The 558,441-nt window shown below is 44.5% G+C and overlaps 7 protein-coding genes across 33 annotated transcripts; 4 read left to right on the top strand and 3 right to left on the bottom strand.

Moving 5' to 3' along the window:
• Positions 1 to 341: 341 nt before the first annotated feature.
• Positions 342 to 112,511, bottom strand: kdm5a (lysine (K)-specific demethylase 5A). Its single transcript, XM_055650919.1, has 30 exons — positions 112,271 to 112,511; positions 111,838 to 112,055; positions 91,475 to 91,552; positions 82,662 to 82,784; positions 74,559 to 74,729; positions 72,209 to 72,265; positions 67,982 to 68,093; positions 64,469 to 64,578; positions 60,990 to 61,148; positions 46,596 to 46,715; positions 43,893 to 44,051; positions 39,218 to 39,399; positions 38,201 to 38,363; positions 36,502 to 36,621; positions 33,707 to 33,901; positions 31,550 to 31,731; positions 30,662 to 30,786; positions 27,794 to 27,944; positions 25,540 to 25,654; positions 22,064 to 22,419; positions 17,420 to 17,558; positions 16,552 to 16,731; positions 13,838 to 13,990; positions 12,950 to 13,093; positions 11,808 to 12,359; positions 11,060 to 11,203; positions 9,038 to 9,200; positions 7,599 to 7,819; positions 6,833 to 7,228; positions 342 to 1,806 (listed from the first exon to the last, which is right to left on the bottom strand). The coding sequence occupies exons 1-30, from the start codon at positions 112,509 to 112,511 to the stop codon at positions 1,606 to 1,608; spliced, it is 5,430 nt and encodes a 1,809-aa protein (XP_055506894.1). The 3' UTR covers positions 342 to 1,605.
• Positions 112,512 to 120,864: 8,353 nt separating this feature from the next.
• On the top strand, positions 120,865 to 143,436 carry ccdc77 (coiled-coil domain containing 77). 7 transcript variants are annotated; one of them, XR_008725028.1, is made up of 12 exons: positions 121,067 to 121,274; positions 121,384 to 121,600; positions 124,194 to 124,336; positions 124,596 to 124,692; positions 124,783 to 124,843; positions 126,435 to 126,526; positions 128,578 to 128,726; positions 130,436 to 130,664; positions 134,602 to 134,727; positions 137,783 to 137,935; positions 141,462 to 142,495; positions 142,585 to 143,436. XR_008725028.1 is itself a non-coding variant. In XM_055650426.1 (11 exons), exons 2-11 carry the CDS (start codon positions 121,391 to 121,393, stop codon positions 141,606 to 141,608), a joined length of 1,407 nt encoding a protein of 468 aa, XP_055506401.1. In that variant the 5' UTR covers positions 120,865 to 120,966; positions 121,384 to 121,390; the 3' UTR covers positions 141,609 to 142,586. The 7 variants fall into 7 exon arrangements, 6 of the variants coding, with proteins under 6 accessions (XP_055506401.1, XP_055506400.1, XP_055506402.1 ...); XM_055650426.1 differs by lacking the exon at positions 121,067 to 121,274 and adding an exon at positions 120,865 to 120,966 and having other exon boundaries at positions 141,462 to 142,586; XM_055650425.1 differs by lacking the exon at positions 121,067 to 121,274 and adding an exon at positions 120,938 to 121,005 and having other exon boundaries at positions 141,462 to 142,586.
• A 10,741-nt stretch (positions 143,437 to 154,177) lies between these two features.
• Positions 154,178 to 174,594, bottom strand: LOC129706267 (ras-related protein Rab-19-like). Of its 3 annotated transcripts, none has more exons than XM_055650420.1 (4): positions 174,461 to 174,594; positions 165,603 to 165,792; positions 159,234 to 159,417; positions 154,178 to 156,501 (listed from the first exon to the last, which is right to left on the bottom strand). In XM_055650420.1, exons 1-4 carry the CDS (start codon positions 174,577 to 174,579, stop codon positions 156,236 to 156,238), a joined length of 759 nt encoding a protein of 252 aa, XP_055506395.1. In that variant the 5' UTR covers positions 174,580 to 174,594; the 3' UTR covers positions 154,178 to 156,235. The 3 variants fall into 3 exon arrangements, with proteins under 3 accessions (XP_055506395.1, XP_055506396.1, XP_055506397.1); XM_055650421.1 differs by having other exon boundaries at positions 174,410 to 174,555; XM_055650422.1 differs by having other exon boundaries at positions 174,417 to 174,521.
• Positions 174,595 to 207,170: 32,576 nt separating this feature from the next.
• LOC129706266 (lysine-specific demethylase 7B-like) lies at positions 207,171 to 279,929 on the top strand. 7 transcript variants are annotated; one of them, XM_055650415.1, is made up of 21 exons: positions 207,171 to 207,340; positions 224,775 to 224,860; positions 229,790 to 229,907; positions 232,820 to 232,980; positions 236,193 to 236,331; positions 241,153 to 241,339; positions 241,911 to 242,073; positions 242,550 to 242,637; positions 246,093 to 246,199; positions 246,898 to 246,989; positions 249,965 to 250,054; positions 252,332 to 252,556; positions 252,640 to 252,767; positions 254,779 to 254,930; positions 257,046 to 257,143; positions 258,355 to 258,506; positions 269,058 to 269,263; positions 270,891 to 270,983; positions 278,173 to 278,270; positions 278,861 to 279,158; positions 279,460 to 279,929. In XM_055650415.1, exons 1-21 carry the CDS (start codon positions 207,243 to 207,245, stop codon positions 279,546 to 279,548), a joined length of 2,868 nt encoding a protein of 955 aa, XP_055506390.1. In that variant the 5' UTR covers positions 207,171 to 207,242; the 3' UTR covers positions 279,549 to 279,929. The 7 variants fall into 7 exon arrangements, 5 of the variants coding, with proteins under 5 accessions (XP_055506390.1, XP_055506392.1, XP_055506391.1 ...); XM_055650417.1 differs by lacking the exon at positions 278,861 to 279,158 and having other exon boundaries at positions 207,172 to 207,340; XM_055650416.1 differs by lacking the exon at positions 270,891 to 270,983 and having other exon boundaries at positions 207,173 to 207,340.
• Positions 279,930 to 284,939: 5,010 nt separating this feature from the next.
• On the top strand, positions 284,940 to 290,232 carry pex26 (peroxisomal biogenesis factor 26). Its single transcript, XM_055650413.1, has 5 exons — positions 284,940 to 285,168; positions 285,277 to 285,426; positions 286,725 to 287,041; positions 288,293 to 288,433; positions 289,436 to 290,232. The coding sequence occupies exons 1-5, from the start codon at positions 284,984 to 284,986 to the stop codon at positions 289,537 to 289,539; spliced, it is 897 nt and encodes a 298-aa protein (XP_055506388.1). The 5' UTR covers positions 284,940 to 284,983; the 3' UTR covers positions 289,540 to 290,232.
• Positions 290,233 to 302,775: 12,543 nt separating this feature from the next.
• LOC129706264 (transcription factor ETV6-like) lies at positions 302,776 to 325,639 on the top strand. 2 transcript variants are annotated; one of them, XM_055650411.1, is made up of 8 exons: positions 302,776 to 303,103; positions 309,257 to 309,380; positions 311,820 to 311,984; positions 314,805 to 314,936; positions 318,008 to 318,553; positions 319,916 to 320,058; positions 324,244 to 324,344; positions 324,913 to 325,639. In XM_055650411.1, the coding sequence occupies exons 1-8, from the start codon at positions 303,071 to 303,073 to the stop codon at positions 325,016 to 325,018; spliced, it is 1,350 nt and encodes a 449-aa protein (XP_055506386.1). In that variant the 5' UTR covers positions 302,776 to 303,070; the 3' UTR covers positions 325,019 to 325,639. The 2 variants fall into 2 exon arrangements, with proteins under 2 accessions (XP_055506386.1, XP_055506387.1); XM_055650412.1 differs by having other exon boundaries at positions 302,796 to 303,103; positions 309,260 to 309,380.
• Positions 325,640 to 343,961: 18,322 nt separating this feature from the next.
• On the bottom strand, positions 343,962 to 550,881 carry LOC129706261 (F-actin-monooxygenase MICAL3-like). Of its 12 annotated transcripts, XM_055650410.1 has the most exons (39): positions 550,797 to 550,881; positions 488,506 to 488,850; positions 485,842 to 486,049; positions 484,971 to 485,084; positions 482,887 to 482,988; positions 480,284 to 480,439; positions 479,069 to 479,169; positions 476,648 to 476,905; positions 475,329 to 475,444; positions 471,641 to 471,767; positions 467,140 to 467,233; positions 465,707 to 465,854; positions 464,326 to 464,519; positions 462,087 to 462,193; positions 431,765 to 431,872; positions 425,841 to 425,924; positions 424,440 to 424,526; positions 423,557 to 423,643; positions 420,307 to 420,414; positions 417,546 to 417,735; positions 416,138 to 416,220; positions 411,792 to 411,876; positions 403,061 to 403,229; positions 401,057 to 401,283; positions 395,117 to 395,206; positions 392,597 to 392,722; positions 388,317 to 388,379; positions 386,771 to 386,833; positions 382,551 to 382,658; positions 377,289 to 377,377; positions 375,027 to 376,683; positions 373,125 to 373,219; positions 368,345 to 368,452; positions 366,254 to 366,347; positions 363,648 to 363,698; positions 358,789 to 358,857; positions 352,058 to 352,157; positions 351,052 to 351,125; positions 343,962 to 350,179 (listed from the first exon to the last, which is right to left on the bottom strand). In XM_055650410.1, exons 2-39 carry the CDS (start codon positions 488,767 to 488,769, stop codon positions 349,995 to 349,997), a joined length of 6,189 nt encoding a protein of 2,062 aa, XP_055506385.1. In that variant the 5' UTR covers positions 488,770 to 488,850; positions 550,797 to 550,881; the 3' UTR covers positions 343,962 to 349,994. The 12 variants fall into 12 exon arrangements, with proteins under 12 accessions (XP_055506385.1, XP_055506374.1, XP_055506378.1 ...); XM_055650399.1 differs by lacking the exons at positions 343,962 to 350,179; positions 351,052 to 351,125; positions 352,058 to 352,157; ... (20 more) ...; positions 425,841 to 425,924; positions 431,765 to 431,872 and adding exons at positions 435,984 to 436,126; positions 437,033 to 437,077; positions 438,314 to 438,358; ... (16 more) ...; positions 459,351 to 459,395; positions 460,119 to 460,163 and having other exon boundaries at positions 550,797 to 550,873; XM_055650403.1 differs by lacking the exons at positions 343,962 to 350,179; positions 351,052 to 351,125; positions 352,058 to 352,157; ... (20 more) ...; positions 425,841 to 425,924; positions 431,765 to 431,872 and adding exons at positions 435,984 to 436,126; positions 437,033 to 437,077; positions 438,314 to 438,358; ... (15 more) ...; positions 459,351 to 459,395; positions 460,119 to 460,163 and having other exon boundaries at positions 550,797 to 550,873.
• Positions 550,882 to 558,441: the final 7,560 nt, after the last annotated feature.

The raw sequence follows: 558,441 nt of genomic DNA, 5'->3' as shown, positions 1-558,441 counted from the left end.
CACCAAACTAATTAATCAGATTCAACAGGAAGGAACGCTCAACTGAATCCAAACAGATAACTATTTATGGCATTAAATGTGATCTAAATTGTGCATTATTTGGAGGTACTGGTGCGCAGAATATTTGCAACTCATTTATCTAATACAGGCATCAAGACAAAGATTGATCATTCATTGCATGTTTAGACAATTTTAACATATTACACCTGTAAGTTCAGAATAGAAACAGAAAATAACTACTGTTTCCGAAATTTTAGCCACTAAACCAAGAGAGATTGATGTTAATTTTTGATTTTTACTTTGGAAGAAAATTCTGTTCTACTTCATGATGCGCAAATAAGTGCAGTTAGATATGATGTTTAATGGGAATGAAAGAGATACGATGTTGACCAGCACTCAGAATAAATAGGCACAAGTACCAGCTCTGACATTAAAATGGAACTTGTTTAAATGTACAAAAGCATGTCTCCCTTTAATTTGAATAAATGGAGACAAAACCCACATGAAAAAATTCTTCATTCAAAAAGTTAGACTTCTTAGCATCAGTTTGGAGGCAACTGGCCAAAGGATTCAAGTGTGATGTACATTTTGTTCTTCCCATTTTCAGAAAACAACATAAAAATTTACAGCAAAAAATGGAAATCAACCAGTTGTTTTAGTTGCTATATTGGTTTGAACTTGCAACAAGTGAGTAATCCTCAGACTTGGATGGAGGTTATATCTTGCTACACATTACATAGGCAGAAAAACTGACATTCTCCACCCTGCCAAATAAGTTTATAAGGGAAAAAATTGATAAATAAAAACAAACATTGACAGAGTCTTACAGCGTAGTATTTTACAGCAAAACAAGCATAAATACTTAAAATCACTGAGGAATTAGGAAGAATATGTTTGTCCTCTTTAGTTTAGCTGGGTCAGAAGGCATAATTGGTGCACGTATGCCGTTAAATGTGATCTCACCTGTGAACTGTTTAGAGGTATTATTGGTCCCTTGTTCAACAAGGGCACTCTGTACATAGTAGCATCTCTGTATAGTCTACTTGGTTATGCAATAACAGAGTCCAAGTTGTGCAGAAAAGTCATTTACAGTTGTTAAGAGCTGCCAACACTAAACCGCAAGATGTCCTACACTTTTAAATAAAGGGCCTGCTTTAAAGCTCATCAAAGTATGAACAATTCAACAAAGAAGTCCAACTTCAAACCCCAATATAATTAAAATTTGTTACCAAAAAAAGGACTTAAAACTAATTAAATTCTGGCCTTCTTTCTTGAGCTGGAGAAGGGGTTGTGCATGCCTGATAGGGATGTCTAACAGAAGCCACTGAGGCTTCCCCTCACCACTTCAACTTGCCTGTTCAACTTGACTGTTCCTCCGCTCATTCCTGTGCCCCAGGTTCCTCCAAATCCAAACAGGTGTCTTTTCAAACACTATGAAGTCTGAGAGGTGTTTCTGACAGCAGTTTCACAATCCTAATCTTAACCATATGTTTCGTGCCCCTCATTAAAAATGCAGCGTGCAAGGGTTTTCTGTTCACGTCAGTTCTGACAGGAGTCGCCTTTCAGCCCAAGAGTTCGACAGTAGTTTCCATAAAAGGCATGGGACTAGCTGCTGTCCTTCGAATCTTCCAAGAACGACGTGCCTGCATACGGTCCAGGCAGCCCAGCTGCTCTAATGCCAGGATGCACTAGCCTGGCACATGTAGTACAGATATAATCCTCATTCTCTGCCATCTCAGAGGAGACACCCACACACACCTGATGGAACCAATCGTCGCAGCCTCCATCGCACTGCACCCAGTCAACCTGTAGCACACAAAAACACAGGAAATGTTACTGTCAAAGCTCTTGCTTTTTCTGCCAAATAAATTGTGCTGCCAACTAACGTCAAACAACGCAAAACATTTTACATTTGCCTGTTTTACATTTAGTTAAGTGTTGATCAGATTTTTTAAAACATCGCACATCTATTGTCAAATGAAGGTATTACTTTCTTTTACAAAACCATATTATTAATGAGTGTATTTGAAAGAGAACTGGAAGTTGAGAATTTATTTTGAACAATGGGCATTTGGTGCCAAGGGAGATAATAGCAGTCCACTAATTAATTTAGTTTCAAATAAATCAAGTTAGTTAATTACGCAAATACGAGATTAAAAATATAATACAATGGGCAAGAAATTCCTTCATTTTAGGGTACACGAAACAGCACAAGCTCTGCAAAGGTGGTGAACTTACTAACATTTTTAGGCTCCCTTATGTATGTTACAGAAACAGCAGACATTGCTGAAAAACGCAACCTCTCAAGTGACAGCTCATTTGTCTGCCCTTCAGGGAAGAAGCACAGACACCACCAGGACTTTCTCAGCCACCGAAGAGTGGTGCTTTCTTCACAGCAGCACCTCAAACGTCTGGTAGATCACATTATCTGCAGGTGGGATATTCTCTGATCAGGTCGGCCTACAAAACGAGTGTTGCCAAGCTTGTATTTCACAAATAAGGGACAGCACCCCACATAGTTGTTCAGAAAAAATATTAGCTGTACTTCTCCACGTTTCAGAGAACTTTATGCTGCTTTTTGTAACAGTCGCCACTTTCAAATTTCGGACATAGTGCAGAAATTTTGCCGACTTGTTCAGGGGCAGACAGTTTTCCACTCACATACAGGATGTCTATTCTAACATAACAGATCCTCCAGCACTACAGCGGATGTTCCTGGCAGGATGACTTGTACTACTAGTTGTACTTGTGTATGGCTTGATGGTACACAAGTCTGGTATCTGACGTGTGTATGAAGGGACTGAAGATGCTGGTTTAAACCAGATAGAATCAAAATAATGATGTGACTGGATAGTACACAAACAAAAGATTTTCATTGTATCTTGATACAGTGATGGAATAATAAACCAATACCCATTTCAGGGCAGGCTCTGCCAGGACACAAGCTCAGCCTTTGAATGACTGCTCTTTACAGAAGCTCACATTGCAGATAAATGCCTCCTTCCAGTCTGTGTACTACTTTCAGAGAAGTTATTTCTTCATTTTTGGGGATCTGGTCATTATTGGCATATACAGAAAGAAAGCACTGCAGATTAGGCCACATATGTGGCAAGAGTACCAGTCAACATTTGGGGTCTGTAGTATGCTGAGCTTTTGCTGAGGCAAGCCACCATCTTGAACTGCTGCAGTTGCTTTGGTGAAGATCCTCCCACCTTGTTGCAGAGGTGTGAAGTTTAAACTTTAGACTCAGTGACAATTAATAACCAGCAATTTATTTCTAAGTGCATGATTTGGAGGTGAACTTGGCAGAGAAGTAATGAAGTAGAAAGTAAGGACATACACCAAAGGTGAAGAAACACCATAAAAATACGGCACATTTCATTGGCAACTGTAGCTAGCAGAGGTTCTTAAAATGCATTCAAGGTGACATATTACTGGTCAAGTAGTAGGCATAATGAAACAGGAGTAATTGGTAATCTAGCAGCGAGATATTCTCTGGGAAAGTGTGATCAGTGTGATGAATTGCACACCAAATTTAATAGCATGACTGTGAAACGAGAACCTTAAGCAAGGTCAATTAGAATGTAAGGAGGCAGGCTGGCTAAGGTATACAAGGAAATTAAACAAATTACATGATACAAAATGACCAATGTTACACATTTAAAGGAATCGTTCAAAATAAACAAAATGAGAGTAGACTAACAAATAGAAGATCAGATTTTTAAACAGATTTCACAAAAAAAGTAAATAATGATACCTTTAGAGGCAGAGATAAAATAAATTATAGTGTGGAATATGGAACAAATATTTGTAGACACAGTAGGAGACAAATCACAGAAATTGTGGAAGATTAAAGATCAGCAAGGAATAAGTACTGGGGAAATTTGGTGGAACTAAAATCGGACATTTTCTGTACTGCATTGTTTAAGAAAATGTCAGAATCTATTATTAAGAGTGTTGCAATGGAGCAGGTGGAGAATTACAATATAATTAGACTGTCAGGGTAGATTATAACAGTGAAGAGAAACATCACCACAAGAAAATGCTGAAGCTATCAAGGACCTTCCAAAAATAATTCATCTATTACATTTCCTCACAGACCACCCATCAACTACCAACCATAAGGTGAATAGAGGTCCCCTCCTTAAGGACTGTCCTGAGGTCCAAATTAATTGAGAACTGTGAGGATCATTATTGTACCTGCATCTACCACTTCTCTGGCAACGTGTTCCAAGCACGCACTGCCTTCTGTGTGAAAAGTTGCCCTGCAGGTCCCTTTTTAAAATCTTTCCCCATTCACCATAAGCCTAAGTCTTCTAATATTTGCCTCCTTACGCTGAGAAAAAGATTGTGGCAATAACGGACAGCATTCCCTCTGCTATGGTCCATTATAACGAGGGTTTACGGTAAACGGACCAAAACGGAGGGAGTGGTGTCCGTTATTGCCGATGACTTCAGATGGTGGTTAATAGACAAAAGGACACAAAGTGCTGGAGTAATTCAGCAGGTCAGGATCTCTGCAGAACACGGATGGTGACATTGGGACCCTTCCTCAAACTGATTTAATCGGCTGAGTTACCCCAACACTTTGTGTCGTCTCACCTTAAAACTAAGTGCCAATGCCGCTGGCCTGCACCAGCAAACCCTTCTTCACCGGTTCACACGGCTTTGTTGAGGCTCATGTGGGGACAGCGTTTTCTTCAGGTGGTGAGGAGGAGGAGGCGGCGGCAGTGGCAGTGGGGGGGAGGAGGGGAGGGGAGGGGAAGAGACCGACTGGACAGAGTGAGGGAACAAGTGGTGGTCGAGCGGGGAGCATATAAAGCAGGAAACAGCAGCCGGTGAGAGGGGCTCACTGATGCACCTTGTGAGTCGGGAGTGGGGTAATTAATCTGAGCCTGTGGCTGGGTTGACTTTTTTTTTAAAGTTTCTGGCATCCTGTGCTTTAGACACGGGAGATGTAATTAGCGGGACGGGTATATTGACCTCTGTTCGTCTGGAAAAACGGATAATCCAGAAAGGTTCTGGAACAGAGAGTGCCGGAAGATCAGTGTTCAACCTCTGGGTGCACCAGTTCCCTCCCATGTTCCATACACGTGTGGGGTGGGAGATTAAATGACCGGTGTAAAATATGTGGTTGGGAGGGAGTAGATTCAAGGGCCAAAGGTCAATAGACACTACTGAGGATGCGAGAGTAAAAAAAATGGGCGAGTGCAAATGGGTGCTCGATGTTTGGCACAGATGTGTGTTTCCCTGCTGCATGAATCTGACTTTCAAGTTAGACAAACTGCCTTAAAAAATCTAAATTGGCCACGTGACTGCTATTCCATTATAATTCTTGTTTCTAGAACTTCCCATCACCAAGGTTATACAAATTAATCTGTAATTACTGGGTTTATCTGGGTTTTTTGTTTAAATAAGGGTCTATTATTTGTAATTTTCTAGTCCTCAGCATCACCCTGAATCTATGAATGCTGGGAAGATGACAGCCAATGCCTCTGATGTTTCCAGTCTTACTTCCCTGAGCAGCCTACGATGGATATATGCACCACTCTGAATCTATGGATATTGGAAAGATTACAGCCAAGGCCCCTGCTGTTTCCGCCTTTATTTCCTTCAACAACATACGACGCATGCCATCTAAACCAGATAGTTTATCCAGTTTAAGTATTACCTCTATCAAGTTCTATCCAATACAAATTGCAATCTATATCTTCCTGTGCTGAGACTCCTGCAGCATTTTCTCCCTTAGTAAACATCCTGTTTACTAAGGGTGACACAGAATATCCTCTGCCCTCATTAGATTCCCTTTCTGGTCTCTGACCGACCGGTCACACCTCTTCTCTTACATACTTTTCCTGTTTACATACCTACAATATATTTTTGGATTCCTTTTTAGATTTGCTAATTGACTTTCCCTTTTTTCCCCTAATTTCTTTTAATGTTAATCTTCCTCCAAACTTTCCACAAACAGCTTGGTTTTCATTCACATTTACAACCTGGCACAGTTAGTCACTTTTTTACTTCATCTAAATTTACTTTTGTCAATTCCCCAGCTTTTTGTCTCAACTAAACATTGACTGATTCTTTGTTTCCTGTATTCCTTTTCCTCCCAGGGCTCAGTTTCCTGCACTCTTTTGTAATCATTTATCACACCGCAGGCTGTCTGGGTTCTGCTACTCCTTCTCTGAGCCCTACTCCTTCACTTACACAGGAGCTTCAGAGTGAATTGAACATTGTGCAAACATTGCTACTTCTGACCCTAAGATGGAAGGAAGCAGCTGAAGATGGTTCAGCCCAGAACAATGAAGAAGCCCTGTAATGATGTGCTTGAGGGGAATTGGTTGACTGAAAACTACTTATAACCACCTTTGTCCAAGTTCTAGCCACTGGAACCCCCTTGATGATACTGACAGGTTTTCCAATGAGCTCCTTTAAGCCAAACTTGGCCAATTACTGTTATGATGATTCAGCTCTTTTTCTAAGACCGAACCTCCTCAACACAAAGCCATGCTGACTTTCTCTAATATGTCCATGCTTTTTCAAATGCAAGCAAATCCTGTCCCTATGAATTTTCACCAGTAGTTTCCCAACCACTGCTGTATGGGATATAAATGTAAGAATCTGACAATTATGGTAACGTCTGACTAAATTAAAGATAATTTAAAATCAAAATGTGATTACCTTTCTTTTTTTTTTTAAAGACTAAAAATGAATTATAGAAAGTCTTATAATTAACCATATTCACTCTCATTAACCTATTTATCTATTCACTGTGAACAACAAAGCTCCCATTCCCAATCAACACCATTAGTGCAATATCATAACTGCTAACCTCTTCTCCACAGGGACGCTGACAATTCAACGCAGCACAAACAGCATTTTCATCCTCCGAGTCCTCTGCTGCAGACCAATCTTCCCGAGTCGGTAACATCAGTTTCTTTTCTTTCTTTTCCAACATTTTCTCAGCATTCTCTTTGGATTTCTCTTTCCTCTTCTTCTCTCTGTCTTTATCCTCTTTGCCTAATTTTTTCACTAGTTTGCTCTGTTCTTTTGTTTTCTCAGGGTTCAGTTTTAGCTTTTTCTTTTTCGGCTTGTCAAACTTTCTCATCTCCTTTAGCTTCTTGCTCTCTCCCAAGAACAGTTCATTTTTTTCCAGTTTTCGCTTTCGTTTTTTGTCAGAAGAATCCTTGACTTTAATTCGGAAAGCTTTCTCCTCTGGGCCATCATCCTGAAATAAAGCAATTTATCAGAAGGATAAATGAAAAAAAGTTCACCGCAGGAACTAGAAGACAGACAACAATTTCCCTTACTCAAGCTGGGCTGGTAATTACATTATTGAAATGGATGCATTTTTCCTGCTATTCTCAAAGCATTTTCATCAGGTTACCAGAGAGTATACTCTTTGGTGTTGGGACAATGGAGCTGATGATGGTGTCAATGCTTCAGTTTGTATTCTATCTTCTCACTACTTGTATTATAGCTTCTTAAAGGCTGGGTGATTTCTCTCCAGTTGTAAAATAATGATGCCCATCTTTCCAGACGGTAAAAGATCGGAAGATTTGGCAGAGAATAGGAATCAGAAATGATACACAGGATACCTCCAGTATCTGCAGAAATCTGTCTTCGGCAGGAAGGTGCGTAGCCTGGAGTATTCTCCAAATATGCTGCGTCTCATCAAGGGACACTTCCAGAAGATCTCCCACCATCATTAACTCCTCGAGCTGAACTTTTGCACTGTGTGACAACTCCAGAACAGGAGGCTCCAAGCTGCGTGGCACTAATGGTGTCTTACGGGGCTGCTTCCGAGGAGTTCCTGAACCTGGAGAATAAGGAGGTTATTATCAGACCCATAGTCGAAGAGCTGCATATTACCATGAAAGTTACTTTGATTTAATTTCAAACATAGCAACAGTAAAGAGCTGCTACCCAACTCAATAAACAAAATCTTCAGAACTGTTTGATAAACAAATCAGAAACTGCAGGAACCAACTTCCTGTCCATGCCCACCACCATCGCATTATTCCCAAAATCCTGGCTTTTGCTTGCTTGAGATCCTGCCCACAAGCACCTCAACACCGACGTTAACCCATTAACCTCTCATAATGTGCAGTTGGCTGCATCTTTACCTTCTTATTGATAGCAAAACTCTTTGACAATTCACTATTCTACTATTTAGAATTATTGGTTCTGCACCTGGCTCATTACGGGTCTAGTTCCTCTGCCCCCTTTAAAACTGCCCCTTTGTTCCTACACTCGCTTTAAAACTTACCACAGTACATGGTCAGATCCGCTCTCATTTAATTGTCAATACGACATTTTTGGAACATGAATGTTTATTAGCCTGTGTCCGAATACTTTCTAGATCTTGCAGCGTGTACGCATGGACTGCTTCGTTTGATGAAAAATTGAAAATGGAACACTGTGCAATCTTTAGCTAACACTCCTAACTCCTAATGATGGAAGAGGGGCCAGGGGAAATATGTTCACAGAGAGAACACCAATCTGGAGGCTCCAGACGACTAGGTGCACAGAGTGCAAGACAATGCAAAACAGAAGCTCACGTGAGACAGAGCTCAATGTAGCAGGAAGCCTCAGCGTATACAAAGCAACGGAGTCAAAATAAAAGGGAAATTTGGAATTCCAGCATCTGCAGTTGCTTGCGTCTTGCTTCTGTCTGTACCGATGACCTGATTGTTAATTCTGTTTCTTTCCTTACAGATACTGTCTGACCTGCTGAATATTTCCAGCACTTAAAACAATTTTATTTTGCTAGTAGTTGCTTTTGAATAGCCATCTTTCCTGGCTTAAAAGTACCATGCTCTGTATTCGGAGTTATAATCTGGAATCTACTAACCAAAAAGATAATGAAAGTATATTGACTAATAACTTTCAAAATGTTGAAGCACATAGTTTTAAAATGGAAAATAAATGGGTAGGCTACAGAGAAAGGTTAAGGCAGTGGGACAACAGGGTATATCTTTGACAGTTCCACTACAAAGGCAGGGCGCAGGGCGCTGCATGGAACCACCAGACTAACCTTGTGAAAAAGATTTTGACGCTGAAGAATATGCATGTTCTGCACAGAAAGAAGGAGCAGCTGGCCAAACGTGTGACACCACTTCCTCTGCTTTTATTGGAATCTCTTCATCACAGAACAGGTTTGGCTCCATGCTACCAGAGGAGACACTGCTTGCACCATCCTGGCAAACAAAGAAAACTTTCAGTTTGAGATCAATGCATCCCAAATAGAACATCTAGTCACAAGGCTAATTCACATTTCAATGGGGCTAAAAAGCATAATAGTTAACAACCAGAAATCATGGAATCAACAAATTCATATAATTGTCTTAGCGCATTGCAGTGTGGAACGAAGAATATAATACAAATGGAGCATGAATATAACAGAAACAGTACTCCAAAAATAAACAAACAGTACCAATGAGCAACTTAAAATGTAATAAATTGCCAACTAACTTTAAATTATGGAACAGCACTGTGGAAAATAAACATTATCATTTAATCATAAACATTGTCATTATCATCTGCCAGCTAGTGCAGATTCATCAGAATGATTGTTGATTACAGGACTATATGTGATTGAGGGTTGTAAGCAACAGATAGTAAAGTGAAGCCGTGGCCAGAATTGGATCATTGTGAACTCACTGAATGGTGCAGCAGACACAAGAGCCCATAACCACCACTTGTCTTAGATTCTTAATGTTACCAGAACAAAATGCATTAAAGCACGAGCAAAGATTTCAAAGCTAAGGCTTCTGTTTCCCTCGGTGCATTTGTGTTTTTGAGGTGCTAAGGACAGTTATTAGATTTAATAGGATATTACAAAGAATCTATCTACACTGAATCGGTGCATCCAGAGCAAAGGATCACACCAGAACGCAAGCAATGCCATTCAGTGCTACTGGTGGGAAGCATTAAAAGGAGTGCAAGTCTGGAACTGAAGGACCTGTGCCATTTGCATGTGATTGCGTGCGTTTGGCGTGACCAAAAGGAAGCAGAGTTCACGTGAAGTTCGCGCGTGACGTCATTTGCGTCATGCTTACCAATCAGCTGTGCAGGAGGCGGGCCGACTGAATTTGGGCGTCACACGGCGACGTCATCACGCAACGCCACGCGGGGCGGTGACGTCATCGCTCAACGCCATTCGCTAGGCGTACGCCGTCAAGATGCTGCGTACGACTGCAATATGCCTGCGTGCCGACAGGCTGTTGGCGCGCAAAGATTTCGGCCACTGCCAGAATTTCTGAGCCCCGCGCGATGTCGGGACCAGCCCCGCACAACTCCGCACTTCTAAGTGAGACCGGCCCCGTGCAGCCGTTCGGAGCCCGTACGCCTCAAGCAACCACGCGGTCGTGTAATTTGCGAGCCAAGGTCGCGTAAGTGGGACAGGCCCTTTACTCTCAAAAGCTGTTAAAGATGGGTCAATTGAAAGCAAGCAAAGGTTTACTAAACCATGTTACGTGAAGTCTCATCATTCACCATGCAATTTAATGGCAGAACAGGCTCCAGAGTTGAATGGTTTAATCCCTCTACTGTTTTTAAAACGAGCGAATTAGCTGAAGATAGTGCTGCAGCTGAAGTTATGAGTTCAACTATGCTCACAACAGGTAAAATACTCTCCTCAATGGCCAGTTTCATTCCAGAACTTTAGTCCTGAAGTATGCATCCTTACAGTTTACTATACATATTGATTAGGGAGGGATATTACCTACAACTGGAGAATTCAATGTTCACGCCATTGGGTTGTGAGGTACCCAAGCAGAATATGAGGGGCTGTTCCTCCAGTTTGCTTGTGGTCTCACTCTGGCAACAGCGGAGGCTCATGACAGAAAGGGCTGGGGAGTTAAAATGGTTAAAATCTGGGAGAATGAGCAGGCCTTATTCATCCACATTGGGGATGATCAGCCATGATCACATTGAATGCCGGTGCTGGCTCGAAGGGCCAAATGGCCTGCTCCTGCACCTATTATCTAATGTCCAAAAGAAACACTGTAGACTCGCAACTAGTCTCTAAACAAAAGATCACCTGCATAAAACTTACTTTTTTCTCATAGCGATATGCTTCTCTGACATCATCATCGGAATCTGTTTCCTCCTCATCTAACTCGAGAGATTTTCTGGGTGAGGGAGCCAAACTCCCCATGGCTCTGCTGAAGGCCGACTGCTGAACACTCTGTAAATGCTCCTGTAAAGAGATTAAAATCTACACCTTTAATCAAATATCACTTTACAGAAAATATCTGGATTGCCCCTTTCATCATATACTGATTAATCACTTGTCTTTATCTAAGCCTTTTCACAGAATAAAATATCCCAAAATACTTCAAAAGATAGTAATAGATAAAACGTCACACTGATTAAAATGACAACTTTGTACTGAGGGGAAAAGTTTGATCAAAGAGTTTGATCTTTTGGAATGTTGCAATCGAATCGAGAAAAATAGCAATTGAGATGCTTCAACTGATAAAAGCTTTGGATGCTGGCGGTATAGCAACCAACAAAGAGATGATACAACTGGAGTTGAAGAAGTGAAGTTTTAGGGTTCACCGAGTCACAGAGTTGAGGGTGGGAGAGCAGTGGAAGGATCTAAATATAAGGAAAGGAATTGTCAATTGGAATTAGCATGAATTTGTTGATTACGTAGTCAAGCATTCTTTGGGGAAGAATCCCACATTCTATATGAGAAAGATAAACTTGGGTTAAAAATTAGAATCAGAAAACTAACATAAATATAGTGTCTATGAAGAGAGAGTTGACTAAAATAGTCAATGTTTTGGTGACGATCTTACCTGTAAATCTGGATTGGCTGCCGCCTTCTGCAGTTCAGCACTAATAATCTTCTCCGTCTTTTCTCTTGCTGCCTGTTCCACCATTCGTTGGCTTAGAACAGACAACTTGGCAAGTGCAGAAGACAGTTCATCTGTAGCTAAGGCTTGCCTAGCTCGATCTTGCCAACTCATTGCTCTCTCTGTCAGGCATTGCAAGGCATCTCCTTCTGGCAAACGGACTGAAAGCTTCTGAAGCGAGACGAGGAGCGAGAGAATGGTCTCTAGTCGTGGTCGTCGGGAACGCATGCACAATGGGCACAAGAATTTCACTTCTTTAGTTTGCCAACCCAGTCCTTTCTTCTGTGTGCCAGTTTTTGGAAGCGGAACACAAGTGCTGTGAAACCAGTCTTTACAAAGTTCACACTGAAGCATAAACCCACTGGCTATCTTCCGGCATATACAAAACTTTACCTCTTCAATACGCTCCACCAATGCCATTTTAGCTAAATTTGCTGCCCTCAGAGCATGCATGGCTTCACATTCTTTCTGTTCCATTACTCGGAAGCTTGCAATCTGAAGACATAAGAAAACAGATCAAATTATACGGCACATAACTTATAATCAAGAACAGGAACTATAGGGGCAAATAGCAATTAACATTTAAATGTACATGGATGGATACTAATGTGAAATGATCAACATGCTGATGTCCAAACTCTGAAAACAACATTAAGAATTAAATAGCAGCTTCAAACATAACTTCAAGGTTTTACAATGCGTATACATGGAAGGATTTGAAACTGAATTTTAACCCAGTAGTTAAGAAACTTTAAATATTTTGGCCTGCTAAAATGTTCTTTCTGCCACCTAAAGAAAATAATTCATAGAATGTTTCTGTCCACAGTGTTGTTATGTTCACAGCCTGGTGATCCAGATTGAACACTGATTTTCTTGCACCCTCAGTTCCACAGCCTTTCTGGATTATCTGTTTTTCCAGACCAACACAGGTCACGTGATAATGAAGTGACAATACACCCTAGCCCACTAATGACACCCCTCCCGTGTCTCTAAAGCACCATGGAATGCCGGAAACTTAAATAACAAATATAAAATGTAAAATGAATGCGAATGGAGTGACCGGTCAACACATTCCAGCCTCACACCTTTTCCCCGGTCGCGTCGAGCCCCGGCTTCCAACCCAACTCTCGACTTGCAAGGTGCACCGACGATCCCTTCTTCACCCACCACAGTCTGGTGTTGTTGCCTCTCACGTTGTAGCCCCTGGGAACAGCGCTTTCTTCAGGTTGCTGCCAACGACAGAATACACTCGGTCACCATGGGGCACCCTCCCCTCTCACCTGTTGTGTTTCTTGCTGACACCAGTGGCTTTGTCCACTCCCCCATTCAACCGCATCTGCTTGCTTCTCTGTTCAAACTCTCTCTCACCTCCCCCCCCATCACTTCCTTCTTCTCCCCCAGAGTTGCCGACATATTCCACCTTGGAAGCGACAGCAGGTGGGAGGGGAGAGAGTCCCACTGTGATCGAGTGTGTCCTGTCATTGGCAGCAGCCTGAAGAAAGCACGTTGTCGGGGGCTACAACATGAGCCGCAACAACCATTGTGTGAACTGGTGAAGAAGGGCTCATTGGTGCGAACCAGCGCCATCGGTGCCTAGTTTTAAAGTGAAACGACACAAAGTGCTGGAGTAATGCAGCAGACTGAATCAGTCTGAAGAATGGTCCCGATGTCATCTATCCATGTTCTCCAAAGACGTTGACTCGCTGAATTACTCCAGCCACTTTGTGTCCTTTTGTCTATTAACCATCATCTGCTATTCTAAAAATCAAACAGAAGCAAGCAGAAGTAAGCTGTGGGTTCAAATGGGCATGTATGGTTGCATTTAGAAGTATAGAACAGGCATCAACAAATGAATTATAGACTGGAAACTGAGAATTTATATATTTCATAAGAGATACATGGAAATGAGTTACAGATTGAAATTGTTTAAATGCAATCTGAAAGGTCTGCAAATGAAAATATTTAATACTCACAACTGCATTTGGATCACTGGATTCTTCAACTAGCTCTTCTAAGTCACTTACGCTCTCCAAATCTAGCTCTCGGTCTTTCATTAATTCTTTCAGTTTTTTCCGTTTATTCTTTCCACTGCTGTATATTCCAATATTTGTCCTGGGACTCAGCACCTACAGGGGATTGGCAATTACATTCTGATATAAAAGATTCACACTTCCAATCTATTATTCAATCATAGGAGGGATGTTTTAAAATATTTACATATATTTACATAATTTATTCTATTATAACAATAGTTCACTATTTATCTGTCAAACGGTTCCTGTATATTTTTGATCAGTATACTGATCTCCAATGCTTCAAACCAGGCTTAGGTTTTGGTGTTTCTAAAGTGCAGTTAACTAAAGTCAGGACGACCACAGGCATTTGATTAATTGGTCTGCATTTCACCACAGGCATTTGATTGCTTGCACTGCACAAAAAGAGGAAATCGTTAAAGTTGTTTTCTGGACAGTGCTATTTTCATTTTTTAAACAATGAACATTCAATCGATCTACATTTCCTCAATAGGCTCCCCAGCACACGTCCCTATTTTTACCTAAGAACAGACTCGCCCAACCAGCTCCCACCAGCCTTCTCTGAGTGGCTGAATGCCTCATATACAACAGTTAACCTCCACTCCCTCCATATTAAAGGATATGTTTTGTGACAAAGATATAGATCTAGATATCTATCTATCCATAGATCTAGACATCTCTCTATATTAAAAACACAGGACTTTTGAGGAATATAAAGAAAGCAGGATAAAACTCAAGCAGGCAGTTAGAACGGCCAAAATGGGCCACAAAATATCATTGGCAAGTCAGAAAGAAAATCTCAGGAATGTCTATGCATATTTAAAAACGAGGTTAACCAAGGAGAAGCTCGAGGGTAAAGGAGAGAATTTATGTGTTGAGTCAGAGGATGTGGGCGGTACCAACACAGTACTTTGCATCTGTATTTACCAAAGAGAAAGACATTTTGGATAGTGAGATCAGTGTAGGGAATACTAATATGCAGGGGCATGTACAAAGTGGTGGTGATCGGGCTCTTGAAGAGCATTTAGGTGGATAAATTTCCAGGGCCGGATTGGATCTATCCCAAGTCATTGAGAGAGACAAGAGAGGAGACTGCAAGAGCCTTGAACAAGAACTCCATATCCTCTCCAGCCACTGACGAAGTTCCATTGAACAGGAAAATAGCCAATTATGTTTAAGAAGGGATAAAGTGATAATCCAGAAAATTATAAGCCAGTGAGCCACACATTACTGATAGGGAAGTTATTGGAGAGGATTGTTTGGGACAGGATTTTCTTGCATGGGTTAATTAGGAACAGTCAGCATAGTGTTGTGCATGGCTGATCACGTCCTATTAACTTGGGCGGCACAGTGGTAAAGTTGCTGCCTTACAGCGCCAAAGACCTGGGTTCGATCCTGACTACTGGTGCTGTTTGAACGGACTTTGTACGTTCTCCACGACCTGCTTGGGTTTTCTCCGGGTGCTCCGGTTTCTTCCTAAACTTGGCTTCGGTAAAATTGTAAATTTTCCTTATGTCTGTAGGATAGTGTCAGTGTACGGGGTCAATTGTTCGGCACGCACTCGGTGGACTGAAGGGCTTGTTTCCGCGCTGTATCGCTAAACTAAAACTTAACTTTTTTGAAGAGGTAACCAAGAAGACAGACGGTAGTGGTGGAAGGATGTTATTCTGACAAGTGAAGTTCCACAGGGATCTGTATTGGGACCTCTGTTGTTTGTGATATATAAAAATTATTTGGAAGTAAATATAGATGGATTGGTGAGAAAGTTTGCAGACAACAGCAACATTCGAGGAATTGTGGACAGCAAGTAAGGCTGTCATTGGATACGCGGGATATAGATTAGCTTCAAAAGTTCAAGAACTGGCAGGGAGTATAATCCGAACAAGTGCGAACATCATGGCTGATGACAAACTGGTGTTGAAGGGGATGCTGTGGGTTGAAGCAAAATATGGGTGCCTCCATGTGAAAACTGATTATTTGCCAAGTGACAGCATGCAATTGTGAAAAAGGGAAGTGCAGGGTTAAAACTGCCCAACAGAAAGGAAGGTAATAGAAGATGAACATAATGATGTTATAATGAGCCAAGCAATTTATGGTCCAGTGGAGTACTTTAAACCCAACACGAATTACTCTCTCTTTCGAAGCTAGACTTGCAATAATTTGTTCAATGATCCTCTCTCCAATCTCCATGCTGATGATCCCAATATTCTCCCAACTTCCTGATGATCCTCTCTCTGATTTCTCCTCTCTTCTGGCAAACAATTTTGACCTCCACCCCATCCAAGCCTTTTGGTGTAATCCATCATAAAAACAGAGACAGACACCTGAACCCTAAAGAAGGGTTTTGACCCAAAACATTGCCTATTTCCTTCGCTCCATCGATGCTGCCTCACCCTCCGAGTTTCTCCAGCATTTTTGTTGTCCTGCGACAGACACAAAAATTATGGAGTAACTCAGCAGGACAGGCAGCATCCCTGGATGGGAGAAATGGATGACGTTTTGAGTCGAGACCCTTCAATCTGTTGTTTAAGCTGAGATGGCATCGTACCAATTTTGGTCTGCAAGCCATTGTTTAGGTATACCCGCTCCAGAGATTTCTAAAAACATTTTTACTAATTCCAAAGAGGAGGAATATTGTTTTCACAAAGTTTTACCTGTAACAGCGTGCAGGTGGAGTTCTTCTTCAGAAAGGTTCGACCAGTTCGCTCTCTCCAGGCTCGAGCTGCGGTCACCTGGGACTCCACTTGTGGAAGTGGATCAAGCCGTACTGGGATAGGGCGACCTTTTGCTAACAGACTTTCCAGTTGATCCAGATATGCATTGCATGATCCCTTCTGCACCAAAAATATCAAAGAAAGACAACATTTCATGAGGCTATTCCTCTGTTTACAAGACATGACTACAGTTATTATAGTGGACCAGAGAAGTTGGATAAAGGTTCCACCTGAATAACAGCTCAATAGATACAAAGGCACCGGGAATGGCCATTTTTTTTTGCCATTTAAAATGTAACATTTAAATTTAGGTGTAGCACTTAATTACATTTCACTTATCCTACTTAAATAACATAAACATGGATGTTATTTCAGCAAAATAGATGTTATTAACCAGTAAAAAATGTAATTTCACAGCCGTTGCTCAGATTGTAAAATATATAACCTTAAAAACTGAATACACTGACCACGGATTCATTTCACCAAGGAAAATTTTGTATATTTCAAACTGGTCAATGAGAAAAAAAATTGTTTCCTAACATTTTCAAGTCTGTATATCCTAGCACATTGAATGTTCAGCAGCAAATGGGGGACAAATACATGTTCAAAGACAGGCAACACAAAGTTAATTCAAAGCAGATTATTCAGGGCATGATAACAATTTAGTTGCACATGAAAGATGGTGGATCAGGGGAACAGTGCAGATTCATGGACTTTCAATCCTTGTTAGTCCAGAGAAAATGGGAGGAGGAGAACTTTCATTAAAGCGGCTAAAGCCTGTGTACTAATTCAAATTCCTAAAAACTACCTGAATTACTTCCACTTTGGCCATCCAGTCTTTGGCTTTCTGCAGAGCTTCCTTAAGAACTAGGACATTAGGCAGGTATGCGGGAATGTTCTTCGCCTCGTTGATAATACCATCCAGCGTCACCATACCATGCCTTGGCCTACAAACAAAATAGATGTTACCAAAGGCGGGATAAAAATTACGTTATTTACCCACCAGTGCAAAATACATCAAAATCAAAACTGATGTGAATGATCTCATAAACCTAAGCCACTGTGACTAATAAGAGCAAAGGAGAAGTTTCATAACTCTACAAATATGTGCAGTCACTTGAAGCTTAAGTAAATGCAAGAAATTTCTGGAAAAGCTGACCAAGAAATGATTACGGGAAAGCAAAATGAGACCACAAGGAAAAAAAATCAGCAGAGATAGAAGAAAAATATATTGGGAAATGAAACAGAAAAATATTTTTTGTGTTTGTATTCACCAAAGACACAAAAGTACTTTGTTGTAATTGAGTACAACAGGTCCAGAGAGAATGGGAAGCCAAAAAAAGTAAAAATAATTGGAAAAATTAATGGAACTGAAAGCTGGTTAATTCCCATGGCCTGATGACCTAGCCTCAAGGTTACAGAAATGGTGACTGTGTTGGTTGCCATCTTGCAAATTTCCATAGATTCTAGAGTAACTGGCAAATCTCACCCCATTATTTTAGGCAGGAGAGACAAAGAAAACAGGCATTATAAAAAAGTATTATTTAGAAATTGTGACGAGACACTTCGAAAATAGTAGTACACATGGCAAATTCAACAAATTTATGTACTGTAAACATATTTGGCAAATCAATTAAGACGTTTTTTTGAGACTATACTAGCAGAATAGTTAACATGGAATAATAGTGGATGTTCTGTATTTGGAATGCCAGAAGGTCTTTCATAAAGTATCATGAAAAAAGGAATTAAACAGAATGTACAGCACTGAAACATTTGCTTACACCTGGTCCATATCTCTCAAAACCTTTCCTATTCATGTACTGTCCAAATGTCTCTTAAATATCATAATCATATCCACCTCTACACTATCCTCCATTTTAAAATGTGCCCCTCATTTAATCCCACCACCCCAACCTTATGCCCTCTAGGTTTCGGCTTCCCTATCCTGGAGAATAGACTGTGACCATCCACCTCATCTATGCCCCTCATGATTTTATATACCTCTGTAAGGTCAACCCCCAGCCTCCTACACACCAGGAAAAGGAAAGGAAAAAAAGAGGCCTTCAGCCTCTCCATATTACTCAAATCTTCCAGATCGCATATTTGAGTATTTTATGCATGCTTTCCAGTTTAATAACATCTTCCTGGAGCAATTCGACTAATATGTACAATGTATTCCAAATGTGATCTTATTCACATCTTGGACAGCTATAACATTACATCCCAATTCCTGCACTCAGTTCCCTAACTGATGAAGCCAAGCATACCCACTGCCTTCTTCACCACACTATCTATCCGTGTCGTTACCTTCAGGAAATCATCTCATTGCACCCCTTGGTCTCTCTGTTTTATAACATTCCCAGGACCCTACAATTTAGCGTGCAAGTCAAAAGTCAAAGTCAATTTTATTCATCCTGCCCCGATTTATCTTACCAAAACGTAAAAAATTGCATTCATCTAAATTAAGCTCCATATGCCATTCCTCAGTTGATCAAGATCCTGTTATAATTGTAGATTGCCTTCTTAACCCTGCAGTATGCCATTAATTTTAGTGTCACCCATAGACTTACTAACTATACCACCTACTATCACAGCCAAATCAGTAATATACGTAACAAGCAATAGTGGACCCAGTACCGATCCCTCTGGTGCACCACTTGTTACAAGCCTCGAGTCTGAAAAACAACCCTCTACCACCACCCTCTGGTTCCTCTAAACAAGCAAACTTCGTATTCAATTAGCTAGCTTACCTTTTATCATGTGATGTAACCATCTGGACCAGCCTACCATGACTATCTTGTCAAAAGCTCTGCTGCAGCCCATATACCTATCATCTGCTGCATGGCACTCAATCATCTTGCTCACCTTGTCAAACAAACTCAAACTAATAAGAAACATTTCCCACACAAAGCCATGCTGACTATCCCAAACTAGTCCTTGCCTTTCAATATGCACGGTGATCCTGCCTCACATCATCCACGCTAATAACTTAAACACCACTGATATTAGGCTCACCCGTCTGTAGTTCCGATGCTTTTCCTTGCAGCCTTTCTTAAATGGCATATCAACCATGGCTATCAATTATATATATACAAATATCTCCGTCAGAGGCCGTGCAATTTCTTCCCTGTCTTCCCACTATGTCCGAGGATATATTTGATCAGTCCCAGGGATTTATCTATCTAAATGTGTTTAAGACCTCCACAGCCATGGAAATTTCCCCGAGTTCCCCAGCATCCATTTCTTTCTCCATGGTAAATACAAGCAACAAATTGTAACTTCTATTTCCTGTGACTTGACACATGGAAAAACTTGTAGATCTTTATGGGGTTCTTTCCTCTCCCTAGTTAATTTTTTGCCCATAATATCTTTGTAGAATCTCTTTGCATTCTCCTTCACCTTATCTGCAAAGCTATCTCATGCCTCCTTTTTGCCCTCTTGTTTTCCCTCTTTTACGTACTTCGTAAGGGATTCACTTGACCCCAGCTGCCTTTCCCGCCTTCTTTCTCTGGGTCAGTCTCTATATCTCCTCATCCAAGGTTCACTACTGCCGGCCTTGCCCTATCGCTAACAGAAGTGTGCTTGGCCTGAAGTTGAGCTATCTCACATTTAAAATACTCCCACTTACCAGATGTCACTTTGCCTTCAAACAACCTCTCTCAATCAACTTGTGAAAGCTCCTGGCTAATACCATCAAAATTAGCCTTAATTCAATTTAAGCCTCTTTCTTTTTCTGTAACTACTTTAAAACTAATAACATTTATAGTCACTGATCCCAAAGTGCTCTCCCCATTAACACTGTAGTCACTTGCCCCAGTTTCCCAAGAGAATGTTGAGGTTAGCCCCAGAAGGGCAATCAATCTATATATTGATTGAAAAATTTCCTTAACACATTAAACAAATTCTATTCATCCAAGCCCTTTGTACTATGGCAATACCAATATTACAACTGTATTATTCCAATTCTTCATCCTTCTTATTCAATATTACAACCACATTTGTATTCATTCTGTGATCTCTCTACATAATTTCCCCTCTAATTCCCATTGACTATTGAGAGGCCTGTAGTACAACCCCATCAAAGTGATCACCCTCTTCCTATTTCTCAATAGCACTCAAATGGCCTCACTGGATAAACCCCCAGGAATATCCTTTCTAAGTGTTGTGTTGGTGTTCTCACATAGGATCCAGAGAGAGCTAGCTAACTGGATACATAATTGGCTTAATGGTAGGAAACAGAGGGTGGTGGTGGAAGGTCGTTTTTTGGACTGGAGGCCTGGACAAGTGGTGTGTCTCAAGGATCAGTGCTAAACTCATTGCTCTTTGTTAGTTATACCAATGATTTAGATAAGATTGTACAAGCCATGATTAGGAAATTTGTAGATTACACTAAAATAAGTGTATTGTACACAGTAAAGATGGTTATTAAAAAATACAGCAGTATCTTTATCAGCTGGGAAAGTGGGCCAAAGAATGGCAAGTGCCGGTTGAATTCAGTATTGCATTTTGGAAATAGCAGGACCTTCACAATAAACAGTATGGCCCTGGGGAGTGTTATAGAGCAGAGGGATCTAGGAGTACAAGTACATAGTTCCCCGAAAGTGGCATTACAGGCAAATATTGTGATGAAGGAGGATTTTAGCATGTTGACCTTTATTAGTCAGGGAATGGAGTATAAAAGATGGGACGTTGTGGTACAATTGTACAAAAGTTGGTGAGGCTGCACTTGGAATATTCTGTTCAATTTTGGCCACCCTGCTATAGGAAATACGCATTAAAACAAAAAAGGGTGCAGTGAAGATTTATGTTGCCAGTACTCGAGAATCTGAGCTAAAGGGAGAAGTTGGGAAGGTTAGAACTTTATTCCTTGAAGCGCGGGAGGCTGAGAAATTATCTTATAGAGGTATGTATGAAATAATGAGGGGAATATATCAGGTGAATGCACAGAATCCTTTTAAAAGAGAAGGGGGATCAAAAACTAGTGTGCATACGTACGTGGTCGGAAAGATTTTGAGAGATATGGGCCAGGTGTGGACAAATGGGACAAAATAACCTGTTTCGATGCCATATGACTTTGAGCCTGATCAAAAATGCAACCTCCTCCCCTCTTACCTCTTTGTATTCCAAAACTCTGAGCTGCCAGTCCTGTCACTCACTCAGCCACATTTCTGCTATTGCTAAAATATTCTAGACTCATGTATCTGCCTTATCTGTCGGGCCTCATGCATTGAAATCAATGCAGTTTAAACCAAACTTGCGTCACCAACCTGCCAATGCTCATGCTCCAATTGAATGCTCAAATTGAATTTGCTATCATAGACTTCTGTATTCACCTCAGCCTTCTCTTCTGCTTCATTATTGCCTTGTGCCCAACTCGAAAGCAAGGACACTAAGCTCTATAGCATGTTTAAATTCAAGCATATCAAGAAATCTATACAATTATTTTTCATACCTGGCTTGTAGACAAACTTTGGCCTTTTCTTCCCATCGTTCAGATACAGTCAAGAGCTCCTGTAAATCAGCCATTGCTTTTTCCACTGCAGGATGTGGTGCCAGGGCAATACCAGAGTCTATAAGTTTCTTCATCGTGTCCAACATAACTCTGTCAGGGTCTGAGAGGGTGAGGTTAACTTCATCAAGCCAGCGAGCCTGCTGGAGATGCTGTTTCAGTTTGGGCAGTTCTTGCAACTCCACATCCAACTCAGACCCCAGTTCTATTAATAATTGCAACTTAGATGAATCAGGAATCTTATCAGACAAAGCCTCTTTGCCACGTTCATTGAATTCTTCGACGCTGTCCAGCAGCTCCTAACATGAAATGGAAATGACAGGATTCTCTTAATATTTCATTTCTTTCATCATCCATAAATTTGTTTTCATCCATGGGTCATTGATCCAAAATGGGTAAGCAGTCAACTCTCCCACAGATTGCCGTCTAGACATATCAAAACCAAGAATAGCCCATTGAAAAATGAGGATTATTCATTGCCCGCCTTGGTAAGCATGCTATCCGAACGAGGTTCATCATAGAAACTACTCATGTCCTCCAAGTTCCACACTGTTTGGTAAGTGACACCAGCCACTTACAATTCAGTGCATCGAGGGAAGGTGTTTTACAATTTAAGAACCTCAAAACAAAAATGCTGCAAATACTTGGCAGATGAGACAATTCCTCAGGAGAGAGGAACACTGTCAAGGTTATAGGTTATTGATCTTTCATTAAAACTGAATAAACTTAGAAATCAAGCTGGTTTTAATTTGCGGAGAAAAAGGACAGGATGGAAGGAACAATGGGAATGAGTGATCAGGTGACGACCACTAGAGGTGTGTTTCAGGGACAGTCACATTGCGCCTCTAATATTGCAACTGCTTTTGATGAATTTGATTGGATTGTGCTAGTTTATTAAATATCTAACATACTTTGGGCTGTTTAGACACAATGTGGAAGAAATTCGACTTACCCATTAGGCCACCTCAGCCAAAGCATTATCTTCCCCCCTTTGCAACTCTAAATCGTCATGATTCGGATATCAAATAATGATGAGACAGAGGAAAGGGAGGAGATTGAGAACTTTGTGTCCTAGTGTCGAGACAACAACCTTTCTTTCAATGTCAGCAAGACGAAGGAAATAGTGATCGACCTCAGGAAGCAAAGCGATACACATCCCCAGTTTGCTTTGATGGCGCTGAAGTAGAGATGGTTGAAAACTTCAAATTACTAGGAGTCAATATTACCAACAACTTATCCTGGACCACCCATATTGAAGTAACAACCAAGAAAGCACACGAACACCTCAACTTCCTAAGAAAGCTTAGGAAGTTCGACAAGTCCCCAACAATTCTCACCAACTTCTACAGATGCGCCATAGAAATAATTTTATCGGGATGCATCACAGCTTGGTTTGGGAACAGCTCCATCCAAGACCGCAAGAAATCGCAGCGAATTGTGGACGCAGCCCAGACCATCACACAAACCAACCTTCCATCCATTGACTCCATTTATACTTCACACTGCCTTTGAAAGGCCAGCAGCTTAATCAATGACTTAGTTGAACCCTGGCCACTCCCTCTTCTCCCCTCTCCCATCAGGCAAAAGGTGAAAACACACATCTCCATATTCAAGGACAATTTATTCCCAGCTGTTATCAGGCAACTGTATCTTCCTACCACAACTAGAGAGCAGTCCTGAACTATTATCTACCTCATTGGTGACCCTCAGACTATCTGATCAGAATTTACTGGCTTTAGCTTGCACTAAACGTTATTCAATGACAATGTATATATACACTGTAAATGCCTCGATGTAATCATGTATTGCATTTTTGCTGACTGAATATCAGGCAATAAAAGCTTTTCAGTGTACCTCAGTACACATGACAAACTAAATTGATCTGATGATCTACCCCCCCCCCCCCCCCCCCCCCCCCCCCCCCGCAGACACTTTCTCATGCTGATTTGAAACAATTTTTTTAAATTAAGAAACAAATTTGTAACTAGAAACGACTGAACTGTTATTCAATGGTGCCTTCCTTAAACAGTTCCAGCCACATTATTCCCACCCATCCATCTGATTATTCATTATAAGCATGCTCCCTAACATTTTCAATTTGATTTTCACATTGAAGTACATAGACTCCTCCATATCTTTACCATCTGCATCTGCAATAACCTCTTGTCTATGAAAACTCACTTCATCTTGTTCCTGATCATTTATTTTTTGTGTCATCAACCGCCATGTTTTAAAAATCCTTCCTTGTATCTGTCTGGTGCTCCCACTTTCATTACAGTCCTCCTTAACTATGTTGACTGAACTTTTGTTCATCTTAGCAAATTGCTATTCCTTTGGCTCTACAACTGTTATTCCTCATTCATCAGCCTTCGGGTATTTTCCCATGTTGGAATTATTGGATTAAGTTGTTGCTGAGAACCAGACAAACTCGGATGCATAACAGATAGCCTTACAGACACAAAGAGAAGCAGAGTGCCATGAAGGCATTAAGCTAGAAAATAGCAAGGAGTGAAGAGCAATTGAATATAGCAGTCAGATCATAGATTTGTCAACTTGGTAAGCTGATGATTTGTGGCTATATAAAGTCAGGAAATAGAAGATTGAGGGTGCAGGGAAATCACTTCGAAATTATCCAAGATTAAGAACAAAGGTGAGAAACTGCAACCAATAGAGTCCAGCAAAGTGGGCTTCAGTGAGAGGGAACAGAATAGTGAAGAGAGTTGATCTGATAGAATATTAAACAGGGATTGATTTTTAACTGCAAGTCAGAAACAGAAGCTGCTTGAATTAAAAGTTTTCTTTCAAGTGCCATCACGACTGACCCTCTCCCATGTTCTTAATGTTCAAATCATAGTAAACTCTAATATTACATAGTGCAAACCACAAGAGCCGCACTCCTGCACGAGGTACTGCCTGGAGATTTGTGCTGCTGAAGTGTTTAGCATTTGGCCATCACGCAACTAGTACAAAAAGCTAACAATACAAAAGACAGGTAATGGTACTCGAGTGTTACCCAATTAATCTGAATGAGCAACATTTCTCAAATCATGGATTGAATGGTAATCACTTCAATAACCTAGTTTTTAATTGGAAAGAGACAAATTAGGTTTATACATAAAAATTGCTTGAGAACATGTCATTAAACTTGTTGAATGTTCACAAAAAATCTTTATATTTTATGAACAGGAGATTATTTTTTTAAGTATACTTTGGCCAACATATATTATGGGACAAAAAAAACACAATTCAACTCATTCATTTTATGATTCTAAGAAATACTTGATTGGGTTATCTGAAGGGAAGCTCAGTAATTTGGGGTAGGATTCGTATTTTGTGGCATGTTATTCTCAATTGATCTTTTATTCATTTACCCCTAAAGATAGAGGTGATACACACACTTGTCTTCATTAAATGCTTACCTTAACCAGTCGAGTTTGGCTAATGAGACAAGGCAGGCTGTACAATTGCTGCACAAATGCTTTCAACTCATGGACAGTTAGCTTTGTGCGAGTTTTTCCACTCTCTGGTTTTGATCTAAAATACATTAAAAGAAGAAAAACGTCAAACCGAAAATGCTGAAAAATATTTAACAGGCCACACAGCAATAGTAGAAAGAAAAGCAGTGTTAACATTAAGCTGTTGATAATTTCGATGAGAGGTCATTAATCAGCAAAGTTAATTCAGTTTCACTTCCCATGAGTGTGGCTTGACATGTATTTTCTGTTTTACGTTTATCCTGAACCAGTACCACTCAGCACAATGCTTGTGCCACAAAACACAGAGGAGTGTGAACCTTGGAATGAAGACAGGACCATCTTCTCAATGAATGTGTGGAAATCACGTCAACTAATGCTTTCATCAAATGAAGAATGTCTATCGGAAGATTGAGGAGCATTGTCTGACTTCAACCACCACAACTACCAGTTGAAAGTTAAGCCCCTTTGTTTGTCTATTTATTCGAGCATATGCAAGGAAGTCATTGAGATAGTTCCAGGATGACTTAAAAGCTGCAATTCGTACAATGTTTTGACACACTAAGCATTATTGTGACCTGCATCATACATTTGCAAAGTGCACATAACGGATAAGCATTTTCCTTACCAATCCTATAAACCTTTAACCAATACTTTATGACCAACCTGACAAGAGGTTCATGACATGATTCAGTATCTAATCATATCAAAGCATTCCTTTGATCAAGCACCCAGATAATGTCCCATTCGTCAACAAGTTATTTGTACTTTAACAGGCTTTTTTTTTAGTCATTTCATCTAGTGACCAGGCATTCCCAAAACTGTCAAACTGAAAATAAAAATGTGCAGTACAGGAACAAGCCCTTCAGCCCACCATGTCTGCACCAAATATAATGGCTCTTAAACAATGCTATAATATCCACTTTTACCACTAGACTTCAGAGATACAGCATGGAAACAGGTCCTATGTCCCACCAAGTCTGCGCCAACCAGTGATAACCCCTTAAACTAGCAATATTCTACACTTTAAGGACAATTCACAGAAGCCAATTAACCTACAAAATTGTACGTCTTTGGAGTGTGAGAGGAAACTAGAACACCCGTCGAAAACCCACTCGGTCACAGGGAGATCGTACAAACTCCATACAGACAGCACCCGTAGACAGCACCGAACCTGGGTCTCCAGCGCTGTAAGGCAGCAATTCTACTGCTGCACCACTGTGTTGCCCGCACCTGCCAATGTGCACCTCTGGCAGCTATCTATCATTATCTGTGCAGAACAAATGTGGCCCACAAATCTCCTTTAAACATTTCCCCTCTTTTTTATTTGAAACCTATGCCCACAAGGTTCTTTCATTTCCCCCCGGGAAAAATACTCTGGCTATCTACCTTATCTATGCCTCCCATAATTTTTATATGTTACTATCAGGTCACTCTTACAGATGCAAAATAGAGTGCACCCTGCAATGTAGCTTGGGATGGCAACTGCTCCGCCTATCACTGCAGGAAACGGCAGCGAATTATGAACTCAGCACAGTTCATCACGCAAACCAGCCTCCCACTTTGACTCCATCTTTGCCTCAGCAAAGTAGTCTGTCAACAAAATCAAGGACCATTCACAACCCGATTATTATCTCGTCTCCCCTCTTGTCAGGCAGAAGGTACAAAACCTTGAAAGCACATTCCATCAAATTCAAGAACAGCTTCTTCCCCGCTGTTATCAGGCTCTTGATAACCAATCAAGATCTCCCATAATCTCGATCTCCCAATCCACCCCGTTGCGGCCCTTGCACTCTTTTTACCTGTACTTTCTCTGTTGCTGCAACAACATGTTGTGTAACCTGTGCATGGTGCGATCTGGCTGGATGGCATGCAAAGCAGCTTTTCAATGTATTTTGGTTCATGGGGAAATAATAAACCGATACACTTTCTTTCCTGTCCCCACACTGATTCTTGCAGAACACCCCTGATCACAGATCTCCAGTCACAAAAACACGCATACACCACAACCCTCCGTCTTCTAGAACTAAGCCAATTCTGCATCCAACTTGCCAACTCACGGAGAATCCTATATGACTTTATCTTTGGACCAGCCTAACATGAGGGAACTTCTCGAAGTTTGTTAAATTTTGGAGTTTAACGACACCAAACTTTTGTTGCTTGACTCAATTAATAACTACATGTGTTTCAAACTACATACCTGGTACGCTGCTTTCTGCTGACCAGCAGTTGGGCGATGGACGCGCAGGTTTCTGCCTCTTTCACAGCAGTTCGCAACTGTCGCAGCAGGTCATTCTCAGGGAATTTCTTGTCTTCCGCCTCATCCAACCGAGTTTTCAGTTCACAAAGATCTGGTCAGGAGCAAGATAATACATCACCACTCCAAATCCGCAGAAACTGTAAATGATTAACTTCCATTTACTCCCTCAGCGCCTATCAGTGTGAATCTGTGGAATTTTCTGCCGTGGAAGCAGTGGAGGCCAATTTACTAGATGTTTTCAAGACAGTTAGATTTAGCTCTTAGGGCTAACGGAATCAATGTATATGGGGAGAAAGCAAGGCTGGGGTACTGATTTTCGATGATCAGCCATGATTACATTGAATGGCGGTGCTGGCTCGAGGGGGCCGAATGGCCTATTCCTGCACCTATTTTCTATGTTCTATGTTCCTATTCCTCACTGGGCTATTAAAATAAGTGTGAAATCACACACAATTCAACCATCAGGTTCAAGAATAGCTTCTTCCCAACAACCATCAGGCTCTTGAACACCACACAATATTAACATCAACTATGAACTTCTATGGCCTTGCTTCAGTTGTATTTAGGACTTTGGGGTTCTTTTGCACCAGTATTGTGGTTATTGCAATTTTTTGATTATCATCTGTGTTTATTGCATTTACATCCTGTTAAACTGCTGCAAGGATGAATTTCATTGTCGGTACATATGACAACTAAATATTCTTGACTCGCTATTTAAAAATATAGGTTCATAAGCATTAGTTGTATTCCTATCTTACAAATGCACAGAAACAGTGCAGCATCTCAGAGTTGTTCTGTATAACAACCCACCCAGAGTGAGTAAATGTTTTCTTGCTTATCCATCAATTGGAGTTGTAGGAATAATGTTATCATTGCTATGAAAGGAGATGAATAAAAATCAATGGGTGTACTGTATGTTGTCAGCTGACATCACGGGCAACAATTCCACAATGGGACATAAATGATTCTCCTACCAAGAAACTTGTGACATAGAGTTTTAAATACATAGAATTCCTTGAGATGCTTTTAGAGCTGATTAAGCTGGTGGTTGGGAACACCTCACAGCAACATCTTATCCTTTAGAGTGTCTCTGTAAGGTGGCCGTGAGTCACATTGGTGCCTTTTATGGATCTTGTAAGGTGATCTATGGCATTTAACTAGCAATGCATCTGGATACAAATAAATCCTGTGCAATCATAATAGATTGTCACATCTCATTAACATGCACCTGTGAGGTTGCTGTGTTAACATCATTTGCAGATATGTTCATTATTTATTCATTTTTCCGATCCCGATTGTTAGCTGATCAAATTCTGGAAGGAATGTTTTTTTAAACTATTGATCTTCTTGAGTGCTGCCAAGCAAAAATATTCTGCTTTTAAATGAATAATTTTCAAGCAAAAGTGCTGTCATTTAGTACTTATGGGACATTAATGGGACTATTGTTTAATGATTTTAAACAATACAGTTGTAGAGTCATTGGTTGAAGTTCTTGAAACAGCAATGTGATGCCCTTTTCAAAGGAGAACACAAAAATTGGGAAACAGCTTAACAACTGTTGCTGAGAGATAGCTGGACTATATAATCAAATAAGAAAGACCCACTTTGAAACGGTTGATGCTCTAAAACCACTTCAGAGTTTTATGAAAGAAAAATTATGTTTAAATAATTATTTGGAATTCTTCACGAATATAACAAGCCGAATTGGATGAGGGTAACTCTGTGGATGTCGACCTGGATTTCCAAAAGGCATTCGATAAGGTTCCAGATAAAAGGCTAGTGAACAAAACAAAGCCTGGTGGTATTGGGAGGAGTGTGTTGGGACGGAATGAAGACTGCTTATCATATAGAAGCAGTGAGTTGAAATATGTCTTCTTCAGACTGGAGTTTGAACTGGTGGAATGCACCGTAATAGTCTTTATCCTTCAAATATTTATTTTCAATATTAATGACCTGGAGCAGGCAGAGTGCTCGTATCCACGATTGCTGATTACATAAAAATAGGTAGGAGGGCATGTTGCAATGTGGAAATTTGGACGCACCGATATGTAGTGAGTGAGTGATTTGTAAATTATGTACAATGTAGGCAAGATGATCCAAAAAGCAGACTTCGATTGAAATGAAGAGAGATTTCAAATGAGTTGTTCTCTATGGCCTTGTGCACAAAACAAGTTAGCAAGCAAATGAAAAACAACAATTCAAAGTAATGGTATTGTTCAAGCTGGAGGGTGGTACAAAGTTGTCAGGGTCAGTGGTTGAACCACAGTGAATAAGAAGGCTGGTCAAGCATGTCCATCCCTTCCAATCACTGAATCCAGAGTAAATAGTTCACCATTGATCCTCAAGTTCACTTCCAATAATTGAAGTCATAACATGGTATTGAAGCTTAAAGAGTTGGCAGGTTGCTTTTTTGATCATTGTTATCTTCCTGTGTTTGAAGCATTATTACCGTAATCTTATGGCACCATAGCACTGGCCCAGTTAGTGTCATGTAACCATTATTATCATAAAGTGTTTTGCAAATACCTTTCTTGTCTGCATTCTTGGATAAAACTATTTATTTTGAGGATGCATTTATTTATTTTGATCACTTTAGCCCATTGTAGACTTTTAATCACTGCTTATTTTGCTAAAGGTTATCCATATTTGAGAAATGCCATTATGGTCAAATTTTACCTCACGAATGGCTGATGTAAGTTTGTCGTGGACAATAAATATACAGCGCACCACTTGATCAGGAGACAGTGTATGTGGTAGAGATGGGAAGGGTGGGAAAAATAAATGGTAAACCTGGTTAAAAATACACACCTTTCTTGTGATTAAGTTCCGCTTCCAAGGCTTCTCCCACTTTACTCACCCAGGTGTCATACGACTGGGCACGTTCTTTCACCCCATAAAGCATAGATGGTAGCTCATCCAGTGTATAACGGTACCTAGTTTCGGTGAGAGATAAAAACCTTTTAGTAATCTGTAACAGTGTGCACATTCTCAAACATCTTTATTCCTGAAATTCATCATGTCAAACAGCAAATGACATCTGAGATTTACACAAAATGCTGGAGTAACTCAGCAGGAGAAGCAGCATTTCTGGGGAGAAGGAATGAGTGACGTTTCGGGTCGAGACCCTTCTTCGACCTGAAACGTCACCCATTCCTTCTCTCCAGAGATACTGCCTGTTCCGCTGAGTTACTGAGCATTTTGTGTCTATGTTCGATTTAAACCAGCATCTGCAGTTCTTTCCTAAGCAAATTACATATTTCACCTACTGGGCCACGTCATTAGTGAACTAGCCTTTATTCCCAAGACTTGTTCTGTTTATCCAAAACTAATGTGGACAAAGTGCAGATCTCGGGTTACACTAATTCAAACTGTTTCCAATTCTGAGAGACACCCATTAACCAGAACCATGACAGACAGTACTGACAATATTTGCTCCAAAGTGGAGGAATTGTATTGTTTGAATAGACTGGAGAATGTGTGGTGTTCTCCTTCCACAAGACCAAGGCAAACAAAACAGACTTAATGCTTTACTTCAGCTTTACCTCCAAGAATCTATTCTTGTACATTCACGTACACAATCTTTACAACTTATATTCTTTAAATCCACGGCGGTGCTGGGGTAGAGTTGCTGCCTTACACGTTGGAATATGTATTAGTTCAGAATGACACAAGATATGTTAAAATCATCCTTTTTACCTGAGACAACGTTTTTTCACTGGACAGCTGCAAAGATCTTTAACGTGATAAAGGCACACCAGCCTACTGGGGTCACAGATGCATGTAACAGCAGACAGGAAGCATGTGGTCTTACATGTCTCGCACTGCCGCTCATCATCTGGTAACAACTCGAATGCCTCCTGTTCAGAATCAATTATACCCTGCAAATAAATTTAAAAAAATAATTTCTTAAACTTAGCAGCCGACTTCATAAAAACAGTGAGAATAAGATCTCATTCTCCATTTTGGGTTTGAGATAATCAAATCTTTGTGGCCAGCATTCATAAACTTACCAAAGTACTAACTATGCCAGCTATGACATTCAATTATCCACAGTTGATGGCCATTTGGCTCAGCGCAGCCTTTGACAAAAATAACCAATCAGTCCCACTATCCTACTCGTGTTCCCCTAACTCCGCAGTTGTCTACCTTTACAAATTTAAATCCAATTTCCTTTCCACAAGGTAATATATTTCAGATCAGCATTTAAGACATCACTGCAATGGTACTTTTGTCAGGTATCAAAGCACCTTAACATAATTTGTAGTAATACTCTATCAAACCCTAAACATTCTGTTTTGGCGACAAGTATACCAGCTTTTCTTCACTGCGCAATTTTAGTCCTGGTGCAAGTCCTGACATGCCTATATCTTATGAGTTAGACAAAACACTCCAAATGAGATAATAAAACAAATTAATTATGAAGATTCAAAAATAAAATGTACATTCCCTCATTCATTCACACTATATATTTATATATCAAGCCAAAAAACCACAGGTTTCTTAAGTCTTATCAATGTATACTGGTCATAGACTCATAGATGTAAAGCCCCAGGTCCCTGATGTTGCATTACCTTTAAATACACCATTTGATTTATAACACCACACAGCATTCTTTCTTCCAAATTTCAACCTGTGTTAATTTGATTAGCCTGTTCGTATAATCTTGCTCCCTTACCAGTTTTCTGATTTATATGCTACTTATTTTTTAAATTATGTGTTGCCAAGAGTGCAAATGCCACTTTAACGTGCACTTTTACATGGTTTGATAATTTAATGGTCCAGTTTTGCTGCAGGTTAATCTAACTGGATTATTGGTTCTGTTTCCCCGCCCCCCCCACTAACAATGAAGATCGAAGGGGGAAATTTATTATATGGAATGAAATGCCAGTAGAAGTGGAAAATACAGATACAATTAGTGTTTAAAATGCATTTGGACGAGGAAAGGAATAGAGGGATATCTGCCTAATGTGGGGAAATGTCATCAGCATTAATAGGCATCAGTCGGTGTGGACGCGTTGAGCTGAAAGGCATTTTTCTATGCTGTACAATTATCTGACTTTCTCTATGACCATCTGATCTGCTCTTCATTTCCTTCAACTATGACCTCCATATCACAGTTTTTACATGTTCCATTGAGTTCATTCTCTTCAATTTTCCTGTGCCTCAGACATGTTGATGAGCAACACTGGGGCCACACAGGGGACGGTCCTCTCTCACTTCCTGTTTACCATCTACATCTCGGACTTCAGATATAACTCCGTCTCCTGCCACCTGCAGAGGTTTTCAGACGACTGCAATTGTGGGCTGCATCAGTGAGGGGAGGGAAACTGAATACAGAGGCGTAGTCAACGACTTTGTTGAATGGTGTGGGCTGAATAACCTGCAGCTCAACACCGACAATACGAAGCAGTTGGTGGTGGACTTTAGGAGGAGAGGAACACCCCTGTCCCCCGTCTCCATCAGTAGTGTGGATGTGCAATTTACCTTGGAGTGTACCTGGACAGTAAACTGGACTGGTCCAGAACGCCGAGGCCCTGTACAAGAACGGGCAGAGCTGGCTGTACATTTTGAGAAGGCACCGCCTCCTCAATGTCTGCAGTAAGATTCTGCAGATGCTCTACCAATCGGTGGCCATCTTCTTCGCTGCCTTGTGCTGGGGCAGCAGGGCGAAGGATACGGACGGCAATAGGAACAACAAACTCATCAGGAAACCATTTACGATTATGTAACTGCTGGTACTGCTGGGATTTGCAGTGAAAATCACGAACAATCAGACATCTTTAGAAGAGCCAGAACAAGCACGATCGCCAAATGGACCATTACCACAGGTTTATTCTACGAATTTGTGCATACCATCTGGAAGACTGTCTTCCTCAATTGCCTCTCCTCCTCAATCATCGTCAGCATCTCTTTGTAGACAGCAGCTGCTAACTCAACATCCAAACCCTCTGGATCAGCTGCCATTTTGCAGATCAGTTCTTCATGTGAAAACACGCAGTATCGGTGCAAACGCCGATAATGGCTGACACACTGCCGACCCATGGGGAGCTGAAATCAATTGAAGCCACAGAATAAATTCCTGAAAGTGACAGTCCACCATAAAATTAAAATGTTCCCAGCTTAAAAGTAAGTATACCATTTACAGGTATAACAATCCAAGAGATACCTTAGATACTCGGATAACTAATGTGATAATACATAATTCTAATATGCCATTTAGATCATTTATGAAAGAGTGGTGCAGGTGCACAACCTTTTATCCGGAGTTCTGGAAACCGAAAAACTCCAAAAACCGGCCATTTTTTTCCAGGATGTCGTCTGCACACGAAAGCTGGCGTTTGACCCGAAACGACTCACGGTCAACCCAGGTCTGTACTACTGTAGCGGCTGCCTCCTCCCCGGAGACCGGGGAGACACATAAACATCTGTAAATCATTGCTTAAATGTTAGTCAGTTAGTTTGGAGGGCTTTTATGTGAAGGGGGGGGGGGGGGGGGTTGAAGGGGTAAACTTTAATTCTTAGTCCCCTACCTGGTCGGAGAGGCGGGGAACAGTCAATGCCTTACCGGGTCGCCGTGCAGTAAGCTCCGCAACGCTGTGGCCGCCAACTCCCAGCTGGGGCTGCAGGCGTCCGGCCGCGGGCGGCGCTGGATTTGGAGCGCCTCGCAGCCAGGGGTAGAGTTGCCGGGGTCGGAGCTCCAACCGGCGGCGCCCGCGGCCGGACGGAGCCCCCAGCTCCGCGATGTTGGGAGTCGCCGACCAGGTAGGGGACTAAGAATTAAAGTTTCCCCCTTCACCCCCCACCCCCACCACCACATAAAATCCCTCCAAACTAACTGACTAACATTTATGCAATGATTTACAATGATTCCCCGGTCTCCGGGGAGAAGGCAGCCGCTCCAGACTTTTCAAGCCGCCCGCGCAACCTACCTAATCTACGCTAAAAATCTTCCATTCGGAAATCCGAAAATGTCCGAAATCCGACAAGTGTCTGGTCCCAAGGCTTTCGGATAAAAGGTTGTGCACCTGTATTTGGGAAAAATAAATTTGGAACAAATCCACTGCCTCTAGAAACATTGTAGCATATCCTTCAAGGTGAGACATGCACCTCCTCTTCTATTCCTTCATTGCTGCACCTCACTTATAGCATAATGCAGGTGCAGATTCCCATTTGTGTAAGGCAGCGACAGGAGAGGGGATACAGACCAAGACAAATGGCGAAGAAAGGTTGATACTAAGCATTGACACATTACATGGACTGTGAAATTGCTTAGTACTATTGAGTTTTGTTTTTGATGTCCGTGCATTGGCAGAGTGGCATCATATTTTTTTAGCATATTCACCACTCCCAACACACCCTTTTGCATTCCTCATTGAACCTGCCAACTGTAATGGTATAACAAGTAAATGGCCAGGCTGACATCGGCGGGTGGCTTAACTGGGGATTTTCTCAAGCATCTTGCACCTTGCTGTAACCGCTAGTGGTGTGCCAACCACGAGTCCAATAGGACAGCATAATCTTCTTCATCCTTCCCAACCTTTAGCCTGCAAAGCCTCCCTATTGAGTCTCTGAAAGGTTAATCTTGCTGCAAGTGCAGCAGCCCCCATTCAAATGAATGGGAGACACCAGGCAGCTTGTGGGAAAAGTTAGATGATTACTTTTATACATCTATATTAGTTTCAGTGTATACATTTTTTTTCCCGTGTATAAGGTTAAGCAATATTTTAATCTCTTGAACTTGATCCAATATCACTCAATGTCTTTAGATTCAGAGGTACTGGCATCTCTGACAGTGCACACATCTCTAGCTTTCAAAGTCCTTTAGTCAGTACACCTGCCTGTGCTGGGAGAGTGCTGGCATTAGAGCTTCTTGTGGAATACTGCTCAAAGGACAAAGCTAGAAGAGGGTCAAATAGGGTAATTGGGAATCTCCTCCTGTGTTTAGATGGAGATTGTGGAAAATATTCACTGAGGTAAACAGATCACCTGCAGATCCATCTTAACAGGCTCCTTATCTCATTACACACCATCATTATAGCACACGCCACCCTTTCCCAGAATACGAAATAAGTGTACAATGCATTCTGCAACTTGCCCAATAACTGCACTGCCTATAACCCATCCCAGTACATCTCAACTTAAACAAGTATTATCTGTCATCCACAAGTCATGAAAGCATGATGATGGGATTCACTTCTGGATGAGCATAGCTCCAGCAACATTCAAGATAATTGACATTACCCACGACCAAGATGCCTGTTTTGTTGGCATCCAATACACAATCATTCATTCCCTTCACTATGGTTATTGTGTGCTCCATCTACAATATGCAACATCTAAGCATCTTGGATAGCATCTTCTAAATCAGGCCTAAGACCACATAGGTGAACTAGGTAATAGATGCCAGAGAACAATTTGCAATTTCACATCCATATCACCAAACGTTTGGAAATACATTACTATTCTTGGTGGTTATTCTGTCTTAATCTTGAGATTGCCGATCCTACAGCAATCTGTCAACTTTGATAGATTCAACTGAATACGTACATTTTCTATGAGCATAACATGTGGCAAATACCACACAAAATAGATACACATTTGAAATGTCGTTTCATTAAAAATATTTTTTGATAAGTGACAAGACATACCCAATCTGCAGTACAGAAATTCACTGCTTCTGCAAAGTTGTATCCCTGGTTGAATCCACTGTGATAAGCTCTCGGGAAAGTAACCACAAACTCACCAGCACATTGATTTGTTCGGAACACCTGAGAATGAGTTAAAAAAAAATGTATATGATTGAAGATGTTCATTTTCCTCAACTAGAGAGCAAAACATCAATACGGACAGGACATTGAGAGGCAAAATACAGTTGCATCAAGGGATTATTGGAAAGGAAATGGTGCATTGGCCTTCATGATAAAATAATTTGGGAATTACGAACAAAGCTGTCTCAAGGCAATTACACAGAGGCTTGATGAGACTGCACCTGGTGTTAAGTTTTGGTGGCTTTATCTAAAAAATAAGGTAGACAAAAATGCTGGAGAAACTCAGTGGGTGAGGCAGCATCTATGGAGCGAAAGAAATAGGTGACATTTCGGGTCCAAACCCTTCTTCAGACTGATGTGGGGGTGGGGGGGGCAGGAAGAAGAAAGGAAGAGGCGGAGACAGTGGGCTTTGAGAGAGCTGGGAAGGGGAGGGGAAAGAAGGAGAAAGCAGGGACTGCCTGAAACTGGAGATGTCAATGTTCATACCGCTGGCGTGTAAACTACCCAAGCAAAATATGAGGTGCTGCTCCTCCAATTTATGGTGGGCTTCACTCTGGCCCTGGAGGAGGCCCAGGACAGAAAGGTCGGATTCGGAATGGGAGGGGGAGTTGAAGTGCTGAGACACCGGGAGATCGGGTTGGTTATTGCGAACCGAGCGGAGGTGTTGGGCGAAGCGATCGCCAAGAAATGGACAGGTATGGTTACGATATTTGCAAGTTTCAGACAAGGCTCACAGAAGTGAAGTGTCCAACAAACCCCAAATTCTCACAGGATAAACTGAACTGAGGGATGATTATTTGAATTAAACCACATCATTCTTGTAAAGGCTAATTTTCTTATTCAACTTTGCTGTGAGAATTTCACTACCATAAACTATTAAGTTTAAAAGCATAAAATGGGTGAATCCAAAAATAAATTTAATTTCTATTAAGAATAGCTTATCCAGGCTACAGAGAAGAACATGTAACCCACAACATTTATAATTTTTTGCAGTTGGGAAGTTCTGCTGCAGTTATACAAGACGTTGGTGAGGTCGCATTTAGAGTATTGCGTTTAGTTCTGGGCACCATGTTATAGGAAAGATGTTGTCAAGCTGGAAAGGGTACAAAGAAGATTTACGAGGATGTTGCCAGGACACGAGGTAAAGGGAGAGGTCGAGTAGGCTAGGACTCTATTCCTTGAAGCATAGGAGGATGAGGAGCGATCTTATAGAGGTATATAAAATCATGAGAGGGTAGATACTCTTGCCCAGAGTATAGGAATCGAGGACCAGAGGATATAAGTGAAGGGGAAAAGATTTAATAGGAATCTGAAGGGTAATTTTTTCACACAAAGAGTGGTGGGTGTATGGAACGAGCTGCCAGATAAGGTAGTTGAGGCAGGGACTATCCCAACATTAAAGAAACAGGTACATGGGTAGGACAGGTTTGGAAGGATACGAGCCAAACACAGGAATGTGGGACTAATGTAGCTTGGACATGTTGGGCAAATTGGGCCAAAGGGCCTATTTCCACGCTGTATGACTCAGGCCTCAGTTTTGGCAGCTGAGTGTATAAGAGAGAGAAATGGAAGAACATACCGGAACCCCGTGCTCCATAAGAATATTAGGATTCATGATGGTCACCAGTTGATGCAGCAGGTCTGGTTGAGAATGGAAGAGCTCTGGAGCCAGCTTCCGCATTACAAGTTCAAGTTGTTCAGCAGCATATCCCGGCACCCCATACCACGTCTTCGGTTCGCCCCTGTGAATGCAGTCACAAAATGCATGTTCATCCTTCCAGTTTCACAGCATGAAAAATGAAACTTAATTACAAAGGCAACTTGTACAGTTTTAGCAATAACCTCAATACACAAAATGCTGGAGTAACCCTGCAGGTCAGGCAGCATCTCTGGAGAACATGGATGGCTGAAGTTTTGGGTTGAGAAGGGACTCGACCCAAAACGTCACCTATTCATCTTCTCCAGAGATGCTGCCTGACCTCCTGAGTTACTCCAGAACCTTGTGTACATTGACCAATTAACCAGCATCTGTAGTTCTTTGTTTCTAAAACTCAATACACATCTACAAAAGCACAATGCCTTTGGGGAAAAAATATATAGTATAGTGTGACTAGTTTTTCTAGAATCTGGAACAAAAATTGAGCTGCTGGTGGATCCAAGCACATTAGATAGCAACTGTGGAGGTAGAGGGATGGTCAATGTTTTGGGTTGAGACCCTGCATCAGGACAGGTGTGCGACAGAATTATGGGAAGAAGGCAGGAGAATGGTGTTGGGAGGGAGAGATAGATCAGCCATGATTAAGTGGCGGAATAGACTTGATTTTACTCCTATCACTTATGGTCTTATGACATATCATTGTGATGTGACAAACTCCAAAGCTATTATTAATAACAAAACTTGCACAACATTAATTTAGGCTTAATGAATACAACACTCGAATTTGTATCACAACCCAACAAGAAGTATATTTTAAAAGATATTCCTCACCCACATACTATCTTGATGTTATTCTTTAATGACCACACTTAAATTTAATGTATTCAGGACTAATTGGAAGAAAGCAATATTATGCAATAGGTCAATATATTTACGAACCAGTGCAGAAAGTTAATGGAGTAGCTCCAGTGGTCTTCAATATGCCAGCAGAAGGAAGAGAAGCACATTCCCACGTAAAGCCAAGGAACCTTCATTCCAGAGATGTCAGCGTTGATGTGAGTTAATACAGACTGCTCCAAGACTGGCATGTTGTTCAAATTCCACCCCGAATTAGCATATTCCTTAGATAGCCAGCATGGGAAATCCAACAGGGAGAGGGGGCAGATAGTGTGGAGAGGCCAGAGGGAAGGAATGGGAACAGGGTGGAAGGTGAGAGAGAAGTGGGGATGATTACAGTGGTGGGCAGACAAAGAGTGAACACGAGTGGGGAGGGGGGGAAAACAGTAACATTTGTTAATTCTTTTCCAATTGACATATGGATATGTTTACATTCCGGCTGCATAGATTTATTTAACTAGTATCAATCTACAGCACAAATATTTCAAGAATAAAAGACAAAGACCAGAAACCTAAGAACACGTGAACTAAAATTATTTATCCAAGTTGTTCTCTATTATCAACGCAAGTCTCTTTTCATAATTTCAAGATGTAATGAATGTTGCAGTAGACTTAGAAGTCCCAGGGTCAACTTCAACCAGATAAATAAACCATGGACTTACATACAGTTTGTCGTCTGTGCAGCACCGAGGAACTGAAGTTTATTGTGTATTTGAAATCAAACATCCAACCTGCTGACCAACAATTACAGCTATGAAGTGCCAGCACTAACTCTCTTAATGTCATGAAGGGATGGAGAGACAGAGCCAGCATCATCGACCTTCTGACTAGCCAAATCCTCATTGTGCTGCTAGGAGGGAGGAATCATAGTCCTCTAGTTCCCGATTCTCCTATCCTGGGTAAAAGTCCCTTTTCATTCATCATATTAATTCCCCTCATGATTTTACACACCTCTATAAGATCAACTCTTACACTCCTGCGCTCCAGGAAATAAAATCCTAGCTTGCGCTCTAGTTCGGACCCTCAAGTCCTGGCAACACCCTCGTAAAAAGCGAGAGAATCAGTGTATGGTAATGAGGGCACAGAAATTCCCCTCTGCTTTCAGGAGAACTTTCTCAACCAGTATACAGCAAGCCATGAGAAGAGAACATTCTGAATTTGCCTAAATTGGACTGGAAGCAGTAACTTGAAAGTAAATTAGACTCAGAGGATTGGGAGACATTCATGATGACTACAGGTGGTAAGATAGAGCAAAATTAATTTCATGTTAAGCATCGAGCATTTACTACAGTAGAAAAGCTACAAAATGGACAATATATTGGATGGAAATTGGAAAGGCAAAATAGGGATTAAAAATTACTAGCATGTAAAATCAAAGAATGCAAATTGTTTCATGACTGTATAACAAACAAAACAACATGTTGAGCCTACTTGGCTTCAAAAAGACAACACGTTTGGTGTCAGATAGGGTTTAAGGATCTCATAGAGGTGTATCAAATCATGAGGGGAATAGATAGGTTGAATGCATAGTATTTTACCCAGGGTAAGCAAATCCAGAACCATAGCATATAGGTATAAGGTGAGGGGCAAGATTTAATAGGAACCCAAGGGCAACTTTTTCAATAGAACAATTTGCCAGAGGAGTTAGATGCGACAGGCTCTACATCTGCATTTGAAAGACTCTTAAAGAGGTACGTGGATAGCAACAGTTTAGAGGAACATGAGCCAAACTCTGGCAAATGGGAGCAGCTTAGATGGGAAATCTTGGACGAGTCAGGCCAAAAGGTCTGTTTTCATGCTATATGATGCTATGTCTAGGTACTTCATAGTACTAGTATGTTTTCCTCTTAAGATCATCGAGACATTGTTTTCCTCTTGAGATGACACGTTCCCTGGTCAACAATGGGCTTACCAGGCAATGCCCTGCCTAAGGCCATTTAGGAAAGGCTCTGATTGGTCTTGGTCTTTTCTCGCCTTGAGCTCTTCACCACCCCCCCCACCCCCCCGCTTTCAATCTGAAGAAGGGTATCGACCCAAAATGTCACCCATCCTTTTTCTCGAAAGATTTTGCCTGACCCACTACGTTACTCAGGTACTTTGTGTCTATCAATGAAATGGCACCACCTTCCCCAAATAGAGAAACCAAACTGGTGTGATTAATGAAGAACAATGCAAAATATTGGATGATATAAACATGCTAACATCTGTCTATCTTGGTATATGTGAAAATGGATATATTTCCACAACCAGGCGAAATACATTCCATCCATTAATAGCAACAAGGGAGGAAAGTTATTTTATTATTATGTATTTATTATTTATTTCGAACAGAATAAAAGAATAAAAAGCAAATGTGAAACAGCATACAAAAAACAAAACAAAAATATTTAAAAAGTGTCATAAACAATATCTTTAAATAAATGAAATCATATGTGTACGAGTGTGTCAAAGTGAAGAGGCACTGACATATATTTGATGATCATCTCTGGATACAGTAACGTTGCCATGGGATTAGAGAACACCCAACATTGCAATGCTCTTTTAAAATGGAGACTGGGATAAACCAAGTAATCATGGGTCTATTAGTTTAACTTCAATGAAGGGAAAATTAATGGAATCCATTTCAAAGAACGCCATAAACTTTAATTCATAAACGCACAGATTAATCAGGGTATTTTTTAATGGAAGATTATGCTTAACAATTGAATAGCTTGATTAGCTTACAAAATTTTTAAGGGGTTGGACAGGCTAGATGCAGGAAGATTGTTCCCGATGTTAGGGAAGTCCAGGACAAGGGGTCACAGCTTAAGGAGAAGGGGGAAATCCTTTAAAACCGAGATGAGAAGAACTTTTTTCACACAGAGAGTGGTGAATCTCTGGAACTCTCTGCCACAGAGGGTAGTTGAGGCCAGTTCATTGGCTATATTTAAGAGGGAGTTAGATTTGGCCCTTGTGGCTAGGGGGATCAGGGGGTATGGAGAGAAGGCAGGTACGGGATACTGAGTTGGATGATCAGCCATGATCATATTGAATGGCGGTGCAGGCTCGAAGGGCCGAATGGCCTACTCCTGCACCTAATTTCTATGTTTCTATTAGAAAGAAAGAAAAACATTGATTGAAAATGGATTAGTTAGGCTTATAAGATCAGCCCATATGGCTGTCTGGTTAAATTATTATGTCCATGGGATCAAAGGAATAATGGAAAATTGGATCCAAAACTGAAGCGTGGCAGGAAGTTATGGGTAATGAATGATGGATATCTTTGTGACTGAATAGCTATTACCACAGGGCTCACAGAGCTTGCCTTTTGCTGTTTTGTTTTAATCATGTGGAATTAATGTAGGAAGTATGACAAACATGCCTAAGACAACACAACAACTGTTCTCCATGACTAGCAAGCAAGGTGAAGATGATAATCTGGTCATCCGAGCATAAAAATGGCAAATGGACTTTAATCCTGCCAAGTGTGAGATGATGTATGTGACCAGGTGCAACAAGGCAACAGATTGCACAATAAATGGTAAGATCCTCAATATTATAGAGAATTAAACGGATTATATGTTGACAGATTCGTAAATGCAGCCTGGCAGATGAATAAGGTGATTAGAAAGGAAAACTAATTTATCCCTTCATTAACCGAGGCACAGAAAAGCAGTGGGCCTATGATGGAACAATATACAATACAAATTAGACAACTTAAGCTCTGCATACATTTCTGGTCACCAAACTGAAGGAAGAATGTAAAATGAGAGGACGCAGATGGAATTTATAATAGCCAGACAGCAAGACACTGATGTCGAAAATCTGAAGCAAAAATATTTATATTGTACATATAAAGCAGTCAGACAGCATCTGTACAGAGAGGTACTGATTTAATGTTCTTGTGCTGATGATAGGTCATCAATCTTTTTCTCTCACCACAAAAACTGCTTGATCTGTTGTGATTTACTAGGAGGCTGACAGGATGGGAAAATTGCAACTGTCAGGGGAAATCATTGCTTGATGCAAGGTCATCAACCTGTAATGTTAACTCAGTCCTTTACTTTCCACTGATGCTGCCCGACCTGCCAGTGTTCAGATTTCTAGCTGTTCCTATCTGGCAGTATTATTTATTTTTCCCCTCTATTCTCATTCATTTTCCCCAAATGACACTTCCTCGAAGGCAGCTAAATTATTAATAACAAGCTTTCATTCCATTCTCTGTTTCTCTTTATCTCCACCCTATCACTTTTCTTTTGTTCTCGTCATTCCACTTCCTGTTCTGCTATTTAATATATGGTTCTTTACAATCTTTCTCATACTGATGACAGATCATGTATGTTAACTCATTTTCTCTCCACAGGTGTTGCCTGGCCTACTGGGAGTCAGAAAGTCATACAAATTAGTTATCATCAGAGCATCAACTAGTTATATAGCCAGGTTATTTGAAGCACCTGGGAGATTTATGTTGGCAATGCAAGCAAACAATATAACCTTCTGAATTAATCATGGGTACTTCTGATTCTGATAAATGTCAAATGCTCTGAAGATTTTGCGATTTGATACGGTGCAATCTGCAAATGGCTACAACTCCAATGCACTCCAAGCTGAGTTAATTTTCCAATACAGCACTGAAGAAATGAGAACAATTCAATTTAGTTCCTCAGTACTCTTTTTCCAGTTGGGAAGTTGGCGCTAAGGTGGAGAATGTGGGAAAGACTTAACAATAAACTCTTACCTCCTCTTCAGGTAACAGCCTCCTTCTGTTCTCTTTGATTGGGAATCCACTGCCAAATTCCTTTGATGTGATGTCAGCACCATACTCCACAATAACATCCTCCTCAATGCTACTGACAAGTCGCCAGAATTCCTTCTCCACCAGCTCCGTTGGGACCATCTATATGTGAAGGAAGTAAAGGTAGAGAGAGAGAGAAGCAACGATCGAGAGGACGTGGCAATGAGCAGGCCACAGAGAGAAATAGGGAGGAGACCATCATTGGTATATGCCAAAGTGAAAGAAAGCAAGCAAACGAGAGGAAGATAGCGTTTGGGTCAGAGTTAAAGAGCAGAATCAGTGCATAGGTTGGAAAATAGAACAGACCAGTGAGAGCCAGAGCAAAGGTGGGCGTGTGCCAGAATGAGGGGCCAAGAGAAAACAAGTGCAACACACATGCAAGAGGACAACGAGAAGCGGAAAAGGTGGGAATGATAGAGAAAGAAGAGGGAACAACAGAAAAAGAGATGAGAAGAAAAAGAACATTAGTAACAATACTTGTTATGGGGTTAATATTTTACCCAGCACTATGTTTATAAAGATGTTTGGACCGAGGCATGCATTCATGGAGGTGGCTGATGGGCTGCACACAGCACAGCGGAAAGGTGGTGGCTGGGGAGAGATCAAAGTCGCAAGAAGAAGATTGCACTGGGCACGGGTTTGCAGCCGCTGCAACAAAGTGAGGTTTCTCAGAGTTGGATGCAGACATACGGCCTTGGATTAAACAAGTTAGTATATAGCCTTTTACTCAGTTATAACTGACATCATTCCCCCCCCCCTCCAATGATCCATTATAACGATGATTTACTGTGTAATTGAAAGTCCCAAGGAACCTTCATTTTGATAAGCTGACTTTGCTCCTCGGTCCGTTAAAATCAGTCAAAAAGTAACATAAAACATTCTATCATGGAGCACATATATCAGATACTGTTTTTTTTGGCAATTACTTTGTAATGAAGGATCTTTGACTGATTATTTATTTGCCCATTTTCAATGTCCATAATAAGCAAATCTTTGATGATGACATCTTTGAATCATTCAGTTCAAAACTAGAAAGTACAGCCTGTTAACATCCAACCAGCAAATCTAAGAAATTGGGATCTCCTCTGAAAGTCGTGTTCATGCTGACCACACCACTCAAGAGCCTGAACATGTGTTTGGAAAAGTAGCTAACTTTGTTATCTTTATTCATCCCTTACTGGTTTAATTTGAAATGAAATGAAATTGAAATGATTCAATTTATTGTCATTGTCAGTGTACAGTACAGAGACAACGAAATGCATTTTTAGCATCTCCCTTGAAAGGGAGACACAGGGCGTCGCGGTGTGCCCGCGCTTGCCGCCGTACATTCCATTACAGGCAAAGGTGGGTGAAGTGTCTTGCCCAAGGACACAACGACAGTATGCACTCCAAGCGGGATTTGAACCGGCTACCTTCCGGTTGCCAGCCGAACTCTTAGCCCATTGTGCTATCTGTGCAATAATTTCAACCTTATTGCAACTTGTAACTCTACCTCATTTCCCACCTATTCTCTCTAAGACCCCAACTACTCTCTCTCTCTCTCTATCTCCAATTCCTCTGTGTCAAGTGTAATACAAATCAGAATTCCAGAAAAAATGAATGCATAACACTAATTGTTGCAAACAGAAAATAAAACAGAAAACTGCTAGAAATATTCAGCGGATTCACAGAATTTGTGTAAAGAAGCCAAATTCACGTCAGATCAATGACTTCCATCAGAATTAATGAAACATCATCTCTCCACAGATGACTTGGTATTTCCAGGATTTTCAGTCTTTTATTAGAGAACTTGCATTGTCGGAACCATTTTCTTCCTAATGTTGAGCCAATCAATTTCTCACTAGCTGTAACAACACGTCCCAAACTTGCATTTTATGCTTGCTCATTTAAGATGAAAACCCCAATGCTCAAAACACTCCTTCACCCCGACAGTCCATTCTTGTGAATGTGCTCCACTCTGTGGCATAAAGTATGTGTGCAAATCATAAAAACAACTCCAAGTTTGGGAAACCAAAATTCTATACTAAAATTCAAAGAAATTTGAACAGTTTTTGCTCGTAATTTCATTTCTGTTTCAGCATTTATAGTTGTGCACGATTAATACATGGCTGTGTTAATGCCCAAAACTTCAGGGCATACAGTTGCCACAAGATATCCCATACAATTGCCATCATATCTGGTAAAATCTGGGGAAGATAACAAATTCATAGGCTATTTACCCCCAAAACATTGCTCAAATATACAATGGTGCTGACTTGGAAGTATTAATAAGTTTGCACTAACAAAGAGAATAACAAAAAAAATCTGAAGCAGGGTTTCGGCCAAAACGTTGCCTATTTCCTTCGCTCCATTGATGCTGCCGCACCCGCTGAATTTCTCCAGCACTTTTGTCTAACAAGGGAATTGTTCATTTGTCTGCAACAAACATTTTGTTTATATACTGGCATTAAAGTTTATATTTCTAACCCCATGTACTGGTTTGCAGTTAGTTTTGGATAAACCGATCATAATTATCTGATTTGAGTAAGCTTCAGTTAACTGCAATCTTCTGTGGGAAGATTTTGAACTACTTCACAACACACAAATAATCCTGCTCTGGTTGGAATGATTCCACATAAGCAGCAGTTAGGCATCAAACATACTTACATGTACTGGCATGTTGAAATAATCTGACTTGAAGTTATCTGCCATCTCACCGAAGCTCTGGAGAGTGTACTCCCTGACTGCCTGCTCAAAACCAAATGCCTCCGGGGGCTTGCTGCAAGCCTGTGTTTACGGAAAGAGGGGTGGGAGTGGGGGGGGGAGAAAATCAATAAAACATTAAAAGACAATTCATATTCACTCCGGATGCATTTTCCCCTACACCCAATTCTTTTTCTAGAACTCCCTCTCTAAATCTGCACAAAGCAATCCGACTATAGAGTGACAAGTGAATAAATTTACCAACTAAGGACACATTGGAGATTATTGGAGGATTAAATTATAGGCTAGAATTCTAAGAATTAAGTTGCAAGTTAAATATATGTCAAACTAAATTTAATCTAATTTAGGTAACAAGTAAATAATTGCATGCAAAAACAGTAAAGCTATTAAGTGATTCAAACAATTATATCGCAAGTGCACAAGCTGCCCTTAAATTAAATTATGTAATTCAGTGGGCAGATTTGGTTGGTGATATTGCTCCTGCAATACAGACTGCAGGGTGATTGTGGCGAGGAATGCTCAAAGACGGACAACACAGGGAAGATCAATGTTGAGGCCTCTGAAGATTAGACCTAACACTGGGGTGCCAATTCCTCACAACCCCAAACCTTCAAAGTGACTGTATGGAAAGTACCCCAACAAGGGAGCGGATGTGGGTAGGACATTGTGAATTAATCTTGTTTAGATCAAAGGCATAAAACTGAGCAAATCCATCCTTTCAATGTGCTCTACAGTTCGTCAGATCAAAGTTGATCTCCATTCAAAGTCTTATCTCCCATTTTCCATGATTAATAGGAACCTCTGTTTTGAATTAATTAAATGTCCTCCAGGGCAGAGAATTTCAAAGATTTACAAGATCTCCTCATTTTAGTTCTGATTGACCCTTATTCCAAGTTATGGCCTTAGTTCAAGACTCCTCAGCCGGGTAAACATCTTCCCTATATCTTGCCTGTAAGAATTTTATAAGTTTCAATGAGATCGCCTCTCACTCTCCTGAACTCCCGAAAATACAAGCCTAGTCTCCATAATCTTTCTTCGTTCAGCAGGTTTGCCACATTTGGAACTGTATGTATAGTAAATCTTCACTGTACTCCCACTATGGCTTGTACATCAATTAGGTTAGGAGACCGAAACTGTGCATAATACTCTCACTGCAATCTTATCAAGATCCTTTATAATAATGAGCAAACTATTTTCCTTTCAAATTATTTTATTCTTTTTCAGTGCCTTGTGTGGACTTGGGACCCTTTAATATTTTTAAAAAATCTGTTTTTTGTTTTATGCACCCAAGTGGAGCACCTCACTCTTCCACAGGTTTTCTACCATTCGCCCACAGATGGAGCTTGTCTTAATCCCCTTGAAACCTCCTTCCTCCCATCAGGTCCTGGTGTATAATACAAGATACCATGTGAAAAACATCTCAATGAGCCAAAATGTCTCTTATAACCATGGATTTCATACTGTGAAAAACAACATTTAATGCAGTATCTTCCAGTTCACTCCTAAATGCGGGTTATTTTTTAAAAGATTACGATTAAAGTTTGTGATATTAGATGCAGAAATCAACTTGAAGAGGCAACATTAAAGGCCAGTCAAAAAATACAGACAAAAAGCCAAGTGTTCACAACTTCCTTACAGAGGATGAACATTGTTACACTGTTCACTGAAGCCAAATACATTCCCTCCAAGTCAACGCTCACGGACCAAACCAATTTCAGAAGTTCCAGTGGATGAAGCCGTTTTCAATCAATTTAAATCTATGATAGAGGCCATAACAGGAAGGGTGATTTATTCTTATAGGCCACGTGTTTTTAACAGTTTTTAAAAGAGCTTTGCAAACTGCAGTGCCAGCAAGTATTGTATGCCCATCACAGTGACAAGCCTGTGCCTTCAATATAATGCTGCTGGATCTAGACCAGGATTCTTACCAGGATATGGGCATTGGCACAAAATATCAGAATGTGCCCAACACAATTCTTAGGTCTCTAACCTTGGGTTCCTAGTGCCAGCCTGTCCAATTTGGATCTACTGTAGCTGTTAAAACAAGTGCATTCCTGGTCTGCCCTTGGTTGTGTCCTCGTCTCCAGCCCACACCCACTCAGTCACCATTAAATTGCCTCTGCCACATGGGAACACAAGATGCTCTTTTTAAAGACTGGGAGTTCCTGGTCCCAGCATCCAACATCATACGAGAAATCCAATTTTACTTTTGGATATGGAAACTTGCATACCATTACAAAGCTGGTGGCAGCCCTGGGTCACGAGGTCAAGCATGTCCAAGGACCAGGATAGACCAGTTATTGTGGGTAAAGGGAGAGGAGATCCAAACTCAAAACAATGCTCTGGACTCCGGATTAAAAAAATATATACAAAACCCCACAACGTGACAAGATTAAATCTAAAATTTTAAATCACGTTAACATAATGAATTTACAGCATTTATTTGAATGTATTTGGTCATGCAACTTGGCAATGAAGACTTAAGTCTAAATTAACAATAATACAGGAGCTGCAGGAGGGGAAATAATGAATACAAGCTCTTAGATTAGAGTTCATTCTCAGGGACAAAATACATTCCTTAGAAGATATAGTACAGGTGCACAACCTTTTATCCGAAATTCGGGAAACCGAAAAGCTCCGAAAACCGGACATTTTTTCCAGGATGTCGGCTGCACACCAAAGCTCGCGTTTGGCGCCAAACTTGACCCGAAACGACCCACGGTCAACCCAGGTCTGTACTACTGTTGCGGCTGCCTCCTCCCCGGAGACCGGGGAGACACTTAAACATCTGTAAATCATTGCTTAAATGTTAGTCAGTTAGTTTGGAGGGCTTTTATGTGAGGGGAGGGAAAGGGGGAAACTTTAATTCTTAGTCCCCTACCTGGTCGGAGAGGCGGGTTGTAGCTCCGACCCCGGCAACTCTACCCCTGGCTGCGCGGAGCTCCAATCCAGCGCCGCCCGCGGCCGGAAGCCCGCAGCCCCAGCTCCGCGATGTTGGGAGCCGGCGGCCACAGCGCTCCGAAGCTTACTGCACGGCGACCCGGTAAGGCACTGCCTGCTCCCCGCCTCTCCGACCAGGCAGGGGACTAAGAATTAAAGTTTCCCCCCTTCACCCCCCCCCCACCACATAAAATCCCTCCAAACTAACTGACTAACATTTAAGCAATGATTTACAATGATTCCCTGGTCTCTGTGGAGGAGGCAGCCGCTCCAGACTTTTCAAGCCGCCCGCTCTACCTACCTAATCTACACTAAAAATCTTCCATTCCGAAATCCGAAAAATTCCGAAATCCGAAAAGTGTCCGGTCCCAAGGCTTTCGGATAAAAGGTTGTGTACCTGTATATCTAATCATATTAACCTTACCATATAACCATATAACAATTACAGCACGGAAACAGGCCATCCCGGCCCTACAAGTCCGTGCCGAACAAAATTTTTTTTCCCCTTAGTCCCACCTGCCTGCACTCATACCATAACCCTCCATTCCCTTCTCATCCATATGCCTATCCAATTTATTTTTAAATGATACCAATGAACCTGCCTCCACCACTTCCACTGGAAGCTCATTCCACACCGCTACCACTCTCTGAGTAAAGAAGTTCCCCCTCATATTACCCCTAAACTTCTGTCCCTTAATTCTGAAGTCATGTCCTCTTGTTTGAATCTTCCCTATTCTCAAAGGGAAAAGCTTGTCCACATCAACTCTGTCTATCCCTCTCATCATTTTAAAGACCTCTATCAGGTCCCCCCCTTAACCTTCTGCGCTCCAGAGAATAAAGACCTAACTTATTCAACCTATCTTTGTAACTTAGTTGTTGAAACCCAGGCAACATTCTAGTAAATCTCCTCTGTACTCTCTCTATTTTGTTGACATCCTTCCTATAATTGGGCGACCAAAAATTGTACACCATACTCCAGATTTGGTCTCACCAATGCCTTGTACAATTTTAACATTACATCCCAGCTTCTATACTCAATGCTCTGATTTATAAAGGCTAGCATACCAAAAGCTTTCTTTACCACCCTATCTATATGAGATTCCACCTTCAAGGAACTATGCACGGTTATACCCAGATCCCTCTGTTCAACTGTATTCTTCAATTCCCTACCATTTACCCTGGACGTCCTATTTTGATTTGTCCTGCCAAGCACCTCACATTTATCAGCATTAAACTCCATCTGCCATCTTTCAGCCCATTTTTCCAAATGGCCTAAATCACTCTGTAGACTTTGGAAATCCTCTTCATTATCCACAACACCCCCTATCTTGGTATCATCTGCATACTTACTAATCCAATTTACCACACCTTCATCCAGATCATTGATGTACATGACAAACAACAAAGGACCCAACACAGATCCCTGAGGCACCCCACTAGTCACCTGCCTCCAACCCGATAAACAGCCATCCACCATTACCCTCTGGCTTCTCCCATTCAGCCACTGTTGAATCCATCTTGCTATTCCTGCATTTATACCCAACAGTTGAACATTCTTAACCAACCTTCCATGAGGAACCTTGTCAAAGGCCTTACTAAAGTCCATATAGACAACATCCACTGCTTTACCCTCGTCAATTTCCTTAGTAACCTCTTCAAAAAAATTCAAGAAGATTAGTCAAACATGATCTTCCAGGCACAAATCCATGTTGACTGTTCCTAATCATACCCTGTTTATCTAGATGCTTATATATATTATCTCTAAGTATCTTTTCCATTAATTTGCCCACCACTGAAGTCAAACTAACAGGTCTATAAGGTTGCTAGTGTTTTTGTGTGACTCTTAGAACCCTTTTTTGTAAAACAATGGTTTGAACAACATGCGCATTGTACGCCAATCGCAGTCGGGGACTATTCCCGTTTCTAATGACATTTGAAATATTTCTGTCATAGCCCCGGCTATTTCTACACTAATTTCCCTCAATGTCCTAGGGAATATCCTGTCAGGACCTGGAGACTTATCCACTTTTATATTTTTCAAAAGTGTCAGTACTTCTTTTACTTTGAACCTCATAGTATCCATAGCTACTCTACTAGTTTCCCTTACCTCACATAATTCAATATCCGTCTCCTTGGTGAATACCGAAGAAAAAAAAATTGTTCAATATCTCCCCCATCTCTTTTGGCTCTGCAGATAGCTGTCCACTCTGTCTCTCCAATGGACCAATTTAATCCCTCGTTATCCTTTTGCTATTAATTACTTCGGAGGGTAACCAAAGTTTCAAAATAGAAACACGTTGCTGCCATCTGCCCAAACTAGTATTTTAATAAGACATATCAGCTGTCGGAATAAGATAAAACTTGGGCCTCAGCAACAACCAGTTGTGCATGGTCTGCATTAGTAATGTGGAATGATTGCTCATAAAAATCCAGGATAATCAAAAGTAGCAAACACAGCATGTAAACTAAATGTTAGCTGGTAAAGCCAACAGCATTCGGCAAAAGCATTACATAGAACACAGAACAGTGCATCATTGGATTTGGCCCTTCGGCCCACAATGCGTGTGCCAAACACGATGCCAAGTTAAACTAATCTCCTCTGTCTGCACATGATCCATCTCCCTCCGTTTCTTGCCTATCCATGTGCCTATAAAAAAGCCTTTTAAATGCTACTATTGTATCTGCTTCCTAGATGCTGGAAAACCGAAGGTAGACTAAAGTGCTGGAGAAACTCAGCGAGTGAGGCAGCATCTATGGAGCGAAGGAAATAGGCAACGTTTCGGGCCGAAACCCTTCTTCAGAGCAATTCCTTCCTGCATACATATTCATTGTGCTCCATTGTTAAGCTAAGATCCATGCAAACTATGTAATAAACAGTGAAAATATAACGTGTGCATTGCTTAATTATAACTGATATTAAATAAAAAATGGAGCAGATCTCCAAATCTTTAAGAAGTGCCTTTCACAAAAGGGGGCAGAAGACCAAAGATTACAGCAGTGGAAATAGAATTCATGGTGGTGTTTTGAGGTCACTGAGATGAGAGAGACATAGTCTAAAGTCTGAAGAAGGGTCTCGACCTTACTTAAAATCACTTTGCTCACTCATAAAAATCTGACAATGGTACAAAGCACCCCGTCCTTCACCACCAACTTTAAAGATTTGCAGTTCAGTTTGAAAAAAAAAAATCCATAATACTGAAATAACCCTTACGAAAACTTTGCCTGGCGCATAAAGCACTTTGTAATGATCGGATCTCAAACTACTTTTTTTCCCTTTGTAGTACCCAACATAGCACCCAAACAAAGCCACTGAAAATTTTCGACACCATGTCTGTTTCTATTAAATGGCATGTAATCCACAGGGGATAGAGTTGCCTTAACATGTTCTATTGAACAAGATACAAGAACCTAAGTTCAGTCACAAACACATTCTTCTCATGGGACATTGTACGCAGCTGAGAGGCACAACATTTGATAATACTAGCCATCTCTTATTTTCCCAGATGCAATGTGTGGGAGAGATATTGCAGGAATTTGGTGGGGGAGATATTTTGTTCCGTTTCTCATTTTTTTCTGATTAAGAATGTAGAAAAGGAAATAAAAACTTCTTATTACATGAAATATGATCTCCAGAAAGCAAACCAGCAGCACAGCTCCTTTCCACATGGCATCCTTCCAATAGAGATCCAAATTGAAGAAGTGTTTGTTGAAATGAGTCTGTGAAACTTGGACCATTGTCAGAATTGAAAGTAAAACTATACACTATGGTAGAGAACTCAAATAAATGGGGAATAAACATCCCGAGGGGTAAAGGAAAAGCACCAGCGATATAATTAATTAGGAACGTGGCTCAATACAGTGTTTGAAGGTGAAAGGTAATATCTATTACATTTTTATTTTTACATAATACCTGCTATTAAGACACATCAAAAGCTCTCCCTCAAATTTAATTGCGACATTACAAATATCAGAGCCTAGTTCACATCAATATCAATTACATTTGAATCCTAAAAAATAACAGGGTCCGACACTTACAGAAACATTATGCTATGTATCGCCGCCTGTAAACCTACACTATTGTGAAGATAGACACAAAAAGCTGGAGTAACTCAGCGGGACAGGCAGCATCTCTGGAGAGAAGCAATGGGTGATGTTTTGGGTCAAGACCCTTCTTCAGAGTGAAGCTTTACTCCAGTTTTTTGTGTCTATCTTCAGTTTAAACCAGCATCTGCAGTTCGTGCCTACACAACCTACACTGGCAATGCGAGCAAGCCTTCATTGCAGGCAGATAGACACAAAACACTGGAGTAACTCAGCGGGACAGGCAGCATCTCTGGAGAGAAGGAATGGGTGAATTTTGGGTCGAGACCCTTCTTCACACTGAGATTAAGGGGAGAGGGAGTCTAGAGATATGGAAGGGTAAGGTGTGAAAACGACGGAGCGAAGCAGAAGCTGTTCAGGTAATTTATTCATTGCAAGCAGACAATGACCTCTGTTAAGTCTGTTATAAAATTGGCACACTTGGGCACAAAGTGTTGGTTCAAAATCTAAATCTAGCCCAGCCAGGGCTGAGAGCCTAAACGTTTGAGAAAGAATTTGGATAAACACACGGACAAATGGCACCAAAAGAAACCCAGATGGATCCAGAGTCAATACAGATTGATATAAAATCTAGAAACAAGGAACTGCAGATGTTGCTTCACGCAAAAGGACACTGAGACACCGGCACGCAAAGTTGGGCTTGGGAGTTGGCTATGGGAACAGATCTGCCAGCTCCGACCGGCCGGAGATCCAGAACCCTGGCCGCAGGGGGGAAATTAGACCCGCCAATTGGCTGTGGAAGTCAGCTATGGGAATGGATCTGTCGGCTCTGGTTGTGCCGGAGTTCCAGAGACCCTGCTGCAAGGGGCAAATTCGACCCTCCGATTGGCGCACAAACCCCAATGTTAAATCAATAACCCCACTCTCACCATCGACAGCACCACTGTCTCCCCATCTCTCCAGGCCCGCAACGTTGGCGTGATCTTTGATTCCACCCTCTCCCTTGAGCCTCACATCCGCCACGTCATTAAAACCTCCTTCTTTCATCTCTGCAACATCGCCAAACTCAGACCCTCTCTCACACCTCCTGCTGCTGAAAGACTCATCCATGCCTTCATCTCCTTCCGACTGGACTATTGCAACTCACTTCTCCTTGGCATCAGCTCCACCTACATCAACCGACTCCAACTGGTCCAGAACGCAGCCGCCCGACTCATCACCCACACCAAATCCTGGCATCACATCACTCCAGTCCTCAAACAACTTCACTGGCTTCCCATCTCCCACCGGATCACCTACAAAACCCTGATACTCACCTACAAAGCCTCCACCATCTGGCCCCCCCCATATCTCACTGACCTCCTCTCCCCCTACCAACCCTCACGGTTCCTCAGATCCACATCAGCCGGTCTCCTCTCCATCCACAAGTCCAACCTCCGCAGTTTTGGGGACAAAGCCTTCTCCAGGGCAGCTCCCAGGCTCTGAAACTCCCTCCCCCAACTGATCCGCAATTCCGTGTCCCTCACCATCTTCCAGTCCCGCCTCAAGACCCATCTCTTCACCTCTGCCTATCCTTAGCCCCACGTCCCCCTCCCTTTTCATCTGTGCATTAATTGCCTCATATTGTGTTTTGAATTGTATTCTGTCTTTACTTTATGTACTAGTCATGTCTCTACTATTTATTTCATTCCCCTTACATGTTTCTCCTCTACCTGCTATATTTTTGTAACGTGGCCTTGAGACTCTTGAAACTGTTTTCCACAGTCGCTACCTGGGTCGAGGATGCCTCTTTCCTCCGAGCCGCATCTTCACCCCCTCCTCGCGGCCTACCATCTGGATTGGCGCTGCCTTTCCTACCGTAGACGGGGCAGAGCTTCAGCGGCGGCTCAGCATTGAAGTACCATCGCGGAGGGTCGCCACGTTGGAAGCTCCGGAGCGCTGGGACTGCCGACTTTAACACCGTGGAGCTGTGGTCTGCGGAGCTTCCAGCCGCGGGCGCCGCTGACTTTAGCATCGCGGAGGCCCGGGATCTTTCGCCGAGGTCGCCAGTGATGGAGCTCTGCCCAGCTCGGCCTGTGGACTTCAGGAGCCGTGGTCTCCGGTTGGAAGCGTCCGATTCAGAAATTCCAAGCCGCTGATAGTGTTCTTCCGATGCCGGAGTGCCATCATCCGGCGAGAGGGCCTGAAACATCGGGCCGTCCATAGCGGCGACTGTGGAGGCCTCAATAGGCCCCGACCACGGGTGAACAAGTGGAAGAACTTTTATTGCCTTCCCTCACAGTGGGAAACATTGAATCCGCTGTGGGGGATGTTTTATGTTAAATTCTATAGTGTTGCGTATCTTATTTGTGTGCTGCATGGTAACTCAAATTTCACTGCACCAATTGGTGTGTGTGACAATAAATGTCATTTGTCCTTTGACATTTCCTTTCTCTCCATATTAAGTTCTATTTGCCAGATCTTTGCTCTAAGACCTCGACCCATTTGTAGCCTGTTAGTGTCCTCTTTACAAATGCCGCCTCTCTACTGAAAATTTGCAACGTTTTTTGTTTTATTTCTGAAACCCAGGGTTTGCTGTCTTTTCCTTTCATACTAGGGCATTTGCCTCAGGCTGTGAAATACGTCGCTGGAATGTATGAGAAGGAATTATCTAAGACACACAGCGCGAGTGCCTGGAAACACAGATATGGGAATCGTCACACAAAACTAAAGGAAAAAAAGACACAAAGTGGTGGAGTAACTCAGTAGGTCAGGCAGTATCTTTGAGGGGTAAGAAAGTTGGAAGAGAGGAGGGGCAGAACACAACCCCAATAGGTAATAGGTGGATACAGGCGAGAGAGGCTTTAGTAGGTGTTTGCAGGGGAAAGTACTTGGGGAGGGGGGGGCAAACCTCCAGCAGTCCTTCTAGGACGAGTGGACAAAGTATAGAGATGAAAAGACATGAGGTGTGAATTCCACCTCGTTTAACCTCATCTACTGCATCAGGTGTTCCCGATGAGGCCTCCTGTACATTAGTGAAGACCAAGCGTAGCTTCGTGACCATTTCGTCAAACACTTGAACTCAGACCACCAGTTCAATAAATACACAGTATGAACACTGAATTGTACAATTTTCAGTAACTAACCCCATCCTCCTTCTTCCCCCAAACCCCTCCCTCCACTCTCTCCCCTGTGCCCCACCGATCTCTCCCCTCCCCCTCATCTGGCTTCAAAATTTGCAACTCTTCCATCTTTTTGCCTCACACCTCCTGTCTTTTCATTTCTATACTTGATCCCATACGTCTATCAAACCCACACCCCATCACCCATATCCGTCTATTCCCTGTCAGGCTTCTCCCTGCCCCTCCTCTTACAGCTTTTCTTCCTCCTTCCCCCCACAATCTGTCTGAAGGAAGGACCAAATCCAAGATATCACCTATCCATGTTCTCCAGGGATGCTGCCTGACGCGCTGAGCTACTCCAGCACTTAGTGTTTTTTTCAGTGTAAACGCGCATCTGCGGTTCCTTGTTTCTACAAACTGCTGGAGAACCTCAACAGGTCAGGTAGCATCTGTAGTGGGAAATGGACAATGACGTTTTGGGTCAGAGGTCTTCTTCAGACCAGAAGGGCCCTCCACCTGATTTGCTATCTACTTCCCTTCTCAGATACTGCCTGACCCGTTGAATTTCTCCAGCAGTTTATTTTTTTGCAGTGCAGGTGTTTGTTAGGTGAGGATAGCCAGACTGGCGTTGTGGAACAAAAGCAAGATATGGAGAATAGGCGCAGAGTTTTGGAAGGGAGCATGATCAGGTTCATTGTACGAAAGAGTAATGCTTGCAGGCATGACACAAAATGCTGGAGTAACTCAGCAGGACACGCAGCATCTCCAGAGAGAAGGAATGGGTGACGTTTCAGGTCGAGACCTTTCTTCAGACTGATGCAGGCAAGAGGTGTGTTTAAAACAAAGAGGAAAACAGTGGGTCAAAGACAGTGAGACAGCGAGGTGCTGCTGCAGGTGGTAATACAGTCAGGACTGTGAGAAAGATTGGAACAACATGTGCAAGAGACACAGACTAAAAGGAAAAAAAACAGCAGAGAAGAGTGTTACCAAAGAGCAGTAAATAGGAAAAGACTGTGGAATGAGTGACACGAGTAAAGTGAAAGAAAGGATAGAACAAGTGAGCAGAAAATGACCGAGAAAACAAGAAACAAGTAGCAGAAAAAGTGAGCAGAAAATGGACAGTCTTTGGAGAGGGTTGATATTGGAGGGTTGAAAGTGCATATACAGCTGAATTCATGGAGATGTGTATTTGACAAAATGAACTTATGAAAATAAATGGGTGATAGTTGATGGGAACGGCATCTGAGAAACCATCAGGGAACGAGCCGTCTGGAACACAACATGGGAAAGACAGTGAGGACTACAAGCGTAACAGTGAAGGAAGCCAACTGGCAGGAACAATGTTGTCAGATAGTTAATAGGAGTGGGAAGACTGGAGCAGCATTGCATTCAACTTTGTTCACACAAATAATTGTTTTGCAGAGTGGGGAGGTGCAGGAGTGTCCTCCAGAGGTTGATGGAAGTATCACTAATATTTCTAATAAAGTAATAACCTGGACTTGGAAATAATGTCTATGTCTGCAAAATATATATATTTTTAAAATAATTATCAAGGAAGGCAGTGACCAACACTGGAAAAATTAAGTTAAATAGCTAGATGAACAACCATTTTTTTCTGCAGAAATGTACTGTGATACGTTTCAACAGGAAAGGCAAGGAGAAGCAACTAAATTAAGTAATTCCATATTGGTTCAGGAATAAAGAAACCAGAGTATTAAATAAATATTTCTCAGGAGTCAAGCGGCAGGGTTACGCTGAGACAAAAATTCTGGGAAGCCATTTAAAAATCTGCCAAGAACTTAGGGTTGGGAGTAGGGTGGTGGTAAGAGCTTCAATTAACTGGCAGGGGAAAGGCACAGGAAGGCGTCAGTGAAGTGGAGAAAAACGATTCTGTGTCAAGTAACAGTGGGGAAGATGGCAAGGACAGTGATCACAATTCTGCAAATTTCAAGGTAGTTATGTAAAGCATTTTCACTGAACCTTTAAATCGATGTTAAGGTCCGAAATAAGATGAAGGCCGATTACAATAATTCAGACGGACCCGATGGGATCCATTGACAACAACTGTTTGTGGTAAAGCAGACAGATCGTAAGAGTTCACAACGAAGATGCTCCTTTAAGAGTGAAAGGAAGCAAATGTAAGATTAGGAAAGCCTGGGTTATAAGGAATACTAAACCAAGTGCAGACCCATTGGGTCTGTTCCCCCAATGCAATATTCCACCACTTTCTCTCTCCTCTTCCCCCTCCGATCCTCGGCACAGTGAAATAATGTGGGGGTCGGGGTCCGGGGATGGGGCGAATCACTCCATGTGGGAGTCAGTGGTATGAATCATCCTGTGTGGGTGTGGGGGTAAATCACCCCCTGGTGTGGTGGTCGGGGTCGGGGTCCGGCGCAGTGGCTCTGGCTGGGCGGAAGGACCAGACTGTCCCCAACCCTGCTGCAGCTGATGGGGACGATGCCGGGTTTTTGTCCCCGTGTCCACTGCCCAGAGTTGTGGCCCCGCTCCACGCGGCCCCGTATATGTGGGCGCTGCCAACCCACAGCCCGTCCCAGTGCGGCCACACAGGGGGAGACGTGGCAGAGGACGGCCGTGGGCAGACAGCGCTGACCCCGGGGGTGGAATAGGGGCTGTCCCGAGGAATCTGCTACTTTGCGCCGCTTCTTTGCGCTTGTGTCCGAGTGTCCCTTGGTGCTCGGGGTCAGACCGTTCAGTCACCCTCCAGCCCCGGGCAGTCGTGGGCCAGGACTTGCCCTAAATTCGCCGGCACGCTGCGCTTTTGCAAGTCAGTCACAAAAAACATTTTTATCTCCTCTCTGTCCGTGATGAGCAGTGATGTTGGCGGTTTTTACCAGGTAAGAATGTATGCGTTGCGTGTGTAGTATTGCCGAAAGCTTGAGCGACTCCGTGCATCACGCTCTTTGACCTTGTGACCTTCCATGCAACCCGCCTATTTAAATGGGCCCTTGACCGTGCTTGTACACCTTCTCGTAGAAGGTTAGCGCGTTCTATTCCTTTTCACCTGTGCGTTTACGAGTTTTGACTGCCACGTTTTGTTAGCCTACTAAAATTCCCTTCTTCCGGTTTTTTTTTGGGGGGGAGGGGGGTCCTGTGGCGTCGGCTGATAGTCAGACCACTTACGGCCAAACCCTTGTCAGTGGTCACGAGGGCCGTCACGTGATGTCCTGGGTTAAGGGGAGTGTCCTGCTACATAAGGAGATCTCACCTGGAGATCAAGATTCGACAGGTAGCTGAGCTCGAGACGATACGCACGCTCAGCTGCAGCAGCAATGACAATATGTTAGAGCAGTGATTCCCAACCTGGGGCCATATGGCCCCAAAGGGGCCATGGCAAATCTCAGGGGGGCCACAGAAAAATTTGGGGATTTAGGGGGCCACAGGTTCAATTAACCTTTTTTCCACTAATAATGTCAGGGGGGCGCACAGAAAAAATAAAGAGCCCAAGGGGGCCATGAGCTAAAAAAGGTTGAGAACCACTGTGTTAGAGGACCAAATGTGTATGTATTTCAAACCTATTATGTCTGAATAAAGCAACTGTTTATTCACCACGTTTGGTGCCGTTACAAAAGTATAATTTCTGAACTGTCCAGAGTTTTCCCCTATGAATAATGTTTAAATATTGTCCATGATGCTCCACCAAGTGTTACCAATCCATTTGATGGTTCCCAGTACCACTATATTAATTATGTGTCGATCCATGAATCAAGCTCCATGGGCAGCACAGTGGCGCAGCAGTAGAATTACTGCCTCACAGTGCCAGATAGCCGGGTCAATCCCGACGACCAGTGTTGCCTGTGCAGTTTGTACGTTCTCCTGTGAACGCTTAGGTTTTCTCTGGGTGCTAGGGGCATCCTCCCACATTCTAAACACTTGCAGGTTTGTAGCTTAATTGGCCCCTGTAAATTGTCCCTTATGTGTAGGATAAAACTAGCGTATGGGTGATCATTGGTCGGCATCAACTCGGTGGGCCAATGGGCCAGTTTCCACGTTGTATCTCTAAAGCTAAAAAACATTAAAACTAAAACATTATTTGCTCAACGCGATTTATTCATGTATTGAACCAAACATAGCGCCATCCATGACGGAACAGACATTGTCAGACTCCATTTACTAAAAAATGAAGAACAAAGTAGATAGCTTCCTTAACTAACCAACAAGAGCAGAGTCCTTTATCATCACTTCAACCCAGTGGCTCAGGAATATAAATACTTATAAAAGCACAACAGTGTCTTACCTCAGCCACACACTTTGGACATCTCCAATCTCCCTTTGGCACATCCATAAGAGGAGGAATGAGACAGAATGTGTGGTAACTGTCGTCGCATCCGTCACATAAAAGTAAACGGTCTTCATCATCCCCACGTGCACATACAAGACAAACGTACAGGTCAATCTGCAAGAGATGAATAAGTTCAGTGAAAATGAGTATCTATTTATGAGCCACACACATTCAGAGGATCCATTCATTGAACGTTTCTATTTTTGCATCTTTCTACAACAGAAATCCTGTTTAAACCAGCCCGGCGCATCCTATTGCTTGAAAAGTGGAAGGACATGCCCCCCCCCCCCCCCCCTGGTCATGACTGACCATGGGTGATGCATCCTAGTTGTTGGCCGCTTGCTCCAAACCTCGGCTAGAGCAGCGTCGCTTGTGGCTGAAGAGACCATTGCGGGAGGGACAGTTTCTGTCGCAAAGGTCACATTTGTGTGCGGTCTCTGGTCTGTTGAAGTTGCTGCTCTCCTTTCTGCGTGCCCACTTGTCTGCCGCTGTGTTCGTCAGTTTCTCTTCCCCCATTTTGAGATGTTGGTTCAGAATACCTTTCCACCTCATGCGGTCAGCTGCAAGGCTCTCCCAGGACTCCACATCGATGTCAAGCGCCTTCATATCTCTCTTGCAGACATCCTTGTAATGTAGCTGGGGGCAGCCGATGGTTCTCCTCCCAGATGTCACCTAGAGGATGTCTTTTGGAATACAGCCATCCTCCATGCGGTCGACATGGCCCAGCCACCGCAGTCTGCACTGCCTGAGTAGAGTGTAAATACTGGGAAGGCCATTGCGAGACAGGATCTCGGCGTTGGACACTCTGTCTTGTCAGGATACAGCGGATGCTTTTAAGGGGGAAGGTGTTGAGTCTTCTCTCCAGTCTGGCATATGTAGTCCATGTCTCGGTGCCGTACAGCAGCGTGCTGGTGATACAGGCATTGCAGATTGCTATCTTTGTCTTCACTGTCAGCTTTGGGTTGGTCCACACTCGAATTGTGTGGCGGGCGAGAGTTGTAGCTGCCTTCCCAATCCTCTTGTCAATCTCTGTGTCCAAGGAGAGGTTGCCGATGATGGCGGAGCCAAGGTAGGTGAGCTGATGGATGGCATCGAGTTTGTAGTCGTCGATGGTGACGGCAGGCAGTGCCTCTGTATCCTGCCCCAGGACGTTCGCCTTCTTCAGGCTGATGGCCAGCCGAAGTCCTTGCAAGCCCGATAGAAGTGGTCAATCAGTGACTGTAGTTCCTGCTGGGTGTGGGACACAACTGTTGCGTCATCGACAAACAACACGTCTCTGATGAGAGCTTCACGTACTTTTGTCCTGGGTTTGATGTGGGTGAGATTGAAGATCCTGCCATCTGATCTAGTACGCAGGTAGGTCCCCTCTGTTGCGGTGCTGAAGGCATGCTTCAGGAGCAGAGCAAAGAAAATTCCAAAGAGCGTGGGAGTGAGGACGCAGCCTTGTTTGACGCCACTGCAGATGTCGAAGGGCTCCGAGAGCTGCCACTGAATTGCACCGGCCATCTCTGCTGACAAGGTCGAACGCCTTGGTGAAGTCAATGAAAGCAACATACAGGAGCATCCGCCGTTCTCTGCATTTCTCCTGAAGCTGGCGAAGGGAAAAGACCATGTCTACTATTGACCTTCCAACTCGGAAGCCGCACTGTGATTCTGGATAGACACGTTCTGCCAGCTTCTGCAGGCGGATCAAAATAACCCAAGCAAAGACCGTGCTGATGATGTTGAGGGCCACCAGGAAATAGCTACCCACGCCTGTCATGGTAATATCTATAATCAACAAATGAACAGCATTCTGATCCTTCAGATCAGTCTGAAGAAGGGTCTCGACTGGAAATATCACCCATTCTCACCAGAGATGCTACTGAGTTATTCCAACATTTTGTGCCTAACAGCATTCATGAAATGTGTACAGTCCAACTGCTGCAAGCAGCACATTTGCCAGTTACAATGAAAATGAGTTGGTGAATCTGGTTGTGATCCAAGAAACACATCCGATGGGTGGGCGATATTGTGATGATCCTCTTGGAAGCAGTGATGGAGGGTGCAGTAAAATAAATCAGATGAGCAAGATGTACTACAGATGGTGGAAGAAAGCTTTTGAATAGGCATATGAATATGCAGGGAATGCATACATAACGTGAGAAGACATCGTGGGTTAAAGGACTTGTTATTGTGCTGCACTATGTTCTATGGCAGAATTTGAAGAAAAAAAGATCACAATTTTGGAATAGGATTAGACTATTGAGATAGGGGCATCACCAAATAAGTATTTGAATACAAGAAATGTAGAGGTTATTATTAAATGACATTTACTCAAAGCATTTTCACTGAACTATAAAATTAAAAGCAAACATATTCCAGTGATCTAAAAATATTGTTGTTTAACAGAACACTTAACATCATGAACCCGCATTTAATTATGTTTAGTCATGCAATTCATGTCTTTCAGTTTCTGGCAACTTTGTTAAAATTATTTCTCCAACACTCATTTCTCCAAAGCAGAGATCTGGAAGATAATAAACAATGTGGCTTATTAAACTAGATCAGCAGTAGTCAAACAGGCCAATGAGCTCACCAACTGTGCAAGGAATAGGACAAAATAAGGGTAGATGTCAAAGGACCAAATTTGAACATCTAAAAACTGCAAGTGTGCATACCCGACATAAAAACAAAAACATTGGAAACACTCAGTAGATCAGGCAGTATCAGTAATACTAGTCTCAATACTAGTCTCAATAATCTATGAACCAAATTATTTAATCTGTAGCTTGTCTATAACTTCAACCTCATTTTATCAGACATACTCGTTGGCTGATCCAATCCTACCCTGTCCTCTGCTAAATAAAACTAAATAGTTTTCTCTCCTTCCCTATATTATGTTGAAATTCTTTGGTCCAGCATTTCGTGGACCACCAACTGCCTTGGTCCAATACGTTTTCAATCTGTACTACAGATCTATATTAATTCAGTAATTCTAATTTTGGTTCTCACATGTTACCTGGCAGCATAATGCATTTTAGAGTAAACCCAGCGAGTTTAAAGCAGGGAAGAAATAAGTACTCTGGGCCCTGGCTCGGGCCACTAATCTCCTGTTTTCCTCTGTTCCAGACCCCAGCTGCAAAACAGGCTTACATACTGGCGCATGGCTTACATTAGAGACAAACGAGCGAGACAATGCATCAGAATTTCTGAGCAATTGGATACAGGATTATCATACTTTTACTGCAGTAATAGGTATATGGACGGGAAAGGAATGGAGGGTTATGGTCTGAGTGCAGGTAGATGGGACTAGGTAAGAGTAAGTGTTCGGCACGGAATAGAAGGGCCGAGATAGCCTGTTTCCGTGCTATAATTGTTATATAGTTACAACAGATTTACAATATATCAACACTGTGAGAGGACATTATCTATCAATCCAACTGAGAACTTACAAAGTTTACAGCCAATGCTCCTTTCCGCTGTCTCATCTGCATGCGAGGGAATTGTGATTCCGCACCTTTCTTATGTCCCATCGACTTTACGGTTACTGAAAATTCCTCATCTGAAACAGAAATTCACCCAACATGCAACATGAAAGCTGTTCAGGTCCACAAACTTGTTTTCTGAAACGTGCTGGTCGTTTTCCTGGGCAACAGTTACAGCCCAAACAATGAAACATGGAATTCATATAGAAGGATACTTGATGGTCGACATGGACACAGTGTGCTGAAGGGCGTGTTTCAATAATATTTGTTGTGACTCTAAAATAAACTCTACAATAGAAACCTGTGTCTCAATGCAAATGTGTGCATACATCAGACAAGAATGTGATTGGAGATAAAGGTTTAAAGCTGCTGGAACCAAAAAACAAACTGCGGGAGCAGTTTTTGTGGAGCAGTCAATGCCACAGATCAAAACCTTTCCTCTGGGCTGAATGGGGCTGATTTGGAATGGGTTGGCTCATGATATAAAAACAGAAAGTGTTGGAAATACTCAGACGGTCAATCAACAATTTGTGAAGTGTAAAAAAAAAAAGCAAATGTTTTAGCTCCTGTTTTATTGGCCACTTGATCACAGTTAAAAATGACAGCTAAAAAATGTAATCATGAGCAGGAAAAGAAAATGCAGGGCAGGCATAGTAAATTTAACATCATGACATCCTGCAGCTGATTCGGGAACAACATTACTCAAATTACACAATGTATGTTTGTAAAATTAGGCTGGCATACAAATCAATGATGAACCTAAATGTAGAATAGGCTCAGAGTTGGAACATTTTGTGGAAATCGCAAATTAGTAAAAAGAAAAAAAATGAACATATTGCTGCTATAATTATAATAAACCATCTTTTTACCACCTAGCCCACAAACATTGGTGAATAACGAAACAATTAAAGGTCAAAACCAGTTAAGCTGATTGCAACAATCAGGGCTCACAAATTGAGACTAGACAAGCTTAAAATAAATCAAAGGTGGATTGATACGCAAGGAAATAACTGCTCTGCTCCATGAGCCAACGGGCAGGTAAGGAACCTGTAAACATTATGCATGCTCTAATTTACTTATCAGTCATAATAGCAGACTGGGTTAACATGACCTCAGACTGCATCTACAAACCTCCTGGATATCTTTGAGAGCTCAGTACGTAAAAGACAAACAGAATAAACAACGTTCATTCTCATTACTATAGTGATTCAAATGAAAAAAAAATACAACCAAGCCAAACTAAAGTACAATAGGTAGAGCAAAGGGGAAAATAGAGTGCAGAATATAGTCTCGGCACTATACACACCAGTTCCAGTCCAATGTCCGCAGTGGGGTTGAGGTGACTCTGGCAGTATCCTGGTTTATGGAAGTATCTTTCAGATGTCTGATAATAAAGAGGAAGAAGTTGTTCCCGAGTCCCTCTTCTGCCCGATGGGAGCGGGTTGAAGGCGGAATGACCAGGGTGGGACAAGTCTTTCATTATGTTGGCTGTTTTTCTAAGGCAGCATGGTGTAGATGGAATCAACGGTGAGGAATCAATGTAGTGCACTCTGCTACATCCAGAGTCTCTGAAATTTCTTGTGGTCCTAGGAAGAGCTGGTCCTAAACCGAGCGGCGATGTAACCCAACAGGATGCTCTCTATGGTGCATCTGTAGGAACTTTTAAGAGTAATTGGAGAAGTGATGGAGTCATGATAAAGTCGATAACCAGCTCCTTTGTCTTGCTGGCATTGATGAATGGTGCCTGGATACGATGTTACTATGTTCTCTACCTCCTTTCTATACTCCGTCTCATCTCTGTTTGTGATCTGGCCCATCACAGTGGTATTACCTGCAAACTTATAAATGGAGTTAGAGCTGAATTTGACCAAACAGTCGTGCGTATATCGGGAGTGTAGCAGGGACTGAGAATGCATAGTTGTGAGGCATCAGTGTTGAGAATTATTGTGGAGTAGGTGTTGTCACCCATCCTCACTGAATGCAGTCTGTTGGTCACAAAGTCCAGGATCCAGTGGCAGAGGCAGGTGGTGATTCCAATCGATTTGAGATGGGTTTGGCTGCGATTATGGTGTTGACGGCAGAGATAAAGCAAATAAATCGGTCTAACATAAAAATTTATGTTGTCTTTGTGTTACAGAGATGAGTTTAGGGTCAGGGTGATGGCATCTGCTATGGACCTGTTGTGACAGTAAGCAAACTGCGATGGATCAAAACTAGCTGGGAGGCTGGATGTGCACCAGTCGCTCGAAGCACTTCATGACAGTGGATGTCAGAGCCATTAAACGGTAGTAATTAAGGCACACTATCTTACGTTTCTTTGGCACCAGGATGATTGGGATCTTCTTGAAGTAGGTGGGGACCTCAGATTGGAGTTGTGAGAGCTCAAGGATGTCAGTGAATACCTCTGCCAGCTGATCCACACAGGTCCCGAGGACAAGGCCAGGGATTCCACCAGGCCAGTTGCTTTTATGGATTCACTCACAGGAAAGCCCATCTTGCATCTGTCACAGTAACCGTTGGTATAGGCACACTCAAAACTGGCAGGGTGGGTTCCTCCACCAACCTTCTATTCAAAGAAGGCAACATTGGGGAGGGAACCGTTGTTGCCATCGATATTGCCTGACTTCGCTTTGTAACCAGTTATATCGTGCAAACCATTGCCACAATCTATGGGTGTCTGTATCATTACCTTGGGTTCCAGCTTGATCCAGAATTCACCCTTGGCATTCTTCATAGCTCAGCAAAGGTAGCAGATAGATTTCTTGTACCGTTTGACCTGAATGCAGCAGACTTGGATTTCACCTGGGAGTGCACCTCGTGGTTGTGGAAACACGTGTATTGTCTTCTTTGGTACAGGGCCCTCTCTATCCTCGCTGATGAAGTCTGTGACAGCAGTGGCACATTCATCTAGGTTAGCCACAGTGTTCTTGAATAAAGACCAGTCCACCGACTCAAAACAGTCATGAAGGATCTAATCTATTTTCTCCGACCAGCATTGCATGACTTTCTGTATGACTTAAAGTGTCTAGCGATTAATTATATACTCCCCTTACATTCAACCTCCCAAAAGGCTGACACCTCACACTTGCTCAGATTAAGCTCCATCTGCCATTTCTCCACCAATTTCTGTAGTTTATCTATATAACATTGCATACTTTGACGGCCTTCTACACAGACCATAATTCCAGCAAATACATAAACGTCTTTAAATATGCTGCTGAACCATTTCCTAAAGGAGCTTCCCAATCACAAGCCAAATCAAAAGGATAATAATGCATTATGACGTATAATACTCAGGAGCAAAACATGTAACTGTGTTACTCAAACGTTCAATTAGCTGCTCGATTGAAAGCAATTCAAAACTTCAATTTATCGTGTGATACTTTTGAAATTATGCAGTTACTAAACTATATTGTGAGATCCTACATCCAACCCATCCACCTCATTCCCCTTCCATCCCATCCCATCCCATCCTCTTACCCTCTCTGTCCTTCGTCCTGAGACCAAGACCCAACATTTTGGGACCAGCACCAAAGATCTGCAGTTTCCGCAATTCTGTGTTTCTGGCAAAATCATCTTCAGAAGAGTCACCCTGCAGAGAAAATAATTTTTGATCATTTTATAACCATTAAAAGAAAAATCTAATTAGTGAGCTACAGTTACCAAAGCAGGTTTCATACTGGATACAGATACCCATACAGGTTTTGATAGTTGGGCAGAGAAATGATCAAAATATTCAGCCTGAAGACAGCTAGATTTGAGCAGTTGCAGAAGAATCAGACAAGGTCAAAAGGAAGTAGAGATCATCAGGTGAAACCTTCAAAGAGGGCATAATTAGTATTATGACTACATGTGGTCTAATGAGAAGAAAAGGCAGGCCGGCTAAAACTACCAGTTCACAAAGGTAGTTAGATCAAAGGAAACGGAAAAGGAGGCTCCAGGTAAATGTCTCAATTATAATACAACAGAAATATCAAGCAAAATGCAGCTGCAGAGAACAAAACTGGGTGGCAAAAGTTTTGATGTTGACAATACAAACTAAATGAATACGTGAGATGATGACGTGCAATGGGGTGAGAAAACGAAAAGTAGTACTTTTTGAAAGGTGTGAAATTTAAATGGTGAGAAATAAAAATGCTTGATAAAAGAAAATCATTTGTGTCGACAACATGACACAATTGGGGTATGGAAAACAGTATAGCTGATGCATGCATGGACTTTCGGAGTATATGCAACTGATTTACCTGCAGATTGAAGACAAAATTAAAGGGATGTATACTAAATAAATAAAAATTGTACAATCCACATCAGATTGGAGAAAAATATGTAACATTATCCTCAGCATCAATAATATGATCATTGGTCCTTGCAGCATGATATCAATTAAAATAATTCCAAACTTGGAAACACAAGCGCAGATTTAAATTGCAGGACTTGTGGCCCTTAATTACAATTGCAATCAGATGCAATTTGGATTAGAAGATCCAAAAGATAATCTGTGTAAGGAAGAACTGCAGATGCTGGTTTAAATCACCCGCTGAGTTACTCCAGCATTTTGTGTCTACCAAAAAATAATCATGCTGGTTTAAAATATTTTGATTCAAGCACCAAGGTCCAAGCAAAAATTAAACCACAAAAAATGGATTGAAGTAATATGGGAAGAATAAGCCCTACACGCAACATTTCTTTGCATGTCTGCGCCCACCAGCAAAGCTCCAACCCCAGATTTGCCTTGTCAAGCTTTCACAATATTTTTTAAGTAGCTGAACTAAATTTAATGGGGGGGTTTTTCCCCCATTCACAGAGCAATCCCAGAACATACCAAACTTTACTTTGAGGCATGCCAGCAGCTTGGCAGGGAAATAGGTACTTCCCCACACTGTCTGATCTAGTGAGGTGTTCAACAGCCACTACTCACAGAAGCTAGCAAAATGGGTTAGATGTGGCAGGTGAGATTTGATGCAGAGATTTTAAAAGAAAAAACAATCGAAACAACATAAACAAAATGGCTTGGGAGATATAGAACAAATCTTTGAATGTAACAGAAGACTGTAAAGGAAAAAAAACACACAATTCTGTCTTTTAAAATGCAAGGAATTTATCAAAATCTTCAGAACTCTGACTAGTGCCAGCTGCAGAAATGTGTTCAATTATGAGATACTTTAGGAATATGAAGACAGTACAAAGGAAGGGAGCCCAAAAAGCATAAAAGACGAAGAATCAGATCCTGGGTTGGCAGGATTGAGGCTTCTTCTTCTTCTTCTTGTGTTTGTGGCAGCAGAAGTTATGTAACGCCCTCCAGGCGAGATTACGTGACTAGTTTTATATTCAATAGAGTTTAGAAAATGAAAGGAGGTTATTTTGAATGATGGGCCAAAGTCTCAGATTAGGGTCTCAAGGGATTTAGGACTGAGATCAGGAGGAATTTCTTCAGAGCCTGGCGATCTTGTAGAATTCAGCATCAGAGGGGTAGAGAGGCTGTCGCCAAAATCTTCTAATTGAATAAATTGCCAGGCACAAAAGGCATCACGGACTATGGGAAGAATGGTGGAATACTGTGATTGTGACGGAGAATCCACCACGATTATATTAAAAGTTGGAGTGGTCTTCAAAGGTCCACTACCTACTCCTATTTTTCATGTTTATCTGTAGAGAACCTGGAAAAACTGAAACTATTCTCACGCCAATGAAGATTAAGAGGTTGAATATGAGTAGTGATAAGTATTAGATTTCTGATGAAGTAAATTGGTAAAATGTATTAGCTGCATGACCAGATGCCCACAGATTTCAGGTAATTAGCAAAATATTGACAGATGACATGAAAATTTGTCATGTCAGCTTTAAAAACATTTGTTTAGACCAAGGCAGGAATATTAAATACAGCTTTGGTAGCCACACCACAGGAAGGACATGATGCACTGGAGAGGGTGATAATCAGGATATTGCCCGAGATGAACCATTTCAATTGCCCTTCCCATTCAACTGTGACCAGTCTGTCCTTGACTTCACCACTGCCACGGTGAAGCAAAATGAAAACCAGAATACCACAATCGTTTTCCACTTGGGTAGCCTGCAACCTTGGTACGAACATTGAATTTTCCAATTTTAGAGGATGGTTTTGAAGTAACCACACTGTTTTCTGTTTCCCATTTATATACAAAATGAGGACAAAATTCCTTCCCTGAACACCATTTCATGTTCCAGCATTTCACAACGGCATTTACACTTGACAGATTCTTTGCTCCCATGTTAGAACCACCTTTTCCTGACTGGGAAATGGTTACAGTTTTAAGAGATTCATAGAGTCATACTGCACGGTAACTGAGCATGAGCAGAACATCATGCACCCATTTACACGAATCCCATTTCATTCTCCCCACTTTCATCAACTCCTCCGAGATTCCACCACTGATCTACTGGCAACAATTCAAAGTAACCAATTAACCTCACAATCCAACATCTTTGGGATGCGAGAGAAAATCAGAGGAAACACACAAAGTCACAGTGAAGACACAAACTTCATACAGACCAAACTTAACCTGCGAATTCAACCCAAGTTACTGAAGCTGCGAGGCAACAGTTCTACACTTGTATCATCATTTAACACTTCCACCTGCTTGTGTCCTCCTCCACAATGAAAAGTGGATTGATATTCTATAATGTGAGGCATTATAAAAAATAGTTCCAAAACATGGCCTATATCAACATATGAAACATAACATAACATTCTTGGCCATACAGGATGCATGACCAAGAATGAACACATGAATGGAATTAACTCTAAAATAGCTTTCTAATACAGAAATGCACAACTAATAGCACTGCCAGGAACTGGGTACAAATTCTTGTCCTTCCTGATGCCATGCAGGGAACCTTGCATTTCTCGCTAACCTTTTCGTGAATCTAGCAAGAATCTAACAATGCATCAATCCACATCCTAGTGTGGAAATTCTGCCTCTAAAGATGGAACAAGTGGTGCAGTCGCTGAGCACCTGGATGTGGGGCTTGAGGCGGCACTATCGTTAGTACGGCAAATACTGGGGATCTGAGAGGATCTGAATTGGTGGACAACAGAAATCCAAAGTTCTCTCCCTCATCTCCTTCTGTTAGTAGAAACTGCTGACTTCCGATCTGTTAGACGACACACCTCCGTACCTTGGAAATTTCTCAATGGTTAAAACACAAAGACCAGCATGCACCATTCAACTGGTTTCCATCAGGAAATCCATGGTCTGGAGTCAACACGGTGTAACGAGAGTGTAAAGTCCACACAGTTCTTCAACACATGAAGCAGATCATGCCAGATTTTAGAAATGGCCTGTACTTAAGTGCCCAGGTGTAGTCCTGATTCCCACTTCGCAGCTGAGTGGCTACACCACTCAATTCAATTCACCTAACACCAGCCTTCAAACACAGCATTATCCCAACAGGTTGTGGGCGATTCATTGCTTGACTACATCAGCAGCGTATTTATTACCACTGGATATTGTAGTGGCTCCAGCACAATTGTGACATGCAAATTCATAGTGTTTAAAACAAGAACAAAGGGCAGGGATGCACACCAGGTTTTCGGTACAGAAACAAAGGGACTAAGCTAATGTCTTGGTTCTAAAGCATGCCTGCGAGTGATTGGACTGGAGGACCAGAAGTGCTTTAATAATCCAGTACTCTATGGGGACAGGTAATGCAATCAAGTATTTCACCTACCTGATTCAAGTTTTTCACAGAGTCAGGGAAGATACGCACAGAGGCACTTCCAGAAGTCTATAACAAGACAAATAATAGCACAACTAATTGGCAATATACAAACAATACAGAGATACTCACTATAATGATGCCAACAACTAGAAAAATTTGCAGATTTGTACTGAGGTGGAGTACCTGCCCAAATTGGCATCAATGGAGCCAAAATGGAATTAGTCAAGAGCTTCAAGTTCCTTGGCATAAATATCGCCAACAATACGCCCTGGGCCAACCACATTGCATCTATGGCCAATAAAGGTACAGCAACACAAAGAGTCTGAAGAAGGGTCTCGACCAAAAACATCACCCATTCATTCTCTCCAGAAGTTGCTCCAGCATTTTGTGTCTACCTTCGATTTAAACCAGCACCTGCAGTTCTTTCCTTTATACCAACACCTTTAATTCCTCAGAAGACCAAGGCAGTTCATCATGTCTCCAATGACTCTTCCCAACGTATACAAAAGCACCTTAAAAACATCCCATAGAGATGCATAACAGCTTGGTTGGGCAACAGCTCTGCCTCAAACTGTAAAAAAATCCACAATTACTGATGTAGCCCAATCCATCACAGAACAACCTTTCCTTAATCAACGATCTACACTTCATGCTGCCTCAGGAAAGCAGCCAACCTAATCAATAACCCATCTCATCCCATTCATTTCCTCTCCTCCCCTCTCCTGTTGGGCAGAAGATACAAAGGCTTGAAAGCACATTCCACCAGATTCAGTAATAGCTTCTTCCCTCCTGTTATCAGACCACTGAATGGTCCTGCAATAAGCTAGGGTGTAGTCCCAATCTTCCATCCTTGGGAGTGTTTTATGTGACTGCAGTACTGGTAACATATTCTACATTCTGGTATTTTTCTCTTTGCATTGTTTCTTGTACGTGTGTATAGTCTGGTTGTACTTACATATTGTATGATTTGATTGGACTAGATAGCACACAAACAAAGCTTTTCACTGTATCTTGGTACACATGACAATAATAAACCAACCCCAAGCAACAGTTTTTAAGTGAACATGTTGAATATCAGAGAGCTGCTGGGGTGCAAGTGGCAGAGGAAGGAAACAGCTGATCAGGGGATCCCCGCATCTAAGGACTTCCGGGTACTGACCAGAAACTACACTGCATGTGACAGAATGCTTCACATTCAGCTTGTGCACGAATGTATTGGTGGGCATAATTAGAATTGATACAAATCTAACGATTTTTTAAAATATTAATTGTACATGCCAATGGAAGGAAAATACATTAAAAGAAAAAAAAACTTTTGGACAATATCAGCAGAACATTCCTGGGCCAGAAGAAGCCATGGGCCTTGGATCTCACAGCACAGATCCAACCCCACATCTGAATGAATAGGACTTCTCTGTCACCAGCAGGCGTCAAATACAATAATTACATACTTTATTTCTTGCAGAGTATCGAAGTTCTGTTGGATTCTGTAATGGCAGGATTACACCGTGCTGGAAAATCTTTTTACCATGGTGGAACATTCACAAACACCACATTGTCAGAGCATTGACTCCACCACCACAGCAATAATGCCGGGGCTGATGGAAATCACTGTGGCTAACTTCAATCATCCCACAAACAACTCCTCCTCTTAAACAGGTTTACTTGCCACTTATCTAAACCTTACTCCCTTCTTTTAATTCCATCGCTCCTGCCCCTTTCACTTTGCCTCCTTTGATCCCCTTGCACCTCTATTTCCCCCCCTCTCACTCTGAAACATTCCTTCCTCATTTCCCTCTACCCCGCAAAGACTCTCACTCAATTTGATCAGGATCAGTTATCAACATGTAAGGAAGAAGACTGGCCGACATGCTTACCTGGCTCCTCATTCCTCTTCCCAGGACCGTTACTTCCCTCCCTTTATACAATATAGCATCCAAAAGTATAACTATTCTTATTTTGCAAAAGGAGCAGTCAGTATAAAAAAAGCCGTATGTTTTTGGAACTTACAATCATTTATAGTAAGGCAAAGAAAATTGGCGATACGTAAAAAGAATTGCAGAGATCTGAACATTAAAAGATCAGAGAACAAAGAGATAAGAGTGAGTATGCAATAGGATTTTATTCAATGAGAATATTAAAATATGTCATTGGAAAAAATTAAGATAAAACATTTTTTAACCTTCAAAAATGATTGTCTGAGTACAATCTATTAGACCATTCAAGAACGGTTGAAAAATCGTACTATTAATTGGAATTTAATAAAGATTTGATAGCTTCCATTAAAAACTCCCTCATCACAAGCACTGTGAAAATAACTCACCAAGTGCTGCAAAATTTTTATGTTGATTGATCTTACCAAGAGACTGGCTCCTGACTGAAACAGTTCATATGGATATAGAATTCTCTCGTAGTGGGATCGTAAAAGTGAGCCAATGCCTTTTCCTTGTGGATAACTCATTCGACTAGCCACTTTGGCCCATTTCTTTTCTTTACACACCAATTCAAATCCACCCTCACTTGCGACGACCTAGATGAAGGAAGTACAACTTTAGTTAATACATTTATGCAAAGACTATTTAATTTAATATTGATTAATGCAACGGCCATGTTCCTGATGCATTAGTGATGTGTTTACTAAACCATAGGAAGCAGGAAGACAACAAATTATATCCATGTTTTGTGCCTAGTTAACCCGGGTTCCAACGCACCCTTCACAATCAAATCTGCGATAACGTCACTGCTTTGGCAAGATGACCATTAATTGTAGACCTTATGTGCATTAATTAAATCCCAAATTCAGCAAAATCGGAATATTCTAATCCTAGCCAAGGCCAATTTTGCACATGAATAGTTAGGTGGACAAAACAAGGAACTGCAGATGTTGGTCTACAAAAAAAGATAAAGTGCTGGAGTAACTCAGCAGGTCAAGCAGCATCTATGAAGAACACGGGTAGGTGGTGTTTCAGATCGAGATCGTTCTGCAGACAGTTTGTGATTGCGGGGGGGTGTTCTGGAAGAGAGGAGGGGTAGGACAAAGCCTGGTGATAAGTAGATACAGTAGAGGGGGGATTTTGATAAGCAGATGGTTAGACAATGGCCAGAGGTGAAAAGACAAAGACAAATTCTGCATCACTCTGATATGTTAATCTCCGTCTCATCTGTACACAAGAGCTTTTTCCAGAACTGTGGTTGCTCTTTTAAGTACAATATACATCAATGATTTGGATGAAGGGATTCAAAGTAACATTAGCAAATTTGCAGATGACATAGCTGGGTGGCAGTGTGAACTGTGAGGAGGATGCTATGAGAATGCAGGGTGACTTGGACAGGTTGGGGGAGTGGGAAGATGCATGGCAGATGAAGTTTAATGCGGATAAATGTGAGGTTATCCACTTTGGTAGCAAAAACAGGAAGGCAAATTACTATCTAAATGGCATCAAGTTGGGAAAAGGGGAAGTACAACGGGATCTGTGGGTCCTTGTACATCAGTCTATGAAAGTAAGCATGCAGGTACAGCAGGCAGTGAAGAAAGCGAGTGGCATGTTGGCCTTTATAACAGGAGGAATTGAATATAAGGGCAAAGAGGTCTTTCTGCAGTTGTACAGAGCCCTAGTGAGACCGCACCTGGAATATTGTGTGCAGTTTTGGTCCAATTTGAGGAAGGACATTCTTGCTATTGAGGAAGTGCAGCGTAGGATTACAAGGTTAATTCCCGGGATGGCAGGACTGTCATATGCTGAGAGAATGGAGCAGCTGGGCTTGTACACTCTGGAATTTAGAAGGATGAGAGGACACTCATTGAAACATATAAGATTGTTAAGGGCTTGGACACGCTAGAGGCAGGAAACATGTTCCCGATGTTGGGGGAGTCCAGAACCAGGGGCCACAGTTTAAGAATAAGGAGTAAGCCATTTAGAACGGAGACGAGGAAACACTTTTTCTCACAGAGAGTGGCGAGTCTGTGGAATACTCTGCCTCGGTGGAGGCAGGTTCTCTGGATGCTTTCAAGAGAGCTAGATAGGGCTCTTAAAGATAGCGGAGTCAGGGGATATGGGGAGAAGGCAGGAACGGGGTACTGATTGGGGATGATCAGCCATGATCACAATGAATGGCTGTGCTGGCTCGAAGGGCCAAATGGCCTACTCCTGCACCTATTGTCCATTATTGGCAAACTGTAACCCAGCTATCCTATTTTTGCGGCTAACCAGTGGTTTACATCTTGCAGTGTAGCCTCTGAAGTCTTCTGCGGACAGTAGTCATTGACAAATCCACAACTGACTCCTGAAGTGTTTCTGATCAGTCAGACAGGTGTTTGGGTGGTTTTCTTATAGAGGGAATTATAGAGGGAATTCTTCTATCAGCTGTGGAGGTCTTCCTTGGCCTGCCAGTCCCTTTGCAATTAGTAAGCTCACCAGTGCTCTCTTTCTTCTTAATGATGTTCCAAACAGTTGATTTTGGTAAGCCTAAGGTTTGGCTGATGTCTCTTAACAGTTTTATTCTTGTTTCTCACTCATAATGGCTTCTTTGACTTTCATTGGCACAACTTTTGTCCTCATGTTGATAAACAGCAATGAAAGTTTCCAAAGGTGATGGAAAGACTGGAGGAAAGACTAGGTGCTGAGCTCTTTCATATACCTGCATTAAGGAGGTAATTAAACACACCTGAGCAATGACAAACACCTGTGAAGCCATGTGTCCCAAACATGATGGTGCCCTAAAATGGGGGGGATTATGTATAAACACTGCTGTTACTTCTACAAGGTGAAACCAAAATGTATAAAAATGGCCTTTAATAAAATCTGACAATGTGCACTTTAACTACATGTCATTTTTTCTATTACAAATCTCAAATTGTGGAGTACAGAGGCAAATAAATAAGTGATGGGTCTTTGTCCCAAACATTATGGAGGGCACTGTAGGAACAGATATGTAGACAGATTACAGAAAGATGCAAAAGCAACAGGATTGTCATAGTAGCAACTTTAACTTCACTAATATTGACTGGGACTTACTCAGTGCAAAAGGCTTAGATGGGGCAGAATTCGTTAAAAACATCCAAGAGTATTTTCTGATCAGCACATGGATAGTTCAACTCGACAAGTGACGTTACTGGACCATCTATTGGGAATTTAGGTTGGCCAGGTGACCGGAGCTTCAGTGGGAAGTATTTTTGGATTTGTGATCACAACTCCCTAAGTTTTAAGAGGGAACTGCAGATGCTGGAGAATCGAAGGTTACACAGAAAAGCTGGAGAAACTCAGCGGGTGCAGCAGCATCTATGGAGCGAAGGAAATAGGCAACGTTTCCCGAAACCCTTTAAACTAGTTAAAAAGTCTGAGGAGTAGCCAGAAGGGGAGGGTAAATAGTGGGGATGAGGAAGGCAGCAAGACTACAAATTGGGAGAATTCGATGTTCATGATGAAGCAGGAGCTTGGGAGAGTACTATGAGCCTTCTGGCTACTCCTCCTTTTCCCTTTCTTGTCCCGAACCAGTTTTCGTTGCCTATTTCCTTCGCTGGGCAAGTCCACCTCCCTAAGTTTAAACATTAAAGTCTGGGAGTCTTTAAAGGATTGTTGCTTGGGATAAAGTTCAGGGCAAGACTGTTAGTCTTTAAAGGCCTTTTGAGAAAGTTCAGGACTGTTATGTTTTAGAAAGGAAGTAGGATAAGGATGGCAAGGTAAGGGAACCTTGAATGATCAAATAATTTGTAAATTTGGATTAAAAAAAAGAAAAGGAAGCATATGTAAGGTTTAGAAAGAAAGAATTAGGTAGGACCTTTGAAAACTACAAAGCAAGCAAGAAAGAATTCAAGAGTAGAAACAATGAACTGCGGATGCTAGCTTATAAAAAAGACGGTGATGTCATATTGGGGTTGTCTGTACGGATTTGTGAGTTTTCCCTGTGATCATGTGGGTTTTCTCCGGGTGCTCTGGTTTCCTCCCACATTCGAAAAACGTACAGGTTTGTAGCGTAATTAGCTTCAGTAAAAATTGTAAATTGTCCCCAGTGTGTAGGATAGGGTTGGTGTACATGGGTGGGGTGGGAGATTGCAAACTTCATGTGGTCCGCCCTGTTTTCGACTAATGCAATCAACCCAATGTTCACAATGAAATAAGATCAAATAGAACAAGTTGTCCTGCAACTTTAGGCTGTGCCCGCCATATGCAAGAAGTAGTATACGGGGTGATCACTGGTCGGTGCGGACTCAGTAGGCCGAAGGCATGTTTCCACGCTGTATCTCTAACATCTGAAGGGCTGGTGTACTGACAGAACTCAAGCACACAATTAGAAGGAGCAAACGAGGCCATGAAATATCATTGGGATTCTGATCAAAGAAATTTGCACACCTTTTCATACATATATTAAAAACAAGAGGAAGAAGATGGGACTGTTCAAGGATAAATAGGGAATTTGAGTTTGTAGGCAAAGATGTAGGTGAGCTATTAATTAAATACTTTGCATCTGCATTCACCAAGAAGGACATGGAAGACAATGATATCAAGTGTGGGGAATACTAACATGCCAGGACAGCTCAAAATCAAGGTGGTGGTAGTTTTGGGGCTCTTGACTGAGCATTAAGGTGAATAAATCCCCAGACCTTGATCGGATCTATCCCAGATTATTGAGAGAGGCAAGAGGAGATTGCCTTGATAAAGATTCGCGTATCTTCTCCAGCCACAAGGGTGGTTCCAGACTACTGAAAAATAACCAATGTTGATCCTTTGTTCAAGAGGGCCTAGAATGATCCTGGAAATTATAGGCCAGAGAGCCTCACACCAGATGTAGGGAAGCTGTTGAAAAAGATTCATAGGGATAAGATTTACTCACATTTGGGGAACAATGGACAACGTATAAATGAATTGGACGTAAATGTAGATAGGTTGATTCAAAGGTTTGCAGTTAATGCCAAAATTGGTGGTGTTGAGAGCAGTGAGGAACAACAAAATACACAGAGGCACTTTGTCGCTGCTGGTAGAGCTGCTCCCTCACAAGGCCAGAGAGCCCAGTTCAATACTGGCCCCGGTTGTTGTTTGTGTGAAGTTCTCCCTATGTGTGGGATTCCTCCGGGTGGGCCAGTTTTCTTCCACATACCAAAGACAGTGGGTTTGTAGGTTAATTGGCCTCTGTAAATTGCCCCCAGTTGCGTAGGAAGTGGATGCAAAAGTGGGATAACATAAAACTAGTGTGAACAGGTGATCAATGGTCAGCATGGACTAGGTGGACAAAAGAGTCCTTTTTCATGCTGTATTTTTAAACAAAACTAAACAGCAGGATGTAGATCAGCTTCAGGCATTAGAAACTGCAGATGCTGGAATCTTTAACAAAATACAAAATGCTGGAGGAACTCAGCGGTTCAGTAGCATCTGTAATGGGAACGGACAGACGATGTTTCAGGTCAGGACCCTCTTCAGATGCTGGAAAGATGTGTCCCCTAGAGGAAGGATTTAGGATCAGGGGGAACAGTTTGATCATAAATGGTAGGTAGTTTAGGATTGTAACTGAGATATTTTCCACTGAGTGGGCTGTGATATTTTGGAATTATTTAACTGGAACAGCTGTGGGACTTCTGTTGTTGGGCTCAATCAAAACAGAGATTAGGACATTAAAGGAGGTACAAGGATAATCCTAGAAAATGTCACTGTGAAACATCATCAGCCATGATTATGATGAATAGTGGGTGCAGGCTCAGAGCTGGGTGGAGTATGCCTGCTACATGTCTTTGTTTTTAAGCAGTCACACGAGTGAAAAGGTTTGTTCACAATTCTCCTCCATATCAGTCTTCAATTATGGTTGTTTTATGATGTTCACATGCTGACTAATTTGCCAGAAGATGGCAGCACAGTGGTTAAGTGAGCAGATTAGCAATCTAGAAGTACAGGCTCAAATCTCACCATGCTATGTACATTTGAATGCAGTTAATCAACTGTGATCTTTAAAAAAACACTACTCCTGGTAAAGGTGACTACAAAAATAGCCAATTGTCTCAGAAATCCATCTGGTTCACTGATGAGGGAATATGCCCATGTCCCCTGTCTGACCAAGCTAGCAAGGTCGCTCCCAGCCCAGTGTGCGTTTTATATTTCATATACATCCCAGAACGATGTCCGATTTAGATGAGCTGCCCCACACATTATTCAATAATGAGATTGATATGCCCTAATAATCAAGCCTTGCATACACTGTGTTACAATCCTTTCCTATTTTCTATTTAACCAGCAAGACAAATCTACAGGAGGCTGTGGTTCAACGGCATGCAGGAGAGAAGATGTATGCCTTGGAAGGCTCAACATGGACCACGCACCCGATTAAATCCCTGGACACAAATCAAAGGTGGGGAAGAAAATCTCCTCCTCATTTCCCTCCACCAATTTTGATGCTGGCAGTAACACTGACAATATTAAGTGCCATCTCTGCTAAAGGATCAGTTTTTGGCCCTTGGTTATATAAGAACTATGCTAAGAAGAGGCAGAGTGCAAGGTATCCAAGTTTGTTGATGGCAACAATGGATGGAAATGTACAGTACATGTATAAACACTACTGTAATTTCTACATGGTGAAACCAAAATGTATGAAAATGGACTTTATTAAAATCTGACAATGTGCACTTTAACCACATGTGATTTTTTCTATTACAAATCTCAAATTGTGGAGTACAGAGGCAAATAAATATATGATGGGTCTTTGTCCCAAATATTATGGAGGGCACTGTATTTCCACTCGGAATGGGATGCATATATAGAACAAGCTGCCAGAGGAAGTAGTTGAGACATGTACAATAACAAGATTTAAAAGACATTTGGACAGATACTTGGTTAGGAACATTTTGGAGAAATATGCTTGTGGCATCTTGGATTAATTGGTCCAAAGGACGTTTCCATGCTGTATAGCTTCCCGACTGTAAATGGCAGACAGGCCATCAATTTACCACCATCACACTGCAGCAGTGGTATGTGCCAGCTATAACACATTTCTAGTTACTTACCTCAGCTACTTTCAAGTTACACAATGCAGCATGCATTAAATCTGTGAACACTGCCACCAACAAATACTAACCCAGCAGATGTTTGGGAAAATTCACCACCTGCAGATTCCTCTCCAGGTCACATTCATGCAAATACCTTCTTTGTCACATGGTACAAATACTGGAACTCACTCACCAGCTGCGATGTGCATGGGACACTCCTCAGAGGAGTTCCAGAACAATTCAAGAAGGTGGAATATCACCACTTTCTGAAGTTAGGGTACTTAATAAATGCTAACCTTGCCAGTAAAGCTTGCTCTACAAAAAACAAATAAATTAATTAAGCTCTTCATACTCCTCCATTCAAACGCTCACTCATGGTCAATTCTTGACCTTCCCTATTAGGAAAATAATCCTTAATAAAAGCAATAAATCTGTGAAAACTCTGGCTTACAATACAGTGAAAGTACATTAATCGCAAGAACAGCAGCAGTTCAAAGTGGCTTGCCTCTCTCTCGAACTGACCCGATTCATCTTTTAACGAGATGGCATTGAAAAGTTAAGTTACTTTGGTAACATTGGGCACTACCCTATCACAGACATCTCCCTTCCCCTAGCCACCTTCCCCTCTCTTTGCAACTTAAAATACACATTTTGTTTACTTTTGCTGTTCAAATGAAGTAATTGACCTGAAAGATAGGTAATGTTTCTCTCTTCACAGGTACCGCTACGAGTTTGCTGCATTTCAATTAACTTCTCCCCTCAGCCTCAGGTTGCCAGGAGAAGAACCCCAGGTTTTCCAATCTTTTCTCCTAAGTGCAATTTTCTTGTTTTGTTCAGTTCAATTTAAAGACATAGCATGGAAACAGGACCTTCGGCCCACCAAGTCTGTGCCGACAAATGATCCCCGTACATTAACTCTATCCTACACATTAGGGACAGTTTACAATTGTTACCATTTTGTACGTATTTGCAATGTGGGAGGAAACTGTCGATCCTGGAGAAAACCCACATGATCAAGGAGAGAACGTACAAATTCTGTACAGACAGCACCCGTAGTCAGGATTGTACCCCAGTCTCTGGAGAATGGGCATCAAAAACTAGGGGGCATTGGTTTAAGTTGAGAGGAGAAAGATTTTTTAAAAAGGGACCCGGCGGACAATTCCTTCACACAAAGGACGATGCTTATATGGAACGAGCTATAAGAGAAAGTGTTGGGGGCAGGTACAAGAAGATCATTTAAAATACATTTTGGTAAGTACATGCATAAGAGGGGTTTTGGGGGTTAAATGCAAGCATATGCCAAAGGACCAGTTTCTGTCCTGATAACTCAGACTATAAATAGTAGTTTGTTATTTGTGGATAAATACAGCAATGAATGGGATGCTACAGAGCAATAAAATTTAGTGTTTTCATTTTGCTCTAATCATTTAACCCGTGCAGACAGAAAATAAATACACATAGAGCTATTTCCTTGAAGTGGGATGAATGCCTGACCTTACTGAGTGTGTACAAATCCAACATTTTCCTCTCAACATGTGGGATTTTCAGCGTGGATCCCTGCAGATCCCAGAATTTTGCAATGTGATCTAGAAAGTTCAACTTCACTCGGGTCTGTGCCTGAAAGCATACAACACAACCTAGTTCAGTAAGGAATATATCTGAATATCTGAATATCATATTGCGTACAATATTACATCATTTTCCGGAAAACACGTTTATCCTGATGTTATGAGCATTAACCATAATTTACAGACATAATAACCCAGAAAGAAAACATTAAGTTTAAGGATTGAGACAAGATTATTTGTTGGATATTTTTTATTATTATTACTTTTGACATGAAGCTCAGTTGAAGGGGGGAAAAAAAGTAATATTTTTCAGAACACAAAGCAAAATGTAATACAAATACTCAGCTTTTGGGCGATGGATAATATCATATCATACTAAGACCAAAAGGTCAAGGTCAGTATTTTAATATTGATTTTCTACTGACAACTTTAATATAGAGGGAAGCAATATATTTGGCCATTAAAAATTAATCATAATTTTGTCTTAATCGCAATTAAATAACGGTTAGGTTATCAATTTGTGGCCAGTGAGCTAATCATCCCTCATGCTTGCTATATTCACTGCTGGAGATTCTATCTCACTGGAGACAGCCATTTTGATTTGGCGCATTACCTTTGTCCAAATCCACTTGCTTTTATTAGCCACTATATGTTCTCATTGTCTTAACCTTCATCCTAACTGGGATTCATTCTGGGTTTAAAAATCAGTCATGTTTATTGCAGGACTCAAAATTGTTTGTTTTATTATCCAGTGACGGTTTTTAATTATAATTTAGGGGTACACGTAATTGTATTAGCGGATTAAAATAATTCTAATTCCTGGTTAAAGTAGATGGCCATTTTGATCTGGCCCAAGATAACATTACCGGCATGCAAATCCACTTGCATTTATTAGCCTCATATCTGCTCCTTGCCTTAGGTTAGGGTTGACCAATCCAAAATCAATTTTAGGGCAGTATAAATGGCAAAAAATTATTGTAAATCAGATCCTGATTCAAGCAGAACTTCAACTTCGGAGTGGAATTAGCTACTGTCTATCCCCCTGTTAGGAAACCTGTCCAAAATTATGTCACAAGCCAGTGGCGAGACATACAAACAGAGAATTGACCCATCCCTTGGTTCAGTGAAGGGAAATGTCAGGCCTCACTGTACATTGCTCATCACCTTTATTTCCCACTACCAATGCTCAACAACGCTGACTTCTTTGGGGTGTCCTGCTCAAACTCCATTTTGAGTACGTTACATTTTCACGGTCTAATGGCGTGCTTCAGTTGTGAAACTGAAAATAATATTGCCTCTAACATAATTTCTTCATAGGACTAATCTTAATAATGGTAATTAGCTATTGATTGACGGGTCGATGCTGCAGTGAGAAGGTCCATAACAAGAATAATTGTGACAGCACTTTTCCAGTTACAAACTTTTCCCAACAACTCCAATATGCAGCGACACTTTCTACGATTGGAAAAATAGTCTAGTCACAGGCCTAATGTTAATTTGTGAGAAAAAGAGCCTGCCAAGGATCTTTAACCTATCCCGATTTAGAAACCAAACTTTGTTAAGAGAATTGCACCCTCCCCAGCTTGTTCCTTTCCATCAACTGACCATCACAACAAACCCTTTCATTAATGCACTTTTTTCAGCAAAAAATCAATAAGCACATTTAAGGCCTTAATTATTCATTCATTTGCAATATTCCCACATGCATTGTTTTAATCAGTACTAAATTTTACATAACTAGGATCAGGTTCATTTTTAAACTTAGAAGTTTAATTGGTAAACATCAGGATCACAAGTTTAAAAAAAAATTCAGCAGTGGACTTTAGGACCATGGAAAGTTCCCCATGGTATTCAGGAATCCATATTGGCCGATTGCAAAATCCAAAACATGCCAAGTTCCTTTCATAAAAAGGGCTCATACATTAACACGCATGTTTGCCACATTAAAAAGTGTTCATGTATTTTAACTTAAATTATTTGATAGCATTACAGAAATTTCACCTTTACCCCCTAATTATTATCTTCTAATGTTTTTAGCATTATAAAAATAACCCAAGACATATCACAGGAAAGGTATGCAAAAAGTTGACACCAAGCCACATATTAGAAAAGAAGTAAAAGATTAGAAAGTCAAAGCAGAATGCTTTGAGGAGCATCTTAAAGGAGAGGACAGGTCGAGATGAAGGTTAAGAAAAGGACCTCCAGTGTTTTGGGCATTGACAGTTTGAGGGTACGGCTGTCGATTGCGAATCAATAAATTTGGCAATGCTCAAGAATAGAGAGTAGAAAGATCAGGTTATATAGATAGTGTAGATTAAAAGGATGCAGTGTGATGAAAGTGGAGAAAGACAGGCAGATAAGAGTTTATCTTGCCATTATGTTCGGCACAGATATTGTGGGCCGAAGGTCCTGTTCCTGTACCGTACTGTTGTATGTTCTAGCTGTGTAAGAAAGGTGAAAATGTTATTATCTAACATTGTCTACTGGTGAAATAGGGGTTGATCAAATAGCACTGGAATGATGGGAGCAAATAAAGTTGGTTGAGGCTTGAAGGGTCACGACCCGAAACATCGCCAATTCCTTCTCTCCATAGATGCTGACTCACCCGCTGAGTTTCTCCAGCATATTTCTGTCTACCTTCAGGCTAGGACATATGTGTTTAAGATAACTTCAAGTTTACAGGGAACAAAAGTGACCAACTAAAAGCAAGTTGTAAAAAGGGAATCTAAAGTATGGTTGAGGGTTTCAGCTATGAAAAAGCCACGACAATCGTAGAAATAAAATGTACACCTACTCTAAAATTTAACTTGGGCCAGATAAGACACTCCAAGATTATGTAGTCTGGTTCCGTTTCAGACAGCTACCAGGAAATACGAGGTCAGCATCACTGAGCAGAGTTGAGATGGAATTTCAAAGCAATGGTTTGTGGTTCTAAATATTTAATTGGAAGATTGTTGATCCAGTCCAGAGTATCAAAGAAAATCTCACAACTTCCAGAGACATTCGAATAGTGAAAAGAAACACTGGCAAGGCAAAGCTTGGTGACATTCGCATTAATGTGGAAACTGATGCTCCATTTTTAGATAATGTTGCCAAAACGCAGGACGTTTTGGGTGCCAAAGAACATCAAGTAGAACCAAATAGAACTATTGATGTTTGTCCTTTATGGAAACAATCTGGATGAAAATGTACAAAGAACGATTAGTAAGTTTGCAGATTATACTATGATATCATAGAGGATGAAAGTTATCTACAATTACTAAGTGCAACATTAATTCTCTGGCAAAACCCTGATAGATAAATTGGCACCAGGTAGGTGCAGATTCTTCATAGGAGAAAAAACTCGACAATTTCATTCACCGTACAATGAATCCTTTACCGTAAAAGTTATTTCCAATGGAAAACAAAGGTCATTTAATAAAGGACAGATTCAAAATGAATGATCAGACGACAGTAGAGAAAATCTTTAAATTAATGAGTAGCAGTTGCATTAAAACGTTATGAAAGGAGAAACTCGCACCACATTGAAATATCTGGATGAGCTCTTTAAGAGGTAGGAAGTGAGATTAATCTGGTGCATACTCTAACAAAGGGTCAAGCACTTCCTTGAGTTAAAGTATTGGAACATAATTGGACCAGGCACAAATACTATGCCCACAAAAGTAGATGAAAGGTTGGATATCCTCCAGCATGCACCTCATCCCCTGATAATTTCTTTTTTTTTTTTTACATACATTCTACAAGGGACAAGAGTGCGAGGAAAAAATCTCTCCAGTTCCAAAAGCAATGAAGCTTAACAGCATCCAGGAAAATGTATGTGCTCATTAGTAACCCATTCCTTACTTGAAACATTTTTTGCCAGAACAAGGATAGCATGATGCAGTTCTACAAAATTACTCACTTAGACTTCACTGACATCTCCTAAAATCATGACCAAGTAAGACAAGTGCAACAACACATAAACACTACCATCCAGAATTTCCCCTCCAAGTCGCACACACCATGTTAACTTGGAACTATAACTCCTTGATCACCGTGGACCTGCCTACCTAACAAGATGTACCATCACTTTAAGGCCTGCCACAGAGCAACAGAGTGTCTCATTACCATCTTCTCAATGGCAATGACAGATGGCTGAACATGCTGGACTTCCAACATCCATATTCCATAAATGAATAGCCCAGCTGGATTATGGTTGAAGAGATTTTAAAGGAGAATTATAAAATCAATCATTATCAGGCAACAAAGATTCCTTCTCGGATCAGATAGCATGTTAGTGATTTGATCTGTTCAGTTAAAATAGGAGGAAAATACCTCAACTGCTCTGCAGCAAGTACGAAAAACACCATCTTCCAGGCACAGTGCTTAACTAGTAATTTGGAACAGAAAACAAGGTGCAAAGTAATTTGACTGAATTAACAATTTTGATACAGATTTTGACACTGAGGTTGTGTGGAGAGTATGAGACTTCAGTCAAATTAGTATTATTTTTTTTAAATTAGAGATCAGCAATTGGATTAACGTTTCAGACTTATAGTTGCCTTGTGTTAGACAAGGTAATTTTTGAATTGAGTGTGATATTAGAATGGAGTGAAAAACGTAATCACAATTGAAATGGGAACAAATAATCCTGCTAAATTATCTTACATTATATAGAAAATAGAATGGATTCATAGCCCAACCAGCTTTGAATAACTGCTCAGAGGGAGAAAAGTGAACGACAAAAATATGTTTTAATGTCCAGATGTAACAAAATCAAGCGGAACATAATTAAACAGAATAAACATTAAAATCAAACCAAAAGTCACGCAAGGATATTTTTGAAAAGTATTCTGAAACCTTTCAATTTCCATTTTAAGAACAACTTTAAATTTGAATGGAACACTAGAGCAAATGTAATCATTCACAAGGATGAGAAAGAATTGAGACAATCCATATGGCAGAACTAGTTGAACAGGCTCTTGGTTCTTGGTTTCTTGGTCTTCCAAAATATTCCAAATGGAATTTAAACTGGAGGTGGTGGAGTGAGGACTTAAGCCAGAAAGGGTTATTGGGAAGAAAGAGCTACTTTAAATTTAGTTGCATCTGGTTGGGTAACTATAGTAGGAGATTATTCCATGCTTTAATTGTGCGGGGGAATAGGCTATTCTCCAATAAAGGAAAAGAACACTGGTACCTTATACAAGCTTGTACGATTACAAAAATACTTAACAGTGAGAAGTAAACAAAACAACGGGAAATAAAAAGATAAGATAATAAATCCTAGGAAACTCCCCTGAAGGTACACAAAAGAGTAAGGATTCTAGATAATACCATAGCAGGTGCACATATTTAATAGCAGCAAACTAAAGAAAGAATACAAAGACCTTAGAAAACATGTACAAAACACACAAAGTATATCGAGCTAAATGTACAAATAGCCATATGGTCATTTGTGGTAGTGGCAATGATAGAAATGCAACTCAAAAATGGCAAGGGTTCGGTGCTTCAGTTTCACAGATATACCATGTTCATAAAAGAAATGGAAGAAAATGAGGGATAGCAAATAAAATTACTGAGTGAGGAACACTGCATTATTGGAAAGATATGGATGGAGGTGGTGGGAAAGAGGCTTAGCTAACAGATGATATGTAAATGATGGTAAGATATACTGGAAAGCCTCGAATTTGCTGCTTTGCAGGTTGCCTCCCAGGATAATAGGAAAGCGCAAGCAGAGATAGCAGGAGGGTTTGCCACCAACTTCCGGTATTCTGTGGTTCCAGGGGAAGAAGAGCAAATAAGATGTCCTTGTTCAAGAAAGGGTACAAGTATATTTCTAACATCTGCTGGCAAACAGTAATGGATGAAGATCCCAAACAAATAGTCAGGGAACGTTTTAAATGAGAGTAATGATCTAATTAAGGAGAGCATGCAAAGATTTGTAAAAGGCAGACCACATTTATCAAAGGTTGATGAAAGAATGGTAGCAAACACAGTTTACGTAATGATGAAAGGATCGACAAAGATTCCTAAAAGGATGGACAATAAGCTGCGTTTCATGGACCTGCAGATTCAAGTAAATGGAAATTAACAAGTATATCAACTCAGTGGTTAGCATAATGCATGAGATCTCAGGTTGCATAAATCAAGCTATAAATATAAAAGCAGAGAAGTTATACAGAACCACCAAAACTGGCTTCCATCCAAAGAATGTGAAAAAGTAAATGGAGACACAATGAGACCGCAGATGATTCTAGAAGGGTCTGCAGAATCCCGACCAAAGCGCAATCTGTCTATTCCTTCCATAGATGTTGCCTGACCCACTGAGTTCCTCCAGGATTGTTTTTGCTCAAGAAATGGGGTTTTTTTCCCAGCATAGCAGCACACAACAATGTTTTTAAAGGCTCTACAATTTTCGGAGGGACCCGAAGCAGCCCAGCCACAAGCAGCCCAGCGTCTGAGACCCAGCCCAACACAGTCGGAGATGTCGCCAAACGGAAAGCAGAGACTCTGATCCCAGCGGAGGAGAACGGCCAGCGACCGCTGAGAGTCCCCATCGCAATGCCAATTCCAGCCAAAACCCCCTCCAGTCCCCCTTGCTGGCTCCTCCCCCCCCCCACCTATGCCTCTTCCCCGTCTTTTCTCCGAGCTAATTACTCCCCCCCCACACACCTCCAGCTCCCCCCACAACTCCCGCCCCCCCCACAACTCCCCACCCAGTCACACACACCCCCTTGCCCCACAACTCCCCCCGCCCACACGGTTTTCTCTGGACCCTTCCCCTGATACCCCACTCCCACAAAACCCCCTGCCCCCAAACGCCCACAACACCGCCCGCCCTCACACATCCCTCCTCCCCGCCACAACTCCCCCCCACATCATCATCTCCCCCTCCTCCTACACCTCCTCACCACCCACCCCACTCCTCCCCACCAACCCCACCCCACCTCCCCTCCAACCCCACCCCCGCCACACACCCAACTTCCCTCCCTCCCCTCACATACATGAAAAGGAGGGGGTTTAGACCGATAAGGGTCTTGTGCTCAGGGATGAGGGGAAATGAGCCACGCCTGCACAGTTAGGGGCTATGGGCGAGTGGTGGAATATCGCATTGGGGAATGGGTTTTATTTGGGGACCAGGCTTCCCGATGTGACTATGAAAAAGCCCTCGAGACAGTACAAGAGGAGCTTTAGGTTGAAGAAGCCGAGTTGTACGAGAGAATGCTCTTTGATAAAGAGGTGCAGAGATTATGGCAGGCTGAGATAAAGTTGACTAAGCAAAGCTGCATCCATTAGCAGAAGGTCGCGCAGTTCAAGAAGATGGTTCTCTGTCATCTTCTAAAAGGCAGTAAGAGGTGCCGGAAAGGGGGGGGGGGGGGGGGGGGAGAGAACAGCCTGAAAACTGAATTAAAATGTTGATGATACAGTTGGCAGCATTTCACTGTACTGGGCAAGGGACATACAGTGTTGCAAAAAATAATTAATTATACACAGCAAATGGACCCGACTAAGGTGATTAATGAAAGGTAATTGTTATATACTCAAGCTAAGTAAATTTGTCAGGACATGGGGACAGAGTGGAGACATTGAATTCACTGAATTGGTCTGCAGAGATCTAGATCTAGATTGGCCAAATAAACTCCAATCCTGTCATAATGATTCTTCAACTAGTGGTTAGAAATGACGGAGACCTTAAACATGGAAAGAATCAGATTTTCCCTGTTGGATAAACAGGAATTATTCGTTGGAACATGGTCTCCTTTTATTGATTATTTAAAGGGTCAGAATAGTTCAGCACAGGAACCTGACTAGCACCCGGACTAAAGATTGGATGAAATGCTATACTTCGAAATGTACGAACATATCTCGAATGATGTTTTTAAACTTTAACAAATTTTTCCATTCTTCTTCAACTACCTCTTTCACTCCTTTTCCTTTTTTTATTTTTTATTTTAGTTTTCTTTTTCCTTCTTCCCTCTCTCTATTTCATCTATCCCTTTAGCCCTATCTAGTTATAAAAAAAAATGAAGAAAAATGCAAAAAGTATTGGAGACAATGTAATAATAACTGACAATATTATCAATTTAAAAATGATGTAATAATGATGTAATAGATGTAATAGATCATGTACCTATCTCCAATAATAAAAAATTAAATACAAAAAAAAAAAAAAGAACGTGGAACTGTTGCCACAAGACTAAGTTGACTACCAAAGTTCTATTTCTGTGGGGAGGTAAGTGAAGGGAAGATGAGCACAAGAGAACATAATGAGATTTTTGGATACAAAGACGTCGGAGCATTATGAGAGTACTATAGGCAGCAAAAAACATCTGGGCTAAATATCTTGTATCTGTGCTCCATTGTTCTTTGCCCCTTTTAGCAACTGTGTCAAACTTCTAATGTTTCCCCATAGTCCTGGTCCCAAACACTGGTTCTCTTCTATCATGTTCCCAAGCACTCTGCAAACTAATCTTCTCCAAGAGAACTAGCACTCACTGCTACTGCCACTAAACTACTGACCATTCAATATTCCTACATATGCTGATGTTACCCGTTCTCTCTTTCATTCAACTCTCCTTCCGCCTTGCCACTCGCCCATACCACCCATCTCTGCTTTTTGAAATAGACCTTGAAAAGCAGAGCTGAATTGCAATAGAATGCACAGGATGGGAACTGTATGGCAAAATTCATGTTTAAGTGAAAGAGACATGGTATAATAGCAATCGATTCAGGATTCCCAGAAATCAAATCCCCTCTCACCTCCAGCTCATTGAGTCGTTGAATTCGTGGTGTGAAGTGAAAGTTTTTCACTTCACAAGCGAAAGGCGGTTGCCAGTCCTGAAAAACAAAAATAAACTGAAAGCTTCCATAATGAGCAAATTCCCCAACATCTCTTCAATGGGAAAATATGTTTTTTATTTTTTAATTATTAGATTCTCAGCTATTCTTGAATACAATCTTACAATAGCAGTAAATTTGACATTTCAAGTTATTTCCTTAAACATAATTCTATAAATTCAATCTAGTTATTACCACAGAATTCCATATTAAGCTATCAGTTGCAGATTAATGGCACACTTCTTTCTGAGTTAGGCAGCTGAGGATCAGGTCTCATTGCAGTAGAGATAATCTTGTTACCAACACTTTAGTGCATTACTGAATGAATGGGGCAATATCGGGGATGCTTCTTTTTGACATGGAATCGCCATCAGACACAAAAATGCTCAAAAAGAGTTTGCTCTGCAGTCCCAGATATTTAATTAATCATCAACATTAACAGCTTAAAGTGTTATGTTTCACATTGCTCAGTTGAGAGCTACTTGTGTATGCATTGGATTTTCTATATAACATTGACTGTACAAACACATTTTGATGGTTATATAGAGCTTTGTAGTACTGCAAATGCTCTAAAATCCATGTCCCTCAGGGCTCTTTCCCAACCTCAGTGATTTGTTGTTAATATATTTTAAAAATCATGTGATCCAATATCAAATAAATATGGCCTAACACAAGGTGTACCAGATAATCTTTCTCAATTTTTACAAGTTTTCTAGCATCTTTAGCAAGCAAGCAAGTTTATTTATAAAGCACATTTCAGCAATTCAAAGTGCTTTACACAAAGCATTCAAAGCAATCAAAAGCAATTAAAAACAGCCACTAAAAATAATTGAAAATAAAAACATGCTAAAATAGAATAAGACAAGTCTAAAATACAAGAATAAAATTTACAGTGCAGTGTTAGAAATTAATAATAATTTAATTTAATTAAAATTAAAAGTGATTAAAAGCATCGTTAAACAGAAAAGGAGTTATATATATATATATGTAGTTAAACATCTCAAAGCACTTCATTACAGCATTGATTAAAACAATATCAAGCTAAACAAAGTGGAACCAGATCACAGACCCAATAACATTCCTTAATACCAACCACTATGATCGTCTCCAAGGAGGTAGACATAGAAAATAGACAAAAAGGGACACAGAATGGAGTAACTAGCTGGTCAGGCAGATCTCTGGAGAACAGGATTGACATAATCTTGGGTCGAGGCCCTTCTTCAGACTATCCATACCTGAACCACTGAGTTACTGCAGCACTTTATGTCCTTTTGTGTGTTAAACAGCATCTCTCCCAGATGCGATAAATGTTTGTTTCAAAATGCTAATATAAGACATTCATTTGTAGGATGTACAAAGTCGAATAAATTTTGGAGCGATATATTTGATATATTTACAAAGCTTTTCAAGTCCAGAATAGAACCTAAAACAGAATGGATTATATTTGGAATAATAGTAGAAGATATCAATTTAAATAAAGACCAAAACATTTTTTTTTAAATTATGGGTTAATAATTGGAAAGAAATTGATACTTAAATTTTGGAAAAATACAACCACACCAACTGTTAAAATGTGGATTAGGAATATGATGGACCTCCTTAAGAATTGGTCATATTTATCTATTAGTCGGAGTCTCATTTCATCAAGGCGTGCTATGTCCATCATATTCCTAATCCACATTTTAACAATTTCTCCTTTCATCGACTTTTTGGAATCATGTGATGTAGCGGTACCGTAAAGATTGCTGATTTCAGTTCATGCCGTGGATAGATCTACATCTCCGAATAAAGATTTGAAAATTTCTCTTTTAAGGGGCCTTCTCTCCTATTTCTACTTTCCACTTTTTTTTTTTTTTTTTTAAATATACACACTTCACGTTTTTCTATTCTCTACCATCTATTTTTCCTCTTTTTCCCTTTTCTATTGTTTTCTTTTTCTTGTCTTGCTTACTTCCTTCTCAAAACATAAAACTAGAGGTTGTACATAGAATGGATTACGGTATGACATAGTTGGCACCTAAAATTAGGTTCCACTGTGCTGTTTTGTACTGTATTAACTTCTAATAAAATAAACAAAACAAAAAAAAAACAGCATCTGCAGTTCCATATTTCTACATATAAAAATAACATGAGCAGGCTATTTTTTAATCCTGCATCCCTGCTCCACTCAACATCATAGGAAGGCAGAACAGTTTGGTGAGAACATGTGAGAAAAACTGGCCCAGTCTGCTGATGGCATCAACATTAATAGGGCAGAGGAAAGAGAATGGACTAGAACCAAAAGTTGGAAGAATGTGGAGTTTTGGTTCTTAAAGAGCTGAAAGTTACAAATTGTGGGAAGAAGTGGGAAAAAGATTGGGGAAATGGGAGGCACGGCTACGCTCAGAGTAATTACAGCATAATTAATTTTTAAAAACTCATCACTTTGTGAACACAGGTGTACAATCAAAGGGCAATACGATTTGTTGCTTAAATTTCTATGGTGGAGGAATTCTCAGTGACCTGGCCTAATATTCCTATCTCAAAATTATTACAAAAGCTCTCCAGATCCAATATTTTGCTTGCAAAAGAGTTACAATTCGTTTAATGTGAAGGCACACTATAAACAATGTAAATCACAACAAACAAATTGCACCTCAACTAGTTCAACATTTTTATTTAGATTTTAAAAATCATGAGAAATAAGAGTTTGGTATTGTAAATTACAGCTTGGATGAGGAGAGAAATTGAGGCTCTGGTCAAGAATAATGAGGAGGCACGAGGCAGGTATAGGCAGTTGGGATCAGAAATCTCCTGGGCCTGATCAGATATATCAGAGTACTCTGGGAAGTTAGAGAGGAAATTGCAGGAGCCCTGACTGAGATGAGCCATCATTAAATACAGGCCAGGTGCCAGAAGACTGGAGGGTGGCAAATGTTGTGCCTCTATTTAAGAAGTGCTGCAAGGAGAAGTCTGGGAATCACAGGCCAGTGAGTTGCATTTGTGGTTAAAAAGTTAGTATTCTGAGGGATAAGATATGCATGCATTTAGATGGACATGGGATGGAATGGGATGGTCAGCACTGTTTTGTTTGTGGGAAATCGTGTCTTACAAATCTGATCAAGATGTGACCAACAAGGGCAGAGTTGTATATATGGATTTCAGCTAGGCATTTGAAGGTTAGATCACATGGGATCCATGGAGAGATAGCTGAATGGAAAGAAAATTGGCTTCATGGAAGGAAGCAGAGGACGATGGTAGAAGATGATTTTTTTTTTTGTACTGGAGGCCAGTGACTTGTGGTGTGTCTCAGGGTGCTGCACTCATTTCAGTTTGTCATCTATATCAATGATTGGGATGAGAATGTACATGGCCTAATTAGTAAGTTTGTACATGACACTAAATTGGGTGGTACGGTAGATGGTGAAGATGGTTGTCAAAAATTGCAGCAGTATCTTGATCGGTTGAGCAGGTGGGCTAAGGAATGGTTGATGAAGTTTAATACAAAGTGCAAGGAATTGCATTCTGGGAAATATAACCCGGGCAGGACCTACACAGTGAATGGTAGGGGTCGAATGGAATACGTTATTGTTATATGTGACAAGGCAGAGTGAAATTCTTTGTTTGCATACACAAGGTACAAAGTACCCCCGTCAGCTCCTCTTTAGGTTGGGTGCAAAATAATTTATGAGGATGATGCCAGGACTCGAGGGCTTGAGCTATAGGGAGAGGTTAAGCAGGCATGGTATATAAGATCATGAAAGGAATAGTTAAGGTAAATACAGTATTTTACCCAGAGTTGGGGAATTGAGAACCATTTCTCAATTCCCCAAATGAGAATTGAGAAAGAGGCAGAGGCAGATTTTTTTTACACACACAAGGTGGTAGGTATATGGAATGACCTGCCAGAGGAAGTAGTTGAGGCATGTATTATCGCAATGTTTCAAAAACATTTGGACAGATATATGGATAGGATAGGTTTGGAGGGATATGGGGCAAATGCAGGAGAGACTAGAGTAGATGGGGCATGTTGGTTGTCATGTGCCAGTTGGGCTGACGGGCCTGTTTCCACACTATAACTCTAGTGGGTAACAAATTTCTAGAAGTCATTACCTATGTTAGAATTATAACAAAGCGAAAAACCGGCAGATGGTTTCAGGCATTAGGAATGAGGAGCAAGGCTTTGAAAATAGTATTCTCTGGATTATTCCCAATGCCACCGACTACCAACTAGTAATTACAGCATGAATGTAAAGCAAATTACAGCTGGTAAAAATGTTTTTTTTGTGGGGTGGGGAGAGGTCAAAAGGGGTCTTCAGATTCAATGGGTATGAAGACCAGATGGGGAGGAACCAGCAGAAGTTTGTATCTCAACAGTGCAGCGACCAATCCTTGAGAGTAGGTACCGTTTACTTAAAATTGTAAAAATGCTGAAATACCCTTCACTTCGAGAAGCACCCATAAAGCGGGAAACAGATGTTGCCTAGTCTATAAATGTTTGTGGTATGTTCTACTTTAATTTGAGATTTCTAGCCCCTGTATTATCCCCTATTATAATTCTGCAAGAAATTGAGAGGGCAGGACGCAGGATGAAACATTAAAGGAATAATGAGGTCTATTGCGCTACATAATAAATACAGCTTTAAAATGACATATGATGTACTTGCTTGAGTTTAGAAGGATGAGGGGAGGAGGCCTCTTTGGAACTTATTGAATAGTAGAAGGCTTGGATAGAGTGGATGCGGATAGAATGCTTCCACTAGTGGGCGAGTCTAGGACAAGAGGTCAGCCTCAGAATTAAAGGATGTTCCTTTGAGATGAGGAATTTCTTTAGTCAGAGGGTGGTGAATCTGTGGAACTCTTTGCCACAGAAGGATGTGGAGGCTAAGTCAATGGATATTCTTAAAGTATAGATGATAAATTCTTGATTAGTACAGGTGCCGGGAGTTATGGGAAGAAGGTAGGAGAATGGAGCAGCCATGATTGAATGGCGGAGCAGACTTGATGGGCCAAATGGCCTAATTCTGCTCCTATCACATGACCTTATGAGATACTGGAAATAACATAAAAGGAATTGAAGACAAGTTTGTCACACATTTCTTCATTAAATATTCGTGACAATAATACACTGCTATCTCAAACAGAAGCGAGTGCAATTAAAATTCAGTCTGAAGGCCCCGACCTGAAATGTCACCCATCCATGTTCTCCAGCGATGCTGCCCAATCCAATACTGTCCTTTTTTTTTTTAAATTGAAATGCTTGGCAGCTAGATAGAGGCAACTGCCACATGGTGGTCATATAGGTTACGGAAATTCTCCATTACAGAATTCATTACTACCCAAAAATTTGACATGGGTCCCTCTCAAGGAACAGTCAAACAGCATGGCAAAAAGGCCAAGATGCCCCACCTAGGCTAGTCCTATTTCCCCTCATTTGGCCCATATCCCTCTACACCTCTCCAGGTATCTGTCCAAGTGTCTTTTAAATGTTGTTGTTGTTGTTGTACCTGTCTCAACTTCCTCCTCTGGCAGCTCATTCCATGTATCTGCCAGTCTGAGTGAAATCAACACTTTTTAAAGCTTACATTTCTTCATGTTTGTGCAGTTGTAGCTTAACATTATGAAAAATCACAATACAGTCCATTTCCTACGAACACAACAGCCCTCATCCCACCACTGCCATAATGCACAGGTCATCTGGCTTCAGTAAACGTAGTAATAGAAAATAAGCTTTAAATATTTCTGTTGGTAATAATATGGGAGTCTCAGGAAAAATGCATGATAGCATTCATGCCCATGAATTGGAACTGTTAAGCTTATTTTAGTAATACTGCGCGGAAAACGGTCACACAAAACAATCCTAGAACATTAACACTATCCTATACATACTACGGACAGTTTACAATTATACCAACCAAAATAACCTACAAATCTGTGCGTCTTTGAAGTGTGGGTGGAAACCGGAGATACCGGAAAAAAAAACCCAAGCAGGTCACAGGGGGAACATGCAAACTCTGTACAGACAAGCACTCATAGTCAGGATTGAACCCAGGTCTTTGGTGCAGCAACTCTACTGCTGTGTCACCGTGCTGATTTAAACTTAGTTTACAAATTATTCTGATATCTGCTTTGTGTGCTAATCTAAGCTCAAGGATGCAGGGCATGGTACCTAGACCTAAGGAATGCACGTCCGATGCTATGTGAGAACTCCATGTCTCGGACAATCGCAGCTGCAGTCAACGCCATCAGCTGGAGGAACCAAAGCAACAGCTGATGGTATTACAGTTCACCCACAATACCAAGTATTTCATTTATTGCACGTGGCAGCTGTTCAAGAGTGCAGAGTAAGAGTGGGCAACTGCCAGGCTGATGCTAAAACAGGCAGGTATTTCAGAAAACCCAGGGCTATCCCACTCGAGCAAAACAAGTAAAATAATGGGAATTAGAAGGGATATGGGGGATGATGAGAAAGGAATTAAAAGACAGAAGGAAACAAAGAGCTGGTGTAACTCCGAAGGTCAGGCAACATTTCTGGAGAACGTGGATAGGTGATGTTTCGGGTCGAGATCCTTCTTGAATTTAAAGACATGTTTAAGTCACAAATTGCTGCACGGAATATAATAGTGTAATAAAAGACTCCTATCTCAGGCAGAAGGTAGTGCAATTAAAACTTTTGTCTCCAAGATAAAAAGCAACTCCCATATGATGGTCATAAGACTGGGCAGCATCTGTGGAAGAATAGATAACTGGGGTTCTGACCAAGAACACTGTCTCTCCTTCTCCTTCCACAGCTCCTGCTGCCTTGCTGAGTTCCTCTACCAGTTTGATTTTTGCTCAAGATTCCAGCATCTGCAGTTTCATGTCAGTATCACACTCAAATCAATGGGCAGCGACAGAAAATTCTGCAGAGGACAAACCGCTATAGGAAGTGGTCTACATCACAACTAACAATATAGTTTTGAAAAAAACAGGTATGAGAATAATTAAACAGGGTCTCAAACGCTGTAACAAGCAGGTTACTCGCAGTACCATACATTCATGAATATACAAAAATAAAAATAGGGTAAACAAATGCATGGCTGGAGGGACGATGGAGGAGCTTGTTTTAGATTCCCACTGAATTGGATATAGTTCTGTGAACGGTGGGATTTGCATAGGGAACAGGACTGTTCAGCTAGGCCGCGCAACCAACATACTCAGTGTAGGCAAAGTTTTAAACTGGCAAAAAGTAGGAAAACAACATAGATTCAGAAAGGAGAAAAGCAGAACTGGGAAGGCAAAATAGATTTTGATTATAAAATAAAATGGAAAGATCTATAATGACATATACCAAACTGCAAAAATAGTGAATAAGAGAATGGTGATAAAGAGGGCACATAATTACAGGTGCACAACCTTTTATCCGGTGTTCCAGAAACCGAAAAGCTCCGAAAACCGGCCATTTTTTCCAGATGTCGTCTGCGCACCAAAGCTCGCGTTTGGCGCCAAACTTGACCCAAAACGACCCACGGTCAACCCAGGTCTGTACTACTGTAGTGGCTGCCTCCTCCCTGGAGACCGGGAGACGCTTAAACATCTGTAAATCATTGCTTAAATGTTAGTCAGTTAGTTTGGAGGGCTTTTATGTGAAGGGGGGTGAAGGGGTAAACTTTAATTCTTAGTCCCCTACCTGGTCGGAGAGGCGGGGAGCGGTCAATGCCTTACCGGGTCGCCGTGCAGTAAGCTCCGCAGCGCTGTGGCCGTTGGGGCTGCGGGCGGCGCCAGTTGTAGCTCCGACCCCGGCAACTCTACCCCTGGCTGCGAGGCGCTCCAAATCCAGCGCGGCCCGCGGCCGGACGCCCCAGCTCCGCAAATGTCGGGAGTCGGCAGCGTCGCAGCGCTGGGAAACCAGCGGGGAGCAGGCAATGCCTTACCGGGTCGCCGTGCGGCAAGCTCCGGAGCGCTGTGGCCGCCGACACACAACATCGCGGAGCGTCGCTGGATTTGGAGCCGCGCAGCCAGGGGTAGAGTTGCCGGGGTCGGAGCTCCAACCGGCGCCGCCCGCGGCTGGACGGAGCCCCCAGCTCCGCGAGGTTGGGAGTCGCCGACCAGGTAGGGGACTAAGAATTAAAGTTTCCCCCTTCACCCCGACTCCACCACCACCACATAAAATCCCTCCAAACTAACTGACTAACATTTATGCAATGAGTCTCCCGGTCACCCGGGAGGAGGCAGCAGCTCCAGACTTTTCAAGCCGCCCGCGCTACCTACCTAATCTACGCTAAAAATCTTCCATTCTGAAATCCGAAAATGTCCGAAATCCGACAAGTGTCTGGTCCCAAGGCTTTCGGATAAAAGGTTGTGCACCTGTATCACGTTTAAGATAAACCCTGATCAAACGGGGTTTATACCCAAAAGATACTCATTTCATAATTTGAGACGCCTGTTTAATATAATGTACTCGCATAAAGTAGAGGAAGAAGATATATCAATTTCTTTGGATGCAGAGAAAGCATTTGATCAGGTAGAGTGGCAATACTTATATAAAGTATTGCAAAAATGTAATATTGGAGAGAATTCTATAACATGGGTAAAATTATTGTATGATAAACCGATGGCAAGAATTTTAATTAACAACATGTTATCTCAAAAATTTCAATTATCAAGGGGTAATAGGCAGGGATGTGCGTTATCACCCCTGCTATTTGCCCTGATGATAGAACCTCTGGTTGAAAGTATAAGAATTCATCCGAATATTCAGGGCTATAATACTAGGGACTCAAAGAATAAAATCTCATTATATGCAGACGATATACTTTTATATACAGGTGCACAACCTTTTATCCGAAGTTCCAAATAACGAAAACCTCCGAATAGCGACATTTTTTCAGTCCTTGAAGAAAGGTCCTTGAAAACGTTCACCGAGGGCAGCCCGCAGAGGTGACAGCGGAACCTCCGGTCGGTCCTCGAAGAAAGGGGAACTAAATCCCCATTCATAAAAGAGAAGGTGAGGGTATATTGCGCGGGAGGGTTAATAATTGACAATCTGCTGCTGCCTGCCCGCTGAGTTAAAACGTTCCCACGGTAGACTCACGATACACAGTGTATCGTGAGTCTTGCATGAGAACTTTTTAACTCAGCGGGCAGGCAGCAGCAAATTGTCGCTCCCTTAAGTTTCACCCCACCTACACCCCTCTGCTTCCAGGCCATGTGTGTGACCCCTTCCCTCCCCTCTCCAGCTCCCCGCCCATTGCACCGGCGCGGGGGTTTTGCACTGTCTTCACGTCGGAGCTAGTGCCAATCACCGGAGACGTCAGGACCAACGGGACACCGGCCCCCAGGCCCACTGCAAGCACGGAGATCCCAGAGACCCACAGCCAGCAGCAGCCCAGCCCCGTTCCAATTCCAGAGGAACACGCTCCCCGTAGGGACCGAAGCTGATGGTGTGCAAGGTGCGTCTTGGTCTTGAGGTTGCGGATGAGGGGGCGCAGCTCGGGCTGTGACGTCTCCGGCCACCCCCCTGTACAGGAGCTGAGACTGGGAACTGTGGAGTTGTTTGCAGTTGCAGAGGGAGGGGGCAAGGGCGGTACAGTTCCCAGTCTCAGCTCCATTCCAGGGGGGTGACCGGAGACGTCAGGACCAACGGGACACCGACTGCAAGCACGGAGATCCCAGAGACTCACAGCCAGCAGCAACTCTAGCCCAGCCCCGCTCCAACTCCAGAGGAACCCGGGTTGCGGATGAGGGGGCGCAGCTCGGGCTGTGGGCGAAGTGCCACTTGTCGCTGTAGCGGCGCATCGGGGAGCGGGTTCCTGTTGGTCCTGACGTCTCCGGCCATCCCCCTGGACAGGAGCTGAGAGACGTCAGGACCACCAGAAGCCGCTCCCCGATGCGCCGCTACAGCGACAAGTGGCAGTTCGCCCACAGCCCGAGCTGCGCCCCCTCATCGGGACACCGACCCCCAGGCCCACTGCAAGCATGGAGATCCCAGAGACTCACAGCCAGCAGCAACTCTAGCCCAGCCCCGCTCCAACTCGGGTTGCGGATGAGGGGGCGCAGCTCGGGCTGTGGGCGAACTGCCACTTGTCGCCGTTGCGGCCCATCGGGCAGCGGATTCCTCTGGAGTTGGAGGGACGGAGACACAGCGGCTTTTGAGAATGGTGGGCAATCACTTCCAAAGTTCTGCCCACACAGTCAGTACACCTCTCCTACACTTGTCTCCCGCACGAAGACCATCTCGCAGAGAATGATCCCAGCCTAACCCTCCCTATTCTCTCCTATTCTGCAAGAAAAAACTACATTGAAGACTCAAACTCGCGATCGAGCAACTGCCGGGATCGAGGCGCAAACTCGCGACCTTGCGGATATGAGCCGAGCACTCTACCACTGAGCCAGCCGTTAAAATCTACGCTAAAAATCTTCCATTCCGAAAGCCGAAAAATTCTGAATTACGAAAAGTGTCTGGTCCCAAGGCTTTCGGATAAAAGGTTGTGCACCTGTATTACAAAGTTACAAACGAGCATACCAAATTTATTAAATTTAATAGAGGAATTCGGGTCTTTTTCTGGATATAGAATAAACTGGAATAAAAGTGAAATCATGACATTAAAACCTCAAGAACCTACACATTTATTGAAGTTCCCCTTTAAAATCGCAACAGAAAAATTTAAATACTTGGGTATTCAGATTACTAGAAAATATAAAGCATTATTCAACGCTAATTTTATATTTATTAAATAAATTTAATACGCTGATTAAATTTTGGAAAACACTTCCTTTATCATTATTAGGTAGAATAAATGCAATAAAAATGATCTTCCTACCACAATTACTATACCTATTTCAGTCTATACCGGTATATATACCAAAATATATATGGAATCATATGGTGCAACACAATTATAAAAACTAACTGTTTCAGGACTGGACGAGGGTTGGTCAAGATTATAAACAATGATCTCCTTACCCTTTTTAAAAAAAAAATTCTTATATCTTATTCTCTTTTCTATTTCTCAACTTTCTTCACTCATTCGTCTTCTTTTTCTTCACACACTATATCTCACGCTTTTCTATCCTTTACTATCTCATTTCTTATTCTAATTTTTAATATAACAAAACAAATAAGAAGCTGTACATAAAATGTATCATGAAAATATATATTAGGCACTTTGGTGCCATATAATCGTACTTACTTCTAATAAAATAAAATTTAAAAAAAAGAAATATCCCAACGCACTATTATTGTATTATAAGTCAGTGAGTAATCAAAGAAAGAGTGAAACTTGTTCGGGGCCAAAGGAACGATCTGGGCCTGTAGCCAAACGACATATGAAATCTTAGAATCTTATATCTTGAAATCAGTCTGAAGGGTTTCGACCCGAAACGTTGCCTATTTCCTTTGCTCCATAGATGCTGCCTCACCCGCTGAGTTTCTCCAGCATTTTTGTCTACCTTATATGAAATCTTAAATCAATTTGTCTCCAGTAAAACATACATTGAGTGGCAGATTTCAAGGAGGGGGATCCAGAGCATCTTATAATTAAAAAGCAAGTGCCTTGGTGGTGGGCATAGAGGAGAGGATAAATCCCTGTAGCCTGACGAGATGTTTCCCATACTGCTATGTGAAGCAGGGAAGGAGATTGCTGTACCCCTGACAGATTTTTAAATCTTCACAGGCCACTGGTAACTACAGTATATCAAACATGGTAATTTTGTTCAAGAAAGGATGCAGGAATAACCAGGGTAATTATAGGCCAGAATTCTGAGGGACAGAATTAATCTACACTTGGAAAGGCAGGAGTTGATCAGGTACAGTCAGCAGAGCTTTGTTGGTGTGAGACCCTGCCTGACTAATGAGTTTTTATGTAACAAACACTTCCGCTCAGTTCGCATTAACCAACCTGAGATCCCGGTGGCTCAGCACTTCAATTCCCCTTCCCATTCCGAATCAGACCTTTCTTGTCTTGGGCCTCCTCCATGGCCAGATTGAGTCCCACCACAAATTGGAGGAGTAGCACCTCACAATTTCGCTAGGGTAGTTTACAACCCAGCGGTATGAACACTGACTTCTCCAATTTCAGGTAGTCCTTGCTTTCTCCCTCCCCTTCCCAGCTCTCCGACAGCTCACTGTCTCTGCCTCTTCTTTTCTTCTTCTTCTCCCCACCCCCACATCACTCTGAAGGGTCTCAACCCGAAACATCACCTATTCCTTCGCTCCACAAATGCTGCCTCACCCGCTGAGTTTCTCCAGCATTTTTGTCTACCTTCGATTTTTCCAGCATCTGCAGTTCTTTCTTAAAGTTAACTATAACTGTTCCCTCTAAGCTAATGAGCCCAAAGAGCATTTCTACACCAATAATTCTTTAGTACTAAGAGGTCATTGACTGAAACACTTCAGAAATGTTTGTTCAACATGCTCAAGAACTTCTGCTGACAAAAATATATATAGGATTCTCGGGAATTATGACAAGAGTTAAATGTGCTAAATTAGGTTAATAAAAGGGGAAAGAGATCAGTTATAGTCATACAGTGTGGAAACAGGCCCTTCGGCCCAACTTTCCCACACCAGCCAACATGTCCCAGCTACACTAGTCCCACCTGCCTGCGCTTGGTCCATATCCCTCCAAACTTGTCCTATCCATGTACCTGTCTATCTGTTTCTTAAACGTTGGGTTCGTCCTAGATTCCACTACCCCATCTGGCAGTTTGTTCCATACACCCACCACCCACCCTTTGTGTGAAAAAATTACCCCTCAGATTCCTATTAAATCTTTTCCTTTTCACCATGAACCCTCGATTCCCTTACTCTGGGCAAGAGATTCTGTGCATCTACCCAATTTATTCCTCTCATGATTTTATACACCTCTCATGATTTTATACACCTCTATAAGATCACCCCTCATCCTCCTGTGCTCCAAGGAATAGAGACCCAACTTACCCAACCTCTCCCTATAGCTCAGACCCTCTAATCCTGGCAACATCCTCGTAAACCTTCTCTGAACCCTTTCAAGCTTGACAATATCTTTCCTATAACATAGTTTAAGGATAAGGGGGAAGTCTTTTAGGACTGAGATGAGAAAACCATTTTTTACACAGAGAGTGGTGAATCTGTGGAATTCTCTGCCACAGAAGGTAGTTGAGGCCAGTTCATTGGCTATATTTAAGAAGGAGTTAGATACGGCCCTTGTGGCTAAATGGATCAGTGGGTATGGAGAGAAGGCAGGTACAGGATACCGAGTTGGATGATCAGCCATGATCATATTGAATGGCGGTGCAGGCTCGAAGGGCCGAATGGCCTACTCCTGCACTTATTTTCTATGTTTCTATGTAACATAGTGCCCAGAATGGAACACAATATCTAAATGCGATATCATCAATGTTTTATACAACTGCAACCTGACCTCCCAATTTCTATCCTCAATACTCTGATTGATGAAGGCCATTTTGACCATCTTATCTATCTGCAACTTGACCTTCAAGGAACCATGCACCTGCACTCCTAGATCCCTCTACTCTACAACACTCCCCAGAGGCCTACCATCCACCATGTAGGTCCTGCCCTTGTTAGACGTCTTTCACATTTCTCTGTATTAAATTCCATCAACCATTCCTCAGCCCAACTGGCCAAATCGATCAAGATCCTGCTGCAATCTTCCTCAACCATCTTCATTATATGCAAAACCACCCATTTTGGTATCAGTTAGTTTTAGCTTTGGTCAGTCTAATGATCTGAGGCACTGCAAAAATTAGACAACTCAAAAAAAGTATATGTAGTTGAAAGTTAGTTTGCAGAAATAAAATATTTTAGCCTTGCACCATCTGAATAGTAAAGCACGTTCCAAATCTAGTAACACAATCATACCTGTCTGGTAGTCCTTACTATTATGTGTGATAAGTCGCATGACTGCTACAGCATTGTCATAACTAAATAAACTGACTGCAAAAATTCTCTCAAATTAGTTTGAGTTACGAATCGTTTCAGTCTTGCACCATTTACAGCCTTGATCAATTCATCCTAAACAAGGGTACAATGCAAAAGAACTGTTGAAAATGGCATGAACTCTTGACAGAAAATGACAGTGGAAAGTAATTTTCAGAGATAACAATGATAGTCACTCAGAATTACATATTGTTAAAAGCCAATTCTATTTCACAAACTGAACTGAAGCAGTGAGAGGGTAATGGGCCTGTCCCATTTGGGCTAATTTTCAGGCAACTGCCAGCGACTATTAAGTCGTAACCGGTTGCAGAAAACCCGGCGACTGTCAGAGTGGAACACACACACACACACGCGCGCACGCGCACACATCGCTTCCTTCACCAGCCAGTTATGTAGGCGGAGGACAGGACAAGCAGGGGGAGCGCTGTCTGAGTGAAATTCACATGGCGCAAAGCCAATGTGATACAGACACACACCACGATGAACAGGAAGGTTGGCACTGTAATTAAGACGGTGAAAGCATAGTGTACACGAAGAGAGGGGAGGAGTGGAGCCAACTTTTAAGAAGCCAGAGATACACGGCTGTGAAGCTCGGCGGACATTAACATTACTGGTCGGTTATCCTTGGTTCTGAAAACTACTGTTTACGCATTTTTTCCCCCAATGGGATAATGAAATTCACCGGTCAGCACCGGCTACAACCTACGAGAACCTACGACCTACTTGGACCTCCTGGCGACCCACCTACGGCACAAGACCTCTCGCTACTCTCCATGGCGGTTTCATTTTGGTTGCCGCTAATTTTTCAACGTATTGAAAAATTTGCGGTGACTAGAATGAAGCCGCGACTAGTTCCGAGAATGTGGGAACTTCTCACGACCATGAAGGTGACTGCCTGGCAACCACCCGCGAACATAGAAACATAGAAAATAGGTGCAGGAGGAGGCCATTCGGCCCATTCGAGCCAGCACCGCCATTCAATGTGATCATGGCTGACCGTCCCGTATCAATAACCCGCGCCTGCCTTCTCCCCATATCCCTTGACTCCACTAACCCCTAGAGCTCTATCTAACTCTCTCTTAAATCCATCCAGTGACTTGGCCTCCACTGTGCCCTCTGTGGCAGGGAATTCCACAAATTCACAACTCTCTGGGTGAAAACGTTTTTTCTCACCTCAGTCTTAAATGACCTCCCCTTTATTCTAAGACTGTGGCCCCTGGTTCTGGACTCACCCAACATTGGGAACATTTTTCCTGCATCTAGCTTGCCCTGTCCTTTTATAATGTTATGTTTCTATAAGATCCCCCTCATCCTTCTAAACTCCAGTGAATACAAGCCTAGTATTTTCAATCTTTCCTCATATGGCAGTCCCGCCATCCCAGGGATCAATTTCGTGAACCTACGCTGCACTGCCTCTATCACAAGGATGTCCTTCCTCAAATTAGGAGACCCAAACTGTACACAATACTCCAGATGTGGTCTCACCAGAGCCCTATACAACTGCAGAAGGACCTCTTTACTCCTATACTGAAATCCTCTTGTTATGAAGGCCAACATTCCATTAGCTTTCTTCACTGCCTGCTGTACCTGCACGCCAACTTTAAGTGACCGGTGTACAAGGACACCCAGGTCTCGCTGTACTTCCCCCTTACCTAACCTACCCCCATTGAGATAATAATCTGCCCCCTTATTTTTGCCAAGTGGATAACCTCACACTTATCTATATTATACTGCATCTGCCACGCATCTGCCCACTCACTCAACCTGTCCAGATCACCCTGCAACCTCTTAACATCCACTTCACAGTTCACATGTGGCAACCGCATAGTCTGTAGTCGCATAAAAAGTCACCTAAGTGGGACAGGCCCATAGGGCAGTTTCTGTGAAAGGCGTTCAGTAAATACCACAAAGCCCTGGTAGAAATGTAGAATTCCAAGGGGAAAAAAATGGACAATGGTTGTGTGGTTCGGTAACTGACCAAGACACAATGGAGAAAGTTCAATTATAGACTGGGGAGAAATATGTCCCCAAACTGTACCTGGTTATAAAACACAAAACCTAATTTTGCCAATGGCACAGAGGATTTAAAATATATTACAGGACCCTGCACTCAATGTTTACCAAGTCGATGCTCTTTATTGTAGGAAACTAATATTTTGGCAGGAAAAAGAAAGTGACAATGAACACAATAACAGCTACACAGGGGTGCAAGAAAAAGGGGCATTTGGGATGAAAAAAATTAGGTGATCAGGATTTGACATGTTAGAAGAAAAATTCTAAATGTTTGTTTTTATCATCAAGGACAGAGTTACAAAGCAATGAAATTGTGATAAACCTAGTTTGGCCTCATCTGGAGGACCACATCCTATTCAAAATAAAACAAAATTCTGGAAACACTCAGCAGGCCAGGTAAACAGAAAATGTTCAAATGTTCACGCAACATCTACGGAAAGAGAGTATTAATGTTTTGGGTCGAAAAATTAACTTTTTTTTTCATAGGTGCTGCCTTACCTTCTGAGTATTTGCAACATTTTATGTTTACCATGCAGATTTCCAGCATGTGCAGTTCTTTAAATAATTTTTCATTTCCCACTTCAAATTCTTGATTTGGGTAAAAATGTTAACATCTTTGAGGGGTTCCAGATGAGACAAATGAAGCGACTCAAGCAGTAGGCGGCAGTGGCAAAGCTGCTTCCTCGTAGTGCCATTGATCAGAGTTTGATTTAGATGTCGGGATTAGTTTAATTTTGAGATCCAGTGTGGAAACAGGCCCTTCATGCTGACCAGTGATCCTGGCTCTTTGATCCAACTTGCAATGCCGACCAAGATGCCCCACCTACCATCTACACATCCCACCTGCCCTTAACCCTCTAAATAATTTTTATCCGTTCAAATGTATTTTAAATGTTATGGTACCTGCCTCAATCAACTACCTTCATCTGGCAACTGTTTCCAGAAATCCTTGGTGTAAAAAGGTTGCCCCTCAGGTTCCTATCAATTTTTTCTCCTCCTACCTTAAACCAATGTCCGCTAGTTCTTGATTTCCCTACTCTGGACAAAAGACTGCACCTACATTATCCATCCTCTCGGTCTTATACACCTCTAAAAGATTCAACCCTCATTCTCCTGCGCTCCAAGAAAAAAAGTTATAAAATCTCAGTAGGCCAAAGGACATGTTTCCACGCTGTATATTTCATTCATTCAAGATAGCTTGGATAGTTAAGGACACTTAAAGAAAGACCACAGTTGTAAATTCCAGGTCATAACAATCTTAAAATGAGAAGAAAAAATATTTTCAAAAGATAAATGTCATAGACATCTGAAGGCAAGTGATGTCAAGGGCTTTGGAAAAAGAGCTGGAGAATGAGACTGACTGGATTATGATATTATGATTTATGGACTAAATGATAACAATTTTATGATAAAAATAAAAATCTCAAGCAGATTTCATTTCCACTGCCCGTAACTAAAGGATTTATTTATTTCAAAACAAAACAAAAAAAACATTTACTCAACAGGTCAGGCACATGTCTAAACTAAACTAAAACACTAAACTAAATGTGAAGAGTGTACAAATCGATGAGCTTTGATCATAACAGATGTATGGTTTCAAATTATTTGACAGACCGGAGAACAATTTTCCGCAAGCCGGAAGCATGGAAAAAGTTCATTCAAAAACTTTCAAAACAATGAATAAGTTGAATCAAAATATCTGCAGGACCCTGGGGGAAAAGGCAAGGGATGGCACTGATTGAACAGCTCTTTTGAAAGAGCTGGCATCAGCTCAATTACCATAATAAACTACTGCTCTGCTGTAATGTGCTGCAATTACCCAGCTGATAAGGTTCTCACCCAAATCATAAGCTTGAACATTCAAACCCTACTCCACAAAATCAAGCACAGGTGGTATACAGTAAAAACACAGAGATGCAATCTTTTCATTTTTCTCAGTCTGTGTTAAAGTGCTTTGTTCTTTTGAATGCCATTAAATCTCTTAACATTTGTTGATCCCTCCACAAGTACCAAGAAGTGGTTAAGGAAACAAATATGTTACTACCTTTCTCTGTTGAATTTAGCTTAGTTTAGAGATACAGCACAGAAACAGATCCTTCGGCCCACCAGGTCCGCACCGACCAGTGATCACCCTGTCTGCTAACACGATCCTACACACTAGGGACAATTTTCAATGGTTACTGAAGCCAATTAACCTACAAACCTGTACGTCTCTGGAGTGTGAGAGCAAATCAGAGCACCTGGATAAAACCCACACAGTCATAGGGAGAACATACAATAGTCAATAGTCAATTTAATGGTCATTTGGACCCCTAGAGGTCCAAACGAAATGCCGTTTGGACCTCCAGGTGCTGCCATACAAACTCCGTACAGGCAGCACCTGCAGTCAGGATCAAACCCGGGTCTCTGGTGCTGTAAAGCAGAAACTTTACTGCTGCGCCACCATGCTGCCCTATTGAATATAATTATTGGGAGCTCACATCAAAAATGCACAAAACTCATGGCAGCAGCAGCCATTATGCTCCCTACATCACCAGATGTGATAACAGAAGCACTGCAGGGAATGCTGCCAGGGCTAGAGACTTTAAGCTACAAGGCAATGCTCAGGCTAAGGTAGTTTTCCTAGAAACAGAGGCAACAAAGGCAAGAATTAAATCAAGATGTTAAAGGAAAATTCATTGGACTGCTCTACATTCATTGAAGATCAAGGCACTACCTCTAGTGCCAATGCCAATCGTCGCCAAAACACTGAACAAAAAAAACCCAATATGGGGCAAATGTGTGGACAGGGTTTTGGATCCCGTTTTGGATTGGCATACTTCTTAAAAAATTAAAGATGTCAACATCTACTTGCATCTCCATTACCTGGTTATTATAACATCACTTTTTCTCTCAGTCGCAGAAAAGTGTTTCCCTCACATTTGTATAATTCTATCGTGAAAGCTAAAGCTTTTTACTTCACAGTGTACCAAAATCGTCAGATGAGGCAGCTTACCAATATGATACAAGCTGATCAACATTAACTTTTTCTCCCTTCAGATGTTGTCATTTGTCATACAACAGTTCTTTGCTCTATTTTTGCAGAATCCACAGCCTTATCTGCATTAATCATTTGAATGTGCAGATTCAATTCCTACGATAGTTCAATCTAAACTTGTGATGAGTACAGAGAAGATTTATGAGAATATTGCCATGACCCTAGGGTCAAAGCTATTGGGAAAGGTTGGGCAGGCTAGAAACTTCCTGGAGCGCAGGAGTCTGAGGGGTAATTTTATCACGGTATATAAAATCATGAGGGGAATGGATAGGGTGAATGCAGTCTTTTACCCAGGATAGGGGAATCAAAAAACACAGGACATAGGTTTGAGGTGAGATGGACAAGATTTAGTAAGAACCTGAGGGGCATATTTTACACTCATAGGATGATGGTTAAGTGGAATGAGCTGACAGAGGAGGTAGTTGCAGCAGGTATTATAACAGCATTGAAAAAACACCTGGACAGGTGAAAGGAAAGGTTTTGAGAGATATAGGCCAAATGGGACAAACTTAGATGGGGCATCTTAGTCAGCATGGACAAGATGTGCCAAAGGGACTAGTTTCTGTGCAGTGTGACTAATTGTATTTCTACCCTAATGTTTTATACATACAGAATAAAACATTCATGGTTTGGGCCTTGTAGCCCATTGAGGCAACTTCCCTTGTTCAGACAACACTTCCTTTTAAGCAATTCCCCCACCATGTGCCTATCCACAATGCATTTGACCAGAACTATATTGATAGACAAGGACCACAGTGAAGCTTGACCAACTGCTTCTCAGGGTGAAGTTTGACCCAACTGCTTCTCAGGGTGGCAGATCATCCACAGGAGGAAATATTGAATCGGCCAGGCCTACGTACTTCCTGAGTTTAGAAGTATGAGAGCCGGTCTCATTGAGCATACAAAACTCTTCAAGATTTAATAGGGTAGATCCATATAGGCTGTTTTCCCTAGTTTTGTAGTCTAATATTAGGAATTTCAAAACATGAGGTAGTCTATTTTGGACTGAGAGGAGGGTGATGAACCCTTCCAGAATTCACTCCATCCAGGGTTGTGGAAACTCAAACAATGACTGCATTTAAAACTACGATTGATGGATCTCCAGAAATTAGAGGAGAAAAGGGACAGTGCAGAAAATGGTGCAGACATAGAAGATGAGCCATGATTAAGTAGAGTGGCGAAGCAGTATTTGAGTGGCCTTCTCCTCATTCCTTCTGTTAACACCGGACCTACATCCCCAGTTGCTGTTGCTCACGGAAATGGACCACAAGCACACTGTAAGCAATGATCCAGGCCACATCGACCCTCACTTACGCCCGATTTCGAGAGCGGGCTCACCTTAGGAGGGCGAATTTTGCAGATGCCGCTCCTCTGGGCGATAGGCCTGATCTTATTGATGTAGGCTAGCGGCTCGCTGAATTCTTCCCAACTCGGCTCGAACACCGGGCACTCGGGCGGCGGGATGAACTCGGAAAAAAATCCACATGACTGCGGTCTGACACCGGCGGGCAAGTGAGCGGTTCGGACACAAAGAGCGGCCCGGGGGCCGGGGTAGACTCAGCGTCGTACGCGGCCTGCTGCTGTTGCGGCCTCGCCACGACCACCACGCACGGCCGGGCCTCGGGGAACTACCCCAACGACAGGCGAGTCAGGGCTTGTCCGTTCGTCCCTCCCTGTAGGTTGCCAGCCTGGGCTCGGGCAGGGGCAGGGCCGCAGACTACAGACGGCGCGGACCCGAGCGGCGGCTCCACCGAGCCTGGCACCGCCTCACTCACACAAAGCCCGCCGCTCACAAATAGTCCCTCCGACACATCGCCTCCCTTGCCAGCGCGGCGGGGTCCGATCCGATCCACCACACCCCTCCGCCTCCACACGCCGCTCTCCTTCACATCTAAGCGCCGCCACGTGCTTGGGGATATTTCTTTAAACACCAAGAGTTGGATGTTTTGAAACGGCGGAAGGATCTGACGTTCCGCAGACGGATGGTTTAAAGATCTCCTTACGTCGCCCATTGGACGACGGTACAAAGGCACCACGCCATTGGTTGCAGCTGCTCATCGCCCATTGGCCGATGGTACAAAGGCACCGCGCCATTGGCTGTAGTTACTCAACGCCCATTGGCTACGCCGGCAAAAACAATGTCCGTCATTGACTGAGAGCGCATCTTACGATTGGCCCTCGCACAGTTCAGCCTCGAATTTTACGACTTGATTGGTTGTGGCTGCTCCCTGCACGAAAGGGTCCAGTTTTGCGCGCACACCCTTCGCAATTCTTCAAAGTATTCTTCGAATTCCCTTTTAATTCTCAACCTTTTTAGTCTTTTGTCAATAGTTTTACTCCCAGAGGATCTAGTTTTTCCTCAATGTATTCCACTAAAATCCATCGTAATGTTGAACTAGTCATAACATAAGGTGAGGCTAATTTACAGAACGGCAGTTTGTGACAATCATTTGAACGATTAGGGCCCACCTTTTTTGGCATCAATTTGCATGCTCTGCAAATAGATTTTAGGAATCCACAAAAAACATATCAGACATCCCTCAAACTTTTCAGTTTCCTTCGTCCCCAGAAGAAATAACCAAAATCATAAACAATTTGTTTTAAACGCAGGAGATACTTGGCGGATCAGGCAGCATGAGTGAGAAACTTTAATTTTCACATCAACTTTTTATCTGATTTCCAGTATCTGTAGATGTTTTTTCCATTTTGATTAGTTAGATAGCTTACATTCCTCACTCCCAACTCTGAAAAATCTTAAATACATCCTTCCCAATGCATTTGGAACGTTTCTAAAACTTGCTGCATAGAATTGGGCATATAATCTGACATACTAAATATTTAGCACCAGACTAAATGGGACCCAGTCCCACGGGAGGCCTGATCCCCAAACGCAACCCGTTCCCCAACGCAATATTCGACCACTCACCCGTTCCCCCAACGCAATATTCCACCACTCACCAATTTCCCACACAACCCGTTCCCCCAATGCAATATTCCACCACTCACGCCTATCCCCTCCCATCAAACCTACTCCTCCCTGTCCCTCTCTCTCTCTTCCCCCTCTATCCCACCTTGCCCATCACCCCAGATCCCTTCTACCACCTGCACTCCACCACCTCTACCCCTCTTTCCCCCTCCCTCCTTCATCCCTGTCCCTCATCCCTCTCCCTTTCCTTCCCTCTCTCCCCCCCCCTCCCCCCCTCATCCCTCTCTCCCCCCTTCTACCTCATCCCTCTCTCCCCCCTCTCCCTTCCTCATCCTTCTCTCCCCCCCTCCCTCCCTCATCCTCTCTCCCCCCCCCTGCTGTGGGCCGGGCTGCGGCTCTCCCTCGCCCGTGTAACGGTGCAGTGCGTCAGGGCCCTCCCATGCCCAGTGGGTAGACAGCAGGGCGGGGTGCTGCTTCCCCCCCCCCCCCAGAACTCAGCCTGGTTCTTGTACTCGGCCCGGCCCGGCCCTGGCTGCAGGCAGCCGAAGCACTCTGGGACCTGGGCCTCGAGGGAGCTGGGCTCGCTGTGCCGGAGGCAGGGTGAGGTTGGTGGGCGGCCGAGCCAGAGTTGCCCGCAGAGCTGAAAGCAGAGGCTGTGCATCAGGATGGCGGTGGCCGGGCAGCCCTCGGGGCGCTGGTACACCATGACCAGGTCCCGGGCTTGGGCATGACTCCAGCCCACAGCTCGGCCACCGCATGGGCTCCAGTCCGGGCCCCGACTTCATCTCCGGGCTCGTCCCTGACCCCGGACCCAGTCTCGCCCGCGGCTCCAGCCCAGGCCCCGGGCTCGTCCTTGGCCCGCGGCACCATCCTCCCCACCAGGTACTGCGCGGCTGCAGCTCCTCAGGCGGCAACGCCACTCCTTCACCATGGCGTCCTCCAGCTGATTGACAGTGGACGCGGCCAATCAGTGCGGCGATGGTGCCGTGACTGACAGGAGAGGAGAGCAATCTGCATAGCGGTGACTGACAGCAATCTGCGCATGCGCTGTTTTTACGATTTTTAAACCTTAATAACTTTTACTATATACCATCGATCGGAACTGAACTTGTTGCACTCGCAGCACAGGAGAACGGTGAGTAAGCTGGCGAAAAATCGTCGTGCTATCGCGTACCATTTTTGCGCAAATAGAAAAACCACGCACACCGGAAGAGCACAAGATCAGAGTATTAGTTATGTATAGATAGATAGATAATTCCTTGCCTTTGATTTGGAACTTCATAAGATCATGTGATTGGAGCAGAATTAGGCCTTTCAGCCCATCAAGTCTACTCTGCCATTCAATCATGGCTGATCTATCTCTCACTCCTAACTCCCTTCTCCTGCCTTTTCCCCATAACCTTCGTGCTAATCATGAATCTATCTATCTCTGCCTTAACTATATCGACTGACTTGACCCCCACAGCTTTCTGTGGCAAAGATTTCCAGAGATTCACTACCCTCTGACTAAAGAGATCTTTGATTTCCTCCCACACTCCATAGACATATAAGTTTGTGGGTTAATTGGCCTGGTATAAATGAAAAACTGTCCCTAGTGTGTGTAGGGTAGTGTTAATATGCGGGGATCACTGGTCTGTGCAGACTCGGTGGGCCAATGGATCTGTTTCCACACTGTATTTCTAAGCTAAAAAAGCCGTCAAAAGGTTGCAGCCAACACAATTACAGGAAAGTAATATTTACTATTGAATGCAGTAACTTGAATAATTCAGCGCGCAAATTAATTCCATTGTGCAAGGGAGTCAGTTTAAATTGTATAAACATTTATACTTCTGTAAAACATTTAGACTGACCATTACAATCGTTTTTTTAAGTGTTTTCAGTTCAGTCCATTGTCACGTGTACCAAGGTACAGTGAAAAGCTTTTGTTTAATTGATGACAATTATTTCTTCTTACCCAGTTCATTGCTCTAATCCAGGGACATGATTAAATGTGCTGTAGAAACAGTGATCCTGAGACAGAGTAAGCAGATCCGACGAGTGCTGGAAGGCCAGCCCCCCAAATGAGATATCATCTGACAAACCAACTCACTACGATCGAGGTCTAATCATCAAAAGCTGCTATATAGCAATTCAGTTTGAGACTTAAAATCATCAACTACGTAATTACTAGCCTCAAATACTTCTATTAGTTCTGCAAATTAATTATGCCTAAGAAATAAATAAAGATAAAAATAGACCATAGTAACAGGTCTGTGCTAAGTGGGAATTGCAAGATTTGAAAACTAATAGTTGTTACATGTGACAACATCCATGTGATGGAATACTTTCTACATCCCAACTTGGAAAACTACCTCAAAACAAGTGGATTCGTTGGTTTTGATCCATGTCAGTCCTAGAATTGTACAGACAGGAATGGGCCCTTAAACTCACATCAAAACTAATATTTTTTGCCCATCGACACTGATCTCACTTGCCTGCTAATCCTTCTAGGACTTGTCTTTTTAAATTTATGTTCAAACTTAGTAATTGTATCTAATTCCACCACAAGAATATAATTAATTGGAAAGGGTGCAGAGGATATTCACCAGGATATTATCTGGAATTGCAGACTAGTTAGAAGGAGAGGCTGGGACTTTTTTTTTCTTCCAAGAGTAAGAGGCTGAGGGATGACCTTATTGAAGATGCCAATATTATGAAGGGCATGGATAAAGTGAATGCTCGTGGTCTCCACAGTATAGAAGATTCTAAAACTAGAGCTTAAAGTGAAAAGAGAAATTTAAGAGGCACCTCAGTGACATTTTCTTTCCACCCAGATGATAGCCCATATCAGGAACGAACTGCTAGAGGAAGCTATTGAAGCTGATAAAATTATGACTTTTAGAAGATACTCGGATAGATATAGCTTGGAAGGATTAGAGAGCTATGATTGAAATACAGGTAAATGGGCCCAGATGCCAACTTGGTCAGTAAGAACAGGTTGAACTGGAGGGTCTGTTTCTATGTTACATAGCCCTGCAACTTTCTCTGACAGCAAATTCCAGATATCAACAACGGTAAAAAAAATCCATTGTAATAATCCTGCTGTAATTTTAGACAAGTTTCTTTACTATCCATATAATTACTTATTATGTGTAGGAAAGAACTGCAGATGCTGGTTTAAATCGAATTAGAAATGCTTGCAACAAAGGCAAAGCAGTTATAATGGGTGACTTCAATCTACATATAGATTAGGTGAATCAAATTGGCAGGGGTGCTGAGGAAGAGGATTTCTTGGAATGTATGCGGGATAGTTATCTAAATCAACATGTAGAGGAACCAACGAGAGAGCTGGCTATTTTAGACTGGGTATTGAGTAATGAGGAAGGGTTAGTTAGTAGTCTTGTTGTGCGTGGCCCCTTGGGCAAGAGTGACCATAATATGGTTGAGTTCTTCATTAGGATGGAGAGTGACATTGTTAATTCAGAAACAATGGTTTTGAACTTAAAGAAAGGTAACTTTGAGGGTATGAGACGTGAATTGGCCAAGATTGACTGGCAATTAATTCTAAAAGGGTTGACGGTGGATATGCAATGGAAGGCATTTAAAGACTGCATGGATGAACTACAAAAATTGTTCATCCCAGTTTGGCAAAAGAATAAATCAGGGAAGGTAGTGCATCCATGGATAACAAGGGAAATCAGGGATAGTATCAAAGCAAAGGATGATGCGTACAAACTAGCCAGAAAAAGCAGCATATCGGAGGATTGGGAGAAATTCAGAGACCAGCAGAGGAGGACGAAGGGCTTAATTAGGAAAGGAAAAATGGATTATGAAAGAAAACTGGCAGGGAACATAAAAACTGACTGCAAGAGTTTTTATAGATATGTGAAAAGAAAGAGATTAGTTAAAACAAATGTAGGTCCCTTGCAGTCAGAAACAGGTGAGTTAATCATGGGGAACCAGGATATGGCGGACCAATTGAATAACTACTTTGGTTCCGTCTTCACTAAGGAAGACATAAATGATCTGCCGGAAATAGCAGGGGCCCGCGGGTCAAAGGAGGTGGAGGAATTGAGTGAAATCCAGGTTAGTCGGGAAGTGGTGTTGGGTAAATTGAATGGATTAAAGGCCGATAAATCCCCAGGGCCAGATAGGCTGCATCCCAGAGTACTTAAGGAAGTAGCTCCAGAAATAGTGGATGCATTAGTAATAATCTTTCAAAACTCTTTAGATTCTGGAGTAGTTCCAGAGGATTGGCGGGTAGCAAACGTAACCCCACTTTTTAAGAAGGGAGGGAGAGAGAAAACGGGGAATTACAGACCAGTTAGTCTAACATCGGTAGTGGGGAAACTGCTAGAGTCAGTTATTAAAGATGGGATAGCAGCACATTTGGAAAGTGGTGAAATCATTGGACAAAGTCAGCATGGATTTACGAAAGGTAAATCATGTCTGACGAATCTTATAGACTTTTTCGAGGATGTAACTAGTAGCATGGATAGGGGAGAACCAGTGGATGTGGTGTATCTGGACTTCCAAAAGGCTTTCGACAAGGTCCCACATAAGAGATTAGTATACAAACTTAAAGCACATGGCATTGGGGGTTCAGTATTGATGTGGATAGAGAACTGGCTGGCAAACAGGAAGCAAAGAGTACAAGTAAACGGGTCCTTTTCACAATGGCAGGCAGTGACTAGTGGGGTACCGCAAGGCTCAGCACTGGGACCCCAGCTATTTACAATATATATTAATGATCTGGATGAGGGAATTGAAGGCAATATCTCCAAGTTTGCGGATGACACTAAGCTGGGGGGCAGTGTTAGGTGTGAGGAGGATGCTAGGAGACTGCAAGGTGACTTGGATAGGCTGGGTGAGTGGGCAAATGTTTGGCAGATGCAGTATAATGTGGATAAATGTGAGGTTATCCATTTTGGTGGCAAAAACGGGAAAGCAGACTATTATCTAAATGGTGGCCGATTGGGAAAGGGGGAGATGCAGCGAGACCTGGGTGTCATGGTACACCAGTCATTGAAGGTAGGCATGCAGGTGCAGCAGGCAGTAAAGAAAGCGAATGGTATGTTGGCTTTCATAGCAAGAGGATTTGAGTATAGGAGCAGGGAGGTTCTACTGCAGTTGTACAGGGTCTTGGTGAGACCACACCTGGAGTATTGCGTGCAGTTTTGGTCTCCAAATCTGAGGAAGGACATTATTGCCATAGAGGGAGTGCAGAGAAGGTTCACCAGACTGATTCCTGGGATGTCAGGACTGTCTTATGAAGAAAGACTGGATAGACTTGGTTTATACTCTCTAGAATTTAGGAGATTGAGAGGGGATCTTATAGAAACTTACAAAATTCTTAAGGGGTTGGACAGGCTAGATGCAGGAAGATTGTTCCCGATGTTGGGGAAGTCCAGGACAAGGGGTCACAGCTTAAGGATAAGGGGGAAATCCTTTAAAACCGAGATGAGGAGAACTTTTTTTTCACACAGAGAGTGGTGAATCTCTGGAACTCTCTGCCACAGAGGGTAGTTGAGGCCAGTTCATTGGCTATATTTAAGAGGGAGTTAGATGTGGCCCTTGTGGCCAAGGGGATCAGAGGGTATGGAGAGAAGGCAGGTACGGGATACTGAGTTGGATGATCAGCCATGATCATATTGAATGGCGGTGCAGGCTCGAAGGGCCGAATGGCCTACTCCTGCACCTAATTTCTATGTTTCTATGAAGGTGGACGCAAAATGCTGGAGTAACTCAGTGGGACAGGCACCATCTCTGGTGAGAAGAATGGGTGTCGTTTCGGGTCAAGACCCTTGTTCAGACTAAGTGCAGTAGCTGCCTCGCCAACAACCTGTCTGACTTTGCTTCTGTTTTTGTTATTTTAAGTATGTGTTAAAAGTATGTTTTAGTGTTCCTTGGTTTGTTTTATGTATGTGGCCGGGGGGGGGTGAAAGACCCGAGGGAACTTTTTTTCAATCTCCTATCTCGACGGAGATGCGATTTTGTTAGGTATGTTACAAAACTTACCTTCAGCGGCACTGCAGTTCTGTCACTGGCCGTGTGCGCGACTTTGGCGCCTTTGGGGGGGGGGCAGGATTAAAATGCCGTTTTCTCCTGCCTGTCCGAGATATATTTTCTCGGGCTACTACCCGATGCTGAAAAATCGTTCCGACTTGCGTTCTCGGAAGTTTAAAAAAACAAACCGCTGGACAATTTAATCGCTGGAGTAAAATAAAAATCTACTTCTAACGCCGTCTTCGCCGACAACGGGACGGATCTCACATAGGGGACAAAACATAAGGTAAGTCGTTTATTTTACATATAAACTTGCTTCTTAGGATTACTTTAATCAAAATTTCATCGGCGAAAATGTGATTAAGGCCCTATACGAATCGGCAGTGTTTTTCCTGCAGATATGAGGTTTAAATTCACCGCAACAACAACGTTCCAAACGATCGCGTTCCACAAATTCTCACTCGCAAGATGATTTAAATGCCCATTAATTTACGGGAATTAAACACTAAATTCCTTCCATTTGGCCTATAAATCCATGCCAATGGGATTTAAAAATCATGTTATATTGTGAATTCTTGTGTGAATGTTATTTGGGCACTTAGGCTATTTAAAAATGTTAATCTTTTCTTACGAAATGGATAGATGTTTAGATCTAGTAATTGAATTTTGTAATTAGCTACAATAAGGTAACTAACTAATTGTATGCTTTAATTTCAGGTCATCCAAGTAAGATTGTTTCATATATGTTTCAGAATGCTTCAATCTATAATAACTGAAAATCTCATTCAGTTCTCTTAATTTGTTAAGTAATTTATGGGCTTGACTGTCCTCGATCACAGCTTTTGAGTTAAGCCAATGGAAAAGCAATAGGGAACAAGGTGCTAATTTCAGAGTATGAAAATGGCCATAACTTTTTTAATAGTGAAGATATGAAAGTGAATTAGGTGTCAAAATGTTGTAACATTGCTACTTTTGGCTTTTCATCTCTGACCTTTGCCAACCATCTGCCTATCTAAATCCATACCTCTCTCTTCCGCACCTGTGTTCATCTGTTACTTGCCAGGCATTGTCTTTCCCCTCCTGTCATCTTTTTTTTTTAAATCTCATCTCAATCAGGCTGAAGATGTGTCCCGATCCTTCACCTTTCCATGTTCTCCACGGATGCAGCCTGACCTGCTGAGTTAGTCCAGCACTGTTTGTCTTCAGTAAGAAGGAACTGCAGATGCTGGTTTAAACCGAAGATAGACACACAAAAAAGCTGGAGTAACTCAGCGGGACAGGCAGCATCTCTGGAGCAGGGATGGGTGTCGTTTCAGGTCGCGACCCTTCCTGAACGAGCATCTACAGTTCCTTGCAAAGATCTTATAGCGAATCTTTGGTTCCTTGTGCCTCTATTTTAAACCTTTATAACCCCATGACCCTGTCAGACGGCGCATGTCTGGGCAGCATCGAATCGTTGGCGTGCTGGTTTCTGATTGCCCCAGTGCTCAGCTGTGTTGCCGGTGATTGGTGGAGGGGTGAGCGAGCGGGGTATTTGCTGGCGGTTTGTTGCTGAGGTAACGGCAGCGCGAGCGGCGGGAGGGAGAGGAGGAAAGGCGCGTGAGTGGCGGGGAGAGGGGGGACGAGTGGCGGAGGAGCTGGCGAAACGGCGAGTTCCCCCCCACACACCTCACGGAGCTTGCCGTGTCCTACTGCCGGCTGTAACTCTTTGCCTGAAACCCCTTGCCTGAGGCCTCGCGTCTACTTTGAGGCAGCCTGCCGAATTCAGTGAAGATGTGTTGACCTGAGAACTTAACCGGTTCTCTTTCCACAGACGCCGCTTGACCCGCTGGACGTATCCGGTATTTTCTACCTCTCGGTCAGAGTAAATATCCCCTTTATCCCCACGTCCACTTTTGCGCCTAGAAGGACTTGTAACGCATCGTTCCTTACTTACGACCTATATAGATATTTTTGTTTTGTTTGGTTTATAGATCAACGATGGGCCGTAATTCAACTAATTCGGCTAAACAGCAAACGCCCGGACATGACAGTTCTCCGGCCATTCCATCAGTAAATGAGCGTTTGGCTTTTCTCCGTCCTTCCCGGGAGCTGTTGGAGTACTACCGTAAAAAGATTGCACAATTTGACGAGGAACATGAAAATCTTATGAAAAAATTGGAGACGTACAAGGCCACCTATGAAGAACAGGTGGGTCTCAGCAACCCCAACTATAACTGGCAGTCCAGTTGGAGCGTCGTAGAAATGAAGGAATGATCACTTTCCAGTTAACTGCAGGAATAGTTTCATAGAACTAGCACAGGAGGCCATCAATCATTTGTGGCTTTCTAATAGATCAATTCTGATGGCCTTACTTCTTGCTCTTTCCCTAAACCCCTTATGTTATTTAATATATTTTTAAAAAACCTGGCATTTTATTTCTACCACCCCTACAGCCAGTAATCAAAATGTAAGGTAAGGAATCATCAGGTATGACCTAGGGACTGAGATGTTGGGAGGAGGTGGCAATATTGATTAACAAGTCCATTACTGATAATGGGGGCAGGTATTCTAGAATGTTCTTCAAATAAGACTATTTCACTTGGGAACAAAGGGAATGATTGAATTGCGGAGGTTATACAACAAGCCTCCTACCAATTCGGTCAGTCTGAAGAAGGGTCTCGACCTGAAATGTCGCCCATTCCTTCTCTCCAGAGATGCTGCCTCACCCGCTGAGTTACTCCAACATGTTGTGTCTACCTTTGATTTAAACCAGCATTTGCAGTTCTTTTTTACACCAGCCTCCTTCCAATTAGGAGCTGTTGGGAGATAGATGAGGAGATGTATCCACATAGGCAAATCACAGAAGACGGTGTCTGGGGTTATGGGGAGAAGGCACGAGAGTAGGGTTAAGAGCAAAAGATAGATCAGCCATGATTATCTTCAACAATAAAGTTGAATTGAATTGAATTAAATGACGGATTAGATTGGATGGGCCTAATGGCCTAATCTGGCTCCTGTCGCTTATGAAATGTAACAAAAACTTTCCAGGTCATTAATTTAGAGAGTGACAGTGGAGGGTTTTTGTGATTTGAATCCAGTGCATGAGTCACTGGGTTCCGATCATAAAAACAGGGATTGGTGTTAAAACTTCTACTATTTGTTATGTACATGACCAATGTACATGACCAATTTGTATAAGAATTCAGGAGGCATGATTCGTAAGTGTATGTACACATGACACTAAATCAGTGACATTGACAATGAGGATGCTAATCAGGTTACAGGATGATATTGATGTTTCTGGTGGCAGGCAATCTACATCTCAGACCATGAAAGGAAGTGGCTCTGGGAATGGTGGATGCATTGGTGGTTAGTTTATTGAGGATGTAAATTGCAGGATGGATTGGCGAGAACCTGTGGATGGGGTGTACAATATTTGTATAATCTGAAGTCTTTTGGATAAGGTCCTAATGATTTGTTCTGCAAATTTCAATCGCATGGGATTTGGGAGTAATTTACTGATTTTGATTAAGAACTGATTTTGATTAAGAACTGGTTTAGTGGCAAGTAAACAACAGTGAAAATTAGTACATCTTTATTTGGATGGTTGAACGTGGCAGGGATCGGTGCTTGGGCCTCAGCTATTCGGAGTTTTAATATACGCATTTCATTTGGATAACCAAATGGAATGCAACATCTCCAAATTTGCAGGAAACACAAAAGCTGGGGGAAGAGTGATGTGAACTGTGAGGAGGATGGGGGGAGACACAAATGTGATTTAAACAGGTTGAATGATTGGGAAAATCCATGATAGGTGGACAAATGAAAGATTATTCACTTTTGTTCAAAACACGACAAATTATCAGAATGGTGATAGATTAACAAAAGGGAAAGCACGATGAAACCCGAGTGCTAAAACTGTCCTGTAAAAGTGTTTATCCAATTATGAAACTAGTGTCTCACAATATGACTTTGGTATAAAGTCAGGACTTGCTATCTTAATGGTGCTTTAATTTCACCATGCAAAGTGCAAATGCACAGTGAAATTTTCTTACAGTCTATTAGAGTATTGCCATATCCAAGTACATCCCCGATTAGCGAATTACACATAAATAGTCTGCTAAACCCGCATGGAGCCATGTTTTGGCACCATTTTCAAAATCCAGCCACATTCTATGTAGTATGAATGGTGCAAGATCCCAGGCTGCTGCGGGCCTCTAAAAAATCACCTTCCCTTGGACGTGCGGGTTGATCTGTAAACCGACGTCCCTCTTCTCACATGTCCATCTTTGTGCCCCGGGGGCGCCTCGTGCAGCCAACCTCGTAGGCATGGTAGGCCAGACCCCTGTTCCCTTCCTCTCCTACCCGGCCTCGCTGATCACATCTGTCGTCGTCATCTGCTTCATCCTCCCAGTCTCTGGTCTTCATGGGACGAGCACGGGTCGGCTCGGCGGCTACCCCCTGTAGGCCACAATCCGCCAGGTCTTGCGTTCGGTCATAGAGGACTGGCTTGGTCTGCCGGGTCTTGCAGGGGACCGGTTCGGCGGCTTCCCCCTGTCGGCTGTGGTCCGCTGGGTCTTGATGGTAGTTTCCAAATGCAGGTGTAGGCATAATGGGTAGAGTGATCTCCTCGACTCCAGTTCTGTGCTGAATCATTTCTGCTACTTTTGTACTTAGTGAGTGGCAGATGTATGAATTTGTAATCGTCAGGATAGATTGAAACTAATTTGTTATTTTTAACTCAAACCTGTGTTTATACTACAATATTGTCAATATTGGATTTGACTATTTTCTTCCTCAGCATAAACTCCAGTGGGAAATTCGACAGAGGGAAGAAGAGATTGAGGAGCTACAAAAAGCACTCAGTGACATGCAAGTTTACCTCTTTCAGGAACGTGAGCATGCATTGCGACTTTATGCTGAAAATGATCGGCTAAAAATTAGGTAGGGGACAAAACTCTTATGAATTGTTGCAGTTTAATGAAAATTGACACTGTTGATACTAGTGTACTCTCTCCTGCAGAGAGCAGTTTTGTTTAAGGAGCTGTTGAACAAATGGAACAGTCGTTGTTTCCTATACTGGTAGCATTACATTACCTCTTTGGTCTTGGTTCCTAACTCTGAGGTGGTTGTAAAAATATGTATCAACCAGTATGCCTGCATGTGATATACTAATGATTTATACAAATTGATTTTTTTTCAGAGAGTTAGAAGATCGGAAGAAGATTCAACAGCTCTTAACTCTGGTGGGTTCTGAAGAAGAAGCACTCACTTACTTTCACAAAGAGCCTCCACACAAGGTAAGACTTAGAGTTTAGACATTAGCAATGCCAAACCTACTAGGTTCTGCTCCAAAATCCAGAAAGTAACTGTTTAAAATTAATTTTCAGGTAATTGTCCCCCAATGTATAAAGAAGCATGGACGCACAGAAAATAGATCTTCAAGAAATGGTAAATGTTGAATATTTGTGACATACCAGACAGTGAGTCAAGGCAAGGATGCTTTGTTCGAAACGTACAAGTATTTCAACATGACAAATTATGATAGTAGTTTTCTGACAGAACATCAAACAATTCTAGAACCTGTTCAGACCATGCTGATAAATTAACCTATGTCTCGTGTGCTTGTGTACCTCAAATTTTGATGTGAAATTCCTGGTGTTGGGCTATGGTCAGTTGTATGAGAATGGCAGGGGAACAGGGAGAAGGTAAGTATATAAGGAGAAATAGTGGTATATTTGCATCCAGGTTAACTGGCATTTGTTAGTCAACTCTAATTGCTCTGAGACTATAGCCATTGTTTTGCAGGTAGTTAAGAGTTAATCCATACTCCGCAACAACATGGATATTTGTAGCCAGAAGAGGCAAGGAAGGAGATTTCAAATATCTTAGGATATTGGTGTACCAAAGGTTTTTATGCTGTTCCAATGATGTCTTTGTTGCTTATGGCTTAATTGATGCCAGGTTTATTTATTTAGTAGAATTTAATTCTCCCAGGTGTTGTCGTGGAAGTTTAATTGAAGTTTGCAGATCAATAGCCATTAATTATCTGGTAACATTATGCATGAGCAACCAGAATTCCAGGTGGAAGGAACATTTACTGAATGAGGATTTTGAAGGCGAATGAGCTGTGCCAGGGCTTGAAGCTGGAGAATAGTCTGAGACGATCTGAAAATCAATGAGGAAGTATCTTGTTTTCTGTCAAGGTAATTAAATACAATGTTCAATGTCTCGGAGGCACAGCTGTAGTGACACAGTGGCACAGCTCCAGTGACCTCTGTTCATTCTTGATCTCCACTGTTGCCTATGTGTCGTTTGCATGTTCTCCCTGTGATCACAAGGATTTCCCCCTGGGTGCTGTGGTTTCCCCTCGTATCTCAATGTGTGGTGGCAAATTATTTGGCTATTGTAAATTGTTTTAAGATTTGAGGTTAGTAATAGAATTGGAGTGGTGTTAATGTGGAGTGTAAATGTGTGCTTGATGGTTGGCACTAATCTTTGATAACAAGGATGTTATCTGGGCTTGTGGCTTGAGTTATAGGTTTAGGCTTGGACTCTTCTTTGGGGCATAAGCAGCTGAGAGGTAACTTTATTGAGGTGTACAAGACGATGAGGGTCATGGATAAAGAGAATGTTCACAGTCTTGTTTCCAGGGTAGAGGATGATAAACCTGGAGGGCGTAGGCTTAAGGTGAGATGGGAGAGATTTCAGCGGGACCTCCGGGGTAACATTATCAGTCGGAGGACAGTCCATATCTGGAATTAGCTGCCAGAGGAAGGTGAAAGTGGATACAATGATGACCTTTAAAAGACATTTGGGCAGATATATGGATAGGAAGGCTTCAGAGGAATATGGGCCAAATGCAGGCAAATGGGTCTGGTCCGGTCTGCCAACAGTCCATGGATAAGGTGAGCTGAAGGGCCTGTTTCCAGCCTGTATAGCTTTATGATTCAAAGGGTCTGTTTCTGAGCTGTTTGTCTCTGTCCGTTGAATGTATACTACCAACAGTTTTATGACTTTTTTTTCCTTTTTCTTCGACCAGATCATAAAAGAACAGGATCTAAAATAACCACTGCTGTTAGTCCGACAATCCCAGAAAACTACCAGCGAGATAATCAGACCTTGCTATTACAGGTACGTCTTCCACAGTGACTCGGTTCAGCTCGTTTCACACAGTTTCCTCTTCTTGTGATCCAGACTCTCTTGTAATATCTGCATACAACCTATCTTCCTGGTTGGTCATCACCTGTGGGTTTATGGATCCCACATAGGACTTTTCTGTGGTTTCTGAGAGACTTAACTATAGTGGATCAAGTCATCCTTGATGCTAAGACACATTATATAAACATTTAAAAAAGTAGGAGTTAATCCCCCAGCAGCATAACCAAAACTATACTATTAAAATGCACACATAAACTGATTAATGTTTGATTATAATCGGCACAAAGAATGAGATTACAAACAAATGCTTGCATCTCTCGATGCTGATAACTCAAACTGCCATTATTTGTTAGATAACATTTGCATAAAACATTGAAATATCACTAATACCCTATGAATTTTAAAGAAATGTAAAATTTAATGTGTTGATCTGGAGATAGAAATTTAAGTTTTGGACAGTCAGTTAATTATTAATAAAAACTTAAAACTAAACTAATTTTGGTAATCTGAAAAAAAGGAATGCTGGGAGTATTCATCAACTCGGGCAGCATATTTACAGTGAAAAACAGATTTAATATTTAAAGTTAATAACTTTCATCAGAATTAAGTAAAGTTAAAAGAACAAGCTTGTTTTAATTTACATGGAATCAGAAGTGGTGGTACGTTTTAAAGGTGTTCAGGGATAGGGTGGAGATCAAAAGAAAATAGACAACATGGGTGGTATTAGCTGAAAGAGATAAAGGCTTGAAAAAGGCAGCTGATGAGTATGGAGGAGGTGTAGGTAGAGGGAGATGAAATAAGAATGGAGAAGAAAGATAAAAGCAGTGATGCAGCCATTAGAGCTGCTCCTTTACAGCTCTAGTGACCCAGCTGCAATCCTGATCTCCAGTATGATCTGGCTGCATAGTTTCCCTGGAGCTGTTGTGGTTTCCTCCCACATCTCAAAAATGTGGGTGTGGTAGGTTAAATGACTACATTTAGCTGTTCCCAGTGTATGTAGATGTGTGATAGAATCTGGGGTATTGTTGGGAAGCGTTGACAGCCTTATGGGGATTATCAAATGGTTAAGGATACGATTAATGTAAAAGAGATGCCTGATATTGCACAGAAATTAGCCTTTCGGCACACTTTGGCCGTAGCGATCATAATGCCTGTACACACCAATCCAATTTGCCTGCATTATGACCACATCCCACTATTCTTTTCCTATATACTTGTCCAAATGCCATTTACATATTGTCATTGTATCTGTCTTTAGCAAATCCTTTGGCAGCTTATTGGTGGCGGTGTGGAATGAGCTCCCAGTGGAAGTGGTGGAGGCAGGTTCATTGGTATCATTTAAAAATAAATTGGATAGGCATATGGATGAGAAGGGAATGGAGGGTTATGGTACGAGTGCAGGCAGGTGGGACTAAGGGGAAAAAAATTTGTTCGGCATGGACTTGTAGGGCCGAGATGGCCTGTTTCCGTGCTGTAATTGTTATATGGTTATATGGTTATTCTATGTATCCACCACCCTCTGGAGAAACTTTGCCAGGTGTTCTTTGAAGTATTTTTCCTTTCACCTTAAACCGATTTCCTCTAGTTCCCCTAATCTTGGGGGGAAAATACTGTATGTCTCTCACAATTTTATAAACCTCACAGGTCACCCCTTGGCCTCCTGCGCTCCAGTGAAAATATTCCCCGTGTAACTACAGCACTCCATTCCTAGTAATGCTGGAGAAACTCAGCGGGTGAGGCAGCATCTATGGTGCGAAGGAATGGGTGACGTTTCAGATCAAGACCCTTCTTCAGATATTTCGGGTCTCGACCCGAAACGTCACCCATTCTTTCACTCCATAGATGCTGCCTCACCCTCTGAGTTTCTCCAGCATTTTTGTCTACCTTCGATTGGTCCAGCATTTGCAGTTCCTTCTTAAACATAAACCATTCCTAATAATAATATGTTTAGTCTGCACCAATTATATTGATAATGATGCTGATCTGTTTCTTTTCTTTTTCTTTCTCCCACCCAACACTGCAAGGTTGAAGCCTTGCAATCCCAGTTGCAAGAGCAGACACAGCTGGCAAAAGAGCAAATTGATGCATTGCTGGAGGATCGAAGGATCCGCATGGAGGAAGTACATGTACAGCATGAACGTGATAAAGAAAAAATAAGAACTCTGGCAGACAAGTTAGTTAATGCAGTGTGCAACAATTGTAGTTACTGGGGATGTTATTGATTTCTGACCTTCGGTCAGTCCTTTCACCAGGATAAAGAGAACCTATGTAGGGTTATGATGTGGAAGGATGTGAGAGGGTGTCCGCCTGGATGTGTACTGTGTAGAGTTCTACCACTGAGTTAGACAACTTCACAATTTTCCACATAGTATTCCATCTGCCATAGCTTTGTCCAGTCGGTCAGAAATCTATCCCATTGAAGCCTATTCGCCTCCGTTGTGCTCATATTCTCACCTGGTTCAGTACATCAGCAAACTAGGAACTATAAAATGACATACCCTCAGCCAAATTATTTAATATAGATTGTGAACAGCTGGAGCCCAAGCACAAATCCTTATGGTAACAGCCTGCCAGCCTGAGAACAATCTGCTTGTTCCATGTTTTGCTTTCTGTTGGATAACTAATTCTCAAGTCATGTACAATTTTGCAATTCCATAAGTTTTAATCGGGTTGAACAATGAAATCCTATATAATGCTTCTGAAATTCTAAATGCACCTCTGGTTTTCCCTTAAATATTCTGCTGGTCGTGTTCTCTAAAAATTCTAGCAGATCAATCAAGCGTGATCTGAATCTTGATGAATCCATGTTGTGTCTGCTCATTCCTATTATTCTTTTCAAGTATTCTGTTACCACATTATTTTAAAGAGGCAACCAGGTTAGTTCACTATTTTCTTTCTCCCTCTTAACTGAAATAGTGAGATTGTGTGTGGTCCCCAGAACTGTGGAAGATAAATATCAAAGCATTCACTATTCCTCTGGCTATTTTTCAAAACTGTGAAGTACTTCATCAGCTCCTTGGAATTTATCAGCATCCAACCTCATCAACCTATCTAGTTAATTATGTTTATTAGGTTGGCATTGATGTAATTCTTAGGGTGTGAGTATACTCCTTGTGAAGGCAAACTGGGAAATTGCAGAATATATATTTTCCACCAAGAAAGAAAATCAAATAGGGTTTGAAAGGTTGATGGTTTGAAAGACATACATGTATAGACAGCAGAAGTGTGCATGAGAAGAGAGAATACAAAGGATTAGTCTAAATCTAAAAAGCCTGTAGGGAGACAAGGAATTATGAGGTCAACTGTAACAAAGGACATGACAGAAAATAGTAAAATGTTTCACTAACACGTTAATTATAAAGAAGGTTGGTATGGAAATAGATTGTCTTTGTATTGACTTTACTCTGACAAAGCACAAAATGTATCAGCTTCTGGGTGTAGAAATTTCTTGAATAGTTGACCTCTCGCTTTGAAATTATGACGAACTGTTTCTAGACGCACTAGCCAGAACAAATCTAATTCCTGCATCTATCCTGACAACCTATGTATGAATTCTGTTTTTTGAAAGAGTGACCCTCAATCTAGGCCCACACTGCTTAAAAGTTCTTCCTGAGACAACATCTCCTCCAACCTATTCCAAGTGTCTTCCAATCTCTCTCAGCATCTATCACCTGTAACCTTTCACAGATAGGGAAGCTAGACCTGTACATAATATTCCGGGTATGGTCTCATCGCTGTCAAGCGCATGCCTTTGTTCTTATACTCTGGAATGGCCATTTTTAACAGTGGCCAAGTAAGCTAATGTTTTCTTGACTTGCGTTGAGATGGTAAGATTAAATTTTCATCACTTGCAGTAATTGCAACTGCATTGTGTTGCCCTAGGTTGCAAAAGACTCAGAATCTTCTTTATGAAAGTACCAGAGATTACCTACAACTGAAGTTTGAAGGACGAGACGTTGAAAAGGTCTGGATGGCTGAGAAGGATCATCTGCTTCAGGAGCTAGACAAATCCACCATGCTGAGAAACCGACACTGTGAAAATGAGACACAATTGCTTCAGGAATTTCCTGTAGAACATGAAATACAACGGGTACAAAGTGAAGAAATAAAGGTAACGCTAGTAGTTTTAACAATTTTGAATGAGAAAGCTTAGAATGGTATTGACTTAAAATTAAGTTGCTTAGTCTATGCCCATGCAATGAGAGCAGTGCTTGTCCAATACTCTACTATAAGATGTCAAATTATCAGACTACTGAACAGACTGATAATCTTATAATGTAGACCCAATTTTCCGATTTTGTGGACTTTGGACATTTCAATGCTGTGATACTATATTCAGCACTCTGGTATTTTTGTTTCTGTGCACTGCCTGTTGTACTTGTGAAAGCTTTATTTATCCTACAGTAATATTTAATTGGACAGCAGGCACACCAAGCTTTTCACTGACGATACTATACCATTACCAAATTCTCCCTATTGATCTCCACAATTGGTCTGCCCCTCAAAACCATAGGCTGTTTGAAATGTCGGACAGTGCATTCTAGACCCGAATCACTTTGGGTTTTTTTTAAGTGTTCCTTCTTGTCATTTTTGTGAATCTTTTGCCTTTATTTCACTGTTTTTGCAGGTAACATGAAATAAAGGCAAAAGAAGTGTAGAGAACAAAAATATGTATGAAAATAATCACTGAAGGGGTCAACACAATAAGAATGCAAGTGAAATTCTGGAGTTTATAGAAGAATAGAAACTGAAGGGAGCTATTTAGATCATGGCTGATTTGTGACTTAAACCTAGCATTTTCCCCATATTGCCCAGTATGTGAGGTTTAAAATGATGGACCAGTTGTTTGAAAAATCTGTTCCTAAGTTTTTGATTGTACTCCCTGGATAAAGAAGTGACTTCAAGAAGAGGAAGAGAAAGGAGTTGACAAATTGATGTGATATCACAGAATGGGCGAGCAGGAGATTCACCGTCCAAATATATGATATCCACATGTTTACCCTCATCTACTCTGCTAAATGTGCCCTTGGTTTCGAACAGACAGTTAAACATGATTTCCCTTTCATTAGCTCATGTTCACTCTGCTCAATCATAGCACTATTTTCTTATTGCCTTGGCATTAAGCCTTTATTACAGCTGCTAGCATTGTCTTTTGCTGCTTTGTAGTTATTTAATAACCACTTGGATCCTGGCAATATGTAATTCTGGGGTCATTTCTACGAACACAGAAGCACCTATGACTAATTTTTTCATTCTTTTCCATTCTACATTTGTTCCGTCACACTTCAAGCTTCAGCTGCTTTTCCAGAAGAAATATTGCTCCCACCAGTATCTAAAAGGATAAATTCATTAATGATCATGGTGAATTTGTGGTGGAAGAATACTGAACTATTTCCTGCTCCTCTTGTTCTATTTGGTGTTCAACTATTCCCTCCATCTATACACTCACTCTTCAGCTGCTGCAGTGAGTCTGGCTAGCCCCTATTTTGATCATTTTAGTCATAGCGATCCAACTTGAGTACATTTCATCTAGCTGCCCACACTCTTGCTGCTGAACCAATTCCATGACTAGACTAATAATTTGTCTTTAGTGCCATGGGTTTAAAAACAGGTTCTTAGGAAGCACTTAATGGGCCTGGAAGTTTATAAATCCATTGGTATTCTTTGCCGGGATTAAAAATTGGCTCGGTGGGCAAAATGCAACGGTTCACAGATGTTCATGAAATCCATGTTCACAGATCCCTTATGATAAGAGGACAGTTAAATACGGTAATTAAAGGTGTACAGGATTCTTTCTAGAAAGGGTTTAAACAATGGTTAGCCTACAACTAGAATTGTGTGTACAGTACTGGTTTGTATTTTGAAACTATGCAATAGCATTAAGGAAGGTGCAGAGGAAATTTACAGGCTACAGTCGTCTGAAAAAGATTTAGTTGAGATGTGATAGACAGAAATTGTTTTTCCCCCTAGCAAAGAGTACAGAACTCGGGTAATATATTTGTTAATTGGTAGAAAACTAAGAATTTAAGAGAACATTCACAGTGAAGGTTCAAAATGCACTGCCTGAAATGGTGATGGAAGCAAAAACCATTGCCACATCTTTTTAATGAACATGGATGACCAATTGAAGAGCAATAATCCATTAAACTAAGAACTAAAAAGTGGAAATAACATCAAGTTCATTTTTGGCTGGCATGCACATAGTGGTCCAAATGGTCTTTCTTTGTGTCACGCATCACTCAAAATCTTTGATCAATCAGGTTTGTCAGGCAAGACACACAATATAGAATTTCACTACCTTAATTGGTACACTTGACAATAAAGGACCTTGAACCTTGACCTATTTTTTACAAATCTATGTGAGCTTTTTCTAATCAAATTCATGTTTAAGTTATCCTGTTCCCTGGGCTTAATTTTAGACTCCACCACATCCAGTTAAACAAAAGTAAAGTGTTCTAAGCTAAAGAAGTGATTATTTGCACTAGAAATGTGGACATCTGTATCCTAAGATTGAAGCCATTCATTTCTGGGAATCTTTATGTTTGTCATTGCTTCAAACAACTTTAAAAAAAATGTTATTATATCTCCCTCTACAACATCCTCTGGCAGCAACTACCTACTCGGGAATATAACTGCCATTGATCTGTGCAGCACAGAAACAGTCCTTCAGCCCACTTTGCTCATGCCGACCAAGTTGGAATTCTGGGTTAGTCGCAGCATTTGGCCCATATCCCTCTAAACCCTTACTATCCATAGATCTGTCTAAATGTGTTTTAAAAAGTCATAATTGTAACTGCTTCTATAGCTTCCTCTGGCAGCTTATTCCAGATGTGGAACATTCTCCAAGTGAAAAAGTTGTATGTGAAGACCCTCAGAAATCTCTCTCCTCTCACCTTAAGCCTGTGCCTTCTAGCTTTAGAATATTCTAGCCTAGAGAAAAAGACTAAGTGTACACTTTATACATGCCCCTCATGTCCTTGGCCTCCTATGCTCCACAGAAAAAAGTCACGGCCTATCCAACCTCTCACACAAGCCCAGGAAACATCCCAGTGAATCTCTTCTGCGCCCTATCCAACTTAATGACATCTTTACTACAGCTGGGCAACCACAACCGCACTCCAAGTGTGGTACAGCTACATCATGATGTCCCAACTTTTGTACTCCATCCTTCTTCCAACAAAGTCAAGCATGCCACATGCTGAAATTAGAGAAGTCAATGTTCAAATGGGAAAATAGGAAAGTACTTTAAATGAAAGTAAAGATCTGACTGCCATGGAGGCTGATATGAATGCAGTAAAGGTGAAGGCTTGAGCTAGATAAGAGGGAGAAATATAGAAGTCTCGGAGGCACAGGGAAGATATAATTAAAGTGTAGAAGATCATTGCGGTTTAAATACTGGAATAGATCAAATGAGCAGAGTGGTCATTTTGTGTGCTGCAATTTGGCCCTGATGCCTTTGTGACTGCATTTAATGGAGCACATGCCCTTTCACCTCCTCTCCTCTAAGGTGAAGCAGTAATCTGCTTTTTGTACTACTGTGTTTGATGTTCACAGTCTATACATCAGGGAAACCAAAAGCAAACTGGTTGACTGCTTGAAAAATGCCTAAACTCAACATGTAAGGATGACAGTGACCAATGGAGGGCTAAAGTTGAGACTGTCACTTCAATGTTTCATTGCACTTTGACTGCTGCCTTTTAGGTTCATTGGGACAGTATATACAATCAATGTAAATGCAAGGATCAGCACATTACCTTTCTTCAGGACTCAACGTTCAATATAATAATTTTTCTCTTCAAATTACTTTCTCAGGTTACACTGAAAGGGTGTGAGAGGTAAAAATGAAAGGTTTGTTACTGTGAGTAGTATGCTGCATAGGGATTGAGCACCACTATCTTGGTTATGGCTAAGTGGCAGCCAGTGGCACAATTTGAAGAGCTGAAAAATACAAATGGTATTTTAGGAGCTAAATTTGTCTGTTATCAGAACATAGAAGTATTTGAGACTTGGGTATTGAATTTATCATGAAATGTTACTGACTTTCCCAGTCACTGCAGGACCAGCTAAACCAGGCACATCGATTAGCAGACATGTACAGGGAGCAGTGTGTGACACTTGAAGACAATCTGGCGCACATTCAAGAAGAAGGAGACATAGGGCGGCAGCTATTTAAAGTAAGAATGCAATGTGTTTGAATTATATATTGAGGCAACAACCATCAGGCTATTAAACACAACAACCTTCAAATAAGTTCTGAACTGGGGGGTCATTATATTCTCTATTTTACACTATTATTTGTTATTGTAATATTGAACTGTTATATATACTGAACTTTTGTTATTTATTATGGTATTTACAGAGTACTATGTTTACATTTTACATGACTCTAGAAATGGAAGAACGTTCTATATGTGGACGTTCTGAAGGTCCATTTCACTGAACATTTCAAAGATATTTCCATTTCAAACATCCTGATCACGGGTGCTGTCTGTACGGAGTTTGACTGTTTTCCCTGTAACCTGCATGGGTTTTCTGTGGGTGCTCTGGTTCCCTCCCACACTCCAAAGATGTACAGGTCAATTGGCTTCGGTTAAGATTGTAAATTATCCCTAGTGTGTAGAATAGTGCTAGTGCATGGGGATCGTGGTCGGCGCTGACTTGGTGGGCCGAAGGGCCTATATCCGCACAGTGTCTCTAAGCTAAAGAAGAGAAAAAAAAATCAACATTTAGAATCGATCATTTGTGAATAATCAAATATTTGATGACTGAAAACTTTAAATGTACTCATTTATATTCTACAGAAACAAGGAACAGCAGATGCTGGTTTAAGTCAGAAGAACTCAGCAGGTCAGGCAGCATATCTGGAGAATGTGGATAGGTAACGTTTTTGGTTGGTTCCCTTCTTCAGATTCCTGACTCGCCAATCCATGTTCTCCAGCAATGCTACCTGAGCCTCTGAGTTACTCCAACACTTGGAGTCTTAATTTATTTTTGACCATTTCATTGGTAAGCCATGCTTGATCCCCTGGCTTGATGATGGTGGTATATTGAATTATATATTTAGATGAGGGTGGTGTATATTTTGGTTACTGCTGCATTTGATCTGCATGGCCTAATAATGGATGCTGCAGAATAACAGAATTTAGAAGAACATGTAGCACGTGGGAAGTTGACACAGCTAGTATAGAATTTGTTGTAGCAGAACAAATGACTTTGCCCTATTAAACATATCAAACCTCGTGGGATTATAAATGGTAGCTGGCACACAAGGCAGTGGGATGTATCCTGAAGATAACAGGATCATAATCTATAGTAAGGTTCATCGCAGTACAGATGGAGATACATGGGAAGGACCCATATTGGCTCCTGATGGGCAGACTATGGAATAGCTACAGAATGGAATAGAGATGATTTTTAAGCTTTCCTAAAGCAATTAAACCCTTCAGAAATACAGGGTAAGGTGACAGTTTTTGAACACAAATGGTTAGAGAAAATGCAACTGCTGTAAAATACAGGTCCATTTGAAGGGATGTGATGTTGATAAATTTAATCAAAGGTATGTTTTGATATGATTGGATATTGACAAGGATATGTCACGTATTGCGTTAGTCAAAAAAGTCTTTGAGCTATAGTTAACAAAATGATCGGTAACCTTTAACATTGATATTGGCCTAACGTAATAATGCTCATTGTATAAATATCACTGATTTTTACGTTGTCTCAAGTTCTTTAAGAGTATCTTCCTTTCAAATAAGGCAATAAACAAAGATATTTGAGTTTTAATTGATGCTAGTGCTGAGGGTGACCAAACTCCCATGAGACATCCATTTTCAAGATGTTAGATCTGTTCTGAGCATGTTCCATTCTGCCTGATTATTACAAAACAATACATCAGAGAATGCCCTTGGTTGATGATTGATCTCCATAAATACTGTGCTCTGCTCAATTCTACCAATGCTATCAAAAAAAGATGATCTGCTCTAGGTCGAATGGTAAAGATACTACACGAGGTAAAATAGGTTTATCCCTTGTTGTGATTCATTCACTATCTGCTGAAACCCAGTATGGTAATTGTGTCCTTCAGGGATTCGGGAGTGGGGTGCAGTCAAGCCACTCTTTTTACCCATTACAAAATCAGTAAGAATTACTCTGCAGACTGTGAGGCCGCTTTTATCAATTTAATAACCATTCTGCTGATGTTTGAGGAGGTTACTGCAAGGTCTCAAAACCTAGGTCAATACAGGATGGTCTCTTCTATTGACATCCTGTGTTTCAACATAGTGCCACTGGAATTCTCGGCCCTTTATGGATCAACCATGTTGAAGCGACTGGAGTGATTGAGGGCTCCAATAGGATGAGGATGCCCTGATCGAGGGCTCCAACAGGATGAGGATGCCCTATAATTGAGGAAGGCTATTACAAAGATCTGGCAGTTTTTTGATGATCATTATTGATGGCTTGTGTTTTTCTAAAATTGCAGATCAATAATTGACTTTATATTTCACAACTGCTACCATGGAAACTCTGGTCTTTCAGTTGTTAGTTGAGATTTCTAAATTTACTAATAAATGAAAATCAAACTGCAGCTGCTGTAAATCTGAAATTAAAACAGAAAATGCTGGAGGCAATTAGTAAAATATCAGGCAGCACCTGTAGAAAGAGAAATGGAGCTAACATTCAGTTTGAAGACTTCCTTAGACTACTTCTCTGATCTAATATGTTAATGTTTCCCTTTCCACAGAGGCAGCCTGATCTGCTGAACATAGCCAGTATTTTTTGTGTTAATTCTAGATTAATCATGATGCAATGTAACCACAGTGCCACCACTACCATATATACGAAATCACGAGAGGAATATATCGGGTAGATGCACAGAGTGTCTTGCTCGGAGTAGGGCAATCGAGGATCAGAGGACATGGGTTCAACGTGAGGGGGAAAAGATTTAATAGGAATCCGAGGGGTAACATTTTCACACAAAGGGTGGTGGGTGTATGGAACAAGTGGCCAGAGGAGGTAGTTGAGGCTGGGCAAATCCCATTGTTTAAGAAACAGTTAGACAGGTACATGGATAGGACAGGTTTGGAGGGATATGGACCAAGCGCAGGCAAGTGGGACTAGTGGAGCTGGGACATTGTTGACCGGTGTGGGCAAGTTGGGCCGAAGGGCCTGCTTCCACACTGTATCACTCTATGACTCTATGCTGATTTAAGATATACTGCTTTAATATAGGAGCGTTCTGAAAAAACAGTGAAGCGGCTTCATTTAATGACGCGGCGGTACGAGGCACTGGAAAAACGACGAGCTATGGAAGTCGAAGGCTTTAAAAATGATATAAAGCTACTACGGCAGAGGCTAAAAGATGTGGAGAAGCAGCTGTTCAAGGTAGGCTTGAGCATTTAATATTCACCACAGGAATATTTCTCATTTGTTCTCTGAGACTTTAATATTTTCATCTCAATGGCTCACCAGATCATGGACAAGTTATCCAATCCTGAGAATTTACTTTATTACTCTATATATTAATCTGGAAAAAACACTTGTCCATTTACTGAAAAGATTTCATTACACAGAAAAGCTGGCTCAGCGGGTGCAGCAGCATCTATGGACAAGGAAATAGGCAACGTTTCGGGCCGAAACCCTTCTTCAGAAGGGTTTCGGCCCGAAACGTTGCCTATTTCCTTCGCTCCATAGATGCTGCTGCACCCGCTGAGTTTCTCCAGCTTTTCTGTGTAACCTTCGATTCTCCAGCATCTGCAGTTCCCTCTTAAATACTGAAAAGATGATGTTTACTGTGAAGTACAGTCAGTAAGCCGCTGAGAGGCTTATATAAATTGCGGAGCAATGTGCAGAGTCATACAGCATGGAAATGGGCCCTTTGGCTCAATTCGTCCATGCCAACCAAGATATCCATCTAAGCCAGTCCCTTTTGCTGTGCCTAAACCTTTTCTGTGCATGTACTTGTCCAAATATATTTTAAATGTTGTTATCTACCTCAACCACTTCCTCTGGCAATTCGTTCCTTATACCTACCACCTTTTGTGTGAAAAAGTTGCCCACTACAACCCCACCCCTTTCTTTCTCAGATTCCAATTAAATCTTTCCTCTCTCACCTTCTAGTTTTATAGATGTGTTGGGGAGGGTCTGTACACATTTCTGATTTCCCAAAAGTTCTGACCCAAAACGTCGCCTGTCCCTTTTCTCCAGAGATCCTGCCTGCTGAGTTGCTCCAACATTTTGTCTCTATCTTAGGTATAAACCAGCATCTGCAGTTCCTTCCGATACATCTAATTTCTCCAACCCTGGTGAACGCTGGCATTCACATTACCTTTGCCGTTCATGATTTTATACACCTCTATAAGGTCACCCAACGGTCTTCCACACTCAAAGGAATAAAGTTCTCGTCTGCCCAAACTCTATAACTCAGGCCATCAAATCCTGGCAACGTTTTCGTAAATTTTCTCTGCACTTTTTCCAGCTTAATGATTGATGTCCCTCCTTTACAGTGTGATCAAAAGTGAACACATACTTAAAGTGCAGCATCACCAACATTTTGTATACCTGGAACATAACATCCCAACTCCTGTACTCGGTGTTCAAACTGATGCAGGCCAGTGTGCCTATCATCCTGCAACGGCAATTTCAGAGAGATATAGATGGTCTAGGTCCCTCTGATCTTTTACACTTCCCAGGGTCCTATTGTTCACTGTGAATGTCGTACCCAGATATAGGTGTAGTGCAAGTCTCAGCAGTATATAAATGATACTTGTTTCTCAGTCTCATAATGGCTTCTTTGACTTTCATTGGCACAACTTGGGTCCTCATGTTGATAAACAGCAATAAAAGTTTCCAAACGTGATGGAAAGACTAAGTGCTGAGAGCTCCCGTATACCTGCATTAAGGAGGCATTTAAACACACCTGAGCAATTACAAACACCTGTGAACCCCTGCGTCCCAAACATTATGGTGCCCTGAAATGGGGGGGCTATGTATAAACACAGCTGTGAAACCAAAATGTATAAAATTATCCTTTAATAAAATCTGACAATGTGCACTTTAATCACGTGTGATTTTTTTTTTTTTTCTATTACAAATCTCAAATTGTGGAATACAGAGGCAAATAAATAAATGATGGGTCTTTGGCCCAAACATTATGGAGGGCACTATTTTCTTCTATATTTGATGTCAAAATAATTCTATATTCTGATAATCAAATGTCTCCTTTATTTAGCATATATTGTGGTCAATAGTATTTGCATTTGAACAGTAACATACAAATAGCAAGTTTCTTTTAAATAAGAATTGTAAAATATTCAAATTCTGAGACTATCCAAGTCCTCTATTAATCTACTTGTAGACATTCCCCAATTTACATAATTGGTGACCTGGGTAAACCCGCACTTACGTTAGCGACTCTTTAGGCCTACCGCCGGCCACAAGGTCTCCTTGTCGGAGCTTGCCCTCATGGCAAATTTATGTGTGCGCAGTAGCACTTCCTTTTCCAACTTGAGTAACATTTGATTTACGCATGGGTCTACAGAGTAAAAGTTGGATAAGTGAGGATGCTTCTGTGTGCATTTCCAAGAACCAGCTTTCTATACTCCTTGTCATGGTATCCCCTAATCTATAATGAAACCATTATCATCCTGTAGCATTAACTTGTTTTTTCTCTTTGCTGTTGAGATTTTCCAGCATTCTTTTTATTTCCAATTTCAGGTAACCGAGGTTCTTTATGTCTCTTGTTCCCGCCTCTATTACCATTTACACCATCTCCAGGCTGGTTAACTGCCTTTGTGAACCCTTCATCATTCTCTCTCAGCGAACACCAATCTTTTCATTTATTTCCCCTTGTCTCCAGCTTATCAGACATATCTTTTGTTCTGTACTGTTCTAACCTTCCTCTACAACTTAAAACATGGTTATGGCCTAACTTTTTCTTCTGTTAAAAATGTAATTGACATATTAACTCCAATTAAACTCTGTCTCGAATGACACTTACCGATTTCTACAGATGCGCCATGAAAAGCATTCTATTGGGATATATACATCTCGCTATGGTAACCTTTCTACCCGAAAGAGCAAGAAATTGCAGAGAGGTGTGGACACAGCCCAGTCCATCATGCAAACCAGCCTAACCCCCCCCCATTTACTTTTCTTAGGAAAGCAGCCAACATAATCAAGGCTACTCGCACATATAACCATATTGCAATTACAGCACAGGCCATCTCGGCCCTTCTAGTCCGTGCCGAACACTTATTCTCCCCTAGTCCCATCTACCTGCACTCAGACCATAACCCTCCACTCCTTTCCCGTCCATATACCTATCCAATTTATTTTTAAATGATAAAATCGAACCTGCCTCCACCACTTCCACTGGAAGCTCATTCCACACAGCTACCACTCTCTGAGTAAAGAAGTTCCCCCTCATGTTACCCCTAAACTTCTGTCCCTTAATTCGCAAATCATGTCCTCTTGTTTGAATCTGCCCTACTCTCAATGGAAACTCTGTCTATCCCTCATCATTTTAAAGACCTCTATTAAGTGTCCACCCCCCCCCCCCCTTAACCTTCTGCGTTCCAAAGAATAAAGCCCTAACTTGTTCAACCTTTCTCTGTAACTTAGTTGCTGAAACCCAGGCAACATTCTAGTAAATCTCCTCTGTACTCTCTCTATTTTGTTCACCCCAATCATTCTCTCTTCTCTGCCCTCCTGTTGGTTCAGAAGATACAAAGGCTTGAAAGCATATTCCAACCAGATTCAAAAACAGCCGTCAGATCATAATTGCTACTTATTTCCATATTTTTAATAGTCAAATTCCTTTCCTCTCAATATTGGATTGTATTTCTTATTCAGTGATTTGACCCATACCCTCTTCGGTTTAATGTTTCAATATCATCTTTTCTCTTGGTAGGTAACACTTGGAATTGGTCCTGACCAGGATCTTGCTATTCTTCATGAGGTGCGCCAATCAAATAACCACACAAAGATTATCCAAGGAGAGCTCAAGAATTTAAAGGCAAAGATTTATGGCTTAGAAAATCGCTTGCGATTTGGCTGATATTTTCTGTGGACAACATTTAATCTTTAGTAAGGCTATATCAAAAGCACTACTATACCAGCAATGATGGAATATCTTCAAATTACATTATAATGACCAAGCAAGGCCTGGCCATAACTAAGCAACATGATGGATTTTTTTTCTAACTATAAGAAAGCAGAGGGACAAAAATGGCAGTTTGCCATTTTTTAAAATTTAATTTAGTAGGATTTACTTTTTGATTTAAAATAGCAAAAAAGGTTTTATTTTAAGCTAAATGAGCAGCTTTCCATTACTCTGTTCAGACTGACTCTGCGTGTATGTTTCGGTTTTCTATTGGCTTAAATTCTGTTTTTAAATGATTTGGTAAGTTTCTTGATTCCTTGAATGATATCAGAAAAATGTTGCATGATGTGTTGCTGAACCATTGTGTCAAATCCTTGCAGGTGATTTCTGGCTGCCTTAATTGGACAGATAACTAATAATTAATACTTGGTTGCCTGTCATATTTTTGCTGTTATAGAAATAATTTACCAGACTGACATTGGTAGAACAGCTGGCGTGTACTTGTAATTCTGTTTGGGCAATATCCAAAGTAATTCACTGCACCATTATAAGTGGATGCTCTTCTTATCAGCAAATTAGTCATCCATTCTTGATCCTTAAAAAAAATTACTTGGTTATCTCAGTTTAAAATGGTGATTTCAACAGTTTTAGTCTCTTCTCCAAATGAGCCCGATTATAATGGAGCCTTGTTCTTGACAGCTCTACCTGGGTTATTACGACATTGTGATGGCTACATTTCTTGTTGTAGCAAAAGCTCTTATCAACCAAATTTCTTCTCCATTACAAGCCATTCACTGCACGTAGTGATTTGTTACCAGCACAATATGATTTCCTTGTTTGGAGTTCTCAAACTTGGTACTGAGGGCCAAGTTCACGAATTCTTAAAATACATACTCGACAGAATAAAAATCTGTTATACCTTTTTGTTCAGGCTAACAAAAACAAATAGCTTGAAAAACTTTTTGCTAACACTGAGATATTGCTAACAATTTCTATTCAAAATAAAAAAGCAACTGATACATTCTCTTAAAATTGCAAAACATTTTTTAAACTGGTCCATGTACTATAATTATGGATAATGAGATTAGCACCTCGGGTTTGGGTATCTTGGGACCACCATTCCACAATGCAAGTTATCATTAATACAGATGTGAATGGAGCTACTCTAACTTGATTCATAATAAACGTATTTTACTTCCACTAAAAAGCTATTTTGATCAACATAATTAAATATAAGCCTTTTTTTGCCAGTCACATAAAAACCCGCCAGTCTCATTGGCGAGGGCTACATCGTTGACAAAGCCAATGATATGTTGTTCCTAACTAGCCTTTCCTTATCAAATTTTATCTATCCTTTTTTCTTTACTATTTTCCCTTGTACTCCATTATTTTTCCTTTCAAAAGACCATAGGTGCTCATCAGAATTCCGATTTTGCTTTCTGAGTTATCTAAAGATCATTTTTATTTCTAATTGGTCTGATTCCTCTGCTTATATCTGTTTACTTTTTACACACCTGCAGATCGAAAGGCTTCATGTTAACTGCTATTACCTTACTATGCAATCTTTGCCTGTGGAAGAATGGGGTTGTTGGGAATGCTCGGAGCTGGCATCAGCTTGGTGTGTCCAATAGCCTTCTCTGATATTGTAAGGAAATATTATGTAATAAATGACTATCTCCTTTTTCAATTGGAATTCCAGTTACATTTTCAGATTTGAATTGCTTTCTCTAAGACACTTGGAGGTTGAAGATGGACCTGATAGAAGTATCTAAAATTATGAGAAGCATAGATGGGGTAGACAGTTGGAACCTTTTTCCCAGGATAGAAAAATCAAATACTTGAGGGTATAGTTTTAGGGTGAGAGGAGCAAAGTTTAAAAGAGATGGGGGGGGGGGGGGGCATGGTAGGTGTCTGGAATATATTGGCCTGGGGTGGTGGTGGAGGCAGATACGATTGTGGCATTTAAGAAGCTTTTAGATTGGTATGTGGATATGCAGGGAATGAAGGGATATGGATAAAATGCAGGCAGATATGAGTTGGTTTTAATATCATGTTCGGCACAGACATTGTGGGTCCAAGGACCTGTTCTTGCACTACTGTTCTATGCTCTAATTCTCATCTCATTGTGTTATTCAACTGACAGTGGTCATAAACCTTCTTTATACTTCTCCATCTGCTTTATCTTCAAGTTTTGGATTTCATCATCCAAAATTCTATAGATTCTCGAATTGGTTCCTCGGATAAAAGAAAGCAATGGGACCTTCAATATTTTAATAAAGGAGGAAGAGAGAAAGCAGGAACTACAGACCAATCAGAGCATAGTGGATGAGAAAATGGAAACGGGACATGTACAAAATTTCAGTGGGATTGACCATAATCAATTTGAATTTATGAAAGGGACATTACATTTGACTATTTATTAGATCTTGTGGTTAGCCTTTTGAGGTGTTAACTTACAGAGAAGTTAATGCAGAATCAAAGTAGTGTTTTTGGACTTCAAGGAACCTTCAATAAAACATTATTAAAAGTGTGGTTGGATAATGTACTCTCTGGCTCAGTTGGGAATCTGTTTACAGAAAGAAGAGTTCAAATTAATTGGTCATTTTCTGGTTGAGAGAGTGATAAAAAAGGGTTCTGTTGGGATCAGTACTGGCTCCCTAACCATTCAAATCTCAATCAATGATTTGGGTGGGGGAAGCTCGTGTACCAATTCAGCAATGAAGCTTCCACAGTACTCTTGTGTAGGAAAGGCTGATCCAAAGCTGAATGACTGTGTGGCTGTGAAAATGATGCAAAGTGATTTAAGGGGATACAAATCTGATTTAAAGCATGGGCAATGATAAGTCTGAAGGAGTGCAGTGGGGAAAAATTTGGTCTTTTTGATAGGAAAATAGAAGGGTATATATTTTTTAAATTACAAAACAGTTCAAGGTTCTGGTTAGTATTTTACACAAGTCATTGAAAGTTAACAGATGTTGTAAAATATATGTTTTCTTTATTTACAAGAGGATTTTTGTTTGAGACTAAAGCCACCTTGCTCCAATTATAAAGGACTCTTCTGATGGTTCATCTGCGATATAATGTACAGATCTGGTCTACGGAAGGATGTACTGGTGAAAGAGGAAGAGTCGCAAAGATTCACCAGATTAATTCCTGGGTTTCCTGGAATTAATTCCTGGAAGATTTGTCATATAAAGAGAGAATAAAGAAACGGGTGTCTATTCTTGTGTGCAAAAGATTGAGAGGTGACATTGAAATATGGAAAATTCTTATGATGCATGCGAGGGTAGATGTGAAGGATAAACAAGCCAATACCCAATAAGGCCCTAATTGCAGTTGGGCAGGCCTTGCCCTTCTCATGCCTGACACCAAACCCCTGAAGCAGATACCCTATTTCAACCTCTGTCAAAGAAAGAGATTGCCAAGGGAAATAGTTCAAGACTGCTTAAAGCCTCTTTGAAAAATGCAACATCCTGATAGATACTTGACATTCCTAGCCAGCAACCAATCAAGCTGGAGGAGCAGGAGTCGGGATGCTGTTGAGAACCTCATACATATGCCTTGGAAGAACACAGAAGCCTTGTGTAAATAGCAGAAGGAGCAATGTATCCACTCACCTGCCTCATCAGGTATCTTCTGCTGAATCTGGGGTAAGAGCATGTTGGTTCACACATAGGCTCATCGATTACCGGAGTAGAAGCAAGACATCAATACAGATGGACCTCCAAAGATAACTTCCAAATAGCTCTTTCTAATGCACTTTTGTTAAATCATATCTCGGCCAAATAAAATTAGGCTCCCTCCAATTTAAAACTTTTGCTCCTGTTTTATTTTATTTAAATTAGACTGAGTAACTCCAAAAGATTCTCTCGCGTGAGTATCCCTGACCATTACTAGTAGAGAAGAAACACTTAGAATAGCAATGAGTACATCAAGTCCCTTTGTTCTGAACCTGTACAACTACAGTGTAAAGAAAGCATATTATCCCTCAAACTACTGACCCATTCACACTTTAAACATCCTTGACCCTTAAGGATGGCCAGTTGATGGCATGGTCGTCTACACCTTCCATCACTTGGCTGATCTTCCTCTTGCGTATGGCATGCACAGCCTAAAGTTGTAGGTCCACTTGTTCTATTTGACCTTGTTCGTGCACGTCGGGTTGGTTGCATTAGTCGGAACAGGGTGGACCACGTGAAGGTTGCAATCTCCCACCCCACTTGGCTGATGATTGAGATAGACTGAGAACACAGTAATTAGCCAGATTGGATTTGTGAAAACATATCTTCCACATTCACAAAGTGCTGGTGGAACTCAGTCTGAAGAAGGGTCCTGACCCAAAACATCGCTTGTCTATTCTCTTCACAGATGCCGCCTGACTCACCGAGTACCTCTAGCACTTAGTGTTTTGCTCAAGATTCCAACATCTGCCATTCGTCTCCATATCTTCCACATGGATGGGTAGATGTCAGTGTTGTAACTATTTGAAAAGCTAAGCTAGAGGCGCAATTAATTCAAAAGAACTTGTCTTCTCGACTATGGTCTGGTCGTTTAGCCAATGTTGTAGCCATTGCACTTTTGCATTTTCTTGATACCTCAACTGTCTTCTATGTTGGTGGGAATAGAGGAAGCCAAGTTATATCATATACAGTGCCCTCCATAATGTTTGGGACAAAGACCCATCATTTATTTATTTGGCTATGTACTCCACAATTTGAGATTTGTAATTAAATTAAATAAATCACATGTGGTTAAAGTGCAAATTGTCAGATTTTATTAAAGGGTATTCTTATACATTTTGGTTTCACCATGTAGAAATTACAGCTGTGTTTATACATGGTCCCCCCCCCCCAATTTCAGGGCACCATAATGTTTGGGACACATGGCTTCACAGGTGTTTAATTGCTCAGGTGTGTTTAATTGCCTCCTTAATGCAGGTATAAGAGAGCTCTCAGCATCTAGTCTGTCCTACATTCATTCCATCACCTTTGGAAACTTTTATTGCTGTTTATCAACATGAGGACCAAAGTTGTGCCGATGAAAGTCAAAGAAGCCATTATGAGACTGAGAAACAAGAATAAAACTGCCAACCTTAGGCTTACCAAAATCAACTGTTTGGAACATCATTAAGAAGAAAGAGCACTGGTGAGCTTACTAATCACAAAGGGACTGGCAGGCCACGGAAGACCTCCATAGCTGATGACAGAAGAATTCTCTCTATAATAAAGGAACACCCCCAAACACCTGTCCGACAGATCAGAAACACTCTTCAGGAGTCGGTTGTGGGTTTGTCAATGACCACTGTCCGCAGAAGACTTCATGAACAGAAATAGAGGCTACATGCAAGATATAAACCACTGCTTAGCCGCATAAATAGGATGGCCGGGTTACAGTTTGCCAAGAAGAGAAAAGAGCAACCACAGTTCTGAAAAAAGGTCTTGTGGACAGATGAGATGAAGATTAACTTAGATCAGAGTGATGGCAAGAGCAAAGTATGAAGGAGAGAAAGAACTGACCAAGTTCCAAAGCCTACCACCTCATCTGTGAAACATGGTGGTGGGGTGTTATGGCCTGGGCATGTATCGCTGCTGAAGATACTGGCTCACTTATCTTCATTGATGATACAACTGATGGTAGTAGTATAATGAATTCTAAAGTGTGTAGACACATCCTATCTGTTCAAGTTCAAACAAATGCCTCAAAACTCATTGGCTGGCAGTTAATTCTACAGCAAGACAATGATCCCAAACATACAAAGGAGTTTTTGAAAGCTAATAAATGGTCAATTCTTGAGTGGCCAAGTCAATCACCCGATCTGAACCCAATTGAGCATGCCTTTTATATGCTGAAGAGAAAACTGAAGGGGACTAGCCCCCAAAACAAGCATAAGCTAAAGATGGCTGCAATACAGGACTGGCAGAGTATCACCAGAGAAGACACCCAGCAACTAGGGATGTCCATGAATCACAGACTTCAAACAAAATACTAAACATGACTACTTTCATTTAAATGTATAAACACTACTGTAGTTTCTACATGATGAAAACTAAATGTATAAAAATGGCCTTTATTAAAATTTGACAATGTGCACTTTAACCACGTTACTGATTTTTTTTCTATTACAAATCTCACATTGTGGAGTATAGAGGCAAATAAATAAATGATGGGTCTTTGTCCCAAACATTACGGAGGGCACTGTATAGGCATGATGTTATTAAACCAAACTAAAAAAAAAAGATTTATGAGGACGTTACTGAAAGGTTCGGGTTATGAGAGGCTGGATCTTTTCTCCTGTGGAGCATGGGAGGCAGAAGGATGACCTTAAAGATTTATAACATCAAAAGCAGCAGAGATAAGCTGGTCACAGTCTTCTCCAGGAATGTGATGTCTAAAATGAAGCCATACTTTTAAGGTGAAGAGGGAAAGATTTATAGGGGACACGAGGGGGGGACCAGTTTCTGGAACAGTTTTTGGAACAAACTGCCAAAGGAAATGGTAGAAAGGAAGAGGTGGATACAATTACAACATTTAAAATATAGTTAGACGGGTGCAAGGTAAAAAAGGTTTGAAGGGATGTGGACCAGGAACAGGCTAGTGGGACTAGCTTAGTTAGATAACTTGGTTAGCATGCCAATTCATCCATGCTACAAAAACGACCCAAAGTAACTCAAGGGGTCAGGCAGCATCTCTGGAGAACATGGTTAAGTGACGTTTTGGGTCGGGACCCTTCTTCAGACTGATTGAGATGGGACGGTAAGAAAGCTGGGGCAAGACAAGGCCTGGCAAGTAATAGTGGGTACAGTTGAGGGGGGTAATGGGTTTGATATGCAGATGGTTAGAGAAAAGCCAGAGATGAAAAGACAAAAGCTGTGGGATAAGGACGGAAGAGTTCCAAATTGTGACACCAGAGGAAGGAATCCTATGGAGGGCACTCATTCTGGCAATGGAGGAAGCCCAGGACAGAAAGGTCAGTATGGGAAGGGGAGTTAAAATGCTTAGCAACTGGGATATCCAGGAGGCCTTGATAGACCGAGTGCAAGTGTTCCCCGTGTCCCACTTTCCGATTTAAAGCAGGGCATCGGGAACACCAGAGGCAGTAGATGCGGTTATTGGAGGTGCATGTGAACCTCTGTCTCACCTGGAAGAAGTGCTGGGGTCCCTGGATGGAAGTGAGGGAGAAGGTGTAGGTGTTACATCTACTGTGGTTGCAGGCAAAAGTACCCGGGGAGAAGGTGGTTTGGTGGGAAGGGATGATTGAACCATGTAGTTGCACAGGGAGCAGTCTCTGCAGAAAGTGGAGAGGGGTGGGGTTGAGATGATGTGACTGGTGGTTAGGATAGATGCAGCCTGACTAGTTAAGTTCCTCCAGCACTTTTTTTGCTCAAGATTCCAGCGTCTGCATTTTTTTTGTCTCTGTTCTGAGTTAGTGGATAGAGAGAAGTGAGAGAGACGGCAGAGCAACCTGAACATGGCATGGGGAAGAGAAGGAAGAAAAGAACAGTGTGTGCGTACGTGCACAAGAGAAGATGTCAAGGTATGAATGGAGGTGAAAGCAGAGGCTGTAGATGCAATGAAGCATTCTCACATTGAGGATCTACCTTATCCAATCTTATAATATATTTTGCGATCTCTTGAATAGAGGACTTAGCAACATAGAAAATAGGTGCAGGAGGAGGCCATTCGGCCCTTTGAGCCAGCACCGCCATTCATTGTGATCATGGCTGATCGTCCCCAATCAATAGCCCGTACCTGCTTTCTCCCCATATCCCTTGATTCCACTAGCCCCTAGAGCTCTATCTAACGCTCTTAAATCCATCCAATGATTTTGCCTCCACTGCCCTCTGTGGCAGGGAATTCCACAAATTCACAACTCTCTGGGTGAAAAAGTTTTTTTCTCACCTCGGTCTTAAATGGCCTCCCCTTTATTCTAAGACTGTGGCCCCTGGTTCTGGACTTGCCCAACATTGGGAAAAAATTTCCTGCATCTAGCTTGTCCAGTCCTTTTATAATTTTATATGTTTCTATAAGATAACCCCTTATCCTTCTAAACTCCAGTGAATACAAGCTTAGTCTTTTCAATTTTTCCTCATATGACAGTCCCGCCATCCCAGGGATCAATCTCGTGAACCTACGCTGCACTGCCTCAATCACAAGGATGTCCTTCCTCAAATTAGGAGACCAAAACTGGGCACAATACTCCAGATGTGGTCTTACCAGAGCCCTGCAGGAGAAGCCTTTCATTATAGGCAGCCATTTCCTAAAATTATGGTGATAACAATGTTTAATAGATTAAACATTATATATTTTTTAAATTTGGAAATTAAAAGCTAGTATGATTATAAATGACCGCAGTGATCTATTGTCATTGAACCCGATTTAAGTAACAACCTTCAGGAAAGGAATTCTGCTGCTCATGCCTCATTGAGCTTCAGTGCCTCCTGACCATAATTTCCCTCAAAAGTCATCAATCGAGCTGGTGTTGGTCACCTGCTGAATCACTTGATATTCAAGAAATACAGAAGGTGAAATGTAAGATTAACAAGCAACACCCACATTCCAAGAATGATTTATTTTTAAAGTTTTGCTTCCATTCTTGGCCCATTCCAGGCTAAGAGATTTATTTTAACTTGCAACCCATGAGTCTAACTGTTTTCCATAATTACATGAACAGCACCTAAAATATGTGGTTTACTCCCATATTCTCTCAATAGGTATCATCCATCAAAACGGAAAATAGCTTGTGGGTGGGGACCATTTTAGCAAGCCAAATGAATTTATTGCTCATGGTATTTAACCTTTTATTGCTTCATAAGACAGATCATATTTACTTTAGACACTGCAACTTGTCAAGCAGGTTTATTCACAAATAGAACAAAAAGAACCGGCAGTATATAGAAATCCCAACATGAGTACCAGATCATCCTTACACATTCACACTAGTACGAGTTCATATTGCCTGTATTACTGCCAAAACCTAAATCACTCTAACAATTGAACCATACCACTTCCTGATGCATTATTAGGATCTTCCATTGTTTTAATGTATTTACAGAATGTAGGTGTCATTGGCCTGGTTAGTTTATTTCATATCCCACTTGCCCTTGTGGTGTTTGTCTTCTCTCTGGAAATAGTTATTTCTGTGAAGAGCAGTTCCTGTTCTCTGAACTTTGATCGCCCAGGGAACGAAGGAGCATACAAAATGTGGTGGACACTGCTTGGTGCATCATAGGTACTGATCTCCCCACCACTGAAGGGATCTATAGGAGGCGCTGCCTTAAAAAGGCAGCCAGCATCAAAACCCCACATCACCTTGACTATGCTCCCATGTCATTCCTACCATTGGGAGGAAGGTATAGGAGTCAAAACCAGGTTCAAGGATAGCTTTCCCCCCAAAAAACACCAGGCTCCTGAACACTACACACTAACCAATGAATTGTCTTTGTCTTTGGTTGCAATAAGGACTTTGGGCTTTTTTGCACTATTATAGTGGTTATCAATGTATTGAATGTTTGATTACATATCACCTACATTTCTTGTGTTTACAGATCTGTTATGCTGTTGCAGGTAAGAATTTGATTGTTCCCTTGTTGGTACCTATGACAGTTAAACATGCTTAAGTGACTTCTTCAGTGCTCTTGTGCCGAATTTTGATCTGAAAACACTGAAAGAATAGCACTATATTTCCAAGGAAGGAAAGTGTATAACAGGCAATAGATTGTGCAAGTATTACTGTTTACATGTCCCTGGTATCTTTGACCTTTTAGAAATAAGAGTTTTGGAGTGTGCTCGTGAAGAAACCTCAGCAGATTGATGTATTACTATCACAGTTAAAAGATATTGATGCATAGGTCAGTGAATTAAATCCAACTTTCATGGCAGCTTTGTTCTGGATGGCTGTGGCCTTTAGCCACCCAGATGATTGAAGAGTACACTATTCCACTCCTGACAATCTGTTTTGCTGGTGGAAAAGATTTCCAGATTTGGCAAATGATTCATCATCACAGGATATTCGGCTTCGGAGCTGTTCACATAATCACAGTAATTATGTGGCTGGTCAAGTTTTGCTCTTTAATCAATGGTGATCCCCATGACTTGATAATGGGGCATTGGTAATGGTAGTGCATTTGAATACCATGCAAGGTGGTTAATTCTGTTACTGAAGATTGTTGTTGAATTTAAATGACTTGCATGTTGCTTGGAACATATCAGTTTTTGCTTGAATGATACTTAGGCTTTCCAGCATGAGGCTAAGCCTCTTCATTTTAAGGCATTTTAAATCCGCTTGCTCCATTATCAACAGACTTCCCTGGTTCTCACTTTACAATGGCAGGAGATTCATCAAAGAGATCGAGAAAACTGCTCAAACTATTCATTTCTTGGTTAACACTCCAAGTAATTTCTATTGAATATATCATATCTTTAAAAGGTCCCATCCTATTTCTGGGTCATTTGCTCCAATCTCCTAAATACATTCTCAGCAATAGGTTACATCACCGAAAGGAACTCGACATGTGTGATCCCATCTTCTCACTCATTGCAATGTCCTCTATCATTCTCATCAACAGCACTTCCCACCCCTCAGCAACTCGAAATGGGACCTCCTTTTCTTCCAAATTACTCCCACCAATGGAGAACACTGTACGAAACAGGCCCTTCGGCGCATCGAGTCCGCAGCGACCAATGATCCCCGCTCATTAACCCTACCCTACACACACTAGGGACAAATTTACACTTATACCAAGCCAATTAATCTACAAACCTGTAAGAAAGAACTACAGTTGCTGGTTTAAATCGGAGGTAGACACAAAATGCTGGAGTAACTCAGCGGTACAGACAGCATCTCTGGAGATTCCTTCTCTCCAGAGATGCTGCCTGTCCTGCGGAGTTACTCCAGCATTTTGTGTCGACCTACAAACCTGTATGTCTTTGAAGTGTGGGAGGAAACCGAAGATCTCTGAGAAAACCCACGCGGTCACGGGGAGAATGTACAAACTCAGTACAGACAGCACCCGTAATCAGGATCATACCCGGGACTCCAGCGCCGCATGCGCTGTAAGGCAGCAACTTTACTGCTGTGCCACCGTGCCGTGTAGAAACAGAAGCATTCCGAACACTGGTTCTGTTGTCATTCAATGAGTCCATGCGTGATCTGTTACCTCAGCACCACTTGCTGTCGTGATGCAGAAGATTGGAAACTTGCTGAGAAAAACAGGAAGAAGTTGGATCAAGTTACATGGCATTTCACGCTTACTCTAACATTCAGTGAGATCAAAGCTGATCTTTTGTTTCACGTCAGATATCACGTGATTCACAAACTAAAATCAATGGATTTCCATCTTTAAAATATACAATACCCAATCCTCCAACCACCTTAGATGTAGAATCCCTAAAGGTCAGCAGTCTGTGGGTGGTCATTTCTCCCCATTTCTGTTCTGAACGACTGAAAGGGATTGTAGGTAAGACTATAAATATAACAGTACGAAGAAGGGTGCAGACCCGATAAGTCGTCTGTCCATTCCCTTCTACTGATGCTGCCTGACCCACTGAGTTCCTCCTGCAGTTTATTTTTTGCTCAAGATTTTGGCTTCGACAATCTCTTGCGTTTCCAGTAATGAATTTGTCAGGTGAATACAAAAGTAACAAATGGAATTCAGTCAGGAGCAGCCAGAGTCATAGAATTATACAGAATTATAGAAACGGGCCCTTCAGCTTAACTTTTCCATGCTGAACAATATGTCCCATCTATTATTTGGAATATTGTGTGCAGTTCTGGTCACCCCATTACAGGAAAGATGTGAAGGCTTTGGAAATAGTACTGAGGAAGTTTACCAGAATGCTGCCTGTATAAAAGGGTTTCAGCTACAGGGATAGTCTTGGATTGCTTTCTCTGGAATGTAAGAGGTTGAGGGGAGACTTGATAGAAATATATAAAATTATGAGAGACATTGATAGGGAAGATAGTCAGAACCTTTTTCCCCAGGATGGAAATGTCCAACACTAGAGGGCAGAGCTATAAGTTGAGAGGGGGGCACATGTAATGGAGATGTGCAGAACAAGGTTTTTTTTACAGAAAGGGTCGTGGAACCTGGTGGTGGAGGCAAATACGATCATGGCGTTTGAGGTTTTTGGATATGCAGATGAAAATGCAGTGAATAGATTGTGGAATAGGATGTGGAACATTTGCAGGCAGATGAGATCAGTTCCTCGGCATCATGTTCAGCACAAACATTGTGGGCCAAAGGGCCCGTTCCTGTGCTGTACTGTTTTATGTTCTATCTACACTAATCCCAGCTGCCCACATTTGGCCCATATCCCTCCAAACCCCGACCATCCATGTACCTCTGCAAATGTTTTTAAAATGTTGTTACAGTACCTGCCAATACTTGTTATGGTACCTGCCAGTCCAAGATAACGTATTGAAGGAAGGAAAACAAGGCAAGAAAATAAATGGGGTGTGGAGGAAAAGTGGGATCTTGGAGTGATTGTCCGCATATCCCTGAAGTAACAGGACAGGTAGATAGATATTCCAAATGTCTCCTTGATTTTAATTGGTTTAAACAAATAATATGAAAATTGCATTAAAAACATTTAGGCACAGCTAATGTACAGTTCTGGCCACCACATTTGCAATGATTTATTTAAAATAAACGAAATGGAGTAGAGATCAAATAACATAAAACATTGAAAATCTAGACCGGATAACTGGAAGGTCATCTCCCTCAGCAAAGGGCAACAATTGCAGTTTATTGGGAGGAAACATGGAGGAGGTCAAGGGGCAAGACATATATAATGCAAAGTAGCCTTGCAAATTAACAAAGCTATCAGAAATCTAAGCAAAACATTGGGGTCAGTTTCTAGAAGAAAATAAATAAACAGCAGAGGTGTTACATGAGGTGAATCGTGCTTGGGGAACCTGAACAATTCTAGTCTCTGTTTCATAGGTAGGATTTAAAAGGGAGATGCAAAAAAAAATAAAAAAATCTGAACTGACATTGCAAGAATCTCTCAAGACCTGCCTCTCAGTGAAGGTGAATGTTGATGATGAAATCAAAAATCTTAAGATGCTGGAAATTATATGTAAAACCAGGAAACAGTCGATCAGGCTGCATTCATGGAAGAGGATCAGAGTTTCTGTCTTAGATCAAAGATACCAATGACTTTCAGTCAACGCCTTAAATCAATGCGAGAATACCGCCAACAAGATCCTCCAAATCCACAGGCCGGATATGCAACTGTGTCCTCTCCCAGACCAACAACCCAAGGATTGATGTTCTAATCATCTTCAACCAGCAGTGATAGTTGGGCAATGTTGTTCACATACCCTACAGCACACTCCTGGAACAAGCATTGTACTCCAAGTGTAATCATAGCACATGAGAACAGACCCAACTCGTCCATTTCTAACATAGCCATTTGCCCATGTTTGGCCCATTTCCTCTAAACCTTTTCTATCCACTGCATTTTGTTGTCTCTGTACTGTACACTGACAATGACAATTAAAAATGAATCTGAATCTGAAGCATTTTGTACTCTGCTGTAAACTCCAAAGAGATCTTGAGGGGTTGAGGTAGATTTTTCTGAATCCTTGGCTCAGAACTGCTCAGACAGATGGAGCATCATCCAGAAAGACGAGCAGTACTCCCAGTCTCTCTGGATGGAGGCAGAAAGCCTGTCGCAGCTTGCAGAAGGAGCATACGGTGACAGCTTGAGGCAAGTCTGTGGATACAGCATTTGTCACTTCAGAAACCACAGAACTGGTGTGGAAGCAAATCACCCTCAACCCTAACGAACTGCCTAAGAAAAGGAATGATAACATCTCACCTCAGCTTAAGATTGTGGATTCAAGTCCTACTCCAGAGATATGAACCTGATATGGGTTTCTGTGCAGTGCTGAAGGAAAGTTTCAGGTAGTAAGAAATATGTGACAGAAGAAGGCTCTCTCTTTCTTTTATCATTTCTGTTTGTGGGATATGCATCAGACAGTGCACACCTATTCCCCTGCTCATTTCCAACAAATATTCAACTGAGAAGATGATCTAAGTTTTTACCCAGAGGTTGGCACCTCTGGCAGTGCAGCACTCGGAGTGTCAGCCTGAATTACAAGCTGAAGTCTCTGGAGTGATCCTAGAATCCACAACTTGACACAGAAGCAGAAATGACATCAGATGAGCCAAGACTTGGCCACAAAAACAACATCCGACGCCCTATCTTTGCGTCATTGTGGCTTTACTTGAACATTCGACAGCAGCAATCATGTTTTGTGGATACATTTCAATCCAGAAGAACATACTTATGAAAAGGTATTTGAGCAGCTGTGGTGAATTCTATCTTTCTTTTCAGGGGTATTTTCAGCAAAGCTTCAGCATTAATGACAAACATTTAACCAGAAGCACTGTCTTCAAGAGAGGGACCAAGAACTATAGTTTGTAATTTTGCAGTTATCTGTACAGTTCCAGTCTAGTACACTGCAAACTGCTCCACAAACTAGAACGTCACTCAAGGATATTACATTGCAGAAGTTGCCCTCTGGGCTCCAACTACGTTGGGGCGGTTCGAACTCAGCTAACTGCAAATAACGATACTCAACAGGGACAGGGATTTTTCTGAGGAGGTGCACCAGTAATGACTGGCCGGGAATCCAGGTGGAGTGAACTCCGACTATTTTCACTGGATAAATGTAGCCCGTTCCGCGCCAGCAGCTCTCGAGTCAACAGCAGAAAGGCTTCATCGACATTCTGCGCCTCTTTAGCTGACGTCTCCAGCACAGCCAAGAGACCAAATTTTTCAGCCACGTTGCAGGCCTCCTCGAACGGAACCTCACGTCTCTCCCCAAGATCAGCCTTGTTTCCTGTTGGGAGTGGAGAGAATCACAGTGATCAGCCACTAGCCTCATGTGCCAGTCCCATATCTTATGCAGATTTATCCAATGAGTGCACCCACCCTGCTCTTTTACAGTTGTGCTGAAAATGTTAATGTTTATCTATTGCTTTACAATTGTTTACTTATGTTTGGTTACTTCATATATGAAGTTTGTATGTGTATAATAGTTGTATGTATATATATGTCTGTAGGTATTATGGGAAATTGCCTGGGGTAGTATTATTATTATTATTATTAATTAATTAATTGATTTTTAAATATGGTAGAAGTGTTGGGGAAAAGGGGTGAGATTTAATAAGTTATTCTTCTTCTCGCTCCTTTTCGAGCTTGTACAGACACAGATTTGGACATTGGAAATTTGCTTTTTGTTCTTTTCATTGCTTGTAAATATTGATTGTAATGTCCAATTGTTTGATAATTTCGATTTTGTTACTATTAATGTCTTTAATGTCTTTACTTGTTCGGAATAAATAAAATAAATAAATAAATAAATAAATAAATAAATAAAATAAAAGATTCCTTAGGATGATCCAAACCTGTTTATCCCCCTTTAATACACTGTTTCAGATCATATTTTAACTATATCCCAAACTCATCCTTCACCATCTTCACCTCCACTGACCACAAGGTGCAGTGGAGCATTATGCAGTTGTACTGGAGTGACCCCATTAGCCTCCTTCATTAACTCTAGACTCTGCGCCTATGGCATCAGGTCATATCATTTGGATTATTGATCCAGAGACAAGAGTTCAAATTCCTTCAAGGCATCTGAGAAATTTAAATTCAGTTAATTTGATAAATCTGAAATTAAAAGTTATTATAATCTTGAAATGATTGGATTGTTATAAAAACTCATCTATTTCAGGTGGGGAGATCAATTTGTTCATCTGTTCAGGCATTCCCGAATGACAGTAGAGGGGTCGGTCCTCACTTAGACTCTGTATCTGAACATTTACTACATTCTGCTGGCACGTGAACTGTGGCTGGGAATAGGTACAATAGAGGGCAAATACCCAGCTTCAGTGATGAATCGATTCTCCTCCCTGACTAACGACAAATTAAGAAAGCACCAAGTGCGATGAACTGAAGAGACTCACAGTCAGGGACTAGAATACCCTTCCATGACCTGATATCTCCACTATCCTGGCCATATGCTAAAGGACAAGATTTAATAGGAATCTGAGGGGTAGTTTTTTCCACATGCTGATCTTGTCAGTGTTTGTATAAATGAGTCAATTCCATGCAGAACATCAAAGTCACAACACAAATTCCTCTTCCCTTTTATTCTTTTGCTAATTACCTTAAATTGATACAGTATCTTCTTGTTCGTAATCTTTCTGGCTCTGACAAGAGTTTGTCAACATTACCAAAACATTTTATAAGTTGAGATTTCTTGCAAACCTTCCCTTAAAAAGATCTGCTCCACAGATCTGCTTCTACAATCTCCCCACATAATTGAAGTAATTCAACTGAGCTACCATTCATCTATAATAAATCTCATCTATATTCTCCCTGAAGTTTTTCCTAAAACCAAGCGGCCAAAACTGCCCCAATAATCTAGATGGGACCCAACAGAGAATGTAAAGGTTTAGGATAACTTCATCACTTTTGCATGAGAGCATACAACAATACAGCATAGGAACAGGCTCTTCGCCCCATGACGCCTATGCCCTGAAATCCCTATTTATGAAGCCAATGATCACATGTTGCCTCTCAACTGGTCTTGCTTCCCTCAAAGATTTATGTTCCTGTATTCCTGTAGGATTGAACCACTTAGGTTATGGAAGCAAAAAATGCTGGGAATACTAGCCATTCCATGGAGAGTGGAACAGAGTTTCGGATGATCTTTGATCGGAGCTTAAACCTTCAGAAGTTTTAATCCAGCACAAGTAGGGAATGAGGAGAGTTTATTTGTATTGCAGATTGCTGAGGATTGACACCAACCACTGTTGATCATTGACTCACGATTGTGACTTTGTGGAGAAAGCTACCAATTAGCCCCTCCAGTTTTACCATATGCAGCAAGATAATGGTTTATCACTGTCCAGCTCCTGTGCTTACCCAGTACCTACTCATCAACAAATGTTGAGCTGGAATTCCCGTCTAACAGAACACTGATTCTCTGCTTGATTGCTAATTAACAACATTTAAAAGCCATTTGGACAGGTACATGGATAAGAAAGGTTTGGAGGAATACAGGCAAATGGGACTAGCAAAGATGGATACCTTAGTTAGCATGGATGAGTTGGGCCATAGGGGTCTGTTTCCTTGCTGTATCATTCTGTGACCATAATTCTTGCTGGCACGGTGGTGCAGCGGTAGAGTTGCTGCCTTGCAGTGAATGCAGCGCCGGAGACCCGGGTGCTGTCTGTATGGAGTTTGTACGTTCTCCCCGAGACCTGTGTGGGTTTTCTCCGAGATCTTTGGTTTCCTCACACACTCCAAAGACGTACAGGTATGTAGGTTAATTGGCTTGGTAAATGTAAAAATTGTCCTTGGTGTGTGTGTAGGATAGTATCAATGTGCAGGGATCGCTGGTCGGTGCGAATCCGGTGGGCCGAAGGGCCTGTTTCCGCAACGCATCTCTAAACTAATAAAATAAACTAAAACGTGTGTATATCCAGGCAAGTAATTCTCATACTCCATTTCATTTCAATTGGATTTATGATTCTTACAGAAACAACAACTGATGAAACATACCAATCAGCAGCTGGACAACATTGGCTGCTCCATATCGCTGGATCTCGTTGACCCAGTGGGGCACCGAGTTGAAGGAGGACTGCTTGGTGATGTCATAGGCGATCATGGCCCCATGGGCACTCCGATAGTAGCTCTGTGTGATGGTCCGGAAACGCTCCTGCCCTGCGGTGTCCCACACCTGTACCTTAAAAAATAAAAAAACACCATGTTAGCAAACTGCTGTCAGCAGAAGCATCAAAGCCATACCGGACTGATTCCAGAGCGCCAAAGTGGAAGACTAGGCAATTAAACTCCATCATGTCACTTACAGATCTCAACAGAAGATAACAGCTAGGATACTTGCCGGTTCTGATCCTTTCATAGAAACATAGAAAATAGGTGCAGGAGCAGGCCATTCGACCCTTCGAGCCTGCACCGCCATTCAATATGATCATGGCTGATCATCCAACTCAGTATCCTGTACCTGCCTTCTCTCCATACCCCCTGATCCCTTTAGCCACAAGGGCCACATCTAACTCGCTCATAAACATAGCCAATGAACTGGCCTCAACTACCTTCTGTGGCAGAGAATTCCAGAGATTCACCACTCTCTGTGTGAAAAATGTTTTCCTCATCTCGGTCCTAAAAGATTTCCCCCTTATCCTTAAACTGTGACCCCTTGTTCAAGACTTCCCCAACATCGGGAACAATCTTCCTGCATCTACCCTGTCTAACCCCTTAAGAATTTTGTAAGTTTCTTTAAGATCCCCCCTCAATCTTCTAAATTCTAGCGAGTACAAACCAAGTCTATCCAGTCTTTCTTCATATGATAGTCCTGACATCCCAGGAATCAGTCTGGTAAACCTTCTCTGTACTCCCTCTATGGCAAGAATGTCTTTCCTCAGATTAGGAGACCAAAACTGTATGCAAATGGATTTCAAATGGATTTTGGGGTTAGACCACCATAACCTGCGAACAAGTCTGAAAACTCAAAGGTGTTCTTAAGGAGAGGACCAAAATATAAAATAAAGTATGGAGGAATGGATTAGAAGCCGAAAACTTCCCAGTGAGTCAGGTGGTAGCTTTTATAGAAGAGCTGTTATCCTGGAGTAAGTAGCAGAATACAAGGGACGTATGACGGGGAATGAGCAACCCGCAGTTATGGAACATAGAATTGGCACAGGAACATTTGGATACGCAGGGCACCGAAAAGGGCCCTGCAGCCCAAAGTGTATGCCAACCTTTTTGCCCATTTATACCTATCTCATTTGTCCATATTATGACCTTCTATACCTTGCCTGTTTGTATTAATCTAAATGTTTCTTAAAGGAAGTAAGTGTATCTAATGCAGCATCTTCTCTGTTAGTGTGTTCCTGGTAGTAGCCCCTCTCCATGCAAAAATCTTACCCTTCAGATTTCCTATTTATTAAAAATCTTTAGAATCATACAGCGCAGGAACAAGCCCCTTCAGAAAAACGTGCCCTTCTGACCAAGATGCCTCATCTTCACTACTCCCACTTACCCACATTTGACCCATATCTCTCTAAACATTTCCTAGCCATGTACCTGTTCAAATGCATTTTAAATGTTGTTGTAGTACCTGCCACAACCACCTCCTCTGGCAACATTCCATATGCACATCACACTCTATGAAAAAGTTGCCCCTCAGATTCCTATTAAATCTTAACTTGCATCTTAAACCTATTCCCCTCATTTTTGATAGTCCTGGGAAAAAGATTTGACTACCGATACTTCTCAAAATCTTATGTACTTCTATCAAGTCAACCCTCAGCCTCCTTTGCCCAAGTAAAACCAGCCCAGTCGCCACAATCTCTCCCCATAATAAAAGTCCTCAAATCCAGTCAACATCCTGGTGAATTTCCCCTGTACTCTCTCCAGTGCAGTCACACCTTTACTATTGTGTGGCAACCACAATTGCATACAGCACTCCAGTGTAATCTAACCATTGTTTTGTTAAATTGCAACATTACATCACGAGTTTCATATTCTATATGTCCCGACCCATGAAGGCAAGCAAGCCATATATCTTCTTCGTCGTCCTATCGATCGCTGTTGTCATTTTCAGGAACGTATGGACCTGAATCCCAAGGTGCCTCTGTTCATCACATTCTTTAGTGCTTCATTATTTACTCTATAAGCTCTACCCCTATTTGATCCTTAAAATGCATCACATTGCACTTGTCAGAATTAAATTCCATCTATCAATGCTCCGCCCAACCTTTCAACTTTTCCTTTCAGAACTTATAACAGCCATTTAGTGCTCAAGTGTGTTCCACATTCAATAAGATCATGCCTCATCTTTGACCAATTGCATATCCTCCACATTATTAGCACCTTTAGACATCAATCTTAGATTTAAAACTCATATGTTGTAAAACATACTTGGCTAATAAAGTATTATTATGATTATGATAACCGATTCAATATCAGTTACAATTTATGGAAGTAAATTCCAAAATGTTAACCATTCCTTGAATTTAAACATATTTCTTAATTTCAACCCTAAAAACCATGGCTCAATTTTATATCATATTTAGTGGAAATGTTTTTGCCCCTTGCTTGCCTTTACCATCTGGAAAAATGTAACAGATCATCCTCTGACTATGTAAATTCCAGATAATACAATCAAAGTTTGTGCAATCTAATAAAGGTGATAGTGTCCAGGCATCATGCTGGTAAATCTACATTTTTCTCCCTCTAAGGAAAATCCCAATCACCTTTATGGTTATTTTCAACACCCGTGACATTTTAATCACTTATTTACATGGATCCCAAGATTCTTTGAACCTCCTCTGTTATTGTTTTTAAATTATTTCGAACATACTCTTCATTCTTTTTAGATCAAATTGGAGAATTCAAATTTGCCTACATTGGCATTGGGATTGGTTTATTATTGTCATGTGTATCCAAATACAGTGAAAAACATGTTTTGCATATCATCCAGGCAGACCAGATCATGCACGATTACAACAGAAAAATAATGGAAACAGAGTGCAGGATATAGTGTTACAGCTAAAGAAAGTGCAGATAAAGATGAAGTGCAAGGCCTCCAATTATGTATATTGGAATTGAGAATGCATCCCTAGCGTACAAGAGATCCATTCAAGACTCTGGTTACAGCCAGGAAGAAGCTTTTCTTGAATCTGGTAGTATGTGGTTTCAAGCTTTTGTATCTTCTGCCTGATGGGAGAGGGGAGAAGAGAGTGCGAGCGGTTCTTGATTATATTGGCTGCTTTCCCAAGGCAGCATGAAGTGTAGATGGAGTTGATGGGGGAGACTTTGTGTAATGGACTGAGCTGTATTAATCTGATCGTCTACTTTAGGGAAAAAAAGACACAAAATGCTGGAATAATCCAGCAGGTCAGACAGCATCTATCTATGTGTAGGCTCCATTTCCTGCTTGATCCACATAATTTAAACAATTCTAATTATGCCAACATTGAACATACTTAAACCATCAGCATCCACAGCTCTCTGGAGTAAAAAGTTAAAAAGATTAATTATGACCAAACTTTCCTCCTAAGTCTTTGATCCCTGAACCCCCCACCACCACAATGGGAAACATCATCACAGTATTTGTCATATCAAGCCTTGAAACCTTATTTATCCATTTCCCAGCACTGATGCTGCCTGACCTACTGAGTTACTCCAGCTCTTTGTTTTTTGCCCAGTCTTGTAGATTAGCTCGCATTTTATCTAAACGACAGGAGAGCTTTTTCTTTTCTACTCATTTTACAGTATCTGGAAATTGCTTATTAGGCCAGCATTCCGTCTTAATTGACCTTGCGAAGGCGTGGTGAGTCATCGTGAACAACTACTTTAAAAAAATAATTCATTCAAGACATATGTACTTCACAGGTTGGGCCAGCATTTAATTGCCCATGAGGCGTGGTCACTTACTTTCTTGAAACACTGTCAACCTTGAGCTGTCTGAATACTCACAATGTTGTTAGTGAGGGAGTTCCAGGACTGACCCAGAGACAGTGGAGAAACTGATTTATTTCCAAGTCGGGATGGTGTGTGGATTGGACAGCAACTTCCAGGTGGGGGTGTCCTATACTTTTGCTGCCCTTGATCTTCCAGCTTGCTGAGATTGTGGGTTTGGAAGATGGCCACTAAGGTGAAACATTGCAGTGCATCCTGTAGATGATACAAACTGCTGCTACAGTGGTGCAGTTAGTGAATTGTTGTGACAGTGGTGCCTATCAAGAAGACTGGTATGTAAGGTACGATGTCAAGCTTCTTGAGTACTATTGAAGCTGCACTCATTCAGGCAAGTGGAGAATGCACCATCACACTCCTGACTTGAGCCTTGTAAATGGTGGACAGAATTTGGAGAGTTGGAAGGCGAGTTACTCACTACAGGACTTCTAGCCACTGACCTGCTCTTGCAGCCACATTGTGTACATGGCTACTCCAGTTGAGCTTCTGGTCAATGGCGATCCCCAGGATATTAATAGTGGGAGGAAATTTAGTGATAGTAATGCCATTGAATGTCAGGGAGTGATAGCTGTATTTTCTCTTGTTGAACGTCATCATTGCCTAACACCTGTGTGTTACTTAATATTACTTGCCACTCATTGTCCAGGTCATGCTGTGTTTGGATGCAGACTACTTCATTACCTACAGTTGTGAAGGGTACTGAATATTGTGCAACAATCAGCAAACATCCCTATTTCAGTCCCTACAACTGAAAGAAGGTCATTGACATTGAAGATGGTTGGGTCCAGGACACCATCCTGAGGACCTCCTGCAGAGATGTCCTCTGGCTGGTGATGGTGGTCCCACAGTGTTGTGAGACAAGGAGATCCAGGAATGTGACTCAGTGTGATAAAGGACAGTCAATCTATTTCCAAGCACTTTACCCACTGAATTCTCCTGAACATCTATACAAATAACATACACAGATATTCCCATCTCCAAGGTCATCAGCCAATACCTATTCATTAACAATTCACAATTTCTGCAGTCAATTAGCTGGAAATTTGAGGTACTTAGTTCCTCTAAATGTATTATAAACTGAAGTAATTTCTTAAGAACAGCTGTTAGTCCAATCATTTTATATTTCACTTTTTATTATTACTCACTTGCTTAAATAACAGTGACACAACAATTTCCATTCTAAAATAAATCAAATGAAGAGAAATAGTAGTTCGGACATTTGCAATATTTTTTTCTTTTGTCTTTTAAATTCTGGCATGGAAACCATTTTGTCCTTGTGACGTCTCGTTTTAGTAACATTATCTTGTTCAATTCTTGATCCTTTTGCCAGGATATTTCTGAAAAACAATCATTCAATTGGATAACTGATGAAAGTTTATTTTTGTGATTCTTCCTATTCATGTAATCAGTTTTTGTCCTCTGCCATTCCTCCCAGTCATTACTATCTGTACTTGTTTTTTGCATTTTGTATGGTTTCCTTTTACTTTTATGTTGTGTCCCACCTTTTTAATTGCCGATATTCATGGTATCGGTCAATGGTAAAATTGACTTTGCACAACTTTAAACTTTTTATCGACTCTTCTTACAGTTTTTTCTGTCAATTTACCCTTTCAATATTTGTCCAATTTACTGTGGACAGTCTCACCAAAATCACACTTAACTGGACCTACAGAAACCTGTTCCCACACCATCAAGTTCAGGAACTGTTACTTTCCTTTTGCCATCAGGTTCTTGAACCAACCTGCAATCTTTATCCTACATGAGCAACAAACACTACTGATTACCTCTTACTCTGCCATGGACTGACTTTCTAATTGTGTATTTTTGATGTCTTGTTTATGTTTTTTTTTTTTTCCTTTTCTCCATCTTGTGGAATTTATCTGTAATTTATGTTTTGGGTGTCTGCGTCTACATAGCTGTGATGATGCTGCAAGCAGGTTTTCATTGTACCTGTACTTCACTATACTTTTGCTTACAATAAACTTGAATTACTTTACCAATTTCACTAGGTTTATTGCTCAACTATCTGCAAGATCTGTTCCTTTGGAATGTTTTCATCAGACAAGTTGATGCTTTCAGATCTGCCTTATACCCCCACAACTTAAGCTCTAATAGATTCCTTAGTTCTCTTCTCTAGTTTAATCACTTAAATTTTCCCCTTTACCTATGTTACATAAATCACTGCTTTACTGCACTTTATTTTAAATAGTAATAACGCCATTTCCACCTACAATTCTAACACCCTCTGCTATATTTATTATCTGTTGGGTTTCTGATTCTAACCTTGTTAAAATGCAAAACTTATGATTCCTTCCAGTGCCAGTGTTGGTATCTGGATGGCAAGGATTCCATTTGCCATGGGTCAATGTTTTGGAGAATGTGAGTCACTTATAGTAGGAGTGATAGAAATGCAAGCAAGTTGCCCACCTTCACTTTCTTGCCTTCAATGTCCATTGTTTTAACGATGAAGTCCACTCCAATGGTATTCTGCTGCTTCTCGAGGAAAACCCCAGATTTGAAACGATGAACCACACAGGTTTTGCCAATGTTGGAATCTCCGATAAGCACAATCTTAAAGAGATAGTCAAAAGCTTCATCTGCACCAGTTGTGTTCATACTGCAATTGAACAAGTTATTGTATCAAGTTAGTAATATAACTTCCAGTGAAACCAGCGACTGATAACAATAACAGTTTACGATCTGGAAACAAAGAACTGCAAATGCAGGTTTCTGATAAAACCTGCTGGAGTAACTCAGTGGGTCAGGCAGTATCTCTGGAGAACATTGATACGTGACAAAGCCTCGCAGGTAATAAGTTGACACAAACAAGGGGGAGGGGTGGGTTTGGAAGGCAGATGGTTGAAGAAATAGTTGCTAGTCCAGGTGGGGCACTGGGGTGATGGAACGGGAGAGAGGGATTTGCAGTTACCTAAAATTGGAGAATTCATTGTTTATATTGTTGGGTGGACCGTACCCAAGCGGGATATGAGGTGGTCGTCCAGTTTGCCTAATTCTAGCAGTAGAGAGAAAGGTCATGGGGAAATGGAAAATAGTTAGCAATCAGGAGACCCAGTAAGCCTTGGCAGACAAGCGCAAATGTTCAGAGAAATGGTTGCCATGTCTACACTTAGTCTTGGCGATCACATCAGGAACACAGAAGGCCACATCAGGAACACTGAATGCAGTAGAGGTTAGAGGAGGTGCACATGAACCTCTGTCTCACCTGGTAGGACTGCTGGGGCCCCTGGATGGAGGTGAGGGAGGAGGTATAGGGGCAGGTGTTATAACAACTGCAGGGGAAAATACCTGGGGAAGGGGTGGTTTAGGTGGGATGGGATGACTGAACCAAGGAGTTGCAGAGGGACCGTTCTCTTCAGAAGGGGGAAAGAGGTAGGGATGGGAATATATGACTGGTGGTGGGTTACATTTGAGTTGAAGGAAATGTCAAAGGATGTCAAAGGTGCTGGATGTGGAGGTTGGTGGAGTGAAAAGTGGGGAACTCTATCCATGTTCCATTTGGGCAAAGGAGGAGCAAAAGCAGAATTATGGGACACCGAGGACACACCTGTGAGGGATGCTTCTATGACAGCAGGAGAGAAACACATTTACTAAAGAAGAACATCCTGGATGCCCTAGAATGGAAAGCCTCATCTGGGAGCAGGTGTGGCAGAGTCAGAGAAATTGAGACTAGCGGATAGCATCTTTGCAAGAGGTAGGGTGGGAGGAAGTGCAGTTTAGATAACTATGGGAGTTGGTAGGTTTCTGGTAGACAACAGTCGATAGTTTGTCCCCTGTGATGGAGACAGAATGATCAAGAAAGAGAAGAAAGGCGTCAGAGATAGTCCAAGTGATTTTGAGGGGAGGGTGAAAGTTAGTGGTGAAGCTAATGAAATCAACAAGTTCTACATGGGTGCAGGAGGCAGCCCTGATGCAATTGTCAATGCACTGGCGAAAAAGTTGGGGGTTGATATCAGTGTACGTTTGGAACAAAGACTGTTAGACGTTACCAACAAAAAGACAGACATAGCTGGGACAAGGCTGCACCTTGGAGAAAGTGAGACGAGAAGTTGTTGAGCGCGAGGCCAGGTGGAGGAGAATGTTCATATAGGGAAATTGATTGGGTCTATGCTCAAGGAAAAATCAGAGGGCCTCGAGACCTTCCTGGTGAGGGATGGAGGTGTAAAGGGGCTGGACGTTCATGGTAAAGAAGAGGCAATAGGGGCCTGGAAACTGAAAGTTGTTGAAGAGGTGCCTCGAATGTAGGTCAAAAGAGACTGCACAAGAGAGGATAGTGCGGCAGAGATGGAGAAATTGAGAGTGGGGGACAGTGTATTTGCAAGAGGCACGGTGGAAGGAAGTGTAGCCCAGATAACTAGGAGTCAGTTGATTTGTAATAGCTGTCTGTTGATAATTTGTCTCCTGTGACAGAAATAGTCCAAGTGAATTTGGGGGTAGGATAGGTTAGTTGTAAAGTTAATGATATCAATGAATTCTGTATTGGTCCAGGAGGCAATCTATTCGTTCATGGGCTATGATAAACATTGCTCACCCATCCTCAAATGGCCCAAGAGACCCATTCCTGAATGGCCCCGAGGTGTCACTGGGGATGTACCTTCTCGAACCCCTGTATTCAGGCTAATGACCAAGTAGAACTGGAAAAAGTTTGGACCTTAATGTCCCATACCCGTGGTATGGGACATTAAGATGAAATTAAACATAAAGGAGTGGTTGTATAAGGATTAAAAAATACTGATCACTGGAGACTAAGACTCATAATCCTGGATGAAGAAAGTCAACAAATCTGCATTAGTCTTGTAGAAGGAACATGTCATTCATTGCAAAACTGAAATTAGTGCATTCATTACTGTTTCACCAGAAAAGTGCTTTAGGTGCTAAATCTAAAGATTCACCTTCCCTATCATTCATCTAGAACCCTTCAAGTTTCAACATTGCCAGTCAAGATAGTCATGATCAATGTTCCAAAGTACCAACAGAACAATGAAATACTTACTTGCTGCAGCTTTACAGGCCTGTAAGCACAATACACGTGTATAATATATAATAAACAAATATTCAATAAATATAGTGCCAGCTGCCTCACGGTGCTGGAGACCGGGTTCAATCCTGACTTTGGGTGCTGTCTGTGTAGAATTTACATGTTCTCCGTGGCCGCGTGGGATTCATCTGGGTATAATGGGGTTCTCCCACAAAGATGTGGAGGTTTGAAGGTTTAATTAGCCCACATAAAACTGCCCCTAGTGCGACACAAGTGGATGAAGTAGAAGGATAACATAGAACTAGTGCAAACGGGAGATTGATGGTCAGCTTGGACTCAGTGGGCAGAGGTGCCTGGTTCCATGCTTTATCTCCCAAAGAAAAAAACAATACTACTGCAAAAAAAAAAAAAAGTTCTTAGTGCAGCCAAAGACAATTGTTAGTTTATAGTTGAGGTTAGTGTGTGTGGTGTTCAAGAGTCTGATGGTTATTGGGAAATCACTATACTTGAACCTGGTGGTCATGGTGTTCAGACTCCTATACCTTCTTCCCAATGCTAGGAATGGAATGAGAGTATGGCCAAGGTAATGTTCGTCTTTGATGATAGTGGCTGCCTTTTTGAAGCAGCACCTCTGGTTCAATAGTTCTCTGATGGATCCCTTTGGGGAGGTTAGTAGCCGTGATGGACTGGGCAGCGTCCACCATTTTCTGTAATATCCTTCATTCCTGGGCAGCTGAGTTGCCGAACCAGGCAGTGATGCAACCAGTCAATATGCACTTGACCGTAGACCTGTCAAAGTTCAAGAGAGTATTTGTCGACATATCAAATCTTCGCAACCTTCTAAGGAAGAAGCAGCATTGAAGGGCTCCCTTTATGACTGCACTAATGTGCTGGACCCAGGACAGATCTTCAGAGATATCCACACTCAGGAACTAGAAGTAGTTGACTTTCTCCACCAATCCTTTGATGAAGACAACAGTGGATCCTTAACTTTCCCCTTCTAAAGTCAACAATCAGCTCCTCCATCTTGCTAACGTTGGAAGCAAGAATGTTGGTCAGGCACCATTTAATTAGACTTTTGATCTCCCTCCTATAGTTTGATTTATCATAATCCATTATTCATCCAACAACAATGCAATTGTGGGCGAACTTAAAGACAATGTTGGAACTGTGTCTGGCCATTCAGTCATGGGTAAAGTGAGTCGAGCAGAGGACTAAGCATACAGCCCAGAGGTGCTCCTGCGCTGATGGTTATTGAGGATAAATGTTGTTGTCAATTTGTGTAGGTTGTGGTCTGTTGTTGAAGAAGTCGAGGATCTAGTTAGATAGGTGTGAGCAGATACCCGTTTGATAACAAGTTTGGAGGGGATGATGGTGTTGAATGCCGAGCTAGTCAATGAACAACACCCTGATGTACAGTGCATTCAGAAAGTATTCAGAACCCTTCACTTTTTCCACATTTTGTTACGTTACAGCCTTATTTTAAAATGGATTAAATTCAATTTTTTTTAAATCAGCAATCTACACACAATACCCCAGAATGAGGAAGCGAAAACAGGTGTCGAAATGTTTGCAAAGTAATTAAAAAGAAATAACTGAAATATCACATTTACATAAGTTTTCAAACCCTTTGCTATGACACTCAAAATTGAGCTTAGGTGCATCCTATTTCCATTGATTATCCTTCAGATGTTTCTACAACTTGATTGGAGTCCACCAATGGTGAATTAAATTGATTTGACATGATTTGGAAAGGCACACCCTGTCTATATAAGGTCCCACAGTTGACAGTGCATGTCAGAGCAAAAACCAGGTCATGAAGACAAAGGAATTGTCCGTAGACCTCCCCGAGACAGGATTGTGTCGAGACACAGATCTGGGGAAGGGTATAAAACAATTTCTGCAGCATTGCAGGTCCTGAAGAGCACAGTGGCCTCCGTCATTCTTAAATGAAGAAATTTGGAAGCACCAGGACTTTTCATAGAGCTGGCCGCCCGGCCAAACTGAGCAATTGGGGGAGAAAGGCCTTGGCCAGGGAGGTGACTAAGAACCCGATGGTCACTGACAGAGTTCCTCTGTGGAGATGGGAGAATGTTCCAGAAGGACAACTATATCTGCAGCACCACCAATCAGGCCTTTATGGTAGAGTGGCCAGACGGAAGCCACTCCTCAGTAAAAGGCACATGGCAGCCTGCTTGGAGTTTGCCAAAAGGCATGAGAAACAAGATTCTCTGGTCTGATAAAACCAAGATTAAATTATTTGGCCTGAATGCCAAGCGTCATGTCAGAAGGAAACCAGGCACTGCTCATCACCTGGCCAATACCATACCTATGGTGAAGTATAGTGGTAGCATCATTCTGTGGCAATGTTTTTCAGTGGCAGGAACTGGGAGACTAGTCAGGATCGAGGGAAAGATGAACGGAGCAAAGTACAGAGAGATCCTTGATGAAAACCTGCTCCAGAGTGTTCTGGACCTCAGACTGGGGTGGAGGTTCACCTTCCAACGGGACAATGACCCTAAGCACACAGGCAAGAGAGCACAGGAGTGGCTTCGTGACAAGTCTGTGAATGTCCTTGAGTGGCCCAGCCAGAGCCCGGACTTGAACCCAATCGAACATCTCTAGAGGGACCTGAAAATAGCTGTGCATCGATGCACCCCATCCAACCTGACAGAGCTCAACGGGATCTGCAGAGAAGAATGGGAGAAATTACCCAAATACAGGTGTGCCAAGCTTGTAGCATCATACCCAAGAAGACACTGTAATCGCTGCCAAAGTACTGCGTAAAGGTCTGAATACTTATGTAAATGTGATATTTCAGTTATTTATTTTTAATTACTTTGCAAACATTATTAAACACCTGTTTTTGCTTTTTTATTATGGGGTATTGTGTGTAGATTGATGATTTAAAAAAATGAATTTAATCCATTTTAGAATAAGGCTATAACGTAACAAATTGTGGAAAAAGTGAAAAACGGAATACTTTCTGAATGCACTGTATGTGTTCTGATTGTCCAAGCGGTCCAAAGCAGAGTCGAGAACCAGCAAGATCACATCCCCCATTGATCTATCAGCAGGCAAATTGTACTGGGTCCAGATCCTTGCTTAGATAGGAGTTCATATGCGTCATAATCAATCTCTCAAACAATTTCATCAGCATGGACGTTAGTGCCACGAGTCAGCAGTCATTGGGGCATGTGACCTTACTCTTCAATAACACCAGTATTATTGATGGCCTTTTAAAGCAGGTGGGAACTCGGATCCTAGTAATGAGAGGTCAAAGATGTCTGCAAAGGTTCCAGCCAATTGGTCTACGTGGGTTTTCATTTCATCCCCAGGATATGTACAGGAATTCATCAAGCCCAGTTATCATCAGCTCCTTCATCAAGTGACCTTCCTTCCAGAACTGGTGACGCTTGGTGACAATTGCACAGTGTTCAATTCCATTTGCAACTCCTCAAAGATGTAGTACATGGCACATGCAGCAAGATGGGGCAAAAAAAAAAACTCTGCCCCATTCCCATGCTGTTCCAAGGTATTTCAAATTACACCTCACTATCCCAGCACATCACAGCCTTCCTGGGGTGGAAGATTGCAACCTTCATGTAGTTTAGACGAATGCAATCAACCTGGCGTGCACAATCAAATAAGATCAAATAGAACAACTTTAGGGCATGCATGCCATACGCAGGAAGAAGAAGACAGCCTTCCTGTCTCAATACTGGGATTCACAATTTAAAATAAAGAAAAATGGGTATAGCAAAATCACTGAACTGACAAATGGCAATGTATCACAAAAGTACCAGAAAAAGTCCATCTCCAACAAAAGGGAGTCTTAACAATGAAGAAACTCAGCAGATCGGATGGCATCTGTGAAGATAGAGGGAAACATCCCAGATACTCCAGATTCCAGTATCTGCACCCTCTTGTATTTCCACTCTGTTGATGTTCATTGTCACTACTGTTACCTAGTCCTTTACTATCATCATCTTGGCAATCACCATTCACTAGAAACTCATTTGAACTAGCTACATAAATGCTGTGGCTACAAGAACATGTAAGAGACTGGGTATCTTGTAGTCATACAAGGTGGTACCAGTTCTTCGGCCCAACATCCCCAAACTGACCATATGCCCCATCTACACTAGATCCACCCATCTATTTTTGGCCCATATCCCTCTATCCTATAAATCTATCCTATTATGTACCTGTCTAAATGTTTTTTTAACATTGCGGTAGTACCTGGCTTAACTACCTCCTCCGGCAGCTCGTTCCATATACCTACCACCCTCTGTGAAAAAAAAGTTGCCGCTCAGCTTCCTATTAAATCTTTTTCCCCACTCCTAAAACCTATGTCTTCTGGTTTTTGATTCACCTATTCTGGGTAAAAAACACTGCATTTATGCAACTTAATCTTCTCACGATATTATACACCTCTATAAGATCACCCTTCATGCTCCTGCTCCAGTCCTAGAGTGCTCAATTTCTCCCTAAAGTTCAGGCCCTCGATTCCTGACAACATTCTCGAAAATCTTCTCTGCACCCTTTTCAGCTTGTAAATCTCATTTAAAGTTTCCCCCTCTTTCCTTAAAACCACACACTCTAATATTTGACATTTACTTTCTAGAAAATGGGTTCTGACTGTCTAACCAATCTATGCCTTTTAAAACATTTATAAACTTCTGTCAGGTCTTCCCTCAGTCTCCAATACTCCAGAAAAAAATATTCTAAATTTGTCCACATTCTCTTTATAGCTAATACTATCTAATCCAGGCAACACCCTGGGGAACCACTTTTGCACCCTCCCCCAAACCTCGACAGGCTTCCCGTCGTGCAGTAACCAGAAATATTGTACACACAATACTTCAAATTCAGCCTAACCAAAGTTGTGTGCAGTATATTTTTTCTTCTCATTTCTCCATGGCGTGCTGCTAGTAGTGAGAAAGGGAAAACAGCCAGCAAGAAGCAGACTAGTTTGCCTGACATTTCTAACTTGGACTGTATAGATGCTGGATATTGAATGTCAAGGAAAGGCGTTCTGACTCTCTCTCAGAGATGATCAGTTATTGTGAGACATCGATGTTGTAATTGGCCCCTGCCCCACTGTTATCCTGGATACACACAAATTGCTGGAGTAACTCAGCGGGACAGGCAGCATCTCTGGAAAGAAGGAATGGGTGACGTTTCAAGTCGAGACCCTTCTTCAGGCTGTTATCCTGTCTTGTTTTCAGTCGTAGACAGACTCTTCATAATCTAAGTGGTAACTCAAATCAAACATTTCCAGTTTTGACCTTGTAATGGAGGAAAGGTCATTGATGAAGCAGCTGAAGATGGTCGAGAGTGCAACATTATCCTAAACCTTTCATGGCACTTTCCTTGATGCTACTTTCCTCGACACAGGTGACAACTCCAGCCTGTGGAAACTTTCTCCTCGTTTTCCACTGACCATTTTATTCATCAGCAGTGTTTAATCAAATAGGGTCCTAGCTATTCTCTCACCTGGCCTCCCATAATAACTCTCCATGCACTCGGCAGATGTGCCGACAACCCAGGCTCTGTGCCAATATGATTACAATGAATAAACAAACCAGATAACAGCATCTATAGGAAACATTGGCTTCTGTACTAAAAAAAGCTCTCCCTTTCTCTTTAATTTCCCCGCAGAATTCCTTATTTGCTTCAAAGCAAGGTACTATTTAGAGAGCTGTGTAGCACCCGAGAAGCAAGTTGTTTACATTGTCAAGACTCGCTGGGGAGGCTATGGACTCCCTCAGCTCTCTTATTGTTTCCTCCAGTAGATATGAAGTCCATTTTTTTCCACATAGATCAGTTTTTTTCTTGAGGTTGACATTGAGGAAAAACACAAGCAAACATTAAACAAATCCGGTCCCCTCCTGCACTAACCCCATGCCCTTAATCCCAGCCGCCCAGCATTCAAGAGGTCGTTTCCTTGCCGCGAGGATGGGAGTGAACTTGAGATAAAGTTGAAATCACAGCTCCCATTATTAAACAAAAAGTAACTCGTGTGCTGGGATGCGAAGAGCGAACGCTCCCAGTCACAGCGGGTGGACATTCCATGCTCTGCACTCAGTGAAAGGTGCGGGGTTACTGCACTCAGTCCATCGCCCTGATCGGAAAGCCGGCTTTGGCAAGATTTTTCTAAATAATACCAACAAACATAAAGAGCGAAGCCCCCTGCGCCCACCCCCCCGGAAGTGTAGATCACAGAGGGACTTACTTCGCACCATTTGCCAGCCCGCTTGCTCCGGAGCCGCCGCGACCCGCTCACCTTCCTAGCTGCAAACACCTTGCTCGCACCTGTCGCACCCGCTTCCTGGGTACGCGTGGGGGCCGCTGGGACTTGTAGTCCACCATGGGCTGAGCTTCTAGCCTAGCGAAGAGGAGCATGCGCGCTTTAACAAGAGGAGATCTGACCTGTAGACGCAGGAGACATTTCGGCCCATCGAGTTATACCGGTTCACAGGGTAATCCCATTTCCCCGCACGCTTTCCCTACAATCTGTTCTCCTCATGGTTCCATCAACTTCTCCCACTCACCTACACACTAGGGACAATATCTGATCCCTCAATAAGCCCATCCATTGGGATGTGGGAATAAACCAGGAAGAACATGCACACCTACAGCAACCAAGATCAGGATTGAACCCGGGTCTCTGGGGCTGTGTGGCAGGCGCTCTGCCAGCTGCACAACTGCCACCCCGTTTCTCTTTAAATTGGAAAGAAAATTGAAAGAAATAAGTTATGTGGTAAGTGCAATTTCTGCCGGTTTATATGGTGTGGTTGTAAGCAATATAACTTATCCAGATCAAACAACAAAACTTTCTTTTTTACGACCCAGCGGTATTGATTTATCTAACTTTAAGTAACCCTTGCATTCCCTCTCCCACTGTCCCTCTTCCACCTTGGTCGTCACAATAGTTTCACTGTCCTGTTGAGTTTCACTGTCTGGGTAACTCGTTATCACCTACCCCACAGCCAACAATTTCATTCATTTGTTCTATTTACCTTGTACAACTCTGGTTTCCCTTTCCCTTGACTCTCAGTCTGATGAACAGTCTCAACCTTTTCAGATGAGGCAGAGGTTCACTTGCACCTCCTCTAACCTCATCAACTGTATCCGCTGTTCCAGGTGCAGACTCCTACATATCAACGAGATCAAGCGCAGGCTCAGTGATCATTTTATGGAACACCTCCGCTCAGTCTGCCTAAACCTACCTGATCTCCCGGTTGCTAAACACTTTAACTCTCCCTCTCATTCCCACACTGACCTTTCTGTCCTGGGCCTCCTCCACTGTCAGAATGAGGCCAGAGCAAATTGGAGGAACCGCAGCTAATTTTCGCTTGGGCAGCTTGCACCCCAGCGGTATAAATATTGACTTCTCTAACTTCAAGTAACTCATGCTTTACCTCTCTCTCCATCCCGCCCCCTTCCTAGTTCTTGTAAATGACCCAGTCATTCTCACAACATGGTACAACATCTATATAATTAAAAGTCTCATCTTGACTACTTCCTGTTTGCGCTGTATATTGATTTTAGAAAAAACGCCACCCTGTATCGCTGTGAATTTTACTCACAGTCCTCCTCCGATGAGCCAGCCCCGACGATTTTTCCTATCGATGTAAAATCAAAAAGTTATGAGTTTTTAAAAAACCTTGAGATCAGCTGATTGGTCCTCTCGCCTGTCAATCACCACAGTGAAGGTAACACCCCTTCCAGGGGGGGCAGGACTATAAAACCCCGGATGCCTGGACGTGAGTCAGTCACTCTGCAAGATCGCGAGGGAGAGGCCACGACTGTCATTCTAAGCTGTGAATCAACTGAACTGTGAGTCTGCAAAGTGCAATAAATGATTTGTTAGCCCTGACAACGCCATGAGTTGTTTGGCCTGCTGCCCTGCCTGTGCTTGAAACTGCAATGCTTTATTGCCATGAGTTGTTTGGCTGCTGCCCTGCCTGTGCTTGAAACTGCAATGCTTTATTAGGTCTGACTGTGTTTGGAAGGAATAAATTCTTTATTAGGTCTGACAATGTTTGGAAGTAAATCCTTTATTAGGTCCGACTGTGTTCGGAAGGAATAAATGCTTTATTATGTCCGACTGTGTTTAGTCCAAAAGTCCCGCTCATTTTGTGACTTCCGCTTAGTGGAGAGGTCGCGCTGATTGCGTAATTTCCGGTGAGTGCAGAGGTTGTGCTGATTGCGGAAGTTCCGCTGACTGCGGAAGCTCCACAGTGGAGAGGTTGCGCTCAGCCATGTGAGTAGATTCAAGAAAGGTTACTGTCATATATATGGTGTGTGAGTCAGTGTGTTTGTGAGTATATGTGAGTGTGTATGTGTGTGTGTGTTGGAGTGTATGCGTGTGTGTGTGTGAGTGTGTATGTGTGTGAGTGTATGTGAGTCTGTGAGTGTGTGTGTGTGTGCGTGCGTCTGCGTGTGTGTGAGTATGTGTGTGTGTGTGTGTGTATTGGAATTGGTGGAGAGGTGGAACATTGCGTTGGGGGACCAGCCCTCCCATGTGAAGCTGGGATCCAACGGGTCCCACATATTCTAGTAGTTTTATTAAAGATTACTTACAGTACACTTCAGCATGTTGTTATAGCTGTGTAGCGACGATTAGACTAGCAGCACAAGCTGGGTTACGGTAATATAAACCGTGTAGTAAGCAGAGCCTCTAATAATAAAGCACTACAATTGCTTTGTGTGTAGTAACCAATTTACATCTTTCCTTGTAGAAATAAAATGAAACGCACCTAAATGCAGGTGGCCTATAAGCATGAACACACAAATATGTGATGGCGAAGAAATACAGTACCCAAAACGCTAATAACGCATGCAGTGACGTATAGATGGTTTACACAAAATCCCCATACCTAAGGGGTGGCTTACATACTCGTCTCGCACGTGTGTGGTATAGATCCGCATCTCCTCCCTTCACCGGGGAAGTAACCGGGGACCCATGCATGGACGGCGCCGGAGACCCATGTCGGTGGGGTGGAGAAGGCGAAGCCGCTGAGCGGGGCGCCGAACATTGTGGTGAGGCCGAACAGTTGCAACTTTTGAAAGCTCTCTGGTGCTGTGGGTACCAGGACCAGGCAGTGTCCTTGTGAGTCAGTTCCCACAGGGGGGAAGATATATCGCTGAGGTTGGGAATTAATTTTCCCCAGTAGTTGACCATTCCTAGGAATCTCTGTAAACTCGTTACGTCAGTGGGAACTGGCATCTTGTTGATGGCAGTGGTCTTGGAGGGGTCTGGTCTGAGGCCATCACTGGTGAAAATGTGACCAACATAGTTGACTTCTGTGACACAAAATCTGCAGTTTAGAGGGTTGAGCTTGAGATGGATGTCTTTAGCACGGTCCAGTACTTTTTTTAAATTGGCATCATGTTCAGCCATGTTGCATCCGTCAACGAGAATATCATCAACAATTATGGCACACTGGTACCCCGCAAATAATTGTTCCATTATGCATTGGAAAACTTTGTTAGCAGAGTTGATGCCAAAGGGCATCCGCAGGAATTTATAGCGGCCAAAAGGGGTGCCGAACGTGGTGAGATTGGACGAGTCGGGGTCCAGCGGGATCTGTCAAAACAAACTTTTGGCATCCAGAACAGAGAACACTGATGCACTATCTGAGCAGCAACTTCCTCCACTGTGCGCATCGGGTAGTGTTGGCGTTTGATTGCTGTGTTTAGGTGTCTGGGGTTGATACAGATTCAGATTTCTACCCTGTTTTTCTTTGTTGCAATCACCATGGTAGAAACCCAGTCAGACGGGTCAGTGACCCCCCCAGGGACACCATCCGCTGGAGCTCATAGCATGTGGGATGCGGTGTGGTGCTTGGACCACAGGTAGGACATTTGGATGCTGTGGCGATGCTGTACTTGATGGGCAGCTTTCAAAGCTTGTCGTCAAATTGTTATTTGTATTCTGAAAGAATCTGCTGAGTGGAGCCCTCAGTGGGAGAGATTTGATGGACAGCAGGCCCAAAGGTGACCAGTCCTAAATCCTGACATGCGTTAATGCCAAGCAGAGTTGTAGAATCCTCACGGACAATGAAAAACTTCAGTTTGTGAGCTTGTGACTCCAGGCGGCAATTCAGTTCAGTTTTTCCAAGTGGGAGCAGTTCCCCTCCCCCATTGGCTCGTAAAGTGGCCGTAGTGTTTGCAATATGTTTGGCATTACGGATTTATATAAATTCAGATAAAGACATGACATTACATTTAGCACCATTGTCAATCTTTGTAACTGCGATGTTGCTGTTAACGAACAGAGGGACTTTAGGGTCAAGTTGCTTATTAGTGGAAGCAAGCAGCGCGTTGATGTCTGGACTGTTATCTTGGTACTCAGTGAGGCGAGCAGAGGATGGCGCTTCCATCTCCTGGAATTCGTTATCAGTAGCTTCATGTTTTAACAGGTGTACAGTTTGTCTTGGGAACGAATATGCCATGCGAGACGGACAGCATCTCATGAAGTGGTTAATCTTCTTACAGTAGTGGCAAATTTTACCATAAGCAGCGCAGAATTCACGACCTGGAGCGTGGGAGCCTTCACAGTTAGAGCACCGTTCGATAGATCTCTGAGGCTGTTGGGGATGCGTTTGGGGTTGTGAACGCCGGTTACGATAGGAGGTTCGGTAGCATTGACATTGTACGAGGATCGTGGCCCTGAGCCGAAAGACTTTGTGTGAGAAACAGCTCAGCAATTCTGCAAACATGTTCAGCTTGGGCCAAGGTCAATTCAGCATCACAAAGCAATTCGTCTAGTACCTTATCACTAAGCAGGCCTACCAGTTTGTCACAGATGAGATCTTCACACAGATCTCTGAAACGGCAGCGTGCAGCCATGTGTTTTAGATCACTGATGAAGTTTTCAACAGGGTCTCCTTGCTGTTGGTAGCGAGCAAAAAACTTAGTACGTTCAATTATGGAGTTGGTACGAAGGTTGCATAGCTGTCTGAACTTAGTGAGCAGGACTGCAGGGTCATCAATAGTTTCAGCAGGCACCACAACCTGGTTGTTGTGATCCAGAACTGCAGGCTTGTAGTCAAAATGCTCAGCGCACTTCATTGTTTCAGGGCCAGTGACATTGAGTAATATAGAGGCACGCACGTCTGGTGCAGCGTTGCGATGAGCAGCGCGAATGTAATGGTTTTAGTCGCGCTCAAAGATGCGCCAGCGTTCAGCGATGTTCGAGTCAAAGATCAGAGGGTCTGGACGGCGAAGCGATCTAGCCATGGCTGCAATAGTGAATATACAAAACTAAGTGAACAAAATAAAAACCGATACAATTAAACATGAGTGTGTTCGCAACCACATCTTGACACCATGTAAATGGCCCAGTCATTCTCACAACATGGTACAACATAGTTTTATTAAAGATCTCTTACAGTACACTTCAGCATGTTGTTATAGCTGTGTAGCGACGATTAGACTGGCAGCACAAGCTGGGTTACGATAATATAAACCATGTAGTAGGCGGAGCTTCTAATAATAAAGCACTACAATTGGTTAGTGTGGAGTAACTAATCTACAGTTCTCTGACCAATCCGACAGTTCCACTGATTACATTTTATCTCTGTATGCTTCGTTATCACATTCTCCTAGCTAACAATCATATATTCTACATTTTTCTTGAACTGCATCCCCTTTGATGTCTAATTTTCGCACCTTAGACTTCCTTATCTCTGTCTCCCTCTTCCCGGACTCTGAAGAAGGGTCTTGACCCAAAACTTCACTCATTCCTTCTATCCAGAGATGCTGCCTGTTACTCCAGGCACCTTCTATCCAGAGATGCTGCCTGTTACTGCCTGATGCTCAGTTACTCCAACATTTTATGTCTATCCTCGGTATAAACCAGCATCTGCAGTTCCTTCCTTCACATTCCTCCTGCAGGAAGCTATTCGCCGGGTCTTTCGTTCAGCCACAGCGATAGGTTCGACGGAGTCCCCCGGAAGCTGCAATCTGCTGGGTCTTGAGTTCGGCCACACAGGGCCACAGCCTCCTGGGAGCTTCAGCTGCACATGGTCTCCTAGAAGCTTCCTGCTTACAGGGTCTCTGGCACTGTGAGACAGCAACTTTATTGCTACTGTGCCACCATGCCATGTGCATCTTTCATTCTTTAAGATAATATTTTGTAAATTCACAATCTCTCTTCCTTTGGATAGTGCACATTAATTAAATACCACTTGTTTATACAGCATCCATACACCATCTCAGCCACACAAACATACACACATGCTCACAGACAAGCAAACACATATAGACATACAATACGCACGTGCTCACAGACAAACATATACATTCTCACAGACAAGTTAACGCACATGTGCTCTCTCTTTCACACGCAACTCTGGTGTACACAACTGTCACAGTACAATGCGCAGCAGTTACCTCTCAGTCCCGGCGATGTGGTTTTGATCCTGACCTCGGGTTCAATGGTTCAATGGTGCTTTTATTGTCACATGTGCGAAGTGCAAACGCACAATGAAATTATTTTCTTACAAATAGTCCTGTAGAATATTGTCATACCTAAGCACATCCCCGATTAGCAAACTGTACAGAAATAGTCTACTGATCCCGCATGCAAGAGTGTTTTGGCGCCATTTTCAAAGTTCAGTCCACGCTCTACTTGTTATGAGCAGTGCCCGTTCCAGGCAAGCACCAGGCTGCTGCGGGCCTCCAGCCATTGCCTTGCAGCCATCGACTGCAGAGGTTTCTTCTGGGTACTCCAGTCAGCTCCCACATTCCAAAGATTTCTGGGCTTATGAATTAATTGGCCATTGTGTCGGTGGGGGCGCTGCGAGACAGCGAGACAGCTGTAGCATGTTAGTCATTTTTTGTTGTTGTTGTTTTTTTTAGTATAAATGTGTGTTTTAATGTCTTTCGGTGTGTCTTGTGTGGGGGGTGGTGTTGTGGGTGGGGGGGGGGGGGGGTAAGAGGGAAAAACCGCTTTCGGTCGCCTCCTCCACAGAGAGGCGACTTTTTCCATGTCACCTCCCTCGCGGCCTAACTCTAACGATTGGTGCGGCCTTTCCCGGAGTCGGACCCGGAGCTTCAGCAGCAGGCGCAGCGTGGACTTTTTCCGATCGCTGGCCCACGGACTGTTCAGTCTGAAGCCGCAAAGCGGCGTCCCGAGCCTGGGATCCCTCGCAGGGGAAGGGGACCACCAGATAAAAAGAGCTCCGACCCGCCGGCCCGCGGCCTACAACACCTTGAAGCCGCGGACTGCGGTGCTGCCAGCCACGGGCGCAGCGGGGACTGACTTACTTACCATCTGGAGCGGGATCCCTCGCCGGGAGTCCTTGGAGAAGAGCTCCGACCACCGGCCTGCAGCCTGCGTCATCCTGAAGCCGCGGTCTCCGGTAGGGAAGTATCGATTCGGAACTTACCTTCCAGACGAGAGGGCCTGTTATCTGGCCACCCTCAGCGGCGACTGCGGAGATTATGGCCCCGACCATGGGGGGAAATGGAGGAGGACTGACTATACTTTGTGCCTTTCACCACAGTGAAGAATGCTGTGGTGGATTTTTATGTTAAATTTTTATTGAGTATTGAGTTTTTTTTTTTATAGTACCGCTGCTGACAAGTTCATTTCACTGCACTTTATTGTGTATGTGATGAATAAATCTGATTGATTGATTGATTGATTGTACATGGCCCCTGGTGTTGGTGGGTGGATTGTACATGGCCCCTGGTGTTGGTGGGTGGTAGAGGAACTGAAGGGCATGTGTGAGAATAGGTTGAAATGAAATAAGTCAGGAAAAGGAACTCGTGTTCCAGCATACAGTGCATTCAGAAAGTATTCAGACCCCTTCATTCCTTCCACATTTTGTTACATTACAGCCTTATTTTAAAATGGATTAAATTCATTTTTTTATCACCAATCTACACACAATACCCCAGAATGAAGAAGCGAAAACATGTGTTTAGAAATGTTTGCAATGTAATTAAAAATAAATAAATGAAATATCACATTTACATAATGAAGTCCCTATCGCTGCCCAGCCTTCACCACCATCGCTGTACCACTGCCGAAGCCCCACTGCCGTCAAGAGACCATTCGGCTTTTCTGCCGCCTCCTGGGAGGCCTTTGGGGGCGAGTCGGGCCTACTGACTCTACACTGGCCTAGAAAAGTTGGATGAATATTTTGACTGGGAGACTTCCCCAGAGAGCTGCAACGATGCATATAGAGAGAGTTTAAGCAGGAATCGGCATGCAGCTTGTAGCAATTCACCTTCCTCTTCCATCACCTCAACTCTGGATTTGACCCGCTTCTCTGCATGGGGTCGGTGTCCTTCCCCTCCATCAGTAGCCAATGGATCAGGTAATAGCTGCTGTGGAGGCACAGGGGGACATCACTCGACAACGTATCCACCCGGAGTCCGAGAGTGATCCAGGAGGAGCTCTGGTTTCAGGCATCAGGAAGAGACAGGTATATTACAGAGCATTTAAGTGCAATATCAGCAGCTGTACAGAAGATGGCACAGTGGGGCATCTCGTGGAGCTGCTGCCTCGCAGCACCAACAACACAGGTTCAATCCTATCAGTGTCAGAGTGGAGGTTTCACGTTCTCTCTGTGAATATGTAGGAATATGTAGGAATCTGTTTCCTCCCCGCGAGCGAATAGTCACTGTACATTGCCCTGAGTGGGCAGTTGAGTGGTATAATCAGGGGGGAGAATAAAATGGGATTATTGTAGGATTAGTATAATTGGTTGGTTGATGGTTGTTGCAGATTTAGTCGACTGAAGAACCTGTTTCTGCGCTGTGTCTCCCTAATGACTTTAATGGAAACCAGCCATGAGTAGATTACTGTCAAGAGTCAAGAGTGTAAATGCCATAAAGCACTGGGATCAGAATAATTACATTCTTAGTTGCTGCAGCTTTACAGGGCGCATTAGCACGCTATAGCAAATAAATATGCAATAAATAATAGTATGATAAATTACCGGTTATACCAGGTAAACCAGATCATCTCAGTGCAAGTAGAAGCATGTGGTGCAACATATACAAAGTCCATAGACTAGACTTTAGAGATACAGCTTGGAAACAGGCCCTTTGGCCCACTGAATCTGTGCCAATACACAATAGACAATAGGTGCAGGAGTAGACCATTCGGCCCTTCGAGCCAGTACCGCCCTTCACTGTGATCATGGTTGATCACTTCCCCTTTCCTGACTTCTCCCCATATCCCTTGACTCCACTATCTTTAAGAGCTCTATCTAACTCTCTCTTGAAAACATCCAGAGAATTGGCCTCCACTGCCTTCTGAGGCAGAGAATTCCACAGATTCACAACTCTCTGGATGAAAAAGTTTTTCCTCATCTCCGTTCTAAATGGCCTACCCTTCATTCTTAAACTGTGGCCTCTGGTTCTGGACTCCTCTGACATTGGGAACATGTTTCCTGCCTCTCCCTTAATAATCTTGTATGTTTCAATAAAATCCCCTCTCATGTTTCTAAATTCCAATATGTACAAACCCAGTCACTCCATTCATTCAACATATGACAGTCCTGCTATCCCGGGAATTAACCTCGTGAACCTACGCTGCACTCCCTCAATAGCAAGAATGTCGTTCCTCAAATTTGGAGACCAAAACTGCACACAATACTGTAGGTGTGGTCTCACTAGGGCCCTGTACAACTGTAAAAGGACCTCTTTGCTCCTATACTCAACTCCTCTTGTTATGAAGGTCAACATGCCGATCAGCGATCAACCTGTACACGAGCACTATACTACACACTAGGCAAAATTTACAATTTTACCAAAGCCAATTAACCTACAAACTTGTACATCTTTGGAGTGCGGGAGGAAACTGGAGCACCCGGACAAAACGCACGTGGTTGCAGGGAGTACTTGCAAACTCCTTACGGACAGCACCTGTAGACAGAATCGAACCTGGATCTCTGGCATTGTAAGGCAGCAACTCTACTGCTGCACCACTGTGATACCCTAATATTTGTTATCCATAGTATTTGGTGCTGAGGTAGGGTTGTTGTTAGTATTGTCCAGTGTGGTGCAAAAGCCTGTTGATGGCAAGAAGCTGTTCTTGAACCTGGAGGTAACGGTTCTCAAGCTCCTGTACTTTCTTCCCGGCAGTGGCAGTGAGCTGAGAGTGGATTATGTTGTTGTGGGTCTTTGATGATTTTAGCTGCCTTCTTGAGGCAGCACTTCATGTAGATCCCTTCGAAGGTGGGAAGATCTGTACCCGTGATGGGCCGGGCATGGATGGAATGATATCACTGTGAGCTGCTCTGCAGGAGTAGGGAGATGACACATGTCAGCAGATTAATTTTCAAGGTGAGCAGAGACACCGGCCCACATGTTGCCCTCTCACGGGAGTAGGGAGATGTCAGCTGTGAACGTGTTCCCATTGGCAAGAGCAGAGAAATGTCCGCAGTTACATATCTCTCTCTATTGTGAGGGCAGATAGTTCAAATTGACTCCAGGGAGATGAATGGACGAGGCCGTGCCCAAGTCGGAGCCTGTCGGCTGTTCAGCCCGGAGGTTGGTATTGATGGTTGTACAGTCTGGGTTGTACCATCAGCTACCAAAACCCATCCGCAATGTGGTCACGAGGATATATCACTGAGCTTTGAAAGAAAAATAAAATGAAATGAGGTGTTTGTTTTCAGAGTCATAGCATGATACAGCATAATAGCATCTCTTCAGCCCAACCTGTCCATGCTGACCCAATTGCCCATTTGAGCTAGTCCCACTCACTGCTACCGACCCATATCCCTACAAATGTTTGCTCACCACGTACCTGTCCAAGTGTCTATTAAATATCACAATTACACCTGCCTTTACAACTTCCTCTGGCACCTACCTTTATGCACCTCCCATCCTCTGTGTGAAAAATTGCCCCTCAGGTTGCCTTTAAATTTTTCGCTCTCACCTTTCCAATGTCTTGTACAGCTGTAACATGACGTTCCAATTCTTGTACTCAACAGTTATTTATAAGTGGAGACACAAGAGACTGCAGATGCTGATGAGCAAAAAACAAGATTGGAGGATGTGGTGATCTTATAGAGGTGTATGAGAGGCTATAAAATCACGAGAGGAATAGATCTGGTACATGTACAGAGTATCTTGCCCAGGATAGGTGAATCAAGGACCAAAAGACATAGGTTTAGGTGAAGGGAAAAAGATATAATAGGAATCTGAGGGATAACTTTTTCACACAATGGAACAAGCTGTCGGAGGAGGTAGTTCAGGCTGGAACTATCCCAACGTTTAAGACAGGTACATGGGTAGGACAGGTTTGGAGGGATATGGATGAAATTCAGACAGGTGGGACTGGTGTAACTGCGACATGTTGGCCGGTGTGGGCACGTTGGGCCGAAGGGTCTGTTTCCACACGGTATCACTCTATGACTCTATGACCTTAAACCTATGTTCTCTGGCTTTAGACTCCCCTGCCCTGGTGAAAAAGTGTGGCTGTTCACCACATCCATGCACCCCATGAGTTTATAAACCTCTATTTGGTCACACCTCAGCCTTCTACACTTTGGGAAAATAAGACCCAGCCTATCCAGATTTTCTTTCTTTACAACTAAATCCCTCCCATCCTCGTGAATCTCATCTGGCACCCATTCCAGATTAATGACATTCTTCCTCTGGTAGGGTGATCAGAATTGTACACAGTATTCCAAAAGTAGCATTTCCAATGTCTTGTGCAGCAGTAACATGATGTCCCAACTCTTGTACTCAACAATCATTTATAAATGGAGACACAAGAGACTGCAGATGCTGGAATCTTAACGATAAAAAGGTTTGGAGGAACTCAGTAGGTCAGGAAGCGTCTGTGGAAGGAAATGGACAGCCGGCACTTTGGGTCGAGACCCTTTTTCAGACTGATGGAATAGCGGGGTAAAAGTTAGAAAAGAGCAGTGTGGGCAGGACAAAGCCTGGCAATTAATAGGTGGACAGATAGGTGTAGCAGTGTTAAAGGCTAGAGATATGCCATTTATTGTCACTATACATGTACAGTGAAACTGAAAGCTGCTCGTACTCAGGTGCAAATAAGACAAAATGTGTCAGATAAGGAAAGAAAAGGAGGAGTAAAATGCAAAGCCAGAGTTCTTGTCAGTTTCTTTGTTGAGCTAAATTAAGGCGAATGTTGCAACCAAAAGCGCTTGAACAATTGGTTGGGAAGAAAGCCAAACTGTAAGAAAGAGGACTGCGCCTCCTTTTCAAGATGGCTTGTAAATATTGTTCATGGGGATCACCGACAAGGGAGGAGTGTGTTCAGACTTGTGGCTGGAAGGATGTCATGCCGTGTCTATGCAAAGAAATTACATGATTATTACAATGATTCGACAATATACTTCCAGACCAGAGCATTTCTATTTCCAAATCAGAGCTGTGTTATTCAAATCAAGTCAAGTTGAGTCAGGTTTATTGTCAGATGCACAAATATGGTGTGATACAGGAACAATGAAAATCTAGCTTGCAGCAACATCACAGGCACATATACAATCAGTTTATCAGACTTTATCCTGCACTAAATGTTTTACCCTTTATCCTTTACCAGTGCGCTGTGGACGGTTTGATTTTAATCATGTATAGTCTTTTCTTTGGCTGGATCACACGCAAACAAAAGCTTTTCACTGTATCTCAGTACCCATGATAATAATAAACTAAACTAAACTAATTACACATAACTCACAGATAAAATTTTAGGGCAGTGAAAAGGAACAGTCTTTAAAAAAAAAACACATTAGTATGGAAATGCACAATTAGTAAACAAGTCCATGGTGGTGAAATTGATGGTCTGTAGTGTTCCATTACTGAGGTGGGATGAGGGTTGTGCAGGTTGATTCAGGAATCTGACAGTTACAGTAAAGTAGCTATTCCTGAATCTGGCGGTGTGGCACTTCAAACTTCTGTACCTCCTGCCTGAAGGTAGCAGAAAGAGGGCACAGTGGGGATCCTTCATAATAGATGCCCCCTTCTATAGGCAGTGCCTCGTGTCCATGCTTTCGGTGGTGAGCCCCTGGTGGACCAGGTTGAGTCCACAACTCTCTGCTGCCTCTTGTGTTCCTTTTTTTTTTACATTTCATAATAGACCTTATTCGAGATATAAATATATAAAAAACATGATCCTTACAAGACTCCATCCGACATTCTCAGAGGCTATACATACATACAACACAGTTTCCCCAAATCACAAATTTATCCCCCCATTCTTGCCACTCATGTGGCCCACCGGCGTGGAACCCCTTCCTTTATTTTGAGGGGCGTCTACACCACACCCTGCCCCCCATGTCCAGCAGCAGAAGGACCCTAGACTGTGGTCCTTCCCCACCAAGCCTTGGCGTTGGTTGCACCGAGCTTCAGTGTGTCCCTCAGCACGTACTCCTGCAGTCTGCAGCGAGCCAGTCGGCAACATTCCCCGACGGACACCTCGCTCCGCTGGGTGGTGAACAACGCTCGGGCAGACCAAAGAGCATGTTTCACCGAGTTGATGACCTTCCAGCAGCACTCGATGTCCGTCTCTGAATGCGTCCCTGGGAATAGTCCGTAAATCAGAGTCCTCTGTGACGGAGCTGTTCAGAATAAACCGTGACAGGGACCCTTGCGGACCTCTCCAGAATCTCTTAGCGAATCCACACTCTAAAAAGAGGTGGGCAACCGTCTCCTCTTCATGGCAGCCGTCCCGAGGGCAGCGTGTGCTGGTAGTGAGGTTCCGATGGTGCAGGAAGGATCTGACTGGGAGGGCTCTCCTCATCGGCAGCCAAGCCAGGTCTTGGTGCTTGTTGGTGAGTTATGGCGATGAGGCATTTTGCCAAACAAGCTGGGCAGTCTGCTCCGGGAACCACGCCACCGGATCCATGGAGTCATTCCCTGCAGTGCCTGCAGGACATTCCGCGCTGACCACTGCCCGATGGACTTGTGGTCAAAGCTGTTGGTCTGAAAGAACTTTTCCACGAACGACAGATGGTGCGGCAATGTCAAACTGAGTGGCACATTGCGTGGCATCTGCGCCAGGCCCATCCTTCACAACATTGGGGACAAGTAGAACCTCAGCAGGTAGTGACACTTGGTGCTCACGTGCCTTGGCTCTACGCTCTGCCTGATGCAGCCATACACGAAGGTGGCCATCAGGGTGAGGGCAACGTTGGGCACGCTTTTACCCCCGTTGTCTGCCGACTTGTGCATTGTGGCCGGTCGCACCCGGTCCATCCTCGACCCCCAGCTGAACTGGAAGACAGCCCAGGTGATACCTGTGGCATAGCAGGGAGAGACAGGCCACAACTGCGCCAAGTACAGCAGCCCCAAGAGCACCTCACACCTAATGACCACGTTTTTCCCTGTTGCTTCCACAGCTGCAGTTTCTTCCCCAACTTGGCTATCCGCTCCAGCCAATTCTTGTCACCAGACCATGATACAACCAGTCAGGTTACTTTCAACAGTATATCTGCAGAAGTTTGTTAGAACATTCGGTGATAAGCCCAATCTCTTTGAACTTATAAGAATGTAGAAATACGCCTTCTTTGTGAAAATATCTATGTGCTTGCCCCAGGACAGGTAATCTGAGATGTTAACATCCAGGAATTTGAAGCTGTTAACTCTCTCCACCACCGACCTGCTGATAAAAATGTCAGCGGCAAATAAAGCCATTGATTTTGAATGTAAGAAATGCCGCCAATTTAAGTTATACAATTAATATATTTTCTTCGTTAACTTATGGCAAATTGGATGCATTTTAAATTCAAATGCCACTATATCAGAAAAGAATAGTAAGTTGTTGAGAAATACTTTCAAACATTAAGGAGCGCCTCACCAAGAAGATTTACAAGGGACTGCAAAATCGTTCCAAAGTAAACAACCTCACCTCCTTGGGAAAAGTAGAATTATTTATTTTGGATCAGAGGAGATATTTAAATGAGATATTTAAAATGCCTCAAGAATTTATTAATAAATAAGGACAGAGAGGACGGATCTATATCGTAGCTGGCATACATTTTAAACAATTTGATGATTCAATTATGCTTTATTATCATGTATCTAGGTACAGTGAAATTATTTGTTTTGCATACAAAACACAAAGCATGCAAAGAGTCACAACTTATAAGGTGCCGACAACGTTAAGAGTCAACAGAGTTTTAATGTCATGTGTCCCAGATAGGATAATGAAATTCTTACTTGCTGCAGCACAGCAGAATATGTAAACATAATACAGAAAGCAAGATAAAAGTTCAGTGTGTCTATAGACCATAGACCATATATACACAATAAATAACAGATAAAGTGCAACAGTATTAATAGACTGTTATTGTTCAGAGCTTATTTGATGTTGTGTTTAATATCCTCATGGCTGTGGGGAAGCAGCTGTTCCTGAACCTGGATGTTACAGATTTCAGGCTCCTGTACTTTCTTCCCGATGGCAACGGAGAGATGAGTGTGTGAGTCTTTGGTGTGGGTCTTTGATGATGTTTGCAGCCTTTTTGAGGCAGCGACTGCGATAGATCCTTTCGATGGTGGGGAGGACAGAGCCGGTGGTGGACTGGGCAGTGGTCACAACTTTCTGCATTCTTTTCCGCTCCTGGACGTTCAAGTTGCCGAACCAAGCCACAATGCAGCCAGTCAGTATGCTCTCTATTGTGCACCTGTAGAAGTTTGAGAGAGTCCTCCTTGACATACCGACTCTTCGTAATCTTCTCAGGAAGAAGAGGCGCTGATGTGCTTTCTTTATAATTGCATCAGTGTGCTGGGACCAGGAAAAATCTTCGGAAATATGCCCAGGAATTTGATGTTCTTGACCCTTCCACCATCGACCCGTTGATATAAACGGGATTGTGGGTCCCTATCCTACCCCTTCCAACGTCCACAATCAGTTCCTTGGTTTTGCTGGTGTTGAGACCCAGGTTATTGTGCTGGCACCATTTGGTCAATCGGTCAAACTCACTTCTATACTCTGACTCGTCCTCATCAGTGATACGTCCTATAACAGTGATGTCATCGGCGAACTTGATAATGGAGTTCCCACTAATGACCGGCTACGCCGTCATGAGTATAGAGTGAGTAAACCAGGGGGCTGGGCACGCAGCCTTGATTGCATCAGTGTGCTGGGACCAGGAAGAATCTTCGTAAATATGTACGCCCAGGAATTTGAAATTTTTGACCCTTTACAAAGGTATTCATTATAGTCCCGACAATCCCTCTTTGTTGTTGGCGGGCTTCCTCTTTGTTCTCCACACCAGGAACCTCTGTTCTCTCGGCCCCCCACCGAGCCCCCCCTCCCTCGTTGTTCTCCCAGAGCCCCCACCGGGAACCTCTTTGTTCTCTCGTGGGTGCCCCCAGGCCGGCTCCCTCTTTATTCTCAGCGGTCCGTCCTCGTCCAGCCACCAGGACTAACGTGGCCCGACTTTGGCCGACTCCGGTACTCGCTCAGGCCCGTCCACGACTACCCCCGGCCAGTTCCTCTCTTGGACAGCTCTGTGGCGCTGCCATTTGGCCCATCAAGTCTGTACCAGTCCACAACTGCATTAAAGACATCACTTACAACACTTGTAACTGACCTCATTTTCTCCAGACAGTGCTGTTCACCAAAAGAATCAACAACGCCTAAAGGGATCAAGTAAATTTCCAAGAAATATGTAGAAGGGTCTCGACCCGAAACGTCACCCATTCCTTCTCTCCAGGGATGTGTAAGAAGGAACTGCAGATGCTGGTTTAAACCAAAGATAGACACAAAAATCTGGAGTAACTCAGCGAGCCAGGCAGCATCTCTGGAGAGAAGGAATGGGTGACGTTTCGTGTCGAGACATTTCTTCAGACAGGTTAGGGAAAAGGTAAACGAGGGAGATAGACGGTGATGTGGAGAAATGAATGAAAGATATGCAAAAAAGTAATGATGATAAAGGAAACAGGCCATTGTAAGCTGTCTGTAGGGTGAAAATGAGAAGCTAGTGTGACTTGGGTGAGGGAGGGATAGAGAGAGGGGGAATGCCGGGGCTACCTGAAGTGCGAGAAATCAATATTCATACCATTATTAGCATAAGCTGCCCAAGCGAAATATGAGATGCTGTTCCTCCAATTTGCGATTAGCCTCACTCTGACAATGGAGGAGACCAAGGACAGAAAGGTCTGTGGAGGAATGGAAAGTAGAATTAAAGTGTCAGGAGATCAGGCTGGTTCAGGCTGGCTGAGCGATGGTGTTCCGCAAAACGATCGCCCGGTCGCCGATGTATAAAAGTCCCCATCTTGAACAAGGGATACAGTGGATGAGGTTAGAGGAGGTGCAAGTGAACCTCTGCCTAATCTCTGCAAGAGATGCTGCCTGTCCCACTGAGTTACTCCAGCATTTTGTGTCTATCTAAGAAAAATGTAATTGACTGTGAGAAACGTTTTGTTGTGTTCAATGACTACATGAAGGGTAAACAAACTTTCTATTCAGGAGGAGCCTGCGGATATTCAGGGAAGCATGCCTGGCCCTTCATGTGGCAGGCTGCATGTTGGAGAAACCTGCAGTGCTGGCAAATCAATGTGCAAGCAAATCCATCTCCAGCCCACTGTAATGTAAGTGTATAAAGTCACATTTAATGCAGTTGTGAACTGGTGCAAACTTGATGGGCCAAATGTCATCCTTCCATGCTGTAATGTGAGTATGGACTAGGGTCAGGATGGCAGGATACAGAAGTAACCTAGGCTTGTGCTAAAAGCGCATGTGAGCCCATGGGAGAAGGACGAACATACCCTTTTTCCTTTCTTGTCCCCGCCCACCCCCGCCCCCGATCAGTCTGAAGAAGGGCTTCGGCCCAAAACGTTGCCTATTTCCTTCACTCCATAGATGCTGCTGCACCCGCTGAGTTTCTTCAGCTTTTTTGTGTAACCGACGAACATACCTTGTCTTGCTACAATGTAGAAGATCTTCTTGAGAGCACACAGGCTGCTGGGGTAGAGTGAAAGAAAACCTTTTACTGGTAGCATTTAGCTTAAACATTTCATATTTACCAATCTAAGCAACACAGTGAAGACATCAATGGCGGAACACAGTTACCGAAATCAGGTTTCAATCCTGACCGCAAGTGCTGTTTCTGTGGAATTTGCACATTTTCCCTGTGACCGAGTGGGTTTCTTGCAGGAGCTTTGTTTTTCTCCCACATCCCAAAATTGTTTTTTGGGGGTGGTGGGGAGGGGAGGTGGGGGGAGCACAGGAACCAATGGGGATGCATGAGGAAAAATCAAATTTGTGCAGATGGGTGCTTGATGGTCGGCATGAACTGGGTGGTGCAGTGGTAGAGTTGCTGCCTCACAGCGCCAGAGATTCGGGTTCGATCCTAACTTCGGGTGCTGTCTGTGTGCTGTGACTGCGTGGGTTTCCTTCAGGTTGCTCCAGTTTCCTCCCACATCCTAAAAACAAGCAGGTTTGTAGGTTAATTGGCCTCTGTAAAAAGAAAATTAGCCTTAGGGTTAAGGAAAGGATGAGAAAGTGGGATAACATAGAACTAACATGATCCATGGGTCAGCATAGTCCCAGTAGACTAAAGGGCCTGTGTTTAAGAGGGAACTGCAGATGCTGGAGAATCGAAGGTTACACAGAAAAGCTGGAGAAACTCAGCGGGTGCAGCAGCATCTATGGAGCGAAGGAAATAGGCAACGTTTCGGGCCGAAACCCTTCTTCAGACTGATCAGGGGTGGGGGTGGGTGGGGACAAGAAAGGGAAAAGGAGGAGTAGCCGGAAGGCTGGAGGGTGGGAGGAGACAGCAAGGGAGCTGAGGAAGGGGAGGAGACAGCAAGGACTAACAGAATTGGGAGAAGTCGATGTTCATGCCCCCGGGGTGCAGACTCCCCAAACGGAATATGAGGTGCTGTTCCTCCAATTTCCGGTGCTGCTCGCTGTGGCCATGGAGGAGACCCAGGACAGAGAGGTCGGAGGCGGAGTGGGAGGGGGAGTTGAAGTGCTGAGCCACCGGGAGGTCAGCTTGGTTATTGCGGACCGAGCAGAGGTGTTTGGCGAAGCGATCGCCCAACCTCCGCTTGGTCTCACCGATATAGATCTGCTGACATCTAGAGCAGCGGACGCAATAGATGAGGTTGGAAGAGATGCAGGTAAACCTCTGTCGCACCTGGAACGATTGCTTGGGTCCTTGAACGGAGTCGAGGGGGGAGGTAAAGGGACAAGTGTTGCATCTCTTGCGGGTGCAAGGGAAAGTGCCCGGGGAGGGGGTGGACGGAGAGGGAAGGGAAGAATTGACAAGGGAGTTATGGAGGGAGCGGTCTTTGCGGAAGGCAGATATGGGGGGAGATGGGAAGATGTGGCGAGTAGTGGGGTCACGTTGGAGGTGGCGAAACTGATGGAGGATTATTTTTTGTATGTGACGGCTGGTGGGGTGAAAGGTGAGGACTAGGGGGACTCGGCCCTTGTTGCGAGTGCGGGGATGGGGAGAGAGAGCAGTGTTGCGGGGTATGGAAGAGACCCTGGTGCGAGCCTCATTTATGGTGGAGGAGGGGAACCCCCGTTCCCTGAATAGTGAGGACATTTCAGATGTCCTGGTGTGGAACGCCTCATCCGTGGAGCAGATGCGGCGTAGACGGAGGAATTGGGAGTAGGGGATGGAGTCCTTACAGGAAGCAGGGTGGGAAGAAGTGTAGTCCAGATAGCCATGGGAGTCAGTGGGTTTATAGTGTATGTCGGTTAGAAGTCTATCACCTGCAATGGAGATAGTGAGGTCAAGGAATGGTAGGGAAGTGTCGGAAATGGTCCAGGTGTATTTCAGTGCCGGGTGGAAATTAGTGGTGAAGTGGATGAAGTCAGTCAGTCAGTGCATCTAAAGGGCCTGCTTCTGTGCTATCTCGAAACTAAACTAAAATAGATGGGCTGAAGGACCTGTTCCTGGTTTATACAACTATCTCCATGTTTCTTTCACAGTACAAGTACAGAGGCTGGAACATTTAACTTTTATCAATGAGTTACAAATGTGGGCCTTGTGCAATGGGAGGAACTGGGAGTTGCTTGCAATTTCGCATTGAAATAACCATCAAGACATTGCTATTTTTAGAGCTTTTAGACCACCTGTGACAATAATGAACTGGCCCGGTTTAAGTTGTTAGGCACAAAGACCCTCACATTTTAGCAAGATTATGGTCTCGATGGAAATGGTTTTGAGCAATTTTGAGAATTCCATCCATCATCAAGCACCAACCTAACAGTAGCCCACAGTCAGAAGTCAACAGTAAAGGTGCCTTTCAGCTCCACACCGGGTCAGTGGCAGCCTGGTGTGCATGGTTTTGATGTATGAAATGGCAACAAGCTGTCGTTCCTTTAAAGGAGATGAAATGCTTTATATGCCAGAAGAAATCAATGGTGTACAAATTGCAATACAGCACCAGGAGGAATAAGAGCAAAGTTACTAATGCAGCACCTGCACAGAGAGGGTAACTCTCCAACAGGAAATCATGGAAGTGTCTGCACTGCGTCGGCTGTTGAAGATCGTGCAGAGTACGTTGTGTGTGGCAGTGGCCGCAAGCACAAAATCTTATAATCACTGTTTCTATTAACGGCAGATTATTTGACAAGCAGAATGACACAAGCGGCAGATTGTTCCATTGTGGGTAAAAGTACCCCAAGCAAGAATCTTAATCACATTCTCAGCACAATGCACAGCCTCATGCTTCCTCTGGTGAAGTTGTGAAGGATGTGGTAACATACAATGGTCAGCAATTAGAATTGGCACTTGTTGGAGCTGACTTAACTGCGTGACGTGTAGGAAGGAACAGCAGATGCTGGTTTAATCCGAAGATGGACACAAAATGCTCGAGTAACTCAGCGGGACAGGCAACATCTCTGCTTTCAAGAGAGAGCTAGATAGGGCTCTTAAAAATAGCGGAGTCAGTGGATATGGGGAGAAGGCAGGAACAGGGTACTGATTGGGGATAATCAGCCATGATCACATTGAATGGCGGTGCTGGCTCGAAGGGCCGAATGGCCTACTCCTGCACCTATTGTCTATTGTCTGGAAAGAAGATTTTGGGTCAAGATCCTTGGGGGGGGGGATGACCACTGTAATTCACCAAAGTTTGGATGAGAAGAATCAAGCACATTTGGAAAGATTTATTCCATGCCTAAACACCTGCAAATACTGTTGTACCAACGTGAAATCTTTAAAGATGTCTACACCAGTATCATGGGCTACATGGCAGTTGTATCTGCATTGAAACCTGGTGCCAAACCAGAACATGACATTACAAACCCCAACCAGCGAACAGTCAATGAGAACAGTCAAGAAGAACCAGCCAACCTGAAATAAACGCAGAGTAATAGTAAAAACCAGTCCGTGTTGAATAGACCAACCCAGTCCTAGGAGTAGAATGGAATAATGTTGCAACTGCTATATGATTCTCAAACACACAACTGTAGCAAGCAAAGCCTATTGGCTACAAAAGCTCTCAAGGCCTGTACTCAGAGCCAAAGATTATAGAGGAGCAAGAGCTGATGGGATCTTTACCCTAGTTGGTGGGATCTCTACGCAAAGTTAGTAGGTCTGTACACAGGGTTGGTGGGTTCAGTATGCACAGGGTTGGTGGGTACAGTAAGTACACAGGGTTGTACGATCTGCACACAGAGATGGTGGCATCTGAATACAGAGTTGAGTCAAGAATTAAGAGTTTCCTAATGGTCAATGTATTCACAACGGAACAAGGAAATTCCTACTTGCAGCAGTATAACAGCCCCGTACCCCCCTTTTTTTGCCTAAACATGTTTCAATGTCTCCGGCTTTGGACGAGGCGCTGCTGTGCTCTGAGCAACCTGGTCGTGGGTGTTGGAGAGTCGTGGCGGAGGGAGTGATGAAAGCAAAAACAGCGGTGGGGGCAGATGCGGATAGAGAGCCGGGGCTGGCGAGTCACTCGCTGCAGCTCCGGCCATGGGGCAGTCTCAGTGCATGAATCCCGGGCCGTTGGAGGCATCGGAGGTGTCGGAAGCGTTGCGCCGCGGCCATGAGAGTCTCTGTGCCGAATTCGCCCTGGTGACCGGTATGGACCAAGCTGCGGTTCTGTGCATCCTGGAGGACAATCAGTGGCTGCTGGAAGTAGGTACCGAGCATTGGGTAGAAGCGGTGGAAGGTAGTGGCCTTCAAATGGGAGTGGTAAGAGAAAGCAACCACCCCCATTTGTTAGATTTTCACTTACTGTAACTGCCAGAAAAATGTTCCCGATGTTGGGGGAGTTCAGAACCAGGGGTCACAGTTTAAGAACAAGGGGTAGGCCATTTAGGACTGAGATGAGGACAAACTTTCTTCACCCAGAGAGTTGTCAATCTGTGGAATTCTCTGCCACAGAAGGCAATGGAAGCCAATTCACCGAATGCTTTCAAGAGAGAGTTACATTTAGCTCTTGGGGCTAGCGAAATCAAGGGATATGGGGAAAAAGCAGGAGAGAGGTACTGATTTTAGATGAACAGCCATGATCATATTGAATGGTAGTGCTGGCTCGAAGGGCTGAATGGCCTCTTCCTGCACTTATTTTCTATGTTTCTATGCTTGAATATATGGCAATGAAACTCGACCACTTGATTTTGAAGCATTCATGCATGGTGGAGGTCTAACGTAGTCATAGAGTGATACAGTATGAAAACAGGCCCTTTGGCACAACTTGCCCACACCCGCCAACATTGACCTTGAAACCTTGACTATTGAGTATTGATCTCAGTGAACCCCTCAAAATTCTTACAGGGTTTTATAGGATTGGTTCAGCAATGGTTTATGACCAAAAGATTGAAGAAACAATTAAAAGTAGAAGTTAAAACTGACCAATAATATAAAAATAAAGGCAAATATTTTAATAGATTATTAAAAAGAAAGGGTAGCAAGTGAAATTTTCCTCAGTGCATCTGGGGAATTAATAATAGACAAGGAAATAGCAGATGAATTAAACAGATGTTTTGCATCAGTCTTTATCTTTACTGCACAGGACACAAATAACATTGGAGAAGTCGCAATAAATCATGAATTGGAAGGAAGAGGAACTCAGGAACATTACCATTATCAGGACATTGGCACTGAACAAACTGTTGCAGCTGCAGACGGACTCGTTTCTAGGTCCTGACTGACTTGATCCTGGAGTCTCGTGAAATAGTTGATGGATTAGTTTTAACTTTTCATAATTCCTTTGATTTGTAGAAGGTTCCAATAGATAGGAAAACTGCAAATGTAACTCTTTTAGTCAAATAAAGAAGGAAGGCAGAAAAAAGCTGCAAACTGCAGGCCAGTTAGCCTGGCCTTTGTATAGGCAAAATGTTGAACGCTATTAAAGACTTCACAGCAGGGCCCTTTGCGAAATGCAAGGTTAAAACATTGTTTTGTGAAAGAGAAGTCATTTGGCAATTTATTAGAGTTCTTTGAAGAAGTAACAAGCGGCGAGGATGGAAACACAAGGATAAAGGGGAACCAATGAATATACCATATCTAAATTTCCAGCAACTGTTGATAAGGGCCTCATCAAAGGTTGTTGTGGAAAATAAAAGCTCAGGGTGTCAGACATAACATATTGGTGTGGGTGGAAGATTGGCTTGCGAATAGGAAATGGAGAGTAGGCATAAATGGGTTGTTTTGTGGTTCTCAGCATGTGACAAGTGGTGTGCCACAGGAATCAGTGCTGGGGCCGGAACCTTTTATAATATATACTAGTGACGTGGATGAAGGCATCGACCGTATGTTTGCTAAATGTTCTGATGTAAAAAAGATAGGTAAGGAAAATAAGAAAAGAACATAATTAGACCACAGAGGGAAGTCGTTAGGTTAAACGAGTTAGTGATCATCAGTCAAATGGAGTGTGTCACTGAAAATAGGAAATTGACCATTTTAGGAGGAAAAATAAGAAAGATATATGTCATTAAGCAGTGAGAGATTGAAGAGTATAGGAAGGAAATGCAGATGCTAGTTTATACTGAAGATAGACACAAAATGCTAGAGTAAAGGAATAGATGATGCTTCAGCTTGAGAGTCTGACGAAGAGTCTCAACCAGAAATGTCACCTATTCCTTTTCTCTAGAGATGCTGCCTGACCTGTTGAGTTACTCCAGCACTTTGTGTACACCTTCAGAGATTGAAGAATGCTGGTTGTAGAGGAATCTGGATGTCCTGGAGTACAGGTGATCCTCGGGATACAGCCGTTCAGGTCATACAAACTTGCCCTTACAGAATTTGCAAAACACTACCTAACAAATTGAGATTGGAATTAAAGTCGTACTCACAGAATTTATGTAAAAGATGTAAATAAATCGACACATTCATCTTTTAATTTTTTCAATAAGCAAGGGGAAAAGATAATTGTGTCTTGAACTCTGACCAGCAATGACTTATCACATGGTGCAGAAGGCTCGAGGGATTGTGGGGCTATATCTGCTCCTAATTTATATGTTGGTACATTCACATATTTCTTCTGACTGGGATATCCAGAACCAGATTTTATGGTGTTAAAATATAGAATATTAAATTATGGGTACAACAAGATACGTTCACAAATGCTGATGAGCATCATGTGCCATGTTAGAATTGCCACTCCTTTTCCAGATTCCCAGCCCTTCAAAGTAACGTGGAATATTTATCTCCAAGCCATGTCCAGAACAGAGTTTGAACCTGAAGTTGAAGATGTCTGGGCAAGTTGGGAAGGTTGCTGACTAAAAGCACACAGGATCCTTGGCTGCAGAAACAGCATGATTGAGAAGAAACAGTTATTAATCACAGGCTGGAATTCAGGAAGGGAATTATGTTAGTTTCCGCGCACCATTGAATCATGCACACAAGGGAAGTCTTTGTGATGGTATTATTTGACAGAACTATTCAGTTAGTTCAGCCCCTCTCTTATTTCCCCCAATGTTCTGCAATTTTCTTCTAAGTATTCACCCAATTCTCGTTGATAAATTGTTTTTGAATCTTCTTCACTCAAAAAAATAGTGCTTGTGTTTAGAAATACTATCAAGAGGATATAACAGAAAACTATTTAGGGTTGAGGGAACTCACACACAGGGGGAGCAGGAAAGCTCTGGCTTGTTCTAAATTAGAGGATAAGAAAATAATTATTTCAAAATAGTAAAAGATTTTGATAAAGATAGAGAAATATTGTCAGTGACTGGAGGAAGCAAATTTTGGATATAAAACAAATGAAAATATTACAGATGTTGTAAATCTTAAATAAAACAGAAAATACTTGCAGTCTGAAGAAGGATCCCAATCTGAAACATCAACTGTTCATTCCCTCCACAGATGCTGCCTGACCGGTTGAGTTCTTCCAGCATTTTGTGTTTTGCAAATACTTGAAATAGCAAGTTGGGCAGCATTAACAAAGGGAAAGGACTTCAAGTTCAAGTTCAAGTTTACATTTATTGTCACTGCACCAATTGGTACAAGGAGATTTGGGTTGCCATACAGCCATATGAATAAAAAGAACACAACACACGATAGAATTTAACTTGAACATCCCCACACAGCGGAATCAACGTTTCCCATTCTGGGGGAAGGCAGTAAAAGTTCAGTCCTCTTCCTCTTTGTTCACCCGTGGTCGGGGCCTATTGAGGCCTCCGTAGTCGCTGCTATGGCGACCCAATGTTCAAGCCCTCTCGCCGGTTGAACACTCTCAGCGGCTTGGAGTTCCGAATCGGCCGCTTCCTACCGGTTACCGCAGCTTCTGAAGTCCACAGGCCGAGCTGGGCAGAGCTCCAGACGGCAATCTTCAGTGAAGGATCTGTGCGTTGTTAAAGTCAGCGCCGCCAGCGGCTGGAAGCTCCGCAGACCACAGCTCCACGGTGTTGAAGTCGGCATTCCCAGCACTCCGGAGCTCCAACACGGCGACCCCTGTAAGGCATCGCCCAGGCTGGTGTGTGTTCAGCAGAAGGGTTTGAGAGAATAGTTGCTACAGTGTTTTCCAAGAGCGAGAGAAATGTGTTTGTGGACTGTCCACACCAGTGAAGGTGGTTAGTCTTGTCAGGGAATGTCACATACTAGTGTAGTCCTGGTGTAGTCAGGGAAAGTTACTCATTGGTGGGAAAAAAAAGACACAAAGTGCCGCAGTATCAGCAGATCAGGCAGTATCTCTAGAGAACATGGAAAAGTGAGGTTTGGCATCAGGACCTCTACAGACCAGTTAGCAGAAAGGTCCCCACCCAAAACATCACCTATCCATGTTCTCCAAAGATGCTGCCTGACCCACTGAGTTACTCCAGCATTTTGTATCTGTAGTTCCTTATTTCCACTCCTTGGTGGACCTGGTTAGTGTAGTCAGGGAGTGTCACACCAGTGGACCTCGACTTCCTCATTCACATACCACAGTCTGTTCGTATTGGTGGAAATGTGTCAGCCTCGATAACAATCAGCATGGGAGCACCTCAAGGTTGCGTGCTGAACCCCCTGCTGTACTCACTCTATACCCATGGCTGCGTAGCCAATCACAGTGCGAACTTCATCATCAAGTTCGCTGACGACACCACTGTTGTGGGGCGTATCACTGATGGGGATGAGTCAGATTATAGAAGAGAGATCAAGCAACTGTCCATATGGTGCCAGCGCAATAACCTGGCCCTCATCACCAGCAAAACCAAGGAACTGATTGTGGACTGGAAGGAGTAGGAGGGGGACCCACAGCCCCGTTTATATCAACGGGTCGATGGTTGAAAGGGTCAAGAGCTTCAAATTCCTGGGCGTGCACATCTCTGAAGATCTTTCTTGGTCCGAGAACACTAATGCAATTATCAAGAAAGCTCATCAGCGCCTCTACTTCCTGAGAAGATTACGGAGAGTCGGTTTGTCAAGGAAGACTCTCTCTAACTTCTACAGGTGCACAGTAGAGAGCATGCTGACCGGTTGCATCGTGGCTTGGTTCGGCAATTTGAGCGCCCTGGAGAGGAAAAGACTACAAAAAGTAGTAAACACTGCCCAGTCCATCATCGGCTCTGACCTTCCTTCCATAGAGGGGATTTATCGCAGTCGGTGCCTCAAAAAGGCTGGCAGTATCATCAAAGACCCACACCATCCTGGCCACACACTCATCTCCCTGCTACCTTCAGGTAGAAGGTACAGGAGCCTGAAGACTGCAACAACCAGGTTCAGGAATAGCTACTTCCCCGCAGCCATCAGGCTATTAAACCTGGCTCGGACAAAACTCTGATTATTAATAACCACTTTCTGTTATTTGCACTTTATCAGTTTATTTATTCATGTGTGTATATATTTATATTATGGTATATGTAGGTATGTTACAAAACCTACCTGAATCGTGGCTGAGAATCTGCCCCACCCCGTGTGCGCGATTTTGGCGCTGTTTAGAGGGGGCGGGTTTAAAACGCGATTTTTACTAGGCTGTTGCAATCGAAGATGTTCAGCCTAGTAAATCATTAACGAAAAAGACCCCGTCGCAAAAGGTATTATTAGTTTTTATGGCCTTGTAGAATAGTTATAGTAGTTTTAAAATCACTCTCTCAACCCGCGACCTCTCGCAGCCCCAGGGTTTTATAAAGCAAACAATTAAAGGTATGTACCTTATTTTTACATTAAAAGGGGCTTCTTAAGAACCCTATATATAAAGTTTTCTATAGCAAGTAGTTCATTTTGGGCTCTTTATATCCCGCAGTATTCTTCTGGGCATTTGAGGGCACAAATCCACTGCAATGTGAACGTTCTAAACCAGCGCGTTCACAGGAACCCACTAGAAAGCTGATTTAAATGGACTTTAATTTACAGCAATTGAACACTAAATTCCTTCCATTTGGCCTATAAATTGATGTAAATGAGATTTTAAAATCATGTTTTATTGTGAATTATTTGTGAATATTATTTGGACACTTAGGCTTTTTAAAAATGTTAATCATTTATTAAGAAATGGATAGATGTTTAGATCTAGTAATTGAAGTTTGAAATTAGCTACAAGTGGGTAACTAACTAATTATATGCTTTAATTTCAGGTCATCCAAGTAAGATTATTTTATATTTGTTTCAGAATGGTTCAATCTATGATAACTGAAAATTTCATTCAGTTCTCTTAATTTTTAAGAAGGTTATGGGCTTTTGACTGTCCATGATCACAGCTTTTTTGTTATGTCCATAGAAAATCAATAGGGAACAGGATGCTAATTTCCGAGTATGAAAATGGCCATAACTTTTTTATTACATGAGATATGAAAGTGAATTAGGTGTTAAATTAAACTTATTGTTATGCTTTATCTGATGGGATAAATTGCAGACTTGATTTTTTAAATCTCAAAATTTTGTAACATTGCTAGTATATGGACTTGAATGCTCGCACCGCTGCCTACAACTCGGGCTTGGCATCAGGAAACATGGACGTCTACAAGGCAGAGTCCTACCGAATGCGAAGGGCGGTGAAGGACGCAAAGAGAAGGTACAGGGACAAGATGGAGTTACAGATGGAGCAGCAGGACACCAGAAGCCTGTGGCAGGGGCTACGGATTGTAACCAACTACCGAAGCACCGCTCCCTCATCCGCATGTGCCGGCACCTCCCTAGCTGACGACCTGAACTCCTTCTACGCTCGTTTCGAGAGGGGCAACACCACTCCAGGTCTGCCGACTATCGACAATACCGACAGCGGTATTTACCAACAGCTGGCTACCGAAGCTGAAGGGAGGAATATGCACACATTCTCGCTGTCCGAGCACGACGTGAGGAGGGCACTGACACGGGTGAACACAAGAAAAGCTGCAGGCCCCGATGGCATCTCGGGGCGAGTACTCAAGTCCTGTGCTACGCAGCTAGCTCCAGTGCTCACTACATTATTCAACCTCTCCCTGGACAAGTCCATGGTCCCTGCCTGCTTCAAAAAATCGATCATTGTACCGGTACCAAAAAATGCCTCCCCAGCCTGCCTGAATGACTACCGTCCGGTGGCCCTTACCTCGGTAGTCATGAAATGCTTTGAGAGGCTGGTGAAGAATCACATCTGCGCCTTCCTCCCTCGGAACATCGACCCATTGCAGTTTGCATACCGTCCGAACAGGTCCACGGACGATGCGGTCTCCCAGGTCTTGCACACCGCTCTCTCCCATCTGGACAGCCAGAAGGGGGGCTACGTGAGGATGCTGTTCATAGACTACAGTTCAGCCTTCAACACGATAGTCCCCACCAGACTGGCCGGGAAGCTACTGGAATTGGGGCTCAACACCTCCCTGTGTTCCTGGGTCCTGGACTTTCTCACCGCCAGGCCCCAGGTAGTCAAGATGGGAGGGAATACATCGAAGTCCCTCACCCTGAGCACAGGATCGCCCCAGGGTTGCGTCCTCAGCCCCCTATTGTACTCCCTGTACACACATGACTGTGTGGCTAGGTTCAGCTCCAATTCAATAATTAAGTTTGCTGATGACACTGTGGTGGTGGGCCTGATCTCAGACAATGATGAGAGGGCCTACCGGGAGGAGGTGGCTGATCTAGCACTCTGGTGCCAGGAGAACAGCCTCCTCTTGAACATCAAAAAAACGAAGGAGCTGATCATGGACTTTAGGAGGGCACATCATCCGAGGACGTACACTCCACTGAGTATAAATGGGGATCCTGTGGATAGGGTGAACTGTTTTAAATATCTGGGAGTTCACATCTCTGAGGATATGACATGGTCATCACACGCCTCAGCACTGGTGAGTAAGGCAAGGCAACGCCTTTACCACCTCAGGCAATTGAGGAAATTCAGAGTGTCTCCGAGGATCCTCCAGTGCTTCTACGCAGCGGCGGTGGAAAGCATCTTGTCCGGGAACATTACCATCTGGTTCGGGAATTGCTCTGCCAAGGACAAGAAGGCTCTGCAGAGAGTAGTGCGTTCGGCCGAACGCACTATGGGAACTTCACTCACCCCCCTGCAGGAACTATACAACAGGAGGTGCAACTCCAGAGCAAACAAAATCATGAGAGACCTCTTCCACCCCTGCAACGGACTGTTCCAGCCGCTACGGTCAGGCAAACGCCTCCGTTGCCACGCAGTGAGAACGGAGAGGTTGAGAAGGAGTTTCTTCCCAGAGGCAATTCGGACTGTAAACGCCTTTCTCACAATAAACTCACTTGAACTTGAACTTGGACCTAGTTAGGCAGCATCTCTACTAGTTGTGTGATTGTGTTATGTTCAGGGCTCAGCCACTGGTGAGGCTACCAGTCCAGTTTAGTCAGTGGACCTAGTTAGTGTGGTCAGGGAGTGTCACACCAGTGGATCTGGTTAATGTAGCTAGGAACGTGACACACTATTTTGGGTGGTGGACACTGAAGTCCTTTGTCCAGAGTATATCTGTGCTCTTTCCACTTTCAGTAATTCATGCAGTTGCTGTTCAGCATGAAGAAGCACTGATTCATTTGCGTAAGCACAATGAACGATAAAAATCAGGAGGAGGTTTCCTCACCCACATTTGACCTGACATATAAGACATCTGCAATGAAGTCTGGTGAGGTGCCAGTAATTTACAATACTCCATCGTAAGCCACTACTCAAGAAAGGAGGAAAAGGGAAAGCACGAAACTATGAACATATATCACTAGAAAATTGCTGGAATCTGTTATTAAGGACATAGTAGAACATTTAGAAAGTCTTAAGTTAATCCACCTGATTCAACATAATTTTATGAAGAGGAAAGTATGTTTAATAAATGTTCTATAGCTCTTTGAGGGTGAAATGTACTAGGTTGGTAAAGGAGAACAAGATGTGGTGTATATCGACTTCCAGAAGGCTTGCAATACCAGAAAAGGTTCCAACCTATGTTAAGAGCACATGGATTTGGGGTAAAATGCTGGCAAAAATGGTGTTGTTAATCAAAGAAAATAGAAAGCTGGGGTAAATGGATCATTGCGATCGGTAAGCAGTGGAGTGTCCGTGGACTAAGTGCTGGGGTGTCATCTACAGGGTTTAAAGTTTCAGTTTTGCAATAATAAAGCTATTTCTCCTGCAGGATTTTCAAAAATAAAGGCAATTAATGTCTTTTTGTTGCTGGGAGATAAAAGTACGAAAGTCTATCTATTATGCTGTTTGATAATTATTGCACAAATGTTAATAGAGGCGATTGATAATCAATTTCAATGGCCACGTGGGTAAAGTATCAGCTGTGTTCCTAAGAGACAGTGATGTCTGATTACTATGGGGAGGGTGACATGGAAACCGTTTTTAGTTCCCCATATACAGTTTAAATACAAGATAACATTTTTCCCGCTTGTCAATTTCCAACTTAACTTTCAAAATCTTGTTATAATCAATTTAGCCTGCTTAATACAAAATGTTCCCTAATTCATCACACGCGTTATATCAACGTTTGGAAATAGGGTTTATAGCAGAACTATTTGTATTTAGAATCTATACTGATAAATTGACTGAAACGATTGAATGTCATGCAGCCTGATTTGCTAACTATACAGAAATAGGTGGGTGAGCAAGTTGTGAGAACACAAAGATACTACAGAGAGATATAGAAAGATTCACTGAGTGGGCAAGAAGCTGACAGATGGAGTACAATGTGGGAAAATGCAAAGTTATCCACTTTCGAGAGAATGAAAAAGGGAATCATAATTTAAAGAGAAAGATTACAAAATATGGCCGTACAAAGGAATCTGGGTATCCTACTATCTATTAGTTTACATATATACCAGGTAATTAGAAAGACATTTACGACATTGGTTTTAATTTTTTTTTTATAAAGGTAAACTTTTGCAGGATACTGGTGAAACTGCACCTAGAGTATTGGTCTTTATATTTAAAGATGTACCTGTAATTAGTCAATTTAACTAGGTTAATTTCTGCGATTAAGGAGTGGATGTAAGAAGAAAGGATGGGCCTATACTCATAGAGGTTAAAAAGAATGATGAATGTTCTTATTAAAACTTGCAAGACTTTGATAGGAAAATAAAGACACAAAGTGATTTGCGGGTTACTCAAGCACTTTCTGTCTATTTTTGTAAACCAGCATCTGCTTTTCCATGTGTCAAGATTTTGATGAGAATTGATGAGGTGGATACAGAAGGACTGTTTACCCCCAGTAGGATTATAAGGTATAGCTTCAATGGTTCACTGGTTCAATGGTGTTTTTGTTGGAGGGGGTCGACCAATTGTAAGGGGTCAAAGTAAGGGGTCGACCAATTGAAATGGAGATGTGGAAGAAATGTATTCTCCTTGTGTCCTGATTCTTTGTAGTCTCTATGCCAGGGAGCTGTGGAGATGGAGTCACAGATGAGGTTCAAGGCAGAGGTTAACAAGGGATGTGGGGAAAGAGCAAATTCGACTTGGATAGGCTTGGATAGAGTGAATGTGGAGAGGATGTTTTACACGAGTTGGAGGGTCTAGGATTCAAGGTCATAGTCTCAGAATGAAGGGACCTTCCTTTAGGAAGATGGGGAGGAATTTCTTAATTCATAGGATGGCGAATCTGTGGAATTCTTTGCTACAAAGGCTGTGAAGGCCAAGTCAATTGATACAGTATTTGTAAGGCAGAGATAGATAGATTCTTGATTAGCACGGGTGTCAGGGGTTATGGGGAGAAGGCATGAGAATGGGGTTAGGACGGAGACATAAATCAGCCATGGCCGTGATGGGCCGAACGGCCTAATTCTGCTCCTATCACTTGATGCTCCCACTCTCTCTGCTGTCCAGGGCTCCATTCTCTGCAACACAGCAGCAGCACGTGTGTTTTGTTATTCCCGCCCCTGATTAGACACCATTTCAGGCCGGGCCCCAAATGTTCCAATCACTGCGCCCCTTCCCCTTGTTGCCGCCTATCAGAGGCGGGGCCCGTCGCTCACCCGGCCAATCACATGGCCGTACTCGGGGCCGGTTTAAAGCCCACTGACGATGTGACGGCGAAAGTGGGCGGGACATCAGCACAAATGCGCGCTGCTGATTGGCTCCGCGACTGTCAATGGTGAAGGAGGATATATCGGGGGGCGGGCACACAGCCTGAGTTCTCTGCTCTGATTCGTGTATCCCGCCGTCAATATCCGCACAGGCCGCTGGAATGCGCCCGCCCCTACGGCGGTTGGCTGGCGCCGCTGTCAATCTGCCGTTTCCGGCGGCGGCCGAGGGCCCGGCTTGTTTTTTTTGTTCTCGCTCCGGTCAATGTGCGGCTGCAAGTTTACAAAATGGCGACGGTGCCGGTGTACTGCGAGTGTCGGCAGCCCTACGACGCCGGCCGCTTCATGATTGAGTGCGACGTCTGCAAGGACTGGTTCCACGGCAGGTAACCGCTCGCGGCCTGTGTCAGAGTGGTCGGTGGACGGCTCCTAGGCAGGGAGCTCCTGGCCTTTAACAACCGGCCCCGCGACTCTTTAACAAAGGGAACGGGGCCGGGACGGGATTGGGGAGCCCGGGAAGGGAGTTGTGGGACTGTAGCCGACCGGGCGGTCTGTGTCTGCGGCGCTGTTCCGCCCCGGCGCCAACAGTGCGGATCCTCGGGGAAAGGTCGCCCACTGGCCGCGACCCCGGTCTCTCGCCACGCTGTTTTGGGGCAAACAAGGAGTGGGTGTCGTTTGTTCCTCTCTCGCCCCGTCCGTTAAGATCATGGCCCGAGTCCACTCGATCCCCGCGATCAGCTGTGTGACGCTTTTGGGCATCACCAAAGTCTGCAACTGGCCTCTCGGTTCACGATACTTTCTCTCTGACCCTCGGCGAACCTCCTCTTGCCCCTCCGCCTCCAATGTAAACACAGTGCCCTCCGCGCAACTATCTTTCATGCCCAACTTTTTATCATCAGGATATGTTGCCATGATCTCTAAACTCAGTCTGTGGTATAAACTGATTAGAGTTATTCAGCACGGAACTGGATATTTGTCCCAATGTGTTCCCGACATCATCTCAACCTACCACTCGTCTGCGCCACTGGCCAGTCAACGACCAGTCAAACGACCGTCTAAAGAAGGGTCCCGACTTAAAATGTCGCCTGTCCATTCCCTCATCAGATGTTGCTTGATTTACTGAGTTACTCCATCTCTTTGAGTTTTAGTCAACCTGCCTGCCAACTTCGCCTATGGAATGTGGGAGGAACCGGAGCAAGCCCATACAGTCACGGCGAATGTTCAGACGCCTCATAGTAGTGCCCGGGATCGGTGTTGAACCTGGGTTACAACAACTGTGGGGCAGCAGCACCAAACACTGTCCTGCACTGAGTTGACTCATCTTCAATGGGCGAGACAAATTAAAGAGACGAAGGGAATACAGTTTTTACGTACGATTGTCTGCCCGGGGGTGGGGAGTGGGGTTGAGTTGAGTGCCTGGCACTGAACATCAGTGTACCAACGTGAAAATAGTTCTCCCCACAGCATTTTTCTGCCCTTTGTCCAGTTCTCTATCCATGCTAATATGTTACAGACAAATCTTTTGTGTGTACTTTAAGAATCAAGTGTGTTTGTAAAGTGCACCAAGAACAAACAATGACATTCTGGCTTGCTCGGCGGGACAGGCAGCATCTCTGGAGAGAAGGAATGGGTGACATTTAGGTTGAGACCCTTCAAGGCAGCATCTTTGGAGAGACATCACCCATTCCTTTTCTCCAGAGATGCTGCCTGTCCCGCTGAGTTACTCCAGCATTTTATGTCTATCTTTGATTTAAACCAGCATCTGCAGTTCTTTCCTACACATTCTGGCTTGCTGCAGCTTTACAGACATGTCTACACAACAACATACCGAATAATTATACAATGTGACCAGACTATAATAGTGCATGCCGAAGTACATAGTGTAACCTAATTAAACTTGCAGAGGTGGGATTGGGAAGTGTGGTTCACTAACCAGATGGTTAATGGGAAGAAGTTGTTCTTGAACCTGGGGGTCACTGTTCTTGGGTTCCTGTACCTACTTCCCGATGATAGCAGTGAGAACGTGGCCAGGTTGCTGCGGGCATTTGGTGATATTAGCTGTATATTTGAGGCAATAATTCCTGTAGATTCCCTTGGTAGAGAGGCCAGTACCCATGATGGACCAGGTCTTCGTTCCTGTGCATTTGAGTTACTTGAGTTGAATATTCTCTAGCTTTGAATATTTGATGACAATGTCTTTTGAGAGTCTCGATGATATAGTGGATCCAGTGGTTTCTCCCTTATCTATTGTTTATAGATTGCCTTCAATGCTAACTCTGCTAATCCAACTCTGTTTTCTGTGTAACAGGCAGTTTTCAATCCATGCTAATACCCTTCCTCCAATAACTCTTAATTTATGTACAGACTCTTGTGCAGCGCCTTGTCAAATATTTTCTTCTAAATCAAAATACGCTACAGATACAGGTTTCCCTCTATCAAATCTCCTTGTCTTGTCTTCACAGTTTAAGCAATATTGTCAATTATGATTTACCTTTCATAAAACCATGTTGACTTTGATTATATTCGGCAGTCATCAATATACCATACAAAGAGATAAAAGAGGAGAAATGAGTGCCAATAAAAAGAGGATATTTCAAGATATCAAGATAAAGTAAATGATGTGGAGAGAAGATGGGGTGCAGGAGAGCGACCTCATCTATTGCACCCTATGTTTCCTATGTGGGTTCCTGTACATCGGTGAGACTAAATGTAGGCTCGGTGACCGTTTCACTGGGTCTGCAGAGGCCTACGGGATCTCCCAGTTGCTAACCATTTTAACTCCCCTTCCCATTCCTGTACTGACCTTTCTGTCCTGGGCCGCCTCCATTGCTAGAGTGAGGCAACATGCAAATTGGAGGAATAGCATCTCGTATTTCGCTTGGGTAGCTTACAACTCAACAGTATCAATGATGTATTCTCTAATGTAAAGTAGCTTCAATTACACTCCCCTCCCCCTTTCCCGCCTCCACCCGAGTTGTTTAACCAGTTCTACAGATTGTAACAATATATCCCTCTTGAGATCACACCGTCCATAGCCAACAATTGGCCTACAAGGGAACCACCCTGCCGAGGTCATCTGTTGCCAGCACTGATTTGTCCTTGTGTTTTCTCGCCACCAGTTCTATCCCCTCTCTCCTATTTTCAGTCGGAAGAAGTCCCAACCTGAAGAGGCACTTATCCTTTTTCTCCAGAGATGCTGCCTGACCCCCTACGTTACTCCAGTACTTTGTCTATCTTTGGTACAAACAAGCATCTGCAGTTCTTTGTTTCCACAAGAGAGAGTGGTTTGTTTTTGCTGAGGAGCGGGTTTTATGTTATAGGGAGACCAGATTGAGATGAGTTTGAGTTGAAAATTGTCAGATGAATTGCTTCAAATTTGTTTTCATTTTCTCTCTGTTGAAGTTTGTAAGCTTGTGGAGTTTGAAATGTATTTATTACAAGATATTGTAACAAGTGTTTTTCATTTTTTTATGATCTGTACATAAGTTTGTTCAGTAACTTCCTGTATGTAAGAGCCAAGTGTTTTATTCGCATATCTCAGATAGAACAATGAGATTCTTACTTGCAGCAGCACAACAGATATGTAAACAGTACATGGTAAACAATATAAACATGAATGAGAAAAAGTTAAGAGTGTGTGTGTGTGTGTATATACATGTCCCCTCAGCGCACGCACACACACACACACACACCTTTTACCCCATCCCCACCCTATCTCGTGGAGAGGGGAGAGGTGGGGGAGGGGAGTGGGGAGTGGGGCAGGGGGGAGAGAAGGGGGGGGGGGGGGGAGGAGGAACGGGGGAGGGGGGGGGAAAGGGAGAGGGTGGCCTTGAACACGGCGAGCGGGCGGTGCGAACGGGGCCGACTGCGAGCGGGCCGCGGGCCTCAGCAGCTCTCGGGACATCGCGGGACCTCTGAAACCCTCGGAATCAGAAGCCATGGATGAACAGCGAGGTCAGGCTACTGCTGAAAGCACGGGACACCGCTTTCAGGTCAGGCGATGCTCGAGCCTACAGTTCATCCAGGGCTAACCTGAAGAGGGGCATCAGGAAGGCCAAGCACTGCCATAAGCTCAGGATTGAGGAGCACTTCAACAACAACTCCGACCCCCGACGCATGTGGCAAGGCATCCAGGCCATCACGGACTACAAACCCTCCAACATCACCCCCACATCCAGCGACGCCTCCTTCCTTGAGGAGCTGAATCACTTCTACGGCCGCTTCGACAGGGACAAGCTAGAGACAGCCATCAAGGCTGTGCTACCTGCCGATCACCAACCCCTCACACTCACCCCCTACGACGTGTACGTGGCACTGAGTAGGACTAATGCACGTAAGGCTGCTGGCCCTGACGGCATCCCCGGGCGCGTGCTCAGTGCCTGTGCTGCGCAGCTGACAGACGTCTGGACTGACATCTTCAACCTGTCACTTGCCCAAGCAGTTGTCCCCACTTGCCTTAAAGCCACCTCCATCGTGCCAGTGCCAAAACACTCCACTGCGGCAAGCCTCAACGACTTCCGCCCAGTTGCACTTACCCCCATCATCACCAAGTGCTTCGAGAGGCTGGTCCTGGCACACCTCAAAAGCTGCCTACCCCCCACACTGGATCCCTATCAGTTTGCCTATCGCAAGAACAGGAGTACGGAGGATGCCATCTCAACGGCACTTCACTCCGCCCTCTCCCACCTTGACAACAGAGACACTTATGTAAGAATGCTGTTCATCGATTACAGCTCAGCATTCAACACCATTATTCCATCAAAACTGATCACCAAACTCGGTAACCTGGGCATCGACCCCTCCCTCTGCAACTGGATACTGGACTTTCTAACCAACAGACCCCAGTCTGTGAGGTTAGACAAGCACACCTCTTCAACCCTCACCCTGAACACCGGCGTTCCTCAGGGCTGTGTGCTGAGCCCCCTCCTCTACTCCCTCTTCACCTATGACTGCACACCTGTACATGGTACTAACACCATCATCAAGTATGCAGATGATACAACGGTGATTGGCCTCATCAGCAACAACGATGAGCTGGCCTACAGGGAGGAGGTCCAGCACTTAGCAGCATGGTGCGCTGACAACAACCTGGCCCTTAACTCCAAGAAGACCAAGGAGCTCATTGTAGACTTCAGGAAGTCCAGAGGCGGCACGCACACCCCCATCCACATTAACGGGACGGAGGTGGAACATGTTTCTAGCTTCAGGTTCCTGGGAGTCAACATCTCCGATGACCTCTCTTGGACCCACAATACCTCTACTCTGATCAAGAAGGCTCATCAGCGTCTCTTCTTCCTGAGAAGACTGAAGAAGGTCCATCTGTCTCCTCAGATCCTGGTGAACTTCTACCGCTGCACCATCAAGAGCATCCTTACCAACTGCATCACAGTATGGTATGGCAACTGCTCTGTCTCCGACCGGAAGGCATTGCAGAGGGTGGTGAAAATTGCCCAACGCATCACCGGTTCCACGCTCCCCTCCATTGAGTCTGTCCAAAGCAAGCGCTGTCTGCGGAGGGCGCTCAGCATCGCCAAGGACTGCTCTCACCCCAACCATGGACTGTTTACCCTCCTACCATCCGGGAGACGCTACAGGTCTCTCCGTTGCCGAACCAGCAGGTCGAGGAACAGCTTCTTTCCGGCCGCTGTCACTCTACTAAACAACGTACCTCGGTGACTGCCAATCACCCCCCCCCCCCCCCCCCCCCCCCCCCCCCCGACACTTATTATTATTTTTTTTAATTCAAAATCGTTTGCTATGTCGCTCTTCAAAGGAGATGCTAAATGCATTTCGTTGTCTCTGTACTGTACACTGACAATGACAATTAAAATTGAATCTGAATCTGAATCTGGAAGCCCAACCACATTACTGCGTGTTCAGCAGCTTCAATCTAGATCCCTGGAGGAGGAAAGCGGCTGTGATGTGGGCGGGGCAGGGTGCTGAGGACGGCAGGCCGAGTGCGAGTTACGCGATGGGGGGAGGGGGGTCTACATAACTCGCAGCTCGTGGAAACCAGTGGCCAGCAGGTTACGCGTTAAAAACTGCGCAGCTGGCCGCGAGGAGCAGAGCCATTGTGACGTCATCAGCTCGTTAGCTTTGAAAAATATCTCAGATTTGTGAATAATTTTAATTAAACTCAAGAATTAATGAATCAAATTTTCAGATGAGGCGATTTTCGAGAGGTAAATCTCTATCGGAATATGTAAAAATGTCACCGTTAGTGCATCGTGTTTTCGAGGAGATATGAATCACAGAAAAACACACAAATCCACAAATACATCCACATCCAAGCTCAGAGTTTTCTAAGTTACTAGACTAAGTGGGACCCATTGGGTTCCAGCATCACACGGGAGGGCTGGTCCCCCAACGCAATATTCCACCTATATTCCAATATTGGTGGCCAGTGGAGGAGGGAGGGAGGGGAGACTTTTTGGAGTGCTAGTATGGGTGTTGTGGGCTGAACGGACTGGTTTCCAGAGGGCTAGTATGGACATTGTGGGCCGAATGGATTCTTGGGCTGACGGCTCAGTCACTCAAGCCTGTTATCCTGGCAGCTCACTCACTCACGGCTGGTGGGCTGGCAGTTGACTCACGGCTATTCCTTGAAATTCCATTTCAAGCATGGTGCAAGGCCACCAAATTCAAGTGCAGTTTCTTACCACTTCAAGCAGGGTGCAAGGCCACCGAATTCAAGTGCAGTTTCATACCATTTCAAGCAGGGTGCAAGGCCACTAAAGACAGCAAATCGTGATGTCTCCCTCCTCCATCTTGCAGAGACTGAGCCATGCCCACACTTCTAGGTTTTATAGTCCCTCCCCCACTCCCACCAGAAGGGGTGTGGCCTTCATGGCGTGATTGACAGGAGAGAGTATCTCAACCTTTTTTATACACTAATAACGCTTTTATTTTTCATCGATGGTAAAAATTCTCGGCACCTGATGAGCGGTGGGGGACTGAGTAAGATGGCCAAAAATCACAGCTGTACGTGGTAGCGTTTTTTCTAAAATCAATATAAAGCGCAAACAGGAAGTGGTCAAGATTAGACTTTTAATTATATAGAAGGCAAGGCAACTTTAATTAGGCAAGGCAACTTTCAGAGTTCAAAAACACTTTCATTATTTTTCGTTGTGTCGTTCGCAAAATGTTGCTGCAGGTAGGCACCATCTTACTCCACCGTAAGACTCTACAGTAAGACTGGTGAGAGAACTGGGAAGGGGGAGGAGATGGAAGAGGGAAAACAAGGGCTATTTGAAGTTAGAGAAGTCAATGTTCATACCATTGGGATGTAAGCTACCCAAGCAAAATATGAGGTAGTTTCTCCACTGTGGGGGCCTCACTCTGACAATGGTGGAGGCCCAGGACAGAGAGTTCAGATTGGGAATTGGAGGGGGAGTTAAAGTGCTGAGCAACCGGGAGATCAGGTAGGTTGCGGCGGACTTGCTTTCCCTCTCTCTCTCCATACCCTCCCCTTCCCAGTTCTCTCACCCGTCTTGCTGTCTCCGACTACATTCTATCTCTGTCCCATCTACTCCCCTGATGACCGTCTGAAGAAGGGTCTCGACCCGAAGCGTCACCCATTCCTTCTCTCCAGGGATGCTGCCTGTCCCGTTGAGTTACTCCAGCTTTTTGTGTCTATCTTCGTTTTAAACCAGCATTTGCAGTTCCTTCTTACACAATAATAGTCTATGTAGTTCAAAGCTTATTTGAGGTTGTAGTGTTTAATAGCCAAATGGCTGAGTTCCTCCAGCATTTTCTGCCTTTATTTCAAAACAGTTTACCTGCTGATAGTGTCAGTATGTAAACCTAATTCCGGTGAAACTCAGGCTTCCTTTTGTGTTAAAGTTGTCCCTTAAAACCTCTGTTTTGGAATTAGCTGCTGGTCATCTGCCTACACTCTGATAATCCACTAACTTAACTATTTGGAAGTCCTGAAGGTTCAGCCTCTGGCTCAACGGGTGATGTTTCCCATGATTCCTTAAAACTCACTGGGGTCCTGCTTCCCAAACTTCCTTGACATTTAGCCAGTTATAATATTGTGTAACATTTTGTTTTTTTAAAGGAATTTAATTATAATTTGTGGTATTGGTAGGAATAAGACTCAATTGACCAGAATACTTGCCAGTTCAGCACCATCAGTCACAACTGTCCTGGATTCCCAGCATTTTCAATACTTATTTAATCTACTCTGATCAAGAAGGCTCATCAGCGTCTCTTCTTCCTGAGGAGACTGAAGAAGGTCCATCTGTCTCCTCAGATCCTGGTGAACTTCTACCGCTGCACCATCGGGGTATGGTATGGGCTCTGTCTCCGACCGGAAGGCATTGCAGAGGGTGGTGAAAATTGCCCAACGCATCACCGGTTCCACGCTCCCCTCCATTGAGTCTGTCCAAAGCAAGCGCTGTCTGCGGAGGGCGCTCAGCATCGCCAAGGACTGCTCTCACCCCAACCATGGACTGTTTACCCTCCTACCATCCGGGAGGCGCTACAGGTCTCTCCGTTGCCGAACCAGCAGGTCGAGGAACAGCTTCTTTCCGGCCGCTGTCACTCTACTAAACAACGTACCTCGGTGACTGCAATTGACCAGAATACTTGCCAAATCGTTCTATGTTGCTCTTCAAGGGAGATCTAAATGCATTTCGTTGTCTCTGTACTGTACCTGACAATGCATTTTTGAATCTGAATCTGAATTGAATAATGGCTTAGATTTAGATTTTGTCTGTTAACACTGCTATGAAGCATTGTGAAATATTTTGAATGTTATATATGCAAGTTATTTTTTTAATATGTCTGCAACTCATTTGGAAGATAAACTATAGAACAGCCTGTCTGTGTCCCAGATAATATTTCCGCACTACATCTGATTGGTTGCCAATTGTCTCTGCAATTCTTTCCAGCGTTACATTCTTAGTCCATAGAGGTTAATGGAATCATGGGGCATAGATAAGGTCAAAGTATTTTTCCCATATAGGCGAATCTAAAACTAGAGGGCATAGGTGAAAGATTTAAAGGGGAACTGAGGATCAAGTTTTCATATAGAGGGTGGTGGGTATATGGAATGAGCTGCCAGAGGAAGTGGTACAGATGGATACCATTACCATGCTTAAAACTCAAAATTCTGGGTAAGAAAGCTTTGGTGGGATATGGGCAAATGCAGGGAAATGGTGTCATCCTGGCCAGGTAGTTTGCATGAACGAGTTGGACCGAAGGACTCTAAATCTATGATGTACCTGCTCAAAACAATTATGTCACAAATGATATAAAGATTTGTCGGTTAATTGGCTGTGGTTAAAAAAAATCTGTACATTGTTTTGGTGTGCAGAATAGCACTAGTGTACCGGGATCGCTGGACGGCGCAATCTCGGTGGGCCGAAGGGCCAGTTTTCATGCTGTATCTCTGAACTAAACTAAAATGAAACAGAAGATAGATACAAAACGTTGGAGTAACTCAGCGGGTCAGGCAGCATCTCTGGTGAGAAGGAATAGGGTCTCGACCCGAAACGTCGGAATTAGGGTCTCGACCTGAAACCTCATCCATACCCTATCTCCAGAGATGCTGCCTGACCCGCAGAGATTTGGTGTCTGTCTTTGGCGTAAACCAGCATCTGTAGTTCCATTTGACAGCTGAAAATGGGGATGATGCCAAGAAACTTGCAAAAAAGACAAGCAGGTAGTTTTGCCTCCAACTGGATAAGAGGGCTGAGGAATGCCTTGCTGTTCCATCAAGGACATGCTGGGAATAGCACAAGGTGCCAACTACGTTTCACTTGCAGCACAAGTATGTGTGCACTTAGTGGATATGCTTATGAGATCCCACACCAAATGAATCAGATCGAAGCTTTGTAGTCCTGTGACTTTTGGGGAATGGTGGTGAACAAGTAAATAGACAATGGGGGGGGGGGGGAGAAGTTTCAAGAACATCCCATGTCAAATATAAATTGGGTGATATCGATCGCAGATGTTTATTTAAAAATATAATGCACCATTGGATAAACAGATTACCTGTAGCTGCTCTGTATGTCCATACCTTTATGAATATTTTGCAGTTGTGTCCACCTGGAGTTGTCTTTATGCCCAAGGGTGGTTAGAAAATTATTTTCAATTTTAACTGATCTTAAATTCAACAAACTGGTTGTGGCTGTTATTTATCAATCTGGCTTGGTCGGCGTGGACTCAGTGGGGCAAAGAGCCTGTTTCCATGCTGTATCTCTCCACATTCTCAAGAGATGTTGCATGAAACGCTGAGTTACTCCATCACTTTGTCTTTTTTTATATACCAGTATCTGCAGATCCCTGTATCTTAACTTGTCAGTCTCTGTGGTCTTATTCTTTTAGAATATTGTGTTTCATTGATATTCCTGTAAATATTATTTTATATCTCATTGTATGTTTAATTATTCACACATCTGTTTATATTACTGACCTCTTGCTCATTAAACCACAGCACAAGTACAGCATCCTGTCTGATCACTACACTGCAGGAAAAATTGTGACTGCATGGGAGATGAAATTTGAAAAATTGGTATTTACTGCCTCGTCCTCAGTATTTTCCATATTTCATTATTTGTCAGTGTATCATAAATGATTTGGTTCGATTGTATTATGATGCATCTCTTCTGATCTATGAAGAGGGTTTTATGTATTTCCCGTGAGTATTTTATACCATTGTTCACCAAAGCTGTTGTCCATTTTAGCTTCCCCAAGTTTTCTTATCTGCCCCTCAGTCAGCTATTATTCAGTTCATACAGTAGTCGGTTTCATATAAAAGAGATTGATGTTATGGACACCACCGCCTACTGTTCCCCAATCTTTTTCCTTTTATTTAATCTTATTTTTTGCCATTACTCATTTTTATTCTTTAATCTTGCATTGACTCGATTCTTGGGCCAGTATAGTGAATAGAGTAAAAGTCCCTTCACAATCGGGTATAGCAAGCAAGTTTTAAAAAAAAAGCGTGTTTCTGTAGTATAACTCCCTCATTATAAATACTTGCCTTTGAAGATCAGGTTCTGGGGTAAGCCCAGCCACTGGGTGATAGGATTGTAATTTGAGTGACAATTTATCCACGTTACCATGAAACATAATATGCACTATATATTTAAAATAGGAGGGCATAGCATTGAGCAACAAGGGTGTGACTTCTGGTTGAGCTGTTTTTATTTCAAAGACTAAATTACATCTGTTTTTGATTAATTTGTGTCTTTTCAGATAACTTTTAAACTGTTCATTTGCATATGGGGCAAAGATGTTTGTTGAAGTTACCTAAAATTTGAGATTTTGACGTTCATATCGCTGGGTTTTAAGCTACCCAAACAAAATGAGATGCAATTTCTCCAATTTTCATGTGGCCTCACTGGCAATGGAAGTGAACAAGGACACAAAGGTCAATTTGGTAATAGGAGTTGAAGTGGTTAGCAACTGGGAGATCGAGTAAACCTTGGCTGACTAAAATTTCGCTGAACAGGTGCTCTGTCCGCCTGGTTCTACTGGATCTCCCAGTTACTAACTGCTTTAACTTCCCCTACCATTCCCATATCAACATTTCTGTCCTAGGCCTCCTGCATTGCCAGAATCAGGGTAGTTTACAATACAGCAGTATGAACATTGAGTTCTCCAAGTTTAGGTAACTTCTACAAACCCCTCGCCTCCCCTTTGTTACCCCCCCCCCCCCCCCCCCCCCCCCTCCGTTTTCTCCACTTGAAGACTCTTAACCAGTTCTACAGTTTGCAACTGTATCCCTCTAGCCAACAATCGGCCTGTCAGGGAACCTGTTTGCCAGAGGTCATTTAGTGCTGACCCTGACTTGTCCTGGTGTTTTCTTGCTTCTTCCCATCCCCGGCGTGCCCCCCCCCCACCTTAATCAGTCTGAAGAAGGATCCCAACACAAAATGTCACCTATCCATTCTCTTCGGAGATGCTGCCTGACCTGCTGAGTTACTCCAGCATTTTGAGTCTATCTTTGGTATGAACCTTTTTATTACATAATTTTATACACAGATTAATTCAACCCTTCACCACCTCTATCCTGAAAAAGATGATCTTATTTTATACTGTCTTTCCCATAGCAGTAATTGGCTAATCCTGGAAACGTTCTCAAGTTTCTTCTCCCCTGCAGTCATGATGCAGTATTTTGCCATGGTCTAATGAGTTAGAACTCCTACCCCCAGTGGTACGCAAAAGGTCTTCGGGGGTATGCGGCAATTTTCAGCTATGTACTACTGAAACATAGATTCATTATTAGAAAAAAATATTGTGGTTATGAATTATTTTATACATACATAATTGCAAATAATTTATATATTTTGTGTGAATTCTCCTATTCGAGTTGTGATAGCTGCTGTATTTGGGTAGTTTGCAGACTCCCATATGACAACCAAGGGTGCAGTGCTGCCAGAGCTCACCGCTCCCGCACCTCTGTAAAACAAAAAGAAAAAAAACCTGCGGGGAATTTTAACTAGAGGGTGTGTGATTGGGGTAACCTGGTTGAAAGAGGGGGAAAGGGAAGACCCATCACTACTGAGGTTCCCTGTAGGAAGGGGGGTGGGGGGGAGCAATGGGACCCAGCAGAGTCAGACCACGTGCTGTCTGCATCGTGGATGTTGTGGGCCTGGTGCTGAGCCTGGAACTCTGGTGAGGTGACGGCTGTGGCCTGCCGGTGGAGAGGTGAGAGTCGGCGGAGTCGCTGATGGAGGCCAGTGGGGGGCTGGGGTAGAGATATGGGTTGGCCGCAGCAGCATCGGTGGCCCCTGGAGACAATGAAGGTCGGCAACAGTGGCGTTGGCCCCGGGGATGTGGTGAGCATCGGCGACCTCAACGATTGTCCCAGAGAAGGTGGGTGTGTGAGTGTGTGTGCAAAATAAAAATGTATGCAATTTTTATCGATTTTTACAATGAAATACAATTGTTTTTAAGGAGGGGTATAAGATGTTTACGAAAATTTACAAAGTGGTATACAGGTATCAAAACTTTGAGAATCACCGAGTTAGAAGATGCAAATTAAGTTGTTACTTTGCATTTGTCTTCACTTGCATTGGTTTTAGACATGCTGCTAAAGTGGGAACTGAATGGAAGGAAGATACTTGGAGGAATATTTCAAATCACCAGGAGTGTGGTACTGAGCAAATTATTAGAGCTGTGGACTGACAGGCCTGAGTCCAGATTAATTTCATACTCTGTTCTGAAAAGTAGTTGCTATTGAGATTGTTGACACATTGCTTTTACTTTTCCAATTTCTTGCATTCATGGAAAGTTCCAATAGATTAGATAAATGTTACTTTAGTTGCAAAGGGAAGGAAGCAGGAAGTGGGAAGTTGCAGGCCAATTAGGTTTACATTTGTGCTGGGGAGGATATCAGAAACTATTAAAACAGTAAAAACACAGAGCAATCACAACGAGTCAGTTTTGTTTTGTGACTGGCTAATCACATTTGACCCATCTACTTTAGTCCTTTGAAGGCATGACATATCCTGTGGATAAAGAAAACCAGTGGATGTTTATACTTGGATTTCCAGTAGGCCTTTGATAAGGTGCAAGATCAAAGATTATAGTCGAAAATAAAATTGTTTGTTAGGAATAGAAAATTGTTTCCTGCCAGCCAGCCAGAGTGGGTATAAAAGTTTTTCCCCCTACTCCAGCACTTTGTCTTTGTTTTGTTGATAAGGAGATTGGTGGGACAATTGCCATCGCCCGCCGGGGGCTTTGACCCTGACATCGGGAGAGGAATGGGGAGTGCAGGGGAGAGAAGTTTTTTTGCCTTCCATCACAGTGAGGAGGAGATGTGCTGTGATGGATGTCTGTGTAAACTGTGTTGTGTCTTGGGTCTTTTTTTTCATGTGTGTATGACTGCAGAAACAACATTTCATTTGAGCCTCTATGAGGTTCAAGTGACAAATAAATTGTATTGTGTATTGTGTGTATTGTGAATGCAAAGAAACTGCAAAAGGGTATAGATCAGTTAAGTGAATGGGCAAGATATTGGCAGCTTGAATGTAATGTGAGAAAATGTTACTTCATAAGGAAGAATGAGAAAACAAATTATTATTTAAGTGAAGTGAGATGACAAAATGTGCTTTAAGGATGTTTGGGTCCTAGTTCATGAAACATAAAAACTAATCAAACAGGTACAACAAGTCTGTAGGAAGACTAATGTATAAAGTTCTTGAAGCAGCTTTGCACGATGCTGGTAAGGCTGTGTCTAGATTACTCTGTGCATTGGCCTCCATGCTTAAATGCTGATACGTTGGAGGCATTGCAGGGAACGTTAATTTTTGTGGTGAAGAGATTGATGTACGGAGCAAAGGTGTAGGTTGAAGTAATCATGAATATTAATGAAACAATAAATATATTAGTAGACTGTAAAAGCTGATGCTGAGATGATGCCTCCCTCAATTTTTGGGATGTATCCAGAACTACCGTTGTGGTTTCAAAATAAGTTTGGGATGGAGATGAAGAATTTCTTTGTTCTCAGGGAGTCATAATTCTTTTGAATTCTCCAGCACAAAGACCTGTGGAGTTGGAATCATGGAATGTATTGACACAGTGAATGACAAAGTTAAATTACAAAGGGAATGAAGGATTCTATGGAGAGAGCAGGAAATAGTGGTGAGATAGAATCATTAACATTTTATTGAATTGTGGCACATGCTAGAGAGACTGACTGGCCAACTATTGCTTATGCATGATTTGTAAAAGGCTTGTGTACAGGTACAACAAATTAGGAACATTAACAATGTTTACATTTATTGTCAGAGATGTGGGATACAAAATTAGGAGGTTCAGTTATACAGGTCATTGGTGAGATTATATCTGAAGTACTGTGTACAGTATTGGTCTCATTTTAAGGAAATGTGTAATTATATTGGAAGCAGCTAATATCTGGATTGTCGATGAGAGGTTGGAAGGGCTGGAATTGTATTGGCTGAAGTTTGAATCGGAAAGGATTTGAGTGACCCATGCAAAAATTCACTGGAGGTTTTGGCAAGTGTGTTTTTTTTTTAAAGGGCAATCTAGAGCTAGGGGCTCCTGTTTAAAAAATAATGAATTGTGCATATAAGACGAGAATGAGGCAAATGTTTTCTCAGGGTCGTGTGTCTGTCGATCCCCCTAACCCAAAAGGCAGTGAAGCAGGCTTTGAATATTTTTAGGCCTGGTTAGATAGATTCTTCTTCTGGGAAGGACTGTATGTGGAAGGATACCAGAGTAGGCAGCAATGTGGAGGTGAACTAACAATCAGATGGAGGTGAGCTTACAATCAGATCCACCATAATAATATTGATTGGAGCAAGTTTGAGGTGCCAAATGGCTGCTTCCTGGTTCTGTGAGGAGGCAATTGATGAGGGTTCTGGTGAGAACCTTCACAATGGCAGGCAGAAAGCAAGCACTTTTGTAATAATTGCAATTGGACATATCCTTTTGGAAAAAAAAATGGACATTTGATATCTCCAGCATATCCCCTTCATATTATATGAAGGAAATTTAAGTTAAGTCGTGCTGGAAGTAAGGATTGAGCCTGATCCAGGGGTCCTACCTATTAACTGTTGGTTAGTCTTTTACACTTTGCCAGACTGTAGTAATGCTGAGATTGCAGCAGAAAGCATGCTGTTATTTGCATGACCAGTCCAATAATGATTTGTATTTATAATGCATTACTTAACCAGTTTTGACTCGGGTGTAGAAATTCACCCTTCACTGGTGCTAATTATGGTAGACCTCGGGAATGTCCAGGGATTGTTCTGGCTTATGTTTGCTTTGAGTCATTAGATTGGTGCTAAACCATTAATTTTGTGCAGGAGAGAACTGCAGATGATGGTTTAAAACAAAGGTAGACACAAAATGCGGGAGTAACTCAGCGGGTCAGGCAGCATCTCTAGGGAGAAGGAATGGATAACGTTTTGGGTTGAGACACTTCTTCAGAGTCTGAAAAAGGACATGTCCAATCAGAGTCTGAGAAGGGTCTCAACCCGAAACGTCACCCATGCCTTCTCTCAATGCTGCTTGACCCACTGAGTTTCTCCAGCATTTTGTGTCTACAATTAATTTTGTGCTCTTGAGTCCTTTCATACTGATATTATTTTCCTGTGTTGGTATTTCTTTTGCTATTTTTGGGGGGACTAAGTTGATGCAAATTACAGAATAGGTTAGGTGGTGGTCAATTCAGCAGTTACCTGTACGTTTCATAGTGTTGAAGGTGCAAACGGCCTTTTGGTTATTGCTTTAGATAGCAAAGTAATTCTGATGGGTGTCAATATCTAGATTAAGGACATTATATGGAAATCTTGTTCATTTCTCTACGATAAAATGGTCTTTCCACGTTCTGTCTGAAAAAGGGTCTTGGCCCAAAACATTGCCTTTCTATGTCTTCCAGAGATGTTTCCTGACCTGCTGAGTTAATCCAGCATGTTGTTATTTTTTTGTAAACTAGCATCTGCAGTGCCTTGTGTCTGCATTCTAAGCATTTAGTCAGGAGAAAGATTGTTGTTAGCCTTCCCCACCCTTGCTAATCATGCTTTCCAGCGATTCACATATTTGCAGCTCTGGTGTTGAATTCATAAAGGAGAACCAGTTCCCATTAGAATTCTAGTCCGGTTTTGCTCGTGGTAGAAATACACTTTTTTTTTTGTCACATTTGTTGGTTCCTTGCTAGAGTGATCCATCAAGTGACAAAGTTTATAATCAACAAAATTAATTGCTAAAACTCCACATTAGTTCATTATTAATGGCGTAAACAACTTCATGAAGTCTGTTCTGACATGCCTCGCTCTGGACAGTTATGTCTTTGTTGAAGAGTCTTGAGTCCCAGGGTATGATCATAATGCAATGATCAGGTCTGTCACAGTAGGGGTTGTCCACCAGGTTCCTGACTCTGTGCTTCAGCTTCATTTTCAACAGTTGGAAAGGTTGGCGGCAGTTGCACACCAGGTCTCATATGATTTTGGTTTACTGATGAAGAACAGTGTTTGAGTGCACTACAGAGGGACCAGCAACCTATGGGCAGATCTGCATTTTGCTGACTCTGGCTCCCAGCTGCTCTTGATTTTGGTGGATAACTAAGCATCTGTTTCAGGACAGTGTGAAGGGTGAGATTCAACCCTGGAGCAGATCGTGATTTGGGAAAAAACAGTACATTTAATGTAGAACTGGTTACCACCAATCATGATGCCAGAGGAATTGTGTAAAAACTGATGCAAAGTAGTGCAATATGCCTGAATCCTGAGTCTTGATGGAAAAGGATATGCTTTTGCTGCATCTTCCCACTCTTCTGGACATTCCCACAGACTGTCCTGCTATCCATCTCTGTTTCATATTGTTGTTTCAATTGGGGTTGTGTTTTAAAATGCAATTTTATATCTTGAGATAATTCCTAACAATTTTTTGAGGAACAAGAAACGATGCACTGATTTGTTGCTTTTATTTTGTGGTTGAAACTAAATCTAGTATTATAAACATACTTGCAGCATTTACTTTTACTGTCTTTGGATTATATCTGATCTTTGCTGCAATAGATGGAGATCCTACTAGCTGATTTTTTTTGCTTTCCACTGCAAACAAGTGATAGTGAAGACACTATCCTTAACCCAGCAATAAAAAATCTGCTGTGGGACTGAAGGCTGCAGTTTATAAACTACACACTTGAGTGCACGGAGTCCAGGGGGAAAGTGTTGGAGGTTTTCTGTGTTGCAATGTATTATGCATCGGGTTGTTGGCCCTACAAGGTGGAAATTTAATGTGTGATGCAGCAATGTTTGGTTATTTAACAATTTAACTTTGGAATTTGATGTAGTCTTTGGCTCTGCTTGACTGTAAATCTGTATTTTTCTCTTTCAGTTGTGTACGAGTGGAGGAACACCAAGCTGTTGACATTGACTTGTACCACTGTCCCAAATGTGCCATCTTACATGGAGCCTCTCTGAGTGAGTTTAAAGACTGAACCCTTCGAAGAAAATATCTTAGTGTTCAATTGCTGCTTTTCCCAACCTTTTTCTAAAGCGAGAATGAAATCTGCAATTCTGAAGATGTTAAAAATCTGAAACAAAAAGAAAATGCTGTAAACATTTGGCAGGTATGCTGCATGTATAAGGAGAGGACTGGGTTAATACTCCAGGTCAAAGCGTCATCAAATCTGGGAAGGAGAGATAGTCAAAGTTGCAGGATGGATGGGGTAGGAATGGATAGGATAAAAGGACCATGTTTGCAGGGCTCTCGCTTAACTTTTTTTCCCTGTTGCCAGCCGGGCAACCTTGGCAGTTTTTTAAGTTGCCAAATGACAGTTTAGGTGGTCATTTAAGATGGCTTGCATGACGCATGCGATAATGTGCTTGGACGAAGTGCGTAGTTACCAGTCGGAATTATACTCAATGAAACATTCACATATTATTTCTGCTTCAAATAAAGTCACAAACTAAACATTCACCAATCAAGACACGATATATCCCACAATGACATGCAGCAAAATTATAAGACAGTATCTTAACTCTTTTTACACATTGCAATTAATGCAATTTCTATTAGTTCTTTCCACTTCCAAACAAAAATGTGGTTGGATTATTCAGCATATGATCAACCTGTGTCAATAAAGCCTGGACCATGGTAACATAATGCGTACTTATAGTTGTGAATGTTGCTCGGCATCTATGGATCGAAGGAAATAGGCAACTCATGCTGCTCTAATGACAAAGGTAAATCTGAGCCAATACCATCGATAGGCTGGCTAATTCTGATACAGACAGAAGATTATTTGAGTTACTTGAGGCTATGGAATTTTTCTTTGGGTCTAGAAGAAAAAAGAAAGAGCTGAGATGAAAGACAAAGTGTAGTTAGAGCTGAGCAGCATTGTAATGGTGCAGAAGACTACATATAAGTCCAAGTGGGATAATAAATTAAAGTGGCTGGCAACTGGAAGCTCAAGGTTGCCTCTGCAGACTGCACTCCAAAAGTAGTCACCTAATCTGTTTGGTTTCTTCAGTGTAGATGAGGTTACTCTGGTCCAATGGGTCAATTGTACTCTATTGTCACATGTACCTAGATACAATGAAATTCCTTTTTTGCATATAATTCAGTAAATATCTTGCTGTACATATGCTCAATCATACTTAAGTACAAGAGCGTACGAAGAGTTAAACTGAGACGGTATATAAGAGTTGTGATGTTTTTGGTGCCATTTTGTATGATTCAAGTCCAAAGCTGTTAAAAATGTAGTGTCTTTATTTGGCCATAACGGCTCATTGTCCTGATGGCGGCATTGGCATAGAGTTGCAGAGATTGGCCAGCCAATCTTGTCAATGTTCTCCATTGCTGTTTTGCCGGTCTGCACTGCTACAGATTGCTTCCGATCCATGCGCTCGGCCTTTTGGAGCACTGCCTGACCTGATCCAGCCCCAGGTTGCTGCAGAATCTCCAGCAGCCACATTGCCTCCGCCACCACAATCTTGCTGTGTGAGCATTGAATATAGTACATTAAATTGGAAGGACTGCAGGTGCATCACTGCCTTGCCTGAAAGGACTGTTTCGGTCCCTGGATGATAAGTAGGGAAGAGGTGAAAAGATAGGTATTGCATCTCCCGTGCTTGCATGGAACAGTGCCATAGATATGGGAGTGATTGTTGGAAATGGAAAAGGGAGTGGTAAAGAGTGGTAAATCCTTCAAAATGCTGAAAAGGAGGGGAGGAGTAAAATACTGTGGCTAGAATCATATTGAGGGTGGTGTAAATTACAACGGATGATCCATTGAATGAATGCTGGTCGAAGATAAAGGCCTGGGGTACTCCAGACCTTGATGTATCCAGGAGGAGAGAGGATGAGTGAAATAGGTGGGATGTGGTTCAGAGCTCTAGGGTGGAGAGGCAGCCACATTTAAATGAGAAAGAAGCACCCGTGGCATCAGTCTCATCAGAGCAATGAGATGGAGGAATTGTGAGAAGGAAATGGAGTCAGGGTTTCCTTATTTCCTGCAAACATTGGGGTCTGGGTGACATCTCTAGTCATGCTCTCTGTGATGAGACCCATGCTGATGCCAAGCTAAAATGTTTCTTGGCACTGCACAATTTGGATTTATCCCAACTTCTCAATCTCCAGAATGGTTTTGTGGGATTTGATGAAGGCTAGTTATTCAGGTCCACAGAGTAATATAACAGAAGCAGGTCCTTTAACCTACCCTGCCCACAAGGACTATAAAATAACTCATCTATACTAATCTTGTTTAACAGAACTTTGTCCCTATCATTCTGTGCCTTGCAATTCAAGCGCTTGTCCAGATACTTAAATATTATGAGTTTGTCAGTTCTTGATTCCCTTATGGGGGGGGATAAAGGACACTGAGTATTCATCCTATAATATTTCATAATGTTTTTACACTTTATAAGATCATCCTTCAGCCTCCTGCTAAAGTCTCTGGTTGTGAAAACATGCATGGAAAACTCCACTTTGAGCACAATGTGATATCGTAGATGAGAAGAAGTGTAATTACTGCTACAAAAGACCATTTGAGTCATTGGATGGAGGGAAGTGATTGGCAAAAGAGCAGGTGTACATCTCTGGCAGTTGTATTTTTTTTCTTTCCCAGTTCTGATGAAGGATATATGACCTGAAATGTTAACTATTTCACTCGACAGATACTGCCTGACCTTGGTGTTCCCATCATTTTCTGTTTTATCTCTGATCTCCAGCATTTTCAGTTTTTGACATTTCATTTATTGTTGTGGATATTTCAGTAATTTTGTTTTGTTTATTACCTTATCTATTGTGTACTGTTTACAAACCTTTTGTGCTGCTGCAAGTAAGAATTTTATTGTTCTGTTTTGCGACATGACTATTAAACATTCTTGACGGGCTGAAGCCAGGCGACAACTCTCAGACACCTCCTCCTATTTATCCTTCGATTATGATCCCACAGATGAGCACCAGACCTTAATCTCAAACACCATTACTGATTTCATCACTTCTGGCTGTCTGCCTTCCACAGCCTCCAACCTTATCGTTTCCCAGCCCCACACAGCCTGTTTTTACCTTCTCCCCTAAATCCACAAATACAACTACCATGGCAGACCCATTGTTTCTGCCTGCTCCTGTCCCACAGAGATGATTTCCATGTACCTCGACTCCATTCAATTCCCCCCGGACCAATCTTACCTGACCCAAGATACCTCACATGCTCATCTTCTCTTTAATGCCTTCCGCTTTCCGAGCCCCCGCTCCTTCATCTTTACTACGGACGTTCAGTCACTCTACACCTCCATCCCCCACCAGGAAGGGCTTAAAGCCCTCGGTTTCTTCCTCGACCGCAAAACCATCCAATTTCCTTCTACTAACACTCTACTCAGCTGGTCCTCACCCTCAACAACTTCTCCTTTGAATTCTCCAACTTCCTCCAAGTCAAAGGCGCGGCTATGGGCACCTGCATGGGCCCCAGCTATGCCTGTCTCTTTGTAGGGTAGGTTGAACAATCCCTGTTCCAGGCGTACACTGGCCCTAACCCCGAACTCTCTCCATTACATTGATGACTGCATCGGTGCTACCTCATGCACTCATGCAGAACTCATGGGATTCATCAACTTCGCCATCAATTTTCATCCTATACTCAAATTTACTTGGAACATCTCCAACACCACCCTCCCCTTTCTTGATCTCACAGTCTCCCTCAAGAAATAGGCTATTGACTGACATCTATTACAAACCCACTGACTCCCACAACTATCTTGACTACACATCTTCCCACCCTGCTTCCTGCAGACTCTATCCCACTGCTCCCAATTCCTCCATCTAAACCGCATCTGCGCCCAAGATGAGGTGTTCCATTCTAGAACATCCAAGATATCCTCATTCTTTAGGGAATGGGGGTTCCCCTCTCCCATCATAAATGAGGCCCTCATTCGTGTCTCCTCGGTACCCCGCACCTCCACCCTTGCTCCCCCTCCCCCTAGTCACAACAGAGAGTACCCCTAGTCCTTACCTTCCACCCCTTCAGCTGTTGCACACAACAACGGGATCCCACCACAAGCCACATTTTCCCATCACCCTTTCTGCCTTCTGCAGAGACCGTTCTCTCTGCAACTCCCTGGCTAACTCATCCCTTCCCACCCAAACCACCCCCTCCCCATGTACCTTCCCCTGCAACCGCAGAAGATGCAACACATGTCACCATACCTCCTCTCTCGACTCTGTCCAGGGACCCCGACAGTCCTTTCAGGTTAGGCAGAGGTTCACTTGCACTTCCTCTAACTCCATCTACTGTATCTGTTGTTCAAGATGAGGACTCTTATACATCGGCGAGACCAAACGCAGAATGGGTGATCGTTTCGCGGAACTCCTTTGCTCAGCCCGTGTGAACCAACCTGATCTCCCGGTTGCTGGACACTTCAATTCTCCTTCCCATTCCTACACAGACCTTTCTGTCCTTGGTCTCCTCCATTGTCAGAGTGATTGGAGGAACAGCATCTCGTATTTTGCTTGGGCAGTTTACAGCCCAGTGGTATGAATATTGATTTTGCTCTATTCAGGTAGCCCCGGCATTCACTCTCACTATCCCTCCCCCACCCAAGTCACTCTAGCTTCTCATTTTCGCCCTACAAACAGCTTACAATGGTCTGTTTTCTTTATCATCGTTACTTTTTTGCATATCTTTCAATCATTGTTCTTTATCTCTCCACATCACCGTCTATCTCTCTCGTTTCCCTTATCCCTAACCTGTCTGAAGAAGGGTCTCGACCCAAAATGTCACCCGTTTCTTCTCTCCAGAGATGCTGCCTATCCCGCTGAGTTACTCCAGCTTTTTGTGTCTATCTTTGGTTCAAACCAGCATCTGCAGTTTCTTCTTAAACATTCTTGACTATTTGTTTGACCTGCAGTGAAGAGACGGAAAAACTGGCACCGACATGACTACACTGAGGTCACAGACTCGGTAAAGATGATACAAGCAGGTACACCAGTTTTCATCAGGCACCTCCGAGCCCGGCACTTTCCCAGGTATATGAACCCTTCAATTGTCTGCTGTGTTTGTAGCATGTTAAAGGGTGTTTGATAAAGCTTGGCCTTTCTTGGCTATGTAAACAACTTACAGCCCTGCTTCATTACAGCTACAAGGTTTTTTGTATGCACTACACATAAGTAAAGGAAATAGTATTTTTGTGAGTGTTTGTCTCTTTTATGTTGCCCAGACAGTTCCAGTATCTTGCAGAGGCTGGGCATAGTACAAGTGGAATGATGGTGGTGATGTGAGGAATTTTCCTAACTGCAGACAAATTTCCCAGTTTCTTTTGCAAATGCAAATGTATAGGAGCATCCTAAAAACAGACTGCAAGCGTTTCAGTCAGTCAATACTCTCCTTTGTAGAGACAGGTGGAATAAGTTACAGTTCCTAATGAACACAACTACCAAAATGATCAAATCTACAGTGAAATACAGAATGCTGCAGCAGAATAATAGGATTGAGCATAGTCCATCTGTATCTGTGAAATTGAAATAATCATTGAATACTATACTGGAGTTTTGAGAATATGATTTAAAAAGGGGGAATTAGTGGATTTGGTGCATTTGGAATTCGGAAGTCCTTTTATATAGTCCCGCACAGGAGGATGGCCAGCAAGGTTAGAACTCATGGAATTGGGATAATACACTGATGTGGATTGAAAACTGGTTAGCAGATAGTACACAATTGGAATAATTGGATCATTCTCTGGTTGGCAGGATATGACTAGTGAGATAATGCTGGGATCAGAGTTTGGCCTCTGGCTATTCACAATCTTCTTTAGCCATTTGGTTGAGGGGACCAAGTATCTCAATTCCAAATTTTCTAAAGTAGGTGCCATTTTTCCAGGTCAGGTTGGAGGAAGGGAGGAGGCCTCCCTTCCATGAGGGGTCTAGAACGAGGCCCCGGGAAATCTTGCAATAAGAGTCTGAAGAAGGTGTCTCGACCTGAAACAAAGCCCATTCCATCTCTCCAGAGATGCTGCCTGTCCCGCTGAGTTACTCCAGCTTTTTGTGTCTACCATTTACAATAAGAAAAATGCTTTCACTCAGAAGGTGGTAACGTAGAAACATGGGGAATAGTAGGCCATTCAGCACTTTTACTCTGCTCTACTATTATATTCTAACAGGGTTAGTTATTGATTTTGGCACTACTTTCTCATCTTTACTGTGTATACTCCTGCATCTCTTTGGAAGTAAGGAATGTGTCTGGCTCTTGAATATTTTTACTGACTTGGCTTTCACTGCATTCTGGGAAGGGAATTCTATCTGGGCACTACATGGTTTACCATGAGTCTGAGGGCTGAATTACGTCTGCATCCATTGGGAACATTCTCCATGTATCCAATCTATGTAGTCTTAAGGTTTTAACAGTTTCTATGAAATCCTCTTTAATTTTTCTGTACTCCAGAGAGTGCAGGCCTAATCAACCCAAACTCTCCTTGTACTCTAGTCTGCTATCTCAGGATTATCTTTCTGTTCATACTCGGATAAGGAAATCAAAACCATACTGTAATCTTCAACTGGGGTTTAGCCAAGACCCGGACAGCTGCAGAAAGACGACTTTGCTCCTGTGCTCAAATTCTCGTGCAATGAAGACAAATGCTTTTCTAAATACATGCTGCACCTGACCCACTTCATTGGGTACAAGGACACCCAGCCCTTGCCGCACTTTCCTCTTTTTAAAGTCTAACATTTTTCAGATAAGCTGACTTGCTGCAAAATGCATAACCTCACATTTATACACATCACGCTGCATCTGCTGTGCAGGTGTTTCCTCTTTGAACTGATCTAAATCATGTTGGAATCTCTCCACGTTTTCCTCTTCATTCACACTTTTCCCAGGTCCACCTGTTCCCTGCCAAAGCTTTGTTTCCTCATTCCAATGATCGATGTATAATGTGAATAGATGAGCCTATTCGCACATCCCAGCAGACTGCTGACTGGGGGGGGGAATAAACTGTTCCTACAAACTATTTCTCAATCCATGACAATATATTACCCCAGGTCGCTTGTACTTTTGCTCAATAAACCTAAGGTGGGGCCTCGTTCTAAACATGTCTCTTTTAGAATGTCCTGAAAGTGCTTGACAGCCATTTTTGTTGTTTTTTAAATTATAAGTAATGTCATTCTTGTACTGTAGGAAAGTTATCAGGCGGTTTGTGCACTGCAAATTCTCTCAAACGTAGAGATGTCATGACCAGGAAATCCATTGTGGTGTTGATGAGGGATTATATATTTGCCAGTACATTACGGTGAATTCCCTTATAGTCTTTGAAATAACGCCAAAGTTCCCACTGCGCAATCTTAGAAAAGATGGGATCTTAATTTCGGGTCTCGTATGGAAAAACACCTTCTCTGCGAATACAACACTGGAGTGCCAACCTAGATTTTTGTGTTTCAATCACAGAAGTGAGATTTGGGAGAGAACAAGAAATAGACAGGGGACAATTAGAAGGGATACTTGTTGAGCGTTTGCTTGCCTTAGGATTTGAGATGGGGCTCGCATTGATCAGCTGGATAGGTAATCGTGCATCAGCAAGGTAATCTTGTTCTGCAGTGACAGTAGCATGGATAAGGGGTTTCAGTAGCTGATGGCCAATGAGGTACTTTTCCTTTTTGTTAATAATTATGGAGATTCCTGTTCCGTAGGTGAGGTTGCATATATATGCATACAGCTATACTATATACATATACTCAATATAAAGCCTTCGTTTGGGTTGCTGGATGGCTGGAGTGAGACATTCTTATTTTACCTTAAAAAATAATTTTGAATCCAAAAGTAAATACTTAACATGTGGGAAGAAAGAAACCTTTTTTAATATTTCCAATTGATGGCTTTCCATCAGAATCTCTGAATGTTTCACCAATATTAATGTTGAGCTCCATTATGCCTTGTTTCTTTCTCGTAGTGCTGGTGGAATTGTCATCAAGATGCACGGTACCCAGCTGACACACAAGTACCTGGAAAAGCATGGGTTTGATTTTCCCATTTTGGTGCCCAAGATAGATGGACTTGGAATTGCTCTTCCTGCAAGCACCTTTACTGTCAGGAATGTGGAAGAATATGTGGGTAAGTGGTGGCAGCATGTGAGGTGGAGCCCAGTCACTTTCAGTCATTTGTCATCCATGGCTCTGCAAGTTTCCTCTCCAGTTCTGCCTTCTGAATATTAATTGGTTCTCTTTCTACTTGTTTCCTCATGAGCTTCCTCAAACAGTGCATTCCTGATGTTACCACATTGTGTTTGGGAGTCGAAGGATATCTCATCTTGGTCTTCCAATCACCTTAAACCCGTCTCCTCTGTTAATTACTTTTCTGACGCAAGAAAGTGTTTCAAATATTTCCCCCTATCTTATCTACATGTATTGAATACTTAGCGCATACTCTTTTCAACTCTTCTCACCTCTCCACATAACTAAAACTATTCATCTTTGGTCCAATTCTAGTATGTTTTACGCATGCTTTGATAGGGAGAACATTGATGTGCCTTCCCAAGCCCCCATTTGCCGTGATGGTATTTCGGTCACAGTCACAGAGGCCGATGTCAGAAGATCTGTTTCTATGATCCTTCAGAGGGGTGAACCCTCGGAAAGCATCTGGACCTGATGGTATACCCAGTCGTGTTTTTAAAAACCTGGGCGGACCAATTGGCTGGAGTTTTTATGGACATTTTCAACCTCTCGCTTCCGAGGTCTGAGGTTCCCACCTGCTTTAAAAGGGCATCAATAATGCTGGTGCCCAAGAAGAGCAAGCTGACGTGCCTCAATGACTATCGACCAGTGGCACTAACGTATGTGATGATGAAGTGCTTTGAGAGGTTGATCATGGCGCATATCAACTCCTACCTCGAAAAGAACTGAGACGCACTGCAGTACGCTTGCAACAGATCAACGGCGGATGTGATCTCACTGGCTCTCCACTCCGCTCTGGACCACTTGGATAACAAAACTCATATGTCAGGCTGTTATTCATTGACTACAGCTCGGCATTTAATACCATCATCCCCTCCAAACTGGTTACCATGCTCTCAAATCTGCGTCTCTGCGCATCCCTCTGCAATTGGATCCTCGATTTCCTTATCCACAGACCACAGTCTGTCCGTATTGGTGGAAATGTGTCATCCTCGATAACAATCAGCACGGGAGCACCTCAAGGCTGCGTGCCCAGCCCCCTGGTTTACTCACTCTATACTCATGACGGCGTAGCCGGTCATTAGTGGGAACTCCATTATCAAGTTCGCCGATTACATCACTGTTATAGGACGTATCACTGATGAGGACGAGTCAGAGTATAGAAGTGAGATTGACCGATTGACCAAATGGTGCCAGCACAATAACCTGGGTCTCAACACCAGCAAAACCAAGGAACTGATTGTGGACGTTGGAAGGGGTAGGATAGGGACCCACAATCCCGTTTATATCAACGGGTCGATGGTGGAAGGGTCAAGAACTAAGCACACTGATGCAATTATAAAGAAAGCACATCAGCGCCTCTTCTTCCTGAGAAGATTACGGAGAGTCGGTATGTCAAGGAGGACTCTCTCGAACTTCTACAGGTGCACAATAGAGAGCATGCTGACCGGTAGCTTGGTTCGGCAACTTGAGCATCGAGGAGTGAAAAAGGCTGCAAAAAGTTGTAAACACTGCCCAGGCCATTACCGGCTCTGACCTCCTATCATCGAGGGGATCTATCGCAGTCGCTGCCTTAAAGGCTGCCAACATCATCAAGGACCCACACCATCCTGGCCACACACTCATCTCTCCGCTGCCAGCAAGTAGAAGGTACAGGAGCCTGAAATTTGCAACATCCAGGTTCAGGAACAGCTGCTTCCCCACAGCCATCAGACAATTAAACATAACTTCAAACAAATTCTGAACTATAACAGCCTATTGCACTTTATCTGTTTATTTATGTGTATATATATATACTTTTTCATGTTGGAAGGCCGCATTAAGTTTGCTGTAATCTAAATAAGGCCGCATCCAAGAAACTTCAATTAGATATAGGATTATTTCGTTGAATCTTCTTCTACTCTTTGGTATTTTAAATACGTTCATTTTAAGATTAAAATAAAAAATAATAAAAGACGAACAAAAACATATTAATAAAAATAAAATAATTTGTTCTACAAAATTTGGATTCATTCAAAAGGCCGCACTTAATGGCCAAGAAGGCCGCAGGTTCCCCACCCCTGGTCTATGGTATATAGTCACACTAATCTGTTCTGTATTTATCCTTACAATATTCTATTGTGCTGCAGCAAGCAAGAATTTCATTGTCCTATCAGGGACACATGACAATAAACTCTCTTGACTAAACTTGACTCTTGACTCTTGTCTTGTCTTTCTCTACATAAGAACATAACAAATAGAAGCATTTGGCCTTTGACACCACCTCCTCCATTCAGTAACATCATGCTTGATGTTTTACCTCATTGCACTAACCCCATATCCATGGTTGCCTCTATATCTAAAACTATATCCATCTGTCTTGATTGTACTAAGTGACAGCCTCCCCAGACCTCTTCGTTAGAGAATTCCAAAGATTCATTATTCCTCCATGAAGAACTTTCTTCTCATCTGCCTTGAATAGAAGCTGTCTTATTTTGAGACTTTGACTTCTGTTTCCAGTTATCACTGCTGAGGGAAACATCAAAGTTGGACACATCCTGTTAGGAATAGAATTTTGTGTATTTTATTGTCGACGCCTTCCTAAGCTACAGTGTTCTTAATCTAAAGTGTTTTATGTGTACAGTTATTATTTAATCACAGGCTACTCCAATAGCTTTCCCCAAATCTGTCGCCATTGCGAAAGATGAGCACTTGGTGTGTGGGAACATGGCCAATGTGGGTTTCAAAATACATGCCTCACTGAATAGGATGAAATGTGTCTGCTTTTTACCTTGATTGGATCTAAATTCTGGAACTTCCTTCCCAATAGCTCTGTGGTAGTGCCTTCATCAGAAATACTGCAGTAGTTCAAAATGTGACCATCTTCTCGGGGGCAGTTAATGATGGGCAATAAATACTGGCTTTGCCAACAATGTCTGCCCCCTGCTTAAAATCTCCTATCCCCCATAACGTCTTATTTATTCACTTCCCTAAATTCCTCACTGTTTATTTGTCTTTGACTTCAACACCCAGGCAATCTTTTTTAATAGTTCTCTGTTCAATATGGAATCCAAATGGGTTTGGTAATTTTAAGTTTCAAGCCATAGTTAATTATTCTTGTTTGTATGCCATGACTTGCAAGTTTATTTGACTATTAATTTTTAATCTTCCAAGGTGGTGAGAAGGTGATCGATGTGATTGATGTGGCTCGGCAAGCTGATTGTAAGATGAAACTGCGGGAGTTTGTAGAATATTACAATGCCCAACGAACCAAAGTATTAAATGTTATTAGCCTGGAATTTTCTGATACAAAGTAAGTTGTTTGGGCTGAATATTGTTAAATGTGTTGGCATAGTAATGTGCGATGTCTTTAATGGTATGTGATCATGTGGCTGTTAAACGTGCATTATTTTTCATTTCCATGGGGTATCTGAAAGTAATTCAGTAGAATTAAAATGCCTGTTAATTGTTGACTAATTGCTTGTTAGTGTAAATCAAACAGCAAAATCCCACCAATCAGAGAGGGGGTAATGAACAGTTTGAGAAATGAAGCTGCCATTATGCTTGACCTTGCCTGTAGAGGGGAGGTTTGAGAGTTGTCGAGGCAAATTCATTGCAGTGATTTTTTTTTTTTTTTCTTAGACAATACTCAATGTTGACATGGTGTGCTGGTGTTGACAAAATGAATCCTTAAGTTTGTGGTTGTAGTGCCAATTAAGTGGTTAGCTTTATATATTGGCTAGTGGTCAAAATAGCTATGTGCATCCAGACCCCCTAAATGGATCCTTGGGCCAATCTAGGCTAGCCTAGATATTAAAGGTACCAGCTAAAACCAGGTTTAGATGATCAATCACAGCCTAGGAAATACAAAATGACCCATGCCAGAATTGCATTGGTCCTCCCAGACTCCCCAAATAGTCCTCTAATTGCCCAACTGGGGGGAGGGGGGGGGATCTGATAGGCACAAGGCAGTAGATAATTGCTATAGCATCAGTCAATTTGTATTCCCCAAGGTGCGATTGATCATTTAAAGCAAACATTTAGCCCGATGGCAAACATGTGGTCCAAAATTGACATTTTGATCCTAACCTCATTTGTATATGGCCCAATGTATTTTTAATGTTTATTATTAATGTACTTGTGTAAGGAATTATTAATTAAAGTATAATGGACTCAAATGTTAACCTTACCCCTAAGGAAAATTTATTTTGGTATGTTACATAATTACATTAAACCTTTAAATTCGAAAGATATTAACTCCATATTGTGTAACATATTCTGTACTTCAATATGTTTACCTGAGAATAATTCTGAAAAGAAAACTGGGTCTACCGTTATTCAGTTCTTAGATATGGCCATTTCAAAATAAACAGTATGCACCAAAATTAGACTGAAGTTGTCATTAGCAAAATTGGCAAAAGGTGAACAGCTGGGACATTTTTTGCATTGATAAAAAAATTAGCTGGATAACTGTTTCTAAGTTTTATATATATTTTAATACAGATGATATGATCTTAACAACTGTGTGGAAATTTTAGTGGGTTGTGCATCGAGATGTTAAGAAAAATCACAAATTTGCCCTAAAATGCTCATTTTTGCATTTATTTCTAGCTCATTGCATGCTATGATTTCCCAGTAGCATAATGGAATGGTAAATCATCATTACAATTTACAGGACCCTCCATGTACATTGCCTTACTACTAGTAGTAGCTAGGTTTGGTATTTGCCCAGGATGATATTAGCCTGTACTAAAAACCTTTTAATTGGAGAACAATGTTCAAGTTCAAGTGAGTTTATTGTCATGTGTCCCTGTATAGGACAATGAAATTCTTGCTTTGCTGAAGCACACAGAACATAGTAGGCATTTACTACAAAACAGATAAGTGTGTCCATATACCATAATATAAATATATACACACATGAATAAATAAACTGATAAAATGCAAATAACAGATAATGGGTTATTAATAATCAGATTTTTGTCGAGCCAGGTTTAATAGCCTGACGGCTGTGGGGAAGTAGCTATTCCTGAACCTGGTTGTTGCAGTCTTCAGGCTCCTGTACCTTCTACCTGAAGGTAGCAGGGAGATGAGTGTGTGGCCAGGATGGTGTGGGTCTTTGATGATACTGCCAGCCTTTTTGAGGCAGCGACCGCGATAAATCCCCTCGATGAAAGGAAGGTCAAAGCCGATGATGGACTGGGCAGTGTTTACTACTTTTTGTAGTCTTTTCCTCTCCAGGGCGCTCAAATTGCCGAACCAAGCCACAATGCAACCGGTCAGCACACTCTCTACTGTGCACCTGTAGAAGTTAGAGAGAGTCCTCCTTGACAAACCAACTCTCCGTAATCTTCTCAGGAAGTAGAGGCGCTGATGAGCTTTCTTGATAATTGCATTAGTGTTCTCGGACCAGGAAAGATCTTCAGAGATGTGCACACCCAGGAATTTTATGCTCTTGACCCTTTCAACCATCGACCCGTTGATATAAATGGGGCTGTGGGTCCCCCTCCTACTCCTTCCAAAGTCCACAATCAGTTCCTTGGTTTTGCTGGTGTTGAGGGCCAGGTTATTGCGCTGGCACCATATGGACAGTTGCTCGATCATTGCTCGATCAATGTGGACTAAAAATATTCTCCTTCAAAGCTTGTTCCTCCATTTGAATGTAGAAAACTTTTAAAATCTAGGTCATCAAAGTATTTTTTTATTAGTTTGGTTCAGGGTGGTAAACCTAACAAACATGAATAACAAATTATCAGTTTATGAATCACTAAAAAAATTAACATTATTGTAGCAATTATCTTCTTGATCTGTGATATATGGTAAGTAAATATTGCAAATGTTCCAAAATTCATACTTACAATTTTAAACACGAGACTGAATGTATTGAATCTAAAGTACAGAACAAGTATCTTCAAACTATTTGCTGACCATGCCACAGATAAAACATTCTATAATGGCATGAATTGCCATTAAACAACATTATTAAGTTTAATATTTTAAACATACACTCACTGCATCACTTTTGATATTGCAATTAAGTCCACACTACAGGATATCTGATACGGCTTTCTGTAGTTTTTCTTAAAGACAGGATTTGACTGTAAGCTTATCAAATTAGTCCATTCCCTATTATGAAGAAAAGTGTTAACGTTGTCTGCTCTGCCTGTTATTGAAATTGTTTGTTGATAATTCTCAGATGCTTTGATGTGCCGAGGTAGATTGCCTAAGTCTCTGAATACAGGTCAGGGGTCACTGTTGTTTAGACTGTGGGGTTAATGCTTTGGTTTAGTTCTTGGTCTTCCAAAGCCCATTTCTCAGTTGATCAGCTGTGCTGGGATCCTGGCTCTGGAGGTAGTTTTTTTTCATGTATCTAAGCTTGCTCATGGGTGGCTCCAAAGCTGTGTTGAACGTGTTTCCTCATTAACCTTGATTGTTGAGATGGTGTTGTGTGAGATGGGCTGGTTGGTGAAGAGCCTTGGCTTTCCAAAATGATTAGCATATGGTCCATTACTTTGCATGCTTCACCTCTGCTCGGCCTCTGCTTGTAGGTGTTAATTCCATGCCTGATGACTGAAGTTGAAGTGACTTTGATTTTCAAGGTACACAGTTCTTCAAGGATTGAATCCACATTAGGTCTTGGGATAACTCCTTCGCCAGCTGGAGGTGCTGGTTGAGGATTTTTTTGGTGCTTCCATGTGTCAGAAAATCAGGGTGATTCTTCTCTACTTACAGCAGTTGGATGCGTACTTACCTAAAAATAATCATGTTTACTGCGTCTCTAAGATCCCCAGCAAATTGATCACTAACCTGGTGAGGTCATGCCAGAAGTACTTCTCCACCATGTTTTTTAGTATTGCAATAGGAATTTTATCCACACCAGAGGCCACAATGCTGCCAAGGACATTCAAGTCAAAGGCAGTTATGGTTGAGGAAATAAAAGATGATGCATTACTGATGTCTTCATGAGTACTCTTCCAATATTGGCACTTGGAAGATGGATCCTTAATAGTTTCTCAGCACTGAATAATCCATGTATCTTCCAGTTAATCACTAGTTACTGGATTACTTGCATGTTATCTACCTACCATCTGTTTTTCAGATGTTTTTGTTCAACTGTGAGTTGGGGTGTTTTTGCCAGTGGTTTCAATGGTATTTCTCCTCGGGAACCCCTTGCATTTGAGATTTTTTTCATTCCCGATTCTCCTGGTCATGTCAAACAAGTCTGATATACCTTGTGGAGTGAATGTGAACTTAAGTACTGGCTTGGCATGATGGGGTCACTGCAGTTATGGTGGTTGGGAGACATCAAGTTGACCATGGAAACACTGTCCAAGAAGAGTGGTTTAGGCACCAGGATGATGAGGTAGGGCAGTTGTCATTTTGGCCGTCGGTGGTCCTGTTATAGCACGAATTATGTAGACATTGTTGCAGTCCCTCTAGAAGTCTCAAAAATACTAATGTGGGATCACAGGTATTGCCCAGAGACTTTGTGCTTGGCTCTCTCATATACACTGTTGGTTATGACAAAATCTGGATATGGATTGTTTTCTATATTCCTTCCCTGCCTGTCACATCAATCTGGTAGTTCAATTTCAATTCAACTTTATCACAAATTGAAATTGTCACTAACTACCAGCTTGTCTTTCTTTGGAACTTGGGTAAGGGATTGCACAAGATGTGAGGACTTTATTTTTCGACCTTGCTGGTTGCTTGTGCAGTTGACTGTAGTTTGCTGGTTTCATGAGCTGAATGATCCTGTAGTATTCCTTTCTCTAAGTATGCATGGAGGCCAAGCACATTCAGCAGACAGAATACACAACTATCTGAGCAATCCACCCACCCAGCCCTGACTACATCCACTGTGGCAGAGACTAGATCCCACAAAGAATCATTAGTCATGTCCGACCCCACAGGAATGCAGTGGACATCCTCAACCCAGGGGGCTCTGTGAAGAATTCTGTTTTTATTTTGGTGACTATGAATGTAAAATGGACTATTTCTGTTGAACTGCAGTCTTAACAGGATAAGGCATTATTCAAAATTGAGCTGATGTTAATGTCAAATGCAACGTTAACTTACTTGTTATTTATACCCCATTACAAGCTGCTCATTTATTCTCTTGATTTATACGCAGGATGTCAGACTTGGTGAAGGTTCCTGACATTGTACAGAAGCTTTCATGGGTGGAGAATTACTGGCCTGAAGATTCCATCTTTCCCAAGCCCTGTGTTCAGAAATATTGTCTGATGGGAATGGAGGACAGTTACACCGACTTCCACATTGACTTTGGAGGCACCTCTGTATGGTACCATGTACTGTGGGTAAGTGACCTGGTGTGAGCTTGAACTGTTCATGAAAGCAAAGTATATTATTCCAGCTCTGCATCCCTCCTCCAAGCTCCTCTCAAAATATTTGCTTAACTCAAAAATGTTGACATCTCTAAGATTAGAGGCTTGGAATAAGTTGGTCCTATTTGTGAAATCTTAACCACAGTTATCGGCTTATTATTTAATCATATTTCTCTGGAGCAAAATGACTCTTGCTTCTGATCCGTGGTACAAATCATAATAGAGTCCTAATCTTTGATTCCTCAAGCCTTCTTGGCATAGAGATTGCCTTCCTCTGCCCATTATTTACGCGCTTAGCAGCACAACTAGATTTGTGATGTGTTTGAAAATTAAGAACAAAATAAAAGGTTAGATTTTCCCACACATTACAGTTCACCTGAAGGATATTCCAGATGTAGAATATGGTAGTAAGTTGAAGTGTCACCACTTGTATGATGAGTCCTGTGCTGTGGTGAAAGATACAACTGTATGGGTGCAAATTGTATAACATTCTTTGAGGATTTATTGTAAAGCCCAAAAAAACACAACATTTTCTTCCTTGCAGGGTGATAAAATCTTTTACTTGATAAAGCCTACCAATGCCAATCTTGCACTTTATGAAAGTTGGAGCAGTTCTGTGAACCAGAGCGAAACATTCTTTGGAGACCAAGTGGATCGATGCTACAAGTGTGTACTGCAACAGGGACAGACACTTCTCATTCCCACAGGTATGGTGAAAAGGAGATGGCAACAGGGGCTTTCTATTCTGCCCCACACTTCATCATGGTTGGCATTGCACAATTTGCCTAATTACACACAAACAAGCAGGCTTTTACTGCCATTGAGTCTGTCCTGTTATCCAGATCGTGGCTAACTTATGATTGAACTTGACCCAATATATTTTCATACTACAATTTAAAATTACAAGTGATATAGCATCAGATTCAGCTTTGTTGAAGAATGTTTGTACCACTGTCATCTGAATGTATCTTTTTTCTAAATTTGCCACTGAAAATTTTGACTCTACTGTTCATTAGAAGTAAAATGTAAATCAAAAGATATTTTGCAAATGACGAAATACTTGAAGCAGAGAAATTGAATTAAGGTTTCATGTTTTGGACTTTGGTCAGGCATTGTCCTGTGGCTGTGCTGGGCCTTGGTTTGCTCTCTTGGTTCTACCCAAGCCTTTATTGTTGTTTTCAAGGCTGGATCCATGCTGTCCTAACCTCCAAGGATTGTATGGCTTTTGGTGGAAACTTTCTGCATAACCTCAACATTGGAACACAACTCAGGTTAGTAGCCACTCTGTATGCTTGACTATTCCTGAGCTTTCTCTCTCTGACAACCAATGTCATACTAGGTAAGCTGCCTATATATCAGCAGACTTATCAAAGATGGTTGTGTAATACATGCTTCAAGCATAAGACACTAATTGGATTTAGTTGGTTTCCTGGGTGGGAATGACATGCTTATGGTTTGGTGTAGACATATGGAGTGTGAACTTTGTGCAGTGAGGGAATACATTGAGTGCAAGATTACAGGCAGCAGTCATTGACAGATTGTCAGGTGGTGAAATTATTTTTCTGGTGCTCTGGCAGCAAATAGCCAGAGTGAAACTGAAAGACTGCATTTGTAAGGGCGAACGGGCTTCCAAATATCCTAACACATGCCATTCACTAGCTTTTAGAGTCGGAGATACAGCACGGAAGTTGACCCTTTGGTCCATCGAGTCGTGTCTGCCATCAACCAACTACCTACACTGCACCGGATCCTACATTATTTGCATTTTGCCCCACATTTCTATCAATTCCAGCCCCCCATCCCAAGATTCTACCATTCACCTACAGTGGCAATTTACTGTGGTCAATTAAACCACCAGCCTGCACGTCTTTGAGATGAGAGGGGAAACTGGAGAACCTAGGTGGCACAGTGGCGCAGCGGTAGAGTTGCTGCCTTACAGCGGCAGAGACCAGAGTTCGATGCTGGTGCTTGTCTGTACGAAGTTTTACGTTCTGCCTGTGACCTGTGTGGGTTTTCTCCGGGATATCTGATTTTTTTTTTTTCCTACTTTCCAAAGACGTACAAGTTTGTAGGTTAACTAGCTTGGTAAAATTATAAATTGTCCCTAGTGTATTGGGATCACTAGTCGGCACGGACTCGGTGGGCCGAAGGCGGTGTTTCGGCTATGTATCTCTAAACTAAACTCAACCTAGAGGAAATCCGTGTAGCCACAAGCAGAATGTGCAAACTTCATAACCAGCACCTGAGATCAGTCTGGTGTGTTCTGGTGCTTCAAGCACATATGCAGACCTTTAACAAAAATGTATTTTATTCTGCTGTCAGCCATGTGTTGTGGATCCTGACTGTAGCAGCAGGAGGCTTCCTGTCTCCAAAAAACATTGTTTAAAACAGGCAGTGAATGATACTCGTATGGAAAATAAATGACAGACTTTTTCAAGACATATTTATAATGCTGGAGCATAACCATTCAATGTAAAATATTCAGACACACTTGTGCATGCTGCTATTCCAGTAATCACTATGAACTTCACCCACAAATTTTTCAGGTTTTATCTTTCTTAATACTAAAACCTGCATCTGATTTAAAAAAATGTTTAATGGCATCAGTGTTGTAAAAAGCAGTTTTATTTTCCAACAACATTAAAACATGCTGTTATTAAGGTGACAGTTTACATAAATTGTGTTACCTGTCCATGTAGTGGATAAAAAGCAGATATGCCAGTGTGAGTACTTTGTATTCCAGCCAACACTCATTTCTTTACAGTGAGATCAACAGAACAAATCAGTTTTTTTTAAATGAAAAAAAAATGCTGGAGTAACATGCAGGTCAGATACCATCCCTGGAGAACATGGATAGTTGGTTTTGGGTCGGGACCCTTTTTCAGACTGATTGATTAGAGATTAGGTTACTGTCAGCATCAAGCCTTCTCTAAGTTGAAATTGGAGAATAAGGTTTATTCCTTGTCTAGGATAGATTGATATTGAGGAAATTAAGAAGAATGGGGATAGGACAGGATTATGCTACTGGGCTGGTGACCATGATCTTATTGAATAGTGGAGCAACTGTGAGGTGCCAATGGCCACAACATATATTTTAAATATTCTTCACCCTGAAATCCTCGAGTTCCTTTTTAAAATTGTGTTCTGCTACCAATGTATGCCAAGATTTGGTCTAAAAGGTTTAATAATGTGAAAAGCATGATTTTAAGACTGATCAGACAAATCTAATCTTTTATCAATGCCCATTCCCATGCAATCAGTAAAACATGCTGTTTTGTTGAACTGTCACTTGGTTTTAAATGCTTTATCTGCAGCTGCTTTCAGTCAGTCTGCTATTTAAAATGTCTTTGTACTTAATCTTTGTCTCTTAATCTTGGTCTTGTGTTTGATCTATCGTCATAACTAAAAAGTTGGAAAATAAACATGTTTTAAGATGAAGGCAAGGTGAGGCATGATAGGACTAAAGTAATATCTGTGAAGGGGTGGAGGCAACGTAAGAATAAATGGCACTTTCTTTGGATGAGAGGGATTAGGATTGGTAATCGTAGCTGAATGAGAGGTGTCAATGGAAGATGGATGAGAATAGAGGAGAGATCGAAGTGCAGGAAATGAGAGACCACGTGGAAATCTGAAATGAAATGATTCTACATCAGCAAGTCCAAAAGCCGATTGGATGACTGTGAGGAAGCAAACCTCCATTCAGTATGGAAGAATAAGCACAAGAAGTCTGTCCTCCATCCCACTCCCATTCTGCCCTCTTTGACTTTGATCTCTCACGCTCTTCCAGCAAGCACAAGGTGTAGCATTTCATTTTCTGTCTCCACATGTTACAACTTTCAGGACTTGACAACAATTTCAGAGAACTAGTCTTTCCAGTTTGTGACATAATTACCAGTTTTGATAAAAGGTTATCACCTTAAGGTTCACTCAGTTTTACTCTCTTCACAGATGCTGCCTGACCTGGATTTGTCTAGCATTTTGTTTAATTTCAGCTTTATGGCAATAACTGGTCTATCTCATCGTTTTAATGGTTATTTTATTCTGTTTCCCATGTTTTTTCATCTTTCCTGTTGCTGGATCAGCTGTGATTATTCTGCCTGCACCAGCGTTTGTGTAATTGAATTTCTGGGTCTCTACCCAATCACAGACATTCGCCCTTCTCTGCAACAAAAACATGTATGTTTTTTAAAACTTTTCCCAGCTTTGAAAGGTAATCAACTTGAAATGTTGGCTGTATTTCTATCTCCACAGATTTGCCTGACCTGCTAAAAAGCTCCAGCATTTGTTACTACTTCAGATTTTCAATCTCTGCAGCTTTTTGAGTTTTGAGCTTGCAACTTTTGTCTATTCTTACCACAACTCCTTATTCCCACCACCACATTGCTCACCCTGCCCACTCACAGACAGGTACTCCTGTTGAAAATTCTTCCTCCAGATTCTGGTAGCATTATAGCTAGGTCCACATTACACCAGGAGATTGAAAATTTCTGGAACTGGACAGAAAAGCAGCTGCTTTTGAGATCCTTGCATTGATGCTAGTTAATCTCTGAGCCTTCTATACTCCCTGTAATGAATATTTAAAGCAACAATCTTGTTCTGGGGTACAATCTAACAAAGCTAAAATTATTGGACAAGGGGATTTTATAGACTACTTCTTGCATTTCACCAGTCCATTGGAAGAAGAAGAGATCGGTAATATAGAATAATATTTATCTCTTGATTCCAGGATATATGAGATGGAGAAACGATTAAAGACTCCTGAACTTTTCAAGTTTCCGTATTTTGAAGCAATGTGCTGGTATGTGGCAAATGGCCTTCGGGAAACTCTAAAAGGTAAGGGAAGCAAATGGGACCTGAGCAGTAAGTAAGATGCTCGGTTTCATTCAATGACACTGCAAATTATAGTGCATTGCTAGTCTATTAAAATTAATTAACTCTGCTGCTGGGCCACTGTAATTAGATAATTTCCAACAAAGTTGGTTGAATTTAGATGGGCTTGTCAACTTATAAATATGGAGTGTTTGGTGAGAACCAAAATTCTTTCCACTTTTGGATGAAAATCCTACTCATTCAATACAAGTGTGATAAATAGATTGGGGGGGGGATCCAAAGAGGTGGGTGAACACTAATTGTCATGGGCATTCATATGGAAACTCAATACACTAAATCGTGTCATTTTCAACAAGCTTACAAACTAATTTCTAAAGGGTTTTGTAGGATTTTAGAAGTAGATCAAAGATTCAATGGCAATAAGGAAATCTAAAACAAATAAATTCATTGATTAGCTCATAGATCTGGGGATTTTATTTTGCAGGACAGCTTCAGTTACTGGATCTGTAGAATCTAGTTATCTTGTGTTATAGATTAAACAATCGAATAAACGCTTAAAATAACACAAAAGTTGCAATTAAGAGGGGCTTGTTTAAAAATATTTGCTCTTTTTTTATTGAATATTTTGTCTCAAGTCATCCATTACTTAACCACGATTGACTTTAATGGACTTAGTGCATTTCAATTTTGCTTCTGTTTAGAAATGAGGGAAGATGACTGTCAGCCGCAAGAATACCTGGTGCAAGGAGTCAAGTTGCTCATCCCATCACTTAAATGCTGGATTCAGAGGGAGGTAATGGCTTCTAAACACATTTTACTGTAGTTTGGTTCTTCAGAGGTGTAGGTATAGTTAGACTGTTCCTGTGGTGCAAATCATGTACATTTGAGTTTGATCAGATATTTGAAGGATCTGCAATGCATACTACCCAATGACAATTTAAAAAATTGAATCTGATACTACCCATGTCATTCAAATGCTCAGTTTCATTAAACATTATCAGTTTAACATTGCATTTGAAAAATGTACCTCTAACTAACTTCCAGCATTTCCCTGATGCTGCACTGGAAAGTCAGGCTGGATGGTGTTTTCAAGTGTAGCTTAAGATGATTGTAAGCTGCTAGAAAGGCTATATGAAGACAAAATGTAGACTTGGCTTGTATTCCGCGGAACCTGAACATCAAATTCAGTGAAATTATATTTGAAAGTTTATGATGTTCCAACTGAATAGAGTAGATGGAGAAAACCTCTCCTTGTGATGGCAAGTCCAAAGCTTTGAAATCGGTACTGGACTGTTCAAGAATGGTGTGTGAAAGCACTTTGATGCTGGAAACATTCGGCAGGCCAGGCAGAGCCGTGGAAAGCGAAAGAGTTTCAGGTCAATTAGTTCTCGTCTGCATTTTGCTTTTCTCAAATATTATGAAAATTACTCTTGTAAAACATTCCAGAGTTGAAGGTTAATAGGAAGTTTATGTCCAGGTTGCTGAATTCATAGTTGGCGTGAATAATTGAGGGTCCAACTTGGGATGCAAGGATGTTGATACAGATTATCAGTTATCCCAGAGGGTTATAGGGATGGAAGCTGCAGGTGGCACTGCTGCCTCTTAGCTCCAGCAGTACGGATTTGAACCCGACCTCGAGTGCTGACTGTGGAGTTTCCACACAGTGTCCTCAAACTGTGAGATTTCTTCCGGTTGTTCGTGTTTCCTCTCACATCCCAGAGATGTTCTGGTAGTTCAGTTGACTTCTGTAAATTGCCCCTAGTGCAAATGGGTGGTTGGAGAATTAGGGCGAGTTAACTGGGGTCTGTGAGAATCAGTTGCATGGACTTGGGTGAGAAATGGGATTCACAGGATTGCTCTGAGAGCTGGCATGGAGTTGATGGGCTGAAGAGTCTCAGTTTATGTAGTGATCACATTATAAAGTAGCTATAGAGGTGAGGAAGGACATGGTCATGGGGGAGATTTGATAGGATGATGAATTTTGAACTGGAGGAGCTGGTAAACAGTCTTCATTGTTTAGTGAGTACTGTGGGTGATCTGATCCTTTGATAGGAGTTAATGTACTTGCAGCAAATGTTATGTGTTTGGGTTACTAGAATGGAGAAGATGGGAGGTTGTTCAGAAGCATTGCTTTGGTTGAGTTTTGGAGGTCTTTGAGGCATTAAGGTTTCAGCAAGTTAATTGAGGCATTGGCAGAAATGGATTCCTATGGTTGTGGAATGGAGTTTATGATTAATCTAGGACAGCATGAGACGGTAACCAGAGAAGCTGAGGGTAGAGGGAGTAGAGTTTCTGGAGCCAGTCAAATGAGCAATCTGAAATTTGAGACTGATTAAGAGATGCAGAGTGAGGGGTGACTCAGATTGTGGAAACTGTATTAGGAATGTGCAGGAGAAATTATAAGGACAAACTTTTAATCCCTAGTAATATGCAGAGGTAATGATTCAAGAACAGCAAGAGAAAGTATTGAGTGATCTGCCATCTTTTGGATGGCAAATTGGCTAAGTGGGTTGGATGCAGCAAGCTACACCAGTACCTGCTCGGCCTCTTACTTTGTTCCAGGAATGAACCCAAGAAAATCAGTCTGAAGAAGGGTCTCGACCTGAAACGTCACCCATTCCTTCTCGCTAGAGATGCTGCCTGTCCTGCTGAGTTACTCTAGCAATTTGTGTCTATCTTCGGTGTAAGCCAGTATCCACAGTTCCTCCTTGCACAAGTAGCAGGAGTAGGCCACCAGGCCCCTCAAACCTGTTCTGCAATTTAATATGATCATGCTCATCTATGCTAGCCTCAAATCCACTTCTGTGCCAGTTTCTCTTAAATCATTGATCTTTCAACCATTCATCCAAATATTAATCCAAGTTTGTTGCTGTTTATGAAACTGGCTGGGAAAATGAACTAATGGCAATTGAAAGAATTTACAATATTGTCAGGAAGTGAGTGGGCATGAAGATGGAAGATGCAAAGAATTTGAAAGTGCTTTACAAACACTCATAAAACAGTGAATGTTATATTTAAGATATTGTGCACTGGTTCATGACATACAGAAAATAAGCTCACAGTAGCACGTGTGGAGATAACAATCTTGTCAACATTTCCAATCATTGGCTCTTCAGCAAATGGTTGGGCTTTGCCCTGAGAATTCCTGCAGTAATGTTCTTGAGCTGAAATTACTGGCCAACACTATCTGGTGTTAAACTTGATCAAATGTTACCTTGAAGTCAATGGTAGTTGCTCTGGCTTAGTCTCGGAATCAAATATTTTATTCAGCTGACTGAGACTGCGATGAGGTCTGAAGGAAAGACTGAAACATTTGGGGTATGCTCATTTGTGTTTAGATGTATTTTGGATAAATTAAAGTCCTGCAAATTTCCTGCAAATTGGCAAAGTAGATAGCATGAGGCTGTTACAGCTGGGTTGACCAAAACCGGGGCATAATCTCAGGGTAGGGGATTGGCATTTGAGGATTCAGCAGAAAAAAATTATTCAGAAACTTTTAGATCTTTAGGATCTACCATGCAGAGCTCTGGATGCTTGGTTGCTGATTGCCTTGAACATCAAGACTGTAAATGTTTTGAAAACGAAGGACGGAATCAAACACTGGAATCGGGGAGCATGATGGAACAGATGAGGCATAATCTGAGCAGAGCTACTCAAAGGGTCACAGTGTCAGTTTCTTGTACCTGATATTGTAGCTATAGTTATGCTTTCAGTCCTTTTGTCAAATTATTTTACTAATTTTGTTCTTCATTCCTATTTTGGTTCCAGGGGTTAATTAGCCGCATGTCTGAACTTCCAGATCAAATTAGACCAGGGCATCTTATTAAAGAGCTCAGCAAGGAAGTTCGCTTTGTGGAGGTAAAATGAACAGTTATTTCTTGGATTTATCTGAGCACTGGTTGTAATCAGCATTGTATGAATGGATAGAACTGAAACGCAGAAACAGTAGAGAATTTTAGAAAAAATTGGCTGTTTATACTGTTTTAAAATGTCTTTATCTAGGCATCATAGTCCATTGAGGTGCAAAGACCGTCCCATAAATCATCCAATCAACTCAATTCTCTGCCACTTGGTTAAAGGTGGCAATAAATTTGTTAGTTAAGTTTAGTTTAGAGATATAGCGCAGAAACAGACTTTTCGGCACACCAACCAGTGATCTCTGCACATTAACACAATCCTACACACAAGGAACAATTTACATTTTTTTCCAAGCCAATTAATCTACAAACTTTATGCCTTTGGAATGTGGGAGGAAACCAAAGATCTCAGAGGAAACCCACGCAGGTCACGGGGAGAACGTACAAACAGATCAATCCGGGTCTCTGGCGCTGTAGGGCAGCAACTCTAACGCTATGTCACCGTGGTGCCAAAGTTGTTCATATTCTGCCCAAAATTTCTGGAATTGTGGACAATGAAGGTGGTTGTCAAAGTATACAGCAGGATATATATCAACTACAGAAATGCGTGAAGAAATGGCGGATGGACTTTAATCCAAGCAAGTGTCGGGCATAGCACTTTGCGATGTCGAATGTAAGTGCAGTTGCCTATAGCTTTCAATGGCAAAAGGCTTAACAGCATTGATGGGGTCAAAGTCCATAGCTCTCTGAAAGTCTCAACACGTAGATAGTGGTTAAAAAAAGGCATATGGTTTGCTTGCCTTAATTGGTCGGTCATTGAATACAAAAGTCAGGAGGTTGTGATTTAGCTTTATAGGACTTTGGTTGAACGCCATTTGGAATAATGTGTGCAGTTCTGGGCATCTCATTACAGAAATGGAGAATCTGGAAAGGGTGCAGAGGTGGTTTACCAGAATGATGCCTGCTGTATTAGCCAGGGCTTATTAGCTACTGGGAGAGGCTGGACAGACTTGGATTGTTTTTTTATGGAGCGTCAAAGGCGGAGGGAAAACTCAATAGGTGTATATAAAATTATGAGAGGCATAGATGAGTAGATGGTCAGAAATTGTGTCCCTCTTACCTTGAATATATGTCCTTTAGCCTTTAACATTTTTCTCCAGGGGGAAAATGTCACGGAGATGTGCTGGGTAAAGTTATTTCTCCTATACAGAGGGAGGTGGGTGCCTGGAATGTGCTGCGAGGGGTGGTGGTGTAGGCACATACGATAGGGCCTGTTTCTGTACTGTTCTATATTCCATGCCCCTTGCTTTTACTGGTTATTTTTCCCATTGCTTTTACTTTCTTGGAAGATGAACACACTGGCTGGTTGTATGCAGAACCTAGCTAGTAGGGGCTTTGCCAGTATTATACGGGTAGGCAGCAACAAGCCCATCCATGAAACTGGGAATACTTACTTATGATATTCCCATCAGCCATCCTAACCCTAGCCCCATCAACCTTAATATTTAATAAAATTCAAATCATATTTTTTCTAATCAGATTTAAATGCTCAAATATGTTTTTATAATTAAAAATATTTCTGTAATACAAGCACTAAGAACAAATATAAACTACCTAGTGTCCTCAGAGGTATAAATGTATCCATTGAAACACTTAATCTGCTTGTGCATGATGTCATATGTGGTTCAGAAGAATTAGCTATGAAGGAAACTTGATTAGTTTGAATAATAATAATTATTGCCTCTGAAAATCAAGATTGGTATCAGACCTTGAGAAAATTGCTGCAGAATATAAGGATCTTTAAGATAAAAGAACCTTTGTTAAAATAGTTTGGATGGATCTTTAATTTAGATTTATGTAGTAAAATATCCAAATCGTAATCGTTTTTTATAACAGTGACCATTTTATGGTGCAAATTTTTTTTTTAAATCCTAAAATTACAATAGCTTGCCATTGCCACCATTTTGATTGTAAATCTGGCCTTTGTTAACTGCAGGCTAGGTTGTTTCATTCTAGCAACATTTTGTTTGGCCTTTGGTCTGAAACTGCAACATGTGCCATTTTAACGGTTTTGTAGGGATTAGAGTTGGAACTATTTCTTCTTCTGTTGATCACTACATGCAAAAGTTTGGTTTGGGCTGGTCGTCTGTGTCTGGTTGGCAGATGCATATGAAGCTCAGAAACTGTCTACTCTGATTAATGTTAAGTCGTCAAACATGCACGCACAAAGCAGAAGTCACTCAGTCATTCGCACAAAACTTCTCCTGTGTATTTGCAGGAGATGAACATTGGAAATAAGCCTGTGAAATCTCAGGGAATTGTGGCTGCAGTGCCAGTCACACGGATCTCTCAGGACAAGAATTGTTCCTTCAGTATTAATCCTAGTAAGAGAAAATGTAGAAGACTAAGAGACCCTTCGAACAAGACGCACTCAAACCTGGATATACTGGAGCTTCACACCCGGCAGGTATTGAAGAAGATGGAAATGGCTCCGTGGAATGAGGTAGGTGCCGTGCAACTGTGTGCTCGATTAGGGATGAGGTGGCAAAACTACTTCTACTCATAGTTCCGTGAATTTGTTAACAGGATAATATGTCCAGCTCCACATTGAGAGTGAAACTCAGTGGGACCTCATCACCATCTTCGACTGCAGCTGAAAAAGGTTGCAGTGATAATAACTTGCAGCTGGTGTTGTCGAAAGGAAGAATCATTAGGTACGTGTCATAATTTTGAATTGGAGGACTTTAAAGACAGCATTGGAAATTGTCCTGCATTGTCGTTTGTCTGTGAGTTGACTGATTATTGGCTGTTCTCAGTTAAGAAAAGTCAAAGAAAGGATTAAGAGAGGTATAGGTCTTCAAAGCATTAAAATGTCTCTTTGGTGTATTGTTATGCTATGTATAATCCAAAAACTGACGGTGACATCACCTTCCCCCTCTCCCTTTAGTCCTGCCTCTTGTCTGCGATAAGGTGGAGACAAAGAGAAATAGTGTCAGAACATGCCAGATGGATGATGTCTTTCGTGTTCCTTGAGTTTAAGGTGGGGTTTGAGCCAAGGGTAAATGACAGTGGGAGTAGGCAGCATTAAAGTAACACCCTACTGGAAGCTCTGAGTCACCCTTGCATACTTATTGGGTCTGTCTCTCTGCATTTGGTTTTTCCAGGAGATTGCATCCCAAGCACCAAAACTAATACATTAACTTGAGTGACATACAGGAGTATTGCTGTCTGTGTGTTTGGGTCCCTGGGTGGTTGGAAAGGAAGGGATAAAAGGGCAGGTATTGCATTTTTTTTTTGTAATGCTTGCATGGAAAGGTGCCAATGGAAGGGGAGTGTGCAATGAAAGAGTTGGAAGAGTGAACCAGTAAGTTAGTGAGAATGGTTCCTTTGGAAAGCTGAGGGGTTGGTGTCTGGTAATGGTGTATTATTGATGATGGCAGAAATTACATTTGTTGATCCATCGAAGGTAGATGTTGGTTTGGTAGAAGGTGAGAACAAGGGGAACCCTATTATTTCTAAAGGTGGAAGTATGGGGATGAGAATGGAAGAGCAGAAAATGGAATGGATGGGGTTCAGAGCCTTGGCAAGGATGTTCAGGGGTGGGAAGGGATGTTTTTTTAAATTGTTTTAAACCCAACATTTTAGAAGAAAAATGAATAATGTTCTATGGAAAATATTGTAATGATGGAAAGAATTGAATCAGGGATAGGGAATCTGGGGAAAATGGACCATATCCTTGCAGGAAGAGTGAAATTGGTTTACACCAGGTGACTAGGAACCTGAATAAGAACTGATACGTTTTTATTCTAACCGTAGCAGAATGAAAAAATCTGCCCATTTAAAAAAAATAAATCAATTTTCAAAATGGATACTTGTTTCTAACATGTTTCCTGAGCTGGCGATAAGAGGTCTGGAAAAGATAGGGAAGCTCAGATATAAGCATCTAAGAGAGAGAACAGGTTAGAAATTGGCAATATTAGGTGAAGCTTTTAATTTTGTGCAAGTACAGGAAGCAGTAAGATGTGTACTGAACAAAGGTGGGGGGAGGGGGCGGCACCTTACTTGGTCTGTGCAGTTACTTTGTCACTATTTTGCCGTTCTCCATTTTATTGTCCTCTCAGATACACATTGTGTTGCCATCAAAAATCCAAACATACCATTTTTACAATCGTTCCTTTATCTACCAAATCTGCCATGACTTGAAAAATTTACTCTGTTGGCGAAACAGCTTAAGCCTTTGAAAACCAGTCTGAGGAAGTGTCTCGACCCGAAACGTCACCTATTCCTCGCTCCATAGATGCTGCTTCACCCGCTGAGTTTCTCCAGCATTTTTGTCTACCTTCGATTTTTCCAGCATCTGCAGTTCTTTCTTAAACAAGCCTTTGAAAATCCGCACCAGTTATCTTGTGGACTGTAGGAGTTTGTGTATTAATGAGATAAACGGTTCTCTCAAGAACATGCCATTTTAATAAAAAAATACCGGCTGATGCCTGCAACCTAGAATAACAGAAAATGCTGGAAATACTGAGCAAGTCAGGCCACATCGCTTGGAAGGGAACCAGTTAATGTTTTGGGGTGAACTCTTCAACTCTAACAATCTCTCCACACAGTGTTAATACTCCAGAACCATTTCCATCTATTAGATTAGATTAGATAGCCTTTATGTGTTATTCATGAAATGTGTGATGCAGTTTATTAAAGTTTTTTTTGTAACCCTGCCTCCAGTCATGGCAGGAACAAAGAGATGAAGTCTGAACATTGCAGTGCCAGCAGCGAAGATGAAGAGGAGGAACAGACAGATGAGCAGAGCAGTGTGCTACATGAAGAGAACTTGCAGTGGGAGGATCAGAAGCCAGCATCTCAAACTCCACTGAACAGTAAGTCTGCACATCCAGCCCTATCCATTAAATGTGCATCTATTATGTTTATTATAAAGTACGTTGTTTTAAAGTTGCAAATGAGAGAAAGATGGTTTGTACAGCCCTGCAGTTTAGCGTTAGTTCATAAAGCTACGTAGCACGGAAATAGGCCATTCACCCCAACTTGTCCATGCCAACCTAATTGCCTAAACTAATTCATCCTTTTATTTCTACTATTTGTGGTACATTTATATCATTAGTTGAATTGAAATAATTTGCATTATATCTGTTTAATTGGCCTTATTTCCCCCCTTTGTTCTGGTTCCTACTCTCTCTCTTCCTTAAACTGATGATGGAAGCTTTTAATATATATTTTATTTCTTTGACATATTTCCTGAAAATTTTGCAGTGGTTTGGTTTTATTATACTTTGTTGCAGTGCTGCTTACATTCTCCCAATGTGGACTAGATAACTTATTGGCAATGTGTGCAACACATACAAGTCTGAAGAAGGGTCTCGACCCAAACGTCGCCAATTCCTTCTCTCCATAGATGCTGCCTCACCCGCTCAGTTTCTCCAGCATTTTGTGTCTACCTATGCAACAAATACTGCAGGGTCTTAGTAATGCAAGTAACTGTTAATGATGCAGTGGAGAAAATCTTGAGAACTGAACTTCATGTCTGCTGAGCATGTTATTCCATCCTCTGGTAATAGATTGGTTGATTGATCTACCTCAGCATGAAATGAGAACAATGGAAACTAGTGTATTTGCTGTCTAATCCACAAGACAATTGCTGTGCAACAGAAAACATTTATTAAGCTAGATTAACCGATCTGTCAGATCAAGGATAACTTGGTATGAAATGACCATCTTAAATTGATGTCAATGACGCCAATAATTGAATTGTTTAAGGTGTGGGCTGACCCGGCACCAATTCATGTTAGACTTCATGAGTGCAGGTTCTCAACTCTTTGTAAGTTATAACTGTTTTCAATAACTTTCCGAAGTTATGCTGACTACCTTTGCAGATGAGGCAAAGATGGACAGTAAAGTAAGATGAGAAGAGTGTGGCTAATGTGGTTAAGTGAATGAGCAATAAATAAAGGAAGCATGTGTAGGAAAGAAATGCAGATGCTGGTTTAAATCAAAGGTAGACACAAAATGCTGGAGTAACTCAGCGGTACAGGCTGCATCTCTGGAGAGAGGGAATGAATGGGTGACGTTTTGGTCGAGACCCTTCTTCATACAGATCTAAAGGAAGCATGTTGTCTTAATGATGCGAGACTACTGATGCAGTGGGATCTTGGTGTCCGAATGCAGATTGGCAAAAGATTGCAAGAGCCGCAAGTAATTAAGGAATGTTCTTGCAAGGGAGAATTAATGTTCTTGCAAGGGAGAATCAATATGTCAGTAGTGAAATTTAATTTTTCAGCTGTCCAGGGCATGAGTGAGACAGTATCTGCAATACTATGCATTAGTCTCCATTTAATAAAATATATAAATGTGTTGGAAGCAGTTTAGAAAAGGTTGGGCTGGACTAATGCCTGGAACAAATAATTTGTCTTGTACCCGGGATGGTATAGTTTATATCTACTGGCAGTTAGAGGGGATTTGAATGAAATGCAAGAGTGTCAGGGTGATCAGGAGCAGAGTCTGAATATTTGCAATGCAGATATTTTCTTGGTAAACAAGGGGTTATATCTGACACAAGAGACTGCCAATGCTCGAATCTGGAGCAAGAAACAAATTGCTGGTGGATCTCAGTGGGTCAGGCATCTGTTGTGGGGAAATGGTCAGTGGGAGGTTTAGGACAGCTAATGTTTAAGGCGGGACACTGGCAAAGTTTCTACAGTACCAGAGACCCAGGATTGATTCTGACTACAGGTGCTGTCAGTTTGGGACTCGAATTAAAATGCTATTGGTTTCCTTCCACAGATGCTGAGTTCCTCCAACAGTTTGTTTTTGCTCAAGGGCATTGAAGATCATAAGTAGATGGGAATGTGGAGTTGAGATTACATTAATTCCAACTGTGATCTTATTCAGTGGTTTGAGCTGTTTTGAGGGACCACGTGGCTTTCTCCTGTTCCTAATTTGCATGTTATTAGTCACCCCGCATCTTCTTTATTTTTCAGAGTTCTTTGAGAGTGTAAAAATCGAAATTCAGGATGGAACGTCTGAATCATCTGAGCAATATAACTCTGATGATATGAAGGAGGAATACAGCATACAGGTGCTTGCTTTAGTGTTCTGCCAGTTCTAGAACGCTTCATCTACTTGCCTAGCTTTATTTCATAGGATTAGATCTAGCATTTCCCCATTTCATACGGGGCTTTACATGCTGACATTAAAAGCTCTCCTGCCTCACCTAAGTGTGAAGGGTTAAATTTGGGAGGAAATGTTAATATTGTGTTGCTCAAATCCCTTACTACAAGATGCCTTATCATGCTCTTGTATCACCCCCCCCCCCCCCCCCCCCCCCCCCCCCCCCCCCCCCCCCCCCCCCCCCCCCCCCCCCCCCCCCCCCCCCCCCCCCCCCCCCCCCCCCCCCCCCCCCCCCCCCCCCCCCCCCCCCCCCCCCCAAATTGTCCCATTTCCCCAGCCAAATGAGGTCAAAATGTCCCAGTTGTACAGGCAAACATTTCAGCAAGGATATTGAATCCATTCCCATACAGGTCCAGCCTACCCAACAAACATTTCCAGTGATCCGAAAATGTAACACTTGTCTTCCTACACCATCCCTTTAGCCATGCGTCCATTTGATTGATCCTCCTATTCTTGTATTCAGTAGCACATGGTAATCCAGATATTACAATTTCGGAGGTCCTGCTCTTTAATCTGTTACCTAACATGCTAAACTCGTATTACAATACCCTACATAATTTTCTACCAATGTCTTTTGCATTCGGGAGTACCAAGCCCTCTTCTCTAGACTGCCCTGCAGCTGTGCTGAAACACCCTTGGCCCTGCCCCAGAGAAGTAATGTATCATCCAGCATTCTGTTTTGTAGCCACAGAAACTCCCGTCTGCTGTCCTTGCAATTGAGTCCTCTACTTCCTCTCCTTCCTATGGTTCTCCTCCACCCTTGGAGACACAAGAGAACTGAAAATATTGGAATCAATCAACTCTTCACCTGGATCCACCAACCACATACCACCTCTTGCCGCACTTCCTTTCATCTCTATCTCCCAACAGTCCCAACAGAATGGACAGTTGTCTGTCAGTTAATTGGCTTTCGTAAATTGTCCCTTGAGTGTAAGATAGAACTAGTGTACGGGATGATTGTTGGTTGGCGTGGATTCGGTAGGCTGTAGGGCCTGTTTCCACGCTGTATCTCTAAACTAAACTAATCTTTCTTAAACAAAGCTCTTGTTGCCAACTGAGCATAGCTTGAAGATATGCAATTCTTTATCGTCTTCAACACTAATGTAAATTTCTCTGCAGAAGTTAAGTTCTTGGGATGAAGGCTATGACCAGTCAAGTGATAGTGGGAAGAATGATTTGACAAATAATTCATTGACTGGTAAATCCCACCAAGTTCCAGAGAAGCCCAGGACGAGTCTGAAGCGTTGCAAGAAGGACAGCATGGTTGAGAGGTAAGTTAGAGATGAAGGACTTCAATTGCTTGGAGTCACTAGATAGAAATGGGACAAATAGCTTTGATCAGGGGTTTAGGGAAGGTCTGATAAAGATGTTCAAAATGAACACGATGTAGCTCTGACATAGCACTGAGAGTTGAAGCGCAGCATGTGGGCATACAGGGAGATAGGCACAAAAAGTTGGAGTAACTCAGCGGGACAGGCAGCATCTCTGGAGAGAAGGAATAGGTGTCGTTTCGGGTCGAGACCCTTCTTCAGACTGACCTGTCAGAAGGGTCTCGACCTGAAACGTCACCCATTCCTTCTCTCCAGAGATGCTGCTTGTCCCGCTGAGTTACTCCAGCTTTTTGTGTCTATCTTCGGTTTAAACCAGCATCTGCAGTTCCTTCCTAGGCATGCAAGGAGTCATGGGTCATTTCAGTTTCAGAAAATACTGGCAAGTAAGATCCAAAGACATTTAAGTACATGAGGCAAAGAATCGTGAAGGAAAGAGAAAGACCTGTTAGGGATCAATAGAGGGAGAGGATATAGGTAAGGATGGTAATAAAAACTTCATGATTCCTTTCACAGCCAAAAGAGGGAATGACACCAGGGTTGTAGTAAGTTTGAAAATGAGCAATTGCTCAATCTAGGTTATGTACATCCTAGGATATTAAAATAAAGAGTGGAAATTACAGATGCTCCGACTACAATTTTCAGTCCTGCTTGGCCTAAGGTTGTCGGACCAATAACACGGTGGCATAGTTTAAAAAAGGAATAAACTGAGGAACTGCAGACTGGTTAGTTTAACTTTGGTGCTGAGCAGTTTATTGGAGTTGCTTTGTAGGAAATTATTAACCTTTTAGAATGCAATAATTAATTAGTGAGAAATTGGCACAAATTTAGGGGGAGGTACTGTCTGTCTAACCTCATTACATTTTTATAAGAAGGTTCTTGGGAAGGATTGAGGTCAGTACATTTTATGTAGTCTACCTGCATTTTAGCAAGGTTTGTGACAAATGTTCACATGATAGGCTATTTTTAAAAAAAACTCCACATGACAGGCTAGTGGTAAGTGGGATACAAAAGTGGGTTAGTGGCAGGAAGCAAAGGCAATGATTGGAGTTTTTGTGACAAGGAATTTGTTGCCAGTAGTGTTCATGAGTCTTAATACTCTGTCCCTTTATTAATGATTCTGATCTAAATGTAGTGGGCATTACAGTGGTTTGAATATGGAGCAAAAGTAGGTTGCAGTTGCTTGGAGATAAAGAAGCCCTGGTGACTGGTAGAAAAGTGATGCATCTAAATAAATGGATGAACATAGAACATTACAGTGCAGGAAAAGACTTTGCCCCACAATGTTTGAACCAAACATGATGCCAAATTAAACTAAAAATGATCTTGTCTGCCTCTACATGATCCATATACCTCTATTCCCTGCACTTCCATGTGCCAATGTGAAAACCACAATTGTATCTGCCTCAACCACCACCCCAGGCAATGTGTTCCAGGCCCGTACTGCTCTCTTTTAAAAACAAAACTTGATCTGCACATCTCCATTAAACTTTCCTCCTCGCTTTATAGCTATGCCCTCTACCATATATTTGGACATTTACACCTTGGGGGGGAAAGGTTCTGACTGTCTACCCTATCTATCTCTCTCTCTCGTAATTTTATATACTTCTATCAAGTCTTCCCTCAACCTCTGTTCCAGAGAAAACAATTCAAGTCCATCTAATCTCTCCCTTTAGCGGAATCCCACCAATCCAGGAAGCATTCTGGTAAACCTCTGCACACACGCCAAAGCCTCTACATCTTTCCTGTAATGGGAAAACCAGAACTGCAGTAACCATTTCCATTAGGTGTAAGGTTGATGACCATTGGGTAAAGTCAATAAGCGCAGCAGAAAGAGGAAAAACATGTAAGTGAAACTGAGGTCACAATTCACAGCAGTTGGAAATCCGAAATCAAACTCTGCAGGTAATCTCCAGCAGCTAGAGTAGCATGCCGGTAAGGTGAAACTGGATTACCGTTACAGTAGGTTGACCTTGTACTTGAACTGGTCAGTTGTGACATCTACATGAAAGATTGGCTATCTGAAATTCTGAAATTTCACATTGAATCCAGAGGGCTGCAGCGTCCTAGATGGAAAATGACATGAAAGTGGGATGGAGAATTAAATTGACTTGCCCTGCTTATATCCCCCACATAGGACCCAACCAGCGACTGACCATTGTCCAACCATATGCCTAGCGAAAACCTTCCGTCACCTGTGTCCTCCTATCACTTGCCAGGCTTTGTCCTGCCATTCCTCTCTGCTAGCTTTCTATGTTCTCCCCCACCGTTATCAGTCCGAAGAAGAGTCCCGACCCGAAACATCACTTATCCATGTTCTTCAGAAATGCTGTCTGACCCACAGAGTTACTCTGGTACTTTATTTTTTCCCCAGCAATCTTTAACATTGCTTTAATTTTTCTTTTTTGTTATGCTATCTGATCTGAATATTTTCAGCTTTCTTTTTCAGCTTTCCAGCAACTACTCTCTTTTGCATTTCAGTTTCAACATTTTTTTCCCATTCTGGTGTTTTCATCCATTTTCCTTTGCATTTCATAAAACAGATATGCAAAGAAGTCAGTTGATATTACTGTTACTTTTCACCTACTTTGATATCTTATGTAAATTCTACTCTGCATTCCATAATACAAAGTCCATTTTCTATCGGAGAATACAGCTGGTAAATAGCCCAGAAGATTTTGTATTGTGCAATGAGTTATTACCGTAGGATTATTATTGGGTTTGCTATCTTTGAACACGAATAAATTACAGCATGGATAAAGTGTACCCCAGGTTGTTAATAAAAACAAGAAAAATTAATAATGAACTTTAAAATTGCTATCTGTAATTTTTCAACAGTAAATTAAAAAAATTTAAACTAATGCTGAAAATTAAAATAAAACAGAAATTGCACCTGTGAAAAGAGGAACTGAATTAATGTTTGGGTTTTGATTTTCTATGTAATGTCTAGTTTTCAATCCATGATAATGCACTGCCTCAAATACCTTGGGCTTTTAATGTATGCATCTTGTCATGCCTTTAGGAAAGCTAGATCTCCTCAATGTCTCTTGCCTTTCCCTGTTGCATCTCAAAGCATTTGTGCAAATTTGTCAAACTGTTGATAATGTTTGATTGTATTCTGCTTTGGTAAATGATTCATTATTTCCTCTTTGATCATTGACTCCAGCATCTTGCCAACAATTGCTTGACCTCTCGTATCCTACCTCCTTGACTCCCTTTCTGCACAAAGGAGTCACATTGACCATTTCCCAATCTTGTGCCCTCCTGCAATTTAGTGAGTTTTGAAAAGTTTTAGCCAATGGACCCTCTATCTTTGTAGCCACTTTCTTTAAAGCTCATGGATTCAGGCCATGTGGACCTGGTGATTTGTCTGCCTTTCACCCAGTGAGTTCCTCTTATACTTTAGTGTCCTTTGTATTGGGATTTTTTTAAGTTGCTCCCATCTGTTATCTCTGGGATATTTCTAGCATTCTTTCATGGTGAAGACTGATGCAAAATGTTTCTTTAACTTATGAGCCGTTTCTTTGCTTCTTGTTTATATTTCGCCAGTCTCGAAGTCCAAAATCTACTTTAATCGCCATCTTCCTATTTATATGAGCATATAAATTCTTATTTGTTTTCAAATTACACGTTCACTTACAAAATCAATGTTTTCTTTTGTTTTTTTGGTGATGGATCCTAAAAACTTCCCAGTCCCCCATGTTCCACCAGACCTTGCCACTTTGTAGCCCAGCTTTGCAGTTAACATTATCCTTCCTTTATATTAACTGCAGATCTTGCATTTTTTTTAATGGAATTCCTCTTTAAAATTGGGATAAATTCCTGCTACGTGTTGTGACCTAGTAGTTTGAATATCCCCAACTGTTCATCTAATGACATACTCTTGGATTATTCTTCCAGTCCACCTTGGACAACTCTTCCATCATGTCATTGTAATTGTCCTTATTTAAGTGGAAGAAAGGACCTATGGCACTGTAGTGTTCACCTTCAAGCTGTATGTGGAATTCTAATACGTCGTGGTCGCTACTTTCCAGGAGATCTTTAACTACAAGACCTCTTATTAATGTTTTCTCATTACGAGTGACCAAATCTAAAACTGCCTCTTCGTCAATAGGTTCGATAACAGAATGCTTTAAGCAAACCCTGATGTACTCCACAATTTCTTCTTGTACAAATGCATTTCCAATTTTGCTTTTTCATTCAATATCTGGATTAAAATCTCCTGAGACAATTGCAGTTCCCATCAAGCACATCCTGGATATTTCCCCATTTACATTCTGCCCTATCAAGAGGTCACATTCCCACACATGTCTTTCTGCTCTTCATGATTTCAACCCATATTGACTATGCATTTCTATCCAGCATGATATTTCTACATCATGACTGAACATTGCTCTAAAACCAACTGGGCATGTCTTCCTGCTCTGCATTTTGTGGCTTCCACATTCTTTTCTTTATATTCTCAATCTCTTAACTACTTTAATTCACTCACTGACCAGGAACCTTGTTTATAGCTTAACCGCATGGTCGCCGTGGGTTTACTCTTTCAGTGACAACAGCTCACCCACACTCTACAAGTGGCTTGCATCTCTTTTTCAGTTCTGACAAAGGATCTTCGACCTGAAATGTTGACTCTAGTTCTCTTCCCATAAATGAGGCCTGGTCTGCTGAGTATTTCCAACACTTTCTGTTTTATCTCAAATTTCCAACATCTGCTTTTTTTTGTTTTGTTTTTCAAAAGGAAGAATAGGCCATTTGGACTGACATGAGTAATGTGAAGACATGGGTTCTGATTCATGGGCACTGGCTCCAGTACTGGGGAACAGGGAACAGTTTGTTAGAACTGAATTATTTGAGTTGTGCTGAAACCAGTGTCTGGTGAATCCTGTAAATGAGGTTATTGACAGGGCTTTAAACTCATTTGGAATGGTGTAGGGTTTCGTGTGGCGGTTAGCTTAAGAAGTTAAAAGGTAGGAGAGCAGTGGTACAGGATAGTGATAGGGAAATGAAAATCAAAGTTTGCCAGGAAAGGACAGAAAATATGTGCAACAGAAAGTGAATCTAGTTTAAGTAAAAAGTGCCAAAAATCAAAGCTTAAAGATTGTTATTTGAAAGTAAATGTAATAAGAATAAGTAGTTAATGGTGCAAATGATAGTGTGCGAGTGTGATCTGATGTGGTTATCTAGACTGCGATTGCAGGGTTATGAGAGGTGCAAGATCTATATTCCAGATTATTTGAGATTCCAACAAAGTACGCTAGAGGGTCGGTGGATAGCTTTGCTAATCCAGGAAGGAATGAGTATGTGCTGAGTCATATAGATATAGCAGAATGTGGCAAAAATCTGTTTGGGTGCAAATAATGAAGAGCGGAGGAGTGAAAACATAGCTGGGTATGGTCTGTAGGCCTCGAAATGTAGGTCAGTGCTTAAATGGGAAATATCAAAGGCAAGAAAGAAGGATGTGAAATTAATGGATGCTTTTAATCTGCATGTTAATTAGACAAATCAAACTGGCAAGCTGCCCCGAAGAATAGGCAAAGTGTTCCAGGGATTGTTCCTTAGCACAATGTTTTACAGATTCTCCCCCTTTTACAGAACCTACTGGGAACAGGCTGTTTTAAATTTGGTCTTGTGTAATAAGATAGGATTGATTAAAATATTGTGGTTAAGGATCCCAAGAGTAGTAGTGATTACAACATGGTTTAATTCAGGGAGTGGGAAAGCAGCAATCATCACCCTATTGTATGAGAAGAGAATAAGATGAAAAGCGGGCAAATATAGGTTTATTGGCTTAACATGTGTTGTTGGCAAGATGCTGGAGTCTATAATTAAGTAAAAAAGTTATTTAACAAAACTTAATGTAATTAAACTATTAAACAAAGTCAACCTGTTTTTATGAAAGGTACATGTTTAACAAGTTTGTTGGAGCACTTTAAGAATATTGTCATACAGTGTGGAAACGGGTCATTCGGCCTAACTTGCCCACATTGACCAACATGTCCCATCTACACTAGTCCCACCTGCCTGCGTTTGGCCCATATCCCTATAAACATCCTATCCATGTACCTGTCTAAATGTTTCTTAAACGTTGTGATAGTGCCTGCCTCAACTACCTCCTCCAGCATCTTGTTCCATAGACCCCACCACCCTTAGTGTAAAAAGAAAGTTACCCCTCGGGTTTAAACTGGGGGGGAGGGGAGATATAATGGGAACCTACGGTTCTCGATGTAGCAGTTGACAAAGGGCAACCTGTTTATATAATGTATTTGTATTTTTAAAAGACATTTAACAAAGTGCTACATGAAAGGCTTTTGCACAAAACAAGAGCTCATGTTAGGTGAAGTGTGTTAGCTTGATGAAAGACTGTTTATCACATAGGAAGCTCTTTTTCACACTGGATGGATGTTTTAAGGTTCTTGACTTGGTTATTTACAATTTATATTTGTGACCCAAATGATAGGTGTTCTGTGCAAGGTATCCAAATTTGCCGATGACATGAAAATAGCAGGAGAGGGCATGTTTCAATGAGGATATTGGTAGTCTGCAACTGGATATTGGTAGGTTGAATGAGTGGATGAAAAATTGGCAAATTTAGTTCAATGTGTAAATAGCATTCAGGCATTATTGAAAGAGGTTTGGTGTTTAAAATAGTGAAGCATCCTTACAGTTGTACTAGTGCTGCGAAGGCCACACCTGGAATACTGTACACAATTATGGTCCCCTTATTTAAAAAGGGATATTTTGGCATTGGAGGCACTCCAAAAATGATTGCTAGCATAGTTCTTGGGATGAGAGTTTTCCGAATATTAGAAATTGGATTTATATTCTTCCGAATTTAGAAGAATGAAAGATCATCTTATTGAAATGTACAAGATCTGTAAGGGATTAGGACAGGATAGATATTGAGATGTTTCCACTGGTTTAGTTTAGAGATACAGAAGGGAAACGGGTCCTTTGGCCCACTGAGTCTGTGCCGACCAGCGTGGGAGAACCTGGAGGGAGAATCTCAAGGATGCACAGTTGCATGATAAGGGGGTGGATATTTAAAAAGGAGGTTGCATGAACTTCTTGCAGATGGTGGCTATCTCTGGAATTCTATACCTTGAGGTTTGTGGAGGCGAGGTCATTGGGAGTAGTTAAAGAGGAAGTAGATACATATATTAGATGGATCAGGGGATTGAGGGTGATGAGAAATTGGCACAGAGGTAAAGATGAGGCTTCAGACAGATTGACCGTGACCATATTGAATGGTGGAGCAGGCTTGAGGGGTTCAAATGCCCTACTCTAGCTCCTGTTTTCTTGTGTTATATTTAAAGGTGCCGTTAGGAGCGCTGAAGCAAGACACTTGGTGATTGAGCGAAGTAAAAAGGATGAGAATTTTAGTTGTAACTAAAATTACAGTTGATATGAAACCAGTTGGTAGCGTATTTGGATTTTCAAACTCATTTACAATATCAAATAAGGGGTTGTCTAGAATTGATGTACTTGTGGATGAATCCAATAGTCTAACAATGGATTGAGAGCTCATTATCAGCACAAATGAGTTGGGGTAAACATGGGATAAATATGGTTTGACTAGTGCTATTTAGCAGTGTCTGGACGTTGGTTATTGACAATTTTTAATATCAATGACTCTGAAGGGACTGAGTGCAATTTAACCAAGTTATAAAAGATACAAAGTTAGAACATAAATAACATCAGGCATAGTAAATACCTCACTTGCTCTGCCATTCAACATTACTTAGAATGTGGAACTCTTTAGTACAGGAAAGTGGATGTGGAAGTTAAACAAGCAAATGAATTATAAAGAAATATAAATATGTTAAGCATAGATTATAACATTGGGAGGAGATTTGTCAAACAAAAATACCACCCATTCGGAACAAATGTTCAATTTTTCTGCTGTTTTAAAATTGCTGTTTGCAAAGAAGAGCGAACATCTCCCCAGAAGAGCAAACATAGAATAATGAGCAATAAATATATATACGTACATGCAGTAGTAGTAGTGCAATTTTTCTGTGGGCAGGAGTGGTCGGGGGTGGGGTGGGGGGAGTGGTGGGAGTGGAACCGAGGCCACTAACGTCATGAATGGTGGAGCAGGCTGACGGAGCCCTAATTCTGCTTCTGCTCTGATGTCTTGTAGCTCTTAACAGATCTCTTAAAATATGTAGCCAGTTTTCTTTGTTGTTACTGCATCAGCTTTCACCATCCAAAAGTCATTCCAGATTTAGAAAATATCCTGCTCTTCTTCTGGCTCTTAAGTCTGCATTCTCAGGGTTACTAACTCCTCCGATATAAATTCTTGTCCTTTTTTCAGTCTATTCCAAAATGCAGTATTCAGAAAGTAACACAATTTCAGTTTTAAAAGATTAAGCATGTCTTCCTAACTTTGTACTTTATGATTATGCCGATAATGCCGTTGATATAAATGCTTTCTCTGTCATGCACACCTCTATTCCTGCACCCTGCTGTTTCGTTTTTATTACATCGCCAGTTTTCCTACCACTCTGAATCTTTCATTCTGTGTTAAATTACATCTTCCATGTGTCTGCCTATTTCACGTCCTTGTGTGAAATTTGATACTATCTTCATTTTTTTAATAATATTTCAAAATTATCAGCATTCTACAGATTTCAGGGATGAATAGCATGTTCCTCCATTCCTCATTCCAGTGTAGAATAACAGAGTTCAGCTAATGTGTGGAAGGGAATCTGCCACGCTACAGAATCTCTTGCGTCGAAAATGACGTCAACATTGACAGTGTTGGTGGGGTAGGTTGTGTGAACTCCTTGTTAGTAGAGACATACCTTGCCCTCCATAATGTGCTCCCCAATTTGAGATTTGTAATAGAAAAAAATCACATGTGATAAAGTGCACATTGTCAGATTTTATTAGAGGGTATTTTTATACATTTTGGTTTCACCATATAGAAATTACTGCTGTATTTATACATAGTTCCCCCCCCCATTTCAGGGCACCTTAATGTTTGGGACACATGGCTTCACAGGTGTTTGTAATTGCTCAGGTGTGTTTAAATGCCTCCTTAATGTAGGTATAAGAGAGCTCTCAGCACCTTTCTCAGCAGTCTTTCCATTACCTTTGGACACTTTTTTTTTGCTGTTTTATCAACATGAGGACCAAAGTTGTGCCAATGAAAGTCAAAGAAGCCATTATGAGACTGAGAAACAAGAATAAAACTGTTAGAGACATCAGCCAAACCTTAGACTTACCAAAATCAACTGTTTAGAACATCATTAAGAAGAAAAAGAGCACTGGTGAGCTCACTAATCGCAAAGGGACTGGCAGGCCAAGGAAGACCTCCACACCTGATGACAGAAGAATTCTGTCTATAATAAAGAAAAATCCCCTAACACCTGTCCGACAGATCAGCAACACTCTTCAGGAGTCAGGTGTGGATTTGTCAATGACCACTGTCTGCATAAGACTTCATGAACAGAAATAGAGGCTACACTGCAAGATGCAAATCACTTGTTAGCCGCAAAAAGAGGATGGCCAGGATATAGTTTGCCAAGAAGTACTTAAATGAGCAACCACAGTTCTGGGAAAAGGTCTTGTGGACAGATGAGACAAAGATTAACTTGTATCAGCGTGATGGCAAAGTATGGAGTATGTATGGAGGAGAGAAAGAACTGTCCAAGATCCAAAGCATACCACCTCATCTGTGAAACACGGTGGTGGGGGTGTTATGGCCTGGGCATGTATGGCTGCTGAAGGTACTGGCTCACTTATCTTCATTGATGATACAACTGCAGATGGTAGTAGCATAATGAATGCTGAAGTGTATGGACACATCCTATCTGCTCAAGTTCAAACAAATGCCTCAAAACTCATTGGCCGGCGGTTCATTCCACAGCAAGACAATGATCCCAAACATACTGCTAAAGCAACAAAGGAGTTTTTCAAAGCTAAAAAATGGTCAATTCTTGAGTGGCCAAGTCAATTACCCGATCTGAACCCTATTGAGCATGCCTTTTATATGCTGAAACTGAAGGGGACTCTCCTCCAAAACAAGCATAAGCTAAAGATAGCTGCAATACAGGCCTGGCAGAGCATCACCAGAGAAGACACCCAGCAACTGGTGATGTCCACGAATCGCAGACTTCAAGCAGTCATTGCATGCAAAGGATATGCAACAAAATACTAAACATGACTACTTTCATTTATATTACATTGCTGTGTCCCAAACATTATGGTGCCCTGAAATGGGGGGATTATGTACAAACACTGCTGTAATTTCTACATGGTGAAACCAAAATGTGTAAAAATGGCTTTTATTAAAATCTGAAAATTAGCACTTTATCCACATGTGATTTTTTTTTCTATTACAAATCTCAAATCGCGGAGCATAGAGGCAAATAAATAAATGATGGGTCTTTGTCCCAAACATTATGGAGGGCACTGTATTTGTGTAAATGGGTGGTTGGGAAGAGAAAACATTACCTACGCCCAACAATTTTCCTTGCTGCATTTCAGGGTACAGCCACCATCTCCAAGTACAACCGAGGCCATTCAGGGCATGCTTTCAATGGCAGCCTTGCAGTACTCAGACCTTCGCAACAGCCCAAGAAAGAATAGGGACAGCCTGGATAAAAGGAACCTTTCCAAGTCACATCATGGCATAAGAACTAATAGGCGGGAGAAAGGAGAACTGAGCCCATGTTCCAGGGCATCAGACTGTGGTGGGTATTTCAGTGTGTTTGTACGTGTACTCAGGATTACAAAACAAAGTAGGAGAATCCTACTTTGCAGGTGGAATGTGGACTAGAATCGTTGCAGTTCCACATACAGATGGTGATCCATCAGCATAACACCAGTAATGGTGGGGTGGGTGTGCTGGAAAAGCAGATAGGTTTGGAGCAGGGTAAACTGGTTGAGGTGGTGAGGGTTGACTTGGGGGAGAGTTGGAGGTAGAAATGTGTGGTAATGGTGAGGGTGGCGAAGTGTTTCTGAGGGTGTACAAGGAACATGGGAACAGCATTAGATTACATTGTTCATTGAGCCTGCTCTGCTGTTTGGTAAGATAACAGCTAATTTACATTGTAATTCCATCCATCTGCTTTGTTTCATAATCCTTATTATTTTTGCCTAATGAAAATCTTTTCATTTTGAATTTTTCAACAACCACTCCTTGATAAATTTTTTTAAAGTGAGTGTGTATATATATTTACAGTGTTTTAAAACATCGCTACGTCAATGATTGAGCTTTTAATTTTTAAGCTTGAAATCCTGTTTTCATGGAATCGTAGAATGGTACAGCACAGAAACAGACCCCTTTGACTCAGCTCATCCATACCAACTGTGATACCTAACAACACCAATCCCATTTGGCTGCATTCTGCCCATATCCCTCTATGCCTTTCGTCCAAGTACTTGTCCAAAGGGCTTTGAAACATTGTAATTGTTTCTGTTATCCTTCACCGGAGGAAATATGAAATTTGTTCTATCCATGAGAAGTTGTTTATTTAGACGACCTTAATCTTCCTTGCGTGATAGAATATAAACTAAATGTGTTCATTCCAGTGAAAAACAGTCTTGACCTAAAACGTCACTTATCTGTGTTCTCCAGAGATGCTGCCTGACCTGTGTTACTCCAGCACTTTGTGTCATTTTGCATTCAACCAATGTAATGTTTCAACCTCATTATTCAAATCTGCCTGACACCCATTCCAAGATAGTATATTTTTCAAGAAAAAAAAAAGTTCAGTGTTTTTCTCGTACTCCAGATAAAAGCTCTGGTTGAACTTTATAACTGACGCTTGTTCCATTCCTTTTAATGCCCTTCCTTTTGACATAGACACCAACTTTCCATTAGCTGTTTCACTTACCCATAGATTGCCATCATTTCCAAACTTGGGTTTCTGAATGACACTCTACTATTTGAAAACTGCCACAACTTTCTTGCATTCGGATTGGATGACTCGTGCCTCAGTTTTGCCCTTTCCCCAGAAATAGAAACAATTTCAGTCTGTGCTGCCAAGAGCACTACTAATTTAAGACCTCCAAGTCATTTCTTATCAGCTCCTCCTATTTCCACAACTTTGTATTCCCTGTATCATCCAAGTAAATCTTGTCAATTCATGTCAGTTTTAGGTCCTCTTGGGCTGCATGGAGCACTTCTAGAAGTCCATATAAATTCCACTCGTTCTTCTGCCCATGTTACTGCCTCAGAATTCAGATGTATTTGTTAGGACACAATATGCCTAGATTGGATATCTCCGATTAGTTTATCCAAGTATTCAGTTGACATGCACAATGAGGTTTCTACATATGCTAGACTAATAGGCCTGTGATCTCCTTCAAAAACAGCAGATGGAACTCCCAACAAGCACTGGAGTGATGGGGAATGGGGTGGTGAAAGCAAGGATGCTGACAACAGAATTTTGGATAAACAATCCAGAGGTAATGAGATTCTCGGCAAACAGGAGAATTCCTGAGTCGGGAAACCTTTTGAAGATTGTTTACACAATATACAAGTTCCTGGTATCCACCTCAGGAAGTTAAAGCTCAGAAGAAGGCCATTCGGCCTCATTCCTGTTCTGCTATTGAGTGGGATCATAGGCTGTGGGCCGTGGGCCGTGCATCAAAAATGTGTCTAGAAATAGGATTTTGTGACCCAAGTCACCAAACTACATGAAATTTTCACATATTGTGTAAAAAAATGTATATAAATCACCCCTGAAACTCGATATGAAGAAGACTTGCACATTTTTATTAAATTAGAGAAAAAACGGAAAAATGTCAGGAATTTTTTAGTCCAATCAAAGCACGTTTAACATTGAGTTGTCTGCCAGTTGGCCAATCACGCGCTTTGTTTCAGACTAGCACACAAAATGGCTGAGGGGGCTTCACAGATGCCTGTTTTACTGGAGATTCCGATTTGTTCTGTGGAATAAATGTCGTGGAAACGGTAATTGGTAATTGTATTTAGTGGGAAAAGCATAAAAAAGGCTGAAGAAAGTGCTGCGGTGGATTAAAGTGCAAGAAAGCCATCAAAGTCCCTGCTGATGTGTGGAACACAAAGAAGGCCCCCATGAATCAACTCTAACTAAAAGGTAACATTAAAGTCTGAATTTATGAAAATCTATCTGTATGGACTTTAATTAATTTAATTGCACCCTTTTATAATTGAATAAATTCATTCATTCATTCCTTATTCATTCATTCATTCACTCACTTATTCATCATTCATGCATTCATTCATTCATGAAAATGAGGGTCTAAACTATAACACAGTCAATTAAACATTACTCTAAAACAAGCTGGCATTAGTGACAATAAGTCTTTAACAGCTAATTTCGGAGCTGCCTGTGAAAACCTACTGGGAAAAAGTGCTCCGACTAGGTACTCGCGGTAAAGTGAAGCAGCGGCCTCAATTAATAAGCGGCCGATTCGCGATCGCGGAGCCGCGGATCATCTCCGCGGGCGGGGCGGGTGAGGCTGTACATAGTGCCGTCTGTAGCGGTCGTTTTCAGACCCCGACAACGGGAGAAAAACGGATGGATATCGATCGCTATTTACCGCGAGTACCTAGGTCCCGCGATCGGAGCACTTTTTCCCAGTAAGTTTTCGGAGGCAGCTCCGAGATTAGTTGTTAAAGACTTATTACTCTACAACAGGCTGGCATTAGTGACAATGTTTAATTGACTGTGTTATAGTTTAGGCCCTCAATTTCATGAATGAATGAATGAATGAATGAATGATTGAATGAAGTAAGTGAGTGAATGAATGAATGAATTTATTCACATTATATTAAATTAATTAAAGTCCATAAAGATAGATTTTCATAAATTCAGACTTTAATCTTACCTTTCAGTTAGAGTTGATTCATGGGGGCCTTCTTTGTGTTCCACACATCAGCAGGGACTTTGAAGGCTTTCTTGCACTTTAATCCACTTCGCAGCACTTTCTTCAGCCTTTTTTATGCTTTTCCCACTAAATACAATTACCTGCTGCAAGTTTCCACGACATTTATTCCACAGAACAACACATCGGAATCTCCAGTAAAACAGGCATCTGTGAAGCCCCCTCAGCCATTTTTGTCTAATTTAATAAAAAAATGTGCAAGTCTTCTTCATATCGAGTTTCAGGGGTGATTTATATACATTTTTTTACACAATATGTGAAAATTTCATGTAGTTTGGTGACTTGGGTCACGAAACTGCAGAATAAAGCTCCTCGGCCCGCAGCCTATCATGGTTGATGTGAGACCTAAGTTTTTTTTTTATTCAACCTTGACTTCAAGTCCGTCAATGCTGATGCAGAACAAAAAACTATTAAATCTAAAATAATTATTGAGGTTACATGCACACACTCATGATTCTGAAAGGAGCATTACCTTGGTTCTCTCCTGAATGGCTTGGCTCTGATTTTAGACAATAGACAATAGGTGCAGGAGTAGGCCATTCAGCCCACCGAGGCAGCACCACCATTACTATGATCATGACTGATCATTCACAATCAGTGCCCCGTTACTGCCTGCTCCCCATATCCCTTGACTCCGCTATCTTTAAGAGCTCTAAATAACTCTGTCTTGAAAGTATCCCGAGAATTGGCCCCCACTGCCTTCTGAGACAGAGAATTCCACAAATTCACAACTCTCTGGGTGAAAAAGGTTTTCCTCATCTCTGTTCTAAATGGCCTACCCCTTATTCTTAAACTGTGGCCCCTGGTTCTGGATTCTCCCAACATCGAGAACATGTTTCCTGCCTCTAGCATATCCAATCCTTTAATAATCTTATGTTTCAATTTGATCCTCTCATCGTTCTAAATTCTAGTGTATACAAGCCCAGTCGCTTCATTCTTTCAACATATGACAGTCCCGCCATCGCCATTCCCTCCATAGCAAGAATGTCCTTCCTCAAATTTGGAACCCAAAACTGCACACAATACTCCAGGTGTGGTCTCACTAGGGCCAGGTACAACTGCAGAAGGACCTCTTTGCCCCTGCACTCCTCTTGTTATGAAGGCCGACATGCCATTAGGTTTCTTCACTGCCTGCTGTACCTGCATGCTTACTTTCAGTGACTGATGCACAAGGACACCCAGATCACATTGTACTTCCCCTTTTCCTAATTTGACACCATTCAGATAATAATCTGCCTTCCTATTCTTGCCACCAAAGTGGATAACCTCACATTTATCCACATTAAACTGCATCTGCCATGCATCTGCCCACTCACCCAACCTGTCCAAGTCACCCTGCATCCTCATAGCATCCTCCTCACAGTTCACACTGCCACCCAGCTTTGTGTCATCTGCAAATTTGCTAATGTTACTCTTAATCCCTTCATCTAAATCATTAATGTATATTGTAAATAGCTGCGGTCCCAGCACCGAGCCTTGCGGTACCCCACTAGTCACTGCCTGCCATTTTGAAAGGGACCCGTTAACCCCTACTCTTTGTTTCCTGTCTGCCAACCCATTTTCTATCCATGTCAGTACCTTACCCCCAATACCATGTGCTCTAATTTTACCCACTAATCTCCTATGTGGGACCTTATCAAAGGCTTTCTGAAAGACTAGGTACACTACGTCCACTAGCTCTCCCTTGTCCATTTTCCTAGTTACATCCCCAAAAAATTCCAGAAGATCCATGCTGACTCGGACCGTTCCTGTTACTGCTATCCAAATGTGCTGCTATTTCATCTTTTATAATTGACTCCAGCATCTTCCCCACCACCGATGTGAGGCTAACCGGTCTATAATTCCCTGTGTTGTCTCTCCCTCCTTTCTTAAAAAGTGTGATAACATTAACTACCCACCAATCCAAAGGAACGGATCCTGAATCTATAGAACATTGGAAAATGATCACCAATGCATCCACAATTTCTAGAGCCACTTACTTAAGTACCCTGGGATGTAGACCATCAGGCCCTGGGAATTTATCAGCCTTCAGTCCTATCAGTCTACCCAACACCATTTCCTGCCTAATGTGAATTTCCTTCAGTTCCTCCGTCACCCGAGGTCCTCTGGGAGATTGTTTTTGTCTTCCTTAGTAAAGACAGATCCAAAGTACCCGTTCAACTCGTCTGCCATTTCCTTGTTCCCCATAATAAATTCACCTGTTTCTGTCTTCAAGGAACCCACAGTTGTCTTAACTATTTTTTCCCTCTTCACAAACCTAAAGAATATTTTACTATCCTCCTTTATATTCTTGGCTAGCTTATATTCGTACCTCATTTTTTCTCCCCGTATTGCCTTTTTAGTTATTTTTTGTTGCTCATTAAAAGTTTCCCAATCCTCTGGCTTCCCGCTCATCTTTGCTATGTTATACTTCTCTTTTAATTTCATACTGTCCTTGACTTCCCTTGTCAGCCATGGTCGCCTCTTACTCCTCTTAGAATTTTTCTTCCTCTTTGGAATGAACTGATCCTGCACCTCTGTATTATTCCCAGAAATACCTTCCATTGTTGTTCCACTGTCATCCCTGCTTGGGTCTCTTTCCAGTCAACTTTGGCCAGCTCCTCCCTCATGCCTCCATAGTCCCCTTTGCTCAACTGTAATACCGACACTTCTGATTTTCCCTTCTCTCTCTCTCAAATTGTAGATTAAAACTTATCATATTTTGGTCACTACCTCCTATGCCATTGTCTTCAAACTCCACTAATTTGAGAACAAAAACATCTGTACATTGACAACATGGTACCTGACCTACCTGTGTCTACTGCTGGCAAGGTCTGTTTATATCCTTCCTATTTGACCATATAATCTGCAGTGGGTCTGAAAATTCCTTAAGAGTTACCAGTCTTGCAATCTTAATGAACTCCCTATATTTTACTAGACTCAACTAGAGATTTGGGAATGAAATACTCTGAGACTCTGGACCCTGATTTTTATGTTCACATACACTTCCAGGTTCACAAGCAGCTCTAGTCTAGGGTGCAGCTGGTAGGACTGATGGGCCTATCATAACATGCACAGTACTGCGATCGTATATGTTTGTTGTTTGCGAGGACTCTTTTTTTAAAAGCTGGTACAAGCATGGCGGAGTGAGGTGCACCTTATCTCAGATTTTAGAGTCTCGTGCATGTGGGATTCCAAAGTAGAGCTGATATTGTGAAATGCAGTGATTATGAGGAATGAACAGGGAAGTAATGTTTTAGGTTCCCTGAATGAGGAAATGAGAAAATTTGCCCTTTGAGTAGGTGTGACTTACTAGATTTTTAAAGAAAAGACTTGTATTTCTGTATTTTTTAATAGTGTGGGGATGTCTATATTTTTTGTAAATGTATTGTTAAATCTATCTCTGAGGTTCGTTGAAATCTGGTAAGAAGAAAAGGACTTTATTTGAAATGGTCCAATTAAAATATGTTTTTTGTTTACTGCTTGGCAAATGTGGAAACACAAAACATTGCAGGTTTTGAAAATCAGGGTGATCTTGTGAAACAGTTATGTTTCTGGTCAAGGTTACACAAAAAAGCTGGAGAAACTCAGCGGGTGCAGCAGCATCTATGGAGCGAAGGAAATAGGCAAAGTTTCGGGCCGAAACCCTTCTTCAGACCATGTTATACGACCATGTTTCTGGTCAATCTCCTTGCATCTGAGCAGAAGTTCGATTGTAATTTCAAGCCAACACTTTAAATTCTGTCAGAAGAATGCCATTCCTAGTTTTACCAATGTTGCTGATTACACCAATGCACGAAAACAGGATCACTCGCCTACCATAAATTACCATACATTTATCAGAGAAATACAGCACAGAAATGGTCCCTTCAGCCCACTGAATCTGTGCTGATCATTGAGCATCTGGTTTACATGAATAATTACATTATTCACATTACATTAATCCCCACTGTTTTTCTCCCATATCCCCCTTAACATGCCCAAAAATGTTATCATTATCTACACAGTTGGGACTATTTATTGGCCATGAAAAGGCATTTCGTTGGGACGGATTCACTGAAATTTAGAAGGATGAGAGGGGATCATAGAAACGTATAACATTCTTAAGGGATTGGACCAGCTAGATGCAGGAATAATGTTCCACATGTTGGGAGAGTCCTGAACCAGGGGTGACAGTTTAAGAATATGGGGTATGCCATTTCAGACTAAGATGAGGAAAACCTTTTTCAGCCAGAAAGTTGTGAATCTATGGAATTCTCTGCCACAGAAGGCAGTGGTGGTCAATTCACTGGATGTATTCAAGAGTTAGATATAGCTCTTAGGGCTAACGGAATCAAGGGATATGGGGGGGATATGGGGAGAATGCAGGAACAGGGTACTGATTCTGGATGATCAACCATGACCATATTGAATGGCGGTGCTGGCTCGAAGGGACGTATGCCCTACTCCTGCACCTACTTTCTATGTTGGAGGAAACTGGAATGCCCGAGAAAACCCACACAGTTACAAGGAGAACGTGCAAACTCTGCATAGGCAGCACACGGGGTCAGGATTGAACCCAGACCACTGGAGTTGAGACAGCAGCACTACTAACCCAGCCATTGATTGATGATTTGCAAAATTCTGAAAAGAAGATATTTTAGGTCAGGTGTTGTCCATGTAATTTTTGTTTTACATTCGACAAAACCGATTTATCTTTTTTATAATGTACAGACCAGGCAGATTCACAATACATGTGTAACCAAAACGGTTGTGCAAGTTCAACATTTCTGCTTTTTAATTCTTTTTTTTCAGGAAGGAAACTGGCAGCACTTTTTAATTTAACTCTTGAGTGATTTATTGGAAAATAAAAGAAACATCACACTTGTTAAAGGCAATAGCACTGTTTAGTCAGCCCATGAAAAAGAGCTGCATGAGGAAACCTACCTCACTAACTTCACTATATATGCAGGAGTAGGGCATACGGCCCTTTGAGCCAGCACCGCCATTCAATGGATGATTCATGGTTGATCATCCAGAAGATAAAGAATATTGGAAGCTTTTGTCTTGTTTTCATACCCAGGATTGAATTTGATAATTTTATTGTTACTGCTTGATAAAGGCCCCTTCACAATTGGAAGTATGGTTAACCAAATTTAATCAATACTACTAAATCCAGAGCATATTTTAAATCCTCTGAAGAAGATCACTATTTTTCTGATCTGAGCTAATTCATTTTTTCTAGTTAAAACAATTCTGCCCTTCAGTGGAACAATGGAATCACTTCTAATCTCTGAACTGATGATTTTTTAACTTTTTTTTGCAGCTGTCAGGTGGCTTGTAAATATTTAATTGGTTCAAATTATTAAATCTCCGTCGATTGTGTTCCCATAGATGTTTCATAAAAATGTGTCTAATGAATAAATATGCCCGTCTCTTGCCTGATAGCTGGAGGAATGTGGGAGAAAGATTTGTAGAGAGACAAGCTTGTGAAAGAGGAAAGGACGGGAATCAGTAAAAGCATGCAATAAAGAGGCGTGCTGGGGAGGGGGGGGGGGGGGGTTGAGGAGAGGAGGGTGGTAGTTGATTTCCTTTGTCTACGTTTAACTTAGATTGTTGAAACTTTTCTGGGGCACAAGCAGTAATTACCATTGATTTTATTTGTAGACCATGGGTTTCATTTATATGGGTTGTAATTCCTGGTTTCACTGTAGTCTTGTGATCCTGTCATTGGTTTTTGTTGATTGAGTGTTTGATGTTTTCACAGCTGGGCCCGGGAAGCAGGAAGCCGCTGAATGCAGTACTGTGCTGATGAATAGTGAAACAAGGGCCATAATGGGAACTACAGCTAGACTATCTGAAGAGGTAGGACGTTGTTCCCAGTGTGCCTTCTGAGTGTTTAGGACATGGATTGTGATTTGATCAGGGAGAATCTACTATGTAATTAGCTCTCTGGGGAAGTGATACTTTGTGCCAGCAAGGCTTTTGCTGATTGGCCCACTCCTCTATACTACCTGGATATATAATGATTATGCAAACTGGATTCTTTGCCTAATTGGTTGTCGGATGCTGTGGAGGGTTGCTGAAAATGTGTTATAACTGAAACTATAAGCTTAAATTAAATGTCTAGTTGTATTTGTATAGTTTGTATAGTTTCACCATCTGATCGCTGGGCAGTAATGTCTGGAATGGAATTTCCGAGATTTGATCTCCAGGTACGAAGTTTGCTAGTCTTAGTAAAGACTAAGCCCATGTTCCCTTTTTCTCCCTGCCAAGTAAGACAAGGCATTCCATGGACAAAATCAATTGATTGCCAACAATGTTGAGAAGATACTCAGGTCAAGGATAGTGGGGGCTTTCAGCATGTTGAAGCGTGTATACTGAGGGATTTGGGGAGGTCAGGACTGGCATGGGGTTGCTCAGTTAAACAAAGGTAACTCTAACTTTTATTCAAGATATTGAAGAATGAACTAAAACATCTCCGAAAAGAATGTTCTTCAATGGCAAGGCAAAATATTCAGGAGAACAAGATTTTAGTGGAAGAAATGGTGGATAGTGAGGGTCAGATTGCTTCTGACTCACTGGGTGCAGTGTACCGATCAACCACTGACTGTGGCCTGCAAGGGAGTCCAGTTGACAATGGTGACAGTCCAGATTGGATCCATCCTGGAATATCAACCTCGCCACCCCTGCATCCATCCAGCAAGACGACCATTTCCAATCCACCACCCGTGAGCAATCAGGCAACAAAAGGTCAGTGATCAATATCCTTGTAAGACAAGGGTGCGCCTGATCAGAGAGGGAGGTAAAACCGTTTCACCATCATTGAATAGAGAGGGAAACCATCCCACGAATACTGGGGCATCCTGATCAGAGACTATCTCACTGTTGATGTACGAGAGTCCTGGTCAAAGAGATGGGTGGGCGGGATATCACCATTGGGAAGTAACAACACAGGTATCCCTAATGGGAGAATGTTGGTTATTTCATCAAGTGTATGAATATTGCTTTGTTAAAATTTTCACATAACTGATTTTTATTAACCTTTTGATAGGAAAACGTCCAAAGAAAGGGATGGCAACTGCAAAGCAGCGACTGGGAAAGATTTTGAAGCTGAACCGAAGTGGTCGCCTCTTTCTTTAGAAATAAGACTTTATGGACTAGCATTGGGCCAAAGAGGGTCACAATGCTGCTGCATAGATGGCCCTACCTCGTGCCCTTGGAAGAGACCCTTGGATATGCACTGTTGAAGCACAGATGAGCAATAATGGAAGTATCAGAGCTGGGGAGAGAAGGACTGTAATGGAGAAGCTCTGAAAATCGTTCAGGGTTAGCAGACATTTTTAAAGGACGCTATTCTGTTTTTTCTTAAGATACTCTCTGTTGTAATTTATCTTCCAAATTATTTGATGCATTTTAATTTAACAGCATTGTTTTTTTTTTAAAAGAGAAAACTATTTATTGAGGAATTGATTCAGTTGAACAAAATAATTTAGATATAAAATATTGAACCATATTTCCAAATGAATAATCCTTGCCTTTTAATTTATTCTAAAATGATTATGTTTATCACTTCCAAAATCCAACTATCTTACACTATTTTTCAATTTCACATCAAAGTGGGTATGGGATTGGCAATTAGAATTTAACTTGGGCAACTACAATTGTATATTTAGGGAATTTAACTCTGGGGAGGATATGCACAGTGAATGGCTGGGTCCTGGGGAGTGTTACTGAACTGCGAACCTTGGGACACAACTACACAGTTCCCTCAAAGTCATGACAGGGTGGCAAAGAAGGATAATGGTATATTTATCTTCATCAGCTGAAGTATTGAGCGCAGACTGAGCGCAGAAGGTTAAGGGGGGACTTGATAGAGGTCTTTAAAATGATGAGAGGGATAGACAGAGTTGACGTGGATAAGCTTTTCCCACAGAGTAGGGAAGATTCAAACAAGGGGACATGCCTTGAAAATTAAGGGACAGAAGTTTAGGGGTAACATGAGGGGGAACTTCTTCTCCGTGGGAGAAGCCAGAGGGTAATGGTGGATGGCTGTTTATCGGGTTGGAGGCAGGTGACTAGTGGGGTGCCTCAGGGATCTGTGTTGGGTCCTTTGTTGTTTGTCATGTACATCAATGATCTGGGTGAAGGTGTGGTAAATTGGATTAGTAAGTATGCAGATGATACCAAGATAGGGGGTGTTGTGGATAATGAAGAGGATTTCCAAAGTCTACAGAGTGATTTAGGCCATTTGGAAAAATGGGCTGAAAGATGGCAGATGGAGTTTAATGCTGATAAATGTGAGGTGCTACACCTTGGCAGGACAAATCAAAATAGGACGTACATGGTAAATGGTAGGGAATTGAAGAATACAGTTGAACAGAGGGATCTGGGTATAACCGTGCATAGTTCCTTGAAGGTGGAATCTCATATAGATAGGGTGGTAAAGAAAGCTTTTGGTATGCTAGCCTTTATAAATCAGAGCATTGAGTATAGAAGCTGGGATGTAATGTTAAAATTGTACAAGGCATTGGTGAGACCAAATCTGGAGTATGGTGTACAATTTTGGTCGCCCAATTATAGGAAGGATGTCAACAAAATAGAGAGAGTACAGAGGAGATTTACTAGAATGTTGCCTGGGGTTCAGCAACTAAGTTAAAGAGAAAGGTTGAACAACTTAGGGCTTTATTCGTTGGAGCGCAGAAGGTTAAGGGGGGACCTGATAGAGGTCTTTAAAATGATGAGAGGGATAGACAGAGTTGATGTGGACAACCTTTTCCCTTTGAGAATAGGGAAGATTCAAACAAGAGGACATGACTTCAGAATTAAGGGACAGAAGTTTAGGGGTAATATGAGGGGGAACTTCTTTACTTAGAGAGTGGTAGCGGTGTGGAATGAGCTTCCAGTGGAAGTGGTGGAGGCAGGTTCATTGGTATCATTTAAAAATAAATTGGATAGGCATATGGATGAGAAGGGAATGGAGGGTTATGGTATGAGTGTAGGCAGGTGGGACTAAGGGGGAAAAAAAATGTTGTTCGGCACGGACTTGTAGGGCCGAGATGGCCTGTTTCTGTGCTGTAATTGTTATATGGTTATATTATATGGTTTACTCAGAGTGTGGTGGCTGTGTGGAATGAGCTTCCAGTAAAGGTGGTGGAGGCAGGTTCGTTTTTATCATTTAAAAATAAATTGGATAGTTATATGGACGGGAAAGGTATGGAGGGTTATGGTCTGAACGCAGGTGCATGGGACTAGGGGAGAATACGTGTTCGGCACGGACTAGAAGGGTCGAGATGGCCTGTTTCCGTGCTGTAATTGTTATATGGTTATTGAGTATAGGAGTTGGGACATTATGGTAAAGTAGTACAAATGTTTGATTAGGCTGCATTCAGAAATGATGTATGCACTTCTGGTTCTATGCTGTAGGAAGGATTTGATTAAGCTGGACAATTCACAGGAATGCTGCATGGACTGGAGGGCTTGAATTATGAGAGATTGAATAGATTGGGACTTTTTGATGGAGTGAAGGAGGTTGATTGAGGGGTATAAAATCGAGATAGGGCAATCTAGAAGGCATAAGTTAAAGGTGAGAGCAAAACGATTTAAAGTCAGCTGAGTGTCAAATATTTCAGAGTGTGGTGTATGGAAGAAGATACCAGGGGAAGTGGTGGTGGTGGCAAGTATAATTACAATGTTTAAAAACAAAACATGTTTTAAAAAGAAAAGGTTTGGAGTGATATGGGCCAAGTGCACATAAAGGGAATTAGTGTAGACATGCTGGTCAGGGTGGACGAGTTGGGACAGAGACTGTTTGTGTTTTATGACACTATAAATCGTAGTGGAAATTGGCCCCAAGGTGATCAAGACTGAAGGAACTACTTTGGCCATTCTGACATCTTTCTAGTCATGAAGCACACTGTGAATTGACAGACACACCTCTCCAACCTTATTTTTTGGCTGTAAAGGAGGGCAGTTTATTGCTCTTTTAGCCAGAGCTTCGCAAGTGGAAAGACAATAGTCACCAGGCCAAACATCTGTCAGGCTAAAATTAGAAATCAAATTTCTTTACAGGAATTAAACTTGTACAAAAGCACAAAGATACAGCAGCATAATCCACAGTTATAATTTACATACTCAGGCTCTATTTGGCAAATAAAGATCCAAAATCTAAATGTGACATACTTTAGCTAAACTTCACATTGAGTTGCTTTTGCAACATGGAAATGGGAAGATAATACAATACCATGAAATATGGGGAGACAGAATCTGCAGATGCTGGAATCAGGAGCAAAAAATAAACTTCTGGAGGATCCGTGGAGGCAAAGGGATTGTCGGAGTTTTGGGTTGAGACCTTGCATCAGGACACCTCCAGCCTCACCATCATTTGGAGACCGAAACAGCTATTCCAGGTGAGACAGAAATTCACATGAACCATTTCCAACCTTGTCTATTGCATTTTGTGCTTGTAATGTGACCCCCATTACATTGGCAACCATTTATGGACCACATGCACCCTGCCACAATGGCTATCTTGAGCTCCCAAGTAGCATGACAGTTCAGTGCCCCTTCCCATTCTCACACTGTCATATACGTCCTTGGCCTTCTCCGTTGCCTGGGCGAGTCCAATCGCAAACTAAAGAACAGCACCACCTATTCTGCTCAGGTAATTTAGAGCCCAATTAATTAAATTATATATTAATTAAATATTGTTTTCAATGTCATGTTCCTTTCTCACTCCCATCAGTCCATCCAGTATCTCTTTTCCATCCCTCCAGCACCCCCCCCCCCCCCTTATCTTAACTCATCACTCTCCCCCACCAGGTTCCATGTGCCCATCATCCATCCTTTATATGGTTCCACCAGCCATTCTCTGCCTCGCCCCTCCCTTACAACTCTACACTGGCCATCTCCCCTGATGCCCTTGGCCTTAATGCAGTGCACCCATTCCTTTGCTTCCATAGTTGCTGCTTGGCCCACTGAGTTCTTCCAGCAGTTTTTGCACCATGAAGTGCCACCATTATTCAGGGTCTCCATTACCCAATGCAGCCATGCACAATTCTGGAATGGAAAAGAGTAGTTTACAACCAAGAAACTCCGATATTAATTGGTGCTTGTTTCAGCTTAGTGGTCTCCTAATCAATGGAATTAAATTAGATAAATTCCCCCTCGCATAAGTGTGAAGTGATGCATATTTGGTAACTCAATCCAGGTAGGGCATACACAGTATTTGGAATAGTCCTGAAGAACGTTGTACAGTAGAGAGATTGTGTTTTACGGTGCATACTTCCCTGAAAGTGGACACTCGGGCAGACAGGTTGACTATGAGAGTGTTTGGCAAGCATGCCTTCAGACAGGGCATAGAGTACAAGAGTGGGATTCACTGCACCACTGTGGGATCTGAGGGAAAGCAGCAAAAGGAAATTAGTAGAAGGAATGGCATAGGAGGGGACGAGGGATACTACATTAACATTTTATCTGGATTCGGCCTCACCACTGGAAATGCTGCATCAGGGTGTGTAGATGGCTGGTAAGCATTGTTCCTCTCGCATGGCTGACGCAAGCATCAATGGAACCTTCCAAGACTGAGTACAAGGAATGTCCACTGTGAACATCTTAAAGGCTTGTGCAGAGCTTTATTGAGGGATAATAATTGGGGGTGGGGGGGTTTCCCAAGATAGATACAGAGCACATCGTGCTTCGTCTGGCATTTCAATAGTGGATCAGTGTATCAGTGTCGTATGCCAATCTTCTTCTTGCGTATGGTGTGCACAGCCTAAAGTTGTAGGACAACTTGTTCTATTTGATTGTGCCCGCCAGGTTGATTGCATTCGTCGAAACAGGGCGGACCACGTGAAGGTTGCAATCTCCCACCCCTCGTATGCCAATAACTAGTCTGAAAAGGCAGCTGCAGTTTTCATCTTGTGCATTACCTTGTACTCCTGCCAATGCTCAGATAAACTGTTTGGCATCAGATGGTGCCTCAGCGCCACAGCTGATAGAGCCACCGCCTCTCAGCTCCAAAAACAAGTCTGAAGAAGGGTCTCGACCCGAAACGTCACCCATTCCTTCTCTTCAGAGACGCTGCCTGTCCTGCTGAGTTACTCCACCTTTTTGTGTCTTATCTTCTAGCAATCCTGTCCTGCCTCGAGTTTACAAGTTCTCCCTGTGGCTGCATGATGCTTCATTACCCTCCCACATCATAAACACGTGTAGATTAGGTGGCTGCTGTAAACTACCTCTAATACGGAACATTTAACTTTATTTTCCCTTCTCTTTCTCTCTGTCTCTCGTTATTATATTGTTAACCGTATACTATATTTACATATGCTGTTGTGCTGCTGCAAGTACGAATGTCATTGTTATATCTGGGACAAAAGGCAATAAAACACTCTCTTGACTCTCTGGGTCAAAGATCCAATAGCTTGCTATAGGATCTTTGCTCTTGGTGATTGCGGCATAGGGCTCCAGGATCGGGCGATCCGCTGCTTCCGGGTCCCGTGGCCGAGACTCGGGCGCCCCCTGGTGCTGTGGAGGAGAGGGAGCAGCTTGGGCCGTGGCCAGAGCGGGGCGCGGGCGGCATGAAGCGGAGCGGGCCGCTGGTGCTGGGCCGATGGAGGCACTGCGCCCGGGAGCCGGCCCTTTGCCCGGGCCTGGTGTGGCTGGAGCGGGCGGCCGACCTGCTGCAGGTGCAGCGCAACTTGGCGGGGGCGCTGGCGGCCTGCGAGCGCGGCCTGGAGTGGCTGGACCGGCAGCCGGGCGGCAGGTGAGACGGGGCCCGGGATACGAGGCTGTTTGTGGGGGCCAGGGCGGCGGAGTCCGCGAGGCCGCGTATCCTCATTCCCTCTCTCTCTCTCACTCCCCCCGCCTGCAGTGCGCCCCGAGCCGCCGACATCAGGTCGTCCCTGTGCGCCATGGGGCTGCAGGCGCTGGCCGAGCGACGGCAGTGGCGCCGGGCCTGGGACTGGCTGCTGCAACAGTACGGCAGCCCCGACCGAATCCCCGCCGCTCTCCTCCAGCTCTGGTGAGTGTTGGTGCAGCCCTGAGACAGATGCCCTCGGCTCCAGTCGCGTTTATTGTCTCACACACGAATAGGGGGAGGTGCAGGTACAATGACAATCTTGCTTGCCAATGCCATAGCATCACAGGTAGATAGTCTCGGGCATCATAAGGAAACATAAAGTATATACTTGTTACACAAATTCTACAAGATAGTTGAAAGAGAACGGTTGTGCAAAAAAGAGGGTCCAAAATCGATGAGAAAACAAGTTCATGATGATAGTGCAACAGGTGGACCGTAGTTCTAATGTTGAGGTAGGGTTTTGCGTTGTTCCAGACCCTGGTTGTTCCATTCATCTCCCACCAACCTAGTTCTGTTCATCTACTACTCACAAATAACAACCACCAGGTCTCTTCCCCGTCTGATCTTAACCGTCCTCCAATGGTCCCCATTGTCGTATCCTTACGTATCGATTCCAGCACTGGTAGCCTCTGTGTTCTCACATCACCCTTCTAACCCTCCCCCCTCCACCCATCTGGGTCCATCTGCCTTTTTTCTCGTCTGCTTTTTTCTCTGTCTCCCATTCCACCCCTCCCCCAGGCTCCTTCTGCTCATCAACCGTTCAACCCTCCCCCCTACCCCCTCCCCTCTCTTTACACCAGCAATCTCCCTCTTCCCTCTCGGTCCTGATGCAGGGTTTGACCTGAAACATTTGACAGTTTCTCTTCTCCTTTGACCCCTGTCGCTCAGCCTGCTGAGTACCTCCAGCAGGATGTGAGAGCATATATGGTGCTGGTTGTACAACTCCCCTTGTCACTCTCCCCTTTGAAACAGCATAAAAGGCACTAAATCAAATAAATCGCTTGGGAGTGGTGGATAAGGCTGTGAGTGTTTTAAAGCCTCCACTGAATTCTTCTGGCAGTTTGTTTTTTTGCATTTTTCATTTTGTTTTCCTCCTCATTTTATTCTTACAACCCAAGAGCAGTCTTGACTCCCATCGATCCTATTCCCCCCTGCGGTTCCCAGTTATGTATTCTCCCTCACATTCCTGATAATTCCCTCAATTTCCCTCAACAGTCAGTTAACTCCCCAACCCCCACATCCATGGGACGTGAGAGAAAAGCAGAGGAAAACGTGCAAAGTCCACACAAACAGCACCCGAGGTCTGGTTGAACCCTGGTTTCTGGAGCAGTGAGGCACCACTGTGTGGCCCATGAAGTAATGGCTTTAGTCTACATTTTATACGTGCTGATGTTACAGTCACGTTTATGAATGTTAGACACCCTTAAAATGCATGAAGCTGATGATATTCTCTGTGGCAGCATCATCCTATACAGCAAGGCTGGAGAGCCTGGCCAAATACAGCAGGCCGTCAGCAGCTGGCTTAAGAGCAAGGCCAGCACAAGTGCCACAGGAAGTGTGGGTCTGGTGTTTGAGTTGTATATACTGCATGTGCTGCTGCCACTTGGTCTTTATGCAGAAGCGGAGAAGGAGATCAAGGATACCACACTATTGACGGAGCAACAGAAGGAATCGGTACTGGAAGTTGTTTTGCGAAAGAGACCCAAACTGCTGGAGCAAGAATTGGCGGAGAGCAGGAGCCAGGTTCCAGCAGAATGCAGCGAACGCAGACAATCTGGTAACTCCCAATTCCTGTCACATATAGCAGTGTCCTGATATAAAAGCAGAGAATGCTGGAAATGTTTAGTAGATTACCATAGCAACTGTGGAGAGAGAGAGAGAGAGAGAGAGCCTGTTCAGTTTAGTTGAATGACCATGTGCCGAGTAGCCTCAGTGTTCTCTGATTTTATTTTGGATCCCCAGCATCTGCACTTTTTTGCTATTTGCCTTTCCTGATTGGCTGTGTTTCTGTCTAGTTCTGTCGGCCCACACACCAGTATTCCAGCAGTTTGCCTCCAAAGGGGCTCTGCGTCCTTTTCCTATTTTCCTGTGCAGGATATCCCTGGATTAGAAGGATCTTCTTGCACAGTGCAAAGCTTGCACACCATCCCATTCTTTGGTGAGGCCTTGCCAAACTGTTAAGGCTGTGAAGATTGTGTGCACACTTCATGCTGTCCTTTGCTGTGTTACACACACAGTGGGAAGAGATGATTCACATACCACAATGCGTTTGACAGACTCTAACTTGGATAACAAACAAACTCTTAATAAAAAAAGATGGAGCAAACCATTGGAGGGTACACACCAAAAGCTGGAGAAACTCAGCGTGACAGGCAGCATCTCTGGAGAGAAGGAATGGGTGACGTTTCAGGTCAAGACCCTTCTTCTGACTGACCTGTCAGATGAAAGGTGTTGACCCGAAACGTCACCCACTCCTTCTCTCCAAAGATGCTGCCTGTCCCGCTGAGTTACTCCAGCTTTTTGTGTCTATCTTTGGTTTAAACCAGCATCTGCAGTTCCTTAAACAATTGGAGGAACTCAGCGGGTCGAGCAGAATCTTGTGAAGCGGGGGGGGGGGGGGGGCTGTTGGTGGAATTGGCAACATTTCAGGTCAAGACCCTGCGATCTGTTCAACAATTGTCAACAGTTCCTTTCTGCTGCTCGATCCATTGAGTTCCTCCAGCAATTTGTTTTTGCTCTGGATTCCAGCATCTGTAGTCCCTTGTGACTCATAAAGTTTCTTTGGTACTGAGTTAACAATAAGTAGAGTTACCATTGAGTCTTTTACTCCACACTCCCCATTGCTAGCTGTATGCTTAGACTGCTCCACATATGCCCACCAAGTCCTAATTCCCTAGGCATTTTGCAGACAAGACCATTCCAAAGCTCAGGTGGCTGCTGTCCCATCTTCCATCTTCTGCAAGTATTAGATTGAGGGTAACCAAACATTGTCATGGTGTGTTTCATTGCCACTTCTCTTTCTTGGCAGCACAATACACACTACGCCATATGTTCCGGTTAATTCAGCAAGTGGTGGAGTTGTGTCGTAGACATCTGCGTTTGGTTTCTCTTCGCAAGCTGCTTCTGGCCGTGTTCGTAGCCTATCTGCTGGTCATCAGGCTGGACCCTGGTGAGTGGCATAGCTTTTCAGCAAGCACCAGCTACAAAATGTACCTCAGCAACACACACCGGCCAATGCATCCCAACTTTGCCTCTCAAACCCGCAGCCTCCCCCACCGAGAGGTACAAGAGCAACTAAAGCACAGGAGTACCTTTGCCTGTAAGTTTCCCTCCAGACCACTCCATCCTAAGTGGGATTTAATACTGCTTGTCTTTCATTGTCACTGGAACTCCCTCCTTGTCAACACTGGGATCACCTTCACCAGGAGGGTTGTAGTAGTTCAACACTGCAGCAGTGACGTCTCACCACCTCTTGAGGTTAATTAGCTACATACAGTAAATGCTGGCCTTGTCAACGACATTCAGATCCCAAAATATGGTTGATTTTAAGACTGCTGTGTGTCACAGAAACAGGCCACAGAAACAGGCCTTTAGGCCCGAACACATCCATGCTGGGCAAAATGTCCATCTGAGCTAATCTCATTTGCTTGTGTTTGGCCCATATTCTGTTGATCCTTTCCTGTCCATGCACCTATCCAAATGTATTTTAATTAGTAGCAGAATCAGTGCAGTTGAACCAACCTAATGCGCTGTGGTCATTGAGGTTACTCTCCTGATAGGAGAGATGTGATGGGTTTTTTAAATAGGTTGGATAATAGTTACTCAACACTTTGTGTTTTTTGATCAAGATTCCAAAGACGTACTGATTTGTTGGTTAATTGGCTTCAGTAAAAATTGTAAATTGTCCCTTGTGTGTAGGATAGTGCTAGTGTATGGAGATCGCTGGTCTGTGCAGATGGTGGGCCGAAGGGCCTGTTTCCGCATTGTATCTCTAAGCTAAACTAAATTCCAGCATCTCCAATCCCTTGTGACAACTGACTGCTCATCATTTTCTCTGTGTCTGTTCTGAGGAAGGGTGTTTGACCTAAAATATTCTCATTTGTTTTTATTTCAGTTTTCCAGCATCTACAGTATTTTCATTCTCAATATATTTTTTTTGTTTCCCCTTCAGCCTCTCCAGTCACCTTTTCCTGTTTAACCAGTGTACGACTCTTCCTCAAGTCGACATGGGACATTATGTTCTCTCCTCACTACAAGACAAGGCTTGGCCAGTGACTTCGGCAGGAGAGTTGGTTAGTTAAACACCACAATCTAATGCATCTAGAAAATGAGCAAGTCCTGATGCTGGGCTCTTGCTCCAGTGAAGTTTGCTCAAACCAGCTTGGCATATCAGACCTGCAGTTGATAGTCTCACTGTGCAACAGGCACAGCCTCCAATGTTCCTTTCTGTAATCCCTTTCAGTTCCACTCTGCATTGAAGGGGTTAACTAGCTCTGTCCCTCGGTTGCTTCAGTGGACTCTGTTAATCAGTGCATTGGGAAGGGAGGAGGGGACTGTGGTGCCAAAGTATTTGGGTGAGAGGAGTGAATATCCTGCGGGGTTTGGTGTTTGTAAAGAAGACTTTTCATTAAAGGACACATTAAAGGAAATTTATGTCAGCCGGTGCTCCAATGAAACAGACTGCAAGCCGTTGTGAATACAATATCCACTTTAACAAAGGGAACATCCGTCATAGGTTGACGGCCCAGTAAACATCACGGTAAGAGGCATGAGTAGCCTTTGTCTAATGTTGTATCAATAAATGGAACTTGGTTTTCATTATAAACAGTACATAATGTCTTTGGGGCCAGAACCCCTCGACCAACCCAATTGTAGTCAGATATGGCAACTGCGACTTGAGTTACAGGTGTGACGTGTGTATATTTGTGACATCTGGATAGTCGACAATAAAGATGTACTTGAAAGGTGTTGATTTTTCTCCCTCTATGCTACCTCTTCCACCCACACAGCCCTTAATTTGTCCTTTCTCCACACCTCTCTAAGTGATTGTAGATTGAGCTGCCTATCCCCAGGGTAGTTCCTTGGGGCAGTGCCACAATACAAATTTTCAGCTGCTTTTTCAGAAGCCTTCCTCTATAAGATCAGAAGTGGATAATTACAGTAATTCCACTCCACTCGTCTCAGCATGTGAAGCAGGCCATGCCTGCATGCAGCAAGACGGTGTTAACATACAGCACGGGCTGATGGAAGGCAAGTAACATTTCTGTCTGACCTGCCAGAAAATGTCAATGTCCAAAATAGTCAAACCATCTGCGATGAATCGGATTCCCCAGTACTAACATCCTGTCAGCGAGCATGGATCAGAAAAGGGTACATATACACAATCTGACAGGGTGGCATGGTGGCGCAGCGGTAGAGTTGCAGCCTTACTCCGTTTGCTGTGCCAGATACCCTGGTTCGATCCCGACTGCAGGTGCTGTCTGTATGGAGTTTGTATGCTCTCTCTGAGATCTTCGGTTTCCTCCCACGCTCCAAAGACGTGCAGGTTTGTGTGTTAATTGGCTCGTTATAATTATAAATTGTCCCTCGTATGTGTAGGATAGTGTTAATGTGCGGGGATTGCTGGTCGTTGCGGACTTGATGGGCTGAAGGGCCTGTCTCTGCGCTGTATCTGTAAACTAAACTAAGTTTCCCATGGCATTTTACTACACTATTGACAAAGCACATGTTTGGACTGTAATTAAATATTCTCCACTTGCCTGGATGAGTGCAACTCCAGCACCTCTCTGGAGGCTCAATGCCACCTGGGACAAAGCAGCCCCATCCACCTTCTTAAACTTTCACTCCCTCCACTACTGTTGCACAATAGCTGCATTGTGTGCGTTTGCAACATTCACTGCAGTTACACTTCCAGGCTAATCTGACCACCTCCCAAATCTGTAACCTCTACTGCTAAGAAGGCTGAGGTCATCATATACAGGTTTAGGTTACACACTGTCCTAACTTGCAATTCATTGCCAGTTCTTTATTAATGTCGGGTGTAAATCCTGGAACTCCCCAACCAAAATTGAGCGGGTACACTTACCTGAAAGACTGGCTGTTTAAGGTGACTCACCAGCTTCTCATGACTATTAGGGATGGGCTGGCCACCAACACCCATATATGGAATGAATGAATGAATTAATAAATCAGATATTTGCAGGCTGCACAGTGTGAAAGAAACACTGCTTTCAGATCAAACTGATGTCTATAAGAAACCTCTGGATGTCATGGGATTGTTGGAGTTAAAACCTAACAGAGAGCCTTCACTAAGAGAATCACTTACACAAATTTGGTTATTGTGGGGTTTGGCCTCAACACTGCCACTTTAGGATCAACATAGCTGAGAAATCCTTGGGTCACAAGGGCCTGAGTGAGAGGAAAGTTCAGTGCACCCATGGTGAATGAAGCAGGGTTTCTGCACATTCTGGGACGATGCAAGCACTTTCCAGATAACTAGGAATCAGTAGGTTTGTAATAGACATCAATTGATAGTTGGTCTGATGGAGACAGAAAGATCGAGAAAGGGGAGAGACTGGTGATTGTCATAGATTGATTTGGTGCTATATGACCATCTCTTCACTAACTTGTACAATGGCATTGTCGTGCTCAAAGACCATTGTGTGGGAGTAAAGATGATGTTTCAATTAGGACGAGTGCCCTGTGTGTTTAAGCTAAGGTATATTGAGTCAGGCACATTGTAGAATACGTGAGGGCTGACAAATACAATAGACATTTAGTGTGTGCCATCACAGAAGCAGACATGGATCATGAGATTACAAAATCATGAGAGGAATAGATTGGGTAGATGCAGTCTTTTGCCCAGAGTAGGGGAATATGGGACCAGAGGACATAGGTTCAAGGTGAAGGGGAAAAGATTTAATAGGAATCCGAGGGGCAGCTTTTTCACATAAAGGGTGGTGGGTGTATGTAACAAGCTGCCAGAGGAGGTAGTTGAGGCTGGGACTATCCCATCGTTCAAGAAACAGAGGTACATGGATAGGACAGGTTTGGAGGGATATGGACCAAGCGCAGGCAAGTGGGACGAGTGTAGCTGGCCGGTGTAGGCGAGTTTCCATACTCTTGAGTCTATGACTATGGACAAATTCCCAGAAATAGGCAAACTGGTCGGTAAAGATGAGGTGCGCAAGAATCTGTTTCCATGTTGTACAGCTCTATGATTCTCTGATACTAAATCCCAAGGACATGATGATCTGAATCCTAGGTTTTCAAGAGCCAAGAAGAGCACGGCGACAGAAGTCTCCTCGGTAAATTATTCTGCGTTTGCCCTATTAATTCCTCTTATGATTTTATACACCACGATAAGATCACCTCTCAGCTACCTGCACTCCATAGAATAATCTTCTAGCTTGCCCAACCTCTACCTGCACCTTAGTCCCTCATGCAACATCCTTGTAAATCTCTATACTCTTTGCAGCTTAATGAATTTTTTGAGGATGTAACTAGGAAAATGGACAAAGGGAGAGCCAGTACTTGGACTTTCAGAAAGCATTTGATAAGGTCCCACATAGAAAATTAGTGGGCAAAATTAGGGCACATGGTATTGGGGGTAGAGTGCTGACATGGATAGAAAATTGGTTGGCAGACAGGAAAAAAAGAGTAGGGATTAACGGGTCCCTTTCAGAATGGCAGGCAGTGACTAGTGGGGCACCGCAAGGCTCGGTGCTGGGACCGCAGCTATTTACAATATACATCAATGATTTGAATGAAGAGATTCAAAGTAACATTAGCAAATTTGCAGATGACACAAAGCTGGGTGGGCAGTGTGAACTGTGAGGAGGATGCTATGAGAATGCAGGGTGACTTGGACAGATTGGGGGAGTGGGCAGATGCATGGCAGATGAAGTTTAATGTGGATAAATGTGAGGTTATCCACTTTGGTATCAAAAACAGGAAGGCAGATTACTATCTAAATGGCGTCAAGTTGGGAAAAGGGGAAGTACAACGGGATCTGGGGGTCCTTGTTCATCAGTCTTTGAAAGTAAGCATGCAGGTACAGCAGGCAGTGAAGAAAGCGAATGGCATGTTGGCCTTTATAACAAGTCGGGTATAGGAGCAAAGAGGTCCTTCTGCAGTTGTACAGGGCCCTAGTGAGACCACACCTGGAGTATGGTGTGCAGTTTTGGTTCCCTAATTTGAGGAAGGACATTCTTGCTATTCAGGGAGTGCAGGGTAGGTTTACAAGGTTAATTCCCGGGATGGCGGGACTCGTGCTAAGAGAATGGTGCGACTGGGCTTGTATGCTCTGGAATTTAGAAGGATGAGATAGGGATCTTATTGAAACATATAAGGGGGATTGGACATGCTAGAGGCAGGAAATATGGTCCCGATGTTGGGGGCCAGAACCAGCGGCCACAGTTTAAGAATAAGTGGTAAACCATTTAGAACGGAGATGAGGAACCACTTTTTCTCACAGAGAGTTGTGAGTTTGTGGAATTCTCTGCCTCAGAGGGTGGTGGAGGCCGGTTCTCTGGATACTTTCAAGAGAGAGCTAGATAGGGCTCTTAAAGATAGCGGAGTCTGGGGATATGGGAAGAAGGCAGGAACGTGGTACTGATTGGGGATGATCACACATTATCACATTGAATGGCGGTGCTGGCTCGAAGGGCCGATTCGCCTACTCCTGCACCTATTGTCTATTGACATGACCCACTACCTGACCCCCCCAGTCAGTATCAGAAAGGGCTGGGATCTGATATTATTCTAGTGGTAACAAGAAATAATAAGGGGCAGAATCAACAGTTAGCTAATGGATGTAGTATATTTGGACAAGAAGAAGGCCTTTGATGAAGTGCCACATATTATTGAACTAAATAGTTTATTTGCTGAACATGATGCCACGTTATACCGATCTCACCTACCTGCACCTTCATATCCCCCTATTTCCTGCACTTCCATGTACTTATCTAAAAACCCTTCAATGCCATTATCATGTCTGCCTCTACCACCACCCCTGGCAATGCGTTCCAGGCCCCAACTACGCTCAGTGTAAAAAACTTGCCTGCACATCTCTATTAAACTTTCCCCTTCTCTCCTTAAAGCTATGCCCTCTATCATTGGACATTTGTACCCTGAAAAAAAGGTTCTGACTATCTACCCTATCTAAGCCTCTCTTGAGTATAGGAGCAGGGAGGTTCTACTGCAGTTGTACAGGGTCTTGGTGAGACCACACCTGGAGTATTGCGTACAGTTTTGGTCTCCAAATCTGAGGAAGGACATTATTGCCATAGAGGGAGTGCAGAGAAGGTTCACCAGACTGATTCCTGGGTTGTCAGGACTGTCTTATGAAGAAAGACTGGATAGACTTGGTTTATACTCTCTAGAATTTAGGAGATTGAGAGGGGATCTTATAGAAACTTACAAAATTCTTAAGGGGTTGGACAGGCTAGATGCAGGAAGATTGTTCCCGATGTTGGGGAAGTCCAGGACAAGGGTTCACACAGCTTAAGGATAAGGGGGAAATCGTTTAAAACCGAGATGAGAAAAACTTTTTTCACACAGAGAGTGGTGAATCTCTGGAACTCTCTGCCACAGAGGGTAGTTGAGGCCAGTTCATTGGGTATATTTAAGAGGGAGTTAGATGTGGCCCTTGTGGTTAAAGGGTTCAGAGGGTATGGAGAGAAGGCAGGTACGGGATACTGAGTTGGATGATCAGCCATGATCATATTGAATGGCGGTGCAGGCTCAAAGGGCCGAATGGCCTACTCCTGCACCTAATTTCTATGTTTCTATAATTTTATATACTTCTATCAAGTCTCCCCTCAACCTCAGATGTTCCAAAGAAACCAATCCACGCATGAAGGTGCCGCATGAAGGATTAGTGTGAAGAGCTAAACGGCCTACTTGTGTTTCTGTTTCCTATGTGAGGGACACATGATGGGCTACTGGAGACTGAACAATGTAATTAGACAATTCCACCCTTTGCAGCTCACAAAACTGAGGAGTTTCTCGAAATGCCAAGATAAATGTAGCAATGTTACAGAATGAGCAGATCACAAGCCACAGATTGTTGAACTTGGACCAGGCAGGGATATTGTGCAAAGATTACAGAGAATAAATTTATAACAGAAAAATTGCAGTTGCAGGAATTCTAAGATAAAATCTGAAGAATGCTGGAAATACTCAGCAGGTCAGGCTGCATATGTAGGATAAGAAGCACAGCCAACATTTACAGGTGGAAGACTTCCACCATTTATTGTTTTTCTTGTTGATGTGTGATTGCTGCCAGATTGCTGAGACCATATATATCACTCCACACATTTCACAGGAGGAAGAGGTGATGATATCACTGCGTTAATGTATCTGTTGTAGGGTAAACAATAGTGTGGGCTAATAATTAGTAAGTAGGGATGTGAATTGTGCTAATGTGGTGACAGGAAACCGCAGTCAAAGACTAACAGGAATTGATTATGCATGCACGCATCATTATAACAGAAATTTGGATCTTCTGTTAATGAATTTAGACTTGTGGATAATCATCTAATTCTGTTTGTCACCTAATTAAGACTTTCTGAGTTCCGTTCTGTAATTAAGACCTTGTTTTATTGTTGATCATGCCTCTGTGTTGTTTTATTATTGTTAGTCAAGTTTCTGAAATTGAGTCCTCCTTCTTCATGCGTATGGCGTGCACAGCCTAAAGTTGTAGGACAACTTGTTCTATTTGATCTTAGTTGATTGTGCACGCCAGGTTGATTGCATTCATCGAAACAGGGCGGACCACGTGAAGGTTGCAATCTCCCACCCCATTAAGTCCTTGATTTAATCAAGTTTCTGAGTAATTTTGTCATCTGGGAGTATATATATTTTTTAATGTACCAAAGTCACACTTGACAGGTCAGCTTTGGCTGGCCTCCTGGTGCGCACCAGTTTAATAAATTGCCTTTTACTTCAAACACCAACTTCGTGTGGCTTTTCCATTTTGCTCCTACAATATCTCAGGTAAGAAGTTGCACATAGACCTTACAATCAGTCTGAAGAAGGATCCCGACCTGAAACGTCAACTATCCATTTTCTCCAGAGATGCTGCCAGTCCTGCTGAGTTATTCCAGCATTTTGTATCTGTCAATGACAAGTCAGGTTGCCCAGCGCAGAGGCACGGATACCAGTGATAGTACAGGACAGAGATAGCTCTGCTCACCATTTGTAGCAGATGGGTGCAACATAGGTCCTTGTTTGCACTGGGTAGATATTTCAAAGGGTAAAGATAATTACTTGGGGGTTGATATTTTACTACTTAAAAGTTGCACGAAATTGCGATGGGCAGTGAATATGTCTCTGCTCAGAGACTGCACAAGTTAGACTCCAGTCGTTCAGAATTGTACAGGCTGAATAATTCAACACTTTCAGAATGCACAGACTAGATCACTGCTTGAGATTCCATGGATGCAGAAATCTCTGAAGCATATCATGGATCGCAGATCGTAAGTGAAAGGGATATCAGTACTCACAGATGGCAGAGGCTAGAAATGTCATTGTTCATAATTGGTACAACACGATCTGGTATTGCTCATAGGTTGCACGTCATAACAATTAGTGGGAGTTCTGTAAAGACTCTCAAACCATAGTTATAATACAGGTCATGTAATAAATCCAGACATTAGATACATGTAACGAGATAGAATTGTAATCTATAGACTGCAGGCTAAGTGACCAAATAGTACCATACAGAATCTGTACAGAGAAAGCGTAAATTGACGTAAGACCGATAATGCTGGAGGCACTCAATAGGACAGGCAGCATCTATAAAGAGCAATGAATTTATTGTTTCAGCCGAGAGACCATCCTCTGCACAGATGAGCAGCCGGCTGCGCTGTGAAAGCCGGAGAATGTTGGCGGTTACCATTTTGTGTTGAAGATTTGTCGTCCAAAGTGGGAAAGTGAAAAAACAAGCATGTTTTACGCAGCAAAGAATGAGAGTTGGAAAGAACCAGGAATGCTGTTGACACTGTTTACGAGAGGGAGTTCTTGTTATTCACATCTATTTCGTGTGGAGGAGGTGTAAGTAGTGGGAGCTGAGTCAGGCAGTGGAGAGAGGAAAGTGTTGCTGGAATTCTGAGATGCAGAACAAAGCTAAGGGAAATATGAAATAAAATGGAATGCTGGAAATAAGCAAAGAATAGAGCAGCATCTGTGAAGTGCGAAGACCTTCCTTCAGAACTGCCCTGTTCTGACACAAACGGGAAAGACAAGTGATCTGAAGTTATTAAATTCTACATTGGTCTTCGAGGGCTAAGGTGCTCCCAGACAGAAGAGGGAGTGCTGTTCCTCTGGCATGTTGGGCTTCAGTGAGGAAGAGCGTGTAGAGAGATTGGATGCCTGTGCTGAAGATGAGCCAGTTACAATTAGGAAACTGGAAACTGTCAAATGGCAAACTGCATCAGAGATATACTGTAACACTTGTGAACCAGGTGGGAAAGCTGCAAAATCTTTAGGGAGTAGTGATCAGGATATAAAAGGAATTTACGTAAATGTTGCAAGTGATTTATTCAATCTGAAAGCAGTATCTTCAATCCAAATAAAGGAAACTACAAAGCGATGAATTGACTTTGGTACATGGGCAAACCGAATTGGAAGGTGTGACAGTAAATATATAATAGCTAGTATGTAAAGAATTAATTTATTTTACAGGTAACATATAGCCCTTTAAGATTAAAAAAAACATGGAAAGTGCAGTTGAAAAGTGACCAAGGCAGGGAATTAAAGTGTAAGAAGGAACTGCAGAGCTGGTTTAAACCGAAGATAGACACAAAAATTTGGAGTAACTCAGCGGGACAGGCAGCATCTCTGGCGAGAAGCAATAGGTGACAGAGTCTGACGAAAAGTCTCGACCCGAAACGACACCCATTCCTTCTCTCCAGAGATGCTGCGGAGTGGGACATTGCAACCTTCACGTGGTCCGCCCTGTTTCGAAGAAATGCAATCAACCTGGCGTGCACAATCAAATAAGATCAAATAGAACAAGTTGTCCTACAACTTTAGGTGGTGCACGCCATACGCAAGAAGAAGAAGAAGAGATGCTGCCTGTCCCGCTGAGTTACTCCAGCTTTTTGTGTCTATCTTCGGGGGATTAAAGTGGTTCAGCTGTGGTTGTAAGAAGTTAAAGACGGTATTAGCTAAAAGGAAAGTGCTTAGAGAGTTGGCAAAAAAAGCACTGAGCATGGAATTGTGTAGTTTCAGAATTGAACAGCGGATCAAGTGATATATCCATTCTTAACGACAATATGAGGCTAGGTGGCAGTGTTGGTTATGAGGATGCAGAGGACTGAAGTGTACATGAATCACTGAGTGTTAGACTACAGCAATTAGTGAGGTAAATAATCTGGTGGCCTTTATTACAGGAGGTTTTGAGTAATAGCGTGAAGACACATTGAGAGGCCTGAGGAGAACACATCAGGATATTGTCTACTTCTCTGGTCCTCCTATCTCAGGAAGAATGTACTTGCCTTTGAGGAAGTGCAGCAAATGTTTACCAGACTTATTCCTGGGATGCATGTTTTTTTTTTTTTATGAGCGATTAAACATACTATGCTGTTTTGAGTCTAGAAGAATGAGGTGCAACCCATGAAATGCACAAATGCTTTACAGCGTAGACATGGAGTTGTGTTTCCCCTGGCTGAGGTCTCTGGAGGCCATTTATCTCCATTCTCTCCTCACATATGAATGAATACACATATATGTATACACAAAGGCACATGCACATATTGCACACACAACAGGCAATACACGTACAAATGCACACACATGCACATGCATGCGGGTGCACATGTGCACAAATGCATACACGTGTGCACATACACACAATGTACACACACACAAGCATACGAAAAGCACACAGATGCAATCACGTGCATGCATCCATATAGACGGAGTCTTTCAGCCAATGTGGCATCCTGCGCTGTTACATTGAGGCCCAATGTGAACTTGAGGAACTACATCTCTTGTTTCTATCTGGGCACAGCAGAGCATTCTGGATGCAATACTGATTCCAACTGTTTCACACAGCCACCGTTGCAAGCTTGTGTTGGAACTGGCAGGTTCTAATGTAAAGTTATGCATCTGAACTCTGGTTTTCTCTCTCCATGGACACAACCTGGGCTGTTACCTATTTCCAGCATTCTTTTTCTAGCAAGTGCCATGTGCTCCTTTTGCCAGTTCCAGATGTCCTTTTATTCATCTCACCCCAACTACACTCCGTCATCTATTAACTGGATGGCTTTGAAACACGTTCTCACCTGGATAGCCAGGTGGTCTCCACCTAGGGTTGCCAACGTTCTCACTCCCAAATGAGGGGCAAACGTTCAAAATACGGGACAAATTCCCTATTTTGTTGACCGACTCGGCCGTGGCTGGGTGAATGATGAGTTGGCCCGGGTGCTGGACTGCACCCAAAGCCCAGCCGGCGGGCCAGCTGAGGAGTTTTGCCCCGGCAGCCCATCCAACTCATGAACCGATGATCGGCATGAGAAGTAGGGGTGATGGTGTCGGCGGTAAGCGAAGGTCCGAAGGTCGGACAGCTGACCGGGCTGCCGACCAACGGGGCCACGGGCGAGGCGCTGCTGCTGCACGACGTCGGGACGGGTGAGGCCAATTTAGCCCAAAATACGGGATGTCCCGGCTAATACGGGACAGTTGGCAAACCTATCTCCACGCGTTGAAAGACATTGCTCTCCACCCTCACCTTCTCCGCACTAGTTTCCCCAGTGCTGATCAGAGGCAATCGACCTGAACGATGAACTGTTATCACCTCCACAGATGCTGCCTGACCTGCAAAGCATTTCCAGCACTTCCTGTTATTCCAACAATATCTCGTGTCATTTGCTGATTCTCAGCCCCAACCAATCAGATTCTAGTTCCTGATTTCATGAGCTATGTTCCTTCCTCCCCATCCTATTCTGTAAATTCAATGCTTCCTCTCTTCCTTTCCCCTATGCCTTTCTCATCCAAAAGTCCAGTATTGCCACTTACTTATTTGTCCACCTAGGTCACTTTCCAACCGCGAATCCGGAACAACCACTACCTTTTCACAGTGAATGATTTTACAGACATTATATATGCAAGTGTGCCAGAAGTATAAAAAGTATGTCGGACCAACTTGTTCATTCACTTTCTGCCTCTACCTTTCCTCCTTGAGGAAGTTACAGAACAGCCTAAAACATTGTTTTCACCTAATGACGAGTGGGGCCCATGGAGACATGATCTCTCCTATCTGGAAGGATCGGAGGGCCTTACAGAGTTTGCAATCCATGTACCCTGGCTTCTTGGTAGTGCACCTGTTAAGGCTCGAACCAGAATGCACAGGCCAGACATGTGGACTATAACTCTGCCACAACAATAAACAACGTGTTGACTGCCCAGATGAAGAGTGAAGACTGTAGATAGTACACACAGTTCCAAACATGAGATCAGCAAAAATGCAGATGCTAGCAAATTAAAAACAAAAAGAAAACACTAGAAACACTTAGCGAGTTAGGCAGCATCTGTGGAGAGAGAAAATAGTTAATGTTTGCAATCTGGGATCTTTCCTCAGAACAGGGAAAGAAGAATGTGTTAATTTTTCATTAGCAGAGATGTATGGAGGTGGGTGTGGGGGAGGGTAATTGGAGAGCACGAAGGGAATATCTCTTAAAGGGTGAAACAAAGTAGTTTCATGTGCCTGTTGGAGGCAGGTAATGCTGGTTTGTCTGTGTTAAATGTTGTCCAACAGGCTTGACTACATGTGTTTAAGAAGGAACTGCAGATGCTGACTACATGACTGGAAAGTGAAAAACAGAACCAAAAATGATAACTCAGAAATGTAATGGCTGGTCATTTCTGATGTAAACAGAAACTCCGAGTGGGTTATCTACAGTTGGAGAATTCGATGTTGAGTCTGGAAGGTGCAATATACCCAGACGGAAGATGATCTGTTGCTCCTCAAGCTTGCATTGCGATTCATCGTAACAGTGCAGGAGCCCGGAGTCAGAGTGCAAAGGGGATAGGGATTAAACAATGACTCATTGGCAGAACAAAAACTGTGGTTGGATCACGGACATTGGTGATGACATCTGGAGGGAGCGAGATTTTGTAGAGACTGTACCGGAGAGTGTTCAGTGCAAGAGAACATATATGGGAAGGGGGCAGATAAATGTGGATGTTAATGTCATGAACAGGGAGGATTCATTGGATGGAAATGTACTGAGAGAGATAGAGTTCAGAGGGAGTGTTACTGTACTGGAGAGATAAGAGTTCAGAGGGAGAGTTACGGCACTGATGCAATGGGGTTCAGTGGGAGAGTTACAGTACTGTAGAGATTGGGTCAGCAGTAGAGTTACTGTACTGTGCAGATGGGGTTCAGTGTGTTACTGTACTGGAGAGACGGGGTTCAGAGGGTAAGTTACTGTACGAAAGATGGGGTTCAGAAGGTGAGTTACTGTACTAGGGACATGTGGTCCATTGAGAGAGTTACTGCATTGATCGTTGAGTTAATTAGGAGAGTTACTGGACTTGAGTGACAGGTTCAATGTGAGCTGTATCTGGTAAGGATTCAATGTGTTATTGTATGGGAGAGATGCAGTTTGATGGGAGATTTACTGCACTGGAGGGGCTGGCTGGGTTCAGTAGTAGTTATTGTACTGGAGAGATAGGGTTTGATGGGAATACTGTACTGCATTGGGACAATGGGGTTTTATATGAGTGTTACTGTACTGGTCGTTGGGTTCACTGCCAGAGTTAGTGGACTTGAGATTGGAGATTAGTGGGAGTTATACTGGAGAGTTGGGGTTCAGTATATCGCTGTCCTGGAGTTGGGGTTCAGTGGGAGAGTTAATGTTATGGTGAGATGGGGTTCAGTGTGTTCATTGTGCTGGAGGTCTGGGGGGAATTTATATTTTCTGGGATAACATCAGATGGAGAATTATTGTTCTGGATAGATGTAACTTTGTGGGACAATAAACATCACACCCGCGCAGATTGGCTGAATGGCTGGTGCTGTGTGTTTCCAGCCGTGATCTGTGTGTGTGTGTGTTTGTGTGGGGGGAGCCCGAAAGCTGGGACATTCACCCATCTGCGGCCCACCGTGCCTCTGTGCACCAAAGATCCTATAGCAGATCCGCTATAGGATCTTTGCTGTGCACCATCCCGGTCAATGGCCATAAGTGAGTGCGGCGGGCTTTGTTTCCCAGCCAGGCCAGGCCGGGCCCCAAGTTAAAGCGTTTAAGAAGGAACTGCAGATGCTGGAAAATCGAAGGTACACAAAAAAGCTGGAGAAACTCAGCGGGTGCAGCAGCATCTATGGAGCCTTTTTCCTTTGCTGCACCCGCTGAATTTCTCCAGCTTTTTTTTGTGTGCCTCCCAAGTTAAAGCGGTCGCGCAGCCTTTGCGGACCCATACCCACCCGGCGACAGTGCCGCTTTAAGCGGGCTGGCGGCTGCCCCCGCCCCAGTCCCCGCCCTCCTACCCGGCCGGCCGCCGGCGGCTGCAGGCAGCCCACGTCAAGGGCTGGCTGGCTGGAGTGAGTCGGCGAGCAGCCATGAGCTCAGCCGGCACTCGGCTTCCTCTTCCCGGAAGCGGGGCGGCGCTGCCGGGATGTGATTGGCGATCGGGCCGCCATCCACCGCTCCCCCCCGCTCGGCGCTGAGGCTGCGGGCCGGCCCGGGGCCGCGTCCCCTCCTCACTCCCCCTCCCCTCCCTACAGCCCACCCCTGGGCGCTGGGCCCCGGCCCGGGCCCTGCCTTCCAGCCCGCCCGCCCAGGCCGCGGCCAGCACCGACATGTCGGAGGCTTTCGCACAGCGACACATCAAGGTAGGAGCGCACAAAGTTTGATCCGCTCCCCTTTACTCCCAAGTTTGGAGCCGGCCTGAGTTTGGATCCACTCCCTTCCCGGCGGTGGGAGAAGGAGGCCGGACGCAGCGATCGTGTCGCCAGCTTGTTGAAGTCGCAGGGGCGGGCGGTGGTGATGATCACAATGGGAAATGGAGGAGGAGGAGGAGGGTAGCAACTCGCCGGCCCGGGACCGGAGGGCTGCACTCGTGTCTCCAGAAAAGTTGGAGGTTTTATTTCATTAGATCTGACCCCCCCCCATCCCAAACAACAGTCTCCTGTCTAGGGAGGCACAAGCACGCACACACACTCTGAGATGTACACACAGACAGAGACATAGACACAAACACAGAGGTGCACAGGCAGACACACACACAGGCAGAAACATAAACACACACAGGCACAGAGCCATAGACAGACATACACACACACACACATACAAACACAACCATAGACACACACACACACACACAGAGCCATAGACACAAACACATAGACACGGGTACACACACACACACACACACACACACACACACACACACACACACACACACACAGGCCCAGGAAGTGTACTACCAAATACAAGCTGCAAGAGAAAAACGCAAGGTTTTAACCTTTCGATCAGTTTTTATGCCGACGAGAGGCGGCGACAAGGAAGTAAACATTACACGGGCTTTCCGCCTTCAGCTCGGATCTCTGCTCCGACCCACAGCTTCCGAAACAAACTGGATGCAGATGCTGGGATCTGGAGTAAAAATCAAACCATCGGAGGAGCTCGGCGGGTCAGCATGGGGACGGTTCATGTTGGATCAGATTCAGCAAAGCGTCAGGGTGGATGACGCGAGGCCTCGGGGAGACTGTGTTCCAGTTCTACCCTCGGTCTCCCAGTGACGCAGCTTGTCCTCACCCGGGGAGACAGACGTCTGCAGCAGACCTGGGACTTGATGCCAGTGTGACTTGGCACGCTGAGACGCGCATGTCTTGATCCTGCCGTAAATGCCACCCATCTACTGGAACTCCCAGTTAGCCTCCTTCACCTCCAGTGTTTATCTACTGGGTCTTGTAGTTTGCCGATGTAGGAAAGAAGCTACAGTTTTCAAATAATCTCACCAGTAAGAGCATCAACGAACTATTTGAGCATTGGGAGGGGGCACTTGAGCCTAGCTCGGTGCCAGGCAATGTACAACATAGATGACTCTGCTGATAGGGAGAGCAGACGAGGAGTTGGGTGGAGATAGACATACACAAACATCTGTTGAAGGAAGATTAATTTGTTATGTAATCACAGGTCAGAATGTAGGAAATAGAAGCAGTGCATGCCTGACAAGGGGAAAATTATCACGTTGTTTGGAAGAGGAAAATAGAGGAGCAGGTGAAGAAAAGCAGTGATGTCACGTGTTAAAGTAACAAATGGAGACTTATCCAATGTTCCAGGATTGTAGACTGATAGGATGGAGAGCAGGAAGCAGTCTGCAGTTTTTTAGGTTTGGAAGTGAACACTGCTGACCTCACTGGAAATTCTGGTGACTGCTCTGAGAATTCAGTAAGGAACTAGGGACACCGATGGTGTTTACTTTTTCAAAAAGCAGCACAAAGTGCTGGGGTAACTCAACGGGTCGGCAGCATCTCTGGAGAACATGGATTGGTGACATTTCAGGATTGGACCCTTCTTCAGACTGATTGTAGTGGGGGGTGGGGGACACAACCCCCCACCTCAGTGTTCCCCAGAAATGCTGCTTGACCTGTTGAGTTACTCCAGCACTTTAAAAAATATATATACTTCAGCATCTGCAGTTCCTTCTTGCCTATGTTTGCAGATGGCATCAAAGTCAAAAGTGTTAACATTAAAAAAAAAAAAGACAACGTTCTAAAGAACTATTGAAAAGATGGTTGAATAGGGTTAAATCTTGTCAAATGGAATTCTACTTTGAAAAAGCAAACAATGGAGGAAACAAGGGCAGCAGCTGCTGGTAGCGATCAGCAGGTCAGGCAACATCTGTGGAGAGAGGCGGGTCATGTCTCTGGGTGCTGTTCCTTGGATCTGGGGTAAGTTAGTGAACACATTGAACAAGGAGAATGTCTCTGAAAGATGAAGAGCAATTTCAGTGGGGCGATGATTTGGTTTAACACAGCTGATCTGTCAGCGGTTGTGGAGGATGAAACAAACAAGGGTGCAGGAGGGGCAGGGAATGCAAGTGCAGAATATGTCAGTTACTGGACATCTGAAGCGGCAGAGAACACTTAGCTTCACAGGAGAGAGAAAAATGTGTTAGAGTTACAGATTATTCACCTTGATCAGAACCGGTCAGTTCTGACACATGGTGGAAAGCCCAATTATCTGTAGTTGTTTGAATTTGCAGTTGAGGCCTACATGCTGTAACATGCCCAAACAAGATGAGTGTGGTTTGTCAAGATTGCAACAGTGTAAGACTGAGGTCAGGGTGGGAGTGGGTTGGATAATCAAAGGGCCAGGCAGCTGGAAGCTCGGGTAGCCTTTACTGACTGGAAAGCTGTCACCCAATCTATGCGTGGTTTAGTCTGTGAACAGGAGATCACATTGTGAAGCGACTGCTGCAGGCTACCCTAGAGGAAGTGTAAGAGAATCGCTGCCACACCTGGAAGGAGTGTTTGCTGCCGTGGATAGAGGGAAGTGCGTGCATCACATCTACTGTAGTTGTACGGGAAAGTGGTCGGAGGTGGTTGAAGGAAGGGATTGGTTCTTTCGGAATGCTGAAAGTGGGGGGGATGTTGGGATATGTTGACGGCATCACATGATGAGAATACAAGATTGTATGTGTAAGATGATGCATTTTGGTAATTGATACAAGGCTGAAATATTAGTGTATTAGTGTCATGAAGCAGGGAAACAGGCCCTTTGGCCCAACTCGGCCATGTCGACCAAGTCTCCATTTAAATTAATCCCATTTGCCTGTGTTTGGCGCATGTCTCTCCAAATCCTTTCCTATCTATGTAACTGCAAAAATTGTCTTTTAAGTGTTGTTATTGTACCTGCCACTACCAATTTATCTGCGGCTTGTTCCATATTCATACCACTGTCTGTGTAAAACAAATGGATCAGATACACAACTTGTCAAAGGCAATAGAGTAAGCCCTGAGAATTCACAGCGTTATCGTGTAGAATCTTAAAAATAAAGTGGGCAATGATTAGGTGGTTAAAAAAATGTTAGTACTGTAGAGGATATTTTTTCAATCACAAACTTGAGGCAATCGAGAGAGTGTTCTTCAGCTTTGATAACAGGGAACAGTCTACATATCATCAACTTCTTTAAAAACGACAAACACTTCATCATTTCTGCAGAATCAGCACCTGTACTTTATCCACTGCACTATCATACTCTTCCTAGAGCATGGTTGACAAGACTAAATGAGAAAATTTTGAGAGGAATTGGGTGAATTTCTGCGGAGAACTGTGAGGCTGTGGGATTCACTTACAGAGTTAGTGGTTAATGAAAAGCATCCATATCCATACTTGGTTACCTGGTGGGAGGAGGCATATGAGAGGTAAATGTGATCAGGACTGCATTAGTAAATTGAGAGAAAATTCTAAAGCAACAACTTGGACTAAATGTCCTGATTTAATTCACATATCAAGTCAAGAGTGTTTTATTGTCATCTGTCCCAGATAGGACAATGAGATTCTTACTTGCAGCAGCACAACAGAATCTTCAGGGTGATGGGACATATCAGGGGGGGGCATGGGCTCACATCTCTGGAGACTGCCCATGATCTTGTCTTTACTGTGAGGATTTTGGTGAGGACACATCTGCTTGGAGAGCTAACAGATTGATTGTATTCTGGCCAACATAAATCCCTGAATTACTATTGGAATAAACACCTTGTATGGTCTCTTGAAATTGGGGTTAATTGGGGTTGCACATTGTACAAATTAATAGTCGTATTTTTAAAAATTGCAACAATAATTAAGTCCAAAAAGAAAATTTGAAGTCTCCTCAACGCAATAACAAGTTCTTAGCTTGTGTCAGTCACAATAATTCAACCCACAATGTGCGAGCCTTGGTGACAGATACTGACCCCCACCTACAGCTCAGTACGGCGATACCGCAGTGAGTGAAAATAACTGTTAGCAGTGTACTTTTTTACACACATCAGTTCCTCCCACTACTAGAACATTAAACAGTACAGCACATGAACAGGCCCTCTGCCCCCCGCAATGTTTGCGCCGATCAAGATGCCAAGTTAAACTGATCTTATCTGCCTGTAAATGATCCATACCCCTCTATTCACTGCACTTCCATGTGTTTATCTAAAAGCCTCTTACACACCACTATCGTATCTGCCTCCACCACCAGCCCAGGCAATTTGTTCCAGGACCCCACCATTCTTTGTGCCAGTATTATACAGTGAGTATCCTGTACCCACCATTACTGTACCTTAATGCAGTGACAGACCCATCCCCCCCATAACTACGCAGTATCATACACCAAGAGACCATACCAACCAGTACGGTATCTCAGTTATACAAAGAAACTCTGTCCCCGCCGCTTTTTGTACTAAATTATATGCATGCACTGAGTACGAGCAGCTTTTAATTTCATTGTACATGTATAGTGACAATAAATGGCATATCATATCATATCATACTGTACCTCAGTGCTCTGTTTACAGAGACATGGCTTATTCCTGACATACCTGACTGTGCCATTCAGCCCAAGAACTTCTCCCTTCACCAGGGGAATTGTATGGCGTCTTCAGGCAAGGTTAGAGGCGGTGGGGTCTGCTTTATAATCAATGTCGTGCGGTACTCAGACTTGGTAGTCCTGGAGAGCTCGTGCTCCCCGTACCTGGAATATCTGACTGTGAAGTGCCGTCCTTACTATCTGCCGAGAGAATTCGTCTCAGCTATCCCGATAACAGTCTATATCCCTCCCCATGTGGATGTCTGAATGAACTGTACTCTGCTATGCCTTAAGACAAAACACTCCAAAGCCCTGGTCATTGTTGCCAGGGACTTAAATCAAGCTAACTTCAAGGGTGTTCTATCAATGTACCAGCAGCATATCTCTTGTCCCACCAGAGGTGACTGACTGCCACGACAGGCCTACTACGGCTGATGCCATATCCATGGCTCAACACTCATCCTTGGAACACCTGGATAAGAGAAACATCTATGTCAGACTTCTATTCACAGTCTAGAGCTCTCCCTTCCCTTCCAAGCTCATTTCCAAGCTCGAGAAACTTAGACTCAGCACTCACGTCTGGAACTGGATCCTCGAATTCCTGACCAACAGACCACAATCAGTGAGGTTGGGTGACAAATCCTCTACGATAATCCTCAACACTGGTGCCCCGCAAGGATGCATTATCGGCCCCCTTGTTTACTCATACACCTGCGACTGTGAAGCCAAATAAAAGGAAGGAGATTGAGAACCTCTCAGGAGTAAACCTGCTCAGGAGTAAATATCACCAACTTGTTTTGGACCAGTCATATCGAGGCAATGGCCAATAAAGCACACCAATACCTCTACTTATTAAGAAAGCACAGGAAGTTTGACATCAACTTCTATAGATGCACCGTGGAAAGGATTTAATCGGGATGCATCACAGCGTGGCTTGCAAATAGCTCTATTCAAGACGGCAAGAAAGAGAATTGTGGACGTAGCCCAGACCATCTTGTAAACCAACCTTTCTTTGATTGACTCCATCTACAGTTCATAATCAAGTTTGAGTCTCACATCGGACACTCACCCATTCTCCCTCTCCCATCAGGCAAGAACTGTGAAAAGGCACACCTCCAGATTCAGGGACAGTTTCTTCCCAGCTGTGATCAAGCAACTGAACCACCCTATCACCAACTAGAGTGCAGTCCTGAGCTACCATCTACCTCATTGGAGACCCTCAGATTATTTTTAATCAGATTTTACTGGACTTTAGTCTTTACTTAGACTCTAGAGATACAATGACGGAGCCATCTCATCAGACATGTACCCGGTGTTATACAACGAAACTCTGTGCCATCCGGTATTGTACATCCATATTTTAAATGACAGACATAGGTTGCGGTGTTAGTGTCCAAGAGGCTGTTGCGGTGAGCGAGGGGAATGTTCCAGTTAACAGTGCTTCATTTAGTGACAATGTTATATTTATTTTTCCCAGCAGGAGCGAAACGCATACACGCCTCCCGTCAGCCCTGTGCCGCCGTTCCCCAGCTCCGTGCACGGGGCTGCCTCCGAGTGTAGACGCATGGCAGATGGATCGCACGCTCTCCCTGCTCACCTCAGTAAGTAGAATGTGCAATCCAGTGTGTGAAGATTGTCCTAGTGGTGGAGGGTTGGGCACTGAAAGTGTTGCCTAATTTCACAGTTTGCTCCTCAGACCACGAGGCCATTCTTTTCCTTGTTCTGAGTTTCTTCCCTTCCCATCCCTGCAGCCTCTCTCTCAATCCATCTCACCCCTCCTATTACGCTTGTATTATTTTCTCGATCTTTGAATCCACTTTTCCTGCTACTCTACAAAATTCAATTCCATTCAGCTGAGAACGCCAACACTTTTCAATTTTTTCACCATCTAACAAATACTACACCTTTGTGGGGCGATAGTTCCAAAATGAAGGCGAGGAACCAGGTGCTTCGGGAGGTATTTATATATATATTTTTCAAATTTATTTTTAATAGTGTCCTCTTGTCACCAGAGGAGTCTGCAAGAGGAAGATGGCACCTAAACCCTTGCCTTTTATCCCTCCAGCTAAGGGCCGTCTCTGGACTCAACCATTCCCGTGCCGAGGGGTTTGATAGTGGGAATGGTCCGACCCTTGGGAGCCTCCACACCCATCTATTTTCTTATTTAAAATTCAATTCTTCCTCTTGATGTTCCATCCACCATATCTTTGCCCATTCACATACCCAGTCGGCATGTCACCCAAGCCACTTTGGATCCTCCTCAGCAGCATCCAGCAATCATCAACAAACTTGGATATAGTGGACATGATCCCTTCATCCCAATCATTGATGCTGACTGTGAACAGTAATGAGCCCAATACAAACCTCGCCAGACAATGACCTTCTTTTGCCATCTATTAGCCAAGCTTCAGTTCACATGAGCAGGTTAACCTGATCCAAAGTACTTTAATTCCTGTGGCATCTTCTGAAAATCTAAATGCACCAAATTCACTTATTTCTCCTCGTCCATTCTGCTGGCTCAAAACTCCCTAACTGATTTATTTAAACAAGATTTCCCATTCAGGAATCCACGTTGACTTTGCCCAATCCTATTATTAGTTTTGAAAAATTCTGTTACTATTTCCATAACATAGATAATTTTCCCATCACTGATGACGGGCTTACTGGTTTTGAGTCTCTTGTTTCTCCCTTCTAAAATAATGACATTACATTTGTGATCTTCATCTCTGTGAAAGCATTCTAGAATTCATGGCGTTTTGAAAGGTGACAACATCCGGGACGGTGACTCCAGTGACAGCTCTTTGAAAACGCTAAGATGACTCGTGTTGGGCTTCCAGTCCCTTTCATTCCTCCAATACTAATTTTTCACCAATACACACACCTCGTGATTTACGCAGGGGTTATGCACTTGAAAAGTAAAGTGTAAATAAAAAAGGGTATTAATTAAACATATGCCATTCAATTCAATCAAACGTTTTCCTAGCTATATAGTGGTAGAGTTATACCGCACAGAAACAGGCCCTTCAACCCAATCTGTCTATGACGACCAGTGTTCCTAAATCAGCTAGTCCTATTTACCTGAGCTTGGACCACTTCCTTCTGTCTTTCCTATTCAAGTACGTGTCTAAGAGTCTTTTTCCTGTAATTGTACCAGCCTCAACCACTTCCTCTGGCAGCTTGTTCCATCTGTTTATGATTCTCTTAACTAACTTTTACTTTTTAAAACATATTCAGATTTTCAATTATTTCCTATCGAAGTAAGCACCTCAAATGTTCTCAAAATATATTCCCACCTCATGCCCGCTTGTTAGCCTGTATATATAGTATTTCAAACTTGCCATTTTATCTTGAGCAAACTTGGGGGATCTTACTCTGTTTCTTCATCCAAGGCATTCACAGTGCAATGGACAACGCACTGTGTCAACCTGCAGTTACTCCAAATGCTTCCCCTCCTTTAGCCAGTCGGCTCTGTACTAATGTCACCCGAAATCCCACACAACTTTACTTAATGTAATACTTGTGTGTAACGCCTTATCAATCGCTTTTTGGAAGTGTTGGGACTAGTTTCACCTATTCATCCCTTCTCCCTTGCACTCTGTGTCTGAAGACCATCCACAGAATTACAGGCCTCACCTATTGCACATCAGCAACCATTCCTTTAGTATCCAGTATGTACTTCCTCAACACTGCTCACTTTGGGGCTGTGTTCCTGCTATTTTGGGGTTGCGTTTTTGTGTGTGTGTTTATATGGGAGGATTAACATTACAATGCAGTAGGTATTGGGGTTACTGTGGCCAAAGGTCGGAGGAAGGGGATTGGGCGGAGAAAGTGAGGTTGGGATTTAAGTGGCTTGGGATGGAGTAACTTTAAATTGGACATATGGGAAAGACTGTCCAGCCTTGGGCACAGAACTGCACATGGTGCTCCAGGTGTGGCCTAACCCACGTTATATGAAACTGCAGCATGTATTTCGGGAGTGGGGTGGTCGTTTGCTATGGGGGTGGGGATCAGTGGATCAGTGTCCCATTTTCACTCCGCAGGGTTGCAGCCAGTGTTCTGGAGCAGGCTGGATGTCGGTCAGTGGCTGAAGTGGGCAGAGCAGGAATACTCTCTGCGCCCGATGGACTGCGACATGTTTGAGATGAACGGCAAAGCTCTCTGCCTGCTGACCAAAGAGGACTTCAGGTACCGGTGCCCACACTCAGGTAAAACACCTCCCTTCAACAGGACTTCACCAGGGTCGGACACTGTTGCGATACACGGTTGCTTTGTGCAGGACCCTCTGTCTAATGTGTCAGTGCCCCGGGGCATGTAGGGCAGGACAACAGTTGGGGTGGGTTGGAGTTTGGGGCCGCTGGGGTTATTGGAGGCACGTGAGAGGTGAGCAGAGCATCGGGCTGAGGCCACAGGATCCTCACTCCCTGCACATCTCTTTCCGTCGCATCTTCAACTGCTATCCACCCCTTTGCTCAGCTGCATCATCCATGTTAACCTGTGTCTCTCTCCTCTGCACAGCTGCATCACCCCCTGTGCAGTCGCCAACCCTCCTGTGCAGCTGTTGTCCCCTCCTTTACCGCCTTTGCACAATCAGTTCCTCTCTTTACACAACTGCCCCTTTGCCTTGCTGTTTCCTCAGCTGTGGCTCAGCTGATTTCCTCACCCCTGTGCAACCATGTCCCCCTTGCCGAACTGCTGCCCCTTCCACAGATCTCCCGCTCCCCCGCTCCTCCCGCCCACTTTCCTTCATGTGCCCTACTTCCTCCATTGCTTCCTCAATTATTCAGGTTTTTCGAATCTGAGCTTCACAGGTTGAGTCAACATTTATTGCCCATCCCCGTTGCCTTCGGGAAGGTGGGGGCGAGCTGCCTTGATCCACTACAGTCCTTCTGGTGAAGGAGCGCTCACAGTGCTGTCGGTGAGGATTTACTCCCAGGGGGAATGAAGACCCAGCGATTATATTTCCATGTCGGTATGGTGGCTGAACCCGCAGGTGTTGGTGTTCCCCTGCACCTGCTGCCCTTGTCCTTGGTGGTAGGGCTCTTTGGTTTGGGAGGTGCTGTTGGCGTAGCCTAAGTGAATGTGTACTCTGTCGAGGGTTCACACTGCCGGTAGGGGTGGTCCTGAATGGTGTTGAGGTTCCTGAGTATTAATGGACATACATGTACTAATCGCACTACTGCCTTGTGATCAGGAGGGGAGTTTGCTGCAGGATGCCTGACCTCTGATCTGCTGCTATAGTCACGGTGATTTGTGGCTGGTTTAGGACATTGCCATTAGAGCACTTAGTATTGGAATTGGTTTATATTGTGCAGTGTACCAAGCTACAGTGAAAAGCTTTTGTCTGCATGCTATTCAATCAAATCAAAATGTGCATTTGATTTATTGGTTTTTGAAATTACGCTCTTGTTCATTTAATACCAAAGCTTGATTTACGTGTTAGTTCTTTTGGAATAATACATTTAAATTTACTGCTGACAGCATTGTCGCATATATGTTTAATTTATGCGTCTTTGAATTACATGCTGCTGTTCAAACACATATCCCCTGCGTAAAATGAGAGGTGCTTGTGTACAATCAAACCAGACACAATTGCAAAGAGAAAAATACCAAAATGCAGAATATAGTGTTATAGCATTATAGTGTTGTAGCTACAGGAAATAAGTTCAAGATTCGCAATGAGGTAGGTGGAAGATCTGGGCTACACCCCAGCTAATCGGAGGACTGTTCAGTGGTCTGATAACCGCGACAAATAAGCTGGTCATAAATTAGGTGCCACGTGGATCCTTGCTTTTGAAGAAGCTTCCCGACAGGAGAGGGGAGAAGAGGGAATGACTAGAGTGAAAAATGTCCGCAATTATGTTGGTTGTTGTCCGGAGGCAGCGTGAGGTACGGATGAAGTAGATAGTGGTGAGTCTGGTCTACATCCAGAACTCCCTCCAATTTCGTATAGTCTTGGGCAGAGTTGATGCCCAACTGAGCCGCGATGCTTCCTGGTAAGAGGCTTTCTACGTTGCATCTGTGGAATTGGCAAGAGTCGTTGGAAACATGCCGAACCTCCTTAGTCTCCTGCTGAAGTAGACGCATTTCTGCACGTTTTTGTTCATAGCTTCAATGTGGTTGGTCCACAAGACAAATTGTTGGTGATATTTATGCTTAGGAAGTTGGTGATGGAAATGCCATTGAATGTTAATGGGTGGATGGTCAAACTAAACTTTCTCTCCACTGCCTCAACGGCATCGTCTCCACTTCCCTGCACCCCACACTGACCCTGTCTGATACCTCCCCCTTCACCTACCACCCCCCCCCCCCCCCCAACCCCCGGCCCGGTTGTCTCTCCCCTCCCATCCTCAGTCCAGCTGTTCCCATCCTTCCTCCCAACCCCCCCCCCCCCCTCCCCCCCCCAGCTGTTCCCACCTCACCTCTCCCAAGTCTGGTCATTCCCATCCTTATTCCTCCATTCTTCTCTTCTCCCCCACCTTGGCCCCATCCAGGGACATTTACTTCTCTGACTTTTTGCCTCCATCTGTAGATTTTCTGCTCCTCATGATCTCAACTTATGTCCCCCCCTTATTTGTTACTTGACCACTAGCTTCCGGATTTGGCCAACCCACCTTTGCCCTGATCTCTGTCCTTCCCTCCATACTGGATCCAACCTTGCCTCCCCACCTTGCTTGCTGTTCTCCTCCTTGTTCCTTATTCCATACCACTGCAGTTATTATTTTGCTAGGCACTTCCTGCAAGTTTCTCCCTTTGATCATGTTGCACCCCTGACCCTCCAGTGACCACCTGTCCCTTACCCCATGACTGTTCCACCCATTGTCCTCCATTGTTACCTTGTTCTGACCCATGTGAAAGCCAGCGATCTTCGTGCCTCAGCCCCCACCCCCCTTGTTTTTCCTCCCTCTTGCCCCAGTCATACTTCTCCGGACCCTGCCCCCACCTACCCTTCCCTTCTCTTCGTACCCTTTTGCCTCTGCCTCACTTTTGCCGTTGTTTTCATGATTGGTTGCTTCTTGTCATCTCAGGAGATGTCCTCTATGAATTACTACATCACATCCTGAAACAGCGGGGATCGCCTGTTTGGTACCCACCGTTTCTGCAGCCAGGGAACACCTCACACAATCCACCGGGGGTCATCCTTCATAATCACTTGGAAAGTAAGTGTATTTGTATTGGTTTATTATTGCCATGTGTACAGAGACACAGTGAAAACAGGCAGAACATACCATACACGAGTACATCAAGTAGTGCAAACATTTTATGAACTTCTATTAGGTCTCCCCTTGATCTCCGACATTCCAGAGCAAACAAATCAAGTTTGTTGAAACGATTCAAATCTCTTTTTGTTCCTAATACCCCCTAATCCAGGCAACATTCTTGAAGGATTCTTGAGACAAACCTCTTCTGCACCCTCTACAAAGCCCCTACATTCTTCCTATAATGAGGCGACCAGAACTGCGCACAATATTCCAAATATGGCCTAACAATTCCTATAAAACTGCAACATGACTTCCGAACTCTTATCTCAATGCCTTGTGTTGCCACTTTCAGGTTGCTATGGACTTTGACACCAAGACCCCCAAGTACATCAGCGCTATTAAGGGTTTTGCCTTTAGTGTGATGACCAGAACTGCACACAAGATGACAGTTGTGACACCAAGCAGTGCCAGGGTTGAGGGGGATTGTGTGACAAACTGCTCTTGTAAAGTTAGAGAGAGGGAAATGAGCCCTCAGTTAATTTTACACCCAGGGCATCGGAAATGTCCTCATTCTTCAGAGAACAGGGGTTTCCCTCTTATATTATAGATGGGACTCTCACCAGGGTCTCTTCTATACCCCGCAACTCTGCTCTCACTCCCCATCCCCTCATTCGTAACATGGGCAGAGTCCCCCTTGTCCTCACATTCCACCCTATCAGCCATCACATACAACAAATAATCCTCCGACATTTTCGCCACCTTGGCAACGGAATCCCACCACAGGCCACATCTTCCCATCTCCTCCCCTGTCTGTTTTCCGCAGAGACTGTTCCCACCTTAACTCCCTGGTCAATTCGTCCCTTCCCACCCAAACCACTCCTGGCACTTTTCCTTGCAACCGCAAGAAATTATACACTTCTCACTTTACCTATCCCCTTGACTCCATTCAAGGACCCAAGCAGTATTTACAGGTGCGGCAGAGGTTCACCTGCACCTCCTCCAACCTCATCTATTGCATCCACTACTCTAGGAGTCAGCTGCTCTACATCAGTGAGACCAAGGGTAGGCCCAACACCTCCGCTCGGTTCGCAATAACCAACCCGATCTCCTGCTGGCTCGGCACTTCAACTACCCCTCCCATTCCGAATCCGATCTTTCTGTCCTGGGGCTCCTCCATGGCCAGAGTGAGGCCCACCATAAATTGGAGGAGTTGCACCTCATATTTTGCTTGGGCAGTTTGCACCCCAGTGGTACGAACATTTACTTCTCTAATTTCAGGTAGTCCCTGCCTTCTCCTCCCCTTCTCCGCTCTCCCTCAGCCCACTGTGTCCGCCTCTTCCTTTCTTCCCCCCCCCCCTCACTCTCACATCAGTCTGAAGAAGGGTCTCAACCCGAAACGTTGCCTATTTATTTCGCTCCATAGATGCTGCCTCACACGCTGAGTTTCTCCAGCATTTTTGTCAACCTCAGTTAATCCTCGTTTGTGATGTGTTATTTCAGAATTATGCCCAGTGAATGTAAACAAACATTTGAACAGACTTTGCTGCATCTTATTGGATCATTGTGAATACTCTTGTAACAGGGGAGGTTGAGTGAGGGTGGGAGGGAGTGTTGGGCAGAAAGACTCACTGTCAGGGGATTTGTCATCTACTGCCGTCTAGCAGACACTTGGATGTGGCTTTGATATTTCAGACATAAAAGAGAGGGAGGCAAAAGAGGTGGAGAAGGTCAGGGAGAATGTCACAGCGGCAATCAGAGGACATACTAGAGGGTTTGTCCACTGAGGCGACGTGGGTAGAGCTCAAAGATAAGAAAGGTGTAAGCAGCAGTAGAATTGTTGCCTTATAGCACCAGAAGCCCGGGTTCAATCCAGACAATGGGTGCTGTCTGTATGGAGTTTGTACGTTCTCTGGGAGCTCTGGTTTCCTCCCACACTCCAAAGACGTACAGGTTTGTAGGTTTATTGGTTTGGTAAAATTGTAAATTGTACCTACTGTGAAGGATATGTTAGTGTTCGGGGATCGCTGGTTGACGTGAACTCTGTGGGCCGAAGGGCCTGTTTCTTTATTGTATCTCTAAACTAAACTAAACTAACATTCTTATGGGATTGCACCAGAGGCCCTCCAATAGCCAGCGGGAGATAGAGGAACTGATTAGACAGATTACGGAAGATACCTAAACAATAGGGTTATCTTAGTGGGTGAGTTTAACTTTTCCAGTATTGGCTGGACTTGTTCAGTGCCAAAGGCTTAGATGCAGCAGAATTTGAGAGGGTTTTTTGAAACAGTGTTTGAATATTCCAAACACAGAAGGGACTGGACCTTGTGTTGGGAAACGATCCTGGCCAAATAACTGGTGTTTCAGTGGAAAACATTCTGGCGATAGTAATCACCACTCCCTAAATTTCAGAATGTTTTGAATAAGGATAAGCCTGGACCTTATGGGAAGGTACTAAATTGGATTGAGGCAAATTACAAGATTATAAAGCAGGAGCTAGCGGGAGTAAATTGGGAGCAGTTATTATTGGACACATTCACATCTAACATTGTTTAAAGGCCAATCGATCAAAGTTCAGGACTTTTTTTTCCAGGAAGTAGGAATAATAAGGGTGGCAAAGTAAGGGAACTTTGGATGACCATCGGGGCTGTAAATTTGATCAAAAAGAAAAGTGTATGTAGGTTTAAGAGGATAAAATCAGACAGGGCCTTGGGGAATATAAAGCAAGAAGGAAGAGCTGAAACAGGAGATTAGAAGGGGCAGGTGGGGTCACAAAATAGCTTTATTGAGTCGGATGAAAGAAAATCCCACGTTTTGTTATACATAAATAAATGATGGATCTTTGTCCCAAACATTATGGAGGGCACTGTACATTAACAACAAACGGGTAACCATCGAGAAGTAATGTACTGGTATTATGCTCTAACACGGGGAACAGACATGTTGTTAACACACAGACAGGGAAGTGAAAAAGGAATCGGGATTGCGTGGCATCCTGAACCGGGTTATTTTAACTCTGTATGTTCTTTCAGCTGCAGGTGTGGTGCACAGGAACTTGCGGCCCTTGGAGCACATCAGCCTCCGGTCCCAGTCTTCCGTGGAGCCGTCACAGAGATTGCTTCAGTCGCCGGCACGGAATAACCACCGGCCATCTCCAAAGACGGACCAGGAAAGCTTGCACGGCCTCCTGCCGCCAATGGACAGAAACCAGACGCCCAGGTCTCAGGTGGAGAACATGCATGGCTCCCCGCCAGACATGGAGCAAAGACTTTCCATTTCCCCAGTGGACGAGAACCATTGCCCCTTGGGCAACGAGCAGATCCTGCATCCTCAGCATGCCGATGGCTCGCCGCAGGACAACTCTCGCATTGTCCAGTTAATTTCCACTTCCATGATGAACCCCATTATCCTGAACAGCCGGCAGCTCTCAGAGTTCAGGCCCAGACTGTCTGAGGAGAACGTGCACAAGGAGAAGCCGTTAAACCTCTCCCACAAGGAGGAGCTGCTGTACAGGAACCATCTCATGGTGCCCATGGCAGCTCAGGACGAGTCACTCATGCCCATAGGAAGGATTGCAGGTAGGTACTGCATCAGCCATGAGTACAGGAGGGGATCACCACACTGTAGACAGAGAACGGGTCCTCCCCATGTTACCAACGCCAGTCCGTACTGGGAACAACGTTTGGCAGACAAATGAGATGGTTTTGCCGGCTGCTGTGGACTGCAGGCATCATCTGCTGGATGGAAAGTCAACGATATCTTAATGATTAAGTTAAAAGCTCCCGGTTTCATTACACGTTGCCCTTGGTTGGCCTATGTTTTTATTTAAATATATTGCCAGGGAGCCCCATTCACGGCTTGTGATCCCTGTGGAACCTGGGAAGGACCTGTATTGAGGAAAGGGTTGGGGAATCAAAGCCTAGAGGCCATATGTCTAACGTGAGAGGGAAATGGGTTAACAGCATCCAGAGCAGCAACTTCGCACATGGTGGTGGGTATGTGGAATGAACTGCCAGAGGAAATGGTTGCATCGGATACTCTTAACAACATTTAAAAGACAAATGGACAAGTACATAGATAGGAAAGGTTTAATGATATGGACTAAATGCAGGCAGATGGAACTAGCTTAGATGGTCATCATGGACGTTGGGTCAAAGGGCCAGCTCATCTCCTGGCCAAACACTTATAGTCCTTGAAACTTGAATTTGGATTCAACAGCTTCACGGCATAACTTTTTCTACACCCACCTATAATATTAACTCTTCTTAAACATTGCCTGTCCTTTTAAGGGTTCACTTTGTTTCAGATTTCCAACCACTGCTGTCTTTCCTACCTCATATTTACAATGCTGTTATTTCTCTCTGCTCTCATTAATCCCTCCCACATCCACCCTCCCACCGATCATCTGTGGCCAACCCTGCACCCGCTATCCAACGGCACTATCTCTGTTAACTTGATCCTGTCGTTGTCTTTACCACAGCCATTCCTTTGTATTCCCCACACCTCTTCCTGCAGCAATTCAGGACAAGCTGGTTTCTTACTGTCCTGTTTCTGATGAGAAGTCTTCAACCTGAAACATTAATCATTTCCCTATTCAGCTAATGACGGACCTGCTGAGATTTAAGCGAGTTCTGCATTTAATTCAGATTTACTGGTTATAAAGCATTTCTTTAAGACATAGATTGAGGAACATGGTCTTACAATCTAGGACCATCCCATACGACTGGATCAGTGAAGGGAGGAAGCTGCAGACGGAGAGATGAGTGGACAGGAGGAGCTGGACACCATTCAGGCAACTGGTGATGGACTTAACTATAGGTTTGGGAGTGAGAAACGCTGCCCCTTGGTGCCAGTGCTCGGGAGATCCGGATCGGTCATCGTCTTGAAGTATAGATGGCATCAATGGGGAGTACAGTTGGTGATAATGTTTTTGTCTGCAGACTGCAGGCTCCTGTGGGACTACGTCTACCAGCTGCTGTCTGACAGCAGATACGAAGGGTTCATCCGATGGGAGGACCACGAGTCAAAGGTTTTCCGAATCGTGGATCCCAATGGCCTTGCCCGTCTGTGGGGAAACCACAAGGTGAGGCACGGTGGCATGTGGCTGTCTTCAGGGCGGCCTTGGGTAACTGGGTGTGGCTTGGTTTTGTGATTCATTCTTGCATCTGGATTTTGTGATCTAGTTACCACAGGGTAAAGGCATTAAGCTTGTTTGGCTTTGTTTAGAGATATAGTGTGGAAATAGGCCCTTTGGCCCACCAAGTCCACACGGACCATTGATTATCCGTTCACACTGGTTCCTTGATACTCCACTTTCCCATCCACTCCCTGTACACCAGAGGCAATTATACTGAGGCCAATTAACCTACAAGTCCATGGGGGGGGGGGGGGGGAACTGGAGCACCTGGAGAAAACCCACGCAGTAACAGGGGGCACATGCAAACTCCACATAGATAGCACCTGTTGTCAAGATCGAATCGGTCTCTGGCGCTGTCTGGATTATCAAAAGGTCAACAGTGTGATTGCTGAGGTTTCCATAAGGTAATTGGGAGTCAAGTTTGTGATCTATTGAAGCTTCCACAAATCGATGGTAGTCTTCATGGGGTAATCAGAGGTCAGGTTTGTCATCCATTAGGTCACCATAAGGTAATCGGGGATCAAGTTGTAATCTTTTGGGGGAACCTTAGCGTTATAGCCCTGTCCCACGGTACGAGTTCATTCCAAGAGCTCTCCCGAGTTTAAAAAAAAATCAAACTCGTGGTAAGCATGGGGAATAAACGTAGCGGGTACGTCGGAGCTCGGGGACATCTCTTAGCGGCTCGTAACGCTAACGTTGGGTACTCGGGAAGACTCGACGAATGGCCAGGTATGCACGGGGAACTCTCATGAAAATTTTTCGACATGTTGAAAAATGTCCACGAGAACTCCCGGAGTGAACTCATACGAGTGGGACAGGGCCGTAACTCTCCGAGGTCGGAGTAGGGCACACTCGTTATAGTGATTGGCCTTGTGATCAGTTGGTGTTTCTCCAAGTAATTAGGTCACCTTGTGATTGATTGATACCATCACAAAGTTGTGGAGATCAGGTCTGTTGTTATCAAGCACTCGTCAAAGTACTTTTAAATGTTGCCAGGGGCTCAGGCAGTGAGTTCCAGATCCTCCGCGTCTCATTGAGGGAAATAATGATTCCCATCCATCCTCTAACCCTTCAAACTCCTTAATGACCAAACGTTTCCGGCCTCTTTTATTTAACCTGCCCCATCCATTCTTAATGTTGTGAACTTTAGTGAAATATCTTTGTTCACCTTGTTATAAAGAAAACGTACTCTACCTACATACGTCAAACAATCCTTGTTCAAGGTCTACCGCCGCCCTGTCCAGGAACTCTACTTCTGCTACATCGACGACTGCATTGGTGCTACCTCCTGCACCCATGCACAACTCACTGACTTCATCCATTCCACCACTAACTTCTATCCGGCACTCAAATTCACCTGGACCATTTCTGACATCTCTCTACCCTTTCTAGACCTTATATCTCCAAACAGGTAATCAGAGACTGTCCCGACATCTTCAGGGAATACTAATTCCCCTGGCTATCTGGACTAGGCTTCCCACCCTGGTCTCCTCTATATCCGTCTATCCCTACTCTCAATTCCTCAGTCCCCCCCGCATCTGCACCCAGGGCAGAGATCCCCCAACCTCACCATCGGAGATACCAGCATTCATACAGGGAATGGGGGTTCCCCCGACTTTTCGCTATAGATGAGGCTCTCACCAGGGTCTCCTCTATTCCCATAACCTCCCCTCTCACTTTCCGCATCCCCCTCCCCTCGTAACAAGGGCAGAGTCCCCCTTCCCACTCACCTTCCACCCTACCAGCCGTCACATACAACAGATAATCCTCCGACATTCTTCGCCAGGTGCGGCAGAGGTTCACCACTGCCACATCCTCCCACCTCCTCTATTGCATCCGCTTTCCGCAGAGTCCGCTCCTCTAGAACTCCCTGGACAATTCGCCCTTCCCGACGCTTCGCCCACCACCTCCCCTGGTACTTCCCAATTGCAACCGCAGGAAATTCTCCAGTAGTCTCTTTAACTCCCCCCTTGAATCCCTCCAAGGACCTCAAAATCCGACTTTTGCGGTCCTGCACCTCCTCCAACCCAGAGTCTATTGCCACCATAAATAGGTGTCAGCTGCTCAGCATCGGTCAGACCAAGCGCAGGCTTGGGTAGTCTACACCCAGCAGTATGAACATTGACTTCTCCAATTTCAGGTAGTCCTTGCTCTCTCCCTCTTTCCCCTCCCCTTTCCAGCTCTCCCACATCCCACTGTCTCTGCCTCTTCCTTTCTTCTTCCCGCCCCACCCACCCCCACATCAGTCTGAAGAAGGGTCTCGACCCGAAACGTCACCTATTCCTTCGTTCCATAGATGCTGCCTCACCCGCTGGGTTTCTCCAGCATTTTTGTCTACCCTCTACCTACATAATCTCTGTTTGAAGTGGTATTTCCCCAACCCTGGGAATTACCTTGTGTGTTCTCTGGACTTCCTCCAGTGCGATCATATCCTTCCTGTGGTATGGTGACTGGAACTATACACCGTTACACTGTACATCCAGCAGTGATCTAATTAATGCTATAAAGCAGAAGGGTCTCGACATGAAACGTGTTCCCCAGGGATGCTGCCGGCCCTGCTGTTACTCCAGCACTTTGTGCCCTTTTGTTGTGTAGCATCACCTCCACAATCTTATATTGAATGTCTCGATAATAAAGCCAAGTATCCCTTATGTTGTTTAAACAAAGATCTTCCTGTTCCTTTTCACAACAAGTTGGGTTTATTGTCAAATACACAAGAACTGTAAGGTACAATGAAAAATCCTACTTGCAGCAGCATTACAGGCGCATTGGCCTTCATTTCATAGTATCCCACCATTTCTTGTATGTTCTTTTCTCTCATATCCCTCTCTCACCATTTCATAAAATATAGAACAGTTCCTGAACAACACCTCGTTGAACACCTCTGCTCAGTCTGCCTAAACCTACCTGATCTCCTGGTTGCTAAACACTTTAACTTCCCTTCCCATTCCCACATTGACCTTTCTGTCCTGGGCCTCCTCCATTGTCAAAGTGAGGCACAGCTCAAATTTGAAAAACAGCACTTCATATTTGGCTTGGTTAGTTTACACCCCAGCGGTATGAATAGTGACTTCTCTAACTTCAAGTATCCCTTGCTTTCCCTCTCTCTCCATCCCTCCCCCTTCCCAACTCTTCGACCAGTCTGACTGTCCCTGATTACATTTTATCTGTTTGCTTTGTTGTTACCTTCTCCCAGCTATCAATGATCTATTCTACCTTCCCCTCCACCCCCTTTGATGTATTGTTCTCACACCTTAAACTTCCTTATCTCTGTATCTCCCCCCCCCCCCCCCCTCTCAGTCTGAAGAAGGGTCTCGACCCAAAAAGTCACCCATTTTTTCTCTCCAGAGATGCTGCCTGTCCCGCTGAGTTAATGAATGCATCACATATGTAGGATGTTTAAATTTAATATTATGGCGCTCACTTGTCTGTAGGTGTGTGTAAGTCAGGTGTTCGTATACCCGGGGGGGGGGGGGGGGGGGATGATGTTCTTAGTATTTTCTTAACCCTGGATAGATTGGTTCCCTCTTTAACACTTAATTACATTTTAATTTCTTAACTGTTATGGAAACACCAGTGTTGGGTACATCGGCAGTAACTGCATGTACTGATAGCTTCAGTGCGCCACATTGAAGGACAGCTGTCAACTGCACACGTCAGGCAATGTAACTGGTGCCATTGAGTTTCAGCTTTCTAAATGCATGGAACATCAAAGGCAGCACCATCTGCATGGTTCCACTTCAGACTGATTAGATGTGTGTTACAGGGTTCAGTGCAAGGTCCACTATTGGTCATTATTAGCAATTTGAATATAATTGGCATGGTTAGTAAGTTATGAAAGGTTCAGGGGGATATGGACCAGGGGCAGGCAAGTGGGACTACCTTGGTTAGGCATGTTGGGCGGCATGGATGGATTGGGCTGAGGGGCCAGTGTCTGTGCCCTTTGGCACAATGACTACGAGATCCAGCCTGTTTAAATCTTGATCGGTCAGTCACAATGTACTCATGTGGAGGGAAGCTGGAAAGTAGTGGGTTCAGCTCACAAAGGGCTGATAAGAGGAGGTTTTACATCAGTTACAGGGGATCAAAGTGGGCCAGCAGTTTAACAATCAATAACTCTCTCCTAAACAGAACAGAACAAACATGACGTATGAGAAAATGTCAAGAGCTCTTCGCCATTACTACAAACTCAACATCATCAAGAAGGAGCCTGGTCAGCGGCTCCTGTTCAGGTACGGAGCAGTTATTGGCGCTCAGAATCGGGAGATGGGAACATCTGAGTTGGCAGGCAGACACTGTGCCCCTTGGGTATGGAATGGAGCAAGTACTGTTGCAGTAGATGGGTGTGATGGAATCAGTGGTGGTAGTGGTTACTGGGGATGGGACGGTATGTGTAAGCTCAGTGTAGTTATACCCAGGGCACGGTGAATGGAGGGGGGGTTGGGGGGGGTTGAGAAGAAGGAATGGCAGAGGGTGAAATGGGACTAAATGAGGGATTGATAGAAGGTTAAATGGAGGAGAAGGAGGAACAGCAGTATGAAGTGGAAGATGGAATGGGGGAATTAAATAGGAGACGAGGGATCAGGAGAGGGTGAAGAGAAAAGTGGTTTATTTAGATGGCAACTCGTTCAAGGTAATGTACAATTACCAGATAGTGAGGGGACGGGACCCAGAGGAGGTGGGATCAGTGATGAGCATTGGAAGCGTACGGAGAGGGCCCAGCGAGAGGAACGAGGGTGAAGACAGACAGTGTTGCTGTCCCTATGCTTGGAATGAATTCTCCCCCTGGCCATCCGTCAGGTTTATGAAGACGCCGGATGAGATTGTGAACAGCCGTGCAGATCGCTTGGAGCACCTGGAGTGCCAGGAAATGGAGGAGCCTCTGTACCAGGATGAGGAGTGCTGAGTGCGGCAGCGGGAGAACTGGGAACATTCACTGGATGCGGCTCACACGCCAAGGCATCGCGGCTTGTTGGACTGGCCACCCCGAGTTATGGAGCGGGAAGTAGCTCTGCGTGAAGTGCTGGAGGGCCACTAGTACTCCAGCTATCGCTAAATCTATTCTACACCTGCTGTTTCATTACTGTGACAACCTTCAACCATTTATTTGACCAGTGATTGGGAGTGATGAAGGACAAGCAGAGGTTCAGCCCAGACCCAGAAGCCTACGAAGAGTAGAAGATGCTGCCATCTCTGAGGTCCCGTCATGGAGTCTGATCTACCTCTGGGCCAGGGAGCCAGGAGAGTGGAGCCAGTCCTGGCTGATAGATCTTATGCTGGAACTCTGTCTGTGTCAGCCTGCTAGGGTGGGGGAGTGGGATATCCTGCTGTCCAATGCACTATTTCTCTTAATAATTTTAACTTGAATTTTGAGTTTTTTTTAAAACTGCGCAAATGCAATTTCTTGCTCTCTATTTCTCTCTGAGCTCACGCTGAGAATCCATATTTCTGACAAAACACACTTTGTATCGACTCTTTTTGAACAATGCTACATCTTGAATTAAAATGAAAATGGATTTTAAATGGGCATTATTGTACAGGGCTCCAGTTGTATTCACTTGGGGGCGATTCTGTGAATCTTGAAACCAGAGAGGTGTACTCAGGAGCCAGCAACCACTGTGACAGCTAAAAACCTCCCACCAATCTTTGACGATTGCAGTCCTTTACAAATCTCATCAAATGCTTGTTGTACAGAAATCACAATAGGGATATTTGCTGTTTCATCTAATCTCACTACTTGCTCCTCCCCAACAGCTCCACATATAAGTGGCAGATCCCGTATAATCCCATGGAACTGGGCATCCTCACGTTATCCTCTTTCCTCCACCACCCAAGTGACAGATATTCTAACAGCATTGAAGCTGAATTCACTAAATTCAAGATTCACTCCCTCTCTTTACTGTTAAAATCACGGAAGCAGGACACTGCTGACCCACCCAGTGCCAGTGCTGCCTCTACTCCCCCGAATTATTGATCCATTTCCGTTCCGGAAGTTATTCCGCAAATGTATTCATAATCACCTGCTGGCATATAAACAAAATAATATCACAACTTCCGGAGTTAAGTGAAATATTTCTTAAGGACCCTCCACCACTGGAGTTGGAATATCAGCACCAATTTCCAATCTCTTTCTTATCTCTCTTTGAAGGGAAAGACTACTTTCTGCTGTCTTCTCACGGCTGAAATCCCTCATCCGAGCAGTTTTCATTTTTTCTAAAACCATTATATCATTCTTAGAGTGCTCAAAAATGTCAATTTTATTCAATGAAGCCATATAAATGAGTGATAAAGATTTAAGTAGCCAGTGGATGATGTGCTGATAAAGCACAGTAAGTGGAGGATTGTGTGGACCCTGATCATTGATCTACACTGAACTCCAGCCTTCTTAGATCCTGCATCTCCTTTCTCCAATTACTCTTTATTTCTCTTTCTTATCAAAATGTTCACCTCACATTTATCTAAACTGGCTCCAGGGCAGACTACATATCAGTAACTCGCACCTCCCAAAATCATGACCTCTGCAACACAAGACAATGGCTAACAAGGAACAGTCAGCATGGTTTTGTGTGTGGGAAATCATGTCTTACAAATTTGATCCAGCTCTTTGATGAGGTGACCAGGAGATGAGAGCAGGACAGTAGCCATTGTTTATGTAGATGTTAGTGGGTGGGTCGGGAGGCTCATAATCACACGGCAATATGACAAGCGATGCCTTCGCAGGCTGGAAACCGCTGGCAGATTAGCGGTGGGGGATGGATGGGGGGGGGGGGTGGGGGTGGGCAAATTAGCAGAGACAGGCTGGGGGGGGTGGGTCCCCCCCTTTGACCTGATAGGCCAATGTGGGACTTACCCCATAGGTAACAAGCCCCTATCCCTGCACCCACCCCCCCTCCCGCCACCTCATGCCCCAGATAGCCTCTCCTTACACACCCACCGCAGTTAACCTCCCCATTATGTCCCCCATTGCCCCTCAGGGACATTCCCTCTGTAGCCCCAGGTTCACCACTATGCACCTCCAGCCTGCCAGTGCATTGCCGGGAAGGTGCCCACTCAGGCCATGCACCAGCACCGGCCAGAGTGAGGGGCGAGGCCACGCAGGGTCCTGTCCTGCTGCAGAGTGGCCTTGCCTCCGCAAGGGGGTGACGCTCAGTGAACAGGCAACAAGTTCTCCAGAGTGGAGACTGCCTTGTGACACACAAGGAACTGCAGATGCTGGATTCCTGGGCTCCTGAACCATGGACCATCTCACAGATGCTTCCTGACCTGCTGAGTTCTTCCACCAATTTATTTTTTTGCTTGAGGCCCTTTAAAAGTTGTGTAACTCAATACAACGTTTTTGCCTGACTCAGCAAGTAATTCACAATTTAAATTGCTGTTTTAACCATCTTCCTAACATATTTTCCAGTTTGAAATTAATTTCCATCCAGTCTGCATCTCACAGTTGCATCATTGTCCACAAGCTGACTCTTGGTTTACTTCCCTGCATTAACCTACCCTAATCATTTCTGTCTGTATCTGATCCATATGTATCCATGGATATGCACTGAATGGAGGGATATGGATCATGTGCAGGCAGTGGAGATTAACTTGCCATCATGTATGGTATGGATATTGTGGACCCAAAGGCCTGTGTCTGTGCTATGTTGTAAAGCCTCTGCCCCACTCAAACCAGTGCTGTTTGTTTCTCTATGAGCAGTAGGTGTCTAGACATGACACATCCTAACCTTTGTTAATTAATTGGTCAGTAAATGGAATAGGTTTGGAAGATGTGTCCATTCATAAGGTTTCTCCGATGCAGTGCCCTCCATAATATTCAGGACAAAGACCCATCATTTATTTATTTGCCTCTGTACTCCACAATTTGAGATTTGTAATACAAAAAAAAAAATCACTTGTGGTTAAAGTGCACATCGTCTGATTTTAATAAAGCCCATTTTAATACATTTTTGTTTCACCATGTTTATACATAGTCCCCCTATTTCAGGTCACCATAATGTTTGGGACACAGCAATGTCATGTAAATGAAAGTAGTCTTGTTTAGTATTTTGTTGCATATCCTTTGCATGCATTGACTGCTTGAAGTCTGCGATTCATGGACATCACCAGTTGCTGGGTGTCTTCTCTGGTGATGCTCTGCCAGGCCTGTATTGCAGCCATCTTTAGTTTATGCTTGTTTTGGAGGCTAGTCCCCTCAGTTTTCTCTTCAGCATATAAAAGGCATGCTCAATTGGGTTCAGATCGGGTGATTGACTTGGCCACTCAAGAATTGACCATTTTTGAGCTTTGAAAAACTCTTTTGTTGCTTTAGCAGTATGCTTGGGATCATTGTCTTGCTGTAGAATGAACCGCCGGCCAATGAGTTTTGAGGCATTTGTTTGAACTTGAGCAGATAGGATGTGTCTATACACTTCAGAATTCATTATGCTTCTACCATCAGCAGTTGTATCATCAATGAAGATAAGTGAGCCAGTACCTTCAGCAGCCATACATGCCCAGGCCATAACACCCCCACCACCGTGTTTCACAGATGAGATGGTAAGCTTTTGATCTTGTGCAGTTCCTTCTCTCCTCCATACCTTGCACTTCCCATCACTTTGATATAAATTAATCTTCGTCTCATCTGTCCACAAGTCCTTTTTCCAGAACTGTGGTTGCTCTTTTAAGTTCTTGGCAAATTGTAATCCAGCCATTCTATTTTTGTGACTAACCAGTGGTTTGCATCTTGCAGTGTAGCCTCTGTGTTTCTGTTCATGAAGTCTTCTGCGGATAGTGGTCATTGACAAATCCACACCTGACTCCTGAAGAGTGTTTCTGATCTGTCAGACAGGTGTTTGGGGATTTTTCTTTATTATAGAGAGAATTATTCCGTCATCAGCTGTGGAGGTCTTCCTTGGCCTGCCAGTCCCTTTGCGATTAGTAAGCTCACCAGTGCTCTCTTTCTTCTTAATGATGTTCCAAACAGTTGATTTTGGGAAGCCTAAGGTTTGGCTGATGTCTCCAACAGTTTTATTCTTGTTTCTCAGTCTCATAATGGCTACTTCATTGGCACAACTTTGGTCCTCATGCTGATAAACAGCAATACAAGTTTCCAAAGGTGATGGAAGGTTTGGAGGAAGGATTAGGTGCTGAGAGCTCTCTTATACCTGTATTAAGGAGGCAACCTGTTTACATACCTGAGCAATTACAAACACCTGTGAAGCCATGTGTCCCAAACATTATGGTGCCCTGAAATGGGGGGGACTATGTATAAACACAGCTGTAATTTCTACAAGGTGAAACCAAAATGTATAAAAATGGCCTTTAATAAAATCTGACAACGTGCACTTTAACCACATGTGATTTTTTTTCTATTACAAATCTCAAATTGTGGAGTACAGAGGCAAATAAGTAAATTATGGGTCTTTGTCCCAAACATTATGATGGGCACTGTAGCTCATCTTTGCACAGATTTCCTCTTCCCAGTCTCGATGACATTGAAAAGCAACCACATCACAATCCAAGCACAGTGCTACAGGGGCAGACTCACTGAGGTGATTATTACAACAGTTATTTATTGAAGAGCATTAATGAAAATGCAGCACACACCATTGATAGATCCAGTGATGGTAATTGTAAAATAAACTGACAATGTTGCACATGTTCATGGCATCGGAGTTTAAATGAACAATAATCAAGCAAACCTGCAGATAGAGTAACACATATCCGGTGGGCGGCGCGACTCTGGTCAGCAGCGGCCTCTGCAGTCTGTCCGCGGTTTATTATTTTCTGTCTGTGTTTTAAGTTAGTTTTTGTTATTTTTTGGGGGTGTGTGTGGGGGGGGGTGGGGGTGGGGTGGGAAAACTTTTTTAAATCTCTCCCTGCACTGGAGACCCGACCTTTTCTCGTTGGGTTTCCGTTGTCGTTGGGGCCGCAACGAGGAGCGGCCTCCAACAGGAAGAAGCCGGGGACTCTGGTGCGGGGCTGGCCGAGTCCGGTGCGGGTGGAGCGGTGGAGGAGCGCTGCTGCTGCTGCTGCTGCTGCTACCGGAGAGTCGGAGGCTCCAACGGCAGGTCTGTGGACGGCGGCACCGGGAGCCCGCGGCTCCCTGGAGGGAGACCGCTTTTCAGGGCTCTCGCAACGGCGACTTCCCCCGCCCGAGTTGCGGGGTTGAAGAGCTCCTGGAGCGGGGCCTAACATCACTGCCCCGCACGGCTTGGAATGGCCGCGGGACTCTGTGAGCGCACGCCGGGGGCTCTAACACCAAGACCCGGTGTGCGACCTCGCACCACCCGGCGTGGCTTTAATGGCCGCGGGACAATCGCCATCGCCAGCCGGGGGCTTTGACTTTGACTCTGACATCGGGGGGGGGGAAGAGTGCAGTGGAGAGATAAGTTTATTAGGCCTTCCATCACAGCTATGTGATGGATGTTTATGTTAATTATGTTGTGTCTTGGGTCTATGTGTTTGTAATGTATGGCTGCAGAAACGGCATTTCGTTTGGACCTCAAGGGGTCCAAATGACAATTAAATGTATCTTGTATCTTGTATCAGTGTGGAAACAGGCCTTTCGGCCCAACTCACCCACACAGGCCAACAATGCCCCATCTACCCTAGCCCCACTTACCTGTGCTTGGTCCATAACCCTCCAAACCTGCCCTATCCATGTACCTGTCCGTTTCTTAAATGATGGAATAGTCCCAGCCTCAACTACCTCCTCTGGCAGCTGGAAGTCTGGAATGTGAACAGAATGTGAAGAGAAATTGCTGCAAGCACTCCACAGGTCAGTGTATCTGCACACACACTTGTTGTCACAGGGGTACGTCCAGTTTCCAAATTCATGATGCAGCTCAGCAAAGTGTAGCTTGTGATAACCGATCACCAAGCAAGCACACGGTCCCCACAACATGAAGTGATGCTGCCGGTATGGACCATCCCCAGGCATCGGCTGACCCTGACTTAGGCTGAAACTTGTCTTTGATTTTGAGTTTTCACAGACATGATCAGGCTGAACCTTGTCTTATTTCAGTTCTGGACATGGGTAAGGAACAGGATCAGGGTCATAGATCCATACAGGATCAGGGTCATAGGATCATACAGCATTGTTAGCACAGCATCAAGCTCTTCGATGCCGACCAAGATGCCAATCTACACTAGTTCCATTTATCTGTCTCTGACCCATATTCCTCTAAACCTTTCCTTTCAATACAATACCTTGTATTTGTCATTTGAACCTCACATGAGGTTCAAACAAAATTTGGTTTCTGCAGCCATACAAGAAAAGAACCAAGACACACACTAACACAATTTACACAAAAGGCAAAGTCTTGTCTCTCCCCTGCTCTCCATTCCTCTCCCGAAGTTGAGGTCAAAGCCCCCGGCGGGCGCTAGCAAGTCCGTGGCCACTCAAAGCCACGCCGGGCTCTAGGTCACTCTCAACCCCGCAATTCGGGCGGGAGAAGTCGCCGTTGCCGGTGCCCCGCGAAGCAGTCTCCCACCGGGGACCCACGAGCTCCCGGTGTCACCATCCACCGGAGTCGGGTCGCAGCAGCGCGCCACCGCAGCTCTCCACGCTCCGAAGCTCCAAACCTTTCAATCTACCTGTCAAATATATTTTAAATGTTATTACTGTATCTGCCTTAACCAATTCCTCTGGCTGCCCGCTCCTTATTTGTCTGCATAAAACCCATTTACCTCCATTCCCTGTTTATCCGTTTGCCTGTACAAACGTTTCATTCACCCTTATCGTATCTGCCTCCACCACCACGTGGAAGTGCATTCCAAGTATCCACCACCATCTGTAAAAGAAAACACTTGCCCCGCACATATCCTTTAAAAGTTACCTCTCATCTTAAAGCTTTGCCCTCTCGTATTTGATTTTCCCAACATGAGAAAAAGATTCTGTGCCCACCCTATCTATGCCTCTCATAATGCTATATACTTCTACCAGATCTCCCCTCAACCTCTGGTGTTCCAGGGAAATCAATCCAAGTCTGGAAGTCCGCAACAAAAGCTTTACACTGCACCTCTGTACACGTGACAATAAACTAAAGTAAACTAAAGAAGTCAACAATTTCTCTGGAACGTCAGAGGTGGAGGGGAGGGGAGAGAATTAGATAAAATGATGAGAGGCATAGACAAGGTAGACATTCTGTACCTTTTCCCCCAGGGTGGAAATGTCTTAACACTAGAGATGGGAAAACTTTAATGGAGATGTGCGGGGCGTTTTTCTTTTAAAAACAGAGTGGTCATAAGGTCACAAGTGATAGGAGCAGAATTAGGCCATTCGGCCCATCAAGTCTACTCCGCCATTCAACCATGGCTGATCTATCTCTCCCTCCTAACCCCATTCTCCCGCCTTCTCCCAATAACCTCGGACACCAGTATTAATCTCTGCCTTAAAAATATCCACTGACTTGGCCTCTACAGCATTTTGTGGCAATGAATTCCACAGATTCACCACCCTCTGACTAAACCATATAACCATATAACCAATTACAGCACGGAAACAGGCCATCTCGGCCCTACAAGTCCGTGCCGAACAACTTTTTCCCCTTAGTCCCACCTGCCTATATAACCATATAACAATTACAAGAAGGCAATTCCTCCTCATCTCCTTCCTAAAGGAACGTCTTTTAATTCTGAGAGGCCTGGATCCCATTGGCAGGGGCGGTGGTGGAGACAGATAAGATAGTGGTGTCTAGAAAGGCTTTTAAATAGGCACATGACATAAAAGTGCAAAGAATAGAAAGATATGGATCATGTGCAAGCAGATGAGATCAGTTGAACTTGCCATCACATTCAACATAAACATGGGCCGAAGGGCCATTCCTCTGCTGTACTGTTCTATGTTCTAGGTTCTGTCCAATCTTTCCTTATAACTAATACTCTCTAATTACTCTGGTAAACCTCCTCTGCACCCTTTCCAAACACTCCACATCCTTCCTGTATTTGGACGATCAGAAATGCGGCCTAACCAAAGTCCGATATAGCTGCATCATGACTTCCTGTATCTTATACTGAAAGCTTGACCAAGCATGCCATATGCCTTCTTTACCACTCTATCCACACAATGCCACTTTCAGGGAGTTATGGACTTAGAAACATAGTAACATAGAAATTAGGTGCAGGAGTAGGCCATTTGGCCCTTCGAGCCTGCACCGCCATTCAATATGATCATGGCTGATCGTCCAACTCAGTATCCTGTACCTGCCTTCTCTCCATATCCTCTGATCCCTTTAGCCACAAGGGCCACATCTAACTCCCTCTTAAATATACCCAATGAACTGGCCTCAACTACCCTCTGTGTCAGAGAATTCCAGAGATTCACCACTCTCTGTGTGAAAAAAGTTTTTCTCATCTCGGTTTTAAAGGATTTCCCCCTTATCCTTAAGCTGTGACCCCTTGTCCTGGACTTCCCTAACATCGGGAACAATCTTCCTGCATCTAGCCTGTCCAACCCCTTAAGAATTTTGTAAGTTTCTATAAGATCCCCTCTCAATCTCCTAAATTCTAGAGAGTATAAACCAAGTCTATCCAGTCTTTCTTCATAAGACAGTCCTGACATCCCAGGAATCAGTCTGGTGAACCTTCTCTGCACTCCCTCTATGGCAATAATGTCCTTCCTCAGATTTGGAGACCAAAACTGTACGCAATACTCCAGGTGTGGTCTCACCAAGACCCTGTACAACTGCAGTAGAACCTCCCTGCTCCTATACTCAAATCCTTTTGCTATGAAAGCTAACATGCCATTCGCTTTCTTCACTGTCTGCTGCACCTGCATGCCTACTTTCAATGACTGGTGTACCATGACACCCAGGTCTCGCTGCATCTCCCCTTTTCCTAATCGGCCACCATTTAGATAATAGTCTGCTTTCCTGTTTTTGCCACCAAAATGGATAACCTCACATTTATCCACATAAATCCCACTGTACATCAATGCTGTACATTAAGGGTCGTGCTTTAATTGTTTATTTTCCCCTTGCATTCGACCTACCAAAGTGCAACACCCCACACTTGCTTGGATTAATCTCCATCAGCTTTTCGGTACCTTGATTTATATTCTGCTCTATGCTTTGACTGCCTTCCTTATTCCATGACCCCTAACCAACCCATCTACGTTAATGTTCAGGTCATTATATCATAAACAGTCATGGTCTGAGCATGCGGAACTCCACTGGGCGCTTCTAGCTGAATATTGTTCTTCTACCACAACCCTCTGTCTTATATCAATAAGCCATTTATGAATCCATAGTTAATCTCATGCATCTTAATATTCTGGAACAGCCTACCATGCAGACTTTCTCAAATGCCTCCGTAAAATCCCTGTAGACAACAGCCACCACCCTACCTTCATTGGTCACCTTTGTCACCTCGTCAGAAAGCTCAAACAGACGAGTTTGCTGCATACAAAGCCATGCTGACTATCCTTCATTAACCAACTTACTTCCAATGGGAGTAAATCGTATCCCAAAGAATTCTCCAATAGCTTCCCTATCACTGATGAAAGGCTCATAGGCTTATAATTCCCTGGATTGTCCCTATCTCGCTTCTCAAACAAAGGAACAAGATTGGTTATTCTCCCATCCTCCGGGACCTTGCCTGTGGCTAGAGAAGGTGCAAAGGCCCTCGTCAAGGCTCCTTCAATCTCCTTAGTGAATACAGATGCAAAGTACTCCTTTAGTACCTTCCCTTGACTCCAAGCACAAATACCCTTCAGCAGTCCAACCTTCTCCCTGATTAAACTGTCTACATGCATCAGCCCAGGACTCTGCTTTCCTTGCACAGAATACAATGTGAGTACATCAATCGTTGAATGTGAAGAAGCTGTATGCAGTACTCCAGATACCAATCTAACCAGCAGCCTGTAAAGTTGCTTCAAAACATCCCTCTTATGTGCACAATCCGCTTGCAGTAAAAACTCCCATTCCTTTGACCTTCCCACATACTTGAGGAAGCCACAGGCAATCTGCTTGTGCTTCCAGCTCACTTCACATTATTTTTCACATATTTTTACGTTTTTGTTCTTCATTCCAAAGTGAATAACTACATTTTCACATGTAATATGCCAACTTCCTGCCCACTCACTTGAAACTTGGCAGCCGTGCACTCAGTGTTGCCATTTAATTTAAGAGAGTCGAGTGAAAAGTGATTAATAGTCACGGCTGTGGGGCCAGAACAATGAAATGCTTGTTTGGTGTAACTTTACAGGTAATGCAATAACACAAGAAGTAAATATACAATAAACAATAATACAATAAATTACCAGTTATACTAGGTAACTAGATAATACTAGTGCAAGTCAAAGGACGTAGTGCAACCTATACAAAGTGCGTCGTAGTTGGGTACTGAGGCAGGCTTGTGATTTTGGTCTGTCAGTGTGGTTCAACACCCTGATAATTGATGATCATTAACATGAATTGCAAAGAGTTGAACCCCAGCAATGAACACAGTGGCACCACATCACACACTGATCGCCAAACTGAAAGGCACTGTCTTAGAACATCTCTCTGCGAAACACTAGGGGATGGAGATAACCAAGTAGATTAAGTGGTGAGAGTTCCAGTCATCAGTACTTTCCCTGGGATGTCCTCGCAGGCATTCACTTCACTGCTAATATAATTCCATAGGTCCCAGTGTCCAGCCTGGGGTGCTGGTGTAAGCAGGGACCTCTTCCACCCAGTGACTGAGCAATGCTTCCTGAATGAGTGTGGAATCACTCTACAAACACAGCGGACTGCACAACTACTCTGTGCAGTACAGGGGACAGTACCAATCACTATGTGTGGCCTTTTGATACCTTTCACACTGACACTCGGGAATCGTGATATGATATCGGGAACCTCCTCATATCTGGCTGCTCAGACCTTCTGCTCCATTTTATGTTTAGTTAATAATGGCATGCAAACTGTGACCCCAGTCAATGGCCCAACAGAGGCAGCCTCTGTGCAGATTAGCGTCAGGCAAAGGCTACATCATCGCCCCAAATGTTTTCTCACTCTTCCCTGCAGTACAACTAATTCTGCTACTACTCTGTACACGTTTTCATAATAACATGAAGTGGATATAACATGACTGATGTACTGAGGAACACACTTGACATTACACAGGCTGAAATGGTTATGACACGATTTAAATCGGGAACTAATTAAACAAAAAAGTTATGTTAGAAATTGACAAGCAGAAAAAGGCTGTCTTAGGAAGAAAATAGTCTTTGGGAAAGGGTACTCAAACGCTTTGCTAAACACATGCTTGGTCGGCCAAGACCTGCTGGTGCTCCCGGTTGCCACCCATTTTAACTGTCCTTCACATCCTCACATTGATCTTCCTGTCCTGGGCTTCTTCCATTGCCAGAGGGAGACCACTAGCAAACTGGAGGAACGCCACCTCATATTCCGCCTGGGTATCTTGCACCCCAATGGTATGAACATTGAATTCTCCAATTTCAAGCCATGCTCCCTTTGGCATTGGGGATGATGTCAACAATGACTATACTGACACTCAGAGTATGGTGAACTCATGTGGTTTATAGTGAATTACAATGGTGATGAGAAGTTCCAGGTCCACATGAGGGCACAGTCCCTCATCATCAGTGTGCAGGTGAGGTAATCTCGGGATTGCACCCGCAGCACAGTCTTGACTTGGAAGAGGGTGTCCATGGTAGCAGGCGGTCTCAGGCATATCCTGGTGGTTCAGTCGTCCTCCAAACCCCCCGCAAAAGGGGAGAACAGCTAGCAGGAAGGCTAACGGGGAGGCACGCAACATTCTCTCTTTTCCTTCCTCTGTTCCTTCTGGCTGGAATTACCTTGGTTTTTAACGAGGAGGCTGATGAGGTTCAGGTGAGTTGATCCAATACCCAGTGGGGAAGAAGCTGGATGTCTGGGCTCTCATGTTCCTGTGTCTTCTCCCATAAGGTAGATGAGAAAAAGGAAAATGACCCGGGTGGCAAGCATACATAACAATGTTTCCAGCTTTCCTGATGAAATGCACCATGAAGATGGACTGGAAGGAAGTGACGAGATCCTGGTGGGCTGGGCTGTGTTCACCACTGTGCAGGTCCAGGTGGTCAAGTGCAGAGCAGTTTCCATGCCAGGCTGACATGGAACTTACTACAGCACACGTGGGCATGCCATATCTTCTCAAAGAAAGTAAATCCACTGATGTGTTTTCTTGATCAGAGGGAGTGCAGAGACGGTTCACCAGACTGATTCCTGGGATGTCAGGACTGTCTTATGAAGAAAGACTGGATAGACTTGGTTTATACTCTCTAGAATTTAGAAGATTGAGAGGGGATCTTATAGAAACTTACAAAATTCTTAAGGGGTTGGACAGGCTAGATGCAGGAAGATTGTTCCCGATGTTAGGGAAGTCCAGGACAAGGGGTCACAGCTTAAGGATAAAGGGGAAATCCTTTAAAACCGAGATGAGAAGAACTTTTTTTTTCACACAGAGAGTGGTGAATCTCTGGAACTCTCTGCCACAGAGGGTAGTTGAGGCCAGTTCATTGGCTATATTTAAGAGGGAGTTAGATGTGGCCCTTGTGGCTAAGGGGATCAGGGGGTATGGAGAGAAGGCAGGTACAGGATACTGAGTTGGATGATCAGCCATGATCATATTGAATGGCGGTGCAGGCTCGAAGGGCCGAATGGCCTACTCCTGCACCTAATTTCTATGTTTCTATGTTTCTATCACCACATCAGTGTGAAGGGACCAGGTTGCACGCTGGTGATATCCTGGATGCCGAGGAATTTGAAGCGGTTGACGATCTCTACAGCAGCTTTGTTGATGACAGGTACACAAAAAAGCTGGAGAAACTCAGTGGGTGCAGCAGCATCTATGGAGCGAAGGAAATAGGCAACGTTTCGGACCGAAACCCTTCTTTGTTGATGACAGTGTTGTGTTTACCCTCCCAATCCCCTCAGACAACAACCTACTCTATCAGCTTGCTGAAGGTAAGGGTAAAGTTATTATCCATATACCACGACACAAGGCACTTGATCTCTTTCCTATACAGGTATTCTGCTTCATCATTGATGTTGATCCAGCCGACAACAGTGGTATCATTGATGGACTTAAAGATCGGGTTGTATTCACCCGCTTGAGATTCTTTCTTCCTTTCTTTATATTACTCAAAGGCCGTGCCTGACTCCGTCTTCTTAAACCTTCCTCTTGTTTGGGGACCCTATTTACAACCCCTTTGGTCATCCAAGGTTCCATTCCTTTGCCACCCTTATTCCCCCTCCTTAATGGTACATGCCAGTTGTGGACTTAGCAACCACTCCCAGTGTACCCTCCTGAGCTCCTCAAATAATGAATATTGGTGAATTAAACCTAAATTTAGGGGAGATGATCAGGTTTGCAACTAGTAAAAAAATTGTATTGGAGTTTGAGTAGAAACCTCCTGGAAGTTTATAAAATAATATAGAGTAGATGGCCGGAACCTTTCTCCCAGGATGGAAATATCAAATCCTGGAAGGCATTACTTTAAGGTGAGAAGGGCAAAGTCTAGAGGAGATGTGTGGGGCAGGTTTTTTTTTCACACAGAAGGTATTGAGCAAAGATCCTATAAAATCTTTGGTATTGAGTGCCTGGAATCTGCTGCCAGGTGTGGTGGTGGAGGCATTTAAGACACATGGACATGCAGGAAATGAAGTAACATGGATCATGTGCAGGAAGCAGTGATTAGTTTCATGCTCAAGCCTGTTCCTGTGCTGTACTGATCTACATATAAATTGAAAGGGAAATCTTTCAACTGAAGGGAAATATAAATGGTCTTGTAAAGGTCTGACAAATGTTGTTTAATCCACTGAAGAATGAGATAATATATTTGGGGAAGGGCAGCAAGCAGGTACGTTAAGTGGGAGTGTGCTAGTAAGTGTAGAATAGAGGAGGCTTACTGTGCATGTCCACAGGTTCTTGAAGGCACCAGGATAGGTCAATAAGGCTTTTCTTTATGAGCTGAATCAGTCAGGTTATGGTGGACAATAATGGGTTAGACTGTGCAGTTCCATCACAGCACAGGGTCGATGTGATGGATCTGGAGTGGGTTCAGGGGCTGTTGTTGATGTCTAGCCTGGGAAATTATACGTGCAGAGGGACTATCTGGTCTTAGGTTAATTTCACTGGGACAATGGGGATTAAGGGAGGACTTCAGTGAGTTGTCTACATTTAGGAGATGAAGTGGAGAACTCAAAAACAAGGGGCATCAATTTGAAGAAATCAATGAAAGAGAGACGAGAGGAACAAGGCATGCCGAGGAAAGTGACACAATGAAAGGACGTAGGAACATTTGGCTTGCAAAAGTTCGCTTTAAATTAGGAACATTCTATTGGAAAGGAGACACTAATTTTGAGGCAGACTTTCGAGTAGACTTCTCAGGTTTCCGTGGGCTGAGCTGACAAAGTATAAGATTCATCCTTTGGAATGTGGTGAAATGTGTCAGACTCAATAACAATCAGCACGGGAGCACCTCAAGGCTGCGTGCTCAGCCCCCTGCTGTACTCCCTCTATACTCATGACTGCGTAGCCGGTCATAGTGCGAACTCCATCATCAAGTTCGCTGAGGACACCACTGTCGTGGGACGTATCACTGATGGGGATGAGTCTGAGTATAGAAGAGAGATTGAGCAACTGTCCATATGGTGCCAGCACAATAACCTGGCCCTCAACACCAGCAAAACCAAGGAACTGATTGTGGACTTTGGAAGGAGTAGGATGGGGACCCACAGTCCCGTTTATATCAACGGGTCGATGGTTGAAATAGTCAAGAGCTTCATCTCTGAAGATCTTTTCTTGGTCCGAGAACACTGATGCAATTATCAAGAAAGCACATCAGCGCCTCCACTTCCTGAGAAGATTATGGAGAGTCGGTTTGTCAAGGAGGACTCTCTCTAACATCTACAGGTGCACAGTAGAGAGCAAGCTGACCGGTTGCATCGTGGCTTGGTTCGGCAACTTGAGTGCCCTGGAGAGGAAGAGACTACAAAAAGTAGTAAACACTGCCCAGTCCATCATCGGCTCTGACCTTCCTTCCATCGAGGGGATTTATCGAAGTCGCTGCTTCAAAAAGGCTGGCAGTATCATCAAAGACCCACACCATCCTGGCCACACACTTAACTCCCTGCTACCTTCAGGTAGAAGGTACAGGAGCCTGAAGACTGCAACGACCAGGTTCAGGAATAGCTACTTCCCCACAGCCGTCAGGCTATTAAACCTGGCTCGGACAAAACTCTGAACATTAATAACCCATTATCTGTCATTTTGCACTTCATCAGTTTATTTATTCATGTGTTTTGTAGTCAATGCCTATTATGTTCTGTGTGCTGAAGCAAAGCAAGAGTTTCATTGTCCTATCAGGGACACATGACAATAAACTTGAACTTGATACAGGCAGGATTTTAAGGGGACCTGCTGAAGGGAAGATTTCATTTCTCTAACGTTGATTTGAAAGTCACTGCCACCTTCCACTGAGGACCACACCTGGAGTATTGCGTACAGTTTTGGTCTCCAAATCTGAGGAAGGACATTATTGCCATAGAGGGAGTGCAGAGAAGGTTCACCAGACTGATTCCTGGGATGTCAGGACTGTCTTATGAAGAAAGACTGGATAGACTTGGTTTATACTCTCTAGAATTTAGGAGATTGAGAGGGGATCTTATAGAAACTTACAAAATTCTTAAGGGGTTGGACAGGCTAGATGCAGGAAGATTTTTGCTCTTCCCGATGTTGGGGAAGTCCAGGACAAGGGGTCACAACTTAAGGATAAGGGGGAAATCCTTTAAAACCGAGATGATAAGAACTTTTTTCACACAGAGAGTGGTGAATCTCTGGAACTCTCTGCCGCAGAGGGTAGTCGAGGCCAGTTCATTGGCTGTATTTAAGAGGGAGTTAGATGTGGCCCTTGTGGCTAAGGGGATCAGAGGGTATGGAGAGAAGGCAGGTACGGGATATTGAGTTGGATGATCAGCCATGATCATATTGAATGGCGGTGCAGGCTCGAAGGGTCGAATGGCCTACTCCTGCACCTAATTTCTATGTTTCTCAGTCAAGACCTGGAAATGTGAATGTTTGCACAGTGGCGCAGCTGGTAGAGCTGCTGCCTCACAGCTCCAGTGACCGTGTTTAATCTTGGCCTTGTGTGCTGGCAGTCTGGAGTTAGCACATTCTCCCTGTGACAATGTAGGTATCCTCTGGGTGTACTGGTTCCCCAAAGATGGGTGGGTTGGTAGATTGATTGCCAACAGTTTGTCTGTCTTTTCGTCTTTTTATTTTTAGTGTTTTTAAAGTTTGTGTTAATGCTCTCTGGTTTGCTTTATGTGGGAGGTGGACGAGGGGGCCGGGTGAAACTTCGAGCAAGGAAAAAATCTCTTACCTTGCAGGAGATGCGATCGTATCTCCGGTCGCTCTGCGGCCTAACATCGTGGAGCGGAAGGACCTTCCTCGGGACTGACTTTGAGCCCCACCGCGGGGCGTGGACTTGCATCAGGGCCGATTCCTTGCCTGGGATCGACGCTCCAACCGCGTCCTGTGGATTTCAACATTGGGGAGTCTCGGGAGCTCCAAAGTCACAGAAGGTTTCGACCAGCATCGACCCGGGGTCAGAATGGCCCTGCGCGGGGAGTTGAGATCCCCCCGATGCAGGAGCTTGATTGCCCCAACGTGGAGGGCCTGCTGCCGGCTACGGGAGTCAAGATTGTCCCGTCAACGGAAGGCTCGAGGCACCCGACTGTGGGAGAACAATGAAGGGAAGAGATTGAACTTTTTTTTCGCCTTCCATCACAGCGAGGAATGTGGAGGAGTCACTGTGGTGGATGGTTATGTTGAAATGTATTTCGTGTGTTCTGTTGCTTTTTATTAGTATGACTGTATGGCAAATCAAATTCCTCGTATGTTGCAAAACATTCTTGGCTAATAAAATATGATTATAATTTATATTACTAAAAGTCTGATCTTGACCGCTTCCTTTTGTTCTGTATATTGATTTTAGAATAAACGCTGTCACTTACAGCTGTGATTTTTGACCATCTTACTCCCCTTCCCCGTGCAGGACAAGAGTATTTTTCCCATCGATTAAAAATAAAAGTTATTAGTGTTTAAAAAATGTTGAGATTCTCTCTCCTGAAGGCCACGCCCCTTCCGGAGGGACTATAAAACTCAGAAGTGTTGAGTGCTTTAGTCAGTGTCTGCAAGATGGGGGAGCGAGGGGGTCATGTCTCTCAGTCTGAGCTGTGAATAACACTAAACACATGTCTACTAAACTGTGAGTGTGAGTGTGCACTGACCTTGAGTGCCCTTAATGTCGTTGGTTTGAAATAAAGCACAGCAAATGGTGGTTGGTTTGAAATAAAGCACTGCAAATAGTTGTTGGTGGTGGTTGTTTGAAATGGCAAATGATTAAAAGTCTAAGCTTGACAACTTCCAGCTTGCACTGTATATTGATTTTAGATAAAACGCTATCACTTACGGCTGTGATTTTGGCCATCTTACTCAGTCCCCCTCTGCTCATCAGGTGCAGCGGATTCTTCCCGTCAATAGAAAATAAGTGTTATTAGTGTTTAAAAAATGTTGAGAATCTCTCTCCTGTCAATCACGCCATGAAGGCCACGCCCCTTCCGGTGAGAGGGATTATAAAACCCGGAAGTGTGGGTGTGGCTCAGTCTCTGCAAGATGGGGGAGGGAGAGGTCACGACTCAGCTGTGATTCAACTGGACACACTGAATGTCTACTGAACTGTGAGTGTGGCGTTTATGTGGTGTTTGTGTGTTTTTTGCTGGTTTTATGGTGGTTTCATGCTGCTGGAAATGGTATGAAACTGCATTTGAATGTGGTGGCCTTGCACCCTGCATGAAATGGTATGAAACTGCATTTGAATTTGGCCTTGCACCCTGCATGAAGTGGTATGAAACTGCATTTTAATTTGGTGGCCTTGCACCCTGTTTGAAATGGCATGAAACTGCACTAGAATTTGGTGGCCTTGCACCCTGTTTAAAATGGCATGAATGCACTAGAATTTGGTGGCCTTGCACCCTGCTTGAAGTGGTATGAAACTGCACTTGAATTTGGTGGCCTTGCACCCTGCTTGAAATGGAATTTCACGGAATAGCCGTGGGTCAACTGCCAGCCCACCAGCCGTGAGTGAGCTACCAGTACATCAGGCTTGAGTGACTGAGCAGCCACCCCAAGAATCCTTTTGGCCCACAATGTCCATACTAGCCCTCTGGAAACCAGTCCCTTCAGTCCACAACACTCATACTAGCGCTCCAGAAATCCCCCACCCCCTCCTCTGGCCACCAATATTGGAATTGGTGGAGAAGTGGAATATTGCATTGGGCGACCAGCCCACCCATGTGAACATGGGACCCAACGTGTCCCACTTAGTCTAGTTATGATTATTTACATTTCCCCTAGTATGCAGCTGAGTGGTGGAATGTGGGAGGTTGGGGAAGTGGATGAAAGATATGAATTAAATAGGCGTTGGCACCAACCATCCGTGAGTATGAATGAATTTGGCCCATCATGTCAATGCTGTTTCTTTGGAAGTGTTTACCCATTCGCGTCCTCTTCCTCCACTGCCCAGTAATTTATTTTTCCTACAATAATTTAGCCAATTGCATTTTGAAGAGAAGACCATTCTTTTTGCTCGAGAATTCAGTTCTTGTGTTACCATTCCTTTTTTCACCTGGTCAATATTAGGTGAAGATTTCATTTTGTGAGACTACACTCAGAAAGTGCAGGAATGGACCCTTTTCTGTTAATATCTTCATGGATATTATGTAGTTTCATGTTGCCCACACGAGAAACAAACGAAAACACAAGCAAATAAAAAGGCAGAGGATAAACATGTTCTTTTTAAATATATAAATTTGTATCATACCAAGTGTTAATAAATAACTTTATTCCACCATCACACATTGAGAACGATAATTATTATCCAAGTGAGTGCAAATGATACCAAAGCACATCTCAGTATGTAGCCTGTCACAGAATAATAAGTGGCATATTTACATTCTGTGGAGTAAATTCTACACTGGAATCGCCCCAACACCGCAAACTGGAGTCCTTCAGAGGAAGCCTGTGTGTTCAATCCACAGCAGATGAAAGATAATGATCCACTCCTGTCCGGTTCTGTAGCCCTAGTGTGTATCCCTCTGAGTGTGCGACAGCACGCAGCTACACAGGGAGATTACATGCTGGTCTGGAGCTAAGAATGTTCAGTGTGAGTGCAGAATGGAGTGGGTTTAAAACAAAGGTACAATGTGGGATTGGAAGGAAGGGGGAGAACTCAGTGTAAGAAGACTTGAGTAGTTTATTGTCATATGCACAAGTATGCTGAGATACAGATACAATGAAAAACGGGGAGATGCGATGGTGGGGATTTAGATAGTGTGTGTACAGACTGGGATGGAGGGAGTTTAAAGACTGCACAATGTGGAATTAAGGGAGAGAAAAGATTGAATGGCTTCAGAGACAGTAAAGTATGGGGTTGTGAGAAGAGGGAGTGTGAACAACAGGAAGGCGGATAGAGAGACAGATGGACATGGTTGTGGGAGAGCCGGGAAGGGGAGGGGAAGGAGGGAGAAAGCAAGCACCACCTGAAGTCAATGTTCATACCGCTGGGGTGTAAACTACCCAAGCAAAATATGAGGTGCTGCTCCTCCAATTTGTGGTGGGACTCACTATGGCCACGGAGGAAGCCCAGGACAGAAAAGTCGGATTCGGAATGCGAGGGGGAGTTGAAGTGCTGAGCCACCGGGAGATCAGGTTGGTTAATGCGGACTGTGCGGAGGTGTTGAGCGAAGGAATGGCCAAACCTGTGCTTGGTCTCACCAATGTAGAGCAGTTGACACCTAGAGCAGCGGATGCAATAGATGAGGTTGGAAGAGGAGGTGAACTTGTTCACTCTTCCTGTGACCGCATGGGTTTTCTCCGGGTGCTCCGCCCACGTCCTCAGGATGTACAAGTTGCTGGGTGAATAGACTAGTTTAGTTTAGAGATACAGAGTGGAAACAGGCCCTTCGGCCCACTGTGTCCGTGCCGACCATTGATCCCCTCACACTAACACTATCCTACACACACTAGAAACAATTTACACATACACCAAACCAATTAACCTACAAACCTGTACGTCCTTGGAGTGTGGGAGGAAACTGAAGATCTCAGAGAAAACCACGCAGGTCACTGGGAGAACGTACAAACTCTGTACAGACAGCACCCGTAGTCAGGATAGATCCCGTGTCTGGCGCTGCAAGCATTGTAAGGCAGCAACTCGATCGCTGCACCACCGGGCTGTAAATTGCCGTGCGTGCAGGTGAGTGGTAGAAACTGGGGGAGGTTTTGGGAATGTGAGAATTTTAAAAAGTGGGATTAATGGAAATGGGTGGTTGATGGTCAATGCTCTCAGTGGGTCAATGGTCTGTTTCCATGCTGTATGACTCTCTGAGACATAGGAGACAGGAACTGAATGGTTTCAGTGTTAGTTTCATATAAGATTGTAATAATGTTGTTTTTTTAAATTCTTCATGTGGATTTCTCATAAATTGTAATTGTCACAGTTGGCACAGGGCTTTGCCAACCAGCTGAAGCTCTTGAAGGAGTGTGATGTGTTAGAGGGAGGCGTGAGAGCGGAGTGTCATGGAGAGAAATGGGGGGGGGGGGGGGGGGGGGGGGGGGGGTGGGACCGTGGGGCCGGGTTCCTCCAGCATACCCAGGTCTCACTGCTTGATCCCTGCAAGGGAACCCAGCACTGACATAGCAGGCTGCAAGATACAGTCACTACGTTTAAGAAGCATTGAGACAGTTCCAATGCAGGCAAATTAACGTAGTTGGGCAAAAAAGATCGGCATGAACATGACGGGCCGAAGGACTCATTTCCGTGCCGTACAACTCTATAACTACAGGAGCAAGCCCGAGCTGGGAACGTTGTCCCAGTGAGGGTTCAGCATGCAAAACCGAATGAAAGGGATGTATTTTAAATGTATAAAGCACACTGTACAATCACATTAAATCACGTTCCCATTGGGAACTGACCTGATTCACAGACCAACTCGGCCTATAAATCTTCTCCCAGAGAGGCTGTCAGTAGGCAGGGCCTTCTCTCCAGCCCCTGGGCTGCATCTTGCTCTCCGTCTGACTCAGACTCCAGTTTGAGCGTAGCCACAAAGTCACAGAAACAATCTTCAAACCTGACCTCTGGAATTACATTCCACAGGATTTCATTCTTAAATATATTTGTACCCCTCTGTGCCGCATCATACACACACCCACACACTCAACTGTACATAATACTGTGTTAAACCACAGGTCCAAACTGTTGTCACCCTGACCACATTGAAAGAGAGCTGAGACACAATGAAACACACACACACCCACCCACCCACACACACGGGAACCCATGCACACAGTCTTCAGTTCCATTTGCAATGGAAATTCGGTACTGAAGCAATCCATGTCTACATGCAGCAAGACCTGGACAATATTCAGGCACAGGCTGGTAAGTGCCAAGTAACATTTGCACCTCACAAGTACCAGACAATGATTATCTCAACAAGTGAGGCTCTAGCAACCCCCTATTGACATTTGATAGCATTCCCATTACTGAATCTCCACCATCCATACCCTGGGCATTGTCTTTGAACCAGAAATTAGACCATGTACATGAATATGGTGTCCATGAGAGGAGCTGGTCGGACATTGTGTGTCTAGCTGTGGATGACTCACTTCCTGACTTCCAAAGTGTTTTCTCAGTCCCTGAGGCAAGCCAGGAGTGGGATGGAATACTGTCCACCTGCCTGTACGAGTGCTGTTACAAGTTCAACATTCAGGACAAAGCATGGTTAGCTCCTCAAGCACCACCCCAAACATTAATTCCTTGCACAAGCAGTGCAGTAAAGGATGTTTGCGTGTTAGTTTAAATTACCAGCTGCCCTCCAGTACCTTAGAGAGGTACCTTGTTGACTAGCAACAGGATGCACTGCAGTTCCTTGCCACACTTCTGCGACAGCTATGGCCACGGGAATGGGAAGCAGATGCATGGGAACACCACCAGCCCAATGCTGATGCAGTCTCACGCTGAAATAAAACTGAAAGGTTACCTGACAGGATCAGTGCTTAAATATACAATCTCTCTGCAATTGTCCCGGCTTGGAGTGGCTTCACTGTTCCTTCATCATTGTTGAATCAATGTCTTGGAATTCCCTACCTAAGTAGCACCCTGAGAGTTCTTTCAATAGAAAGCGACTCACTCACTACTTCTTTAGCGCAACTAGGCGTGGGCAATGATAGGAGCCGTGCATATCCCGAGTAGGAATGATAAACTGATGCAGTGTATAGGGGCAGAATAATGCGCAGAGCGGGACATGGTTAGTATATAAGCATATGAGATTGTGGTGGGGGAAATGCAGAATGGCTGGGAAAGGTTGCAGAGATAAGGAAATAAATGTTGGGCATGGTTGGATGCTTGTGACGTGCGGGACGGGAGGAAAAACCTGTGATTTCTAAAGTTCATTGATTTACAAGAACAAAGCGACAGGTAGAAGTCGATACAGGAGCTGGTGACTCATCTGGAAGGAAGTGATGGCAGGGTGGGTGGAGCGTGATGGAGAAGGAAGGGTGCCTGTTCAAGGGTGGGGAGTTGGATGCAATACACTTGGTGTCCAAGCAGGTCGACATGGACAATTTCCAGCCCTCCCTCGGAGCAGCTGTAAAATAAGTGGAGGGTCACCAGAATGGCATTGTTTTAGAAAAGGAAGGTAGGGAAGAGAGCAAGTTATTACTTCAGCCAGGTCTGAGATCAGTGTGGGAAATGATGAATCATCATGGTTTAATCAAGGATGGCCAACATAGATTTGTTTGGGAAGGCTGAGGAAGACAAATTAGATATTTTTTGAGAAGGGGGTGATGATGGCATCTAAGTACATACATGGATTTCAGCAAAACCTTTGACCACATCCCATCCCATGGGAAGAAAATAAAACCTATGGGATTCAAGGGAGACTGCCAATCTGCACTCCTACTCTGAGGGAGAAAACTAAAGCTATTATTGGTCATTGGTGAATGGGAGGCTGTTTGCAGTTGAGACCAGAAGGCTCAATGGTCGCTGTGTATCAATGATTTGGACTTAACTCTGGGTAATATGGTAAAGCGATTGCAGTAATGTAAACCGTGGCCACGTGACTAACGGTGAAGAAGAAAGTCACAACCAACAAAGAAATCACCAGTCTGGTCAGACAGGCAATGTTATATGGAGATGGATAATATCATGCATTTGGGGAAGGCAGACACAACCAAGCAAGAGGATAGTGGGAAATATCGCTCCAGCAGGGGTTTGGAGTGTACGTTCCGTTGGATCTGAAAGTCCCAGATATGGTAGATAATGGTTAATGAGACATCTGGGATACTTGCTGTTATTGGTCAAAATGCAGACTACGAGAGCCGAGATCTTGCAAAGACTGTAACATGCTAACTGGACCACACGTGCCGCACCGTGTCCATTTCTGGTCCTCACATGAGAGAAAAGGTAGCTCTTAAATAATTTCCTCATTGGTGTTGGGAGTGCATGGGTACATGGTGTGATGGTGATGTTGCGATGGATGGGATGGGTGCGTGCACGTGTGTAAATATGAAGGGTTAGATCTGGTAAGATACAGAACGTGAGTGTGCAGTGATGTGCGCGTTTGTCATGGTGCAATGATGGGAGCTACATTCTGGAACTATGGCACAGAAACTGGCCGCTCAGATGTCACTTTGCACCACTCCATTCACCTTTACTTATCTAAATCAGCATGACCTGTACCCTTTGATTTGAAAGGCCCATCCAACCTCCTCTTAAACATTTCTTTCAAGGGGGCATCCCATTGCTAGGTATTGCTGGGATTTCTTCCGAATCCCCTTCGCACTGGGCTAGATTGTGTATACTGGAGTGGACGATGTTGTCTTTACTGGAGCGATCTGTGTTGTATTTACTGGAGTTTAGTTTAGTTTAGTTTATTGTCACATGTACCGAGATACAGTGAAAAGCCTTTGGGATGCAAATGGGAGCAAGTGGGATGTGTAAATGTGACCATGAGGAGTTTTAGGAGGTACAATGTTCAAGTGAACTAAATTAGAGTTGGAAGGAGTACAGCGTGTAAGTGAACAGGTGGGAACAGGGTAAGCTGCCCTGTGCTTGTTAAATGGTGGCAGGTCGCTGGACTCCATTGAATGCCCCACCACTGGTATATTCCCCCTCCCTTTACTTGCGTCATGGCATTTAAATGTTTTTTTGCTCCTGCGTGTGTTCTATCACACACGGCTCACCCTCCCCAAAGGAAAGGTAACTGGATCCTACAGCAGCTGGGAGTGGCTCACTCTGTGCTCAGTACTTCAAGCTCCCAGATCAGCGGCAGCAAGCTGCATAAATACCTATGGGCCGGCTTGTGAAGGGCAGCTGCCCCTCTGGACTGGGTAAACAAGAGGAGCAAGCCTCCACCTCAGGGTGCAGCGTATCTATTTCTGATGCGCATGGAGGAAGAATTGGTGGACTGAACCAGGTCTATACTCACTCAAGGGCTCTCTCTCTCTCTCTCTCTCGAGCTCCGGTGCCGTTCAGTTCTACTGTTCCCTCACCAAAAAGAATCAGTTTCTACGAATCTGATGAAATAACTCAGCACCCCAAATTCCTGTGTTCCTTATCCTCTGAACACCTGCCCTATACTGTAAATCTGGCCAATATCTGAAGTTGCCCTTGGGTCAGGTGGGATCATGTGTGGCTAACACCTGGGAACACAGCACAAGTAGTATTCTGCGGTGTACACGGCAGTGGAAAGGCTGCAGGGGTTTGTTCCACCAGCCATTTGCAAGACAGCCTCTCTTGCCTTCCCTGCCGGCTGCTGATGCCCAGCACTCAGTGACTGCGGCCACAGGTGGACTGTCTATGACCAGTTCAGGTTGTAGCTCTTGGTCAGCATCACCGCCTCCAGGTCCTTGTCCTCCTCCTTCTCGCGGAGCCGCTGCTCCTCGAGCAGAGCCACCAGCGCGTCCCGCTGCTCCACCACATCCAGCATCTCGTTCAGGATCCGCTTCTCCTCCAGCAGCTCCTCGCTGTTCTTCAGATTGTCTGCCGAGCACACAGGGAACGGTCAGAGCACGGAGCAGCTCGTGGTCCAGACATCACCCAGCGCAAGGGCTGAGGCCTGTCACAAAACGAGTCAAATGCCTCGTGCCCATGGGAAAGGGGGAGAAGATCACGCATACATACAGTGCCGGTAACCTGGGCCCATGGACCCAAGTACCCCCAGGACAAACAGCTGAGGAACATGGACCGAGATACCCCTAGAACAAAGACTGGGGATGAAACTCTAGAGACTAGGATGTGAGGGGATATACTCTGGCAAAGGGGACCTTGATATCCTTAGAACAAAGGGTGAGGATACTCTAGGGACAGGGACCTAGATACCTTGAGAACGAGGTGGATATTGGGGGAAACAGGGATCTAGATTGAAGGTGGATACTGATTGTTCCAGCTGACTGCCTTCTTGAGGTTGATGCTGATTTGCTTCCACCCCAGTTGTGGGTGTTTTTTTGTGGCTATCGGGCCCAGTGGGGGATCGAGCCTCTGCATGTGGGACAGGTGGTTTTGAGGTGGATGGGTAAGTAAGATGCAGCTTGCTCTTCCCCTCTATGTGTTCCTGGCAGAGAGACTTGACAATGTCCTAGCTTTCTCTGCCTCTGGGAATATCTTGCCATGATGGAGCTCAGGGTGGATTGTTTGGTGTGAGGTTTGTAGACATGGTGAGCTACCTGCAGCAACATGCTGACAGAAGCTCCTGGGTTTATCTGGTTTGTGGCAAGCACTGCTGTCTTACCACGGCCCACGGAATCACTTAAACGTTGCACAGATCCCTAGGAGGGGGCCCTAATATCCACCAGTGTCTTTGGCCTGGAAAGATCAGAGAGGGCCGACAGAGAATAGGCACGAGTGTCACCTACCATCAATGGCCATGCGTTCCCGGAGCTCCTGCTGTAGCCTGCTCTGACAATCTTCCAGCTCCAGCTCACGGGCACTACACCAGGAAACAAACACAGTTCATCACTTTGCATCTCTCCAGGCGATATTCAATCTGACCCAGTGAGGCTACGGCCTGGATTTGTTTTTTGAGGAGGTGACAAGGGTGTTTCATTGAGGGTAGGGGAGTGGGTTTTGTCAGCATGGTTTTTAAAAAGGCATTTGATAAAGACCCACATGGTAGGCTGATCCAGCAGATTAAGATGTATGGAGTCTACAATGACTCGGCCCTTTGGATTCAGAACTGGCTTAGTGGTGGGCTGCTGGGCTGTGTGTGACTGGAACACTGTCGGGACGGCAGCCAACACAGTCAACAACCTTTCTCACCCTGATCATTCTCTCTTTTCCAGCTCCCATTGGGCAGAAAGATACAAAAGCTTGAAAGCATGTACCACCAGACTCTGGACCAGCTTCTTTGCTTCTGTTATGAGTCTTCTGAACATTTCTCTCATGTGCTAGGGTCCAGTACCAATCCTCCAATTGTGAACATTGGACTTTTTCTCTGGAACGGTTATGCTACAATGGTGAAAACTATATTCTGCACTCTGGTCATTTTTATTCTCTGATCTACCTCTTGTGCTTGTATATGGCGATTGTATTCTTGTGTAGTATTATCTGATTTAATTGGATAGTACACAAACAAAAGCTTTTATCTACACCAAAAGCAAATATTGTCATTTAAAATGATTTAGATTGAATTGAATACTTTTTGGTAGCTTGGTTCAGGTCAGTAGGCTATCAATAGAAGAGCAGAATGCCAGAGGTGGAAAATTTGATCCTTATTAAGGAGTGTTGGCTGAAATTCAGGATCAGGGTGCTGCATAGCACTGTGCAGAGACAGTCCATTTGGTCCCAATCTCAAGCTCCTCGCCAGAGGGAAAGAAATGAACAATGGATCGGGTTGTGAGAAACACAACTCTTGCTACTTACAAGATCATCAGCTCTGACTCGTAGCGTACCAAGCTGTTCTTCTCCTGCACCAGCTTAAACCATTCCTGCATCAGGCGAGGGTCATCTTTCTTTCCCATTCCTGCCAGAGAGCACATCACAATCAAAGACCACAACAAGGCACGCCATGCATGAGACAGGAGACAACGGGCCACTCACCAACACAAAGAAAGCTCTGTCATACAGTCTCTTGTAAGTACACACACAGCTGGAGCGGATCATTTCAACATAGCATAACCCTGCACTTCAAACCATTGGGTAACACACCGACTTAACCTCGTCCTAGGTCATCAGTCCGTAGGGGTCATCAAACAGGTTGCAGACTATTCGGCAATTAACTTTAAACTAACATAAAAATCAGCCTGATTCTGACATTCAGTCCTGATCTGAAACATCACCTATCTATTCTTTACACAGATGCTGTCTGACCCACTGACTCCAGTACTTTATGTTTTGCACAATATTCCAGCATCTGCATTTTCTTATATAAAAATGTATAAAATGTCCAAATTCCTCAACTATATCCCAGCCTAGAACTCACTTCCAGTTAGATATTATTCTGAACATAGATCATCTGAATGTCTTGATTAGATGCTAACCAGTTGCTAAAAGATGCTAAAGGAAAAAGATGTGGTTCATGCCCAGAATTGACCTGGACAATCTGTTAATTTATTTTAAACCATCCAAATCTTTTTTTTTTACCTCTGGGTTGTCACTCACTCCAATATCTGCCTAGAAATACTGCTGTCCCTCCACATTATTGGATGCTATTAGCTCGAGGAGCAGCACCTCATCTTATGTCTGGGCTCAATACAGTCCTCAGCTCAACAACAAAGCCAACAGTTTCAGGCATTCCATTCTGAAGAAGAATCTCGACCCGAAACGTCACCTATTCCTTTTCTCCAGAGATGCTGTCTGACCCACTGAGTCCAGCTTTTTGTGACTATCTTGGGTTTAAATGAGCATCTGCAGTTCGTTCCTACACGTTCAATTCTTGTATCTCACATTTACTGCAGTCAATTCTTTTATTCCTCTCATCTCTTCTGCTATTTCAAATTTATTTCGTAACAACAACAATACGGTTTTATTCGCCACCTCTTACTTGCGCATCGTCTAGGCACACCATCACCAACTTTTCTCAACAGGCACCACCAACACTTGTGTTATTTAGTCTCTCCCGGTCTCCATTCTATCCGACACCCCCTCACTCTCCAAACAACAAAATCCATTCCGCTTCTAACTTTTCCCAGTTCCAAGAAAAGCCATTGGTCTGAAACATTGACTCTATCTCTCGGTTCACAGATAGTGCATGTTCTGCAGAGTATTTCAAATATTATTTTCCACCTATTAAAAATTTCACTATTTATTTTGCTTCTAATGCTAAAAAAATCCAGTTAGAATCTGCACATAATTGACTTCAACTACCCCAAACCTATTGAATAGCTTTTTAGTCTATTTATACAATAAAACCAATTTCCAGCTCGATGTTAATCAAGATATAAACAACAAATATTTGTCATCTAAACTCAAATTCCTTCCGTTATTACTGATTCTGCTTACAAATCCTTCAGTTCTCAGTAAGATTATAGATTTTTCCTTGGATTCGCCATTTGATTCTCAACATCTATTGATTAGATTTTATAATTAAATTCTTATTTGGACTCTGGGCAGTAAATAATTTCGAAGTATCCAATAATTATTGCTTGGATTCTGTACTCAAACTCAACCTTCAGGCATCTACTATTCTATAAGTAAACTCCAAAGATCTCTCAATTAGATTCCAGTCAGTAATTTACTTTCAACATCTGCCATTCTACATATGCTGTACATCCCCATCATTATTGTTCATATTTGAGCCTATAACTTGCTTCTATAACTTATTCTATAAATAAACTCCCAATATCTATAGAGTCTGAAGAAGGGTCTCGACCCGAAACGTCGCCTATTTCCTTTGCTCCATAGATGCTGCCTCACCCGCTGAGTTTCTCCAGCACTTTTGTCTACACCCAATATCTATAGATTGGTTTCCAGCCTATAACTCACTCCAGGTATTCTAATATAAACCTTCAAAACCCACTGAATACATTCTAATCTGTAACTCACCACTCAGATGTAAATATTCCACACCTGAACACTGAAAATCTCTCAATTAGACTGGCATTGAACTTATTTCCAAGTATCTGATATTCTACCTGTAAACTACCCAATATTTATTGACAGAGCCTACAACTTGCTCCCAATCATCTTTTATTTAATATATAAATTGCAAAATCTTTAGGTAATGTTGCAGCCTGCAACTCACCTGGCTGGCTATCCACAATTGATTACATATACTACAAAACATTTTCATTTCATTCTAACCTGTCTGTCTCTATCAGGTATGCTACTCTTCATAGTGTATATTATGGCATTTTCAGGCATTATGTACCATGCACATATTACTCGTTTGTAAAAGTTTTGTTACACAATCATCATATTCTGAGACATCCGATACAATTTTAAACTCCTGTGTGCACCCATTCACACAATCTTAGAGACCTTACACATTAAGACACATTATCACATGCACTGCATATGCACACACTTTCATTCTGATGACATTCATGGAATCTCAGTAGTGCCCACCATTCTACACAATCCCTTTCCTGAGCCCAGTCTGTGTGTCCTCAAGCCTGAATGTGGATATGAAACAAAGCAAATAATGGTTCTTGGATGTAGATTAGAGATTCAACGTTGACCATTCTTTCTTACCCCACTTACTTATTATTCCTTCCACCATGCACTAGGCACTGCTGTGCTTTTCCCTGTATATTGTTTCGGAGTAGGGAGCTGTGACATAGCCTACTTTTGGCATAAAGCCTCAGGCTTCAAAGACTTGCTGAGTTGGCAAACAACTCATATCTCACAAATTGTAAGGTTAATGGGTTACCAGGTGAAGTCTTGTTACAATTCTATTGCAATAGGATAGCTGTAGTGTCATTTTGTACAAAGGAAAGCCTGGAATGTTGATTTACTACAGTTGTGACATTGGTCTCCATAATGAGAGGTTCTTAATTTCAATTCCTTTAAATCTAAAGTTTGATTTTGGTTTAAGAGTCTGTGATATTGGTTCCTTATAATGGTGTGTCTGCCTTGTCAGTTTGTTACAATGGAAAAATCGCAATGTTGTTTTAATTGGAATGTGATCTTAGTTAGTTTCATTAGTTTCATATAATGATTGCTCTGTTATATTGGTATATTACAATAAGGGGTCTGTATTGTCAGTTTGTAAAAATGGAAGGGCTGTAATATTGGTCGATTAAACTGTGAGGTTTAATTGTTAGCTTCACACCAACGACTGGCCTGCAACTTTAACCTGGTATTTTGGTTGATCTGCAGTGCCAATTTGTTGGGTGGAAACTCTACAGTATCAGCGTGTTACAATAGCAAGCTTGTCATACTAGATTGAAACACTGGTTGCTTTGTAATGATAGCTTGACATAATGGTTGGTTGGTAGTAGCAGTTTATTACACGTAAGTTCTGTAATGTGTTAAATTAATACAGACAGGTTTGTAATAGGTCACTTCTATGGGAGGTATTTTATTGGTTTATAACACTAGGAAGTTGTAATGTTAATTTGTTTAAAAAAGGATGATTAATTTTTGTGAGACTTAACCTATGATGTCCTCTAACAATTGGTTGGTGATATCAAGACGTGTGGCAAGGTTAGGAACATTCTCTTCCACCAACGTATGATAGGAATAAAATTGTCACTACTCTTGTCCTTGTAGAGAGTTCTGTGATGGCGAAAGTGGGAGGAATGAAGTGCAAATGAATTGGTAGAAGGACGATAAGTGAATGGGGGTGGGGGGGGGGGGGGGGAGGAGGAGGTGCCCGTGGTGGGTTTGATGGGAGTAAAGGAATCATTTTTTCCGTGAGATGCCAACTGATGCACGTGTTTATTGCCAATCCATTTTTCTAGGGAAGGGGGAGGGAGGAGGGGGGGGGGGGGAGGGAGGGGGGTAACATGGTAAGAAGTACTTTGGGCTCCTTTACAACATTTAATCAGTAACAAGTTTTCAGCTGGAAGAAATTCAAGGTAAATGCTTAAACCGTCTCCTAATAATGTGGGTTTGATTGGTTGGTGTTCCTACCCTTACTTGCAGATTTTGCTTGAAACTCACCCTTGATTTATTCCTTTCTTGCAAGCTCAAAGGGACAGTTCACAGACAGACTCTGCTAGATTTGTGACTGACTAGCATTCACTTAGATTGAACAATGAACAAAAGTCGCATCTAACCCGTTTGAACTGAATGGGCAACACACAACCAACCTGGGAGCATCAGAGAATGCTGCTACTTCTGAATGTGCATGGTAAACAGGGTAGCCTTGGCAACCTACAGTATTTGTCCAATGTGCAACAATTACATGCTGTATGTGAACACTTGCTTAATTAGTGCAAATTAGATTTAATGGCCTCAAAGGTCATAGATCTAAACCATCTTTCAACAGAGTAGAACACAAAGTGTTGGAGTAACTCAGCGGGTCAGGCAACATCTCTGGAGGACATGGACAGGTGACGTTTAGGATCAGAACCCTTCTACTGACGTGTCCAAAAATGTCGCCTAACCATGTTCTCCAGAGATGCTGCATGACCTGTTTAGTTCCTTCCTGTGTGTTCTAAGCAAGATTTCAGCATCTGCAGTTCCCTGAATCTACCTTTCTATAGCATACTTGTATCATCTAACGTGCAGTGGGAATTACTCTAGGGGGTAAATCACGCCCACATCTTTGTATTTTGGCAACCTGTGTACTTAGTGCGTAGAACCACTGGCTGCAACCCTAGTCCTCTTGCTTTCTCAGTCCCTGCCCCAGGCTGAATCTTGTTCACCATTATGGATTGCACCTGACTCCAGACTTCACATTTTACAGGTAAAACTCAGATGTCTCCACTGTCAGCTGACCAAGGTTTGGAGGTACTGTGCCTCAGTGAATGGAAAGTTTCTCAGCCAAGGGAAAATTTCAGGCCATTCAACAAAACGGGTGCTTGCAGAACAGAAAAGCAGGGTACGGGAAAATAAAGCCCAGTCGTTGAGATGAGAAGTCAGTCCAGGTGGAGATTACTGCGGGTGGAATGGAGTGAGTCACTGCAAGCAGGCAGAGAGGCAGAGTAAAGTCCCAAGGAACAGCTATTACGCTCTGGTCTACGCCACAAGCCAATTTTCTGCACCGGCAAGACTCTCATTCCTTCCCAGCCCGTGTGCACTCACAGTGAAGTGAGATCCTTGGGGGAGGTGGTTCAGGAAACCACTCTGTCTCAATTCTTTCTCATTTATTGCCCAGCTTCTCACCTCAGTGCAGGTAGTGGTTGAGTCTCTCTGCCTTTAGATCCATGGTGCCAAAGCTGGCTCCATACTGGTACAATTAAAACTAATGTCACACTGCCTCACTCACTCTCCAGAGCCCTCGGTATTTTTCTGACCCAGGACGGCACGATGGAGTGGCCTTTGGGGATGATCCGAATCTATTCTTCAGCCACTACTTTCAGAGGAGAATGCTGACTGAGTTTTCATCCTGCAGAGATTAGGCTGATCTTCCAATTCAAAGATTTGTTATTACAGGATATGGTGATGGATCCATGAGTCCTCAGGTAGTTAACCATTAAATTACTTGCGTCAGATAGGAGGATCTTCGCTACTCTGGATATGTGTATCAATGGCGCTATTATATACTGTACAGTTATGGGGAACTGTTTGGGAAATGGGCAAGTGGGAGATGGGGAGAATATGGAGAGAGAGAGAGAGAGAAGAACGTGTGACAAGTAAGAAACCTTCCATTCACTGAGGAAAATTGATTAGGGGAATTGGGAGATGAGGAGAAAGGCCATGGGAAGAAAAAGCAAATGATGGGGAAATAGGAAATGGGGAGAAAAGGCCAGGAAACTGGGGAGGGAGGATAACACACAGAGAACGGGAGATGGTGTGACTGAAGGGACAGACCAAGTGTGTGCCTGCATGCTGTGGTTGAGTGGCAAGGTAGAGTGAGGGAGAAGGGTGGGGAGGAGTAGCAGGATCAAGGAGTGGAGCCAAGTGCAGGGTTTGGTGGTTGGTGGTTGGAGCCTGTGATCAAGGGATGGGGTTCAGTGGTCAGATGGGGGCCAAGGCCAAGGGTGGAGAGCTCTTGTCTTGTTAGCAGAGGATAACCCCAAAGCTAAGAGAGCATTTGAATCCATTCATCTGCCTTAATCAAACGGGGCTTTGCTTCGAACTTTGATGCTCACTCTGAGGTCCTGTCAGTCGGGGATTCCCAGGCGTGAGGTCTACAGGAGGGGGACAGAGCAGGCTGACAACAGCATGTGTTGTCGGGATGGGACATGGCACTACACACTCATGCTATCCCTACTGACCGCCATCTTGCACGTTGCCAAATGGGGCATGGCTAAACCATCTACCACTTTAATGTCCCATGGGCCTAACCCATCCGTTAGGGGGACTGTACCATTCACTTCTATCTCTGCCCCACTAATTTGAAGCCATCGGTTTCCTCAACTTCTTGACGGCTCCAGCTCTCTGGCCGTTCTTACCTCTGGCTCCCTGAAGCTGGTCCTGCAGCGGGTGCGGTATTTGATCACAATTTACACTTGACCAGGTGTCCAAGGGAACTGTACTGAGCCTCAGGGTTTGAGAACCCCAGTGTGGTTAAGGTGACCCTCTGAGGGCTTGGTTTACATTACCTCTGTCGTGGGTACAGCAGTGGCAGAAGGAAAGAGGTCTTCGCCGCGGAGCTCCAACAAGGGCCTCAACTTCAACAAGAGAAGTAAAAGAAAAGCAAAGCAGAGGAGCAGAATGTGAGAGGGAGAGAAGAAGAGGGCAAAGCAAAGAATCTAATAATGAGGGGGCAGGAAACAAACAGAAAGAAATGAAGGAAAACAAGAACAGGATGAGACAGTGCAACTGCCTGTAGCAATCAAGGAACTAATGGCATATCTCACTCATGCAATCCAGGGTTACACAATCAAAGACCACGGTACCCCTCCATAACAAGCAGCCCTCCAACTTTCAAAATCTCAAGCAAATCTTCTCACTGAATGGAGAGTGGGGCAGAAGGAGGGAGAGAGGCAGAGCCGGGATGTAAACCAGAGCAAGGATGGAGAGTGGGACAGAAGCACAAAGGGGGAGGGAATCTGGAAGCGCAGCTTGGAAGAGAAAAGTAAAGGCATGAGTACACAAAAGGCCGAGGAAGAAATGTGAGCACTTTTTGAGCAGGGGGTGAAATGAGGCAGAAAGTCACACTTAGTGTGGGAGAGAGATTAGAAGAGGATGGATGAGGAGAGGAACGTGATTTATAATGGATGTGGGAGAGATATGTTGCTGGTAGGACTGCCCGTGTGGAGCCCAGATGTGGAGTGCTTTGCCTCTTTCGCTCACTGCCCTCCCAGTGTTATTCTGTGGCACAACAGCTGGATTGTAATAGTAGTTTCCCTGGTTGGCGTTTGTGCTCTAGCTAAGCCATTTTGGCAGCAGACTGCTTGACCTCTGTAAAACCTGGTATGATGCGGAGTTAGAAAACCAAATTCCACAATCATGCATCTATCAAGAGAACATCCTTAATGTGCCCATGCTTAAACCGAACCAACGTCATTAGGACAGTCTGCTCAACAAGTGTTGCTACAAACCGGAAGTCAAAGGGAGACTTGTAGGTGATGGAAGAGGAGAGCAAACAGTTAATTGTTAGTGAAGAAACCATTGGAATTACATAAAGAGCATGCAATCTACATTTAAAACCAAGAGCAAACACGCAGCTAGATTTTTTATCAGTGACTGTGCCCTCTAAGCATGTCAGCCCATTAACAGGAATGGCCTCCTCTAGCAGTGTGCTATCATCAACTTGCCAGCGAACCTGGTTCACAGAGAGTGGGGCAATCAGCAAGCTGCCATCTTCACATCGCGCTGGCCATCACTGACACATTCTGCTTTCATTCCTCTGAATTGTAGATGCCAACTCTAACTGCGCACCATTAACTTTCGGTAATGCATCAAGCTTAAAGAACGGGCGCGGTTTAGCTATTGAACGGTGGGGACTATCACAGCTGAGGACAGCTGTAGCTGGTTGCCAATATCCACACGTGTGCAAGTTTCCGCAGCCAATGATGGGGAGCAGGAGACCAAGCCATGGTTAAATACATGCAGAGATGTACACAGTGATAGCTAACAATAGAAGTGAGTGTGAAACCTACAGTCCACTCACTAATCTTAATATTAGTGCTCCAAAGTCTAAATATTCAGGCTCCTGTGATGAAACAGAAAGATCAGGTAAAAATAACTGCTTCACCATTACATACATCAACTTCCACCTCTCCCATCTTCCCCCTGCCTCCACCATCACAGCCCTCTCCATCACTTCCTCTCCCATCTTTGGTTCCCCCAAATCAGAACCCCTACTGCCCCATGCAGCCCAGTCTCCCCCATCACATCCGCCATCTCCTTCATTCACTCCTGTCTCCCCATCAACCTCTGCCTCTCCCCATCACACCTCGATTCCTGCCTCTCCCATCAATAACTGTCTCTCCATCACACTCGTTATGTCTGTCCACATTTGCAGACTCCTCATACATTTAGGGCACAGGAGTCTTCCCTCTCGGTATTCCTATCTTTCATTCAGTGCTTCAGTAAATAGAACAAAGCATCCTGTATATCTTTTGTATCACCTTATTGATCTGTCCTGCGAACATTAAGTACTTGTGCACTTACTTGTCAAGATTTATTTGTTTCTCCACACCAATATCCTGCTATTTGTTGTCATGCTCTCTACATTTAAGTCTAAATCATTGATTATGCAATGGGAAAGATCAAGGGATCAAGTACTAGGTATTGAGAAACCCCCACTGCTAACTGCCTCTTGTCTCAAACACTCATCAACCATTATTGTTTGCTTCCTGACACTGAGTTGGTTCTGGATCTAGTTTGCCTCTCACCCTTGGATCCCATGGTCTATGATTATTTTGACCAGTAGGGTTACATTGAAAGCTTTGTCAAACACACCCTTGGGAGGAATTAAGTCCTAGCCTGCCCAATCTCTCCCTACAACTTAGTCCTTCAAGTCTGGCATAGTGGTAGAGCAGTTGGCTCACAGTGCTAGAGATCTGGGTTCGATCCTGACCTCGGGTGCTGTCTGTTTGGAGTTTGCACGTTCTCCCTCTTACATTTCCTCTGTGTTTCTTCTTACATTCCAAAGACATGCAGGTTTGTAGGTTATTTGGATTCTGCAAATTGCCCTTAGTGTGTAGGATGCGGAAGAGGGATAATATAGAACCAGTGAACAATTGTCGGCATGGATTCAGGGCCTAGTTCCACACTACATTTAAAAAAAAACTCTTCCAAATGCGAAAAATAATCTTGGTACCTTAATCACCCTGGCAATATCCTTGCAATTGTTTTCTGCTTCCGTTCCTAGTATATCAAACATTTGTATCCAGTGCCTCTACCATCTCCCCCTTTTGTTTTTTTTTTACTAGTCTGAGCTGCATATCATTTAGTTCTGTTGAATTATCGACTTAAAAAATGCTAAATCCCTGAACCCCTTTGATGAGTAGCTCCGAGTGAGTTATGTTTGAGTTGCTATCACTTTCCAACCCGTTAAAATTAGGCATGCTCGATTAAAAAACGTTATTCCTATTTCTCTCTATTGACAATAGATAAAAGGTTCAGAAGTAGGCCATTCGGCTCTTCGAGCCAGCACCATCATGGCTGATCATCCACAATCAGTACCCCGTTCCTGCCTTCACGCCATATCCTCTGCTATCTTTAAGAGCTCTATCTAACTCTCTCTTGAAAGCATCCAGAGAATTGACCTCTATTGCCTTCTGAGGCAGAGAATTCAACAGATTCATAACTCTCTTGGATCAGCTACGACCCCTCCTCCTCGGTCCCCCTCCTCTTCAGTCCAGGGACATGGGTAGAATCCTGGAGCTCCCACCTGCACTGCAGAGGTTGAAGCCCCCAACCTTATTTTTGTTTGTTAATTCAGTAAAAAATATTCTGTCAGTTAATTCCGTAAAAGTGCCTCTTCCCATTGATGCATCAAATTCCCCAGCCCAACTAGAACCTGAATATCATGTTCTGCAGAAGTGGAACTCTGTGGGAGTCCTGTGGGACTGGACTCTGGCCTATTCGCTCATTATTTCCTCATTACATTTAGTCTTCACTGCATCTTGTCGTACAGTGCCCTCCATAATGTTTGGGACAAAGACCCATTATTTATTTTTTTTCCATCTGAACTCCACAATTTAAGATTTGTAATAGAAAAAAAATCATATGTGGTTAAAGTGCACATTGTCAGATTTTAATAAAGGCCATTTTTAAACATTTTGGTTTCACCATGTAGAAATTACAGCAGTGCTTATACATAGTCCCCTCATTTCAGGACACCATAATGTTTGGGACACAGCAATGTCATGTAAATGAAAGTAGCTTGTTTAATGTTTTGGTGCATATCCTTTACATGCAATGACTGCTTGAAGTCAGCGATTCATGGACATCACCAGTTGCTGGGTGTCTTCTCTGGTGATGCTCTGCCTGGTCTGTATTGCAGCCATCTTTAGCTTATGCTCGTTTTAGGGGGGTAGTCCCCTTCAGTTTTCTCTTCAGCATATAAAAGGCGTACTCAATTGGGTTCAGATCGGGTGATTGACGGCCCCAAGAATTGACCAGTTTTTAGTTTTGAAATACTCCTTTATTGCTTTAGCAGTATGTTTGGGATTATTGTCTTGCTGTAGAATGAACCGCCGGCCAATGAGTTTTGAGGCATTTGTTTGAAGTTGAGCAGATAGGATGAGTCTATACACTTCAGAATTCATTATGCTGTTACCATCAGCAGTTGTATCATCATTGTATTATGGTGTCCTGAAATGGGGGGGACTATGTAGGAACACAGCTGTAATTTCTACAAGGTGAAACCAAAATGTATAAAAATTGCCTTTAATAAAATCTAACAATGTACACTTTAACTACATGTGATATTTTTCTATTACAAATCTCAAATTGTGGAGTACAGAGGCAAATAAATAAATGATGGCTCTTTGTCCCAAACATTATGGTGGGCACAGTACATCTTGCCAATTTACCATCCATCACTCCCCCCCCCGCTCTCATTCATCACCCCTAACCACCCATCTCTGTCACCCTGCCGCCCTTCACCCTCTCACCCAACCAACCATCCGGTTCCCCATTCATCTGTCCCCAAACCCATCCACTTCCAAAGCCAAGAAACAACATTTGGCTAGCCCTATAATTAGTCAGCATGTAACTCAATTAGAAGCAAAGCCGTTCTTGCAATTTGCTGCTTGATCACTTGTCCAAACACTACTTTCAATTTGACATCCCCCCCCACCCCTCCCCCACCCATCTCTTCAGCCGAGAATGGTCACCACTATACATACATGAGACTGTGCAAGATCTGGGGCAGGGAGGCAGGTACTCTAACCTCACTAAACTAAAAAGAGGGTGCAGTCAAGGATACAAGTGAAGAGGAAGGCATTAGAGAGAAAGGTGAAGGTTAGCAAGAATGATGAAGCAGAGCGACAGCCATACGTACCACCCAGATGCAAGTCGAGGATTTCACTGTAACTAGACTCTCCCCAATAGTCTATAATAAGATTAGAAAGAGTTACTGTACAATGCCAGGCAACACGCAGTACAAATCATGCACACACATGTGCTGCTCAAGAGGTGAACACAACCCAAACTCTCGGTCAGAACCTTGCACTGGGAATGCACGCTGCAGTCTAGTCCTGCAAGGTGTTGCCGTGCAGACCAGGTGCTCCGTCGCTTCTGATGGGACTGCAACTCTGGTGCAGGTGCCTCATGTGCAGGCTCACGTTCAATGGTGGTTTTGTTGACAGATAAGCCCCTTGGGTGCAGGTGCTCACTGAGTACCCGTTCACTCACTTGCTTCTGATGGAGAAACGGCTAGCCCCTTGAGCAGCTTCATTAGACGGAAATTGTGCAGCAATGGAGACAGTCAATGACAGTTTGTCAAAGTTGGACAGGCCCACCCAGAAACCTACTGATCCTCAGACACCCAATGCCCAAAGATCCTATAGCAAGCAAGATAGATCACTCAATGAAAAAGACGTAGTACGGTCATGGGCAGATTCATGGGTGATTTTACGCCCCATTTCCGGAACCGGCTTCCGTCTCCGCACCAAAGATCCCATAGTGGAGCAAAGATAACTAGTGCAGAAACGGAAGCCGGTTACGGAAACATCCTCGTAAAAATAAAAGTTATTTAGTAAAAATCTCCTCATTTTCAGAATTTTAATTTATTAACACAAACTGTTCCCCCGCAACGTTGATTACACTGCGAGTCGAGTCGGTTTGGGTTACGGAAATGGATGAAAAAAAGGCCCACGTCCGTTCCGTTGCGTACTACATGTCAGCCCATTGCATTTAGCAGGAGTGATCTATCTTGCTATAGGATCTTTGCCAATGCCCACTGCTCAGGTTAAGGCAGAGAGTTGGCTCGTTACAAGAGAACTGACAGTGATAGATAGGAGTGGGTGTGGGAATGCCCTTTAACATCTAGCATATATCCAGGGCTGTCAATGAGTCCCAGCTTGGCTTATTCCAGCACCATCGAGGAGGTGAAAGGAGGTGCAACCTCCTCTGGTATCAGTGCAATAGATGCAGTTAGTGTTAGGAGAGGTCAGGCAGATGCAGTAAGTTTTTAAGAAGGAACTGTCAGTAAGTTGTCTGACAGTTGGTAGAGTACAGCTCAGTGGAGTACAGCTCACCTGATGGTCAGGAAAACAAAGCTTATTTGAGAAAAGGAATTTTTTTAAAAAGCAAGGAAAAAAAAAACTCCCCACAAAAGTTAAATATTGCTCACTTGTACAGGAAAACCCATATTGCTCTGGTTGAGGGTATTGGACAACAGTTGGTCAGGAAACCAGTGTGCTGGGATCAAGGCTACTGTCAGCAGCAGGTTTGAGAGGTTCTGCAATGTTTAGGAGATCTGAAGCACGGCTGGTGAAGATCTCCGAGCAGCTGGAGTCAGCAGAATCCCAGGTGGACCGGATCCCAAGGGATGGGTCAAAGACGTTGGAACTCAGCACTCCGCTGCCCACGTTTGGAACACTGACGATTGAGTTGTGGACTCAGCTGGCAAGAACAGCATTCAGTCCCCATCCCCAACTGTGAGCGCAGTAGAACCACTGCTGCGCCTCTGCTGAGGCTGCTTCCTCCGTGCTGCTGTTCCAGGATTTAGATCCACCATTGATGAAGGGATGGTGATAGAATGGTGCGTGAGGGGAACCTGGACTGGAATGGGCTACATTCTGTGGTTCTGTGATTCTCTCTGGGGGAGTGAAGGGGAGCCGGGATCAAGAAATGATTAAGCCCCCCCCATATGGAATGAGTCACAATGATCCCAGAAGGACAACAATCGACTTCTGGAGGAAATGCAAAGGTCTGTGACTGACCCAGAGTAAATGACTGACCCAGAGGATGACCATTCACCCAACATCCCCACCCTGCCCCAGATTGTGAGAATGACTCCGAAAGACTCACATGTTACCTGTAGAGTGAAGAGGTCACCCTGGTCACGAGCTCTGTCATTCACTCATGTTGCTGGCAGTGGGAAGATTAGTAAATGACTCCCCGCAATGACTGCGCAAGTGAACCAAGGCACATCTGTAAATGACTCTGAAAGTAGGACTGTTACTAAATTTGGAAATAATGCAGTGATCCTCATCCGGACTGAGATTAATCCCAGAGAGAGTGATCTGGGAAAGACTGATTCATCCCAGAGTGAGTGATCCCAGGAATATCAAAGTTGGAGTACTCACGGATGTAGAGAGGAAGGACAGTTGATACGAGGCACTGGCCCGCAGCATTTTATCTCAACAAAGGGAGAGATTGGGGCTACCACTCCTTGCTCATGGGAACTCCCTTTGCCCATGCCACCCTTATTTGCCATGGATGGAACAAGTGACTCAAGGGAACCCGCGACCGACTCTGACTGGAGACAAGTGAACAGCCGGTGGGGGGGGCAGGTATTCAGCCAGTGGCCGAGGGCAAGAGGCCGACCTTCTCAGTAACCCACCCTCAGACGCAAGCTTTGCTGGGCCTCCATGGGAAATTGCCGCTGGACTGCCCTGTGCTCTAGCAGCACAGGCCATGACGGAAACAGGGTGGAGTTACCTGCTTCTCCCCGGAGAGCCTTCTCCACGGCCACTCCCCGCTCCTCCAGCTGTCGCTGCTTCTCCTCCACCTGCTCCAGCTGCCGCTGAATGATCTGTAAGAGCAGGAGTTTACTCAGGTCAGTTGACATGGTGGTGCAGTGGAAGCTTCACCCCACATGAGAGAAGAGAGCTGTGTGTAAGAACAATGTGTCTGAAGGCAGAGTCACAGCCAATCTGTTACCCCATCTGACACGGAACCATAGAACCTGTTACCCTCTCTGATCAATAGACCACCATGGCGAACAGGAGAATTCATTATCCCTCACACAGTGAATATTAAATCCTATTACCCCTCTCACGGTCATCATTAAATCCCATTATTCTTGGTCATTGAATTGATTTAGAATAGAAACAGGCAGAGCTCTGGATACAAAGGGAATAACGTGAAATGGCAAGAGTACAGGAAAGTGGCAGTGGGAGAAAATTAACCATGATCCCGATAAATGACGTAGCAGGCTCGAGAGGCCAAATTTTCCTGTTTCTTATGTTCTGATGAATCAACCCTCTCAGGCAGTGTGCTGTGGAAATTGCTAACCCTCAGTGCAGAGTTCCCGACGGGCCCCGCGGATGTGGACTGGGAATTTCATAGGAATATGAGGGATAACTATTTTACACAAAGGGTGTTGGAACAAGCTGCCAGAAGCGGTAGTTGCGGCAGGGACTATGCCAACATTTAAGAAACAGTTAGACAGGTACATGGATAGGGCAGGTTTGGAGGGATATGGACCAAACGCCGGCAGGTGGGACTAGTGTATCTGGGACATGTTGGCCGGTGTGGACAAGTTGGGCCGAAGGACCTATTTCTACACTGTGTCATTCTATGACTCTGTGTAAGATTTCCAAGTTTGCCGTTGATACGAAAATGTGGAAGGGCCTGTTGTGGTGAGGACATTGAAATTCTGCAACATTGTAAAGACTGAGTGTTTGGAGAAAAAAGCTGGCAAATGGAGTTTAACATGTGGAAGTGGAAGGTCATTCAGATTATAATCAAAATGGAGAGAAACGTCAAACAAGTTAACTTCAGAGGAATCTAGCTGTTCTGGTGCACGGATCACAAAATGTTAGCAATGTCCAATAAGCAGATAAGAAGGCAAACATAATTTTGGCCTTAAAGAATGGGAGGGGGGGGGGGGGGGGGGGGGCTTGCATAGAACACAAATTGCTGGAGTTACTCAGCGGGTTAGGTAGCATTTCTGGAGGACATGGATAGGTGACATTTTGGGTCTGGTCGGGGGCTTTTACAGTTGCACATGGTATTTGTGAGGTCACACCTGGAATATTGTGCACAATTTTAATTCCCTTACTTAAAGTAAAATAGTTGCATTCTCAACAGTTCAAAGGCGATTCACCAAGCTAATTCTTGGGGTGAGGGGATTGTCCTATCAAGAGATATTGGATAGTTTGGGTCTGTATTCCTTGAGGTTTAGAAGAATGAGGGTCTTTTTCATTCATATAAGATCACAAGGAGGTTTGATAGGTTAGATGTTGAAATGTTTTCACTTGGGTCTAGTCACGAACAAGGGGACATAGTTACAAAATAAAACTAAGGTGCGTGGAAACATGTCAGAGGGTAGTGAATCTGCTCATGAGAGAGGTGGTGGCCAGGTCACAGGCGGAGAAAAATAAATATTTGAACTATCGATGAATCAAACGTTATGGGGATTGACACAGCAGAGAAGCTGTGACCAGGGTCGATCAGCCATGATCATATTGACCTGCGGGGCAGGCTTGAGGGCGCCTCAGCTCCTTACTTTAGTGTTGATTGCTCCCTTTGGGATGTGTAGCAGAGAACTGCATATGTACCACACATTGTAACGCCATCATTTGGCAGATTATGACTGTGCCTATTGCACTATGAGGGAAGTGTACTAAATACTCATCATCACTTAGGACTGTCTACCATAAATCCTGTTTGTAAAGTTTGTATTTTAGGCGCATGTGGGGTATTTTGCATGTAATAAATGCCAATCGATAGCTGGTTTCCTGAAATAGAGAAACAAGATAGATTGTCCCTCTACAGACTGATGGGACCATGCCCCCAGTTGTCAACCTGTGCTCTGTGTAACCTCTTCAGCTCTTCCTGCTTGGCTTGTCTCCGGGCTGCCTTCTGTACCCTCCGAGTCAGTTTGGAGTTGAGCTCCTCTTCACTGTAGGGTTTCTGAAAGAACAGAGCCCAGTCTTTATTTTTGCTCAGCAAAATGTCCTCAGTGAATGTCCTTTCCAGTGAAGTGAGAAACAAACACCAGGCGTGACTAGTGCACTCAGTAATAGGTACAGTGGGAGTGGATCATTCAGACAAAGTATGCCGCAGGATCTACTAGATCACACCACTGAATCTACTGCAGGGTTGAGTGCAGAAAACAAATCCACAAAACTCACTGGAAGAACACACAAGGACAGAGCAAACTACTGGATCCACGAAGACACAAAGAGGATCTGCATCTACTTACAGGAGGCCACAGACAGAGAAAACCACCAGGATACTGATTAAATCTGCTTCGCAAAAGCTGAAGAACACCAAGTCACACATACGGATCGAAGCAAAGATCAAAGCATAGATCTAATTGTACAGTTTGAACAGTAACACTTGGGTAGATTCATCAGTTGTTTCTCCACATTATGATCGGGCAATGAGGCAGGGATGGCAATGAAAGTTTCCTACCACACGTTGGTGGTTTGGCTTATTTTCATTACTTCCTTAATGCCTTGTGCCGACAGCTCTATGACAATAGGGGTACACTACAACTCTTCGAATCTCAGTAAGATCACCTTTAATTTTCTATGCACAAAGAGAAGTGTGAATTAATTGCACATGGATATTCAAATACCCCATTACTCATCTCCTCCACCACGGATAATGGGGAGAACCAGCTCAAAATAGTGGAAGTGGAATGATTCCTGAAAATAGGAACAACGGGAAAACTGTACCCACTTAAGCCTCCTAGTTCCAATTTGCAGTAGCACTGTGTGGGTGAATAGGAAAGGTTTTATTCTCCGTACTTTCTAATACTTCATTATACGTCAATCACAGTTTCCCAGGCCACTGCAAAATGTCTTCATTTAATGATTATCAGTTCCATCAATTCCAAGAGCAGAGAAAGGAAAACAGATGAGCAGAGGGGGTGAGGTGGTTCTGCTGGCAAGGAATGAAATTCAGTCAACGTTCTTAGAGCAGCTTGTAGTCAAGCCTACTTGGGGAAAAGGCAATTCTGGATTTGGTATTAAGATGCTGCACATGAGGCTCCTAATGAAGATGAGTGCCCAGAGTATTAAAATGAACATATTAGCATGGATAGAAGGTTGAAAGACCTCATTGAAATTTACCTAATAGTGAAAGGCCTGGATAGAGTGGATGTGGAGAGCATGTTTCCACTAGTGGGAGAGTCTAGGATAAGAGGGCATAACCTCAGACTAAAAGGACGTACCTTTGGGAAGGAGAGGAGGAGGAATTTATTTGGATAGAGGGTGGTGAATCTGTGGAATTCATTGTCACAGACGGCTGTAGAGGCTAAGCGATTGGGTATTTTTATGGTGGAGATTGACAGATTCTTGATTAGTAAGGGTGTTGAGGTTTATTGGGTAAAGGCAGGAGCACAGGGTTGAGAGGGAAAGATATATCAGCCAAGATTGAACAGCAGAGTAGATTCTGCTCCTATGACGTGAATTTATCGCGGTTGGTAACTGTGTAAAACAGGCGTATTGCGGGAAGTTCAGGGGAAGTAGAAAAGGAAATGGAGAGCAAATGGAGGGGGCAAGAAAAGATTGGCAGCATATGTACAAGAGAATTGAGAAATCTTCAACAGGCTTGAGTCATATGAGGTCAAAGATCAGAAAACAAGCCGACTCATTGAGGCACAAGATATAGCTGAGGTACAAAGAACTTTATGCCAGGGTTCACCATGGTTAAATATGTTGCTGAAGTTGTCACATAGAATGAAGTTATTGAAATTCTGGAATGGAAAGGCTGGTTGACCAGAATGGATAAATCACCTGGAACAGATGGAATGCATACTAATTTAAGTAACCTAGTATGCATTCCATCTGTTGCAGGTGATTTATCCATTCTGGTCAACCAGCCTTTCCATTCCAGAATTTCAAGGAAGGAAATAAGGGAGGAAATTGCAGAAATCCTAACCATAATCACCCCAACATCCATAGATTCATGCCAGTAACAATACATATGTTATTTAAACCTCAGTAATAGGGAAAGTCCAAAAAATATTAAGCTGGGATAGAATTATCAGTCATTTGGACATGTGGATTGATTAGAGAAAGTCGGCATAAAATTGTTAAAATCAAATGATGTCCAATGCTATCGTTTTTCATGTAGTAACAGGGATTGTTGATGAGGAAAGTGGGATTGATGAAGTATGTAACAAATAAGCTTGTTAACAAGATTATAGGACGCAGGAAAAAGGAGCTATAGCAGCATGGATACAAAAATGGTAAAGCAAAAGCAGATGGAGTGGCAGTGAAGGGGTTTCTCCAGACTGGTAGGAAGTGTAGAGTGGAGTTCCCCAACAGCCCATTCCAGAACCATGGCATTTATTTTTCTATATTAACACCAGGTGTACAGGAACAATTACATATTTGCAGATGACACAAAACACAATAAATGTAATGAACTGCGAAAGGTTTTGTAACAGACTTGAAAGCGCTGTAGGCAGACGGGTGGAATGGACAGATAGATGACAGATGACATGTAATACTGTGAGAGATGAAGTGTTACAGTTTGTGGGATGAGAAAAGGGAATATGAACTTAAAGGCCTAATTCAAAAATGGGTTCAAGAGGGAGATCTGTGGGTATATGTGCTGCTTAGTTGGTTGAAAGTGGCAGGTCGGGTTAAGAAAGCAGTTGCAAAAAGGAAACGGGATTTTGAACTTTATAACTAGAGGCAAGGAATTCAATGAAATAGAATACAGAGAAATGTGAAGTGCTACATTTTATTGGGAGGATGAGAAGGAGGAATATAAAGTCAAGGGCACTTTTATCAACAGGATACTGTGTCAATTCTGGACCCAAGCTTTAAGGAGTGATGTGAAAGGCTGAGCAAGAGATTCACTAAGATGATTCCAAAGAGAAAGAACTTTGATGATGTAAACAGACTGAAGAAACAAGGGTCGTTCCTCTTGAAACAAAGGAGCTGGTGAGGATGGCTGATTGAAGTATTTGGAACTGAGAGGAATTGATAGAGCAGGGTGACAGGGATTGCTGTCGTAAGAACTGGTGTCATGGAAATAAGGTGCTTGGTAAAAGAACCAAAAGTTGATGCGAGGAAATTATGTTTTTCCACATCAAGTGGTTGTGTCTGGAATGGACCACCAGACACAGTAGGAGGGGGAAAATCAATTGTAGCCTGCAAAAGGCAGCAAGTAAATGCCCGAGATAATTTACAGGGCTATGGGGAGAGGGCGGTGCAGTGGGACAGGTTGGATTGCTATTCCATTGAGTCAATATGGACTAAATTTTTGTGCTTTATCCATTCCGTGAATCACTACAGCAGTGGGGCAGACAGTAAGAAGACAAGGACAACTGCCATGAGAAAAGGCTTCGAGTCAATGCCTTGGAGCTGAGCTACAGAAAAGGATTAACTGGATTGAAAGGATTAACCCCCCCCCCCCCCTCAAACTGACTGAATCTAATCCCCTGCACAGTGCAGGATGAAACTGCCTTCTCTCAATCTCCAATTAACACTAATGGGGCCGCACACCCTCAAACCCACACCATTCATCAATGAGAAGTGCCCTCCCTCCCTTCTCCATCTATGGAGGAAAACCATTGATTCACAGTGTTGCCTACATTGCAGCCACTCAGCATCAGTGTACAGCACTCTACCTTCAACGTGTATGATCTCCTGAATGCCAGAGCATGAGGAACATAGACAGTCTCAAGAAGGAAGAAAAATAAAACAACTTAGAAAGGAACAGATTGAAAACAGATCACAGTAACAAAGATAAACTGGCACTATGATGTAGAAGTAAAAAAATCACACATTTTGTCTTCATATTGACGCTCACCAACCAATCAATACAATACAATCAGTGCTTCTGAAACTGTGCAAACACACCTCTCTATCACCTGTTCAGTTAAATATATCCACTCTTGTACAGTTCTCATACACTGCTGTAGACATTGACTGACGTACACTTAGATCCTTTCTGCTCCATTCCCTTTCACACCCTACAATTGAGCATGCATGTATTTACCGCAGTGTAGTTTAACTATCGCCTTGGACCTTTCTACCCGTACACTTGGACCCCTTTCCCACAATGTACTTGAAGCAAAGTGCACTCGCACACCTGTTCTTCTGCAAACAGAGATAATTCTCTCTCGGGGATAATTCTATTTCTATTCTTATTCTATCTCGGAGCTCATGGATCTATTTATCACTCTACCCAGGTCCTTGTGCACATTTGCTTGGACCCTTCTATCCCTGTGCCCTCGGACTCCTCAAATACAACACACCTGAATCCTGTACACCCTGTACTATCCAAGACAATCCTCAACCTGAACGCAATCGTAATCACACTTCGATACCCAATCCTGATCTCATTTACAATCCTAATGAGAAGACCAAGCACAATCCTACATCTGAACCAAACTGCTTTGAAAACAATCTTCACCAGTGAGATCCCTGACTGACTTCTTCCCCCCAATATATATTCTTTACAGATTCCATCCCACTTTAATTGGCCCAGCCTAGCTCAGCACAGACCCAGAAGCCAAATGGAAAACCCAGTCGGCACGCACACACACACGCACACACACGCACGCGCGCACACATGCACACACACACACCCACCCACACAAAAAGCAGTGCCTGGGTACCTCTCGCCTGGAGCGCTGTGAGGTCCTCTCAAGTATATCGTCACTGGACAAGTCCGAATCCTCCGAGAAACTCAGGTGTTGACGGAATTGGAGTCCTGCAACAAACAACCACATGAGAACCGTGTCCCTGAAATAGGTTGAACAATGAAGGTCCACACAAGGTCAGGACACCCAGTCCCTTGGAGTGATGGAACTAAAGGAGTTCACATATATCCCATATGTCCCTTGTGCAGTGGCAAAATGTCTTGTATATCCATCTCCCATACAGTGATCGTGTCCAAATATCCTGCATACCTCGCACCCCCAGATCTCAGAGTGAGAACCATCATGCAGCATTTACTCACCCAAACCCACAGATCTACAGCGATAGTATGCAGAGAAACCCCATGTAGATCACCACCCTTGTATTATGATAGTATTTAGGGAAGGTCTTTGTACATAGTCCCCATTTAATTCTTGCAATGGCAGGATCCTTAACAACATCAATGCACAGAAGGAACTTGGGATCCATGATCATAGCACCCTGAAAGTGGCAACACAGGTAGATAGATTGTCAAAGAAGGTATGTGTATGAAGGAACTACAGTTGCTGGTTTAAACCAAAAATGCTGGAGTAACTCAATGGGACAGGCAGCATCTCTGGAGGGAAGGAATGGGTGACGTATCGGGTCAAGACCCTTCCTCAGATGGTATGCTTGGCTTCATTAGTCAGGACATTGAGTACAAGAGCCAGGAAGTCAAGTTGCAGCTTTTTACCACTATGGTGAGGCCACATTTGGTGCATTGCATGCAGTTCAAGTTGCCATGGCATCATTTACCGTGGCATCATGTTTTGGATGGACATTGTGGGCTGAAGGGCCTGTTCGTTTGCTGAACTGTTCTATATTCATGCATAACACTCAGAGGTGAAATATATGTTCCCCAACTCTGGTGCACCAATGTGCCCAGAGAGAGAGTCTTATAATGCCATCCCCTGGCCCAGGAACAGTGAATAAGGAAAGGCCTGAGATTGTTTAAACACATTTCACTCCCCACACAGTAATGGCACATTGAAGAATGTGTTGATGCTTAAAAGGTGGAAGAGGGTTACACAGAAAAATTAGTTGCCAGAATGTGTATGATCAATCATTGTTAAATCATTGGAAAAATGAGCAGAACTGCATTAAATGTCATTAAGGTGGACAAGATTAATCACGGTTAGTCCGCATGTTAAGTGAAGGCTGGGTCCAACTAATTCAATTAAAACTTTTGAGGATGGAAACAAGAAAAGTCACCATGGAGGGAAATGCATTCAACGTATTTGCCATCTGGCAGGCTTATCGGAAAATTGAAAGTCCATGGAGTTTAATGAAATCGACCGCTGGATGTAAAGTAGGCTCAGTAAGGGGGAGTAGGCAAAGGGGAAAAGTTGACGGCTATTTCTGGTGGAGTTTTTCCAGAGTTAAGCAAAAAAAAATGCTTTGTTTATTGCACTGTAATTAAATGATTTGCACTTGTGAGGGTCAAACACGGCAACAGTTGGGCATAGAGTGCTATATGGTGAGCACCTCCCACCCCAAGAAACAAAATTGGAGGTGCAGAGAAGTGTGAGGGTATTGGGGGCAGAGAGGGAGAGTGAGGATATTGGAGGCTTGTCAAGGTGAGACGGCATTATGCTAGGAGCTGTGTTTGTGGGTGAGTGTGGTGTGAGGGCAGTGTTTGATGGTGAATGGGGTGTGTTAGGGGCCAGTGTTTGAGGGCGAGTGTGGTGAGTGGGCAGTGTATCAGGGCGAATGTGGTGTGTAGTCAGTGTATCAGGGTGAGCGTGGTGTCTGGGCTGTGTGTTTGAGGGCGAGTGCGCGATGTGTGGGGCAGTTTAACGGTGAGTGCGCGGTGCTTTGGGCAGTGCATGTCCGTATCCTACCGACTGCGGTGCGGAGGATGTCAGTGCTGCGCCTGGTGCTGGAGTTGACGGTGTTACCGCTGGACGGGGTGCTGGGGCAAGTCTTCTCCTCCTTCTTCTTTCTGTCCCTCCGGTAACTGGAGAAGACGGATTTCCAGATGGACCTGGGCTTGGTGCTCTCCTCGGTCAGGCTGCTCTCAGTCTTGGACTTTTTCTCCTTTTTGCTTTTGCGGGGGGAGAAGAGGGAGGTTCTCTTCTTGTTCTTGCTGGCAGAACCCTCGGAGGAGGCTCCTGATCCCTCCAGACTGAGGTCCTGTGCCGGTGCCGGTATAGGTAACGGCTTCTCCACCACCACCTCCTGCTGCGGCGGGTCCCCATCGATTAACTTGGCAGCAAGGGGAACCGGCGCCTCGGCCACCTGGGCTATCGGAGGACGGGCTGGGGACCCTTCTGCCGCTTCCATTTCCTTCATCTTCCTCAGCTCCTTGGCCATGGCATCTCGGAGCGCCTGGCTCTTGACTGACTTCTCGCGGGCCCTCATCCTCTCTTTGGCGATCTCCTTGGCCTCGGGGGAGATCTGGGTGAGGGGCCGCCGTTTCCCACTCGGGGGCAGCGTGTCTTTGACGGGGGCCAGGTTCAGCTGCCCGGGTTTCTCCAGGCTGCCGGCCGGCGTGTAGAACCGCTCCTGGATGCTGGCGTCGGGCGTCCGGTCATCGTACGTGTCCTCAACGTCGTCCGCAAAGGGAATCTCATCCAGGCTCTCCACCAGCGACTTCCTCACGCCTGCCGACTGCGAGCCTGAGGCGGGCTGGGCAGCAGGGCCTTGCTCAGCAGGCCGTGTCCTGGGGCCCTGCTGCTTCTTCCGGCGGAGGGTGGCGGGCTCCTCGCCAGCAGGGGGAGGTGGGGGCGGGCTGGAGGGAGGTGTTAACATAGTGTCCGAGTTGTTGAGGCTCTCACTGGCAGCAGTCCTGGTGTTGCTCATGCTCCCATTCAGGCCCAGCCCCGAGGTGCTGGTCAGGTCCCTTTGCCCACTGTCTGAGGTCTTGGGATCCAGCCCGATGGATGGGCTGAGGGTGGGGGATGGAACCAGCTGCCCTCCCACCATGGGTGCGGTGGGCGTCCCCGAGAGTGGCTGGGGGCTGGATGTGCATTCGTCAAACATCTCCTCCGGCGTGAAGGACTGAGGGGATGCCGACCCCGTGGTGGACAAGGTGAAGCTGGTTTCCGAGCCGCTGGTTCTCTCCAGAGCACTGACTCCCAGATTTCTCCTCATCTCATTGCTCCTCAGCCAGAACTCGTCCACAGGGTCTTTCCTGGCCGGTTTGTCCACCCCCTGCAGAGGGCCCTTTGCCTTGATCCCTCCACCGCGTAGCCACTCCCTGCCGGGTTCGGTGATGGGGGTGGAGGTCTGGACTAAGGAGAGTGGCTGCGACTTCACCGGGGACTTGGCAGTGACGGGGCTGCCTGCTGGGGGCGATGTCAGGGGCTGGCAGCAGATGGCAGGAGGGGTGGCTGCTGGCTTGCATTCCACTGGTGAACAGGGCAAAGACATTTCTGGGAAGAACAGAGACTGCTGCCGTACTGGAGAGAGCGTGGAAAGAGAGCTGGGCTTTTCCTGCGACTGCTCACCTCTCCTTTCCGATGAAAATAGTTTTGTGGAAGGACTGTGTTTATCGATCTGATTGAAGGGAAAATAAATTAGATATTTTAAACTCACACAGAGCACGGACTAGTTATGAATGCACAGACGCGTTGCCAGAAATTGCCCCGAAGTGGCCCGAGTTTCCTGAGTGTACAACAGGGAAGGCGGCAAGTTTACTGCAGCCACGGTCTGATACGGAGCGCCTCTCTTCACCCTGTTGGACGCAGGCTCGAATGCATATGCTGCGCCCTCAGCAAGTCCACAGTAAGGGTAAACCTGTCTTTCTGACTGCAATGATGTTGAGTTGTGGAGTCACTGAGGGCTATTTGGAGCATCCTCCAAGTCAACTCCATGTACAGCAGACATGTTATGGACGCCAGAAGAATCATTCCAGATCACCAAACCTAACCAGAACCGCAGAGACCCGTACCTAACCAGAACCGCAGTGACCCGTACCTAACCAGAACCCCAGTGACCCACACCTAACTAGATCTCCCAAAGCCTCATCCCTGGCCACATTATCAATATACCCAAAACTCTCCCAATCTTCCACAAACCCCCACCTGGCGAGATCACCCACATTACGCAGAGCTCCATTCCAAGACATTTCACCCAAAGCACCACAAGCGGGTTTACTGTACCTCTGGTTGTTCTCTCCTCGAGTTGACAGAAGGTACCTGAAGATCTGCTCTGTTCTCTGAAAGCACTTGGTGTGTTGGTATGGATCCATCTAAACATATCAGACAGACATTAGTTTAGAAAAATGCAGTAACCGCACATTATTGTCTATTTGCTGCACCTTGTCCCGTTTTAAATTCTTGTCTTTTGCCAGTTGATGTACCTCTCCTACTTCCTTTTAAAATCCATCTGCAGTCACTTGCTCAGTTTTAACTTGCAGTCAAGGTGTGCAGATTGAGAGACAGGAAAGAAATAGAAAATGGCACAGAGATGGTGAACAGAGAATGTGGTGAAAGGTGAGGAAGGGGCAGGAATTGCAAAGGTACAAGAAAGAGCAGGCAAAGCCGAGAGATATTGAAAGTTAGAGGGAGAGGAGGAAGGAAGGCGGGTGAGAAGCAGATATTTACAATGGACACAGTGAGGCCTAGTGGCCCAGCCCGTAGAGCCAATGCCTCATTGCACTAGTGACCCGGAGATGCTGTATGACTTTATTTGACTCTAAAAACTGCAAAAACTGGAAATACACACCGAGTCAGTCAGCATCAGCAGAGTGAATTTAAATATTATGAATCATAATTAAGCAGCTGAAAGAACAACGGGAGAGGAGAAAATGTGACAAATTGAGTTTGAGGGGCGTCAAAGAGGCAGATACCTCCTCCTTCACCTCAATCTAGGGACCCAAGCAGTCCTTCCAGGTGAGACAGAAGTTCTTGTGCACCTCGCCGATCCTCATCTACTGCGTCCAGTGTTCCCGATGTGGCCTCCTTCAGCAAGGTCCTGGCTAATTATTTTACCCAAATGCCAATTCCCACATTCACTCCATATCCCTTGATTCCTTACGATTTAAAAATAACTGTCCTGCATATGTTGAGTGAGCGAGCATTTGCAGCTCCCTTTGGGAGTTACAACGATACATAACATTCTGCATGGTGTCTCAGCAGGGCTGCGCATAATTGGAGCAGGATGCCTCTATTACGCAAACCTTCCTGCACCAAACCATCAATCTTTTCCTTGAGTGTTGGAATAATTCAGCGGGTTAGGCAGTAGCTCTGGAGGGTATGGATAGGAGAAGTTTGGGGTCGAGTCAGAAGAATGGTCCTAACCAGTAACATTGCCTATCCATGTCCTCCAGAGATGCTGCCTGACCCACTCAGTTACTCCGGCACTTGTGTTCTACACAAGATTCCAGCAGCTGCAGTTCCCTGACAGAGTTATACAGTGTGGAAACACTCCTTCCTGCCCAACTTGCCCATGCCGATCAACATGCTCCATCTACACATCCCACTTGCCTATGTTTGGCCCATATCCTTCTGAATCTTTCCTATCCATGTACCTGTCCAAATGTTTTTTAAACGTTATGATAGTATCTACCTATCAATTACCTCTTCTGGCAGCTCATCCCATATAACTTCCAACCTTCAAGTAAAATCTGCACCTCACGTTCCTATAATTTTTTCCCCCTCTGAACTTAAACCTATGACCTCTGGTTCTTGATTGCCTGACTCTGGGTAAAGAACTCTGTGGATTTATCCTATCTACTCCTCTCATGATCTATAAGATCACCCCTCATCCTCCTGCGCTCCAAGCAATAAAGTCCTAGTCTGCTCAACATCTGGCTACAGCCCAGGCCTTCGAGTCCTGGCAACAGACCATAATCACTGAGGATAGGGGACAAATTATCCTCAACAATAATTCTGGTACTCACCAAGTACAAACCAAATTCAATTTACAAATATGCGGACATCACCGTAGTGGGCCTTATATCAAATAATGACGAGGCAGAGGACAGGAAGGAGATTCAGAACCTTGTTGGAACCTTGTGTCAGGACAACAACCTTTCTCTCGATGTCAGCAAGACAAGGGAGATAGTGATTGACTTCAGGATGCAAAGCGGTACACATATCCTGGTATATATTGATGGTGTCAAGTAGAGATGGTTGAAAGCTTCAAGTTCCTTGGAGTAAATATCACTAGCAACTTGTCTTGGACCAGCCAAGAAACAACACCAACACCACAACTTCCTTACAAGGGCTAGGAAGTTCGTCATGTCCCCAACAATCCTCGCCAATTTTATAGATGTGCGTAGAAAGCATTATATCAAGATGCATCATAGCATGGTTGGTGACCACAAGAAATTGCAGAGAATTGTGGACACAGCCCAGGCCATCACACAAACCAACCTCCCATGCATTGACTCCATCTACACTTCACGCTGTCCCGGCAAGGTCACCAGCGTAATCAAGGATGAGCCTCACCCCAGTCCCTCTCTATCCCCTCTCCCATTAGACAAGAGGTACAGAGGTATGAAAACACCGATCTCCAGATTCAGGGACAGGTTCTTCCCAGCTGTTATCAGGCAACTGAACCATCCTATCAACAACCAGCGAGCGGCCCCGAGCTATTATCTTCCTCATTGGAAACCTTCAGACTATCTTTAATCGGACTTTACTGGACTTTATCTTGCACTAAATGTTAATCCCTTTATCATGTATCTGTACACTGTGGAGGGCTTGAGTGTAATCATGTCTAGTCTATCCATTGATGGTTAGCATGTGACAATAAATTAAACGCAAATCCTCATAGATCTTTGCATGCTTTCCAACTTAACAACATCTTTCCAATAATAGGATGACCATAACCGAACACAACTCTCTAAATGTGGCCTCACCAATGTCTTGTACAACTGTAACATAGCCTCCCAAATTCTACATTCAATACTCTGCATCTGCATCTATGTATCTGCCCTCCTAGATCACACAGCTCTACAACACTCCCCAGGGCTCTGCCATCCACTGTGTAGGTTAGACTTCCCAAAATGCAAGACCTCACACTTATCTGTATTAGACTCTATCAACCATCCTCAGCCCACCAGGCCAATGATCAAGATCCCACAGCAAGGTTTGACAACCATCTTCGTTATCTACAATGCCACCCACCTTTATGATAATCATGTGGATGCTTTAATTGACACCTCTTCAAAACCGTAGGATGTAGATCATCAGGTGCTGGCGATTTATCACCTCTTGTTTGCATTAATTTCTTCGATATTACTTTTTTTATGAATATTGATTTCTTTGATTACAGATCTGTAATTTCCCCACCATTTGTGGGAGATTTTGTAATGTTGTTTTCCATAAGGATAGACACAAAAAAGTTATTTAATTCCTCTGTCACCTTTTTCTTGCCATAATTCCTTCTGTTTCAGCCTTTAAGGGAACCACATGATCTTTTTCTAGCTAGTTAGTTCCTTTTTTACACTGTATCCACTGATGCTTCAACAGGCTGTTTCTGGCTTTCAGCCTAGACTATTTCTGTGCTGAATTGAATTTTTTTCATACACGTCAGAATCATTGCTTTTCTTGGCATCACTATAATCCTTTCTCTTTGATCCAATGCTATCATTAACCTCCCTTGGTAACCATGTATGGATAATATTTCTTGATACATTTTTTGTCTGCAAATGGATATGGATTCTTGTAAACTATGTATTAATTCTTTAAAAGTTATTCATTGTAGGTCACACCTTTTAACCTAGTTCTCCAATCTACCGAGGACAAGTCACACCTCATTAATCAATATTTTGCTTTGTTCAGCTTTAACTATCTGGTTTCAGATTAAACTATATAATAGTCAATCTTTATATAAAATTTAATTTCCCACACGAACACGTCTTTGACCACCACATCGTCAATGAATCCTTTCTCATTGCACAACACTAGATCTAAAATATCTTGTTCCCTCAAGGGTGGCAGTTACGCAGCAGTAGAGTTGTTGCCTTACAGCGTCAGAGACCCGGGTTCAATCCTGACTATGGGTGCTGTCTGTATGAGTTTGTACGCCCTCCCCGTGACCTGCATGGGTTTCCTCCCACACTCTAAAGAATTACAGGTTTGTCGGTTAATTGGTTTGGTAGAAATGTAAATTGTTCCTAGTGTGTGTAGGATAGTGTTAGTGTGCGGGGATCGCTGGTCGGTGCGGACTTGGTAGGCCGAAGGGCCTGTTTCTGTTGTGTATCTCTAAACTAAACTAAACAAAACTCATTGGCTTCTCAACATACTAATCTGATCGAACCATCTTTTATACAGTCCATGACTTTTTCCTCACACCATTAACAATTGGGTCAAGATTTGGGTGAGGAATGCTGGCACCACAGGGGAATTGAATTGCTTTATCAGAACCTGGCAAGGACTCAATTGGCAAAATGCTTCCTCGTGTGCTGTAACAATTCTTTCAGTGCCAGAGGAATTTTGTTGAGATCTCTGAGGAAGCTTGATGAGATTTGTGTACAGGTTCTTGGTGGGGTTTGGTTGAAACTTCCAGAGGAGCAGGTTGAAATCTGTCGGGGGCAATGATGTAACTCCATGCCAGCACATGGGCATCAGTTCTGATGACACCTAAATTATACCTTAACCGTCTTCCCCCTACTCTTTCCGTACCCAAAGTATTTTATTGGACACTTCCAGTAATGGATGATACTCATCTTCCTTTAACTGGAAACTCAAATGTTTTGTCATTTCTTCCTGCCAAAATCTTACATCATTTGCAACCTTGGCAGATGGTTCAAGGGTCAGCAAACTCCGATTCATGTTGATCACCAGAGATAGACACAAAATGCTGGAATAATCTCATCTACTGCATCCAGATTTCACTGTGGGCTCCTGTACATTGGCGAGACAAATCGCAGACCCGGCGACCGTTTTGCTGAACACTTACGCTCGCTGCGCTAAGGCCTACTGGATCTTCTGGTTTCTGACTCCCACTTTAACTCTCCTTCCCATTCCCAATTATGATCTTTCTGTCCGAGCCCCCCTCCACTGCCAGAGAGAGGGCCCAAGCAAATTGGAAGAACAGTATCTCATAGTTAGCTTGCGTTGCTTACAACCCGATGGCAAAAATAGTGAATTGGCTAATTTTAGGGAACTTCTACAAATGCCTACCCCCCCCAATAAAAGTTCCACAGTTCGTAACAATGTATCGCTCATGGGCTCACATCATCTCTAGCCAACAATCGGCCTACCAGGGAACCTCCGTGTCAGAGGTCATCTCTTGCTGGCCCCGATTTGTCATGGTTTATTTTCTAGCTTCCAGTCCTACCTGTGTTGTCACTCTCAGGGAGTTATGGATTCGGATTGCAAGATCCCTCTGTACTCGATCCCATAACTATGCATATGTCAACATATTTCATCAATAACAATGACTTAAGTAGAGTGTTGTGGGATACTTACTTGGAGATCCAACCTCACCACAAGCCTCTTCCTTTTCTCGCACTAATTGCTCCAGCTCGTGTGTGTATGAGACCAACCGGTTCTCTGCTTCTGCATCAGATGCAATATCTGTCAACAGAAAGATAAAACAGGAGCCTTGAGACCAGTGGGGAGAAAGCAGAATCTAGGATCTGGGCACAGAATGTAGAGAGTTCACATTAAAGGGCCTGTCCCACTGCGGCGACCTAATTGGCGAGTTTAGAAGAGTTTGCCCTCGACTCATACTCGCAGCATGGTCGACACGAGGTCCAAGGAGGTCTTTGTAACTCTCCTTCATGCTCGAGAGTAGTCCCCGTGTACTCGAGGCCTCAGCTAGGTCGCGGCGTTTGTTTTCAACATGCTGAAAAATGCCCGCGAGTAAAAAAAGGTTGCCATGGAAAAAATCGATATTTTTTTACTCGTAGGTTTAGTCGAGGTAGGTCAAAGTAGGTTGTAATGTTATCATAGGTAATCGAAGGCAATCAAAGCTAATCAAAGGTAAAGCTCATTGAGGAAGGAAAAGGTAAGTAAACCGACCGGTAATGTTAAATACCCGCTAAACTTTATTAAAAGTTGTCTGGCTTCTTAAAAGTGTCTCCACTCCTTCTCTCCCCTCTCTCATGCTTTAAATTTTGTACCTTCTGCCTGACATGAGAGGGAAAAAGTAAAAAAAGACCATGGTGTAAATGGTGCCTGATCACACTGGCTGGGGTGGGGGTGGGGGGCAGGTTTTACATGATGGGCTACATCCAATATTGCACTGGGAGCTTCAGCCTGGATTACGTGCCCAAATCTCACGAGCAAACTGCTAACCTTCCACCCCACTGGGCCTTGTCTGACACCATGGGTACAGACTTGCGTTACTTTGTTGGAGGCAAGAATAAGAGACCATGGATAGAAGGTTAAGTGTAAGATATTTAGAAACACCTCGCTACAGAGGGTTGTGAGGCTGTAGCTCAATCCCCTCAATCCCAGCCTTCAAGATTTAGGGGATGTAGAAAAGAACTGCAGATGCTGGTGAAAGGCTCAAGGTCAATTTATAGATGAATATGGCTATTTAGGTTATTAAACTGATTAGAGCCATTAGTGAACCATTAGAAGGGAAAAGGTCATCTCCAACTAGTTGCCAACAGTCTGTCCTGTAGCTTTGATGAAGTGGATGCAGCTGACTCTGATGGCTCTTCTCCATGTCCAAGCCCAACATCGGTGCAATGCTTAATCCTCATGTAGGGTTAATTAATAGTCTTGCTTTGGAGGGGTCACTGGGAAAGTGTGCCGATGAGATGATGGATTTCAAAACAATGTTAGAGAGAGATGTAGTTTAATCTATAGTCGGGTTTACAATTCAGAGGTAAGAGATGGTTTGGATATGGTTGAGGCAAATTTGAAAGGGGTGATGGAAGAACAAGCAAATTCACAGCTCTCTGGATGATAGAGAATATCAGAGCTGGATGTAGCAAGCCCAGGGTTGTAAATATCAGCGAGAATCAGGCTGATTACAGAGGAATGATAGAGGAAGTGAAAATTAAAATGAGAAGCAGAGAGTGTGTGAGAACAGATCAGCTGTCAACGTGTAAAGGGGAATCCAGAAGTGTTCATTAGGCATATAAATAGTAAAAAGGGGTAGTACATATGCAGTGTTGTATGTTAAGGTTAAAAATGGGAATGTTAAAAGATACCGACAGGGTGTTAAAGCACTAAATGGGTATTTTGTATTTGTCATCACATGCGGTGACTCCAAAGAAATCGCGAAGGAGAGGATAGGTGAGATACTGGATATATTTAAGATTTATAGCACGGAAGCATTAGAAACGTTGGATGAATGTGCGATTGTTGTCATCAAGACGAGAGGGGATGTACCCGGGGATTCTGAGGGAAGCAAGGAGGAAGTCACAGAGCCACTGAATGCGATCTTCCGGTGTTCTTTGGCTAATGTGGTGGTGTGAAGGGCCTGTCCCACGAGCATGCGACTCCATGCGGCAAGCGCGACCTAACGTGGTCGCTTGAGCCGTACGGCCTCGCGGGGCCGGTCTCACTTCGATCGCCGGAGCCGTATGGAGTTGTGCGGAACTGGTCCCGACATCGCGCGGGACTCCGAAAAACTGACCATGCTCAAAAATTCCGCAGCCGCCTCGACGCTGCGCTGCACGCACCGCCTTGACGGGCGTGCGAAGCGTCTCGACGCCGTACGTTATGCGCGAAGTTCCCACGGACTTTGCTCGAACTTCACGTCACTCACTCGACCTCCGCACGGCCCTCACGTCCGGTTTGGTCACACTTGCCGCATGCAGGTCGCATGCTCGTGGGACAGGCCCTTTACGGTACAGAGAGTAGTAAATGTCTCCATTGTTCAAAAAGGGGAGAAAGGGCAAGTTCACAACTACAATCCATTGAACTTGTTAGTGAGGAATCACAGATCACTGATCTGGAGCAGGTTTTCGCAGTCACCCAGAGTTAAAGTATGAATTGAACTGAGTCAGCAGGGATGTGTGAGGTGAAATCATGTTTAACCAATTTAGAAGAGCCTTTTGGTGAAGATAATGCAGTTGATAGGGTGTGCAATATGCTTTTGATGAGGTACCCCTGGTTTATTAGAAAAACTGAGGGGCATGGTGTATGAAAGGAACAATATCATGGACACAAAGTTGGCAAAGTAACGGACAGTAGAGGTGAATGGTTGTTGTTCAGACCCGAGGATGGTGAATAGACACAAGAATATGCAAATGTTGGAATCTTGAACACAAAGCACAAAGTGCTGGAGTAACTCAGCAGGTCAGGCAACATCTCTGGAGGACATGGAAAGTGATGTTTCGGTTTGGGACCCTAGTGTGTGTGTGTGTGTGTGTGTGTGTGTGTGTGTGTGTGTGTGTGTGTGTGTGTGTCAGGTGTGTGTGTGTGTGTGTGTGTGGTGTGTGTGTGTGTGTGTGTGTGTGTGTGAGCGTGTGTGCGTGTGTGTGTAGCTCATAGCCTTTTGGATTGCAAGCTAACCAAACGGAATGGGACGTGCTGTTCCTATATTTTGCATGTAGCCTCACTCTGGCAGTGGAGGAAGCTGAGGACAAACAGGTCAAACAGACCGAGCGCAATGGTGGCCTGATCTATCCATGGTCTCGCTGATGTTAAGGAGGCCACATCAGCAACACCAAAGAGAAGGTACATGTGAACCTCTATCTCACCTGGAAGACGTGCTGGGGTCCCCCAAAAGATGTGAGGGAGGGGGTACAGGGACAGGTGTTACACTCCTGTGGTTGCAGGAGAAGTACCTGCGGAGATGAATAGTGGTTTTCCCCTGTGACCATCATTCTTTGATCTAATTCAATGATTTGGTGCAAGCCACACTTTCTACATTTGAAGGTAATATAAAACATGCCAGCTGAAGTTGTGGCCTGCGAAAAGGATAGTGATAAATTGCAGCAGGATGTACAGATATATGGAATCGGATATATAGGATATGGAATGGCAAAGGTGTGGAGGATAAAGTTTAATGCAGAAAAATGTGAGGTGATGTGCTTTGTTGGGGATGATGAGCGGAGGCAATATTGTTCTAAAAGGGATGCGGGAGCCAAGGGACCATTGAACGTGACAGGTCAAGTGGTTCATAAGGAAAACATGACCGAGGTGTAGAGGACCTGTATGAAATAAAAGGGGGTAAAATTAAGAGTGACACAAAGCAGAAATGTTATGCAATATTTGATTAGGAACTGGAATATACTGCCTGCAGATGAGGAAATGGGAACTTTCATCATGGTCTTCAAGAGAGAATTGGAAATAAAGATACAGTGGAGAAAAAGAGAAAGGAGCAATAGATCAAAATGGAATGTCGCTTTTAGATTCAAACTAACAATAACAAGATTTAAGGGACATTTGGATAGATACATGGATAGGAAGGTTCAGTGGATATGGGTCAAACACTCGCAAATGGACAAGTGTAGATGGGCCTCTTGGTTGGAATGGATGAATTGGGCCTGAGGGCTGTTTCCATGCTGTTGATATTGAATTGCGGGCTAATGGGAAGGCACATGCTTTTCCCAATGATGGAGATGTGTGGTGCAAGTTTTTTTCCCCCCAGGGGTATTGGGGGTCTGGAACGCATTGTCAGAAGTGGTGGTTGAGGTAGATACAGTAGTGGTGTTTATAGAGGCTGTTAGATGCTTTGAGTGTATCAGAGCTCCAGACTCTGTATCAAGTGAGATTCAGCATACCATCCTCCAATGATGAACTGCCCTCCTCCTCATCTGGGCTCAACTCCTCCTTCATCTGCTTTTCTGGAATGCAATGGAGAAAGTGAAATAATTAAAGAACCATAAAGTCCCAGAGCAGCCTCAAGCAACAGCTCAGATTTCTAATAGGGTGCATTTATCAGCTAAAAATCACTTGTTTCTTTTTTTAAATTTGAAGTCACCATTAACTCCAAGGGCATGTCATCAAATAAAATTTACCACAGAGCCACAGAAACATTACACAATTAAACATTACACAAACAAACAAGATGGGAGGTCGGTTTGAAGCAACGTCCTGATGACAAGAGGTGGAGTGATTCAGGAGATGAGTTTCTGAGCATCGGAGCCAGATAGTTGAAGCACAGCATTCAGAGGCGGTGATTAATATGGCGAGAGTGCAAAAGGCAGGAATTGAGCAGCGCAGCTTCCTTAGAGTTACAGGGATAAGGAGGATTTGCAGATACTGCAGGATGAGGCCAAGGAGAGTTGAAAACAAGAAAACAAGAATGAGATATTTTAAATATAAAGAAAGAACGTAGAGGCATCTTGCAGCTTCTGTAATCAGATGTTGTGATATTGGTTCTTCATCCAGGATTTATAATTCCATTTCCAACTCATTCTTTATAAATCTGACCATCACATACTTCCTTGTAATATGGGCCATTCAGCCCATCAACTCTATGCTAGAAGCCTATTGATCTCATTCCCACACTTACTACCCCTGTGAAGAACACTCTCCTCCGTCCCCAACAACTTTCCCCGATTCTCTACCGACAAGAGAGGTAATTGAAGCAGCCAGTTAACTGGCTGATCCGCAAGTCTTTGTAACGTGGGAGAAAACCAGAGCACCCGGAGGCAATCCACATGGCCAGATGGAGGACGTGTAAACAGACAGGACCCGAGGTCAGGATTGAACCCAGGTCGCTGGAGCTGTGAGGCAGCAGTTCTACCAGTTGCACCACTGTCACACCCAACCAGTCAGGAACTATTCTCACCATCAGCCCCCCGACCCGTCTCCCATTCAATTCCCATCCCTGCAATATTTAGCACCAATCCCACTTTAATTCCACTCTCGTCCCTTTCATTTTACTCAGATCGAGGAATCAACATGCGATGTAGCATTATCTATCCCTGTATGCTTCCTGCCTTTAATTTGTAACAGCTCTTCCTTGTGACTCACCAGGACTGATACACCCTCCCCGAGGCCAATGTATTTACACCTGCCTTCCTCTCCACAGGGATAGCTGACACTTTCTGCACTGTTACCCCCTGGGCCTACACGCTTTACCCCACCCCAAGCCTACACTCTCTGTCCCAACCTCCCATCCTCCCATCCCCACCCCAAGCCTACACTCTCTGTCCCAACCTCCCATCCCCTCCCTGAGCCTACACTCTCTGTCCCAACCTCCACAACCCCTCATCCCTGTGCCATTGGCGTTGTTCACTCTGACACTGATGCCCCAAAAGAGAGGGAGAGCAGAAGGAAAGCAGCGTAATGGCCAGGCTGTCTTTAACAAAACAAAACTACCTCCAGACAGGGTGTCCAACCATGCTCGAACTGCTTCATTCCGAAATGGGGGAACATCAGAGGCTATATTTGGGAAAAAATAAAAGCTAGTGAACAGACGAATTGAAAGATATCTCAGCTGATGTGAGGAAAGGATTGTCACCTCTCAAACATGCGCAATCTATACTAAACATATCTAAACCAATGTAGGGAACTGAACGCCCAAAACAGCAGCAGTGGGCGACAGGTACACAATGCCAGAAACCAGCAGCAAATAACACACTGGCAATAGTGAACAGGCGCGCAGTGCCTACAGCAGCACCGACTGTGAACTGGTGCACACTGCCATACATTAGCACAAAATTACAGGCACGCAACACCTGAAACCAGTGTCAAACGGGAGCAGGCGTCAATACCAGAACACAGTCGCTACAGTGCACAGGTGAAACGAGGTCCAGGCAACAGGTAGAAAATGCCACGACTAGCATCAACAGGGACAGGCGTACAATACTAGAACAGCACCAACAAGGATCAAGCGCAGAATGCAGAAACTAGCATCAGAGAACAGGCGCACAATGCCAGAACAGGCGCACAATGCCAGAGCCAGCAGCAGCTGTGTAAAAATGCATAACCAGCAGCGACAGTGAACAGGCCAGCCATATCCAATTCTATTTAACACATTCACATTCCCGATATCTTTAGTTAACCCACAGGGATTGTCAATATCTAATGTTATTCAATACTCCCTTCTCATTAACGAGTTCAATGTGTGAGCTTCACTTTGTGGGATATGAGGGGACATGGTTTCGGAGACTAATGTCATTGGTTAGGGTAGACACAACATGCTAGAGTATTTCAGCAGGTCAGGCAGCTTTAAAAAAAGTTTAGTTTAGTGATACAGCACAGAAACTGGCTCTTCGGCCCACTGAATCCGCACCGACCAGCGATTCCCGCACATTAACACTATCCTACACATACTAGGGACAATTTACATTTATACCAAGCCAATTAACCTACAAACCTGTATGTCTTTGGAGTGTAGGAGCAAACCGAAGAACTCGAAGAAAACCCGTCACAGGAGGAAAGTACAAACTCCGTACAGACAGCACCCATAGTCAGGATCAAACCTGGGTCTGGTGCTGTAAAGCAGCTACTCTACCGCTGCGCCACTGTGCAGCATCTCTGGAGAAAATGGATGTGATGATTTGGATTGGGATCGTTCTTCAGACTGGCTGTAGGTGGCGGGAGTTATAGTCATAGTACACGGAAATAGGGTATTTGGCCCACTGATTCACATTAACCATCAATTACCCATCTACTCTAACCGTAAGGTAATCCTATTTCATTCTCTCCAGATTCCCACCAATTCTCCCCTCATCTACACACTAGGTGTGTACCCATGCAATCACGGGGAACGTGCAAACTCCACAATCAGCATCTGAGGTCAGGACTGAACCCAGATCTCTGGCACTGTGAGGCAGCAGCTTACTAGTTGTGATAATGTGCCATGCCTCGAATATCAGAGGTAATCTGCCTTAACAAGAAGAACAGGCCCACAAGCTCGTTAAACCTGATGTAGTCAATGACAGAACAACACCTTCTAGCCGGTCTCTGGGTTATATCCCATCTGCACTGTAGACCTAACAGAGGTGGTGTCATTTGGCAAACAGTGACGAATGAGTGGTCAGGGACACTTCAAAATTAACCCATTACAGATTAAATCCAAACCTCCTACTGATTATCACCTACCATATATCCTCAGCAAATTAATTAGTGAGGGGAACATTAGGGACATGCAGGATTGTCACTGAGCAAAGGTGGAAATATAAAATCCCAACCCAGCAAAGGTAAGCACCAATCTGACTGCATGCTAACTCGTGAAACTAAAAGGAACTACACCACAAACAGATCAGATCAACTCTCGACAGGGTGTGAGACCCTTAGCTGTGGAGACAAAGCCTTGTGTTCCAGTGGCATCACAACATGAGGCCTATGGAGAATTACCCAGGTATGTCCAACCACAGAAGGCAGGATCATTCCAATCAGTCTACTCCCGATTATCTACTCTCTGCTCTTGATTAGTCAGGGTGTCCACGGTAATGGGGGAAGGTAGATCAGCAATGATTGAATGGCAGAGTAGACTTGATGGGCTGAATGGCCTAATTCTGCTCCTATGAACTTATCAACAAGGTGTAGTTGATGGTACCATCAAGCTATCAACGACCTGTTCATTACTACCTGGCTTGGTTTACAGACCAGGCTCAAACTCAGACTAAAAGACTTGGTCCAAAGGTAAGGTGAGTGTGATTCTCTTGCCATCAAAGGAGCAGTTGACCACATATGGCATCAAGGAGCACTGATCAAAAACAGAAATCAATGCAAACCCCTCCAGGGATGGAGTTACTGTATATCATCCACCAGTTTCATAAGGGTCCATCATTTGAGTTGCAGACAAAAATACAGGACGTTCAGTTACTTTTCTTCCGTTACATGGGGTGTTTGCTGATGATTGAACAATGTTCTATTTGAAACTCCACAACAAATGAGGCAGAACACACCTGTGTGCAGCAAGTCCTAGACAACATTCAGGCATGGGTTGGTAAGCATCAAATAGCATTTGTATCACAACTTTCTAAGCAAAGTTCAATTTCCAGAAACCCACTGTTGATATTCAACTGGGAGTCACCACGACCAGAACCTCAGCTGGGACAGCCACATAAATACCATGGTTGCAAGGGAGGGTCAGAGGCTGGGAGTCTTGTGGCAGGAGACTCACCCCATGGCATCACAAACCTTTCCACTATCTACACGGCACAGCTCAGGAGCACGGTGAATGCTATCTGCATGCTTGGGTGATTACAGCTCCAGAAATTCTCAACCCTGCAGGGCAAAGTAGCCCATTTACACACTCGTCGTTCATTACCTCCAGCTTCAATGCATGATGACTGCAATGTCCACCAAATGTACTGCAGATTTCACAGATTATTGAACGCTACTCCTGTCAATATCCAAATGGCCACTTTTATTTCACCTTGGCGTTATGGGTCATGGTAGATGATAACTGTCCAGTAGCCCGGTGTGTTTAAACCGGGCAAGAAGCAGTAGCTGATGAGAGCCCGCTTGTCAGCACAAGTTTCACCGACACTCTGGAGACCATCTCCGACCACACGACTGGCGTGCACTCCAGACCCCTAGCTCACACGCTGGACTAACGTACGAGCCAGATGCCCAACCATTGGGATTTCTAAACGAACAAAATACCGGATTATCGGAGTTCTATTGTGCAACAGGAATAGAGATGTACGCATCCCAGCAATGTTTGTTTGATTCCAGGAGGCTATCCAATACTTCCTCCTGGGTCCGTGGGCCTCTGATATGATCCCCAGTATTCCATCTCCTCTTACACACATCCACCAACTCATTGGAATGCCCCAGCCTGGGTAGGTGGGGAGTAAGATACAAAAAGCTGGAGTGACTCAGAGCGTCAGACAGTGTCTCTGGAGAAAAGGAAGACGTGACGTTTTGGGTCGAGACCCTTTCTTCGAAAAGTGTTAAGATCAGTGAAGGACTTTGAAGTTTAATAACAAACTGCAAACGATAGTAAAAGATGTTCTGCTTGTCAGTTTATTCATGCGAGGATGAGGTTGTAATGGGAAACACAGGCAATTCAAAGCTGAAACAGGGAAAAAGACTTTAATAAAATGCACACAAGGTAGAGGTGTGAAAAAGGCTCCAGGCAGGAACTAGACGGTCTCCTCGAGAAGACAAGCAACAGGCAAAGGAGGCTCGGAAAAGTGAGCTCCATCTATAATCTGGGAACGTAGTTATTAGTTGGTGCAGGAAGATTGTACACTCACCATTCAGCACCTCCCACACACTGTGTGGGCATGTGACCCTCTCCCACACACGGTCCCAGTGCGTGATCTCCCTCCCACATGCAGTCTCAATGCGTGACTCCCTCGCACACATGGCCCATGCGTGACCCCATCCCACATGCGGTCCCAATGCGACCCCCTACCGACATGCGGTCCCAGCGCATGTCACCCACTCACATGCGGTCCCAGTGCAACCCCCTCCCACATCCGGCCCCAGTGTGTGTCACCCTCAGCATGCAACATTCTCCCACACATGATCCCTGTGCGTGCCACCCTCCCACACACAGGTCCCGATGCATGGTCAGCCTGTACTCTGCTGTTTCCAGCACCACTGTGCCCACTGCCCCGCTGCCTTGGCACTGTCTTGCCCTCGGTGGCATCTCTCCTACATGGCGCCCCCTTGTGGACTCTGACACTGCTCCGTACCTTCTGGGTCTGGGGCTGCTGGAAGGATTGCCCCTTCCTGGCCCGTGATGTGTGTCCAGTGCACGTCCGCCTTGATTTCCAGCGGATCAATGGGGCTGACGAGCTGACGCACCCTCAGGCTCGAAGCTGCTCCGTAGGTGCGGGGCCAGTGAAGCGACAGGAATGGGAGCGGAAAGGAGGGAGAAAGAGAGATCACAGAAAAGTGAGGTAGACCATGGAACATAGAGAGCAGATGCAAAGAGCGGAGAAATGCATGCAATGAGCAGCACAGTGCAGCAGAGTTGTTGGAGAGGCACGCTCCCTCTCCTGCTCATAGTCACCACACCAGGCCGGTCTGTCTATGCTGGCTCCTGGCAAAGTAATCTCATACTTTCCTTTCAGCCCCGAGTCTGATGTTCTCTCTCTCCCCCTCCCCCCCACCACCCCACGCAATTCCCTTTTGACAGCACCGTCTGACCCTGTTCCCACAACCCTGCAGCGGGGCAAGTGAGGGCCTAAATTCTCTGGGAACTCTTGTTTCTCCTTGTATTTCCCTTTTGTCCGTAGCCCCACTGGTCCCAGAACCTCCTGCCTCTCTTTGTTTACTCTCCATAGGCCTGAGAGGACAACAGAGGCAGGAGTGGGCCATTCAGCCCCTCGTATCTCTGCCATTCAAGATCACGGCTGATTTTCTGTCTGGACATCATTTTCCTGCACTATCCACATGCCCCTCAATTCCCTTCATACCAATACATCAACTGATCTCTTTAATGTACTGAGTAACTGACTTGTCTCCAAGAACCTTGTCCCTGGAACCACAAAAATTCCTGCTACTGACCCCCAATCCTGTTCTTTCCCAACAAATTCCTGTACAATTATTCTTACTTCTGAAAACGCCCAATATTCCAGCCTCTGGTCCCCTTCAGGAATTATCTTACTGTGACTCTATACAGCAGAACCTAGCACTGAACACAACGGTCAAATCTGGTCATGATTCCTTCCCATCCAGGTGCTTATCTGCATTCATGAATTCCTGCACTATCAGGCATTCTCCCTGCTCACATTATTCCCTAATCCAGAAAAGAGTCCACCCAATCCTGTCCGACACAATATCCAGTCCTCTTAACCCAAAATCATCCTCACCTGTCTCGGCCCAACCCGGTCCTCCCAACCTTGTCCGTTCTCCTAGCCCAGACCCGTTCTCCCAGCCTGGTCCAACCTTCCAGCCCAGTGCTCCCAGCTTTATGTGGTCTTCCCAACCCAGTCTTCCCAGCCCCATTTCATTCTCCCAGCCCTGGACTCCAACCTTCCTCCAGTCTTCCTATCCAAGTCCTCCCAGCCCCATCCAGTCCTCCAAGCACCATCTAATCCTCCCAGCCCAGTCCGATCCTCCAGCCTGGCTAGGCCTGACCATGACCAGCCCTGCAGCAAACACCACAGCGCAGCCTGGCAATGATGTGCAGTGCCAGCCCAGCGTTCAGGCCACTCCTACATGGCACAGACTCACCCCACCCAGCACAGCACCTCACAGCTTTGCATAGCCCAGCTAACCCCCTGCCACACAGTCTGGGACAGAAACATGGGGCTATATGCAACAGCGAAGAATGCCTCTGCTGGACACTGTGTGAAGCAAGTTAGTGCACACAAGCAGATACAGGCCACAAGCCATGCAGAGACCTCGAGGGCGGTGAGAAACACTCACCATCAACAGTCAGACAAGTGCAGCACACAGCGGATCAAGCTGCGGAGCTGGAGGCACTCAGCACCCACACACTCCAGTGTTAGGCAGCAATGCTCTCCACTCTAGGAAGGGTTAATGTCATCAGCAAAAGAAGCTGCAGTGTGGCCCAGATGCTGAGGGGCACACAGGGTGTGCTGGAGAGAGTCGGTGACAAGCGGAACATGGGAACTGTCATTTCCAATCAAGCCCAGTGACTATAGTGTGTGTGCCAGGGCATCCCTGGGTGGTGTGTGTGTGTGTGTGAGAGAGAGAAAGGACAGCCCAGAGTCGTGAGTGAGTGTGCGTGCATGCGTGAGAGAGAGAGAGAGAGAGAGAACAGCCCGGGGGGGGGGAGGAAGAAAAAGAGAGAGAATGAGGGAGAGGGAGAGGGAGGGGGGGAGAGAGGGAGGGAAAGAGAAAGAGAATCAGGATAACCCAGGGTCATGAGTGTGTGTGTGCCAGGGATCACACTGTAATGTCGTAAGTGGAGCGTTAGAGTGGACAGTCCATGCAGTACAGCGTGACAGTTTTGTGTGGATGATAGTATTTGCCGGGCATTCCCCTGCATGCATTCCCATCATAAATGGGGAGTCTGCACACAAGACCTGTCCCTCTGACTGTGTAAAAAGCATTGTCTTGACCACACCTTCCTCTCCCAATCCCCGTCGCTTTGAACTGAATTTTTGTTCCGGCTGCCACCAATTGTGAGCTCCAGCCTCTGCCCGTGCAATCACAAAGCAGCTGGTGCCCGCTTTAAAGGGGTGGATTGTATCTGATTAGTGCTGTTGAGCTCTGTACTTGCAGAGAAGCAAAGCAGATACCTCTGAACACATGGTTGTCCTCTTCATCAGACAGCTGATGGACCCAGAGCCCAAACTGGAGCTCCTTCTCCCAGGGGCAGTACTCGCCCTCTTCAGAGAGAGAGAGGGAGGGAGGAAGAGGAACACATACACACACACACACACACACACACACACACACACACAACACAGGCATATACATGGGCATGTTCCACAGATTTATACCGTCATAGTTGCATACAAAGATATAGTCACACAGACAGACATACATTGATCCACAGCCATGAGACACACACAAACACACAGACATTAAAAAAACATTTAGACAGAAATGTACATACATGCACATACAAGTGAAATCCCATCCATATCCCCACACATGTATATGGCCATAGACGCACACACATATACAGTCCCACACACAGATGGATAAATAAATACAGTCACAGACAGACAAACAAACACACACATACACACACGCACAGAGTGGGGTAAAGGAAAACATGAAGTACAGTTAGTGCAGGAAATTCAGAGAGGCCAGTCTGGTTGATGTTTTGAGAGGTAATCTTATACAGGCATCCTTGGCGAGGGGGGAGGGAGTTCTCAACTGGGAGCAGAGCTAAAGCCTCAGGGCGGGGTTTATCTTTGCCCCCTTGCTTCTGCTGGGCTGTGATGGCTGCAGTGACCAAGGCCAGGATGACCGAGGAGCCTAGGTAAGATTAACATCTTTATCTCTGCCCCACCAGACCACTGCTAGTTGGTCTTTGGTGCCTATTTCTGCTGCTGGGACAGGATCGGCTGTTCACACCCTGCTCTGCCCCAGTTACCAGCGCTGTCTGAGGCTGTGGGGTGGAGGGTGGGCGAGTGTGGAGTAATGAACATAGCTGAATAATTCTTGGTGTGCTCCTGCTCACAACTCTCAGCCAGTTCAGTGGGCTTCCTGGTGCAAGGTGCAGCCAATGACAGACCTGATGCTGAGCAAGCCGATGGAGTAGCGCGAGATGTAGTGATTGCATCCCATGGATCATCCAAGATTGGATCCTGAGAGATCTCGGATATGATAGAGGCCTGCAGCCTCTTCACCTTCCACAGGCCTGCACCAAGACTGCAGGGAGGCACTGCAATACCTCAGAGCCTCGTTATTCTTTAGGTCATCAGTGATGGGAATTGTACCTTTAATTTGCCATTCTATCCCATATTTGATGAATTGCACCCCTACCCCCTCGCCACCCTGCCCACCCAATTACTTGTCCATTCTTAAGACTAGAAACCTCACACTCGATCAAACAGGCAATTCTCACCACTTCAGGAAATGAAAAAGAACATCCAGGATCCAGAAACAGACACCGCCTCACCACACCTTAAGCCTACTTGCCAGTTAATGCTGATTGAGGACAAATTGACAGTCACAGCGCCAGGAGGGCGGGTGTGGGGGAGCAGTGAAGCTCACACCACCTTCCTTGCCAATAATAACAGATTTAAAAATAAAAGGAAGGAATTTCTCAACATTCTCACCAAAACCTCAGCAGACCCACAGAAACCCACAAAAAATCTCCAGAATTCTATCAATTTCCAAACTACCAACTCTGCCTGACTGTAACCACTTGGCATTCCTTCGCAATCACCAGGGTGGAGTGATATACTCAGACGTACGAACTAGGGCCCATGGCTACTCCAGCTCCTTCATGCCTGTGCTGCCATTCAACAAGATTGTTGTTCATCAGCTCAGCCCCATTTTACTGCTCTCCCCCCGTGAGCCATGGTTCCTTTAATATCCAAACATTGATCAAACTTTTTTGAATGGATTCCATGACTGAACCTACACCGCACTCTGGGGTAGAGAATTCCATGTGTTTGTCACCAGGGGCACAAAGAATCTCAGTCCGATTCCCAGTTCTCATCCATATTCTGAGACTGTTCCCTAGTCCTGGACTCCTAGTTCAGGGAATCATCCTCCCTGTGTCTAGCCTGTTGTTGATCTGTGCATTTCAATGGGATCTCCAGTCATTCCTCCAAACTCTAGAGAATGCAGACTCACTCCACCTGGCAGTCCCACCATCCTTGGAGGTAGTCTGATGAATCTTCACTTCACCGGATGGCACGATGGTGCTGCGGTAAAGCTACTCGCTTACAGCGCCAGAGACCCGGGTTCGATCTTGACCAGGGGTGCTGTCTGTATGGAGTTTGTACGTTCGCCCCATGACCTGCGTGGGTTTTCACCAGGATCTCCGCTTTAACCCACATTCCAAAGGCGTACAGGTTTGTAGGTTAATTGGCTTGGTATAATTGTAAATTGTCCCCTATTGTGTAGGATAATGTAAGTGTGCGGGGATCACTGGTCGGGCCTTTGTCCGAGCTGCATCTCTAAACTAAACACTGAATTCCATCTTTGGCATGTACATTGTTTCTTCGGTAAGGAGATCAGGTAACCAAGACTCAGATTACTGCAGCATACGCTTGCACAATCTGCAGCTCATTGGGTAGCACGGTGGCACAGCTACTGCCTCACAGCTCCAGCAACCCCATTTCAATCCCCAACTTCTGGTGCTATCCGTGTGGAGTTTGCATGTTCTCCCTGTGATTGGATGGGTCTCCTCTGGGTGCTCCCATGTCCCAAACTCGTGCAAGTTGGCAAGTTAATTGGATGCTGAGCATTGGCCCTTGTGAAGGATAGAATCTGGGGGATTTTGTGGGAATGTGGGATTAGAACAGTGAGGGATTAGGAATGTGCCAAGAGCTGGCACTGACTTGATAGGCTGAATGGCCCACTTCTATTTTATGGAAATATGAAAGGAAATATGGCTGTACCATTAGGATCTGGGTAACATGATCAGCCATGATCATATTGAATGACGATGCTGTCTCGAAGGGCCGAATGGCCTACTCCTGCACCTTCTATGTTTCCTGGTTCATGAGGCATAAAGGAGGGCATAGTACCACGAGAGGCTGCAGATGATGCCAGCCTGAGGAAACTGTAGGGCAGGATCGTCTGTGTTGCACAGCAAAAACTGCACGCAATTGCTGGAGTTTGGCACGGACTCGGTGGGCTGAAGGGCCTATTTCCTCGCTGTATCTCTAAACTAAACTAAACTAAAGCAATCTCACACCCAGCGACACAGCTCGGATAAGGGTGGACAATTCAGCAGCTGACAGGCCGAGGAAGCTCTGGGAATTTCCCCATTCTCAATGATTGCTGGGAAGAGTGTGCGTGAGGCTACAGAATTCACAATCTGCCAGACGCACGTGGGCAATTTTCCACTCTGTAGTGGAACCGCTTGGCCAGAGGCATCGCTAGTTCTGGAACGCAGATCTTCAGAACTGCAGCTGGGATTTTGCCTAGCTGCAGAGTTTTTGTTGTATTTAGACAGGTTAGAAGCTGGATTCTTTGCCCAGAAGAACATTGGTAAACCAGATGAGTGGTTGTCATTTCTAATTCTGAATACTAACTGATTTTAAATTCCTCAGTTCCTCTGGTGGGAATGTTAGTCCAGGGGTCTGGGTTACTTGTCCAGTCACTGCCTCTCCCACTGATCTCTGCCCAACAAACCACTGCCACTTCCACTTTCCCATCTCCGTCCCATGCATTAACTCTCCAGCACAAGGCCTTATCTTCACTGGAGAGCAAAGAGGCAGGCACCGAGTGAAGGTATTGTCTCCCTACCTCAGGAAAGTGAGTACAAGATTCATCATATTGATTCATGGCATGTGGTTTTGTCCTCTGAGGGAGTTAATACGAAAAGAAAAAAAAGCATTCATCCCAGCCTGCTCTATCATTCATCAGGATCTTCTACCTCCATTTCCTGGTTCCATCCTCATATCTCCTCATTCCAGAAATGTATCAATCGGCTTTAAATGAGCTCCGCAAGCCTCCACACCTCCCCAGGGCAAAGAATTCCACACTGATTGAATGATTGAAAGATACAGTATGGAAACAGGCCTTTTGGCCCATCAAGCCCACGCTGACCACCCATCACCCGTTCGCACTAGTTCTACTTGATCCTACTCTCTCATCCACCCCCTACAAACCAGGGGTAATATTACAGAGGCCAATTAATTTACAATTAAACCCACTCGTCTTTGGGGGAGACGGGAGCACCCAATCTTTGCTCCTACAACCAATCCCCATCACAAGAACCAATCTGTTGACTTTTCAGGTGTAAGAAGATCTTTAGAGGAGGTGGGCGAAGAACTAACTGAGTATTTTGGATCGGTATTCACCAAAATATTTTTCTCAGGGTGGAAATGTCAAAAACTAGTGGGCATAACTTTAAGGTGAGAGGGAGAAAGTTTAAAGGAGATGTGTGGAGAATGTGTTTTTTTAAACAAAGGTGCCTGAAATGCATGGCCAGTGGTGGTGGTTTAATCAAGATACCATAGTGACATTTAAGGAGCCTATGAACAGGAAGGGAATAGAGGGATGTAGATCGAGTGCAGGCAGATGGGATTAGTTTAATTTGGCATCGTGATTGGCATCAACAAGGTGGGCTGTAGGACCTGTTCCTGTGCTGTACTGTTTTATGTTCTTGCGGTAAAGAGACTAAAATGACCCAATACTCCAGGTATGTTCTCACCAGAGCCATGTATAATTTGCAGTAAGGGAGTTTACTCCTGCTCACACTGTCTCACAATAAAGGCCAAAGCAGACTGTGGACCGGGCCTGTTGTCTCGAGTTTAGTGAGATGATCTCATTGATGACACAAAATTCTTGTGGGGTTTGTCAGAGTTGATGCTCTTTCTTCTGGGTGTGGTGTCAAGAGGCCGGGTTAAAATTTTAAAATAAAGGATCAGCCTTTCAGGGCTGGAACGACACGTGAGAAAGAATTGAGAGATTTTGGAGCAGGCAACTGAATCATCCTAACACAACCAGAGAAAAGTGCTGAACTACTATCTACCTCTTTGATGATCCTTGATCGGACTTTGCTGGCTTTACCTTGCACTAAACGTTATTCCCTTATCATATACACTGTAAACGGATCGATTGTAATTATGTATAGTCTTTCTGCAGACTGGTTAGCACGTTACAAAAAGCTTTTCACTGTACCTCGGTACACGTGACAATAAACTGCATTGAACACAGCACATGGGAATCGATAGACAAGGCACACATGATGCTTCACCCAGGGAAGTGGGAATGTTTGGAATTTTCTACACAGGAAGGTTGTGGAGGCTCTGTAACTGCGTGGGCTCAAACAGAGACATTTAGATGTTCAGACAATCGAGGGAAATGGGGTTGGTGCAGGAGAGTGGCACTCGGGTCAAGATCTCAGTGAACGGCAGAACAGGCACGAGGGGGTCAATGATCCATTACATTAACTCCCATTGAACCCAACTCACATCATTTGGGTTCTGCTACATCAATTAAGCTGATCCTTCTGGTGCAATAACTCCCCCTGCCCTTATGAAACATCTCCAGTTTGTTAACTTCCGCAGCACGTACATAACTAGTTATAACTAGTTTCCAGTGTATTGACCCCCATTCCCTATAAATCCCTAGTTCATTATTCCCTGTGACCCCCCATATATCCCGTGCATTAACATCTCCAACTCCTATGTATCCCTGGTGTATTAACTCTCCCTTGGAGCTCAATGCCTCCAGTACACTAACTCTTGTCCTGAACTCCGCACCTACAATATTTTAACTCTCCCACTGAACTCGGACCTTCCCGTATAGTCGACTTCCCAATAGATCCATCCCCATGCGCTGCTTCCTCTCTCCAGCGAGCCCTCTGGAGATCAGCTCTACGTTAGACACCCTTCAAGGAGACCAAGCTCCACTCGCCTCCCCACTTGCTCAGTAGTCACGAGGGCTTTGTAGACTCCAAAGGACCGATGACAACTGGCCTTTGACTGGGAGCAGCGCCCTGCAATGATCTAGGGTTTAGACAATTAGTTCAAAAGTTTCCTCGGCTAATGATAATCACCTCAGAAGGAAGCTCCTGCATGTCGGACAGTGTCACTCACCGTAACTCGATTGTGAATGTCCCTCATCCTCGCTCTCTGCCTCACTGTCTTCCTCTGAATTTTTCTTCAGCAACTGCTGGGCCTCCGCTGCTTTTCTCCATGGTACTCCGTCCACTGAGGGAGACAACATATCTTCCTCATCCCTCTTATCCTCCTTGTCCTCCTCATCTTCTTCCTCCTCCTCCTCCTCCTCGTCCTCCTCCATTTCGTACTCAGAGCTGCTGCAACTGAATGCAGATATGTCACTTGATAAGCAGTGCCCTGGCTCCAACAGTGATAGTAGGGTGGATAAATTAGCGGACATACAGAGATTGCAACAGAGGTAGAGACTGCACGGAAATTAAGCACTGCCCGGCACGATACACAGGACGAGACAGAGTGATAGGCAGGACAAGACCAGCAGCTGAAATCACAGTTGTGTAGAAAATACGCAGCACAAAATGAAGCCCATCCTTTGCAAGGCGATCAATAATGAGTTCCTCACCCTGATCCCACCTCCCAGCACTGTATGTAGATTGCAGCTCTCCACGCTCACATCAAAAAGGTTCTGGCAAAGGAAGTTGGCTTGAAATATTTACTCTCTGTTCTTCTCCACAGATGCTGCCTGGCCTTCTGTGTGTTTCCAGCATTTTCTGCCTTTTTTAGAGTCATAGAGAGACACTGTACAGAAATAAGTCCATCGAGTCTGCACCGGCTTGCATTAATCTCAATTTTTTTTATTCCCCCATAGCCCGATTAACTTCCCTCTGTTTAAATGTGATGAGGGTTTTGGTCTGTCTCATCCTTTCAGTTGTGGAGTTCCTATCCCCCACACCCACACTGGATGAGAAATCTGATCCTCATCCCCCGCCTGATATTCCTGCCAAATAAATCTTATACTGGTTTATAAAATCACAAGGAGCATACATGGGGAAGTTTAAAACTAGACGGCATAGATTTAAGATAAGAAGTGAAAGATTTAAAGGGGACCCGAGGAGCAAGGTTTTCACATATGAGGTGATAGATACGTGGATCAAGTTGCCAGGGATGTGGTTGATGCGGGTACAATTACAAAGTGCAAAACCATTTCGACAGGTAAATGGGTAGAAAATAAATTGCGAGAGGAATAGATCAGGTAAACGCACAGAGTCTCTTGCCCAGAGTAGGAGAATCGAGAACCAGAGGACATAAGTTTAAGGTGAGGAGGGAAAGATTTACTAGGAACCTGAGGGGTAACCTTTTTTTATACAAAGGGTAGTGGGTATATGGAACGAGCTGCAAGAGCCGATAGTTGAGGCAGGTACTATCACAACGTTTAAGAAACATTTACATAGTTACATGGAATTGGATGGGCTTAATGGGATATGGGCCAAATGCAGGCAGGTGGGACTAGTGTAGATGCGACATGTTGGTTGGTGTGGGCAAGCTGGGCCGATGGGCCTGTTTCCATTCTGTCCGACTTTACGACTCTATGAAAGATTTAGATGGATAGGAGACAACCATAGGCAAGTGAGACTAGCTTAGATGGGCATCTTAGACATGGATGAGTTGGGCAGAAGAGTAGGGCCCGTTTCGGTGCTATATGGCTCCAAGCAGGGTCATGCACGAGGAGACAATAACAGACCCACTCAGCAGGTCGGGGCAGTGTCTAAGGAGAGAGAAACAGAGATTTTATTTCAGGTGTGGACTTTTCAAGTTCTAACGAAAGTGTTTGATCTGAAACGTTGACTATGTTTCTCTTCCCACAGAGGTGGCCGGCCCGCTGAGGATTGCCAACATTATCTGTTGCATACGAGACACCACAGGAAAGAAACTAGACACAACCATCCAGAAAGCAAATGTAATCAGACACGTACAACACTGCGAGACGGAGGTAGACAAACACTAGGCTGACGAGGTAGGTCCAGACATTGGGGGTCTGGATTAGATGAAAGGTGGGAGATTTATTTGGCCCATGCAAGGTTGCGACACCGAGGGGTCTGTTTCTCAGGGGTTTGCAGGACTGCCGTCCTGTCCGACACTGACCTGCTGCCGGGCTCTTGGCTGGTTTGGTGCAAAGCGCTGCTCAGATTGTGCTCAGCAAGTGTCTCCTCCGGCACCTCCTGCAGATCTTCCTCCCGCTCCAGGGACACTCGGATGTTCTCCAGCTCGATCCTCTCTGGAGTGCCGCGCAGACGCTTTGCCTGCCAGGGCTCTGTCACGGGAGAGAAAAGAAGATTGTCAGCGAGGGTGGGTGAAGTATTGGTGAAGCGGGGAGCACAGTCGAATGGGACAACAGAGGAACTAACTGAAGCAGCTCAAGACTGATCTGGGGCAGGGAAGGGAACATAATACTGTGGCAGCCCAGCCCAAGGGAACACACAACACTGACCAGGGAATCAACACTACGCACTCTGGTTTTGCACTATCACGCTCTGGTTTGCCTGATAATTTACTGTTTATCGTGTACCTGTAAAGCTGCAGCAAGTAAGGAGCTCATTGTTCTGGGCCTCGTGCATATGACAATTAAACGCTCTGTACTGACATCACACGAGTAGACACCCATTTACCCACCTTGGCCACTGGTGCCGTGTGGATTTTGGTTCCACACTCCTGCTGGCCACCTCTGCCCCATGCACGACCTTGCATCTGTCTCAGCCCCATCGCCCACACCTTGCCCCTCACTCGCCCGGCCCCGTGTTGTCCCGCTGGTCACCACAGGGGTAAATGCAACGCAGTGTTTGGATCCTGGGGCTGTGAGGTTGACGACCTACCCTGCCATCACCAATATAAACGGTGGGCATGTCCAGGACTGCTGTCCTCACAGTACCTGAAGCAGCTACTAACAGTTAGAGTAAACAGAATGGAGACACTGCAAACTGTGCTTAACATTCTTGAGTCAGGGCTACCCGCCTGTTTCACCGCTTTCAAGGGACCATGTACTCATTGGTCTCTACGTTCTACAACACTCCCCAGGGCACCACCATTTGCTGTGCGAGTCCTGCCCTGCTTTGTCTTTTGAAAATGCAACACCTCATATTTATCTGAATTAAACTCCATCAGTCATTCCTCAGCCCATTAGCCCAGTTGATGAAGATCCCACAAATCAGATGGACTTTTCAGTGTAGGACAGGGGCCGTGCTATTTGGTCGGAGATGAGAACATCCACAAACAGTTTTCAGGGCACAATTTTAAAGAGCAAATAAATCTGCCCAGTATCCTTGATAAAGCTTCCCTCAATCCAGGTTTCTGAACTAGATATCAAGCAATTAGGAAAAGGTTATTAGTGGGAGCGTGAAAATAAAAACAACTGCAGCTGGTGGAAAGATAACTCTTCCTTTTCTCTCCACAGAGGCTGCTTGGTCCACTGCGTGCTCCCACTGGTGGTTTTACTTTTAGAGACGGAGTGAACAGGCAAGGCTTGCAAGCATTACATTACTTTGGAAATGGGTAGTGAGTAAGATCGCTTCTGTGCTCTCATATGGGTTTGCGCAGTCGGAGTGCGTCTATCTGCGCTTAGAGTGTGCCTCTGTGTTCAAGTGTTCTGGCCACACAGCACAGCCAGCTGTCCACGTCCTCCAGAGATGCTGCCTGACCCGCTGAGTTAGTCCAGCGCTTCTGTTCTATAGCTTAAATTCCTGTCTTCTTGCCACAGGACCCAGACCTCTCTCTGTCAAGACAACATGGTGATTAATTGTGTAACGAGCTGCTGACGTTAAAAATGAATTCACGCATTGGCATCCTCCACTCCTCAGAAATGGAGTGAAATCAAGTAGGCTGCAACCCTGAGAGAAATGGACTAGACTTTGCTGGGTGTAAATAGCACTGGGATGTTCTGAGCTGCCTGCCATGTGATATCAATGAAAGTCTCTATTTTATCTCTTCTCTGTTTCACTCTGATATTACCCGGAGGTTTCCCACACCGGGTGCATGCTTGCATCGCTCGCCTTTCTCAGTATGTCCCCACTCACGTCAAGCAAGGCTGAATTATGATTGTTTCATTCAGCGCTGAGACCACCTTGAGTTCATGCACTGTAGAAGCTCACAAGTAAGATGAATGTAATGTCATTGTACAGAGAACTCTCCTGCTAAAATACCCAGTAAAAATGATAGGGGAAGAAAATGCCGGAGCCAAAGAAATCCACTGCTCTAGGACGAAACCCTTGCCAAAGGATAAGTAATCTACCAATGAACGTTCGCTTTTCCATTGCTCACTCCCATCTTGGCCTTGCTCCGAAATCTTTCTGGCTCGTTCCTTCTCTGCTCGGCCTCCTCCCTCTCCCACTCCCGCTCATTGCTCAGTACCTCCTCTCCATTTCCTGCTTGCTCACTTGTTTTATATTTCTGATCCCTGCTCCGTCTGTCCTCGCCACCTGCCCCCTACTTGCTCCCTATCCCTGTTCCCTCCCCGTTCTCCACTCCCTCCCGGTCCACTGCACTCTCCGTCCCGTTCCCTCCCCCTGCTCCCTCCGTCTCATTCACCCTCTCAGTCCCCAGCTCGTTCCGTCCCATTCCCTTCCCCTACCTGCACCCTCCATCTCGTGCTCCCTCCGTCCCGTTCGTTCCGTCTGCAGGTCCACGTTCCCTGGTCTCTGTTCCTCCGCTGCTCCCTCCCCCGGTTCGCTCCCTGTCCTTGCTCCCGATCTTGTTCCCTCTCCGTCCTTCACTCCCCCCCCATCCCCTGCTCCCTCCGTCCCATGCCATTTCCTGCTCTCTCGCTTGCTCTCAATTTCTTCTCCTCCTCCGTTCCGGTTGCGTTTCCTGCTCCCATTTTTTTTTTACTGTTTGTTCACTGTTTCCTCTTGCTGTCCCATCCTGTTTTCCTTGATCCCTCTCCCACACCCTTCTCTCCACTCTCTAGTTTCATTCTTTTCCCCTTCTCTCTCTCCCCTGCTCACCCCCCCGATCATTATCCCTCTCTCCCGCTCCTCACTGTCCTTCTCTCTCCCCTCCTCCTCTCTGTTCCCTGCTTATTTTCCCTTTCCATGTTCGATGTTTGATCTCTTCTCCGTTTTCTCTCACCCACTGCTTCCTGCTCACCCTCACACTCTCTGAAGCAGCGGCAGTAGTCCATCATTACTTCAAACCTGCTCTTCAAGGTATTGGTGAGACCACATTTGGGGTATTGTGTGCACTCGTCCTTATCTAAGAAGGATATTGTTAAGCTGGAAAGGACGCAAAACAGATTTTGCAGGATGTTAACAGGACTGGAGGCCTGAGTTATAAGGTGGGACTGGACAGGCTTGACTTTTTTCCAAGGAGCGTAGGAGGCTGTGGAGTGACCTTGCAGAGATTTATAAAATCATGAAGGGCATAGATAGGGTGAATGGTCATAGTCTTTTTCCCAGGGTAGAGAAAGTCTAGAACTAAAGGTAACAAAAAAGAACTGCAGATGCTGGTTTACACCAAAGATAGACAAAAAAATGCTGGAGTAACTCAGTGGGTCAGGCAGCATCTCTGGGGAAAATGAACATCATTGGATTAAGGTGAAGGGGAAAAAAGAGATCTGAAGCTTTGAGTAGAAGGTGGTGTATTCATGGAATGAGCTGCCAAGAGGAAACTGTAGAGGCAGCTATAATGGTGACATTTAAGACATTTGGACAACTACATGCCTGGAACGTTGGGTGGGATATGGGCCAAAGGCAGTGAAATGGGACTCGCACAATTATAAATCTGGTCGGCATGGACAAGTTGGGCCAAAGAGCCTGCTTCTGTACTGTACGACTCAGAATCGACAATATTCACGGCTGATCATCCACTTGTAGCCCTGTTCTTGCCTTCATCCCTTCTCCCCATATCCAGTGATCTTACTGGCATTATAAAATATACTACAGGTACTAGAATATATTTCATGACTTGGCCTTCACTGTCCACTCTCCAGTCCCTGTGTCCTGTTTGCTTCCCCCTCCCATTTCCCAGCTTATTCACTCTCAATGCTCCCAGTTCCCCGTTTGCTCTCGCGCTCCGTTCCTTCCCATTGTTGTTCCCTGTTCCCTCCCCCTACTTTCTCGACTCCCTGTTCCCAGCCTCCTCCTGTTTCATTTGCTTCCCTTTTCATATTTCTCGATTGCTCACTCTCTCCTCAAGCCCCGATCCCTCTGAACACAATTTCCCGCTCTTGCTACTCCTGCTCCCCATTCACTCTTCCTCTCTCCTCTCCAAGTTTGTTCTCCTTAACCCCATTCTACTCCTGTTCCCCCTCTACCTGATCCAGCTCATTCTCTCTCTATCCCCTGCTACCTGTTCTCTCCTCACTCTACAGCTCTTTGGTTCCATGTCCGGTGCATTCCCATTGTTCCTCATGTCTCTGGAGTCATGCTGCTCTCACTGTTTGATGCACTTTGCTCCTCTTCTTAGTGGAGCCCCATCAATCCGCTTTACTGGATCCCCAACATACCTGGATCCTGACAATTAAACATTCCTGGAACCTGACCAATAAAGATACCCTTTGCTCCACTTCTCAGTGGATTCTTATTCTTCTTCTTGCAGCTGAAGAGACACCAACACACGTTTTATGGACGCATTTCAACCCCTCTGTGACTGCATCCATTCCTTTCACCTCATGGTTAGATCCTCATTCTCACAGGGAGCACATCGTCCTCCTGGTTTCCGTAGCCTCTGTGATAACAATGACCATCATTCCACTCTACCAGTCCTCACCTGTTGTCATTGTTCCCTTGTCGCTGTGTCCCGTCATTCTCCCACGATCAAGTCCCAACATTCATCCTGGTCCTCAAATCCCCAAATATGTATTACCGGATCCCCATCAGCTTCCTTGTCACTGGACACCTGTCTTTGTCTTCTTACTCATGAAAGGAAGTGTTTGCCTTGGAGACAACGTACGGTGCACTTTGTTGATCCCAAGTATGTTACAAATAAAGATTAAGTAGGCTATTCCCTCATGCTTTGGAGTTTAGAAGAACAAGAGGTGATCTTACTGAGACAGAAGATCCCAGAAAAAGAAAATATTGGCACAATACTCAGCACCTCAGGCAACATCTGTGAAGCAAGAGGCCGTTAAGGGCCTGTCCCACTTACGCGACCTTTACAGGCGACTGCCGGCACCATCATAGGTCGCTGTAATTTTCAACATGTTGAAAATTCAGTGGCAACCAAAATGATGCTACGACTCTTTGGAGACCTCTCATGACCTCTCATGACCATACAGGTATGGTCGAGAGAGGTCCCCTAAGGTCGTGAGAGGTCACCTGTGACATGTCGCCAGGGGTCGCATGTATGGTTGTGAGAGGTCTCCAATGATCATGAGAGGTCTCCAAAGAGTTGTAGCGTCTTTCTGGTTGCCACTGAATTTTCAACATGTTGAAAATGTCGGTGACCTATGACAGGTGCCGGCAGTTGCCTGTAAAGGTCGTGTAAGTGGGACAGGCCCTTTAACGTTTCAGGTTAACAACCTTTCATCAGGACTGGAAGTTAGCAATGAAGGTCTTAAGTTGCATTCCAGTCTCCTGATCTCTCTGTCTCTGCCTCATCTACTCTGACATCTCTTTCCACACCACTGCTACTGAGAGGTGTATTTTCCGCTCATCAATGGCTCCCTTTGTCCCATGGCTGACCAACTCCCTGTAGCATTTCCTGCACTGCTGCTCGCAAATCCCTCTCCAGTTACGCAGAACACGTGGAGCGTTCCCATTATCCTCTCCTTCCATGGCACCAGTTATCATGTGACCACCAGGCACATCTTCCTTTTCCCTGTCACATTTCTGTAGGCACTGTTTCCTTCACAATTTCCTTCTCCACAAAACCGCTCCCTCACCCCCCCTTCCCACACTTTCTCTTGCAACTGCAGAGAAATAATACTTGTCCTTTCACCTCTTCACTTCCCACCACCCAGGGACCCATGACATCCTTCCATGTGAAGCAACGATTCACTTCCACCTCATGCAATCTATGTGCTACGTTCAGTATTCACGGCCAGATTGGGTGCTGGCTCTTTAGTCATGAGGAGGATGTTACCCGACACGTTAACTCACTAGTCCACTCCCCCACTGAACTCTCTCCCACGTGGCACATTATAACCTTCAGGGCTTAACATCAACCACTTCAGATGAACTCCCATTCTACCCTGGCTCTTCACATTTCCATCGGTCTCTCTCTCCTTTACGGGTATTTCAGATTCCATCCACTGTCTCCTCCTCAGACAGACCTTCCCTCCCTCTCTCAGCTGCACCACACCCCCATTTATGTAATTCTGCTTCTCTGCCTCTTCACTGTGTCATGGACATTGGTATCTGTTCTGCCTGAAACCCCCATCCCCCCCCCCCTCCCCAATTCATCTTCTCTGCAACTTAAAACAAATTTAATTTCTCACTTCTAGTTCTAATTTGAAATGCCAACTCTGTTTCTCCCTCCACAGATTCCACTTGGTCTGCTGAGTATCTCAGATTTTTTTCTCCTGTTTTGATTTCATATTTCCAACATCTGTGCTGTCTTTGGCTGTGGCTTCAGGAGCGCGGTGGGGTGACAGGGGAGGTGTTGATGCTTCCTCTGGCAGGGACAGCCAGAGCCAGGGTGTATGATCCCATGCTAAAGGGACCTCCACTTAAGCAAAAAGCAAACTGCTGGAGGAACTCAGCAGGTCAGGCAGCATCTGTGGTGAGGAATGGAATGATGATGTTCTTCAGACTGAAGGACGGAGGCACGTAGAGTGCAATATGGTGTTTCTCTGAGGTCCTCCAGACTGAAGAAGTCTGATCCCATTCCTTACACAGATGCTGCCTGACCCGCTGAGCTCCTCCAGCATTTTGCATTTTGCCCCAGATCCCATCTGCAGTCTCTTGCATTACATTAGACTGAGATGAGGACTGATTATAAACCTTTGCAATCCTACCCTACAAAGCATGAAGTGCAGATAACCCTCATTATAATGGGCCATGATGGAGGGGGGTAGTGTCCGTTATTGCTGTATATATTTGAGGCGCAGATGAGCCCTGGCGCATTAGGGAGTCATCGACAATGGGAAGTGTGGCTGGGCCAGGATCAGACTGACATGTTCTTACCCAATGGAGGGACAGGTTGAAGGGCTTTATGATACACTCGTCCTCCTGCACGCTGTTTTACTCGATCTCTTCAGCCCCTGATACACCCGATCCCCACAGTTCTCTTTGTCTTCACAGCGATTACTGGTTCCCCATGCATTACAGGATGGAGACCGAGGGAGCCCAGCAAGTCAGGCAGCAACAGCGGAGAGAAATCTCCAGATTTGATTAACGGTGATCAATGTGAGACATTAAGTTTGATGTCTCCACAGATGCCGCCTGACCTGCTGAGTATTTGGGGCATACACTGTTTCACTGGCACCAGGAACCTCTCCGTACCCCAGGTTTTCTATCCATATCAGTCTCTGAGTGACTGAATCCACAATCTTAATCTTGGTCACTAGTTCCTCATCAGTCTCCGTGTTACATGATTCTTGTCTGTTCCATGTTACATGAATCCCTGTCAGTCTCGTGTTACAAGATACACGTCAGTCCCATGTTACATGATCCCTGTCAGTCCCTTATTACATGGTCAGGTCCACGTTACATGGTCCCCATCAGTTCCTTGTTATAGAACTCCCCTCAGTCTCGTATTACGCGGTCAGGTCTGTGATACAGGGTTCTCGTCAGTCACGTGTTACATGGTTAGTCCCATATTACACAGTCAGTCCCCTGGCCACTTAATCCACGTCTATCACGGGATCCCTTGCTGTTTTCCACGTCACTATTTGCCCCTGGATCACTGAATCCCCACCTGCAACCCAACCCCGAGCTGTCGCTGTGTAGGAAGGAACTGCAGATGCTGGTTTACACTGAAGATAGACACAAAATGCTGGAGTAACCCAGTGGGCCAGGCAGCATCTCTGGAGAAAAGGGAATACGTGACATTTCCGGTTGAGATCTGTGCGTAGGTGAACAGGGTCTGAAGAAGAGTCTTAACTCGAAATGTCACCTATTCCTTTTCTCCAGAGATGCTGCCTGGCCCACTAAGTTACTCCAGCATTTTGTGTCTTTCAGGAGCTGTCACTGGATCTCCTGATCCCTGGCTGTCACTGGATCATTGGAAACCCTTGGTCACTGGATCCTCAGGCATCACCAGAACCCCATTGGCCCTTATATCTCTGGATCCCTGGTTGTCATTGGGTCACCATATATCTGCCTACCCCTGGACCCTGCTGTCACTGGATCTGCTGGTGAATCCAGGTTACTGTATCCCACGTGGTACTGTTACAACACTGTAACTGACATTACTTATTTAGATTCTGTGTAACCCTTAAACATGTCAGCCAGACCCAAACTGTTAACAGGAGATTTATTGGAGTAGCAGTGTCTGTAGTAGTCTTAGAATGGTTGGCCACCACTAATCAGCCAGGGGACTAGCATTCCATCTTCTGTGCCTGCACTTTGCATAGACTGGATTTGGTGAGGGTGTTTCCATCAGAACGGGCGGGATATTGGAAGAGGTGTGGAGACTCAGGACTCAGTGAGCTAGGTCACTTGGGCAGTCGAGGATGCCCAGGCGGTGGTGAGGCAAGGAGGGATGGGTGGAGATTCACCAGGCTCTTGAGTTATGGAAATGGCAGATCACCAGAGTGCTTTCACTTTGAACTGTCGAGGGGTGCGCATGTGTGGACGAGGACGGGGCGGCGAGATAACTTCCTTTCCTAGTTCTGCATCAGCTGTGTCGGATATCCATCGGTTCATTCCGTCGTATAGACGAGCAAACCCACTCCTCAGAGGGAAGGGCAGCCACTCGCCGTCAAGAAGGGCACAACAACTACCTGTGGCTCCCACAATGTACGGTTCCTTGGGGATAGGTTGTCCATCCGGGGTCAGGGTAGGCAGTGGAGGAGCAAACACCTTCTCCTGCAGGAGGGTGAGAACAAACAGAACAGAGGTGGTTACAGTATCAGAGTACACACTCCGTGGTCATCGTGTACGCGGCACTGGGACCACAGTCAACATAAGCACTCGGGGAACACAGTGATCGTGCGTGACACCAGGAACACAGTGACCGAAACAGCACTGGGAACAGAGGGGCCGTGCGCGGCACTTGGAACAGAGAAACTGTACGCGTTACTGGGCACACAGTGACCATAAGTGGCAACTGGCAACACAGCGACTGAAAACAGCCCACAGGGACCATACATGGCAGTGGAAACAGAGTGACCATAAATAATACTGGGAACACAGTGATTGTACACGGCAGTGAGAGCAGAGAGATTGTAAACACACAGGGAATACAGAGACTGTACACAGCACTGAAAACACAGTGACCTCATGTGGCACTTGGGAACCCAGTGAACGTAATCAGCAATGGAAACACAGTGACTATACGTGACACCGGTAACATAGTAAATGATGCGGCACTAGTAGCACAGTGACCTTATCTGGTACTGGGAACACAGTGTGCAAACACCACTGGGACAACACGGCACTGGAAATAGTGATTAAAACGGCACTGGGAACACAATGATCGTAAATGGCACTGGGTACACAGTGACCGTGCACAGCCCAGGTAACGCAGCGACCAAAAATAATCGTGTACACAATGACCTTCTGCGACACTGGGAACACAGGAAACTCTGCCTTCCGGAGGTGCTGCTGAGAAGTCGAGCCCAGAGCCACGTGGTCCGGGCCTCAAGGGTAGGAGATAGAGCCTCGCGGGTTGACTAATCCCGAGGCCATAGGTGCCTGGGTCTGTGGAGCCCGTGGCTGGGACCTGGGTCAGCGTCACGGAGGCGTCCGAAGAGGACCCGGCAGTTAGTGGAGAGTCGGCGCGGCGGTCAATGATGGCACCGACCGATGGACGAGGACAGACACGTGGAAGTGAGGACGCCGCTGCCCCCGTGGGAAAGAACAAAGGAGGACCAGGCGTGGGGGGGCCGCCGTGAATGAGGGGGAGAACAATCAACAATGGAGGACTCGGTGTGGGAGGATCGCCATGAATGAGGGGGGAAGAACAAAGGGGAACCTGGCGCGTGGAGGGAATTCGTAACTTTTTAAGCGCCCTTTATGTGGTGACTATTTGCATACCTTGGGAATGCAAGCAAAGAATTTCACTGTGACTTGTCACATGTGACCATGAAGTATTCAATTCATTAGTGAGCGTACATGGCACTGGGTATACAGGGACCATACATAGCACACTGGGAATGAGTTTCTGATTTTTATACTTAATGCTCAACGGAGGAAGACAAGCATACCGCTCTACCTACTTGTACCTAACTTAGACGCCCATGTTCCTCTGTATGGCAATGCTGTTCGGGTCTTGCTAACCTCTCTCTTACATTCTATGCTCAGTGCATTCATTGTTCAGTTTGAACAGAAGGTTGGTACAATGGCATCATCTGCCCGACAGCCTCGGGTGCGTCTATACCCATGGACACTGTTGCAGATGTCAGATCAGCCACCCTGATGGTGAACCCACAGAAAGTAAGTGGTCCATGTGGAATCCCAGTCGCCACCTCCGGACCTGTGTGGTCCAGCTGGCAGTAGTATTTACAGACATCTTTACTCTCTCCCTACTCTGTTCTGAGGTTCACAACTGTTCCAAGAAGACCACTATCACCCTGGTGCCAAGGAAAAGCAAAGTTTGCCTAACGTTGCAAAAGGCCCATGGCTAGTCCTACACTCACCATGCAAATATCTAGATAACAAGGATACCTATATCATACTCCTACTTACTGCCTTGAAAACTCTAACCCAATGCAAAATCATCTCCAAACTCCTGGAACTAGGAGTCAGTACCTCTCCCTCGCATCCTCGGCCACTGAATCCTTGACTTCCTGATCCATAGTCCACAACCATCAAGTATAGATGACAACATCTCCTCCATGATCATTTTCAACACCAGTACCCTGCAAGGAAGCGTCCTCAGTCCCCATTATGCTCCCTATACGCTCATGACTGTCGGGCTAATTTCTGCTCTACGCTCATTTACAGATTTGCAGTTGATATCACTATAGTGGGCAGGATCTTGAACAATGATGAGACAGATTACAGGAGGGAGATAGAGAGCTTGGTATGGTGGCAAGACAACAAACTCTCCCTCAACGTCAGCAGGATGAAGGAGCCAGTTATTGACCAATAACTAGAGAAAGTGAATACAAACCCCAGTCAGCATCAATGATGCCAAAGTGGAAATGGGTGAGAGCTTCAAGTTCCTTGCCGTAAATATCTCCAACAATCTGTATTGGAGCACATCGAAGCAGTGGCTGGGAAAGCACACCAACGCCTTTATATAACGTTTGGCATATCTCCAATGACCCGCATAAGCTTCTTTAGATGCACCAGAGAAAACATAATTTCATGCTGCTTCAGGAAAGCAGCCAACATAATCAAGAACCCTTTATCATGCTGGTCAGTTTCCCATCTGCCCTTTCCCATTGAGCAGATGATTATCTAAAAGCCTGAAAGCTTTTCTGTCTTTTATAGGTAAACCAGTTCCGATTGTAAACCACCAAATCACTGTGGATCCTCTGCATCTTAAACTTCTGGATCAGCCTACCATGAGGGACTTTATCAAATGCATTACTAAAGTCCATGTATATAACATCCACTGCTCTACACTCATCAATCACCATCACCACTCATGCCAAAATCACTACTGTCCAGTGGCCTTGACATCTACCATTATGAGATGTTTTGAGAGGCATTAAATCCAGTCTACCCAGTGGTCTTGATCCACTGCAGTTTGCCTACAGCCACAACCGGTCTACCAACAATGCTATCGCCCTAGCCCTACACTCATCCCTAGAACACCTGGATAAGAGAGACACTTACATCAGACTCTTATTTATAGACTACTGCTCTGCCTTTAATACCATTATACCATCCAAGCTTATCACCAAGCTTGGTATCAAAACTCATTTCTACAACTGGATCCTCGACGTCCTGACTAACAGCCCCCAATCAGTGAGGGTAGGGGACAAATCATCCTCCACGGTAATCCTCAACATGGGGGCTCCACAAGGATGTGTTCTCAGCCCCCTTCTTTACTCCTCCCGTACACACTCACGACTGTGCAGCCATGTACAAATCTAATTCAATTTTCAAATTCGCAGACGACACCGCCATTGTGGGCCGGATATCAAATAATGATGAGACGGAGTAGAGAAAGGAGATTGAGAACCTCGTGTCCTGGTGTCGAGATGACATCCTTTCTCTCAATGTCAGCATGACAAAAGAGAAAGTGATCAACTTCAGGAAGCGAAGCTGTACACATTCACGGGGCCGAAGTCAATATTGCCAAAAACTTCTGGACCACCCATATTGAACCAAGAAACGACCAAAAAAGCACACCAACGCCTCTACTTCCTTAGAAGGCTTAGGAAGTTTGTCATGTCCCCTACAGCTCTCACCAACTTCTACAGGTGCAGCACAGAAAGCATTTTATCAGGATGCATCACCACTTGGTTTGGGAACAGCTCCATTCAAGACCCCAAGAAGTTGAGATGAAGCCCAGACCATCACAAAAACCGACCTCCCTTCTATTGACCATTTATACCGTACGCTGCCTCAGCAAGGCCAGCAGCATAATCACGGATGAGTCGCACCCTGGCCACTCCCTCTTCTCCCCTCTTCCATCAGGCAACAGGTGTAAAAGTGTTAAAACGCACACCACTGTTTATTCCCATCTGTTATCAGGCAACGGAATCACCCTACCACAAACAGAGAGCTGTACTGAACTACTATCTACCTCTTTGGTGTCCTTCGGACTAACCTTAATCGGACTTTGCTGGCTTTACCTTGCACTAATCATGTATCTATACACTGTAAATGGATCGATTGTAACCATGTATTGTCTTTCTGCTGACAGGTTAGCACGTAACAAAAGCTTCTCACTTACCTCGGTACATGTGACAATAAACTAAACTGAAACACTTCCTGAAAAAACTAATTCAAGTTAGTAAGCCATGACCTGCCCCACATAAAGCCTTGTTGACTGTCCTTAATGATCCCATTTTCCTCTAAATGCGCGTTAATCCTACCCCGAAGAATTCTCTCCAATAGTTCCCTACCACTGACGGAAGACTCACTGGCCTATGGTTTATCCCTACTTAAATTGAGGAACAGTGACAAAATCCCTCCCATACATCAAACTTTGCCAAGCATGCACTGGTACCTGGGCTCTTGCTGGAGGTGTTGCTGGTCTCTTTCTGGCCTCTCGCCCTGCCTGCCGGAAATGAGGCTTACAGTAGAATTTTCCTGGAAAACAACAGAGTTTGGTTCAGCAATATTACAGCCACTGGCCATCAAAACCCGCATCACCATACATAAAGCGGGCAATATGGTGACCAAGCAACATTTGGCACACAGTTCCCTGCAGCAGGCACTTTGAAGTAATCGGACATTACAAACCCCAGTCGGACACACTAACCATTTGTGATCTGTGAATCAGACATTGTACCATCAATGGCTGATCAGTAATCATTACACTGTGTAATCACACCACACAGATATTATGACAAGAAGTACCAAGTCTTCCTCTTTCCACAGAGACTGTCTGATTTAGTGTCTTTCATTTATTTCCAGCATCTCCACAATATTTTGATAAAATATCTGAAAACTTCAGTGCAAAGATACAAGGCTACACTCACTGTACAGTACCGGGATACCCAGGTAATAATGACCACAAAATAGCTAGGTTAATATTCACGATAATAATCATCAGAGTAACCAGGTAATAATCACCGTAGAGTAATTGTGTAATAATCCAGGCAGAGTAACTGGGTAATAGTCATCAGAGAAATCAGGCAGTAATTGTCACAGCATGCATGGTTAGCGATCGTTACTGGGCAGCTGAGTAATAGTTTAATTTAGTTTAGTTTAGAGATACAGCACGGACACAGGCCTTTCGGCCCACCGAGTCCACGCTGACCAGCGATCACCCCCACACACTGGGGACAATTTACAAATTTACCAAGCCAATTAAACTACAAACCTGTATATCTTTGGCGTGTAGGGGGAGAGCTACTGGTGAAAACCCACGTGGGCTATGGGGAGAATGTACAAACTCCACACAGACAGCATCCTTAGTCAGGATCAAACCCGGGTCTCTGACGCTGTAAGGCAGCAACTCTACCGCAGCACCACCATGCCACCGCTAATCAATGTAGGTCACCATGTAATAATGAGCAGAGGATTTATTTTTGTATGAAGGAATCGGTTGTCAGCTCAGGCTTGTGCCTAGGAGTGTTTAGCTGAATTCTCAGATGACCCCCCCCCCCCCCCCCCCCCCCCCCGTCCCCCCCCCATCCCCATGCTGGTCTGCTGCATAGACACTTAACCAAGATTGGGTCCATCTCTCAAGTTGGCTCATTTGCAATGTTATTCAGACATGGGAATTCCCCTTGAAAGCCTGAGCAGCTTTCAACTCAGCTAACTTCACAAAAATAAATTAACTGGGCACTTTCACTTTCCCGCTGGTGCTGCTCAGATTAGCTGCCACTTTTCTGCAATTTAAAAACACCCTGAGGCATGCCATCTAAAACTCCTGCTCTGCCCTTCTATGGTTTTTGCAGTGGTCTTACCATTCTCTGGGTTAAAGGCGTAGGTGGAGAGGCGGAGGGTCTCGCAGCAGTAGTCGCACTTGAAGCAGCCGCGATGGAAGAACTTCCCTTCAGCACTCAACCGCTCCATCACGTAGACACGCTTCCCACAGAAATAGCAGACATCACTGCCGCCGAACTCTGAGGAGAACTCTTTCCGCTTCGTTGAGTGCTGCAAAGAGACAGACAGATCACTGCAGCAAGACTGATGGAGCAGCGGGCGAGTAGGGGCCCGTGAACCACCCACCTCCTTCTCCATCACATCCACCAGGGACCTGTCACTGGAGCACCAACCTACACACCCAGGCCTCCGACAGCAACTGCTCCCAGCAAGCTAATCAGCTTACACCCCAGTGGTATGAACATTGACTTATCTAATCACGTAACCCTTGCTTTCCCCCTCTCTCCATCCCTCCCCTCTTCCCTGTTCCCCGACCAGTCTGACGGACTCCGACTACATATTATCTCTGTTTGCTTTGTTGTTACCTTCTCCTAGCTAACAATGACCTATTCTACATGTTCCTTGATCTCCATCCCCTTTGTCCTGTTTTCACACCATACACTTCCTTATCTATGTATCTCCCTCTCCCCTAACATCAGTCAGAAGAAGGGTCGACCCAAAATATCACCCGTTCCTTCCCTCCAGAGATGCTGCCTGTCCCGTTGAGTTATTCCAGCATTTTGTGTCTATCTTCACTTTAAACCAGCATCTGCATTTCCTTCCTACACAGCAAATCTCTTGCCTTTTTATTGGCCTCAAATACCGGTTTTGCCCCAGGAAGGCATGACTCAGCTTTCACTGGGTCTATGTAAAGGGTCACAGCCTGATTGTGTGGCTCTAGCACTTCAAGCAGCTGTATTAAGCTCAACCAAACTGCAAGTAGAGCTGGACTGTCGCCTGGTGTTGGTATTGGTTCATTGTTGTCATATGTACCGAGTTACAGTGCATAACTGCTGATGCAAGAATCCCATTGTTCTGTTTTTGGTACATACGACAATTAAACCCTGTTGACTTGAACTTTGTTAACCAGGCAGATCATACCATATGCTAGAGAACATCATGTAGTACAAACAACAAACAGAGTGAAGAATAGCCTTGCAGCGATAGAGAAAATTAGAGAACAAAGTGCAAGGGTCACAAGAAGATTGGAAGATTGAGAGTTCATCCTCAGCGTAGATTGGAAAATCTGGACTACATCCTATGGAATGCAACCTGACGCATTAAGAAAGAGTTCCATGGTATACGCCGTGTTATTCATTCTGATAGTAAGGGAGCAGTAAACTTTTTCTAATGTCCCAAATAAGAATGTCCCTGGTCAAAAGTCCAGCCACAGAGCAGAGATAACGCACGTTAGTCCAGACTGACGTGCGAGTGAGGTCCTGAACTAGTCCAGCCCCATCCTGTGATATGACTCAGGCCACTACCTATCTTCCTCAGTGACCCTCCTACTGGTCTGCCAGAGCTAATGGCCGCAAACAGGCTGTGGTATTTCCAACCAAGAGTGACTAAGGTTCTGAGATATTTAATTAGCTGGAGTGCTGAGGTTTGGAAAGGTGAATGAGCATGCCTTCTTCACCGGATAAAACAGCTGGAAATACTCAGCTGTTTGGCTCAGATGAAATGGTGTTGACACGAACATTTCTCTCCACAGATGCTCCATGACCTACAGAGTTTCTGACCATTCATGTCTGTCTTTTGGATTGACTGCATCTTTTGGTTTTGCATTTCTTTTTATGAGGCAAAGCTGGTGGAGACTCCTGGCCACTCCACCCCTCCACCACGTTACCCACAACTTCCCCTCTGGTGGTCAGGCTATAGCCGTGCCCCGAGGCTGGCCTTCTGATCAGCTCCCACTCACTGGAAGACTGACGCCAGGAGGTTGCTTGTTTCCAGCAGTGATGAGATTCCCGGTAAACTCCACAAAATGGCAGGGCTGGATTGTGAGGTGCTGCAGGTCTTTTACACGATTGGCTGGGCACCATTGTCATGGAGGCCTTCTGCTAGACTCTGGCCCGCCAGATCTCATGGCCTACATGCACACGCTGCCCCTCCCATGCAAAGCCAATGCCCTAAACCCCCAAGACAGCACTTCCCCCCCGCCCCCACCTCCTGCACCCATTTTCACCCACACCAGGTCTCTGCACCCACTTATCCACACTGGGGCCCCTTGCACTCATCCACAGTGGCCCCTACACCCCCCCACCCTGGGGCCCTGCACCCACTCTCACCTTTACACAAAACCCACACACCAATCCCCCCCCGCCCCCACCACCTCTGCTCACCATTCCCACCCCCTACAGGCACCCTGCACACAATCATCCCCACCATTTCTCCCACAACCCTCTCACCCCTGCCAGGCTTCTACATCCCACCCCTACCACCACCAGACCACACACCCCACTATCCCCACACCCTTGGGACTCTACAACCCACCTTCACCCCCTACAGCACCCTGCACCCCAATGTGCCAGAACGCTATACCCCCCCCCCCCCCCCTCACCCCCACCAGGCACCCAACATCCATCCCCCCCCCCCCCCCCCACCAGGCACCCAACATCCATCCATCCACCCCCCCCCCCCCCCCCCCCCCCCCCCCATCCCTACACCCAACCCTGACCTAGACTTGTAGCCACTGTACACCAGCCACCTCTGCCCACCTCGCTATATGCTGCCCTGCAGTGGAACATTTGACATGTGGTACCTGCCCCACCAACAGCCCTGCACTGGCAGGAGAATGCTTACCCACTCTTTCCTGTCCACAGGGCGCACAGGCTGAATTTGCTGCTGAAGCTTTCTGGCTATCTGCTCAGACAGTCCACTCACTCCCCCTGTGAACCCGTCGACACTCCGCTAATCAACCACAAGACAGTGGGGTGGGGAAGGGGGAGAAGCACAGAGAATCGGGGGAGGAGGAGAGGAGCAGGGAAAGGGAGAAGTGGAAAGGAGAAAGGAGAGAGGAGATAAGTGCAAATATGAGAATAAACAGGGGATGAAGATTCGCAAGGAACTAGCAGCGGAAGAAGAATCAGATGGAAAAATACATGAATGAGAACAGTTCAGAAATGTTTGTTAAATGAATGCTGACAAAAATACAGCAAAATGATCATCGTTTACCCGTGGTCTCACTGAGCTCACGTTTTCCATGTCTTCCATTATGATTAGAAAACAAAATTAAACATGCACCACAGCAAACCATTATTGGTATTAGTGAGCCTCGAGTACACACCATGTGGGTACCTGGCCCAGGGCTGGCCAACCGTACGTGTATGATAGACGTCAGATTAAGTACAGAACTGTAACCTCACTGAGTGCACATAATGGGGAGAGAGGTGAGTACGAAGCAGTAGAGAGTTGAAAGCCAGGTAATCTTCCTGTCTTATCACTGGACTGAATAATAAGACAATGATTAACATGAAGGTCAGAGGCCCAGAGGGATATTGGCCAGACACAGGGAAATGGGACTAACATAATGTTTAAGAAGGAACTGTAGATGCTGGAAAATCGAAGGTACACAAAAAAGCTGGAGAAACTCAGCGGGTGCAGCAGCATCTATGGAGCGAAGGAAATAGGCAACGTTTCGGGCCAAAACCCTTCATCAGACTAACATAATATCTTGGTCAGCATGGATGAGTTGAGCTGAAGGAACTGTTTCCATGCTGTACAACTCTAACATTGTCCAGATCATACACATCACAGAACAGAAGAGAGACAAAGAACTTCCATAACATAGAACAAAGGGTCTGAAGATTCCCGCAACTGAAGGGTGACTTTGTTATACATTTCCAGGATGTGGGTGTTGCCAACTTGGACAGCATTCACTGCCCATCTCCAATGGCCTTGATCCATCTGCTGTACTTGAACCACTGACAGTCCTTCTGATGAAGGGGCAGTGGGGAGGTGGTCCCACGATTGGGACCCAGTGATGGCATCGTCTCCCAAGCTGGGGAGGTGTGAAATGTAGAGGGAAGCAGGGGGTTGGGGTGTTCCCATGTGTTTACTGCACTTGTCCCTCTGGGTGGTGGTGATTACAGGTTAGGGTGGTGTGGTTGGAGATGCCTCAGCATGCTGCTGCAGCTCACATTGTTAATGGATCAGACTGCAGGCGTGGTTCACCGGTGGTGGGGCAGGAAATGTTGGGTGGACCAATGCACCTAACCAGGCGATTATGGGATGTTCCATCCCACCCTGGCCAGTGTGCAATGATGGAAAGGGCAGCAAAGTCTGCAGGATGCACAGCCTTGCATTATAACCATACTGTTATGAATGGAAAACAATTATCCACCGTGTCTGAAAACCACCGATCGCTGGCAACCATCTTCTCCGGCAACCGATGTGCCTGCAACCGGCGTCTCTGGCAACCACTTTCTGCTGCGTGCTGTTGTGCCGTGGGGACCTTGTCTTTCAAGCTGAGTCCTGTGTGAGTGGACTCGAGGATTTTGTCAGACCCTACTGTGATGATGGGGTTGATCCATCTTTGTCTGTAGCACTGTTGACCGTGTGGTGACATCCCTCAGTCCGAGGCAATCCATCTGGGATTGTTCGCTGACCCAGACTTGGCTCCTTGACTTGGGATGCCAGACCATGAGGTTACACATGGTTACACAATGAACGCTGCCTCTGTGCTACTGTAAGGAGATGGGTGAGGAAGTCAGGCGCTCACACCATAGTCCTGGCCTGGCAACTACAACCCACAGCAAATGGCCAGCCTGCTCAAATGACGTCGCACCCTGGAGCGCTGCCAGTGCTGCCTCTGACATCACCAGGGATTACAGCAAAGGAATCAGCAGCAGGATTCTGTGATGACAAGCGTTTGGTTGTTGCTTGACAAGTCTGTGGAGACGGCCCTCACACCCAGGTATCAGCAGGGACGGCTTCACAAGGTTGGCTGGCTTTGCTTTGCCCGTGTCGTGTGCCGTATCCCCTCTCGGCGTCAGAGAGCAGAAGATTCAGTGACAGAATGTACCAAGGTGCGAGTGAGGAGTGGGGGCAATGGAACAAGGGAGTGTGATTTGCAGCATCAGCAGTAATTCCGACACATGGAACCAAGCCAGTGTGCCAGATGGATCAGAGAGCTGAGCAGTATCGGTGATAGATACCTCACACAGATTCACAACAGCAGGAGTAAGATACAAACAGCATGGATCAGGAGCAACTGTAAAGATGTCACAACAACCAATAAATATTTTGGAACACGGAATGGTGGCAAAAAACCCTGATTTGCTAAATATTTCTAGTATTTTTCCCATTTGCTTTAGATTTTCGGCAACTCTATATTTTGATTTTTATGCAATTCCTGTAATGTAGAATAGTGACTGGGGCACATGCTTCCCCTTACACAGAATATGATTATTGTAACATGGAACAGCACGTGTAACCCATGACCCCTGGACCAAGCTTCTGGGATCAAGCGTTACATTCACTGCTACATGTTACATGAATCATGGGTTACGCACACTGTTACTGGAGTCATGTGTTACACTGTTCCATGATACAGGGTTCATGCGTTACAGTGAGTGTAACACATGATGCCTGAAACACAGAGCAACGTAACACAAGACTCCTGTGACACAAAAGGGTGTGTTTATAATGCATGGCCCCTGTAACATGGAACAATGAGTAACACAAGACTCCTGTAACATGACACTGTCCAACGTGGCATCTGTAACACAGAATGGAGAGTGTGCCAGACACCACTGTTACAGCAGTGAGTGCGACTAAGGATTCCTGGTCAGAACCGAGACTTGTTTTACAGAAGTGCTTTAACACAGATCAAGTATGTCAAACATTCACTGCAATACTTAACAGTAAGTGTGATATTTAGCACTCGTCACACACAACAGAGAGTGATCCTCGACTCACATAGGTCCAAACACCATGCATTCATTCATTCACACGGCATGCTGTTGTCAGCTCACTGCTAGTGGTGGTAGCGAGTTAAGAAGCTGTCCAACCACACTGGGAAGTGTCATGCTTCCACAGAGCCCTGCCATACCTGGTGGGGATCACTGAGTGGTGGTGCAGGGGGAGCCACAGGGTTCTGGCCTGTGATCAGCTGTGTACCTGCTGACTGAACCTGCACCTGAAGAACAAATGTTTATTGGCAACAGAGGAAGATGGACAATTGTACATCACTGGAGCAAATGGTTGGAGCGCGCTGACGTACAGCAAGTGATCTGAGCACAGAGCAGAGGAAGAGCGACTTGGAATCCACTGCCCATGGGATCGGAGGATCCATGCAATACCTGACTGGACCTGGGACTGGCTCGGGCACTGCAGGCTTGTATCCTGAACTAGGCTGCTGTGTGAAAGGGCAGCTCAGCTCAGTTCAGGGCCAGTCAGTTAGATGATCCGTTTACACCAACAAACCTTCCCAGAGAAGGTGAGGCATGGCTTGGCAAAGTTCCCTCTAACCTGATCCATTGACTACAGTCTGGGGTGTGTAAGTTAAGGTTAAGGACAGAGTTCTCTCTCTAGAATCCGCTATCTAACTCTTCTAGGGAAGGATTAGCACAGGTTAACAGTGTGAAGCCTCCATCTAACAGTTCTACCTAATAGTCTCCGGGCAAACACTGCACAAATCAATCTCTGGTAACTGGAGCAGGGCTTGTTATACAGCATCTGATGCACCTTAAGTCAAGGCCACAAATCATCCCGTTGACACATAGAGCTATGCGGAACTTAAAATTTAAGGTTAGATCTGGGCCCTTGTCAATAAAATCCAAAAATGGAGAAGATGATCAGGGCTGAAAGATTTAGCCCAGCGAACTACAAGGATACCCAGGGAAAACAATGGGCAGGTGTGAGTAGGATCAAACATCAGCACCTAAAGCCACAAACACGCAGGTGAAGCTAGTAATGCCATGCTGTGACATCACCTGTCTGCATCGTAAGGGGCCAGGAACAGGCCAGGGAAGCATTACAATCATCTTGGGACACACTTGCAATTGCCGCATGTCTCTTCCCTTCAGCCAGAAAGATGGGGAGAAGACAGGTGTTAGGCAGAACAACGGAGACAGCAATGCTCAGTCAAGTGCTGATACACAGCAATACCAAGTTACCCAAATTCCTCTTCACTCTCTGTGCTCCTGAAGGAATTAGACGGATGACAATACAGAACACTTTCACTCCAAGTGCACATCTCCGCCAGTGTCTACTTCCACCATTATCAGATGAAGATTGTACAGTACAGAGCATATAATAGGGTCAGAGTAGTCTGTAGCCGTGTTTATGCACACCGACCTCCTCTCATTCAACACCATCAACACGTTTTTATTACACTCCAGGCCCCTCACCTTCACCTTCACCCGCTTGTGGCCCAAAGGCTATCTTTGAATGGGTTGATACCAAGGGTCCGAGAATATAGATGTATGTTTACCTGCTTCCATTGAGGAACAGCAGCATGTGGTGTTGCTTCTCTTTGTCTGCTGTACGGATGCTCCTGCGATGAGAGGTTTGGCCGCTGTGAGCATGCAGTGGGGGAGCAGGGAGGAGGAGGACAACACAGTGGGCAAGCAACAGAGTAATGGTGGCAATACATGGGTGCAACGTACATGGAACACGGCAAAGACAAACAAAAGGAAAAAAAACGGGAGAATTAGGACTTGTTTAAAAATGTTTCGCATTTGTTTGAAAATGGGATGATTTGCAGGTGTTTTAACACCCAATTAACGACCTATTCGTACTGAAAGTTACATCGCAAAATGGTCCACACTCAACTGACATCCAGATTGTCGCAAGGATCTGAAAAGAGTTCACTTGAGTTGTCTGTGCTCATTGAGCTCTGATAATACGTTCTTCATCCGACCGCAAATCCAACCTAATATACCAGCCACAAACTTCTGCCGCCTTAATAACTCTTCATAGTACCTGAACAGCTGAAATCTAGCCGGCTAAGAGCTGGGAAGTGAGAGATTTACTTCCTTCTGAGCTGTACACCTTTACTTCTGGTGAATTTTTGCAGCCTCCAGTGTGCAGAATATTTTGGCTGTGGCTGAAGCAATGTCTTGTGAAGGTTGACACAATCTCCTCGTTTAGGGGGATATGGGCCAAATGCAGACATATGGGACTAGCCCAGGAAGTCACCTTAGTCAGCATGGGCGAGTTGGGATGAAAGGACTATTTTGTGCTGTATAATTTCATGACGCTTCAATGAAGTGATTTCTACCAGATGATGTTCTGCTGGCACCTGGTCTCACTGATGTGCTTTCTCTTGTGGCCCGAAGGCTATCTTTGAATGGGTTGATACCAAGGGTCCGAGAATATAGATGTATGTTTACCTGCTTCCATTGAGGAACAGCAGCATGTGGTGTTGCTTCTCTTTGTCTGCTGTACGGATGCTCCTGCGATGAGAGGTTTGGCCGCTGTGAGCATGCAGTGGGGGAGCAGGGAGGAGGAGGACAACACAGTGGGCAAGCAACAGAGTAATGGTGGCAATACATGGGTGCAACGTACACGGAACACGGCAAAGACAAACAAAAGGAAAAAAAATGGGAGAATTAGGATTTGTTTAAAAATGTTTCGCATTTGTTTGAAAATGGGATGATTTGCAGGTGTTTTAACACCCAATTAACGACCAATTCGTACTGAAAGTTACATCGCAAAATGGTCCAGTCAACTGGCATCCAGATTGTTCCAAAGGATCTGAAAAGAGTTCACTTGAGTTGTCTGTGCTCATTGAGCTCTGATGATACGTTCTTCATCCGACCGCAAATCCAACCTAATATACCAGCCACAAACTTCTGCCGCCTTAATAACTCTTCATAGTACCTGAACAGCTGAAATCTAGCCGGCTAAGAGCTGGGAAGTGAGAGATTTACTTCCTTCTGAGCTGTACACCTTTGCTTCTGGTGAGTTTTTGCAGCCTCCAGTGTGCAGAATATTTTGGCTGTGGCTGAAGCAATGTCTTGTGAAGGTTGACACAATCGCCTCGTTTAGGGGGATATGGGCCAAATGCAGACATATGGGACTAGCCCAGGAAGTCACCTTAGTCAGCATGGGCGAGTTGGGATGAAAGGACTATTTTGTGCTGTATAATTTCATGACGCTTCAATGAAGTGATTTCTACCAGATGATGTTCTGCTGGCACCTGGTCTCACTGATGTGCTTTCTCTTTCTTCACTCACAACACAAGGAGCCTCTGGTACCCCCATGGTTCTCTCCCATCTTACTTCTCAAGTAGGTACTGCTTCTCTGCAACAACATCCAAACTCACACACTGACGGTTCCGATGAAAAGTAATTGACTCGAATTATTGGCAGTCTTTCTCACTCTCCACCAATACTGCCTGACCTGCTGAGTGTTTCCTGGACTTTCCTTCCTGTTCTCGGGTTATTTCTATTTCTTCATTGAACGAAAGCTCAAGGCCTTCAAGAAATAATTTGCAGACTGTGGCCTTGGTTACTGATTCACCGATTCACCATGGTCTGTTCATCCCTCTCCTTTCCAAAGCTTTAACACCCTTGTTATAATGACATCTTCAGGACTTTAGTCCCAATGACCAAGCTGTGCCCACAAATGCAGTATAGTACAGGCCTTGTAACTTTCAACATCTCCTACAACCCAGAACTCCATTGGTACATTTTACTTTTTTAAATTCTTGCTTCCGCCAATAGCTTTAAAATCTGCATTCTTGAAATCTCGAAATTCCCCAACACTGTCAACATTGCTAACCTCTACACTTCCTATCACCATTGCTTTCCAATGCAGTCGACTTTGTTTCCCTACCGATTGCTGCCTGTGTTGTGACTTATTCCTCTGCCAAGCTGCCCATAGCTCGTCACCATCTTCTCCATTCCTTCTATCAACTTTTCAACATGTGTGTATATATTTATATTATGGTATATGGACACACTTATCTGTTTTGTAGTAAATGCCTACAATGTTCTGTGTGTTGAAGCAAAGCAAGAATTTCATTGTCCTATACAGGGACACATGACAATAAATTCACTTGAACTTGAACTTGTTCCTTCCTCCAGACACCAATAACACTGCTCTTGTATCCATGTACAAGTGGGAAGATCCGTGAGGCAACCATCACCATTTCCCACCAACCCAGGAAACATCTGGTCTGCTCTCTTTTCCGTTCAACGCCATTCCTTAAATACTTTCTGCAATCATTCCGCTACAACCAATCTTTTATTTGGAAAAATATCAAATACTTGTTAAATATTCTCACCCCATTTCAAAATCTCCTCCTACATTTTCACTGCGTTCCAGAATCTCTTTCCCTTTCCTAAATTCCATTGCTAATTTAAACACCCCTTTCACTGTCCAACATTCCTTCACCATTGTGGGTGGTGTTCTCCATAAACCGCACTGAATTCCACAGTTCTGATCCATCCTTACTGCATTTCTGTTGCAGGAACCTCTTGTGCCTTGATCGTGGACGCCGACAGTGAAGGTTGATACAGAGTTTAAGAGGCCCCACAAAAAGGACCATTTATTATCTGGGGAATGGACTATAAGACCAGGGAGGTCTTGATATAGCTTTATAAAACCTTGGTTGGGCAGTTCAAACATTGTGTACAGGTCCGGCCACCAGATTATATCGAGGAATGTGACTGTGCTGCAGAGGGTGCAGAGGTGTTTCAATAGGATGTTGCTTGGGATGGAGCATTTCAGCTATGAAGAGACTATGGATAACTTGGGTTTGTCTTCCTAGAATGGGTGAGGCTGAGGCAAGAATGGGTGTGTATTAAATGATGAGGACTTGATAGACAATAGGTGCAGGAGTAGGCCATTCGGCCCTTCGAGCCAGCACTGCCATTCACTGTGATCATGGCTGATCACCCGCAATCAGTACCCCGTTCCTGCATTCTCCCCATATCCCTTGACTCCGCTATAGAGTGAGGATAGTGAGGATCATTTTCCTACAAAAGTATTTAACACTGAGGGAATAGATTTAGGGTGAGGGGTCAGAGGTTTGGAAGGGATGTAAGGAAGACCTTTTGTCACCCAGAGAATGATTGGAATCTGGAATGCAATGGTGGTGGAGGCAGAAACTCTCTCATTTAAGAACAAACTAGACAAGAGCTTGAATTGCAAAGGAATAGATGGCTATGGACCCGTGCTGGTAAATGGGACCATTGTAGATGGGGTACACAGAAAAGCTGGAAATGATCAGCGGGTGCAGCAGCATCTATGGAGCGAAGGAAATAGGCAACGTTTCGGGCTGAAAAACCTCTTCAGACAGATCTGAAGAAGGGTTTCGGCCCGAAACGTTGCCTATTTCCTTCGCTCCATAGATGCTGCTGCACCCGCTGAGTTTCTCCAGCTTTTCTGTGTAACCTTCGATTCTCCAGCATCTGCAGTTCCCTCTTAAAACACCATTGTAGATGGGTATTTGATAGCCTGGAAATGATAGGCTGAAGGGCCTGTTTCTGTGCCAAAGGACTCAATGACTCTTCAGATCATCCTTAGACTCTCCAGCAAATTCATCAAAGACCACTCCATACAGCCCTCCATAATTTTCTCCATGGAACTGTGCATAGAATTCACCACAGACATAGAACTTTACAAAAGAGAAACAGGCCCTCTGGCCCATCAGGACCAAGCTAATTACTGGACTCATCCACACTAATCCCATTTACCTGCATTTAATCCACGTCTTTGTGATTCAAGTACTGTCTAGTTGCTTCTTAAACACTGTGACAGTTTTTTTCTCCATCACTACCTCAGGCAGCATTCCAGCTTCCAACCAACCATATTCAGTGTGTAAAAATTACACATTAGATCCTCGCGAAACCTCTGCACCTTAAACCCATGTCCTCTCATCTCAAACACCCCTGCCAGGGGGAAATTATTTATAATATCCACCCCCCTCCACCTATAATATCTCTGAAAATGTTCCTCACTCTTAACCCTATCCTGCCCTCATTTAATACACATCAATTCTCATAATACAGGTCACCCTTTAGCCTCCAACGCTTCAAAGAAAACCAAATTCAGCCTATCCAGTCTCTCTTTATAATGAAATGCTCCAATTCCAATGCAATCATGTCCTTCCTTTCTAAGCTATTCCCATTTGCCCATGTCTGGTCCACATTGCTCTAACTTTTTCCTATCTATGTACGTCCAAGTATCATTTAAATGTTAATGTACCGGCCTCAACTACTTCCACTGGCATCTCTTTCCATATACCTACCACCCTCTGTTTGAAAATGTTGACTCATATATTCCTACTAAATCTCTGCCCTCTCATCTAAAAATCATGCCTTCTAGTTCTTGATTCCTCTACCCTGGGGCAAAAGACTCTGTGTATTCACGCATATATTCCTCTCATGATTTAAAACATTTCCATAAGATCACCCTCGGCCTCCTACACTCCAAAGAAGAAAGTCCTAGCCTGCCCAAGCTCTCTCTAAAACTCAGGCCTTCCTGGCAACATTTTCTTAAATCCTTGTTGTGCTCTCTCCAGCATAATGACATCTTTTCCTTAGCAGGGTGACCAAAACTAAACACAATACTCCAGCTAACGCCTTACTAATATCCTGTACAACTGCAACATATAGTCTCAACTTCCAAACTCAATGCCCTGACTGATGAAGGCCAGTGTACCAAAGGCCGTTTTCATCACCTTGTCTATTTGGGATGCCACTATCAGAGAACGTTATTCTTGTATTCCTAGTCCCTCTGTTGTAAAATACTCTCCGGAGCTCTGCTGTTCATTGTGAACGTTCTACCCTAGATTCACTTCCAAAGCCTTGCACTTATCTGGATTAATCTCTATTTGTCATTCATTGACCTACTTACCTCAGTGAAATTCCCCACTGGACCCAGTGTCCAAAGTGGACTGAAATACAAGAGACTATTCTAATCTCCAAATCTCTGTATGTTTCTGCCTTGCATTGATCTCAAATAGCACAACAGTTGCTTTCCCCAAAATACATTGTATCTCTGTTGTACATCGAGAAGCTGCCCATTTGGCAGAAACTGCCGTGGATAAGTTGCTTCAATGTGATGAGAAATACAAACACCATTGTGCTTAACTTTTTTGTTAAGCACAATGGTTGCTGTCTTTTTCAATTTTGGGGGGGGCTCCGTGTCGATTTTATTGACTGACAAGAGACACCAAGAAGGAATGGGGACCAAGAGTAGCTTGCACATGCCGAGCCAGCAGAAGCTGACTGCAGTTGGCCTGGAGACAAAGAGGTAAGAGGGCATGTCTGAGTGGCCCCCGACTACCAGTGGTCAAGCAAGTTGTGGCACAGGGTGATCCCGCAATGGGACATCCTGAGGCTGTCCGGCAGCAGAGTGCCTGCTGGGAGCGGGCCGCTTGTGAGAAGAGGCAGTCTGAGACCTCAATATAGGTCAGTGGCAGAGACTGGTGAGCTCAGTGGTTGCTGGGAGCACTCGGGCTACGTGATACCTCATCCCGGCAAATCTCTGCCGCTGCTCCAGTCCCTTCACCCTGAAGGTGTGAGATCCTGAATAGATCACAATGTTCAGGCTGAGGCCAATGAGTGTGTTACAGTGCAGCAGAAATGCCTTGCTTTACTTGCTCTGTCTGTTTATAAAACCAAGGAAGAACAATGATTTAAAAGAAAAGTTACGTGAACCTGTCCTATTGCCCAGACCCGTAGGTCCTCACATTCCAGCACCTAGTACAAACACCACCCATCCATCCTGTGTTGCAATAACGAAGCAGCAGGTAAAACTTTTCCAACTTAAGCTATCTTCCATCCCTCAAATAATATTAATTTATCCAGCATTTTATCTAGTCCTGATTTATTTCGCCAGGTTATACAGTTCAGAATTGTGCACGTGTGTGTGTGTTTTGGGACGATGGAATAAGTTAGGAGGATGGAATTTGTGTGTGTGGGGAGGAGTGTGCATGTTCACGTGCATGTCTGTTTGCCTGTGCTGAGAGAGTGGATTTTTCTTGCGTCTGCTGATGCATGTGGAACCGCCGCATGTGGAAGTGTGTATATATGTGTGTAAATAGTAACGCTCCCTGGAAGGTGAATCTTTGGCATTCCCAACCCCAGCATGAAAGACATCGATGGGGTTTTAGATATAATAATGGGTGCTGCGATTACAGATCAGCCAGGATCTTAATCAATGGCAGAATAGGACAAAAGGGGCGGAATGTTCTCCTTCTGCCTCTCCTCCTGTCCCCCCCAATGCTCACACACGTTTCCTCATCTACCCAGTCTCTATTTCACACTGACCCAACCCATCCTGTTCAGCCACCAGCCTCTACCTGTCTCTTCACTCCTTGGCACAGTCCGGCAGTGTTAATCTCAGATTTGGACAAGATCTTGTCAGTCAAGGTTTTGACATTTCCACTCGGGTGTGCGAGTCGATCCTCCTAAAGAGAGCAACACGGTGGGGAAGCGAGCATGAGATTCTCTTCATGAGCAATTTGTATCACGTTTAATGTCCCCACACCTGTTGGGGCAATTCTGTTTCATAACTGCAACGCCAAGCTTAAAGTTCTATCAGATACATATCTACTCCACCATCCTGAAAGTACACTATTGGCCATTCAGGCAAATTATACAACGCACGAGTACAATCAAACCATACAAGCACAATCTAGGATAGAAGACCGTACTACAATCTATGTAAAATCAATTAAGGACAATCAAGAGTAGTATCACAGTGAAGAAGATTATCAATAATTACAGCAGATTGATCAGCTAAGTGGGCTGAGGAATGGCAAATGGAGTCGTACAAGACAGTACCAGAGTATGCACTTGGAGCATTGTGCACAGTTTTGGTCATCTTGCTGTTGGAAATACATCATTAAGCTGGGACGAGTGCTGAGAAGACTTATGGGAATGTTGACAGATCTTGAGGGCCAGGGCTATAGGGAGAGGTTGGGCAGACTAAGGGTTTATTCCTTGGACTGTAGGAAACTGAGGAGTGATATAAAGATGTATAAAACCAATAGGGTTTAGATAAGCTGCATGCACCCTCTTTTTCTCAGGGGAATCAAAAACAAAAGGACACAGATTTACGGCCAGCGGGGAAAGATTTAAAGGAAATGCGCGAGGCAATTCTTCATGCAGAGGGTGATGCGACTATGGAACAAGATGCCAGAGAAAGCCAAGTACAATTATGGAATTTAAAAGACATATGTGTAGGAAGGAACTGCAGATGCTGGTTTAAACCGAAGGTGGACACAATATGTTGGTGTAACTCAGCGGGACTCAGTCTGTAGAAGGGTGTCAACCCAAAACCTTCTCTCTAGAGATGGTGCCTCTACCGCTGAGTTACTCCAGCATTTTCTTTCCATAAAAGACATCTGGACAGGTACATGGTTAAGAATGGTTTAGAGAGAAAAAACACAATCTGCTGCAGAACTCCGTGGGACAGCCAACATTCGTGGAGGGAAATGGACAGACCCTGACTATCCTTTACCCTCCATGTGCCCATATGTGGGCCACTGAGCTCCTCCAGTAGACTGTTTTTTCAATGCAAGATTCCAGCATCTGTGCCTCTTGTATTTCAAAGCTTAAGCAGGATAGGGGTTAAACATGGGCAAATGGGGTTAGCTTAGATGGGCATCTTGATTGGCATGGATGATTTGGGCCAAAGGGCCTGTTTCTGTGCTCTATGAGTCTAAGAGGCAGTCACGGAGATATGAACCCCAATCCAGTGCTATAACAATATTGGAATGATTATGTTTGAGTAGCTGTATTCTGCGCCCACTACTCTGTAATGATACGAGAATATTTCACTCTATCTTGTGTCTACTCCAGCGTCTGTCTAAGTGCCTCTTAAATGTTGCTAATATGCCTGCTGCTACATCTCCCCTGGGAGCATGTTCCAGTGTCCCACCACTGTGTGAAAAGACCGGCCCCGCACATCTCCTTAAAACTTTCTCCCTCTGACAAAGCTAGGCCTAGTCTTTAATATTTTCATCCTAAGAAAAAGGTTCTGACTGCCCTATCTAGGCCTCTCATAATTTTTATCAGGTCACCCCCTCAATCCTGCAGAGAAAACAGTGCAAGTTTGTCCAAACTCTACCTAGAACAAATACTTTTTCAATCCAGACAATATCCTGGTGGCCCTCTCCAAAATCTCCCATTCTTCCTGTAATGCAGTGACCAGAATTACACACAGTTCTCCAAAAATGTTTTATACAGCTGCAGTACAACTCCAATAATCAATTATTATCTGAACATTGGGAAATAGGATGGCTCAATACTTTGTTCGCCAAGTGTTGTTTCATAGCATGTCTTGAAATTTTTCCGGCCTCTAGTTCCCACATTCTCCTGAAATTCATTACAGTCTTGGTTCCCCCACTCTCCCGATACTCACCAGGATCCTGGTCACTGCATAACCTTTAAACTTAATAGTTTCACTGAAAGGTTATAATACTATGTAACATGAATGATAAATTCAAGTGTATTGGAGTAGTAATAGGAATAACTTTAATAGTCTAGAAAACATGTTGATTTGGCACTACCAGAAGTCTTAAGTGTGCCAGGTTAATGGAGTTTTACTTCACAACAGCCAGAGACCATGCAATGGGGAGGGACTTTTCATTGAATTTAATGTGTTTAGGGATGGACAAAACATGGAGCAAGGTCAGCAAACCAAAGTAGTAACACTGAAGGTTCCACAGCGAGCAGAGTTGATGTTCGTAAGTCATAAGAGCAGAATTAGGCCATTTGGCCCATCAAGTCGATTTCGCCATTCAATCATGGCTGATCTATCTTTCCCTCTCAACCCCATTCTCCTTGTCTTCACCCCATAACCCGTGACACCCTAACTAATCAAGAATCTCCGCCTTGAAAATACCCAATGAATTCCACAGATTCACCACTTTCTGACTAAATAAATTCCTCCTCATCTCCTTTCTGAGGGAACGTCATTTTATTTGGAGGCTGTGCCCTCTGGTCCTGGACTCTCCTTCTAGTGGAAACATCCTATCCACATTCACTCTATCCAGGCCTTTCACAATTCTGAAAGCTTCAATGAGGTTCCCCCTCATCTTTCTGAACTCCAGCGAGTACAGGCCCAGTACGGTCAAACGCTCATCATGCGTTAACCCATTCATCCCCGGGAGCATTCTAGTAAACCTGCTCTGGATCCTCTCCAATGCCAGCGCATCCTTCCTCAGATATGGGCCCCAAAACTGCTCACAATACTCCAAATATGGTCTGACCAGTGCCTTATAAAGCCTCATCATTACATTCCAATTTTTATATTCTAAGTTCTCTTGAAATTGCATTTGCCTTCCTTACTACCAATTCAACTTGCAAATTAACCTTTAGGGAATCCTGCAACTAGCATTCCCAAGTGTCTTTGCATCTCTGATTTCTGAATCTTTTCCTCATACACAATACCAAATCCAGAATTGCCCTTTCCCCAGTCGGCTTGACTACAAGCTGCTCGAGAAAGTCATCTTGTAGGCACTCTACCAATTCCTTCTCTTAGGATCCTGTACCAACCTGATTTTCCCAGTCTGCCTGCATATTGAAATTACCCATGACCACTGTAACATTGCCTTTCTGACATGCTAATTGTACCTCCTGATGTAATTTGTACCCTACATCCTGGTTAGTTTGGAGGCTTGTGTATAACTAGGCTACTGTTCGGAGGCCTCTATATAACTCATAGGGTCAGTGGTCTATACAATGTAGACAGTGCTTACAGTTCACTGGATTAGTGGGGTCAGAGGGTGCAGTACACTGGGTTAGTGGGTTCAGTGGTCACAGTTCATAGGGTCAGTGGTCCGTACACTGGGGTTGTGCAAACATTGGTCACAGGCCGCTAGGTCAGGGGTCACAGTACACTGGGCAGTAGACAGTGGTCACTGTACACAGGGTCAGAGGTCACCATTCAGAGGGTCAGTTGTCTGTACACTGGGGCAGTGCAGACAGTGGTCAATGTACACAGGGTTGATAACACATTACGATATTAGAGCAAAGAGGGGCCGCACTGAATGCTGGGTTAGTGAAAAGGTCACACAGCTCACTACATTTGTGTGAATAGAGGACACAGTGCATACTGGGTCAATGTGTTTGGGATAAATCTGTGAACTAGTCACCAGGTTCAGGATTCACTCTGTACACAGGGTCAGTGGGTCCAAGGGTCATTCTGTACATAGGGTCACTAGGTACACTGGTGTTCTCAGTGGGGTCTAGATGTTGAGGTTCAGAACTGAAAGGTGAATAATCAAAGCGTATTGGTTTATTATTGTCACACGTACTGTGACACAGTGATAAACTTGGCTTTGCATGCTATCCAGGCAAATTATACCATACACGAGTACACCAGGTAGTGTGCAAAGTGAGAAAGGAATCAGTGCAGACAATCGTATTACAGCTACAGGGAAAGTGCAGAGAACAAAAACGCAAGGACAGTAAAGAGGTCGATGGAAGATCGGTAAATTCACCCTTAGCACGTAAGAGGTCCATTGATGACAGGGAATACCTGCGATAGGATGTCCAGTGTTGTCCAGGTGACACTAATGCCAGTGTTGCAGTCAAAGACAGGGCGATGAATGGGAAAAGCCAAGATTGATCCTGTTTCTTTCTCCATAGATGCTGCCTGATCTGCTGAATCTCACCAGCATCTACGGTTTCTATTTTAGAAAAATCTAGTATTTCTGAATAAATAAGAAATGCCATTTTATAATGAGGCTGAAAATCTGACTGCAGACAAGCTTTACATTTTAGTTCAGTTTAATTTAGAGGCACAGCATGAAAACAGGCCCTTCAGCCCACTGAGCCCGTGCCGACCAATAATCACCCATTATTAGTTCTATCGTAACACAAAGGACAATTTACAGAAGCCAATTAACCTCCAAACCTGAATGGAGGGATTGTAAATAAAGGGTGAACAAGGGCAAAGGAGAGAAAATAAAGCATTGCTGGGATTGAGATGCAGAGCAAAGCAGTCCCTGGAAATCTGAAAAGTGAAAACTTGGAGTAACTAGAACACTTGGCATCTAAGGAGAGAAAATCCAAGCAATTATTACAGGAGACATTGCATCAGTGTTGGCCAGCTCAGGCTCAGAGGCAGGTTATTTGAAAACGTAACTCTTAATTTGGTGATTTTCTTCCAGCTATGTTGACTTTCATTGGAAGAGTGCAGAAGGCTAAAGAGAGAAAGATCAGAGTAGAATGGAGCGAGAGGTCACTCTGTACACAGGGTGAAGCAGGGTCAGGCTTCACTAGGTCAATGAGGTGAGTGAGATCAAAGTCACCACATAAATGGGGTCATTGGGAAAGATGTTTCCCTCTGCACACAGAGTGAAGGCAGACAGGAATTTCTCAGCAGACAGGTTAAACAAGGTCCGGGGTTACATTGTACGACCAATTGGGTCAGGGGCCAATAGACAATAGGTGCAGGAGTAGGCCATTCGGCCCTTCGAGCCAGCACCGCCATTCAATGTGATCATGGCTGATCATCCCCATGGTTGATCAGGGGCTACTCTTTACATGGGCTCAGTGGGCTCAGGGGTCACTTGATATAGGTTCTGCTACTCTCTGTATGCTGGGTACTAACTCACTTGTTTCCCTGCAATCTTCATAGCTGTAACATGCCTGTCATATTCCTAAAACACAAACACACAGAAGGACGTCAGAGGTGGGAGTCGGTCTCGGTGATCTGCGGCTGTGATGAAGCAGACCCAGGCTTGGTGTTCACACCGGGAAACCGGCAACTGGACCACGGGGGCACCGAGTGACAACAGCACCGGCTCCGGGGGACAGGCCCCACCCGATGCCTGGGTTTGGACAGGAACCCCTTCCGTGGAAAGGTTAGAGGTGACGGGGGGTCCTCAGGGAGGTCAGGGGACACTCTCCTTACAGGGTGAATGGGTTTACTATAGAATGTTGATGGGACCGTGGGGGGGGGGGGGGGGGGGGGGGGGGGGCACTGCACACAGTTTTCATGTTGGGTTGTAAGCTACCCAAGCAGAATATGATGTGTGGTTCCTCCAGTCTCTGTGTGGCTTCACTCTGGTAATGGATGAGACCCAGGACAGAAAGGCCGCTATGGGAATGGGAAGGGGAGTTAAGATGGTTAGTAACCGAGAGATCCAGCAGGCCTTGGTGGACCGACTGCAAGTGTTCGGCGAAACAGTCTCGCCAATGTGGAGCAGGCCACATCGATAGCATTGTATGCAGTAGATGGGGTTATAGAAGGTGCACATGAATGTCTGTCTCACCTGGAAGGGCTGACAGGGCACCCTTTACACAGGTCCAGTGAGGACATGGGCTCAGTAATGATTATACACACGGCCATCGGTCACTGAACAAAGGAATCCGATCGTCACTCTGTAGTGTTCAGGGTCACTAACAGTAAGGTCAAAGGCAACAGGGTCAAACTGGACACAGGGTCAAAGGTGTAAGAAGTAACTGCATAACTACACCAAAGAAAGACACAAAATGCTGGAGTAACAAAGGAATAGGTGACCTTTCGGCTTGAGACCCTTCATCAGTCTGATCTGAAACATAACCTATTTGTTTTCTCCAGAGATGCTGCCTAACCTGTTGAGTGACTCAAGCATTTTGTGTCTATCTCAGGGACAAAGGGTTCAGAGGCCTCTTTGCATAAAGGCTGGTGCTGCCAGTGTTCATTCTGTACAGACGATTAGTGGGGTCAGGGGTAATTTTGTACGTGGGGCAGGATTAGGTTTCACGCTGACCAAAGTGAGAGTGTGATCAGGGGTCACTCCGTACATATAGTCATTAGGGTTAGGGGTCACTCTGTACACAAGGTCATTGGGGTCAGGTGGCTCTGTACACAGTAGGTTCCTGCTGTTCTCTGTACGTGGGTACTAACTCACTTGTTTCTCTGCAAGCTTCATAGGTGATACATTTCTACCACGCTCCTAGAACACAAACACACAGAAGGACGTCAGAGGTGGGAGTCGGTCTCGGTGATCTGCGGCTGTGATGAAGCAGACCCAGGCTTGGTGTTCACACCGGGAAACCGGCAACTGGACCACGGGGGCACCGAGTGACAACAGCACCGGCTCCGGGGGACAGGCCCCACCCGATGCCTGGGTTTGGCCAGGAACCCCTTCCGTGGAAAGGTTAGAGGTGACTGGGGGCCCTCAGGGAGGTCAGGGGACACTCTCCTTACAGGGTGAATGGGATTACTATAGAATGTTGGTGGGACCGTGGGGGATGGGTCAAGACCCTTCATCAGTCTGATCCGAAACGTCACCTATTTGTTTTCTCCAGAGATGGCTGCCTAACCTGCTGAGAGACTCCAGCATTTTGTGCCTCTCAGGGACAAAGGGTTCAGAGGCCTCTTTGCTGCTGTGGCCAGTGTTCATTCGGTATAGAGGATTTGTGGGGTCAGGGGTAATTTTGTACGTGGGGCAGGATTGGGGATCACTCTGACTAAAGGGAAAGAGGGATCAGTGGTCACCCCGTACATATAGCCATTGGGGTTAGGGGTCACTGTGTACACAAGGTCAGTGGGGTTAGGTGGCTCTGTACACAGTGGGTTCGTGCTATTCTCTGTACGCGGGTACTAACTCACTTGTTTCTCTGCAAGTTTCATAGGTGTGACATTTCTACCATGCTCCTAGAACACAAACACACAGAAGGACGTCAGAGATGGGAGTCGGTCTCGGTGATCTGCGGCTGTGATGAAGCAGACCCAGGGCTGGTGTTCACACCGGGAAACTGACAACGGGACCAAGGGGTCACCAAGTGACGACAGCAACAGCCCCGGGTGACAGGCCCCCCCCCCCGATGCCTGGGTTTGGACAGGAAACCTATCTGTGGCAAGGTGTTGGGTTGTAAGCTACCCAAGCAGAATATGAGGTGTGGTTCCTCCAATTATGTAGGGCCTCACACTGGTAATGGAGGAGGCCCAGGACAGACAGGTCGATATGGGAATGGGAAGGAGAGTTAAAATGGACAGTAACCAAGAGATCCAGCAGTCCTTGTTGGACCGACTGCAAGTGTTCGGTGAATCAGTCTTGCCAATGTGGAGCAGGCCACATCATTGAATGCAGTAGACGGGCTGAACGCCTGTCTCAGCTAGAAGGACTGACAGGTCATCCTTTACACAAGGTCACTGAGGACAGGGCTCAGTAATGTCTATACACAGGGTCAGCGGTCACTGAACAAAGGGTCAGAGGAATCAGATTGTCACTATGTAGTTTTCAGGAGTCACTCTAACAGTAAGGTCAAAGGCAACGGTGTCAAACTGTACACAGGGTCAAAGGTGTAAGAAGGAACTGTAGATGCTGGTTTACACCGATGATAGACATAACATTTTTGAGTAACTCAGCGGGACAGGAAACATCTCTGGAGAAAAGGAATAGGTGACGTTTCGTGTTGAGACCCTTCATCAGTCTGACCCGAAACATCACCTATTAGTTTTCTCCAGAGATGCTGCCTGACCTGCTGAGTTACTCCAGCACTTTGTGTCTATCACAGGTCAAAGGCCTGTTCAGAGGCCCCTTTGCACAAAGGCTGGTGTGGCCAGTGTTCATTCTGTTCAAAGGATTAGTGGGGTCAGGGGTGATTTTTGTGCATGGGGGCAAGAATAGTGATCACTCTGACCAAAGGGTCAGCAGAGTCAGGGGTCATTCCTTACACAAGGTCAGTGGGGTCAGGTGTCTCTGTACACAGTGGGTTCCTCCTACTCTCTGTACACTGGGTACTAACTCACTTGTTTCCCTGCAATCTTCATAGCTGTAACACGTCTATCATAATCCTAAAACACAAACACACAGGATGTCAGCCATGATCATATTGAATGGCGGTGCAGGCTCGAAGGGCCGAATGGCCTACTCCTGCACCTAATTTCTATGTTTCTATCTGCAGCTGCCATGAAGCAGGAACCCCATCCAAGGCAAGGATAGAGGTGATAGGGTGCCCTCCGTTAGGAGTCGCTCTCCTCGCAGGGTATGTGGGGTCAGGGATCATTCTGAGTGGCGTCAGTGGTGACTGTAGACAAGTGGATGGGGTCAGGGGGTCACTGCACAGGGTGTATGGGGTCGTTCTACGGTCACATTGTAAAGAGGGTGAATGAGGTCAAGGGTCATTCTGTATACAAGGCGAGTGGGGTCAGGGGTCACTGTGTTCACAGGGTGAGTGGGGTCAGGGGTCACCGTGTGCACAGGGTGAGTGGGGTCAGGGGTTACTGTGTTTACAGGGTGAGCGGGGTCACGGGTCACCATACTCACAAGGTGACTGGGCTCAGGGGACACTGTACAATGGGTGAGTGGGGTCAGGGGTCACCGTGTTCGCAGAGTGAGTGGGGTTGTCATTCCCGCTGCCTGAACTAACTCACTTGTCTCTCTGCCGGTTGGGACATGGGCTCACGTCCTAAATTATCCTAAAACACAGAAACACAGCGATAAACTCATCAACAATCTGCAGGTCCGCTCCCGATGTAAATCTGAGCTGCCCACGGTGCCTGGGATGGTTCCCTGGAATGGGTGTGAGGGGTATGAAGGGTCAGTCTGTACCCAGGGTCGTGATCAGGGGTCACTCTGTATGCACATTATGGAGGGGGGGTCACTCTGTTCATAGGTTCACTTGGATCAAGGTCAGTCAGTACATGGGGCCAATGGGTGACTTGGTGCTTTTGTGGAGGGGGAGGTGGGTTGTCTGAGACTACAACATGGTATGGATCATGTGGAAGGCTGGATGGAGCAACCGTAGATTGTATTTAATCCTGACAATTGTGAGGCAGGGCACAAGAGCAGTGAGGTCAGGGGTTACTCTGTACACAGTGGGTTCCACCTACTCTCTGTACACAGGGTACTAACTCACTTGTTTCCCTGCAATCTTCATAGCTGTAGCATGCCTGTCATAATCCTAAAACACAAACACACATGATGTCAGAGGTGGGATCTGCAGCTGTGATGAAGCAGGGACCCCATCTGAGGCAAGGTTAGAGGTGACGGGGGGGGGGCCTCTGTTAGGAGTCACTCTCCTCACAGGATGATCAGCCATGATCACATCAAATGGCGGTGCTGGCTCGAAGGGCCGTATGGCCTACTCCTGCACCTAATGTCTATTGTATGTGGGGTCAGGAATCACGCTGTACACAGTGAGGCAGGGTGGCTCTGTACATACGGGGAGTGGGGTCAGCGGTGACTGTGGACAAGTGGGTGGGGTCAGGGGGTCACTCTGTATACAATGAGTGATGTCAAAGGTCGCACTGTGACGCGGATGAGTGGGGTCAATGGTCACCCTGTATAAGGGTGAGTGGGATCAGGGGTCACCGTGTTTAAAAGGTGAGTGGGGTCAGAGGTCACTGTGTTTACAAGGTGAGTGGGGTTTGTCGTTCCCTCAACCTCAACTAACTCACACGTCTCTCTGCCGGGTGGGTCATTGGCTCACGTCCTAAGTTATCCTAAAACACAAAACACATCGATAAACTCATCAACAATCTGGAGGTCTGCTCCCAACATAAATCTTAGCTGCCCACGGTGCCTGGGATGGATCCCTGCACTGGGTGTGAGGGGTAGGAACATCAACCTGATGTCATCATCCTCTATACAAGGTAAAAACGTGTAAAGGGTCATTGTATTCGGGGTCAGTGAGGGTCAAGGGTCAGTTTGTACACGGGTCGTGGTCCGGGGTCAATCTGTATGCACGTTATGTTGGGGGGGGGGGGTCACTGTTCACAGGCTTAGTTGGATCAAGGTCAGTCAGTACATGGGGTCAATGGGTGACTTGGTGTTTTTGTGGAGAGGGAGGTGCGTTGTCTGAGACTGCAACATGGTATGGATCAGGTGGAAGGCTGGATCGAGCAACTGTAGATGGTATTTAATCCTGACAATTGTGAGGCGGTGCACTTTCCAAGGGCAGTCAAGGGTAAGGTGGACACAGTAAACGGTAGATGCCTAGAGTGTTGATGAACAAATGGACATTTGGGTAGAGGCCTACCTACCCCTGGAACTGGCAGCACAAGTGGAGAGGGTGGTGAAGAAGGCATCTGGGATGCTTGTCGTCACGGGTCAGGGTAGAGAATATACGAGCAGGGACATGGTGTTACAGCTTTATAAAACACTGGTTAGGTCTCACCTCAGTATTGCAAGCAGGTCTGGTCACCACGTGATAGGACAGGTCTGATTACGGAGTCAGGGGCTATGGAAAGAAGGCAGGAACGGGGTACTGATTGGGGATGATCAGCCATGATCACATTGAATGGCAGTGCTGGCTCTAAGGACCGAATGGCCTACTCCTGCACCTATTGTCTATTGCACTAGGGAACATGCTTTGGCAATTTGATATATTGAATGGTTTGGAGCATTTCATAGAACAGTACAGAACAGGAACAAGCCCATTGGTCCAGGATGTCTGTGCAGAACATTCCAAGATCTGCCTGCACATAATCCATAATCCTCCGTTCATTGCCTCTTAAATGCCACAATCGTATGTGCCTCCACCACCAGGCTGGCATTTATTCCTCAGTTATAAGGGGAAATTGGATAGGCTGAATTAGCTTACCCTGGAGTTTTGGAGTCTGACGGGTGACCTGATAGAAGTATACAAAATTATGAGCGGAGTGGAAGAGATAGGATGGATAGCAAAAATCTTTTACCCCATGCTTGCGTTGTCTGAGATTTGAGGGAATGGGTTTAAAGTGAGAGGGTTAGAGAGGACAGAAAGGGAATTCTTTCACAAAGAGAGTGATTGGAACCTGGAATGGGCTGCCCGAGGCAGTGTTGGAAGCAGAGACATCACAGCATTTAAGAAGCATCTAGACAGGCACTTGCTTCGCAGGCAGAGGAGACTGAGGTCCATATGCAGGTAAATGGTATTAGTAGAGTTGGGTCCAATGATTGGCATGGCCGTGGTGGGCCAAAGGGCCTGTTTCTAGTGCTGTACGACTGTTCACAGAGTCAATCCGGACAACGGTCCCCTCAGTACATGTGGTCAAGGGTCATACCGGGCACAAGAGCAGTGGGGTCAGGGGTTACTCTGTACACAGTGGGTTCCTCCTACTCTCTGTACACAGGGTACTAACTCACTTGTTTCCCTGCAATCTTCATAGCTGTAACACGTCTGTCATAATCCTAAAACACAAACACACAGGACGTCAGAGGTGGGATCTGCAGCTGTGATGAAGCAGGAATCCCATCCAAGGCAAGGCTAGAGATGACGGGGGGCCCTCTGTTAGGAGTCACTCTCCTCACAGGGTATGTGGGGTCAGGGATCACGCTGTACACAGTGAGTCATGGTGGCTCTGTACACATGAGGAGTGGAGTCAGCGGTGACTGTAGACAAGTGGGTGGGGTCAGGTGTCACTGCAAAAGGTGCATGGGGTCGCTCTGTACACACTGAGTGAGGTCAAGGGTCACACAGTAATGAGGGTGAGTGGGGGGTCAAGGATCACTCTATACAAGGCGAGTGGGGTAAAGGGTCACACTGTGATGAAGGTGGGTGGGGTCAACGGTCACTCTGTATACAAGGTGAGCGGTGTCAGGCACAGTGTTCACAGGGTGAGTGGGGTCAGGGGTCACCGTGTTCACAGGGTGAGTGGGGTGGTCGTTTCCTCTACCTGAACTAACTCACAATGTCTCTCTGCCGGGTGGGTCATTGGCCCACGTCCTAAATTACCCCAGAACACAGAAACACAGCAATAAACTCATCCACAATCTGCAGGTCCGCTCCCAATGTAAATCTGAGCTGCCCACGGTGCCTGGGATGGTTCCCTGCACTGGGTGTGAGGGGTATGAAAATCAACCTGACATCATTATTCTTTATACAAGGTAAAAAGGTGTAATGGGTCATTGAACTCAGGGTCAGTGGGATCAAGGGTCAGTCTGTACACAGGATCATTGTCAGGGGTCAATCTGTCTGCACATTATGGGGCAGTGTGGTCACTCTGTTCACAGATTCACTTGGATCAGGGTCAGTCAGTACATGGGGTCAATGGGTGGCGGTGTTTTTGTGGAGAGGGAGGTGGGTTGTCTGAGACTACAACATGGTATGGATCAGGTGGAAGGCTGGATGGAGCAACTGTAGATGGTATTTAATCCTGACAATTCGTGAGGCGGTGCACTTTCCAAGGGCAGTCAAGGGTAAGGTGGACACAGTAAACGGCAGAGCTCTAGAGTGTTGAAGAACAGAGGGACCTTTGGGTTGATGCCCACTGGTCCCTGGAAATGGCAGCACAAGTGGAGAGGGTGGTGAAGAAGGCATCTGGGATGCTTGTCGGGAAGGGTCACTCTGTACACAAGGCGAGTAGGGTCACTGTGTTCATAGGGTTGACGCTCCCTGTCCCTGAACTAACTCACTTGTTTCTCTGCCGGCCTGGTTACTGCCTCACGTCCTAAATGATCCTAAAACACAGAAACACAGAGACAAACCCATCAGTGATCTCCAGGGCTGCTCTCGATGTAAATCCGAATAGACCACAGTGCCTGGGATCACTCCCTGCACTGGGTCCTGGGGGTTCGGACATCAACCTGACATCTTCATCCTTTATACAGGGTCAGTGGGCCAGAGGTTACTGAACACAGTGTCAGCGAGGTCAGGGTTCTGTTTATACATAGTGTCAGGAATCACTGCAGGTGGTCATTCAGGTCAGGGTTTCACTATTTCCGCGGGGTTCGTGGATCTGGGGTCACGACACATAGGGTTGCTGGGATCAAGGATCACTATGAACATACCGTCAATGGTCATTCTGCAGAGTGTCATTGAGCTCAGGGCCACTCTGTACACAGAACATGGAATAGTACAGCACAGATACACCCCTTCGGCTCACAATATCTGTGTTGCAAATGATGCAAACATAAACTAATTTCATCTGCCTGCTCACAATCCACATCACTCTACATGTATATGCCTATCTAAAAGCCTCTTTAAAACCCATAGTATTTACCTCAACAACCACCACTAGAAGCATGTTCCAGGCACTGACCACCCTTTGTGTAAAAAAACTTGCCCCACACATCTCGTTTACGCTTTGCCCCTCTCACCTTAAAGCTATGCCCTCTAGTTTTTGACATTTCCACCCTGGGGAAAAAAAGGCGCTGACTGTCTACCCTATCTATGCCTCTCATCGTTTTGTTTTCTTCAGTCAGGACACCCCTCAACCTCCATCTTTCCAGAGAAAACAATCCTAAGTTTTTCCAACCTCTCTTTGTGGCTAATACCACCTGGACTAAGTAGCATTATGTTAAACCTCTTCACAAAGCCTTCACAAAAATGGGATGATTAGAACTGCATGCTGTACTCCCCAAATGTGGCCATTAGCTGCATTATGACTCCCTGACTCTTCTACTCAACCAGCGAGGGCAAGCATACCACATGCCTTCTTTATCTGCTTGTGTTGCCACTCTCTGGGAGCTATGTAGATCTCTGTACATCAATGTTATCAAGTGTCTTGCCATTAACTGTATGTTTTTCCATTCAATCCTCCAAAATGCAAAACCTCACACATTTGCTCACATTAACTCAATCTGCCATTTTTTCAGCCATTTCTGTTGCTGATCTACATTCCACTGAATTATTTGACAGTCCTTCTCACTGACTGCAATGTGTAAGGCAGTTTAGAATCCAAATGACCAGGTCGCTGTGGGGTCAGACAAACACTGTGTGAGTGGGGTCACCAGGTTCACAAGGTGAGTGGGGTCAGGGGTCACTGTGTTCACAGGGCGAGGGGGGTCAGGGGTCACCGTGTTCACAGGGTGAGTGGGGTCAGGGGTCACCGTGTTCACAGGGTGAGTGGGGTTAGGGGTCACCGTGTTCACAGGGTGAGTGGGGTCAGGGGTCACCATGTTCACAGGGTGAGTGGGGTTGTCGTTTCCTCTACCTGAACTAACTCACACGTCTCTCTGCCGGATGGGCCATTGGCTCACGTCCTAAATTATCCTAAAACACAGAAACACAGCGATAAACTCATCGACAATCTGCAGGTCTGCACCCGATGTAAATCTGAGCTGCCCACGGTGCCTGGGATGGTTCCCTGCACTGGGTGTGAGGGGTATGATCAACCTGACATCATTATTCTTTATTCAAGGTAAAAAGGTGTAATGGGTCATTGTACTCGGGGTCAGTGGGATCAAGGGTCAGTCTGTACACAGGGTTGTGGTCAGGGGTCAATCTGTATACATGTTATTGGGGTACACGGGGTCAATGGGTGACTTGGTGTTTTTGTGGAGAGGGAGGTGGGTTGTCTGAGACTATAACATGGTATGGATCAGGTGGAAGCCGGGATGCAGCAACGGTAGATGGTATTTAATCCTGACAATTGTGAGGCGGTGCACTTTCCAAGGGCAGTCAAGGGTAAGGTGTACACAGTAAACGGTAGATGCCTAGACTGTTGAAGAACAGTTGGACCTTTGGGTAGAAGCCTACCTATCCCTGGAACTGGCAGCACGTGGCGAGGGTGGTGAAGAAGGCATCTGGGATGTTTGTCTTCACTGGTCAGGGCAGAGAATATACGAGCAGGGACATGGTGTTACAGCTTTATAAAACACTGGTTAGGCCTCACCTCAGTATTGCGAGCAGGTCTGGTCACCACACGATAGGACAGGTCTGATTACACTGGGGAACATGCTTAGACAATTTGAGAAATTGAATGGTTTGGAGCAGGGGTGGGGACCTGCGGCCTTCTAAGCCATTAAGTGCGGCCTTTTGAATGAATCTAAATTTTGTAGAACAAATCTTTTTATTATTATTAATATGTTTTTTGTTCATCTTTTATTATTTTTATTTTAATCATAAAATTAACTTATTTAAAATACCAAAGAGTAAAAGAACATTCAACGAAATAATCCTCCCCGAATGACGGCCACAATTAAAACATTAGTAAGTCATGAGGGCTATTTTAACAAAATAATGTACATTTGAAGTATATCTATTTGAAGCTTTTTGGATGCGGCCTTATTAGATCACAGCCAACAATGCATCCTTCCACCATGAAAAGGTTCCCCACCCCAGGTTTGGAGCATTTCATAGAACAGTACAGAACAGGAACAAGCACATTGGCCCAGGATGTCTGTGCAGAACATGATTCCAAGATCTGCCTGCACATAATCCATAATCTTCCATTCATTGCCTCTTAAAAGCCACGATCGTATGCGCCTCCACCACCAGGCCTGGCGGAGCGTTCAAGGCAACCACTATCCTCTGTAAAAAAACATTCCCTGCACCTTCTTTAAACATTGCCTCCTGCACCTTATAGGTATGCTTTCTAGTTATACACTCAGTTATACAAGGAGAAACTGGATAGGCTGAATTTGCTTTCCCTGGAGTATTGGAGTCTGACAAATGAGCTAATAGAAGTATACAAAATTATGAGTGGAGCGGAATAGATAGGATTGATAGCAAAAATCTTTTTCCCATGGTAGTGGTGTCTGAGATTTGAGGGAATGGGTTTAAAGTGAGGGTTAGAGAGAACTGAAAAGGAATTCTTTCACAAAGAATGTGATTAGAATCTGGAATGTGCTGCCCGAGGCAGTGGTGGAAGCTGAGACATCACAGGATTTAAGAGGCATCTATACAGGCCCTTGCATCGCACAGACTGAGGTCCATATGCAGGTAAATGGTATTAGTATAGATGGGTCCAATAATTGGCATGGCCATGGTAGGCCAAAGGGCCTGTTTCCAGTGCTGTACGACTGTTCAGAGTCAGTCATGACAAGGGTCCCTCTGTACATGGGATCAAGGGTCACTCCGCGCACAAGAGCAGTGATGTCAGGGGTTACTCTACACAGTGGGTTCCTCCTACTCTCTGTACACAGGGTACTAACTCACTTGTTTCCCTGCAATCTTCATAGTTGTAACACGTCTGTCATAATCCTAAAACACAAACACACAGGATGTCAGAGGTGGGATCTGCAACAGCGATGAAGCAGGAACCCCATCCAAGGCAAGGTTAGAGGTGACGAGGGGGGGGTTCTGTTAGGAGTCACTCTCCTCACAGGGTATGTGGGGTCAGGGATCACTCTGTACGCATGGGGAGTGGAGTCAGCAATGATTGTAGATAAGTGGGTGGGGTCAGGGGTCACTGCACAAGGGTCATGGGGTCACTCTATACAACTGAGTGACGTCAAAGGTCACAATGTAAAGAGGGTGAGTGGGGTCAAGGGTCACCATATTCACAAGGTGAATGGGGTCAGGGGTCACTGTGTTCACGGGATGAGTGGGGTCAGAGGTCACCGTGTTCACAGGGTGAGTAGGGTTGTCATTCCCATTGCCTGAACTAACTCGCATGTCTCTCTGCCGAGTGGGTCATTGGCTCACGTCCTAAATTATCCTAAAACACAGAAACACAGCGATAAACCCATCAACAATCTGCAGGTCTGCACCCGATGTAAATCTGAGCTGCCCGCGGTGCCTGGGATGGTTCCCTGCACTGGGTGTGAAGGGTCAGTCTGTACACAGGGTCTTTGTCAGGGGTCTATCTGTATGTGCGTTATGGGGAGGGGGGGTCACTCTGTTCACAGATTCACTTGGATCAGGGTCAGTCAGCACATGGGGTCAATGGGTGACTTGGTGTTTTTGTGGAGAGGGAGGTGGGTTGTCTGAGACTAAGGTGGACACAGTAAACGGCAGAGCTCTAGAGTGTTGATGAACAGAGGGACCTTTCGGTAGAGGCCCACTGATCCCTGGAACTGGCAGCCCAAGTGGAGAGGGTGGTGAAGAAGGCATCTTTGATGCTTGTCTTCATTGTTCAGGCCAGAGAATATAAGAGCAGGGACATGGTGTTACAGCTTTATAAAACACTGGTTAGGCCTCACCTCGAATATTGCGAGCAGGTCTGGTCACCACACGATAGGATAGGACTGATTACACTGGGGAACATGCTTAGACAATTTGAGATATTGAATGGTTTGGAGCATTTCATAGAACAGTACAGAACAGGAACAAGCTCATTGGTCCAGGATGTCTGTGCAGAACATGATTCCAAGATTTGCCTGCACATAATCCATAATCCTCCAGTCATTGCCTCTTAAAAGCCACAACCGTATGTGCCTCCACTACCAGGCCTGGCAGGGCGTTCCAGGCACCCACTACACTCTGTGTAAAAAACATTCCCTGCACCTTCTTTAAACATTGCCCCCTGCACCTTACAGGTATGCTTTCTGGTTGTTGATATTTCTAACCTGGGCGAAAAAAGTTTTGCCTACATTATTTATTCCTCAGTTATAAGGAGAAACTGGATAGGCTGAATTTGCTTTCCCTGGAGTTTTGGGGTCTGACGGATGAGCTGATAGAAGTATACAAAATTATGAGCGGAGTGGAATAGATAGGAATGATAGCAAAAATATTTTTCCCCATGGTAGATTTGAGGGAATGGGTTTAAAGTGAGAGGTTTAGAGAGGGCTGAAAGGGACTGCTTTTACAAAGAGTGTGATCGGAACCTGGAATGTGCTGCCTGAGGCAGTGGTGGGAGCAGAGACATCACAGCATTTAAGAAGCATCTAGACAGGCCCTTGCATCACACAGGCAGAGGAGACTGAGGTCCAAATGCAGAAAAATGGGATGAGTATAGATGGGTCCAATAATTGGCATGGCCGTGGTGGGCCAAAGGGCCTGTTTCTAGTGCTGTACGACTGTTCAGTCAGGACAAGGGTCCCTCTGTACATGGGGTCAAGGGTCACTCCGCGCTCAAGAGCAGTGGGGTCAGGAGTTACTCTGTACACAGTGGGTTCCTCCTACTCTCTGTACGCAGGGTACTAACTCACTTGTTTCCCTGCAAACTTCATAGCTGTAACACGTCTATCATCGTAATCCTAAAACGCAAACACACAGAACGTCAGAGGTGGGATCTGCGGCTGCGATGAAGCAGGAACCCAATCCAAGGCAAGGTTAGTTGACGGGGGGGGGGGGTCTCTGTTAGGACTCTCCTCACATGGTATGTGGGGGTCAATGATCACTCTGTACACAATGCGTCAGGGTGGCTCTGTACACATGGGGAATGGCGTCAGCAGTGACTATAGATAAGTGGGTGGGGTCAGGGGACACCACACAAGATGCATGGGGTCAGTCTATACAATTGAGTGAGGTCAAGGGTCGCACTGTAAAGAGTGCGAGTGGGGTCAAGGGTCACTCTGTATACAAGGCAAGTGGGGTCAGGGGTCACTGTTCACAGGGTGAGTGGGATCAGGGGTCACTGTATACACAGGATGAGTGGGTTCAGGGATCACTGTATTCACAGGGTGTGGAGTCAGGGGTCACCAATTTCATAGGGTGCGTGGGGTCAGGGGTCACTGTACTGTGTTCACAGGGTGAGTGAGGTTATCGTCCCCTCTACCTGAACTAACTCACACGTCTCTCTACCAGGTGGGTCATTGGCTCACGTCCTAAATTATCCTAAAACACAGAAACACAGTGATAAACCCATCAACAGCAGCCTGCAATGAGTAAGGCAGTTTTTAATCCAAATGACCATGTCAATGTGGGGTCAGTGGGGTCAGACGGACACTGTGTGAGTGGGGTCAGAGGTCACTATAAAACAGAGGCAGCAGGATCAGGGATCATGTTATACAGTCAGTTGGGTCAAGGGCTATTCTGCACACGCAGGCTGTGGGCTTAGGACTCACTCCATACACAGGCTCAGTGGGTTCAGGGGCACTTTATACAGCTTCTACTACTCTCTGTACGCGGGGTACTAACTCACTTGTTTCCCTGCAATCTTCATAGCTGTAACACGTCTATCATCATAATCCTAAAACACAAACACACAGGACGTCAGAGGTGGGAGTCGGTCTCAGTGATCTGCGGCTGTAATGAAGCAGACCCAGGGTGGGTGTTCACACCGGGGAACCGGCAAACGGACCAGCACCGGCTGGGGGGGGGGGGGGGGGGGATGTCAGGCCGCCCCACACCCGATGCCTGGGTTTGGACAGGAGCGTCATCCGAGGCAAGGTTAGAGGTGACTGGGGGCTCTCAGGGAGGTCAGGGGTCACTCTCCTCACAGAGTAAATGGGGTTACTATAGAATATAGGTGGGGCCGGGGGGGTGTCACTGCACACAGTGTTGGTAGGGTCAGGGGTCGCACCGTACACAGGGTGAGTGGCTCAAGTGTCACTCAATACTCAGGGTCAGTGTGGGGGCAGGGGTGACACGGGAGAGGGAGCGGTAAGATATGTATGCATGAGAAGACCTAAAATGGTCAGCAGAGGTGCTAGGGGGGAGGGTTACCTAAAATCTGAGAATTGAATGTTCATGTTGTTGGGTTTTTAGCTACCCAAGCAGAATATGAGGTGTACTTCCTCCAGTTCACTTGTGTCCTCACTCTGGTAATGAAGGAGGCACAGGACAGAAAAGTCAATATGGAAGTAGGAAGGGGAGTTAACATGGTTGGTAACAGGGAGATCCAGCAGGCTTTTGTGGACAGACTGTAAGTGTTCGACAAAACAGTCTCGCCAATGTTGAGCAGGCCACATCGATAGCATTGAATGGAGTAGATGGGGTTATAGGAGGAGCAGGTGAACGTCTGTCTCACCTGGACAGGTCATCCTTTACATAGGGTCAGTGAGAACACGGCTCAGTAATGTCTATACACAAGGTCAGGGGTCACTGAACAAAGGGTCAGAGAAATTAGATTATCACCTCGTGTTCAGGAGCCACTAACAGTAAGGTCAAAGGCAACAGGGTCGAACTGTACACGGGGTCAAAGTGTTCAGAGGTCCCTTTGCACAAAGGCTGGTGTGGCCAGTGTTCATTCTGTACACAGGGTCAGTGGGGTCAGGGGTCACTCCTTACACAAGGTCAGTGGGGTCAGGAAACAGTTTACACAGTGGGTTCCTGCTATTCTCTGTACGCGGTTACTAACTCACTTGTTTCTCTGCAAGCTTCATAGTTGTAACACTTCTACCATAATCCTAAAACACAAACACACAGGATGTCAGAGGTGGGAGTCGGTCTCGGTGATCTGCGGCTGTGATGAAGCAGATCCAAGGCTGGTGTTCACACCGGGAAACCAGCAACCAGACCATGGGGGCACCGAGTGACGACAGTACCGGCCCCGGGGCACTAGCCCCACCCGATGCCTGGGTTTGGACAGGAACCCCATCCAAGGCAAAGATCCTATAGCGGAGGAAGATAGATCACTCCTGCTAAATGCAATGGGCTGACGTGTAGTACGCAACGGAGCGGAACGTGGGACTTTTCTTCATCCATTTCCGTAACCCGACCCGACTCGCAGTGTAATCAATGTTGCGGGGGAACTGTTTGTGTTAATAAATTAAAATTCTGAAAATGAGAAGAAGATTTTTACCAAAGAACTTTTATTTTTACGAGGATGTTTCCGTAACTGGCTTCCGTCTCCCCACTAGTTATCTTTGCTCCGCTATGGGATCTTTGGTGCGGAGACGGAAGCCGGATACGGAAATGGGGCCTAAAATTTCCCATGTATCTGCCCATGACCGTACTGCGTCTTTTTCGTCGAGTGATCTATCTTGCTCGTTATAGGATCTCTGATCCACGGCAAGGTTAGAGGTGACTGGGGGCCCTCAGGGGGGTCAGGGGTCACTGCTCACAGGGTGAATGGGTTAACTATAGAATGTTGGTGGGGGGGGGGGGGGGGGGGGGGTCACTGCGCACAGTGTTGATAGGGTCAGGGGTCGCACTGTACACAGGGCGAGTGGCTCAAGTGTCGCTCAGTACTCAGGGTCAGTGTGGGGGCAGGGGTGACAGGGGAGAGGGAGTGGTAAGAAATGTATGCAGAGAAAACCTAGAATGGTCAGCAGAGGTGCTAGGGGGAGGGTTACCTAAAATCTGAGAATTTAATGTTCATGTTGTTGGGTTTTTAGTTACCCAAGCAGAATATGAGGTGTACTTCCTCCAGTTCACTTGTGTCCTCATTCTGGTAATGAAGGAGGCACAGGACAGAAAAGTCAATATGGAAGTAGGAAGGGGAGTTAACATGGTTGGTAACAGGGAGATCCAGCAGGCCTTTGTGGACAGACTGTAAGTGTTCGACAAAACAGTCTCGCCAATGTTGAGCAGGCAACATCGATAGCATTGAATGGAGTAGATGGGGTTATAGGAGGAGCAGGTGAACGTCTGTCTCACCTGGACAGGTCATCCTTTACATAGGGTCAGTGAGGACAGGGCTCAGTAATGTCTATACCCAAGGTCAGGGGTCACTGAACAAAGGGTCAGAGAAATCGGATTATATCATCTCGTGTTCAGGAGCCACTCTAACAGTAAGGTCAAAGGCAACAGGTTCAAACTGTACATAGGGTCAAAATGTGCATTCTGTACACAGGGTCAGTAGGGTCATGGGTCACTCCTTCCTCAAGGTCAGTGGGGTCAAAAGTCGGTCTACACAGTGGGTTCCTGCTACTCTATGTACGCGGGTACTAACTCACTTGTTTCTCTGCAAGCTTCATAGCTGTAACACTTCTACCATAAGCCTAAAACACAAACACACAGAAGGGCGTCAGAGGTGGGAGTCGGGCTCGGTGATCTGCGGCTGTGATGAAGCAGACCCAGGGCTGGTGTTCACACCAGGAAACCGGCAAACGAACCACGGGGGCACCGAGTGACAACAGCACCGGCCCCGGGGGACAGGCCCCACCCGATGCCTGAGTTTGGACATGAATCCCACCAGAGGCAAGGTTAGAGGTGACTGGGGACTCCCGGTGTTCCCTCTTTACACAGGGTCAGAGGGGAAAGGGGACCCTCTGCACACAGGCTCAAACAGTTCAGCAGACATGCTGATCGGGATGAAATGTCTCCAAATAAATAGGGTCAGTGAGAACGGTGGTCTCTGTCTCTGTCCCCAGAGATAGCAGGGACAGGGGTCTGGCTGTGCACTGGGAGAGTGCGGTCACCCCGTACACAGGGACAAGGGGGTCAGGGGACAGAGGCCCTCTGTACACAACAGGCAGTAGGTCGGCCAGTCAATGTACAAAGTGTGAGTACATTCAGGGGTCACTTTGTGCACAGGTCAGTGGATCAGAGGTGACCCTCTCCACAGGGTGTGGGGTCAGGGGTCATTGCAGACCGGTCAGTGGGGTCAAGGAGACCCTGAACACGGTGCATGGGGTCAGGGGCGAGTGGGGTCAGGGATCACTGTGTTCACACGGTGAGCAGGGTTGTCCTACCCTCTACCTGAACTAACTCACTTGTTTCGGCGACGGTCTGGACAATGCTTCAAGTACTACATTTTCCTAAAACACAGAGACACAGAGATAAGCCCAAAAAGAAACTGCAGGTCCACTCCCGATGTAAATCCGTACTGACCACGGTACCTGGGATAATCCCCTTCACTGGGTGTGAGGGGTATCGACTTCACCCGACCCTCATCATCCCTTAGATCGGCACAGAAATCTGGAGTAATTCAACGGGTCGGGCAGCATCTCTGGAGAAAAGGAATAGGTGGCGTTTCGGGTTCAGACCTTTCATCATCCTTTATACAGGGGTCACTGGTCACAGGGTCAGTGAGATTGGGGGTTCTGCCTAGGCCCGGGGTCAGCTGTGACTATACAAAGGATCAGTGGTCTCAATGGTCACTCTGTACACAGGGTCCATGGGGAAGAGATTTCTCTCTAAATAGGGGCAACGGGGTCAGAGGTGACTGCAGTTAGTGGGGTCAGGGGTCACTATACAACACATGGTCAGTGGGGACAGGGACTGCTCTGTAATGGGGGTCAGGTGTTACTCTGTACCTTGGAATCAGTTACAAACCCGAGCAGATAGGTTGACACTCTACAGAATCAATGGTGACAATGACCACTGCATTGTTGTACAAAGGACACACTCACTCGTTTCACTGGAGTTTGAACTGTCATACTTCTATACATGGCCTAAAACACAAAAAGAATGTCAACAAATCTGAAAAGGAGAGGACAGGGTCAGAATACACAGATGGATGGGGTCAGAATGGGGAGAGTGTCAGTGTACACGAGATGGGTGGAGAGGGTCAGAGGTTAATGATCTTACAGTCTAGAGCTCTGGTGTCACCATACCTAAGGTGAAAGTTGGGTGAACACTGCTGTGCGAAGGGGAGGCTAACACATTGTCCACTTGGCACACATACTCAGGCTTCTCAGCAGTCTGCGGGACACTGTACACACGCGCCTGTGTACACAGTTGGTATACACCCCAGTCTGTGCAGGTGTGCACAGGGCCAGTGTCAATAGGACTCCGAGTCTCTGAGTGACGTTACTGGGTGGTATCCAAAGAAGGGTGTTGTGGAGCAGGGAAGGTGCCTTAGGTAAGGAACGCATGGACACGGCGAGTGGACATAAGGCTATGGTGGGGATGGTGAATGCAGTGGTGTTATTGGCTGTAAAGGACGAGGAGAGCATGATGGACGTCCTGGGAAAACTCAGTGAATCAGAAGCACAAAATCCTCAACACAATCGCCGGCGAGGCAACAACGAACGCTGTCTGTCCAATGTGTACGGCCTCAACCAAACACCACAAAAGCCTGATGTCATCTGTGACACCTCTACTGCCCTCCAACACCCTGCCTGTTTGCAATTCTCTGGTCCTCACCATGGACATACAGTCTCTTTACATCACCATCCCACACCACGAGTGTCCATTGAGCCTCCACTACTTCCTTGAATAGAGGCCCAACCAATTCCCCAGCCCAACAAACCCATTCACCTGGCCCAACATCCTCACATTGAACAATTTATTCTTGAACTCCACCCACTGGTGCAGCTGTGGGCACTCGCATGAGCTCAAGCCATGGCTGACTTTTTAAGGAAAAGTCTTTGTGTCAGTCCTATCTGAACCCATTCCCTCAACTTTTCTCGCAGTGCATCCATGACTACCTTCGTGCTGCTTCCTGCACTCATGTTAAACTCGAATATTTCATCACTTTTGCTGCCAATTCAACCCTGTCCTCACCATTGCATGGTCAATCACTGACTCTTTTCTTCTCCTTTCCAGACCTCTCAATCTCCATCTCAGACGTGCCACTAAGACTCATTGCAAGCCTATCGACTACTGCAGCTTTCTAGATTACTCTTCGTCCTGCCTTTTGCAAGGACTCTGTTCTACTCTCCCAGCCCTTCCATCTCCGCCGTGTTTGCTCCGATGAAGAGACTTTCTGTACTGGTGTCTCTGGAATGTCTTCCTTCTTCCTGAACACCAGTTTCCCCTTTACCACTCTTAACAAAGATCTTGACTGCATCTGATCTATTCCCCATGCCTCTGCTCTCACCCTCTCCTACGAAACAGAACAAGAATCGAGCTCCCCTGGTCCTCACCTCCCACCCCACCAGCCTATGCATCCAACAGATCGCTCTCTCCAGACACATCTCCCTCTCTCCTTCCCTTTCTCTACGTTCCCTCTATGGCTCCCTGGTTTCCGTTCTCACCAACCACCCCGTTTCTTACAGCAATTTCCCTGCACCCACAGGTGACACATTTGTCTTTTCAACTCTTCCCACTATCCAGGGACGCAAATAGTTTATCCAGGTGAAGTAGTCATTCACTTGCACTTCTTACAATCTAGTGGAGTGCATTCAGTGTTCACAGCATGGTCTCCTCTACACTGGGGAAACCAAAATCATTGGGTAACCGCTTTGTGGAACATCTGCCTTCAGACCACAGGGGATAGCAATAGATAGACATCACGACAGGCCGGCTTAGATGAAGTGAGCTTAAAGCCAGTTCCTGTGCTGTACGATTCTATGATTCATAGTATTTGCTGCTCGAGATATAATCTCCTCTGCACCAAGGAGACTAAATGCAGGGTGAACTCTGTGGAGAACGAAAAACAGGCAGAACTTTCATTTGTCCATCACATTAATCTGCCCTCTCACTTCCATCTCGTGCTCAGCCTCTTTCACACTTCCAAGGAAACTGTGAGGAATTGCACCTTGTCTCCTAGCAAGGCACTGAACACCTGGGCAATCCACACCTGATGTCAACCACCAGATCAGCAGCACTACCGCTTGCAATTCGATTTCCAGCATCCGTAACATTTCTAAACATGTCTCCCGCCCCCGTTTATACCTCCTCCAGGCCCACCCTCGGTTTGTTGACCTGGCTCAGTGGCTCCGCCTGACCGGTACGCATCACCTTGCCCAGTCTCTCCGGCCCTACCCCTCCATTCCCGTCACCCCTCTGCATCCTCAAACCACGTCCAGATAAAGGATCGTTGAACTGAAAGATTAACACTTTCTCTCTATATCTGACCTACTGTGTATCTCCAGCATTTCCAGTTTTTTATATAGTCTTGATCCTTGGAAAAAGTTAGGTAAAGATCAGAATTAAATCAACAATTTCCATTCAAGGGGCTGGACCGCCACGGGCTGTACAAAGGGTGTACATGGTCCCCGTGTGAACCCAGCTGGAGAGGTGTGAGCAGCTCGGAGGCACACTCCAAGCCAGAACGCCCTGATGGTATCTGTGTCCTCCACCCAGAGGTTAATGCAGACTCCACAAACCAGGCAAGTTTAGCCTGGCATCTGGAGGATTCCTTCCCGGTTTGTCAGATATAAATCAGAACAACAAGGTGAGATCGAAAACGAGTGACTTTTATGATTGGGCAGATGAGGCACAAAGAACTCAGTCTAACGGAGAGAACCAGCCTGCTGGGAAACAGGGAACGTGAAAATAGGTTGGAAGTGTGAATGTCTCTCCTGTAAATGGCAGCTGAAGGCATGTTCACATCAAACATAAAGTTGCTGATAATCAAGGCATATTAACAGGATAAGGAGCTGGAGGGAGATGCGTCACATGGAGGGTGGGGCGCCACAAAGTGGCTACACACAATGATTAAATAACCAATTCCTCTTACAATGAAAACAGTATCCACAGGTTCATGGGTCACAGTGTACATGCTGATACAAGAGTCGGGGGTCAGCAGATTGAGAGGTCACAGTGTATTGGTCAGTGCAGGGGATGAAGTAATACTGTTCAATGGGATCAGGGTTCACAGTGTACCGGTCAGTACATGGGAGGGGGTCAGTCTACACGAGGTCAGCAGGTTTCGGGGTCAGCAGGTACAGTAGCAGTGGTCAGGAGTCACGCTGTACCAGTCTATACAGTGGGGGGGGGGGCTCTGTACACAGGGTTAGTGGGTTCAGTGATTATGTGCGTGGATCACTGGGTTCAAGGGTCACACTGCGTACATGGTTCAGGAGATTCAAGGGTCACACTGCACATAGGGTCAGAGGTTACACCGTACATTGGGGTCAGTGGGTGAGGACTGTAGACAGGGTCTAGCTCAAGAGGAACTTGGGTCAAGGTGCTTAATGAGCTGAAAGCCTCAGTCACTACACTAGAGGGCAAACTCACTGATTTGTCAAGTTCTGCTGTTGTAGGCGTACGGTTTAAAAATCCCTAAAATTGGAAAGAAATAGAATCAAATCATTCATCCATTATCATAAACCATTCAAGACAAAAGTGTGAGGAGGAGAGGAGCCCGGAAGATCTTTCATCACACAGTCAGTGAAGGAAATGAGAAGAATGGCAGGTGGGGCCAGGGGTCAGTCTGCGCACTGTGTGTGGGGTCAGGTTAAGGGGGAGCACAGTGAGTTGAGACAGGTGACTGTGTTTAGGACAGTGGGGCCAGGGGTCACCCTGTAGAAATGGTGAGTGGGTCCATGGGTCACAGTATTCACAGGTGAGCGGGGTTGTCATTCCCTCTATGGCCTGGGCGAGGTGATAGAGTTTATACATTACACCGCCAGGGTCCTGGGTTCGATCCAAGCTACAGGTGCTGTCTGTACGGAGTTTGGACGTTCTCCCAGTGACTGCGTGGGTTTTCCCCGGGTGCTCCGGTTTCCTCCCACACACCAAAGATGTACAGGTTTGTAGGTTAATTGGCTTCTGTAGAAACTGTAAATTGTCCCTAGTGTATAGGATAGTGCTAGTGGACGGGAATCGCTGGTCGGCGCTGACTCGGTGGGCCAAAGGGCCTGTTTCCGCACGGTGTCTCTAAACTAAACTAAACTACTGGAACTAACTCACTTGTTTGTCTGCCAGCCTGCTCATTGTTGCACGTTCTACATTATCCTAAAAGACAGAGACAAAGAGATAACCCCACCAGGTCCACTCCCAATGTAAATCTGAACAGACCACGGTGCCCGGAATGGTTTCCTGCACTGGGTGTGAGGGGTATAGACATCAACCTGACATCATTATCCCTTATGTAGGGTCAGGGATCACTGGGCATCAAGTCAGGGATCAGGGTTCTGTCTATACATGAGGTCATGGGGTCGGGGGTCAGGGGTCACAGAGCACAAGACCACGGCACCATACAGAGGGTCAGAGTTTCCAGTGGTCACTCTAGACCCAGGTTCCATAGGGACAGAGATTTCTCTGTACTCATGGCCATGGATCACTGAACACAGAGTCTGAGAGGTCAAGTGATGCTCTGTACACAGGGTAAGTGTGATCACTTTATTGGGGCAGCAGGGAATGGGGTCTCTCTCTCTGTACATAGAGTGAGGGTGGGCAAGGGTTTTTTGTTCAACACAGCGTGAGCAGGGTCAGGGGGTTTCTGTGTACTGGTTGTGAGTTAGGTCAGGGGTCACACTGTAGACAGGGTGAGTGGGGTCAGGGGTCACTGTACTCACAGGGTGAGCGGGGTCAGGGGTCACTGTACTCACAGGGTGAGTGGGGTCAGGGGTCACTGTACTCACAGGGTGAGTGGGGTCAGGGGTCACTGTGGGGTCAGGGGTCACTGTACTCACAGGGTGAGTGTGGTTGACGTTCCTTCTACCTGAACTAACTCACATGTTTCATTGCCAAGTAGCTTCCTGCCCCAAGTTCTCCATCAGCCTAAAACAGAAACACAGAGAGAATTTGATCAACTGATGCTGGGGGTCGGTGCCGATCCCCTGGGTCCCTGGGTCGGCACCTCAGTGGTAGAGCAGGTAGTGTCCTCGAGGGTGTGATTGCAGTCTGGTGGAGGGACATGACAAGAACTGGATAGCGGCCACTGGTGAAGGGTGACAATATAGCAGCATTACTGGAGAATGGTGGACATTGCTGCCCTAGCACTCGTTAAAGCAACAGAGATGGCTAAATGGCCTTTGAACGCAGCGCCAACCAAGCATGTGGGCCTCCACGACCATGGACTAGATGGGCCGAATGGTCTATGTTGTAAGGCCTGCAAAACCTGCGCACAGTGGGTACTCACGAACACAGCGTGAAATTAGCTGTAGATACTTGTGACCATAACGGGGCGTGGATCTGCAGAACCTGTGAACACTGTGTGACGTGTGCTGGTGGATAATGATGAACACAGTGAGACATGAGGCTGCTGACACTCATGCACACAGTGTTATGTAGGCTTGTGAATACTCACAAACACGGCGTGAAACAGCTGCCTGGATAATTGTGAACAACAGGGTGTGGGCTCAAGGATGTTAGCTCAAAGTGGGACGTGGGGCAGTGGGCGTAACAGAGCAGGACGTGTGTCAGTCAACACCTATAAACACAGCTGAAGGTGAGCAGTAGTGAATACAGTGGGGTGGGCTCACGGTGACACCTGAACACAATGGGAAGTGGCCTGCAGATATCGTAAACACAGTGTGATGTAGGCTTGTGAACACGTGAACACAGTGTGAAGTGGGCCTATGGATACGTGAACACAGTGTGAAGTGGGCTTGTGAAGGTTAGCACAAAGTGGGATGACGAGCAGTGACATGGCAAGCAGGAAGTGCACTAGAAAACTCTTGCAAACTCAGCTAAAGGTGACCAATAGTGCACGTGGGAAGTGGGGTTTTGGGCACTTGTGAACTCATTGGACAATGGGCGTCACTAGTAAACATTGGAATGGATTAATGGGCTAGTTGTGGATGATCTAGTCTAGTGGATAATATTGAATGCAATCAGGAGTGGATTAATGGACACTGGTGAACACTGTGAAGATCAGTGTTTAAGAGGGAACTGCAGATGCTGGAAAATCGAAGGTACACAAAAAAGCTGGAGAAACTCAGCGGGTGCAGCAGCATCTATGGAACGAAGGAAAAAGGCAACGTTTCGGGCCGAAACCCCTCTTCAGACTGATCGGAGATGGGGGGGTGGGGAGAAGAAAGGAAAAAGGAAGAGGAGCTCGAAGGCTGGGGGATGGGAGGAGACAGCAGGAGGGCTAAGGAAGGGGAGGAGACAGCAAGGGCTAACAAAATTGGGAGAATTCAATGTTCAAGCCCCCAGGATGCAGACTCCCCAAGCATACGAGGTGCTGTTCCTCCAATTTCCGGTGTTGCTCACTCTGGCCATGGAGGAGACCCAGGACAGAGAGGTCGGATACGGAGTGAGAGGGGGAGTTGAATTGTTGAGCCACCGGGAGGTCAGGTTGGTTATTACGGACTGAGCGGAGGCGTTCGGCGAAACGATCGCCCAACCTCCGCTTGGTCTCACCGATATAGAAAGTGATGGGAGGCACTAGTTTACCTCGATGTTTATTCAGGACATGTGTAAGCCTATGTCAGGAACACAGAATGTGTAGGAAACTAAATACTCCAACTCCCTGGAGCGGTGGTCTAATTCTCTCCACCTTTGACTTTGAAGATCAGTCTTTACTGGCTCAGTCTAAACAACTACTGATCCCTCTCACAACCTTCAGCGTTTGTGATGCCACGTCCAGAAGTGATGGAACCTAAACCAGATCCATCCTTGTTCTTCTACCCGGTGGTAGCAGAATCACCGGTACAAATGAGCAGGAAACACTTCCCTCCCCTCTCCTCAGAAGCTTACCTTTGGCATCCGTTTTCGTGTGATATTCTGTCCCAGCCTGGTGAGGAACGAGATGGGCGATTTTGTGGTAACCCCAATGGTGGACGAGTGAAATCCCAGCAGGTATTCTGTAGGGGAGAAGTCCATTCATAACTTTAGCCCAGTGGCTGCAAACGCAGAATGAGTCAGTACAGCTGATCACAAGCCGCCTATATGAACAAAGCCTGCCACTTAAACCAGTTCTGTTGAAACAAACTCTAAATTAGACCCACTTTCTTTCATATTCTGGGTGAACAGTAGATACATGTAACAGGTGCCTGGAATCAAGCTAGTACAGTTCCAGTCACCACACACTGCAGGAAGGATGTGGTACAGAGGGCGCGCAGAAGAGATTCACCAGGATCATGCCTGGAATGGAGGGCTGTAGTTAAAAGAAACGATTGAAGAGACTGGGGTTATTCTTTATGCAGGACTTTGGGGAGAGTATCAGGTAATGGCCACTCTTGCTTAGAATTAAGAATTCTGTGTTGGAATCTGTGATTGCATGATATACATTGGTAAATATTCTCAATAACCACCTTAATTAAAGGCCACAAACAAATGCATCATTGAAGGAGCATCCGGCTCATCAAATCATTGACGGTTCTTTGAGACAATTCAGTCTGGCCTAACTGCCTGCTCTTTCACTTAACCCTGCAATTTTTTTCTCTTCCAGACTTTTCCAATTTCCTTGCCTCTGAATCTGGTGGTATACGCCCCTGAAGCTAACCACTTACTGCATTTGTTTTTCTCCTTACGACCCTGATTTTTAAGCACGCCAATTTAAATCTGTTCCCCTATGGTGTCAATCAAACTCACGATTTCCGACCATTGGTCCAGATCCTGTGGTACTTGATCAATAACACGATAATATCTCAATCTGTAACACATGTCACTTGCTAATAATCACACATCAACAGCCACGTCCTGGATTAGTGGCCCTTTCACAAGGTGGAGTAGCTGGTGTACAAATCTAACAAATGTGACTAAACTTACCATACGCTTGAATACCAGTACAGACCAGAGTATTAACCACAAATAGACCAGTACAGACCAGAGCATTAACCACTTAACACTACGACAATATTACTCTTGGAGTATTAGTCCTTTACCACAAAAACTGTACTACTATACCCTGGAGTATTAGTTAATTAACAAAATGATTGTATCACCACAAAATGGAGATGTTATTTAACACAAGTTCACTGATAGTTCTGCTATAAAGCAAACGTTGTGTTCCTAAGAAAGTTTGCGCTATAATAAACTGTTATAAAACAATTGTGCCAAAGGAGAAAAGGGGGGGGGGGGGTGTAACAGCATTATTTTTCGCACAGGATTTTCAAAAATAAAGGTATTTAAGTTTGGTTTTGTTACTGCAAGCTAAAGACACTGAACATTATTTAATTGAGTTCCATTGGACAAGTTTCAATAAAAGTGACAAGGTACTATTCTCAAGGTCTCCAGCAGTGAATTGTGTTCTTAAGAGAGAATGGTGTCTGATTGTTGCAAGCAGGTTGCATGGGAGCAATTTATTTTCCCCAAGGCAGCTGTTATTCTGCTTGTTAATTTTCAAAGTAACTTTGAAGTGGTTCTCTAGCGCCCGATAGAATGCGTGTGATTAACAATTCGGCCCTCGTAATACAAATACTGTTCTCTAAATAACGGAAATTCACCTGTGTGGAATTCATAAATCATTGTCTAAAAATTTGAGATACAGAATAAAATTTGCTCGTATGGAAATGATGTGGGTAAAACATAAATAAATCAACATAATTTTATTTCAAGTAACAATTCTCAATGGATGCACGAGTAGGTGACGTGGCTTTGCATTGTGGAAAATCACAATAAGGGTGGTACAACCCCCTCCCCCCCAAGAGGTCAAAGATTCATTTATATCATGGCTATACTAGGTGAACAGCCTTTTCATCCAGTTGTGAATCTGTGGAATTCTCTGCCATAGAAGGCAGTGGCGGCCAATTCATTGGGTGTTTTCAAGAGGGAGTTAGATTTAGCTCTTAGGGCTAAAGGAATCAAGGGATATGGGGAAAAAGCAGGAATGGTGTACTGATTTTAGATGATCAGCCATGATCATTTTGAATGACGGTGCTGGCTCCAAGGGCCGAATGACGTACTCCTGCACCTATTTTTCTATGTTTTTATGTTCTAAACTAAACACTGCGGATTTTTTTTCAAATAAAATGCACTGAATGCATCTGCTCACCATCAGGAGAGATGTCCTTGAGCATCTCGTAGAACTGCAGCAGGTACATCACCATGCTCAGTTTGTCCGGTTCACCCACGGATGCCATCTCCTTCCCCGTCATTATGGGCGAAATCCCAAATTCACGCTCGGCAATGTCGAATGCCAGCTGGTTATTGCTCTCCACGTTCCTCTCATTCAGCTGCTGAAAGTCGCTGCAGGCAAACGGGAAGGAACATTGGTTAATTGATCAATCGGTCAGGTAGTCACAGGATTTGCTGGGTGGATTGACTGACTGAACAAGTTGCCCTTGCACTGAAAAGTGAATCAGCTGCGGTCCAGAACAGGAAAATGGGTGATCTCGCTGAAATATGGCTGACCGGGTTTGGTAAGATTTTGCTCTTTGGTGGTGGGGGGGGGGGGGGGGGGGGGGGGGGGGGGGAGGGAATCTAATACTAGGTAGTATTGTTTCAGAATTCTACCTATTCTATTTAATTCTATTTAAGGTGAATTATTTCCTCTCAGGGGCTGTGACTCTTTGGATGCCGAATCACTTAGTACAGGCTGAGGTAACAGAAATAATTTGAATATGGGGCACAGGAGTTCAGGACTAAGATCAGATCACAGACTTACTGAACGGCACAGCAAACTAAGCCATTCCAGTATCTTACAATATTAACAGCAGCCTGGTGTCATGAAATGCAAGCATTCTTTGCCCATCAGCCACTAAGAAGGCAGATTCCCCAGCCCTCAAAAAAACCGTATCAACATGATGGCTGTATGCAATGCTGTGAGTTTACTCTCACCGTTACTGAGACTAACATTTTTTTCCTCCATCGGAATATCTCACCTGCAGTAGATGCAGTGGACATCTCACCTGTTGGAGCACTCTATTATCCAGAAGGTCAAAGGAAGCAAGACTCCTCTAAGATTACTCACCATCTGTCACGTCCTTAAAAATCCTACAACCCTCATCCCCCATCAACACTATGAAAACATTCATTTCTAACATTTCTCAGTGGATGGTAATAAATGCTGGCCATGTTCCAGAAGGTAATCAAAATCTAACACATTGACCTAATTAATTCACACTGCTGATAGGACACTCAAGGATTTTGCATTGGATTTCAGTGAAAGGCCAGCCTAGACAGGAAAACGCATCACGCACACAGAACAGAAGACTCCAGTGAGACCACAACATAAGCTTCAGTTGCATCCAAACATCCCAAAATAACGTACGTGGAGCCCAAATTCAAAATAATAATTGGTACGTCACCACTGCTGCATATCCTGAGTGCCAGCAGAAGGCCACCTTTTGCGGGAGAGGTGGAGCTCTGTATGTAATGGTTCCAGTTCCCCACTGGCCCCTCAAAGCAGGCAAGACGCGGCTGCAGACACTCACATCAGGTCTGGGCGGTATCGATGGATGATGGCACAGAGCGCCAGTCCGCTCTTCCACGATGCCGTCAGGTCAACCACGTTGACATTCTTGTAGCCCTGCGTTTGCTTCTGGCACCAGGCGAGCAACACATTTGACCGTGCCAAGGTTTCTGTAAACAGAAAGGAGGCATTACTAGCAATGGTTTAGGGGGAGGGGGGTGAGAATGTTGCAGTTGCAGGGATTGTGATCAGGAGGGTCGGTACAGGCTAGATGGGTCATGGTGAAAGGTGCAGCAATGGGGGTTGGTGCAGTGTGAGGTAAATCTGATCAGGATTGTACTGGAACGGGATCTTAGGGACCTTGGTGCATCATCCGGTATGAGATTACAAGACAGGGTGCAGGGTCAGCCCAGTGTCTGAATTTAAGGCAACCATGTCTCTGCTGACTGAGGAAATGCTATTCAGACCCATTATACAAACTTATTGACTTGTCACCCAGATATGTTATATTTGCGACGAGGGTTGCCAATCCAACTAGGGCTTCAGGCAAGAGCTCCAGATTCCCTCTACTCTCAGGCTGAAAAGCACCACCCACCTCACTTTGAATATTTCTATTGACGCAGACATCCTGTGCTGTTATATGTCTGTATTCTATGTTAGCAGTTAATTTTTGTACCATTTGCAATTAGTCCAATCATTCATACTCTATATTTAAGTCTAAATCATTGAAATATATCAGGGAAGGTGACTAGGTCCTGAGACCTGTAAAGACCTCGCTATACGGTGATCAAGCCACTCAAATGTCTGAGAACATCATTGTCACAATTGTGAATCCATTTTGTGGAGGAATTGCAGAAAAGGAGCCAACATCAAGGACATTGGCACTAGATGCACGGTAAGTAGAGCAATCAGACGCGCAATAAAACAGCCTGCAGAGGTTCTGGAAAGCAAGGTCGGAAGGATGTGCTGAGAGTCAGAGAGGATCGGGAATTAGTCCGTATAAGTTTAAGAAGATAAGTGCCGAAGGCCAAAAAACGTCAGCATGGACATGGTGGGCTGAAGGTTCTGTTTCTATGACTCTATGGGCAAGGGCATGCAGATATGATACGTAGGTTAGGAGAGTCTGCACAGGACTGAATGAGTCAGTCAAGAACTAGGGAGTAACAGGACCAGACTGGAAGCAACTCCACGGCACTACTAGAGGTGTGCCCGGATTAAGCTGCTGCTCAGGTTGGTTGAAGTTGATTGAAGAGCATTGTTCTTCCACAGTGCAGGGCCTGTGGAACTACAGGACATGCCGCTCTGCTCCTGACCCTTTAAAGTACGCTTACATTCTCGGACATTTATAGACCGAGCCATTGCTAAAACAACAAAATCATTGAGTGGAAGGTCATCGTTGGTGACAATCCCAGTCTCCATTCCCTTGGGATCTCACATTGTACTTCTTTCACTCACCGGTGCTCTGCTTCGTGCGTGGTGACTTTGAAATTTCTGGAGGTTCGGGTGCTGCAATAAGCTTTTGATCGGCTGTGATCCACAAGCGCCGTACCTGCCAAAAGCAAAGGGATACGTCAGTCTTGCTGCGGCTGAAGCTTTCAGCACGGGCGATAAATACCAGTGCTTTGTTGCAGGATTAGTGCCGATGATGTTTGAGAGTGTAATAATTATTACCCACCCATGCAGCCAAGAAAGGGTCAATATTAGAGAGGTCGGGGCCTGGGGAAGAAGCCTTGGGTAAAGTGGCATTAGAAGCTGGAGCCCCTCCTGGGAGAGACCGTTGTGAAGAGGAGCCAGTTCCCATTAAACCTCCAAAGCTACGGAAACGCGAGTGAGATGGAACAGGACCAGTTAGCTGGAGAGTATCGATCGCAGGTCAGGAAGCAGGACTGCTACCAGCAACCCTTGTGCGGAATTATATCCAACATCAGCCTCCTCTGAAAGCTCGCCAACTATCCCTCTCCCAATCCCACCCCTTCCATCCGCCCGATGGGTTTGGCTCGGTTCCCTGATACGTTGGGGTGACTGTGAAGGTTCAGGGTAGGGTGGGGGAATTAGTCTGCTGTGAGAGGGCATAACGGATGCTGTCTGTTTTCAGTTATACTGTTAGGGCTGGATCCTCTGTAGCATCAGGACTAAACCCGAGGAGTGCGGTTGTGTTCATGGTAACTGCTGGGTGCTGGGTCTGGCAGGTCAAATTTGCTGCTGTGAAACAAGCTGCTGGAATTGGCTCAGTTATTGCTGATAGGACGATACTGAGGACTAGAGCAAGGGTGACGGTTCCTCCTGCATCAGAGTGCCATGGGAGCTTGTGGGCATTGAAGGTTTAACTTCCTGATGTTGGGTACGAGGTTGGATTGGATGGAAGGTGCATTTAGATTAAGGCCGACTGCTTCAGGCAGAGCTTGAGGGAAGGGACGCTTTGAGCATGGGGGCCAGAGGAAAGACGGGGTCGGGAGACTAGTTTTGCTGTTGGTTTGATGATGTCAGACGATGCATTGCATCTTACGAGAAGGAAATGTGGAAATCTTCATCCTGAGATATTTTTGTGATTTGCTCATGTTCACAACATTTATTGCCCATTCCTAATCGTCCTTGAGAAGGTTGGAGATTCATTGCAGTCCATCCGTCATGGGTGCTTGTCCCCCGTGCAGTAGAGTATGGCCCTTTATCTCTTGATGCATTCCGGTGCTCAGACTCAGGTTTGCGGGAGAGTCCCTCCGTAAATTGGCGTTCCCGCGTACCTCCTACCCTTTTCCAAAGTGCTGGGCATTGGGGAGTATTGTGAAAAAAGCCTTGATACGTTGCCAGAGTACTTCCTGTACCTGGCACGCACCACTGCTGATGGTGGAATGAGGTTTTTAGGATGGTTGCTTTTTCCAGGTTGATGTCGTACTTCTTAGGAGTCATCGGACTGGTGCTCATCCAGACAGGTGGGGAGTGTTCTGCCCCACTGTTGCTTATCGCTTTCCAAAGGGGGAGCAGCGTCAGGGAGTCAAGTTTGAGTCACACCCTGGGGGCGGCAGATGTCCCGTTTCCCAACTTCTCTTGTGGTGATAGTGAGCAGGGGCCTGGGCCCCTGATTGATGCATCCACAGTGTCAGCGGTCGGTTATCAGACAAAGGTAATGGCAAGTCAAGAAAATGTTGTTAAACGCAATCATTACATAATTCATGCCCAACTTTCCCTTGTTCTTGCATCATTAAGTGAGTGACATCAAATAGAATTGACCACTGGGCAGTGAGCAGAGAAGATGCATTGACTCAAGTGGTAGTGCCTTGGATTCACTGCTGTTCTGGGGACTGCAGGAATCACAATCTCTTCCTTCTTCTCGGGTCAAAAGCTCCCTTGACTTCAGGGACAGTCTCTCACATGGAGTTTGGCTCTTCGTTCATGTGTGGACCAAGAATGTAATATTGCCTGGAGCTGTGTCGGCCTGGAGCAGATAAACTAAACATGAGCGGGCAGGTTAGAGCTGAAGTCGGCAACACCTTCCTGCATTCGCTGCGGGAAGATGATGGTGAAATGCTGCTCGTAAACAGTTGGATTTCTCCTGCCTCTTGTTGAGAGGACACACTTGGGCATTATTCCACACGGTCGGGTTTGTAACAGCAAAGCAGCCCGAGGTATAGCTGCTGAGGGAGCACAAACCTTTCCTCAGTATTGGGTCTTTTGGATTTGTCGCTTCCTGTCACTCATGCGTTCCATGATACACACAAAGGATCTGATTGACTACAGCGCTGTGCTGCAGAGCAGGGATGCCTCCGGAGGAGGAAGGCAAGTGAATCAACCATCGGCTCTTCTGGATGAACATTTCAACCTTGCTTTTTCCGGGCTCCTCTATGCTGAGTGGGAAGACAGCTCCCGTTTCCCGACTCAAAACATCACCTATCCGTGTTCTCTGTCAGAGATGTCGCCTGACCCGCTTACTCCAGCACTTTGTGTCCTGTTTTCCACTGCGCTAGGGATAGCCACGAAGCTGCCTCCTCAGACTGGAGGGCCAACTGCCCAGCGCCATTCACGGCATTTCATGGCATGAATGCAGAGTTTTGACCTTGCGGGATTGTTTGCCTTGGCTTCTACACACATGTAATCCGTTGTTCGATTTCAGGCATGCCCAATGCATACCCCTCACTGAAGGCATGGGTAGGGACGGGTATGTCGGGCCATGAGGTTACAGATTGGGGCGGTGTACATTTGCAAATGGAACAAGCTCAGATGGACACATAGGTTGGCATGGACGAGTTGGGCAGAAGGGCTTGTTTTGGTGGTGCTAAAGGGACAGAGTCCTCATGGACGTCCAGTTTTGATCCACTAGCATGGCTTTGAATCCATACAATCAGGCATGATTGCTGGGGCTATGTCTTAGCAAGGAAGGTGCAACCATCACTGCCGTGGTCAAAAGGTCCAGCAATTGATGAGGGCAAGGAACAGGTTCATCATTAGTGGCTGGTTTACATCCAATGTAGGGGTCTCGGAAAAGGCTACGGATAGAGCCTGGATCCAATGGAGGGCAGGAGTGTTGGAGGAGGCTGTGGCTAGGACTTGGGGTTATGTTTGTGCTGTGGTGATGGGGAGGTCAGGTTGACTGCTGAACTAGGGCTTATAATAGTTCATAGAGCGGTGCTGACTTGGGTTTAATGCTGTAATGACGGAAGTTGTACTGTGGTTACTGCTGTGTTGGACAGAGGAGACCATGTCTCCCAGCAGTCTGGAGCTGCAGCAAGAGTCCCTGTTCTCCTGGTAAGACGCAAGACAAGGACGGTTGACACAAAATGTTGGAGAAACTCAGCGGGTGAGGCAGCATCTATGGAGAGAAGGAATTGGCGACGTTTCGGATTGAGACGATTCTTCAGACTGATGTCAGGGGAGGGGGAACAAAGAAAAAATGTAGGCGGAGACAGGAAGACTAGTGGGTGAACTGGGAAGGGAGAGGGGATGGACAGAGAAAGCAAAGGCTATCTGAAGTAAGAGAAGTCAATGTTCATACCGCTGGGGTGTAAACTACCCAAGCAAAATATGAGGTGCTCCAATTTGTCAATGGCCTATGCTCCCTAGAGTAGCAAAGGACTTAAGAAGAAAAAGAAGAAGTTCCTCCAATTTGCGCTGGGCCTCACTCCGACAATGGAGGAGGCCCAGGACAGAAAGGTCAGATTGGGAATGGGAGGGGGAGTTGAAGTGCTGGGCCACCGGGAGATCAGCTTGGTTAAGACGGACTGAGTGGAGGTGTTCAGCGAAACGATCGCCAAGCCTGCGCGTGGTCACGCCAATGAAGAGAAGATATCACCTGGAACAGCGGATGCAGTAGATGAGGCTGGAGGAGGGGCAAGTGAACCTCTGCCTCATCTGGAAAGACAGTTTGGGTCCTTGGATGGAGTCTGCCAACCTCATCTACTGCATCTGCTGTTCCAGGTATCAACTTCTCTACATCGTCGTGACCAAGCGCAGGCTCGGTGATTGTTTTACTGAACATCTCCGCTCAGTCCGTCTTAACCAAGCTGATCTCCCGGTGGCCCAGCACATCAACTCCCCCTCCCATTCCCAATCAGACCTTTCTGTCCTGGGCCTCCTCCATTGTCAGAGTGAGGCCCACTGCAAATTGGAGGAACAGCACCTCATATTTCCCTTGGGTAGTTTACACCCAAGGGGTATGAACATTGACTTATCTAACTTCAGGTAGCCTTTGCTTTCTCTCTCTCTATCCCCTTCTTCCCCCTTCCCAGTTCTCCCACTGTCTCCGCCTACATTCTTTCTTTGTCCCACCCCCTCCCCTGACATCAATCTGAAGAAGGGTCTCAACCCGAAACGTCGCCATTTCCTTCTCTCCATAGATGCTGCCTCACCCGCTGAGTTTCCCCAGCATTTTGTGTCTACCTTCAATTTTTCTAGCAACTGCAGTTCTTTCTTTAGCAAGACATGATGGTGTTGGTGGACTGAGCATTAATGATTATTTACTAACCTGATTGGGGTCCACAATGTGGATATTGACCTTGGGGTATCGGGTGATGGGATCAATGCTGTACGCATTGTGGTCCTTGATGATATTCTGCGGCGTGGTCTGAGGCAGTAATCTGTAAATGCTCTCCCTGGAAACGAATTTTGCACATTAATCATGGCCTGCACACCACCAATTAACTAAACAGATAGTCAACTGCAGAGAAAGGTGTACTAGATGTGGTCTGGATAGAGTGAATGCGGGGAGGATTTTTCCACAGGTGGGAGAGTCTAGGACCAGAGGCCATTGTCTCAGAATAAAAGGACGTACCTTTAGAAGGGAGATGAGAAGGAATTTCTGTAGTCAGAGGGTGGTAAGTCTGTTGAATTAATTGCCAGAGTGCTGTGGAGGCCAAGTTTAAGGTGGACATTGACCGATTTTTGATTAGTAATGATGTCAAGGGTTATGGGGCAAAGCCAGGAGATTGGGGATGAGAGAGAAAGATAGATCAACCATGATTGAATGGCATAGTAGACTTGATGGGCCGAATGGACTAATTCTGTTCCTAGAACTCATGGACTTATGAAGAACCTCATTAAGTGATTCAGCACCATCACACCATTTACAGGACACAGACATCTGCTGATGAAGGAAATCAAGCGCATTTAACACAAATTAAAACAACCAGAATCTCTTAATGGAAGACACCCTGGCTGCAGAGAACCAGGAATGGCATTGATGATTAAGATTTCATGAAGAGATTCACAAAGAGGTCCACCCTCTCGTTTCTTTAGATGCAGTGTAGATGACTCCACAGCGGGTCAAAGGTGAGCAGATCACAGCAGCCTGAACTTCCATGAGGGAAAAGCAGACAGGAAATCTTAGCAGACAGGAGTGCTTATCTTAGAAACATAGAAACATAGAAAATAGGTGCAGGAGTAGGCAATTCGGCCCTTCGAGCCTGCACCACCATTCAATATGATCATGGCTGATCATCCAACTCAGTATCCTGTACCTGCTTTCTCTCCATAACCCCCTGATCCCTTTAGCCATAAGGGCCACATCTAACTCCCTCTTAAATATAGCCAATGAACTGGCCTCAACTACATTCTGTGGCAGAATTCAAACAAGAAGAACGACCTGGCTAGTTTGTCGATTACTCACTGTTCACGTTACCAGCCCCGATGCTAAGTAACCCCTCTCTTTCATGGAAATTAACTTCACCTCTTCCTTAATGGCAGGAATCACAGAAAGAAAAGTAAGTGCCATCAGTGTTGTCTGGGCACTTGGAAAAGTTTACAATAGAGAAGAAACTAATCAGAGGAAACAGGCGGCTCTGTCGTGGCTAACGCAGGAACTTGGTGCCACAACAACATGCGGCACATTTGCACAAAATGTCCCTGATTTCTGTTCCATTCCTGTCCAGTTGACCCAGGAAATGTGGAGAGCTGCTGGAGTCGGCGCCAGTTGTCAGAGGGAGGAAGGGATTCGCTCATACTGCAGGTGAGGGGATGCACTGTCTGAACTCTCACAACAAAGCCCGCAATGGCCGCCTCACCAACAGTCTGTATTGCCCCTTCCTTCCTTGTTGTTTTTTAGTTTGTGTTAAATGTATGTTTTTAATGTTATTTAGCTTGTTTTAAATGGGGGCTGGGAAACGTTTTTTAATCTCCTACATTGATGGAGAGGTGATGTTTTTCTGTATTGTATCTCCGTCCGCCCTACTGCCTAACATCGCAGAGCTGGCGTCCTCTGCTGGGGACCGACTTCGGGAGCTCCAACCGCGCGTGGGAGCCAGCAGGACTTAACATCGCAGAGCTGGCGTCCTCTGCTGGGGACCGACTTCGGGAGCTCCAACCGCGCGTGGGAGCCAGCAGGACTTAACATCGCAGAGCTGGCGGACTTGGAGCCTGCGGACTTTAACATCGTGGAACTCGCGGTCCCTGGTTAGGGACCGACTTCGGGAACTCCAGGCCGCAGGAACTTCAACCTCCCCAATCTCCCCGACGTGGGGGCTTCGATCACCGGCTGATGGAGCTTCGATCGCCACGACTGCGGATGGTTCGACTGCCCCGACCGCGGGAGAATAGAGGAAGAAGTTTAGACTTTATTGCCTTCCATCACAGTGAGGAATGTGGGGAATCCGCTGTGGTAGATGTTTATATTAACTGTTATGTATTTGTGTGTCTTGTTCCTATTGTTTAGTATGTCTGTATGGTAATCAGAGTTTCACTGTACCTTAACTGGTATATGTGATAATAAACTGACCTTTTGGACCTTTGAACACTTGTTTAGAAGTTATAAGAGTTCAGACAGCATGTCCCTTCACCTAGGTTTAAACAGAAGTCTTTGTACCATGTGCTGGTCAATGGAATTAGAGAGGCTGGGTGATTGATGCGCAGCATGGACATGGTGGGCCTGTTTCCATGCTCTATGGCCCTGGATACTTGGTTGATAGGTGAAAATCACAGGCAGAATGACTGAGCAATTGACCGTGCATAAACTGGTCACAGTTGTGAGAAATCACGAAACAACAAGGTGTTTGCCCTTGGGGCATCCATTCAGATGCACACACTGCACAGTGTAATTTATTGACAGTAAGAGTAATCCAGAATGAAGGGGGAATTAGCTTCACTAACAGTAAACCCATGCATCAATAAAGCTATTGGAAATGAGGAACTCTCGCAGAAAGATGTGGGAGGTCAAGAGATTCAACCATGTTTATTTGTCATATGCTCCAGATATGAACAGGAACAATGAAATATTACTTTGCTGCAGATACACCAACAACAAAAAATCTGTTGCTCTAAGTAAACTAAACCAAGATGGCACAAAAAAAGTATGTAAGAGAAACCATAGAAGAGTAAAGTTTGTAGTGGTTTACTGCTGAGGTAGGGTTGTGGTCAAGGGTGGTTCAAGAGTCTGATTGTCGGTGGGAAGAAGGTATTCTTGAAACTGGAGGTCATGGCTCTTGGCTTCCAGTACCACCTTCTCAATTGCAGTAGCAAGAAGAGAGTGTGGCCAGGGTTGTGTAGGTCTTCCATGATATTAGCTGCCTTCTTAAGACATTGCTTCCTGTAGGTCCCTTCGATGTGGGGAGTTCAGTACCTGTGAGTGACCGGAGTGATCACATTGCCGAAACAGGCTGTGACGCAACCAGTCATCTGTAAAAGCTTGATAGAGTATTTGGCGACATAGCAAATCTCCTCAAACCTTTGAGGAAGTAGAGGTATTGATGAGCTTTCTTTATGATTTGGTCTAAGACAGATGATCAGAGATATGCGCACGCAGGAACGTGGAGTTGTTAACTCGCTCCAACGCCAACATCAACAGCAGCTTTCAAAACAAGAGCTATTTCATTTTACATCAGCAAATTAGAGAAAATGGTGCAAGACACAATGAATGAATAAAACATAGATCACGTGGGGCATGATTCAAGAGAACAGGCTCAAGCGGCTAAAGGTTCCTATCGCTTGCCAGAAGGACACTAAACTGACAAACAAATGTGACGATGACCATAGGGTAACTCAGAGATGCCGGAGTGGGGGTGGGTGGAGTGGGGATTGGATTTGGGTGCGTGTAATGAAAATCATGTGATCGTGTGTATATTCAAGTCAGTCAGCTGCCCGGCGTATGGAGGAATTGCAACAAAGATCAGTCCACCCCCAACCCCCAGCCCGACACAATGATACACCACAGCTGAAGCTCTCACCTTTCTGCCAGCACTTTGAGTGGAGGAATTCCCTGTGACCAGGCTCGCACCATCCAGGCAGCATCAAACGCTGCCAGAAATCCACGAGCAATCCCAGTTCCCATGGGCCAAAAGGGCTGGAAGAGCAAACACCACCATTAGGCTGAGATAAGTGATGGGAAACAAAGTCTACAACAAGAGCAGCTCAGACACATCCCGCCCCGGCACGACCTCGCTCCACTCCGGACACAGCTTGGCTGCCCCCCCTATATACATCCTGACCCCCCCACCCTCCCCCCCTCACACACCCTGACCCCCCCCCTCCCCCTCCACACCCTGACCCCCCCTCCCCCTCACACACCCTGACCCCCCCCCCCCCCCCCCCCCACCTTTCCCCTCTAAATTCATCTGCTAAATGAAAGTTAAAACTCCCAAATTTAAACCAGCCTGCAACCCGTGTTACTGCAAGTTTGTCAGATCACTGAACTTTCCACTTCATGGCTCCAAATGAAAAAATCCATTCTTGTCTTAGACATTGCATTGATTAATTCTGCCCATATTTTTGCCACTGCTGGGTTTATCTCTCATCTGCAAACTGCCCCAATTGACAACCAATTTATTCCAGAGTGAAGCACAGTAACAGCCAATATCCTGGCCTTGTACCATCACTTAGGAAATACCCAGGCGAGTTCACCCTTTGCCACGTCAACTGTTTGCTCCCATCAAGCTACAGGTGACAATGTTGTTCGTTGAATAACAATCTTTCATCACCATGTTATCTTGGGGTCTCGTCGCTGCAAGGACAACACGTCCTTACCCGCACATGCCACCTGTCTGTGGGTCTGTAGATAGTTATCTCCACTTTAAGGCCTCTACCCTTTATTATCTGTGCCGACCCAAATACCCCTCTCCCGTCCCCAACATGCCCTCCTACCCTACTGAACCCTACAGTCACGAATGGAGGGATGTGAACCGTGGGATGAGATTAGATTGGCATCACAGCCAGCGCAGCCTGCTCCTCTTCTGTACTGTTGTGTTCTGTTGACTAACAATACATCAGCCAACGTGGTACAGAGGGGACTATTGTAAGCTACTGCACTGGATCCAGTGATCTTTTAGTTTGCTCAGATCTCCAATGCCATCAGTGACTGCTTCATGGACCAATCACTCATGGACCTGATGCACTGCAATGAATCTATTGGCCCAATGGTCACAGCAGTAGATCTACTAATCTATTGTCCAGCAGCATGGCCATGACCCACTGGCCACATGGGGAACCCTGTCGAGTCCAGCCTCACAGCACAGGGACTGGTCAGCCTCACTGAGGTTTATGCACTAACCTCCAACAGACTGTCACCAACGAGGGAGACCAGCAAACGCTTCCCGCTCTCCTCCCGTATCAACGAGGCGTTCTCTGACGCGTACATGCATGTGAAATCAAACATGGCCACGTCAGGTTGGCCGTAATGATTCATGGCAAAGTCCATCTGTGGCAGTAGGCGATGGGTGGAGAAGTCTGCCGCCTCCCTCGCATAGTTCAGCAGTGCCTCCTGATTGACGTTATTCCGGGACAGCAACTTCTCCGTGTCAGCAAAATCCTAACAAGGAAAAGCAGAGAAACCACACAGGATAGTCAACCCGCAACTCTGACCATATAACTCACGGCTTAATGTATCGAAGATCTCACAGCACATAATGTCTATAATGTCTCTCTTGACATTACTTTAGACTTTATAGATACAGCACGGAAACATGCCCTTCGAGCCCACCGAATCCACAGTGACCTGCAATCACCCTGTACACTAGCACTGTCCTATACACTACGGGACAATTTACAATTTTACCGAAGCCAATTAACCTAAAAACCTGTACGTCTTTGCAGTATGGGATGAAACCGAAGCACCTAGAGAAAACCCATGTAATTATAGGGAGAATGTACAAACTCTGTACTGACAGCACCCGTAGCCAGTATCTAACCCAGGTCTCTGGCGCTGTTAGGCAGCAACTCAACCGCTGTGCCACTGTGTCACCCTCTCGTTCCTTCTCCCAGTATTAAATTCCACCTGTCGCTCCACTGCCCACATCCTCTTGCAATCTACAACAATAAACCTCCCACCACCTCTCCAAGTTTAGGGTGAGCCAGAGGTTTTGAAACCTTACCTGCACAATCTTACCTAGGTCATGAGAACACACAAGGATCCCAGTGCTGAGCCCTGGGGAGCATTACTGTCCAGCAGGCTGAGAAACAACCAGTCACCCCTCTCTACACCCTGTCTTTCACATGTTGCCGCCGACCCTTTTATTCCACAAGCCTCAATTCTACCAAACTGCCATCATCATACTGACCATATATCAATAAACAATAGGTGCAGGAGGAGGCCATTCAGCCCTTCGAGCCAGCACTGCCATTCAATGTGATCATGGCTGATCATCCACAATCAGTACCCCGTTCCTGCCTTCTCCCCATATCCGCATGTTTTAAGAGCCCTATCTAGCTCTCTCTTGAAAGTATCCGGAGAATCGGCCTCCACCGCCCTTTGAGGCAGAGAATTCCCCAGACTCACAACTCTCTGTGCGAAAAAGTGTTTCCTCATCTCTGTTCTAAATGGCTTACCTTCTATTCTTACCCCTTGTCCTTACTGACTAGGTAGAGCCCATCTTATCCCATTTACCAGCACTCCTTCAATCTCCCCTCAATCTCCCACCTCATCTGTATGCATTCACTACCCACACCTTTGATGGTGCCAAAAAAATGGTGACCCATAGCATGCTGGTCCCAGAAGGGGATCTATCAAAATCCAATACAATTGCTCTACTCCTTTAAATCTCTTTTCTACCTATAAACCTAGCACTATTTTTAGTTGTTAATTATATTCTGCACTGTTTCTTTCCCAGTAAGCTACCTATTCTACTTGAGTTTGACGAATGTATTTATGTATAATATGTAAATTGATTGGATAGCTTGCAAAACAAAACTTTTCACTGTACACATAAAATAAGAAATTGAAACATTGGACTTGTCTTCCAACTTGGAAGAAAATATGAGAAAATGAATCAGCGTGCTGACAGTTGTAGGTGATATTTTTCGTATTAGAATTAGAATTAGAATTTCCTTTATTGTCATTCAGACCTTACGGTCTGAGCGAAATTTCGTGCCTGCAGTCATACATACAATACATTTTGAATGATATACCACGGATGTTCATACCCTTGAGGCAAGATTACATTCTAAATGTTCTCTGAGATTCTAAGGTTCTATCTTGCATTTTTACTTGCTGTTACATGTGTCACAGGCTTGAATCACACTGAGGGGTTTACTGGTTTACACCTGATATCCAGGGGATCCATCGAACCGAGGTTGTATCTTTTATGAAAACATAAAATGCTGGAAACATTCAGCACGTCAGGCAGAATTTGAGAGACAGAGTCTAGCTTTCAGGTCGATTACCCTTTGTAAAAAAAAAGATGTCTCCTTCCACAGATGCTACCTGATGTGCTGAGTGTTTCCAGCAATTTCTGTTTCTTTTCCAGAAGATTGTAGTTTGTATTTGTCACAACGTGAGGAGTTACGGGTTGGAATACAAACAATGAGTTTGGGTGTTGACAATCACAGGCTGGAATCTACTCCAGTGGTTCAGGGGTTCACATATAAGTTAACTTTGCACATCTTGCCAAGGTTCTGGAGATCCTCCCTCCGTCTCCCGTGTGTTTAGACCTCAGTGTTGCTGCAGCAGTTGAAGAGGTAACACCAGCCCACCCACCTGCAGAATCACTCCTTTCTCCAGCAAACTCGGCTTCTTTGCAGTCATGACGAAGTAGTGTGTGTCATCTTTATAGTAAACTATGTTTTCCAAATTTACACCTGGGGAAAATAACAGCGACACGTTAAACACGGAAGCAGGACGGTGAACCACGGTGAACAGATTCAAACAAGGGCTCATCTCTCAATCCAACAAATGCACAAACTGCAGCCGTCTCGTCAGGAACAAGGATCTAATAGTCCTTGGGGTAAATACCTCAGTTGACATCTGGTGCTGTCTTTGCGGAGTTTGCACTTGTGAGTTTCTTTTCCCCCAGGATGCTCTGGTTTCCTCCTACATCCCAAAGACATACAAGTTGGAAGGTTAATGGGCTACTGTCAATTCATCCTAGTGTGTTGGTGAGTGCTGGAGTCTGGAGGGGGGGGGAGAGGGATGATGGGAATGATGGAGGGTAAAATGAGATTAATGTAAGTGGGGTGTTGTTTGGTGTGGAGTCGGTGGAGTGAAGGACCTGTTTCCATGCTGTTTGGCCCCTAGCAGTTTCTAGCTCTGGGCATCTGTCTCAGGAATGATGTGCTGCTCTTGCAGGATACCCGCTACAATTCAATGAAAAGATGCCGAGAATAAAAAGGTTAAGAATGAGGACAGGTGGCATCAACCAGATCTGCGGGAGAGTGAAAAGTTGATCAGTTCCACACGTTGTGATAATTTAAGGGTTTAGAATCACAGTCATGGTGAGATGCAGCACGGAAACAGGCCCTTTGTTCTGCCATGACCATCAAACATTCATCAATCCTACATAAATCCCATTTTTCATTCTCCTGCCTTCCCATCAACTCCTCTCAGATTCTAGCACTCACTACACAGTTGGGGCAACTTACAATAGCCAATAAACCTACTGATCTGCAGGTCTTTGGGGTGTGGGAAGAAACTGAAGCACCCGGAGAAACCCACGCCGTCAGAAAGACGGTGTAAACTCCACATAGACAACACCAGAGGTCGGGATTAAACCGGGTCCCCGTTGAGGGCTCTACTGGTTGTGCCACTGGACAGTCATGTGCCCAAATGTGACCTGGACGTGACCTTCACGTGAGAGCTGGGCTGTGCAGGGGCGGCTGCAGAGAGCACTCGCTAACGCAGGAAACGTGGGACCCTCCTCCCCAACAGTCCGAGCGTGCCCCTGCCCTCCCTTCACCGAGCTGAGTGGACATCAACCTGTTGCTTCCCGCAGGTCTCGGAAAAACTTTTGATTGAAGATGAAGGCCACGCCGCTGATCTCCTCCACCCGGGCCTCATCCCGTGTGTGCCGGTTGATGAAGTTGGCAGTGATGGCGATCGCCAGCTTCCCGCGGAACTCCTTCCGGCGAAACCCTGCAGCAGGAACAGAGGGTGAACATTCCTGGGCCACCAGCAGCGGAGCACTCACTGAGCCTGGCCCAGCCGTGATGGGATCACTTATTAGAACAAGGGACCAGCTATTAAGGCCAACGCAATCTCTCACATTGTCTTGTGCAAGCAGAGTGGTATTTGTGAAGATTCTTAATGCCAGATATAGGAGGTTCTGTGAACATAACGGAGCAGAAAGCAGAAGATGGACGAAGGGCAGTCTCATGAAATAGGCCGACGGTTGGCTGATGAAATTTGATGCAGAAAGGGGCAAAGTGAAACATATGGTACAAAGAGAAATGAGAGGTAATTTAAAGAATAAAATATTAAAGTGGTTCAAGGATGGAGAGTATTACGGTGAAGACAAATCCTTGCAGAACAAGTCAACAAGGCTGATAAAACGTATGAGATTGCTGTCTTCACACAGTCACCTCCGATTTACAACATCAGGAAATTAAGGTAATTTACAAGAGAATCTGGTCCGACCAACCGCAGCAATGGCTTCATATCCCAGCACCAATCCTCAGGAAGGATGTACAAAATCTCAAGCAGTCGCAGCAGAGATTTCCCAGAGGTTTATCCGAGGTCTGAGATATCTGTGAAGTTGGGAGTGTGCTGGGATAGCTGGTGACCTACTACATTAGGGATAGTGAACATACATTTGACGTGTTCGACACCACGATGGGTTGTAATGGAGTACATACCCAAGGATAAACTGTCCCAGTGGTTGCGAGATTATTAGGTAGTGCTCAGATTTAGATCAGGGGGAAGCCGGTCTAAATCTAACAAAGCAAGTTATGTTTAGCTGCCTGTGAACATTTCTGGAACAGATTCAGTAATATCTTATAGGGAGTTGGATAATAAATATTTAAAAAAATTAAAATTGCAACTTTACAGGGAAAAAACTGTGGAGTGGGAGTAAATGGATTGCTTTGTCAAAGGGCTGGCATAACCAACTCACCCCTTTTGTATTGAGTGATCCAATTACTCCCACTTACACAACACATTCAAAAGCCTCAACACACTACTACTTCATAACCAGTCACATATAACCCAAGCATTCAGCAAAGAGGTCATGGCCAGACCATGAGTTTCTTTCTCATTGGTTTAAAGGTAATTATGCTTCTACAATTGACTGGATCTTAGACCCAAGTGTAGACAAGGCCATGGTATAAGTCCTACGCGAAATGTCGACCCTTCCACGAGTCGACTCTCCTCAGTGCTGCATGTTCGATCCTCAGCCCAAGGGCCTGTCATAGAAACATAGAAAATAGGTGCAGGAGGCGGCCATTCGGCCCTTCGAGCCAGCACAGCACAATTCATTGTGATCATGGCTGATCGTCCCCTATCAATAACTTGTGCCTGCCTTCTCCCCATATCCCTTGACTCCACTAGCCCCTAGAGCTCTATCTAAATCTCTCTTAAATCCATCCAGTGACTTGGCCTCCACTGCCCTCTGTGGCAGGGAATTCCATAAATTCACAACTCTCTGGGTGAAAAAGTTTTTTCTCACCTCAGTCTTAAATGACCTCCCCTATAATTCTAAGATGTCGTGGGACATTAAACCACCAGCAGGTTGGGAAGTGGGACTGCTGACCAAAGAAGTGATGTGAAGTATTGGAAGTGTTCGTCTGTGCCCGTGGAAGTTCCTCAAGGTGACCAGAACAATCCAGGCCGGTTCATGGGGCACTGAATCTCACTTTTCCCTCCTCCACAGTGCTTCCCCCTGCCGATGTTGCTCGCTCCCTCTTCCTCCCTATCCAATGAACCTTGTTCTCTCTCTCTTTCCCTGTTCAATGAAACTTGTTCTCTGCTTTCCTGGTCAATTAAATTCATTCTCTCCCCAATGAACCTCACTACCTCATCCTCCAATGAAGCTCACACTCTCTCGCCCCCTCCACCCCGTAACTTAACCTTGTTCTCTATCCCCCCCCCCCCCCCCCCCCCCCCCGCCCTGTCCTATGAATCTTCCTCTCACTCAGCACCTCATATTCTGTTTTACATTTCACTCCATCTCCTTGTCTTGACACCTTTTTGACTCCTATTCACCTCTAGCCTTTGTCACTTCACCCATCGGGCAATCACCCAGCCCCTCATCTGCATCCACCTGTCACTATCTGGGCTTGCACCACCCCCACCTCCCTTTTTTAACTTTCTCGTCCGTTCTCCATCAGTCTGAAAAAGGCTCACAACCCAAACAGGTGTCTGTCCATTCCCTTCACAGATGCTGCCTGACCCGCTGAGCTCCTCCAGCTTTTATCTTTCACTGCTGTCTCTCCTGATCTCTCCCTCTGGTCCAATGAACATTGCTCCCTCTCCCAATCCTTTTCTTTGATCCACTGAACACTGCTCTCTCTCTCCCAATCCCTCCCTTGCTCCAAGCAGCACCGCTCTCTGTCCCCCTCAGCTCCACATCGCCACGCACTCCTTACCTTCCAGTGTGTTCCTTCGCCCATCAGCACCAATCACGACTTCAAACTCAAACTGTGCCACTTTGTTGGTTGGAGGGTCAATGTCTGCTCTCCATCCAGCGTCTGCAATGAGAAGTGAGATCCATCGTTTATTGGAGGGTGTGTGGCTGGGCTGCCCTCTCACACAGCCCGTGAGGAAACGGGCTCCCAGGAGCCCAGTCCTTGTCATCTGAGAGTTGCTGCCCCACGCTACTGAGAAAAGGAAGACAGAATTCCTAGCACCTGCCACAGACCCCGAGCAATTGCCAGCCATTGCGCCCACCACGAGGTGGCAGCCCGCTGAATCTTGTTCCCAAGCTCCCAGTCTGTTGCCCAATAGGTTGAGGTATATCACTGGGCTCCAGGAATCACCTGTTAAATGTGGTGGAAGTTCCCCCTCCTCTGCCCCTTCAGGTAATGATTTCAGACCCCCAGACAATATTGTTTCCTCAATTCATTCTTACCCTGTTAGTTTCTAGTCTATATTCTAAAGGAAATGTGACCTTCCTATCCATCAGCAGGAGATCCTAAGGAGCTGTATAGCTAATTCAATTGCACTCAGCAAATGAGGTACCCCTTGGCTACATACAGCGAGGCCTGGACAATATTCAGAGACGTGTTGATGAATGCCAAATATTCAGACAGGCAGATGAATGCCAAACAACAACAATGCCAACCAATGACCATCACCAGCCAGATATCGGCTCCACCCATTCTTAATATTCAATAACATTATCAACACCCAGTCCCCCAACTATCAACAGCCTGGGGACCCACCCCTGACCAGAAACTCAGTTGAGCCAGCCAGGAAAATACTCTGGCACCAAGTAGCCCCGAAGGATTCGCAGAGGAAGCTTATGGTTGATCATGGACTCAAGATGTCCCAGTGATGGAACAATGGGAATTAGTCCAGTGAATCTGGAGAACCTTTCTGGAGCAAGACTAAAAATCAGGCAGTGCAAACTCCCCAAAGGCATTCCAACAGCGTAACTAATCAACACCTTCTGTTCAAAACAGCAGAGAGGGGTAAACCTAGTTATTTCATCCAGTGAAGCTAACACCAGTAACAGGAATCTAGTTGGGGTAACAATCTGAATGGACTGTGCTAGGACATATATGAGTAATTAAATGGTGCACAGACAGATTTGTTAAAGAACAAGTCCGGCTTGCCAACTAAACTGAGATTTTTGAAGAAGCGATGAAAGGATTTGTGTGGGTAATACAGTTAATATTGCATACAAGGACTTTTAAATGTGACATATTAAAGATTTATCCGTACATCTGAAATCCATTTATTTCAAATGCCAGTTGGCTGTGTTTACAGAAATAGCAAAGGAACAAAAAGTGGGAAGCTTCATTTGTATAATACAGCTAACTTCAACTACGAATTTCTATGGATTTTTTGTTTATTAGATATTATCTATGTGCATCGTGTTTACAAGCTGGGTGCTACTGCAAATAAGAATTTGATTGTTCTGCTGTCAGTACATATGACAATTAGACACTCTTGACTCGATTCACAGACAAGATAGAAGTTAGTCATAGAGTTAACACAGCATAGAAACAGGCCCTTCAGCTCAACTTGCCCATGCTGACCAAGATGCCTACCTGAGCTATTCCCATTTGCATACATTTGCCCATTCCCTGCCAAACGTTTCCTATTGATGAACCTGTCCCAATGTTGTTTAAACATTGCAATTGCAAACAACATTGTTGTGAACAGTTTCTGCACCCTCTCTAGCTTAATCACATCCATTCCTATGGTATGGTGACTAGAATTGCACACAATATTCCGTGTGTTGTGTCGGTGCTGTCTCCTAATACCGCATCCCAGTTCTTGTACACCTGCCTTCTTCACCAGCCTGTGTACATGGGTCACACAAGGAAGGTGCAGCAGTTTTGCCTAAAGTTCACCTGCCTATGGAAACACATGGACACACACACACACATATGTGCGTGTACACACCGACATGTGAATGCACATTCAGGCACACACGCAGACATGCATCCGCACAGACTTGCAAACACGCACAGATCCCGATCATGATACAGTATAAATCACTCACGAGGGTTTTTATGGCCCCTGGGTGGAAGCAGCCCACGGAACTCCACGTTTAGATGAATTTCCGTCCCCAGGATCAAGGCAATCTTCAACAGGACGAGCTGGAGTTGACGGATACCTGGCAGGACAGGATGAACATTTACACTTGATTACTCAGTGGACAGAAATAAATGCCCTTGCCTGCATTTTCTCTCAGCCATGGCCACATGGCACGTGCTACTACGCCACTGCTTGTGACACTCGTCGGCCAACCGTGCTCCTTCTTGCTTGAACTAAGTCACCACATCCCATGCGTTGAACCACAGACAAGGCACAAAGTCAGGGTTCCCATCATGAACCACAACTTATGACACTTGTGTCACTGGCTAATAAATTGTCATTGAATTATAAGGGTTGGACAGAATCAAAGCAGTCACCAGGACTGAAGAAAGGCCTCAACCCAAAACGTCGCTCATTCTGTCTCTCCAGAGATGCTGCCTCACCCGCTTAGTTACTCCAGCATTTTGGGCTTGCAGTCACCAGGACCGATGTCCAGAGAGTGATTACTGCTCAGATGCGGCTGAGATGGTTGTAAATTGAATGGAAGTTAAAACTGAGCAATGAGATGGGAAGATACAGACAGGGCATCAACTGGACTGGGCTGAATTCTATGAGGGCATAGAATGCCAACTAATCCAGCATTCTTCATTTCAGTAAAAAACAACGCAAAGCTCTTCCCCCGGGTTGCATTAAGGAAAGCGTCCGCCCAGGGAATGCCCCTGCCCAGATCAATATGTCAGTGAGAGCGGCTGTGAGTCAGGCAGGCTCAGCATGCTGTGTTTCACCAGGTGAAGTGTAACGTAGACAGTGCAGTCAAAAGAAAGAAAAGTGCTCACTGATATGGTCAATGGCCCCAGCGCAGAACTTCCCGTAGATCTTCTTCGCCCCAAGGTTCCGCAGGTCCTGAATCGTGTACGGCCATAAGTGCAGGACGTTGTTCCTAGAGAAGGTGTCGCGCTTTTCCACGACGATGACTTTAGCTCCGAGGAACATGAGCTCGATGGCCGTGCGTAGGCCACAGGGCCCCGCACCGATTACCAGACACTACAAGAGAGAACACGGTGGCAAAGGGTTAATGGGGCAAACAGGCAGCAACACAGACCACAGCCAGCAGTGTGGGATGGAGAACGGCAGCTGGTGAACTCTGGCGCTGCTGAGAAACAGCACGGGAGACCCGGTTAAACAGAAGGAAAGGCTGTGGCTCGGGCAGAGAGTGTACGAGAAGCTCAGTGTAGACACAATGCACCCTGTACACTTCAATGCCATTCCCAGCAAAGGGGAGAGACATGAGTCGGTCACTGTGCATAACATGCCCAATGGGGACAAAACCCAGACTCATCTACTCCCTCAGACCGGGCTGCAGGTGGCCTATGTTTCCACAGTATTCTTTGTTCCACGCTTCCTTCGGGATCGAACTGTGCGAGAGACAACTGGATGTCTGGGGAGATGCTGGATGCAGTGTGAAACAACATTTGTTCGCACGGTTGGAATACTGAATGGAAATAAGCATTCACAGATATATCACGTCCTACTGAATGCCACACGCCGACTTATTACCCTGGCCTTGTCATGTCCCAACCTGTCTAATCCCTGTGCACCTCAATTAAATGATAGCTTTTTAACTTGCTCCTAAATATCTGGGTTCTTTTAAATATAAATCCAAGATCTCCAGTTAAATTTGAGCTTAGAACTCACTCCTGGGTGTCCACTGTTCTAAGTATTAGCACTTCCTGCAGAAGCAGGATATCTTTAATTAATTCATCTGTGAGATGTGGACATAATTGTCAAGGATAGCATTCACTATCCTGTATAGTCTTTAGTATCAAATGGAGTCATATGGCATGAATAAATAGCCCATGCTTCCATGCTGTCCATCATGCACCCATTTACACTAATCCCATTTTATCCTCCCAACGGTCCTATCAACTCCCCCACCTCCCCCAAATTCTACCCTTCACCTACACACAGAGCAATTTAAAGTAGAAAATTAACCTACAACCCCCGCAGGTTTTTGGATGCGGTAGAAAAACAGAGAGTACAGAGGAAGCCCCAGAGGGTGACATGGAGGAAGTGCAAACTCCACACAGACAACGCAGGAATTCAGAATTGAACCCGGTCACTGAAGCTGACAGGCAGTAGTTCTATAAACTGTGCCACTGTGCCACCCTCATCTGGATGAGAACTTGAGGTACAACGTGAGGGGGAGTTTGTAGTAATTAGCCATCTCACTATTGGGCATTAATCAGATGAGCTGTGCAGATGCTTTATCGCTCTCCTGAACCACTGGCCGGCAGAGGTGAGATACACAGGCAGAGACAGATAGATTCTTGATTGGTACGGATGTCAGGGGTTATAGGGAGAAGGCAGGAGAATGGGGTTAGGAGGGAGAGATGGATTAGCCATGATTGAATGGTGGAGTAGACTTGATGGGCCGAATGACCTAATTCTGCTCCTATCACATGACCTGATGACCCCTGTGAGGAGGGGCACGACTTGCAGTGGAGGACAAAGAAGCAGGGATTCGTAAGGTGAGATCTGGGTGAGCTGAGATACGATGATACAAAGATAGGCGGAGGGGCAGATAGAGTAGAGGAAACATGACCCTGCAGAAGGACTTCGACAGGTTGGGAGAGTGGGCAAAGACGTGGCAGATGGAATACAGCATTGCAAATTGTGGAGTCATGCATTTTGGTAGTAGGAATAAAGGGGGAGACTATTTTCTAAATGGGGAGAAAAATTCAGAAATTGGAAGTGCAAAGGGACTTGGGAGTGCCAGTGCAGGGTTCTCAAAAGGTTAATTTGCAAGTCAAATCGGTAGTAAGGAAGGCAAATGCAATGCTGGCATTTATTTTGAGAGGACAATATGAAAAAACAGGAATGTAATGTTGAGGCTTCATAAGGCCCTGGTCAGACTGTATTTGGAGTATCGTGAGTAGTTTTGTGCCCCATATCTGAGGAAGGATGTGCTAGCATTGGAGAGGGTCCAGAAGAGGTTTACGAGAATGATCCCAGGAATGATAAGGTTAACATATGATGAGCGTTTGACAGGACTGGGCTTGTGCTCGCTGGAGTTTAGATGGATGACCTAATTGAAACTTCCCAAATAGTGAAAGGCCTGGATACAGTGGATGTGGAGAGGATGTTTCAACTAGTGGGAGAGTCTAGGACCAGAGGCCGTAGCCTCAGAATAAAATGACGTACTTTTATAAAGAGGCTGAGGAGGAATTTCTTTAGTCAGAAGGTGATTAATCTGTGGAATTTATTGCCACAGATGTCTGTGGAGGCCAATTGATATTTTTAAGGCGGAGATTGACAGATTCTTGATTAGTACGGGTGTCAGGGGTTATGGGGAGAGAAGGCAGGAGAATGGGGTTGAGAGGGAAAGATAGATCAGCCATGATTGAATGGCAGAGTAGACTTGATGGGCCGAATGGCCTAAATCTGCTCCTATGACCTATGAACTTGAGATCTGGATAAGCTGAGAGTGGTAGAAGTTTTACCTTTGTATTGGCACAGGCTGTGTTCTTCTTGTAATCCTTGTGACTGCCTCGCTTGTCTATCTTTGCAAAGAGTGCTTTTGCTTTCCAGTAATTGAGTTTGGTCTTGAGCTTGGTGTAGAAGTAGGGGAAGTCGACGTTGGAGAGGCCCAGGTATTCGCACAGCTCCAGGAAGCCTTTGAAAGTGCCCTTGCATGTAGTTGCCTGGACAAACTGGTCAAACAGTATGTGTGCTTGCTCGATGGTTGAAACTTCTTGGTCCCCCATGGTGGCAGGTGACTCTCCTGAGATGGTGGGCTGGATTAATTATTTCTTCCTCTTCAGCTGATGGTTTCCCTCATTATGAACCTTCAAGGGGAGAAAGACAAAAAAAAAGGGTTATTTACATCATCCCTCCAAAAACACCCATCACTTTGGGCCTGTGAAAGAAAAACAATGTCTAACTTATTGACTGTTCCTGTGGCTGCTACATTATACTGTGGCACTGTCATTGTGGCTGGGACACTGAGTTACACTTTAACATTTAACTCTGAGAGAACCAGACGTGCCTACTTCTTACCCACACTCCCTGGCTCGCTTGCCTAGCTTGGAAGAAATTATTTTGCTTTCCAATAAATGAGTTTGCATTTGAGGTTAGGATGGGAAGTCAAAGATGTCATAAACTCCTCTCATGTCCTGAAAGATCTCTCCCTGGCTGCATGCTTTGCAGTAGAAGGTGTTGGCTCATTGTACCACGGTCCACAACAGGAGTTACACTTTCAATCAGCAACCAAGTCAGAAACCCGCTCTGGTCTGGGGAGAGAAACACATAGCTGCAGTCTGTGCACACAGACAGTGAACTCGTGATACTCATGAGGAAAAAGCTAACAGTGGCCGTCACAATGAATCCCTGCACCATTGTTTCCAGAACCTAACCCTTCAATTATTTTCCTGGGTTAGGGTGGAGAGTGATTTGCCCTTCATCCAAGTCATGTTGCACTTCCCCTGGAATGTGTTGGGACAGTTTAGGAGGAACACCCATGTGTACTTGACCTATGCTGAGCACAGTAAGTAGAAAAATGGTATTAGAGAAATAAACAGTGCAGATGGCAGACTGTTTCAGGACCTATGGTTATGATCCAAAGATATTAACAAAAACAAAAGGGAAATGATGGATGTTTTGATTATGATTTTCCACCATTCTCACAAAATAGCAATTGGCTCCTGGGATTCTAACATGAAGTGTGGTAGCAGAGTAAATCTAAGATCTTGCATTCTTGCATTCCTGGCAGTCCGTCTAATATAATGCCGGTTGTACATAAGTTACAAGGACAAAGTGGCCAAACCCTGTACAAATAAAACAACTGATCATTGGCAGCTAGCCTGGATTTGTAAAAGGCATTATTATGTCGAAAACTAAAATCAAAACCCAAGTGTCCTGCATGACAAAGGAGATTGAGAAGACACTGAAGCAAAGCAAAAATAACATAGGTCAGGTGCATAATTCAAGAGATAAAACCAGGCTGAATGTAGTCAGCTGGGATGGGAGTTGACAAGGATAACAGAACAGCAGTTAACACTGCTCATAGATAGTAAAGTAGCCCAAAGCCTTCTCCATGCTTTCCTTCTCGTGAAAAGCATGTGTGTAGTAAGGGTGGGGGGGGAGTAAGGGTGGGGGGGGAGCTGACAAAGAAGGTAAACAACACATTGTAGCAGGGGCAGAAGCTGAAATAATTAATAAATATTTTACGTTGATCATTACCACAGAGGAAGATGCCATTAATGTTTCCGTACAACTGGGGAAGATCTGCGGTAAATATTGACAAGCAGCAGCTACAGGAAAGGCTGGCCATGTTTAAAGTGCACCGGTGATCCACACTGCATCAAATCCTCGGCTGCTGAGGAAGGTGGGGTGGAAACTGCGGAAGCCCTGTCCATCGTATTCCAACCCTTCCTCCATGTAGGGGATGCGCCAGAGAGCAGGAAATGGAGACGGGAACAACCTTGTTTCAAAAGGCCTGTAGAGACAGGCAACTAATGCTTCGCCGATTTAACCTCAGCGGTGGGTAACTTTTAGAAATAATAATTAGGGAAAATATTTACATATTGAATGAATTTGAATGAATAGGTTTGAATGAATAAAGTTGAGCACAGTCCAGTTTGACCAACCTGAGGTTTTTATTTGGATGAGGGAACAGGAAAGGTGATAAGGATTTTCAACATCATTTAAAAAATGTTTCATTTGCATGTTCTTGACTCCTCAACACTCTCTATCTGCTCTATCTGTATCTACACAACTCAAACCTCTTATCCCTGGGACTTCCAGATACACTCCCAACCAGTCTGAGAGGTAACCTTTCTCTCCCGTCTCCCATTTCCTGTTACTGGTCCAATTTCCTGTCTATGTTGTTGCAACCCTTTTTATTCGAGGAATTTCAATCTTGATGACCAGCCTATTACGTGGCATCCACAGCAATGCCCCTTGGAAGTCCTACATTTCCTCGTCAACATCATTATTTCAGGAAAAAACCTCCATGAAATTAACCAGATAAGTGCAAGTCCTCCCTGGGTTACAGCAATGTTCCGTTCCTGTGAACTGTTCCTAACCTGAACAATTCGCAGGTCGGAGATGCTGCTGCAAACCAAGTTGCCTTCCGGCAGAAGATGCCTGCAGCCCCGCAGCAGCTGGTAAATCCATCCTGCCGGTCTTTCAAACACTCCAGTGCATGTACGGCTGTACCTGACTCAGTGTTCGTCACCTGGGGAGAGCCTGCATATATTGTAATATATTATAGTTATAGAGCTATACAGCACAGGAAACATGCCCTTTGACCCAATACCTCCATGTTGACCAAGTTGATTGACTGACTGATCCCTCCAAACCGTTCCTATTGATGTACCTTTTAAATGTCATATGTGTAGAAAAGAACTGCAGATGCCGGTTTAAACCGAAGATAGACACAAATTGCTGGAGTAACACAGTAGGACAGACAACATCTCTGGAGAGAAGGAATGGGTGACGTTTCGGGTCGACACCCTTCTTCAGACATATTATAATTGTACTCATCTGTACCATTTCCTTTGGCAGCTCATTCCATGTACCCACCACACTGTGTGAAAAAGTTGCCCCTCTAGTCTCCTTTAAATCTTTCCCCTCTCACCTTGAACCTATGCCCTCTAGTTTTAGACTCCCCAATCCTGTGGAAAACGTTGTTATGATTCACTTATTTAACCCCTCATGATTTTCTACATCTCTATAAGGTTACCAGTCAGCCTTGTGCACTCCGGGGAAAAAGATCAGCCTTTCCAGCCTCTCCTTATAACTCAAACCTTCCAAACTGGGTGGTATCCTCATCCAGTATATCCTTTTTGTACCCTTTCCAGTTTATTGGCATGGATTGCTTCATATGCTTAGAAATTGTGAATAAAATTGACCATTGTGAAATCATCAGCAAAACAGATTAATTATCAATGGGCCGTTCCTAGAAGAGGAAGTATCCTCTGCAAAGATTAATGTGTTAATCTGTTAATGGTCACGTTAACAGATTAACACATTGGCAAATGGAGTAAACCTACCCAGTGATTACTCAACATTGGTATTTTGTAGATTTAAAATACATAAACATTCTGTACATTACATAAGCCATGCAGCGTTAAATCAGGCTGATTATTGTTCCTCAAACTTTCTCTGCTTCCGAGGTCAAACTGACTGGCGTGCAGTTTATCTCCACATCCATCCTTGAACCAGGGGTGAGCATTAGTTAAGTAGCGGTCCTTGTGCAACAACCTCTGGTATGGGCCCAGTCATCTATGGCTCCTCCAGAAACATCCACTCCTTTCTCATTTGTCAGCTCCTGGTCCCCTGGCCTCCACCTTTGTCATTTCATCACTCCTACCCTCAAACCCCCATCCCCTACAACTGGATTCTGACAAAAGCAAAGATACTGCAAAGCCAGATATCTGAAATAACACAGAAATGCTGTATATTCCTGGGCATGCATATTTCTAAAGATCTTTCCTGGACCCAGCACACCGATGCAATTATAAAGAAAGCCCATCTACGCCTCTACTTCCTGAGAAGATTGCGGAGATTTGGTATGTCAGAGAGGATTCTCGAACTTCTACAGGTGTACAGAATAACCGACAACATCGTCCCCACGGTAAGCGTAAGCACCTTCCCGAACCAAAAACCCTGGGTGGACAGGTCCGTTCGTGTTGCCTTGAATGCTCGCACCGCTGCCTACAACTCGGGCCTGGCATCAGAAAACATGGACGTCTACTAGGTAGAGTCCTACCGACTGCGAAGGGCGGTGAAGGACGCAAAAAGGAGGTACAGGGACAAGATGGAGTCACAGATGGAGCAGCAGGACACCAGAAGCCTGTGGCAGGGGGCTACGGACTGTAACCAACTACTGGAGCACCCCACCCTCATCCGCAAGTGCCGGCACCTCCCTAGCTGATGACCTGAACTCCTTTTATGCTCGTTTCGAGATGGGCAACATCACCCCAGGTCTGCCGACTATCAATAATACCGCCAGCGGGCTGGCTAACGAAGCTGAAGGGAGGAATGTGCAGACATTCTCGTTGTCCGAGCATGACGTGAGGAGGGCTCTGACACGGGTGAACACGAGGAAAGCTGCAGGCCCCGATGGCATCTCGGGGCGAGTACTCAAGTCCTGTGCTACGCAGCTAGCTCCGGTGCTCACTACAATATTCAACCTCTCTCTGGACAAGTCCGTGGTCCCTGCCTGCTTCAAAAAATCCATCATTGTACCGGTACGAAAAAATGCCTCCCCAGCCTGTCTGAATGCCTACCGTCCGGTGGCCCTTACCTCGGTAGTCATGAAATGCTTTGAGAGGCTGGTGAAGAAACACGTCTGCGCCTTCCTCCCTCGGAACATGGACCCATTGCAGTTCGCATACAGTCCGAACAGATCCACGGACGATGTGGTCTCCCAGGTTTTGCACACCGCTCTCTCTCATCTTGACAGCCAGAAGGGGGGCTACGTGTGGATGCTGTTCATAGACTTCAGTTCAGCCTTCAACATGATAGTCCCCACCAGACTGGCCGAGAAGCTACTGGAATTAGGGCTCAACACCCCCGTGTGCCTGGGCCCTGGACTTTCTCACTGCCAGGCCCCAGGTAGTCAAGATGGGAGGGAAAACATCGAAGTCCCTCACCCTGAGCACAGGATCGCCCCAGGGTTGCGTCCTCAGCCCCCTATTGTACTCCCTGTACACACATGACTGTGTGGCTAGGTTCAGCTCCAACTCAATAATTAAGTTTGCTGATGACACTGTGGTGGTGGGCCTGATCTCAGACAACAATGAGAAGGCCTACCGGGAGGAGGTGGCTGATCTAGCACTGGTGCCAGGACAACAGCCTCCTCTTGAACATCAAAAAAACTAAGGAACTGATCGTGGACTTTAGGAGGGCACATCAACCGAGGACGTACACTCCATTGAGGATAAATGGGGATATTGTGGATAGGGTGAACTGTTTCAAATATCTGGGAGTCCACATCTCTGAGGATATGACATGGACATCACACGCCGCAGCACTCGTGAGTAAGGCAAGGCAGCGCCTTTACCACCTCAGGCAATTGAGGAAATTCAGAGTGTCTCCGAGGATCCTCCAGTGCTTCTACTCAGCGGCTGTGAAAACATCTTGTCCGGAAATATTACCATCTGGTTTGGGAATTGCTCTGCCCAGGACAAGAAGGCTCTGCAGAGAGTAGTGCGTTCGACTGAACGCACTATGGGAACTTCACTCGCTCCCCTGCAGGAACTATACATCAGGAGGTGCAACTCCAGAGCCAATAAAATCATGGGAGACCCCTTCCACCCCAGCAATGGACTATTCCAGTTGCTACGGTCAGGCAAACGCCTCCGTTGCCATGCTGTGAGAACGGAGAGGTTGAGAAGGAGTTTCTTCCCAGATGCCATGCGGACTGTAAACTCCTATCTCACCAGAGACTAATTGCTGAACGTTTTTCCTTCCGCCCACAATATTTAAAATGTAAAAGAATATGCGATTGTGTTTATAGTTTGTTTGGTTGTTTGTTTGTTTGTCTTTTTGCACAAAAGTCCGCGAGCATTGCCACTTTTCTTTTCACTGCACATCTCGTATATGTATATGACGAATAAACTTGACTTGACTTGAAGTGAGCATATTGACTGGTTGCAGCACGGCCTGGTTCGGCAACTTGGGTGCCCAGGAGTAAAGAAGACTACAAAAAGTTGTGAACATTGCCCAGTCAATCACTGGTTCTGACCTCCCCACCATCGAAGGGATTTGCCTCATCAAAGACTCACATCACCCTGCCCACACTCTCATTTCACCCCCGCCATTGGAAAGAAGGTACAGGAGCCTGAAAACTATAATGTCCAGGTTCTGGGATAGCTTCTTCCCTATAGCCATCAGGCTATTAAACGCTACAACCTCAAATACGCTCTGAACTACATAGGCTATTATTGTTTGTTTGCTTTTTATGTATACGTGCGTGTGCGTGTGTGTATGTGTGTGTGTGTGTGTGTGTATACTCACACTAAACTTTTTTCTCGCTTATCATATTGTTTAGTGTACTATGTTTACATATCCTGTTGTGCTGCTGCAAATAAGAATTACTTGTTCTAACTGGGACATATGACAATGAAACACTCTTGACTTTACTCAGCTGCTCAGGCAGCTTCTGCAGAGAGATTTACAGAGCTCACATTTCATGTTGATGGAATAGCATCAAATATAATTACCAAGTCAACAATTGGAAGCGTTAATCCCGTAATGTCGAACTTCCAGTTATATTTGCAGATCATTGATCTGAAATATTAGTCACTTCCCTACATCTATATCTCCAGCAGATCTCCAGCTAGTACCTGCTCATCACTTTGCCTGCAGTGGGAGCTTGCTGTGCACTTTGGCTGCTGCATTTCCCATGTTGCAACCTCGGCCAGGCTACTGAAGCACTCACTGGAGGGTCCGAGGGCCCAGGTCCCACTGATCCAATGTTCCTGACACATTTCCTGTGTGTTGTCGCTTCAACCCCCCCCCCCCCCCCCTCCCCTATTCTGCACACCTCCACCGTAGGTTCCACAAACGGTCCAGATCATGCTTGGGCCCTTGCACGTTCTGTCACCAATCAAGCACACACACACATGCAGTCTGCAAATGTTTGGAACAGCTGCAAGCTCTGAGCACTGTCAGAGATGCCACCAGTTGCCCTCCATTTGGAGTTCACAGCAGTAGCAACAAGTGGGGTGGAGGATGGGGGCACAACTTAACCACAGCTGGTCAAACACCATCGACATGCTCTGCTGAGAACCCAGCACTGTCCCAGCTTACACAACCAGCACCTGCAGGAAACCACCGCAGAGAGACAGTACAACAACCCTCCATGCAGTGTCAGAAGTCTCAATGTGCACGGCTGGTCAAAAGCCCTCACCTCACATGTCTATCTCAGCTCAGCAAGTCTATGTCCCATTCCACCACTAATGTTCCATGAAACTTCTCACAGACTCACATCACACAGACAGCACCCAAGGTGTGGATTAAACCGGGGTCTTTAGCGCTGTGAGGCAGCCAGCGGGTCTACCAGCTGTACCACCAGTACACATGAAGCTCTCGCCGAATGAATTTTGTTTCGGGTGTGGAATGTGCCTCAGAGAGGCACTGGGATACTTGACCAGGGAGCCTGTTACGGATTAAGTTTGTGCCTCATACTACAGCCCCCACAAAGTCCGTTATGGGAATCGAGTGTGCATCAGGACCATAAAGCACTGCTACACTTGAGCTCAAATCTCCAGGCCAGCCACTGAAAGCAGCTGATGCACAAACACAGGCTCTCTCCCAAAACCAACAGTATTCAGAGCTGGCAGCCAGAGTGTGTCGACAAGGAGGCACGGGCTGCACTACCAAGCTCAGCTGCTCTAACTCAATCTGTGCTGTCATCAGGACAGGCAGTCCCATTGATGAGGACTCCAGCCTCTGCTATTTGCCGCCAACCAAGAATTATTCCTTTTTTTGGGAATGCAGTTGAGGTGGAAGAAGCTGAAAATCTAAAGAATATGGGCACTGCATTCACCTCAGCTGAACTGTCCCAAACACATCTGCAAACGTGCAAAAAACACACATACTTAGAGGCAGAAAAAAAGGATACTTTTATCCTGTTTCTCTCTCCCTCTGTCCCACTCTCCTTCCCTTTCCATATCTCTCCCCTCTCTCGCCCTCCCTCTATCCATCTATCTCCCTCCTTCGTCCCCTCTTTCCCTCCACATCCTCTCTCTCCTTCTCTTCCTCATCCCCTCTTTCTGCTTCCTCATCCCCTCTATCATTGGCAAACCCTCAGTCATCAAAGTCTCATTGCTCTTCATTGTATCGAGTATCCAAGCCCTGTGTTCCCACCAGTACTGTACCCCAATGTTTTGCACTGACATACCCTTCCTCATCAGTATCAAATTATATATAGTAACAGATCCGCCTCCACCAGTTCTGTATCTGTTATGCAGTGAGACTTGTTCCTACCATTACTATACATGTTATACAGTGCCAGATCCATCTCCACCAGTGCTGCACCTGTGTTACAGTGGGACCTGTCCTAGAGCGTTGCAGTTGTGTTATACAGGAACAGACCGGCATCCATCAGTGCTATACCCCAGTGTTATACAATGAGGTACTCGTTCCCAATGGTACTGTATCCCAGAGTTCAACTCTGACAGACACTTCCCCACTAATAGTCTCCTGACAGTGGAAGGACATAATCACCCCGACAGCCTCGAATGCACCACTGACAGATGTTAGATCACCTTCTTGAAAGTGAATCCGTAGAAAACGACTAGTACGGATGGAGTCCTTGTCCGTGTCCTCGGGTCCTGAGCGGACCAGCTGGCAGAGAGATTCACACATATCTGTAATCTCTCACTACTGCATTCTGAGGTTCCTACCAGCTCTAAGAAGATGACTATCACCTCAGCCAAACCAAAGAAAGGTGCGGTGCCTTAATGACTTCTGTACAGTGGCTCTGACATCCACCATCATGAAGTGCTTCAGGAAACTGGTAATGGCACCATGAACTCCAGCCTCTCAGACAGCCTTGATCCACTGCAGTTTGCCTACCGTCGCAGCAGGTCCATGGTATATGGCAACTCTCTGGCCCTAACACTCATCGCTGGAGCATCAGGATAACAAGCACACCTACGTCAGACTCCTATTTATTGATTATGGCTCTGCCTTCAACACCATAATCCCAACCAAACTCACCTTCAAACTCCTCAGCTGTCAGTACACTCCTCTGCAGATCAGGACCAGAATCAGGACAGGGAACAAAACATCCTCCATGATAATTCTCAACATGGGAATCCTGAAAGTATGCAATTTCTGCTTCTTACTACATGCTCACTATACACTCATAACTGTGCAGCCAAATTCTGCTTTGACCCCATCTACAAGTTTGCAGATGACACCACTGTACTGAGATGGATCTTGAACAATGAGGAGATGGCGTACTGGAAGGAGATAGAGATTAGTTACATGGCGTCAAGACACCAACCCCTCCCTCAATGTCTGTAAGACGAGGGAGCTTGTCACTGACTTTAGGAATTGAGGTGGTGTACATGCCCTGGTCAGCATCAATAGTGCCAAAGTGGAGATGGTTGTGCTTCAGATTCCTCAGTGTAAATATCATCAACAGCCTTGGAAACACAAACTGAACCTATAGCCAAGAAAGTGCACCAATGTCTCTACGTCCTCAGCCGACTCAAGAATTTCTGCATGTGTTCAATGACTCTTACCAACTTTTACATATCCGTAGAAAGCATCATCATTTGGTTTGGCAACATCTTTGCCCAATACTTCAATAAATTACAAAGTGCTGTGGATGTAGCCCAGACCCATCACACAGACCAGGCTCCTTGTACACAACGCGATACATCAGGAAAGCAGCCAACATAATTAAGAACCATTTCCACCCAGGACAATCTCCCATTGTGCAGAAGATTAGTTACACTACCTGTGTACTTGGGTATGGCTTGATTGTACTCATGTATAGTATAATTTGACTGCATAGCGGGAAAACAAAGTTTCTCACTGCATCTCAGTACATGACAATAATAAACCAATCTCCCGGTGTTATTCAGCAACAGACCCATCCTCATAGAACCACACTCCAGTATAACACAGTGACAGAGCCAACCCCACTGGTACGATACCCCAGTGTTACCAGTACCTACCAGTTCTGTACCCCAGTATTATTCAGTGACAGACCAAGTTAGTATATCCAGTATTACAGTGACAGATATATCCACTCCTGTACTGTACCCAACATATACAGTGACAGAACTATCCCTCCATTGACATACCTTCAGTGCCAGACTTGTCCCCACCGGTAATGTACCTCAGTGTAATGCAGTGACTGATCTGTCCACATCAGTACAGTACCTCAGTATTGTGACAGATCCATCCCCAACAGCACTGTACCCCAGTGTTTTACAGAGACAGACCCATCCCCACCAGTACTGTACCGTGTTAAACAGTGACAGACCAGGTGACCGACCAGCACCTGACAACACGACAATCTGGAGTCGTGCATGCGTGCGAGTATGCAAATGTCACTGTTGATGAAAGGTTGTAATTATCTGTGGAATGAATGCCCTCTGGGTACATGCGGTCTTGTAATTGCCTGGAAAGATGTTGTGGCTGTGATTACAGAAACCTGAATAACTGCTTCACTCTAGCTTGTTGTGTTGCTGGTCTGCATGGACTTGTTGGCCCCTTTACTGACCTGGGTTTCCATCATCTCCCTCCCTGTATCAGCTCAAGCCCCTCACTGATGGGAAAACTCTGAGCGTAATCAGGTCTATGATCCTTCTCCCATTGTATTATTACTCATCAGTGACCTCGGTGTTGTGACTGCCAGGGCATTGCCACTGGTCATGGCCACACCTGCCTCTGACTGTAGCTACAGGGGTGGAATGGGGATGGCGGGACTGGCAGAGGGGACTAAGGTAGGGAGGAGAAGGGAGAGGGCAGACAAAGGAGGGATGAGAGATCATCAGTGTTTTAGATCACGTAGAAAGTCGCAGCACAATCACTATTCGCTTCTTTCCCTCATCCTCTGCTGATGTACTTGTTCAGCAGCAACCCTTCAAGAGCAGGCAGCCGAGAGGCTAAAGGCTGGGCCTAGGTGCTGAGACCCGGAACAAAATGACACAGGGCAAGAGGCAGTCTGAATGCCAGTGGGGAGAGGGGTCTGGAAGCTTCTGGGTGTGAGGCAGACAGGGGTGAATGCTGAAGCAGTACCTACAACTCACGCTTCCTGTCAAGATCTTCTTCCAGTATATCCCTTTACAGAAATAACGGATGCTGCTGGAATACAAAGCAGCTCATGGGATGTATTTATTTTCATTCAGTTTTGGAATGTGGGCTGCTTCCTGCGAGCTTGCTGTCCTTCCGTCGTACTTGCAGCAGAGTTCATGGGTTTGGGAGATACTGTCAGAGTTGCCTGGGCTAGTATCCTGGGCTTGTAAACCCAGAGTACATTCTATCGACAGTACGCACTGCGGCCACTGTGCGCAGGTGGTGCAGGGGATGAATTCAAGATGACGGATTGATTGCCAATCAGCCAAATGTTTTTTCCTGAAGCTTAAGAGTTTTTGGAGTTACACTTGTCCAGGTACGTTCAAATGCTTGTTGTTGGCTTTAAGATGTGCAAAGGCCTTTTCCTGGCCTCTTCTTGAAACCATGATGCCCGTACATTGGGTTTAGTTGATCTTCTGGTCAAGGTTGATCATGAGCGATTGATTGATGTCAATAGTCATCAGGTTGGAGATAGTCATCGCCTGACACGTTTGTGCTGAAAATGATATTTAACAGGACCTAGATCTTGGATCTTGCCTGGGTCATGCTGCATGTACACATGGAGGTCATAGAACTAAATGGCACACAAATTGGAGGCACACATTTCCAGGCAGGTTCTCTGGATGCTGCTCTTTCCATGAACGCACATCCTTGTGAAGAATGTGTCCCTCGAATTCCCTTTAAATCTTTCAGACCTATGCCCACTAGTTTTGGACTCCCTTACTCTGGAGAATAGACTGTGGGTATTCACCTTATCTACACCCCTCATGATTTTAATTACTTCTCTCTGGTTACCTCCCAGTCTCCTACACTGCAGGAAGTCCCAACCGATCCAGTCTCTCTTTACAAGTCCAACCTTCCAGGCCCGGTAGCATCCTCTTTAATCTATTTTACACCTTTTCCAATTTAATAGCATGGATTGCCTCATCTGCTGAGGAGTTGTGAACAGAATTGGCTATGATGAAATCATCAGCAAAACAAGTTATCGGTGGACAGTTCTTTGTAAATGACATGACATTTGACCACTGATTAATATGATCACATTAGCAAATTCATAAATTATCAAGTAAGTAAATCCACCCAGTATTAACTCAACATTTAGATTTTGTAGTTTTAAAGACAGACAAGGGTGATATGTAGTATTTTACATGCTGATGTTTCTGCACTTTTAATCTCTTCCTGATTTACGCTGAATAATACCAAGGGATTAAAGGTTTCAAAGTTTTTCAAAGGTCTTTTGTCACGTGTACCAATTAAGGTACAGTGATAATTGAATTATCATACAGCCATACTAAAAAAAAGCAACAAGTCACACAACTACATAAAGCACTGTGGGATATTTTTCTCATTTTAAAGGCACAATACAAATGCAAGTTGTTTTTGTTCAGTCACATATTACATTTTTGTAGCAGACGCTGAATGATTTGGAAAAGTAACAAAGTGGACGATAGCCCACAACTGCCCGTTGGTTATTCTGACCTTGGGAAGAAGTTGAGGATATATCGGTGCTGTTATCATACGATATTCAGTCTAACCAAGCCAGAGCACACGCCAGATTTCAGCAAACCTTAAAGGAGCAGGCATATCTTTAAGGTTTCAAATATCTGGGAGTCCACATCTCTGAGGATATGACATGGACATCACACGCCGCAGCACTCGTGAGTAAGACAAGGCAGCGCCTTTACCACCTCAGGCAATTGAGGAAATTCAGAGTGCCTCCGAGGATCCTCCAGTGCTTCTACTCAGCGGCTGTGGAAAGCATCTTGTCTGGAAATATTTACATCTGGTTTGGGAATTGCTCTGCCCAGGACAAGAAGGCTCTGCAGAGAGTAGTGCGTTCGGCCGAACGCACTATGGGAACTTCACTCGCCCCCCTGCAGGAACTATACATCAGGACGTGCAACCCCAGAGCCAATAAAATCATGGGAGACCCCTTCCACCCAGCAATGGACTGTTCCAGCTGCTACGGTCAGGCAAACGCCTCCGTTGCCATGCTGTGAGAACGGAGAGGATGAGAAGGAGTTTCTTCCCAGAGGCCATTCGGACTGTAAACTCCTATCTCACCAGGGACTAACTTTACTGAACATTTTTTATATGTGATTGTGTTTATAGTTGGTTTGGTTGTTTGTTTGTTTGTCTTTTTGCACAAAGTCCGCGAGCATTGCCACTTTTCATTTCACTGCACATCTCTTATGTGTATGTGACGAATAAACTTCTTGACTTGACGACTTGATATAATGCAATGCCAAGCAATACTCTGATAACTGCTCACCTCTGACACTGCTCACTAGTGCTTCAGGCACAGAATTACAGAATGGTACAGAATTACAGTATGGAAGGGGGCAACTTGGGCTGTTGAATCCATGCTAGCTCTACATCATTTACATAGTCTCACTCCTCCTACTCTATCTTCATAATTCTGCCAGTGTTTTCTTTTCACACACTTTCCCTGCTCCCTTAATGCATTTCGTTGTCTCTGTACTGTACACTGACACTGACAATGACAATTAAAATTGAATCTGAATCTGAATCTTTTGAATGCTGTAACTAAAATCTGCCTCCATCATTGCTGCTCAAAACTCCAACAACTCCGCATGCTAAAATTGTATTTCCTTATGCTTTTTTAAAAACATCTTAATTCTATGCCACTGGTTCTTGAAAGATTTCTAAGCTGATACGTTCTTCATTTTAAATACGCCATCAGATCCTGCTTATAGTCCCAGTGACTCCAGTCCTTTCTCATAAGGAAGGAAGGACAACATTTTGGGTCACCACCCTTCTTCTGATCTCTGAAGAAAGGATTAATAGAGTATCATCTGAGAGCTGGCATGCACCTGATGCGTAGAACAGCCTCCTTCCACAGTGTAAGGAACTATGTAATACCAAAAATATAATACTGCCAGTAACTGCTTACCCTATCAAAGGCTCTCATAATTTTATATATTCTTACAGGTCTTCTTCAACATCCAGCTTTCCAGAGAAAATAATTCAAGTCTGTCCAACCTCTCCTTATAGCTAGTACCTTCTAATCAGGCATCAACCTGGTAAACCTCCTGCACCCTTTCCAAAACCTCCGCATCCTTCCTTACGGGAGGCTAACAGAACAGCATGCAATATTCCAATTGCAGCCTAACCAAAGACCTAGAAAGCTGCATCAAACCCTCACTGTCATTTCCTCAAACTCGAATAAATGGAACAGACACGGTTTCTCTGGTATTGTTATGCTACAATGTTGAGAATTATATTCTGCCCTATGTATCTTTCACTTTGCTCTACCTATAGTACTCAAGTTTGGCTTGATTGGTTTTATGTAAAGCATTCACCGTATCTTGCTAGATGTGGCAATAATAAAGATAAACCTAAACCTTCCCCTTTATACAACAGCCTTGCTGATTCTGCTTGATTTGAGTAGGTCTTATCAAATGTACTTCTGTTACCTCCTTAATAATTGATTCTAAATTTTCCAATGATACTTATGAAGGCAGCCATTCTACTGTATAATTACTTGCTATCTGTGTGCACCCCCCCCCCTCTCTCTCTCTCTCTTTGTGCATAATTGTATCACATCTGCAGATTTCTACATTTTTATTACCTCTCCAGGTGAAAGGATTTTCAGAAAATTACAACCAATTCATCCACTAACTCATTAATCGCTTCTTTTGGGAATTTAGGATGCAACTCATCAGGTCCTGGAGCATCTGCCTTTAGCTAGACATGTTTGCCCAACACTAACTGCCCAATGATTGCAATGGTATTTAATTCCTCAGCATACCCTAGTATGATTTAGTTATTTCTTTAGTTCTTTCCACCAAGAAGATAGGCAAGTTCTGAAGGAAGTTGGCAAGAGTAAGGTGCTTTCTGGCCAAAGCCAAGTGATACTAGAGGTTCAGCTTAGTCCTGGACTGGTCAAGAAGGAATGTTGTTGAGAAAAGCACAGTATATTAAATACTGGGATCTAAACCTGACTTTGTGAATTAGATAGCTATGTGCACTAGTCGGAAGCTTTGATCTAAAATTGCTATAGTGACATGGAACACCATCAAAAATGGAATGGCGTTGATCAAAGAACACAAAATGAGGTCCTTTAGTCCTCTGCTCAGTGCCACCCATCAAACATCCACTTACATTGTGCTCCTACACTAATTTCATTTCATTCTTCCCACACTACCCTCAACTCCCCCCAGTCTACCACTCACCCACGCGAAGGACAATTTACAGTGGCCATTTCACCTACCAACCTCCACGTCCTTGGGAGTCACAGGGAGAATGTGCAAACTCCACACCGAGAGCACTGGACGTCAGGACTGAACCTAGGTCTCCCTATTGCTCAGACTCCTGAACCAATCACCTCTTTCACACTCCATTCCTGGAGTTGTTGCTGCCGCATTCTCTTAGTCTTATAACTCTAAAATGTTTGGTTATTCCATCATCAAACTAATATTTTTTGTATAACTTCAGCTTGCACTACAATCCTGCACCAGTCTGTTATCTTGCACTCGTTATTGTACATTGCTGCATTCGTCATTACTGTATGTGTACTGTTTATTTCATGGCATCCTGGTGTACACACCAAGAAACTAATTTGAGATCCGAGACCAGAAAGTATTGGTTGGCAGACGTGAAACGCCCAATAAATGTGGTGTAAAGCATTTCTCACGAAGAGCAAGTATGCAATGGGTGGGGAAAGGAACTTAAGTTTAGAGATACAGAGCCCTTAGGCCCACCGGGTCTGCGCCGACCAGTGATCCCCGCACATTAACACCATTCTACACCCACACTAGGGACAATTTTTACATTTACCAAGCCTATTAACCTACGAACCTGTGCGTCTTTGGATTGTGGGAGAAAACCGAAGATCTCGGAGAAAACCCACGCAGATCACGGGGAGAAAGTCCAAACTTCGTACAGACAGCGCCCGTAGTCGGGATTGAACCCGGGTTCCCGAAGCTGCATTCGCTGTAAAGCAGCAACTTTACCGCTGCGCCACCGTGACCACCCAATCTATTTCCCATCTTCAAAAAACCCAGCAAATACAGCAGCAAGGGAGGAGACAAGCTCAAGACGTTTACTGCATAGACACTGAGGGGAGAGTGAGAAGATATAGGAAGTTTGGCAAACACACTGATATGATCAATCATCTGTTTGTAATAAGGCAGATTCATACAGACAGTCACAGCAATTTTATCAAACGATTCAGCACAGGGGTCATTTAGGCCCATCATGTCTATGGCTTGCCATCATGTGGCAGAGCTCTAGTACTTGATCCACTTCTCTCTATCTAATTTTCAAGCATTAATTCAACTTTATGGACCTTAACCAAGCTTTTGACATTAACAGCAGCCCAGCAAAAACATGACATGTTCTGACATGTAAAATAATCAGGAGATTATTTCTACAACCTATCTCCCTCTGCTCCATCAGTCAGAAGAAGGATCCGAAACCCAAAACGTTGTCTGCCCATTTCCTTCAACAGATACTGCCTGACCCACTGAGCTCATCCAGCATTTTACTACAGGTACTTAGGAAAACCCCACTGGTGCAATAATTGAGAATGAACATGCAAGAAACATGCAGCAGAATGCAAACGTTCAACATTTATAAAATGTAACGGTTGCGATGATGAATAAGCTCTTGTGAAACTGGGGTTTAACAAAGGGAGATGAGAATGGTGGTTTTTCAGATATTTGTTGTTTGAAGTAATATAGTCAGACTAACATTAACATCTCTAATCAATCTCTGCTATCTGAGTAGTGTTAGATTGGGTCAATAGTTGGGGGAAGTGATGGTCTCTTACACCCATTTGATATAATTTAGTGAGGGACTGCAGGGTGTTGCAGCAGGTAGAGCTGCTGCTTCACTGCTCCAACGAATTGGGTCTCACCTTTGGTGCCCCCTGCAGTTTTTGCCTGTTTTCTCTTTAAGTTTCCTCTAAATCCTCCAGTTTCTTCAGACTTCCGAAGAAAAAAGTGCAAACTGGTAGGTTGGCTGCAGTAACTTGGCCCTCGTATGCAGGTGAGAGATAGAATCAGAGAGAAGTTGATGGGAATGTGAAGAAAATAGGTCACTGGGAAAATTAGTGGCCAAAATGAGATTTCACTGTGAGCCAGAATAGACTCAGGAGGGCAGAATGACCTCCTTCTATGCCAAAAGGAAATGTGGTATATGGTAGGAAAACAAACAAAATTGGTTGCATCTAAAGAATGACTTTAGGACAGTTCCCTTGTGTTGAGGTTTTTCAAACAAAATCTCAGATAATATTGATCTTATAGCAACAACTAGAACAAATATGCAGGACTAACTTAAAAAGTTTATGTGGAAATAACAGCAACGGTTGTGATCCTTGGGATCGGAGGAGACGCATTTGGCAGACTTCAGCAAGGCTTTGGCAAGATCCTGCATGGTAAGCTGGGCTGGAGGCAAGATTCCATGGGATCAAAGATGAGCTATTCAAATGGATACAAAATTGGTTTGGTGGAAGGAGTCAAAGGGTGGTAGTAGAGGATTGCTTTTCAGATTAGAGGCCTGTGAGCAGCAGTGCGCTGCAAGGAATGGTGCAGGGATTACTTCCATCTTTCTGCTGATAACGGAGAGAAGAGTCATTGGGTAGTAATGATCTGCATTCCCACCATCCAGGGACTCAAACAGTCCTTCTACGTGAAGCACTTATTCAGTTGCACTTCTGCCAATCTAGTGTACAGCGTTCATGATAAAGTGCAGTCTACGTCAGAGTAACCTCTCCCACTGCAACTTGGGATCTGCTGGTTTGTGATTGCCTGCAATGAGCCAACTGAACCCAACATTAGCTGTGGAACACCACACCTTCCATCTGGACAGTTCTGATGCAATGTGTGAGAAAGAACTGCAGATGCTGGATAACGGGCGAGGCAGCACCAATGGAGAGAAGGGTGGCCAATGGGTGACGTTTGGGTCGAGACTCGAAGCGTCACCCATTCCTTCTCCCCATAGATGCTGCCACACCCACTGAGTTTTGTGTCTACCTTCAGTTCTGATGCAACATTTACTCAATTCTTCTCTCTCCATAGATACTGGCTGAGCTGTCAAACATTTCCAACATTCTTTTTTTATTTCAGATCTTCAGCAACTGCAGTTTTCAACCAGCTTAGATTTGACCTGCCTTATCCAGGCATGGCCTACCTCACGATTTTGAACAAAGCAAAGTATTGCAAGTATTGCACTGATCCTACACCACACAGATATTACTAAGCCTATTGCACACAGATATTACAAAACCCTTATCCGTTAAAAACTAGAGTGAGGTGGGCCATGGGAGAGCAAGAAAGGTCGTCAGAGAGTGAGTAACTTTGTAAACTTTTGTAACTTTGTAAGCGCCATAAACGTGGCGACCCAGGTGACGTCTGTCACCTGATTTTACCGGATTTTGTGCAAAGCAAAGCATTTCACTGCACCTAAGTGCATGTGACAATAAAGTATCAGTAAATCGTTGAATCATTGAACTACTGAATCATTGAATCCATCAATCTTGGTTTTCAACGAACTCAGTGACTGAGTCTCCACAGCGCTCCAGGGTAGAGAATTGTAAAGCTTCACCATCTCTGACAAGACATTTCACCTCATCTCCTCAATGGCCTCCAGCTTATTCTGAGATTGTGTCTCTGGGTCCTTTATTCATCAGCCAGTGGAAATAGCCTTCCAGCCTTTTGCCCGTCAAACCCTTTAAACTTTTCGGAAATCGAGATTTCTGGCCATTATACCCCAACATAGAACAGTGCAGCATAGGAACGGGACCTTCGGCTGATGATGGCTGCGCTGATTATAATGCCAAATTAAACTAATCTCTTCTGTCTCCATGTGTACCATATTCATGTACCCAAATGATTAAATATGTCTATTGTGTCTGCTTCCACTACCAGCCCCGGCAGTGTGTTCCAGGCACACACCATCTCTGTGTAAAAATACTTGCCCGCACATTACATTTAAACTTTTCTCCCCTGACCTTAAAGCTATGCCATTGACATTTGAACCCTCTCATAATGTTCTTTATTTCTATCAAGCCTCTAAAGTCTTGAGAATACAGGCCATGCCTACTCAATCTTTCATCGTATGGCAAACCTGTCAGGAAACCAACACAGCGAATCTTCGCTGCAGTCCCTCTATGGTAACTGCATCCTTTCTCGGGTCATGTTACCAGCACCGTACACGGTACTCCATATATGGTCTCACTAAGACCCTGCATATTTGCCATTAATGGGTGATATCAGACCTATCATTATTAAATATCATATATAATGAAAATGAACTGCAGATGCTGGTTTAATGATGGACCCAAAATGCTGGAGTCACGACAAAATGCTGGAGTCAGACAGCATCTCTGGAGAAAATGGATAGGCGACGTTTCGGGTCGGGACCCTTCTTCAGACGGGCTCTGACCCCAGACACTTCCTATGCATTTCCTCCAGAGATGCTGCCTGATCCACTAAGTTACTCCATCATTTTGTATCTAACCTATCATTATTAAACCAGGTCTACATCTTTCATCACTATCCCTCGTCTCTACGCTGTGACAAGTTTGTTATTATCACAGGTACTGAGATACAGTGAAAAACTTTGTGTATTCTAGTAAATCATACAGTACATGTGTACATCAGGTATCCCAAAAGAGAAAATAAACAGAGTGCAGAATATATATTCTTGCAGTCACAGAGAAAGTGCAGATTTTTAAAAGTGTAATGTTGTGTACAGTGATGACGTAAATGACAGAATAGTTGTTGCACTAAACACACACTCAAAGAGTTAGAACATGGAGGGAACTTGGGAAATGAACAAAAATAAAATGATTTGAAATCTATCTCTGGACCAAATGGAGACATCAGAGTTTAATTGGGGGGGCATCAGAACTTAGTTGGGAGCAACACAGTATGGACACTACTGTTTAGAACAAGGGTTCCGAACCTGCGGTAAATTTACCCTTTTGCCTACTCAGGGGGTAAATTTGTTGATTCTGGATTTGTACATCTTTTTTCTCATTGCCTGACTATGTTTGGTTGTGGTATACCGACCTGTTCATCATTAGTTGTTCATAAATAAGTGAAATAACATTGTTATGTGCTATTAAAGTTGCCTGGGATAAACGGGATGAAAAATGTTAGGAGCCCCTGGTTTAGAAGCTGAGAAAAGTTCCCTCTATACCACCTCATCACACTCTGCCAGGGTGAGGATACCCTATTTTCACATTGGGCTGCACATGTGGACTCATGCCCAAATTCAACTCTTCTATATAGACGTCTTTGAAAGAATTTTCCAAAGAATTGGCATGGAAACATTTTCATTGTGTATCGAGCCATTCCCGAGCTGATCGCTGAGCAGGGTTTCTCCTCAAAGACTACCAATATTGTGACTGTCTGTTTCTCTGCTCTGTGTGAGCCGCAGATGATGAACGTGACATGGAGCCACTCCTTGTCATTAGTCAGCTCCTGATAGAATCTGCCTGTGTGGCTGGGCAGCTCACAACTGAACCTTACATCGATCTCCCTTTGCAAACATCGACTGCACAGCCACACTAATACAGAAACAATCCAACCACTGGTAGCATGCACCTGTTAGTTAAATCACTGGTGCCAGAGGTGTTGCAGGCAAGGCCAATCGCAGTTACCCACTGTGCCAAGGCCCAGGCAGTGGGCAGCGACTGCATTCTCCTATTCAAATTTGGGTGGCATGGTGGCGCTGCGATAGAGTTGCTGCCTTACAGCGCCATAGTCCTGAGTTCAATCCCGACTATGGGTGCTGTCTGTACGGAGTTTCCCCCCGTGACCGTGTAGGTTTTCTCCGAGATCTTCCACCCACATTCCAAAAACATACAGATTTGTAGGTTAATATCTTGGTATAAATAAATTGTCCCTAGTGTGTGTAGGATAGTGTTAATTTGCAGGGATCGCTGGTCGGTGCGGACTCGGTGGGCCAAACGGCCTGTTTCCACGTTGTATCTCTAAACTAAACTAAATATAGTCCCTCACAGACCCCTTTCCCACATGTATTTCAATCGCTCAGGGGATGTACTGGCATAGGGACCCAGGGATTGAGGAGGATGTGGGGAAAGACCCCCGAGGTGTACTGGATGAGGATCCCAGGTGTTGAGGAGGGTAGCTGGGCAAGATGCAGGGACTGGGGGGATGTGGGGAGAGGGGGAAGGGTGGTAAGAGAGAAGCCCCAGTGATTGAGTGAGCTGAGTGGGTAGAAGGCACGGGTACATAGGAGGGCGTTGGGTAGGAGGCCCCAGTGACTGGGGGGGGGGGGGGGGGTGGGGGGGGGGGGGGGGGGGGGGGGGGGGGGGGGGGGGGGGGGGGAAATGGCTGGGCACAGTCCGTACTTGCCAAGAACCCTGACACACACTGACACACAGCACTCACCTGACCCACTTGATGCTCATCTACACACTTCGCACAATCTATAATGGCTAATTAACCTTTCAACCCAGGAAAAAAGTGCAACCTCCACAGGCAGCACCAGAGGTTGGAAATGAACCCGGGCCTCCAGAGCTGCAGGATAGCCGCTCTACTGGCTGAGGCAATAGCTCTCGTTCTGATATCTCTGTAACAAGCACAAGAGCAATATCTGAGGTGGGAACAAGTGAATTCTAAAGCAGAACGCACAGTACAAAGCTTTAGAAATGTAGGACAATCTCCTGAAACAAATATTCATATTCTCACGTGTGGACGTGATATTTCAGCCCAAATGGTCACAATATCATTCAGTGCCTGCCACGCACAATCCAGCCTGTGGCTCTGAGGGTTTCTTCACCCTGATGTTTACAGATCACAGGACAGACCTCCAGTTATCTGTCAGCACAGTCGGCAACACACAGTGCAGGGAACAGAGTTACTACCACCCCCAACTCCACCCCATCCTCACTGACTGAGAACACGCCTTGCGGAACAGACGATAGCAAAGCAGAGGCCAGTTGAGAGGCATGGACGGTGTGAGAGGAGAAGCACCTGGGCTAGCCACTGAGGGTTAGGTGGAGATGAGTGGGTGGATAGGTGGGACAGAACGAGAACAGGAAATCATTGAAGCGTGAACCCCACTACATCAATACCCCCTCTGAGAGTACGAGTGGGTTCACAATCTTCTCAGAAGCATTGCAGACCTGTCATTAATATTTTAGAATGGAAAATACAAAGTGATAATGACCTAACCATCTGTCTCAGTGATGTTGGTTGTGGGTAAGTGTTGCACAGAAACTAGGGAGAATGCCCCTGTCCTTTGAACAGTATTCTGGGTTATTTACAATCTCCATGGTGGGTGTGTAGGAGCACGGCCTTCAGATGTGATGTCAAACCACCCCCTCCCATAGTATAGTGCTCTTTCAGATCTCTCCCCCCTCCAACCCCAAGGAACGGTTCACCCTCAGTACTGCCACTTCCAGTGCGGTATTCCTCAGTATTGCCCCTCTCACGTGCGGCACTCACTCAATACAGCCCCTCGCATGATGCAGCACTCCCCTCTGTACTGTGCTCCTTCATCACTGCCCCTCTCACAGTGCGGCGCACCCTCAGTAGTGCCCCTTCCATAGTGGAGTACTACCTCCGTACTGCCCCTCCCACAGTGTTTCGCTTCCTCAGTGTTGCCCCTCTATAAGAGTGGTGCTCCGTCAGTATTGTCCCACCCACAGTACGGCACTCAATCAATATTGCCTCTCCCACACTGCCGCACTTGGACCGGTCCTGCCCGTCTTTGTAGTGCGCCATTCTTCAGTTCTGCCCTTCCAACAGTGCAGCATTCGCTCAGTACCTCCTCCACCCACAGCATAGCACTCCCTCGGCACTGACCCTCCTGCAGCGTGACGTTCCCTTAGTTCTGACCCTCCCCCAGTGTGGTCTCAATCTCCCACCCTACCTCATTGGGCTCTTGCACATTTTTACATGTGCTTAACTATGTAGCTATCAAGCTCTATTCTACACTGGTATTTTTCTCTTTGTACTGTTGTATTTGTGTATGGCTTGATTATACTCCTATATAGTATGATTTGACTGGAGTGCATGCAAAGCAAACAAAGTATTGTATCGTAGATCGACACAAAATGCTGCAGTAACTCCGCGGGTCAGTCAGCATCTCTGGAGAAGGAATGGGTGGCGTTTCGGGTTGAGACCCTTCTTCAATCTGAAGAAGGGAAGTTTGATCAGCAAGGCTTTCTGAAGGAAGGAAAGCCATAGGGGTAGCTGGATTCAACCTTGGAGACAAAGTCTACAAAACACTTACATTTATAGTGAGAAGTGCGAAAGCAGATTGGAGGGGATTTGTATCAGAGAAAAAGAAGCTGCACGTTCGCCTTCCACTTGAACTAGCCAGTTTTGATGCCAATTGGATGAATGAGTGAGTGAGCAAATGAAGTTTGCATCCCCGAGACTGAAGAGGGCAGGGTTGAGGGCTGAACCAAGGGAATAGACAATAAGAGAGGCACAATTTATACGTATGAGCTAAGTATCACCAGAGGTGTTGATCGGTAGCTTTGGTTACCTATCAATAGTTATGGCAACTTCACAGACTAATGACTAGACGTCTGGGAAATCAAAAGTCCAGTTAGGGTTCCATGGAAGAGAAATTGCCACAGGAAGGACAGAAATTTGAAGGGGAAAGGAGTGAGTGTGGTAAATGCATGGCAACGATTAAACGATTGGTGGCTTTGAATAATATCGGGGCAGTTTACATAGAGGTAGAGCTGGAGGAACTAAGAAGGTGGTAAATTCAGGAGCACAGAAAGAGCTGGTACAGAGGGTGCAATCGGCAAGAATGAGAAGCTGAGGGAGGGATTGTTGAAGTAATCTTAGTGACAAACACTGTGTGTAGAAGAGAATGAGGATATCACTCTTCTGGGAATGTTTAATTACTTTTTTGTTGTATCCAATTAGGTTGCACTCGAATGAAACTATTTACGACGGTAGTCGGAACGTAACTTGCGGTGTGGGAACTCCAGGGACTGTTTTTACTGACATTGTAAAGGGAGGTCTGTTCCAAGCCAGTTCTATACACGCTGGCAGACATTCAACCCGCTCAGTACTATCACCAAGATAGCCCATAAACCACAATGATTTGATTCCTTCAGACAGTAGTTAACAAGGCCATTTATCATCTGGTTACAACACTGCAACTGGGTAGCTTTTGTAAATTTTTGCCCACAACATCCAACGTGCCAGAATGCATCTCATCTCTCATAATCCCGGCCACTCCTTCAGACAAAGCCAGCCTGCTCTCTGCGCGACGCACAGGGGCCGGCGAGAGTGGGGACTGCGAAGACCACAGCTCGAGGAACAGACGATCCATCAACCACCGTACCTTCAGCCATCGCTGTTCCACTCTCTCCATGTCCCTGTCACGGCCGCAGCTATGCTTGGGCAGGAAAACAAGTCAGTGCGCTCAAACGCACCTGCAATACTCTGCAGCACAATCCACCAAGCAGCCGGCCGGCTCTGCTGGGAAGCGAAGGCTGCAGAATCTGCTCACAGATACAGCATCTCTCCACCCTGATGTTCTCAACCACAGAAGTAAGTCGGCCTTGCCAGCGTTGTCATGGCAACGAGGAAGGAATCCCCAGTGATCTCAGACAAAACAACTGCAATGTCAAACCACTCGCGTATCAAGTGAGACAGAGCACAGCTACAACACACGGCTACACACGCAAGGACTGGTGCTCCCCACCGAGGCAGCAAACCACCCCCTCCCTTCCCCCCTGGGCCCAATCACACTGGCGGCAAAACAATAAATGAGCAATGCACCCAGAGAATATAGAGCCCACAAGGAGACAGGCAGTGGAGTAAGTGCTCACAAACATTTTATCAATCCATACACAGGCAAACTTAGTGCAGGACAGGTTGGCGATGCCTGTAGCACTAGCACTGGCCTGTGAAGGGGAGGGGCAAAGGGATGTCATTGCCGTAGGGGGCAGGACTAAAGAAGGTCACTCCTCCAGAGGGCTTGAGGCTGAGGGTGTGGGGGGGAGGGTGCGCCACTGTGGAGGGGATGGAGGAGGGGTGAGGGAGCACTGCTGTAGAGAGGGTTGGGGGGGGGGCGGTGGTAGTAGGGGTGGAGATGATGGAACACCACTTTTTTTTTTAAACCAAAAATAAGTGTAATCAATTATTTACAAGAATAATATGTACAATACAAAACAATACCAACAAACCCACCACCATAATACAAAGTAAAACAAATATTTTTAAAGATCAAATACTGAGTATTATGCAACTATGTTACAATCCTTGTCAAGGATACATTCCACCCTCCCGCCCAGTGGTCCCAGAAAGCCCCCAGGATGCCTGTGGCCTCTCTAGTAACACCCGTGCGCGGACGTAACCCTGGAAAAGGAGCAGGCAGCCGGCTTGGGCAGGGACCTCTTCGGCCTGACGTGGTGAGTCACGGGTGGCCAGCTTGGCAAGACGCAGGAGCAACCCAACCAGGACATCTTCAGCCCTACCCTCTCCCCTACGCACAGGGTGTCCAAAGATGATGATGGCGGTGAAAAGTGCAGCCAGAGGCAAGGAGCAGCCCCTTCAGATATTGGAACGGGGCTGCAACCTTACATAGAAACATAGAAATTAGGTGCAGGAGTAGGCCATTCGGCCCTTCGAGCCTGCACCGCCATTCAATATGATCATGGCTGATCATCCAACTCAGTATCCCGTACCTGCCTTCTCTCCATACCCTCTGATCCCCTTGGCCACAAGGGCCACATCTAACTACACACTCCATGTAGACATAGAACACAGACTCTCCAACCCACAAAAGTGCCAGGCGGCGGGCGAGTCTGTGAACGTGGATAGAAACGGTTGCACGGGACTCCTCGGTGTAGTACGCTCCACCCCACGTCCCCGACGGGAACACCGTTGTAGAGGGAGGGCTGAGGGAGCACCACTCTGTAATAGGGGTAGGAATGAGGTAGTCCCACTCTGTAATAGGGGTGGGGATGAGGTAGCCCCACTCTACAGTAGGGTGGGGGTGTGAAAGCAACACTCCACTCACAGCGAAATGGCAATCTTATGGGATTGGCAATATAATGAGAAGGGATGGATGGATGTTTGGGAATGTGGTGGGAAGTAAAGTTACGTGTAGAATAGGGTAGCTGGTTTGGGGAGATGAAGGATTCAAAAGGGAGATGGAGATTACAGAAGGGATGGTAAACCTTTTTCCTCCACATATCTGTCATAAATATTTTCCTGGACAAGTGTTAAAAATCATCTGATAACAGTCGTGAATAGCCCAACACTTAACTCACCACAGAACCTGCTAACACACCTTCACAATAAATTATAAAAAGCACAGTCAGCATTCTCCTCACTCAGATATGCACGAGACGCAGTTTGTCGGGAGCGAGGCGGAACAATCTGTGATGAGGTAAGCAGCCAATTATTCTAATGTTTGGGTGGAGCTGACTCCAGGATCAACATTACCCCCAAGGCACCTGGAGTCTGTCTCCTCTCCTTCCCACTGCTCTTGCACATCCACCTCAGTAAAAGCAGCTGAAACCTCTGTGTTATGCCCCTCCAGAATGCACAATAATAGTGCAAATCTCCCTCAGTGAACCGTATAAAACAGCACGCCGTTAAAATGGCTACAAACAAAGCTGCTGCTCTACAGAAAAGAGCTCTTTTGATTCTGTGTGTTGCCTGCTGCCTTGGAGACACGAGTGACTGTGACAATTAAGCACTAGTGTTTTCCATTGGTCCAGTGTTCCACGGCACCTTGGGTGGCACTTAGGTGCTGAAAATTCAGCTTCCTCTCCCTTTGACAAGCCGCCCTCAGCCACACACATGTATTAACTTGTCATATGCTTCCGGTGGCACAAGTACACGGCAGAAGAATTTTTGGAGCATCTCTAAATACAGTTTCTCTGCCGCACATCCTGCTGAGTGGCAACTCCGTGCATTCCCCGCCAACCTGCATTGTGTGAGCCTTGGATGAATAGATGCATCTGAGCTTGTAGGGACAGCTCCCTGCACAACTCACTGTCTGAAAATGTGAAGAATCTGAAAAATGTACTCTAATTTACAGCACTGATTACAGATGAAGCAATCAGGTGCAGTTTTCCAATTATGGATGAACATACATATACCATCCCGCTGTATCATCTATTGCACTTTGCCAGGACCCATACATTACAAACCATTTTTTACCAATTCCAGGGAAAGGTGAACTAATCATTAAGATCAACATCCCAAATTAATTACACAATCAGAAATGCGTACTGAGCACTGGTATTTTATTTTAGGGATATAATTAAAAAAAACTATATCAAGTTGTCAGAGACTCTGCAGCTATAAGGAACTGATGACATTAAGTTTAGTTTAGTTTAGAGATACAGCGCGGAAATAGGCCCTTCAGCCCACCGAGTCCGTGTCGACCAGCGATCCCAGCACATCAACACTAGGGACATTTTTACAATTATACCAAGCCAATTAACCTACAAACCTGTACGTCTTTGGAGTGTGGGGGAAACTAAAGATCTCGGAGAAAACCCACGCAGGTCACGGGGAGAACTTACAAACTCCGTACAGCGCCCGTAGTCGGGATTGAACCCGGGTCTCTGGCGCTTCAAGCACTGTAGGGCAGCAACGATACCAGTGAGCCACCATACGTATTAAGATAGGTGGTAAGATGTATTACGAGGCTTCAGAGGAATATAGGCAGGTTAAGTGTTTGGGAGAAGAGAGCAGATGGGCAGACATAATGTTGTCCGTCTGGCAGGAGAAAAGTCAAAGTCAATGTCAATTTTATTCGTCAGAAGGTGGAGTAATTTTATATGGTGAGAGATTGAAAGGTGTTCAGAGGGTCCTTCTCATAAATCACTGAAGGTTAATATACAAGTACACTAAATGAAAAGTTAAAGGGTATGTTAACCTTTATTACAAGAAAATTTGAGTCCACCTTACTGCTTTTAAATTGGGCCTGCTGGACCATTGTGTACAGATCTGGTCTCCCTCTTGCTTAGAGGGAATGCAGCAAAGGCTCACCAGAGTGACCCCCTGGGATGCACGTCTGTCCTGAGAACAGATTATGTAACTGGGATTATATGCTTACTTCAGAAGAATGAGAGCTTCATTGATGCATCTAACGGAATAAAAGGCTGCCCCTTCACAACAGAGTAGAACCCAAAGGATAGTGAGTCTTTGGAATGTTCTATCCAAGTGGAGGCTAAGTCACACAGTATACTCAGATAGTGAGTGATTGATTTTTAAATATTAAGGGAACCAAGTGATTATGGGGTTAGTGCAAAGAAATGACACTGAGGTAAAAGATTGAATATTGGAGAAGGCACAAGGGGCCGAATGGCCTCTTCATGCTCCTTTGCCTATGTTTATCTGTGATTTGTATAGACTCTAATCAGGCCTTGTTACAATTTGTATAATTGGACACATTGGTGCACAAGAAACAGTTTAAAAATCATTACAAAATGGCACCAGAATTTGTGTACGATTATCAGAAGACACTGCTGCAAGTTTTTCTTAGGGTAAAAAAGACTCAGAGCAGACACAGAGGACATCTGTAAATCATAAATCTGTTGGACAGGGTAGATGCAAAGAAACGGTTCCAATCTCAGAAAATCACAAATTGGCAACGGAAAATAAATTATTTAAACTCAATATTTAGAATTCCCAGCAAAGCAGTTGAGGCAAATAATACTGAATCTTTTAAAAGGAAACTAGATGACATCAAGAGGGAAAGGAAAAAAGAGAATTAGAAAGATATGTAAAAAGACTAAATTGAGAGTCAGTAATGACGCACCATGAATCAAAATGCTAAAAGGCAATCCAAGGAAGAAGGTATAATGTGGACTGTACTCAAAGGGGAGGGTGGTGAAAGGAATACAAGAAATCATAGGAATTCACAATCCAAATCTTCATCAAACTACATTTAACAGATATATGAATAACAAGACAAATTAGGAAAGGGTTAAACCACGGACTTACAATAATATCACATGCATTGGCAGTGAAAGTGTCTGAAATATTGAACAAATACTTTGCCTTGATATTTACCAGGATCACTAACAAGTTGGACATAATGCCAGATTTAAAAAAATACATTTAAGAAAAGTGGATGAAGACAATTGGCAACTAATTGGAGAGATAAAACCACTGGTTGGATGGATTTAATCCTTGCTTCTTACAAAAAGTTAGGGAAGAAAATAGCAGGGGCACTGTTATACAGAAAAAAAAATTAGAGGAGAATCGTGTCAGAGGAGCAGACAGCAAATGTGATGTGAAAGGGTAGTTAACAGGCCTGGGAACCACAAACTAATTAGCTTAATGGTGAAAAAGATACGCAACAATGCAACAGAAAAATGTCCAGCTGCAGCGGTTGTGTAGTCCGTGCCGATTTCAAGAGGGAAGATCAGTTTGACCAACCTACAGTAACGGAAAATGGTATTTGAACTTCGCAAAGCCCATTGCATAAGATATCTGTATCTAATGATAAACTTGTGAAAATGGGACAAGATGCAGAGTGGGTAGCTGGGTGGCCACAGAGGGGAAACAAGAACAAGGCTGTGCTTGGAGGAAGTTACTCAGTTTGGTGATGGTGGGAAGTGGCAATCCACATGGATCAGCATCTTTGTTTACAACTACAATGTGTATTGGTGAATCAAAAGACGTGGATAGCACTGAATTAAGATTGCAACCAACACATAGGAACTTTGTCACAATTATAGCAAACAAACAACAAACTAGCGGAATGAGATCAAAAGCTTGAAAGGATACACCACCAAACTCAGGAACAGCCTCTTCCCCTCTGCTTTCAGACTTCTGAAATGTCCTTCCATAGCCTAGGGTACTGTCCGATTGCAAATGTTGGACTTTGTCTCCGAAACTGATAAGCTACAATGATGAGAACTATATTCTGCACTCTGTATCTCTCTCTTTGATCTACCTATTGTACTGGAGATTGGCTTGACAATATTTATGTATAGTACCGTCTGATCTAATAGCTTGCAAAACAAAGTAGATCATGCAAATCAGTGTAGAAGCAGTACTAAGAGTTAATGAGGCCACATCATAAATCAAATCAACCATGGCAGTTCACTGCAGTGAGTTATTTTAAGCTTGTATGGAACTGTGGTTAGACTGTGGTTCAGTCTGAAGAAGGGCCTCGACCCGAAACATCACCCATTCCTTCTCTTCAGATATGCTGCATGTCCCGCTAAGTTTCTCCAGCATTTTGGTTCTACCTGCGATTAGACCAGGCTAGTTTATGGACTTCATATTTTAAAATCAATGAAGATGCATGGGAAAAGATACAAGAGGGTTGACTGTCACTGCACCAGAAATTAGAGTTGGCATGAACAAGCTGGAGCTCCCTTCTCCAGAAAAAAAAAAGCTGGGGGGAGGGGGAGAAGCTGGTAATACGAAAGCATCCTTTAAGATGGTGAATGAGTTTGACAGATTAGATGCACAATAGTGCATCCACTTGCAAGCAAGAGAAGAACTAAGGGCCATTAGTGTAACGTATTGATTAATAAATCTAATAAAATAACTTCTTTGGCCAGAATGATGATTACAATGTGGAACTCTCAACCACAAAATGTCTTTATGGCAGCTGTATCTACTTAAAGAGAGAGAAAAGCCTGGGACAAATATTTGTGTAACTGAAGTGGAAAGAGGCACGTGTGAAGATAATCACTGGCCTAGACTTAGGCTGAGTGTTCCAGAACCAGGGGCCACAGTTTGAGAATAAGGGGTAAGCCATTTAGAACTGAGATGAGGAAAATCGTTTTCACACAAAGAGTTGTGAATTTGTGAAATTCTCTGCGTCAGAGGGCAGTGGAGGCCGTCACTGGATGCATTCAAACGAGAGTTAGATAGAGCTCTTAGGGCTAGTGGAATCAAGGGATATGAAGAGAAGGCAGAAACGAGGTACTGATTGTGGATGATCAGCCATGTTGAGGGCGGTGCTGTCTCAAAGTGCCGAATGGCCTACGCCTGCACCTATTATCTAGGTATCTATCCATGAGTATCAATACTGTGTAATCCATTGTGGACGGATGGATGGAGGTGAGAGTTGCTTGCGACAATGGTCTGCTACTGCGCTGTAAATGTTGTTGCAGCATTAATAGCACCATGGTACACAGTATGTTACAAGGTACTGCTCATCACAGAGAGATGTCCATTATAATGAGGTGTTACACACTGCATTCAATACCTAAAAATATTGCAAAGATCCAAATGCTAGTAAAGTATATGACAATGACACAAAATGAGTTCTCCATTGTTAAGTCAATAATCACACATCAGCGAACCATTGCATGAACTATTCAATATATCGGACCATACTATAAGTCACAATAAGGTACTATATATTGCAGTATAACACTACACATCACAATGAGGTATTGCATGTCACAAGCAAGGGCCATAATTCACACCAATGTACGACATACTACAGCGGACGTACTACAGTATATTGCAGTAAGCAGCAGCAGTCCAACAGTTAAACATGAAGGTTTCTATTCTCTAGGAGCAGTGGACCATTCAGCCTACTGTTCATGAAGCTGCCTTTTATTAAATTACACAAAAAATAACCCTCTTACAAAAGCCTGCAGAATATGGAAAGATCTTTGAACTACTCCCATTGTAAAATACTGTCACCCCTTCAATGAATGTCAACCTGAATCCTCTCCTCATTCTTGGAAAACCACGCACATGGCATACAGTACTCTCCACCAAAACTGTTAATATTAAGTAGCTCCAATAAATCTCTTGCCCATCTCCGCTATGTGCAAAATTCTCTAGATCCCACGGCGGCGCAGCAGTAGAGTTGCTGCATTAGAGCACACCAGAGACCCGGGTTCGATCCCGACTACGGGTGCTGTCTGTACATTCTCCCCGTGACCACGTGGGTTTTCTATGAGATCTTCGGTTTCCTCCCAAACTCCAAAGATGTACGGGTATGTAAGTTAATTGGCTTGGTGTATGTGTAAATTATTCCTAGTGTGTGTAAGATAGTATTAATGTGCGGGGATCGCTGGTCGGTGTGGACTCGGTGGGCTGAAGGGCTAAAAACAGTCTCTCTAAAAACATTCTAATGTTGTCACATTGAATTTTCTCCGTTCACTCTCTGTGGCTTTAACGTACTTCATAATAATTTCAGCTAACTGAGCTCATCATTCAAAACTTCTCATTACTTTTTAGTCTTGCATTTTATGCCTCTATTTATAATACTTAAAGCGTTTTGTATGGTTTCATCCAGCAGGTTACAGTGAGTCTGTTTTGTCCACATCTTATCCCTTGCTTTTGAATCAGAAATGTTTATCTCACTCCTGCACATTGCATTTTTAATCGCCATTAGCTCCTTCACTATTTTCCAGCAATCGTGCACTTTTCAAACCTCCACCCTTGGCCAATGGCACACAACGGCAAACTAGTGTGTGCTACTTACAATGAAAATGGAAAATGGTGAGGTTATTGTTCTGGGGCATGCATTCCTTCTCTAGTCTGCGCGACATCCTTTTATAATAACTCAATTTCCTGCTCTTTGCTGCCACTCTTCCTCTAATACCATTAACATCAACCTCTCTAATTGGCTTCTTATAAGACACATCGGGTTCCATCAAACTAAATAAAAATTAAAAACATGGTTTTGTCCATGAACTTCCTTTCAAACAATGAATTTAGAGAGTTGGCAGGAAACTGATATTGGATCATGCGCTTATTCCCAGATTTAACCATATAAACCATATAACAATTACAGCACGGAAACATCTCGGCCCTTCTAGTCCGTGCCGAACACTTACTCTCACCTAGTCCCATCTACTTGCACTCAGACCATAACCCTCCATTCCTTTCCCGTCCATATACCTATCCAATTTGTTTTTAAATGATAAAAACTAACCTGCCTTCACCACTTCCTCTGGAAGCTCAGTCCACACAGCTACCACTCTCGAAGTAAAGAAGTTCCCCCTCATGTTGCCCCTAAACTTTTGTCCTTTAATTCTCAAATCATGTCCTCCATTAGCTTCTGGAGAGACGCAAAGGGAATGTTGGAAGGTGTTCACAGCCATCCAACATTTCTAAAATATACTGTGTGTAGAGTGCACCCCATCACACGATGCAGAACACAATCCTGCCCATTACTGTCAATTACATTCAACCCATCAACTCTCATCACTAAAACATTTCACTTTTCGTGCTCTAGTAATCCATGATTTTGAACCCTCCATATGTCCCCTTAATCTGCTCTGCTCCAAGGAGAGTGCTGAGTTAATTGAATTCCCTCACCTCGAGTAAATCCCTGCACACTCTAAAGATTCCTTCCCAAGATGCAAGACCCTGCATTTAATACAAACCATGGTTGAGGCTGAACCAGTATGAGCCCCATCCTATTGTACTCTAATCCTCCACACATAAAATTAAGGACCAGTATGCTTTTATAAAAAGAGTAAAGCAGCCCTCTCAAGATGTCTTGCCACTTTTAAACTACACACCAGTGTCTTGCAAGCATTTAACCACCGTAACTGTATACTTTCCATTTCCTACACATTGTCCTCACCCCTTCCCTCCCTCTCAGAACAACTTTGTACTCCTCTTGTCCCCACCTTCCACTTGTCAAAGCTGCACATTCAACACCACTCCCAAATCCTCCTCTGGGGTTTAAAGAGATTCGGCTTGTTACCAAATACTGGAACAAACTTCCACAGTTGCACTGTAGAGACCATCATAACTAGATGCATCATGGCCTGGCACGATAATTCCAAAGAACAGGAACACAAGAGGCAGTAGAGAACGTTAGACACAGCTCAGTCCATCACAGACACAGCCCTCCCCACCGTCAAAAGCATCTACACATGGTGCTGCTTCAAGAATACGGCACTTATGATCAAGGATTCCTGGCATATAGGCCATTCTTCTCACTGCTACTCTTGGTGAGGAGGTACAGAAGTCTGAAATCCTACACCATCTGATTCAGGAACAGATACTTTCCAATAACCATCAGGTTCTTGAACCGACTTGCACACCACCATTCCTACCTCAGCAATGGAACACTGCGGACCACCTATTGCACAACAGACTTGTTTGCTAAATGTGCGTTTACACCAATGTCTTTTTTTTCTTTTCACCATCCTGCAATATTTATGTGTGATGTATAATTTATATTCCTGGAGGCCTGTGGACAATATTTTCCTGTGATGCTGCTGCAAACAAGTTTTAATTGTACCTGGACCTCACTGTACTTATGCATATGACAATACCCTTAACTTGACCTGATGTAATATCACCAAAGACATCATTCTCTTCAATCATTCTGGGGCTGCCTCTCCTGGATGTGCTACTTCACTCTTCACAGGCCGTTGTCCACCGGATCAGGTGATGCACTCTGTTTCCTGCCCTGGGTGAGTACTGTTGACAACGTGGAATCCCCAAGTGCTGGGACAAGTGGGCTAATGCTTTGCACGGCCACCATTCAGTCCACAAGCCTGCCCAAGCCCCCAGCTCTGTGTCACCACTCTCTGCCTCATATCCATTCTATTCACTGCCCTTGGCCTCCCATGCAGTTCCAATAAAGCTCAATGTGAGGTGGAGAAATATACAACAATTTATTTTCTGACTGAATATAATACAGCCTTCCAGACTTCTGCATTTACATCTCTTCTAGACTGATGTTTTCTTCCCTTTTTTTAATCCTATTTTCCCGTTTCCATATAAGCCTGTTATTCCATTTGTTATTAAATCTCTCCTGACTTCCTCACTATCAGATACATTCCCTTCTATTTTGTCCTCCCTCTCCCATTCTCTGCAACTAAAAAAATGTATCCCAAATTTTTCCCCAGCTGATATGTAAGATTGGCCACCAGAACATTAATTCCATTTCTCTCCACGAGTGCTGTTGGACCCAAGTACTTCCAGCATTTATTTTTAGTTTTAGAAATATAGCGTGGAAACAGGCCCTTCAGCCTACCGAGTTCCCTGCCGACCAACGATCACCTGTACACTAGTTCCATCCTAGACTAGGAACAATTTGCAGAGGCCAATTTAGCTGCAACCCAGCACATTTTTGGAATGTGGGAGGAAACCAGAGCTCCCGGAGAAAAATCCATGCAGTCACACGGAATACATGCAAACTCGGTACAGACAGCACCCATAGTCAGAATCAAACCCGGATCTCTGGATTTGTTGCCTGCTGCCTAACTCTTTTGGCATAGATAATTCTATCATATTTGACTAAAATCCATAATTTAACAATTCCTGCTTTACATTTCATTCATTTGTCACACACCTGTCCACTTCATCATTTAGAGTCGTACACCATGCACCACGCAAGTTGGCCCACTGAGGCCACGCTGACCATCAACTACCCATGTACACTAATCCCATTTTATTCTCCCCACATTCCCATTAACTCTCCCAGTTTCTACCACTCACTAACATATGAGGGACAATTTCCCAACAGCGAATCATTTGACGAATCCACTCGTCTTTCTGTAAGCCGGTAACTGTCCTCCCAAGCACATTTATGAGTGTGTTACATTCTGCAAACATTAAAAAAAGTCTAACTCAAGTCCCTGTTAACCACAAAAGCACCTCATAAAGAGCAGTAGTTCTGAGAGTGATCCCTGTCATACATCTCATCCCAGTCTGAAGAACAGTCATTCACCAGTGCCATGCTTTCAATCCCGGAAGTAATTTGGAATCTGTATGACTACTGCTCCTTGAACCCATGGGCTCTGAACATACTCATGTGCAGTAATCTGGCAACTGCCTTCAAATGGAGACAGTCCCGAGCACCTCATTATCCACAATCTCCAGTCAGACACCAACTCACTCTCCTGCCCCATCCTACCCCATATATGAACTTCCTAACCCCTTCCCCAGGCACGGTGACACTCCCAGCATCCGAGTGATAAAACAAATACTCTTGCACCTCCACCTGTTAAAGGACCCTCCATATTGTCCAGCAGACCACAGCACTAAATACTCTGGAATCAGGCTTGCCACAGTACGGTGAACTCCCTCTGTTTTCTGCCAGCATCCCAGCCCAGCAACTATCAATTAGGCGTTAACATGACAGCAGATGATGCCGAGAGTATTTTTATAACCAGGCTGATTACAGCCATTTCACGCTTGCTCACTCCGAGTCAGGCCGAGGCATCACTCAGACGCAGGTCGTTAAAGGCAGTGCAGAGCAGTGCACGGGAAATCGTCAGAGCCGCTGGGTACAGCACCCACGGGTGGTCTACTGAGGCAGCACCGAACGCTGCCTGCCAAACACCTGCAGGAGGCGAGGTGCTGGCATTGAGCTAGCCTAACTGTGTGGGAATGCCCCTCCACACAGCCACCATCCACTGTGTGGGGCCAGTAGCTGAACTGGGCAAGGAGCTGTGGGGAGGGGAGAAGAGAAGTTTTGGTCAAAATGGCTGGGATTCATGGAGGAGAGAGAGAGATGGATAGAGTTTATTTACTATCACACGTGTAGGCAAATACATGCATAGGATAGGTTTACAGCGATATGGGCCAAATGCTGGCAGGTGGGACTAAGCATAGATAGAACATGTTGGTCGGCATGGGCAGGTTGATCCGAAGGGCCTGTTTCCACACTACAACTATGAGTCTATGAGTGAGGGATGGGGCAGCAGGGAGAGTGATTGTCAAATAAGGAAGGTCAATCCAGGGAATTGAGAGCAGGAAGGAGAGAGGGCCAGACCTTAGAGGAAACACTTTATCTATGCCAGACTATCTTCAGCATTGCTGTCAGCTTTGGAGAAACAAGGAACTGCATATGCTGGTTTTCACAAAATGACACATATAGTGCTGGAGTAACTCAGTGGGTCAGGCAGCATCTCTGGAGAACTTGGACAGTGGTGATGTTGCGGGTCGGGACACTTCTTTAGCTTTGAGCCTGGAACTCAGGAAAGACACCTCAGCCCTGGATGGGAGCTTGCTGGAATTCAACAAAAAACAATAACAAGGCTTTGATGATTTTTAATTGAGGAGGAAATGGAGGCCTAGCCGGACCTCTGCTTAGAGGGCAACATGCTGATCTAAAAGATTTGTTAAAAATGCAAGGATTGAGGGGAGGAAATGCTGATCGAGGCTGCTGTACCACACTATTTACGTGGCATGGGCAATGCCTTGTGGCTTCAATTTTCCAGCCAACACTGGAGCGTGCACAGCAGAGAGGAGGCACCTAGGAACTGAAAGGAAAGGAGCTGGAGCTGTGGAACCTGCTGATCAGGCAGTTTAATTACAGAGTTATGGATGATTGTGAGAGTCTTGCTGAATACAGAAAGCAAGCTAGTAATTTTCTGGACCTGGGAGAGGTGCAGGGACAGTTGGAGCGGAAACCTGTGACAAACTGAAGTTTTCAGCGTACGTCTCCTCCCTAACTCACCCTCCGACAGTATCAGCGACAGGAGACACAGCCTTCTGAACGAAGCTTACCTCCAACAATGAGGAGCTGGGAGTTCCCTCGCCGCCCTCCCTCCCACACAACTGGGCTTCGTCACAGAACAGCCAGGAGGGCTTGAATCCTTCAAGGAGCATCCCACTGCAGCCAGGTTGACGACTTGCCCACCGCACTGTGCTGGTGGGAAGAGCTTTCTCACTCTCTCCCGTTATGGAATGAATGCATCGGTGCAGATCAAGGGAGCAGCAGCTGCACAGCCCCCCTGTACTCTTAACATAGCGGTAAAAATAAACTGGGCATTACAACACAGGTCACACCAGGCCTGTCCAACAGCTCTGCTTCTCTTGGAATTAGACCAACAGTAAAGATTTTCTGATTTAATCACATCAAAGGCTCCAGATAGCTCACAGTCTGTGCTCTGCACAGAACAACACTCTCCCCCAGATAGCTCACAGCCCAGTTACTCTGCACAGAACAACACTTCCTCCAGATAGCTCACAGATTCCAAGCCCATTCTCCACTGGGAGGCAGCGGGAATGAATTAGATGTCTCCTTCCAGAGTCAGCAACAAAGTATTAACAAAAACACAGGAACTGAAGCACAGAGTCAAAACTCTGCTTGCAAAGCCGTACAAAAGAATTTTAGTTCAATCCAAGGCAGTCTGGTGGTCTGTACGAACCATTAGTCAGGCCCTTCCCTGAAAACCAGGCCCCCAACCTACACTGCATTCATCTGGGTCACAGGACACGGCAACAGGAAATATCTCACTGCAGCCAGGCCCAAGACGCAAATATCAGCTCAGCCCAGGCCTCAGGCCCTGCCCCAAGCCCTGGCCCAGCCCTGAATCCAGGTCCCAGGCCCTCCCTGAATCTAGACCGCAGGCCCTGCCCCAAGCACAGGCCCCAGGCCCTAAGCACAGGCCCCAGGCCCTGCCCTGAATCTAGGCCCTGGCCCTGCCTCAAGTCCAGGCTACAGGAGGCATTGATCTCTACCCCACAGCCCGGACTAGCCCAAGTCACTGGCCTGCTTCAAAGATCGTACTGCTTAAACCTACCTCAATTGCCTGCTGTTAGTGGGGTAATATGGGGAAATTGAGGAGATGATACAAGGCACTGATTCGTCAGACAAAATTAGCCTTCAGACAAGGGTTCAGCTCAAAGCACAAACATAAACAGCCTCAACGGACCCTCCGGCACCAGCAGCCATACTAAGAGGGATGGCTGTCTCGCCACACCAGTCAGGAGCGCCCTCAGGGTGATGTCCAACCCAACTGGGGGTCCAGGAGCAGTACCAGCACTGGGGTCAAGTGTGCAGTGGCGCAGTGTATGCACTGTGTGCCAGCTGGCCACTCGGACCAGGGCAGTGTAGGTCTGGCAGAACAGCTGTGCCCGTCACCACCCAGAACCAAACTCCTCCATCCGGCACCACCCAGCTCACTCTCATCGCATGCACACTGTGCATGTGTGCTGTGGGGCAGGGTGTGCACACGCGCACTCAGTGCACACTCTGTCTCAGCATACACGCACACTTAGTGCACACACACACACACCTAGTGCACAGCATGTTACAGTGCACTCGGCACCAGTGCACACACAATCAGTACACACTCAGCCCCGTGCATGCAAGCATAGTGTATACTGTCTCAGTGCGCTCTCTGTCCCAGAGCATGCATACACTTAGTGCACTCTCTGCCCTGTGCACACACTCAGTACAAGCTCTCACAGCGCGCGCGTGCGCACACACACTCAATAATACTCTCAGCACACACTCAAACACGAGTGCATACTTTCTCACAGCGCACACATACACAACACACATTCTCCCACAGCACATATACACACACAATCTAACAGCCCGCATACAAGCACAGTCATAGAGTGCATACATCAAAACACTCTCAACTAAACTCTGAACTATCTCTAAACTAAACCACACTCACAGCTTGCACGTACAAGAACACACTTAACAAGCATAAAAAGGAACACTCTCACAGAATGCACACAGGATCACATTCTGACCATGTGCACACGAACAGAACACCCCATACACATAAACAAGACCACACTCTCAATACGCACGTACAGAACACACTCTCAGTGTGCACACAATAACAGTCAATGCACAAACATATGAACCCACTCTGTGCACACAATCGCAGTGTGCATGCACAAGTAGACTCACATGAACACACTCTCAGTCTGCATACTTAAGTACACAGACTCCACAAGCACACACACAAGAACGCAGGTCTACACGCACATGGTCACTCTGAGAACGCACACATGATTACGTTGTGTGCCCACGCGATCATGTTTTTTGTGTGCACATGCGATCACACTCAGTGCGCACACGTTATCACACTCTGTGTACACGCATTATCACACACACATGATTGCTCTCTGTGCATACATCTCACTCTCAGTGTGCTCACATGATTGCATTCTCAGTATGTACCCATGATTGCACACTCAGTGTGCACCTGCATGGTTAGACACACATAATTGCCCACTCAGTAGACACATGATTGCCCACTCAGTGCACGCACACACATGTTCAGTGTGCATGCCCATGATCGCACTCAATGTGCACACACGCATGATTACACACAATGTACACATGCATGATCACAATCCGTGCGCACTTGCATCTCACTCTACGTGTGCACACATAATTGCAGTCTGTGCACACACATGATTGCATTCGCCATGTGCACACACATGTTCCACATCCATAATCATACTAATCATAATCCATAATCATAAGGCCACACATAATCACTCGGTGGTGCACGCACGATCACCCTCTCAGTATGCACACACAAATCACACTTTGTGCACACACACGATCTCAGAGTGCACGCGATTACGCTCTCTCAGAGTATTAAAACACATGTAAACATAAGAACACACTCATTTTATGCCCACACACAAAAACACATTCTCACAACTTGCACACGCTCTGAAGTGTGCACATACATAAGGACACATTCTCACTGTGCGCACAACAAAAGAGCACACTCTTACAACGACAAAATAAAGTCCTGGATGTGTTAGACCAGGCAGTATCTGGGTAGGGAATCGGACAGATGACGTTTCGGTTCGGGAGTCTTCTCTGGACTGTCCATTCCCACCACAGATGCTGCCTGACCCGCCAACTCCCCCAGCACGTTGTGCTTTGCTCCAGGTTCCCGCATCTCCAGTGCTTCACAGTGAGCACACCACCCCTCCTCGGCCCGTCGCAGCCCCAGCCCATCACTCACCCGCTCCTTGCTCGGCGCTGCCGGCCGCGGTGTAGATGGGCGAGGAGCCGGCGGGCTATCGGGAGCTGCCCGCTCACGGCATCGGGCGGCCGGGCTCCACTCGCCTCCCTTCCCCCCACCCCCTCCTCTCCTCTCCTCTCGGCGCCTCCCTCCGCACGGCCGCAAGGTCAGTGGAAGGAGGCGGCCCGGCCCGGTCCGACCCCGCCTCCAGGCCCCAGTCCCCGGCTCCAGGCCCGGTCCGACCCCGCCCCCAGGCCCCGGCCCGGTCCGACCCCGGCCCCTCGGCTCCCACCCTCGGGGTCAACACGTGTGTTCATTCGGTCGTACTGAGCATTTTCTGCTGGATGTGAGGATGTGAACATGCGTGTGAGGGTGTTTATGTGCGTCGGTTCACTATGTTTTGTGTCAGGGTGTGTGCGAGAGTGTGTAATGATGTGTGAGGGTCTATGAGATTGTGTGAGTACGAGAATGTTCCTCTGTGTGATAGTGTGTGACCAGTGCCGGCCTTAGGAGGTGCGGGGCCCAATTGGAACAGTTTTGGTGAGCACCAGGTTCCCAGCCAAGGTCTGTAGAATCATAGAAATACAAATAAAGTCTATTATCTCTATGGTAGAATGGAAAGTAATCAAAACGTGCGCTTAAAAAGTGCCTGCGAGTTAATGGACCAAACAGATCTAAGCTACAAATTAATATAAAATGATTATGATTAGTATGACCACCTGCTTCACGGTATGGTACAGCAGTAGCGGACAGGAAGGCACTACAACAGGTGGTGAAAACCGCTCAGTACATCATCGGTGCCCCGCTCCCTGCCATGGATGCCCTCCACCGAAAACGGTGTCTGAGACGGGCCGGGAAGATCATCAAAGACCCCTCCCACCCTAACCATGGACTGTTTGCCCTCCTCCCATCAGGGAGGCGGTACAGGAGCCTCAGGTCTCGTACTAGTAGGATGAGGAACAGCTTCTACAACAACACTATCACATTGCTGAACTCGGAGTCCCGCCGATAGATTTCTCCAGTCTCTGTCCACATTGTTTGCTTATTCTGTATTTTTATTTCTATATTGCACTATTACTACGGACTGACGCTAAACAGCATTTCGTTGTACCCATACTTGTATCTGTGCAATGACAATAAAGTTGAATTGAATTGAATTGAATACATGTAAGCCTACAAGTAACAAACAAAATGCGTAGATCACCTGTGAAAAGCACATAGTTACAATACCGCTTGTTTTAGTGGTAGTTACAATACCACTTGTTTTAGTGACTGAAATTGAAATTAAATTAACTAGATCCTGGAAAACCAATAACTTTTGGCGAAAAACCAGTCCAGACATTCAATTTTGGCTTCAGCCCCAACCTACCCTTTGGGCTTCTACCCCATCCTAACTTAGTTGTGTGTTTTAGTTGTATGTGTGTTAGTTGTCTGTGTGTGATGTGTGTGTGTGTGGGAGGGAAGGAGAGAAGGGAGGGAGAGAAGGGAGGAAGGAGAGAAGGAAGTAGAGAAAGAAGGGAGGGAGGGAAAAGAGAGAGAGGAAGGAGGGAGGGAAGGAGAGAAGGGAGGGCGGGAAGAAGGGAAGGGAGGGATAGAAGGGGAGGAGATAAGGAAGGGCGAGGACCGGCGGCGGGAGCGGATGCCGGGGTCCGGGAGGACTGGTGTGAGCTGAGGCCGAGGTTTGTAAACGTTGCTCCAACCCCCGGCCTGCCCGGCCCTCCCTGCATTGTTCACCGCATCTTCCCGGGGAGAGAGGGGTGGAGCCGGGGCTGTATGCATGAAGCTCGGCAACTGGAGGGGCAGGAGCGCTGCCCCGGGACCATGAGGGAACGACCCACTTCCCCCTTCTCCATTCCACCTCACACCCCCTCCCTGTCTATCCCTTTCTTCCCCCTCCACCCCTCTACTCTCCACCCCTCTCTCCCCCCTCCACCCGGGGTAAATCTACCTGAGCCGAGAGTAGATTACTCTGGCATGGGGCCCCCTTAGGTGCGGGGCCCAATTGAGAGCAATTGGTCCAATCGGCTTAAGGCTGGCACTGTGTGTGACAGTGAGTGTGTCAGGGTAAGTGTGTATGATAGGGCATGTGTGGGGGGAAATGTGTACGTGATAGTGTGAACGTGTGTGACTGAGTGGCAAAATGTGATGGTGTGGGTGTGTGATAGGGTAAGTGTGACGGTAAATGTGGGGATAATATGTGTAACAATATGAGTGGGAGAATGTGGGTTATATAGTCTGAATGTGTGAGAACATGTGTGCGTGATAGTGGGCGTGTGTGATGGTCTGCATATGTGAGTGATTGGGTGTGGTGATGTGTGTGACAGTGTGTGAGTCTGATAGTGCACTGGAAGTGTGAATGTGGTCATGTGAGTGTCTGATAGTGGGTGTGAAAGTAAATGTGCAGCAGTGTGATAGTGTGAGAGTGTAATACTGTGTATGACAGTGTGAGTACCTGTGATAGTGGTCTATGTGGCAGTATGTGTGTGTGTGAGAATATGTGTATGTTATTGCATGTGTGAGACAATGTGTGCATGTGAGAATGCGAGTGTGCACAATAGTGTGTGTGGCAGTGTGAGTATCTGATAGTGTAAATGGGCAGGTTTGCTTGAGTGGTTGTGATAATGAGTGTGGTGGCATTAGTGTGTGTGATGGTGTGTGTGCTACATTAAAAGCACGAGTGTGGTTGATAATGTAAGTTGGTGATAGTATGAGTATATGAATGGCATGAGTGTGTTCGATAGTGCGTGTGTGTAATGGTGAATGTCTATGCAGTAGAGTGAATGTGTGTGCAATAGTGTAAATGTGTGATACAGTGAATTAATGTGTTAGCATGCTCATTTTATGTGTGCATGTATGTGTGTATTTCATCTGCAAATCTACATATGCACATGCATATATGTATATGAATTATGTCATTTGTGTGTGTGTATTCATGTGTTTGTACATTTATTCGTTCATCTATATTACTAAAAGTCTGTTCTTGACCGGTTTTGGCCATCTGTGCTGCGATTTCCGAGAGAACGCCGCCACCTACGGCCGTCATTTTTGACCACCTTGCTCAGAGCCCCCTTCTGCCGTATGTGTGCTGAGGATTTTTCCCGTAGATGAAAAATGACAGAGATATTAATGATTTTACAAAATTCCCTATTCTCTCTGCTGCCCCTGCTGGCGGCAGGGGGGAGGTACTATAAAGCCAGGAAGTGGTGTGTCTCACAGTCTCTTCAAGATGGAAGAAGGCAGACGGTCACGTTTCTCTGAGCTGTGAATAACACTGAACACATGTCTACTAAAATGGACGTGTCCTTAGTGGTTCTAAAATGCTTGCAGAATGTGTCTATTGGTTCTAAAATGTTTGCAAAAAGTGTTTATTGGTTCTAAAATGTTTGCAAAAAGTGTCTCTTTTGGTTCTACATTGCTTGCAGGTGTGTCCTCCCCCCCCCCCCCCCCCCCCTCTCCCCCCCCTCCCTCTCCCCCCCTCCCCCCTCTCTCCCTCTCTTCCCCCCTCTCCCCCTCCCCCCTTCTCCCCTCCCCCCTCCTCCCCCCCCCCTCTTCCCCCCCTCTCCTCTTCCCCCCCCCCCCCCTCCCCCCCCCCTCTCCTCCCCCCCCCTCCCCTCTCCTCTCTCTCCCCTCTCCTCTCCACCCCATCTCCTCTCACCCCTTCTCCTCTCCCCCCTCTCCTCCAGCACAACAATTGAAACTCCCATTAGTCCTGTTTCTTCCATAGAAAACTGCCCCACCGTGTGAATTTTCCTGATAATTTCCTGGAATTTTCCAGTGCTGACAATGTCTTTGTAAGTTTTGTCTGCTCAATCTCCAGTACTGGCACATGCTCCTGTAATGTGGCATCCGCAAGTGTGTCCAGTGCTCCAGCTCTGGCCACACCTACCGTTGTGCACAGTTCCTAACATGGCCTTGTATTTTATCTCTGCCAATAATGACGAGTATCCCATTGTCTTGGTGACCATCATGTTTATCTGTTCTGTTACCAGCAGGGTTTTTGAGCATGTTTCTGTATACTTCTTGGCAATTTACAGTGCATTCTCCTGGCATGTTTCAGCAATCCAAATGCATTCCTTCACTTCTATTGATAGTATTTAAATTGCCACCTTATTTAGTCGAATCAGTCTATTGATATCTCCCCCCAGCCCATCAAACAGACTGTTGATTTTGGTATAATTAGCAAACTGCTTAATCAATGTGCTCTATGTATAAGTCCAAATATTTTGATTAAAATATATTGGAGAAGGCAAGAGTCCAAGTTTCCAGCGACAGAGGAGCATACGGCATGTAGTGCTCCTATCAAGCCTATCCATTCTTCCCTTTCTCCCACGCCCACATGGGCGGAAATCCAGGGGGGACACGTCCCCTCCATGTTTTGAAAGGTGGGGGACAATCTCCCCCCATGTTTTGTAATCCGGATTTTGAAATTCAGTGAAAAAAAATCTATTAAATATCTCTGCTTTCCGCGAGACAATGGGGGTGGGACTGATGATCGAGGGCGCCGATTGGACGAGAGACGACGTCAGTCAGCAGGCATGATGGGGGGGGGGGAGGGACACATGATGATTCAGATGCGATGATTGGAGGAGGGAGGTGTCGGTCAGAGGAGGAAGTAGAGGGGCGGGACCTTTCATCATCTGACCTGGTGCTGCTTAAAATCGGCCGCGGGATCTTCCACCGCCCCGCGGTCAAATTGGTGTGTCGAGGTTCCCAATGTTGAAGCCCCCGCCGGGCGATGAAAGGCCCCGCGAACGGGCCGATTGAAGCCCCACGATTCGGGCGGACGAAGCTGCTGTTGCTGGAATTCAGAGTCGGTTACTAACCAGGTCAGCTCCCGATGTTACCGTCCACAGGGCCCATGGCTGAAGCCTTGCGTGTGTGTATGTGTGTGTGTGCAGCGGCCACCAAGAAATTGTGTGTGTGTCCCCCCCATGTTTTGACAGCGATTTCCGCCCCTGTCCCACGGTATGCCCATGTTTACATATTTTTATGGTGTATAGTTTCTATGTGAGTGAGGGGGAGTTGCATTGAATGTAGTGTGTGATTGTGCGTATGTTTTTGGTTGGATTGTGGGTGTATGTGTTGTGTGTTGAAAGCATCTGTGTTTGTATGTAGTGTGCCTTTGCAATGTGTTGTTAATGCACGTGTACAATGTGTAGATACATGTACGTGTATTCTATGTACTATGCGTATGCAGGGAGGCTGAGTGTTTGTACATGGTGCTCATATGTGTGTAATGTGTATATTAGTATTTGGGGTTCATTTACGCCTGCACAAGTGTGTAAATGTACATGTGTATTTGCAGTGTTTGTGTGATGTGTAGTATGAGTGTGATTAATGAGCTCCTGGATCTCCGAGTCACCCCCACCAAAACAGTCCTGGTTATTTGTGATAAAGAACAGAATCTCTTCTCAGGTGCCACTTAAAATGAACCAGGGCAGTCCGATGAGTGCTGGTGCCTAGACCGGGATGTTGCCATGTGCTTGTCCCTCTAACAAAACAGGTTGTTCATTATGACGAGGCACGCTGCAAGTATGCAGTAAGGAGATGGCCCTGGTTAGAGTTGGACTTCTCTTCTTTCTTGCCAGAGAGTTGTGTCCCTCACACCCTGGCATTGAGGGTGCCGATGAGAATCAGTTGCATTCCCTTTAGGATATAAACCTGACTTTTTCTTAAGGTTGGAGGTGCTGTCCTCCTTGGCCTCATCTGCAGCTTCCAGAGCTGGGGACATGCTGAATTGTCATGAGGCTTTCACTTACTCCACAAGGGGAGGTGCTGAAGTTCATTCCTTATGGGGAAGCCTGTTCTGCAAAGACAGTGTTCCTCCAGAAGGTGTACCCACCACCTTGTTGACCAACGTGCCTCGCTGAAGGTGTTGATGTTGTCATAGTATCTGAGTTCCTGAGCTACAAGGCCAGAGTGGTATTCAGTCCTGGTGATCCAGGTCCCTGGCTTACTGTAAAGTGGAGGTTCCCTGTTGTGCTGTTCTTTCTATTGTGAGGTGGCGATTTTGTATTGTATTCGTATTGTATTCAAATTTATTGTCATTGTCTCAATTTGAGACAACGAAATGAATTTCCCTTACAGGCAGTATCATAAAAAAAATCACAAAAAAATAATAAAAAATAAATAATAAATAAATAATACAACATATTAAAAATAAAATTGAAATTGAATTAAAAATTTAAAAATTTTAAAAAAGCACAAACACAAAAAGTCCACGACACAACATAACATAAATGGCACCAGGTTAGGATGGCACCATAGTCCAGCCAGCCTCCCCTCCATGTTCATCCGTGGTCGGGGCCTTCCGAGCACCCGCAGTCGCCGCCCCGGGTGGCCCGATGTTCAGGCCCTCACGCCAGGCTGGTGGAACGCCGACGCCGAACCCCGACGGTGAACATCCTCCTCCTCAGCGGCCCGGACCTTCTGATCAGCCGCCTCCCGCAGCTGGAGTCCGCAGCTCCCGAGTCCACAGGTCGAGCCGGGCAGAGTCGCAGGACCCCGCGCTGTCCATCAGCGCCGCCCGCGTTGGGAGCTCCGCAAACCGCAGCTCCATGATGTTGGTGCAGCAGGTCCAGCACTCCGGGCTCCAGACGGCGACCCCCGGTAAGGCATCGCCAGCCCTGCGATGTTCCAGCGCTGTCCCGCCGCTGCTGGAGCTCCAGTCGATCCCGGCAGGAAAGGCCGCGCCAATCCAGGTAGGTAGGCCGCTGTGGGGGGAGGGGGGGGGGGGCGAGGACGCGACTCGAATAATAGTCGCGTCCTCACCAGGAAGCGGCTGAAGTACGGTATCCCCCGCACCGTGCCCTCTTCCCCCACATAAAAACGCCAAAAAACACAAAAAAAACACACTTTAACATAACTAAATAAACAAAAAAACAAAAAGATACCGTATCCCCGGGGGCGACACAGGCTCTACAGAGCAAGGTCTTGGTCCAATTGAAGGGGGACCAAGATGATTAGAGACCAGGCGTCACTGAAGAGAATGAGGAAATAATTTACTACAAATGTATGACATTTGGATTGGAAGCACCACCATTCCTCACGGGAAAAGGAACAACTCCACAGTCCCAGGAGCAGCAGAAGGACACGTGGTGGACGGAGGGAGTGCAGGAATCTCGAAAAGCATTGAAAGCCACGACACATCCAGGATTTTCAGTGGCATTAAGGTTCAAACATCCAAGATCCCCACTCCTCTGAGAAACAAGAATGAGTGAGCTCATAATGGCCAGAAGCAGCCACTGCTTGCTGGAGGCTCTTCAAAGACCTCCTCAACAGCACTGCTGTCCTTAAAGCGAGTGCCCTTGACCCAATCCCACAGCAATTCATTCCTGCCACACTGGTCACCAATATTGATCAACATAAAGCAGGAAAGGCCTGCCACAGCTGAATGAAAACAAGGCCTCAGCAATACCCTGCTAATGTCCTAAAAAATAGTATTTGTAGTCCCTGTGACCTGCGTGGGTTTTCTCCGCAATCTCTGGTTTCCTCCCACACTCCAAGGATGTACAGGTTTGTAAGTTAGTTAGCTTGGTATAATTGTAAATAGTCGCCAGAACAGCAACGATTTGTGTGTGGGGATCACTGGTCGGCGAGTACTTGGGCCGAAGGGCCAGTTTCCGCCCTGTATCTCTAAACTAAACTAAAGTGGTGTAAGGAACAGCAGCAATCACTATTCATTTTTGACTGCATTAAAGCTTTTGATTCATTAATGCGAGTAGGAAGGTGTGTGTTCAACATGCTGTTTCCATCTTACGTTTGTTCCACAACAGTGAACAAATAATCATTCTAACCAATGCGTTTACAACAGAACCACACTTGGAAGTCAAACTTCAAGCCATTCAACCCTGAATCCTCATCGCACTCAGACGGTTACATTTACACACTTATCCAAGTCCAGACTCCCCGAACAGACACTTTATGGTGAGATGTGTTATGGGATGTGTAATGTGTGCATGTATGTAATGTGTGTGTTCATGCATGTGTACATTCATGTATGATATTTTTTGTGGAAAAGTGAATGCCTGGTGTGTTTGCAAATGTAGTGCATGTATTAGGCGGTCGGGCGGCATGGTAGCACTGCAGTAGAGTTGCTACCTTACAGCACCAGAGACCCGGTTTCGATCCTGACTACGGGTGTTGCCTGTACGGAGTTTATACATTCTCTCCGTGACCTGCGTGGGTTTTCCCTGGCAGCTCTGGTTTTGTAGGTTAATTGGCTTGGTAAAATCGTAAAATATCCCTAGTTTGTGTAGGATAGCATTAATGTGCAGGGATCGGTGGTGTGTGCAGACTCAGTGGGCTGAAGGGCCTGTTTCTGTGCTGTATCTCTAAACTAAAATTAGCGTATGTTTGCATTTGTGTGATAGTACAGCATTCTCACATGTTTGCATATTTATGTTCATGTGTGTATGTGTTTAGGCATTGATCTCACATGTATCTATGAGTGTATCTGTGTGCATGTACCTGTGTGTGTGTACATGTGTGTCTATGTGTGTGCATGAGACTGGAGTGTGTGTGTTATATGTGTCTAGTACTGAGCTGCTAAAGCAGGTACTATACTTTGAAAGGCTGATCTGGGATTAGTGTTTTGGCTCTGAGAACTGTGGTTGTCACGGTGCCAACTGACCTGGTCAGATTACTACGTGTGTGCAGTTCTAAAGAATGTTTAACACAGCATTCCCTGTGGGATCTCTCCCACCCTACCACCTCCACACTGCAAAGATTACTTCACCATTCCTGGATCTGAATACCATGGCCACAAACATCTTATTGAAAACATGGGTTAATCGTGACACCCGAGCAGATTTATCGCAGGGCAATTCGCCTAGAAATTGCATTGCACTATTTTTGAGTGAATGTGGGGCAGAGGTAAAGTCTATGCAAAAACATTCTGATTTGCTTTTGCAACACGATGTCTGTTGTAACTAAGATACAACCACCCCTTGAGGCAGTGCTTGCAAGATCCCAGCACCGTCTGAGTGAAAATAAGTTTCTTTAACACCTGCCTAATCCTGCTAAACCTATATTCTTCTAGTTATTGACCCCTCAGCCAAGGGAATTACCTGTCCTGGCCTCTCATAATTTTGCACAATTCAAATCTTTTCAGCCGTCTTTATTTCAAAGAAGACACCTTCAGCTGGGGTAGTCTCTCCTCATAATACTCTAGTACGTATCGTCAGTATTCTCCTCTGCACTTCTCTCATGCAATCATATCTGCCCCAGTGTCCAGAATTGAACATGGTGCTCTGGTTGTGGACGGCAGATCTTGCACGAGTTCCCTACTGCTGTATCCTCTGTCTCAGCTGATTAAGTCTAGAGTCTGTAACTCTACTGTAACTCCCTCTGTCACATTCTACTTCCTCGTATCCTCCTGCTTATCTCCAGCTCGGTATCAAGAACCAGTCATCAGAACACCCTGCCAAATTGTACATCAGAGGGACACTGCGAGTCCCTTCCGCTATCTTAGTTTACCATTCTTCAGCATTCTAAAATGGGAAGCACATAATACTTGTAGAGCTGTATCATGCACTCCACTAGCAATGCTGCACTAGTAAAGGGCACCATTCGCCTGCCGTATGACTTCTGCTCGACTTAATGAGTGGTGCAGTGGCGTGAGAACCAAGACACTTTCACCAGGGGGATTGGCGTCCAGCTAGACATTTAGGGAAGGGAAGAGCTTTGGTGACTGGCAGAGTCAAGTCCTGTGCAGTCAACTTGCGGGCCCTGATCCCAAGTCCAAAGGTCTCATTTCCAAAATCTTCCTGCTGCCATCAGGAGTGAGAGGGCCGAGTGTTTAGGTGGTCATCCCCTGACCTTAACCTCCTGTGCTATCATTGTGTGGTGAGGAAGCTAATGTGTAGTGACAACCACTGAAGTGATACCACTGCACGGCACATGGTCAAATAAGGTCAAGGCCATGTGTGAAGTGGTGTATTTTGTGTAAAACCAGGCCTGGTTTTACCCAGTAAATGATAAAGCCTTGGGAGTATTGTAGGACAGAGGGACCATGGAGTACAAGTATATAGTTCCCTGACAGTGGCAGCAAGGTGGTGAAGAAGGCGCATGGTAAGTTGGCCTTCATGAGATAAGGAAATGAGTACAAGAATTGGAATGTCATGATGATACAGCTCTACAAAATGTTGTGGAGACACCGCCTGGAGTTACAGCATATGTGCAGTTCTGGTCGCCCCAGCTAGAGGAAGGAAGTCACTGAGCATGAAAGGGTGCAGTAAAGATTCACAAGGCTGTTAATGGGACTAGAAGGCTTGCATTGTAAGGGGACATACTGTAGAAACATAGAACACTGGATAAGCACTTATTTCCCCCTGGAAAATAGAATCTCGAAAATCAAGAACCACTGAGGTTGCAACATTCCCTACACCTCTGTCACCTGTGTGGAAGGAACTTTGGAGCCCAGATTGATCAAATCACCCACCCTCCGTAAACATCACAACACTTTAGACTAGATGTCATAGTTTTACTGGATGAGTGAGGAATAGCAATATAAAACCATATATCATGAAGGCCATAGATAGAGTGAATGGTCACACAGTTTTTCGCAAGGCTGGGGAGTTTAAAACTAGAGAGTCTAGGTTAAATGGAGAGGGGAAAGATTTAAAGGGGACGAAAGGCAATTTCTCTACACAAAGAGTTGTGGGCATATGGAACAAACTGTGATAGAGGTAGAGGTGGGTACAATTACAACATGTAAAAAACATTTGAACAGTACATGGGTAGGAAAGATTTAGAGGGATGCAGTGCAGGCAAATGGGACAAGCTCAAGAAGGACTATTGGTCAGCATGGACATGTTGGTCTGAGGCGCCTATTTCCATGCTGTATAATTCTATGACTGATGAATGTAAAGTCAACAGATGAGCTCCCGTCTGCATGCAGGTAAAGCAAGGCACACACCTCAGATGCTGCAGGGAAGAGAAGCTTGAATCCTTGCACCCCTGGTTGTTGGGTACCGCTCATTCCTCCTCCACCCATGACTCCTGTGGTTGCTGATGCTCAACAGCCTCCACACTAGAGAAACCTTGCAGGTGCTCCAACTCTCCCAGTAACAATAGGAACCTGTATTAACAGGTCAGCACCAGAGCCTCTTCCTCTGAAACCCACAAAACTCAACAAAAGATCTATCAGGAGCCTGTCCATACAGAGAAATTTACCGTCCTGATTCCATCCTGCCAAGGGTCTGCCGGCTTCATGAGCAGTACTCCATCCAGGATGGAACGGAGCAGTAGCCCCAATCTTCCAGGACTATCTGCCACTGGCATCAGCATGCAGCATTACATGGGAAGGGAACTCTCACCTTCCCACCAACGCAGGCCACAACTTCATCGGCTTACTGAGTGCGCTGTTGGACATACCGACGTCTAACACAACATAAAACTACTAACGAGCACGTCCATGAGAGTAAGAAATGCAACTGCGCAAATCAGGAGTAGCAGAATAACAATTATGCTCTCAATATTAGCAAGACCCAAGGAGCTGATTGTTCACCAGAAGGGGACAACCGAGGATCAATGAAGCTGTCTTCGAAGATGGTAGAGAGGATCAACAACTTCAAGATCCTGGGCATGCACATCTCTAAAGATCTCACCTAGGCCCAGCACCTTGATGCAATCACAAAGGAAGGTCATAAACTAGCAATGTTACAAAATTTTGAGATTTAAAAAATCAAGTCTGCAATTTATCCCATCAGATAAAGCATAACAATAAGTTTAATTTTACTTCGGAGTCACGTGAGTGATTCCGTGAAGAAGCCCGCCCCAGGACGCATTGCGGCATTACGTTGCGGCATGCAAAGCGGCAGGCGGGAGACAGGGTTCCCGCAGAAACGAGAAAAACTAAAGTTTAGGTAAGTACTTACCTTTACTTTTACAGCCCCTTTGCGTCTGCTTGTTTTCCCGCAGGGCGTGCAAGCGGCCCCTTGGACTCCGCGAGGAGTTTTCCGTTCGCGGGAGGGGAGGCGTACCATGGATGGGAGCTGTGCCGGTGCCGGTAACACTCCACAGGGGCGACATCCAGAGAGCGCAGGAAGATGGCGCTAGCACTGCGTTGGGGTTCCCCTCAGTCCTCGCTCGCCCTCGAGTACTGTCCAGGTGAGGCAGGCAGGCGGGCGGGAGGAGGCTTCCGACATTTGCGGAGCCGTTAAGGGGACCCACTGTGCAGTGCTGCCGTGAGTGCGCTGCAGCCCGAGTGCAGGTGAGCAGCAGCCCGAGAGCAGAGAGAGAGAGAGAGAGCGAGGACCGCTAATCAGCGCCCTGCTCCCGACACTACACCAAGCCCGTCAGCATCAGCTGCGGGCTGGGAGGGAAATGCTGCACCTGCCTGCTCGACGAAAGGACGTCTTTGGGCAGCAACAGGCGGTAGGACCGCTTAGCGGGCGGTCCACAAACCCGACACCGCGACCGAGCCAGCCCGCTAATGCCTGAGCAGCGGGCTCGATGTGTGTAAAACCCGGCGGTGGAGCCAACATCGGACTGGGACGTCTCTCCACCCAGGAGGGGGAGAGACAGCCGCCTGAGCTGCAGGAGCGGCTCTTGGGCGTTGCAAAGGTGAGTTTGCAGTTGTGTTTTATTACAGATTTCAGGAACACAACGCAAAAACTCGCAAAGAGGAACTGCCCCGCTCCAACTCTACCAGCGGGGCAGCAACCGGCGGCAGCGTCGCTCGCAGAGCGTTTTTCGCTATCCCTGAGACCGAGCCAAGCCAGTCTCGCCAGAGCCTGCACGGCGGACTGGGAAAGCGGCCAGGAAGCCAAACGGCCGGTCATCTCCGACTCGTCGGAGGGGGACATGTCTCTACCAAAGCAGAGAGAGACAGCCGCCTGAGCTGCACTTAGCAGCTCCTGGAGGAGAAGGTCCACCGGGAACAGCAGCGCTCCTGGCGAGACAGGACAGGCACCTCCTCCATAGTGTCGTGTAAGGCACTGCCCTTTGCTACCCTCATACCACGGGTTGGAGCAGGAGGCTAGCATTGGTGACCAGGGCAGGGCTGGTCTGCAAATGGGGCAGGCGGACAAAATCGGGAGTATGCATGAGGTGCAGGATCAGGAACAGCTGTTGGGTATGGTGGACCGCTTCGTAGCAACCCCGCGGGCTGGAGCACCGCCGGAGCCAGAACAATGGCAGCCAGCACAAAACGCTACTAAAAAAGGTGCTCTCCGAAGAACTGCAAGAATATACAGCACCAGAGAACTGTGAGGGCCTTAAGGGGAATAAGCCTCAAACAGCAAAATCTGCGATTGTGGGGGCCCTTATGCGGGCATAAAAACTCAAGCTACAGCGGATCCGAAGACTCCTGACGTCAGCTATCACAGTCTATGCTCGTTCTGTGGAGATAACGAGATGAACACATACCACCAGAAAGTGCTGGTATTAAGGTGTACCACACAGTTCGAACTAAACAATCTCAGAAGGGAAATATAACACCTGCCCTCAATCTCAAAAAATTGCAGGCTTGAGCAAAAAGCTGAAGGAGATGGAAGAGGCATCAAAAACCTTCGGCATCATGAGGGCAGGCCCCGGGACGAGCAAACCATGACTTCCGATACCCAAGCAGCAGCACCTCACGGCATCCACCAGTCGATGTCAAGAATATGGGACTGGTGAACGCATGGGGCCGCACTATCCCCAAAGATCTTTTAGATCAGGGCCCGCCGCGGACCCCCTGGAAAATACGCCTCCCCCCAACGTCGCCAGCACGTCCTCAGAACAAAAGCACTCAGAAAACAGAAAACACAAAACCGCCAATAACCATGGAGGTAGGTGGGTCTGGTTCCTACCAGCATATAGAGCGCTTTCTTGGACTATCTTGGCTTTCATATTAATTCAGTCCACGTAACTATAATGTTGCCAAGAGACAACATAGTTGAATTGGCACAAACAAGCAACAAATTAATGGTCAAACTACCAACTACTCGACAAATAACAGAGTAATTGGGGGGAAAAAATGGTACCATTTCTGTCTACATGATTCAGATGTTAGTATCAAAAACAACATATAGGTTGTCATTGAGCATCTCATGAAGTTACCCACTGAAATAATATCAGAAAGACAGTGGGGTTACCACTTATACTGGGCATTAATTATCTAAAAAATGTTCGGGTGAAATTTATGAGTTTTAAGCACTTGCATGTATGGGTATAAATAGACTACACTATGGAGGTGGCCTATATTAACCATATGGCAGCATAAAGTCGGTATCATATGACAAGTTGGTCAAAACAATTTGGCAATGGTATATCCATAGAGGTATTGGACTATCAACAACTTACCTGCCCGGTAAGCAAAATACAGTGACAGACACCAGGTCACATAATATTAAGGACAACATCAATTAGATGTTTTCATATAAAGTTTTCACAAAACTATCAAGCCATATGATGCAACAGATATGAATGCATTTCATTGTCTCTGTACTGCACACTGACAATGACAATTAAAATGGAATGTGAATCTGATATCAATTATTTGCATCAATGCTATATCACCAGGTGTTCGGGGATGTCCTATGTATGTCGCGGGGGAAACCAGACCCTGGGGCAGTGGAATCCTCATTAAAAAAAAAAAAAAAAACAAAAAATTTCCAGCAGAAAGCTTGTCAGCTATATATATTAACTTTTCTGACCTATAGGTCATGTTGTCATTCAACAATGTATTTATAATATTGATAGACAAATGCGTTCACGCTGCATTGGTGAAATTAATTTTATGTATTTTTTCCCTTCTGCCTCACCAATCGAGAACAACGCACAGTACAAAAGGATTCTGCTTCAGGTATTTGACAGTACCTGACGGACTTACGCAGCCATTGTTTCACTTACGCCATGACATGGTTGTTGGAACTTGGATGGTGTTTTCCAGTACCCAGAATTATTAACAATCGGAGCCGGGCACAAATCAACTGTGCCATGAGAAAATAAGCTCCTGAGCTGCAGATTCTGCGCAAGCCTCTGGGACTGGGATTGTTATACTGAACAATCGACACCATGTCAGCATCCTTTTGAACATCCACTGGACTACAACACTTGTCCAGCATCAAGAGAAGTGCTGCAAGGATACAGGGAAACCCTACTCATCCGATACAGGTACTACAAACTGGAATTCCTGGAGAACCTTCATCACGATGAAGGATTCGGCTACAGTACCATCAACACAGCTAGAATTGCCCTGACTGTTCTTTTTCAAAACAGCTACAGGACAACAGGTATGGGGTCACTGGCTGGTGGTAAATTTGAAGGGTATTAAAACTCTAAAACCCTAGACCAGGTACACCCATATATGGGATGTCACAATGGTTAACCATACTTCAGGGGATACCCACCAGCCAGAGCCCTAAACCTGAACCTTCTATGCACTAAAAACATATGTTGAAGGCACACGGAGCAGCACAGAGGGTCCAGTCACTACTCCTATTTCAACTGGACACCATGCTCACAGCTTCAGACCAGATCTCTATCATTTGTCCAGGGAATGGTCAAACCAGACCAGGAACACCTTATCCAGTCATAAAACCCGGGCTTACCCGCCAGAAAACACGGTAATGTACCAAGACCCTATTACCTTACATAGACACAACCTAATTATGCGAGGGAGATGAAAAGCCTTGTGGGTTGGTCACAAAAAACCTTGTGGTCGGGTAACAAGCCTTTTTTGAAATGGCTCAAGCAGGTTAAAGCTCCTGGGATAAAACTAACATGTCAAAGTTGTCATCCCACAGGAGAAGCTTCCACGTCAATGGCAAAAGAATGGACGTGCCTGTAAACCACATCCTGGCTCCAGCAGAATAGTGGGGGTAAAACGTTCAGAGAAATAATTTATTATAAACTGTTGACAAAACCTGTTTTTTATTTGCAGGAAAGATTCCAATCTGCAAATATTCAAATTAGCCAAGGGGAGCATTTAAATTTCTTCAGTGTTGTTGTAAAAATACCATTGTTTTTCTATAAACAGAATCATTGGTTGGTTACGATAACACACTTCCTCCCTCAAAGACTTCGGCAGTGAGTGTAGTAATAACTGTTACACGGTTTGAAATCACAGAGCTTTGAAATCTTCACGGAATCACTCACGTGACTCCGAAGTAAAATAGTAAGATTAAACGAGAACTTACCAGTTTGAAGTTTGATCTGTATTTTATGAGGAGTTACGATGAGGGATTACGTGCCCTCCGCTCCCACCCTCATTACATGGATCAAACTGATAAATTGATGTCTCTTTATTCTTTACTATGTTACTTCAAATCTTGTGTCTATCTGTGATTCCACACCGCTGCTTTGAAGTATGCCGCAATGCGTCCTGGGGCGGGCTTCTTCACGTAATCCCTCATCGTAACTCCTCATAAAATACAGATCAAACTTCAAACTGGTAAGTTCTCATTTAATCTTACTATTTGACACCAAATTCACTTTCATATCTCAAGTATTAAAAAAGTTATGACCATTTTCATACTCGGAAATTAGCATCTTGTTCCCTATTGATTTTCAATGGACATTACAAAAAAGCTGTGATCTTGGATAGTCAAACGCCCATTTCTTAAGGAAAGATTAACATTTTTAAATAGCCTAAGTGTCCAAAGATTATTCACAAATAATTCACAATATAACATGATTTTTATATCTAATTTACATTAATTTATAGGCCAAATGGAAGGAATTTAATGTTCAATTGCTGTAAATAAATGCCCATTTAAATCGGCTTTCTAGTGGGTTCATGTGGAACGCGCTGGTTTAGAACGTTGACATCGCGCTGGATTAGTGCCCTCAAATGCCGAGAAAAATACTGCGGGATATAAAAAGCCCAAAATGAACTATTCGTTATAGATAACTTGATATACAGGGTTATATATATGCCCCATTTAATGTAAAAATAAGGTACATACCTTTAATTGTTTGCTTTATAAAACCCTGGGGCTGCGAGAGGTTGCGAAATCAGAGAGTAATTTTAAAACTATTATAACTATATTATCGAGGCCTATAAAACTAATAATACCTTTTGCGACCGGGTCTTGCAGCGATTTTTCGTTAATGATTTACTAGGCTGAACATGTGCGATTAGTACAGCCTAGTAAAAAATCGCGTTTTAAACCCGCCCCCTCCAAACAGCGCCAAAATCGCCGACATGGCTGAGGGCAGATTCCCAATGACGATTCAGGTAGGTTTTGTAACATACCTACATAAACACTTTGTCCTCTAAGTTTGGAGATTTGGTATGTCTTCAAATACTCTATTGAATTTCTACATGTGTACGGTAGAGAGCATACTGATTAGTTGCAACACGGCCTGGTTCAGGAACTCGAACGGCCAAAAACAAAGGAGACTAAAGAAAGTGGTGGACATTGCCCTGTCCACACCATCAATGGGATCTACAAGAAATGTTGCCTCGAGAAGGCAGCCAATTTCATTCAAGACCCACACCACCCTAGCCATGCTCTCATCTCATCTCACTGTTACAATTGGGAAAAAGGTACAGGAGCCTGAGAACCGTTATCTGCAGGTTCCAGGACAGTTTATTTCCATGAACCATCAGGCTCTTGAACCACCGTGGACAATCCTAAACACAATCTACTTCACCACCAAAATACTGTGGACGTTATATATGTTGCACTACTTTCTTGATCTGCACTATTATGATCTGGTTACCCAGCATCACTAATAATATACTGTACAATTCTTTATTCTACATTTATTTGTTGTATTTTTGTGTTATTAGGCATGCAAAGCTGCAGTAAGTAAGAATTTAATTGTTTTGTTACCAGCACACATGGCAATGTAACACTCTTGGTTCTAGGAGTAGGCCACGCTGCCCATTCATGCCTGCTTCACCACTTAATAAGATTTGATTGTAACTTCAACTTCACATTTCCATCTAACCTTTCATTTCTTTGCTTATCAAGAATTAATCAAGATTCAATTGTCACATGCACCAATTCAGGTACAGTGAAACCTGACCTGGCCTGAAAGTATTCAGAGACTCTGCTTCCATTGCAATTTGAGGAAGGAAGTTCCAAAGATTCAGGACCCTTTGGCTTACCTTCATCTTAACTAGCTGACCATGCTGCCTTTAAACCGTGACCTCCAGTTCTGGTGTGTAGGGGAAGAACTGCAGATGCTGGTTTATAATGAAGATAGACACTGAAGAAAAGGAATAGGTGACCCCGTCTGAAGAAGGGGTCCGACCTGAAACATCACCTATTCCTTTTCTCCGGAGATGCTGCCTGACCCGCTGAGTTACTCCAGCATTTGTGTCTACCTCTAGTTCTAGGTTCTCTTACAAGCAGAAACACCCTCTCCATATCTGTTAGTGTCAATCAAGTCTCCTCTCACTCTGCTAAACCACAGCAGATACAAGCCAGGCTGCCCAACCTTTCTCAATGAGACACTCTTGCCCCCTGGCACTTTAAAATAGCCAATAGCATTTTGCTAGCTTTCTTAATGAATTAGTGTATCTGCAGTCCAGCATTTTGTGAATCATTCACTAGGACACTCACAGTTCAGAGATCTGCGATCTCTCACATTTACATAAAATGCTTTTTTTTTAATCATCATTTATCATCAAGTTTTCCCATGTTAAATTCCCTTTGCTGGCTCCTTGCTCACTCACCTCACCTATCGATATCTCCCTGTAGCTGCCTCATGTCCTCATAGTTTACTTTCCCACTCTCTTTGTGACATCATCACTGGTAAAACAAAAATGCCTCATCTGCTTGCTGCAGGCTAGTCAGTGTCCTAGGGAGAAACCCCAATGGATGGATGGAAGCTGGAGCCCATGAATGTCCCTGGGACAGAAACATGTGCCCCTGGGTGAGCTCCCCAATGATGAACACATTGTATGATTCCAAAGAAACAAATATACATTCAACATAGAACAGCACAGTAACAAGACCTTTGTCTACAATGTCCATGCTGAACATGATACCAAGTTAGACTAATCTCTTGCACGTGATCCATATCCGTCCATTCTTTGCTAATCCATGTGCTTGTATGGCTCCGCACCACCCTTGTCAGCGTGTTCCAGGAATCCACCAATTTCTGTGTAAATATGCTTGCCCCTCATATCTCCTTTAAACTTTGCCCCTCTCACCTTCTCTCCAGTTTAAAAAAATATATTTCTTCCTTGACTTCAGATTGTCTGCCATCGTTAATTTTTCTCATAATTTTTATATACTTCTATCAGGTCTCCCCCTCAGCCTGCAATGCACCAGAGAAAACAACCCAAGCTTGTCCAACCTCTCTTTTAGCTAAAACCCTATAATCCAGGTGGCATTCTGGTAACCTTCTTCAAAGCCTCCATATACTTCCATTGATGGTGTGATTAGAACTGCATAATAATTCAAATGTGGCCTAACCACTATTCTATAAATCAGCAGCATGCTCTTAAAGGTCTTGCCAAAGAAATAAAGAAAAATAATGAACAACTTAGTCTAATGTAACTTTTCAGTTAAGGTTTGTGATACCTGACAAATGCTACTCTGGATGTGGTAACATGTAGAAACAAGGAACTACAACTGCTTGTTTATGAAAAAAGAGACGCAATGTTGGAGCATGGCAATGAGTCGGGCTGCATCTATAGAGAACATAGATAGGTGATGTTTTGGGTTGGGACTCTTCTTCAAACAATCTAATTAGTCTGAAGAAGGGTCCCAATGTGAAACATCACCTGCGCCATGTTCTCCGTAGTCGATGTCTATCCTCTGAATTACACCAGCACTGTGTCTGGATGTGGAAGTCTTGGCTGGCATAAAGCTGATACATGTCGAGTGTGGCAGGGTAAACCAGCCCCTCGGCTCGATAATTCATGCAGTGCTAAGAGAGAGGGGTCAGTGATCGTGGTACCTGACCTCCAGTCTGTTCCGCACTTCTGCGCAAGATAGCCAATATGTTAGCTGAAACTGCCAACTTGACACTGGCACCTATTTGAAACCTTGGGTCAAGACTATGCCATGTCCTATTTTGAAGGCAGTTGTCTTGCATTGGAAGCAAGGGAGTGGCTGGAAAAGGAAGGATAGGAAGGCTGTGCTTATGTGCTGACCTTGACATTGATCGTTGCCATCTGTGGAATCTGTCAGCGAGTGTGTGACACACACACACACACACACACATACACACACACACACACACACACACACACACACACACACACACACACACTGATTGCAATGGTCCAAGGGATAAAATTAGATTCAGATTAGTTTATTGCACATACATCAGGGCGCAATAAAATTCCTTCTTGATGTGAAGTTCAGAGAGTAAAGTGTGTACATAGAGTAATGATAAATACAATGGTAAGCACAAGGATGAGTGCAAAACAGCAGAATGGTGCAAGACTGTAGTGCATTCAGAAGCAGTGCAAACCAATGTTAAAGTACAATAACGGAATGACTAAATGAGATACAGTTATGAGTAACAGTATGCAGCAGCTCCTCGGGGAAGGGGGTTAGAAAGAGGTTGATTGGTTCAGGGGTTTGAGAGCAGTGGGGAAGAACCTGTTCCTTAGTCTGGACTTCAAGCTCCTGTATCTTTACTGGAAGGTCGAAGAGTGAAAAGGGAATGGCCAGGATGACAGGCACCCTGAACACTATTTCCAGCATTCCTGATGCAACACACCATAAAGGTGGACTGGATGGAGTGAAATGACAAGCCTATGATGAACTGGGCTGAGTTCAGCTCTCCCTGGGGGTTCTAGTGGTCAAGAACAGAGCAGGTGCCATTTCAGTCTGAGATGCATCTCCTCAGAATATTTTCTATGGTGAATTTGTAGAAGTTCCTCCTGGACATGCCTGATATTCTCACATGCCTAAGGGGCTTTCATTCAGTGGAGAACAATAGAGCAAGATGGAAAACTATATATGCATGATATGACTGGCAAAAGGAGCAGAGGTGAAAGTGGGAAGCTGCATTAAGCAACTGTGAGAGGATGTGAGTAAGTGGACCATCTGTGGCTGCTCTGAATGTCAGGGTGGAGGAGGCAGCTCTAGCACAGACGCTGGCTGGCCGCAGTTGCCATGGCTACTAAAGACGTCATCCACCTTATACACCACTCCTCTGAAATACGCCTGCGCATGGATGGATCCCAGTATATTCCCAAGGGATAATCTGTGAGTAGGGGTCTACCTTCTCCTCTTTCCCCTCCCGGCCTCCATTTAGCCATTAACAGTGCAGGCCCTATTACATTGAGTGCACATGGGCTAAATGCTCACCAAACTCATCAGATGCCAAAACCCCCACCTCACGCCCACATCCTCAGCCACTGAGTTCATTCTCATTCTTAAATTGGTCTAGAATTCGGACATGTATCACAATGAAAGAAGCAGCTTTGAAGCACATTCTTACCCATGATCAGCTGGCTCTTGGGTTGGTTACTGTACTCTCCCCTGAGAAGATCCTCAGTAAGCTGCTTGCGATCAGACTATTCTGACTGGCAGTGGGCAGCAGGGGCAGCAGGGGCAGCAAACCCAGGGCTGTGGGTGATGTCACAAACACAGGCAGCAAGTCATCAATAACATACTGGGGCTGGCTCAGAGTATGTCGCAATGAGAAAATAATGACCTGATTTACTTCAACCATACATCATGGGTCGAACCTAGGGTGTATGCTTCACGCTGTGAATGTTGACTTCAGCTGACATCATCCTTGATGCAATCAGTAGGGGGTGGGGAGACAAGTTAAAGCTGGCCGGCTGGCATTGAGGTATAGACTTGCCTCACACCAGTGTCATGGTTGAACTGGGGCGATGCCCCATTCCTACACTGGTCCTAGCTGGAATCGGACGGCAGGCTTGGTGGAAAGCCAAATTCCAGGTTGTGCTCTTTTAGAAGGCTTCCTGAAGGCCAATGTATGCAAATCATGAGGTTACTTGCACACTGCTGTAAGTGAACGATGTGTGTGATACATACAGCCACACTGGTCCCTTCAGTTAGTAACTTTAGAAAACGTGGTGGAGTACATATTCCAAACAGTATCAATGGTGCCGGTGGAGATGGTTGGTTGAGGGCTTCAAGTTCCTAGGTATAAATATCACCAACAATCTGTACTGGACCAACCATATTGAAGATAAGGCCAAAAAGCCCACCAACACCTTCCTCAGAAGACTAAGGAAATTTGGCATGTCGTGAAAGACTCTTACCAACTTCTACAGATGCAGCATAGAAAGCATACTATTGAGCTTCATCACAGCTTTGTTTGGAACACCTCTAGCCCAAGACCACAGGAAATTGCAGAGAGTTATAGATCAACCACCCTGTCAATCACACAGACCAGACTCCCCACCATTGAATCCTTCTCCACCACGTTGCCCCAGGAGGGCAGCCAATGATAATTCACAATGTTTGATTAATCAGGAGGAAGACGAAGTGTTGATGTGGCAGGGTCTACAGGATTGTTGAGAGAACCCGGCCATTCCAAGTTTTAACTCGCTTTTGCAAAATATCTTGATTCCAGAGCCATAGTTTATTTTGAATATGTGTCATAGAGTCATGCAGCACAGATACAGGCCCTTTGGTCCAACTCATCATTTCCAACCAATGTGCCTATTTGTAGATAGTTGATGAACAGCTTTATGATCCTGTAGACCCTGCCACATCAATACTTTGTCTTCCTCCTGATTAATCAAACATTGTGAATTATCTCTCTCCAACTCTACTCTGACCAATTCATCATCAACCTTCGATATTTCAGGGAATGCTACCAGGAGTTTCACTATGTCACATGCAGCTCATATTCCTTTTGAAACATTCTATAGGTCTCAGAAACCTGATGCACAGTGAAGTGGTAACGGTACCACATTGACAGAGTGGGGGAGGAGTGAGGGAGAGAGGGTGGAGTAGGGGAGTGAAGGAGAGATGGAGTGGGGGAGAGCAGTGAGGGAGATATGAAATGAAATGAAAAAATGAAATGATTCAATTTATTGTCATTGTCAGTGTACAGTACAGAGACAACGAAATGCATTTTTAGCACCTCCCTTGAAAGGGAGACACAGGGCGTCGCGGTGTGCCCGCGCCTGCCGCCATTCTGCAGTGGGGAGAAGAGTGTGGGAGAGAAGTGCTGTGGGGAGAGGAGTAAGGGAGAGGTGAAATGAAAGAGAGACAGAGAGATAGAATGACTAAAAGAGATGAAGTAATGAAATAATGAAATAGTATAGTGCAGATGGGTGGCTGGAGCTGCCTACCAGGGAGCTGCCCTTGAGGATATCAGCAGAGTGCTAACTCAAGACTTGAAGGGGATGGAGGAGTACTTCACCTTCTAGCGACTTCGCCCTCACCCATCTAAGACAACTGTCACTGCCTTTCACCTCAGCAATCAGCTCGTCAATGCAAAGCTCCGAGTGCCCTTTTGTGGTAAGCCGGTGAAGAATGAAGAATTCCCCAAGTACCTCGGAGTCACCCTGGATCGCACCCTCACCTATCGTGAACACCTGAAGAGGGTGGCTGATACTGAAAGAAAGGGTCAACATCATCAGGAAACTTGCAGGCAACAGCTGGGGATCCAATGCACTCACCCTCCGTACCGCTAGCTTAGCCCTAGTCTACTCAACAGCCGAGTTTTGCTCAACAGCTTGGGCTAATAGCTGCCACATCAAACGAGTTGACACTGTCCTTAACTCTGCAATGTGGGCCATCACAGGGACGCTTAAGTCAACACTTTTGCAGTGGCTCCCTGTCCTCTCTCATATCGCCCCTCCCAGCATACGCAGAAGGGAGAGGATGTTGAAAGATTGGTGCACCATCGCGGCTAACCCTGACCTTTCCATCCATGCTGACTTGAACAATCTGCCCCTGAAATCCCGCAAACCCTTCTGGTCTTCTGTTAAAGGGCCTGTACCGCTTGGACGACCTAATCCGCGAGTTCTGGCGAGTTTGCCCTCGACTCGTACTCGCAGCATGGTCGACACGAGGTTGTAGGGGGTCTTCGTAACTCTCTTTCATGCTCGAGAGTGGTCTCCGCGTACTCGAGGCCTCGGCTAGGTCGGGGCGTTTTTTTCAATATGTTAAACAATGCCCGCGAGTAAAGAAAGGTCGGCATGTAAAAAATCAATACTTTTTTTTACTCGTAGGTTTAGTCGTAGTAGGTCAGCATGTTAGTCGTGGGTAATCGAGGGTAGTCGAAGGTAGTTGTAGATAGTCTTCATCATAGTCATCCCCAGAATAATTCTCGTACAATTTCTCTGGACCCTATCCAATGCCAGCACATCCTTCCTCAGAAACGAGGCCCAAAACTGCTCAGATTATTCCAAATGTGACTTCACCAGCGCTGATAAGGCCTTAGCATTTCATTTTGGCTTTGACATTCTAGTCCCTTGAAACGAATGCTAGCATTGCATTTGCATTACTTACCGCTGACTCAACCTGCACTAGTACTTCCTGCACTAGCACTTCCAAGTCCCTGTGAACCTCTGATTTCTGAATCCTCTCCCCATTTAGAAAGCAGTCTACGGCATTCTCCCTTCCACCATACTTTGCTACGCTGTATTCCATTTGCCATTTCTTTGCCCAACCTGTCAACCGGTCCAAGTCCTTCTGCAGCTACCTTACTTTCTCAACACTACATGCCCCTTCAACTATTTTTGTACCCCAAACTTTGCCACAAAGTCATCAATTCCCTCAACCAGATCATTAATATACAATGCAAAATGTAGCGGACCCAGCACCAACCCCTGTAGAACACCAATAGTCACTGACCGCCAACCAGAAAAGGCCCCCTTTATTCTCACTCTTCGCCTTCGACCAGCCAGCTAACCTTCTAACCATGCTAATACCTTGCCTCTAATACCATGGGCTCCTATCTTGTACACTAGCCCCTCTTGTGCGGCACCTTATAAAAGGCCTTCTGAAATTCCAAGTCAACAACATCTACTGACTTCTTTGTCTATCCTGTTTGTTACCTCCTCGGAAAACCTTAACAGATTTGTCAGGTAACATCTCTCCTCAACAAACCTTTTCTGACTTTGGCCTAACAAGTGCATCCAAGAACCCCAAAACCTCATCCTTAATAATAGACTAACACTTCATCATCCACAGAACTCAGACGAAGTGGCTTATAATTTCCTTTCTTTTGACTTGCTCCCTTCTTAAACAGTGGGGTTGTGATTTTCCAGTCCTCTGGAACCATTCCTGACTCTTGTAATTCTTGAAAGATCACAAGTAATGCCTCCACAATCTCAAAAGCTATCTTTTTCAGAACCCTGGGGTGTGGTCCATTTGGTCCAGGTGACTATTCCACCTTCAGACCGCTCAGCTTCCCAAACACCTTCTCCTCAACAATAGTGACTGCATTCACATCTTCCCCCTGACTCTCTCGAATTTCTCACACATTTCTGGTGTCTTCCACTGTGAAGATTGATGCAAAAAAATGTATTCAGTCTTCTGCCATTTCTTTGTTCCCCATCAATTTCTTCCCCAGCATCATTTTCCAATGGTCCAATGTCCACTCTAGCCTCTCTTTTAATCTTTATATATCTGTACAAAACTATTGGTACCCTCTTTTATATTATTGGCTAGCTTCCCTTCACATTTCATATTTTCTCCCCTTATTGCTTTTTTGGTTACCTTCTGTTGGTTTTTAAAAGCTTCCCAATACTCCAGCTTCCCACTAATCTTTGTCATATTATATGCCTTCTCTTTTGCTTTTATGGGTTAGAACTCACCCACAGTCACAGCCTTGCAGGCAGTCGGTGATGGTGAGGATTGTGTCTTACTACCCAGGTGGGAAGAGTTGCCCAAGTTAATATTGCTGCTGTGTTTGCAGTGGATCACTGTCCTGCCCTGGGACTCAGGGAGAGTCGAACATCCTGCCTGTGATGGCTTCCGTGCCCATGCAGGGACTGGTGAGTTGGTGTAATGAGAGAGCAGGACTGCAGGCAGCACCAGCTGTTCCTACAGCAAAAGCCATCAATCTTACTGAGACACTAAAACAAGGCAAAGGCGGTAATTATTATCACACAGGGGGAACGGTTGCAGACAGCAAGGATGGAGCAACATTAGGATGGACAGCACTGAAACCTGGGGTGGACAACATAACCTGCGACTTCTTGGCTGTCGTACGGGACGGGTAGAAATGTTTCTCCACGGTGCTCGCAGAAAAACATGACACAAACTGAACTGCGATCGACACTGCACTGAAGCAGCTGAAAGCGATCTCACCCACAGTCGTGGCTTGGAAGCATGTTGCTTGCACTTAACCTTTTTGGCTCCTCAGTAGGTTGAAGATGTGCTGAAGAGGTCATACTGGTTGGAACTGTAATTTAACTCCAGCTGTCGGTTTGCAGAGAGCTACACAAGTGGTACATGCACCGGTAAATTCAAGAAACATGAAGTGAGTGCGTCATCATACTGTCACTGCAACCTGGGAGAGCTTTACGATCATACACTTAAAGATTGATTTGTGTGCGATCTTTACAATGAAATTTACTTTGTCCTCTCTGGGACAACGGCCTTACATTTGATTTAAGATGTAGGATAGCAACTTCAATGGAGATGGCAACCAAAATGTCACAGAATTGCATATTTTCCCAAAGACAAAAGTGTTGCCCGAATACTGTAGCTCAGAAACAGTGACAACAAATCTTTGTCATCATTGTAATGGCTGGGGTTTGGCATGTAATTGTTCTTTCCAGGAGATCGTGTGTTCTATTCAACAGAAGAAAGGGCACAAGGAAGGGAGCTGCAAGTCAGCCGGCAAAGGACAGCAATGTCAACATGGAGGTGGACTTGGAGCCACAGACAAAGACTGCATAGTATTGCCAGCAATACAGACAGAACAGCATTGGGTTTATCAGTACCCATGCCACAGGTAACCATGGAGTGAGACAATAGGATTTTGACATCACAGTCCTGATTAACTACATTACTGGTAATGAAGATTGCTTCAAAAACCAATACAGCACGGAAAGAGGCCATTCGATCTAACTCATTCATGCCAATCAAATTGTCTAGCCCATTCGCCTGCATTTGGCCCACATCTGTCTAAACCTAACTATCCATGCATCAGTACTACTCCTTTTAAATCTTGTAATTGTACTTGCCTCTAACGCTTCTTGTGGAAGTTTGTTCCACATACCCATCATGTTCTATTGTGAAAAACTTAACCTAAGATCTCTTTTAAATCTCCACCCACCTTAAACACATATCCTCTAGTTTCAGAGTCCCCTACCTTGGAATAAGACTCTGACCATTCTCCTTATCTGTGTCCCTCATGATTTTATAAATCTCAATGAGATCACCCCTTTACTCCAGGGAAAACAGTTCCAGCTTTGTAACTCAGCCCTGCTGTCCAAGCAACATCCTTGTAAATTTATTGTGGGTAATGATGGAGATGGCAAAAGAACACAAGGTAATAGGAGCAGGAGCAGGCTATTCGGCCCTTCAAGCCTATCCTGCCTTTCTATATGATCATGGCCGATCTGCTACATGCCTCCTCTTCTGTGCCAGTTCTCCATAACCCTCAATCCCTTGATCATTCAAAAATGTGTTACCTTCTTCTTACTAATATCTCCAGTGATGTAGCCTCCATAATGCTCTGGGGTAGATAATTCCAATCCATAATTTCTTTAATTAGTGCGGCTCTATTCCCTGTCTAAGGCCTCCCCATTTATAGAAACATCTCAACATTTACCCTGTCAAACACACTAAGGATTTCAATATGTTCACCCTCAATCTTTTATACCCCGAAGAAAACAGATTCAATTTCTTACACCTCTTTGGACAAGACAACCCACTCATTCCAGGAATTAGCCCAGTGAATTTCTTTTGTACTGCCTCAAATGCTTCTATATTCTTCCTTAAATAAGGGGGCCAAAACTGTGCACAGTATTCCAGGTGTGGCCTCATCAAGATTCTGTACAACTGTAACTATGGTTTGGTCGACTCCTGCCACCACACATACATACTAACAAGAAATATGATCAATGTAAAGACGTGCTAATGGAAGGTCTGCACCCATAGAAGCATACGTAGGGTGCCCTCTAGTGGACAGCCTTTTACCCTGCCAGTTCCAGGGGTTTATACTGAATGAATGAATACTTGATGGGTAAAAAGCGGTCTTCAGGTTTGAGACAACTTCAGTGACGTGTTTTTACATCTATAAGGATATTCTAAATTGATGTTATGCAAATACAACAAGGTCTTCTGAGTAGCCTGATCAGAATCCATGGATACATGTACATGTTTGATTGAAATGGGCTCAGCCTATTACAGGTCCCAAACAGCATCTAAATCCTTGAAGAGCCAAGTGTAGGAAGAGCCCACAAACCTAATCAGAAAGAGAACACTGGTCAAAGCAACTCCTAGTTTGCAGGCAAGACAATTAGATTGTGTGCTGACTACAAAGAATCTTTTAATCAGATGGTCGGATGAATTATTTCCCTTGCAGACCTTCTGAGAGCTGTTTGTACGGTTGGCAGGAACTTAACTTTACAGCAAACCCGGCTAACTGCACTTACATGCTCATGAATGTAGATGCAATTGTTTGTTGATTTTGTTTGTGGGTTTTAGTTTTGCATTCAACACCATTGTGCCAGAGCTACTACACTACAAACTTTTCGAGTTGACTGTGCCTGAACCTCTCTGTCAGTGGATCACCAGCTTCCTGACAGACAGGAAGCAGCATGTGAGGCTGGGAAAGCACATCTCGGACCCACAAACCCTCAGCATAGGAGCACCGCAAGGCTGCATACTCTCCCCTCTCCTCTACTCTCTCTCTACACCAATGACTGCACCTCCACTGACTCCTCTGTCAAGCTTCTCAAGTTTGCGGATGACACAACCCTGATTGGACTGATCCAGGATGGGGAAGAATCTGCCTACAGACAGGAAGTGACACAGTTGCCGGCCTGGTGCCATCGCAACAACCTGGAGCTCAATGCTTTTAAGACAGTGGAATTGATAGTAGACTTTAGGAGAGCTCCCCCTCACCTCACCTCACCCCACTCACCATCAACAACACCACAGTCACATCTGTGGAGTCTTTTAAAGTTCCTGGGAAC

This window comes from Leucoraja erinacea, chromosome 19, assembly GCF_028641065.1.
Source record: "Leucoraja erinacea ecotype New England chromosome 19, Leri_hhj_1, whole genome shotgun sequence".
NCBI lineage: Eukaryota > Metazoa > Chordata > Chondrichthyes > Rajiformes > Rajidae > Leucoraja > Leucoraja erinaceus.
Note: the sequence above shows the minus strand (reverse complement) of the source record. Positions and strands in the feature narration are given on the sequence as shown.

What these genes read in the sequence shown, in the direction of transcription:
- LOC129706264 (XM_055650411.1), top strand. Translation starts at nt 303,071, where the DNA reads ATGTCGGAGGCTTTCGCACAGCGACACATCAAG. An exon ending in TCGCACAGCGACACATCAAG is followed by an intron (nt 303,104 to 309,256) that starts GTAGGAGCGCAC and finishes TATTTTTCCCAG; the next exon opens with CAGGAGCGAAACGCATACAC. An exon ending in CGCTCTCCCTGCTCACCTCA is followed by an intron (nt 309,381 to 311,819) that starts GTAAGTAGAATG and finishes TTCACTCCGCAG; the next exon opens with GGTTGCAGCCAGTGTTCTGG.
- LOC129706266 (XM_055650415.1), top strand. Translation starts at nt 207,243, where the DNA reads ATGGCGACGGTGCCGGTGTACTGCGAGTGTCGGCAGCCCTACGACGCC. An exon ending in CTTACATGGAGCCTCTCTGA is followed by an intron (nt 224,861 to 229,789) that starts GTGAGTTTAAAG and finishes TTTGACCTGCAG; the next exon opens with TGAAGAGACGGAAAAACTGG. An exon ending in AGGAGGAATACAGCATACAG is followed by an intron (nt 257,144 to 258,354) that starts GTGCTTGCTTTA and finishes ATTTCTCTGCAG; the next exon opens with AAGTTAAGTTCTTGGGATGA.
- LOC129706267 (XM_055650420.1), bottom strand. Translation starts at nt 174,579, where the DNA reads ATGCTCCTCTTCGCTAGGCTAGAAGCTCAGCCCATGGTGGACTACAAG. An exon ending in TTGAAGGCAAGAAAGTGAAG is followed by an intron (nt 159,418 to 165,602) that starts GTGGGCAACTTG and finishes TTATTTTTTAAG; the next exon opens with GTACAGGTGTGGGACACCGC. An exon ending in TGTTGTCCAGCTGCTGATTG is followed by an intron (nt 156,502 to 159,233) that starts GTATGTTTCATC and finishes CACTCCCAACAG; the next exon opens with GAAACAAGGCTGATCTTGGG.
- LOC129706261 (XM_055650410.1), bottom strand. Translation starts at nt 488,769, where the DNA reads ATGGGGGACCAAGAAGTTTCAACCATCGAGCAAGCACACATACTGTTT. An exon ending in AGCCAAGAGCCCGGCAGCAG is followed by an intron (nt 401,284 to 403,060) that starts GTCAGTGTCGGA and finishes ATCTGCATTCAG; the next exon opens with TTGCAGCAGCTCTGAGTACG. An exon ending in CAGTTCATCATTGGAGGATG is followed by an intron (nt 382,659 to 386,770) that starts GTATGCTGAATC and finishes TTCTGTTGACAG; the next exon opens with ATATTGCATCTGATGCAGAA.
- ccdc77 (XM_055650426.1), top strand. Translation starts at nt 121,391, where the DNA reads ATGGGCCGTAATTCAACTAATTCGGCTAAACAGCAAACGCCCGGACAT. An exon ending in ATCAGACCTTGCTATTACAG is followed by an intron (nt 126,527 to 128,577) that starts GTACGTCTTCCA and finishes CAACACTGCAAG; the next exon opens with GTTGAAGCCTTGCAATCCCA. An exon ending in ATAAGAACTCTGGCAGACAA is followed by an intron (nt 128,727 to 130,435) that starts GTTAGTTAATGC and finishes GTGTTGCCCTAG; the next exon opens with GTTGCAAAAGACTCAGAATC.
- kdm5a (XM_055650919.1), bottom strand. Translation starts at nt 112,511, where the DNA reads ATGGGCGACGTAAGGAGATCTTTAAACCATCCGTCTGCGGAACGTCAG. An exon ending in GTCCAAAGTGTGTGGCTGAG is followed by an intron (nt 46,716 to 60,989) that starts GTAAGACACTGT and finishes CCGTAAACACAG; the next exon opens with GCTTGCAGCAAGCCCCCGGA. An exon ending in ATTTCTGTACTGCAGATTGG is followed by an intron (nt 33,902 to 36,501) that starts GTATGTCTTGTC and finishes AATTGATTTCAG; the next exon opens with CTCCCCATGGGTCGGCAGTG.
- pex26 (XM_055650413.1), top strand. Translation starts at nt 284,984, where the DNA reads ATGAAGCGGAGCGGGCCGCTGGTGCTGGGCCGATGGAGGCACTGCGCC. An exon ending in GACCGGCAGCCGGGCGGCAG is followed by an intron (nt 285,169 to 285,276) that starts GTGAGACGGGGC and finishes CCCCGCCTGCAG; the next exon opens with TGCGCCCCGAGCCGCCGACA. An exon ending in GCCGCTCTCCTCCAGCTCTG is followed by an intron (nt 285,427 to 286,724) that starts GTGAGTGTTGGT and finishes TCTCTGTGGCAG; the next exon opens with CATCATCCTATACAGCAAGG.